The sequence below is a fragment of the Chiloscyllium punctatum genome, chromosome 42, assembly GCF_047496795.1.
Source record: "Chiloscyllium punctatum isolate Juve2018m chromosome 42, sChiPun1.3, whole genome shotgun sequence".
Lineage (NCBI taxonomy): Eukaryota > Metazoa > Chordata > Chondrichthyes > Orectolobiformes > Hemiscylliidae > Chiloscyllium > Chiloscyllium punctatum.
Genome location: NC_092780.1, coordinates 44561031 through 45025370, shown reverse-complemented (window position 1 = coordinate 45025370; position 464340 = coordinate 44561031). Strand labels below are relative to the sequence as shown.

General features: G+C 45.0%; 2 protein-coding genes across 6 annotated transcripts; one reads left to right on the top strand and one right to left on the bottom strand.

Moving 5' to 3' along the window:
- Nucleotides 1-1973: 1973 nt before the first annotated feature.
- On the top strand, nucleotides 1974-154039 carry cdc27 (cell division cycle 27). Of its 4 annotated transcripts, none has more exons than XM_072561884.1 (20): nucleotides 1996-2130; nucleotides 2627-2687; nucleotides 50407-50482; nucleotides 55046-55193; nucleotides 59767-59892; nucleotides 79427-79524; nucleotides 79636-79790; nucleotides 98223-98440; nucleotides 99785-99899; nucleotides 105586-105701; nucleotides 107070-107178; nucleotides 117203-117410; nucleotides 121387-121559; nucleotides 125950-126102; nucleotides 129477-129685; nucleotides 143959-144076; nucleotides 147219-147347; nucleotides 147441-147515; nucleotides 149383-149563; nucleotides 152831-154039. In XM_072561884.1, exons 5-20 carry the CDS (start codon nucleotides 59801-59803, stop codon nucleotides 152920-152922), a joined length of 2241 nt encoding a protein of 746 aa, XP_072417985.1. In that variant the 5' UTR covers nucleotides 1996-2130; nucleotides 2627-2687; nucleotides 50407-50482; nucleotides 55046-55193; nucleotides 59767-59800; the 3' UTR covers nucleotides 152923-154039. The 4 variants fall into 4 exon arrangements, with proteins under 4 accessions (XP_072417983.1, XP_072417982.1, XP_072417985.1 ...); XM_072561883.1 differs by having other exon boundaries at nucleotides 2624-2687; XM_072561882.1 differs by lacking the exons at nucleotides 2627-2687; nucleotides 152831-154039 and adding an exon at nucleotides 152129-152231 and having other exon boundaries at nucleotides 1974-2130.
- A 2448-nt stretch (nucleotides 154040-156487) lies between these two features.
- LOC140465923 (aquaporin-2-like) lies at nucleotides 156488-228587 on the bottom strand. Of its 2 annotated transcripts, XR_011955189.1 has the most exons (5): nucleotides 228167-228587; nucleotides 207025-207186; nucleotides 204614-204694; nucleotides 185087-185157; nucleotides 156488-158190 (listed from the first exon to the last, which is right to left on the bottom strand). XR_011955189.1 is itself a non-coding variant. In XM_072561880.1 (4 exons), exons 1-4 carry the CDS (start codon nucleotides 228536-228538, stop codon nucleotides 191331-191333), a joined length of 771 nt encoding a protein of 256 aa, XP_072417981.1. In that variant the 5' UTR covers nucleotides 228539-228555; the 3' UTR covers nucleotides 190242-191330. The 2 variants fall into 2 exon arrangements, 1 of the variants encoding a protein (XP_072417981.1); XM_072561880.1 differs by lacking the exons at nucleotides 156488-158190; nucleotides 185087-185157 and adding an exon at nucleotides 190242-191486 and having other exon boundaries at nucleotides 228167-228555.
- Between the last annotated feature and the right edge of the window lie 235753 nt (nucleotides 228588-464340).

Below are 464340 nucleotides of genomic sequence, written 5' to 3'. Positions count from 1 at the left end.
GAAGAGAATAAAGTTCCAGAGAAGGTGCAAATAGAGCGCATAGGTTTAGACTAGATTAGATTACCGACAGTATGGAAACAAGCCGTTTGGCCCAACAAGTCCACACCGACCCTCCGAAGAGTGACCCCACATTTACCCTGACTAATGCACCTAACTCTATGGGGAATTTAGCAAGGCCAATTCACCTGAACAGCACATCTTTGAATTGTGGAAGGAAATCGAAGCACCCGGACGAAACTTTGCAGATACAGGGAGAATGTGCAAACTCCACACAGTCGCCCGAGGCAGGAATCAAACCTGGATCCCTGTTGCTGTGAGGCAGCAATGCGAACCACAGAGCCACCATGCTGCCCAGGTGAGAGGGCAAAGATTTAAAGGGAGCTTAGGGACAACTTTTTCACACAGACGGTGGTGCTTGCATGGAATGAGCTGCCAAAGGAAGTGGTGGAGGCTGGTAAAAATTACAACATTTGAAAGACATCGGGTTGTATGAATAGGAAGGATTTAGTGGCATATCAGCCAAATGCTGGCAAATGGGACGAGATTGGTGCAGAATATCTGGTCTACGTGGACAAGTTAAATGGAAGGGTCTGTTTCCATGTGACACATCTCGATGACTCTAAGTCCATTCAGAAGTCTCATAACAGTTGGGAAGAAGCTGTTCTTGAATCCATTCGTATATGTTTTCAAACTTATATGTATATCTTCTGCTTGATGGTAAAGAGTAGAAGAGTGTTTAACAGGAGTGGGAAGGGTCTTTGATTATGTTGGCTGCTTTTCTGAGGCAGCAGGAAGTGTCGATGAAGTCAATCGAAGGAACACTGGTTTTCAAGGGTAACATCATTTCGCCGACCTTCTGTTCAAAATGAGCACAGGGAGGGAAGCATTGAGCTCTCAGGGAGGGTAGCATTGTTGTCACCGGTTCTCCTGAACTTTGTTTTGTAGCCCATTATATTGTGTAAACTTTGCCACAGAAGATGTGTGTTTGTGTGGTTAGTTTGGGACTCGAGTCTAGAAGAACACAGCAAGCCAGGTGGCATCAGGAAGTGGACTTGTCGATATTTCTGGTGTAACCCTTTGGCTTGCTGTGTTCTTCCAGCCTTTGGATTCCAGCATCTGCCGTTTTTTTTTGTCTCTAACATTAGTTTAGTCTGGCGTTGTCTCTTGGCATCCTTGATGGCTTTGCAAAGATCAGACCTAGATTTCCCATTTAAGTCAGGGTCACCTGACGTGAACACCTCAGACCTGGACTTCAGTGGGAATGTAATTTGCAAACATAACAAACATGGGGCAAGAGGAAAACTTTCTCACAGCACGAATAATGGAAGTCTAGGACAAGGAAGAGAGTTCTGAGGAAGTCACTGGAATGTAACTGATTTCTTTCCACAGATCCTGGTGAAGGGCTTATGCCTGAAACGTCGATTCTCCTGCTCCTCAGCTGCTATCTGTTGTGCTTTTCCAGCGCCACACTTTTTGACTCTTTCCACAGATTTTGCCAGACCTGCTAAGCTTTTCCAGCAATTTCTATTTTTATGTCAGGAATGCAGTATTTGGAAGTATGGAGAGAGCTAAGTTCAATTCAGATCGTCAAGAGAGCATTAGATCATTATTTTAAAAGTAACCATGTGCAGGGTTTCATTGAAAGAGCAGGAGAATGGCGCAATGCTGATGCAGACACAATGGTTTCCTTCTACAGTGCAAAATTCTGCAATAGTGATAAGTCTTTGCAAAACTGAAGTTGCTGATCACCGCGGTAAAAGAAACAAACGGAATATTAAACCTTATGGTATTCAAAGTGTCACCCTGGAATCGAACCTGTCAAACATTACCATCAGCTGGAACCAAATCAGCACAAACTCTACTCCCAATCCTCGTCCTCACAACTTCCAATAGATTAACTTCCGGCGAGTCAACTTCCGGCAAGGTTCGATGATTTCCGGCAAGGCTCGGCTATCTCCGGAATGACTCGTTGATTTCCGACTGGCTTGCTGTCGTGCTGCCGGCCGTTAGGATCCGGTGGTTGTGACTGTTGAAATTTGAATTCTGGGCCGAGCTGTGGGTGATGCGAAGCCGCGCCACTGGGTACAGACTGATTCACGCATCATGACAGTGCTGCAGGAACCCGTTCAGGTAAACTGGGCCTCGGGGGTTCCCGGGCCGGCTGTCACTTGCAAAACCGGTCCGTGTGTGAGTGAAGAGCTGGCCGGCCGCCCCTACCTTCCAGGCCCAGCCCGGTCCGGACCGGGCAAGGGACCGGGCCTGGGGTTTGGGAGGTGGGTGGCTTGTTATTGAGTTTTTAAACTGGATGTGAAGTCTTTATGAAAGCAGTTGGATGAGGTTTTGTGTTTTCCAAACAGCGGGACTGGTTGGTGGATTTATGTTCACCGAGCATTCTGCCAGGCCTAGTTTGCTGCTTTTTAAAAAAAATTTCTGAGGCAAACACAACAGTTGGACCTGGTCCATAGGAAGATCACACCTACTCTATCCAAAGATCGCTTTCCTTTTGTTTTTCCCCAAAAAACTTTGCTACTTTCAGGCACTCCTGCAGGCTTCGAGAGAAACAGAAAATACTTAGCTTTTGGTGCTGGTCCTGTTGGAATTTAACTGATTTCTTCCTGTTTAGTAGGTGCTGAAAGTGTAATGGTGGGTGTTGGAATGTCCACTTCTGAACAGCAAAGTCCCATGAGGTAGGATTGAGATAATTGGCTCGAAACATTGTGTATACGGGGAAGAAAAATGTCAGCTGTATAGAATGGAGTGTAAATGATCACGAGTATTGTAGGCACTGGGAATGTATGAACAAGTCGCAAGAGTCAATAATTCAGCTCCTCGAACCTGTTGTTATTTAGTAAAATCGTGAATAGTCTGTTTGCTTGCAACCTCAGATCCACATTCCTTACTTTTGATAACTTGTCACCCTTTTGCTTAACAAAACTTTTTTACTTTGACTGCTTGCATGATTTGTAGTGATTTACTTTGGGTGTCAAGACAAGAACTGTGAAGCTGGTTGATTCAGTCAGGAATTATTGTGAGCTGACTGAGTTTGACAAGTTTCAGTTTTTCTTAGTTGCTCAAAAAAGAAAATTCATTTGTGCTGTTCATAGGGTTTCAACTCTGAATGCTATATAAAATGTTGATGTTAGCATGGGGGTTGGGGTTGGGGTTGGGGGGTTCTTCAGACCAAAGGGATGAGAAAGAAAGAAGGTAAGTAGTAGTGATGGACTAGAGGTTGAGGCACAAATATGCAACTTTGCTTTGAGTGAATGTTGACTTGATTAACTCGAAGTATCTTACTCCCCAACTGACATTGCTTCAAGCAGATGATCTAGCCGTTCATCTTAGTGCTGCTTGTGGGAACTTGTGTGATACCTAGTGACTGCTTTCCCTAAAAGTTTACATGTTGAAATGTTATTCAACTAACCTGAGTTGCAGAAAATGCAATATCATTGCAAATGTCGTCTTTGTCTCCTTTTGTCCCAGCCTACAAGCACGTATGCTTTTGAATAGGTGTATTGTAACTACTTTGCTGGTCCTGAGACCCATCCAGCAGCCTTGAACCAAAGGCTGGTGATTGATTCTTTCTCGCTTGGCAGAGAAACTAGTCAGAATAAGTTCCATTTCAAACAAAGTATTACTTTAAATTGTAGGAAGCTAATAACAGTTGAGCTGAGGTCTTTAAGGCTCCATATGCAGAAACAATTCAAATCCAGTTAAAAGGTTACTGGAACAATCAATGGTTGAAATAAAAAGGGCTGCAAGTTATGTTACAGTTGTATCAAGTTCTGATTAGGCCACATCTGAAGAACTTTGACCCATTCAGGACATGCTCCTTCAAAGATGTTCAAGTGGGTGGGATTGCAATCACCAGTGCCATTCTTGGTTACAAACAGTAAAATGGGAACAGCTTCTTGTGGGTAAGTCTACAGCAAAGCAATGGATGGCATTGAAAAAGGAGTGGGCTGAGTACAGGTCCAAATGTACCCACTTTAGGGGGAAGTGCAGGAGCAATATGTTGAGCAATGGGTGCCTTTGACAATTCAGTACTAGATAGGAAAGAGTAAGGCTTTTCGCAAGTGTAAAGGGAGCAATTCAGCTGTGGCCCTAGAGGAATGCAGGAAGAGCACAAGGGAACTGAAAGCAATTAGAGCAAAACTGGGGCATGATTCGGCCAAGTTTCAGTTTTTCTCAGTTGCAATTTAAAAAAAATCAACTTGTGCTTGTTCAATGGGTAGAAATTCTGAATGCTGTAAAAAATGTTGATGGTAGTCTTGTGAGAAAAGATGTTCTTCTGACCAAAGGGATTGGGGTGAATCCAAAGATTGAAGGGAAAAAGGTTAACCAGAGAAAGAATAGGATCCATTCGGGACCAAGGGGGAAATCTGCGTGTGAAGCTGCTGGTATTGGAAGGGTGTGCAATGAACACTTCAGTATTCACTCTGGAAGACAAGAACGTATGCGTGGCGTCCAGGAAAAGTGATAGTGAGGAACTTGGACAGTTTGACATAGGAAATGGTGAGGTATTGAATCCGCTGTCAGGCTGAAAACAGACAAATCCCTTGGCCTGGATGAATTTCCATTCCAGGCTGCTGTGGGAGGTGAGGCAGGAAATTACAAGGGTTCTGACATGAAGCTTTAATTTTTCTGTGGCCACTGGCAATGTGCCAGTGGTCTGGAGAATGACAAATATGGTTTTACCTTTATTAAATATCAACGATGGAAGATATGAGCCAGGAAATTACAGATTGGCGAGTCTCGCGTCAGTGGTAAGCAAGCTATTGGAGGAAATTCTGAAGGAGAGAATTTAATACCAACTTCAAAAGGCATGAGTAAATAAGGGATAATTAGCATGGCTTTGTTAAAGGGAGATCATGCCCAACAAATTTGTCATTTTCAAAAATGTGATCAAGCGTGAAGATGCAGGAGGTTCACTTCATGTAGTTTATGTGGATTTGAACCAAGCTTTTGACTAGTTCCACATGGGAGATTGATTGAGAAGGTGAAAGAACATGGAATTGAGGGGAAAATGGCGAGATGGATCAGAACCTGGCTTCTTAATAGGACACAAAGGATAATGGTAGAAGGCTGTTTGAGTGACTGGAGACCAGCGTCCAGCTTTGCACCACAAGGATCAGACTGAGACCTTCATTGTTTGTGGTACACACAGATGAAAATGTTGTGGTGGGGGAGGTGGAAATGTTAATCAAATTTGCACATGGGATTAAGAGAGGTTAATAGCCAAGATGATGCTTGTGGGTTACTGGAAGTTGTAGATGGATTAGTCAGATGGGCAGACCAATGGCAGATGATATTTAACCTGAATAAGTGAGAGTTGATGCACTTTGCAAGAAGAAACAAGGTGAGGGAGTATTTAATGAATTGCAGGACACTGGGTAGCTGAGAGAAATAGGAATTTTGGGGTAATTATTCATAGATCCCTCAAGTTGGCAGAGCACATGAATAGGGTAATTAAAGCATATGGGCACTTGTTTTCACCGGTCTTGGAAAAGAATATAAGAGTAAGGAGTAATGTTGAATTTGAATGGACCATTGTCAATACTATGTGTAGTTCTGGTCACCTCACTACAGGAAGGATGTTTTCCTTAGAGCAGAGAGGACTGAGGAGGACATGACTGAGGCATATAAGATTGAGGGATAAGGACAGGGAGGGAGCAGCTGTTCCCCTTAGTTGAGGGTTCAATGGTGAGAAGTCATAGTTTCAGGGTAATGGGTCGGGGGTGGGGAGGGGGTAATGTTTTTACTCAGTGGGTGGCAGGAATCTGAAATGCACTACCTGGGAAAATTGTGGAAGCTGGAAATTGTACAACATTCAAAAAAATACTTCGATGAACACTTCAAATATCATAACATGCAAGGATATGGGACATTCAGGAAATTGGGATTAGGGCATTTTTTCATGGTAGTTATGTTGATGCAGACTCGATGGGGTGAAGGGTTTTTTCTGCACTTCATGAATCTATGAAATAAACGTAAACCTAGCCTAATTAACTACAAGCAGAAAATCATTTTCAGCAGCTTTGCTGTTCCAGCACTGTTATGTTTTGTGTCCTCGTGGCAGAGTCCTTGGCGCCTCCTATATCTCAAATACTTAATGCCCCTCATGACATCATCTGAAGACAGTGTATGTGTGCTGATAATACCCTTCTCAACTTGACCAGTTGGAGAATGAAGGCTTGTGGGAATAAAGCAGGAAAAGACAGTTGAGTAATATCTGATCAGCTATGATCATCTTAAACTCTGCTCGTTCATCAGGTCGTTAAGACAACCACGTGATGAAGGAGAAGTGGTCAGAAAGCTAGTGCTTCCAAATAAACCGGTTGGACCATAACCTGGTGTTGTGAGATTTTTGGATATGTATAATGCGAGGAGTAGACCAAATAGAGCCACTGAACCATCAAAATATTGTTGCCATGATAGAAACTTGGCTTGAAGGGGGTGAAGATGATGGATATCTGGAATTTGCTCCGAATGTTATTGAAACAAATCCTCATACACAGGAAATTGGAATGGGCATGGCAATTACGTTTTTGGAGATATGTCTCTTGATTAAACTTAAAATATAAGCCATAACTATTAATTTAACCTGGGGCAGTGTTCGTAGATGGTGTTAATATCTGGGTCTGTTGTTTGTGAAGGAGCAAAAATGGTTCTTAGTACACTGATATGTACTTGTCAGATGTGAGAGTTTAAGGGTTACTGTGGATTATATCTGCCATGAATGCTGTTGGCTGCGAGTCTTATCAGATCGAATGGATCGGTTGGAGAGCCAGTTAGAAGCAATGAGGAATTTGCAACAGCATCAGTATGTGATGGATGGCAGTTATAGGAAGGAGGGGAAAGTCTCAGATACAGTTACATAGATGGGTTAACTCCAGGAAGGGTAAGAGAGGTAGGCAGCTAGTGCAGGAGTCTTTTGTGGATATACCCCTTTCAAACAAGTATGCTGTTTTGGAAAATGTAGGGGGTGATGGATTCTCAGGGGAACGTAGCACGAACAGCCAAGTTTCTGGTACTGAGACTGGTTCGAATGCAACAAGGGGTCTGTTTGGTTCCAAGAGATCAGTTGTGTTAAGGAGTTCTCTAGTCTGAGGTACAGATAGACGTTTCTGTGGCCAGCAGCGAAAAATCAGAATGGTGTGTTGCTTCCCTGGTGCCAGGATCTAGGATGTCTCAGAGAGGGTGCAGAATGTTCTCACGGGGGAGAGGGGCCAGCAGGAGGTCATTGTCCACACTGGAACCAATGACATTGGAAAGGAAAAGGTTGAGTCTCTGAAGGGAGATTAGAGAGTTAGGCATAAATTTAAAGAGGGGGTCCTTGAGTGTAGTAATGTCTGGATTGCTCCCAGTGCTATGAGCTAGTGAGGGCAGGAATAGGAGGATAGAGCAGATGAATGCATGGCTGAGGAGCTGGTGTACGGGAGAAGGATTCACATTTTTGGATCATTGGAATCCCTTTTGGGGTAGAAGTGACCTGTACAAGAAGGACGGATTGCACCTAAATTGGAAGGGGACTAATCTACAGGCAGGGAAATTTGCTAGAGCTGCTCGGGGGATTTAAACTAGTAAGTTGGTGGGGTGGGACCCAGGGAGATCGTGAGGAAAGAGATCAATCTGAGACTGGTACAGTTGAGAACGGAAGTGAGTCAAACAGGCAGGGACAAGGTAGGACTAACGAATTAAACTACGTTTATTTCAATGGAAGGGGCCTAACAGGGAAGCCGGATGAACTCCGGGCATGGTTAGGAACATGGGACTGGGATATCATAGCAATTACAGAAACATGGCTCAGGGATGGGCAGGACTGGGAGCTTAATGTTCCAGGATACAAATGCTGGAAGGATAGAAAGGGAGGCAAGAGAGCAGGGGAAGTGACCTTTTTGGTAAGGGATAGCGTTACAGCTGTGTTGAGGGAGGATATTCCTGGAAATAAATCCAGGGAAGTTATTTGGTGGAACTGAGAAATAAGAAAGGGATGATCACCTTATTGGGATTGTATTATCAACCCCCCAATAGTCAGAGGGAAATTGAGAAACAAACTTGTAAGGAGATGTCAGCTATCTGTAAGAATAATAGGGTAGTTATGGTTGGGGATTTTAACTTTCAAAACATCGACTGGGACTGCCATAGTGTTAAAGGTTTAGATGGAGAGGAATACAAGACAATTTTCTAATTCACTATGTGGATGTACCTACTACAGAAGGTGCAAAACCTGACCTACTCTTGGGAAATAAGGCAGGGCAGGTGACTGAGGTGTTAGTAGGGGAGCACTTTGAGGCCAGCGATCGCAATTCTATTCGTTTTAAAAGAGTGATGGAAAAGGATAGATCAGATCTAAAAGTTGAAGTTCTAAATTGGAGAAAGCCTAATTTTGACGGTATTAGGCAAGAGTTTTTGAAAGCTGATTGGGGGCATATGTTCGCAGTAAGGGACGCAGTAAGGGAAAATGGGAAGCCTTCAGAAATGAGATAACAAGAATCCAGAGTAAGTATACTCCTGTCAGGGTGAAAGGGAAGGCTGGTAGGTATAGCGAATGCTGGATGATGAAAGAAATTGAAGGTTTGGTTAAGAAAAAGAAGGAAGCATATGTCAGGTATAGGCAGGATAGATCGAGTGAATCCTTAGAGTATAAAGAAAGTAGGAGTATACTTAAGAGGGAAATCAGGATGGCGAAAAGGGGACATGAGACAGCTTTGGCAAATAGAATTAAGGAGAAACCGAAGCGTTTTTACAAATATATTAAGGACAAAAGGGTAACTAGTGAGAAAATAGGGCCCCTCAAAGATCAGCAAGGCAGCCTTTTGTGTGGAGCTGCAGAAAATGGGGGAGATACTAAATGAATATTTTGCATCAGTATTTAACGTGGAAAAGGATATCGAAGATATAGACTGTAGGGAAATATATGGTGACATCTTGCAAAATGTCCATATTACAGAGGAGGAAGTGCTGGATGTCTTGATATGGATAAATCCCCAGGACCTGATCAGGTGTACCCTAGAACTCTGTGGGAAGCTAGAGAAGTGATTGCTGGGCCCCTTGCTGAGATATTTGTTTCATTGATAGTTACAGGTGAGGTGCCAGAAGACTGGAGGTTGGCTAGCATGGTGCTACTGTTTAAGGACAAGCCAGGGAACTATAGACCAGTGAGCCTGACGTTGGTTGTGGGCAAGTTGTTGGAGGGAATCCTGATTGACAGGATGTACATGTATTTGGAAAGGCAAGGACTGATTAGGGATTGTCAACATAGCGTTGTGTGTGGGAAATCATGCCTCACAACCTTGATTGAGTTTTTTGAAGAAGTAACAAAGAGGATTGATGAGGCAGAGCGGTAGACGTGATGTCTATGGACTTCATTCAGTAAGGTGTTCAGCAAGGTTCCCCATGGGAGACTGATTAGCAAGGTTCGATCTCACAGAATACAGGGAGAACTAGCCATTTGGATACAGTACTGGCTCAAAGGTAAAAGACAGGAAGTGATGGTGGAGGGTTGTTTTTCAGACTGGAGGCCTGTGACCAGTGGAGTGCCACAAGGATCGGTGCTGGGCCCTCTACTTTTTGTCATTTGCATAAATGATTTGGATGGGAGCATAAGAGGTGCAGTTACTAAATTTGCAGATGACACCAAAATTGGAGATGTAGTGGACAGTGAAGAGGGTTACTTCAGATTACAACAGGATCTTGACCAGATAGGCCAATGGGCTGAGAAGTGGCAGATGGAGTTTAATTCAGATAAATATGAGGTGCTGCATTTTGGAAAAGAAAATCCTGGCATGACGTATACACTGAATGGTAAGGTCCTAGGGAGTGTTGTTGAACAAAGAGACCTTGGAGTGCAGGTTCATAGCTCCTTGAAAGTGGAGTCGCAGGTAGATAGGATAGTGAGGAAGGCGTTTGGAGTGCTTTCCTTTATTGGTCAGAATATTGAGTACAGGAGTTGGGAGGTCATGTTGCGGCTGTACAAGACATTGGTTAGGCCACTGTTGGAATATTGCATGCAATTCTGGTCTCCTTCCTATCGGAAAGATGTTGTGAAACTTGAAAGGGTTCAGAAAAGATTTCCAAGGATGTTGCCAGGGTTGGAGGATTTGAGCTACAGGGAGAGGCTGAACCGACTGAGGCTGTTTTCTCTGGAGCGTAGGTGGAAAAGTTGATGAGTAGATGATTGGCTTAAGCCAAAAACGTCGACTCTTCTGCTGCTTGGATGCTGCCTGACCTGCTGTGCATTTCCAGCACCATGCTTTTCCAGTGCCACACTTTTCGACTCTGACTCTCCAGCATCTGCAGTTCTGATTTTCTCCGAAACACTGTAACTTGCAAAGCTACAGACCAGCTACTGGAAACTGGGGTTAAAAATTTGTGGGTCATTTATTCAGCTGAAGCAGGCATAATAAACTGGATGACCTCTTTCCGTGCTGTAACATATTAATGGTTCTTTATGACAAGTCTCTAACACAGGTGAAACTTGAAGCTGGACCTTGGGGCTCAGATGTAGAACTACTGCCACTGTGCCACAAGATCTCTTGCATACAGAGCATGTGTATCAACACTTGAGGCACATAATTAGTCAGTGAGCTGGAGGCACAGATCGCCAGCTTCCCGAATGGCTATTTTTGAAATAAAATAGATCTAATTTTCTTAGAGCAAGACTGAGTGCCAAATATTACTGGATAGAACATCTTCAGTGCAGATATGCAAGTGTGGAAAGGAGCAAGAGTATCAGGGTTAATGCAGAAGAATGGTTCTTTCTGGACTGTCGCTGCAAGTCAGCAATTCGTCAGAGCGAGAGAAAGTCCAATAGGAGCCAAAGACAGCATTTCCTTCGTTAACTGGACACATGATTTTTTTTTTCAACTTTGTGACTAGTTGTATGGGCTATTAATTTGTGGTGAAAAATGTGAAGAGAATGAAATAACTTGATAGAGTATTCTGTCACCAAGTTGCTCTTTACACGTGCATAGCACTTGACACTGATCCAACCTCAGAGCCAGACCTCCGAGTGCGCAGAACCTCTGATACTCCTGTTTATCTGTCAGCCAGGGCTCCCTGATTGGGGCTGTTAATGTGGTGCAATCAGGGACTTCATTCTTGGAGGTTGACCTCATTACAATCATTACATCCCTTCCCCCTCTAGGTCTGGAGACATGGGCTGTTATTTCTCTTGTATCTTCTTGTGGGGCATTTTCGTAGGCCAGGTACCTCTGACTCCACCTTGCATACAGGTGGTATGTAATACTCAGAAGCTTGCCTCTCGTGCTCAGAGGAATCTCGCAAGAAATTTATTCTCCTCTTCAGGCAGCAACGACATCAACTGTGTTCATTTCAGATTCTGTGGTGTCGCCAACCCTTGGGATAACCCATGGGTTCTGAACAGTTGGAAAGGTAGTCAAACTGGAAATTTTTTGCTCCCTGACTGTTTTCGATTTTGAAGTTTAATTCCTTGTTCAGGACTGAAGCATCGACATGAATTATACATCATTGGACTTGACCTCACATCAACCATGTCCCTTACCCACACAGTGCCATACCCATGGTTCCTGTACCAAACGTTCCTACCCTGAACTAGAGTCTTTCTCGCTTGGCCTAGTCTTGTGTCTGACGTTGTTCCTGATGATTTCATTCCCCCCACACCCTACTTCAGTCATGAAGATTAGATTTAACCTGAGGTGGAGTCTTCTCCCATTATCAGCTCTGCTGGAGCTATCCTTGTAGTTGCATGAAGGATAATCCTACAATCAAACAGGAACCAGTGCAGTTTGGTATAAAGTGAAGCTGTAGGCTGATTCTTTAAGCCTGCCTTCAAATTTCAGACTGCTCTTCCTGACAGACCAGTGGATGATGAAAATCATTTGACTTTAGGAAATACTGAAATTCCCTACTGGTAAATGACATCCCATTGTCTGTGACCAACACTTCTGGGAGTCTGTATTGCAAATAATGTGCACGTAGTTTTTCTATCATCCCTGTGTTTGATGAAGAATCCTGTGTATGTCCAGCCACTTTGGGTAGGCACCCATAATGACTCAGAACATTGATTGAGCCTATGAAAGGTGCTGCACAATGTGTAACTGAGTCCAGGGTTTATATGACCACTTTCATGAATATGGGAGAGCTGCTGGCCGTAAATGTCGTCCTTTGTTGGCAGTCTGGGGACTGCCACACCAATCCAACTATGCCTGCATCTAATCTTGGCTACCAGACATAAACTCATGCCAGCATCTTCATTTGGAATCCCCTGGATGACCCTGGTGGAATTGAGCCTTTGGCAGCGACCTTTGCTTAGGACAGTCACTTTTGCTCCCCGTAGTGAAATGCTGCCCTCTAGTGTGATCTGATCTTCCTGGTTCCAAAAAGTTTCAATTCCAGTTATGACAGCTATTAGTTGTCTCCTGCCCACCACCAGCTATTTCAGTTTTGCCAGTACTGTATCTTTCTGCGTCCAAAGTTTGATATTGTCAGCTGTGGCTGGAAGTCCAGAAATGTTCATACCATTTTTGGACTTTTCCGGTGCGGTACCACCAGTGGCATCTCTGCCACTAGGAGGCAGTTCAATGAATCTGTGTTTGCTACTTGGCTTTCTGCATGGTGTCCCAACTTGAAATTGTACTTATATGGCTGAACTTGGCCTGAAGCTATGGGCGGCACTGCTTTGTCCTGCTGAAGTCATTTAAAAAATTTATTTATTTATTTTCTTTTGTCCGTTTGTTAGTACAAATTTATGTCTGTCACGGTATTATTGGAAATTCCTAATTTCAGCAGCCACCAAACCTTCCTTCTCAATCTGGGCAAATTTACAGTCTGCATGTTCCTTTCCATTGGACTACATGTGTGCTAATACTATCCCAACGGTGTGCATGGAGACATTGCATGTCAATACCAGATCTCTCTTGGGATTACAGTGTGCCGGCAACTGTTGATATCTGGTAGCGCAGTGGCTCAGTGCCTCTCAACACCAGGGACCCGGCTTCGATTCCTGTCTCTGGCGCCTGTCTGTGTGGAGTTTACACATTATCCCCGTGTGTCTGCGTGGGTTTCCTTCGGATGCTCTGGTTTCCTCCCACAATCCAAAGATGTGCATGTTAGGTGAATTGGCCATGTTGAATTGCCCATCGTGTTAGGTGCATTTAGTTAGGGGTATGTATAGTGTGGGTGGGTTACTGTTCGGAGCGTCGCTGTGGACTTGCTGGGCCAAAGGGCCTGTTTCCATACTGTAGGGAATCTAATTTAATCTAATCTGAATGCTATGTCTTGGTTGCGTGACAATTTCCAAAGCGCATCTTTTTTCAAGAGTTGATGCCAAGATGCCAGCATGGAGGCCTGGTTATGTATGAACTTTGTGATAATTTACTAGCCCAAGGCCAAGCCTAAACTCTGGTACTGATGTGGGAGCTGGGGCGAGTTTGATCGCCGTCACCTTATCTTCCAAGAAGTGTAATCCATTCTTGTTGACTCTGTAGCCCAAGTTGGTCACTTGGGGTGCCTGGTTTGCACATGTTGCCCTTCTAAGGCATACACCTACCAGGGCGAAATGTCTAAGGTATATGTTCAAGTTCTGTAAGTGCTCCTGATTTGCCTGTCATCGAGGTAAATGGTGACCTGGGGTAGACCTTGTGAAATGTTTTGCATTTTCTGCTGAAAAATTGCATGTACTGACGATACCCCAAATGGCAGCTTTCTATGTTGGAACAAACCCTTATGGGTTTTAAATTGTAGCATGCTTCTGAGAATCTTCATCTAACTGCAGTTGCATGTACTCAAGGCTTGTGCAGCTTTGTGTATAAATCCTCTATGTCAGGGCTTGGGTGTTTATCCAGCTGTGAAAAACAGTTCACCATTTGTTTAAAATTGCCACAAAGACGAGTTGACCTGTCCTGCTTCATATTTGGTGCTGCTTATTCCACAAACTGAAGTATTTTTATTCCATTGCTTTCCAACCTTCTGATTTCCACCTTGACTTTTGCCCCTAGGGCAAATGGCACTGGGTGGGCCTTGCAGAATCGCAGAATTGCTTCCTGGTCAACATGCAAGGTGGCTTTGGCTCCTTTGGTCCCGAGATCATTCCAGAAAAAACTTGCAAATATTTAATTAGGGTTTTGTTCCGGTAGCTATTTTCTAATCAAGAAGGAACCCAACTGCTTGAATCTTTCTCAACCGATTTCAAGCTTTGGCCTGACTTTTTTACTACAGTCAGTGGTATCTGAATCAGGTGCTTCTCACAAGAGACTGGAATTAAGTTTTCACCTTTAATCTGTAAAATTTCTCAGGCTAGCCCAGGTATTGTGCAACTTAAGCATTTGAGTCCAGAGCAAAGACTAGTTCTGCTACCACTGAAACAGTAGCGTCGGTATCAACATCCATTAATGTTGCGTGACCATTTAACCAGATGTTTATTTTGACTGGAACTTCTGAAACTGGTGCAAGTGTCCGAGGAGCCGTGATATAAGTGGACTGGAAGGTGAGAAAAGACAGAGTCAAGTTAGCAAGGTCTATGGGGCGTGAGCAGGCAGAAACAATGGGTCTGCCTTGACAGTCCTGTTTGTGGATTTTCGAAAGGAGGTCAAGAGCTGTGTGCGGCTGGGGGAATACGCGCTTGAATGCAGTGAGTGAGGGGTTGTGCATCACCAGTGAAACTGAGGTCAGGATCTAACTGATGCTTTACTACATTTTCAGAACTTCCAATCAAAATCCAGCTGTCTCCCCTTTACCATGGATGCGCAATCTCTTAACACGTCCATCCCCACACCAGGATGGTCTTGGGGCTCTCTGGTTCCTTCTGGAACAAAGGCTTGAATCTTCCCCACATACCAACACCCTCCTCCACTTTGCCAAGCTTATCCTCACCCTCTGAGATATTAAAGGGTTGATTTGCTCTGCTGACGTGCAGGAAATTGCATGTCCCGAGGGGAGGTTGGTGTCTGAGGGTGGTATGTCTTTGTCTTGCAAGTAGAATGTAACGAATTTACATTCCTATCTCTTGCCATTTGCGTCATCATCCCCTGTTCAGAAATCAATTAGAAACTTACAGTTGGAATTCTGACTCCTTCCTGCAGTTTAAAAAATTGATTGACAACCGATTTGACCAGTAAGGGATGATTTTCATTATATTGTTTTTGGAAATGATGTGATCACTACATTATGTCTTGAGTGGCATGTGACTGTAGGAGAATGGCTGAGGGTTGTTTTGTGGGCATTTACTGACTGTAATGTGAAACTCTTGTACTGCATAAAGGCAGGACTGTTTCTTTTGTTCAGAGAGATCTTTGACACGACTCCGCAAGCCCTGCAAAGTGTGTGTTAAACGTTCCTCCAGAAAGCTTGTACCCTATTTGCTTAATAAAATTTAGTTGTTGTGCACAGAAATTGAGGTATTGCATCAAATGTGTAAGAATCTCAGAAAAATAACAACACCCTGAATAATTTCTCTTTTAATTCTCATTTTCTTCGCACGTGGGTCCCAGTTATGCCTGTCTCTTTGTCAGGGTCTGTGGAACATTCGTTGTTCCAGCCCCCACCCACAACTCTTTCTCTGGCATATTGATGATATCATCAGTTCTGCTTCCTCCTCTCATCCAGAATTCGAGAATTTCATTTGATTTTGTTTCCAATTTCTGTCATGCCGTTGCTTTCACCTGGTCCATCTCTGACTCCTCCCTTCCCTACCTTGACGTCTCTGTTGCCATTTCTGGGGAAAAACTGGCAACAAATCTCCACTATACAACTGCTGACTCCCGTAGCTACCTCGACACTCTGTCCTTGCACCCTGCTTCCTGTAAAGATTCCATTCCCTTCTTCTAGTTTCTCCGTCACACATGTTCTGGGAGGCCAAATTTGACAAGGGAGCCTCTGAAATATCCATTTTCTTCCTGAACCGAAGGAAGAAGGGCTAATGCCCGAAACATCGATTCTCCTGCTTCTTGGATGCTGCTTGACCTGCTGCGCATTTCCAGCAACACGTTTTCAGCTCTGATTTCCAGCATCTGCAGTCCTCACTTTATCCTTTTGCCTATCATCCCACCAGCATCCATACCCAGAAGATCATCAGCCACCAGGCATACCTTCCCCTCCCATTCCTTGCCCACCTTCCACAGGGACTGTTCCATCTGGGATACCCTAGTACACTCTTAACTCCCAACACCACACCCCACCCCACCCAGCACCTTCTCCTGCATTCACCTGAGGGTGTAACACCTGCCCATTTATGTCCTCCCTCCAAACTATCCAACACTCCAAATGTACCTTCCAATGAAGCAGCACTTTACCTGCACTTAACGTAATCGGGTCAACTGCGTTTAATGCTCACAATGCGGTCTTCTTTGCGCTGGGGAAGCTAAGTGTAAACTGATTTCGTGGAGTGTGTATGTTCTGCCTGGAAAAATGACTCTGATCGTCCAGTTACCTGCACTTCAACAGACCACCCAGTTGCCTGGCCAACATCTTTGTCTCAGACTTGCTGCAGTGCTCCGGTGAAGCTTCGCGCAAGCTGGGAGAACAGCACCTTTATTTTCCACTTCAAGACCCTGCTGCTGTCCAGATGCAGTATTGAGTTCAAGAATTTTAGGACCTGAACTCTCCATGTTCAGCGCTCAACCTCACACACGAGGACTTATCACGTTTAATGCTATTACACACTACTTATTGTAAGCCCCTAACAGCCTCTCTTAATTGTCCGAGCCATATCGTTATCCACTCCTTTGTCTGTCCAATTGTTCCTCTCTCTCTCTTTTGGCTCTATCCCCACCTATTGTTTATTCCTTAACTATCATCTGCATAAAAACTGACATTTTACTCGCTACCATCAGGTCTGAGGGTCACTGGACCCCAAACATTAACTCTGATTTCTCTTCAGAGATGCTGCCGGATCTGCTGAGCTTTTCCAGCAACTTCTGTTTTTGTTTCTTTCGGAACGTGCTTTTTTCTTGTCACCACTGAAGTAACTCCTCAGACACTGCAATCCCATCATTGCATCATCCTTTATTTACACGTGCATAGTACTTGGCACTGATCCAACAGCCCTCCGAGTGAGCAAAACCTCTGACATTGCTGTTTATATTTTTTTTCCTCCAGAATCAGCTCTGAGTGAACAGGGCCCCTGACACTTTGTTGAGACACAGAGAAAGACACAAGGTGCATGAATCTTTATTCAGTTTCACGTTGCTGTTTTTTTTTCCCCCACACTACCACCTAACTGAGGTAGTGCTTGCTTTTTCCCCAGCACCCATGGTGTGTGTGTGCAGGTGTGAGACACAGTGAAGGATACAAGGTGCACGAATCTTTATTCAGTTTCCACCACCAGGAAGAAGGGAAACACCTGAGTGGCCAGTGATAAGCAGTGCCCTTCACATAAAAATGTTGCTTTTTCTTTACAAAGGCTGGTATCCCGTCACCAAGTCATCCTTTATTTACACTAATCCAGCTCCCTCAGAGACAGCTCTGAGTGAACAAAACCTCTGATGCTCCTGTTTATTTTGTTTTGGTCCTTTTTTCTTCTTCTTTGTAAACCCCCACGCTACCGCCTAACTGCGGTTGTGCTGATTTGTCCCCAGCACGCATGGTGTGTGTGTGCAGGTGTGAGACACAGTGAGAGATGCAAGGTACACATACCTTTATTCAAATGTCCACCACCAGGAAGAAAGGAAACACCCGAGTGACAAGCAGTGCCTTTCACGTCAAAACGTTGCTGTCTATACCTGTCAGCCAGGGCTCCCTAATTCGACCACATTAACTGACTAATCAAGGGCCACTTGGCTCCAAGGACCACTTGGCTGACTTTGTGAAAATCCTGACAGAGAATAAATACAAAGGTATATATTCATGCAAAATGAAGTGAAATTTAGTAGCTGTCTTCAGGAACTTTAAACGTTTTTAATATAAATTTGAATTGTGGTTGTGTGAATGGTGTAGAGTTTTGGGAGTGCATTCAAGAGAATGATGCATTGAGGAATGACTATTACTGGATCTGATTTTAGAACATACAACAGTATTGCGCAGTACAGGCCCTTCTCCCCCTGATGTTGTACCAAGCATTTATCTTAATCAAAGACCAACCTAACCGAGAACCCCTCAATTTGCTGCCGTCTGTGCATTTGTCCAGCAGTCACTTAAATGTCCCTGATGTCTCTGACCTTATTACCACTGCTGGCAGTGCATTCCACGCACCCACCTCTCTCTCTCTCTCTCTCTCTCTCTCTCTCTCTCTCTCTCTCTCTCTCTCTCTCTCTCTCTCTCTCTCTCTCTCTCTCTCTCTCTGCAAAGAACCTGCCTCTGACATCTCCCCTACACCTTCCTCCAATTGCCTTAAAATTCTGACCCCTTGTGACAGCCATTTCTGCCCTGTGGAAAAGTCTCTGGCTATCTACTCTCTTTATGCCTCTTGTACATCTCTAAGTCTCCTCTCTTCCTCCTCCTCTCCAGTGTGAAAAGCCTGAGCTTACTAAACCTCCCTTCATAAGACAAGCCCTCCAATCCAGGCAGCATCCTCTGCACCCTCTCTAAAGCATCAACATCCTTCCTCGAATGAGGCAACCAGAACTGGACTCAATATTCCAGGTGTGGTCTAACCAGGGTTTTATAAAGCTGCAGCAAAACCTTGCAGCTCTTAAACTCAATCCCCCGTTAATGAAAGCCAAAACACCATACGCCGCCTTAACAACCCTATCAACTTGGGTGGCAATTTTGAGGGATTATTAGACGTGGACCCCAAGATCCCCACACTGTTCCTTCGCACTGCCAAGAATCCGTCTTTAACTTTGTATTCAGCATTCAAATTCTGTATTCCAAAATGTATCACTTTGTATTCATCCAGATTGAACTCCATCTCTCACTTCTCAGTCGAGCTCTGCATCCTGTCAGTGTCATGTTGTGGACTGCAACAGCCCTCAGTGCTATCTACAATACCACCTATCGATGTGTCATTGGCAAACTTAGTAACCCATCCTTTCACTTCCTCATCCAAGTTAGCTATAAAAACTGCAAAGCACGGAGGCCCAGGAACAGATCCCTGCGGAATACTACTGGTAACCAACCTCCCAAGCGAAATGCTTTCCATCCACTACCATTCGCTGTCTTCTTTCGGCCAGCCAATTCTGTATCCAGACAGCCAAATTTCCCTGTATCCATACCTCCTAACTTTCGCAATGAGTCTACCATGGGGAACCTTAGCTAATGTCTTACTGTCATCCATATGCACCACGTCCACTGCTCGACATTTGTCACCTTGTCTCGTCACATTCTCAAAGAACTCAATAAGGCTTGTAAGGCATGACCTGCCACTCTCAAAGCCATGCTGATGATCCTTAATCAAACCATGTTTTTCCAAATAGTCATAAATCGTATCTCTCAGAATCCTTTCTTATACATTGTTTACTACAGACGTAAGACTGACTGGTCTGTAATTCCCAGGGATTTCCCTATTCCCTTTCTTGAATAGAAGAACAATATTCTCCTCCCTCCCAATCAGCCAATACCTCTCCCATGGAGAGTGAGGATGCAAAGATCATCTCCAGAGGCACAGCAATCTCATTCCTCACTTCCTGTAGTAACCTTGGATATATCTAGTCCGGCCCTGGGGAATTATCTATCTTGATGCTTCCTGGAATTTTCAACACATCCACTTCCTTAATTCAAGCCTATTAAGCTGGTCCACAGTGGTCTCACTATCAACAAGGTCCTTCTCTCGAGTGAATACTGAAGCAAAAAACTAATGTAAAGCCTCCCCTACCTCCCCTACCAGAGACTATTGGAGGGCGGGGGGGAACTAATAACCTTACCAAATCAGTGCACAGAACCTTTTCTTTTGGTTAGAGGAGAAGGATGGGTGGGAAACACGACTGCATTACTGTTTTGGGTAAAGCAACCACTCAAATATATTCTGTCACTGACACAGCAGTTCTGTCCACTCCTGCTAGGCATGTGCTCCACCTATTTACAGGGTAAGTTTTTAAAAGATTGACTTACTTTCCCAGTAGCACCCGGTCCTTGCTCTCACTGCTCCTGCTGCTGCTGAAAAATGGAGCAATTTTGATGAATGAGTTAGGCCAAGATGAAGTTCCAGGAGGCTAAAGCCCTTCAGAAATGATTGTCAGGGACAAGATTAAATGGTACTTGCACAGCATTGAGATAATTGAGGAAAGAACTATTCAAGGCAATTCCTGTTTCACAAACTTTGTTGAGTCTTTTGAGATAAGGGACAGAGCTGCTGAGGATAATCTGTTTATGGCAGTGTGCACAAAATTTCAAAAATGATAGGTTTTCCTTTCTCCACATCGAGTAGTGGGGATCTGGATTCCACTGCTTGAGTGCAGTGTTTCAATCTCTACTTTCAAAAGGATCTAAACAGAAAAATGTGTAAACCTACAGTGAAAAGCTGGGCAAAACTCACAAGTTGTTTGTTCAAGCTGCATTAGCAGAAAAAAAACAGTGCTTCATTGCAGTACTGATTGCCATGTTGTTGGAAGTGTTTTTTTTCAGATGAGTCTGTAAATCTGTCTGCCTGTTGAAGTAAATGAATAAAAGTCCAGATCATCTTGAAAGTAAATAGAGAGTTTCCTTAGTATCCTCAATCTTGAACCAGTATTCTATTAAACTCCTGACCTGTCCCATGTAGATGGTAGATAGGCTTTGGAGAGTCAGGAGATGCGTGACTCACTGCAGGGTTTCTCACCTCTGACTTGGTCTTAGTCACTTGGTGTGTTTGGTTGGGTCAGTTCAGTACAGGTCATTCTGCTATCATATGCATTTCATTAACGCAAATTTACTGTAATGCGATTGACAAATCAGGGACACGGTTTCTAAAGTGCAGTTTTTCGATAATGTGGAATTGCACAAGAACTCAACCATCGCGTTATCGAAGTAGTACCTATATCTGGTCAGTGGTAATCCTAAGATGTCGATAGTGGGAGATTCAGTAATGATTATGTGCTGAATGTCAAAAGACTATGGTTGGATTATCTCTGCTTTTTGTTTTGGCACTTGAATGAGACAAATGTGATTTGGCACTTAGCATCCCAACCTGAGATGTTGCCTTGGATCCTCTGGTGTTATCAGTAATTCACCAAGATTGGATGTCTGGTATTATTGGACAGAAGAAGTCAAGGGAATAATTGAAGTTGATCTGGATGTTAAATATACAAGTGAACATGCATCAGAGTAAATCCCTCTGTACTGCTTGAGTGGGATTGTAATACCAGATTCACTTGCATCAATGTTGGAGTAAATCGTAATTTTTCTCATCATAAAATTTATTGTTTGGTAAAAAACAATTTTACACTTTCTTTTGAGCAGACCTAAGTACCTCAACATTTTCTTTTAATATTTTCGGAATGGAAACATGGAATAAACAGTATTTAGATATATAAAATACAAGTTTTATTCTTGCTTTGCAATATTTGATCACTGTTTTGGTTAAGGTTTCTGTCTTCAGTTTGCACGAGTGGTTCAGTGGTGAGCACCACTGACTCTCAGCACCAGGTCCTGCATTCAATTCCAACTTCAAGCAACTGTGTGAAATTTTGTACATTTTTCCCGTGTCTGTGTGGGTTTTCTCTGGGTGCTTTCATTTCCTCCCACAGTCCAAAGATGGGCAGGTTAGGTGGATTAGCTGTGCTAAATTGTTCATAGTGTTCAGGGATGTGTAGGTTAAGTGCATTAGACTAATAGAGTAGGGGAATCTGGGTGGATTACTCTTCGGAGGGTCGGTTTAGACTTGGGCCAATTAATCTGTGTCCACACTGTCGGGATTCTATGATGTGGTTAGGCATTTAAATTTAACCAATCCAAAAAACTATGAATTAAGAAGTGACTTGATGCTTGTATTCTGGACTTCGTGAGGTGGGTGTACTGAGGCTGGTATTCTTAAAAATGCCAAGTCATTATACTGCCAGATTAGAATGTGGTGAAGGCTGTCTCAAATGTCTTCCAGAAATCAGTTGAGCTGGACCTCAATCCAGAACACAGATGTTGATAAGGAATTGAGTAGTTCACTTGCTAGTATGAGGTAACTTGAATCCAGCATCTTGAAACTGCAAGACATCATGGCCACAAGGATAAAATAGCAGTGTTTGTCTCCAAAACTGAATGCAGTAATCCAGTTTGCAAGAGCCTGTGCACATGAAACATCACTTTCTCATTTTTCTATGTCATTGCTCTTAAGGTGAAGGTCAACTTGACTTTGCTTTGGATAAAATTTTGTATCTGCACACATTCTTCCCATGCATGCGGCATGGACATCCTCAGGTTAAACCACCACCAGTTGCCTCTCCCTCTGTTCATGTCTCAGTCTTGTCTGTGTGAGCAACCTTAACATCTGGTAAAACTGGCGACTTGACCTTTACATTGCACGCACTTGGGTTTTAAACATTCGAGGAGGCAAATCCATTTAACCCTGCAAGGCTTCTGATTTGGTAGTAACAATGTAACCCAGTTTGTGTGTGTTTATTCAAGGTCGATGATCTCTTAACCCACGTGAAATCCCTTATGCCAAAATATTTCCCATTCAGTTTTCTAAACACTATGTAGCTGTCTGAGTTAGCAACAGTGAAACAGTGTTAGCTGTTAAATAATCACCCACAATTATGTTCAAAAATTTTCTTGATTGTATAACTCATAGCAACCTTAACCAGCAAAGTTTAATTCATATCAATCTCTGAAATTTCAATTGAGCCCCAGCCTGAACAGTATTTTTGGGAGGACTCATTGCCCCTGTTCCAGGATTCGGTCGTCTGTTTATGTAAAGAAGTGTATTGTAACATCACTGTAATTTGCTGAGCTCTTGTTTGAAGTTCTTTGTTTACTTCTCTCACGAGAGCAAATAGTTTGTCAACCTCATGAAATCCATGCACGCCTTTGTTCCAAGATTTGCAATCCTTGAATAAAGTAGCAGGCCTCACTTGAGTAGTTTACAATAAGTTTACCTGTGATAACATGCATCTGTAAGTTTGAATGCTTTCTGGAATTGTAAATAAAACGTCCATGGATAGTTTCCCATCTGCCAGGTTAGTGACCTCCTCATGAGCTTAACTGACTTTAATGGAAATGTCTTGGCCTATCAATTTCATGGTGACTCTTTTTGATGAGTTTGTTTTCCTAATTTGTCCCTATTAATATTTTCTACCAACTTTATTTGCAGTAAAACAAATCAACTAAGAAAATATTTGCCAATTTGTCTGTCTCATAACTGCAAATAAATATGCAGTGGCATTTGCAGTTCTCGTTAGATTAGATTCCGTACAGTGTGGAAACAGGCCCTTCAGCCCAACTAGTCCACACCAACCATCTGAAGACCATTTCCCTCTGAGTAATGCACCTTACACTATGGGCAATTTAGCATGGCCAATTCACCTGGCCTGCACATCTTTGACTGTGGGAGGAAACCGCCAGAGCACCCGGAGGAAACCCACGCAGACACTGGGAGAATGTGCAAACTCCACACAGACAGTCACCCAAGGCTGGGATCGAACCTGGGATCCTGGTGCTATGAGGCAGCAGGGCTAACCACTGAGCCACTGTGTCACCCCTCTAATCCAAAAGCATAATTTGATATTTTGGAAAATAAATCCCAAATTTCCTGTGATTTATTTTTAATTTTCCTGCTAATATCAATTGAACTTAGTGTCTTTTGAAATTGGTATCATCTGTTAACTTGGCAAGTATCTGTTTTTTCTTCCTTCACTCAAGAAACATAACAAATATGTTGGAAAAACAGACTTGGTCATGCAGACCTTTTGGGAGGGAACAGGCTTTGATCCCAGGATCTTGGACTATTTTAAGCCAGATCTCTCTTGTGACAGATCAGTGTGTTGATTCTGGCATGCATTAATGCAGCGCTGTCAACAATTAGTCTAGTTACAAATTACAGACTGAGGCAAGCAAGTTTTGGAATTTCATTTTCATGCTGCTAATTTAAATCAACCTGAACAAAATAGAGCCTGTGCTAAATCAGCGCAAAAATGTCTTGACTCAAATTGAAAGAACAACCAACTTTTCACAATTGAGGAATAGAAGATTGGTTTTTAATATAAATCACAAATCTTATTCCTGAAAAACAAAGAAATGTACTTCTATCAGAAATTACTCAAACTGCCAGAAGATGTTTACACTCCAATTAAACATAGGTGACTTAAATGTATGGAAATTCTGTCATTTGCAATGTAGAACATGGAACACAGAACGTTACAGCGCAGTACAGGCCCTTTGGCCCTCTATGGTTTCACAGGTCAGTGCAACAATGTGAAGCCCATCAAACCTATACTTGCGTTCTTGTCTATATGACTATCCAATGACCATTTAAATGCCCTTCAAGTTGGCAAGTCTACCACTGTTCCCGGCAGTGCTTTCCATGCCCCTACTACTGAGTAAAGAAACTACATGTGACGTCTGACCCAGATCTAGCACCCTTCGTTTTTAAAGCTCCGTATTTTGTGCAATAGCCTATCGTAGATGGAAAGTATTCTGCCTGGAGGTCATTATTGAGTGGGGTCCTGCAGGGCTCTGTTCTTGGGCCTCTGCTCTTTGTAGATTTTAATAAATGACTTGGATGAGGAAGTTGAGGGGTGGGTTAGTAAATTTGCAGATGACACAAAGGTTGGAAATGCCATCGATAGTATCGAGGGCTATTGCAGGCTGCCACGTGACATAGACAGGATGCAGAGCTGGGCTGAGAAATGGCAGATGGAGGTCAACCTGGATAAATGCGAAGTGATCCATTTTGGGAGGTCGAACTGGAATGCTGAATACAGGATTGAAGACAGGATTCTTGGCAGTGTGGAGGAACAAAGGGATCTGGGTGTGCAAGTACATAGATCCCTCAAAGTTGCCACCCAAGTGGAATGGGTTGTTAAGAAAGCATACGGTGTTTTGGCTTTCATTAACAGGAGGAACGAGTTTAAGAGCCGCGAGGTTTTGCTACAGCTCGACAAGTCCCTGATGAGACCACACTTGGAATATTGTGTCCAGTTCTGGTCACCCGACTACAGGAAAGGTACAGAGGCTCTGGAGAGTCTGCAAAGAAGGTTTACTAGGACACTGCCTGGACTGGAGGGCTTGCCTTATGAAGAGAGGTTGACCAAGGTCTGACGTGTCTCTCTGCCTGTCTGTCTCTCTGTCTGTCTCTCTGTCGAGGAGGAGGAAGAGAGGTAACCTGATCGAGGTATACAAAATAATGACATGAATGGATAGCGACTTTTCCCCAGGGCAGGATTGACTGGCACGAGGGTTCATGGTTTTAAGATATTAGGAGAAGGATATCGAGGGGACGTTGGAGGAAGCTTCTTTGCGCAGAGAGTTGTGAATGCTTGGAATGCGTTGCCAGCGTGGTGGAAGCAGAGTCATTAGGGACATTTAAGCGACTGCTGGACATGCAAACGGATACTGTGAATTGAGGGGTGGTAGGTGAAGTTATTTTATTATACGTTCGGATTAATCCTCAGCACAACATCATGGGTCAAAGGGCCTGTTCTGTGTTCTACTTTGCTATCTTATATGATCTAAATGCCTTCCTGCATTCCATGTACAACACACAAATCGCGTTCCCCTTATCCACCTGTTTGGTCACCTTCTCAAAGAACTCAATAAGGTTCGTCAGGCACGACCTACCTTCACAAAACCGTGTTGACTATCCCTAATAAACATATTCCTTTCTACATGATTATAAATCCTATCTCTTAGAACATTTTCCAACACTTCACCCACAGCTGAAATAAGGCTCACTGGTCTATAATGACCAAGGTTGTCTCTCTCTCTCTCTCTCTCTCTCTCTCTCTCTCTCTCTCTCTCTCTCTCTCTCTCTCTCTCTCTCTCTCTCTCTCTCTCTCTCTCTCTCTCTCTCTCTCTCTCTCTCTCTCTCTTTTCCCCCCCCCTTCTTGAAACAAGGGAACAACATTTGCTATCCTCCAGTCTGCTGGCACTTATCCTGTAGACGAGGACGACATAAAGATCAAAGCCATAGGCTCGGCAATCTCCTCCCTGGCTTCCCAGAGATTTCTGGGGATAAATTCCTGCCAGCCCAGAGGTCATATCTATTTTTACACTTTCCAGAATTGCTCACACCACCTCCTTGTGAACCTCAGTCCCATCTAGACCAGTACCCTGTATCTCTGTATTCTCCTCGCCAACATTAGAAGAAGCCAGTGTGAATACTGATGGAAAAATATTCTTTTTAGTGCTTCCCTTATTTACTTGGACTCCACGTGCAACTTCCCACTGTTACCCTTATTGGCCTTGATCTTACTTGTCATTATTTTATTCCTGATATACCTATTAAAAAGCCTTCGGGTTTTTCTTGATCCCATCTGCCAATTACCTCCTAGCTGCTCTTAACTCTTTCTTTCCTGGCGAACATGTAACTCTCAAGCACCGTAACTGAGCCTTCACATTTCATCCTTCCATAAGCTGCCTCCTTCTTCTTGACAAGAGATTCAACTTCCTTCGTAAACCATGCCTTCTGCACTTGACAACTTCCTGTCTGTCTGACGGGTACATAGTTATCAAGAACCTGTCGTAGCTGTTTCTTAACTAAGCTCCACATTTCAACTGTGCCCATCCCCTGCAGTTTCTTTCCTCATCATGTGCTTCCTAAATTTGATTAGATTAGAATCCCTATTTGACACAACAAGTCCATGCCGACCCTCTGAAGAGTAATTCACTCAGGCCCATCCCCCGACCTATATTTATCCCTGACTAACGCATCTAATACTGTGGGCAATTTAGCATGGCCAATTCACCTAATCTGCACATCTTTGGATTGTGGGAGGAAACCGGAGCACCCGGAGGAAACCCACGTAGACATGGGGAGAATGTGCAGACTCCACACAGGTAGTTGCCTGAGGCGGGAATCAAACCCGGGTCCGTAGTGCTGTGAGGCAACAGTCCTAACCACTAAGCCACCATGCCATCCACTTGCCTAATTGAGTCGTTATTGCCTGTCCCCCCCATATAAATCTTGCCCTGTGGTATGTACCTATTCATTTCCATCACCAAAGTAAATGTAACAGAATTGTGGTCACTATCACTAAAATGCTCACCTACCTCCAAATCTAACACCTGTCCGGGTTCATTACCCGGTAGTAAATCATTACCCAATGTAGTCTCTCCCCTTGTACTGTCTATATACCATATCAGGAAACCCTCCTGCACACATTGGACAAAAACTGACCCATCTTAAGTACTGGAACTGTCATGTTACACTGACTAGGAACATGACGAATTTTCAAAGTAGAATATTGTAAAGCTGGCATCGAGAATGCATTTCTTAGAGGTGATAGAAAACCCAAGTTAGTTTGTTGCACTACCCCTTTTAATCACAGGATTAAATGTGACTTATTCACTTGTAGAGTGTTCAAGACTGTTAGAAATGCACAGTACTCTGGACGTGTATTAATGATACGTATTAACCCAGGCAGTCCCTCCAAGATACGATTTCTGTTGGGACCATCTTATTCATAAACAAAATATGGACAGTATTTATATGTATGTCTTTCTTTGCCTTTTCTGTTCTTCTGTATCTGCTTTAATGAAAACAGATGAATCAGCTTGGCTGTTTACTTAGAACATTTTCTCTGACGATGCAACTGAGTCAACCTTTTGATAAACTTTTATTTTCTCTTTGAGAACATGCTCACTTGTTGATTTTTCCGATTGTATTCTTCAAATTGCAGTAATTGAGGAAAGACTTAATGACACAGTTCAAGACAGTGTACTGGACAGAGGGACCGAAGCATTGATGTGACAGTTATTTTGAAGACGGCAGGACGTTTCAAGAAACTGTTCAGTAAAACAAATGAAGCCTTGGGGTTTGTGATTCAAGGTATGAATTATAAAAGCAGGGGAGCTCTGCTTTTGTCGAGCTCCAGTTCGACCGCAAATGAGTCTTCCATCTATTCGAGATTATCGGACTTCAAGAAGGATGTGAGGGTCTTGGAGACTGTGCTGAGGAGATCTATCAAAATAGTTCCAAGGATATCCAGAAGTTTAGAACAAAGGGAATTGAAGACAATTGAAAGACATGTGCAAGATTATGACAGGCTTAGACAAGATTGAAAAAAAAACTACCTGTTTGCTGGTTGTGTCCCATGGTCCTAGTGCAGATTCAGGGTTTCTTGGGGGGAAAAAATGCAAGAGGTATGACGATCAAGTTTTTTTTCTGCAGCCACTGTAACTCACAACTGAGTAGGGTGATGGAATTGAATACAATGACTGCCATTCAATTTCCTTTTAAAATCAATATCTTAAACAGATACAATTTACTGAACTGTATGTGCTATAATGATTCCAAAAATAACTTGTACAATGGTCTTTCTGTTGAGTACATTTCTGAAGGACTGAAGGCTATATCATCCTTTTGCCTAACAATCATCATATTTTGTTTCCCTTGATAATATGCTTTGCTAACGATTTGAGTCTGTGTTCACTTCTCTACTGGGTTAACAAAGGTGATGGACTAGATTTTGCTGTGACAATAACTATTTGTAATACCCTAAGCACAAACATAACTCCAACTTAACACAGATGCACAATTCAAATTAGGATTCTGGGTAAAGCAAGATAGAGGACGAGTGGCTGCAAGTATTGCTTTTTTTTGTGAGGTATTTTAGGTGCTGGAGCTTGTTTCCTGAAATTCCAGGCGCAGTAATTACTGTTATATAAACTGTTGCATTGTTTTGCAATTTTGGGGGAAATCTAAACAGTGTCACTTTAAAAGGGAGGAAGAGAGACAAAGGTATGATCAGAGTGAGGGAGAGCAAGAATCCCACACTGCTGTCTGACACTGCAACGAATCAGGAGCAAGTGAAGATTGCAGATGCTGGAGGGTCAAAGTTCATCAGTGTGGGGCTGGAAAAACACAGCAAGTCAGGCAGCATCAGAGAAGCAGGAGAGTCAATTTTTCTGCCATCAGGAATGCTGCTACCTTTGTTGTTCAATGTCCAGAAATATTTCCACTCTGATTGCATCTAAGAAAAATTTACTAGCAGTGAAATTCACAGCTGACTTTGAAGGAACCCATGTAGGAGAACTCACAGTATGGGAGCAGATAAGTGCATGGTTTTTAAATGTGACCTTGCTGTCATCTTTTAATAGTGAGTAGAGTTGGTTCTTTTTATTTAAATGTTTTATTGAGACTTGCCTATTGATTAAATTTTGAAAATATAAGACACGGGTACTAATTTGGCCTGGTGCAATTTTGTTTAACACTAAGACCGTGCTATTTTCTGGGTCTGTAGATTAAGGTGCAAAGATGGCTTTTAGTACAGTGATGTGCTCTTCCTGTCAGATGTGGGAGATGAGGGAATGTTTCCATGTTAGTGATGATAATGTCTGCAGGGAGTGTCTTTGGTTGTGAATCCTGTCGTATTGCATGGATCAGTTGGAGCAGCAGTTGGAGGCAATGAGGAACTGAGGGGAGCAAGAGGGTGTGATGGAAAGCAGTTACAGGAAGGGAGAAAAGCTGCACATACCATCTGGTAGATGGGTTACCTTCAGGAAAGGTAGGAGGTGTAGGTGGGTCATGCATGGGTCTCCTTTGGCTTTCCCCATATCAAACAAATATGATGTTTTGGAAAAGTTAGGGGGTGATGGACTTTCAGGGGAATATAGCACAAAAAGCCAAGTTTCTGGTACAATGCCTAGCTCTAATGTACTGAGAGGTACATCAGATTAGGTAAAAACGAGGACTGCAGATGCTGGAAACCAGATTGTAGATTAGAGTGGTGCTGGAAAAGCACAGCAACTCGGGCAGCATCCGAGAAGCAGGAAAATCAACGTTTCGGGTAAAAGTCCTTCATCAGGAATAGAGTGATCGATTGTGATAGGACATTCTCTGGTCAGAGGTACGGACAGATGTTTCTGCAGCTTGCAATGAAAAATCAGAATATGTTGCCTTCCTGGTGACAGGATCAAGGATATCTGAGAGTGCAAAAGTTTTCTAAGGGGAGAGGAATCAGCAGGTGGTCATTGTACACCTTGGCACTACTGACATAGGAAAGGAAAAGGATATGATTCTTGAGGGAGAATATAGGCAGTTTGGCAGGAATTTGAAAAGGAGGTCCTTGAGGGTAGTAATATCTGGATTACTGCTGGTGCCACAAGCAAGTGAGGGTAGGAATAGAAGGATAAGGCAGATAAATGTATGGCTGAGAAGCCGGTGCAGGGGAGAAGGGTTCACGTTTTTGGATCATTGGAATCGCTTTTGGGCTATAAGTGACATATATGAGGGGGACGGATTGCACCTGAATTCAAAGGGATTGACAGGTAGATGAGCAACAGCTGATCTGGAGTATTTAAGCTAGTCAGCGGGGGTAGGGGTCACCCAAGGAGATAATGAGGGAAGAGATGAACTCGAGACTAGAATAGTTTGGAAAAGGAGCAAGTCAAACTGTCGGGGCAGGCAGCAAAAAAGCAGAGAACCAGATAGGACTGATTTTAAATTAAACTGCATTTATTTCAATGCAAGAGGCCAAACAGGACAGGCAGATCAACAAAGGGCACAGTTAGGAACATGGGAGTAGGATATCAAAACAGTTGCCGAGGTGTGACTCACAGATGGACAGGACTGCAGCTTAATGTTCGAGAATGCAAATACAATAGGAAGGAGAGAAAGCGGGGGCGAAGGGGCAAGAGTGGTGTTTTGTTTTTAAGGTCAAATATTACAGCTGTACTTAGGGAGGGTTTTCTTGGGAATATGTCCAGGGACATTATTTGGATGGAAGTGAAATAAGGAAGGAATGATCACCTTATTGGGATTGTACTACAGGCCCTTTTCCCAACAATAGTCAGCAGGAAATTGAGAAACAAATATCTAAGGACATTTCTTCTATCTGTAAGAATAGGGTTGTAATTGTAGAGGATTTTCACTTTTCAAGTATAGACTGGAACTAGAATGGTATTAAGGGTTTAGATGGAGAGGAATTTGTGTGTAGAAGAAATTTTTCTAATTCTGTATGTGGATGTAGAAAGTGCAAAACTTGACGTATGCCTAGGAAATAAGGCAGGGCAACTGACTGGGGTATCAATGGGGAAGCACTTTTGGACCAGCGCGTATAATCGTGTTCGTTTTAAAATACCACTCGATGAAGGAGCAGTGCTACGAAAACTCGTGCTTCCAAATAAATTTGTTGGACTATAACCTGGTGTGTGAGATTCTTAATTTTGTATATCCCACTCCAACACCGACACCTGCAAATCAATTGTAAAATAGTGATGGAAAAGGATAGACGAGATCTAAAAGTTGAAGTTCTAAAATGGGGGAAGGCCAATTTTGACAGTATAGTCTTGTTGGGGTGAAAGGCAAGGCTGATAAGTGTAGAGAATGCTGGATGACTTGAGAAATGGAGGTTTTGGTTGAGAAAAAGGAAACATATGTCAGGTATACAGAGCAGAGATTGATTGAGTGAATCCCGACAAGAGTATAAATGCAGTCGGAGTACGCTTAAGAGGGAAATCAGGAGGGCAAAAAGGGGACATAGCTTTGGCAAATGGGGTTAAAGAGAATCCAGAGGGATTTTGTGAATAAATTTAAGGACAAAAGGGTAACGAGGGAGAGATCAGGCTGCCTCACTGATCTTTGTGTGGAACCACAAGAGATGGGAGAGATACCAAACAAGTATTTTGCATTAGTTCTAGATATGTAGTGTGGAAACAAGCCCTTCAGCCCAACAAGTCCAGACCGACATTCTGAAGAGAAACCCACCCCCTATATTTTACCCCTGACTAATGCACCTAACACCAAAGGCAGTTTAGTATGGCCAATTCACCTCACCTGCCCATCTTTGGACTGTGGGAGGAAACCCACACAGACACGGGACGAATGTGCAACCTCCACACAGACAGTTGCTCGAGGCAGGAATTGAACCTGGGTCCCTGGCACTGTGAGGCAGCAGTGCTAGCCACCATGTTTGTGTTTTATTGTGGTGAAGGATATAGAAGATATAAAATGTGGGAAAATAGATGGTTACAGCTTGAAAAATGTCCATATTACAGAGGAGATGGTGCTGGATGCATTAAAATGCAAAAAGGTGGATGCCAGGACCTGATCAGGTATACCCTAGAAGTCTGGGAAGAAAGGGAAGTGATTGCTGGGCTGCTTGCTGAGGTATTTGGATCGTTGATAGTTACAGGTAAGGTGCTGGAAAACTCGAGGTTGGCTGACGTGGTGCCAAGATTTAAGAAAAGTGGTAAGGAAAAGCCAGGTACCTATAGACCAGTGAGCCTGCCATCGGTCGTGGGCAAGTTGTTGGAGGGAGTCTTGAGGTATTGGATTAACATGAATGTGGATAGGCAAGCATTGTTTAGCGACAATCAACATGGCTTTGTGTGTGGGAAATCATGTCTTACTACTTGCATGAGTTTTCTCACGAAGTAACAAACAGGATTAATGAGGGCAGAGTGATGGATGTGATCTATATGGACTTCAGTTAGGTGTTTGAGGTTCCTCATGGTCTACTGGTTAGCAAGGTTAAAGTATATGGGATACAGGGAGAAGTATCCATTTGGACATAACTGGCATGAAGGTAGAAGACAGAGGGTGGTGGTAGATGGTTGTTGTTCAGACTGGAGGCCTGGAGAAGATTATGGGTTTAGATAGGGTTGACCATGAGAACCTTTTTCCACCTATGGAGTCAGCTATTACGAGGGGGCATAGCTTTAAATTAAGGGGTGGTAGGTATAGGACAGATGTTAGGGGTAGGTTCTTTACACATCGAGTCGTGAGTTCATGGAATGCCCTGTCAGTAGCAGTGGTGGACTCTCCCTCTTTATGGGCATTTAAACAGGCATTGGATAGGCATATGGAGGATAGTGGGCTAGTGTAGGTTAGGTGGGCTTGGATCGGCGCAACATCGAGGGCCAAAGGGCCTGTACTGCGCTGTATTTTTCTATGTTCTACCAGTGGAACGTCACAAGGATTGGTGCTGGGTCCATGGCTTTTCATCATTTACGTAAATGATTTGGATGTAAGCGTAAGAGGTATAGTTAGTAAGTTTGCAGATAACACCAAAATTGGAGATGTCGTGGACAGGTTATCTCTGAGTACGACAGGATTTTGATTAGATGGGCCAATGGGCCGAGGAGTGGCAGATGGAGTTTAATTCGGATAAATGTGAGGTGTTGCATTTTGGAAAGGCAAATTCGGGTAGGGCCGATTTACTGAATGGTAAGGTCCCGGGGGAGTGTTGCTGAACAAAGAGACCTTGGAGTGCTTGTTCAGAGTTCTGTGAAAGTGGAGTTCAAATTGTTAGGTTTTTTTTCTTGAGATTTTTACACACTTGATGCAACTGCAATATGCCAACTTCTGAGAAGAACAAAAATTTTACTAAGCAAGTACAAGCTTTGGTGGGACCCTTAACAATCTTCTTGATGTTTGTGAAGCTGTGTTAGGAAATCTCTTTGAACAAAACAAACCATCCTTTCTTTATACGGTGCAGGAATTTCACATTACAGTCAGTGATGCCCACAAGACAACCCCACAGTCACATGCCACTTGAGATACCATGTAGTGATCATATCATTTCTAGAGATAATGTGATGTAAATCATTCCTTAATAACAAGACCTGGTGAAAATTGTATTTTTTTTGTAACTGTCGGGTGCGGTCAGAATTTTAACTGCCATGTTCTAATTGATCCTGAATAGGGAAGGATGATGCGAATGGCTCTAAGTGGCAAGGGATGGGAATGGGACTCTAAGACAAAGACATACCATCCTTTGAGGCTTACCTCCTCTCTGGATATCCAATTTCCTGCAGGTCAGCAGAGCAAATGAACCATTTCGTGTCTCAGCAGGTAGACAGGAAAGTTAAAAAGGTGTTTAATGTGCTTTGCCTTAGTGGTCAGAGCATTGAGTACAGGAGTTGAGAGTCCATGTTGTGGCTGTACAGGACATTGGTTAGGCCACTGTTGGAATATTGTGTGCAATTCTGGTCTCCCTCGTATTGGAAAGATGTTGTGAAACTTGAAAGAGTTCAGAAAAGATTTACAAGGATGTTGCCAGGGTTGGAGGATTTGAGCTGTAGCAAGAGGCTGAATATACTGGGGCCATTTTCCCTGGAGTGTCGGAGGCTGAGGGGTGATCTTAGAGTGGTTTAGAAAATCATGAGGGGCTTGGATAGGGGAAATAGACAAGGTCTGTTCCATGAGGTGGAGCAGTCCAGACGAGAGGGCGTAGGTTTAGGGTGAGATGGGAAAGCTTTCAAAGGGACCTATGGGGCAACTTTTTCACACAGAGAGTGGTGTTTGTATGGAATGAACTGCCAGAGGAAGTGGTGGCGGCTGTTAAAATTGCAACGTTTGCAAGGCATCTGGATGGGTATATGAATAGAAAGGGTTTAGAAGGAAATGTCCCAAGTGCTGGCAAATGGGACGAGATTCGGTTGGTATATCTGGTCCGCATGGGCGAGTTGGAATGAAGGGTCTGTTTCCGTGCAGTACATCTCTGTGCCTCTGCTCAAATTCTCATGACTGGCTTCTGTGAAAGATTTTCCTCATGCTTTTTTTTTTGTATGTCACTTCAAATCTATGCAGGCTCATTCTTGTTCATTGTACAAATCTGGATGGTTTTTCCTCTGTCTTCATTCTGTCCAACCCAAGTCATGATTTTGAAAACCTCTAATATCTCCTTTTAGCCTTTTCCTCTCCAAGAACAGTCCCAATGACTTCAATCTATCCTTTTCACTAAAGTCTCTTATCTCTGGAACCATTTTTTGTAAATTGCTTCTGCACTCACTCCACTGCATTCACATCTTTTCTCTAATGTGATGCCCATGAATATCCAAGTTTAATAACACCTTGCACTTGCACTCTGTGCCCTTACTAATAAAGCCAAGGACATTGTATGCTTCATTTAAATGTCCTTTTAATCTGTCCTGCCATCTTCAATGGTCTGTGCACATAAATGTCCACACCCATTAGAACCATAGAAAATAGGAGCAGGAGTAGACCATTTGGCCGTTTGAATGGCAGAGCAGGCTCAAATGTGATCATGACTGATCGTCCAGCTCAGTAGTCTGTTCCTGCTGTTCCCTCGTATCTTTTATTACTTGGGGCTAAAAGAATCAGTTTCACCACTGCTTGAAATCATATGATGTTCTGGCATCAACTCATTTCTGTGACAGTGAATTCTACAGTCTCAACTCTCTCAGTAGAAATTCCTCCACCTTGGTTAGAATTGTACCCCCTAATTTTTGTGTTGCTGCAAAAGCGCAGCAGGTCAGGCAGCATCAAAGGAGCAGAATTTGATGCTGCCTGACCTGCTGCGCTTTTCCAGCAACATATTTTTCAGCTCTGATCTCCAGCATCTGCAGTCCTCATTTTGTCCTAGCTCCTATTTAATGTTGTCTTTCCATGGTATTCCTATCAAGATGCATAATCTCTCACTTCTCTGCATTGAACCTCATTTGCCAACTCCACTAACATACCAATGTTCTTTAATTCTACCAAGTTTGGTATAATCTGCAAACTTTCCACTTGTCCTCTGTATATCAAGGTTCAGATTAGTTATATATACCAGGAAAAAGGTTTCCTGTATTGACCTCCGAGGAAACTCTATGACAAACCTTCCTCTAGCCCCAAAAAAACTGAGTTAACCACTGTCTCCTCGCTTCTATCCCTCAGCTAATTTTATATCCACATTGCTACACTCTCTTTTATCCAATGACTGAGAACTTTTCTGAGAAGTCCACTGTTTGCACAATATCAAACACTTTCTGAAAATCATGCATACCACATTGTGTTGTAGTGTTATCCTCATTGAGCCAATACCACTCCTTTCTAAAAAAAAACTTCAAGTTAGTTAAACATTATTTCCCCTTTGGAAATCCATAATGACCCTCCTTCAAATGAACCCACTTTTTCCGTGTGACTACTAATTGTAGTCTGAATAATTATTTCTCAAAGCTTCCCCACCACTGAAGTGTGATTATCCTTTTTCTTCTTTTGAACAAGGCTGTGATGTTTGCAATTCTCTGGGCTTCTGGCACTTCTCCTGGAGTTCAGAGAAGATGAAAGATTTCTACTCTCTTTCCCTTCAAAAGCCTTTGAATGTATCTCATACGCTCCCAGAGTCTTGTCAACTTTAAGTACCCACACTCTATTCAAGACTTGCACCCCAGTCATGATGGCCTCGACAGCTCTTTCACGGGTGTAAAGATAGATGCAAATTACTAATGTAACACCTCAGCAACACTCCCTGCCTCCCTGAGTAAATTCCCTTATTTGGTCTCTAGTAGGCTGTGCTCTTCCCTTAGTCACTATTTTAAACTATTTATACACCTATACCAAGTGCTAACTCTCCATTCCTCTTTGGCTTGCCATAATTGTTGTTTTGAGACGTACACTCACGAGTAAATTTCCCTCACCCAGCTTTAAGGCAGAACATACAACTACGAACTGTCATAAGCACACTTTATTTTTCTCATGTTATTTTCTGCCTCTTTTGTCATCCAGGAAACTCTGTATTTGTTCTACCTCTCCCATTTAAGGGGATACATGTTGAATGGTTCAGGTACATCTGTTGATTGGCTTAATTTCACATTGCAAATCACGCATTTCCCACCAATCTCTTGTTGCAGTCATTCCTGCTCAGCTCTGTTCTTGTTGAATTGCTATAAGCTGTCTGCCATTTGGTTTTTCTTGCTCAGGATTTTTGCATGTTATTCACTGTTATCCTAAACCTTATGAGACAATGATCATTGTCTCCAAAATATTTCCCTACTGACACTTGATTCACTTGGCCCATCTCATTGCCAAGAACTAGATTCAGCAATCCAACACTTGACCCTTAACATTAACTGATTTCTCTCCACAGATGCTGCCAGACCTGCTGAGTCTTTGCAGCAATTTCTCTTTTTGTTTCTGATTTACAGCATCCACAGTTCTTTATTTTTATCATGTGTCACTTCTTGTTGGACTGGGCACCGACTGTTGTAGGAATCTATCCTGAACATAATCTACAGGACCCTGCATCTGGCCTGGAAGGGGGAGGGGCCTGAGAAATGCAAGAGTGTGTGGGATGGTGATGTGTGATAAGAGGTGATTGAGTTTGGTCAGGGTGGAGTGGATAAGTGGGATGGGCAATAGAACATTACAGCGCAGTACAGGCCCTTTGGCCCTTGACATTGATCCGCCCTTGAAGCCAAGCCAAAGCCCATCGAACCAACACTGGTCCATTCTCGTCCAAATGCCTATCCAATGACCATTTCAATGCCCTTAATGTTGGTGAGTCTACGACTGTTGCAGGCAGTGTGTTCCATGCCCCTACTACTCTGTGAGTCAAGAAACTACCTCTGACATCTGTCCTGTATCTATCACCCCTCAATTTGAAGCTATGCCCTCTCGTGCTAGCCATCACCATTGGAGGAAAAAGGCTCTCACTGTTCACCCTGTCTAATCCTCTGATGATCTTTTCCATCTCAATTAAGTCACCTGTCAACCTTCTTCTCTCTCATGAAAACCGCCTCAAGTTTCCTTGCAGGACCTTCTCTCCATACCAGGCAACATCCTGGTAAATCTCTTCTGAACCATTTTCAGAGCTTCCACATTTAATCCTAGAATGCGGTGACCAGAACTGTATGCAATACTCCAAGTGCGACCACACCAGAGTTGTTTTTTTTGTATAGTTGCAGCATGGCCTGGGTTCCGAAGCGCTCTCCCTCCACCAATAAGTACTAACACACCGTACGCCTTCTTAACAGCCTTTCAACCTGGGTGGCAACTTTCAAGGATCTATTACATTTGAGATGGATATGAACACAGAGATCTCTGTTCATTTGCACGACCAAGAATTTTACCATTAGCCCAGTACTTTGCATTCCTGTTCTTCCTTCCAAAGTGAATCTCATTTTTCTGCAATAAAATCCATTTGCCACCCCTCAACCCAGCTCTGCAGCTTATTTATGTCTCTCTGTAACCTGCAATATCCTTCTGCACTATCCACAACTCTACCGGCCTTAGTGTCATCCACAAATTTACTAACCCATCCTTCTACGCCCTCATCCAGGTAGTTTATAAAAATGACAAAAAGCAGTGGACCCAAAACAACTCCTTGTGGTACCACTAGCAACTGATCTCGAGGATGAACATTTCCCATCAACCACCACCCTCTGTCTTCTTTCAGCTAGCCAGTTTCTGATCCAAACCGCGAAATCACCTTCAATTCCATGTCTCTGTATTTTGTGCAAACACTTCACTGGAAGTTAAAAAGACCACACAAACCCTTATCCACCTGTTCGGTCACCTTCTCAAAGAACTCTAAGGTTTGTCAGGCATGACCTACCCTTCACAAAACCGTGTTGATCATCCCTAATCAACTTATTCCTCTCTCCCTAATTATAAATCCTATCTCTTGTAACCTTTTCCAACGCTTTGCCCACAACCGAAGTCAGGCTCATTGGTCTATAATTATCAGGGTTGTTTGTTCTGCCTTTCTGGAACAAGGGAACAAGATTTGCTATCCTCCAGTCTTCCTGTGGACAATGATGACATAAAGATCAAAGCCAAAAGCTTGGCAATCTCCTCTTTGGCTTCCCAGAGAATCCTAGGATAAATCCCTTCCGACCCAGGGGATTTATTTATTTTCACACTTTGCAGAATTTCTAGCACCTCTTTGTGAACCGCAATCCCATCTAGTCTCATAGCCTGTTTCTCAGTAGTCGCATCGACAACATTGTCTTTTTCTAATGTGCATACTGATGAAAAGTATTCATTTGGCACTTCCCCATCTCCTCTGACTCCATGCACAACTTCCCACTGCTGTCCTTGATTGGTCTTAATCTTACTCAGCTGAAAATGTGTTGCTGGAAAAGCGCAGCAGGTCAGGCAGCATCCAAGGAGCAGGAGAATCGATGTTTCAGGCATAAGCCCTTCTTCGGTCTATGTCCGAATCGTCGATGCTGCCTGACCTGCTGCGCTTTTCCAGCAACGCATTATGTCCTGCTTAATCTTACTCTAGTCATTCTTTTATCCCTTATATGTCTATAGAAAGCATTAGGGTTTTCCCTGATCCTCTCCGCCAACAACTTTTCATGTCCCCTCCTCGCTTGTCTTAGGCCTTTCCTGGCTGCCTTTATAAATCTGAAACACCCTCACTGAGTCTTCACCTCCTAGCCTAACACAAGCTGCCACCTTCCTCTGGACAGGAAACAAGATGGACAGGTTAGGTCAAGTCAAGGGAGCAGGGCTGGTACTGGAGAGGTAGGGCTGGACTGCAAATGAGGTGGAGGGTGGGGAGATTTGGAAGTTGGTGAATTCCATGTTGAGGTCAGAAGGTTGTCAGTTTCTGAGGTAAAAGGTGAAATTTTTTTTACATTAGATTAGATTCCCTGCAGTGTGGCAACAGTTCTTTGTTTATTTTGCGTGTGGCCTTATTTCGATGGTGGAGACCCAGAATGGACATGTCGTTGAGGGAGTGGGAAATGGAGTTGAAATGGCTTGCAACCGGGAAGTGAGGTTCATTTGCAGTGTGCGGACCATACATATTAATGTTCCCTGAGCTGGTCCCCGAGCTTGTACTCTGTCTCTCTGATGTATCTCCAAACTAAACAAGTACCACCTGCCTGTGTTTGGCATCTATCCCTCCCCCCAAACCTTTCCTAATCATGAGCTTCTCCAAATGTCTTTTTAACTGTTGTTGCTGTACTTCAACCACTTTGGCAGTTCATTGCACTCCGAACCATTCTCTGTGTGTAAAAAAAGAAAGTTGCCCCTCAAGTGCTTTTATTCCTGACGAAGGGCTTTTGCCAGAAATGTCGATTTCAAAGCTCCTTGGATGCTGCCTGAACTCCTGTGCTCTTCTAGCACCACTAATCCAGAATCTGGTTTCCAGCATCTGCAGTCATTGTTTTTACCTCTTTAAACTTGTCTCCTCTCACCTTAAAAATACATCCTCCCCAACTCTAGTGAAACAGCTACATTGGTTACTCACCCTGTCATTCACCTTCTGCTCCTCATGATTTTACAAACCTCAATAAGGTCATCCTTCAGTCTCCTACGCTCCAATGAAAAACATCTTCCAGTCTTTGCTGTCTATTTTTATATTTCAAGCCCTCTATTTCCAGCAACATCCTGCTAAATCTTTCCTGAGCACTCTGTAATTTAATAATATCCTTCCTGGAACAGGGTGACCAGGACTGCACTCAATACTCCAGAAGAGGTCTCACCAACATTGTGTATGACCTCAACATGACCGTCCCAACTCCTCGACTGAGGGGTCTGAAAGCAAGCATACTGGGTACTGACTTAACCACAGTCTACTTGTGATGCAAATTTCAAAGAATTATACACCTGAACCTCTAGGTCTTCCTGTTCTCCAACTGTGCCCAAGGCCCTTCCATTAATTGTTGAAGACCTGTCCTTGTTTGTTCTACCAAAATGCAACACCCTCACACATAGCCAAATAAAACTCCATCTTCCACTCCTCAGCCCATTGACCAATTTATCAAGGTCTCTTTGTAATCATAGATAGCCTTCACTGTCCACTGTAAAATCAATTTGTATCCCTTGACTCCAGCCAAATTTACTCTGACCTTGAATCCTCTAAGACATTGTTATTCTTGTGCACTTCAATGCCCAGCTTAATCAATATAGCTTCCCCTTCTCCTTGCATCAGAACATAGAACAATAAAGCACAGGAACAGGCACTTCTGCCCACGATGTTTTGTTGAACATGATGCGAAACAAACTAATCCCTTCTGTTTGTTCTTTGTCCATATCCTTCCATTTCTGGTATGTTTGCATGCTTATCCAAAAGTGTCTTAAATACCCCTCTGATATTTGCCTCTTCCACTGGTAGCACACTCCAGGCTCCTACCACTCTGGGCATAAAGTAAAAAAATTGCTCCTTGCATCTCCTTTTGAACCCCCCCACCTTAAATGCATGCCTCCCAGGATTGCACATGTCAACTTTGGGAACAAGGGTTGATGGTTAGAATCTATCTGTGCACCGCATAATTTTAAAGACTTCTGTCAAGTCTCCTCTTAGCCTCTGCTGCTTCAGAGAAAACAACAATTTTTCTAGCCTCTCCTTTCTAGCTAATACTCTCTAATCAAACAGCCTGGTGAACCTCTTGTGCCCCCTCTCCAAAGCCTTCACATCCTTCCTGTAATATGGCGACCAGACTTTAATGCAATACTTTCAAAGTGGTTGAACCAAAGTCTTATAAGCTGCAAATGACATCCTGACTCTTATCCTTCATTCTCCGACCAATATGGGCAAGTGTGTTGTACACCTTCTTTGCCACCCTATGTGTTGTGAAGCCACTTTGAGGGGGCTATGGACATGAAATCCAAGGTTAACCATATACTTTTCCTGAACACTGTATCTCCCAAAGTGCAGCACCTCACGCTTACCCAGGTTAAGCTCCATCTGTCATTTCTTCTCCCATATCTGCAACTGATCTATATGCCACTGTGTCCTTTCACGACCTCCGGTGAGAAAAACCTTCTTCCACCGCGACCCTCTGTCTTCAATGAGTAAGCCAATTCTGAATCCAAGTGGCCAAGTCACTGTGGATCCCGTGCATCTTAATCTTCTGGATGTACCTACAAAGAGAGAGCTTGTTGAATGCCTTAAAATCCACCTATAAAACATGCACTGCTCTACCGTGATTGAATACACTCATTACCTTCTCAATAAATTGAATCCATTTTGTTAAGACATGACCTGCCCCCCACACAACCGTGCCGTCTGTCCCTAATTAGGCCATGTTTTTCCAAATGGGAATACATCCTATCCTGAATAATTTCTCTCCAACAGCTTCCCACCACCAATGTGAGACTCATTGGTTTATAGTTTCCTGCCTTATCCCTATTTTCCATCTTGAATAGAGGAACAACATTAGGAATTCGCTAGTCCTCAAGACCCCTCCAGTGGCTAGTGATCTTCAGACAAAGATGTTGGTCAAGGCCCCAGCAGTCTCCTCTCCTGCCCCTCTCAAAAACTTGTTCACCTTAATGATCTTTATGTGACCCAACATTACTACTTTCTTGATCTCAAAATGCCTGAGCATATTAGCATGCTCGACACTAAACTTACTATCCTCCTGAGTGAATACTGTCACGAAATACTCATTCAGGATCTCTCCCTTATCTGCTGCCTCAGAGGTAAAGTTTCCTCCTTTTATCCTGGAGTGGTTCTCCTTGATCTCTAGATATCCTCTTGTTTTTTATTTACGTATAGAATGCCTGAGGATTGTCTTTGACCCGACTTGCCTTGGTCATTTCATGGCCCTTTTTTGCTCTTCTGAGTTCTTTCCTGCTTTATTTATATTCCTCATGGGCCCTGTCCGATTTTAGCTTCTTAAATCTTACATGTGCTTCGCTTCTCTTGTGATGAAATTCACAACCTCCTTTGTTATCCAAGGGTCCCCGACCTTGCCATTCTTATCATTCCTCCTTACTGGAATATGCTGGTCCTGAACTTTGAGCAGGTCTTTCAACAATTCCCACATGTCTAATGAGGAGTTGCCCAATAACAGCTCCTCCCAATTAATTCACTCTAGCTCCTGCCTAATGCTGATGAAATTTGCCCTCCCCCGCCCCCGAAGATCTCGACCCACAGGTGGGGTCTCTCATTTCTGTGATCCATCAAAAAAAATACTAGAAATTCAGTCTAGTCCTGCAAGATTTCGCACTTTATTATCACAGCCGGGCACAGGTTGTCCTACAACACAGAGGTTAAACACTTCTGTGCTCCTAGGAGAAACCTGCGCGCATGGATAAAGACAAAGACATTTTTTATCTTTTTTTTTAATGAAGAAATACAGCTATGGTTACAGAACAGATTCAGACAGTTACCAATCAAATTTAATAAAATGACGTTACTGACAGCACTTCGCCCAATGATAGTTCTTGGGAACCAACTTTATTTTACACATCCAAGCTTTTTTTGTCCCTTTGCACCTGCAATTGCAAGGCCAGTTAGGGTGGCTAGTAATGTCTTAGCTAGTCTGGTTGAAAAGCAAGTCTATGCTGTAAAGGAAGCATTGTCTGCCAAACTTTGATTCTTGAAATAACCATAGAGTACTGAATATAGCTTTTAGCTGGGTTAAAAGCCATTTTAAGCAGAATTGTCAATTTGCAACCGAGAAGCCATTTTGTTATCTTACTTGTATTAAGAAGCCATTTTCTTCTTAGTAAGAGCCAACAGCCTCTTTTCAGATTTTAGATCCTCACCCGAATTTAATACCTTCCCACAAAGTCCTGACTTATCCTTATTCAGAGTTATCTGAAAACTTGAGTTGTGATCACGGTTTCCAAAATGCTCTCCCAGTGAAAGGTCAGTCACCTGGCCAGGCCCAGTTAGTCAATACAAGTTCCTGTAAGGTTTCTCCTATAGTTGGACTAACCACGTACTGTTTCAAGAAGCCGCCTTGAAATTCTGCCCTGTCTGAGCCTCTTGCTGTAAGGGAGTCCCAGTCAATATTGAGGTAGTTGAAGTTCCCCAATATGACAACCTTGTTGTTGTATCTTTTCTATAATCTGTCTACATATTTGTTCCCCAAATATTGCGGTGGTTTTTGGAGGACTTGCAGTATAATTCTGTCGCAGTGATTGCACCCATCTTATTTTTGAGCTGTACTGATATTACGTCAGTGATGAGCCCTCCAGTACGTTCTGAGTGCAGATGTAACATTTGCCCTGATTCGTACTGCAACTCCTCCACCTCGTTTACCTTTTTGTTTTATACTTTTCCTGAACAGCTTGTGGACAGGAATGTTTAACATTTGGTCTTCCCGTTCCTTGAGCTAGGTCTCTCTTATTACCACAGGATTATATTTCTGCGTCTGTAGCTCCCAATCTTATTTTACTATTTGGTGCATTTACATATGTGTATGTATGTAAATTCTATTGTGGACTTCATTTCTTTCTCCTTAAGTCACCTGTTGGTTTGTTATTCTCTATCCTAGTACCACTTGTATTCCTAAGTATTTTGTGAACGGTTATTTTGTTCTTCTCATCTCAGTTAATTCCTACACCTCCACCATGTTAGTTAAGTTAGTTAGTCACAGGATGTTATGCTGGGGAAAGTGAACAGCAAGAGGTTGTTGTCTAGATTTACAACAATGACCTCCAGTACAGTGTCATCTACAGATCACCATCTAGTGGAAAAGATATAGAGAAACAAATAAGGCCATAAGACTGAGGAGCAGAAATTAGGTTATTCAGTCCATCAAGTCTGCTCTGCCATTCAATCATGGCTAATAGATTTCTTACCCCCATTCTCCTGCTTTCTCTCTGTAACCCTTGATCCCCTTGATACTCAAAAACCTACATATCTCAGTCTTGAATGCACTCAATGACCTGGCCTCCACAGCCTTCTGTGGCAATGAATTCCATTGATTCACAACTCTCTGGGTGAAGAAGCTTCTCCTTATCTCCATTTGAAAAGGTCTTGGGTCCTCAACTCTCCTACCAATCTTCCCAATACCTACTCTGTCCAGACTATTCAGTGTCCAGTAAGTTTCAATTAGATCACCTCTCTCAGCTCCACCAAGTATAAACCCAGAGTCCTCAAACATTCCTCACATGTTCTGCTTTTAATTCCGGAGACCATTCTTGTGAACCTTGTCTGAACATGCTCCATGGGCCAGTACATCCTCCCTGAGATATGGGGCCCAAAAACTGCACATAATAGTCCCAATGTGGTCTGACCAGAGCCTCAGAAATACATTCCTGCTTTTATATTCGTCTTCTCATTTTTTACCTTCATTGCATATGCCTTCCTAACTAATGACTGAACCTGCAAGTTTACCTTGAGAGAATCCTGGACTAGAACTCCCAAGGCTCTTTGCACTTCACTCTTCTTAATTATCTCCCCATTGAGAAAATAGTCCATGCCTCTATTCTTCCAACCTCATACTCTCCCATGTTGTACTGCAAATGTCATTTCTTTGCCCACTCTCTTAACCTGTTCAAATCCTTCTACAGCCCTCCACCTCCTCACTGCTACCTGTCTCTCTACCGATCTTTTGTATCGTCTGCAAGCCGAGCCAGAATACTCAGTTCCTTCATCTGGATTGTTCATGTCTCGAGTGATAAGTTGTGGTCCTAATATTGAGCCTTGCAGAAAACCACTTGTCACTGCCTGCCATCCTGAGAAGGACACTTTTTTTTTATCCCCACTCTGCTTTCTGCCAGACAGCCAAGCTTCTGTCCATGCTAGCACCTTGCCTCTGACACCATGGGCCCTTAGCTTAATAAAAGCCTCCAGTGTGGCACCTTATCAAAGGCCTTGTTGAAGTCCAGGTAGATAACGTCTGTTGGTTCTCCTTGGTCTAACCTATTCATTACTTCGGCAAAGAATTCTAGCAGGTTTGGCAGGCATCCTTTGATGAAACCTTGCTGACTTCGCACAAATTTACCATACATTTCCAAGTATTCAGAAATCTCATCCTTCACAATAGATTCCAAGATCTAACCAAGTGGTTACACTAATGAGTCTGTAATTTTCTGTCTTTTGCCTTTAACAATCTTTTTTTAGACAGGGGTGTCACATTAGTGGTTTTGAATAATCTGGCATCCTCCCTGATCATCGCGATTCCTGAAAGATCACCACTAACATCTCCACTATTTCTCCGTTTTCTCCCTTTGAACTCTGGGGTTCTTCGTCCTTAACCATGCTAACTGGGAGCAAACATGCCATCCGAAAGTCAAATTGATGGCCACCAAAACACCTTTCTGTTCCCCTAACTAATGAATCCCCTGTTTCGTTCTTTCTATACGTTTGGATTGCTCAAAGAGTTCCTCAAGGAGTTTGTCTACTCCTTGAGGAAACAGCATCCTCATTGGCTTCCAAAGTAGAAAACTGATCTGTGAGCAGGACTGAAGACTTCTTCACTACTACCCTGTTTTTCTTGGACTGGCTGGAGGTCTACTTTCCTCCAATTCCATCAGTTGTGATGTGGCTGCCTATCTTCGAATGTTATACATATAATTCAGCCGAGCGGATCTGCCACAATGTCTCCAGCTGCTGCCCTAGCTGCAAACCCCAATTTAAGATTCTGTAGTTGGAAACACTTCAGTTCATGTGACATTTAGGAAATATTACAGGTTGCAAATTCTGCTTGACTGACCTGAGCTGCCATATTTTAATTATGCTTATTTGCTTGCTTGCTTTTTTGACTAATTATTCTGCAGGTTCCTACACTTAGAACATAAAGTGCAACACCGAACAGGCCCTTTGGCCCATGATGTTGTGCCAAGGGTTAATCCTAATGTAAAATAAAATAACTTAACCTGTGCACCCCTCAACTCACTGCTATCCATGTGCGTGTCCAGCAGTTGCTTACATGTCCCTAATGACTCTGCTCCCACCACCACTGCTGGCAATGCATTCTATGCATTCACAACTCTCTGCGTGAAGAACCTTCCTCTGATGTCCCCTCTATACCTTTCTCCTAATATTTTAAACTATAACCAGTCAATCCTGCCCTGGGGAAAAGTCTCTGGCTATTGACCCTATCTATTCCTCTCATTATCTTGTATACCTCAATCAGGTCTCTTGTCTTCCTCCTTCTCTCCAGAGATAAAAGTCCGAGCTTAGTCAACCTCTCTTCATAAGGCAAGCCCTCCAGTCCAGGCAGTGTCCTAGTAAACCTTCTTTGCAGACTCTCCAGAGCCTCTGTACCTTTCCTGTAGTCGGGTGACCAGAACTGGACACAATATTCCAAGTGTGGTCTCATCAGGGACTTGTCGAGCTGTAGCAAAACCTCGCGGCTCTTAAACTCGTTCCTCCTGTTAATGAAAGCCAAAACACCGTATGCTTTCTTAACAACCCATTCCACTTGGGTGGCAACTTTGAGGGATCTATGTACTTGCACACCCAGATCCCTTTGTTCCTCCATTACTCTACCTTTATCGAGCTGTCTTGTCACCACCTCAAAGAACTCAAAACGATTTGTGAGGCATGACCTGCCCCTCTCAAAGCCATGCTGACTGCCGTTAATCATGCAATGCTTTGCCAAATAATCATAAATCCTATCCCTCAAAATTCTTTCCAAAACTTTGCTGACCACAGATGTAGGACTGACTTGTCTGTAATTGTCAGGGATTTCCCTATTACCCTTCTTGAAAAGATGAACAACATTCATCTCCTTCCAATCCTCTGATATAAATCCTGTGGAGAGTGAGGAGGCAAAGATCTTCGCCAGCGGCTTAACAACGTCCTTTCTCGCTTTCCGGAGCAGCCTTAGATAAATCTGGTCTAGCCCTGGGGACTTATCAATCTTTAATGTTTGCCAAAATTTCCAGCACATCAACTTCATCAGTCTTGATCTGATCAAGCCTGTATCCCAGCTCCTCAAAGTTCTCATTCACAACAAGGTCCCTTTCCTTAGTGAAAACTGAAGCAAAAAATTCATTTAGGGCTTCCCCTATCTCCTCAGACTCCATGCACACGTTCCTTACACTATCCCTGATCGGCCCTCCCTTCCCCCTGATCATTCTCTTATTCCTCACGTATAAGTAAAATGCCTTTGGGTTCTCCCTAATCCTTCCTGCCAAGCCTTTTTCGTGGCCTCTCCTCAGTCCATTTCTGAGCTCCTTTCTAGCAAGTCTGTAATCCTCTAAAGCTGTGCTAGATCCTTGCTTCTTGCACCTTACGTAAGCAGCCTTCTTCCTTTTGACGAGAAGCTCCTCTGTTCTTATTATCCAAGGTTTCTTAATCTTACCCCTTCTTACCTGTTGCAGAGCAACAAATTCATGCATCACTCTCAACAACTGCCCCTTTCTGTGGAACAATTGCTCCCAGTCTGTACTTCCCAACTCCTGTCTGATAGTGTCATAATTTTCTTTTCCCCAATTAAATATCTTCCCTTGGTAACTGCTCGTTTCCCTCTACGTGGCTGTGGTAAATATGAGGCAGTTGTGATCACTGTTACCAGTGTTCTCCCACCACGGGTTCTGACACCTGTCCTGGCTCATTGTCGAGCACCAAATCCAACATGGCCTCTCCTCTTGTCGGTCTGTCTACATACTGAGTAAGGAAACCCTCCTGGACACACCTGACAAAAACGGCTCCATCCAAACCATCTGCACTAAGGAGGTTCCAGTCGATTTTGGGAAAGTTGAAATTACCCATGATAACAACCCTGCTACATCTGTTTTTTTTTTCAAGAATCTATGAACCAATTCAAGAACCCTGAAATAATTCCTCCAGTTAGCACAGCTGCCTCATAGCACCAGGGGCTGAGGTTCAATTCCAACCTGGAGTGTGGCATTGGCACAATCTCCCCATGTCTGTTGGTTTCTCCAGGTACTGTGGTTTCCTCCCACAGTCTGAAAATTTGTTGGATTGGTGGTTTGCCCAAATGAAATTGCCCAGTAGCGTCCAAGGATATCCAGACTAGGTGCGTTTCCTGAGGTAAATGTGGGGTTACAGGGATACGATGGGATGCGCAATGGAATGTTGCTGTGGACTCAGTGGGTTAAGCAGCTTCTGTTTGCACTGTTGGGAATCTGTGAATAATAAGCATGCAACCTAATGCAGGGTGGTTACAAGCAGGTCAGTGAGGACCTTGGTCATGCAGATGCTGAGTCTTGCGTGCAGAAATCTCATGATAATTTGGAGCTTTCTCTGAGTGTGCACACAGGTAGCGTTATCTGTTCATTGCAACTTGATGGCAATTAGCCGTGCTTTTTGGTCTGAAACGACGTTTTCACTTTCCCATTCTTCTTCTGGAGAAATTTCAATCGGCAAGAAACTTCATTGAAAGAGGGTGGAGTGTTGGGTGAGGAAGATGGAAGCAAGTGTTGGTTCCAAGATCCAACCTTGCTATTCTCAGTTGCAAATGTCTTCAATCATTGGGTCTGTCATTCAGGATTTGAGGCAGCAAGGGGAGAATGATCAATTTGTGCAGGCTTCCAAATTCAAGGAGAACACTCCATTTCTCCTCCCTCCCTTCATCTTCCCCCACATCACTGTGCTGTGCTGTGAAGATTGGGTTTGCTGTGTCTTTTTCTTTTGGATGGCATCTTCATTGTTACTTTGAGAGGTGCCACTGGGAGTTGATGTAGATATGATGACAGGTATCCTGCTGTTGAATTTGACCAAGGATGTTCAAATTAGGGACTGAGTATTGGTTGAGGACAAGTTTGTCGTGATCCTTCAAATGAATGCTGAGTTATCTTTCTGACCTTGAGGAGCTACACTGTGTGTGCTCAGCCCATTGGTGCTTGGGTCGTATATGTTCTTCACTCTGCTGAAGATTCTACACGTGGCTGTTGATAAGTTGTCTGATTTTTCCTATGCTACTTTCCACCACCACCTGCTTTTTAAGTTGTGCTATGTTTTGATGTTGGAACTTGATAAGAAGTGGAGGTCTGACTTTTACCCATTTACTCAAAACTAGAACTCTTTTTGCTTCTCTTCTGCAGTCTCCAAATTTTTAACGTTGGCGCAATTCTGGCATTGTTACTTAACTTGTTGATAACTTCTCTCATGGCCCTTTGCCTCATGAGCCTCAATTCCCAGCCTATCTCTCCTTGCTCTTGATTCAATTTTGGATGCATTGATTTTTTGACTTCTAACTGCTTCTCAAATCATCATTTAGACAAGTTTTTTTTATAGATTATCAGTGCTAATTGTGTTCCAGTGCTACTTTGGTGCAGTGGTAGAATCCATTCGTCTGAACCAGGAGGCCCAGGTTCAATCCTACCTGCTGCAAAGTCAGTGCCATCTCTGAAAGATTGATTAAACCTATGTACAATGGAAACTGGAAGATTGTATAATTCATTTTGCCCAATTTCTCCATGGATTACAACATTAAAGACTTTCCAGTTACTAACTTGACCAGTTTGTCTTTTAACTTCGTCAGGTTTCAGACATCAAGATCGGCAGGATTCTTAAATAAATGATTGTTTATCATTAAAATATAATTTCTTCAATGCTGAAATTGTTTAACATAGTCAAGATGTATATTATTGTCTGTTTATCCCATTAAATATCCTTAAAGCATATGCGTAATCTGAGAAAATGAGTGGGAAAAAAGCAAATATTTCCTCTGCAAATATTGTCTTTCAGCTTAAATCATTGTTGTTTGGTTATCTTTTGCTCTGATATTCTGGCTTGAACAGTTGCAAGAAATGCAAACTTTTCTTCAATCATTCTATCAAAAGAGCTGAGCTCCACAAGAGTGCTGTTTTCTTTTCTGAAATGAATCAGCTGGGAAGCTTGTTTCCAGCATAAAAAACAAGCATTTCTCCAACCCAATAACTGTGAGAAACAGCCCCAGCAGGGATCTACAGCAAAGCAAGCAGTTACCACAAGAGATGTAATTTACAAGCAGCTAATTTTTTTAAAGCAACTACGCCAAGTATGCCTACTAGAGTTTTTTTTCAGGTTGTGAAAAATGAGTTTATTTCAAGTCCTCTAGGAATATTAACTGTAACACATCTTTGTAACAATTGTTTGTTTTTATCAACAGGCTGCTATTTGGCATGCACTTAACCACTATGCTTATCGAGATGCTGTCTTCCTTGCAGAAAGACTGTACGCTGAAGGTATGTAAGAACTAAGTTGTTGAGTATAACTGCACGAGTTCTATCTATCCATCAGTGTTGAATTAACAAGTCACTTAATTGAAACATGCTCTTGCTTACTATTACACACTGAATCCAAGAACCTTTCTTGGCAGCTGGAGAAGGAAGTGGCTGATTCAAATAATGCACAGGTGAACATGCAGTGTGGTACTGTGTATTGCAAGATGGTTTCGAAGTATTTGTTCTTGTCTGCTTTGGAATACATGTAACAATTTCTCCACTTCTGAAAGGTTCTTTGCTTTCATGGAACTATTCTACTTTAACACTAGCTCTCCCAATCCACTGAGCTCGTCTGAGAGATCACGCAACTCCTGATAATGGTGTCAAGTATTTTCTATCTCTTTGCAAGTTATGTTTCTCACTAGCAGTGAACATACCTAGTGCTCACTTGAAGGAATTTAGTCAATTTATGTCCTCAGCATCAACTGGAAACCTGTTCAAAGAAACACCGTTCTTTGAGAAAGGAACCACTTTGTAACATCGAACCTGGATTTGGTCTTGGCTTCAAATTTGAACCCACAGATTTGGAACAATCCATCAATTGGAAAGCAATCTTTTTTCGTGATCATCTGATCTACTTCAATGCCAAGTGTTCCAGATAGCATTGCTAATGTTGATGGTTGAGACACTTCATACTGAGAATAAGCCCACAGCCTCAATGTCATACATCATGTAAAGGGACCAAAACTTGACTTTAATCTGAGGCCTGACCACTGCCTGGTACAAGGAGAGAATATCGTGTCTTGTAATTAGTTCTCCAATGAATGCTCCTCATTTGGCAATAGTACAAAGTGATTTTACTGATATCTGTACTGGAACACCCAGATTGTTCACTCGGCCAGTATTTTAAAGCTTTGCCTTTTGAGGATATGTGAATATTCAGCACAGTATCTTGCCCAGTTCAACAACATTTCCTAGTCTCAAACTCAGTTTAACCAAACATCAAGATCTGTCTGCAAAAGCAGTCATTTACCCCAAATTCAACCTTGGGCCACACCTGTTCAGTATCTAAGCTGTCTCAAATGCTGCTGAACATTATGCATCTGAGGACTGAGATGAGGAACGCTTTCTTCGCTCAGACGGTGGTGAATTTGTGGAATTCTCCGCAACCGAAAATGGTTGAGGCCAAAACATTTTCAAGAACAGGTTAGATCGGGATGAAGTGTGAGCAAGGTATTGAGTGATGAGCCATGGTCATACTGAATGGCAAAGGAATCTCGATGGCTTGAATGGCCTACTCCTGTGACTGGGATGATTGACTGGAGGCTCCTAGATGTCAAGAGCTACTGAGGCTTTGACCAGAACAAAGGAGGATGTGTGGTTGAGATATCTGCAGCTGGAATCAAGGGAGTCCCTAGAAGTATACAGGGATTCCAGGAGTTTACAGAAGATGGAAATCAGGAGGGCGAAAAGGGGGCACATGATAGCCTTGACTGATAAGATTAGAGTGAATCCAAAGAGGATGTTAAAAAGAATAACTAGAGAGAGAATGGGGCCCCTCAAGGACCAAAGTAAACATGCACGTGTAGAACCACAGGAGATGTGCGAGGTTCTCTATGAATATTTCTCTTGTGTTTACCATGGAGAAAGACATCAAGACTTGGGAATTTGGGGAAGTTAATGGTCATATATTGGACATAGTCCATATCACAGCAGAGGAGAGTTTGGATGTATTAGAATCTATGAATCTCCTGATCCTGACCAGATATATCCAAGAACACTGCAAGAGGCTAGCGAAAAAATTGCAGGCACCCTGACTGACATTTTTTTGCATCGTTGCTAGCCATTGGTGAGGACCCGGAAGACTGGAGAGTAATGACTGTTACCATGATGCGAGAAGAGTTGCTAAGAAAAACCTGGTAACTATAGATGCATACGCTTGACATCTGTGGTAGGTAAGTTACTGGAGAAGATTCTGAGCGATAAAATGTAGGTGCACTTGGAAAGACCGGGTTTGACTAGGAGCAGGAGAAAGTGTAGCCTGCAGATGCTGGAAATCCGTCAAAAAGTGTGCTGGAAAAGCACAACAGGTCAGGCAGCATCTGAGGAACAGGCGAGTCAACATTGACTGTCCTGCTCCTCAGATGCTGCCTTAGCTGCTACGCTTTTGAGAGTGGGAGGTCATGCTTCTCAAACTTGTTAGAGCTCTTTGAAGTGACCAGGAAGGTTGATAAGGCCAGGGTGGTAGATGTAATCCATATGGGTTTCAGTCAGGCCTTTAAGGTTCCATGTGGTAGGTTGCTCTGGAAGGTTAGATCACATGGAATGCAGGGGGACCTGGCAAATTGGATACAAAATTGGCTTGATGGCAGGAAGCAGAGGGTAATGGAAGGATGCCTGTCAGACTAGAGGCCTGTGACTAGTGGATTGCCTCAGGGTAGGCACTGAGCCCATTGCTGTCAATGTTTTGCATGAGAATGTAGAAGGCATGATTAGTCAGTTTGTTGGTGACACTGAAATAGGTGGTATCATAGACCATGAAGAAGGTTCTCAAATTGCAGCAGGACTTTGATCAGCTGGGAAAGTGGGTTGAGAAATGGCAAATGGAGTCTAATATAGATAAGAATTGCAGTTTGGAAAATCAAATCAAGGTTGGCATTTCATGGAAAATGGCAGGTGCTTAAGGAGTGTAGTGGAACAAAGGGATCTTGGAGTTAGGTGCATGGTTCTCTGAAAGTGGAGTCATATACAGGTAAACTGGGCAGAGAAGACGGCTTTTGGCCTTCATCAGTCAGGGCATTGAGTATAGAAGTTGGGAAGTTACATTGCACTTGTATGGGACATTGGTGAGGCCGCACTTGGAGTATTGTGTTCAGTTTTGGTCACCTTGCTGTAAGAAGGATGTTTATTAAACTGGAAAGAATGCAGAAAAAATTTACAAGGACGTTGTCAGGACTTTATGGCCTGAGTTATAAGGAGAGTTGGACAAGCTAGGACTTTTTTTCTCTTAGAATGTAGGAGACCGAGAGGGGACGTTTATAGGGATGAATAAGATCATGAGAGGAATGGATAGAGTGAATGTGCACAAACTTTTTCCCAGGGTTGGGGAATTGATGACTAGGGTTTAAAATTAGAGGGGACAAACTAAAAGGGAAGCTGAGGGGCAACATTTTATACAGAGAGGGTCGTACGCATACAGAATGAGCTGCCGTAGAAGTGATTGAGGTGGATACATTAACGACATGTTAAAAGGTATTTGGGTCAATACGTGAATAGGCAAGGTTTGGAAGGATATGGGCCAAGTGCAGGGAAATGGATGGACATTTTGGTCGACATGGACTAATTTAGGCGAAAGGGCCTGTTGTCGTTTTGTTGTAGTACTCTGACTCTAAAACTGTAGCCATCTCCCTTAACATTACGAGGAGAAAGTGAGCGCTGGAGATCGGAGCTGAGATCGGGCTCATGCCCGAAACGGCGATTCTCCTGCTCCTTGGACACTGCCTGACCTGCGCTTTTCCAGCAACACGTTTTCAGCTCCCTTAACATTACGTATGACTCTAACCAGTGGAGAAGTTAGCCCAGCTCACTGATTGCAGTTTTGCTCAGGGTCCTTTTATGGGACCCTTTGACAAAGTCCAATGTTAACATCAAAGGCAGTCTTATTCACTTGCATACTAGGTCGATGCATCCTATCAAAAGTAATTTTGAAGGCTTTTATGGCATTGTATACTGGGTGAAGGTCATTCCTTAACGTTTTGAAATCCATCAAATTAGTGACACAGCTTTGTACGCACAACTTTTTTAGTGTTGAAATTAACCCTTTTTATTAATGTTACAATGTAATGATTATTGTGAGCTGAACTGTGCAACATCACATTTGAATGCTGCTAGTGATGTTGTTTAATTATCTCCCTTTTCCCAAAATCAAACAGTTGATATTGGCAAATATGAGGATAAATAATTGAGGGAAGAATTTCTTTGACGTGTATTTTTGTTGCAGTAGTATTTTTGTGAATCTGTATGTGTTCTGGTCTTGGCCTCGCAATTCAGGAGTTACGAATTCAAATTCAACAATGGTATGGTGTGATTTTTGAATCCACTCGATCATCAATCTGATGATGAAATGGCAAATTAATAGGAAAACCATTTTATTGTTGATGTATTTCAAATAATGAAACTTAACTGCACCCCGTTTCTCTGGCACACAACTCTGGTCCGATGTTGAGAGGATACTTTTGAAATGAACATTTTTACATGGTGTTAACTATGTTTAAACATTGACTTTGTGTTTTAAGCAGCATATTTATACCAGAATGCAATTTGATTTGAGAATCTCTGAATGTGGAGATAGGTTACATGCTTTTGTGTATTCAAAGTAAATTATAGATGTTGGTTTTCTCCAATTCTTATCAGAATATTACAGGGATTTTAACATTTTAGCAATGGAAGTGGTTCAGAATTTTGAGTTTTTTAACTAAAACTTGATATCTCTCACCTATCATCATTTGGTCTCATGAATGATTTACTTGAATTGAGAAATTAAGAGTTACAAGTCTCTAAAAGCTACTTTATTTTGTTCTGCAGTGCGTTCAGAAGAGGCTCTGTTTCTCTTGGCAACGTGTTATTATCGCTCAGGGAAGGCATACAAAGCCTATAGGCTTTTGAAAACACATAGCTGTACTACCCCTCAGTGCAAATATCTTCTTGCCAAATGTTGCACCGATCTCAGCAAGTAAGTATATGTAAATAGAAATTTGGCAGCCGCACATTCTTTAATTCTGAAAGATTGGATTGGACTTAAGGCTGCTGCTGGTGTGACATAAGTCTGTCTTCTCCCTTTTAAGAGAGTTGGTCATGTTTCCTTCTATGATCGTATGCTTTTTTTGGGATTTGGTGAATAGGTGAAATTGGGAAGCTAATTCCAATTGTCTGGCTTTAAAATTTACTCCCTGCTGTTGGAAGGTGTAGTGCATGAGATGGCATCAAATGAATAATGTGTGATCAGATGGGGGAGTGTTTGGTGTGTTTGGGGAGGGGGGACAGGGGGCAGTGTTGGTGACAATGGGGAAGGGAAATGCTTCTTGCTACCTACAAATGAATGAGCAGCCTGGTATAATCTTTGTATTGAAGTTTCACGTGCAGTTGGATTGTCATAACTGCACACCAATGTCCAAAACAAAAACAAAATTTTTGTTTTGGTGTCTTTTCTCAACCATTAATTTTCTGCTCCTATGTTGCTCACCGTTCTGATTTTCCGAATTCTTCTGCTTTCTGATTTGGATTTTGAGGATAGACTGAAATTGAGATCACTGCCTTTCATCAGCCAGGGAGCTCACTTGAGTATTCTCTGCCTATATGGCTGTTCTGTCCTTTTTTTAATAAATTGGTCATCTGAATAAGCTGACCCTGGCTACATTTCAGTTCCTCATGATGGAGCATGATTTAAGAAACACTGTTCTGAAGAAATTCCAAGTGATATTGGATTGGACTGCTCAGTGTCTATTTTTACTTTTGCACAATCTGACTCATTTTACTTTTTACTTTTCTCTGTGCCAATTGATGGTTGAACTCTCTGGGCAGATCGTGGATTTAAAAACAAATCTGCCTGAAAAGTCTGGAGTTTCATGCTGAGTGTAACATTGAAGTTTGCCTGACCAAGGATGTTTCAGTGTATTTTGACCTGGAGCTAAACTTTGGATTAAATTAACCAAAACTGACACCATGCTTCAAATGCTTGTGATCTTTGGTTATATTTGATTCTAAATTTCCCAAGGAGATTTGGAATCTTGGGCTGCAAATCAATCATCGTTCTATCGCACAGAAACATGCCCTTCAGTCCAATGTGACTGTCAACTAACAAACTATGCTAATCCTATTTATCTGCATTTGGTGCGTAGTCTACTCTGTACTGGCATTTTACAAACTTGTCCAGATGCTTTTTACATGTCGCGAGAGTATTTGCTTCCACCACCTTCTGTGGCAAAAGTTCCAAATATCTATGATGCACTGGGTGAAAGAATTTTTACTTAGTTCCCCTCTAAGCCACTACTTGCTGTAATCTTCTGCCTTCTGGTCTCTAATCATGTCTGCCATATGGGGACAATTGTCATCTGTTTCTGTGCTGTACGACTCTGACACGATGGTCTACCAATCTATAGCTCATAATTTGATATACCTCCATCAGATCGTCCTCTGCTGCTCATAACTGAGACTTTCCATCCTAGGCAACATCTTGTTGACTCTCTGCACTCCCTCTCGTGCAATCACATGCTTCCGATGTATGGCTAATGTTGTTCCTCTGTTCAAGAAGAGAAATAGGGATAATCCAGGAACTATTGACCAGTGAGTCTCTCATCAGTGGTTGGGAAGCTGTTGGAGAGAATTCTGAGGGATAGGATTTATGCACATTGGAAAAGCAGGGCCTAATTAGGTATAGACCGGATGGCTTTATGCAGATAAGGTCATGTTTTATAAAGTTAATTTGAATTTTTTGAGGAGGTGACCAAGGTGAACTATGATAGAGCAGTGGATGTTCTATACATCGTTTATAGTAAGGCCTTCAACAATTTTATCTGGAAGATTAAGATGCATGCGATCCATGGTGAATTGGCTGCTTGGATTCCGAATTGGCTTGCCAATTGAAGGCAGAAAATAGGGTGGGAGGCTATTTTCCGAGCTGGAGGTCTGTAACTCGTGTTCTATAGGATTCTCCACTGGGACCCCGGCTGTTTGTGATATATATAAATGACTGGGATGAAAAATGTAGATGGGTGGGTTTGTATGTTTGCAGACGATACAAAGATTGGTGGCATTGTGGATAGTATAAATAGTTGTGAAAGGATATCATGGGATATTGATCAGTTGCAGATATGGGAGGAGAAATGGCAGGTGGAGTTTAATCTGGGTAAATGTGATTGGGAGATCAAATGATAAGGAAAAGTTTACAGTTAATGGCAAGACCCTGAACAGCAGCGCTATACAGAGGGATCTTTAGGTTCAAGTCCATAGCTCTCTGAAAGTGGCCACATAAGTAAAGAACAGGTACGGCATGCTTGGATAGAGAATTGAGTACAAGTGTCAGGATGTCCTGTTGCAGCTTAATAAGACTTTGGTTAGGCCACATTGAGAGTATTTACATGCAGTTCTGGTCACCGTTTTACAGGAAGGATGTGGGTGCAGAAGGCTTTGGAGAGGGTGCAGAAGAGGTTTACCATGATTAGAGGGTATGGGCTAGAAAAACTTGTTTTCTTTGGAGCAGCGGAAGCTGAGATGAGACTTGACCGACGTTTATAAAATTGAGATGGACAGATAGGGTTGATGGTCAGAATCTTTTTTTTCCCCAGAGTTGAATACAAGGACCTTGAATACAAGGGGGCATACATTTGGAATGAGATGGGGCGGGGGGGGAGGTGGTGGTGTTGTAGGGGAGTCTAAAGCAAATGAGGGGCAAGGTTTTGGACAGAATGGTAGGAGTCTGCAACACTAGCAGGGGTGGTGGTGGTGGTGGTAGAACTAGCTATGGTCAGGGCATTTAAGGGATTTTTAGCTAAGCACATGAATATGCAAAGAATGGAGGGAAATAGACCAAGGATAGGTACAAGGGAATAGCCTAATTTGGCATAATTTTCCATGCAGTATCATGGGCCAAAGGGCCCATTTCTGTGGTGCACTGTTCTACTTTCTATGGTAATTAGAACTGTACATGGTATTCCATGTGACCTAACCAATACTCTCGAACATTGCTTCAAGACTTCCTTACACCTACGTTTTGCACCTGGCTTATGAAGGCAAGCGTTCCGTTATCGGCTTTGCCACTGTATCTCCCTAATTTGACACCTTCAGAGATCTATGGATTTGTACACCAAGGTCTCTTTGTTCTTCAGTACTCCCTAGAGACCTGTCATTCATTGTGTATGACCTTCCCTCCTTAGACTTTCCAAAATGCATAATCTCTCACTGACCAGGGTTAAATGCCAAGTGCCAACATTCTGTTCAGTGTATTACCTGCTTAATTTCAGTCCATAGCCTGAGACCACCCTCCTCACTGTCAACATTCTTGTCATTTGCAAATTCACAAGTTTACTTTCTACATTTTTATGTAGGAAGTTCATGTTCATGCCCATATAAAAAAATCACTAAGGATCTCAGTGTGGTACACTGCTGGTACAGGCTTCCAATCTCAAAAACAACCCTCCACCAGAACCAGGGTGTAAAGGAGGGATTCTGGACCCGAGTTGTTGATTCTGCTTTCTCTCCAAAGATGCTGCCAGACCTGAATTCCTCCAGCAATTCCTGGTTTGTTTTGAATTTCTAACATCTGTGCTTTGATTTTCGTTTAATATATTTAGTCACTCTTTTTAAAAAAAAACTCAAATGATTTATTCAGGCAGGATTTTACTCCCAGCAAATCTTTGTTGACCATCCTTGATCAATCCCTGCCTGGCCAAGTGTTGGTTTAATCTTTTCTGCTGGAATTGTTTCATCTAATTTCCCTCCCATTTACATCAGACTAACTGGTATGTAATTACTAGGTTTGTTCATGTTTGATTCTTGGAATCACATTAACTCTCCTCCAGTCATGTGGCTAGTGAATTATTAATTAATTATTTATGCTAGGGCCCCAGCCATTTTCTCCTTCACCTTCCATAGCAGCCTGGCATACATCTCCTCAGGTCCTGGAGGTTTATGAACCTTTATACCTGCTAAATTATCTAATACTTGCCCCTTATAAATCTTAACCTTATCCAGAATTTCGCCAGCCCAACTGAAATTTCCAGCTCCTGCTTCTTTCTCCTTTTGAGAATACAGATGAGAAACACTCGTTTAAGACCTCATCACATAATCTGGCTCCACATACACGTCGTTCCTTTGATCTCAAACAATGCTACTCTTTCCCTGGTAATTCTGTTAATACACTTAAAATGCTTTGGGGTTTTTCTTGATCCTATTTACCAAAGATATTTTCCGACCCCTCTTTATCCTCCTCATTTCTTTTAGAAGCAACCCCCTATATAGGCTCTACTCAATACTTTAGTTATGGACATTGAATTCTTCCAGGTCAAGGTCGGAGAATACTTGCCTTCACTGTGTGCCAGTACATCATTCTATCACTGGTCACTCATTAAATGATCTTGTCACTGTGCTAGTGGTCTGGGAGAAAAGTAACTCATTATGTCCCATCATTGCTTGACCAAGGTCAAACCCCAGTACACAGAAGGCAGAGTTTATCTTGAAATGCAACAGATTTTGTTTTACTCAGTAGGGAGAACCTCTGTTCGAAAATAATTCTTTTTTTGTTTTCCTAGGTTGGCTGAAGGAGAGCAGATTTTAGCTGGAGGAATGTTGAACAAGCAGAAAAGTCACGATGACATTGTTACAGAGTTTGGAGATTCGGCTTGTTTTACGTTGTCTTTATTAGGGCATGTATACTGGTAAGACAATTTTAAAAAAAAACAATGTGGTGCTTTGAACTGGATGCAATAAGCCAGATCAAATCAAACCATTGTCTTTGACAATATGAACAAAGCACATTGCTCTTGCACTCTGCAATGCTGTTCATGAAGCCATGTCCATTTGTCTGGCCACCTTCAATAATCTAAACATGTGGGTGCACATACCCTCTCCTCAAATCTCTCTGCTGCTGTACCCCTTTCACAAATGTACCCAAGATTGTGTTTGTCTGTACTTTTCTGACCAAATGAATTTCTTCTTTCTTCTACCAATTAAATTGCACCTGTTTTCTCATTTCTGCCAACTCTATCTGAACACTTGAAGAATACATGACACGGTGCAGAAAAGATAAATTGGAATTGTCCAGGGATTAGTTTGAAGTATTCAAAATCGTGAAAGGTTTGAGCAGTACACATTTAGAGACAAACTCTTCAAACTAGAAGGGATAGGGCAGCACAGACTTGAGTTAATTGACAATGGAGGCAAAGACAACATAACAGAAGCCTTAGTCAAGGTTAGGATCTGGAATGTACTTCCTGAGAGGGTGGAAGATACAAGTTTGAGAGGACAATTGTAGGATAAATTTTGTAATATGGTTGTTTATTCCAAAGTTATCTATGAAATAGTTAACATTTAGGACCTAAGTTCTAAACTGTCCTCAGTTAATGTTTTGAAGTTTTTATCATCCAAAATTGTACACCAAGGCCGAGATCGTCAATATATATCAGAAATAGCAAGAGTTCCAATACTGACTCCTGGGGAACTGCACATTCCTCCATTTGGAAAAGCCTCAATGACCCATGACTTTTTCTTCCACTCATTCAATTTCGTATTCATGTTGCAACTGTCTTTTTCATTCTGAGCAGAAGTACCTTTTCATGGAAGTCTGTGTGGCACTTTATCAAATGTCATGTTGATGTCCATGTTCACGACCGCATCAGTTTTACCGACTTCAAACTTTTCTGTCTCTTAGTTGAGCCTCATTTTCTTTTTGTGAAGAAATTTGTGCTGCCTTCCTCTTGATCAAAGTGGCTGATGGTGTTGTTTGGAATTATTCACGAAAGCATCCCCTCCATGGAGGGTAATCCGATTGGCCTGTAGCTGCTGTGTTTATTTTAAACCCCTATTTGAAGAGTGTAACAATTCTCTATTAATCCAACTTAATGATGGTGTTAAAAAACAGCGAAACTTGGACAATTTTGACGAGTGCCTCCACAATTTTTACCCTTTCCCATCTTATCTGGTTCATGTGCCTTATCCATCTAAAATATAGACAACCTATCTGGTAGTGTCTCTTTATCAGCTTAAAACTGTTTATCTTTTACCATAGCTGACAAATGTAAAATATACTCTTGGTATCTCAACCATGGTACACTGCCTTCATGTGTGAATCCCCTTTTGTAAGTAGTTCCTTATGATTGTTGACTTGTTTCCTCACTAAAAATGAGTTCTAGGATGATTATTGTCCAGTGACAATAGAAGGGTGGGATGCCTGGGTTGTAGTGCTGTCATTTTTTCTGCCAATGCTTGACTTCAGCTTGCCATTCATGATGAAACTGTCTAGTTCCTCCCCAGTGTCCCTTCCCCTTCAGATGATCTTGGGCCAGGATTTCCTCGGTGGGGATTTTGCACTCGTTCAAAAAGATTTTGAAGCATTTCTTCTTCCCTGTGGGGACTTGTTCACTGTCAAGTGCAGTGCTTGTTGTGGGAGCCTTGTATCAGGAATGCAAACGTTGTGACCTACCCAGTAGTGTTAGCCTTCGTGAGAGCACTTAGACTGATGCACCTGGTGTGTCACTGGATTTGCAGGATCTTGCAGAGACAGGGATTGTGATATTTCTTCGAGGTTAGGAAGTGCCCGTTGTGCCATAGCCTGTGTATTTGCGTCTAATTGAAGGGTAGGTTTGAGAGTATTCTGTAAACTGAGGTTGGTGCCAGGCTCCAAGTCATTGTCTTCCGAAATTATAGCTCAGGTGACCAAAGATCAAAGCTACACCCGAATGCAATTGAACTTTGACATAGATCTCTGTCCTTGTTGACAATCTGTTCTGAACATTTGGAATTGTTGGTAACTGGATTGGTCGGGGGGCAGGAGATGGGTGGGGTGTGCGTGGAGTGGAAGGGGGGCTTGTTGTTTGCCTCTGAAGATGTTGGCAGTGGCTCGGACTCAGCATCTGAGTGGGTGCACATGCAAGCAATGTCTACATGCTGTAGTTAATGACCGGGTGAGACAGAGAAGCATAGAAATTCTGAGCAGGAGTGGGCCATATAGCTTTTTGAGCTTGCTCTGCTATTCAATATGATCATGGCTGATCAGAGGCATAGTTAGTAAGTTTGCTGATGACACCAAAATTGGAGGTGTAGTGGACAGTGAAGGAGGTTACCACCAATTACAACAGGATCTTGATCAGATGGGCCATGGGCTGAGAAGTGCCAGATGGAGTTTAATTCAGATAAAGGCAAGGTGCTACATTTTGGGAAAGCAAATCTTAGCAGGACTTATACACTTAATGGTAAGGTCCCAGAGAGTGTTGCTAAACAAAGAGACCTTGGAGTGCAGGTTCATAGCTCCTTGAAAGTGGAGTCGCAGGTAGATAGGAGAGTGAAGAAGGTGTTTGGTATGCTTTCCTTTATTGGTCAGAGTATTGAGTACAGGAGTTGGGAGGTCATGCTGCGGCTGTGCAGGACATTGGTTAGGCCACTGTTGGAATATTGCGCGCAATTCTGGTCTCCTTCCTATCGGAAAGATATTGTGAAACTTGAAAAGGTTCAGAAAACATTTATAAGGATGTTGCCAGGGTTAGAGGATTTGAGCTATCTGGAGAGGCTGGACAGGCTGGGGCTGTTTTCCCTGGAGCATCGGAAGCTGAGGGGTGACCTTATAGAGGTTTATAAAATCAAGAGGGGCATGAATAGGGTAAATAGACAAAGTCTTTTCCCTGGGGTGGGCGAGTCCAGAAGTGGAGGGCATAGGTTTCGGGTGAGGGGGGAAAGATATAAAAGGGACCTAAGGGACAACGTTTTCACGCAGAGGGTGGTACATGTATGGAATGAGCTGCCAGAGGAAGAGGTGGAGGCGAGGACAATTGCAACATTTAAAAGGCATTTGGATAGGAAGGGTTTGGAGGGATATGGGCCAGGTACTGGCAGGTGGGGCTAGATTGGGTTAGGATATCTGGTCGGCATGGACGAGTTGGACCGAAGGGTCTGTTTCCATGCTGTTTGACTCTATCTGTCTTGATGCCATATTTCTGATTTTCTTTTATTCCATACCTCTTGATGCCTTTTAATGTGTAAAAATATTTTTTTTTCCCGAATATATTCCATGACCTAGCCACCACAGCCTTCTGTGGTTAAGAATTCCACAGGTTTACTTCCTGTTGCATGAAAATGTTTCCTCGTCTCAGTCTGAAATGATTTACCCCTAACCTGACATTGTGTCAATAAGGTAAAGAATAGTGGATGCTGAAGATCTGAAACAAAAAAAAACAAATTGCTCAAGAAATTCCGGCGGCAACTGTGAAGTGAAAAAAGGTGCAGAACTGCTGAATCTTTCCAGCATTTCTGATTTTGTTTGTCCTGAAACTGTATCCCCTACGTTCTGCATTTCCCCAACTTGGGAAACCATTTAATCTGCATTTTTTCTGTTCAGTCTTGTCAGAATTTTATGCATTTCAATCAGATTCCCTATCATCATAGAACATAAAACATTACAGGCCCTCGATGTTGTGCTGACTTGTGGAACCAATCTGATGCCCATCTAACCCATCTTTGTGGATGCCCATCTTTGTGGGCGGAACGGTGGCACAGTGGTTAGCACTGCTGCCTCGCAGCGCCGGAGACCCGGGTTCAATTCCCGCCTCAGGCGACCGACTGTGTGGAGTTTGTACGTTCTCCCCGTGTCTGCGTGGGTTTCCTCCGGGTGCTCCGGTTTCCTCCCACAGTCCAAAGATGTGCAGGTCAGGTGAATTGGCCATGATAAATTGCCCGTAGTGTTAGGTAAGGGGTAGATGTAGATGTAGATGTAGGGGTATGGGTGGGTTACGCTTCGGCGGGGCGGTGTGGACTTGTTGGGCCGGAGGGCCTGTTTCCACACTGTAAGTAATCTAAAAAAGTAATCTAATCTAATCTAATCTAACCGATGCTATTCCATTTACATCCATATGGTCATTTAAATGCCCTTTATAGTTGGCAAGTCTTCTACTCAGAGTAAAGAAACTACCACTGACATCTGTCCTACATCTGTCACTCCTCAATTTAAGGCCACGTCCCTTCGTGCTAGCCAGCATCATCCGAGGAAAAAGGTTTTTGCTGTCCACCCTATCTAACCCTTTGATTATCTTGTATGTCTTAATTAATTCACCTCTCAACCTACTTCTCTCTAACGCAAACAGCCTCAAGTCCCTCAGCCTTTCCTCATAAGACCTTCTCTCAATACCAGGCAACCTCTGAGTAAATCTCCTCTGAACCCTTTCGAACGCTTCCACATTCTCCTTATAATGTGGTCACCAGAATTGTATGCAATTCTCCAAGTGAGGCTGCACCAGAGTTTTGTACAGCTGCAGCATGACCTCATGCTCTGAAACCCAGTCCCTCGACAGGTACACAGTCCTTTATTTGAAGTTCCGAAATTTTGTCATGGAGCGTCACTTTGGTGTGACTCCACACCCACTTGAACCATGTCACTCAGATGTCACATGGCGGTGCAGCCCAGCACTGGCAGGCATCAGTTGTGTCTCAGCACTTTTACTACTCACACGTGCGTCTGCTTTTAGGTAATTTTAAAAATTTCATTGAAATGTCATTTATTGCGAAATCTGAAATGTTTCAAAAAAGAACTAGCTCCAAGCATTTTGGATAAACAATGGTATACCTGCACCAATAAATGCTAAGACACCATATGCCGCCTTAACAGCCTTATCAACCTGGGTGGCAACTTTCAGGGATCTCTGTATGTGGACACAGAGATCTCTCTGCTCATCTACGCGACCAAGAATTACCATTAGCCCAGTACTCTGCATTCCTGTTACTCCTTCCAAATACTTTTCCACATTTAAACTCGATCTGCCACCTCTCAGATAAGCTCTGCAGATTATCTATGCCCCTCTGTAACCTGCAATATCCTTCTGCACTATCCACATTCTATCAACCTTTAGTGTCATCTGCAAATTTACTAACCCATCCTTCTACGCCCTTACCTAGGTCATTTATAAAAAATGACAAATAACAGTGGCCCCAAAACAGATCCTTGCGGTACACCACGTGTAACTGTACTGCAGGCTGAAAGTTTCCCATCAGCCAGCACCTTCTGTCCTCTTTCAGCTAGCTAATTTCTGATCGGAACTGCTAAATCATCCTCAATCCCATGCCTCTGTATTTTGTGCAATAACCTCCCGTGGGGAACCTTATCAAATGTCTTACTGAAATCCATATACACCACGTCAACTGCTTTACCCTCATCCACCTGTTTGGTCACCTTCTCAAAGGTTTGTGAGGCACGACCTACCCTTTACAAAACCGTGTTGACCATCCCAAGTCGACTTGTTCCTTTCTCGATGATGGTAAATCCTACCTTTTATAACCTTTTCCAACACTTTACTCACAACCAAAGTCAAGTTCACTGGTCTATAATACTAGGGTTGTCTCTACTTCCTTTGCTATCCTCCAGTCTTCTGGCACTATTCCTGTAGACAATGACGAAATTAAGATCAAAACCAAAGGCTCTGCTGTCTCCTCTCTTGCTTCCCAGAGAACCCGAGGATAAATCCCATCTGGCCCAGGAGACTAAAGTATTTTCGCACTTTCCAAAATTGCTCACACTTCCTTGTAAACCTCAATCCTGTCTAGTCTTGTAGCATATATTTTCGTATTCTCCTCGACAACATTGTCTTTTTTGGGTGTGAATACTGACGAAAAGTATTCATTTAGCACTTCTCCTATCTCCTCGGACTCCGTGCAGAATTTCCCAATGCCGTCCTTGATTGGCCCGAATGTTACTCTAGCCATTCTTTTATTCCTGATATACCTATCGAAAGCTTTCACATTTTCCTTGAACCGATCTGAAAAACCTTCTCATGTCCCCTCCTGGCTCTTCTTAACTCTTTCTTTTGGTCTTTCCTGGCTAACTTGTAACTCTCAAGTGCCCTAACTGAGCCTTCAATTCTCATCCGAACATAAGCCTTCTTCCTCTTGAAGTGATTCAACATTTTTAGTAAACTATGGCTCCCTCACTTGATCACTTCCTCCCTGCCTGACAGGTACATATTTAGCAAAGACCTGCAGTAATTGATCCTTGAACAAGCTGCACATTTCAATTGTGCCCAGCCCCTGCAGTTTCCTTCCCCATCCTTTGCATCCTAAATTTTGCCAAATTGCATCATAATTGCCTCTTCCTCCAGCTATAACTCTTGCCCTGAGGTTATATACCTCTCCCTTTACATAGCTAAAGTAAGCATAACTAGATTGTGATCACTATCACCAAAGTGCTCACCTACCTCCAAATCTAACACCTAGTCGTGTTCATTTACTCAGTACCAAATCCAATATGGCCTCACCCTTGTTGGCCTGTCTGCATATTGTGTCAGGAAACCCTCCTGCACACATTGGACAAAAACTGACCCATCTAAAATACTTGACCTAAAGTATTCCCAGTCAATATTTGGGAATTTCAAGTCCCTGGTAACAACTACCCTGTTACCCTCATTCCTGTCCAGAATCATCATTGTTATCCTTTCCTGTACATTTCTAGAATTATTCAGAGGCCTGTAGAAAACCCCCAACAGAGTGACCTCTCCTTTACTTTCCCGTTTCTAACCTCAGCCCATACTACCTGAGTCGATGAGTCCTCGAACATCCTTTCTGCTGGACTAACAATATCACATCTTCCCTCCTTTATCATCATCTCTGTTCTTAATGAAACATCTAAATCCCGGAACCTGCAACAACCATCCTGTCTTTGCCCTATCAATGTCTCCGAAATGGCCACACATTGAAATCACAAGTACCAACCCATGCTGCAAGTTCACTGACCTTATTCTGGATGCTCCTGGCATTGAAGTACACAAACTTCAAACTGCCTTCCTGCTTGCCGGCGCACTGTTGTGACCTCAACCTTATTTCTGGCCTCACTACTCTCAACCTCCTGGACAATGGAATAACGATTTTAGATTCTCCTTCCCCCAGCTGAATTAGTTTAAACCCTCCTGAAGTGCATTAGGATATCTCCCCCCCCCCCCCCCCCCTTAACGACTGTGCCACCCTGCTGCCCTCTGGTATCCCTCTGGTTCAGGTGAAGACCATCCTGTTTATAGAGGTCCCACCTACCCTTGAAGATCCCCAATTATCCAGGTATCTAAAACCTGCCTTTCTGCACCATCTCCATAGCCACATGTTCAACTCCCCTCTTTCCCCCAATTTCTCGCCTCACTAGCACATGGGCAACAAACCAGAGGTAACAACTGTTTGTTCTAGCTCTCACCTTTAGCTCCATGAATGTCTGCCTTAAATCCCTATTCCTTTTCCTACCTATGTCGTTAGTGCCTGTGTCGACCACGACTTGGGACTGCTCCTCACCGCCGCACCTCCCCCCACCCCCCACACACAAGGATCGCGAAAACAAACATGATCCGAGACGTCATGAACCCTGGCACCTGGAAGGTAATACACCAACTGTGGGTTTCTCTCGTTCTCCTAACTAAAGAGTCCCCAGTGACTGGTCTGCTCCTCTTTTCCCCCTTCCCTTTTGAGCCAAGGGACAGACTGTGCCAGAGAACTGTACCCCATGGCTTACCCCGATAAGTCGACCCCCCAACAGTATCCAAAACAGTATACATGTTATTGACGGGAATGGCCATAGGGGATCCCTGCACTGTCTGCTGGTTTCCTTTCTGTCCCCTAACTGTAACCCATCTGCCTTTTTCAGATACTTGAGATGTGACTACCTCCCTGTAATTCCTTTCAATAACCCCTTCTGCCTCCTGAATGATCCGAAGTTCATCCAGCTCCTGCTCCAGTTCCCTAATGTGGTTTTTGAGGACCTGGAGTCGGGTGCACTTCCTGCAGATTAATTTAGCAGGTGGTGACCCTTACCCCCTCATTCTGCAGGACGAACATTCAACTGCCCGAAATTCGCAAAGATGCTGTTGAAAAATAAAGAAACAAATACTAGTTCCTGTGCCAACCTGGCAAACAGAACTTTTTTTGGTTCGAGGAGGAGGAAGATGGGTGGGAAACACTACCTAAGCAACCTTCCAAACTCGCGTGAACACCTCCGTTGAACCAATGCTTCCTCATATGGCAGTCTTGTTATCCCAGGTATCAGAGCTGAAAAATGTGTTGCTGGAAAAGCGCAGCAGGTCAGGCAGCATCCAAGGAGCAGGAAAATCAACATTTTGGGCATAAGTCCTCGATTCTCCTGTTCCTTGGATGCTGCCTGACCTGCTGTGCTTTTCCAGCAACACATTTTTCAGCTCTGATCTCCAGCATCTGCAGTCCTCACTTTATCCCAGGTGTCAGCCCAATGTACCTCTGCTGTACTGCCTTGACGGCAAATATCTCCTTCCATCAATAGGGAGACCAAAATGGCATGCAGTACAATAAGTGTGGTCTCACCAAAATCCTGTGTAATTGCAGTAATACATCTCTTACTTCTGAACTCAAATCAACTTGTAATGAAGGCAATTTCCATTTGCCTTCCTAATTGCTTGCTGCATCTGCCTGTTTACTTTCATTGGTGTACAAGGATACTAGATCCCTTTTCTACGTCATATTTTCCAGTGTATTATCATCATAAATGATCAACTTCGTTATGAAAAAATAAGAGTATCACTTCACATTAAGCCACAGTGTTCTACTTTTGTTCAGTGTTTTCTCACATTCTCAACCAGTCTAAATCATTTTGAAGCATTTTTGCATTCTCTAACAGTTGTCAGTCCTGCCCAGTATTGTGTTGTCAGTAAACTTGGACATGTTCAATGCAGATCATTTACGTAAATCATGAATAATTGGGTCCTAAGCACTGATCCTTGCAATTCCCCATAATTAACTGCCTGCGACTCTGAAAAAGACCCTTTATTCCCACAGTTTTGTGCATATTAACAAATTTTCAATCTATGCCAATATATTACCCCCATCCCATATGCTTTAAATTTGCATACTAATCCTTTTAGAAAAGGTATCATCAGCCTTCTCAAAATCCAAATAGACCACAACAACTGGGTCTCCCTTATCTATTCTTCTAGTTCCATCATCCTCAATCTCCAATAGATTGTGCATGATGTGCCTTTCATTTAAACCAGTGCTGGCTTTGTCCAATCCCACTCCAGCTCTTCAAATGTTCTATTATCACTTCCTTTATAATTTTCCCTTCCAGGCTAACTGACCTGAATCCTATGTTTTCTGTCCTTCCCTTTTCAGAAAATTTGCCACACTCCAATCTGTAGGGACATACTCAGGGTCTGGAGAATGTTGAAAGGTCGCATGGTGGCACAGTGGTTAGCACAGCTGCCTCGCAGTGCCAGTGACCCGGGTTCAATTCCCATCTCTAGCAACTGTCTGTGTGGAGTTTGCACATTCTCCCCGTGTCTACGTGGGTTTCCTCCGGGTGCTCCGGTTTCTTCCCACAGTCCAAAAATGTGCAGGTTACGTGGATTGGTCATGCTAAATTGCCATAAGGTGAAGGGGTAAATGTAGGGGAATGGGTCTGAGTGAGTTGCTGTTCGGAGGGTCGGTGTGGACTTGTTGGACCCAAGGGCCTGTTTCCACGTTGTAAGTAATCATCATCATCATCAAGGTTGCCACCAATGCATAATATATTTCAAGGGTCACTTTCTTTTGTATCCTAGGGAGTCAATTATCAGGTCCTAGTGATTTTTCAGCTTTAACCATGTGAATTTCCCCAGCACCATTTTGTGGTACGGACTTGTGGCACTGTGTTCAGTTCTTTGGTTACCATATTGATCCATGTTATAATTTCCTTGTCTTCTGACTGTCCCCTGCATTTGTCAAGACTGATCTCTCTCTCTCCACATTTATAAAAGTTTTTAAAGTCATTTTTTGCTTGCTGCAGTTTTACTCTGATATTCTATTTTCCCCCATCTTGATCAAATTTGTTTGGTCTCTTTTGCTGAATTCTAAAATGGTGCCATTCCTCAGGCTTGCAGCTGCTTTGGCAATTTTTGTATGTCTTTTCCTTGGATCTAAAGTGTACCTAACTACTTCTGTAAGTCATGTTTGAGCCTCTTAGTTTTTGCCAGAAAGCAATTGTAATTCATGCGCATGTTCTTTAAATTTAATCCATTTCCTTTCTACAATCAAACTTGCATAAGCATGCTCACACATGCCTCACCATTCCTCCCCAAAGGCTATACTATTTCTCCATCCTAATTTTCATTGTGGGCACCTGGTGCTGGCAGCAATCATGAAATTGCTGTCTTTTGTGGTCCAACGTGGTGTTTTGCTCCCTAACTGCCTATACTCTGCATATTCCTCACTTGATACTGAAATGTCCACCACCAGTGGTTCTTCACCTTTTCTCACCCCCCCCCTCTAGAATGCCCTGCAGCCATTGAGACATCCCTGATCTTGACACCCGAGGCAACGTGTCATTCTGGCTTCTCTTTACTGGCCACATTAATGCCTGTCTGTTCTCTATCATGACAGCCATGCTGAGAAAGTCTATAGCCTTAAAACTTGTCTTCAACTATTAAGACTAAAATGTAGTGCTGAATTATAGAACACACTTACTGCACTAGAAAATAGACAGGCAGGAAGGCTCAGGAAAAAATGCGGGGTGGGGGGGGGCATCTCGAGGAATGCAGAAGATGAGGACATCTGGGCTCACCAAGTGATAACTGGATGCTGTAAGGCAATTAGGAACAGTTGCCTTAGCATCAGTGAATCTGTGTGAACTGGATACAAATTGATAGCATTCACAGCTGTTAGCTTGTGAAATTAATGACAATGTTTGATTTTGACCCCGAAATGAAACTCTGTGCCATCAAAACTTGGTAATTAACGGTCAGATGTTGTTAATTATAATGGATCCTTATTACCCCTTGCAAGCGGGGCAGACACATCGGGGAAAAAAAACTTTGCTGTTACAAAACCCTGATTTGAGAGTTCTAAAAGACACAGAGAGAGAGAGAGAGAGAGAGAGACCGTTTTAGTGCTGAGGCTGTTGGAGCCAGTAGAAAATTAACTCTTAGTGCTTATCTGCTATGGATTGAATTTAATTGCATTCTGGGACTTGATGATATTGAGTAGCCATTACTGGTTATTTACTACAAACTGTGTAAAAGGTAATATTGATGAAGCCTTAACTTAGTTGCTGTTCTTGCAGACCCCTCGACAGACCGAACCCCTCTACGACCGAATATGTTGTATTTGAATTTGAATTTGAATCACAACTTTGAAAAGCAAGCATGTTAAGTGCAACGTTATGGTAATATCTCAGCCTCAGGTACAGAAGCGTTCAGTGCTTAAAAAGCAGGAGTCTGCTCCAAGTTTAGAAATTATTCAAAGCCTAACATTGAAGAGATTCCGGCGCAATGTGTCAGGAAGCCATTTTATGATCAAAAGTTTGCTCTCCTTGCTGAGAAGCTATTTTGTAAAACAGTTCTGTCTGACATGAGCTGTGCCAGGTTACCTTATGAACTCTCCCAATTAGCTCAGACTGGTACCTCTTTACGATAGGGATTTATCTCACTAGCAGGCTTCTAACTCAGCTGGGTATTTTTTTCCCACCTGATTGATGGTTCAGGGCCTGTTGGAGTGATTAGTCAAGTGTACACAGACCTGTCAATTAACTTTTCTTCCTTACAAATTATTGTTTTTCACTGTTATCTTTTTAATTAAGGACATGCAATGTTTTTGAAACTTTTGTATAAAGGAAGCCACTTTGCAGCAGTACATCGAAATAGCCTGCTGGGGCACTGGGAAGAGCTGGTACCCTACTCTCTTAGGTTATCAGAACCTGGTTAGTTTAGCCTATAGGTATTATGTTGTAACAGTGATGCTATTCGTGAATAAAGGGAATGGCTAAAATTAAACTAAACTGTCTGTAAGAGGTTTTGATTCCAGACTTCGAAAGAGTATGATCTCGGGGATGAACCAAGAGAAAGACTTTACAGGTCTGAGTCCACAAGGGCTTCCCTGGGCCGTCTCAAATCTGTACTTTAACAATGCTAGTCCTATTATTCCTTTGTGCACCAGAACAACCTAGAGTGCCATGAACTTGGTTTCCACTGCTACCTCCTGAGATGTCATCTCCCCAAACCGTGTCCAAAGTGGGACAGCTATTGGGCACTCCTATACTGTGCTGCACCCTTTCTGGTGGTCACTCATCCCCTTTGTCTATTCAAACTTTAGTGTGCTGTGACCACTTAATTGAATTGTTGTCCACAACAGTCTCAGCATTACAGGTGCTCCACAGTGAGTCCACCATTACTCGATGTGAAATATGGTTAGACAGGAGCTGCAGCTGGACTTTACTGCGCAACTGGTGGTCACGGACACTGGGATTACTCATGACTCTGATAGCACAGGCGAATCATGTCACAAGTGCAAGTTTCACTGCCATGACTCTTCCTTTCAATAAAGCTTGTTTGTTGCTCCATTTAAAGAATATTAACTGTGCGAGGGATACTGGGGTGAGAATGGTTGGTTGTTTTTGACAGGCGCAGATGCAATGGACGAAAGACCAAAATTTTTCTGTGCCGTAGATCTCTGATTTCAGGAACTTTGTTTTACTCCGAACAGTCCTGCAGCAATGGCAAGTCTTTGCCTCACATCTTTGGAAACCATATTTTAAGTCTTAACTTTATTTTCTTTACGTCATTTTTGTTGCCTTTGTTATGTTGGCCCTAGTTTTATTGGTTGAATCCAGGTACGCTACTTGTTGAAAAATATTATCTAGCTTTTCTCATTTACAGCAATTTGTCGACAATCCCCATCAGCAGTTTCTTACTAACTAATAAACTTGCAGTTTTCCTGTGTTGTCATTCTTTTTCTCACTCTGTTTCAAACTTAGCGATAGTTGTACCCTCACAAGTGCTGCCACCTCACCTGCTCCCAAGCTAAATGATGTAGACCTCAAGCCTCAGCCATGATTTATTTCCATACCTGCTATATGTTGCTGTCTCGCAGGTCTTGCTGTGTCCCCGTCTTGAGGTAAGTAGTGTTGGCCTCCGGCCTTTGCCATAATTTGTTATCCCGCTCTGCACCACTTCCTCACAGGTGCTGCTGCCTCTCTGACTCCATGGGTAGCCTTCCAATCATTGAATAATTCAGCCAGTGAACTTTTAGAATTGTGTCACTCTTGTCATGTGACTGCAGGATTTTCATCTTGAATTATCGATCTGACATGCAGGCTGTGGAGAATTTTGACTTCCGAATAGAATAATAGAAGATAGGTGTTGGCCGTTTAAGTCTTTTTTTTCCATTCTGGATCATTTGCTTCGAAGAACAGCTTTCTTGTCCTTATGGAGCAGGCAGAGAGTGGAGAAATACTTCTGGGGGGTTCTTTTGTAGCCCAGAAGGATGCATCCTAATCATTCATGGTTGACAGCATTGAAGACCTGTCACTTTCTTGAAGATGGTCACAACTATGGCATCTCTGCGACCTCTTGGCATGCTCTCCTCCCTGATTAGGAAATGAGTTTATGTGTTTGGATAGTAAGTTTCAACCTTCCTTTAATGCTATGATGAGGATGTCACCTGCTTTTGATGCCTCATTCTTCTTTTATTGAATAGCCTCTTCTGCCTCATTCTAGGTTGAGGTTGATCCTGAGATGACAATGGTTGGCAGGATGGAGTTGAGGACACTGACATTAAAGACTTTCTGTTTAGCAGATCTTTCAAGTGCTCCTTCCAGCAGGTGCCGACTTCCCCTTTCTCCTTGATGGGCACCTCTGCATTCCCTGCCTGTAGCAGATGTGGGACCATGCGTACATGTCTGCAGCCTGATGGTGGTGAACAATTCATGCACATCGTGGTTGTTGACAAACTTTGTATCTTCCATTTATTCCATTTCCATTTCAAAATTTTCCATTCCTTCCTTGTACAGAATTCCTGATGGTATTCAATGTTCTTTTTCATGTACCAGTTAACTTTGCAACATTTACAGTTGCTTTAAATTTCAATTGTTGTCTTTGACTGAACGTTTTGTTCAGTTGCTTATCAAGTTACAAGATTTTCTTTTACAGAAATATAATCACTGATCCAAGTAACTGTTCAAATGTCAGCATTAAAACTCCAGTGTGGAAGTTGAAGGGAGGTAGCTGGGAATGTAATAGGCCGATGAATTATGCCAGTATAGCTGTGGAAGATGAACTGTTCCATGTACCTGACAAAGAGGCAGGTGTAGCTGGGGCCCTTGTGGGTGCTCATACCTACCCCTCTGGTTTGGAGGAAGTGGGAGGATTCGATGGAGGAATTGTTGAGGGTGATGACCAGTTCAGCCAATCACAATTCCTCACCTTTTCCTTCGCGAGATCGACAATTGTATCGGCACTACCTTGTGCACCCATGTGGAGGTTGAACAATTCCTTAACTTGACAAGCGCCTTTCACCCTGACCTCAAGTTCACCTGAACCATTTTGGATACCTTCCTGGACTTACTCCATCTCCATTTTCGGCAACTGACTCAACATGGATACCAACTTCAAACCACCAACTCTCACCTCCACCCCACCTCTGATAAAAACGTGTTCCGTAATTCCCAATTCCTCTGCATCTGCTGCCAGGAGAACCAAATCGTTCATTGAACATCCCAGGTGGTCTTCTCCTTCAAGGACTGCAATTTCTCCCCATCACGTGGTCTACAATCCCTCGAGTACATCTCTTCCACTTCCTGCACCTTGGTCCTGGAACCTAACCCCTCCAATCCGAACAAGGACAAAACCCACCTGCTGTCCTCCATTTCCACCCCATCAATGTCCAGATGCAAAACATCATCCTCCACCATTTCTGTCACCGATAAGCAGATCCCACCACGAGAGAGATATTTGCATCCCCACCCCACCTGCGTTCCGCAGAGCCCATTCCCTTCGCAACTCCCTTGTTAGGTTCATGCCACTCACTCGCCATCAACTCAACCCAACCTTCACTCCCGGCACTTTCCCTTGCCGCCAGAAGAGGTGTAAAACCTGTGCCTCATCCAAAGACCCACTGCATCCTTCCATGTCTGTCAGAGATTTTCCTGCAACTCCACATATGTGATCTACTGTGTCCGTTGCTCCCGATTTGGTCTCCTGTACATTGGGGAGACAGGATGCCAACTTGTGAATCATTTCAGATAACACCTCTGGGACACACTCACTAAACCACCCCACCGCCTTGTGATCCAACACTCAAGTCCCCTTCCCACTCAGCCAAGGACATGCAAGCCCTGGGCTGCCTCCACCACCAGATTTTAGCCACCTGACACCTGGTGGAAGAACACCTCATCTTCTGCCTTGGGACCCTCCACAAGGAATCAATGTTGATTTCACTGGTTTTCTCATCTCCCCTTCCCCCACTTTATCCCAAATTCACCCCTCCAACTCTGCACCGCCTTCTTGAACTGTCCGACCTACCCATCATCCTTCCCACCGACATGGTCCATCGTCCACTCCATCCTATCACCATCAGCCCCCCTCCCCTACTTTCATCTACCTGCCGCATTCCCAGCTACGGGGCGGCTCAGTGGTTAGCACTGCTGCCTCACAGTGCCAGGGACCTGGGTTCTACTCCAGTCTCAGGTGACTGTGTGGATTCCTCCCACAATCCAAAGATGTGCAGGTCAGGTGAATTGGCCATGCTAAATTGCCAAGTCAGGGTAAATACAGGGTAGAACATAGAACATAGAACAATACAGCACAGAACAGGACCTTCGGCCCACGATGTTGTGCCGAACTTCTATCCTAGATTAAGCACCCATCCATGTACCTATCCAAATGCCGCTTAAAGGTCGCCAATGATTCTGACTCTACCACTCCCACGGGCAGCGCATTCCATGCCCCCACCACTCTCTGGGTAAAGAACCCACCACTGACATCTCCCCTATACCTTCCACCCTTCACCTTAAATTTATGTCCCCTTGTAACACTCTGTTGTACCCGGGGGAAAAAGTTTCTGACTGTCCACTCTATCTATTCCTCTGATCATCTTATAAACCTCTATCAAGTCACCCCTCATCCTTCGCCGTTCCAACGAGAAAAGGCAGAGAACTCTCAACCTATCCTCGTACGACCTATTCTCCATTCCAGGCAACATCCTGGTAAATCTTCTCTGCACCCTCTCCAAAGCTTCCACATCTTTCCTAAAGTGAGGCGACCAGAACTGCACACAGTACTCCAAATGTGGCCTAACCAAAGTCCTGTACAGCTGCAACATCACTTCACGACTCTTGAATTCAATCCTTCTGCTAATGAACGCTAATACACCATAGGCCTTCTTACAAACTCTATCCACCTGAGTGGCAACCTTCAAAGATCTATGTACATAGACCCCAAGATCCCTCTGTTCCTCCACCTGACTAAGAACCCTACCGTTAACCCTGTATTCCGCATTCTTATTTGTTCTTCCAAAATGGACAACCTCACACTTGGCAGGGTTGAACTCCATCTGCCACTCCTCAGCCCAGCTCTGCATCATATCTAAGTCCCTTTGCAAACGACAAATGCCCTCTTCACTGTCCCCAACTCCACCTATCTTCGTATCATCTGCGAATTTACTGACCCACCCTTCGACTCCCTCATCCAAGTCATTAATAAAAATTACAAACAGCAGAGGACCCAGAACTGATCCCTGCGGAACTCCACTTGTAACTGGGCTCCAGGCTGAATATTTACCATCTACCACCACTCTCTGACTTCGACCGGTTAGCCAGTTTTCTATCCAATTGGCCAAATTTCCCTCTATCCCATGCCTCCTGACTTTCCGCATAAGCCTACCATGGGGAACCTTATCAAATGCCTTACTAAAATCCATGTACACTACATCCACTGCTCTACCCTCATCCACATGCTTGGTCACCTCCTCAAAGAATTCAATAAGACTTGTAAGGCAAGACCTACCCTTCACAAATCCGTGCTGGCTGTCCCTAATCAAGCAGTGTCTTTCCAGATACTCATAAATCCTATCCCTCAGTACCCTTTCCATTACTTTGCCTACCACCGAAGTAAGACTAACTGGCCTGTAATTCCTGGGGTTATCCCTATTCCCTTTTTTGAACAGGGGCACAACATTCGCTACTCTCCAGTCCCCTGGTACCACCCCCGTTGACAGTGAAGACGAGAAGATCATTGCCAACGGTACTGCAATTTCCTCTCTTGCTTCCCACAAAATCCTAGGATATATCCTAGGCGGCACGGTGGCCCAGTGGTTAGCACTGCTGCCTCACAGCGCCAGAGACCCGGGTTCAATTCCCGACTCAGGCGACTGACTGTGTGGAGTTTGCATGTTCTCCCCGTGTCTGCGTGGGTTTCCTCCGGGTGCTCCGGTTTCCTCCCACAGTCCAAAGATGTGCAGGTCAGGTGAATTGGCCATGCTAAATTGCCCGTAGTGTTAGGTAAGGGGTCGATGTAGATGTAGATGTCGGGGTATGGGTGGGTACGCTTTGGCGGGGCGGTGTGGACTTGTTGGGCCGAAGGGCCTGTTTCCACACTAAGTAATCTAATCTAATCTAATCTAAATATCCCGTCAGGCCCAGGGGACTTGTCTATCCTCAAGTTGTTCAAAATGTCCAACACATCTTCCTTCCTAACAAGTATCTCTTCTCGCTTGCGAGTCCGTTTCACACTCTCCTCTTCAACAATACGGTCCCTCTCGTTCGTAAATACTGAAGAGAAGTACTTGTTCAAGACCTCTCCTATCTCTTCCGACTCAATACACAGTCTCCCACCACTGTCCTTGATCGGACCTACCCTCGTTCTCGTCATTCTCAGGTTTTTCACATACGCATAAAATGCCTTGGGGTTATCCTTGATCCTATCCGCCAAGGATTTTTCATGCTCTCTCTTAGCTCTCCTAATCCCTTTCTTCAGGTCCCTTCTGGCTATCCTGTATCCCTCCACTGCTCTGTCTGAACCCTGTTTCCTCAACCTTATGTAAGCATCCTTCTTCCTCTTTACTGGACATTCAACCTCCCTCGTCAACCAAGGCTCCCTCTCACGACCATTTCTTTCCTGCCTGATAGGTGCATACATATCAAGGACACGTCGTATCTGCTCCTTGAAAAAGTTCCACATTTCCACCACACCCTTCCCTGACAGCCTATGCTCCCAACGTATGCTCCTCAAATCCTGTCTTACAGCATCGTAATTTCCCTTCCCCCAATTGTAAACTCTACCTTGTTGTGCGCACCTATCTCTCTCCATAACCAAGGTGAAAGTCACAGAATTGTGGTCACCATCACCAAAACGTTCACCCACTAACAAGCCCATCACTTGCCCCGGTTCATTCCCGGGTAGGGGAATGGGTCTGGGTGGATTACTCTTTGGAGGGTCGGTGTGGACTTGCCCCCCCACCCCCCTCAAAAACACATTCTTCATGAGCTTATGCTCAAAACATCGACACTACTGTTCCTTGGATGCTGCCTGACCGGCTATGCTTTTCCAGCACCACGTTTTTTGACTCTGATCTCCAGCATCTGCAGTCCTCACTTTTTCTTGCCTTGTGGCACTATATCAGTTGTGCTGATTGTAATAAGTTCATGGATTCTTCTGCATTATTCGGACAAGTGCCACAGTAAGCTGCGTTACTTGAATTAAAAGCCAAGTCTTATGATTGTTTGAAACCCTATTTAAAAACAAAATGATGGAGAAACTCAATGGGTGTGGCTGCATCTGTGGAGAAATGAAGTTAGAATTTTGTGTCCAGTATGACCTTTTTGGATTGGAGTTCTCAACCTCATGGCATGCTGATTAGGATGTGGAAAATTTGCCTGGACTCCTTAAGAACGTAAAAATGAGGGGCAGGAATAGGCAGTTCAGTCTCTTGAGCCTACTCCACCATTTGAATAGATCATGGCTGATCTCATCTTGACCTCAATTCCACTTCCCAAACTGCTCTCCATAATCCGTAAACGTGCTACTAATTTAAAATTTGTCCATCTCTTCCTCAAATTTCCTCAATCTGCCACCGTCACTGCACTCTAGCGTGGTGAATGCCACAAATTCATGACTCTTTGAGAGAAATTTCAATTTTCCTTCGTTGCCCTAAAACTTTTTTTTATGCAGTTCCTGGTCATACACCAGTGACTCATGTGACCTCAGTGCATTGTTGTTTGCTGTGCTGGTTGTGGATCAACACTCAGTCTCTTAATCAGGGTCATTTGGACAAGGAAACTCGTCAGAATAATTCTTGGACATAATATTTTGGGATTTTTTTGAATTATAACCAAGGCTGAGTTCATGAGATGTTATCACTGTTTGATTGAGCCCAATGGTAATTCCATGTTAAGGTTAGGTTTCCTTTTGAATTTTTTGAATTTATATATAGTGCTGTGTCACCTAATAGGTAATTCTTTTTTAACAGTAAAACGGATCGAATGGCCAAAGGATCGGAGTGTTACCAAAAGAGCCTTAGTCTAAATCCCTTTCTTTGGTCCCCTTTTGAATCCTTGTGTGAAATAGGTAAGCACTTGAAACATTTTGTGACTTAATATTTTGGGGTTTTTTTCAGCAAACATTTTAAGTAAAATCTGATGAAGAAGAAGCTGAATAATTTCTCTGTCTCCCTTCCAGGTGAAAAGCCAGATCCTGATCAAACGTTTAAGTTAACATCTCTTCAAAATTTTAGTAGCTATCAACCAAGTTTATGTATGCCAATGGTGTTGAATCACAGCATGCAACACCGACAACCGGACACCGTATTAATGGAAACACCACAAGATACCATAGTGAGTCCAGTTGCATCCATGTTTTGCACTTGTTTGAACCTTTCTACTCCAGATTTCACCATTTGAAACTTTTGCAATTGCTGTGCCTTAACTAAGGAGAAAAAGAGTTCAATTTTCAGGCATACTTTTTTTTTGTGTTTGGTCCTCAAATGCATCCATGACAATTTGGCAGAAGTTGGTTTGTTGGTTAGCTTACCAGATGAAATAGTTGAAATGATCTAAAGTTCTATGGTGTATTATTGATGCTTTTTATTGATGTAGCTGTTGTGCAATGTTTGTTAGTAAAGATGTGACACAGTCAGGTTTGCATATTTAATGCCTAGCTGCTTTACCTGCTGTACTCTACCCAAACTCCCTTTTTTTGTCTCAACTTCTCATGATTTTGAACACCCTTTCAAATGTTCAGTTACATTGTATAATATAAATGCCAAGGTGGTGGTTCTTAGAGTGGAAAAGCATAGCAGTTCAAGCAACATCTGAGGAGCAGGAGAGTCGACATTTCGGGCAGAAGCCCTTCATCAGGAATTCCTGATTCACATTCTTGTTGAAGGGCTTATGCCTGAAATGTCGACTCTCCTCCACAATGCTGTCTGAACTGCTGTGCTTTTCCACCGCTACCCTTTTCGACTCTGACTCTCCAGCGTCTGCAGTCCTCACTTTCTGTTGGTTGATCTTAGATAAGTTTGACGCAAGAGTGTCATGCATGTTTTCATTATTTTTTTGCTGTGTCCCAGTTGAAGCTTTCAGTCCTTGATAACTGGATGTTATGCTAAACTGAGGCCAAACTAGTGCCATATGAAGATTCTCCCTCTACGGTGCAAGTCCATATAGATCACATCTAACGCTCTGCCCTCATCAATCCTCTTTGTTACTCCTCACCCTCTTCGGCCTCCCCTTCAAATCCTTCCACTTCATCAGACCAAAGGGGTAGTCGTGGGACCCATCTATGCCTGCCTCTTCGGTTACTTGGAACAGTCCATCTTCTGCAGTTACACTGGCACAACTCCCCACCTTTTTCCTCTGCTGAACAACTTCACCCTTATTTATCTCTCAGTACACTTCATCCACCACCAAATTCCTGATGCAGTGCTCATGCCTGAAACATCGATTCTCCTACTCCTCGGATGTTGCCAGACCTGCTGTACTTGTGCAGCGACACGCTTTTTGCCTCTGATCCCCAGCATCTGCAGTCCTCACTTCCCCTTGTTTCCTTGACTGCATCTCTACTGAACTATGTAGAATCAGCCTGATATGGGGTGTAGTGCAGGTAAGTGATGTCGAAATGTCCATGAGCCATGATTGAATGGTGGAATGGACTTGATGGGCTGAATAACGTTATTTCTACCTTTTTTATGTCTTATGGCCTAATGAATATTCACTTTCTCGGTAGCCTGATATCGATCATTCCCCTTTTACTGCTTCATCTTATTCAGCACTTCTTTAGGAACCTGACAGTTCCTCTGGGGAATTTTCCTCCACTCTTTTCAAACCATTTCTTCTAACAAAGCAGCAGGGCTGCATGCAGTTTTATCAGCCAGTCGTTTTTAGAACATAGAAAAATACAGCGCAGTACAGGCCCTTTGGCCCTCGATGTTGTGCCAATCCAAGCCCACCTAACCTACACTAGCCCACTATCCTCCATATGCCCGTTTAAATGCCCATAAAGAGGGAGAGTCCACCACTGCTACTGGCAGGGCATTCCAAGAACTCGGGACTCGTTGAGTAAAGAATCTACCCCTAACATCTGTCCTGTACCTACCACGCCTTAATTTAAAGTTATGCCCCCTCGTAATAGCTGACTCCATATGTGGAAAAAGGTTCTCACGGTCAACCCTATCTAAACCCCTAATCATCTTGTACACCTCTATCAAGTCACCCCTAAACCTTCTTTTCTCCAATGAAAACAGCCCCAAGTGCCTCAGCCTTCCCTCATACGATCTTCCTACCATACCAGGCAACATCCTGGTAAACCTCCTCTGCACCCGTTCCAGTGCCTCCACATCCTTCCTATAGTATGGCGACCAAAACTGCACACAATATTCCAGATGCGGCCGCACCAGAGTCTTATACAACTACAACATGACCTCAGGACTCCGGAACTCTACCAATAAAAGCCAGTACGCCATATGCCGCCTTCACCGCACTGGGTGGCAACTTTCAGAGATCTGTGTACATGGACACCAAGATCCCTCTGCTCATCCACACTACCAAGTATCCGACCATTAGCCCAGTACCCCATCTTTTTGTTACTCCTACCAAAGTGAATGACTTCACACTTAGCTACTTTGAACTCCATTTGCCACCTTTCTGCCCAGTTCTGCAGCTTATCTAGATCCCGCTGTAACCTGACACATCCTTCCTCACTGTCAACAACTCCATCGACTTTCGTATCATCCACAAACTTGCTCACCCAACCTTCTAGCCCCTCCTCCAGGTCATTTATAAAAATGACAAACATCAATGGTCCCAAAACAGATCCTATCGGAACACCGCGAGTAACTGCAAGTTTTTGGTTTGATTTGTCCAGTAAAGCTATGGGTTGGGGATTTTCCATGTCAGTCTTCAATAGTAGCACTATTGACTGAACTGGTTGAGTCCTGAACAATATTGCTGCTAGATTAGTCTGCAGCCAGTGGTGGGGCAAACAAGAAGAAGAAAAAATCTATTTGATCTTATCCTCCTCAATCTAATAATCGCAAATATGCCCATTCTTAACAGCAAAGTGAAGGAAGGGATAGTCAAGCGGTGCTATCAAACAACTCTTGCAGTCTCCTCACTCATGTTCACTTGAATCCTTGGCCCAAACATGGGACAAAAGAGCTAAACTCTGAAGGTGACATTAACGCAGCATTTGACCAAGTCTGGCATCAAGGAGCCTTCAAAAGAAACTGGAGTCAATGAGACAAATCAGAAAAATCTGGATAAACTTGGCAGGTCTGACATCATCTGTTGAGAGAAAGCAGAGTCAGTGTTTAGGCATCAGTGATCTTTTATCAGAACTAGTGCAGAATCTTTCAAACTATTTATTTGTATCAGACTTGTAGCATCTGCAGTTGTTGGTTTTATATTGGAGCCGATCCAAATTATTGGTGGGGGTAGGAAATTCTTCAGTGATTTGAATCATACCTAGCACAGAGGAAGCAGGTACTGGTTTTTGGTCAGTCATCTCCGCTTCAGGGCATCACGACAGGAGTTCCTCAGGATAGTGTCCTCGGCCCAAAAACCTTCAACTGTTTCATGAATGACTTCTTTCCATTACAAATATCATGTCTCTCTGAGCTTGCTAATGCTTTGCCAGTTCTTACTCTAGTAAAGGTAAGGTCACCATAGTCTTACCAGACTTTACACTAGTGCAGACTTTCTGGTCAATGCTTCATTTCTGGTCATTGCTCATTTCTAATGCTACCTCAGCATTTCCTGCTGCCAAATTATTTTAAACCCCTTCTCACCTGGCTTGCAAGCTGCCTTCTGAGGATTTTGCATCTCATTTGGACTGATGCCAATACATCCCCTGTGTGCAGGTCTCATCTCTACAGAACTGGGTCTAATATCCCAGAAATCTAAAGTCCTTCCTGTGGCACATTTGGCGCCAGTCATAAAGGTACATTGCTAAGTATAAAGGCGGGTGTGAGGATATGCTGCTTTCGTCCATATTGGACCTTGAGGCATTAAGGTTTAGCATGAGATTATAATTTTTAAAATTTATTCACTCTTGGAAAGTGGGCATCTCTGCCTGGCCAGTATCTATTGCCTGTCCCTATTCCTTCAGAAAATGGTGGATCCACAATTACCTTAATTGGTCATTTGGGCATCAACAACAGTGAATATTGCAGTTATCCTTTGGGTTCTGTGTCATGATGTCTATTTCCACCAGATGCTTTTTCTTCTTGACAAGCAGAGAGAGTCCTTGGCCTGTGTTCAATGTTGCATCATTAGTTTCTTCTCTATGCCAATAACAGCTTCTTGAAATACGAGCTAATTTGTTTATTTTGTCTGCATGTGTTGTTTTTAATTTAATTGTGGGCAAAGTTCCATCTCTAACATGTGAACATTACCACAAATGTGTAAAGTATAGTAGGAGATTAAGGGTGTTTTCAAGCTTCTCCAAAGTGCTTGCCTCCTGGTTTCATTGTCTGTGGGAAAGATGTTAACTTCAGCCTGACTGCCTTTTAGTTCATAAAACTAAAGTACATTAAGCTTAGCTGGGCACTGGTTGAGTGACTGTTGAGTCTGCTTTAAATTTAAATATTTAATATGTTTCAAAGTTGACCAAGTGTACAGTCGCTGAGAGGAGCCTTTTCTGAGCTGAGGTTGTGACAGCACATGTATCTGTGACTAGCTGACAGGTACAGAGAGTGCTGAGAATTGACAACATGACACCATCAGTTTGTGTTTTGATGTTAAGGCAACTGGATTTGAATTTAACCAATCAATTTAAATTATGCCCAGGATACCAAAAACCAATTGAATGTGATTGTGATTGTATTGACAACGTCGGACCAATGAGAGAGTACGAGTCTTGGAGATTTCAAAAGGAAGGGCATTTTGAAAACTAGTCAGAGCCAACTGCCATCCAAAGCTCTCAAAAGAATTTTCGAACAAGGTGCTATCTATTTAAAAAGGAACCAAAGCATTTGATAGCTAAAAATACTCTCAGTAAGAAGACAACCCAGGGAGAAAACAGCAGAATTGGAAGAACGGAAGGAAACAGCAGGTTCGGAAGGATGGAAGGAGGCAGCAGATTTCGAAAGACTGGAAGAAAAGACAAAAGAGACTACATGGAGTTTGAGAAATTAAGCTAATGTAATGTTTAGTAATTGGTATTGGAGCAGCATTTTAGAGTTGGGGTCAGTTAGTGATTAGTTAAGAAAAAAGGGGGTTCTGACTTGCTAATAGTTTTTCGTTAGTGCTCGCTGTTAGAGTTAGGAAAATAGATTCTTTTTCTTTGAATAATGGAACTCTGGTTTTCATTCACTCACTGACATTTTTAATAGGAGGTGAGCTTTTCTGGGTGTTTCGGTTTTAATTAAAGGGGTTCAACCTCTGCGTTGTAAAAGATAGCAACATGACACTATATATTCATCAGTGTGTCACTGGGAGAAACTGAGTTCCTGTTTAGAGTCTTTCCTTGTTCTTAAAATCTGCCTGGAGGGCCGCCTCCTTCTTTCAAGTAGTGGGTAATCTTGATAGAGTGGATGTGTGATTTTTGGGTTAAATCTGGCATGAAGTCTGAGACTTGTTTGATTCAGCCTCATGGCTACTGAAGTGAGAAAAGTAATCTGGAGCTAGGGAACAGGATTTGTCGTGAAACCAATTACTTGGTTTTTTTCTCATTTCTAATCAGTAGTAATTTATGGCTGTCCAGTTCTGGATGTAAGATAGGTCATGGTGAGAGAATTTGCTGTTGGTGTGTATGTGGCACCTGATTTGTCTTTGGGTGATATCGCTGAGGAGCAGTAGAAATAGAGTTTTAAAGGCAGATCCTTGGGGGATTGCAGAGGCAACGCAGCAGGAAGAACATGATTCTGAGGCAGCAATTAATGTATGGTTTCTTCTCACCCAGCTGTATGATTCTGTGATCAAGAATAAAAGCTCAGGTCAAGAAGAGTGAAGGATTGTTTACTGTGGCTACAGTCATAAGTCATTTATGACAGTACCAGAGCAGGGAGAGAGCTGTTTATATGGCTATTAGCGAGTTTGTATGGTGGTCAGTTCAATGTGAGCAAAGTTGAAGCAGGTGGAGTTTGGTTTCAAGGGCAATAGCTGAGAAACCGGAGATAGATGCGAGAGAGAAGTTTTTCACCTTTTTTGTTAGTTCTTTGTGGATGTAACAAGCAGTTAATGAAGGATGGGGTAGATTTGGTGTATTTGGACTTTCAGAAAGGTTCCACATAACAATGGTTGCACAAGATGGAAGCTAATGATATTCGAGATAATATGTTAGCATGCATTAAGGATTCATTAACATGCAAGACAGAATTGACATTAATTGCTGTTTTTCAGGTTGGAAAAATACAACTGGTGATGTTATCAATCCTCAGTTATTTAGTATCTATATTTGCAGTTTGCAATGCATCCAAATTTGATGATTCTTGATTAAATGGGAAAGCACGTTTTGTTAAGAATGTAAGGATTCTGAAAGGGGATCTATGCAGTTGAGTTGGTGGGCAAAATGAACTTTAATATAGAGCAGTGTCAGGTCTTGCGCATTTGTGGGAAGAATCAATGAGCAAACTATTATTTCCAAGGAGAGAACTCCAACAAAGTACGTCACAGAAAAATCTGGGCATTCTTCCCCATGATCCAAAAAAGTGGGCGTGCAGGTCCAATTAATAATTAAGAAGGTAAATGGATTTTTCACCTTTTTGTATTGCTGAGTGTTTGAAGATGTTAAAAAAAAGTCTGATTGCACCTGGCATAGTGCACAGATTTCATCCCGTATTTTAAAAGAATGTAATGGCATTAGAGGCGGTTCGAAAGAGATTCACTGGGTTGAATCCTGCGATGAGGTTGTTGACTTATCAAGAGCAGCTCAACAAGTTCAGACTTTAATCATTAGAGTTTAAATGAATGAAAGATGATATTGAAACGGCAAGAGAAGAGGTTTCCATGAGTGGACAATATTGTCATCGAATAAGGGAACTCATGGAAAACTCAGATGTCAAGAAATTTCTTTGCTGACGACATTCAATGCCTTCCCTTCCCTACCAGGGAGAAGTAGAGTTGAGATCACTGTGTATTTAAAGAGGGGCTAGAGTTTTGAATTATTGGAGCATTGACCTGAAAGAGCTGTTGACAATTAGGTTAGGGCAGCAATGATCTTCTAAGAATGCCTGAGCAGGTTTCAGGGGCTGAATGACCTATGCTTATGTCCTTGTGGGCTCGGGGCAAATTGCCTCAGAATTAATCAAACAAGATATGATGCAGACGACATGAAAACTACCACGCAGAAGAATACCAATTTGATGATTTGACTCTGTCCAGGCATCACAAGCTATCTTTCTGACATCTTGACAATTTACAGTGCCACTTATATGAACTTGCTGCATTGAATGCTCCCATTCTTAGTCGGAGAGAAGGAGCTAACTATTGATGTTTACTGTTAAAGTGTGATCTTGCCTCGGTTTTGGTGACGTGATAAATGATCAATGCATCCCGAAATGGTACTGAGGACACAATGGACAAGTTTTTGCACTTATTCTATGTACATTTTGATATCCTTTGCTGAGTTCAAATGTTCTGGTCTAGGTTCTTCATTTATTTACTCCATTTCAAGTTTGTTTGAATACTGCTTGATTTAATTTCCATGATGCTTAGTTGGTCCAGAGTCATAGTCATACAGCAAGGAAACAGACCCTCCGGTCCAACTTGTCAACATCAACCAAGTTTCCCAAACTAAACCAGTCCCACTTGCCTGCACTTGGTTCATATCCTTCTAACCTTTTCAATTACATACCGATCCAAACGTCTTTTAAATATCGTATCTATACCTGCATCTACCACGTTCTCGGGCAATTCATTCCATTTCTGAACCATGTGAAAGAGTTGCCCTCTGGCCACTTTTTAAATTTTTTTTCTCTTTTCACCCTTCAAATCTGTCCCCAAGGTTTGAACGGTCCCTTGAAAAGACCCTTGTTACTCACCTTATCTATGCCCTTCATGATTTTCTGAAGTTTTATCGGGTCACCCCTCAACCTCGTACTTTTAGTGAAAAAAGTCCAAGCCTCTCCTTATAACTCAAACCTTCCAGTCCCGGCAACATCCTGGTAAATCTTTTCTGAACTCTCTCCAAATAAAAATGTACATAGTTGCAACTGGAACAAGAGTTTGTTTTCAGTTGTGTTCACCATGCAAACCTTTTACTTTTTCTTTTTAGGGAGACTACACAGATTTGGTTTGTGTGCTCAACTTTAGTGAACTCAAATGCTGTTATTCATTATTTGGATATGCATGCTGTCGAGACATCTGTGCAATTGGAACTGCCGGAAGTAGCAATTCCAGTTCAACTTGGAGAAAAAATATGAACCTGTAGCAGAGCTTTACATTTCACAATTAGTCATGCCTCAAATGGTGCAAGCTCAGAAATCTCCGTAGTGCAAGAGGTGGATGAACTGTTTTGGTCTCTGATGCCGAAAAAACACCTGGATCCAGTAAAGTTAGGGTATGCATTTAAGGTGTCGGGGGGGAAGGGGGTGGGAAGCGGACGGATGGAGTTCAAAGGAAATGTGAGGGGCAAGTTTTTTTTTTGACACAATGTGGTAGGAATCTGGTTTGTGCTACCGGCGTAGTGGTTGAGGCAGATACGATAGGGGTGTTTTTAGCAACTTTGAGATAAGCACCTGAACTTGCAAGGAATGGAAGCATATAGACCAAGGGTGGGCAGAAGGGATTAGTTTAATTTGGCTTCATGGGTTGAGGTGCCCATTGCTGTGTTGTACAGTTCTCTGTTCTAAAGCTCACTGTACCCATTACTTGCCTGTTTTGTGCACATCTTTGAACAAGTTACAGTTGGGTCGATGCAGTGCCGAATGGAGTAATCCTCAGCTTATAAAGCTTATTATCTCTTTTGGCAGTCCTATCCAATGTAATCTTGAATATTGATATTGTTTCTACCTGAATATCTGTGAATTCCAATTTTAATAACTCCAGGTGAATATATTTCTTTTTCCTGATCCAAATTGTTTGCACTAAATGTTTACCTGGCCCTGTATTCTCAATCCATGCATTTGTTGAACACCGGGTACTTGTATCTACTTTCTCATTTAACCAGTTCAAACATTTCTTTCATCACACTGTGTAGGTATCAAAAGGTATGCAAGGCAGTCAAGAAGGCTTTTGGCACACTGGCCTTCCAGCAGTCAAGGCATTGAGTATAGAAGTTAGGGAGTTATGTTGCAGTTGTACAGGGCATTGTTGAGGCTGCACTTTGGAATATTGTGGAGGAGAAAGTGAGGAATGCATATGCTGGAGATCAGTAGAGAGCGTACTGGAAAAGCACAGCAAGTCAGGTAGCATCCGAGGAGCAGGAGAATCTGTCGGGCATAAACCCTTCATCAGGAGTGAGGCTTATGGGCCGGTGGGCTGAGCGATAAATAGGAAGGAGGGTGGGGTTGTGGGAGACAGGATGCCAACTTGCAGATCGTTTCAGAGAACATCTCTGGGACACCCGCACCAACCAACCCCACCATCCTGTGACTGAGCACTTCAACTCTCCCTCCCACACTACCAAGGACATGCAGGTCCTGGGCCACCTCCATATCCAAACCGTAACCACCCGACATCTGGATGAAGAATGCCTCGTGTTCCGTCTTGGAACCCTGCAATCACACGGGATCAATGTTGATGTCACCAATTTCCTCATTCTCTCCACCCCACCCCCCCACGTTATCCCAGTACTAAGCCTCCAACTTGGCAAGGCCCTCTTGACCTGTCCATCACCTTTTCCATCTATCTGCTCCACCCTCTAATCTTTCAACTTCTCCCCCGCCTTCATCTACCTATCTCATTCTCAGCTTTCCTTCCCCACCCCTCTCCCATTTACCCCTCAGCCCCACCCCCCCCCCCCCCCCCCCCCCCCCCCCCCCCACCGCCCCCCCGGCCCACAAGCCTCATCCTTAATGAAGGGCTTATGCCTGAAACGCTGATTCTCCTGTCCTCTGATGCTGCCTGACCTGTGCTTTTCCAGCACCACACTCTCAACTTGCAACGTTTTGTTCAGTTTTGGTCATGTTGCTCAAGGTAGGTTGTTATTGAACTGGAAAGAGTGCAGCAGAAGAAATTTACAAGCATGTTGCCAGGTCTCAAGAATCTTGAGTTATAGGGAGAGGTTGGACAAACTAGGACTTTTTTTGTTCTTTAGAGCATAGGAGACTGGGGCAGGGTGAACCTTAGAGGTGTATAAGATCAGGAGAGGCATGGATGGGGTGAATGCACTCAATCTTTTTCCAAGGGTTGGGGAATTGAGGACTAGGGGGGCATCAGTTTAAGGTTAAAAGGGAACCTGAGGGACAACTGTTTCCTTTTTTTTTAAAGAGGGTGATATGCATATGGACTGAGCTGCCAGTGGAAGTGGTTGAGGCGGGTATCTTAGCAATATTTACAAGTCATTTGGACAATTACATGGATTAGGTAAAAACAATGACTGCAGATGCTGGAAACCAGATTCTGGAGTAGTGGTGCTGATGAAGGGCTTTTGCCCAAAACGTCGATTTTACTGCTCCTCGGATGCTGCCTGAATTGCTGTGCTTTTCCAGCACTACTACTACAAATGCATGGATTGCAAAGTTTAGAAGGATACGGGCCAAGTGCAGGGAGATGGGGTTAGCATGGATGGACATTTTGGTCTGCATGGACCAGTTTGGACTAAAGGGCCTGCTTCTATGCTGAAGGACTGACTCTGAAAGGAAGCATATTTGCAATTCTATCTTGCTATTTCTGTCAGACAGTTTCGTAGTTAATAAGTATTGGAACTTCTGAAAGCCTCAGTAACTCAGTAACTGATTTAGGTAATGTTGAACTTTTGTACTGCCTCTGAATACCTCTTCATTTTCAAATAGACAATAATTTAATTTTGGGTAAGTGATGGTCTAGTGGTGTAATTGCTAGACTATTAATCTGAGATACCCAGGTAACTTTCTGGGCACCAAGGTTTAAAACTCAATAAGGCAGATGATACAATTTGAAATTAATTTTTAAAAAAAACTGGATTTGAATCAAATGATGACCATGAAACCATTGTCAATTGTAGGCAAAACCCATCTGGTTCACTAATACCTTACAGGAAATGAAGTCTGGCCTATAATTCGTGCCCACTGAAATGGCCAAGTAACCCATTCAGTTAGTTAACAACTACTACAAAGTCCGATAAAAGAAACAAAACAGGAAAACCATCTCACATCAACCTCTGCATCAGAAGTGACAAAATCAAAAACAGCCCCACTGATCTTGCCAACTTCTCCATGCTAACATGTAGTGCCACAGTGAGGAGGATGTCCCGTAGACGAGTTGAGTAGCCATCTGATGTCATCCTTGTGCAATTGTACCTTTGTACTGAGACAGTATCTTCCAAACCTTCAACCACTTCTGTTGAGAAGGACAAGAACTACAGACACATCAGAGCACCACACCACCTGCAGGTTTTTCTTGAAGCATTTCACCATCCTGAATATTTGGAATGCTTTGTGATTCCTTCAGTGTTATTGGGTCAAAATCCTAGAATTCCATCTCTAGCAGCCTACCTACATATAGTCTTCAGTTTTCAAGAAGGCGATTCAATACCACCTTCTCAAATGCAGCAGCATGCTAAGTGTGTTGCAGTTGGTGACATGGTAAAGCAGTTTAAGAGGAGAGTCCTGCTTGTTGAGAAGAAGCAGCAGAGAGTGATATCTCCAGGAAAATGGGGGAGTGGTTTTACCTTTCAGGAGAGAGGCTCCAAAGGAGAGAGTAGGTATGGTCAGGTAAATATTTAGAATTTTTATTGTTTATAATTTGTAAGGTCTTTTTGTGGTTTATAGTTTCTACAGCTGTATTTTTTTAGTAACAAGGAACAGTAAGAAGTCGCACAACATCATTTTATAGTCCAATAGGTTTATTTGAAATCGCAAGCTTTCAAAGCGCTGCTTCTGCGTTCAAGAACAGTAAAGAAGTACTGAAGACGAATTGATCTTATTTGATGTTAAGCATCTTTCAAAAGATTGAAGGGATTTAAAAGCGTAATTCTTGGCAGCAGAGTTTAAGCCCTTGCTGTGCTCCTCCTGCTCTACATGGGGAAACTGGGGTCGTATCTCCTGTCAAAGACCAAAATGTGTGCAAGAACTGTTTCCAGCTGCAAGTCTTGGTAGCCCAGGTTTCAGACTTGGAGCTTTGGGTGGGGATACTGTGTAGTATGTGCGAAGCAGAGGGAATAGTAGATAGCACTGATCGAGAAGTGGTCGCACCACAGATTGAGTCCACGGGCAGAAAGGAAATGGGTGAACACTGGGAAGAGTAAGAGGACTAAATCAATGAGGTAAAAACAATGACTGCAGATGCTGGAAAGCAAATACTGGATTCGTGGTGCTGGAAGAGCACAGCAGTTCAGGCAGCATCCAACGAGCAGCGAAATCGACGTTTCGGGCAAAAGCCTGATGAAGGGCTTTTGCCCGAAACGTCGATTTCGCTGCTCGTTGGATGCTGCCTGAACTGCTGTGCTCTTCCAGCACCACTAATCCAGAGTAAGAGGACTAGCAGGCAACTGAGGGATCTCTTGTGGCCATTCCTCCAAACAACAAATATTGGGAATGCCCTCTCGCGGGAATAAAAGCCAAATGTATGGCATCACTATTTGCTCTCCTGCATGAGTGAGGAGCGAAATGTAGTAATCCAAGAGAATAGATAGGTACTTCTGTGACCCTGAATGAAACTCCAGGGTGGTAAGTTACCTCCCTGGTGCAAGCGTCAAGGGATAAGATCCTAAAAGCAGAATATAAGGAGGTAGGAAGCAAATTTGAAAATAGGGCCTGAAAGTTGTGTTTACTAGCTTAGTTCTAGCGTCATATCCTAGTCAGTTGTAATAGCAAGAAATATTGGATAAATGTATGGCTGAGGAGATTTTGTCAGGCAGACAGTTTTAGCTTCCTTGGACATTGGGACAGGTTCTGGGGAGGTGGCATCTGTTCAAATTGGATGGGTTATGCCCGGGCAGGATTGGGACTGATGCCCTATGGGGAATATTTAGTGGAGAGTTTGCAGATGGTTTAGACTAAGTTGGCAGGGAAATGGAAACCTATGCAAGGAGCCCAAGGGAGAGAAATCAAGGCAGAAAGGGAAATATGGGAAATGGTCAGTAGAGGAATCAAAGGCCAGAATCAAACAATGCCACAGATTAAACAGAATAGTGAAAATGTGAAAAGGAATGCTAAAAAGATGAACTTTATTATTTCAAATGCATTGTGTGTCCAAATGCATCTTATTAAGAACACTTGGTGCTGTCACTGCTAGATTTTAACTCTTTTAAAGATACAGCACACCCACATCTTCATAACAATGGAGAGTTGAAGGAGTTTATTCAGAGGCTAAGGTTTTGAATCTTAAGTTAGGGGAAGCCTCTGGTGACTGTCTACATGGGTTTCCTTTGGCTGCTCCAGTTTCCCCCCACAGCCCAAAGATGTGCAGGTTAGGTGGATTGGACATACTCAAGTGTTCAGGAATGTACAGCCTAGGTGGATTAGCCATGGGATATGCAGAGTTACAGGAGTAGAGTAGGAGGTTCGAGCTGGGATGTTCTTCAAAAGGTTGGTGTGGACTGAGTGGGCCAAATGACCTGCTTCTACACTTTAGGTGTTCTAGAAGTTCTATTCTGTAAAAAGGGTTATGGTTTGAGGCACAGTTGGGTATGATGGATTGGGAAATGTTACAGTCATGATCGTGGATTAGCAATGGCCAGCATTGGAAGAATGAGTAAAGTGCAAAAATTGTTTGTCCTTACTTTGAAGCAAGAGTGCTCAGAGAAATGGCCAGACTGTGGCCCATGAGTGAAGTTAGAGATGGTATTCTATGCAAAACAAAATGCACATTAGTAAGAAACAACAATAGATCTGAGAATTAGGAACAATTTGGAAGCCAACAAAGGAACATGGAATTGATTAAGAGGAGCAAAACTAACTGAGAGTCAGCTTGTGGGGAATATAAGCACTAACTGTAAAAGTTTCTCTCGGTATGTCGCGTGAAAATGATTGGTGAAAGCTAATGTCAGTCCCTCACAATCAGAAAGGAGATTTATAAATGGGGTACAAGGAAATGGCTGATAAGGGATATATCTCTTTTTCTGTCACGGTCATGAAGTCACACCATACAGAAACAGACCCTTTTGTCCAACTCACATGTGCTAACCCTATCACTCAATTTCACCTAGTTCCATTTGCCAGAATTTAGCCCATATCACTCTGAACCTTGTCCTGCTGCCTTTAAAATGTTTTAAAACATTCCTCTGGCAGCTCATTACAAACATGTACCACCCTCTGCATGACAAGATACCCCTCCTGTCCTTTTTTCAATCTATCTCCTCTCACCTTAAACCGATGAATTTCTCCCACCCTAAGAGAAAGACTTTGGCTATTCACCCTACCCTCATGTTTTTATAAATCTCTATAAGGTCCGCCGTTAGCCTCTGACATTGCAGGGAAAATGTCTCAGCAATTTCCTAATAAATCTCTTCTGCACCGTCTCAAGTTTAACAACAGCCTTCCAACAGAAGCATGACCAGATTTGTCCACACCATCCTAAAAGTGGCCTCCCCATGTCCTATACAACCACAATATGAGATCCCAACTCCTATGCACTGAGCAGTAAAGGCAAGTTTGCCAAACGACTACTTCACTATCCTATCTACCACTTTCAAGAAACTATGAACCTGTACTCCAAGGTGTCTCTCTTCAGCAACACTCCCTAGGACCTTACCATTAAGTGTGTAAGTCCTGCTAAGATTTGCTTTCCCAAAATGCAGGACCTAGCATTTATCTGAATTAAACTACATCTGCCACTTCTCAGCCCATTGGCCCATCTGATCAAGATCCTGTTGTAATCTGAGGTAACCATCCTTGCTATTCACTACACCTCCAATTTTGGTGTCATCTGCAAACTTACTAACTATACCTCTTATGCTCACATCCAAATCATTGATATAAATGACAAAAGGTAGAGGACCCAGCACCGATCCTTGTGGCACTCCACTGGTCACAGGCCTCCAGTCTGAAAAACAACCCTCCACCACCACCCTCTGTCTTCTACCTTTGAGCCAGTTCTGTATCCAAATGTCTAGTTCTCCCTGTATTCATGAGATCTAACCTTGCTAACCAGTCTCCTATTGGGAACCTTGTCAAATGCCTTGCTGAAGTCCATATCGATCATGTCCACCCCTCTGTCCTCATCAGTCCTCTTTGTTACTTCAAAAGACTCAATCAAGTTTGTGAGACATGATTTCCCACGCACAAAGCCATGATGACAATCCCTGATCAGTCCTTGCCTTTCTAAATGCACGTACATCCTGTCCCTTAGGATTCCCTCCAACAACTTGCCCACCACCGACGTCAAGTTCACTGGTCTATAGTTCGCTGGCTTGTCCTTACCACCCCTCTTAAACAGTGGCACCACATTAGCTAAAGTGCTGGTGAATTTAATGTAACATTTGATCTAGCAGTACCTGGGTTGCTATAAAACAAAAAGTTCAAATTTGGCCAATCAGTTTAAATCATGCCCCAAGATAGTAAATTCCAATCAAGCTTGAATTTGTCTGAATATTGTCAAAATACCAATGAAACTATCCTATGCTTTGGGATATAGACAAATTGAACAGTTGGGGGAGAACTGCCAAGCTACCACCATATGCAGGCTGCCTGTAGAATAGCTCTCTTAAAGCGACCTATGAAACAGAAACCAGAGGAAGATTCGACAACTGGCTGGTTTTGAAATTTGAATTTCTTGGTAAATGTTAATTGGGCAGTATTGGAGAAGGAAAGTTTTAAAATATAGGTTCGAAAAAGGAGTTGTAAATAGTTTTTAGTTAATATTAGATTAGATTAGATTAGATTACTTACAGTGTGGAAACAGGCCCTTCGGCCCAACAAGTCCACACCGCCCCGCCGAAGCGTAACCCACCCATACCCCTACATCTACATTTACATTTACATTTACCCCTTACCTAACACTATGGGCAATTTAGCATGGCCAATTCACCTGGCCTGCACATCTTTGGACTGTGGGAGGAAACCGGAGCACCCGGAGGAAACCCACGCAGACACGGGGAGAACGTGCAAACTCCACACAGTCAGTCGCCTGAGGCGGGAATTGAACCCGGGTCTCAGGCGCTGTGAGGCAGCAGTGCTAACCACTGTGCCACCGTGCCGCCCAGTAATATTCTATGTTACACTTAAAAAAAACAAAGTTCTTAAATTGTTTTTTCAACTTTAGTGACTTTTGGGATAGTTCTTGGCCTCTTAAAATTTAACATTACAGCACGGGTTAAATCATTTCTGTGCTGCAGGTTTAAATTAGCAGACAAGGTTTACACAGTGTCGTAACACTATGAACATGCACTTTAAGGTCGCTTTGTTCCGCAACATTCCCAGGACCTTACCGTTATATATTTACGTCTGCCTTCATTTTCACATTGATCTAAATTAAAGTCTACCTGCCAATCCTTGGCCCATCTGGTCAATGTCCTGTTGAAGGAAGACATGAATAGCCTGCTCGAAATGATGAGGAACACACTATTTCGTGAGAGAGAGGAACTTGAGTAAGTCTGTACTTGTAGAGTAGTCATGTTGGAGAAATGGATGGGATTGAAGGCAGATGAGTTCGTAAGGCCCTGATCATGTCCATTCCAGAGTAGTTAACTAAGTGGTCCTAGAAATAGTCAATGCATTGGTGGTCATATTCCAAAATTCTTTAGACTCTGGAACAGTTCTGACAGATTGGAGGGTAGCTAATGTAACCCCACTATTTTAAAAGGAAGGTAGAGAGAAAACTGGTAATTAGGAACCAGTGAGTCTGAACTTGGTAGTGGGGAAGATGCTCTGTTATCAGGAGCACTGAGAAGGCAGTGGTGGAATCAGACACAGTCAGCATGGATTTACAAAAGAGAAATCATGCTCGACAAATATAATCTTCAACAAAGGTAATCTTCAAGGATGCAACTAGTAGAGTTGATTAGACGAGTTGGTGGATGTGGTTTATTGGGACTTTCAGCCTTTTGTTGAAGTCCCGCAAAAGAGATTAATGTATAACGTTAAAGGTCATGGCATTAGAGGTAGTGTATTGCAATGGATAGCAAATTGGTAAACTGACAGGAAACAAAGTCGGAATAAATGAATCTTTGTATGAGGAGAGGTTGAGTTAGTTCAGATTGTATTCACTGCATTCAAGAAAAATAGGGGTGGTGGTTCTTACAGAAATCTGTAAAACTTTGAAAGGACTAGACAGGTTGGATACAGGAAGGATACTTCATGATGGGGATGTCCAGAACTAGGGTTGATTGTTTAAGATAACAGGTAATGCAGAATACTGGGCTAATGGCAAGATTCTTGGTCGTGTAGATGAACAGAGCGATCTCTGTGTCCATGTACATAGATCCCTGAAAGTTGCCACTCAGATTGATAGGGTTGTTAAGAAGCCATGTGGTGTGTTAGCTTTTATTGATCGAGGGATTGAGTTTTGGAACCATGAGGTCATGCTGCAGCTGCACAAAACTCTGGTGCGGCCGCATTTGGAGTGTTGCTTCAGTTATAGTCAGTGCATTATAGGAAAGCTGTGGAAGCTTTGGAAAGGATGCAGAGAAGATTTACGAGGATGTTGCCTGGTATGGAGGGAATGTCTTATGAGGAAAGGCTGAGGGACTTGAGGCTGTTTGCATTAATGAGAAGGTTGAAAGGTGACTTAATTGAGGCATATAAGATAATCTGAGGGTTAGGTCAGTTGGTCAGTGTGAGTCATTTTCCTCGAATGATGATGGCTAACATGAGGGGACATAGCTTTAAATTGAGAGGTCATACATACAGGACAGCTGTCAGAGGTAGTTTCTTTACTCCGTATTAAAGGCATTTAAATGGTCATTGGATAGGCATATGGACGAGAATGGAATAGTGTAGGTTAGATGGGCTTCAGATTGGTTTCACAGGTCGAAGGGCCTTGTACAGTGCTGCAATGTTCTATGTAAATGTTTTAGGACTGAGATGAGATTAAATGTCTTTACACAGAGCCTACTGAGCCTGTCGAGTTTGCTGCCACAAAAAGTAGTTGAGACCAAAATATTCTGTTTTGAAGAGAGGAGGAGAGAAGCTCTTTGGGCTGAAGGGATCAAGGATCTGGTGAGGGAGTGGTGAGGAGCAAAACAGGAATGAAGTACTGAGTTGGAGAATCAGCTGTGATCATATTGAATGATGGAGTGGGCGGTGAAATGGCCTACTCCTAAATTCTGTTTTTTTTTGCATAAGTTGGGACGAACAGTAGATGCTGGCCAACCAGCAGGGCCCATGACCCATGAGTGAATGGAAAAAGATATTGTTTTGTCAGTTGTGCCTTGCTAGTTGGGATGGTGCTGAAGTTTCTTTTTTACTGTCCTTTTTCCATGACCTCAATTACTTTCAACTGGCACCACTTTAGATATGTAATGAAAAAATTCTGCAAATGCTCTGCCTTCTCAGTATGCTGGAAGGCTCTTAAATAACAGTAGAGCAGTTGAGCATGTTTGAGCATTTTTTACTGCATGTTGATATATGTGGGGACAATGTGCTGTGTCCTTCTGGCTCCAAGGCCCTTCAATTCCTATCTGAAAACGTGTAATTTCCCCACAACCAGTTGATCTGAATTCTGTTCACTGCATGCTTCAAAGCTGGGTCTTGGCTTATAAAGCCTGAAATTTGATGTAGTCTTCAAGTTTTTTCCTGTTTTGTTTTGTAGGAATTAAACAGATTAAACCTTGAATCCTCTGCCAATTCAAAATATTCCTCAATGATGTCTGATTCGTCGGTATCTTTAATTGATCCATCTGTGATTTCTCCTGATTCTGTGCCTCTTGGTTCTGGATCCTCAATATTGGCCAAACAGCTTGTAAATAAACCCAAGTCTGGCAGGAGTTTGCTTGGCGGTCCTGCTGCTCTGAGTCCCCTAACGCCAAGGTAATTCTTGTTGTTTTTATCAAGACCAAACTTTGTGTTTGTTCAATCTTAAAAAAAAACCTGGAAGAACTGAAGATGCTGTAAATCAGAAACAAAAACTGAAATTGCTGGAAAAGCTCAGCAGCAGGTCTGGCAGCATCTATGGTGAGAAATCATAGTTAATGTTTTGGGTACAGTGACCTTTCCTCAGAGCTCAATTCCTCAGTTCTGAGGAAGGGTCACTGGACTTGAAGTGTTAACTCTGATTTCTCTCCACAGCTGCTGCCAGATCTGCTCAGCGTTCCAGCAATTTCTGTATCGGTTAATTCTTGTTGCCTTACTCTAGTTGTATTGTTTTTTTCATGTTAGTGACTTGGAGGAATAATATGCAAGTTTCCTGGCAGCTGCATACCCATTTGGCCAGAGAAACATTAACTTTTTGGATCTTTGGTAGTAATACACCCAATGAATCACTTAATTTCTCCTTTTGTTTCTTGTATCTCAATAACCAGAACAGTCCTATTTTATTTCTGCAATATGACTGGATTCAGAAGAAATCTTGCATGGAGCATTGCAATAATGAAACAGTGAGGGGAAGAAAAGAACATTTCTGGAATTTTAATCACAGCATTAACTGCATTCCTTTGGTTTATTTTCAGTGTGGTAGGCTCAGGAACGTCTGTCCCTGGGTTCTGCATTCCAAATCCATTTCTGTTGATTTTTGTTCTTAGTTCTCGACCTTCTTGCTCCTTGGAAATCTATGAAGGAACAAACCTGCAATCTGATCGTCTGCGTACTCTAAGCCATAAAGATTAATTATGTTTTTATATCTGGTCGTTTTAATCATAGAATCCCTACAGTGTGGAAACAGGCCATTTGGCCCAACAAGTCCACACTGACACTCCGAAGAATGACCCACTCAGACCCATTCCCCTACCCTATTACTCTACATTTCCCCTTACTAATGCATCTAACCTACACATCCCTGAATGCTATGGGCAATTTAGTATGGCCAATTCACCTAACCTGCACGTCATTGGACTGTGGGAGGAAACCAGAGCCCCCAGAGGAAGCCCACACAAACGTGGGGAGAATGTGTAAACTCCACACAGTTGCCCAAGGCTGGACCCAAACCCAGGTCCCTGGCGGTGTGAGGCAGTAGTGCTAACCATGCCACAAGCTTTTCAACTCTGGAGGTTTCAAGTGTTAAACCAAGTACTCGTGAAGTTCATGGCTGTGAATGGAATGAGTGGGTGTGGTCTGTAGAACGTTAAACTTAGACTGACATACTGGCTGTTGCAACCTAGGAGGGATTTAGCACTTGTGAAACTGTATACAACTAAATGGACTAACTATATTTTTCAGTTTTGGAGTTTTGCCCCTGGAGACACCAAGCCCTGGTGATGGTTCCTTTTTGCCAAATTATACAAATTCTTCTTCTGTAATTGATTCATCTTCTACAGGAGGCCCCACCAAGAAGGTAAGGAACATTTTTTCTTAAAAGAATTTTGGATCATGAAGGGGAGTGAAAATTGAATAGCTGACAAGATTAGATTCTGGCACTTAGGCCGGAACTGGAAAAGTTAGACTGGGGGCAATTGTTTGAATGTAAATCCATATCTGACATGTGGGAGTTTTTTAAAAGCCAGTTGACCAGAGTTTCGGACCATCATGTTCCTGTGAGGATAAAAGAGAAGTGTGACAAGATTTAGGAACCTTGGACACTGGGGATGCTGTATGTTTAGAGCACAGAGTCACCTAACATGGAAGCAGACCCTTTGGTCCAACAGTCCATGCCAAATATGTTCCCAACCAAACTAGTCCCACCTGCCTGCATTTGGCCCATATTTCTCCAAATCATTCCTATTCGTGAACCTATTCAAACATCTTTTAATTGTTGTAACTGTACCTGCACCTATCACTTCCTCTCGTGGTTCATCTCATACACAAACCACACTCGCTGTCCTTTTTTAAATCGTTTCCTCTCACTGTAAAAATATGCCCCCTAGTTCTGAACCCAACCACCCGAGGGAAAAGATCCTGGTCATTCACATGATTTTATAAACTCCATTAAGGTCACCCCGCAACCTCCTAAACTCTAATAAAAAGAAGTCTCAGCCTATCCAGTCTATTTTAATATCTCAAACCTTAGATTCCTGGCAACATCATGGTAATTTTTTTCTGAATACTCTGCAGTTTAGTAATGTCCTTCCTGCAACAGGGTGATCAGATCTGCACAGTACTCCAGAAGAAGCCTCACCAATGCCCTGTATAACCTCAACATGATGTCCCAACTTTATATACTGAAAGGTTTGAGCAATGAACACAAGTGTGCTAAGAACCACCTTAATCACCCTGTCTACCTGTAATACAACTTTCAAAGAGTTATGTAACTGAACCGCCAAGGGTCTCTGTTATACAACATTACACAAAGCCCATCTATTAATTGTCGCTAAGTCCTGTCCTTGTTTCGATTGTCAAAATGCAAATACATTTATCCAAATAAAACTCCATCTGTCACTCTGCCCATTGACCCAATTGATCAAGATGGCATTGTACTGTTAGATAAATTTGTTCATTGTCCACTTGACCACCAGCTTTGATGTCATCTGCAAACTTGCTAACCATGCCTTCTATATTTTCATAGAACATTATAGCACAGTACAGGCCCTTTGGCTCTCAATGTTGTGCTGACCTGTGGAACCAATTTGAATCCCATCTATCCTATGCTATCCTTCTCATACAAAATTTTTATCTAAATGACAGACAAAAGTGGATCCAGTACCAATCCCTGTTGAACACTGCTGGTCATCCATCTCCAGTCTGAAAAACAACCCTCCACCACTACCCTCTGTCTCCTCCTGTAAAGCCAATTTTGTATATAATTGGCCTGCTCAGCCTGAATCCCATGTGATCTGACTTTGCTAATTAGTCTTGTTAAAGGCTTTATTGAAGTCGAACTAAACAATGTCTACTGCTCTGCCCTCATCAGTCTGTTTTGAGTTTCTTAGTGAAGTAATCAATGAAATTTGTGAGACAGCTTTTCATGTACACAAAAGCATGCTGACTTTCCCTAATCATTCCTTGCCTCTCCAAATGCATGTAAATCCCATCTTTCAGAATCACCTCCAATAACTTAGCCACCACCGATCTCACACTCCTGGATCTCTCGTTTCCAGGCTGCTTCTTAGAGCCTTTCTTAAATAAAGCACAACATTAGTCATGCTGCAGTCCTCTGGTACTTCACCCATGTTTATAGATGATACAAATATTTCTGCTCGGGTCGCTGAAATTTCCTCCCTAACTCACCACAATATCCTGGGATACACTTGATCAGGTCCTGGAGATTTATGCACCTTTTTATTTTCTAAGACCTCTCGCACATCCTCCTCTGTAATGTGAACTGTTTTCAAAACATCTACATTTATTTCCTGGAGTCCACTCACCACATCTCTTTCTTCACAGTAAAAACCAATGCAAAATATTCATTTAATATCTCCTCCCATCCGCTGAGGTTTAATGCAAAGTTGACTTTGTTGATTTTTTAAGGGCTCTCTCTCCCCCCCCTCTCTCTCTCTCCCCCTCTCTCTCTCTCCCCCTCTCTCTCTCTCCCCCTCTCTCTCTCTCCCCCTCTCTCTCTCTCTCCCCCTCTCTCTCTCTCCCCCTCTCTCTCTCTCTCCCCCTCTCTCTCTCTCTCCCCCTCTCTCTCTCTCTCCCCCTCTCTCTCTCTCCCCCTCTCTCTCTCTCCCCCTCTCTCTCTCTCCCCCTCTCTCTCTCTCCCTCTCCCTCTCTCTCCCTCTCCCTCCCCCCCCTCTCCCCCCCTCTCCCCCCCCTCTCCCCCCCCTCTCCCCCCCCTCTCCCCCCCTCTCCCCCCCTCTCCCCCCCCTCTCCCCCCCCTCTCCCCCCCCTCTCCCCCCCTCTCCCCCCCCTCTCCCCCCCTCTCCCCCCCTCTCCCCCCCCTCTCCCCCCCTCTCCCCCCCTCTCCCCCCCTCTCCCCCCCTCTCCCCCCCTCTCTCCCCCCTCTCTCCCCCCTCTCCCCCCCTCTCTCCCCCCCTCTCTCCCCCTCTCTCCCCCCCTCTCTCCCCCTCTCTCTCCCCCCCTCTCTTTCTCTATCTATCTATATATAATATATAGTTGCTCTCTTGCTGTTAATGTATTTTAGAATCTTATTGGATTATCTTTAAAGTTATCTGCCAAGGCTATCTCATGTCCCATCTTTTTGCCTTCCTGATTTCCTCCTCACGAATGTCCCTACACTCCTATACTCTTAAAGAGATTCAGTTGATCCCAGTTGTCTATATCTATGGTTCTACTTTAGTCTCGGCTAGAATCTCAATATCTTTACTCATCTATTGTTCCCTAATTTTACCAGCCTTGTGTTTCAGTCTAATAATGCCTCTGAACTCTCATTGTCATACTTTTGAAGTTATCCCTTCACCTGTGAATAGTGTACTCCAAACAATTTTTGAAAATTCTTGTTCATAACTTTAAAATTTTCCTTATTCCAATTAACAACTTTTATAGAAGACTTATCCTTTACCATAAGTATTTTTAAACTACTAATATTACAATAATTTGTTCCCATGCGTTCCCCCACTATCATTGCCTTATTTCCCAAAAGAAAGTAATGTTTGCTCCTTCTCCAGTATTAACATTTACTACTGAGTTTAAAAAAGAAGTTTTTGAACACATTTAACAAATTCTTCACCATCCAAACCTTTGACTGGAATTGCCATAGCATTAATGTTGGAAAATTAAAATATCTTACTATTAAATCCTTATTCATTCATATGTGAGATTTCTCGACATTTGCGTCTCAATTTCCTCTGACTATTGGTGGGGGGTGGGGTTGGTAGCAAAGCGGTAAGTGTGGCAGGCAAGTTATAAAGGAAAAGAAAGCAAATGCGTTGTTTCAGAAACAAAAATCAAACCAGGCCCTGGAGTATAAAAGTAGCAGAAAAGAACTTAAATCAGAAATTAGGAGAGCGAGAGGGACCATGAATTGTACTTGGCAAGTCAGATTAAGGAGAATCCCAAAATTGTTTATATGTATATGAGAAAGACCTGGATTATTCTAAGTTTAGAGAGGGATTTGTTGATACTCTTAAGGCATCCTTTCTGAAGTATGATGCCCTTGCTCTCAAGGGAGTGCAGCAAAGATTTACCAGGCTTGACTACAGGGGTGATGGGGCTGTCTTCTGAGGAGAGTTTGACTGACTTGATTAGGATTGTTTTGGCTGGAGTTCAGAAGAATAAGGGGGTATCTTATAGAGGCTGGTAGAATTCTAGCAGGACTAGACCGGCAAGATGCAGAAAGGATGTACCCAATGGTGGGTGTGTCCAGAACCAGGGCTCACAGTCTGAGGATTCGGGATAGACCATTTAGGACGACGATGAGGAGACATTTCTTCACCCAAAGAGGGGTGAGCCTGTGGAATTCATTACCACAGGAAGTAGTTGATGCCAAAGCATTGAATGTATTCAAGAGGCAGCTGGATATAGCACTTGGAGCGAATGGAATAAAAGGTTATGGGGAGAAAGCAGGATTAGGTCATTGAGTCGAATGATCAGCCATGATCATTGTGAATGGCGGAGCAGGCTGGAAGGGCTGAATGACCACCTCCTGCTCCTATCTTTTATGTGTCTGTCAGTATGAAGGAGGCGCTTATGTTGGGTATCTTAAATGTTAAGATAGATAGATCCCATTAGGCCTTGGGAATTTATCTCAAGACATTGAAGGAGGCAAGGGCGGAGATTGCTGCGGCCTTGACATAGACCTTTGTATCCTCTTGAACCACAGATGTGAGCCCAGAAGATTTGGGAATAGCCAATGTTGTTCCTTTTGTTTTAAGAAGGCCAGCAGAGATAATCCAGGAAATTGTAGGCTGATGCGCCTGATGTAACGGGATATAGATCAGGTGGAAAGTTGGGAAGAAAAATGATAGAGTTTAATCCAGACTTGTGTGAGATGATGCATTTTAGGAAGTCAAATGCAAGAAAGTACTGCAAATGGCCAGACGCTTAAGGGCATTGACGGATAGGGATGTTTGCAGTACAAGTCTATAGCTCAAAGTGACCATGCAAGTGGATAGGGTAAAAAAGGTGAACGTCCTGCTTGCTTTTTATTGGTCAGGGTATTGGATATCAAGTTAACCAAGTCATGTTGCAGCTGTATTAAACTTTGATCAGGCCACATTTGCAGTACTGTGCAAAGTTCTGGTCATTACACAGTAGACAGGATGTGGAGGTCTTGGAGAAGGTGCAGAACAGGTTTACCAAGATGCTGCCAAGATGCTAGTGTACTAGCTATGAGGAGCGGTTAGACAAACTTGGATTGTTTTCGCTAGAGTACTAGAGGCTGAAGAGCGAAGTGTATGAAATAGGGGCCTGAATAGGGTGGATAGTCAGTTGTCTTCACAGGATGGAAATGTCAAATATAAGAATCATACTTTTAAGCTGAGAGGGGGGATGTTTGTGTGAAGATTTGAAGCTCGGGTGCTCCTTGTTGTGGTTCTGTTTGCCGAGCTGGGAATTTGTGTTGCAGACGTTTCGTCCCCTGTCTCGGTGACATCCTCAGTGCTTGGGAGCCTCCTGTGAAGCGCTTCTGTGATCTTTCCTCCGGCATTTGTAGTGGTTTGAATCTGCCGCTTCCGGTTGTCAGTTCCAGCTGTCTGTTGCAGTGGCCGGTATATTGGGTCCAGGTCGAAGTGTTTGTTGATAGAATCTGTGGATGAGTGCCATGCCTCTAGGAATTCCCTGGCTGTTCTCTGTTTGGCTTGTCCTATAATAGTAGTGTTGTCCCAGTCGAATTCATGTTGCTTGTCATTTGCGTGTGGGGAAGATTTTAAACGAGATGTGTGAGGCAAGTTTCTTATACAGAGGGTGGTAGCTGCCTGGAACGTGCTGCCAGGGTACTTTGTACCCACTGTTAATGAGGCATTTAGATAATGATGTGAAAAGGCAGGTAAAAGAGGGATACTGACCATGTGAATGTAGCTGACATTAGTTGAGAATAATATCATGGCATGAACATGGTGGGCTGAAGGGTCTGTTCCTTTCCTCTAAATGTTCTATTTTTAGTGAAATGTTGTAAGGCAGATTGGCTTTGGCAAACATTAAGTAATTAGCACAGTTATTTCCTGTTGTTGTCTCCTGCCTAAACCAAGTCTGTAGCACGAATAACTCAAGGTGGAACCAAGTCAGTTTTTACGCAAAGTGGAAACAGCCGAGATGTAACTCCAACTCCACTGACTCAGTCACAGACGTCAGGTCCACAGACCAGGTAGGAGACCAGTTTTGCTCTTCTGTCCATTTTCATTCTTGAATGTGTATCTAGTAGATGTGGATTGAAAAGCAGGGAGTTGAACTGAGGTCAGAGTCATCAATGATCTGTGGGAGTATAGTGCAAACGACTTTGATTAGATTTGATTCCCTTCATCGTGGAAACAGGCCCTTCGACCCCACGAGTCCACACCGACCCTCCGAAGAGTAACTCACCCAGACCCATTTCACTCTGACTAATGCACCTAACACTATGGGCAATTTAGCATGGCCAGTTCACCTGACGTGAACATCTTTGGACTGGGAAGAAACCGGAGCACCCAGAGGAGACCCATCCAAACATAGTGAGAATGTGCAAACTCCACACAGACAGTTGCCCGAGGCTGGAATCAAACCTGGGTTCCTGGTGCTGTGAGGCAGCAGTGCTAACCACTGAGCCACCCTGCCGCCCTAACCAGAAGGGCTGAATAGGTTCCTGTTTCTGTGATGTAAGAGTTACAAAACTGGACTCCTGTCCAGCCTATCTATAGTGGAACTGAGCAATGTGGAAAGGCCAGTAATAACTCAATATCACAAACCCCATGGGCCTGGCCAAAAAAACATACACTGCTTCACTTGGAGTGAAAGTGACCAGTGAATTTGACCTCCTAAGCCTCTTGTGCTTTCTGATGTGCAAGTTTAGGTTCAGATTGGGTTATTCATGGAGTACGGCAAATTGACACTTGACTTTAGCATTGACTGAGCTATGCATAACAGACCGGAAACAACAGACTTGGTGAATTTACTTAAATCATAAACCCAAGTTGTGTGCAACCTACTTCCTTTTGAATTTCATTTGCTCTCCTGGGCTTGTTTCAGTAAAATTAATTATGAGTAGAGCAGAATAGGACAGAATCGGGAAGGGTTACAATTTAGAGGACTGCGAGAAAACAGCTCATGTATTGTAGAGTTAGAATGGGACATGACAGTTGGTGGGGAGAAAGATCATCTGCAGGCAGGAATGGGGAGAGTGAGCAGTGTGTGAATAGATCTAGGTTAGAAAAGCAATGTTTACTCTGCGATCTGCAGGAATATGATATACTGCACATTCAATTCAACAGTGTATTCACACCTTTTGACAGTTCACAAACATGTAAAACGTAAGAAGCCGATGAACAATCGCGTACTAATCAAGAGTTGAAATGTGAAATTTTTTTTTCAAAATTTGTAGAATTGTAATGCCTGTTCTACTGTTGGAAACAAATGTTTCAGGCTGTGGGGCTGGACTGTACTTATTATAATCAAATAACTGAGAGTTGATCTTGCCCAAAACAGAGCTGTGAAGCCTGCATAAAATAACTGATTTCTCTGTCATGATCTTGTTGTTCAGTGCAACGCAGGTACTGTTTCCAACCAGCACAGTTCCCACAAATGCACCTGGTAATGCACCACCCCGAAGAAGTTCCAGACTCTTTACAAGTGCTAGTTCAACTACAAAGGTAACTGGCTTTATTGTCATGTTTACTTCAGATTATACAAACTATTCTGCTGATTCTTCCCCTTTGCAATATTCAGTTCTATTCTTCTAATAAAATCTCTACAGTGTGAAAGCAGGCCACTTTGCCCAACAAGTCCACACCAACCCTCTGAAGAGTAACCCTCCCAGACCCATTCCCCTACCCTATTACTCTACATTTACCCCTGATTAATGCACCTAACCGACACATCCCTGACTACAATGGACAATTTAGCAAGGCCAGTCTACCTAACCTGCACATCTTGGGATTGTGGGAGGAAACTGGAGCACCTGGAGGAAACCCACGCTTCAGATAGTCACCCGAGGCTGGAATCAACCACTGGTCCCTGGCGCTGTGAGGGAGCAACGCTAACCACTGAGCCACTGTGTTGTAATGTTTGCACTCAAAAGAAATAGAATATAAAACATTACAGCACAGTACAGGCCCTTCGGACCTCTTTTGTGCCAACCTGTGAAACTAATCTGAAACCATCTAACCTACACTATTCCATTCGCATCAAAATACTGATCCAGTGATCATTTAATTGCCCTTAAAGGTGGCAAGTGTACTACTGTTGCAGGCAGTGTTCCACATCCCTACTACTCTGAGTAGGGAAACTACCTCTGACATCTGTCCTCTATCTATCACCCCTCAGTTTAAAGCTATGTTGCCATGTGCTAGCTATCGCCATGTGCTAGCTATCGCCATCTGAGGGAAAGGGCTCTTCCTGTCTTCTCTATCTAACCCTCTGATTTTCTTTTAGGTCTCAATTAAGTCACCTGTCAACTTTTTCTCTCTAACAAAAACAGCCTCAAGTCCCTCAGCCTTTCCTCATAAGACCTTCCCTGTATACCAGGCAACATCCTAGTAAATCTTCTCTGCATCCTTCCCAATGCTTCTATATCCTTCCTATAATGCAGTGACCAGAACTGTATGCAATACTCCAAGTGTGGCCACACCAGAGGTTTATACAGCTGCAGCATGACCTCATAGTTGCAAAACTCAATCCCTTGACCAATAAAAGCAAATATACCATATGCCGTCTCAACAACCCTATCAACCTGTGCTGTATTGTTCTATGTTCTATGTTCTAACCTGGGTGGCAACTTTCAAGGGTCTGTGTACCTGGATGCCGAGACTTCTGTTTATCTGCACGACTGAGAATCTTACCATTCATCCAGTACTCTGCATTCCCGTTACTCCTTCCAAAGTGAATCACCACACACTTTATGCATTAGACTCCATTTGCCACCTCAGCCAGGCTCTGCAGCTCATCTATGTCCTTCTGTAACCTACAACCTCCTTCGTCACTATCCACAACTCTACCGACCTTAATTCTTTACGCAGAGAGTGGTAAGGGCGTGGAATGTCCTATCTGCTAATGTAGTCAACTCAGCCACATTTAGGGAAATTTAAACAATTCTTAGATAAACACATTGTTGATTTTGGGATAATGTAGGGGGACGAGCTAAGAATAGTTCACAGGTCGGGGCAACATCGAGGGCCGAAGGGCCTGTTCTGCGCTGTATTATTCTCTGTTCTATGTCGTCCGCAAATTTACTAACCCATCCTTCTATGCTTTGTCCAGGTCATTTAGAAAAATGACAAACAACAGTGCACCCAAAACGGCTCCTTCTGGTACACCGCTAGTAACTGAACTCCAGGGTGAACATTTCCCATTAACCAGCCCCTTCTGTCGTCTTTCAGATAGCCAATTTCTGATCCAAACAGCTAAATCACCCTATATTCCGTGCCTCCGTATTTTGTGCAATAGCCAACTGTGGGGAACCTTACCAGACACTTTGCTGAAATCCATATACACCACATCAACTGCTTTACTCTTCTCTACCTGTTTGGTCACCTTCTCAAAGAACTCAATATAGTTTGTGAGGCACAACCTACCCTTCACAAAACCACGTTGACTATTCCTAATCACATTATTCCTTTCTGGATGATAAATCCTATCTCTTATACCTTTTCAAACCCTTTACCCACAACTGATGTAAGACTCACTGGTCTATAATTACCAGGGTTGTCTCTCCTCCCCTTTTTGAACAAGGGGACAACATTTGCTATCCTCCAGTCTTCTGGCACAATTCCTGTCGACAATGACGACATAAAGATCAAAACCCAAGGGTTTGCAGTCTTCTCCCTGGCTTCCCAGAGAATCCTAGGATAAATCCCATCTGGCCCAGGGGGCACTTCTTTTTTTACCCTTTCCAGAATTGCTAACAGCTCCTCCTTGTGAACCTCAATCCCATCTCATCCAGTATCTCCATATTCTTCTCGACCACATTGTCTTTTTCTTGTGTCAATACTGATTAAAAAGTATTCATTTAGCACTTCCCCTATCTCCTTTGACTCCATGCACAACTTCACACTACTGTCTTTGATTGGCCCCTAATCTTACTCTAGTCATTCTTTTCTTCCTGATAGTTCTATCTGCCAACAACTTCTCATGTCCCCTCCTGGCTCTTTTTGGCTCTCTCTTGAGGTGTTGACTGTGTTAACTTATAACCCAAGTTCCCTAACTGAGCCTTCACCTCACAACCTAACATAAGCTGCCTCCTTCCTCTTGATCAGAGATTTAGTGAACAATGTCTCCTTTGCTCGACAACTTCCTCCCTGCCCTACAGGCACATAATTATCAAGGACCCGCAGTAGCTGGCCCTTAAATGAGCTCCACATTTCAATTGTGCCCATCCCCTGCAGTTTCCTTCTCCATCCTATGCATCCTAGATCTTGCCTCATCACATCACAATTGCCTTTCCCCTAGCTGTATATCTTACTATGTGGTACATACTTATCCCTTTCTATCACCTAAAGTAAACATAACCGAATTGTGGTCACTATCATCAAGTTCTCACCTCTCACCAAATTTAACACTTGGCAGGGTTCATTACTCCGTGCCAAATACAATGTGGCCTTGCCCCTTGTTGGCCTGTTTACATACTGTATCAGGAAACCCTCCTGCACTCATTGAACAAAAACTGACGCACCTAAACTACTTCAACTATAGTATTCCCAGTCAATATTTGCAAAGTTAAACCCCCCCCCATCCCCCCCCCCCCCCCCCCCCCCAAAAAACAACAACTGTCACTCTCACTCCTATCGAGGATCATCTTTGCTACCCTTTCCTCTACATCTCTGGAACTATTCAGAGGCCTACACAATCAGACTTCTGTAAACGCTGGAAATGTGAACATGAAAAGTTAGCAACGATACAGCACAGTAATGAGCCCTTCGGCCCATTGTGTCTGTGCCGATCATAATGCCATTCTAAACTAGTCCTATCTGCCTGCTTGTGGTCCATATGCCTATATTCCCTGCGTGTTCATGTGTCTCTCCAAGTGCCTTTTGAATGTTGCTATTGTGTCTATTTCCACCACCTTCCCTGGCAGCACTCCAGGCACCAGCACCCTATGCGCTTTTTGTTTTAAAACTTGCTTTAGCATGATTCCTTTAAACCTTCTCCCTCTCATCTTAAACCTATGCCCTATAGCTTTTATACTCCAATCTAGGAAACATCCTGGTAAACCTCTTCTGCACCCTCTCCATGTCCTTGCTATTGTGTTGTGACTAGAACTGCAAATAATACTCTAAATGTGGCCTGACTAAAGTCACATGTGTAACATGGCGTCCGAACCTTAATGTTTAGTGTCCCGACTGATGTATGTTGTCTTTCCCACCTTATCTACTTGTGTTGCCACTTCCACTGTAGTCCTGCATCCCAAAGTTCTTTTGATATCAATGATCCTAAAGGTCTGGCCATCTTCTATTTGACCTCCCAAAGAACATGACGAGAATGACGAGAACGAGGGTAGGTCCGATCAAGGACAGTGGTGGGGGACTGTGTATTGAGTCGGAAGAGATAGGAGAGGTCTTGAACAAGTACTTCTCTTCAGTATTTACGAACGAGAGGGACTGTATTGTTGAAGAGGAGAGTGTGAAACGGACTGATAAGCTAGAAGAGATATCTGTTAGGAAGGAAGATGTGTTGGACATTTTGAACAACTTGAGGATAGACAAGTCCCCCGGGCCTGACGGGATATATCCTAGGATTATGTGGGAAGCAAGAGAGGAAATTGCAGTACCGTTGGCAATGATCTTCTCGTCTTCACTGGCAACGGGGGTGGTACCAGGGGACTGGAGAGTAGCGAATGTTGTGCCCCTGTTCAAAAAAGGGAATAGGGATAACCCCGGGAATTACAGGCCAGTTAGTCTTACTTCTGTGGTAGGCAAAGTAATGGAAAGGGTACTGAGGGATAGGATTTACGAGTATCTGGAACGGCACTGCTTGATTAGGGACAGCCAGCACGGATTTGTGAAGGGTAGGTCTTGCCTTACAAGTCTTATTGAATTCTTCGAGGAGGTGACCAAGCATGTGGATGAGGGTAGAGCAGTGGATGTAGTGTACATGGATTTTAGTAAGGCATTTGATAAGGTTCCCCATGGTAGGCTTATGCGGAAAGTCAGGAGGCATGGGATAGAGGGAAATTTGGCCAATTGGATAGAAAACTGGCTAACCGGTCGAAGTCAGAGAGTGGTGGTAGATGGTAAATATTCAGCATGGAGTCCAGTTACAAGTGGAGTTCCGCAGGGATCAGTTCTGGGCCCTCTGCTGTTTGTAATTTTTATTAATGACTTAGATGAGGGAGTCGAAGGGTGGGTCAGTAAATTTGCAGATGATACAAAGATAGGTGGAGTTGTGGACAGTGAGGAGGGCTGTTGTCGGCTGCAGAGGGACTTAGATATGATGCAGAGCTGGGCTGAGGAGTGGCAGATGGAGTTCAACCCTGCCAAGTGTGAAGTTGTCCATTTTGGAAGAACAAATAAGAATGCGGAATACAGGGTTAATGGTAGGGTTCTTGGTCAGGTGGAGGAACAGAGGGATCTTGGGGTCTATGTACATAGATCTTTGAAGGTTGCCACTCAGGTGGATAGAGTTTGTAAGAAGGCCTATGGAGTATTATCGTTCATTAGCAGAGGGATTGAATTCAAGAGTCGTGAGGTGATGTTGCAGCTGTACAGGACTTTGGTTAGGCCACATTTGGAGTACTGTGTGCAGTTCTGGTCGCCTCACTTTAGGAAAGATGTGGAAGCTTTGGAGAGGGTGCAGAGAAGATTTACCAGGATGTTGCCTGGAATGGAGAGTAGGTCATACGAGGATAGGTTGAGAGTTCTCGGCCTTTTCTCGTTGGAACGGCGAAGGATGAGGGGTGACTTGATAGAGGTTTATAAGATGATCAGAGGAATAGATAGAGTAGACAGTCAGAAACTTTTTCCCCGGGTACAACAGAGTGTTACAAGGGGACATAAATTTAAGGTGAAGGGTGGAAGGTATAGGGGAGATGTCAGGGGTGGGTTCTTCACCCAGAGAGTGGTGGGGGCATGGAATGCGCTGCCCGTGGGAGTGGTAGAGTCAGATTCATTGGCGACCTTTAAGCGGCATTTGGATAGGTACATGGATGGGTGCTTAATCTAGGATAGAAGTTCGGCACAACATCGTGGGCCGAAGGGCCTGTTCTGTGCTGTATTGTTCTATGTTCTATGTTCTAACATCACTTTGCACTTGCCTGAATGGATCCAACTGATCTCTATCCTGCTGTACCTTTTGGCAACCTTCCTAACTGTCCACAACTCCACCAATTTTCACATCTCTGCAACCAACTAATCAGACCACCTGCATTTTCATGCGTTTAATTTGTGTATATATCCCAGCACTGATCCTTGCGGAATACCACTGGTCGTAGGCCTCCAATCAGAAAAGCGCGCCGACACAACTACTCTCAGTCTTCTATGAGCAATCCAATTTAATTTTCAACTTACCAACTCACCATGAATCCCAAATGGCTTAAAGTTCAGAAGATTACGTCCATGCAGATAAAATGCACTTCCCTACCCTCATTAATCATCATTTTCAAACAACTTAGTCAAGTTTGACACAGGACCTCCCCTCCATGAAGCCTTTCTGACTATCCCTAACAAGTCCATTGTTTTCCAAATTCAAGTAAATCCTGTCCCTAAGAATCTTCTTGAACAATGTTTCTGCCAGTGATGTAAGGCTCACTGACCTATAATAACCTGGATTATCCCTGTTGTCTCCTTAAAGGAGCAACAATGATTATTGTCAAGAAAAGGAAACAGATTGCTTCAGCACGTCAGGCAGCATAGTGTGAGATAATGATTGTTCATATTCTTGTGACCCTTGACCCTTTTTCACAAACCGTGCCTTTGGCACTGCTTGCAGGATCATATCCTGTATTCTCATCCTTCTGTGTAAATAAATGCATTGTCTTTTCTAGACTTTACCGCTTGTTACCAACTCAACCAGTGGCAAAAATTTCCAATTTTTTTATTGGAATCTATATGAGTTTGTTAACTTTGATAATCGTAATGTGAAATAACTCTTCATTTCCGGAATTTTCATGGTTTCGAGTTCTCTTCCATTGCCCTGAATATTCTTACTGTCATGAGGTGTCCAAAATTGCAAGTGATTCTTTGGATATGTCTTTTTCTAGCGTTATGTACAAATTTGGTGTTACTGTTCAGCAGAGCTGCTTTGCACAGAACAATGAATTTGTCTCTTTGTGGTCTTTTTCTGTCTACATTCATAAAGATCTATGTATCTGCACCCCTAGATTTTCTGCTGCAGTCTATTATGGTTCTTATGCCCAGATAATCTTCCATTTTTTTAAATTGTTGGTACCGCAGCTTGCTCAATATTAAATTGAAACAACTGGATATATCTTTGCCTGTCTGTTTTTTCACCATTTTCAAAAATAAACTTTGTTCTGGACGAATGCCATTCAACTGCATTTCAGAATACCTAGCATTTCCCTCTCAACCACCCCACAATTCTTTCCTAATTGTCTTTCTTGGATTTCTGCATCAAATATAAACATTAAAATTTGGAACCGAAGTTGGCCATTTGAGTCTTGAGGCCTTTTCTGCCATTCAATTACATAATGGTCAATCTGGTTTGAATTCAGAATTCCATATTCCCTTTAATCCTTGATTTCCATTAATCCTCTTGCCCAACAAAAAATTGATCTACCTCCACATTTAAATGCTCAGTGACTTCACCTCCATTGTTTTCTGAAGCAGATTTTCCAAAATTGGACTAGTGTCTGAGAGAGAAAATCCACTCAATCCAGCTGAGTGCAGTTCTAGCAATACCCAAGAGGCTCAGCACCATCCGAGCTGAATCAGCCTGCTTAATTTGACCACATCCGCAAATATTGACTCACTCCACCACCATTATAGTGAGCAGCAGTCTGTTAACCTTAAACAGCATTCCAAACCTAAAACTACCTCCATCGAAAGGAAAAGGGTCATAGGGTATGAAAAAAGGTCCTTTGGCCCAACTTGTTCATGCCAACAAGGTTTCCTAAACTACATTAGTCCCATTTGCCTGCATTTAGCCCATATCACTTGACAGCTTTCCTATCCATGCAGCTGTCCAAATGTTTTTTAAATGACGTAATTGTACTTGCCTGTACCGACTTCCTCTGGTAGGTCTTTCCATATTTGCGTGAAAAAGTTTCCCTCTGGTCTCTCTTTAAATCATTCCTCTGTCACATTAAATCCATGCCTTCTAACTTTGGACTCCCCTACCCTAGTGAAAAGACCTTTTTATTATTCACCTTATCTATACCTCTCATGACCTTTACAAACCTCTAAGAAGTCACCTCTCAGCCTCCTGCATACCAGAGGGAAAAAATTTCAGCCTTTCCTTATAACTCAAACCTTCCTAACATCCTTGTAAATCTTTTTTGCATCCTATCCTGCTCAGTGAATCCTCTGTGTAAAGTGCAGTACTTCAAATCTGGCTTTACCAATGTCTTGTACAACAGTAACATGCTGTCCCAACTCCTGTTCTCAGTGCTCTGACCGATGAGGACAGAACTGCCAAACCTTTTCTTCACACTGTCTACCTGTGACCCCACTTTAAAGGAACGCTGTAAATGCACTTCTTGGTTTCTCGGTTCAACAACACTTGCCAGGGCCCTGGCACTAACTGCGTAAACCCTGCCCTGGTTCATCTAACCAAGATGCAACACCTTGTATTCATCTAACTTAAACTCCATCTGCCATTCCTCAGTCCACCAGCCCAGTTGATGGAGATTCTGTTGTATCCTTAGATAACATCCTTCAATGTCCACTATAAACCATCAATTTTGGTTGCATCTGCAAACTTATTAACCATGCTTTCTATATTCTCATCCAAATCGTTCATATGAACTATGAACAACAGTCGACCCGCACTTATCCTTGCAGCACAGGTCTCCAGTCTGAAAAACAGACTGCCCTCTGTTTTCTACCAATTTTGTGTCCAGTTGTCTAGCTCTCCTTGGATCCCAGGTGACTTAACCTTACTAGCCAGGCTACAAAGGTTTCTTGTCGAAACCCTTGCCAAAGTTGGTATCAACAATTCAGGAAGGCAGCTTACCACCACCTTCTCAAGAACAACTAGGAATGGGCAATAAATTAACACCCAAGTCCCACAAGTGAATTAGAGAAAAAAAACTAATAACCCCAAATTTTAAAATAGTTCTGGACTCATCCACAAGGGACAACATTCTTTTGATATCTACTTTAAGACCATTCATGGTCTTGGAAATATAAATTGAATCATCTTTCATTTCTTATGAAGTCTGTCCATTCTTTTCTAGTAAGACAGTCTTACTAGATGTTAACTGTTGAGTTAATTTATTTAATTTGAGCCATTTGACTTGTCTTAGATTTTGTAAATATTTGACATCTCAATCACTATTGTCACGATGTCCTTGTGAATGCTTAGAAGCAGTAATTGCTTTAAATGTTAACTGTTCCCTTCTAGTCCTTCGATGTTCTCACTCATCTGATTCTTCTCTTGTCCTTGACAAAGATATTGAAACGCTCTGCCTTGGTTAACGCTTTGTATTTGTAACTGTCAGACTTTGTCTTTTGCTAGTGACTGCTCTTCCATGCATTTGTGTTTTCAGACCACTTCAACCACATCCTTTTTGGGGTTTGTCAAGTTAATTCCTCTCCTCAGCATCCCACAGCTTTTTTTTTGTGTTTATCTCTTTAGGTGTATTAATCTACACTTGCTAATTTGAGGTACAAATATTCCAAGTTGAACATAGTGCTTTTAAAAATGATCTAGTTCTCTACTGAATTGTTGAGCTATGTGCCTCTACAACCCTTAATTTAGTTTTGGAGTGTCCTCAATTTCTTATCACTATTCAAACAGTATCATTGATGCCCTTGAATCCCATATCATGTTAAATTTAATAAAAGAAATTTGAGGCATTTGGCCTATCTCATAAGTGACTCATGTGGTATATAAATTTCAGTACCAGTGTGATGCTTGACCTGCAGGCTGTGTCCCCGAAAGACTAGTGAATCATAACAAACAATATATCCCTTCAGCAATTTGCAAAAGCAAGATACTGCCCGAACACTCCCAATTCGCACTTTCAAAACTCAACAGTATCTTCTGCTGGATGTGATTCTGTGGTGGGGCAGTGTTTGCGAAACCATCCTAAGTGTGTGATTAATTATGGTGGCAACATTAGTAGGGTTGTCAGTCCAGCCTATAGTGTGACTCACCTGTGTGTACTATAAGTGCACATATACATACAACAGGGTTCTGTTCTTTATACACAGAACATAGACACACCATGGCTGTTTCAGCTCAACAAAGTAGGTGACAGCTATTCTTCAGCTAATTTCTTGGAGCAGTGATTTAACCAATCAATCTGCCTGTTTTGAAATTCTCCCATGGAAATGCTAGTATTAGAGTCCACTTGCCAGCTCATGCTCTCGTACAGAGTAAATGTTTTCCCTTTTCTTTCGTAATTCTTATGAATTGTCTGAATGAGTGCAGAACAAAAGCTGTTTTTAGCAATGCTCTGCCTCAAGTGTTTACATTTGAATACTGTAGAAGTCCTTGTGCTGATTAAGTTGCTAATATTCTTAAGATGCGTATGTGCTCAGTTGTGTACATGTTTTCAAATAGGAGAACAGTAAAAAGCTGAAGATGAAGTTTCCACCTAAAATTCCGAACAGGAAGCCAAAAAACAAAACAAGTAAAGGAGGCATAACTCAGCCAAACCTCAATGACAGCCTCGAGATTAGCAAACTGGATTCTTCAGTCATTTCTGAAGGCAAAGTCTCCTCTGTCACACCTCAAGTACAGGCCTTTAATATACAAAAAGCAGCTGCAGGTGAGTGCCATGTCTCTGAAATCAGCTTGTAATGGGTTGGCTCATTATGTCTTCACAGACTTAAAAATACTTTGTTGTATGTAGTAATTCTGTGACCTTCTATCTTTTGAGATACTGTTGAGATTTATAATTTTCTAGCTTTGGTATGTGTGTAACCTGGCACCAGCAGTTTAATTTATCTGGAATAAAATGTTTTCCTTTTATTTTCCCCAAATCAACATGTCATTTACCTTAAGAGTCTCCAAGATTTTTACTCTTCTAGTCTGTAGTTTCTTTCCCCTTTTAAGTTTGTACTCTGATTCCTTGCTGTGGAATATTTCATAGACGTTTGCTACATTCCGGGACCTCTTTGATCATGCAATTTATGTGAGCCTTTGACGTCAGAATGTTTCACTTAGTTGTATCACAATCCTGGCCTCCCATGAATCTTCAGTCTTTTGCAGCAGCAGGAATCCTGGTTGACTGGTTTCTGTTCCCCTTTCCCAAAAGGCCCGGTGGTGATACCAAATACTGTTGTAGAAACTGACTCTCAGCAGTTACAAACTCCTTCACATCCCACTTATCAAGGAAAATCGCTGCATAATCTTCTCCCATAATTTTCAGTGTTTGAGTTGTTTTTGTTGGTTTTATGCTACTACCTAACGTAAAGATGGTTATTCCTACTGTAGGACGTAAACTTTTCATTTCCCAGTTGCAACTTGTCTCCTTAATGTATTGTCTTGCTGCTATGCATTAGTCATTGAATCTTAAAGTTTCAGCACAAGGGAAGGACATTCAGCCCTTGTCCACACTGGTCAACCCAGACCTTCTCAGTCATCTTCCTTTTGAAATATAAGGAGCCCAGATTGCTCCAGTATATCCACAGAATTCAAACCTGTGGTACTTGGAGCTTCTCTGTACTGCCTCCTTTGCTTGTCTACCTGCTGTTTTGGTGAGACAAATGATACCCAATCCTCAAACCAAGTCGGAGTCCAGTGGGATTCCACAGGTGCCAGTATATGAGCCCTTGCTAATTGTTGTTTATATAAATGACCCAAACTTGAATGCTTAGGAGGGTTAAATCTGTAAGTTTGCAAATAATACATACGTTGGCGGGATGGTAAATAGTGAGGCGGATAGCCTTTACAGTACAGGAAGATACAGATTTCCTCATCAGTGGCAAATGGAATTCAATCTGACAAGTGAGATGATGCGGGATCAGAGGGACCTTGGTATGCATGTGTATGTTCCTTAAAGCCTCATGACCAGTGGATAAAGTGGTTAAGAAGGGGCATTTGGTATATTTGTCTTTATTAACAGAGGCAGAGAGCTTCAGAGTAGGGAGGTTGTGCTGGAAATTTGCAAAATGTTGTTTAAGCCACAGCTAGTGTGCAATTCTGGAATTGATGTTTCTAGGGGGAATGAGAGAGCACTGGAGGTGGTGCAAAAGCGACTGACCAAGATGTTGCCTAAGCTGGAGAGTTTGTTACGAAGAGAGTTTGGATAAAGTGGAGTTATTTTCCTTAGAGCGGAGGAGACTTGGTTGAGATTGATTAAATTTGAGTGGCATAGACACGGTAGACAAATTATTTCAAATTCCGAAATATAAGTATTCTTAAAATCATCCTTGGGATATGGGCATGGTTGGCTGGGCAAGCGTTCATTGTCCATTTCTAGTTGCCCCTGAGAAGGTGATGGTCAGCTGCTTCTTGAACTGCTGCAGTCTATGTGCTGTAGTTACGAATGGAAGTATGAAGAAAATATAACTTGCTTGTGCAAAGAAAAAGACGGATCAAAAACATAATTTTAAAAAAGAGTAACAAATATGAGCATTAAAAATAGTAAGGAGCAAAGGTAACTAAAAAACCTTTTTTGCCTTTGACTGAAGAAGTAGAGGTAGAGAAAAACACAGTTGGCTCTAAGTTCTAATCACTGGTCACAGTCTTGAGAGAAGAGCGAAAAGGATTGGCACCAAGTTTAGGAGTTGGATTGAACTAGCACTGACCATGCATTCACTTTGGATGATGCAGACTTTTGATGGAATTTGTATGAGTAGGTGTCAAAATGAGGTTGCATTGGTAGAGTTTTGCAGAGGAAGCAGGGTATATGTCTGATGTGTATAATTGGATAGCTAATCTAAACTTGTGATTTTATGATCATTGTTCCTTAATAGTAACTATACTGACACTTAGAGTCATAGAGTCATAGAGTCTGACAGTATAGAGATAGGCCCTTTGGCCTAAACTGGTCCATTTCAACCACTTCCATTGGTAGCTCATTCCATATCATACCACCCTCTGTGTAAAACAAAAAAGTTGCCCCTCCGGTTCCTTTTTATTCTTTGCCCTCTCACCTTAAACTGATGCCCTCTCGTCCTCTATTCCTCTGGGAGAAAAAGACTCAGTGCATTTGCCCTATCCATGCCTCTCCTGATCTTATACACTTCTATAAGATCCACCCCTCAGTCTCCTATGCTCTAAAGAAAGAAGTCCTACCTTGTTCTGCATTTTTCCAGTTCAGTAACATCCTTCCTATAGCAAGGTGACCAAAACTGAACACAATATTCCAAGTGGAGCATCACCAATGTCCTGTACAACTGCAACATAATTTCCCAACTTCTGTACTCAATGCCCTAACTAATGAAGGCCAGTATGCCAAAAGACACCTTCACTGCCTTATCTATCTGTGGCACCATTTTCAGAGAACTGTGCACCTGAACTCCAAGGTTCCTTGAGCCATGAAACTCCAACCTTGATTTGACTTTCCAAAATGCAAGGCCTCACACTTAATTTCTTTAAACTCCATTTGCAATTTCTCTGCCCACTTCCCCAGCTGATCAAGGTCCTGCTGCAATCTCTGATAACCTTCCTCACTGGTCATGATACTGCTCACTTTAGTGTCATCAGCAAACTTATTAATCATGCCTTGTACATTCTCCTCCAAATCATTGATATAGATAACAAACAACAATGGGCCCAGCACTGACCCTAAGGCACTCCACTAGTCACAGGCCTCCAGTCGAACAAGCATCTCCCACTATTAACCTCTACTTCCCACCATCAAGCCATTTGTGTATCCAATTTGCCAGATTCCCCTAGATTCCATGCGATCAAACCTTCCTGAGCAGCCGACCATGTGAAACCTTATCAAAGGCCTTACTGAAATCCACATAACCTACATCTACTGCCCTTTCCTTGCCAACCTCGCTGGTCACTTCATCAAAGAACTCTAACAAGTTTGTGAGGCATTATCTCCCATGCACAAAGCCATGCTGACTACTTGTAATCAAACCCTGTCTTTCCAAATGCATATATATCTTAACTCAATCTTCTCAACTAATTTCCCCACCACAGATGTTAGGTTTACTCTTTGATCATTCCCAGGTTTTTCTTTGCAATCCTTTTTGAATAAGGGCACAACATTCCTCCTGTCTTCCTGGACCTCGTCCATGGCTAACGACAATGCTAAAATATCAGCCAGGGCTCCCACAACGTCTTTTCTAGCCTCTTGCAGTGTTCTTGTATATATCTAGTCAGGACCAGGAGTTTTATTCACCTTCATAAATTCTAATGCATCCAATACCACCTCTACAGTGATTATGGACTGTCCCCAAGATATGACCTCTAACTTGCCCAAGTTCACAAAACAATGTGCAGCAGTGTGTCATCTTCATTGTACTAGAAGCTCAGTGATTTTCAAAATTCCATTAAAACACATTCTCGTAGTTTTCTCCCAACTTTACATGATTCCTTTCTAGTCCTGGACAAATTAAAATCCTTCATTTACAAACTCACGGTAATTCTTAAATAAGAATAACAGCTCAGAATCTTGCTGCCTGATTAATCTTTATCAGGAATGCTAATCAAGTAATCTTGAGGGCTAATTTCCTTCAAAAGCTTGATGTAGTGATGATCTTTGGAGTTGCTGTTCACTTTGTCATAGAGGCTTGTTCTGTATTACCGAATAGTGAGACTTCCTTTTTTTTAATCAATGCCAGATGGACTGATGAACCTTCTGCGTGAAATGGGTAAAGGCTATTTGGCACTTTGTTCTTACAACTGTAAAGATGCAATCGGTATCCTGAGTCAACTGCCTTCACATCACTACAACACCGGTTGGGTACTATGTCAGATAGGCAGAGCACATTTTGAGCTGGCTGAATATATGCAGGTAAGTGGATGGCTGAATTAACGAAACATGTTTGAATTTGTTCTTGGGAACTTTGGATATAAGGAGAGTAGAAAAACATTTTAGACAAGGAATTATGATTGCTAAAATGGACAAAGAAATGTCCTTGTCTGACAGGGTTAAGGAAAATCCCAAAATAGTGCGTGTGTGGTGCAAGAAAGTAGCTAGGCAAAGGTAAAGGAGGAATTTATGTATGGAGCTGGAGAAAGTGGTGAGGTCCTTAATGAAAGAGAAAGAGGTGATTGATCTTGCAAGGGGTATATTACAAAGCATGTCAATAAGAAAGAAAGGTATTGTGTGTTTTGAGAAGCATTAAGGTAGCTATGTCCCTCGGATAATGTGATGTATCCCTGAATGTTGAGGGAGGTGAGAAAGGAATTTGCTGGGGCCTTGTACAAAATCTTTGTATTGTTTTCAGTCACAGGAGAGGTCCCAGAGAACTGGAAAATAGGCAATCTTGCTCCTATGTTTAAGAAGTGCCGCAGGGATAATCTGGGAAATTACAGGCTTGTGACCTTTGTTAATGGCAGGGAAATTATTGAAGGAGGTTCTTCGGGATAGGATTTACACACATTTGGAGAAGCATGGACTTATTTTCAATAGGCAGCATGGCTTTGTGCAGGGGAGGTCATGTCTCTCAAACTAAGTTGAGCTCTTTTGAGGAAGTGGCAAAGATGATTTGAGCATCGGACATTGGCTGTTGTCTACATGGACTTCAGTGGGGCCTTTGACAAGGTCCCTCATGGCAGGCTGACACAAAGGTGAAGACTTATGGCACCAACAGTGAGCTGAGGAGATGGATACAATGCTATCTTAGTCATAGACAGAAAGTAGTAGTGGAAGGGTGTTTTATTGACTGGAGATCTGTGACCAGTAGTGTTACACAAGGATCAGTGCTGGGATTACTGTTGTTTGTAATATATATAAATGGTTTTGGAGGAGAGTGTTGGTGTGGGTTAATAACTTTATGGTTGATACAAAGATTGGAGGAGCTGAGGAATGTGAGGCGGATTGCTAGAGGATACAACAGGAGACTTAGGCAGAGAAATGCAGATAGAATTTAATCCCAGCTTCATTTGAAGTTATGCATTTTGGAAGGTGGAATGCAAAATGAAAGAATATAGTAAATGGCAGAAACCTTACAATCATTCACATAAAGAGGGATCTAGGCATACGGTTCCAAAATGCTCTGAAAATGGCAAGTGGATAAGGTGGTTAAGAAGGCATTTGGCGTGCTTGCCTTCACCGACCAGGACATCAAGTGGTTATAGTTTTGGCAGCTCGACTTGGCTATAACATGGCTAAGAATTAGGGAGCAGTATCCTGGAGGATGCATACCTCCATTGGCAATAGCGTGATTCCAGTAGGGATCAGTTTGCACAGTTTGTTCAGCAAATGCGCTGATGTGTACGCGGAAATCTTTGTACTAGCGCCAGTTTCTTGCCATTCTGTGTATGCATGAAGTTGGTGCTGATCTTCATGCAGTTCTGTGCATGCACCAATGTCAGCTAACAACAGAGCAGCTTTTTGTGAAAGGACTGTGCAGACAGCAGTTTTCTTAGATTTTTCAAATGTACTGTGTTAAATTTAGTTTAGGTTAGATTAGATTCGATTCCCAACAGTGTGGAAACAGGCCCTTTGGCCCAACAAGTCCACACCAGCCCTCCAAAGAGTAACCCACCCAGAACCATTTCCCTCTGACTAATGCACCTATCAATATGGGCAATTTTAGAATGGCCAGTTCAACTGACCTGCACATCTTTGGACTGTGGGAGGAAACCGGAGCACTCTGAGGGGACCCACGCAGACACTGGGAGAATGTGCAAACTCCACACGGACAGTCGCCCAAGGCTGGAATCGAACCTGGGACCCTGGTGCTGTGAGGCAGCAGTGCTAATCATTGAGCCACCGTGCTGCCCCAGTTTCATCACTTTTGTTTCATTAATAAATCTAACTTCAACCTTTTTTCAGGCTGTGCTATACTTTGCGTTTGACAATGGGGTGATTTTTGAGCGATTGTGCGTGGTATTTTTAGCAGGTTTTCCCTAACCCCACTTTTCCCGTAGGCCCTATTATTTCTATGAAGTGATTTTTGAATCAGCAAGGTTTTGGGAGAATGCAACTAGGGCGTTATAGGAGAACAAGCTATATAAAAATTTGCAAGTCATGTTGTTACTCTTTCGAACTTCAGTTAGGCCATGCTTTGAATATTGTGCAGTTCTGGTCACCACACTGCCAGAAGGATTTGGAGACTTTGCAGAGGGGCCAGAAAAGGTTTACAAGGATGTTGCCTGGTTTTAGAGGGTGTTAGCTATGAGGAGCGATTGGACAAATTTTATCTTCACTTGAATGTTGAAGGATGGGGGGGGATCCTGAATAGAAGTTTACAAAATTGAGAGACATGGGCCCAATGGGCAGTTGCACTTGTTGTGTCTATGTTCGCTGAGATGGGAAATCGTTGTGCAGATGTTTCATCCCCTTTTGAGGTGACATCCTCCGTGCTGCACTGTCAGTTGGAATTTGCTTAGTTTCATTCCTGTTGCTTCCAGTTGCCAGTTCTGGCTGTCAGTCTTTTCCCCAGGATTGAAATGTCAATTACGAGGAATCTTGTGAGCTTAAGGTAAAAGGGGGAAAATTTAAAAGAGATGAGGTGCCTGGAAGACATTGCCAGAGGGGGAGGTAACATGACAACAACACTTGAGGCATCTTGACAGATAGCTGAATAAGCAGGAAACAATGGGATTTGGACTACATAGAGACAAAAGGTTTTCAGTTCAGTGTACTACTGTGCTGTTCTGTTTTTAAACTGAGGGATCTTGACATGATGCACGTGGAAAGGATGTTTCCTTTATTGGAGAATCTTGAACTAGGAGTTAATATTTAAGAATTGGGAGGCACCTATTTAAGAGGAGAACTTTTCTTCCTGACGGTTGAGAGATTTTGGAGAACACTTTCTCAAATTTTTGTAAGGCATAGATTCTGATACGCAAGGGAGCTAAAGTTTATTTAGAGTGATCATGGGTGTGGAGTGATCAGATAAGCCATAATCATCATCAGTGACAGAGCAGGCTCAAAGAGCCAAATGGCGATACACTCCAAATTTGAATGATCATATGTACCAGTTAATGGAATCTAAGCTATTATAGCTCAAAAATAAAACAAGTGAGATACACTGAACACAAGATCTGCATTTTCCCAGACCAGAAGGGAACCCTCTGGAAATAGCAGGCAATGACTAGTGAAGTTTTAAACTCAATGATTTAACAGGAACAGTTGTGGAATATGACCAGCAGCTTACTACATGCAATCAGTGTTTGAATGAAGTGTCTAGTGTGTGCTCCCCCACCATCTCTCACCACTTCTCTGTTCCATGGTTGAGAATGGCATCCTGCTTTTAAATGGGAAACAGGAAGTTCATACTAAGCTGCCTTAAGAAGGAGATTGACAAAGAATGATAGCATTCCTAATTTTCCTTTTTAACTGTCTCTGCCCCTACAGATTGCACATTTTGCCTTCCTTTATTGAAGTCCCTGGACATTGACTCTTGCTGTGTGAGGTTTCATGTATGACATTGTAAGCTAGACTGATGAGTCCAGAACTAAAAGAGATATTGAGTTAATGATCCACGTGTCTTTTCAGGCTGGCATAAAGATTTGTTTCAAGGATGGAGGAATTCCTCTTAAGTGTTATCTTCATCATCGAATCCCCATAGTGTGGAAGCAAGCCTTTCGGCTCATTTTGAGTCCACACCAATCTTCGAAAGAACATCTCACCCAGACCTATTACCCCCCAACCTACCCCTGTAACCTTGCATTCCCCATGGCTACTGCACCCAGCCTGCAAATCCTTGGACGTTATGGGACAATTTAACATGGCCAATCTACCTGCACAGCTTGGGACTATGGGAGGAAACCCATCCCGACAGAATGGGCAAACTCCACACAGACCATCACCCAAAGGTGGAATTGAACCTGAGTCCCTGGTACTGCAAGGCAGCAGTGCCAACCACTGAGTTAATATCATTCCTGAAAAAACAAAATGTAGTCACTAATCTAATGTTGTTTGAGATCCCATTGTCCAAGATTCTGCTGCATTCCTGAAAAATGATTTTTAAAATTTCAGTTGTAATTCATTGCTGCCAACAGACATACAGACACAGACACTGACACACTCGTCTTCTCCAAAAAGTGTTTAGTTACAATTTAATCCATTATCAAATATAGGTGTACATTTGGCAGGTCAGGTGGATCACACATTCAGCCTCCCCTGAATGTGGCCCACAATTATTAGTCGCTGCACTCTTGAGCTGGCTCATCATCACCTAATCCTGCCAATTTAACTCTGTATCTGAAGTCTTTTTCTCCCATTTCAGGCAGAGAGGATATTTTCAGAGGTGAGGCGCATTGAAAGTTTCCGGGTGGAGGGTATGGAGATCTACTCCACAACATTGTGGCACCTACAGAAGGATGTGACCCTCTCTCTCCTCTCCAAGGATCTGACTGAGATGGATAAAAATACACCAGAGGTGAGTTGTCATTTGATCTCTTTTAAAGGGATTCATTTGAATTTCTATTTAAGATAGAGCCCAGAACAGTAGGGATGTTGGGAAACTGGAGAATGCAGTGTCGCAAGACTACATGGAGTGCTACTTGCAGATCCTGTTACTTGTTGCAACCTTCCTGTCCACTCTTCAAGTTTTCAAGGTTTAAGCAGGAAAAGACAGGGTAGACAAAGATAAACTATTTTATTGGTTGGCGATTAAACAGCAATGGGATGTAGTCTGAGAATTAAGGCCAGACTGTTCAGGAAAGATGTTAGGAAGCACTTTCCCCCACACAGGATGGAAGATGCTTGCAATTCTCTTCCACAAATTGCAGTCATGCTGGATTATTCATTTGTTTTTAAGTCTGAGATTGATAAATTTTTAAGCAAAGGTATTAAGAGATTTGGTTAAAGGTAGGTGTACGGAGTTAAGTCACACATTGGCCATGATCTTAATAGTGAAATAAGCTTGAGGGACTGAATGGTCTACTCCTGTTCCTATATTCCTCTTTAAAGAGAGCAGATTCTTTCTGGATTACACTTTGTCCAATCTCCCCTCAATCTCCTTTCTTCCAAGGAGAACAGCCACAACTTTTTCATCTCATCTCATCATTTCTGGAATCATTTTTGTAAAGCTCCCCTGTAACTTCCTCCTATCCTCCTCCAAAGTGCAGTGACTAGAACTGTATGCAACACTCTAATTGTGACCTAAATCAGAGCTTTATTAGTAAAGTTTAAGGAATCATAAAACATTGATGCTGGTACTCTGTAAAAGCAATTCACCTTGTGCCACATACCTGCCATTTCCCTCTAATGCTGCACATATTCTGTTTTTCAGATGACAATTGAATTCCCTTTTTGAATGCCTGGATTGCATCTGTCTCCACGATGCTCTCAGGCAGTCTTTATCAGATCTTAATTACTTGCTATGTTGGGTGGGTGGGTGGGGGGGGGTGGGGGCGGAGGAGAGAAATGTTTTCCTTGTATTCCATTGCTTTCTTTGCTAATTACTGTAAATGTATGCCTTCTGATTCTTGTCCCTTTAAACAATGGAAGTTGGTGTTTCCCCCTCTATGCCATGGCAGTAATGGAGACCTGCCTCAAAATTGATGGAAGGATAAGATGAGCAATTACAGTTTAACCTCTGGGAATTCGTAACAACAATATAGATAAAATTATAACCTTCGCCTGGATTATATATGAATTACTTAAGGGAAGAAAGCATTAATTTGTAGTTGGATTATGTTTAACCAATTTGATTTTTTTTAAAAATGCTAGTAATTGGATTATTATGGTGTACATGATTGCAAGAAGGATGTGATAAAAGGCTTTTCAGCAATATTAAAGGAATAAAAAGGACAGTGAATAGCAAAACTTTGCAGGCTTCTGAGAAAAGACAGGTGTGTTAGAGTAGCTGAATTGCTCTTGCACAGATTTGTCTTGGACATGGTGAACCTAGTGGCTTGCTTTTGTGATATAATCATTCTGATTCTGTGGTATGGTAAGGAAAGTTAGCTGTGTGGACTGGATAGACTGTGACTTCTAGAGGGTACAATTTAATTTGGGCAGATGTTTTTGTCAGTTTGCATTTTGAAAGAGAAAACAGAAATAGGTTTGCGTCTTGTGCACGATACAAGTTTTGAATGGAGCAGGTAGCAGAGAATCGGAGTTTCTTTTTGTTAAAACGAAAACACTTACAAGAGCTGACTGTGGAAATTTGAAAAAAATACAAATCACAAAACGCTTTCTTGTCAGTGGGGCAGTTAATTGAGGGGATAATTTAAAAATATTACTTTTAAGATTTTTTTTGAGGATGAGTGGTAGAAAATCAGCTACCCTCAAAAAATGAAGAAAGTATGCGTGCTTTTCAAGGGAGTAGTTTGAAAAGATACAGTGGTCTGTTTTTTAGCCTGAGCTGCTGTCCACTTCTGATCTACCTCATAGATTTGAATATTCTGGCATTTTGGTTTCAAAGGTTGTCCAGAACTGTATCAAAATTTAAAGTCCTGAACTGCAATACTGGGGGAAAATCTTTTTTTTGTTGCTGAACGTTTTTAGACCAGTTTATCACCGATGAGTTTGAATGTCACAAAAGACATTTAATCTATCATGTGCTGCTCTAATTTGAGTTTCTGACCAGTTCCCTCAAATCTCAGAATTCCACTTCTGCCTGTTTAAAGTTTTTAATCACTATATGAAGTTCTCTTCTCAGCTCCTGTTCTTTCCATTCTTTATTCTTACCATCCTTGTAAATTTAATCCAGTCCATCCCTGGTATCTGAACCACTTGCACTTGTGAACATAAAAGGAAGGCAGTGTATAGTGGTATAGTCACTGAACTCATAATCCAGAGCCCTTGTTTAATGCTCTGACGACATGTGTTCCAATCCCCCACAGTATTTGGTAAACTGATCAACTATATAATAATTAGTCTGGACTTAGAAGATGGTCTAGTGGCAACCATGACATAATTTTTTACTGTTATTTAAAACAAAGTTCACCTGGTTTGCAGCTATACTTTTTAGGAAGGGAAGTTCACCATCCTCCCCTGATCTGGCTGAGCTGTAACTCCAAACCCAATAACAATGTAATTTAACTCTCACCTGCCCTTTGACTCCGTTTTAGGGCATTTGGAAATGGACAGTAAATGTTAATTCTGTCAGCAATGCACAAGTCCTGTGAAGGGATTTTAAAAAAAAGTTGCTTCAAATCTGATCTTGTTTCAGTTGCTCCTCCATTTTAATAATTCTGACTCACCTGCCTGTCCAGTGTTCCTTTTATCCTTGGTTCACTCTATTTCTTATTGTTCACTCACTAATGTACCCTCATATGAGACCAGTTCTGGTGAAACCAATTGCACAGGTCTATCTATAACTACCTCATTTTCGGACACAAGACCATGTGTTCACAGATGCTAGAAGTACGGTTTGTTCATTTTATGTTTGTTTTGTGAAGACAAGAATCCTCTATCGGGCAGCCGACTCTGTTCTTCAGGTTAAAAATAAAGTGCTGAAGAAACTCTGCTCTCAGCACCTGTAAAGAGAGAAATATTTCAATTCCAGTCACCTTCATCAGTACTGAGTATCTCTAGCACTTCCTTTTTGTTTAATTTCCAGCTTCTACAGTTTTTTGTATTCTTTGCATGTCCAACACATGTTCAGACTTGGCGTTGAGTACCTTGATGTACCAAGTGTTGTCAAATCGTCAGTGTTCATAGTTTATTGTGGATTTTACCAGGGCCTGATTTGTTTGATCCTTTAAAGTAATGCTTCTATTGCCCTGTAATTTTGGGTTAATTAATGTATGGATTGGACGTAGCCATTACAGTTGCAGAAGATTTTTTTCATTCCTCATACAGGCTTGGTGTGCAGCAGGAAACTGCTTCAGCTTGCAGCGAGAGCATGATATAGCAATCAAGTTCTTCCAGAGAGCCATTCAAGTGGACCCAAACTTTGCTTATGCGTACACTCTCCTTGGTCATGAGTTTGTATTAACGGAAGAGTTGGACAAAGCACTGGCCTGTTTCAGAAATGCAATTCATGTAAACTCTCAACACTACAATGCCTGGTAAGCGCAAGTTATTCATGTTTAACAGTGCCTTTTTAGGTTTGTAAACTAACTGCTGAGATTTTGCTGCAGCTAGTCATTTTTTTGGATGAGAAGAAGCAAGCACGTTCCTTTTGGTGGGGCGTCTGGGTCTTAAGTTGACAGGTGTAAATTCCCTGCACAATCAGATTGAAATAACTAATTGTGGCTATTAATTAATAAGTGAGTGCATTGCATTGATCAGCAAACATGTCACCTTGTGATGGTCTAAAATTCACTGCTTAAACTGGATGGAAACAAGCTTGTGATACCAGGGAAGCCATTCAGACCATTGTATTGTGTAATCATGAGTTACAAAACACTGACTAAATAATTCTTCGGTTCCTCCTTGAATTTGAAGCCTGCTTAAAAATCAATTCTGATGATCCAGATTTGAATCCTGTTGAGGCAGATGATGGAATCTGACTTTAATAAAATATCCAGTAATGTCCATGAGAAGCCACTGCCAATTGTCAGAAAAATTCAGTTGGTTCAATAATGTCCTTCAGAAAAGCTGCCATCCTTGCCTTGTTTGGCCAAGATGTGGCTTCAGGTCCACAGCAATGTGATAAACTCTTAACTGCCCTCTGAAATGGCCTGACAAGCTATTCCATTTTATCAATTGCTACGAAGTGTCAACAGAGAAATAAAACTGGGTGAACCACCTTACATTAACGTAGGCACCAGAAAAGACAATAGCAAAAACAGCTCTGTTGACTCTGCAACATCTGGAATATGACAAAATTGTGAGAGCATCAAGCAATAGGCTGACAATGTCAGTGTGGTATAAATCCATGACTATGACAATGACTCAGACACCACCACCATCGTCCCTGGAATATATCGTGTCCCACCAGCAGGACAGACCAAGCAGTGGTATACAGTCAGGAGGGAGTTTCTTTGGCGTCCTCAACCTTTTCATTACAACACAGGAACAGGTCTTTCTGCCCTCCCATCCTGCGCTAATCCAGATCCTCTATCTACATCTGCCACCTATTTTTGAAGGATCCGTATCCCTTTGCCCATTCATGTATCTGTCTAGATTCATCTTAAGTAATGCTGTCATTCTCACTCCTACCACCTCTGCTGGCAATGCGTTCCAGGCACCCACTATTTTCCACACTTATCTCCCCTAAAGTTTCCCCCCTCACTTTGAACTTGTGACCCCAAGTAATTGAGTCCCCCACTCTGGGAAAAAGTTTCTTTCTATCCACCCTGTCTACACCTCTCATGATTTTGTAGGCCTCAATCGAGAACCCCCTCAACCTCCATCTTACTAATGAAAATAATACTAATCTACTCAACTTCTCATGGCCAATGCCCTCCATCAGGCAACACCCTGGTGAACCTCCTCTGCACTCTCTCCAAAGCATCCACATCCTTCTGGTAATGCAGTGACTAGAACTGTACGCAGTATTCCAAATGTTGCTCTGGAGCCAAAACAGCTCCTGGAATATGGTTTAACATTGGCAAGAAAAACTCATGATTACCAAGTACCATTCTCCCTCAGCCTTGGAGGATATGCTGAGAATGGCAAAAATGCAAAAATGTATCCCATGTGGGATATTTTATTGTCCATCAAGTGGCTCATCAATTTGGTTAGGTCCTAAATGGCATAGCTGCAAGACTGGGTCTGTGGCAGGTGGTGAGGGAACCATCAAGAGGGAAAAACATTCTTGACCTCATCCTTACCAAGCTGCATGTCACAGATGTGTCTGTGCATGATCGTATCAGTAAGAGTGACCATTGCATAGTTCTTGCAGAGACAGAACACCCTCCATTGTCTTGCATGGCACTAACACCATCCTGAATCAGTCCGACTTTGGATAGATCTAGCAACTCCACCACAGGCATTCACAAGGCACTGAGGGCCATCAACAGCAGAAGAACAATACTCCAACGTAATCTGCAACCTCATGACCTGATATAGTAAGTACACATTGCTATTTAGCTACACACTGTCAACACTTTTAGAACATGGCATGCAGTTCTGGTTACTGCACGACCAGAAGGGATGTGGATGCTTTGGAGAGGATGCAGAGAAGCTTTAGCAGGATATTGCCTGGTCTGGAGGTAGATGAGAGTTTGGATAAACTCAAAGACTGAGGCTGTGGAACAACCTAATGGAGGTCTACAATATTACGAGAGGCATAGATAGGTTGGATAGTCAAAGGCTTTTGCCAGTTGGAAAGGTCAACGATAAGGGGGCACAGGTTCAAGGTGAGATGCACAACATTTAGGGGAGAAGTGCCAGGAAAGACTTTCGCACACAGTTTGGCAAGTGCCCTGGAACGCCCTACCAGTGGAGTGGTGGAAGCAAGTTTTAAGGCATGTCTCAATAGATACATGAATGGGAGATGAACAGAGGGATACAAAACCACACATGGGCAAATCGCAACTCTAAGTAAGGAGTGGAATTGGCTCAGGCTTGGTGGACCGAAGGGCCTGTTCCTGTGCTGTATTGTATTGTATTATTGTGTAATCCCCCAGTTTACCATTACCCTGAAGCCAGGGGATCAATCCTGGTTCAATGGAGAGGGCAAGAAGGCATGCCAGGAGTAGCAACAAGCATACCTATAAATGAGATGTCACCTTGCAACCCTGCTTCATCCAGCGATAAATGATGGTGGACAATTAGTCAGCTTATTGAAGTATGTGGTTCCATAGGTATCTCCATCCTCAATGATGGAAAGGCACAACTTGTCAGTGCAAAAGATAAGGCTAACCTGTTGCATCTTTGCCTCCTGCAGTGGTCCTCAGCAACACAGATATCAGTCTTCAGCTAATACAATTCGTTGCATGTGATAGCATCCACCTGACAATGTGGAAAATGTCCCACCTATGTCCTGTGCACAAAAAGCAGGACAGATCCAACACAGCGAAGTACCACCCATCAGTCTACTCTCGATCATCAGTAAAGTGATAGAAGGTGTCATCAACAGTGCAATCAGGCAGCGTATGGTCAGTGATGCCTAGTTTGGGTTCCATCAGGGCCACTGAGCTCCTGACCTTACTACAAACATTGGCAATAAAGCTGAATTCCAGAGGTGAGGTGAGAGTGACAGCTCTTAACAGCAAGGCTGCATTTGACTGGGTGTGGTATAGAGGAGCCCTGGCAGAATTAGAATTTAGAAAATAGGGAAGGAAAGCTCTGTCTTCATTGGTTAGAGTCAGGTCTGGAATAGAGGCAGATGGTTGTTGGAGGGCAATTATCTCAGCTCTAGGACAGCTCTGTAGGGGTTCCTCAGGGAAGTATTCTAGGCCCAACCATCTTCAGCTGCTTCATCGATGACCTTCCCTCCAACACAACGTCAGAAATAGGAATGTCTGTTGACTCTGTAATGTTCAGCATCATTTGTGATTCCTCAGCTACTGAAGTAGTCCATGTTCAAATGCAACAAGACCTGGACAATATCTAGACTTGGGCTGAAAAATGGCAAAGAGCATTTGCACTACACATGCCAAGCAATGCCCATCTTCAATCAGAGACAATCTAACCACAGACTCTTGACATGTGATTTTCTCCCCTACTATTAACATTCTGGGGGTTATCATTGACTAGAAACTCAACTGGAGTAGCCATATAAATACTGTAGCTGCACAAGCAGGTTAAAGATTAGCAAAACTGCAGTGAACAACTCAGCACCTGGCTCCCCAAAGCCTGTCCACCTGTCAAGAAGGCACAAGTCAAGAGTGTGATGGAACAATAAAGAAGCTTGACACCATCCAGGGCAGCAACTCACTTGATTGGCACCACACATCCATAAACATTCACTCCCTCCACCACCCAACAGCTGAGAAACAGCAGTACTGTCGACAAGATGCAGTGCAGAAATTCCTCAAAGATCTTTAGACAACACCTTTCGAACCCGTGACCACTTCCATCCAGAAGGGCAAGGGTAGCAGATACCGAGGAACCCCACCTGTAAATTCCCCTCCAAGCTACTCACCGTCCTGACTTGGAAGTATATTGTCATTCCTTCACTGCTGTGCCAAAATCCTGGAATTCGCTCCTTTCCTTCACCATCTTCTAAGGACAGTTAGGGACAGGCAATAAATATATACCAGCCAGCAACACCAATGTCCCGTGAGTGAATAAAAAATTCTAAGATCAATTCTAATTAAGACAAATCAATTGAATATGCTTTCAAAGTTCAGTTTTTAGCTGACATTGTTTATTTAGGCAGAGAATTCAGCTAATGGTAATAAAATTCAAAAGTCCAAGAACCATCTATTTCAGCTCTTCACTGTTTTATAAGTGCACAGATTCTGATGTTTTTACCAAGACAGCTAGAAACTAAGCCAACTGTTCTACTTTTGCTTTTGCTAAGGGTTTAGCACCTTTAGGATATTGCCGTTTAAATTGCTTCTGTGAATTCCCATATTCTTCCCTGCATTATAACCTTTGCACAATATTTACGTGGCTGGTTTTGGAAAATGCTGTTTAGATTGTTTAATTTGGCTGCGCTTGTTTTTTTTTTGCAAAAACCATGTTCCTTTTATGGGCCTTCCGTTTCATTGCTCTCTTGTGAGTTTGATATTAACCTGCTGAGCTGGTGTTGAATGACAGATTGTCCACTCCACAGCCCTGAAGGCTTCATGGAAATATTGAATTAGCTTGAAAATGGGCTTTCCGTTATGGGGTCATGACCACATTGGAAATTGGACTGTTGATTGAGCACTTTATTGTACGTAGGGCATGGCTTGGTGGCAGTTAAGAGTTCTAATGCCAGCACTACGTTAATGGCTGAAGGAAGAAATCATCTGAGGAGATGACATAGTGCACCAGTGAAGGATTGAGGCACAATGGACATGTGGACAGCTGGGCTGCTGAACTGTGAGGACAGGGCCTCACAAGGTGGAAATATTTCTTGGTGAAGTAGGTAACTCAGTCTCAGGGCTCAGCAATGTCACATGGTCAGGAAGATCACATCCAGAATACGACGCACCCCGAGTGACTATATAGTTCAAGGAATTTAGAGGCAGTAAGAGAATAGAACCAGTAAATCTTTTCCTTTTGCATTTTAAAATGAAATATCAGGTGAAAAGGTTAATTAAGTAGGTCACTCAGCTGACAGAGGGACGGTTATCAATCAGTCACCTGAAGCCTGATTTGGGCATTAATAAATATTCTAAGGTTTTCGTGAAGCTCTGCAGCTCAGGTTGTGGGTGAGGTAGTTGGTTAGCTTGCTGAGCTACTGGGTTATTGTGCAGATGTTTTGTTACCATGCTAGGTAACTTCAGTGTGACTTCCGTGAAGCACTGTTGTTCTCTCCCGCTTGGTTTTTATGTGGATCTGGTCTGTTGGGGTGAGTGTCACTTTTGGGTCTTTGCTGTAGCAGTCTATACACTGGGTCTATCACTGTGTTTGTTGATGGCCTTTTTGGTATAAGACCAGGCTTCCAAGAACTCCTTTTGTGTGTCTTTGGTTGGTTTGTCCTAGAATGGTTAATTTGTCATAGTGGAATTGATGGCTCTTTTGTTCTGTGTGTATGGAGATGAGGCAGAGTGAATCATATTGTTTGGTTGCCAGTTGGTGTTCGTCAAGTCAGGTAGCTAATTTCCTTACTCTTTGTCTGTTGTTGTGCTTGCGCAGTTATTGCAAGGGATTTTGTTGACCACGTTGGTGCAATATGTTGTAGGTATGGGGTCCTTTTGTCCTGGTAAGTAGTTGGCGTAGTGTTGGTTGGTGCGCTACCATGATACTTAGTGGTCGTAACAGCCTGGCAGGTGATTCTGATACAGTGTTCAAATCATGGGAGGTGGCCAGTGTGCTGGTAGGGTACAGTGTCGTCTTGGCATTGTCTGTTGGACAGGCATCAGCAGATGAAGCTGATTGGGTATCCATTGTTAACAAAGACTTTGTAAGTGTTCTTCATTTTCCTTAAGCAGTTCTGGTGTGTTGCAGTGTGTCATGCTTCTTCTGAACAGTGTCTTGACACAGCTCTGTTTGTGGATGTTAAGGTGGTTGCTATTGTAGTTGTGAATGTGGTCCGTGTGGGTGGGTTTTCTGTAAACTTTGATTGTAAATCTCCCATTGGTCATCAGTTCTACTGTTCCATCTAGGAATGAGAGTTGGTTGTTGTTCTCTTCCTCCCTGGTAAACTTGATGCTGGTGAGTATACTGTTACTGTAGTGGTGTATTTCCCCTAGTCTTCTACATTTGATGATGACAAATATGTCGTTTACGTAATGTATCCATTGTTTCTGTTAGATCAGGGCAAGAGCAAGAGAGTTATCAGAAGCCTGGCTTCCTACTGAAAAGGCCATCAACGAATGTACAGACCCAGTGTACAAACCACTACAGAGAAGATCCATTAGTGACACTTAACCCAACAGACCAGACCCACACAAAAACCAAGCAGGACAGAACAACAGCATTTCATAGAAGTCGGACTGATGAGGTTACCCAGCATGGTGATGAAATGTCTGAATAATAACGCAGCAACTTGGTAAGCTAACCAACTACCTCATCCGCAACCTGAGCAACAGATCTTTGCAAAAACCTTAACGACCTCCTGGGTGCAACATGCTCAAGCTGGGCTGACGATGGGAGGCCTTCACCAACCGACAACACTACTAGCTAACAATTCCACTTCCTCCACAAATGCGTCAGACACCAGGTTTAGTTTAAGTACAAACCATCCCTAAACAACCAACAAGCCAGACACATGGCAGTACAGAATGGACACCGGATGGTCAGGGTCATGATTTAATGATGCCCATAAACACCTTCAAAATTGCACACCAAAAATCTCCGTACCTGAACTCGACCAGCGAACAATGGACTGCGACTCTGGAGAAAGCCAGCAGTACCGTACAACACAAGACCAGAACCAGGAAGAGACTTACACTGCAAGAGAAACTGGCTTAACTGACACACTGCAACAACAAAGACAAATCAGACGCATAGATAAGAAATCTATCCAACGTAAGTAACACTTAATGACACTGAGAAAGCTGACCTAATATGCAAATTCAATTTCAACCTCGAGACGCTGACAGAACTGATTTCCCAGCTGCCCTTGAAGCAGCATTGAAGACCAGCAAACTTAAAGGCTAGAGACAGCAGGGGCAATCCAACAAACCATAGTCTTTGCACTAAATCGGAGAAACAAATGGAACATCCGCAGTGCACTAGAAAGGAAAGCGCTAAAAGGACTCTAAGACAAAACCATCATTCCACGACCAGCAGACAAAGGGTGCATGATTGTTATAATGAACGGATCAGGCATTGCTGGACAATACCGACACCTACCAACAGATGGAGACAGACCCCACACACGGCAATTAGCTGATAAGATTATATACACGCTGAATGCACTTAAACAGGACAGATAACCAGAAGGCTGCAACATGCCCAGCTTTTATGGACTCCCCAAAGTACATAAACTGGCTATCCCGCTCAGATCCATAGGTTCGCTACCAAGGACACTAATGCACAAACTGACCAAGGAATTACAACGAAGAGTGAAACATCTCATCAGCAGATCCAACCACTCCTTTCATGCAGCCAGGAATTCATTGACAGCCTCACTAGCAATAAAATTAACCAGGACTAAATCATTGTGTCTTTCGTTGTCACAGCCCTATTCACCTGCATTGACATACCACTAGCCAAGGAAACAATTGTCACACTATTACAGGATCCAGTAACAATTACTCCCAGCAACACCATCCGCACAGACAACATGTTCGAGCTACTCGACCTATGCTTCACCACCAATTTTCTCTTCAATGGCCAGATATACCAATAAGTCCATGGCACGTAAAGGGCTCTCTCACCTCAGGACGAAGAGCATAAGCAGTCAAGCAGAGACTTGAAAACACAGCCCTTCCCCAATCCATCCAAAACTGAATGTAATACGTAACTGATTCACTTGTCGTCATCAAACCTACACGACCACCTGAAACATGTCACCTCATTAACAGGATATTCACCGGCAGCAAGTTTATCAGGGAGGAAGCAAACAACTGCCAACTCCCATTCCTAGATTGCAGGGTAGAACTGATGACCAAAGTGAGATTTACAATTCAAGTACACAGAAAACCCACCCACCTAAACCACAACCTCAATAGCAACCATCCTAACATCCACAGAGTTGTCAGGACACTGTTCAAAAGAGCCGTGATACACTGCAAAACACCAGAAATGTGCAAGGGAGAAAATCTCATGCATAAAGTCCTTGCTAACAATGGATCCGCTTCATCTGCCAATGCCAAGAAGGCACTATACTTTCCAACACACTGGCCACCTCCCCCATGTGAAGAACGTATCAGAATTAACTGCCAGCTGCTATGACCACTAGGTATTATGATAGCACACCAACTAACACGACACCAAAGGACCCCATACCTACCACATGTTAGACTAATGTGGTTATACAAAATCTCTTGCAACAACTGCACCAAGCACAACATCAGATAAACAGGAAGAAAACTAGCCACCTAACTTCTCGAACACCAACTGGCAACTAAATGACATGATCCATTCTCTCTCAAGACCAAGCAGACCATCAATTCGACTTTGACAAAGTAACCATTCGAAGACAAGCCAACCAGAGACACATAAGGGAGTTCTTGGAAGCCTAGCTTTCTACCAAAAAGACCATCAACAAACAGTGATAGACCCAATGTATAGACTGCTACAGCAAAGTCTCTGAAGTGATGCTCCCCCCAACACACTGCACCTACGCAAAAACTGAGCTGGACAGAACAACAGTGCTTCACAAAAGTCACACTGATAATGTTACTCAGCATGGTAATGAAACGTCTGTACGATAACCTTATTAATAAATGTTAATTACTATTGAAGCTTAATGAGTATGATTTATCCCCACTGACCTCAGCTTGATTTCAGACAGCACAGTCAGGAAGGAGGGATCATATCCAGAGTGAAAGACAGCCCAAGTGAGTATATAGTTTGAGGAATTTGAAGGTGGCAGGGAAGAGGTGCTTTCTGTTCGCTTTCTCGGCTCATGGTTCGTAAGGATTTTTTAAGCAGGATAAATTGAAGCCCAGCGCAAATGAGTGATACTGTGGGTAAGTCATAAGTGCATTGGTTGGTGATGGCTGCTAATTTAACTATATGTTATCGTTATAGATTGAAGGCAATTCTGAGAACATTTACAGGCCATAAACTAAAAGATTAGTATGAAATTTTTAAAAATCAACTGACTGACTAAATAAAAGTAGAGATGCAGGGCCAGGCGATGTTGTAACTGCTTGGTGCAGGAGCTGGTGGATCCTGTGGTAGTTCATAGTGACCACATCTGTAGCAACTGGTGGTTATTTGAGGAACTCTGACTCTAATCTGAGCTTCAAGCACTGAGACACATGAAGTTTTCTCCTGCAGTGCCGGTCAGATGGATTGCCCTCAGAAAATGCAGAGCTGCAGGGATAGGGTAGTGGGGTGGACCAGGATAGGATGCTTTTTTTTTGAGGGTCTGTGTGGACTTGATGGGCTGAATAGCTTGCTTTCACACTTTCTGGCTTCTATAACTCTAATAGAGTGGGAGGAGAAAGATCCAGTTGTAATAGTCCATGGAGGTATCAACGATATAGGTAAAAAATGGAAGATTTTCTGCTGAGGGAATATGAGCGGTTCAAGGCTAAATTAAAAAGTAGAACCAAAAAGTTGTTAATCTCCGGATTACTGCCTGAGCCACAAGCTCATTGGCACAGAGTCAGCATCATTAAAGAGGTAAACACATGGCTTAAAGATTAGTGTCAGAGAAGATGGTTTGAATTTGTGGGACGTTGACATCAGTACAGCAGAAGGATGGAGCTGTTCCAATGGGATGGGCTCCTGAATTATGCTGGGAACAAGAATCCTGATAAATGCACAACTCTGGCTATAGATAGGACTTTAAACTGAATAGTGGGGATGTTGGGTTCAGTTGCATGGTAAAAGTGAAAGGGAGTGGTCTCAATAGAGGTTAAAATTTTTCAGAACTAGTAATAGAACATTATAGAAAGGATCAGGAATCTAACTTCAGGCATAGGCGATGAGGAGACAACAATGGAAAGGTGGTGGGTTGAGGTCAACGCAGGACTGAGGGTGTTGCACTTTAAATGTAGCAGCACGGTGGTTCAGTGCTTAGCGCTGCTGTCTCTCAATGCCAGGGACTTTGATTCGAGTGACTTTTTGTTTGTGTGAAGCTTGCACATTCTCCCCATCTCTGCGTGGGTTTCCTCCAGGTTTTTCTGGTGTCCTCCCACAATCCAAAGATGTGCAGGTTAGAAGAATTGGCAATGTCAACATTCCCCATCGTGTTCAGGGATGTGTTGGTTAGGTGCATTAGTTAGGGGTAAATGTAGAGTAACAGGGGAATGGGTCTGGGTGGGTTCATGCGGACCTGTTGAGCTGAATGGCTGTTTCCACAGTGCCAGGATTCTATGATTCTGTTGTATGATTCTACGAAATGCAATCTGTATACGAAACAAGGTAAATGAGAAAGTAGCGCAGATTGAATTTGGTGGATGCAATGTTGTTATCATAGTGGCTGCAAGGCTAGACATCCAAGGATACATGTCTTATCAAAAGGACAGGCACATGGGCAGAGGAGGCAGGATTTCCTTGTTTGTAAGAAATGATAGCAAGCAGTGAAAGAATGGAATCTGCGTGGGTAGAGTTGAGGAACCACCAAGGGAAAAAAACTATGATGGGACTTATGCACAGGCCTCTAGGCAATAGTCGGAATGAGAGGAAGAAAATAAATCACCTTCTGGGGAGGAAAGTCTGAGAGTCAACCCAGAATGCATTGAATTGGTTTCACCATCAAGAACAAATTTGTTAGCTGACTAAGTTCCCTGTTGGCAACAATGGTTTCCTCATGATTGTGTGTCTACAACTTGCTAAGAACCAGCAGGTAATGGTCATGTGCCCCAAGCCTTAATGTCATAGATTAGTCCAAAGAAGGCTTCTACTCCACCCTGGACACAATATCAAAATCCCTAAGGAAGATAAAGTTTTCTTCCTTGGAAACTTCAACACAGGGTTGGAAAGGTGCCAGCACAAAAGAAGTTGAGAATTGCATCTCCAATGGGATTCTCCTCACTAAATGTACAAAACACCAGCTGGTTGCCAAAAAGTTCAAGACATTGGTGGCATCATTTGATTCAGAGACTGAAGGGACATCCTCATTCCCAAAGTGATGACCAGAGCAGATGACTGAACAGAACACTGCTTCATCTGCTCCCCAAAGTCCATCAAATACCACCAGAAACCGTTGAAGGTGAAGAAACCATTTGGAATAAAGTTCAATGGTGAGCAGCTTCCAGGGCCAAGCAGACTAATGAACTTCCACCAATGTCCTTAACAAAATCTCTGAAGAGTTCACGTTAATGGAGTGGAGGAAATCTAGAAAGTGCAGAGGACAGTCATCTTTTCATTCTGTGAGGAAACTATCAGCTACAAGTAAGTATTTAAAACTGGTTCGACAAGAATGACAACATCTGCCAAGACCTCAACGACAGAAAGAGGAAAGCTCTGTGGGTAGCAAAAATGAGATTACCAGCAAGGCAAAGCAGAGAGCAAAGGTGGAGTTACAAAGAAGGACTTGGGAAATCAGGAACCAATGATGGATTAAGGAGTTACAATTACTTAAAGCACTACATCCAGATGGTCTTCAGTGCCATCAAGGCAATATACAGATCCAACCCCCTCACTGGTGCAGAGTAGGGATGGAACACATCTGACCATCAAAGAAGACAGTGAAATCTGATGGAGAGAACACTTCCAAGGACTTCTAAACTGCGATGCAGTTGTAGATGAAGATGTGTTTGAGGAAACACCCAACTCACCAACAAAGACCTTGGAAATTTCACTTTAATACTCAATCCAACAAATAGGATTTGCAAAAATCCACATCACTTCCACACAAGTGTGACATTACATAGCAGCACAGTTCCAAAATATGCTTTTTAAAATTCATTCAGAATACATCGAGAGAACTGCCTGACAACAGCCTTTGATTTCAATGATCATCAGCAGGGCACACTCCTGGGCACACCACAAGTCTTGATGGGGAACTTTTCTAGAAATCTTCAACTGACCAATCCAATCCCATCTCACTGTTGGCCCGCTTTTGGGAAAATGTCATCTGAGCTATTCACACAGCTTTCCATGCTTTAGACCTTTTTTAATCCAGCTCTCCGATCTATGCACAAGCCAGAAATCTGATGGCTTCCTGAGATATTTGCTTCTCTTTGCAAGAATTGTGCTCCTATTCATCCCTGTCTCTTTGTACTGTCTCTTTGCACTGACTGCATTTATCCACCAGCTCTTTTGCTTGTAGGTTTCCTTTGTATCTGCTAATGTTGTTGGTTGTTAACTTTCTTCTTGTTGACACAGCTTTCAGGTCCGACATTGCCAGGCCCCATGGATCTTAGGAAAAGTGCAGTTCATCCCTTTACACCTGATGGAATGTCTTATAGGTCCTTGTGAATCATTCTCAAAAACAACCACAGATTCCATAGACATCTTTTCAAGAACGTGTAGATTTTATTATTCTGCTGCTTCCAAGTATACAGTTGTCATATTTGCAAAGATCTTTCAGAAATTGCAGTAGCTCAAGATGGGAATGCATCGTACTAAATCTGTTTAGAGTGTGCCTTATCATGAAGTATGGTATTTATTACTTGTATTTGAAGTGTTTGGGAATCAGAGTTTCTTACACACGTTGTAACATTCTTCTGAGCCAGAGTTAGGCCACCTTTCCTCCACTTGTCCCATCTCTGCCTTTAATTCTTTGTTGCATTATTTTGCAGCTCACTTGCTGTAATATTTATCAAGTGTTGTACCAGCTATTGCACATAGTATGTTCACACAGTTTCAGCAATGAAGGTGTCTTCCTATTTAAAATTTATTCAGGTAGACTTGAGGAAAAAAGGAATGGGAAATTTGTTGTTGAAGAACTGTTTACAGATGCATAATATATTTGTTCAGAATCATGAAATATTAGAATAAATAGAAACAGCTTCTCCAGGTGTTGAAAGGAGTAAAATACAAACCTATCGATATAAGAAGCATTTTAAGAGAAAATTCTTCACAAAGTTGAGGCTGCAGAGTTCACTTTCATGGTTTGTGCTTTCGGCAAATCTGACATCTCCACGTAATTGAGCAGGTGATTGATTATAGGAATAGTGATGTGAGCACTGCTAAATGCTCACGTTTAGGATACACACAAATAGACTTGATTGTACCATTTGTGTTGCATCTAGTTTGTGCTTACTGTCCTAACTTCTGTACACTACTGTTTGTATTACCTGTTTGACCCCAGTGCCCAGGCTTGTCTTGTTCTCCCTGCTAACCTCACTCTATCTGTTCACCTCCTGTACAAACATCAAAAGTTTGACCTTTCCTCTTGCTCCCTGAAGCATCAGCTTTTCACTTTTTCCAATCCCTAATTTTGTTGGCTGACTCCTTAAATTTTCCAGAAACTATGAACCAATAGTTCAGGTTCAGCACTGCCTAGTCAATGGCAGTTAGGGATAGGCAAAAAGTTTGTCGAGCCAGTGATATCCAAAATGAATTTAAACATCCAACTTTTATCATCAAGCGATGGTAAATTGCTGAGTTAGACTTTTACTTTATCCTATGTGTTCCCAAGCTGCTATTCAAGGGACTATGTTTAAATGCAACTCATGAGGAAGAGGCTGACTTTTCTTCTGTACCTATCCGTGGCTCATGCAGCACAATGTTCTCTTTACTACGTATGAGAAGCTTGACTGATTGATTAGAATCCTGGAAAGTTGATTGGCATGTTGCAAATGTGGGGGCAGCGTGAGGTTAATGACTGCAACATAGGTCTTTCCTTTTATGTTTTTTGTATTGAGTTTCTTGTGACTGTGCAGCTTCTTTGGTTGAATGAATTATGTAGGATCTATGTTAGTCTACATGCAGCTCACCAGGTAAGTCTCTCTTTTTGTTTCCAGCCTTATTGTTTTAGTCTTCAGATGTTGGAGGTAGGCAAGATGTACTGAATAAAGTTGAATGATTTCATCCCTTCCAGTCACAGAATGCTCATTTTCTCCTTTTTTTGTTTTGCCAATTGCCATATCACCTCGAGTAAAACTTTCATGCACGACAAAGGTTGGTAAAGCGAGATTTTGTTTGCTTTGCACATTTCAGCCATCTGAAAAAAAACAATTATTTTTAAGTGGAATTTTTTATGTTGAGATGAGTAACTAACTTGCAAATTACTGAGCAGGTTTGTGGTATAGATTGAGGCCGATGTAATCTCTCTTTGCAGGTATGGTCTGGGAATGATCTACTATAAGCAAGAGAAGTTCAACCTGGCAGAAATTCATTTCCGAAAGGCTCTGAACATCAATCCCCAAAGTTCTGTATTGCTGTGTCACATTGGCGTGGTAAGTAAACAACAAAATGAAGCCCAAAGCAGTCACTTGGTAGTGCAGATCTTGAATATTGCTTGAAGAAAAAAGATGAATTGGCAAGGCGTTTTCTGTTGCACTCATCTAGACAAATGCAAGAATATCAATTTCGTACTTCAAGCTCTCCTGCAGGGCAACAGCTGTACTCATCAGATTTGCTGCAAATGGCTCAATCTTGCAAGTCTGCCTAAGACATTCACTTTCAGGGCTGAAAGGTGCCTGGACAACTTAGTTAACTTGAACAATCAATAATATATTTTTAAAATTTTGATTAAGAATATAAGCAAGTCCTTCCTTCTACTCCTGTGCATTCACAGACCTGGATTTTCATTGATAGGCTGCTGCTGCTCAGTGTAAAAAGGCATCCATATATGTCTGTCTACCGCATTGTTGAGCAACAGTATATGAGTTTCAGTTCCAGTGTGATGCCAAGGGCATAAACTGCATGTCCCAACAATTGTCACATCAAATCAAAGCTGTTCCTCCATCTGTCCATAATAGGCAGAGTAGAGAGTGTTCAACCAGCTCGTGCTTTCAAAACCATGACGAAGACATCTGCTGTTAAGTATGTACCTGCATTTGGCCAGTACATGCTAAACAATCCTGAGTGTATATTAATAGCCAATTTAAGATGATCATTTGAGTTTGTAATGTGAGGGTGGCACCGTGGTTAACACTGCTGTCTCACAGCGCCAGGGACCCGGGTTCGATTCCAGCCTCTGGTGACTTTGTGGAGTTTGCGCATGTCTGCATGAGTTTCCTCCCACAGTCTAAAGATGTGCAGGTTAGGTCAATGGGCAGTTTAGCATGGCCAATAGTGTTAGGTGCATTAGTCAGAGGAAATGTAGAATAATAGGGTAGGAGAGTAGGTCTGGGTGGGTTACTCTTCAGAGGGTCAGTATGGGCTTGTTGGACCAAAGGCCTGTTTCCACACTGAGGATTTTATGCTTCTATGACCTACTTATACTTGCCATTCATTCATATGTAGGGGCTGTTCTTTGCAAATAAAATCAATTTATTTCTCTGCCTCTTATAGATTACCCAGAAACAATGTACCTGTAGTTCCCTGTTGTTTTCTGCCTGGCAACGCCATGTCCAATTAAAATCAACTTGGTGACCAATCAGGACTGGTTCCTCCTGTAGTACACGTTGTTTGAAATTTAACGTTCATATGTTTGCTCTGATGAACATCAGGCAAAAAAAAGACACCTTTTGTGATCACTTTGTGCAAAGTTATTGAGTGGGATACTCTTCAGAGGGTTGATATGGACTTGTTGGGCCGAAGGGCCTGTTCCCACACAGTTAGGAAACATCCTGAATTTGATGTTTGCTACTTCCATCGCCATAAAGACAGGTTGGGCCACCTCACTATTGTGTTCTCCTACGAACGATAGTTGCAGCGAAACCACTCCAGTGTCTACACCTCAACAGCTGATGCACCTAACACTTCACAATATAACAAAGTATGTTTTGGATTATATGATAACTCCTCCTAGGCCCATGTAGAATCACTAATTAATCTCCTTTGTGGAGCTCATTGAATATGAGTTTTCCCTAGGTAACTGGTCAATTTTCTTGAGCTCCAAATTTTACTTAGAGTCTTGTAGTCCCTGCTGGATAGGTATGTTCACATGTGGTAAGAACAGTATTAGGACCTGTTTTGACACTGATCATCAATGAAATTGCACAGTAATGTACATTGGTTAGGCTTGGCTGCTCAAGTGCTCACAGGAACTCTAGGTAACCTAAGCCTAGCTGGGAGCAAAGACACAAATATTATCTTGTTATGCATTTAATTATTTCTGCGTTTAATCTCTAATCCTAATTTTTATTGTGTTCTGGCAGTGTAAGGGCAAAAGGTGCTAATATAAAACAAAGAAAGCTATAATGAAATTGAGGATGAACTTCTAAAATGGAAATTTCAGAGAATTGACCTTGTGTATAAAAAGAATCTACCCAATTCTTTGTCTGCCTCTGAATCCTGAACTGAACATAAAACATAAAATATTACAGCGCAGTACAGGCCCTTCGGGCCATTGCTGTTGCCCTCGAACTGACCCATAGATTGCTGATATTGATCAGTAAATTTACTGATGTAGCTGCATCTCATGGACGCTCAATCGAGATTCAAGTTATTCAGTGTAATCCAGTTTGAAAACTTATTGACAATGCAAGTTCTGTGTCACTCTATCTCGTAAAGGAGGAACATCTCTCTCAAAACACCACAGCCAATGAATTAGGTTTCAGGAGCAACCTACATAAGCCAACATGGTAGTACGCACAGAGAAACTGTTAATTGGCACCCAGTTGATAGGGTTGTTAAGAAGGCATATAGTATATTGGCTTTCATTAGCAGGGAGATTGAGTCACGAGGTTATGCTGCAGCTCTATAAAGTCCTGGTTAAACCACACTTATATGGTGTGAACTTATATGGTGTTCAGTTCTAGTTGCTTCACTACAGGAAGGTTGTGGAAGCTTTCGAGAGGGCGCGGAGGTGATTTACCAGGATGCTGCCTGGACTGGAGGGCATGCCTTATGAAGCAAGGTTGAGGCTTTTCCCATTGGAGCAAAGAAGGATGAGCGGTGACTTAATAGAGGTCTACAAGATGATGAGAGGCATAGATAGAGTGGATAGCCAGAGACGTTTTTTCCCTGGGCAGAAATGGCTATCACAAGGAGGGCAAAATTTTAAGGTGATTGGTGGAAGGTTTAGGGGAGATGTCAGGAATAGGTTCTTTACACTGAGTGTTCAGTGCATGGAATGCACTGCAAGCAATGGTAGTAGAGACCGATACATTAGCGGCATTTAAGTGACTCTTGGATAGGCACAGGGAAGATAGTATAATGAAGAGTATGAGAGTTAGTCTGATCTTAGGGCCTGTACTGTACTGTAATGTCTGAGGTGAAAATCGGTTTGGGTGTGATTGAAAGAAGAATGTTGACTCTGACATCAGAGATCTCTCTTCTTAAAGCATTCTTAATGTTTTTTTTAACAGGAACTAAACTGTTGAACAGGCAGGTGGCTCCCTGTTTCTGTATGACTTCCTCTTCAAGTGTTGTCAAGGAATGCTCTGTTACATTCTCAAGCTTCATTGCTTTTTTTCTTGGTTTTTACAGGTCCAGCATGCACTAAAGAAGTCTGAATGTGCACTTGAAACACTAAATAAAGCCATTAGTATAGACCCAAAAAATCCTCTATGCAAATTCCACAGAGCCTCCATTTTGTTTGCAAATGAAAAATACAAAGTAAGTTTGCTGTGTTGATTTTTGTACAAGGCACTCTGCATCGTTTTTGGTTGTCTTGATTTCAGCTTTTCATGATGTCTCTTTTTTCATCAGGCAGCTTTACAGGAGCTTGAGGAACTGAAACAAATAGTCCCCAAAGAGTCACTTGTTTACTTTCTAATAGGAAAGGTAAGATTTGACACTTGACCTGCAAATTATTAGGAGCCACATGCACATACTTTCTTCTCCCCTCTTCTCTGCTGCCCTTCAATATTGTCTGAAACATAAGGTTAGACTTTTCCCAGCAGTTACAATCTCACCCAGATTGCCACTTACTGTGCCCCTTTGAGTTCCACAACTTCTGAAGAAAATTCTTACTCTGGGCTTCTCAAAATACTTTCATTCGGACAGGTCTCTTGTACTGCGGACGGGGTCAGTCTGGGCATGTCTGTATATATTGGTTTGGTGGAGGGGAATGTGGGGGTGAGAGAGTTTAATAGTTCCTCAGACTATTTAATTCACACACTTGATGTGATACCTGCTGTTGTTGGGACAACCTTCAAATCATCGATCTGTCACCGACCAACTCTGGAAATTTTTAAAGGTGTCATTATCACCCATTTGATTGGAACTGGTGAGTGGAAAAAAAAATGTTAAATGGAGAAACTGTATAGAAATCTAATCAGTTTTATTTTTATTTCCTGTGAATTAAGATCAAGACATTTAGTGGATAATTTCATGTATCCTGTACAGCTGACATCTTTAAAGATATGAATTCTTAGGCATGTTAAAGAATGTTTCCACTTGTATGTTAGGTATAAGTTCCAATCTGTCCTCTGTGGCACGTTTGGGCATTTATGAGACATGTCCCAGTGGTGGTATTTTCAATGGAGGCAGAAGCTGGTGCGTTAATTCTCACTGCAGAACGTTGGAAAATCCTAGAATGGCACAACCCAGAATAGGAAGCCATTTTGATCTATCCAGGCTGCATCAGCTCTTTCTTAGAGCAATCCAGTTTGTTGCACTTACTGTCCTATATCCATCTGAGCATTTTTCTTTGAACTTTCATCTAGTTTTTTTTGATTTTGTTGTTTCTCCTTCCATCATTCCTGTGGGCAGGATGTTCCAAGCCATTACCACTCACTGCATTTTAAAAAAAAGAGGCCTTTCTTGCATTCCCTCTGCACATCTTGCCCAAAATCCTGAATCGGTGTTTCTCATCCTTGTACCACCGACTAACGGGAAGCTCTCCACTGGCCTACCTTTATCTCAGTTGGTCATGCTCTTGTACAACTCCCATAACCTTATAAATTAAGAACCCATTCCTAGAAATTATCTTGTAAATCTCTGCACCCTCTCAAGGCTTCCATATTCTACTAACGTGTCTAGAATTGGATGTAAAACCTGAGGTTGGAGCCTAATCAGAGTATTTTAAAGGTTCAGCATGATTTCCCTGCTTTTGTACTTGATGTCTCAGGTTATGTACTTTGCAAAGGGGGTGGCATGGTGGCTCGGTGGTTAGCACTGCTGCCTCTCAGTGCCAGGGACACTGGTTCAATTCCCGCCTCGGGCAACTGTCTGCGTGGGTTTCCACCAGGTGCTCCGGTTTCCTCCCACAGTCCAAAGATGTGCAGGTCAGGTGAATTGGCCATGCTAAATTGCCCATAGTGTTAGGTGCGTTAGTCAGGGGTGAATGTAGGGGAATGGGTCTGGGTGGGTTGCTCTTTGGAGGGTCGGTGTGGACTTGTTGGGCTGAAGGGAATCTAAATCAAAGTACTTTCTCAAGATGACCTGTTTGTGTCAAATATTGATGTGTGCACATCCCTCTGGTTCCTCGTTCCTGTGCATTCTTTTGAACTGTGCCATTCAACCTTTCCTCATCTCTTCTGCCAAAATGTATCATCTCATACACTCCTGTTTTTAACCTGGCTGTCTATATGCATAAATCATTGAATGTTGACAGGTGGCTCATAATGTGTGCACCATTCTAGGCTTCTGGGTTCAGAAATTTATCTCCTATCACCGTTTTCCAACATATAGACTTTATTGCTCTTAGGTCTACAAGAAGTTAGGGCAGACGCACCTGGCTTTGATGAACTTCTCCTGGGCCATGGACCTTGACCCAAAGGGAGCCAACAACCAGATCAAAGAGGCTATTGACAAGCGGTATTTACCAGATGATGAAGAGCCTGTGACAAATGATGGGCAGCTTAGTGAGGGGTACCAATATGATACAGGTTGGTATTAGTGCATTCTCCCAATTTAATGAGAATGCCTTTTTTGTATGGCTAACATAAAGTAGGCTTGGTAAGTTTGGAGTATTTGATCTCATTCTGATAATTTTTTTGAAGCTAAAGTACAGGAACACCTGTTATGTTCCTAACCATCCCAGACTTAATTTTAAATTATCCATTGCCCTGAGCATATAGTTAAACTGAAGAGATAAATAATCAGTTATAAAAGTACATTATCTTAAGTGTGTATGACAAATTCTCATTCTGCCTGTATATGTCTGAAATTTTCTTAAGATAGAGAATTATGGAGACTAATTAATCTCTTCTGGCATCAACAATCAAGCTTCGTTCAATGTCTCTGATAGCCATTACTTAGCCAACATCTATATAAGTGGAATAGAATCATAGTTAGAGTCATAGGGTTGCACAGCATGGAAATAGACCCTTCAGTCCAATTCATCCATGCCAACCAGATATCCTAAATTAATATAGTTCCATTTGCCAACAGTTAGTCCATATCCCTCTAAATCCTTCCTATTTATGTACCTATCCAGATGTCTTTTACATTTTGTAATTATACCAGCCTCTCTCTCCTCCTTTGGCAGCTCACTCCATTCACACACCACCCTCTGCATGAAAAAGTTTTGCCCCTTAGGTCCCTTTTATGTCTTTCCCCTTTCACGTTAGATCTAAGCCCTGTTTTGAACTCCTACTGCCCTGGAGAAAAGACCTTGGCTATTCACTCTGCCTATGCCCCTCATGATTTGATAAACCTCTCTGAAGTCACGCCTCAGCTTCTGACGCTCGAGGTCAAACAGCCCCAGCCTATTCAACCTCCTCCCTACAGCTCCAACCCCCCAACCCTAGGAACATCCTTGTAAATCTTTTCTATCCTTTCAAGTTTCACAACATCTTTTCTATTGTAGGGAGACTAGAATTGCAGACAGTATTCCAAATGTGGCCTAACCAATATCCTGTAAAGTCACAACATGCCCTCCCAAAATCTCTACTCAATTCACTGACCAGTAAAGGCAAGCATACCAAACACCATCTTCACTAGCTTATCTACTTGTAATCTCACATTCAAGGAACTGTGAACCTGCACTCCAAGGTCTCTTTGTTCAGCAACACTCCCCAGGACCTTGCCATTAAGTGAATAAGCCCTGCCCTGATTTGCCTTTCCAAAATGCAGCACCTCACATTTTATCTAAATTAAACTCCATCTGCCACTCCTCAGCCAATTGGCCCATCTGGTCAAGATACTGTTGTACTCTGAGGTAACCTCCTTCGCTGTCCATGACACCACCAATTTTGGTGTCATCGGCAAACTTACTAACTGCTATCTCCAGTGTTCACATCCAACTCATTTATATAAATGACAAAAACAGTGGACCTAGCACTGATCCTTGTGGCGCACTGGCCTCCAGTCTGAAAAACAACCTTCCGCCATCACCCTCTGTCTACTAATAGTACAACTTTAGCGATGAAGCAATACTGTTGTACATCGGTTTGCTGGAATGAAGCATGTCCCACCCCTGTGTTCACTCTGATACGTGGACAGATGGTAGTATCTTATCAGACCAAGGTTTATTGTCTAAATCAAATTTATTTAGCATTATTGTTAATTTCCCGATTCAATCAACAATAATTATAATAAAGAAGATGCTTTATTCTGAGTATCCTTTGTATGCCTTTCCTAAACTACTACCATCAAACTTAACTTGTCCCAACCCTCTGGTTAAAGATTTACTGCCAACTAACTCTGCTCATTTAGTATAATCTTAGAATTGTAAATCTTTAGGCAGAATTGTCAGCCAAAATGAATTCCAAGAAGCATTGGATTTGCCCTCCTGAACATGTAGCAGAGCCCCAGAATGTCTGTGCCAGATGTCTTCACTGTTGAAGACCTTATAATGGTGGCACAAAAAGGAAGGGTGTTCTACGCCATCTCTGATTTTGGATGTATGTCTGTGGTGTGACATATATATCAGAAAGTATAAAGATACAGGTATCACGCTCCAACTTGTTTCAACAGGAGCTGTCACTGACTCACTGCTGGATAAATATTTTCCTCATTTAATTCCTATCTTGTTGACCATCTGGGTTCCTACTGCAGTCAAATTTCCTCAAATTGTACAGAGATCTATTTTATTCGATGATGGGAATAGTAGCTAGTCTATAAACGGTTAAGTCCGTAGAAAGTCAAAAGAAACAGATAGTTGTTGGGATAGTTACCAAATGAGGATTCAGTACAGAAATGCATGTAGCACATGCAAGTTAAGCAGAAACATTTAAATTTAAAATTATATTTTTGTGTACACTGAGGGTGTGATGGAGGTTGGGAGGAACTTTGTGTTGAATATGGGTCAAATGGTCTGTTTCTGTGCCGTACGGTTGATGAGGCAACCGTTACTAAGATGTGGCTATAAGCTGGGAGCTAAATAATCACCGCCGAGCGATCCTTAGATATGTCAGAAAATTTGGGGAAGAAATGAGTAGCTATATTGATGAAGGCTGCATTAACAACAGCAGAAAGGAAGGCTTTCAGGTGATTACTGTTATCCTCAGGTTGGACCATGCAGAAGGGAACTCAGGAGTTGGAACTGACTTTTAATTCGCAGGATTGAGTGGAAAATTTGGTTTTGGGTAAAATGGGGTGAGTTAAATTGCTGTTGTAAAGATTTGGCGGTCTAAACGACTACTTTCATTGTTGTAAAAAAGTTTTATTCTCGGAAATACATTTTTCGTACAAAGTTGTGGAAATCTGGAACTCCTTCTCCAAAAAAATTGCAACTAACTCTGCATTCAGAGTGTTACACAGATATTGGGACTGACTAATAGATTATCCTTAATGGAAGGCATACGGTCTTCTGGCACAGTGGAGTCCCTACATATGGGCCAGGAGGTCCCTGTTTATGTCCCTCCTGTCTTGGGGGAGTATCATGACATGTTTGAACAGTTGATTAAACTAACTATCAAGGGGCACACTCCAAAGGCAGGCAAACCAGGTTGAGAAACAAAACAACCATGGCTTGATTGAATGGACAATCGTCAGGGACTAGTAGTGACTGGTCTTCATGGTGTATATGTAGCTATATTACACAAACCACCAACAAAACTTTGAATCACCTGGTTCCTTTATGGTTTTAATAGTGCTTCCACAATTCTTGGTTGTGACATTTCTAGAATTGGAGACAAAGCACTTGCCAGCAGCTGAATTACTACCTCAGATTAATGTAATTAGACACTAACTCTGCTTTGTTGTCACAGCTGGAACCGATGAATCCCAGGAAAGCAGCATGACTGATGCTGATGATACCCAGCTTCACGCAGCAGAGAGCGATGAGAGCTTCAACTTGTAAAAGCCATACCAGCCAAAATATGGTTTCAGAGCAAGAGCTGCTACTCCCTGGCCTTTTCCTCTTTCCCTCACATTGGGCCTGTATTTCTGCTTTGAGCATTGTCTGTTTGGTGCAGTTTGCCAACGTTAAAAACGTAGGCTGGAGAGACCTATCACTTGGTTACAACAAAGCCTGTCAGCATCACCTTTTAATTTCCAGCCTCAGCAATATACATGTTAAACAGGGGGCTTTGTTTTTAAATGTAAGTGTTATTACTGATCTGAAAGTGAACTTGCGCAATTCCCTCTCCTTCTGCTACTTCTGCTCATGCAAGACCTGACATCACTGTCACCAAGTTCATAATTGTGCTGCTGTTTTTAACTCCCTTTCATCCTAAAAGGAATTCCCTTTAAAATCCTTGGTGAGGGGTGTCTGGATGGGAGTTCCAAGTCCAGTGGCAGGTATTACCTCAATGATTGGCTTGTATAAACTGCAAGCTGTTGAGTTAACAGCTATTTTCAAGCAGCACTTGGGTTATAGTGGCTGTTGTGCTGCTTTGGCAACTTAGTAGCTGTGAATGGAGGCATTTTTGCATCTCTTCCAGTCCTTTGTCTTTACTTCACCATAGAGTGCAAAGCAGCCTCTTTGGAAAGTACACATGCTGGTTACTTACATTGATGGCATTCTTTAAGGTCGCACTGATATCAAGAGCCTGCTGTCAATGTGGAATCAGCAGAAGTGTTGACGAATGGAAAATGCAATGTGTGTCTGTGCGTGTGGGTATGTATGCGCGTGGATGTGTGAAATGTAGTCTATTTTTTTAATTTCATTTTCATTTAAAACTGTAACTTGGTGTCTTAAGTGGATTTTTTTCTGTTGCTTATCCTTTTTAATTTCAGATATTTGTACAGTCTTAGAAAAAGTCTTTTTGTTAATATATTTGCAACTCAGTTTAATGATGTGAAAAAAATCAAAAATAAAATACTTTGAAAACTTTTTGGTTGCAAATATCAATCATGACACTCCTTGGAATAATCACTGCTATCATGCTGATGAACTGTTGTGAATAGAATGTAAATATCACATTCTTAAGTCCTGTGCATGTGTGAAAGTTAAATTAAACGCAGTTGAAGATTTATTGCAGATTCACTGTTACATTTACTTTTGGTAAAATTCTGAGATTACAAAAGATATCACAGAATGTACAGTATAAATCAGGTAAATTCAATTCTCCAGATGTCTTCATTTATTTCCAAACCATGTTTACTGTCATGTTACTTTCAAGCTTGGCTGAAACGTAATTACAACAGCAACTCGCAATCTTCACTGGTAGAATTTGAATTCCATTAATAAATATGGAGTTTAAAAAAAAAATCGCACCTAGTTCACACCTAGCCTTCGAGAAGCAGATCTGGTCATCCTTACTCTTTGACTTGTCTGTCACTCTAGATCTGCTCTGATTCCTGCTGTCTCTCATGGCTTGGTAAGCTATTGAATTGTACTAGAACAAAATAGATAAATTGAAAAGGAATTGAACCAGGTGACCTATCTGCCACTGACCTCTGTACGAGAAATGACAAACGTGTGCCCAGGCAGTCAATCTTGCAAAGTACTCCTCGTTAGTGTCAGTGGAGCATGTTAAAATTAAGAGCTGTTTCACAAGTGAGATGAAGAACTGCCTCACATACATCATAGCTACCTGAATCCTACTTTTCAAATTGCAATTGCTATTCATGAGCATGCCCTATCCCACTGCCTGTAAAGATTTAACAAAATTGTTGTACAATAGTTACCAATCCGAAGAGTTGCTCTGGGAGTCCTCAACATTGAATGTCAACTCTGACATCTGTCACCATTAGCGAAACTGGTGATAATGCATCAGGACTCTCCAATTAAAAGTTGACCACTTGGAAGAAGTGCGAAGTGTAGCAAGGACACTTTAATGTACCACGTGGGAGAGTAATTAAGTGCCAATCACAAAGTAAGGCTTTGGAGGTGGCTATATTTGTTAGCCTAGATATTTAGCAGATGGTGAGGAACAAGTAACAATAAAACGTTTCTTAAACTTAGATTAGTGAGTCTATCTGTTGAAGATACCTCCATGATCAGATGCATCGATTATTGAGAAGTGTGGCCTAGTGGTATTATTACTGAGCTATTAATGCCAAGGTCCAGGTAAGTTTCTGGGGACTCTGAACCCTGCCATTGCAAATGCTGAAGTTTGAATTCAATAGACTCTCAATTCCAGATTTTTAATGACCAGGACATGACTGTTGATTGTCAAAAAAAGCCCTCTGGTTCACTAGCTTGCTTTCCTGGTCTGGCCTACATGTGACTGCAGATCCACATCGTTGGTTTTGACTCTAAGCTGGATGATTGAAAGATGGACAAGTGAATGCTGGCCTGGCCAGTGATGTCCATGTCTGGAAGATGAGGATCCATTCTTCCATCATGTTGTGTGGCAGTACTCCTGTGCTAAATAAGAATAGATATGGAACAGATCCAATAGCTTAAAGTTGTAAATCTGAGCACTGAGCTATCCACAGCACTGAACTGTATTCAACTCAGTCTGTAACCTAGCATATACCATATTCTAGCATCACTAAACCAGGAGATCGACCTGCAGGATAGTACGTTCGGAGCAGCATTATTCATACCTGTCAACCTGGTGAAGTGACAACACAGGACCATCGGCATACCAAAGAGTGAAAGCACTATGCAGTCAACAGTGTTAAATCACCCCACAGTCATCGGATCAGAGCTCTGCAGTTATGCTACGTCCAACCTTGAATGGAAATTGCCAATTAAACAATTAACAGGAGGAGGAGGTGTCACCATAAAATCCCCACCCTCAAGGTTCAAGGAAGATGGCACACTAATGCCAAAGACTTGACTGAGCATTTGCAAATATCTTCAATTAGAAGTGCAGAGTGGATGATCCAGCATCTTCTATGACTTCAACAGCTCCCGATGGAAGGCCACAAGAGGATGCATTGAAGCCCAGGATCAGGGGCCAGCACTTTGCTGGGGGAGTTGCGGGGTGCAGCAAGAGAGAAAGCATAGTTTAACAGCTGTGTCTCAGAGGGATTGCTGATTGGAGGTCGAAAAAACAGTGACATCATGGGATATATTAGGTAATTGGTAAAATGATTAATAAAGTGAATTTTAGAAAGAATTAACTGAGAAACAACAGGAAAACAAAGTCAGGGCCAAAAAATAAAGTAATGTAAGTGAGTGAAGTAGGTTTAAGTAAGAAAGACCTCGTAAGTGTAAGGTTAACACATAGGTAAAAACAATGACTGCAGGTGCTGGAAACCAGAGTCTAGATTAGAGTGGTGCTGGAAAAGCATAGCAGTTCAAGCAGCATCCGGGAATCAGTAAAATCGACATTTTGGGCAAAAGCCCTTCATCAGGAATACAAGTATTCCTGATAAAGGAGTTTTGCCCGAAACGTCTATTTTACTGGTCCTCGGATGCTGCCTGAACTGCTGTGCTTTTCTAGCACCACTCTAATCTAGAGTAAGATTATGACATGGCAGCATAAACTGGCTGAATAGAATGTGCAATCAGTAATAAGTATCAGGATCCTACACCATGTTACGTGCAGGAAGTGCTTCCAGTTGTGCAAAATAGAACTGTGGTGCTTGAATGATGACTGGAGAAAGTGAGGACTGCAGATGGTGATCAGACCTGAAAAATGTGTTGCTAGGGAAGCGCAGCAGGTCAGACAGCATCCAAGGAGCAGGAGAATCCATGTTTCGGGCATAAGCCTTTCTTCAGGAACTCTTCAACATTTTTCAGCTGATGACTGGAGACACTGGCACATATGCAAGGCTGAGTGTTCTGTGGATCATATTGCGGCATTGTAGCATGGAGAAAAGAAAGGTATGAGTGACTACCAGACAATGCAAGACAAACAGACTTTTTCTAATGAGTTTTCCATTATTGGAAGCTGGTAAGCCTTCCTCATGGGAGTGCAGTCAGAGCTAAGCTTCTGCCACCACAAATTGCTTGACTGTACAGCAGGGGAGGAAGAAGGAAAGAAGAGCAATAACGATAGGGGCTTCATTAATTCGAGAATCAAAAAGATGTTTCTGTGACTGCCAGTGTGTTGTGGATCAGGCCAGACCCACCACCTTCAAAATATTTTAAATAGCCTAGACTCTGGATGTAGGTTTGCTCACTGAGCTGTAAGGTTCATTTCCAGACGTTTCGTTACCTTACTAGGTAACATCTTCAGTGGGCATCATGCGAAGCAATGCTGAAAATTCCTGCTTTCTATTTATGTTTGGGTTTCTTTGGGTTGGTGATGTTGCTTCTTGTGCTGACATCACTTCCGGTTCCTTTTCTCGGGGTGGTAGATGGGGTCTAACTTGACGTGTTTGTTGATAGAGTTCCATTTGGAATGCCATGCTTCTAGGAATACTTGTGTGTCTTTGTTTGGCTTGTCCTAGGATGGATGTGTTGTCCCAGTCGAAGTGGTGTCCTTCCTCATCTGTATGTAAGGATACTAGTGAGAGAGGGTCATGCCTTTTTGTGGCTAGTTTTCAGCCTGTCTATCCAATGTAGTGTTTGTTACAGTTATTGAATGGTATTTTGTAAATGATATTGGTTTTGCTCATTATATAGGGTCTTTTGAAGTCCATTAGTTTTAGTCTGTTGGTTAGGTTTGTGGGCTGCCATGATGCTAAGGGGTTTGAGTAGCCTGGCAGTCATTTCCGAGATCTCTTTGGCTAGGGTTTCTGGACGTGTTTTGTCAGCTTGTTTGGGTTTGTTGCTGAGAAATTGGCGGGCTGTGTTCATTGGGTTACCCATTCTTTTTGAATATATGGTATAGATGATTTTCCTCTGCTCTGTGTAGTTCCTCTGTGCTGCAGTGTGTGTTGGCTCATTGAAATAATGTCTGATGCAGCTTCGTTTGTGGGTGTTGGGATGATTGCTTCTGTAGTTCAATATTTGGTCCGTTTTTAGGTTGACGCTGGTTTGAAGTTCCCCATTGGCTGTTTGCTCTACTGTGACATCTAGGAATGGCAGTTTGTTGTTTTCCTCCTCTTTAGTGAATTTTATGCCAGTAAAGTTATTATTGATGGTCTTGAAGGTTTCCTCTAACTTGTTTCGTTTCATGATGACAAAGCTGTCATCCACGTAGCGAGCCCAGAGTTTGGGTTGCATGGTTGGCCGAGTTGTTCGCTCAAGTCTCTGCATCACTGCCTCTGGTAAGAAGCTTAGACCCTGACATTCATTCTTATTTCTAAAGGCAGGTGTGATTCATCTGGTCAATTGAATCTGCTTTAAGCAAAACAGAATTTATTTACAATTACTGTTGAAACATGAACAAAAAGCAGAATTTAGAATCATTATTGGAAAACCTAACCGACCCAGCACAGCAACTTAACTGTTCCAATACAGTAACATCCCATAAACACACCTTGACAAAAAGGTAAATTCAAATGCATGTTCTTACAGGCTGGAGGGAACAACATCCAAAGAGAGGTCTTTGAGAAAGTCAGAGGAATTCTTTACTGAGGTTTGCAAATCTTCTGGATACTTGTACCTTGACTGCTACAAAATAAAATATAGAAAGTCTGAACTGGCCACTCCCCTCCCATTGCCAACTTTTTAAAAAAAAACCCAAAGGCATCTTGAAACAGTGTCTCTTTGGTGCCTCTGCCTTCACAACCCCTCTCTTTTTTAAAAAAAAAACAAGGACAAAATAACTCCTTTAAAGTGACAGCATCGTTACAGCTGATGCATTGTATCTCTGATGCCAAGATCCAGGAAGTTACAGAACAGCTGCAGGGTTATTCTTCTGGTGGAGTATGGTCCATGTTGGTTCCAATGCCTTTGCAGGATGCGATCCTGCAATCAATGTTTAGGGAGTGAGGTAGAATGTCAGCAAGCAGGACCTCCAATGTAGTAATTGCCAGGTTGCTCCAAGTCCCATTTTCAAGTACAGAAATAGGTGGATAAAGTAGAATAATGTATGGCTGGAAATGTGGTGCCAGAGGGGAGGGTGTTAGATGTTTGGGACAGTGGCCTGGATCTGGGGAATTTAGCACCTGTAGAAGCCAGACAAGTTGCATATGCACAGAGTTAGGACTGAGTTCCATGCAGGATGTTCCTTGCAGTCTTTGAAGTAGTAATTTGGCAGGGTCTGGGAATGAAGGAAAAGTAGTAGAGAAGAATAGAGTTCACCGAATATATTGGGGATACAGCTTGCTATAGACAATAGCAAGTTAGGTCAAGTGAGAGTAAGGAAGAAAAAGATGAATTGCATTGATAGGTTTGATATGTAGACAACCAACCAGTAGAAAGGATGCAGGGAAATTAACAATGCCAATACTAAAGTGTTATAATGGGAAACTTCAATTACCCAAACATACACTGCAAGTATCTCAGTCTATGAGGCATTGAGGGAAAAGTGTCCATGGATTATGTGCAGGAGAGTTGGACCTGGTTCTTGAAAATGACGCGAGTCAAGTGGTTCGAACATGAGTAAAGACATGGAGACAAGGTGAGAATGACTGATTTGATACTGACATGAAAGCAACATTTGACTGATCTGTGGTTTCAAAATTAAAGTCAATGGGAGTTAGTGAGTAGGTGAAACTCACTATTGCTGAATTCATCGTAAGATACCACAAAGAAGGATGGTTGGATTTTTGTTTTGAAATCCTAGGACATCACGGCAAGTCACATCAAAGTTATCACTCCTTCGAGAGGTAAGAAGTTGGGATGGTCATTGTAACTTGCAATACTATTTGTCACTCAGTAACTAAACCTGAATGCAGAAAGATCTGTACACTTTTCTGGCTTAATCTGGTGACTGAAAGGTAACATCCACATCATACAATTGCCAGATAATAATTCTTTCCAACAAGGGAGGATCTAACTGTTTACCTTTGACATTAAATGTGCTGTCATTGAATCTGGAACCATCTATACAAGTTAGAACAATAGGAAAATCTTCAAGAAGTACAATTCATTTCTAACACCCAGAATATGTATTGTGGTGATACTATGGCTTTAAGAAGTCTATTTTGTCCTTTTTTTTGATAGTTTTAAGAAGATGCAGAGATGTCTATTGAAAACTCCTAAAATAAACAGCTTGGGTTTTTTCCCTAAAAATTAGATCAATAAAAACCGCCTGAATGGGTGTGGTTACATTCCCACAGAACCAGGCTTTGTTTGTTTTTGGTTTTCAGGCATAGCAGTTGTTGCTGGGTCGATTCCTGCAGTACATCTCTCCCTGCTACATTCTAAGTTCACTTGATGTTTTTCCTCTTGGACTGTTGGAGTGGCATGTTTTCTGGATTTGCCTTTTGCCAAGGGTGTGTTGAATGGGACGTTACTATATTGGACCAGTTACTGTTTAGTAGATAACTATTCTGTACGTTTTCCAATAGAGTTTTAGCTAAGGTTTTTTTCTTTCTTCTGTTGTACTTTAACTGGAGTGTATGAATAAGGTGTGTTTTGCTTCAAATCTTGTCACGATGTGGAGGTGCCAGTGTTGGACTGGTGTGGACAACGCCAGAAGTCACCATGACACAAGATTATAGTCCAACAAATTTATTTTAAAATATAAGCTTTCGGAGCAGTGGTCCTTTGCAGGCTGGCGAAGGAGCAGTGCTTCAAAAGCTTAGTGTTACAGCACTGAGATAGACCCTTTGACCCAAACTGGTCCATGCCAACCAAAACATCCATCTACACTAATCCCATTTCCCTGCACTTCCTTCCCGATGAAGGGCTTTTGCCCAAAACATCTATTTTCCTGCTCCTCAGATGCTGCCTGATCTGTGCTTTTCAAGCACCACACTCAACTCTAATCTCTAGCATCTGTAGTCCTCACTTTTGCCATACCCTTCTAAACCTTTTCTATCCATGTATTTGTCCAAATGCTTTTTAGGTATTGTTAATGTACCCATCTAAAACACTTCTGCTGGCAGCCCATTCCACCCTCCTCTATAAAAAAAACGTTGCCCATTAGGTTCCCTTATATTCTTTCCCATCTAACCTTTAAACTGATTTCCTCTGGTCTGCGATTCCCCAATCCTGGGAAAAAGATTGAATGTATTCACCCTATCCATGCCTCTCATGATCTTGTACACTTCCATAAGATTCACCCCTCTGTCCCCTACCCTCTAAAGAGAGAAGACTAGCTTGTCCAACCTCTCCCTATAACTCAGCCTCTTGAGTCCTGCCACCATCCTTGTAAATTTCTTCTGTACTCTTTCCAGTTTAGTAACATCCTTCCTATAGCAAGGTGACCAAAACTGAACACAATACTCCAAGTGCGCCCTCACCAGTGTCCTGTACAACATAACTTCCCAACTTGAATATTCAATGACCTGACTGAAGGCCAGTGTGCCAAAAGCTGCCTTCACTGCCCTGTGTGTGACTCCACTTTCAGAGAACTATACACCTGAACTTCAAGGTCCCTCTGTTCCACTACACTGCTTAAGGTCCTACCATTCACCCTCAACTCCTGTCTTGATTTGATTTTTCAAACTGCAAGACCTCACACTTATCTATATTAAATTCTATTTGCAATTTCTAAGCCCACTTCCCCAACTGATCAAGGTCCTGCTGTAATGTCTGATAACCTTCCTTACTCTCCACAATACCAACTATTTTAGTGTCATCAGCAAACTTACTCATTATGCCTTGTATATTCTCATCCAAATCGTTCTACATATACAAGTCTACTTTGGTCCTTCAGGGGCCCCCACTCTCTCTCTCATTATTTTTCCTTTAATATACTTTAACATCCTCTTTTGATTCATCCTAATCTTCTCAGATCCCAAGATCCCTTTTCACCCTCCTGATTTCCTCCTTCAGTAAACTCCTATATCCCCTCTATACCTCCAGGGATCCTCTTGATCCCAGCTACCTGTACCTGAGCCACGCCTCCTTTATTCTGGTCAAAACCTCGATATCTTGTCATCCAGGGTTCCCTATTCATACCAACTTTGCCCTTCAGTGTCACCGGAACATATAGACCTTGAACTCTTGCTATTTCACCTTTAAAGGCCTCCCCTTTGCTGGAGGTCCCTTTGCCTGCAAACAAACTACTCAAAGCTCCTGTCTAATTCCATCTAAATTCACCTTGCCCCAATTTAGAACTTGAAATTTTGGACCAATTTTGTACCTCTGCATAATTGTTTTAAAATGAATACAACTCTAGTCATTGGTCCCAAAGTGCTCACCCACTGTCACCTCCGTCACCTATCCTGCCCTATTTCCCAATAGTAGGTAGAGTCTTGCCCCTTCCAGAGTATGATCCTGTATATACTGCTTGAGGAAACATTCCTGAATGTACTTAAATGACCCCATCCAAGCCCTTAATGTTCTATATCTATATATATTAGGAAAATTAAAGTCCCTGACTGTGACAACCCTATTACTCCTATCAGTCTCGCTGCATATTTGTTCCTCTAATTCCCATTGACTGGGGTACAATCCCAATAATGTCACCATCTCCTTATTTCTTAGCTCCAACCACAAAGCCTCACTGGATGATCCTTCACTTTCTTCATCTCTAATTATTGATGTGATACTTGCCTTAAGCAAAAATACAACTCCCCCTTCCCTCCTTCCACCACCTCTGTCCCGCCTAAAGCACCTGTACCCTGGCACGTTAAGCTGCCAGTCCTGTCCTGCCCTTAGCCATTTTTCTGTAATAGCTGTAATATCCATGTACTGAATTCATTGGCCTTCCTTGTCAGCATTCTTGAATTGAAATAGATGCAGTTTAATCCAACAGGCATTCCTTACTTCCTGTCATGTTCCAGCCTGACCTGACTCTCCACTTTACTATTTCTGATTACTGTATCTCCTTCCAGCCTTGCACTTGCCTCCCTACTGTTGAGGATCTCAACCCCCCCTGTCAATCTAGTTTAAACCCTCCCTTGCATCACTAGCAAACCTGCCCACCAAGATATTGGTCCCCCTCCAGTTTAGGTGCTGGTCACCTCTGCCCCAGAAAAGGTCCCAGTGATCTAAAAATCTGAATCCTGCTCCCTGCATCAGTTCTTTAGCTACACACATTCATCTGGCATGTCTTCCTGTTATTATCCTCACTAGCCTGTGGTACTGGAAGGAATCCAGAGATTACCACTGACAAAGTTTGGGCTTCTAACTTTTTTTTCCTAGCTCTCTCTAATCACTCTGCAGGATTTCATGCCTATTTCTACCTACGTCATTTGTGCCAACGTACTCTGACTTCTAGCTATTCACCCTCCCGCTTCCGAACATTCTGCAGCTGCTTTGAGACATCCTGGACCACAACGGCCGGGAGGCAACACACCATCCTTGATTTCTATTTGTCGCCACAGAATATCCTGTCTGTCCTAACTATTGACTCTCCTATCACTCGGGTCCTGTTTCCTTTTACTCTTTCCTGCTGTACCCCAGACCCAGTCACCGTGCAACCAACCTGGCTACTGCAGCTTTCCCCTGCATGTTATCCCCAACAGTATCCAAAACGCTGTTTTTGTTTTCAAGAGGAATGGCCACAGGGGATTCCTGCACTCTCTGCCTCCTGCCTTTGACTATCCTGGTGGTTATCCAGCTACTGTCTGCTTGCACGTTAGGGGTCACCACCTCACTAAAACGCTGATCTGTGAAGCGCTCAGTATCTTGGATGGTCCTGAGTGCATCCAGTTCCCTAACACGGTCTCCCAGGAGATGCGTTTGGGTGCACCTCCCTACAAGTATAGTCATCAGGGTTGATGGAAGTCTCATCCTGCAGGAGGAACATGCTACTGCCCTCCATGCCATCTTAACTGCTGTAGACTAAAGAGGAAAGTTACCTGTACTTTTTTTGCTGAACTGATACCGAGGCCTCTCGAGCCAAAGCCTTACTACTTATTCTGTTAGCAACAAAACTTGCAATCGCACATCTCTCTACTGCTTCACAGCAAAAATGACAGATGATTATGAGTTGGTTCATAAATCAGAGTTTGGTTTCAACCATCAGTTTCAATCTGTGAGGGTTAGAAATTGGGGAAAAGAGAAATCTTCAGGTGATAAGGAAAAAGGAGATCTCATTGAAGGTAGTAAAGATATTTAACTACCGTAAAAAGGAAACACGTGAGTGGGAAAGAAAAGTTAAAAAGCTGAGCTGTTTTCAGTGTCATAAAGTAGGCCACAAATCAGTTGTTTAGAAAAAGCATTGGGAAGCTGGATGTGGGAAAACAGGAAAAGCCCGTGAGTGTTATTGAAGTAGTAACGTTAAGCACAGTGGAAGCTAAAAGGCTGCACTAAAATGTACAACCTGGTCAGGGGTTGGTTGAGAAGAAAGTGCCAGATCTCTTTAAATAATTTACTTGCAAGGGTGAGGTTTCCTCATATATGCCAGGAAGCACAGGTAAATAAATTAAAGTTTTGAGACACTGAACCATGTCAATCTTTGATGAGATAGTTAATTCAGAAGGAAGAGTGCCAGAAAATGAGACAATATGTGAAATACATGGTGAGAGAGGAGCAGTGCTCCATGGTATACAGTGAGGTTGGAGAGTCTAGTGTAAAGTGAAGTGATGGTATGAGTAGTAGAGAATTCTCCATTCCAGACATACCATTTATCCTTGGTTGTCATATAGCTGGATCACAGGTGGAAGTGATGCCTACTGTGGTTGAAAAGCCAGTGGAAAATCAGGCAACTGAGGTATTACAGGAAGTATATCCTGAGATTTCTCCTGACTGTGTGGTAGCAAGGCCACAAAACCAACAGTGGAGAAATGAGAACATAAATGCAACTTCAACTTTTTAAATTTTATCAGAAACTATGTTTGATCAAATAGTTGAGGAAAAAAACAACAGCTGGAAGACAAAGTAGATATTTTTAGTTCAGAGAAATTAACTGAATTACAACAGAAAGATGAAAAACTAAAGCAGTCACAGGAGAATCGGAGTGTACCCCAGAATGTCACTATCTTAAAAATGATGGTTGAAAAGTGTGGTGCTGGAAAAACACCGCAGGTCAGGCAGCATCCAAGGAGCAGGCGAATCGACGTTTCGGGCATAAGCCCTTCTTCAGGAATGAGGCTGGTGTGCCAAGCAGGCAGAGATAAAAAGTAGGGGGGGGGGGGGAGTTTGGGGGAGGGGCACTGGGAATATGATAGGTGGAAGGAGGTGAGGGTGAGGGTGATAGGCCGCAGAGGGGGTGGGGGCGGAGAGGTCTGGAAGAAGATTGCAGGTCAAGAGGGCAGTGCTGAATCTGGGGGTTGGGACTGAGATAAGGTGGGGGGAGGGGAAATGAAGCTGGAGAAATCTATGTTCATCCCATGTGGGTGGAGGGTTCCTAAGTGGAAGATGAGGCGCTCTTCCTCCAGGCGTCGTGTGGCCAGGGTCTGGCAATGGAGGAGGCCAAGGACCTGCATGTCCTTGGCGGAGTGGGAGGGGGAGTTAAAGTGTTCAGCCACGAGGCGGTTGGGTTGGTTGGTGCAGGTGTCCCAGAGGTGTTCTCTGAAACATTCCGCAAGTAGGCGGCCTGTCTCCCCAATGTAGAGGAGACCACATCAGGTGCAACGGATACAGTAAATGACGTGTGGAGGTGCAGGTGAATTTGCGACGGATATGGAAGGATCCATTGGGGCCTTGGAGGGAGGTGAGGGGGGAGGTGTGGGCGCAAGTTTTCCACTTCTTGCGGTTGCAGGGGAAGGTGCCGGGAGTCGAGGTTGGGTTGGTGGGGGGTGTGGACCTGACGAGGGAGTCGCGGAGGGAGTGGTCTCTCCGGAACGCTGATAGGGGTGGGGAGGGAAATATATCCCTGGTGGTGGGGTCTGTCTGGAGGTGGCAGAAATGACGGAGGATGATACGATGTATCCGGAGGTTGGTGGGGTGGAAGGTGAGGACCAGTGGGGTTCTGTCCTGGTGGCGATTGGAGGGGCGGGTTTCAAGAGCAGAGGTACGGGAAGTGGAGGAGATGCGGTGGAGAGCATCGTTACCCACGTCGAAGGGGAAATTGCGGTCTTTGAAGAAGGAGGCCATTTGGGCTGTTTGGTAGTGGAATTGGTCCTCCTGGGAGCAGATGCGGCGGAGGCAAAGGAATTGGCAATATGGGGTGGTGTTTTTACAGGGGCAGGGTGGGAGGAGGTGTAATCTAGGTAGCGGTGGGAGGTGGTGTAATCTAGGTAGCTGTGGGAGTCAGTTAGTTTGTAGTTAATGTCTGTGTTGAGTTGGTCGCCCGATAGAAACGGAGAGGTCTAGGAAGGGGAGGGAGGAGTCTGAGACGGTCCAGGTAAATTTGAGGTCGGGGTGGAAGATGTTAGTAAAGTGGATGCTCCAACCACACGGGATGAATGTAGATTTATCTAGCTTCCTCATTTCCCCTCCCCCCAGCTTATCTCAGTCCCAACCCCCAGATTCAGCACCACCCTCTTGACCTGCAATCTTCTTCCCGATCTCTCTGCCCCCACCCCCCTCTGCCCTATCACCCTCACCATCACCTCCTTCCACCTATCGTATTCCCACCACCCCCCCCCCCCCCCCCCACCTTTTATTTCAGCCCACTTGGCACACCAGCCTCATTCCTGAAGAAGGGCTTATGCCCGAAGCGTCGATTCTCCTGCTCCTCGGATGCTGCTTGGTCTGCTGTGTTTTTCCAGCACCACACTTTTCAACTCTGGTCTCCAGCACCTGCAGTCTTCATTTCCCCATCAAGACATCATTTTTAAGATCAACTAGGAGAAAGTGGAGACCATGGCAGATGAGAAAATGGGTAAAAGTTCATCAGCTTGTATTACCAGTGGGTTATAGAAAGGAAGTGTTGTGGGTAGCATATGAATTACCAGTGGGAGGTTACTTGGGAGTAAGGAAAATTCCAGCCAAAATACAAAACCTTTTTATTGGCCTGGACTGCATAAAGATGTGGATGAATTTTGCCAGGCATGTTATACGTGTCAAGTAATTGGAAAACAGTAATAAAACCAGCCCCCTTAATACCCGTTCCTTCATTTGAGGAGCCTTTTATAAAGGTTTTGATTGATTGTGTAGGACCCTGAACCAAAGCAAAAAATGGGAATCAGTGTTTGTTGATGATATTAGATATGTCCACTGATTCCAGAGGTCATTCCGTCATACAATATCACAGATTGAAGGATTGTAGAAGAGTTACTCAAATTTTTTACAAGATGCAGATGACCCACAGAGGCGCAATCAGATTGAGTCAAATTTTACATCATCATTATCCAAGGAAGTTGTGGATTGTTAGCAATAAAATAATTCAAATCCATGTGTACTATCCACAATCACAGGGAACATTAGAATGATGGCATCAAACTTTAAAGACTATGTTGAGGGCTTACAGGCAAGACTATCCCAACAATCAGGATAAAGGAATCCCATTTGTTCTTTTTGCAACTGGAGATATACCAAATGAATCAACTAAATTCAGTCTATTTGAATTAATTTTGGGCCATGAGGTCAGAGGACCACTGGAATTAATTAAGGAGCAATAAGTGAGTCAGAGTTCAGAGAGTGCATATTTTGACTATATATCAAATTCTAGGGAACAGTTAACCCTAATCCTAACTCTGCATTTAGAAGTAGCATGGCAAATGATTAACCAGGAGGCAGACAGGAAATCAAAAATTTGATTTTTGAATACCCTCACTATCACACATTTAAAAGCCTGGAATTTTCTCTCTAATGGCATTGTTAATGTAACTATACATCAAGAACTGCAATAGTTCAGAAAGTCACTACCAACTTCAGGATGACAAGTCACATGACTCTGGGTTAATCCAACAGGTTGATTTGAAATAGAGCATAGAACAGTATGTTATAGTACAGGCCCTTCAGCCCTCAATCTTGTGCCAACCTTTTATCATACTGTAAGATCAAACTAATCCTACATGCTCTTCACTTTATTATCATCCATGTGCCTATCCAAAAGTCACTTAAATGTCCCTAATGTATCTGACTCTACTACCACTGCTGGCAGTGCATTCCATGCACCCACCAGTCTGTGTAAAGAACTGACCTCCTGTAAACCTTCCTCCAGTCACCTTAAAATTATGCCCCCTCATGATAGCCATTTCCACCCTGGGAAAAAGTCTCTGGCTATCCACTCCATCTATGCCTCTCATCATCTTCTACCCCTCTATCAAGTCACCTCTCATCCTTCTTCATTTCAATGAGAAAAGTACTAGCTCCCTCAACATTTCTTCATAAGACATGCCCTCCAGTTCAGGCAATATCCTAGTAAATCTCTGCACCCTCTAAAACTTCCACATCCATCCTATAATGAAGCAACCAGAACTGAACACAATGTTCTAAGTGTGGTCTAACCAGGGCTTTATGGAGCTGCAGCATAACCTCTTGGCTCTTAACTTCAATCCTTCTGTTAATGAAATCCAATACATCATATGCCGCCTTAACGACGTGATCAACTTGGGTGGCAGTTTTGAGGGATCTGTGGACGTGGATCCCAAGATTCCTCTGTTTCTCACATTGCCAAGAATCCTGCCTTTGACCCTATATTCTGCATTCAAATTCAACCTTCCAAAATGAATTATTTCACAGTTTTGCAGGTTTTACTCCATCTGCCACTTCTCAGCCCAGCTCTGCATCCTGTCAATGTTCCGTTGCAACCTATAACAGCCCTCCACACTATTTGCCAATTCACCAACCTTCCTGTCAAGAGCAAATTTACAAATACAACCTTCCACTTGCTCATCCAAGTCATTTATAAAATCACAAAGAGCACAGGTCCCAGAACAGATCCCTGTGGAACACCACTGGTCACCAAGCTCCAGGCTGAATACTTTCCATTTTCTACCAACCTTTGCTTTCTATGGGTCAGCTAATTGTGTATTCAGACAGATTTCCATGTCCTATGCCTCCTTACTTTCTGAATGAGCCTACCATGAGGAACTACATACACTGCTCTATCTCCATCAATATGTTTTGTCCTGTTTTCAAAGAACTCAGTAAGTGAGGCAAAACCATGTTGACTATCTGTAATCAAGCTGTTTTTCCAAATAATCATAAATCCAGTCTCTCAGAATCCTCTCCAATAATTTGCCCACCACAGACATAAGACTGACTGACTGGTCTGTAGTTCCCAGGGTTATCCATTTTCCCTTTCTTGAATAACCATATCTTAAACTAATCTAGTCCCATTTGCCATCATTTGGCCCATATCCCTCTAAACCCTTACTATTCATATACCCATCCAGATGCCCTTTAAATGTTGTAACGGTATCAGCCTGCACAGCTTTCTCTGGCAGCTCATTCCAAACATACCTCACCCTCTGCATGAAAAGGTTGTCCCTTAGGCCCCATTTAAATCTTTCTCCTCTCACCCTAAACCTATGCCTTCTAGTTTTGGACTCACAATCCTGGGAGAAAAGAACTTGTCTATTCACGCCCCTCAAGATTTTATAAAGTCACCCCTCAGCCTCCGAAAACGATAATTGAAATAAAACTACATGTATAATCAAAAGCTTAGGTAAAATGAATAAAGGGAATTGTTTAAAAAATAAGATGTCAGCAGAGAACTGATACACAACAGATAAATATCCATTTCATTAAGAAAGAAAATCTCTAAAAAAGCCGCAGCATCCATGGCTAATTGAGGAGGTAAAGAATGATATCAGTTTAAGAGAAATGTGAAAATTAGTGGTAGGCCAGAAGGCTGGGACATTTTTAGATCCCTGCAAAGGGTGAACTTTAAAAAGTAGTTAGTGTGTGACAGGAGAAAGTGAGGACTGCAGATGTGTTTCCTGAAGAAGGGTTCATGCCCAAAACGTCAATTCTCCTGATCCTTGGATGTTGCCTGACCTGCTGCACTTTTCCAGCAACACATTTTCAGCAGTGTGTGACAGGAAACTAGCAAGTAATATAAAAGCTGACTGTAAAAAATGCTGGATTCCTGGAAAGATCCTTGCAGATTGGAAAGCTACAAATGTGACTCCTCAATTCAAGAAACAAGGGAGCCAGAAAGCAGGAAATTATATGCTAATTAGCAAACTCACAGAGCATCTATGGTCTGTATGTTCCAATCAACCCCACTTCCCAGTTGCCAGGCATTTCAAATCCCCCTTCCCCATCCCATTCCCCCAATGACATATCCAACCTGAGCCGCCGCCTCCATCAAAATAAGGCCAAACGTAAACTGGAGGGAGAACACCAGATTTTCCACCTTGGGAGCTTACAACCTTACAGCCTCACCTGACATAGAATTCATCAGTTTTGAGAAGATTTGTAATTCAGGTTGAGATTCTGTACGTAGGTTTGCTCACTGAGCTGGAAGGTTCGTTTTCAGCTGTTTCATCACCATACTAGGTAACAGCATTATTGAGTCTCCAGATGAAGCACTGGTGGCATAGCACACACTTTATGTGTGTTTAGGTTTTCTTGGGTTGGTGATGTCATTTCCTGTGGTGACAATTTTCTGTGGTGATGTCATTTCTCAGGGGTGGTAAATGGGATCTAAGTCAATGTGTTTGTTGATAGAGTTCCAGTTGGAGTGCCATGCTTTTAGAAATTCTCATGCATGTCTCTGTTTGGCTTGTCCTAGGATGGATGTGTTGTCCCAGTCGAAGTGGTGTTCTTCCTCATCCATATGTTAGGATACTAGTGAAAGTGCTGATTTCTTTAGCAACAAACCCTAACAAGCAGAAAAAACATGTCTAGAAACCCTAGCCACTCTCCCCTACTTAGATACTTGGCATTATGGTAGCCTACAAACCCACCAACACACTAAAGCGGCAGCTAATGAACTTGAAAGACCCTATACAGACAACAAGCAAAACTAATATAATTTACAAAACACCTCGCACAACCTGCAACAAACACTACATTGGACAAGTAAGCAGAAAACTAGCCACCAGGATACATGAACATCAACTAGCCACAAAAAGATATGCCCCACTCTCACTTGTATCCTTACATACAGATGAGGAAGGACAACACTTAATTGAAGATCGAGGTTTGTGCGAAGATTTGTAGCTTGGGTGCTCATTGTTGTGGTTCTGTTCGCCGAGCTGGGAATTTCTGGTGTAGACGTTTCGTCCCCTGTCTAAGTGACATCCTCAGTGCTTGGGAGCCTCCTGTGAAGCGCTTCTGTGATCTTTCCTCCGGCATTTGTAGTGGTTTGAATCTGCCGCTTCCGGTTGTCAGTTCCAGCTGTCCGCTGCAGTGGTCGGTATATTGGGTCCAGGTCAATGTGTTTATTGATTGAATCTGTGGATGAGTGCCAAGCCTCTAGGAATGCCCTGGCTGTTCTCTGTTTGGCTTGGACTATAATAGTTGTGTTGTCTCAGTCGAACTCATGTTGCTTGTCCTCTGCGTGTGTGGATACTAAGGATAGCTGGTCGTGTCGTTCGTGGCTAGTTGGTGTTCATGGATGCGGATCGTTAGCTGTCTTCCTGTTTGTCCTATGTAGTGTATTGTGCAGTCCTTGCATGGGATTTTGTACACTATATTGGTTTTGCTCATGCTGGGTATCAGGTCCTTAGTCCTGGTGAGTTGTTGTCTGAGTGTGGCTTTTGGTTTGTGTGCTGTTATGAGTCCTAGTGGTTGCAGTAGTCTGGCTGTCAGTTCGGAAATGCTCCTGATGTATGGTAGTGTGGCTAGTCCTTTGGGTTGTGGCATGTCCTCATTCCGTTGTCTTTCCCTTAGGCATCTGTTGATGAAATTGCGGGGGTATCCATTTTTGGCGAATACATTGTATAGGTGTTCTTCTTCCCCTTTTTGCAGTTCTGGTGTACTACAGTGTGTTGTGGCCCTTTTGAACAGTGTCTTGATGCAACTTCTTTTGTGTGTGTTGGGGTGGTTGCTTTCGTAGTTCAGGACTTGGTTTGTGTGTGTGGCTTTCCTGTATACCTTTGTGATGAATTCTCCGTTCGGTGTTCTCTGTACCATCACGTCTAGGAATGGGAGTTGGTCGTCCTTTTCTTCCTCTCGAGTGAATCTGATTCCTGTGAGTGTGGCGTTGATGATCTGGTGTGTGTTCTCTATTTCTGTGTTTTTAATGATTACAAAGGTGTCATCCACATATCTGACCCAGAGTTTGGGTTGAATTTGCGGTACGACTGTTTGTTCTAACCTTTGCATTACCGCTTCTGCATGAGTCCTGAGATGGGTGAGCCCATGTGTGTGCCGTAGATTTTTTCATATATTTGGTTGTTGAATGTGAAGTGTGTTGTGAGGCACAGGTCCAGTAGTTTGAGTATGCCGTCTTTGTTGATAGGTTCAACGTCCTGTTGTCTGTTCTGTATGTCAAACTATGGGTTTGAATGGGATGTCTGGGGTCAAACTCCCTCTTTTGGTAGGTGTTGGTATCTGCAAGTAGTTGTGCTTTTTGGATGTACTCTGCTTTGTCCAGGATGACCGTCATTCTGCCTTTGTCTGCTGGTAATATAATTATGTCCTTATCGGTTCTTAGTGATTTTAGTGCTTCCCTCTCCTTGGTGTTGAGGTTATGTGTTTGTCTTTTCCTTGTTATCAGGGGTTTGACCCCACTCCACTGCTCAACAATAGGATAAACAACACCTGCCTCACAGCGCCTGAGACCCGGGTTCAATTCCTGCCTCAGGCGACTGACTGTGTGGAGTTTGCACGTTCTCCCCGTGTCTGCGTGGGTTTCCTCCGGGTGCTCCGGTTTCCTCCCACAGTCCAAAGATGTGCAGGCCAGGTGAATTGGCCATGCTAAATTGCCCATAGTGTTAGGTAAGGGGTAAATGTAGATGTAGATGTAGGGGTATGGGTGGGTTACGCTTCGGCGGGGCGGTGTGGACTTGTTGGGCCGAAGGGCCTGTTTCCACACTGTAAGTAATCTAATCTAATCTAATCTAATCTAAACACACTGAGGAATCGACAAAACAACGGACAGATAACCAGGTTTGACCTACAAAGAATGAAACCTGAAAGCAACAACACCCCCAGATTCTATGGATTACCTAAAGTGCACAAACCAGACATCCCACTCAGACCCATAGTATCACTACCAGGGACACCATCACACAAACTGGCTAAAGAACTACAGCAGAAACTGAAACACGTGATCAGCGGATCCAGACAATCTATACAATCAACACAGGAATTCTTGGACATCATCAGAAATATACACAAAGACAAGGAAGAAATCATGGTCTCATTCGATGTAACGGCACTGTTCACCTCTATCAACAAAACCCTAGCCAGAGAAACAATAGCCAACCTGCTGGACATACAGAACAGGCAACAGGATGTTGAACCTATCAACAAAGACGGCATACTCAAACTACTGGACCTGTGCCTCACAACACACTTCACATTCAACATCCAAATATATAAACAAATCAATGGCACACCCATGGGCTCACCCATCTCTGGACTCATAGCAGAAGCGGTAATGCAAAGATTAGAACAAACAGTCTTACCGCAAATTCAACCCAAACTCTGGGTCAGATATGTGGATGACACCTTTGTAATCATTAAAAACACAGAAATAGAGAACACACACCGGATAATCAACGCCACACTCACAGGAATCCGATTCACAAGAGAGGAAGAAAAGGACGACCAACTCCCATTCCTAGATGTGATGGTACAGAGAACACCGAACGGAGAATTCACCATAAAGTTATACAGGAAAGCCACACACACAAACCAAGTCCTGAACTACGAAAGCAACCACCCCAACACACACAAAAGAAGTTGCATCAAGACACTGTTCAAAAGGGCCACAACACACTGTAGTACACTAGAACTGCAAAAAGAGGAAGAAGAACACCTATACAATGTATTCGCCAAAAATGGATACCCCCGCAATTTCATCAACAGATGCCTAAGGGAAAGACAACGGAATGAGGACATGCCACAACCCAAAGGACTAGCCACACTACCATACATCAAGAGCATTTCCGAACTGACAGCCAGACTACTGCGACCACTTGGACTCATAACAGCACACAAACCAACAGCCACACTCAGACAACAACTCACCAGGACAAAAGACCCGATACCCAGCATGGGCAAAACCAATGTAATGTACAAAATCCCGTGCAAGGACTGCACAATACACTGTAGGACAAACAGGAAGACAGCTAACGATCCGCATCCATGAACACCAACTAGCCACGAAACGACACGACCAGCTATCCTTAGTATCCACACACAGATGACAAGCAACATGAATTCGACTGGGACAACACTACTATTATAGTCCAAGCCAAACAGAGAACAGTGTAGGAATTCCTAGTGGCATGGCACTCATCCACAGCACATTGGCCTGGACCCTATATACCGACCACTGCAGCGGACAGCTGGAACTGACAACCGGAAGCGGCAGATTCAAACTACTACAAATGCCGGAGGAAAGATCACAGAAGCGCTTCACAGGGGGCTCCCAAGCACTGAGGATGTCACCTAGACAGGGGACGAAACGTCTGCAACACCAATTCCCAGCTCGGCAAACAGGACCACACCAACGTAATTGAAGATAAAGATATTTGTTGAGTTAGTATTATGGACCAGACTAGATCCCTTCAAGCTCCACACAGATAGTCGCCTGAGGCTGGAATTGAACCACTGCTAACCACTGAGCCACCATGCCACTCCAATTGCTCTTGCTAAAAGAAACCAGGATAAAATATCCTCTTAAAGCCACAACATCATCACACCTCACCCCTTAAAAAAAACTAGGATGAAGGGCTTATGCCCAAAACTTTGATTCTCCTGCTTCTCGGATGCTGCCTGAGCTGCTGTGTTTTTCCAGCACCCTACACTCAACCCTTTAAATATACAAAGGTAGGTTCATTTTTAAAACCTTTAGTTTTACTGTATTAGAGCTGAAAATGTATTGCTGGAAAAGTGCAGCAGGTCGGGCAGCATCCAAGGAACAGGAGAATCGACGTTTCAGGCATACACCCTTCTTCAAGAATCTTAACCTACGCCCTTCTTCAGGAATCTTAAGATTTTAACCTACTGCGAATCCTCTTACAAGGATGCCTTCCTTGAAGAAGCTCTCTTCCTCAGTTCCTTGGATGCTGCCTGACCTGCTGCGCTTTTCCAGCAACACATTTTTAGCTCTGATCTCCAGCATCTGCAGTCCTCACTTTCTCCTCAAAGGCTTGACTGTATTAGTCCAATACAATACATATACATTGCATTGACACTAAGCATGCAAATATTCACTGTGATGATCTATTTCCCTCCATTTTTTTCTGCCACTGACTGTCTGTCTTCCTTCATCCCCCTTGTGAAAACATGTCAGAAATTATGTTTTGTCATCCTGCCATGTGTATAATTTTCAAACTGAATGGCTGCGCTAATAAACTCCATCTCAACAATCTGGAATTTTCTCCTTGAGTTTCTCCAAAAACTTTAAGGGGCTGTGGTCAGTATATACAATCGTCTGAGACATGTTACTGGTAAAATAAATGTTAAAATGTTGCAGCACTGGAACCAAGCTGAAGGTCTCCTTCTCAATATATCCATTGATCATTGTTCAAGTATCTGGAAAAATACCCAATAGGTCTTTTTATCTTCTCATTGTCTACTTGTAGCTCCAACATCCACATCAGTCGCATCGATAGTCACCTTGAATGGCTTTGTGTAATTCGGTATTGCTAATACTGAGGCAGTGGTTAACACAGCTTTCAGACTGTTAAATGCCTTCTGACAGTCCTCCATCCACTGAAATTTTCTGTATTTCTTCAATAGGTCAGTCAGTGGAGCAGCCACACTGCCAAACGTCGGTAAGAATTTCCACTCAAGTTCACTCAATCCCAGGAATCATAGCATTGCTCTCTTCATCGATTGTCATCTGGAAGTTACTTTATTGGTCAGTCTTTGAAATGTGGCTGGCACATCTTTCATACCAAATAGTATGATTTTAAATTGGTATAGTCCATTTGATGTCAAGAAAGCCAAAATTGTCTTTGCCCTTTCAGATAAAGGTAAAGGTACCTGCCAATATCCTCTAAGTGAGTCCAACTTAGAAATATAAGTTGCTTGTCCTAGCTTCTCAATGCAGCCTTTCAAACGTGGAATAGGATATGAATCAGAATTTGTAACTGCATTGACTTTGCAATAGTCCCTACATAATTGTTGAACACCATCTGGTTTTGGCACTGTTGCAATGGGTGATCTCCACTCTCTGACCTCACTTCGATTATATTGTCCTTGGGCATGCATTCACTCTTTTTTTGAACGTGTGCCAACTTTAGAAGGTTGAGCCTAATTGTTGCTTAATTGGAACAGCATTTTCTATTTCAACATAATACAAAATTCAATTAGTACTACCCAGCTTATTTCCACATATCTCCCTGTGTGATTGTAATAACTTTCAGAGTATTTTAATTTTCCTTTGGGAGGTAACTTGGTAATTTATTCCAATTTGCAAGAACTTCCTCATTCAATTTAATTTGAAGAATGTCCAATTCAGAATCCTCTGAACTTGGTTTTTCACGCTGTATTGTAACCAGTAACGCATTCTCCATTTACTTTCCTTCCCTGTCAAAATACCTTTTGGGCATATTCATGTGACATATTCTGTGAGATTTCTTTCTATCTGGCCTTTTTATCAAATAATTTGCTTCACTCAATTTTCTTTTGATTTGAGAAGGTCCACTAAACTATGTGCAAGTAAAAGTAACACTTTATCGTCATGAGCAAAATTGCGACATTTTGATTTCTTGTCTGCTTCCTGTTTCATCATAAACTGTGCTACTTTCAAATGCTGTCTTGCCAACTTCCCAGCTCAAGTTAATCTTTCCCTAAAATTTGACACGTAGTCCAAATGTGTGGTCTCTGAATCTGATCTACCAATTTCTCCTTAATTAATTTCAGTGATCCTCTCACCTCATGCCCAAAAACTAATTCAAATGGACTGAATTTAGTTGATTCATTAGGAGCCTCCCTCGTACCAATGGAATTTCTGTATCCCAATCCTCGAGATAGTTTTGACTATAAGTCCTCAATGTGGTCTTTAAAGTTTGATGTCACCGTCCTAATAGTCCTTGTGATTCTGGATGGTACGTAGTGGACTTGAAGTGTTTTATTTCTAAACTATCTAGAACTTGTTTGACTAACTTTGACATAAAAGTTGACTCTTGATCTGATTGTATCTCTGTGGGTAGTCGACATCTAGCCAAGAATCTGAGTAACTCTATAATCGATTTAGCTATGATACTGCATTAGGGAAGTAGCTATGATACTGCATTAGGGAAGTAAACACGTGGCTAAGGGATTGGTATGCGAAAGAGGGATTCCACTTCATGGGGCATTGGCATCAGTTTTGGAACAGGGGGGATCTGTACCGTTGGGACGGTCTCCACCTGAACCGATCAGGTACCCAATGTTCTAGCGAAGAGGATAAATAGGGTGGTCAGTAGGACTTTAAACTTCTGAGTTGGGGGGAAGGGAAAGTGAAAGCGACAGGGAGTATGGAGTTAAATGGAAAGATAAGCAGCAGGATAGCATTTGTGCAGGCGGATTTAAACTTGAGACAGACTGGGAATGCAGCAAAAAGGAAGGATAACTTAGGACATGTTATGACTTCCAATATCTCTAATGATAAGAAAGTTAGCATTAAGGCACTTTACCTGAATGCACGTAGCATTCGTAACAAAGCAGATGAACTACTGGCACAGATCATCATGAATGATTATGATGTGGTAGGCATCACAGAGACGTGGTTACAGGGGGGTCAGGACTGGCAGTTAAACATCCAAGGATTTTCAACTTATCAAAAAGACAGGAAGGTGGGCAGAGGGGGCGGGGTTGCCTTGTTAGTTAAGAACAAAATTAAATCTATGGCCCTGAATGACATAGCATCGGATGATGTGGAGTCTGTGTGAGTGGAATTGAGGAACTACAAAGGCAAAAAAACCATAGTAGGAGTTATGTACAGACCTCTTAAAAGTGGTCAGGACCAGGGGCGCAACATGTACCGGGAAATAGAGAAGGCATGTCAGAAAGGCAAGGTCACGGTGATCATGGGAGACTTCAATATGCAGGTGGACTGGGTAAATAATGTTACTAGTGGATCCAAAGAAAGGGAATTCATGGAATGCTTACAGGATGGCTTTTTGGAACAGCTTATCATGGAACCCACAAGGGAGCAGGCTATTCTGGACCTAGTGCTATGTAATGAACCAGATTTTATAAAAAATCTTAAAGTAAGGGAACACTTAGGAAGCAGCGATCATAATATGGTAGAGTTCAGTCTGGAGTTTGAAAGAGACAAGGCAAAATTGGATGTAATGGTGTTACAGTTAAATAAAGGTAATTATGAGGGCATGAGAGAGGAACTGACAAAAATAGACTGGAAGCAGAGGCTCTCGGGGAAGACAGTAGAGCAAAAATGGCAGGCGTTTGTGGGTATAATTGAGGACACTGTACAGAGGTTCATCCCCAAGAAAAGAAAGATTATCCGGGGAGGGATTAGACAGCCATGGCTGACAAAGGAAGTCAGGAAATCTATCAAAGAAAAAGAGAGATCCTATAAAGTGGCCAAGAGCACTGAGAAATCAGAAGATTGGAAAGGCTACAAAAACAGAGGATAACAAAGAGAGTAATAAGAAAGGAGAGGATCAAATATGAAGGTAGGCTAGCTAGTAATATTAGAAATGATAGTAAAAGTTTCTTTCAATACATAAGAAACAAACGACAGGCAAAAGTAGACATTGGACCACTTCAAACTGATGCTGGAAGCCTGGTGATGGGAGATAAGGAAATAGCAGGAGAACTTAATAAGTACTTTGCATCAGTCTTCACAGTGGAAGACATGAGTAATATCCCAACAATTAAAGGGAGTCAGGGGGCTGAGTTGAGTATGGTTGCCATTACAAAAGAGAAAGCGCTAGAAAAGCTAAAAGGTCTTAAAATTGATAAATCTCCTGGCCCCGATGAGCTACATCCTAGAGTTCTGAGAGAGGTGGCTGAGGAAATAGCGGAGGCGTTGGTTGAGATCTTTCAAAAGTCACTGGAGTCAGGGAAAGTCCCGGATGATTGGAAGACCGCTGTTGTAACCTCCTTGTTCAAGAAAGGATCAAGACAAAAGATGGAAAATTATAGGCCAATTAGCCTAATATCGGTTATTGGTAAAATTCTAGAATCCATCATTAAGGATGAGATTTCTAAATTCTTGGAAGAGCAGGGTCGGATTAGAACAAGTCAACATGGATTTAGTAAGGGGAGGTCATGCCTGACAAACCTGTTGGAATTCTTTAAAGAGGTGACAAGTAGGTTAGACCAGGGAAACCCAGTGGATGTGGTCTACCTAGACTTCCAAAAGGCCTTTGATAAGGTGCCACACGGGAGGCTGCTGAGCAAGGGGAGGGCCCATGGTTTTTGAGGTGAGCTACTGGTATGGATTGAGATTTTGGCTGTCTGACAGAAGGCAGAGAGTTGGGATAAAAGGTTCTTTTTCGGAATGGCAGCCGGTGACAAGTGGTGTCCCGCAAGGTTCAGTGTTGGGGCTGCAGCTGTTCACATTATATATTAATGATCTGGATGAAGGGACTGGGGGTATTCTAGTGAAGTTTGCTGATGATACAAAGTTAGGTGGACAGGCAGGTAGTACTGAGGATGTGGGGAGGCTGCAGAAGGATCTAGACAGTTTGGAAGAGTGGTCCAGGAAATGGCTGATGGAATTCAATGTGAGCAAATGCGAGGTCTTGCACTTTGGAAAAAAGAATACAAGCATGGACTACTTTCTAAACGGTGAGAAAATTCGTAAAGCCAAAGTACAAAGGGATCTGAGAGTGCTAGTTGAGGATTCTCTAAAGGTAAACATGCAGGTTGAGTCCGTGATTAAGAAAGCAAATGCAATGTTGTCAATTATCTCAAGAGGGTTGGAATATAAAAGCACCGTTGTGCTACTGAGACTTTATAAAGCTCTGGTTAGGCCCTATGTGGAGTGCTGTGTTCAGTTTTGGTCCCCAGACCTCAGGAAGGACATACTGGCACTAGAGCGTGTCCAGCGGAGATTCACACAGATGATCCCTGGAATGGTAGGTCCAACATATGAGGAACGGCTGAGGATCCTGGGATTGTATTCATTGGAGTTTAGAAGATTAAGGGGAGATCTAATAGAAACTTACAAGATATACATGGCTTGGAAAGGGTGGAGTCTAGGAAATTGTTTCCATTAGGCGAGGAGACTAGGACCCGTGGACACAGCCTTAGAATTAGAGGGGGTAAGTTCAGAACAGAAATGCAGAGACATTTCTTCAGCCAGAGAGTGGTTGGCCTGTGGAATTCATTGCCGCAGAGCGCAGTGGAGGCTGGGACGCTAAATGTCTTCAAGGCAGAGATTCATAAATTCTTGATGTCACAAGGAATTAAGGGCTACGGGGAGAATGCGGGTAAATGGATTGAAATGCCCATCAGCCGTGATTGAATGGCGGAGTGGACGTGATGGGCCGAATGGCCTTACTTCCGCTCTTATGTCTTATGGTCTTATTAGCTTATAATACAATGGCCTCTGGATATCTAGGTGACGCCACTATTATGGTCAGCAAATACTGATTCCCACTTTTTGTTTTAGGTAGGGGTCCTATGCAATCAATTAACACCACTGTAAAAGGTTCCTCAAATACAGGAATGGGTATTAAGGGTGCTAGTTTTATTGCTGCCTGCAGTTTTCCAAGTAACAACCATGTATAACATGTCTGGCAAAATTCAACCACATTCTTATGCGGTCCAGGCCAATAAAAAGGCTTTTGTATTTTGGCTTGAGTTTTCCTTATTCCCTAATGACCTCCCATATGCTACCCGGAAAGCTTTCTTTCTATAACCCACTGGCAATACAACTTGATGAACCTTTTGCTCATTTTCTCATCTGCCAGTGTATGTGATGGTCTCCATTTTCCCATCAAGACATTATTTTTAAGGTAGTGACATTCTGGGATACACTCAGATTCTTCTGTGAATTTTTTTGTATGACTGCTTTAGTTTTTCATCTTTCTGTTATAATTCAGTTAATTTCTCTGATCTAAAAATATCTAATTTGCCTTCCACCAGTTTTTTATTCCTTTGACAGGTCAAAGAGGATTGTAAAGGATTGTGGCTAGCAGCGTTCTTAAATGGTGCATCTGGAATATCAGAGGGATTCATTCACCAGTTAAAAGGAAAAAGGTGTTGTCGAGCCTTAGAAAGGAGAGGGTGGATGTTGCCCTGTTGCAGGAGATTCTATCTCAATGACGAGGAACCTTTGAAGTTACAGCATGGTGGGGTTGATTGGGTGTTTTTCTCATCCTTTAACACTAAGAAAATGGGGTGGCCATAGTTCTCTGATGAATATGGTTGGTTTGTTATCCTTAAGGCCCTAATATGTGGCGAGGATTATGATATTTAGAATGTCTATTGTCCTCTGACCCACCCCCTTAAATGTCTGGCTGATGCACTATCTAAGCCGATGGCCTTGGCATTGCGGCATTTTATTTTTAGATTAGATTAGATTACTTACAGTGTGGAAACAGGCCCTTCGGCCCAACAAGTCCACACCGCCCCGCCGAAGCGCAACCCACCCATACCCCTACATTTACCCCTTACCTAACACTACGGGCAATTTAGCATGGCCAATTCACCTGACCTGCACATCTTTGGACTGTGGGAGGAAACCGGAGCACCCGGAGGAAACCCACGCAGACATGGGGAGAATGTGCAAACTCCACACAGTCGGTCGCCTGAGGCGGGAATTGAACCCGGGTCTCTGGCGCTGTGAGGCAGCAATGCTAATCACTGTGCCACCGTGCTGCCCACCAGGGGGGCGGGACTTTAATTGCCTTATGGATCCTGTGCTGGATAGAATGCCCAAAGGCCCCCCAAAGTTTTCTCCACATTCTAAGCAGTTGTAGAACTGGGGTTGGTGGACGTTTGGAGCTGTCTCCACCCCACTGGCAGGAACTTCACATTCTTTTCCAATTCTCATAAGTGCCACACAAGGATTGATTTTTTCCTAACTCCTACAGCTCTTCTGGATATGGTGGTATCTTGTTCGATTGGGAATATTGCTATCTATGATCATGCAGCAGTGTATTTAATGGTTAAGGTTAAGGATGATGCAATGGGCTCACGGTACTGGCGAATGGATCCCTTCATCCTCAGGGACAGCAAGTTTGTAGAATACTTCTCTCGGGAATTTGAAGCTTTTTTGGCCACCAATGCTGGTACGGTTGGTGATCTATCCATTCTTTGAGAGACTGCTAAGGCCTATGCTAGAGGGATTATTATCTCATACTCTGCCAGCCAGAAGCGACAGAAGGGACAGCAGCAACATCTGCTCAAGGCACACCTGGAGGCAGCTGAGACACCATATTACAGTAGACTGTTAGTGACTAAGTTGCAGCGGATCACAACTCTCCAATCCACATAAAACTCCATGTTCACGCATACAGGCAGGAAGGAACTTTCCTTTGTGAAGCAGAGGCTGTTTGAGCATGGTGACAGGCTGGGTAAATATTTGGCATATTGCCTCCCAGTCTATTACTTCTATCAGGGAAGGGAATGGGACTGTCAGCTGTAATGCTAAAAGATCAATGCAGTGTTTCGGAGGTTCTATTCTGAACTGTATCAGTCTGAATGCTGTGAGGATAGACGAGATAAGATGGAGTCTTTTTTTAGGAATCTGGATCTTTCTGGTGTGTCTCTCCTTAAGGCTAGGTTAACAGCGCAAGTGATACAGGAGGCGTTGAGGCAACTTCAAAGTGGAAAGGTGCCCAGCCCTGACGGTTTGCCCAGTCAGTTTTATAAAGAATTTGTAAACATACTGTCAGGACCAATGCTAGACATGTATAACTATTCATATAGTCGGGATTGTCTCACGCCATCCTTGAGAGAAGCAAATATCTTTCTTATCCTCAAGAAAGGGAAAACCCTGGAAGACTGTGCTTCTTACAGACCCATCTCGCTCTTAAATTCTGATTTTAAAATTTTATTGAAGACTTTGAGGGTGGAAGGGGTGCTACCCTCTATTGTTAAAGATGATCAGACAAGCTTTATAAAGGGTTGCTGATCCTCTAGTAATGTTATGAGGTTGCTTAACATGATTCAAGTGTTCCAGCAACAATCTGATCAAGAGTTGGTGGTTTCCTTGGATGTGGAGAAGGCATTGGACCAGGTGGAATTGCTGTATCTTTTGGAGCGGTTTGGCTTCGGTGAAGTGTTTACTCGATGGATAAGGGTCCTTTACAATAATCTTCTGGCGGCGGTTCTCTCTAATGGTATACGGTCTGATCATTTTAACATTGGTAGGGGCAGTTGGCAAGGCTGTCCCCTCTCACCTTTGCTCTTCGCGTTAGTGATTGAGCCACTGGCAGAGGTTATTTGTGGGGACCTTAATATGGCTGCCCCAAAGGTGGGTTCGAAGTTGCAGAAGATTACACGATATGCAGATGATGTTGTAATTTTTCTCTTGAACCTGGCAATCTCGGTGCCCTGATTGATACAGTGTATTAATTCATTTGGTTCTTTCTCAAGTTACAAGATCAATGTTTCAAAGTGGAAGGCTATGCTTAAGGGGGTCTTAGGGTCTTAGGGTCTGATGTGGAAGGTGGGTTCCCCTTTAAGTGGGCATAGGGAGGTTTTCTTTACTTGGGCCTCTCTGCTGCCCCTGGCTTTGATCAGTTGTTCAAGGCTAATTTTGTTCATTTCTTTGACAAGATTAAACAAGACCTTCAAAGATGGAGGGCCCTTCCAATATCATGGTTGGGTCAAGTCGCTCTTATTAAAATGAATGTTCTTCCTCGCTTATTGAATCCTTTGCAGATGCTCCTTTTGATCTTTCCAAGGCAAACATTTCAGAAATTGAATGGCTGGTTCTTTTATTTGGTGCTATAAGCGGCACCTTATTAAGCTTATGAAACTACAATTGCCCCAGGGATTGGGGGGAGTGGACCTCCTGGACATTAGACGATATCAACTGAACCTTTTGTAAATGATTGAGCCTATGATGACTCGGTGTTGGCATGGTTGGATATTGAGGCCACCCAGACGGTGTTCTCTTATTGACCAGCTGCTTTTAGATAAAATGAGGACAGTGGTGGAACATTACTGTAATCCACTAGTTACTAACATGGTCAAAGCATGGAGGGCAGATGGAGGGTAATATGTCTAAAACATCTTTTCTTACTCCCATAGTTGGTATGTCAGGTTTCCAGCCAAGGACAATGATCCCAGGTTTAAATCCTGGGCGGATAGGGGAGTCTCTTGATTGCAACATCGGTTTGAGGTGAACCATTGGTGTTGTTTCATCAAATAACTCAGACATATAGATTGTCGAGTCGGGACCTCTTCCATTTCTTGCAGATCAGACATTTTATCCAAAAGGAAACCACGTTTTTGACTGAATATTATAGATCTGATACAGAAAAGAGGGTGCTTCAGGCTAAGAGCACTCTTTTGAGTGAGTACAGAGGAACCTCAATTATCCTAACAAGATGGGCGGGTAATATTTTGTTCGAATAATTGATTATTCAGTTAATTGATTCAATAACTCTCCTCTGAGGCTCAGAGTTATCTGAAGTTTCCTTTTTCCTTGTTCTTCCTGCCTTGCTCCCTCTCTCTGTCTCAGGGTTTGTTTCTGAGCAGCATTGCTGAAGCCTCCGCGCACGCCTACCACCCCACCCACCCACACACACACACACACATCCATACACACACACATATATATATATATATATATCTCACACACGCACACACACATAAATATATCTCACACACACAGACACACACACACACATATATATATATCTCACACACAGACACACACACAGACACACACACATATATATCACAAGCACACACACAGACGGACACACACACACACACCAGTTCGATGGGACTGACACAATAAGCCTGCTCCATGTTCAGGAGGCTAGGCAGCAGCACACTGCATGCAACCCCCAACCCTGTCTGACCTGGCCGACCTGACCCCATTAGCCCTGTGAGCCCCCATCCACCCCCGGAGCAGCCAGACTGGACACGAACAGCAAGATTGCTGCTGCCTTTGGGGTGTGTGAGTCTCCAAGTAGCGTGCGTACACATGCATACAAACGTGCACACGCGCAAAGCCACGCATACAACTTTTTACTGCAACTTTTTGACAGGTTCCACCTTTGCCCTGTGCAGGACAATGTTAGAGGGATTATCTGGGGAAGTGGGGTTTAGGGTACACCCCTCTGTAGAATTCCAGGGCAAGTGTGGGGAGAGGGAGGAGTGGGGGAGGTCAGTCATTTGGAGAGTGTACCTGGGCTCCCATATCCGATGTCCAGGACTGTTCTCGGCAGCATTTCAGTAAGCTGAGTTCACTTTTAATCACTGTAAACAAAAGACGCGATCAGTGTTGGTAACACCACTTTGATGTAATGTTTCTATTGGGACATTGAAATCTTCTTCAGATAATCTGAAATTCAGATAATTGATATTCAGATAATCGAGGTTCCTCTGTACTCTCTATCATTTGTTGGGGAGAGATTCCTCGGGTGACATTGAGTGTCTATGTGAGGTCTGGGAGGGAGAGTTAGGAGCTGAGATCACTTGTGAAAATGCAAGGAGGATTTCGATATGTAATAGGACCCAGTTAAAGTCTCTTCATAGGGCTCATCTGGCCCCAGACCATCTTGCAAAATTTATGCAGGGTGTGTCTTCAATGTATCCCAAGTGTAAAATAAATACAGGTACCCTCACTCATTGTCTGTGGTCCTACCACAGGCTCTGTATGTATTGGAGTGCTGTGGCAGGAGTAATAGAGGAGGTCTTGGGGACCAAAGTCAAGGTGGACCTGGTCTCTTTGCTCCTGGGTTTGCCAAATTTACCTCCCTTAGATGTACAGGAGAAGAAGCTTTTTAACATCCTCACTTTTTATACGAGGAAGAACATTCTGATGTGCTAGGTGTCTGAGAACCCCCTGGGTCTGTCGGGGTGGTGTAACATTAATTATGGAATGCATTCCTTTGGACTTTCTTACAAACATGGTGCATCAGAAAACAGACATGTTTTACAAGATTTGGCAGCCCTTTTTGAATTATTTGAAAGCAGATCTGTCCGCCATTTTGATTAGGCTTTTGTCTAGCCATGGTGGTTTGGTCTGATAAATCTAAGGCTATGAGTGGAAGAATTTCAACAAATGTGGATTTAATAATTGATGCTGTCGAAGGTTGAGAGCTATGGTCTTGTTGAGCTGAGCAGTGTTACTTATTTCTTTATTGATTTGTAGTAAGTGTAGTTTTGATTTCTTTTGTAGAGTAGTATCGTAGTTGATTTATTGTTTATTGGTGTTTTTGATGTAATGATGCTATGTTTTAATGTTTCTGTAACTTTCTAATTTTGTAAAGAAAAATTCTTCAATAGAAATTTTTTTTTTAAAATGGGACATCTGTGATGGGGTAGATGGTACAGAGAGCCGATGACAAAAGAGATGACGGTCTAAGGCAAGATACAGAGAATGAATCGAGAGGAGGTGTAAATATCTCACTAACAGCAGCTGCCAACTGAGAAGCCATGACTGGTGGTTAAGATCGGAAATTGTTTAGATTAGATTAGATTACTTACAGTGTGGAAACAGGCTGTTCAGCCCAACAAGTCCACATTGACCCTCTGAAGAGCAACCCACCCAGACCCATTCCCCTCCTACGTTTACCCCTTCAACTAACACTACGGGCAATTTAGCATGGCCAATTCACCTGACCTGCACATTTTTGGACTGTAGGAGGAAACCAGAGCACCCGAAGGAAACCCACGCAGACACGGGGAGAATGTGCAAACTCCACACAGACTGTTGCCTGAGGCGGGAATTGAACCTGGGTCTCTGGCGCTGTGAGGCAGCAGTGCTAACCACTGTGCCACCATGCTGCCCATCATTGTTGAATTTCATGTTGAGTCTAAAAGACTGTGAAGTGCTGAACTGAAAGATTAACTGCTGTTCCTCAACCTCCAATGAGTTTCATTGGTACAGGTTGAGGACAGAGTGCTGGAGGGAAAAGAATTAAAGTGGCAGGAGAGTGGGTAATCAGATTTATGTTTGTCTGCTGAGCAGAGACATTCAATGAATGTGGAATCTTTAATTGAAAGAACAGTAAGCAGCTTGCTGATGTATTTTCACTTTAGTGAGCTAAGGGGGGGAGAGATGGGAGCAGGGGCAGGGACAACATTTTTCTTTCAATGAACCGGACTCTTCATCTCAGTTAAGTGGGTCATAACCAATAGCTGGGATCCAGTTTAATGCATTTCCAGTCTATCTCCTTTCAAAGAGTATGGAGCAGAAACAAGGATACTGGGTGAGGCTCCTAGCTCCCTAACTACAGGCCAGGAACAAAATCCCAGGTTAGTATTCTCTATTCTAGTCAGGGCAGGAATCAGGAGCAGGGCAGAGGTTCAGCTGTTTGATCATGGGCAGGGATCAGATTAGAATGCTCTCTCTGAGTCTCAGGGTCAATAAGCTTAGACCAGGAGTAGGAAAACTGGGCAATGTTTTGAACCAGGCAATTTGGTAATGATGAAGACTAAGAGACTGACCAATCAGGAGGGGCTCTTCCTGATATTCCTTCCTCAATCCTAGAGTCAGTGAGTAAGCAACACTGCCATGGCCCCTCCAATGATCCCTCTGTCATTTTGACAACAGCGGGAAGTGACTAATATCAGAAATTGCAGCTACCGGTCCTTCTCAATCTTAGGCCAATGGATTATAATCAGGAGCAGGAAGGCTCCTGATGTTTCTTACCTCAACCTTGGGGACTAGCAAGAGCTATTTTTTAAAAAGGGCAGGGTATGATTCAGATGCCAAATTGTGCAGATTAGAATGTGTTGCACTTGCTAGATTACACACTGTCAGTACAGGTTCAGATATGGGATTACTTTGGTCGGGAGCTGCGTGCACTATGGATGGGAGTTGCATATGCTCTTAGCTAGGAGCTGTGGATACTGCTCCTGGGAACTATTTACACTCTGGCTGTGAGTGATAATACACTCTGCCTAGGAGCTGTGCACACTGTGGGTGTTGGGGACAATGTACGTTCTGGATTATAGCAATGCACATGAAATGGCTTAGGTTTTGGAAGGCACCTGAAGTCTCTCATACTGAAAGTGGTGACCATCTCTCTCAGATGGTGGCCACATCTGAGGCTGTTGCTAAACTGCCACAGCTCCTGCCCAGTAAGCTGCCAGCCTAGAGTATTGGAGACTCAGTAGCAGCTAGTACTGGCACTGCAGCTGGAGAAGATGGGCAGAGCTGTGGGCAGGTGGCTGATAGCCTAAGCCTGTTGAGGCAGGATTCTTGCTTAGGGAATGGTGCTGGTGTCACAAGTCCTGGCCTCTGATGTAGTTTAGACTACAGTGTGGAAACAGGCCCTTCGGCCCAACAAGTTCACACTGAACCACTGAAGCGCAACCCACCCATACCCCTACATTTACCCCTTACCTAACACTACGGGCAATTTAGCATGGCCAATTCACCTGACCTGCACATCTTTGGACTGTGGGAGGAAACCGGAGCACTTGGAGAATGTGCAAACTCCACACAGACAGTTGCCTGAGGTGGGACTTGAACCTGGGTCTCTGGCGCTGTGAGGCAGTAGTGCTAACCACTGTGCCACCGTGCCGCCCAGCTTTCCTCAGTGCTTCAGTGCAGGCCCAAAAAATAAACCTGTATGCCTTGACAACAAGTGCCCCTGCACCACCCCGCCCTCCCCACCCCCCCACCCCCCCCCCCCAGCACCACCACCACCAGCCTCACCGTACCCAGAGTTCACTGGGAGACTGAGAGGACCATTTCTGGCAAAATACCTGCACAGGCAAGTACAGCTCATCTAACTGAGATCCTGTGAGGCAATACATCTGTCACATCTCAAACTCTTGTTGTGAAGGGCACATGGAACCTAGACTAACTTTTCCATGATATTATAAAGCTCTATATCACTGAGCATGGTCAACTTTAGAATAACCTAGAAGAAATTTGCATCAGGCTAGACTGCAATGTTCTCTCAGGAGCACATGGATATGAATACTCTCTAATGTAACAAGAGGTCTTTTACTGTACCTAAACAATTTTGTTTAATTAATAACAAATGATGTTACTTTGAAGTCCAAGCATGAATACTTTGCTTCCTCCTTGACCTGAACTCAGCATGGCATCAATTCATTAAAGACCTGAACTCTGAACTCGCAATCAATAAGAGACCTGAACTCAACATGGCATCAATCAATAAAAGACCTGTGACAAATAGCATCGCTCCCCCAGCAGTGTCCATTTTCAGCCTGCTTGGTTCTAGCCAAAACCTTGATCAGCAGTTTGGATGCATTCTCCTTTCTGTTTAATTCATTCACAGGTTGTAGGCAGCAGTGACTAGACCTGTATTTATTTCCCCTTACTAAAATCACCCTTGTGGATGTGACTGTGAGATTGAATCACTGCAATCCATGTGGGTACACTCTACTGTTGGCAAGGGACTACCAAGATTTTGACTATGGCAATGAAGAAATGGTGAGAAATTAAGATGTGTGGCTTGATTTCACACTTGCAAGTGATGGTGTTCCCCTGCACCTTTACTAAGTACTTGGGAGGGTGGTTACTGCAGTGCAAACAGTTGACATTGAACATCAGTCGAGATTTCGATGAAGGATGGATACCAGTGCGATCTGGCCTGTTTCCATGATGCAGATCATGGGATTTGGCTGTGGTGTTGCAAACAAAGAACAAAGAACATTAAAGCAAAGGAACAGGCCCTTCGGCCCTCCAAATCTGTGCCAATCCAGATCCTCTATCTAAACCTGTTGCCTGTATCACTCTGTTCCCTGCCCATTCATGTATCTGTCTAAATACATCTTAAATGATGCTATCATGCCCGCCTCTACACCTTTGCTGTCATTCCAGTTACCTACCACCCTCTGCATAAAGAACTTTCCACACATATCTCCCTTAAACTTTTCCCCTCTCCCCTTGAACTCGTGACCCCTAGTAATTCAGTCCCCCACTTTGGGAAAAAGCTTCTTGCTATCCGCCCTGTCTATATGTCTCATGATTTTGTAGACCTCAATCAGGCCCCCATTAGTAACTTCCATTTTACTAATGAAAATAATCCTAATCTACTCAACCTCTCTTCATAGCTAGTGCCCTCCATATCAGGCAACATCCTGGTGAACCTCCTCTGCACCATCTCCAAAGCATCCACATCCTTCTGGTAATGTGGTGACCAGAACTGTACGCTGTTTTCCAAGTTGCTCAGTTTGATGTTGCTAACCTGTGAGAATAATGTTGGATCTTTTCTTTATGATTGAGCTTTTGTCTCATTGTACAACCTGATCTGTCAAATGTAAGGTTACATTTGATTGGATCCATTAATCAATGGCCAGCGAACTGCTTGGGTCATTTGCTGGTCGCATTGAGTTATTGAACAGCTGAACTCCTGTGATTGACATTTTATTTAATTTCATGTTCTTGTGAATAGCAGAGTGTTACCGCAATACCTCTCTGTCCCCAATCATCACATTTGTTAAACACAGCAGAGAAACACAACTTACTTGAGCACGATTTAAATATAAGTAAAAACTGAAAGAACTACAGATGCTGTAAATCAGAAATGAAAACAGAAATGCTGGAAAAGCTCAGCAGGTCTGGCAGCATCTGTGGAGAGACAACAGAGTGAATGTTTCAGGTCGAGTGACCCTTCCTCAGAACTGATGGAGATTCTGAGGAAGGGTAACTCAGCCCAAAATATTAACTCTGATTTCTCTCCACAGATGCTGCCAGGCCTGCTAAGCTTTTCCAGCAATTTCTATTTTTGTTAAATATAAGTAGTTGTTTGACAGTAAAGAACTTGAATACTGATGAGAAAAGACAGATTTTGTCAAAGGTCTTGCACTCATTATATCTGCTCACGAGAAAAACAGAAGTAATTGGAAAACAACATCTATAAGAGATTTGATGGTTTGTAGCTAATTGTCAAAATTTGATTACATTTTGAACAAGACAGTCTAACTCTGATCTGTCAAGACATATAGTAATACACAAAAGTCTGTTCTTTGCAGAGGAAGAACATTGCACCTGTTTCCATTCAACACAATAGTTACCAGTCATTTTCTGATTCATTTCTCACTGAAATGCTTTGACCAATCAGAGTCAACAAAATTTAAACAAAGCTTGGCAGCCATTATTAACTAGTGCATTCTCCACAGCAAGGCCTCTACCAACAAGGGTCCATTTGGCAACCAACTATCTCTCATTCAGTATAAGTGCTGTTTTATTTTTAATTTGGATTTTTCACGAATTGTCCTGATTGGTATAAGAAAAAAGAACCTTTGACAAAATTTGACATCAATACTTAAATAGATGTGTAAATACAGAAAATCAAAGAACTGATATTTATTTACATAAGTGACTGATTTTAACAATGTAATGATGACGAAAAGGTGCTAAAGTTTATATATGATATTGCCATCAGGCAGTGCAGTTATAGCCACATAATTGGTTTGCAGTGCAGCAGCTCTGTTCTCAGGTTTTATATTGAGGGTTTTGACTCCATGTTGAATTCCCCCTTGTGCTCAGTGCTCAGTGACTTCAGACAGTCTCTGCACCTGATCCTCTTTGCCCTCAACAATAAGTTGTACACGATCACAGCCAAGACTCCACCGAGCATGGGTCCCACCCAAAAAATCTGCAACAACACAACAGATGCAATTTAATTTCTCAAGCTGCAGCCTGTGATCTGAGCTGGTCAGTGTAAAACGATAAATAAAACATCCTGAAGTTAACAATCTTCTGTGTGCAAAGCTGCAGCAGTTTAATTCTTTGGTGGAAGCTGTATAATTATTGATAAGTCTCAAAGAGGCAATTGCTACTTTGCCCATGACAAGCTGAAGAATGAGAGGACAATGCAGGGCAGTACTTCTGCCTCACAGTGCCAGGGATTTGGGTTTGATACCAGCCTTGGGAGACTGTGCACATTTTCCCTGTGTCTATGTGAGTTTCCTCCGGGTGTTCTGGTTTCCTCCCACAGTCCAAAGATGTGCAGGTCAGGTGGATTGGCCATGCTAAATTGCCCATAGTGTTCAGGGATGTGGAGGCCAGGTGAATTAGTCATGGGAAATGCAAGCTTACAGGAATAGGATAGGGGCATGGGTCCGGGTGGGATGCTGTTTGGAGGGGCGGTATTGACTCAATGGGATGAATGGCCTGCTTCTACACTATAGGGATTCTCTAATGTGATCCATCCTTCTCAACTGAGAGACAGTTACCTTGGCCAATCCTAATCACTCACATCATGGCCATGTATTAGTCCACACTTTGAGCAGGGAAAGGTTGGCAGTGGGATGTGACTTTAAATTTGAGAGTTGAATCTGAGAAGGTTATTGGGGGTTGAGTCAGCTCCTTTGGCAGGGACTTAGTCAGCTCTCCGTGAAGCCAAAATTAGGACTTTATCTTGGGTTTGACCAGATGATGAAATGATTGACATTTGGGATTGGATTTTCATATGGGAGGTGGGAATCAGGAGATGGGACGATCCCAAAGTCACTATCCGACCTCTTTCTCAAGATTTCCAGCAGCTGGGATTGTACAGCTTCAGGACTAAGTCATGTGGAGCAGGGATCTCCTGTGTTAGGCCCAAGATGAGCCATGTCCTGTCAAGCAGGTTAAAAGGCTTTCCCAAAATATGTCAGCCTGATGTTCCCAAGGCAATCAGCATCCTGTCTGACCACTTTAAATCCAGCTCTACCTAACCTGTCACTCCCTGTCCTCACTATCCCCTCACTGCTCCACCCCAACCCTCACCCTTCACCTTCACTCCTTTGTCCTTATCCCCTCACACAACTGACCCTCATTTCTCTTACATTCACTCCCTCTTCCACACGGTCCCAGGTAAAGCATTAATAGATCCAAAGGGAAATCTTGAAAGAGAGGTCTAAGTTTTGGAAGGAAAGAAGCCGTTGAGCTTACTGACTGATTAAACTGTATCATAGTGAAAGAGTCGTAGAGTCGTACAGCGTGGAAACAGACCCCTTGGTTCAACCAGTTGATGCCAATCATGACCCAAAGTAAACTATTTCCACCTGCCTGCTCCAGGCCCATATCCCTTCAAACCTTTCCAATTCATGTATCCATTGTACCTGCATCCACCACTTCCTCAGGAATTTCATTCCACAGGCAAACCACTCTCTTTGTAAAAAAAATTGCCTTATTTCTTTTTTAAAGCTCTCTCTTCTCTCCTGAAAGATGTGTCCTCTATTCTTGAAATTCCCCATCTTCCAGAAAAGACAATTACCATCAACTCTATCTATACCTCTCATTATTTTATAAACTTCTATTAGGTCACCTGTTAACCTCATACGCTCCAGAGAAAAATGTCCCAGCCTCTCCAGCCCTTCTTTATAACTCAAACTTTCTATACTTAACAACATCCTGGTAGATCTCTTCTGAAACCTCTCCAACTTAATAATATCCTTCCTATAACTGGGTGACTAGAATTGGACACAGTACTCTAGAAGAAGCTTCACCAATGCCCTACACAACCTTAACTTCATGTCCCAACTCCCAGTCTCAAAGGACTGAACAATGAAGGCAAGTGTGCTAAATGCCTTTTTAACCACCCTGTCTATACATGATGCAAACTTTAAAGGATTAAGCACCTGCACCCCAGGTCGATCTGTTCTATGGAACTACACTAGGTCTTACCATTAATTGTATAAGCTTTACCCTTGTTTGTTGTAACTAATGCAGTTCCTCACATTTATCCAGATTGAACTCCATCTGCCATTTTTCAACCCATTGACCCATTTGATCACGATCCCTTTTTAATCTTAGAAACCTTCTCTACTGCCACCACTTTTGGGGCCAACCACGAACTTAGTAACCATTCCTCCAATATTCTCATCCAAAAGAGAAGCCAAATAGATGGCTAAGAAAATTTGTCAGCATGCCAAATGTCCTAATCAAGTAAAAAAAAGAGCCAATTCCCAATCACACCCCAATTCAACACAGGAAGAGATCACAGCAGCACTGGCAGTGACAGAACCCATCAACAAGATCACTGCTAGACACAGCGACTAGAACATAAAGTGTGACTAGGAACCTTCACTTGGACAGCATTAAATACACCTTTGAATTGTGTAAATTCTTATGCCTCCTTTTGGTCTAAAATGAGCTCCAGCAAAAAGTAAGAAGGACATCGAGAGGATATAAAGGTCCAGTCAAAATATAATTGTATTCACATCCACCACTACCTCAGGAGTCTTCATCTAATTGCAACTGCAAATACACATGGCTCTTATACAGCTTCAGGAAGGACAGCTCCTCCATTAGCTTTGCATAAAAATCCTCTGTGTGAGGGATTGGGTATTTATCTGGTTATGAGAAGAGGTTTACTGTTTGTTTAAAATCCCCACAAAGGGGAACTGAGTGGTCAGGCTTTACAATCTGTATGACTGATGCTGCCCATTCCACAATCTGCACTGGTTCAAAGTCTGGGAGAAGATTTGTAACTCGGGTGCTCGTTGTTGTGGTTCTGTTCGCCGAGCTGGGAATTTGTGTTGCAGACGTTTCATCCCCTGTCTCGGTGATATCCTCAGTGCTTGGGAGCCTCCTGTGAAGCGCTTCTGTGATCTTTCCTCCGGCATTTATAGTGGTTTGTCTCTGCCGCTTCCGGTTGTCAGTTCCAGCTGTCCGTTGCAGTGGCCAGTATATTGGGTCCAGGTCGATGTGTTTGTTGATTGAATCTGTGGACGAGTGCCATGCCTCTAGGAATTCCCTGGCTGTTCTCTGTTTGGCTAGGCCTATAATAGCAGTGTTGTCCCAGTCGAACTCATGTTGCTTGTCATCTGAGTGTGTGGCTACGAAGGATAGCTGGTTGTGTCGTTTCGTGGCTAGTTGGTGTTCATGGATGCGGATCGTTAGCTGTCTTCCTGTTTGTCCTATGTAGTGTTTTGTGCAGTCCTTGCATGGGATTTTGTACACTACATTGGTTTTGCTCATCGGGTTCTTCGGCCTGGTGAGTTGTTGTCTGAGAGTGGCTGTTGGTTTGTGTGCTGTTATGAGTCATAGTGATCGCAGTAGTCTGGCTGTCAGTTCAGAAACGTTTTTGATGTATGGTAGTGTGGCTAGTCCTTTGGTATGTGGCATGTCCTCATTCTGTTGTCTTTCCCTTAGGCATCTGTTGATGAAATTGCAGGGGTATCTGTTTTTGGCAAATACATTATATAGGTGTTCTTCTTCTTCCTCTTTTTGTAGTTCTGGTGTACTGCAGTGTGTTATGGCCCTTTTGAACAGTGTCTTGATGCAATTTCTTTTGTGTGTGTTGGAGTGGTTGCTTTCATAGTTTAGAATTTGGTCTGTGTGTGTGGCTTTCCTGTATACCTTTGTGGTGAGTTCTCCGTTAATTTCAAAAACCACCAATCAGGAATGGACCCGGACCATAGAACAGGCCGTCACCTTAGGACGGAACAGGACCCCACACCGTAAAAAAACGGCACTAAAAGAAAAAATGGCCAAACTAACACACAACAGAGAGGACACCACAACACACACCCGGGTTAGAAGCCTCTCCCACAGACAGCTCACAGACACGGAAAGAACAATACTGGCCAAGGGACTCAATTACAACCACAGGGATGCCAAGACAGCAGACTTCCTAGCAGCACTAGAATGCACACTCAGGAACAATGGACAGAAGAGACACAACAAACAGTGAGACAAAGTATCGTATCGCTAATAACAAGGGAAAGGCAAACACATAACCTCAACACCAAGGAGAGGGAAGCACTAAAATCACTAAGAAACGATAAGAACATAATCATACTACCAGCAGACAAAGGCAGAATGACGGTCATCCTGGACAAAGCAGATTACATCCAAAAAGCACAACAACTACTTGCAGATACCAACACCTACCAAAAGAGGGAGTTTGACCCCACCCCACAGCTCACTAATAGGATAAACAACACACTGAGGAACCTACAAAAAAAACGGACAGATAACCAGGTTTGACCTACAGGGAATGAAACCTGAAAGCAACAACACCTCCAGATTCTATGGACTACCTAAATGCACAAACCAGACATCCCACTCAGACCCATAGTATCACTACCAGGGACACCATCACACAAACTGGCTAAAGAACTACAGCAGAAACTGAAACACCTGATCAGAGGATCCAGACACTCCATACAATCAACACAGGAATTCTTGGACATCATCAGAAATATACACATAGACAGATACGTGGATGACACCTTTGTAATCACTAAAAACACAGAAATAGAGAACACACATCGGATCATTAACGCCACACTCACAGGAATCCGATTCACAAGAGAGGAAGAAAAGGACGACCAACTCCCATTCCTAGACGTGATGGTACAGAGAACACCGAACGGAGAATTCACCACAAAGGTTTACAGGAAAGCCACACACACAAACCAAGTCTTGAACTACGAAAGCAACCACCCCAACACACATAAAAGAAGTTGCATCAAGACACTGTTCAAAAGGGCCACAACACACTGCAGTACACCAGAACTGCAAAAAGAGGAAGAACACCTATACAATGTATTCGCCAAAAATGGATACCCCCGCAATTTCATCAACAGATGCCTAAGGGAAAGACAACGGAATGAGGACATGCCACAACCCAAAGGACTAGCCACACTACCATACATCAAGAGCATTTCTGAACTGACAGCCAGACTACTGTGACCACTAGGACTCATAACAGCACACAAACCAACAGCCACACTCAGACAACAACGCACCAGGACTAAGGACCCGATACCCAGCATGAGCAAAACCAATATAGTGTACAAAATCCCATGCAAGGACTGCACAATACACTACATAGGACAAACAGGAAGACAGCTAACGATCCGCATCCATGAACACCAACTAGCCATGAACGACACGACCAGCTATCCTTAGTATCCACACACGCAGAGGACAAGCAACATGACTTCGACTGGGACAACACTACTATTATAGGACAAGCCAAACAGAACAGCCAGGGAATTCCTAAAGGCATGGCACTCATCCACAGATTCAATCAATAAGCACATCGACCTGGACCCAATATACCGGCCACTGCAGCGGACAGCTAGAACTGACAACAGGAAGCGGCAGGTACAAATCACTATAAATGCCGGAGGAAACATCACAGAAACGCTTCACAGGAGGCTCCCAAGCACTGAGGATGTCACCTAGACAGGGGACGAAACGTCTACAACACCAATTCCCAGCTCAGCGAACAGAATCTGCACTGGTTTGATCACTCGCTCGCCCTCCAGCATCCTGGTTTCTGGCCCTAATTTTGTCCGCAAGGCAAATGGCGCAGGCTGGGCCTTACAGAATCACTGAACCGCTTCCTGGTCAACATGCAAGGTGGTCTTTGATAGTCCCTAAACCTTCCTGATAAACGTATAGGTATCTAATTAGGACTTCATACAGACAACCATTTTCTAATCGAAATATATTGAGCCAATCATGGTGAATATTTCATGGTGAATGTTGTCCCATCAAGCTAGGACCTGACTCTTTATTACAATCAGTGGGAACTGAAACAGCTGCTTCTCACAAGAGACCAGAACTGAAGTTGTAACCTTAGTCTGTGAAGGTTCCCAGTATAGGTTCTCAGTCTAACTGAGGTCTTGCGCACTCTAAAGGGTTGGAGTCCAGAGTGAATTTTGTTAAAGACTGGTTCTGCGATCACTGAATGGTCGTGGTGGTTTCAACCTCCTGACAACTGGGTCACCATTTAACCAAACGTTTATTTTAGTTGGCTTTGATTTGTTGCTAAGTGATTTAACCAGATTTAGATGGACTTTCCAGGGTGTGCACTCTCCTGGATATTACCTATGAATTCTCTTACTCAATTTGGGTCGAGTGGGACTCTTTTCCTGTCTTGAATCTGCATACGAGCAGCAACCACAATAGCTTGCCAGCTGGGGTCCTGAAGAAAACATTGTCCATTTGGCCAAGGCTTGGCTTTGTTTTAGGGCTTTGCTGATGGGGTAAAATTTTTTGAGAAAGATACACCTTGATGGACTCACCATTTTATGATTAGAATGTGGCTGGCTGAGTGAAATCTCAACTAAATGCGCGGAAAGTTCTCAGACTATCAAAGGAGCCAGGGTCACCTTGCATAGAGTCATACAGCACGGAAACAGACCCTTCAGTCCAACCAGTTCCTGCCGACCATAATCTTAAACTCAACTATTCCCACTTGACCCATATTCCTCAAAACATTTCTTATTCACGTACTTATTTAAATGTCTTTTAAACGTTCTAACTGTAGCCACATTCACCACTTTTTCTGGAAGTTCATTTCACACATGAACCACTCTCTAAATAAATTGCCCCTCATGTCCTTTTTAAATCTTTCTCCTGTCACTTTAAAGATATACCCCCTAGTCTTGAAATCTCCCACCGCAGGGAAAAGATACCTTTAACCTTATCTGACCCCGTCATGATTTTATAAGGTCATCTCTCAACCTCCTAAGCTCCAGTGAAAAAGGACCCTGCCTTTCCAATTTATTTTTATATCCCAAATCCTCCATTGCTGGCAACATCCTGGTAAATCTCTTTAGAACCCTCTCCAGCTTAATACCATCCTTTCAAAAACAGGGCTACCAGAACTGAACAGAATCGAGAGTGTGGTGCTGGAAAAGCACGGCAGGTCGGGCAACATCAAGAATGGATGATGAAGGGCTTATGTCTGAAACATCAATTCTCCAGCTCCTTGGATGCTGCCTGACCGGCTGTGCTTTCTGGAATTCTGTCTTGTTTAATTGTCCGGAATTGTGTAATTTTCTTAGGAGATATGTAATTTTGTTTCCTCGTTGTGAGGTCGGGTCTAGTGCCACCTGTTGGTAGGTGTTGTGCATTGGCTTTCTCTATGTAGTCCCTTCTGTTCAGGATGACTGTGAGCCAACCCTTTCTGCATGTAATATAACAATGTTTTCGTCTTTTTTGAGGTTTTCTAGGGCTTTCTTTTCTTGCGTGTTCAGTTTGTTTCCTTCCCTCTTTTGGCTCAGAGTAGGTGCAACTGTCTGTCTGATCATTTATTGTGTTTCTTCCGTGAGTTTGTTGTCCTTCAATGTGGTTTCTAATGCCACTATGTAGGACAATATAAATACTATGTAGGATAAACAGGAAGCAAGTTAGCCACCAGGATACACGAACACCAGCTAGCCACAAAAAGACACGACCCTTTCTCCCTCGTAGCCCTACACACGGATGAAAAAACCACCAATTCGACTGGGACAACACATCTATCCTGGGACAGGCTAAGCAAAGACATGCCAGAGAATTCCTAGAGGCCTGGCACTCCAACCACAACGCCATAAACAAACACATAGATCTAGATACTAGCTATCAACTCCTCAGAAAACAAACAGGAAATGACATCACCACAAACCCCAGGAGCCCCATCCAAGACAAACATATAAATAGAAAGCAGGAGACAACAGCTTCGCTTCACTTGGAGGTCACCACTGATGATGTTACCTAGCCAGGTAATGAAACGTCTGGATATCAAACCTACAGTTCAGCGAGCAAAGCTACACCCTAAATCTTCTTGCTTACTTCCTCAAAAAGCTCCATCAACCTTGAGACATAATTTTCCTCACATACAGCCATGTTGACTATCCCTAATCATTTCTTGCTTCCCCAAATACATATAAATCCTATCTTTAAGAATCACCTCCAACAACTTACCCACCACCAAAGTTAGACTCACAGATCTATAGTTGCCAGGTTTCTCCTTATATCCCTTCTTAAAGAACATTAGCTTCTCCCCAGTAATTTGGCACCTCACTGTATTTACAGATGGTTTTGTAAGGGTCTTGCAATTTCCTCCCTAATTTCTCACAAAGGCCGAGGATACACTATATTTTCTAAGATCTCCAGCACTTCCTCTTTTGTAATGTGAACTGTTTTCAAAACATCAATATTTATTTATTTGAGTACTCTAGCCTCCACTTCTTTCTCTACTGTAAAAGATGATGCAAAATATTATTTTAATATCTCTTCCATCTACTGAGGTTCAATACAAAGATGACCTCATTGATTTTAAAGAGGTCCCACTCTCTCTCTAGCTGTTCTCTTGCTCTTAATGTACTTGCAGAATCTCTTTGGATTATCCTTAACTTTATTTGCCAAGACTGTCTCACATCCTCTCTTTTCTTCCTGATCGCCCTCCTAATAATCACCAACATTCTTTACACTCTTCAAGAGATTCGTTTTAACACAGCTGTTTATATCTAATATATAATTCTTTTTTATTTTTGACTAGAACCTCAATACCTTGGGTGGCACAGTGGCTCAGTGGTTAGCACTGCTGCCTCACAGTCCCAGGGACCCAGGTTTGATTCCAACCTCAGGTGAATATCTGTTTGGAGTTTGCACATCCTCCCCATGTCTGTGTGCGTATGTTCTGGGGGCTCCGGTTTCCTCCCACAATCCAAAGATGAGCAGGTCAGGTGAATTGACCATGCTAAATTGCCCATAGTATTCAGGGATGTGTAGGTTAGGTGCATTAGTCAGGGGAACTGTAGGGGAATGGGTCTGGGTGGGATACTCTTCAGAGGGTTGGTGTTGGGCCAAATGGCCTGTTCCCACACTGTAGAGATTCTATGATCTTTATTCATCCATTGACCATACTGACCATGAAACAATTCCACGATTCTGGAATCCCGCCCAGTGCCACTTGCCTTATAGACAAAAGTAGAAGCAGAAATCAGGAAGCGGGAAACCAAACAAATCATCAGTTTCAGGAATGAACAGCACTGGCTGTGCTGATGGTGAAGCCCGATGGATTAGTTCGCTACTTATTGGAGTTTAAACAAGTGGGAAACTACTCCCGGCAGCTGGATAAAAACCCACTCTCCTGTGTAGAGGACTTGTACAGAAAGCTGGCATGGGATCAATGCTTCAGGGAGAGAGGCATGAGCCATGTGTACTTACAGTTGTGGTTAAATGAGGATTCCTAGAAGTATGCTTCAACTAATAACCATAAGGATTTGTACCAACATATGGGACTGCCATCTGGGGTACCATCAGCCCTTGCAATTTTTCAGCAGATGGAGACCTTTTTACAAGGTCTACCCCAGGTCACCATTTATCTGAATGACATGCTAATAACAGGGAAGGCTACTAAAGAGAACTTAGACATAGTCATAAGATGTTTCTCTAATGCAGGTGTATGCTTCAGACTGTGTGTTCTGGGCACCCCAAGGTGACATACCCACGCTACAGAGTTGACAAGATTGGGTTACACCCATTGGAAGATAAAGTGAGGGTGACCAAATGAGCACCAATTCCACATATGTACTGGAGCTGAGGATTTCCTTGGTTATGGTAATCACTTATGAAAACTTCATATGTAAACCGGGCCTCCATTCTGGCTCCCTTTACATCTGCTTCTGAAAATGGTCTTGTAGCTAAGATGTAGCCTTTACAGAAGTGAAGAAGTAACTATCATAGTCTAAGGTGCTGGTACACTACGATCCCAAGCGAGATCTGGTGCTGACATGCGATGCCTCCCCGTATGGTATCAGGGTAGTGTTGGCTCACCGGTGGCCCAATGGAGAGGAACATTCAATAGTGTAGGCTTCCTGGACTTTGGCTGATGCAGAGCGCAAAAATGCCCAGATAGCGAAGGAAAGTTTGGCAGTCATCTTTAGCGTGAGGAAGTTCCACCAATACCTTTAGGGATGTAAAATTGTAACAGACCACAAACCCCTGCTCGGGTAACTCAAAGAGGACAAGGCAGTTCTACCCAATGCTTCAGGTTGAATTCAGTTGCGGGGGGTGGCTCTTATTCTAAATGCATACAATTACAAGTTGGATCAATATCTGGGAGGCCAAGGAGCAAAAGCTGATGCCTTGAGCCACCTCTTGTTGGCAGATACTCTACTGGTAGTGCCTCCACTGGGAGAGTCTGTTCTGTTTTAAACTTTCTGGACATCACTGACAATATCCAACTGTGGATACAAACAGATCTGGTCCTGGCAAAACTAAACCAGCTGCTGGTGATGAAGCAAACCAAAGGGCCATCCCAACCAGAACTGAAACCTTTCTGGACCAGATCATGATAGAGGACAATATATTATTATGGGGAGTGAGAGGAATTATCCCAAACAAAGGTCACTGCCAGATAGTGGCTTTATTTTATTTTATTTGTTATAGTCACATGTACCTAAATACAGTGAAAAGCTTTGTTTTGTGAGCAGTGCAGGCAGATCATAGCAAATAAGAGCACAGAGATCAAAGGGTGCTTAGACAGAGTGAGGCATTCAGATTACTAAACAGGAGAGGCACAAAAGCAAGACTGACATTATTTGAAGTTAGAGAATCCATTCATCAATTTAATAATTGCAGGGCAAGAAGCTGTTCCTGAACCTGTTGGTGCGTGTGTTCAAGCTTCTGTATCTCCTGCCTGACGGAAGAGGTTGTAGGAGAATATTATCAGGGTGGGATGGGTCTTTGATGAAGTTGGCAACCCTGAGGTGGGCAAGTCCAGAACTAGAGGGCATAGATTTAGGGTGAGAGAGGAAAGACTTTAAATGGACCTAAGGGGCATCTTTTTCACACAGAGGGTGGTGCGTGTTTGATATGAGCTAGCAAATGAAGTGGTGGGGGCTGGTACAATTACAACATTTAAAAGGCATCTATATTGGCATATGAACAGGAAAGGTTTAGAGGTATATGGGTCAAATGGTGACAAATAGGACAAGATTAAGATTTGTTCAAGAAGGGGAGTAGGGATAACCCTAGTAACTATAGGCCGGTGAGTCTCACTTCTGTTGTGGGCAAAGTCTTAGAGAGAATTGATTTATGAACATCTGGATAGGAATAATGTGATCAAGGATAGTCAGCATGGTTTTGTGAAGGGCAGGTTGTGCCTCACAAACCTTATTGAATTCTTTGAGAAGGTAACTAAGGAGGTGGACGAGGGGAAAGCGGTAGATGTGGTGTATTTTAGTAAGGCATTTGATAGTAAGCTACTGCAAAAAATACGGAGGTATGGCATTGAGGGTGAGTTGGAGGTTTGGATTAGGAATTGGCTGGCTGGAAGAAGACAGAGGGTAGTAGTTGATGGTAAAGGTTCATCTTGGAGTGCAGTTACTCTAGCAGTGTTCCACAAGGATCTGTTTTGGGACCATTGCTGTTTGTCATTTTTATAAATGACCTGGAGGAGGGGTTAGAAGGTTGGGTGAGCAAGTTTGCAGATGATACAAAAGTCGGAGGAGTTGTTGACAGTGAGGAAGGATGTGTCAGGTTACAGCGGGATATAGATAAGCTGCAGAGCTGGGCAGAAAGGTGGCAAATGGAGTTCAATGTAGCTAAGTGTGAGGTGATTCACTTTGGTATGAGTAACAAAAAGATGGGGTACTGGGCTAATGGTCGGATTCTTGGTAGTGTGGATGAGCAGAGGGATCTTGGTGTCCATGTACACAGATCTTTGAAAGTTGCCACCCAGGTAAATAGTGCGGTGAAGAAGGCATATGGCGTACTGGCTTTTATTGGTAGAGGAATTGAGTTCCGGAGTCCTGAGGTCATGTTGCAGTTGTATAAGACTCTGGTGCGGCCGCATCTGGAGTATTGTGTGCAGTTTTGGTCGCCATACTATAGGAAGGATGTGGAGGCACTGGAACGGGTGCAGAGGAGGTTTACCAGGATGTTGCCTGGTACAGTAGGAAGATCGTATGAGGAAAAGCTGAGGCACTTGGGGTTGTTTTCATTGGAGAAAAGAAGGGTTAGGGGTGACTTGATAGAGGTGTACAAGATGATTACGGGTTTAGATAGGGTTGACCGTGAGAACCTTTTTCCACGTATGGAGTCAGCTATTACAAGGGGGCATAGCTTTAAATTAAGGGATGGTAGGTATAGGACAGATTTTAGGGGTAGGTTCTTTACTCAGCGAGTCGTCAGTTCATGGAATGCCCTGCCAGTAGCAGTGGTGGACTCTCCCTCTTTATGGTCATTTAAACAGGCATTGGATAGGCATATGGAGGATAGTGGGCTAGTGTAGGTTAGATGGGCTTGGATCGGTGCAACATCGAGGGCCAAAGGGCCTGTACTGCGCTGTATTCTTCTATGTTCTATGTTCTATTAATTTCGGATTTCTGATTGCTGCAGATGCGTTGAACTGTAGGGTCTGTTTACATACTCTATGCCTATAAGAAGAATACTATTTTAGACCTGGTTAGGCCACAACTGAGGTATTGTGTGCGATTCTGGTTACCACATTATAACACGGATTGGTTGCAGTTGAGGATGCAGAGAATATTTATCAGCATGCTGTGTGGAATGGAGAGTCTGAGTTATCGAGAAGATTGAATAGGATGAGGTTGTTTTCATTGGAGCAACAAGAGTTGATAGAGGTGTATACAATTATGTGAGTAATTAACATGGTCGATAGAAAGATATTTTTTCCATTAGTAGAGTGGTTAATATCCAGAGGATGTGGATTTAAGGTAACAGGCAGAAGGCTAAGAGGAGAGTAGAGAAGAAATTATTTCACTCAGAGAGTGATGGCAGTCTGGTACCCACTGTGTTTTGGGATATGGGCCAAAAACTGGAAAAAGGGATTAGTTAGTCAGATCTTTATTGATTGGTGCAGACACTGAATGGCCTTTATGATGTGAACACCTATAAGACTATGAGGTGGAACTAATGGACAGTAATGTTTTCACCAATTGTGCTGATCTGTCAAACAGTGCAGTTTCCACCGTCATGTTTAATTCACATCTTAATGAAGGAAGGATTGGGCTGGGCTGAGGCTGAAGACACTTCACTTACCCAATGTTGGCTGAAGTTTGTTGTAATGACAGCTGGCCCCAAGGATCGGGCAGGATTCATGCTGCACCCAGTAAATCCAATCTGCAAACAGTGTACAACACAGAGTGAGGGACTACCAGACCTTTGACAGGCCAGAACACAGAGACGTTTTAAGAGAAATCTGTACTATACCAGATCCAGATTGCATTCTTGTGCTAAAGGAGCTGAAATCCTGTGTTTTAAAAGGTTGCTGCAATTAATGGAGCAGAAACTGGAGCCTTGGATAAATGAAAAATTTGTGCATTCGAACGACTCAGGCATTTCCAACAGAGTTTTCATAACTAGGATCATGAGATTCAAAGGCAGACGTATAAAAATCACTCTTCAGGCAGCAAATTGAATGATGAGCCTTAACTCTGGGGAAGCCTGGAATAACACAAGATGAATTATTTAAAGCGAAGAATGCTGATGAGAGATTTGTCAGGTGCACAGTTGTTCCTGGACAGAGCTGTCCTGCAAGGACAGGTGATGTCTAAGGGCCAGCGCCTGAGTAGGGCTAAGGAAGGGTCACTGGACTGAGGTTAACAAACTCAGATTTCACTCTCCAGGTGCTGCCAGACGTGCTGAGCTTCTACAGCAACTTCTGTTTTTGTTTCTGAGTAGGGTTGTGCCTGGCAGGGAAGGGATTGTATCTTGATGCGGCTTTTCTGGTGGTGGGGAAGAACTATGCCTGAGGTTATCAGGGGGTGGTACAGTGGCTGAGCAGTGCTAATCTGGGATGGGGCTCTGGGCAGCGTTGGCTGCGGGAGGGGTTTAAGAACAGCAGAGACAGGATGACATCAATGTCTTCAGCTTCCTCTAAGTCTATATTCTTTGCCTGTGACTCCTTGTGATAAAGTTTCTCATGTCCTTTACCCTAAATCTTAGCCTATCCTTGGAGCTCTGTGCTCTTAGGCCACAAATACTGGAGCCGTCTGCTTCTATCTGTCATTACATATCTATTGCTCAAATTCCCATTCCTCCATAACTATGGAAATGGCCTCAAATTTTCAAACCTTTCCCTGTGTTTATATTTCCGTGTACCAGGTGGTATCCAGGATAATTTGGGAAATACTTCTCCAAAATATTCGTGGCGTAATTAGGTGAGTAGAAAATCACCAGATAGAATCCAATCCAGAGAATTATGAGGCAATGCATTTGGGAAGGAAAGTCAAGACAAAGAAATTCCCAATAAATGGTCAAATTCTGAGAAGGGACTCTAACGAATGGCACAGTGACTCAGTGGCTAGCATTGCTGCCTCACAGCGCCAGGGACCCAGGTTCAATTCCAGCCTCGGGCGACTGTCTATGTGGAGTTTGCACATTCTCCCCATGTCTGTGTGGGTTTCTTCCGGGTGCTCCCATTTCCTCCCACAGTCCAGGTTGTGCAGGTTTGGTGAATTGGCCGTGCTAAACTGCCCAGAGTGTTCAGGGTGTGTAGGTTTGGTGCATTAGTCAGGGATAAATGTAGAGTAATAGGGTAGGGGAATGGGTCTGGGTGGGATGTGGATTTGTTGGGGTAAATGGCCTGTTTCCACACTATAGGGATTCAATGAAGTGTGAGGAGCAGGAAATTCTCATGTGCTGGTCCACAAATCCCTGAGGTTAGCAGGACGGGTCAGTAAGATGACAGGAAGGCACACGGGATGCAAGTTGGACTGGAATTATATAAAAGATGTGTCAGATTGCAGTTGGAGTGCTTTGTTCGGTTCACCATGTCATATGAAGTATGTGATCAGAATGGAGAGAGTATAGAGAAGGCTTGCTAGGATGGTGCCAAGAATAGAGAATTTCAGCAATGACGAAAGAGTGTTCGGTTAGGAATATTTTCTTTGGTATACAGCAGGCTGACGGGAGATTTAATAGAAGTGACATAATTCTGATGGATACAATGGACAGGAAGAAGTTACTTCCCTTCACAAGGTCACTAACCAGGGAAGAAAGTAGAACAATTAGAGGAAAGTTAGAGAGGACATTTGTCCCAGCAGATGTTGGGCACCTGGAACTTACTGCCTGAGGGTAGTACAGACAGAAACCCACATTTCAAATTAATAAAACATTCAGATATAAAACACTCATTTTTATGACTGTCACAAGTTCAAAGGAACAAACGTTCCCCTTTTAATTTCCCATGCTTCGGAGAGTTTAATCATGTAATAGCAATTTGTCCAGCAATTTCTGTTTTTGTGGGGTGTGTGTAACACCCATTGCTGTGTTCCACCCACATTGGAGCTGCCCAGGGTCATATTCTCCGCAGTCTGTTCTCTGGCCTGGCTGCATCGTGCCAAGGGTTTGTTGTACCGTGCTGGTGGAATTGAGAAACTAAACATTCCATTCACAAAAATCAACTGTGACTCCGTCAAGATTAAAAACAGAATATATATAATTCTTACTGCCACTAAATGTCCAAGGGTCACAGATGCTCCAAGGGCCACGTGTGCAGACCCTTCAAAGTTGTTTTCCTGGTGTGATATGGTTAATACACACATGACAAGCTGGAAGGTGACAATGATTTCTACTCCCAGGGCCTGGATCTGAGTTACTCCTGTGGAAGGCTGGAGAGTAAATGACAGCAGTTAGAAAAACATAGAGATTTAAACAACAATTTTCATGGCTTCAGAAGTTTTCAAACAATTTTTAGCTTATAACACTAGTAGATTTTATGCTGCATTACGCTCTGGATGAACAATAAACCTTTAGCATCATGACAAGCGGTGTATAAAATCTATAAGATGCACTGCAGCAATTCACCAAGTCCCCTTCAACAGTATCTTTCAAACCCATGAGTCAGCTCATGATCCAGAAGAACAAGAGTAACAGATATGTGGGTGCACCATCACCTTCAGGTTCCCCCTCCAACCCACTCGAATTCTTGACCTGGAAATACATCATTGTTCTTTCTCTGTTGCTGGGTCAAAATCCTGGTGTTCCCTCCTATACAGCATGGTGAGTGTCCCAACTCATTATGGACTGCAATGCTTCAAGAAAGCTGCTCACTTCAATGGCAGGTAGAGATGGACAATTAATTCAGAACTTGTAAATCATGCTTACATCCCAGGACTGAATAATTAATTGAAATTTGTCATCTTGGAATGCCAAGCAGAGAAACAGTGCTGACTGTGTTGTAGGTTGGGACTTGGGATTATTATTGTCAATGAAAATACTATTTAATCTTCTACGGCCTATTCACCCCAATTTGACCTCTTCACATCATCCATTTTCAATATTGATACCATTCCATTCCAGAATTTCTCTGATAACCATTGTGTAAATGACCAGATATCAGATAGGATGAGTGAACAATGTACAAATGCTGATAACAGCCATTGGCAGGCCTGAAATTCACAAAGATTTCAGTGGGCAGTGCTCACACATAGCTCACCAATCACTGTGACTGATCACAATTGGTGCTGAAATGGCATTAAGACTAAAGTAATGTATTCTGGGGGAGGAGTGGACTGGTAATCCTGGAAGCAAGAAATCCTAGGTTGAAGGGGGATGGAAAATTCTGCAAACATTAAGCAATTTGGTGTGGGTTGAGGGAAGACTGCAAAATGACAATCCTGTGTGAGGATGGAACCAGTCCCATGGTGGGGCTGAGGCCATTTACTTCAAGTTTGGTGTAGGAACCATGGGAAGAACCCTGCATGTGATGTATAAAGCTCCATCGGTGTGACAGTCCTGAACAAGCATATGGACCATATGAAAGCTGCAAACTCGCAAACAGTGCGGGAACAAAATGTGTTGGCTTCTCAATAGCTTCTCTGACTGTTCCAGAACACATGGGCTCTCTGTTTCCATCAAGTGTTGAAGATAACTTTGAATCTGAGATGGACACAGCAGGTGTCTGCCTCAGCGTCTCTGGTGCCTGAAGAAGAGACTGAATTTCTTCTGAGACACTCCAGGCACAAGATAGGAGCTACTGTGTATTACACACAGCCCATACCAGAGGCAGAGTTGGAAGAACCTGACGGGGTGCTAAAACATCCCAGAGGAACAAAAAAAAAGAACCGGCCTACCTCCTCAGATTCAGAGTGGGAGGGGAGTGGTGATTGTAACAAGGTCAGCCAGGTGGATATCATAGAATATCATTTCCCTGATTGGGGCTGTTAATCTGGTCCAGTCAGGGAGGCCCGGCAGTCAGATAAGAACAGGAATGTTGTCCTAGAGGTGGTCGAAAGGTGTGTCAGACCAGCCGAGAGCCAGAAGGCGCGTAGGGGCAGACTGAGATCCGGAAGGCTTGTGGGCTACCCTGCACGCTGTCGTCCCAGGGAAGGGGACGGGCTGTCCTAGAGGTGGCCGGAAGGTGTGCCAGGATAGCCCACTGGCCGGACGGCGCATCGGGGTGGGTGAGAGCCCAATGGTACGTAGGGGCAGACAGAGCCAGAAGGCAGGTAGCCGTCCTCAGCGCTGTCACCCCGGGCAGGTACCGGGGCGGGCTGCCCCAGAGGTGGTCGAAAGGTGCTGAGGGTGGTTAGTGAAGCCGGAAGGTGGGTAGGCCGTCCTGACCGCTGTCACCCCGGGCGGGTACCGGGGAGGGCTGCCCTAGAGGCGGTCGAAAGGTGTCAGGGCAGACCGAGAACTGGAAGGGGCATGGGGTGGTCCGAGAGCCGGAAGGTACATAGGGCGGGCTGTCTTAGAGTGGCCGGAAGGTGGGAGGGACGGGGACTTGCTGGGTCTGTATTGTACACTGTTTATGTAACTGGGTTGGCTTTTATGTACAAATGTCATTGTCGCTGACCTTTATATGTAGAACTGGGATTTGGGGTTTGTCCTCCTCTCCCTATAAACTGTTTGAATGGTAGGGTTTGGTGCCTAGCTTTGCTGCTCCTCTCCCTTGTAAAATTGCTGTTGTAAACAGCTGTAAATGTAACTGTTTTTTGTAAACTGTGTTTTGTAATTTGGTTAATAAAATAAAAAAAAAAAAGAACAGGAATGTCAGCCCGGGTGTCCTTGGAGAAGGAGCACGCGGTGTCCACCGACACCCTGGAGTCGTTCAGGGAGAGGTGGGCGCCGCAGGGAGTGGAGTGCGTCATTTCTCCCTCCAACTCTATTTTGATTTAGTCCCTACCCTCCCCTTCACTGTTTTGCTCACACAGCATTGCCCTGTGGTTTGAAGGGCAGTGCTTGTCACTGGCCACTCGGGTGTTTTTCATATCTTCCTGGTGGTGGAAATTGAATAAAGATTTGTGCACTTTGTGTCTTTCACTGTGTCTCACACCTGCACACACACACACACCATGGGTGCTGGGGAAAAAATAAGCACTACCGCGGTTAGGCAGTAGTGTGGGGGATGAAAAAAAAACAAAAAAAAAGAGAAAAAAAAATTTAACAGGGGATTTCACTGTTTTGATCACACAGCATTGCCCTGTGGTTTGAAGGGCAGTGTTTGTCACTGGCCACTCAGGTGTTTTCCCCCATTGTGTGGAGATATCAGATCAGTGTAGGACTGTGACTCTGTGTGTGTGCGCACACGTGCAAAAAAAAAGAACAGGACTGTCGTCCACCAACACCCTATAAAAAAAAAAATACAGGAGTCTCAGATCTGAAGACCTCCTCGTGGGTCTGCTCCTGGGCCTGGCCAAACTGGCCATCAACAGGTCCAGGCAGCGGGCCGTGGAGGGGGTCGTTAGGGCCGACTGCCTGCAAAAAAGAAAAGAACAGGAATGTCAGCCCGGGTGTCCTTGGAGAAGGAGCACGCGGTGTCCACCGACACCCTGGAGTCGTTCAGGGAGAGGTGGGCGCCGCAGGGAGTGGAGTGCGTCATTTCTCCCTCCAACTCTATTTTGATTTAGTCCCTACCCTCCCCTTCACTGTTTTGCTCACACAGCATTGCCCTGTGGTTTGAAGGGCAGTGCTTGTCACTGGCCACTTGGGTGTTTTTCATATCTTCCTGGTGGTGGAAATTGAATAAAGATTCGTACACTTTGTGTCTTTCACTGTGTCTCACACCTGCACACACACACACCGTGGGTGCTGGGGAAAGAATAAGCACTACCGCACTTAGGCGGTAGTGTGGGGAAAAAAAAAGATCAGGAATGTCAGCCCGGGTGTCTTTGGAGAAGGAGCATGTGGTGTCCACCGACACCCTGGAGTTGTGACTGGCCACGAGAAAAAAAAAAGATAAACAGGAGATTTTTGAAAAAAAAAAATTAACAGAGGATTACCTTGTAAAAAAAAAGAACAGGAATGTCAGACATCCTGTTCAGTCTGGTGGTAAAAACAATGACAGCAGATGCTGGAAAGCAAATACTGGATTAGTGGTGCTGGAAGAGCACAGCAGTTCAGGCAGCATCCAACGAGCAGGATTTCGCTGCTCGTTGGATGCTGCCTGAACTGCTGTGCTCTTCCAGCACCACTAATCCAGTATATCCTGTTCACTCTGACAGCTGGATCTGAGGAAGCTGCATCAGTGTCCAGGACTCTCAACATGTGAACAAAGGAGTCTTGGTGATAGAGTTATTTCAGAGATGATGGTTAAGCCGTTCTCCTTCAAGTTTGAAGGTCTCTGCTGCATTGTTTTCAGTCTTCATGTGTGTAATGGAGGCTTCAACTTCTGCCTCATAAACTTTAAAGATATGTGGATAAGCACTTGGAATGCCAATAATATTACAACTTATTGGCCAAGTGGAAAGTGGAATTAGTGTAGAACATAAAATCCATATGGTGTGGAAACAGGCCATTTGGCCAACTGGCCCACACCAACCCTTGAAAGAGCATCCCACTCAGACTCATTCCCCTACCTTATGCCTGTAACCCTGCATTTCCCATGACTAGCCCTAGACACTATGGACAAGTTAGGTAAAAGCAATGACTGCAGATACTGGAAACCAGAGTCTAGATGAGAATGGTGCTGGAAAAGCAGAGCAGTTCAAGGAGCATCCAAGGAGCAGGAAAATCGATGTTTCGGGCAAAAGCCTGATGAAGGGCTTTTGCCCAAAATGTCGATTTTACTGCTCCTCGGATGCTCCCTGAACTGCTGTGCTTTTCCAGTACCACTCTAATCTAGACTATGGACAATTTAGCATAGCCAATCCCCCTAAATTACAAATCTTTGGACTGTGGGAGGAAACCAGAGCACCCAGAGGAAACCCACGCAGACAGAGGGAGAATGTGTAAACTCCACACAGTCTTTGGCTGGAATTGAAGGCAGGTCCCTGGTGCTGTGAGGCAGCAGTGCTAAACACTGAGCCACTATGCCACCATAAGTGAAGATAGATATTGGGTGCTTGTTATGCTGAAAGACCTCTTCTGAACTGGATGCATCTATGTGGGTCACTTGCATTTATTGTCCCTAGTTGCCTGAGGTAATAGCAGTCAGAGGTTTGTTACAATTGGCAGAGATGCTGGGCCACATCAGGAGGTAGTTAAGAGTCAATCACAAGGGCCTGTAGTTAAATGTAGGCCAGACTGGTTAGATGGTAGAGTTCCTTCCTTAAAGGAAATTAAATAATCAGATATTCTAGTTTTTTTCTAGCTTCAAATTCCAGCACATTAATAATCAACTGCAGAAATCTGCAATTCACAGCCTGTAAGGATGGTAGAACCAGAAACCCAGGTAAGAGAGGTGGTAAGGACAAGCCAGGGGACTATAGACCAGTGAGCCTGACCTCAGTGGTGGGCACGTTGTTGGAGGGAATCCTGAGGGACAGGATGTACATGTATTTGGAAAGGCAAGGACTGATTAGGGATAGTCAAATGGCTTTGTGCGTGGGAAATCACATCTCACAAACTTGACTGAGTTTTTTGAGGAAGTAACAGAGCGGTAGATGTGATCTATATGGACTTCAGTAAGGTGTTCAACAAAGTTCCCTGTGGGAGACTGGTTAGCAAGGTTAGATCTCATGGAATACAGGGGGAACTAGCCATTGGGATGCAGAACTGGCTCAAAGGTAGAAGACAGAGGGTGGTTGTAGAGGGTTTTTTTCAGACTGGAGGCCTGTGACCAGTGGAGTGCCACAAGGATTGGTGTTGGGTCCACTACTTTTTGTCATTTATATAAATAATTTGGATGTGAGCATAAGAGGTATAATTAGTAAGTTTGCAGATGACACCAAAATTGGAGGTGTAGTGGACAGTGAAGAGGGTTACCTCAGATTACAACAGGATTTTGATCAGATGGGCCAATGGGCTAAGAAGTGGCAGATGGAGTTTAATTTAGATAAATGCGAGGTGCTGCATTTTGGGAAAGCAAATCTTAGCAGGACTTATACACTTAATGGTAAGGTCCTAGAGAGTATCGCTGAACAAAGACACCTTGGAGTGCAGGTTCATAGCTCCTTGAAAGTGGAGTCACAGGTAGATAGGATAGTGAAGAAGGCATTTGGTATGGTTTCCTTTATTGGTCAGAATATTGCGTACAAGAGTTGGGAGGTCATGTTGCAGCTGTACAGGACATTGGTTAGGCCACTGTTGGAATATTGCGTGCAATTCTAGTTTCCTTCCTATTGGAAAGATATTGTGAAACTTGAAAGGGTTCAGAAAAGATTTACAAGGATGTTGCCAGGGTTGGAGGATTTGTGCTATAGGAAGAGGCTGAACAGGATGGGGCTGTTTTCCCTGGAGCATTGGAAGCTGGAGGGTGACCTTATAGAGGTTTACCAAATCATGAGGGGCATGGATAGGATAAATAGACAAAATCTTTTCCCTGGGGTTGGGAAGACCAGAACAAGAAGACATAGGTTTAGTGTGAGAGGAGAAAGATATAAAAGAGCCTAAGGGACAATTTTTTCATACAGAGAGTGGTACGTGTATGGAATGAGCTGGCAGAGGAAGTGGTGGAGGCTGGTACAATTGCAATATTTAAGAGGCATTTGGATGGGTATATGAATAGGAAGGATTTTGAGGGATATAGGCTGGGTGCTGGCAGGTGGGACTAGATTGAGTTGGGATATCTGGTTGGCATGGACGGGTTGGACCAAAGGGTCAGTTTCCATAATGTATATCTCTATGACTCTAAGTATTTAGATGTGGACTTCTAATGTCAAGGCATACGTGCCTATCGGTCAAGTGCTGAAGGTGGAATTAGAATAGTTAGGAGATTGTTTTTGACCAGTGCAGTCTCGATAAGCCAAAGGGCCTTTTCTATACTGTAGAACTCTATGAGCTATGACTTTATAACAGACAAGAAGCTCAATACCATCCAGGTCAGAGGCTTACTTGATTAGCAACATTTCCTCACTCGCATTAACAATCACTCTCTCCACTGATGCAGACAGACAGCAGCATTGACCAGTGACAAAGGTGCACTGCAGTATTTCACCAAGGATCTTTCCCTGGCATCTTTCAAATATATGACCTATACGAGCATGAAGGACAAGGGACAACAAAACTGCAGATACTGGATTCCAAGGTAGACAAGCAGAAGGCTGGAAGAACACAGCAAGTCAGGAGCATCGGACATAGTGAAGTCAATTGTTTGGGTATAACCCTTCTCCACCTCCTGAGAAGGGTATGTTGTGTTCCCCCAGCCTCCTGCCTGTCCCTCCTGATGCTGCCTGGCTTGCTGTGTTCTCCCAGCCTCCTGCCTGTCTCTCCTGATGCTGCCTGCCTTGCTGTGTTCCCCCAGCCTCCTGCCTGTCCCTCCTGATGCTGCCTGCCTTGCTGTGTTCCTCCAGCTTCCTGCCTGTCCCTCCTGATGCTGCCTGCCTTGCTGTGTTCCCCCAGCCTCCTGCCTGTCCCTCCTGATGCTGCCTGCCTTGCTGTGTTCCCCAGCCTCCTGCATGTCTCTCCTGATGCTGCCTGCCTTGCTGTGTTCCCCCAGCCTCCTGCCTGTCCCTCCTGATGCTGCCTGCCTTGCTGTGTTCCCCCAGCCTCCTGCTGGTCTACAAAGGCCAAGGGAACAAATACATGGGATCGCCACCAGCTGCAAGCTCACCTCTGAACCAATCACCATCCTGACTTGGAAATACACTGTCCTTCCTTCTTTGTCGCCAGATCAAAATCATGAAACTCCCTCCCTAACTGTATTGTGGGTGCCAGTGGTTCAAGAAGTCATCCCACTGGTATCTTTGCCAGGGCAATTAAGAATGATGCCCACATTCTATGAACGAATAATGAAAAGATAATCTCTTTATTTGCTTATTCATTATTCTGTAAGCACATTCTCAGCATTGGATTGGATCTCTGGTTTCGTATTTCTTTGCCATTCATATTCTCAGAAGAGCAGGTGATTGTTTTTGAGGTTGCGGGTCTTTCTGAGAATCGCTGAATCAAGCAGCTAATAGGATCCGGAAGCTGAATGAAGAGGGAAAGTGGGAGGCGAAGTGTCCGCTCACATTCGCGGTGAGGTACTGATGCTCATGAGCTTGTCTCATGGAACATAGAACAGTCCAGCACAGGAACAGACCCTTAGGCCCACCATGTCTGTGCTGACCATTACAGCATTCTAAACTAAATCCCTCTGCCTGCACATGATCCATATCCCTCTATTCTCTGCCTGTTCATGTGTCTGTCCAAAATATCTGTTGAAAATTGTTATTGTACCTGCTTCTCGCACCTGTACTGGCAGCACACCCTCTGAGTAAAGAATTGTCTTGTGAGCCTTCTTTAAACTTTTCCCCTCTCTCTCTAAACCTCTGCCCCCTAATATTTGACATTTCCACCCTGGGAAGAAGAAAGAAAGTACCCACCCTACCCAGTCGCCCCTCAGCTTCCAGTGCTCCAGTGAAAACAATCCTTCTTTGTTCAACCTCTCCTTATAGCAAGTGCACTCCAATTCAGGCAACATCCTGGTACAGCTCTTCTACATCCTGTCCAAAGCCTACACATCTTACCTATAGTCTGGTGACCAGAACTGCACACAATACTCCAAGTGCAATCTAAGTAGTTTTTGCAGCTGCCACATGACTTGCCAACTTTTATACTCAATGCTCCAAGCAGTGAAGATAAACTTGCTGTTTACCTTCTTTATCACCTTATTCATTGGTGTTGCCCCTTTCAGGGAGCTATGGAGTTACACCCTAAGATCCCTTTGTATATCAATACTCCTAAGGGCCCTGCCATTTACTGTATACTTTCCTCTTGCATTTAATCTCCCAAAGTTCAACACCTCGCTCAATTGTCTGGATTAAACTCAATCTGCCCAACTTTCCAACTGATCGACATCCTGTTGCATCCTTTGATAACCTTCCTCATTATCCATAACTCCACCAAGTTTCATGTCACCTGTAAACTTTTGAATTGGACTTATGAACATTTTCAACCATATATTACAAACAATACGAATCCCAGTGCTGCTCCTTGTGGTACACCATTGGTTGCACATCTCCAGTCAGGGATATATCCCTTCACAACTCCCCCCTCCACCTTCTCTTGTGAATACATGGACAGCGTCATGAATGCTACAAGCAGCTGTTGCAGTGAGGTAGAACAGGCTGTGTTGCTGCCCATGTTCACTCAATGCTCCACCTAGTGGGGGTTTTAATGATAAATCCAGCCTTAGTGATTATTGACCTCATGAAGAAATGCATGTTGAAGGTAGATCACAAAATGTAATCATTGGAGGCATGATGACTGCAGTTGCCTTACAACTGGTATCTCTGTTCGCAAAGAAAGAAACAATAATTGACTCCATTCACTGTCTTGGGGTCGTAACCATGTTGTGAAGCTGTTGTGCAGTTGACTTCCATTGGTCAGGCTCCAACTCAGTTTTTTTTGTGAGTGATTTGCAAGCTCTGTCTGTGAGGAATGTTTTTCCTCCCATCCTTTCTAGGCTTTTTTCTGTTGCTATTCCTGGCCCAATGTTCTTTCAGCTTCCCTTTGTTTCGGTTGACTCTCTACAATGCTAGGAGAGAGTGAGGACTGCAGATGCTGGAGATCAGAGTCTAAAAGAGTGGTGCTGGAAAAGCACATTAATAGTGTTGTAGAGAGTGTGGCGCTGGAAAAGCTCAGCTGGCCAGGCAACATCCGAGGAGCAGGAGAGTTGACGCTTTGAGCATAAGCTCTTCATCAGGAGTTCCCTTGTTGTCTCCCCCTCCACCCCATTTAGAGGGTAGGGTAACCTGTTTGAGTCCACCTTCCTGGATCTCCCAAGAGCCTCCTGTTCATGATGAGGTCACATTCTTTAGACTTTTTCTTTAGATTAGATTACAGTGTGGAAACAAGCCCTTCGGCCCAACGACCAGCCGAAGTGCAACCCACCCAGACCCCTTCACCTAACACTAGGGGCAATTTAGCATGGCCAATGCACCTAACCTGCACATTTTTGGATTGTGGGAGGAAACCGGAGCACCCGGAGGAAACCCACGCAGACATGGGGAGAATGTGCAAACTCCACACAGAGAGTCGCTTGAGGTGGGAATTGAACCCACGTCTCTGGCGTTGTGAGGCAGCAGTACTAACCACTGTGCCACCGTGCCACCCCCTGCCATCGTGCCACCCCCAAATTCCATCTGCAATTGCCCCCTAATACTCCACGGACCATTATTTAATCCACATTACTGACCAAAGCCCTTATTTCTCAATAACCTCCCACATGGGGTATCCAAGATGGCGGCGACCCAGCAAGTCTGAGTCTACAGTGCTCCTCCCAAGACTTGGGCAAAATGGGTCTCCCACCCCCACCACATCATTTAAAATAGCTGTTTAATTTAATTAGTTGCTTAGTGTTGAATTTAAACAATTTAATCTTCAGTAAAAATGACTAAAGGGAAAGGAGCCCGCAGCTCTCAGCAAGCAGGAACCCCGACCCCACCCTCTCCAGCTGCAGCAGAGGCGTCCACAGCCGCCCCGGGGACTTACCTACGGTGGCAAGCCTCGTGGAAATAATATCCAAACTGGATGAGAAGATCGACGCTTTCATTGAAGAATCCCGAAGTCGATGGGACTCACTCTCGGCCGCGCTGCAAAAGCACGACCGAGACATTAAAGAAATCGAGCGCCGAGTCGGAGGGGCGGAGCTAAAGGCCGCGACCTCTGAAACTACAGCACAATCGGCCGTGGATCGGGTCCAGACTCTCGAACAGCGAGTCCGGACCTTAGAGAATCATAATGATGACCTCGATAATCGAGGTCCTCGAAAAAATATTTGTTTGCTGGGCCTTCCCGAACGGGAAGAGGAAGGCCAGTTTACAGCGTTTCTCGAGCAGTGGCTGCCACAGCTTTTAAATCTGGAAGCTGGATCAGGCCAGGTAAGGGTAGAATGGGCCTACCGGGTCGCAATACGCGGGCCCGGCTTGAACCAGCGCCCTTGCCCGGTCCTGTTCCAGCTGTAGAGCTATAGGGAGAGGCAGATACTCCTAGAAGCCTCTAGAAATCTTGGAAAAGATCCCCAAGCCATGATCTATAAAGGATCCAAGATCATGTTATACCAGGACTTTTCCCCAGCTCTGGTCCGAAAGAGGAAGGCATTTGATGAGGCAAAGAAGTGTTTAAGGGACTTAAATATTCAGTACTCCTTACGCTACCCAGTGACGCTACGCTTTAACCACGAAGGATCCGTGTATAACTTCGGATCGCCAGAAAAGGCTAGGGAATTTTTGGACTCTCTTCGATAAATTGTAAGAGACAATGGATGTTGGTTTGCCTTTCCCCCACTCCAGTTTATATCCTCCCCCCTTTTTCTTTTTTCTTACCTTACTGTTTAATATTATCTTGGGGGGTGGGGAGAGGGATTTATTTATTTGTTCTCTATTTAACGGTTTTCTCCCCCCTTGGGGTTTTTTTTTATTATTCTATGTATATGTCTGTATGTATATATATATATGTGTGTGTATGTGTGTATAAAGCCGGGGGATTTAGTTAATGTTGGTGGGGGGAGGTGGTTACCTTATTCTATTTTACCTCTGTCTCTAGGAGCGGGGTTGTTTTCCCTTGCTATTTTGTATTATTATATTTAATTATAATTTGTTGAGGTTGTAATTTTATAGTTATATATGTTTATACATGGTATTAACATTACCAAATATATCCACGTGTGGGTGGGGAGGGGGGCGGGGGTGGGGGTAGGGTGCTCACTGTTAACTCTAGCTTTGTATTATATCTGAATTCTCCTCATCCTATTGAGGAGCGCCTGGGTCAAGGGTGGGGCATTGGTTGGGAGAGGATACGATGGAATTTTGGAAAGGAAGTGACACCCCCTGGGAACAAGGGGGAAAATCTCCATTTAAATACGTTTTTTTTATTATTTAGAAATAGTTTTTTGTTATACTGTTGTGAGTGTATTAGAGAGCCTTTATTTTTGTGAATTTTATGTGCTCTATGCTCGGGATGTTCTGAATAGGGTTTCCCCTCCCGAGGAGTCTCGGATTTGCCCGGATGATTATGGTTGATCAGTCGGTTATGTGGTGCACCTGGAATGTCAAGGGGAGTAATTTGCCAGTCAAAAGGAAGAAAATATTATCAAATTTTAAGAAAGAAAGAGTTGATATAGCTCTCCTACAGGAGACACACCTGTTGGATAAAGAACACTTGAAATTATGACAGGGTGGATTTGATCAGGCCTTTTTTTCTTCTTTTAGCTCAAAAAGCAGGGGAGTTGTTATTCTTATTCGGAAGAATTTCCCTTTCAGAATCCTAAATCAGATAAAAGACGAATCTGGATGATATATTCTGATTAAAGCCCTTAATGGGCTTTAATATGGGATTTTAAATTTGTACTGCCCTCTGGCACACCCCTTTAAATTTATAACGGAAGCCTTCTCCAAATTGATGGCTCTTGGTGCCCATCATACAATTATAGGGGGAGACTTTAATTGTATTATAGATCCGGAAGTAGATAGGATTCCCAAGAGTACTGCAGGAGTATTTCCCAGATCTAGACAATTGGTGGATCTGAACAAAGAATTAGGATTAGTAGATGTATGGAGATGTCTTCATCCACAGGGCAGAGATTTTTCTTTTTACTCCAATCCACATAAATGCCATACCAGAATTGATATGTTTTTTGCCCCCTCGATTTTTTAAAATTCCATATCATCCTGTCAAATAGGTAGTATAGCAATTTCCGACCACGCTGCTGTATATATGGAAACTAAGGCGAGGAACAATGGGACATCCCCTCGGCATTGGCGTATGGACCCCTTCCTAATGAAAGACAGTAAATTTGTAAAGTACTTTTCTCAAGAATTTAAAACTTTTTTAGAAATTAATTTAGGTACGGCTAGCAACCCATCAATGATGTGGGAGACCATCAAAGCTTACACGCGAGGTTTGATCATCTCCTACTCAGCGACCCAGAAAAAATTAAAGGGAGAACAACAGCGTCTGCTTGAAGCTCGCTTAAAAGCAGCTGAAACAGCATACACTGATAGACCTTCTATTATTAAACTGCAAAGGATTACGGTCCTTAGGACAGCTCTAAACAATACGCTTACCCAAACAGCTAAGAGGGAAATATTATTTGCAAAACAAAGATTATATGAATTTGGCGACAAACCGGGCAGATACTTAGCATTTCTTGCAAAGAAAAGAAAGGCCCCTCAGACTATCACGTCTATCAAGGAAAGTACGGGTATTTTGACTCATGATCATAAAAAGATTAATGCAATCTTTAGAAAATTTTATTCTGATTTATATAAATGGCAGGATTGTGAAGACAGGACTAGGAGGATGCAATCATTTTTTAAAAATTTGACCTTTCCGGGCCTAACTCCGGAACAGGTATCGGTCCTAAATGCTCCTCTAACAGTCCAAGAAATACTTGATGCAATCAGGCAACTTCAGAGCGGTAAGGCACCGGGCCCAGGTGGTTTTCAAGCTGAATTCTATAAAGAATTCACAGGAATATTGGCTGGTCCACTTATTGACATGTATAACTATGCATATAGTCAGGGCTGTCTCCCGCCTTCGCTGAAAGAGGCAAATATCTCTCTTATCCTTAAAAAAGGAAAGGATCCAGAAGATTGTACGTCATACAGACCAATATCCTTGCTAAATGTAGATTTTAAAATCCTTTCTAAAATGTTAGCATTGAGACTAGAAAGGGTACTGCCATATATCATAAAGGAGGATCAGACAGGGTTTATTAAGGGCCGTAGATCATCCAATAATATTAGAAGGGTTTTGAATATGATTCAAGCCTGTCATCAGGGAAAGATACCAGGAGTAGTAGTTTCATTAGACGCGGAAAAGGCATTTGATAGGGTTGAATGGTCATATTTGTTTTACACATTGGAAAGGTTTGGCATTGGACAGGTGTTTACCAAATGGGTCTCAACATTGTATAGTGATCCCAAAGCAGTTGTGGTTACTAATGGATTAGGTTCGGATAGCTTCTGTGTGGGTAGGGGCTGCCGTCAGGGATGTCCTCTCTCGCCATTGTTATTTACGCTAATAATTGAACCACTAGCAGAAGCTATACGAGCTGATCCTAATATAACGGCCCCGAGGATTGGTACAGGTAAACATAAAATTGCCCTTTATGCAGATGATGTTCTTCTATTCCTCAATAATCCTCTGATGTCCGTACCTCGCTTAATCCAAGTTATTAATACATTTAGCACATTCTCCGGCTATAAAATTAATTTCTCAAAATTGGAGGCTATGTCAATGGGTGGCCTTACTTTGATACCCCACTTAGTGGACGGATCCCTTTTTCCCTTTCGTTGGTCCCTTATATTTAGGCATTTTTATTACCCCAGTATTTGGTCAGTTATACAAAGCTAATTTTGTGCATTTACTGGAAAGGATAAGGCAGGACCTCCAGCGATGGGGAGACCTTCCAATTTCCTGGCTGGGTAGAATAGCACTAATTAAAATGAATGTTCTGCCCCGTCTCCTATATCCTATGAGAATGCTTCCGGTGATGCTGCCGAGGATGGCTCTACGTAAATTATATGGCTGGTTGGGTTCCTTTATCTGGAATCATAGACGGCCCCTCATTAAGCTGAAGAAAAATGAGGGCAACTCACATAAAACATCCCCCTATGTGCCGATAGTGGGAGCATGGGGACTCCAACCGGGGTTTACAGATGCCACTTTTAAACTCTGGAGATCCAGGGGTATCTCATGTCTAGGGGACCTATTTAAGGATGGGGTCCTGATGTCTTTTGAACAGCTGCGTCAGAAATTCGGATTACCTAATGGAGACCTCTTTCGATACTTCCAAATTCGAGACTATATACAGAAGAAGACTACATTATTAGATAGTCTTTATAAATCAGATAGAGAATGTAGAGTACTACGACCAATGGGGATATCCTCCATCAGTACTATTTATCATTTACTACATGATGAAGTATCGGGAGATATGGACAATCTGCTTAAAACATGGGATCAGGAATTGGGACTAGAAATCTCTTTTGATACGTGGAATGACATTTGGGAAAACGCCAGAAGAATCACCATCTGTAACAGAACTCAGGCTATCCAGCTGAAGATACTTCATAGGGCCCATATAGCACCGGATCGATTGGCAAAATGTAAGGCAGGAGCATCTCCAATGTGTCCCAAATGTAAAATAGAGGTGGGCACTCTTGTACATTGTCTATGGACCTGTCATAAGATCCGTAGATACTGGACTAAAGTAGCAAGTGCCCTGACAGAAATTTTAGGAACGGAAATTAAAGTGGATCCCGTATCTCTCCTTTTGGGCTTTTCAAACTTATCCTCCCTGGACATGTACGGGAAGAGACTATTTTCTATTCTCTCTTTCTGTGCAAGGAAAAATATTTTGGTGAACTGGGTGGCTGAGGGCCCCCTGGACTTTCAAATTGGCACAGATTAATTATGGAATGTATTCCCCTTGACTTCCTTACAAATATGGTGCACCGAAAGACCGAATTATTTTATCAAATATGGCAGCCCTTCTTGAATTATATGAATACAGATATTTCGGCTATCCTAACAAGGGCTTTTATTTAATTGAGATTGCGAACCTGGCTGGTCCGGGGCCCCTTGGGAGAGGAATCCCGCACGAATACGGGTTTTGTTACATTTGATGTTAACACATTCCGAGCATGTATCTCACTACCCAATTTCTATGTTATCCGCTGTTTTTTTTTCTCTTTCTCTTATTTGAATAATGTAAGAGACTTAAATATACACTCTGGTTAGTTGTAGGTTAGATTAGTAGTTAGTTGAGTTTTGTTTATTTTTCTCGGTATTTTTCTTTGTTAAATTTTGGTTATTATATATTTAAGATTTAATTGTATATCAATGTTTGTACTTGAGATATTAGTGAGTTGAGGGGTGTGTAGGTTAAGTTACTATATTTTACATTAGGATTAAGTCTCAGCACAACATCGTAGGCCTAAGGGCTTGTTCTGTGCTGTACGTTTCTATGTTCTATGTTCTAAAACAGTCAGTGGAGGTATCCCCTGTAGTTGTTCCCCTGAAAAACATGTATACTGTTTTGGATAATGTTGAGGGGGACGACTTACCAGGAGTATGCAGTGGGACCCAGGTCTCTGGCACAGAGCATGTCCCTGTTGCACAGAAGGGAAGGGGGGAAAGAGGAGAGTGTTGGAACTGGGGACTCAATAGTTAGAAGGTCAGATAGAAAGTTTGTTGGGAATGAACGAGAATCACGGTTGGTATGTTGCCTCCCCGGTGCCAGTGTCCGTGATGTCTTGGATCGTATCTTTGAGGTCCTGAAGGGAGAGGGTGACCAGCCTCAAGTCGCTGTCCATGTAGGCACCAACGACATAGGTAGAAAGAGGGACAGGGATGTTACGCAGGATTTCAGGGAGCTAGGGTGGAAGCTGAGAGCTAGAACAAACAGAGTTGTTATCTCTGGTTTGTTACCCGTGACACGTGATAGCGGGACAAGGAATAGAGAGAGATATCAGCTGAACACGTGGCTGCAAGGTTGGTGCAGGAGGGAGGGTTTCAGGTACTTGGATAATTGGGGCTCATTCTGGGGAAGGTGGGACCTGTACAAACAGGACGGTCTTCACTTGAACCAGAGGGGTACTAATATCCTGGGTGGGAAATTTGCTGGTGCTATTCAGGTGGGTTTAAACTAGCTCAGCAGGGGGATGGGAACCGGAGGTGTAGTTACAGAGCACAGGAGGATGAGAGTAGGGAGGACAGGGACAGGATTTCAGGGTCACAGGAATGTGCTGACAGACAGCAAAGTGGTTTGAAGTGTGTCTACTTCAATGCCAGAAGTATCCGAAATAAGGTAGGTGAGCTTGCAGCATGGATAGATACCTGGGACTTCGATGTTGTGGCCATTTCAGAGACATGGATTGAGCAGGATGAGGAATGGATGTTTCAGGTTCCAGATAATAGATCTTTCATTAAGAACAGGCAAGGCAGTAAAAGAGGGGGAGGTGTGGCCTTGTTAGTCAAGGATAGTATAACGGTGGCTGAGAGAACTTTTGATGAGGACTCATCTACTGAGGTTAGAAACAGGAGAGGAGAGTATGGGCTGAGGTTAGAAACAGGAGAGGAGAGGTCACACTTCTTGGAGTTTTTTATAGGCCTCCGCAGAGTTCCAGGGAGGTGGAAGAGAGGATTGGCAAAATTATTCTGGGTAGGAGTGACAGGAATAGGGTGGTCATTATGGGGGACTTCAACTTCCCTAACGTTAACTGGAAATGCTATAATTTAGTAAGTCAGATGGATCAGTTTTTGCCCAATGTGTACAGGAGGGTTTCCTGACACAGTATGTTGAAAAGCCGACAAGAGGCCATACTGGATCTGGTGCTTGGTAATGAACCAGGCCAGGTGTTTGATTTAGTTGTAGGTGAGCACTTTGGAGAGAGTGACCATAATTCAGTTACGTTTAGCTTAGCGATGGGAAGAGATAGGTACATGCCACAGATCAAGCGTTACCGATGGGTAAGGGCAATTATAATGCAATTAGGCAAGAATTAGGATGCATAGAATGGAGTAGCAAAATGTGAGGGATGCAGACAATGGAAATGTGGAGCTGGTTTAAGGAACAGATATTGCGTGTCCTTGATAGGTATGTCCCTGTCAGGCAGGGAGGAAGCGATAAGATAAGGAAACCATGGTTTACTACAGCAATTGCATCTCTTGTTAAGCAGAAGAAGGAGGCTAATGTGTTGATGAGGCAAGATGGTTCAGATGAGGCGATGGAGAGTTACAGATCAGATAGGAAAGATTTAAAGAGAGAGTTAAGAAGAGCAAAGAGAGGACACGAGCAGTCTTTAGCAAATAGAATAATAGGTATGTGAGGAATAAAAGGATGATTAAGGTAGGAATAGGGCCAGTCAAAGATAGAAGTGGGAAGTTGAGTGTGGACCCTGTGGAGAATGGAGAGATGCTAAACGAATATTTCTCATCAGTTTTCACTCAGGAAAAGGAGAATATTATAGAGGAGAAGAATGAGGTACGAGATATTAGACTACAAACGATCGAGGTTCGTTACAAACAGGTGCTATCAATTCTAGAAGGAGTGAAAGTAGACAAGTCCTCTGGGCCAGATGGCATCTATCCGAGGATTCTCTGGGAAGATAGGGAGGAGATAGTAGAGCCTTTGGCTTTGATATTTGAGTCATCATTGTCTACAGATTTAGTACCAGAGTACTGGAGGATTGCAAATGTTGTGCCCTTGTTCAAGAAGGGCAGGAGAGATGACCCAGGTCATTATAGACCAGTGAGCCTTACTTCTGTTGTAGGAAAGGATTTGGAAAGGATTATAAGAGATTACATTTATAATCATCTAGCAAGCAACAATTTGATTTCAGATAGTCAACATGGTTTCATCAAAGGCAGGTTGTGTCTCACAAACCTCAATGAATGTTTTGAGAAGGTGACCAAGCATGTAGATGAGGGTAGGGCAGTTGACGTGGTATACATGGACTTCAGTAAAGCCTTTGATAAAGTTCCACATTGTAGGGTATTGGAGAAAATGCAGAGGGATAGGATTGAGGGTGATTTAGCAGTTTGGATTAGAAACTGGCTTTCTGAAAGAAGGCAGCAATTGGTGGTTGATGGAAAATATTCAGCCTGGATTAGTAAATTTGCAGATGATACTAAAGTCGGTGGAGTAGTGGACAGTATGGAACAGTGTTGCAGGTTGCAGGAGGGGACTTGGATAAACTGCAGGATTGGGCTGAGAGGTGGCAAATGGAGATCAATGCAGCTAAATGTGAGGTGATATGCTTTGGGAAGAATAACAGGAAGGCAGAGTACTGGGTCAATGGAAAGATTCTTGGTAGTGTGGATGTGCAGCGAGATCTTGGAGTACATGTATATAGATCCCTGAAAATTGCCACCCATGTTGATTGTGCTGTTAAGAAGGCAAACAGTGTGTTAGGTTTCATTTGTAGAGGGATTGAGTTCCAGAGCCACAATACTATGCTGCAACTATACAAAACGGCCACACTTGGAATATTGTGTGCAGTTCTGGTCCCCATATTTCGGGAAGAATGTGGAAGCATTGGAAAAGGTGCAGAGGAGATTTACCAGGATGTTGCCTGATCTGGAGGGAAGGTCTTATGAGGAAAGGTTGAGAGACTTGGGTCTGTTCTCATTGGAAAGAAGAAGGCTAAGAGGGGATTTGATAGAGACATACAAGATGATCAGAGGATTAGATAGGGTAGACAGTGAAAGTCTTTTTCCTAGGATGATGATGTCAGCTAGTACAAGGGGGCATAACTACAAATTGAGGGGTGATAGATTTAAGACAGATGTCAAAGACAGGTTCTTTACTCAGAGAGTGGTAAGGGCGTGGAATGCCCTACCTGCCAATGTAGTTAACTCAGTTACATTAGGGAGATTTAAACAATCCTTGGATAAGCACATGGATGATGATGGGATAGTGTAGGGGTATGGGCTTAGAGTAGTTCACAGGTCAGCACAACATCGAGGGCCAAAGGGCCTGTTCTGCGCTGTATTGTTCTATTTTTCTATCTATTGTTATTCTTGACTGGAGAATCAGATTTTCTCATTTTCACCCGATGTAGTCACTATTCTTGTCACACAGGGAGGGGAAAGTTCAACTGAAAACTGATCAGATCTCAGCTGGAATATGGGTTGCAATTCAGACCACCACATATTTAGAGGTAATGTCAATATTTGGAGACAGTGTACAGAAGATTTATTGGATTGGTAACCAGGAAGAAGAGGGGTCCATTCTATGGAATACCACAGAAACCTGGAATAGTCTCCTCGTGGTTTTGTTGTGGTATTTAAAACCATGAACAGTTTTGATAGGGTCAACATGCAAAATATTTTCCCAGTGACAGAAGAAATGTCTGTCAGGTGACTGTCAGAGGAACCAATCTTAAGGAAACACATTTTACTCAACAAGTAATCAGGAACACACTCTCTAACACAGTGAAAGCAGATATAAAAGTTATATTTAAATGAAAACCAGGTTAAATACTTCGAAGGACAAAATTACAGAGTTTTGGAGAAGAAGATGGTGTGATTAATTAGATAACCCAACCACATCGCACAGTTAAAATGGGCCAAATGGCCTTATTTGGTACCCTATCATTCTATGATTCAACAATGTTTTTAGCATAAACACTTTGAGCACTAAAACTTGGTTTTCATCAGTAAAATAACTGCCAATCCATTCTCTTCCCTCTTCTCTTCCCTCAGTCTTTGTGATCTGCTGAATGACAGCCACCATGTCTAGATTATTTACAGCGTGGAAACAGGCCCTTCAGCCCAACAAGTTCACACCAACCCATCACCCACCTAGATCATTTCCCTAACACTACGGGCAATTTAGCATGGCCAATTCACCAGACCTGCACATCTTTGGACTGTGGGAGGAAAGCAGAGCACCCGAAAGAAACCCACGCAGACAAGGGGGAATGTATAAACTCCACACAGTCAGTCACCTGAGGTGGGAATTGAACCCAGATCTCTGGTGCTGTGCAGCAGCAGTGCTAACCATCGTGCCACCGTCCTTTGACATTCCATCCCAGATTCTGGACAGTCAGTCTCCTTTCTTTGCAGGGCTTGTCATGAGATGGAGTTGAGAGCTGTGACTAGTTGGGATTGAGAACAGGGATCAAAACAGTTACTCTTAGGTAATCAGAACTATTACTAATTGGGATCAAGAGCTGATACTCATTAGTGATGAGAACAGTTACTTCTCTGGGGAAAAGAGCTTTTTACTCGTTAGATTTCTAGTTGGCAATGAGTGGCATGTTTTCCTACAGGAGGCTGTTGAAACTGGGTCATTAAATCAAAACTGAAGTAAACAGAGTTCTGATCATTAAGGGAATAAAGGTTATGGGATTAAGAGTGAAAAAAGGAATGATCAGATCAGCCATGATCCCATTGAGCAGACTCAATGGGCCAAATGATCTATTTCTGCTCCCACGTCTTATGATCTTGTAGTTCTTCATTTCACATTGGAGCTGGTATTGTTTGGAGATGAGAGCAATTATCAGTTACTTTTGAGTGCTGTCTCGACTTCTTATTGAGAACTACCACAAGTTCTGGTAGCAAACTGTGACTAGTTGGGTGGGTTAGAGCTGTCACGAGCTAAGTTAGGGAACTGTTACTGGTTAAGTTTCTGAGCTGCGACTAATTAGTGTTAGGAGTTGGGTTTCAGGGCTATTCCAAGTTCAATTTGAGAGTTGGAACTGGGAGCTGATTAGTGACAAGATCTGTCAGTATGTGGGAACATGTGTATCTCCTTATCTATGGCTGCTCACTTACCTTGTTAAGTCCCAGCTCTCCACGGATATCTTGCGGTGTAAGTGCATAGAGTAGGGCGCACGCTGTGATTGCCCCCAGCCCTTGCATAGCCATGTACAGTACAGCCCGAAGTGGGCTAATTCGCAGACTGAGGAACAAAGCAAAGCTGACAGCAGGGTTGAGCTGGCCCCCACTCACTCCCTGTGTGAAAACAGAGACAGTGGTCACTCCTAGACCAAAGCCCAAAGCTATCTGCAGAGTGCTAGGGCTGTTTCCAGCCCAGGGCAGAGCACAGCCCACACTGGAGAATACAAAGACTGCAGTACCCAGGAATTCAGCAGTCAGAGCTCTCCAAAATGACTCACTCTGCAGTTCTTCCTTTAGCTGCTTCATCTCGGAGCTGTGGCTATCGAGCAATGAGGACAGAACTCCAATTCTGACTATTTGTAGTTGGCTGCTGAGGAGGGGCCCGCTTACAGGGGGATAACCTAAAGGTCAGTGGTTGAAGGACTCAAACAAAATCTTTCTGGTATTTTTCCACTTGCAGTTTCTGATTTGCTGATGGTGAGGATCTTCCAAAACGGTGAAGCTTACAACGAGAGCTGAGATTACTAATGACATTGATTTTCTGTTTTTCTGTCAACAATTTGAAGTGACACATCCTGTGATGTTACCCATAGATTCTTCATATTTCAGTAGAATGTTTTCTATATTTCCCACTTGGAAACCTGACACTCACTGGGGTGTGGGGCCTGATACTGGGGTGTGGGACTTGACGCTCACTGGGGTGTGGGGCCTGACACTGGGGTGTGGGGCCTGACACTCACTGGGGTGTGGGGCCTGATACTGGGGTGTGGGACTTGACACTCACTGGGGTGTGGGGCCTGACACTCACTGGGGTGTGGGGCCTGACGCTCACTGGGGTGTGGGGTCTAACACTCACTGGGGTGTGGGGCCTGACGCTCACTGGGGTGTGGTGCCTGACACTCACTGGGGTGTGGGGCCTGATACTGGGTTGTGGGGCCTGACGCTCACTGGGGTGTGGTGCCTGACACTCACTGGGGTGTGGGGCCTGACACTCACTGGGGTGTGGCGCCTGACACTCACTGGGGTGTGGGGCCTGACGCTCACTGGGGTGTGGGGCCTGATACTGGGGTGTGGGGCCTGACACTCACTGGGGTGTGGGGCCTGACACTCACTGAGGTGTGGGGCCTGATGCTCACTGGGGTGTGGGGCCTGATACTGGGGTGTGGGGCCTGACGCTCACTGGGGTGTGGGGCCTGACACTCACTGGGGTGTGGTGCCTGACACTCACTGGGGTGTGGGGCCTAACACTCACTGGGGTGTGGTGCCTGACACTCACTGGGGTGTGGGGCCTGACACTTGGGTGTGGGGCATGACACTCACTGGGGTGTGGGGCCTGTCACTCACTGGGGTGTGGGGCCTGACACTCACTGGGGTGTGGGGCCTGACACTCACTGGGGTGTGGGGCCTGACACTCACTGGGGTGTGAAGCCTGACACTCACTGGGGTGTGGGGCCTGACACTTGGGTGTGGGACCTGACACTGGGGTGTGGGGTCTAACACTCACTGGGGTGTGGGGCCTGATACTGGGATGTGCGGCCTGACACTCACTGGGGTGTGGGGCCTGACACTCACTGGGGTGTGGGGCCTGACACTCACTGGGGTGTGGGGCCTGACACTTGGGTGTGGGGCCTGACACTCACTGGGGTGTGGGGCCTGTCGCTCACTGGGGTGTGGGGCCTGTCGCTCACTGGGGTGTGGGGCCTGATACTGGGGTGTGGGGCCTGTCGCTCACTGGGGTGTGGGGCCCGACACTCACTGGGGTGTGGGGCCTGACACTCACTGGGGTGTGGGGCCTGTCGCTCACTGGGGTGTGGGGCCTGTTGCTCACTGGGGTGTGGGGCCTGTCGCTCACTGGGGTGTGGGGCCTGTCGCTCACTGGGGTGTGGGGCCTGATACTGGGGTGTGGGGCCTGTCGCTCACTGGGGTGTGGGGCCTGACACTCACTGGGGTGTGGGGCCTGACACTCACTGGGGTGTGGGGCCTGTCGCTCACTGGGGTGTGGGGCCTGTTGCTCACTGGGGTGTGGTGCCTGACACTCACTGGGGTGTGGGGCCTGATACTGGGGTGTGGGGCCTGTCGCTCACTGGGGTGTGGGGCCTGACACTCACTGGGGTGTGGGGCCTGTCGCTCACTGGGGTGTGGGGCCTGTCGCTCACTGGGGTGTGGGGCCTGTCGCTCACTGGGGTGTGGGTCTTACGCTCTCTGGGGTGTGGGGCCTGTCACTCACTGGGGTATGGGGCCTGACACTGGGGTGTGGGGCCTGACACTGAGGTGTGGGGCCTGACACTGAGGTGTGGGGCCTGACACTCACTGGGGTGTGGGGCCTGACGCTCAACTGGGGTGTAGGATCCTCCTCTGGACCCTTCTTCTTTGATTCCCTCAGACGTTCCCTGTTTCAAGTATTAGCATTGGCAGGTAAACTTGCTGCACTGATTGCCTGCTCTCTGACTCTGAGCAATCAGTCTTTAGCAAAAGCTGCTGCTACATCCTTGCTACAAGAGGCTTCAAGCTCAATGTGATGCTGAGCTCTTCTCCTGCCCCTTCACTTTATGGACCAACTGTCCTACTCCATGTACAGCAAACTGACTGTTTTACCTGTCCCCCACCCAGCTTCTTGTTCTTTCGATCTTTTCGTTGAACACTGCCAACAAGACCTCAGCAATTGAGACTTCGCTGCTCCCCTCAAACACTCTCAATCCCTCCCTCTGAACATGTCCTCCCAGGTACCACTCTTACACCACTCGCAATCAAACCCTTTGATGAGGCTGGTGCTACTGTTGTCTGACAAACTGACCTTGAACTTTTAGAGGAGGAACACCAACTGTCAGACATCTCCTTCTAGCCGTGAGGGTCATGATTTCACTGTTTGCAGGCCTTCACTGACCTCATTCCCTTCTACAGCTTTCCTGTTGACTTTCCCTTGTTCCCAAAATCCCACACTCCCTCAGCTCTATTCCCATTGTCAAGACCTCCGCAGTCCCGCACCCCATCACCCCCATACCCCATCACCCCCGCAACTCCATCACACCTGCACCCCATCACTCCCACAGTCCCACAACCCCACAGCCCCAAAATCTCCCACACACACCCACTGCCCCACACTCCCACAGCCTCACACACCCACTGCCCCACACTCCCACAGCTCCACACTCTCACAGCTCCACACTCCCAAATCCTCACAATCCCACAGCCCCACACTCAAACAGACCCACACTCCCACGACTCAATGCTCTCACTCCCACAGCCCCACAGCCCCACAGCTCCACATTCCCACAGCTCTACACTTCCTCACTCCAACACTCTCACTGCCCCTCACTCCCACTGCCCCTCCGTTCCACAGTCCCTCCGCCCCACACTCTCACACTCCAAAAGCTCCAAAGCTCCACACTCCCACACTGCCAGACTCCCACAGCTTCACACCCCAACACTCCCGCTGCCCCACACTCCCACAGCCCCACACTCCCACATACCCAAACCCTCAAGCTCCCAGACCTCCACACACCAACTGCCCCACATTCTCACACTCACAAAGCCCCACGCTCCCACACTGTCACAACTTGACACTACTAGTTACTCACTTCCACACTCCCACAGTTCCAATTCCCTGGAGCTCCACCCTCACAAACTCCCAAAGTCCCACAATCCCGCAGCACGGCACTCCCACAGCTCCACACTCCCACAGCCCCACGCTCCCACAGCCCCACGCTCCCACACTACCCACATCCTCCAGCTACTCACTCTCACCGTCCCAAACTCCCACAACTCCACACTCCCAAACACTCACACATTCACAGCTCCACACTACCTCAGTCCAACACTCCCACAAGGCTACACTCCCAAATCTTCACATCTCCAAACTCTCTCATCCCCACACTTCCACAGTACAGCACTCCCACATTCCCACACTCCTACACTCCTACACTCCCACACTCCTACACTCCTACACTCCTACACTCCAACATTCCCACACTCGCACACTTGCACACTTGCACACTCGCACACTCCTACACTCGCACACTTCTACACTCGCACACTCCTACACTCGCACACTCCTACACTCCCATACTCCCACACTCGCACACTTGCACATTCGCACACTCCTACACTCGCACACTTCTACACTCGCACACTCTTACACTCGCACACTCTTACACTCGCACACTTCTACACTCGCACACTCCTACACTCGCACACTTGCACATTCGCACACTTGCACATTTGCACACTCCTACACTCGCACACTCCTACACTCCCACACTCGCACACTTGCACATTTGCACACTCCTACACTCGCACACTTCTACACTCGCACACTCTTACACTCGCACACTCCTACACTCCCACACTCGCACACTTGCACATTCGCACACTCCTACACTCGCACACTTCTACACTTGCACACTTCTACACTCGCACACTCCTACACTTGCACACTCCTACACTCCCATACTCCCACACTTGCACATTCGCACACTCCTACACTCGCACACTTCTACACTTGCACACTTCTACACTCGCACACTGCTACACTCGCACACTCCTACACTCCCACACTCCCACACTCGCACACTTGCACATTCGCACACTCCTACACTCGCACACTTCTACACTCACACACTCCTACACTCGCACACTCCTACACTCCCACACTCCCACACTCGCACATTCGCACACTCCTACACTCGCACACTTCTACACTCGCACACTCCTACACCTGCACACTCCTACACTCCCATACTCCCACACTTGCACATTCGCACACTCCTACACTCGCACACTTCTACACTCGCACACTTCTACACTTGCACACTTCTACACTCGCACACTTCTACACTCGCACACTCCTACACTCCCACACTCCCACACTCGCACACTTGCACATTCGCACACTCCTACACTCGCACACTTCTACACTCACACACTCCTACACTCGCACACTTCTACACTCCCACACTCCCACACTCCCACACTCGCACACTTCTACACTTGCACACTCCCACACTCGCACACTCCCACACTCCCACACTCCCACACTCGCACACTCCCACACTCCCACACTCCCACACTCCCACACTCCCACACTCCCACTGCCCCACACTCCCACTACCCCACAATCCCACAGCCCCTCACTCCCACACTCCCACAGTCCCACACCCTCAGACTCCCATACCTCCACATTCCCATTGCCCCATATTCTTCCACTATGTGGCGGCACGGTAGCACAGTGGTTAGCACAGCGCCAGGGACCTGGGTTCAATTCCCACCTTGGGCAATTGTCTGTGCCGAGTTTGCACATTCTCCCCGTGTCTGTGTGGGTTTCCTCTGAGTGCTCCGGTTTCCTCCCACAGTCCAAAGATGTGCAAGTTAGGTGATTTGGCCATGCTAAATTGCCCGTAGTGTTAGGTGAAGGAGTAAATGTAGGGGAATGGGTCTGGGTGGGTTGTCTTTGCAGGGTCGGTGTGGATTTATTGGGCTGAAGGGCCTGTTTCCACACTGTATGTAATCTAATCTTCCACATTCCATCTCTTCCACAGCTACACAATCCCACATGCCACTTTCTTACACTCTCACAACTCCACACTCGTACAGCTACTCACTCCCACAGCTCCAAATTCCCACAGCTTCACCCTCACAAACTCCCACAGCAAGGCGCTCCACATTCCAACACTCCCACTGCTTCACGTTCTTACACTCTCTCACTCCATCTCTCCCACATCTACAATCCCACATGCCCACTGCCCCACATTCTCTCACTCGCAAAGCCCCACACTCCTGCACTCACACAGATCCAAACTCCTCCAGCTACTCACTCCCACTTGCACAGTGCCCAAATCCCACTGTCCCACACTGTCACAGCCCCTCACTCCCACACTCCCAAACACTCACACACCCACAGCTCCACACTACCTCAGTCCAACACTCCCACATTTCCAAACTCCCACAGATCCACACTCCCACATCCCAACACTCACACAGCCCCACACTTCCACAGCCCTGAACTCTCACAGATCCACATTAATAGAACCTTACACTCCCATGCTCCCACAGTCTCACATGCTCACATTTCCACACTCCCACAGCTCCGTGGACCCACATTCCCACAGCCCCATGGCTCCACAGACCACGGCCCCAGACTCCCACATTCCCACACTCCCACGCTCCCACACTCCCACACTCCCACACTCCCACACTCCAATGCTCCCACACTCCCACACTCCCACACTCCTACACTCCCACACTCCCACATTCCCACACTCCCACACTCCCACACTCCCACACTCCCACACTCCTACACTTCCACACTCCAGCACTCCCGCACTCCCGCACTCCCGCACTCCCACACTCCAACACTCCCACACTCCCACACTCCCACACTCCAACGCTCCCACACTCCCACACTCCCACACTCCTACACTCCCACACTCCCACATTCCCACACTCCCACACTCCCACACTCCCACACTCCCACACTCCCACACTCCTACACTCCCACACTCCAACACTCCCGCACTCCCACACTCCCGCACTCCCACACTCCCACACTCCCACACTCCCACACTCCAACACTCCCGCACTCCCACACTCCCGCACTCCCACACTCCCACACTCCCACACTCCTACACTCCCACACTCCAGCACTCCCGCACTCCCGCACTCCCACACTCCAACACTCCCACACTCCCACACTCCAACACTCCCGCACTCCCACACTCCCGCACTCCCACACTCCCACACTCCAACACTCCTACACTCCCGCACTCCCACACTCCCGCACTCCCACACTCCCGCACTCCCACACTCCCACACTCCTACACTCCCATACTCCCACACTCCCGCACTCCCGCACTCCCACACTCCAACACTCCCACACTCCCACACTCCAACACTCCCGCACTCCCACACTCCCGCACTCCCACACCCCCGCACTCCCACACTCCCGCACTCCCACACTCCAACACTCCCGCACTCCCACACTCCCGCACTCCCACACTCCCACACTCCCACACTCCAACGCTCCCACACTCCAACGCTCCCACACTCCCACACACCTACACTCCCATACTCCCACATTCCCACACTCCCGCACTCCCACACTCCCACACTCCCACACTCCTACACTCCCACACTCCCACATTCCCACACTCCCACACTCCCACACTCCAACAGTCCCACACTCCCACACTCCCACACTCCCACACTCCCGCATTCCAGCACTCCCACACTCCTACACTCCCACACTCCCACACTCCAACACTCCCGCACTCCCACACTCCCGCACTCCCACACTCCCACACTCCCACACTCCTACACTCCCACACTCCAGCACTCCCGCACTCCCGCACTCCCACACTCCAACACTCCCACACTCCCACACTCCAACACTCCCGCACTCCCACACTCCCGCACTCCCACACTCCCACACTCCAACACTCCTACACTCCCGCACTCCCACACTCCCGCACTCCCACACTCCCGCACTCCCACACTCCCACACTCCTACACTCCCATACTCCCACACTCCCGCACTCCCGCACTCCCACACTCCAACACTCCCACACTCCCACACTCCAACACTCCCGCACTCCCACACTCCCGCACTCCCACACTCCCGCACTCCCACACTCCAACACTCCCGCACTCCCACACTCCCGCACTCCCACACTCCCACACTCCCACACTCCAACGCTCCCACACTCCAACGCTCCCACACTCCCACACACCTACACTCCCATACTCCCACATTCCCACACTCCCGCACTCCCACACTCCCACACTCCCACACTCCTACACTCCCACACTCCCACATTCCCACACTCCCACACTCCCACACTCCAACAGTCCCACACTCCCACACTCCCACACTCCCACACTCCCGCATTCCAGCACTCCCACACTCCTACACTCCCACACTCCCACACTCCCACACTCCCACACTCCCACACTCCCGCATTCCAGCACTCCCGCACTGCAACACTCCCACACTCCCACACTCCCACACTCCCACACTCCCACACTCCAACACTCCAACACTCCTACACTCCCACACTCCTTTACTCCCGCACTGCAACACTCCCACACTCCCACACTCCCACACTCCCACACTCCAACACTCCAACACTCCAACACTCCCACACTCCCACACTCCCACACTCCCACACTCCCACACTCCAACACTCCAACACTCCTACACTCCCACACTCCTATACTCCCGCACTGCAACACTCCCACACTCCCACACTCCCACACTCCCACACTCCAACACTCCAACACTCCAACACTCCAACACTCCTACACTCCCACACTCCCACACTCCCACACTCCGACACTCCCACACTCCAACACTCCTACACTCCCACACTCCTATACTCCCGCACTGCAACACTCCCACACTCCCACACTCCCACACTCCCACACTCCCACACTCCAACACTCCAACACTCCTACACTCCCACACTCCCACACTCCCACACTCCTACACTCCTACACTCCCACACTCCCACACTCCCGCATTCCAGCACTCCCGCACTCCCACACTCCCATACTCCCACACTCCCATACTCCCACACCCCAACACTCCTACACTCCCACACTCCCACACTCCTATACTCCCTAACTCCAACACTCCTACACTCCCACACTCCTATACTCCCGCACTGCAACACTCCCACACTCCCACACTCCCACACTCCCACACTCCAACACTCCCACACTCCCACACTCCCACACTCCCACACTCCCACACTCCCATACTCCCACACTCCAACACTCCAGCACTCCCACACTCCCGCACTCCTACACTCCCACACTCCCACACTCCCACACTCCCACACTCCCACACTCCCATACTCCCACACTCCAACACTCCAGCACTCCCACACTCCCGCACTCCTACACTCCCGCACTCCAACACTCCCACACTCCCACACTCCAACTCTCCCGCACTCCCATACTCCCATACTCCCACATTCCCACATTCCCACACTCCAGCACTCCAACACTCCCACACTCCCACACTCCAGCACTCCAACACTCCCACACTCCCACACTCCCACACTCCCGCACTCCCGCACTCCCGCACTCCCGCACTCCCGCACTGCAACACTCCTACACTCCCACACTCCCACACTCCCACACTCCCACACTCCCGCACTCCCACATTCCCACATTCCCACACTCCAGCACTCCAACACTCCCACACTCCCACACTCCAGCACTCCAACACTCCCACACTCCCACATTCCCACACTCCCACACTCCCGCACTCCTACACTCCCGCACTCCAACACTCCCACACTCCCACACTCCAACACTCCCGCACTCCCATACTCCCATACTCCCATACTCCCACATTCCCACATTCCCACACTCCAGCACTCCAACACTCCCACACTCCCACACTCCAGCACTCCAACACTCCCACACTCCCACACTCCCGCACTCCCGCACTCCCGCACTCCCGCACTGCAACACTCCTACACTCCCACACTCCCACACTCCAACACTCCAACACTCCAGCAATCCCGCACTCCCGCACTCCCGCACTGCAACACTCCCACACTCCCACACTCCCACACTCCCACACTCCAACACTCCAACACTCCTACACTCCCACACTCCCACACTCCCACACTCCTACACTCCTACACTCCCACACTCCCACACTCCCGCATTCCAGCACTCCCGCACTCCCACACTCCCATACTCCCACACTCCAACACTCCTACACTCCCACACTCCCACACTCCAACACTCCAGCACTCCCGCACTCCCGCACTCCCGCACTGCAACACTCCCACACTCCCACACTCCCACACTCCCACACTCCCGCACTCCCGCACTGCAACACTCCCACACTCCCACACTCCCACACTCCCACGCTCCCACACTCCTATACTCCCGCACTTCAACACTCCCACACTCACACACTCCCACACTCCCACACTCCCACACTCCCACACTCCAGCACTCCCGCACTCCCGCACTGCAACACTCCCACACTCCCACACTCCCACACTCCCACACTCCCACACTCCCACACTCCGACACTCCCACACTCCCACACTCCCACACTCCTACACTCCCACACTCCCACACTCCCACACTCCCACACTCCGACACTCCCACACTCCCACACTCCTACACTCCTACACTCCCACACTCCCACACTCCCGCATTCCAGCACTCCCGCACTCCCATACTCCCACACTCCCATACTCCCACACTCCCATACTCCCACACTCCAACACTCCCACACTCCCACACTCCCACACTCCCACACTCCCACACTCCCATACTCCCACACTCCAACACTCCTACACTCCCACACTCCTATACTCCCTAACTCCAACACTCCCACACTCCCACACTCCTATACTCCCGCACTGCAACACTCCCACACTCCCACACTCCCACACTCCCACACTCCAACACTCCTACACTCCCACACTCCTACACTCCCACACTCCCACACTCCCATACTCCCACACTCCAACACTCCAGCACTCCCACACTCCCGCACTCCTACACTCCCGCACTGCAACACTCCCACACTCCCACACTCCCACACTCCCACACTCCAGCACTCCCACACTCCCGCACTCCTACACTCCCGCACTCCAACACTCCCACACTCCCACACTCCCACACTCCCATACTCCCATACTCCCATACTCCCACATTCCCACATTCCCACACTCCCGCACTCCTACACTCCCGCACTCCAACACTCCCACACTCCCACACTCCCGCACTCCCATACTCCCATACTCCCATACTCCCACATTCCCACATTCCCACACTCCCACACTCCAACACTCCCGCACTCCCATACTCCCATACTCCCATACTCCCACATTCCCACATTCCCACACTCCAGCACTCCAACACTCCCACACTCCCACACTCCAGCACTCCAACACTCCCACACTCCCACACTCCCGCACTCCCGCACTCCCGCACTCCCGCACTGCAACACTCCTACACTCCCACACTCCCACACTCCCACACTCCTACACTCCTGCACTCCCGCACTGCAACACTCCCACACTCCCACACTCCAACACTCCAGCACTCCCGCACTCCCGCACTCCCGCACTGCAACACTCCCACACTCCCACACTCCCACACTCCCACACTCCCACACTCCTACACTCCTACACTCCCACACTCCCACACTCCCGCATTCCAGCACTCCCGCACTCCCACACTCCCATACTCCCACACTCCAACACTCCTACACTCCCACACTCCCACACTCCTATACTCCCTAACTCCAACACTCCTACACTCCCACACTCCTATACTCCCGCACTGCAACACTCCCACACTCCCACACTCCCACACTCCCACACTCCCACACTCCCACACTCCAACACTCCAGCACTCCCGCACTCCCGCACACCCGCACTGCAACACTCCCACACTCCCACACTCCGACACTCCCGCACTCTGACACTCCCACACTCCCACACTCCCACACTCCTACACTCCCACACTCCCACACTCCCACACTCCCACACTCCGACACTCCCACACTCCGACACTCCCACACTCCCACACTCCCACACTCCGACACTCCCACACTCCCACACTCCCACACTCCCACACTCCCACACTCCCACACTCCCACACTCCTACACTCCTACACTCCCACACTCCTATACTTCCACACTCCCACACTCCTATACTCCCACACTCCCACACTCCCAGACTCCCACACTCCCACACTCCTACACTCCCACACTCCTATACTCCCACACTCCCACACTCCTATACTCCCACACTCCCACACTCCCAGACTCCCACACTCCCACACTCCTACACTCCCACACTCCTATACTCCCACACTCCCACACTCCTACACTCCCACACTCCTACACTCCCACACTCCCACACTCCCACACTCCCACACTCCCACACTCCCACACTCCCGCATTCCAGCACTCCCACACTCCCGCACTCCTACACTCCCACACTCCCACACTCCTACACTCCCACACTCCCACACTCCCACACTCCCGCATTCCAGCACTCCCGCACTCCCACACTCCCACACTCCCACACTCCTACACTCCCACACTCCCGCATTCCAGCACTCCCGCACTCCCACACTCCCACACTCCTACACTCCCACACTCCCACACTCCTACATTCCCACACTCCCGCACTCCCGCACTCCCACACTCCCACACTCCTACACTCCCACACTCCCACACTCCTACACTCCCACACTCCCACACTCCCACACTCCCACACTCCCACACTCCTACACTCCCACACTCCCGCATTCCAGCACTCCCGCACTCCCACACTCCCACACTCCTACACTCCCACACTCCCACACTCCTACATTCCCACACTCCCGCACTCCCGCACTCCCACACTCCCACACTCCTACACTCCCACACTCCCACACTCCTACACTCCCACACTCCCACACTCCCACACTCCCGCATTCCAGCACTCCCACACTCCCACACTCCCACACTCCCACACTCCCGCTCTCCCACACTCCCGCACTCCCACACTCCCACACTCCTACACTCCCACACTCCCACACTCCCACACTCCCACACTCCCACACTCCCGCATTCCAGCACTCCCGCACTCCCACACTCCCACACTCCTACACTCCCACACTCCCACACTCCCGCACTCCCGCACTCCCACACTCCCGCATTCCAGCACTCCCGCACTCCCACACTCCCACACTCCTACACTCCCACACTCCCACACTCCCACACTCCTACACTCCCACACTCCCGCACTCCCACACTCCCACACTCCCACACTCCTACACTCCCACACTCCCGCACTCCCACACTCCTACACTCCCACACTCCCGCACTCCCACACTCCCACACTCCCACACTCCTACACTCCCACACTCCTACACTCCCACACTCCCGCACTCCCACACTCCCACACTCCCACACTCCCACACTCCCACACTCCCGCACTCCCGCACTCCCGCACTCCCACACTCCCACACTCCCACACTCCCACACTCCCGCACTCCCACACTCCTACACTCCCACACTCCCGCACTCCCGCACTCCCACACTCCCACACTCCCGCACTCCCACACTCCCACACTCCCACACTCCCGCACTCCTACACTCCCGCACTCCCGCACTCCCACACTCCCACACTCCCGCACTCCCACACTCCCACACTCCTACACTCCCACACTCCCACACTCCCACACTCCTACACTCCCACACTCCCGCACTCCTACACTCCCACACTCCCGCACTCCTACACTCCCGCACTCCCGCACTCCCACACTCCCACACTCCCGCACTCCCACACTCCCACACTCCTACACTCCCACACTCCCACACTCCCACACTCCTACACTCCCACACTCCCGCACTCCCACACTCCCGCACTCCCACACTCCCACACTCCTACACTCCCACACTCCTACACTCCCACACTCCTACACTCCCACACTCCCACACTCCCACACTCCCACACTCCCACACTCCCGCACTCCCACACTCCCACACTCCTACACTCCCACACTCCCACACTCCTACACTCCCACACTCCCGCACTCCCACACTCCCACACTCCTACACTCCCACACTCCCGCATTCCAGCACTCCCGCACTCCCACACTCCCACACTCCTACACTCCCACACTCCCGCATTCCAGCACTCCCGCACTCCCACACTCCTACACTCCCACATTCCTACACTCCCACACTCCCGCACTCCCACACTCCCACACTCCCACACTCCCATACTCCCACACTCCCACACTCCTATACTCCCACACTCCCACACTCCCGCACTCCCACACTCCCACACTCCCACACTCCCATACTCCCACACTCCCACACTCCCACACTCCCACACTCCCACACTCCCATACTCCCACACTCCCACACTCCTATACTCCCACACTCCCACACTCCCGCATTCCAGCACTCCCGCACTCCCACACTCCCACACTCCTACACTCCCACACTCCCGCATTCCAGCACTCCCGCACTCCCACACTCCTACACTCCCACATTCCTACACTCCCACACTCCCGCACTCCTACACTCCCACACTCCCACACTCCCACACTCCCGCATTCCAGCACTCCCGCACTCCCACACTCCCACACTCCTACACTCCCACACTCCCGCACTCCCACACTCCCACACTCCCGCACTCCCACACTCCCACACTCCTACACTCCCACACTCCCACACTCCCGCACTCCCACACTCCCACACTCCTACACTCCCACACTCCCACACTCCCACACTCCTACACTCCCACACTCCCGCACTCCCACACTCCCGCACTCCCACACTCCCACACTCCTACACTCCTACACTCCCACACTCCTACACTCCCACACTCCCACACTCCCACACTCCTACACTCCCACACTCCCACACTCCCACACTCCCACACTCCCGCAATCCCGCACTCCCACACTCCCACACTCCTACACTCCCACACTCCCACACTCCCACACTCCTACACTCCCACACTCCCGCACTCCCACACTCCCACACTCCTACACTCCCACACTCCCGCATTCCAGCACTCCCGCACTCCCACACTCCCACACTCCTACACTCCCACACTCCCGCATTCCAGCACTCCCGCACTCCCACACTCCTACACTCCCACATTCCTACACTCCCACACTCCCGCACTCCCACACTCCCACACTCCCACACTCCCATACTCCCACACTCCCACACTCCTATACTCCCACACTCCCACACTCCTACACTCCCACACTCCTACACTCCCACACTCCCACACTCCTATACTCCCACACTCCAACACTCCAGCACTCCCGCACTCCCGCACTCCCACACTCCCACACTCCCGCACTCCCGCACTCCCGCACTCCCGCACTCCCACACTCCCACACTCCTACACTCCCACACTCCCACACTCCCACACTCCCACACTCCTACACTCCCACACTCCCACACTCCCGCACTCCCGCACTCCCGCACTCCCACACTCCCGCACTCCCACACTCCCGCACTCCCGCACTCCCGCACTCCCACACTCCCACACTCCTACACTCCCGCACTCCCGCACTCCCGCACTCCTACACTCCCACACTCCTACACTCCCGCACTCCCACACTCCCACACTCCCACACTCCCACACTCCTACACTCCCACACTCCTGCACTCCTACACTCCCACACTCCTACACTCCTACACTCCTACACTCCTGTACTCCCGCACTCCCACACTCCCACACTCCCACACTCCCACACTCCCGCATTCCCACACTCCCGCACTCCCACACTCCCACACTCCCGCATTCCCACACTCCCACACTCCCACACTCCCGCACTCCCACACTCCCACACTCCCACACTCCCACACTCCCGCATTCCCACACTCCCACACTCCCACACTCCCGCACTCCCGCACTCCCACACTCCCACACTCCCACACTCCCACACTCCCGCACTCCTACACTCCCGCACTCCTACACTCCCACACTCCCACACTCCCACACTCCCGCATTCCCACACTCCCACTCTCCCACACTCCCACACTCCCGCATTCCCTCACTCCCGCACTCCCACACTCCCACTCTCCCACACTCCCACACTCCCGCACTCCCACACTCCCACACTCCCACACTCCCACTCTCCCACACTCCCACACTCCCGCATTCCCACACTCTAATACTCCAGCACTCCCACACTCCAACACTCCCACACTCCAACACTCTCACACTCCCGCACTCCCGCATTCCCACACTCTAATACTCCAGCACTCCCACACTCCAACACTCCCACACTCCAACACTCTCACACTCCCGCACTCCAACACTCCTGCATTCCCGCTCTCCCGCACTCCCGCATTCCCGCACTCCCGCATTCCCGCACTCCCGCATTCCCGCACTCCCGCACATCAGCACTCCAGCACTCCAGCACTCCAGCACTCCAGCACTCCAGCACTCCCACACCCCAACACCCCAGCACTCCCACACCCCAACACCCCAACACTCCCACACCCCAACACCCCAACACTCCCACACTCCCACACTCCCACACTCCAACACTCCAACATTCCCATAGGTTCCCAGGGCCTTCAAAATTGTGCAATAGGTTTAGACAGTGCATTTGGATTGGCACAGGCTTGGAGGGTTGAAGGGTCTGTTCCTGGGCTGAAAATTTTCTTTGTTCTTTATTCCCATAACTCCACACTCTCACAATCCCTCTGCTCCACACTCCCACACTGCCATAGACCCACAATCCCACAGCCCCACACTCCCACACTCCAACAGTCCTTCACTCCCACACTCCAACACTCCCTCAGGAACCCAGATCCTTCAGAATTGGGCGATAGGTTTAGACAGTGGATTTGGATTGGCACAGGTTTGGAGGGCTGAAGGGTCTTTTCTTGGGCTGCAAATTTTCTTTATTCTTTGTTCCCACAGCCCCACACTACCACAGACCCACACTCCCACAGCTCCATGTTCCCAAAGCTCCACACTCCCTCACTCCAACACTCCCACTGCCCATATTCTTGCACTCCCACACTCCATCTCTCCCACGGCTACATACTCCCACACTCCCAGTGCCCCACATCCTCACTCACATAGCCCCACACTCCCACATTGTCACAACTTCACACTCCAACAGCTAATCTCTCCCACACTCACACAGCACCAAAGTCCTACAGCTGCACCCTCACAAACTCCCATAGCCCCACACTCCCACAGCCCCACATTACCACAGCCCCACACTCCCACAGCCCTACACTCCCACAGCCCTACACTCCCTCACTCCCACAGCCCCATAGTCCAAAAACCCCACACTCCCAAAGCCCCACATCCCCACACTACCACACTCCCACTCTCCCACACTCTCACAGCCCCACACTCCCACAGCTGCCACTCCAAACCTCTCGCAGCTCCACACCCCCAAACTCCTACACACCCACAGCCCCACACTCCCACAGCCCCACAGCTCCACGCACCACAGCCTCACACTCCCACAGCAATGCAGTCCTAGAGCTCCCATTCCAATAGACACAGCTCTACACCCCCAAACTCCCACATTCCCACTGCTCCACATTCTCAAACTACCAAAGCCCCACACTCCAACATTCCCACACTCCCGCACTTCACAGCCCGGCAGTCCCCCAGCCCTGCACTCCCACAGCCCCACTCTCCCACAGCTCTGCAATCCCACAGCCCCACTCTCCCACAGCCCCACTCTCCCACAGCCCCACTCTCCCACAGCCCCACACCCCCACAGCCCCACTCTCCCACAGCCCCACTCTCCCACAGCCCCACTCTCCCACAGCCCCACTCTCCCACAGCCCCATACTCCCACAGCTCTGCCCTCCCAGAGCTCCCACTCCAACACTCCCACAGACCCACCCTCCCACAGCCCCACTCTCCCACAGCCCCACTCTCCCACAGCCCCACTCTCCCACAGCCCCACTCTCCCACAGCCCCACTCTCCCACAGCCCCACTCTCCCACAGCCCCATACTCCCACAGCTCTGCCCTCCCAGAGCTCCCACTCCAACACTCCCACAGACCCACCCTCCCACAGCCCCACTCTCCCACAGCCCCACTCTCCCACAGCCCCACTCTCCCACAGCCCCACTCTCCCACAGCTCCACACTCCCAAAGCCCCACCCACAGCCCCACTCTCCCACAGCCCCACTCTCCCAGAGCCCCACACTCCCAGAGCCCCACCCTCCCACAGCCCCACTCTCCCACAGCCCCACACTCCCAGAGCCCCACATTCCCACAGCCCCACTCTCCCACAGCTCCACACTCCCAAAGCCCCACCCACAGCCCCACTCTCCCACAGCTCCACTCTCTCACACGTCCCCCGCTCTCCCACAGCCCCACACTCCCACAGCTCTGCCCTCCCAGAGCTCCCACTCCAACACTCCCACAGCCCCACTCTCATATGGCCCCACTCTCCCACAGCCCCACACTCCCACAGCCCCACACTCCCACAGCCCCACACTCCCACAGCCACACACTCCCACAGCCCCACACCCCCACAGCCCCACACTCCCACAGCCCCACTCTCCCACAGCCCCATTCTCCCACAGCTCCACTCTCCCACAGCCCCATACTTCCACAGCTCCTCTCTCCCACACCCTTCCACTCTCCCACAGCCCCACTCTCCCACAGCCCCACTCTCCCACAGCCCCACTCTCCCACAGCCCCACACTCCCAAATGCCCACTGCCCCACATTCTCACACTTGCAAAGCTCCACATCCCCACACACGCACACTCTCTCACTCTCACACTCCCACAGCTCCACACTCCCTTACTCCCTCAGCGTTCCTGATGACACTCCTTCATTCCTACAGCTCTCCTGACTGTGCATATTCACTTCTCAGTTTGATGAAAACTCCATTCCATACTCCCAGCTTCTGCATCCCTGTCATGTCTTTAATTTTACAACTGTCCAAGCTCTCTTCTTTCCGAAAGAGAGAATTGTCCTGCTTACAGGAGCCCTGCCTCACTCCTCCTGCCCCCTCAATGCCCACGCATTGAGGGTGCTCCTTGTCCTCATACTCCCTCCTCCACATTTTGTCATTTCTAACACTTCCAGTATGATGCCATGAACAAAAACATCTGCCCACTTTTTTCCATTTGGTCATTCAAGAGGAACCATCTCAGTGACTCAACCTGCTGCCTCCTGTCATTTTAATTTGTTATACAATTCCTGCTTTAAGCATAGACTTGATTGGCTCAATGGTCGATTCATTCTCCTGTTTCTTATATTCGTACAGAGGTGGAGTGATAGTTTTCACATGTATGCTGCTGACATCTCAGCAGCACCTCACTTGCCCAGTTATCACACTGTGTTTTTGATATCCTGTAATGAATCAGCAGGAGCTTCTTCCAAACACTGCTCTCTAACCACTGACTCCATTTGTTCCCCTGGCAACTGTTTGACACTAATTGCCAGAGTGCTCACCAGTCATTTTTGGCTCAGAGTTGAACTTCCAAGCAATCACTAAAACTGCCTATTTCTCAGTTTGATAAAAATCTTACTCTGAACTTGGCTCAGCTCAGCTGCTGCCAGAAATCTTACCCATGCCTTCACAACCTTTCGAGGTGCTTCGAGGAATTTGCTTTTCACCCAGAGCATTGTGGGTATCTGGAGCTCACTGCCTATAAGTGTGGAAGAGGTGGGTACCCTCAACATATTTAAGAAGTATTTAGCTGAAGACTTGAACAACAGCACCCAGGGCTGGAGATAGGGATGAGAATGTCTGGATGTTTGATGGCCAGTGTAGACACGATATTGCATGCTGTAAAAATGCTATGACTCACTCTCAATGACTGATTTTCACCCATTTACTCAACCTAACTATATCAATTTGAATTCCAACCTATCTTGTCATCTTCAATTTCACAAACATACATCTAAATGATATAAATTGTATAAACTTGAGGCTCAGCACAGACCCTGGGGCCTTATTTGTCACAGCCTGACAATCAGTCAAAGATTCATTTATGCATAGCGTACCTGATCCCTATAGGAGTCAGTTAGCTCAGTTGGCTGGACAGCCAGTTTGTATTATTGGGTGATACCAATTGTGTGGGTTCAATTCCTGCAACAGCTGATGTTATTATAAAGGACTCCTCTCCTTAACGTCTCCTCTTGCCTGAGGTGTGGTGATGCTTAGGTTAAACCACTAGCAGTTGTCTCTCTCTGATGAGAGACCAGCCCTATGGTTTGAGAGGGCAATGGCAACTTTATCCTTCACCTATATGTCCTCAAGATGGACATGGAAAAGATGTTTCTTCTCGTGGGCCAGTCCAGAACTAGGGGTGTTTGCTTTAAAATTAGGAGTTACCTTTTCAGGCTAGAGATGTGAGATTTTTTATGTCAGAGATTTTTTATGTCGGGCAACATTGGAACTCTCTGCATCAGAAAGCAGAGGAGGAGAGATAGTTGAAGTCAGAGTTGGGTAGAATCTTATTAGGCAGCATCCAAGGAGCAGGAGAATCGATGTTTCAGGAGCAGGAATCCTGAAGAAGGGCTCATGTCTGAAACGTCGATTCTCCTGCTCCTTGGATGCTGCCTGACCTGCTGCGCTTTTCCAACAACACATTTTCAGCTCTGATCTCCAGCATCTGCAGTCCTCACTTTCTCCTAGAATCTTATTAGACAGCAAATCAAGAATTATTGGGGCTAGACATGTGGAAATGGAAATGCAAACATCAACCATGATCCATTGAATACACAAGCAAGTTTGAGGGCCTAAATGCTCTGCTTCTGCTCTGATTTAGTAGTACTTTGTGTGTTTTCTTCAGCAGCCAAACTTCTATTCATGCTAATATGTTACATCTTCTGGAGATACAAGTACAGTATATCTATAGGCTCCCTTTTATCCAAAATGCCTGTTATCCCTCTAAAGAGTTCCAATACACTGGTTAAACATGATTTCCCTTTGGTGAAACCATGCTGACATTTCCTAATTACCTTGATTTTTTTCTAATTCCACAGCTACAATCTCTTTAACGTTGGTTCTTACACCTTCCCAATGGCAGACATAAGCCAACAAGTCTGGAATTTTGGGAGCTGGTAAAGACAGAGTCATAGAGTCATAGAGATGTACAGAAATGAAACAGACCCTTTGGTTCAATTGGTCTATGTCGACCAGATATCCTAAATTAATCTCAATCCATCTGCCAGCATTTGGCCATATCCCTCTAAATCCTTCCTATTCATAAACTCATCCAGATGCCTTTTAAATGTTATAATTGTACCAGCCTCCAACATCTCCTCTGGCAGCTTGGTCCATAAACGCACCATCCTTTGTGTGAAAAAATTGCCCCTTAGATTTCTTTTGCACCTTTTCCCTCTCACCCTAAACCTGTGCCTTCTGGTTCTGGACACAACCACACCAGGAAAAAGTCCTTGTCTATTCACCCTATCCATGCCCTTCATTATTTGATGAAGGCTACCCTTATATTTTCTACAGCTTCTGACACTCCAGAGAAAATGGAAATACATTTACTAGAACTGCCTTGTTTTTGTGTTCTATTTATGGAACCCAAGATACTGTATATCATCATAGAATTCCTACAGTATGGAAACAGACCATTCAGTCTATCAAGGCCAATCAACCCTCTAAAGATCATCCCATTCAGACTGTTATGGATCAGGCCAGACCCCCTCAAAACATATGAAGAAAGTAGCCCAGACCCTAACGTTGCTAGTTGTTTTAAGTAGGTATGATGTGGATATTCCAGGAGTGATGCAGTTAGTCACAACCACATAGTTTTAAACAAGATTTACAAGATTGCCGAATGAAATACAAGCAAAAGAGAATAGAATACAAATAACTTAACACATTTTAAAATCCAGTAGATCATCCCAACTTAATGATGCTGTTCCCAATAATTGCAACAATCCCCCTAAATCCCCATTTTCACAAAAAGTGAAATTTAACACAAGGTTTTATAGGAGAGAAGCCAAAGAGAGAGGAGGATCAACTTGGGTCTGCTCTTTGGGTCCAGCAGCTTTTCATCACTGCTGTGCTTAAACCAAACCAAACCAAACCAGAGAAGACCTGAGCTGGGACAACTGGCCACTCTGCTTGCATTGTACAAGGGTTTTTTAAAAACAAATTTGAAAGCCTTTTTTCCTGAGGCAGCATCTGTTAGCTATAATCAAACTAGCCCTAAAACCCATCCAACGCCAGACTTTTCAGAGTCAGTGTCTTTTACGACCTCTCTGAAAAAAATCCAAGGACAACATAACCTTGTTAAAGGAGCAACATTGTCACAAGACCTGCCTTATTACTTCATCCCTGTATTTTCCGTGGCTAACCCACCTAGCCTGCACACTATGGTCAATTTATCATAGCTAATCCACCCTAACATGCACATCTTTGGACTGTGAGAGGAAATTGGAGCACCTGGAGGAAATCCACACAGACACAGGGAGAATGTGCAAGTCGCCCAAGGATGGAATCAATCCTAAGTCCCTGGCGCTGGGAGGCAGCAGCGATAACACTGAGCTGCCTCTGAAAGATCTTTTATTGAATTCAAATTCTACCATGGCAGGATTTGAACCAGGATCCCCAGAATATTGCCTGGTTCTCTACATTAATAGTCCAGCGATAATATCGTTATGCCATTAGCACCTCCTAAAATAGCCCCAGCCTATTCAGTGTCTCCCTGGAGCTCAAATCTTCCAACACTTGCAACATTCTTGGAAATCTTTTCTGAACCCTTTCAAGTTTCACAGCATTTTTCCAATAGCGGGGAGATCAGAATTGAACACAGTACGGGTTTTCCAAAAGTGGCCTCGCTAATAGCCTGTACAGCTGCAACATGACCTCCCATGGATTGAATGGCCTGATTCTGTATTGCAAGATTCCATGATTCTACTTCCTTGACAAACTTTTGCAGAGATGTCTTGGGACATCCAAAATCTTTGTGCAAGGTGTGACTCCAATCAGTGGGGAGTTTTCCTCTGATTCTTATTTAACCTATTTAGGGTAGCATGTTGGCTCAGTGGTTAGCACTGCTGCCCCACAGAGGTAAGGGACCCAAGTTCAAATCCACCCTTGCGCGTGGAGTTTGCACATTCGCTCCATGTCTGAGTGGGTTTGCTCCAGTTCCCTCCCACAGTCCTAACAGATGCACATTAGGTGGATTGGCCATGCTAAATTGCCCCATAGTGTGCAGGGTAGATAGATTAGCTACAAGAAAAGCAGGGTCAGTGCTAGATGGCGGGACTGGTTGGGGTGCTCTTTGGAATGTGATATGAGCCCAATGGTAGAGACCCTAGTTTGATTGAATGGCGGTTAGAGACAATAAAACTGCAGATGCTGAAACTCAAGGTAGACAAGCAGGAGGCTGGAAGAATACGGCAAGCTAGGCAGCATCAGGAAGTGGAGAAGTCAACGTTTTGGATGTAACCCTTCTTCAGGGGTGGGTGTGGGTGAGCTGCTGGGAAAGGGTATGGTGGGGGCAGGGTGGTGAAGTAGGGATATGTGAAGACAGGTACTGGTTGGCCAATGGGAGAGTTGAGTCTGGTAGGTGGCTGAGAGGAATGAAAGAAGGCGGGTTCTGTGAATGGAGGTTATTTGAAATTGGAGAACTCAATATTGAGTCCTCCGGGCTGTAGGCTGCCCAGGCTGAAGATGAGGTGGTGTTCCTCCAATTTGCCGTTTGATTTGTTGTGGCAATGGAGGAGGCCAAGGATGGTCATGTTGTAAAGGGATTGGAAAGGGGAATTAAAATGGGCAGTGACTGGGAGGTCTGGTCGGCCCCTGTGTGCTTGGCTGAGATGCTCGGCGAAATGTTCCCTAGAGAAGACCACATCTGGAGTACCTGATGCAGTTAACTAGGTTGGCGAAGAGGCAAGTGAACCTCTATTTCACCTGGAAGGACTACTGTCACAATGAACAAACTGCAAACTGGAGGAACGATACCTCCTCTTCTGCCTGGGCAGCCTACAGCCCAGAGGACTCAACGTTGAGTTCTCCAATTTCAAATAACCTCCCTTCTCAGCCCCTCCCTCTCCCTTCCATTGCTCCCTGCCACCAACCGGATTCATTCCTCCCATTGAGCAACCAGATCGTACCCTTTACCTGTCTCCACCTATGCCTTCTTCACCACACTGCCCCCGCCACCTCCTTTATCCTCAGCTCCCCGTACACCCGTCCCCAGTCCTGCAAGAGGGTTCCCCCAAAAATATCGACTTCTCCACCGATTATTGAATGGCAGAGCAGACTCGATGGACTGAATGGCCTAATGTTTGCTTCTATGTCTTGTGGTCTTATGATATAGTCAGGTAAAGGTGTCTTTTGGATCAAGACTAGTTACTCTCAAATCAAATCAGGTTTTTGATAGTTTATGAAAACCTTTGCAAGATTAGGCAGTTATGTGAATGTTTGCAACTGTGTGCCTTTTGTTGAAGGTTTGTTAAAGTTTGTGAAGTTGTACGTGCTTTATGTGTGAGAGGGTTGTAAATGTGTGTAATAGTTTAGAGGTTGCATGAAGGATTTCTGCAGGAGTGTGAATATGTTCAGTGTTTTAAACAGGAGTGTTTCTGAATGTGTATCGAAGTGTTTGAAGGTGTTTGAAACTTTGTCAGGGTTCACGGATGTCTGTAGGAAGAGTGTTGAAGTTTTGTTGTGGAGGATTATTTATGATTTGCAAAATTGTGTGAATGTTTGTCTGGTTTACAATGAATTTGAATGCTTTTGTGAAGATTTATAAAGGTTCAAGGTTTATGAGGATAGTGAAGCAATGGGAAAGCATGTAAAGATAAATGTAGCTATTTAAAGGGTGTGAAAGATTGCACAGGCTTTTGAATATTCATGACAGTTTGTTAAAGATTTGTGAAGGATTATGAAGCCTTGTGAATGTTTATAAAGGTGTATGAAAGTTTTGTGTAATATTAGGAAGATTTGTTCAGATTTGAGAATGTTCTGAGGGATTATTGAAGGTTTGTAATAGTTTATGGATGTGGTTAAATGTTTGAACTAGAAGGGAATGTTTGAGGGATTTGTGAGGTTTGTGAAAGATATTTGATGATTTACAATTGAATGGGGAGATGGTGATATGGTGACAATATCCCTGGATGAGTAATCTGGACATTTACGTTATTGCTTTAGGGAAATGGGAGAGTGTAAAGTGCAAAACTCATTGCTGATGGTGCAATTTAAATTCAATTATTGAAAAATGTGCAATTGAAAGCTAGTCTCAAAATTGGTGACCATAAAATTATCAGTCATTTTTGTAAAAAAACAATTTGGTTCTCTGAAGTCCTTAGGAGAAGGAAATCTGCCAACCTGATCTGGTCTGGCCGATACGTGAATCCAGACCCACAGCAATGTGGTTCACTCTTAGCTGCCCTTGGAAATGTTCAGTTCAAGGGCATTTAGGGAGTAGTAACAGTCACAATTATTGATTTTGCCAGTGACACCAATATCCTTTGAAAGAATAAATAGTTATTTCTAAAGCTTTTGGCATCACTAGTTAGTCTCTACTTTCCCATGTAGCATTTTGGCTTCACTATGTTAAAGACATGGTATAACGATGGCAGCGAAGTCGCAGTGCAGCATTCGGGCTCTGAACCTGAGGTTCAACTGCTTCTGTGTGCTCTCTTCTTTTCTCTTTTTACTTTTGCTCTTTGTTTCCTCTCCTTTTCCTTAAAGGTTTGGAAGTGGTGTTGGTGGCAATGAGCACGTCTCCTTCGGTGATCGAGGAGCACAGCAGCAGCAGCAGGAACTGCAGGCTTATTGAAACTCTGGGCCGTGGCTAGGCCTGGGCACAAGATAAGATGTTAACATCTGGACATTTTCCTTTCTTTGACTGTCCAGGCAGTCCTGCTATAATGCGTCGTTCGTTAACACGAATTGTCCATAATGCGATTGGGTGATTATGGAATGCTTTTTCTAAAACACACTTTTAAAGTATGTGTTGGCTGAAACTCAATTACCTCAGCAACACTTTGAGTGTATTCGTATTGTGCAATGTTTGTATAGTGTGGGCTTGCACAAGAATGTAATTACTGTGTAATAACAGAACGACCCGTATTTCTTTTATTTCTGCTTTGGGTATGTTTCTTTTTTAAAATTCTGGTTTTGCATCTCAGACAGTGCCAGAGAATGGTGACTTTGTGCACTTTCACAATACTCCTGTATTCCTGGATCTGACAGTAAATCCAATTCTAAATCTTATTCTAAATGTCTTCATCAGGTTATGTGGCAGTTTCTGAAGAGTTGGGCAAGATTTTACAATTGAGACATTCTTCTCATTTATGTGTTTAAAAATTATCCTCAAAATAGTCAGGATCAAAATCAATAATGTGGTAGGTATTAAACATAAAAGACAATTATTAAACTAACTCCAAGCAGCACTGTGAGTTAACCTGTGGATGGACTGCAGCGGTTCAAGAAGGCAGCTCACTACCACCTTCTCCAGGCTAATGATGAATGGGTAATAAACGCGAGCCTGGCCAGTGGAACCCACATTCTATGACCAAAAGGTGGTTTATAGACAGGCTGTGACACAGAAGAGTATCAAACACATTCTAGCGCTCCAGCTCCAGGATCCTAACAAGCAATGAGTTCTGAGTATCAATTCTATTTTCACTTTCCCTGCTTCCCAACTCTGCCACTTAGAAATAACATATGTCTAAATTCTTGAATTCACATTTATCATTCTCTGATTTGCCAGTCCAGTTCTTGCAACAGAATTTGTGACACAATTCCCCGTAGCTGATAATTCACATCTGTGGTCTGTCTTGGGCAGTGCTTCTTCCAGTCTGGAATAACAAACAGGAATACAGGAGCAGGAAGGTCTTGCTACAACTGTACAGGACTTACACCTAGAGTGCTCCGTGCACTTTTGCTGTCTTTATCTGGAAGATGGTTACAGAGCAAATGAAATCACAGTTTACCAGACTGAATCCTGTGTTGGCAACACTGACATATAAAAAGGGATTGCGTCCATCAGAAAAATATTCACTAGAGTTTAGGAGAATAGAACATAGAACATAGAACATAGAAAAATACAGTGCAGTACAGGCCCTTTGGCCCTCGATGTTGCACCGATCCAAGCCCACCTAACCTACACTAGCCCACTATCCTCCATATGCCTATCCAATGCCCGTTTACATGCCCATAAAGAGGGAGAGTCCACCACTGCTACTGACAGGGCATTCCATGAACTCACGACTTGCTGAGTAAAGAATTTACCTCTAAAATCTGTCATATACCTACCACCCCTTAATTTGAACCTATGCCCCCTCGTAATAGCTGACTCCATATGTGGAAAAAAGTTCTCATGGTCAACCCTATCTAAACCCCTAATCATCTTGTACACCTCTATCAAGTCACCCCTAAACCTTCTTTTCTCCAATGAAAACAGCCCCAAGTGCCTCAGCCTTTCCTCATACGATCTTCCTACCGTACCAGTCAACATCCTGGTAAACCTCTTCTGCACCTGTTCCAATGCCTCCACATCCTTCCTATAGTATGGTGACCAAAACTGCACACAATACTCCAGATGTGGCCGCACCAGAGTCTTATACAACTACAACATGACCTCAGGACTCCGGAACTCAATTCCTCTACCAATAAAAGCCAGTACGCCATATGCCTTCTTCACCGCACTATTTACCTGGGTGGCAACTTTCAGAGATCTGTGTACATGGACACCAAGATCCCTCTGCTCATCCACACTACCAAGTATCCGACCATTAGCCCAGTACCCCATCTTTTTGTTACTCTTACCAAAGTGAATCACCTCACACTTACCTGCATTGAACTCCATTTGCCACCTTTCTTCCCAGCTCTGCAGCTTATCTATATCCTGCTGTAACCTGCCACATCCTTCCTCACTGTCAACAACTCCACCGACTTTCGTATCATCTGCAAACTTGCTCACCCAGCCTTCAAGCCCCTCCTCCAGGTCATTTATAAAAATGACAAACAGCAATGGTCCCAAAACAGATCCTTGCGGAACACTGCTAGTAACTGCACTCCAAGATGAACCTTTACCATCAACTACTACCCTCTGCCTTCTTCCAGCCAGCCAATTCCTAATCCAAACCTCCAACTCACCCTCAATGCCATACCTCCGTATTTTTTGCAGTAGCCTACCATGGGGAACCTTATCAAACGCCTTACTAAAATCCATATACACCACATCTACCGCTTTACCCTCATCCACCCCCTTAGTCACCTTCTTAAAGAATTCAATAAGGTTTGTGAGGCACTATCTGCCCTTCACAAAACCATGCTGACTATCCTTGATCACATTATTCCTATCCAAATGTTCATAAATCCTATCCTTTACAATTCTCTCTGAGACTTTGCCCACAACAGAAGTGAGGCTCACCGGCCTATAGTTACTAGGGTTATCCCTACTCCCCTTCTTGAACAAGGGAACCACATTTGCTATCCTCCAGTCTTCTGACAATGAGGACATAAAAATCAAGGCCATTGGTTCTGCAATCTCCTCCCTTGCTTCCCAGAGAATCCTAGGATAAATGCCATCTGGCCCAGGGGACTTATCTATTTTCACCTTTTCCAGAATTTCCAACACCTCTTCCCTACATACCTCAAAGCCGTCCATTCTAATTAATTGTGACTCAGTATTCACATCGGCAACAATGTCCTGTTCCTGAGTGAATACTGACGAAAAGTATTCATTCAGTGTCTCCCCAATCTCTTCAGCCTCCACACGCAACTTCCCACTACTATCCTTGACTGGACCTATTCCTACCCTAGTCATTCTTTTATTCCTGACATACCTATAGAAAGCCTTTGGGTTTTCCCTAATCCTACCAACTAAGGACTTTTCATGTCCCCTCCTTGCTGCTCTTAGCTCTCTCTTCAGATCCTTCCTGGCTACCTTATAACTCTCAATTGCCCCAATTGAACCTTCACGCCTCATCTTTACATAGGCCGCCCTTTTCCCTTTAACAATTCCTTATTAAACCACGGCTCCCTCACATGACCATTTCCTCCCTGCCTGACAGGTGCATACTTATCAAGGACACTCAATAGTTGCTCCTTTAACAAGCTCCACATATCAATTGCACCCTTGCCTTGAAGCATACTTTTCCGGATTAGTGGTGCTGGAAGAGCACAGCAGTTCAGGCAGCATCCAAGGAGCTTCAAAATCAACGTTTCGGACAAAAGCCCTTCATCACGAATAAAGGCAGTGAGCCTGAAGTGTGGAGAGATAAGCTAGAGGAGGGTGGGGGTGGGGAGAAGAGCTTCAGGGCAGAGGAAATGACCTGGGAGTCACAGTGGGAGAGGGACTCCCTGAGATTCTTGTAGAGAGAGGAGGAAAACTTCTTCAAGGGTCATTTCCTCTGGTGTGCTCTTCCAGCACCACTAATCCAGAATCTGGTTTCCAGCTTCTGCAGTCATTGTTTTTACCTCGCATACTTTTCCAAGCCACGCATCCTAAGTCGTGCCTCACCGCATCATAATTTCCCTGCCCCCAACTATAACTCTTGCCCTGCAATGCACACTTATCCCTCTCCATCACTAGAGTAAAAGTCACCGAATTGTGGTCACTGTCCCCAAAGTGCTCACCTACCTCCAATTCTAACACCTGGCCTGGTTCGTTACCCAAAACCAAATCCAGCATGGCCTCACCTCTTGTTGGCCTGTCTACATATTGTGTCAGGAAACCCTCCTGCACACATTGGACAAACACCAACCCATCTAACGATCTTGAGCTATAGCTTTCCCAGTCAATATCAGGAAAGTTAAAGCCCCCATAACAACCACCCTATTACTTTCACTCTTCTCCTGAATCATCCTCACAACCCTTTCTTCTACGTCTCTCGGACTATTAGGAGGCCTGTAGAAAACTCCTAACAGGGTGACCTCACCTTTCCTATTCCTAACCTCAGCCCAAACTACCTCAGATGGTGAGTCTTCATCCATCGTCCTTTCCACAGCTGTAATACTATCTTTGACAAGCAATGCCACACCTCCCCCTCTTTTACCCCCACCTCTGATCCTACTAAAACATTTAAACCCTGGAATCTGCAACAGCCAATCCTGTCCCTGTTCTACCCATGACACAACATGGGTAGCCACAACATCGAAATCCCAGGTACCAACCCACGCTGCAAGTTTACATACCTTATTTCGTATACTTCTTGCATTGAAGTACACACACTTCAAGCCACTTTCCTGTTTACAAGCACCCTCCTTTGAGATCGATGCCATGTTCCTAACCTCCCTACACTCCAGGTCCTGCACCCTAAAGCTACAGTCTAGGTTCCCATGCCCCTGCAGAGTTAGTTTAAACCCCCGCCAAGAGCACTAGCAAACCTCCCCCCAAGGATACTGGTGCCCCTCAGTTTGCATTTCATAGAAACCTAAACAACTCTAACAGGATGAGACAGGCAAAACACAGGAAGGATGTTCTTATTAACTGGAGAATCCAGAGCCAAGAGACACAGTTTAAGGGTACAGGTCATTTAAGACTGAGAGGAAGAGAAATTTCTCAGAGAGTGGTGAGCATCTAGAATTCACTTGCACACAGAAAGTAGTTGAGGCCAAAACATTGAATGTTTTTAGAAAGGAGTTATATATGGTTCTTCAGGCTAAAGGGATCAAAGAGTATGGGGAGAAAGTGGGAACAGAGGACTGAGTTGATGATCAGCTGATTATAATGAATGGCAGAGCAGGCTTGAAGGGCTGAATGGCCTACACTCTTTATATATACCCTCTTTATTCATTGTTAATGTTCTCATCAGCTGAAGATTATTTCAGCCTATACAACTTTTAACTCTCTTGAACTGAACTGGACATTGGGACTCATTGAACAGAAAAACTAATTAACCTTCAAGCAAATATAATAAACCCTGCTTTTCTCCACTCTTGCAAATAGACAGCAGGAAACACATGTCCAGATCTGTTTGGTCCTGGTCTTGCTGAGGAATCTGAAGCTGATGGTTTTCATCAAGCATAAAAATAACTTTGGTTCATTTGGTTCTGGAAATTATATGTGACAAAAATCAGAAGGAATGCAGATTAATAACTGACCAACGTAATGTAAGAACAGAAACGGATAATACAAAGCCAAAGATGAGGATGCTGGATAGTGAGATAAGGCATTTGCAAAAATTAACTGGGCAGAAAGAACAAGTGATAGGTCAACTAATTTAATTACAAAATAAGTGGTTAGTCCTATCATGCAAAAAAAAAGGTTTATCAACAGATCTTTGCTTATGGCATCCTATAGAAAGCAGTGAAAGAACAGGAAGTGCATGATTCCATTTTACAATTAAAGGAATCCATCAGAGTGGAGCAGGTTGGAGTTAAGATATTAGTAAATGAATCGTGATCAAATTTAATCAAGGAAGTAATAACAAAATCAATTGAAGTTTAATAAATAGCCAAATAACTTCAATAATTAGTGTGCTGGCAAACAAACAAACCATATTAATATTCATGAGATAGCTCTAAATGTTTTCAGATTAACCATTAACTTTTCATCTGCGGAGAAACAGCAACTGGCTCAACTAAACCCAGTTACAATAATCATTGTTCAGAGAAACATTTCATCACGCAGTTAGATAAATAAACAAAAGTTAAATCAATTTTAGAAGTTTCATTTCCCAGTGGTTGAGTGATGGACCAGCGTCCAGTGTCAGATAAAGACTGATGTCTGCAGTGACCTCTAAGATGGTGGCAGTGGAGATGGCAGCATTATGCTCCTGAGTGTGGGGCTTGGCCATACCTCAGGTCCAGTCACACCCACACAACTCCATTTTTGTCTTTCCAGCTTGGTCACCCTGGGCCCTCCTCCTGATGTCCTCCTGCAGGAGGCCAGGGCCCTGTGTATCTCCATCCCTGCTTCATCTTGGGTGGAAGCATTGGAAGAGGAACCAAGACCCTGTGCATCGACTTGGAGCTAGGACTTGGAGCATTGGTCGATGTCCAGTGTTGGAGGAGGTGCCAGATCCACACAGCATGACCATCTCCAGCTTGGAGGTGGTGGACACAGAAGCAGTGACGCCGTCTACAGAAAAGGAGTACATTGCCCAGATTCTGGGGACAATGACCAACGGCAGTGACTGGAGGAGGAGAGAGGGTGAAGGCTATGGAGAGGGAAAGATGAACTTTTGAAGCTGTTTCGGCTTTAGTAATAACAATTTAATATTAATTTATTCAGTATTTTGCCATACCTGCAATTTATTCTGTAATTTATTCAGTAATTTATTCTGTAATCCATAATGGCACCAGAATTTTGTGACATTGTACACTTTTCACTGTACCTAGGTACAAGTGACAATACAGGTAGTTCTGGGATTTTGGCAGCGGGATTTGGTAATAACATGGCTGAGAATCGGGGAGCGGTATTTTGGAGAGTGCATACCTCTGTTGACAATAGTGTGATTCCAGTGGGAATCGGTTTGTACGCTTTGTTCTGCATATGCGCTGATGTGCACAACGAAATCTCTGCACGTGTGCTGGTGTTCTTGCCATTCTGTGCATGCGCCAGTGTCTGTGCACACACGATATTGGTGCCAGTCTTTGTGCAGTTCTGCACACGTGCTGATGTCAGCTAACGACAGAGCAGGTTTCTTACATTTTTAAATGGACTGTGTTAAATTTACTTTTGTTTCATTAATAAATATGATTTCAACCTTCATTCAGGTGGTGCCATACTTTGCATTTGATGTCTGGGTGATTTTTGAATGATTGTGAGTGATATTTTTAGCAGGTCCCCACAAACCCCACTTTTCGTATAGGCCCTATTATTTCTATTAAGTGATTTTCTATTAAGGGAGGTTTCGCTGGAACATAACTGCGGTATTATAGGAGAACCACCTGTATTAAATAAATCTAGGTGTAAATCTAATGATTTAGGCCTCTGGATAAACCAAGCAGTGCCAGGTGACATCAATCATACCTCCTGTGATTCTTTCACAGCAGATTCACTGAGGGGCATTTTCACTAGAGATTCACTCAGGGGCATTTTCACTGGAGTCTCACTGGAGGGGTATTTTCACTGGAAACTCACTGAGGGTGTGTCACTGGAGATGCGCTGAGGGGCATTTTCACTGGAGACGCACTGAGGGGGTGTCCACTGGAGACTCACTGAGGGATGATTTCACAGGAGGCCCAATGAGGGGCATATTTACTGGAGACTCACTGAGGGCATTTTCACTGGAGATTCACTGAGGGACGTTTTCTCAGGAGACTCATTGAGGGACATTAAAACTGGAGACTCATTGAGGGGTGTTTTCACTGGAGATTCACTAAGGAGCATTTTCACTGGAGATTCACTGGGGGATGATTTCAGTGGAGACTCACTGAGAGGTGTGTCACTGGAGATGCGCTGAGGGTCATTTTCACTGGAGACTCACTGAGTTGGGTGCCCACACTGGAGACTCACTGAAGGATGTTTCAGTGGTGACGCACTGAAGGGTGTTGTCAGTGGAGACTCACTGAGGGGTGTTTTCACTGTGACTCACTGTGGGGGATGTTCACAGGAGACTCACTGAGCAGGGTGTTCACAGGAGTCTCACTGAGAGATATTTTCACCGGAGACTCATTGAGGGAATGTTTTCACTGGAAACTCACGGAGGCACGTTTACGCTGTAGGCGCACTGAAGGACATTTTCATGGAGACTCACTGAGGGATGTTTTCACTGGAGACTGAGGTGTGTTTTCACTGGTGACTGACTGAGGGGTCTTTCACTGGAGAGTACAATGAGGGGCATTTTCAGTTGAGACTCGCTGAGGGATGTTTTCACTGGAGACTCACTGAGGGGGGTGTTCACAGGAGTCTCAATGGGGGCTGTTTTTCCTGGATACTCACTGATGGGTGTTTTCATTGCAGACTCACTGAGGGGCGTGTTCACTGAAGACTCACAGAGGGGCATTTTCAATGGGGACTCACTGATGGATGTTTTGAATGGAGACCCACTGACGGGTATTTTCAATGGATACTCACTGAGGGGCATTTTCACTGGAGTCTCACTGAGGGATGTTTTCACTGGTGACTTACTGAGGGGCATTTTCATTGGAGACTCACTGAGGTATATGTTCACTGAAGACTCAATGAGGGAATGTTTTCACTGCAGACTCACTGAGGGCTTTTCCCTGGAGACTCACTGAGGACTGTTTGCCATGGAAACTCACTGAGGGGCATGTTCACTGCAGACTCACTGAGGGGGGTGTCCACTGGAGACTCACTGAGGGGCATTTTCACTGGAGACTCATTGAGGGGTATTTTCACTGGAGATTCAATAAGGGGCATTTTCACTGGAGACTCACTGGGGGATGTGTTCACTGGAGACTCATTGAGGGGTGTTTTCTCTGGGGTCTCACTGAGAGACGTTTTCACTGCAGACTCACTGAGGGCTTTTTCCTGGAGTCTTACTGAAGACTGTTTGCCATGGAAACTCACTGAGGGGCGTGTTCACTGCAGACTCACTGAGGGACATTTTCACTGGAGGCTCAACAAGGTGTGTTTTGACTGGAGACTCAATGAGGGGCGTTTTTGCTGGAGACTCACTGAGGGCTTTTCCCTGGAGACTCACTAAGGACTGTTTGCCATGGAAACTCACTGAGGAGCATTTTCACTGGCGATTCATTGACGGATGTATTCAGTGGAGACTCAGTGAGGGGTGTTATCAGTGGAGATTCACTGATGGATGTTTTCAGTGGTGCCTTAGTGAGGGGCATTTTCATTGGATACTCACCAAGGTGTGTTCACTGAAGATTCACTGAGGGGCGTTTCCACTGGGGACTCACTGGGGAGGGTTTTCACTGGTGTCTCACTGGAGGGGCATTTTCACTGCAGACTCACTGAGGAATGATTTCACTGGAGACTTACTTGAGAGGTGCGTCACTGGAGATGCGTTGAGAGTCATTTTCACTACCGACTCACTGAGGGGTGTGTCCACTGGAGACTCACTGAAGGATGTTTCACTGGTGACACACTGAAGGGTGTTGTCACTGGAGACTTGCTGAGGGGTGTTTTCACTTGGACTCACTGAGGGGTGTGTCCACTGGAGACTAACTGAAGGATGTTTCATTGGTGACACACTGAAGGGTGTTGTCACTGGAGACTTGCTGAGGGGTGTTTTCACTGGAGCCTCACGAGGGAATGTTTTCACTGGTGACTCACTGAGTGGGGTTTTCACTGGAGAGTCAGTGAGGAGTGTTTTCACTGGCGACACACTGAGGGGCATTTTCACTGGAGACTCATTGAGAGATGTGTTCAGTGGAGACTCAATGAGAGGTGTTATCACAGGAGACTCACTGACAGGTGTTTTCACTGGAGACTCACTGAGGGATGTTTTCAGTAGTGACTTAGTGAGGGGCATTTTCATTGGAGACTCACCAAGGTGAGTTTTCACTGGAGACTCACTGAGGGGCGTTTCAACTGGCGACTCACTGAGGGAAATTTTCATTGGACACTCATTGAGAGGCATTTTTACTTGAGACTCACTGAGGGATGTTTTCACTGGTGACTCACTGAGGGGCATTTTCACTGGAGACTCATTGAGAGGTCTTTTCATTGGGGTCTCACTGAGGGATGTTTTCACTGGACACTCACTGAGGGATGTTTTCTCTGGATGCTTAATAAGGGGCGTTTCCATTGGAGACTCTGCTCTGGAATCGGTGATCCACCCAGACCAAACCTGTGCTGTACCGGGCAGGAAGATCTCTGAGAGTCTTGCACTCCTCAGGGATACGATCGCCTACGTGCAGGACAGGGGGGTGGACACCTGCCTCATCAGCCTGGACCAGGAGAAAGCCTTTGACAGGATATCGCATACATATATGAGGGATGTCCTCTCCAAAATGGGCCTTGGGGAGGGAATCGGAAATTGGATCAGACTGCTCTACACCAACATTGTCAGTGCAGTCTCAATCAATGGGTGGGAATCAGATAGCTTCCCTGTAAGATCTGGAGTCAGGCAGGGCTGCCCCCTCTCACCCGCCTTGTTTGTGTGTTGCATAGAACCATTTGCCGAATCCATCAGGAAGGATGCGAGCCTGAGAGGGGTGACTATTTCTGGCAGCAGGGACCTGCAGGTTAAGGCCTCCCTGTACATGGATGACGTCGCTGTTTTCTGCTCGGATCCGCTGTCCGTGCACAGACTCGTGTGCATCTGTGACCAGTTCGAATGGGCCTCGGGGGCCAAGGTAAACCGAGGCAAGAGCGAGGCCATGCTCTTCGGGAACTGGTGCGACCAATCCTCTATCCCCTTCACCGTCAGGACTGACCACCTGAAAGTGCTGGGTATTTGGTTCGGGGGGGCTGGGGTGTGCGCCAAGACCTGGGAGGAGCGGATCAGGAAGATGAGACAGAAACTAGGCAGATGGGGGCAACGGTCGCTCTCCATCCCGGGAAAAAACCTGGTCATCAGGTGTGAGGTACTCTCAGTATTGCTACATGTGGCACAGGTCTGGCCTATCCCCAGGACCTGTGCCGCCGCAGTCACCCGGGCCATCTTCCAATTCATTTGGAGATCAAAGATGGACTGGGTCCGAAGAGACTCAATGTACAAAGACCGGTGCAATGGGGGAAAAAACACACCCAATGCCACCCTCACTCTGATGGCCACCTTTGTGTGTGGCTGCATCAAGCTGTGCGTGGATCCACGGTACGCAAACACCAAGTGTCACTACGTACTGAGGTTCTACCTGTCCCCGGTGTTGCGAAGGATGGGCCTGGCCTCGCTGCCGCGGAACGCTCCAAGTAGTTGAACCGTTCCGTATCACCTGTCCTTCGTGGAGAAATTTATGAGGAAAAACACCTTTGACCACAAGTCCATCAGGAAGTGGTCAGCACGTAGTATCCTTGAGACCCTTCGGGAAAAGGAGAGGGCGGATCCTGTCGAGCGGTTCCCTGAGCAGACTGTCAAAGCCATTTGGCAGAATGCCTCATCGCCAGAACTTTCCAACAAGCACCAAGACGTGGCTTGGCTGGTGGTGAGAAGGGCTCTGCCTGTGAGATCCTTCATGCACGCCCGGACTCTCTGCCGCACCGCACGCTGCCCTCGAAGTGGCTGCAGTGGGGACGAGACTGTCACACACCTCCTTCTGGAATGTGCCTATGCAGAGGAAGTCTGGAGAGGAATGCAGTGGTGCTTGTCGAGGTTCGTCCCGAGCAGCGCCGTGACGCGGGACTCCGTGCTCTACGGCCTGTTCCCCGGGACTCACACCGAGACGAACATTAACTGCGCCTGGAGGATCATCAACTCGGTAAAGGACGCTCTCTGGGCGGTCTGAAACCTGTTGATCTTCCAGCTGAAGGAGTTGACCCCGACTGAGTGTTGCAGACTGGCACATTCCAAGGTCCAAGACTACGTGTTGAGGGACGCGCTGAAGCTTGGGGCATCTGCCGCCAAGGCGCGGTGGGGAAAGACCACCGTGTAAGATCGGCCTGCCTAAAGAAGAACAGGGGGGCCATACAGACGTTTTTTGGGCTCTGCTGATGCCTCAGCCAAATATATGTATAAGATTGAGAAATGCACAGACCTGTATATGACAAGGATAAATTCGAATCTGTGTTTATAAATGTGGACATATGTATGGCATGACCAAATGTACAGACCATCAAATCATTCTATGAATAAAGTATATTTTTGAAATAAAAAAAAAGTTTCCATTGGAGACTCAGAGATGTTTTTTCATTGGAGACTCACTGAGGGGAGTTTTCACTGGAGACTCACTGACAGATGTCTTCGCTGGAGACTCACTGAGGGATGATTTCACCGGAAGCCAAATGAGGGGCATATTTACTGGAGATTCACTGAGGGACATTTTCACTAGAGACTCGTTGAGGGGTGTTTTCACTGGGGTCTCACTGAGGGATATTTGCACTGCAGACTCACTGAGGGGTGTGTTCACTGGAGACTCACTGAGGAGGGTTGTAACTTGAGTCTCACTGAATGGGAGATTCACTGAGGAATGGTTTCCCTGGAGACTCACTTGAGAGGTGTGTCACTGGAGGGTCATTTTCACTGGAGGGGGGTCAACTGGCGACACACTGAAGGGTGTTGTCACTGAAGACTGAGGGTTGTTTTCACTGGAGTCTCACGGGAGGGGCATTTTCACTGTAGACTCACTGAGGAACATTTTAACTGGAGACTCATTGAGGGGCATTTTCACTGGAGATTCACTGAGGTGTGCTTTCACTGGAGATTTACAGAAGGAGTTTTTTTAATGGAGACTCAACAAGGAGTAATTTCACTGTGACACACTGAGCAGCATTTTCAGAGGGATCATATAACTGGAGACTCACCAAGATGAGATTTCACTGAAGAATCGATGAGGGGCATTTCCATTGGAGAGTCACTGAGGGATGTGTTCACTGGAGAGTCAGTGAGGGAATTTTTTCACTGGAGACTCAAGAAGGTGTGTTTGACTGCAGACTCACTGAGGGACGTTTTCACTGGAGACTCACTGATGGGCAGTTTAACTGGAGATGCATTGAGGGGTGTTTTCACAGGAGGTTCACTGAAGGGCATTTTCACTGGAGATGCACTGAGAAATGTCTTTGCTGGAGACTCATTGATGGAATGTTTTCACTGGAGACCACTGGAGCACATTTTCTTTGTAGACTCACTGAGGGATGTTTTCACTGGTGACTCACTGAGGTGTGTTTTCACTGGTAACTCAGTGTGGGGGCTGTTCACAGGAGACTCACTGAGAGATATTTTCAGTGGAGACTCACTGAGGGGGATGTTCACCACTGACTCACTGAGAGATGTTTTCACTGGAGACTCGGTGAGGGCATTTTCTCTGGAGATGCACTGAGAGATGTTTTCACTGGAGACTCATTGAGGGAATTTTTTCACTGGAGACTCATGGAGGCACATTTATACTGTGGACGCACTGAAGGATGTTTTCACTGGAGACACACTGAGCAATGTTTTCACTGGTAACTCAGTGTGGGGGCTGTTCACAGGAGACTCACTGAGAGATGTTTTCAGTGGAGACTCACTGAGGGGGATGTTCACCACTGACTCACTGAGAGATGTTTTCACTGGAGATGCACTGAGCAATGTTTTCACTGGAGACTCAGAGGTGTGTTTTCATTGGTGACTCACTGAGGGGATTTTCACTGGAGATCTCAATGAGGGGCATTTTCAGTAGACTCACTGAGGAATGTTTTCACTGGAGAATCACTAAGAAGGGTGTTCACAGGAGTCTCAATGAGGGCTGTTTTTCCTGGATACTCACTGAGAGGTGTTTTCACTGCAGACTCAGTGAGGGGCATGTTCACCGGAGACTGACTGAGGAGCATTTTCACTGGGGACTCACTGAAGGATCATATCACTGGAGACCCACCAAGGTGAGGTTTCACTGAAGATTCACTGAGGGGCATTTCAATTGGAGACTCACTGAGGGGCATTTTCACAGGTGATTCAATGAGGGAACGTTTTCACTGGAGGCTCAACAAGGTGTGTTTTGACTGGAGACTCACTGAGGGGCATTTTCACTGGAGACTCACTGAGGGGCAGTTTAACTGGAGACCCATTAAGGGGTGTTTTCACAGGAGATTCACTGAGGGGCATTTTCACTGGAGATGCACTCAGAGAGTTTTCTCTGGAGATGCACTGAGAGATGTCTTTGCTGGAGACTCATTGAGGGAATGTTTTCACTGGAGACTCACTGAAGGACATTTTCATTGAGGCCAGTTGAAATGCCCCTCAGTGAATCTTAGAACATAGAACATAGAACATAGAAGAATACAGCGCAGTACAGGCCCTTCGGCCCTCGATGTTGCGCCGATCAAAGCCCACCTAACCTACACTAACCCACTATCCTCCATATACCTATCCAATGCCCGCTTAAATACCCATAAAGAGGGAGAGTCCACTACTGCTACTGGCAGGGCATTCCATGAACTTACGACTCGCTGAGTGAAGAACCTACCCCTAACATCAGTCCTATATCTACCCCCCCTTAATTTAAAGCTATGCCCCCTTGTAATAGCTGAAAACACACCTTGGTGAGTCTCCAATGAAAATGCCCCTCACTAAGTCATCACTGAAAACATCCCTCAGTGAGTCTCTAGTGAAAACATCTGTCAGTGAGTCTCCAGTGATAACACCCCTCATTGAGTCTCCACTGAACACATCTCTCAATGAGTCACCAGTGAAAATGCCCCTCAATGAGTCTCTAATGGAAATGCCCCCTCAGTGAATCTTCCATGAAATCACACCTTGGTGAGTCTCCAGTTAAAATGCCAATCAGTAAGCTACTCGTGAAAATTTCCCTCAGTGAGTCTCCAGTGAAAATGCCCCTCAGTGAGACTCCAGTGAAAATGCCCCTCAGTGAGTACCACTGAAAACATCCTTCAGTGTGTCGCCATTGAAAATGCCCCTCGGTGAGTCTCCAGTGAAAATGCCCTCCCATGAATCTCCAGTGAACATGACCCTCAGTGAGTCTGCAGTGAAAACACCGCTCAGTGAGTATCCAGGAAAAACAGCCCTCATTGAGGCTCCTGTGAACATCCCCCTCAGTGAGTCTCCAGTGAAAACATCCCTCAGTCAGTCTCTACAGAAAATGCCCCTCTTTGAGATCTCCAGTGAAAATCCCCTCAGTGAGTCGCCAGTGAAAACACACCTCATGAGTCTCCAGTGAAAACATTGCTCAGTGTGTCTCCAGTGAAAATATCCTTCAGTGCGTCTACAGTATAAATGAGCCTGCGTGAGTCTCCAGTGAAAACATCCCTCAGTGAGTCTCTTGTGAACATCCCCCTCAGTGAGTCTCCACTGAAAACACCCCTCAGTGAGTCTCCAATGAAAATGTCTTTCAATGAGTCTCCAGCGAAGACATCGCTCAGTGCCTCTCCAGTGAAAATGCCCCTCAGTAAATCTCCTGTGAAAACACCCCTCAATGAGGGCTGTTTTTCCTGGATACTCACTGAGGAGTGTTTTCACTGCAGACTCACTGAGGGGCATGTTCACGGCAGACCGTCTGAAGAGCATGTTTACTGGAGACTCACCGAGGGGTATTTTCAATGGCGACACACTGAGGGATGTTTTCAGTGGAGACTCATTGAGGTGTGTTTTCACTGGTGAGTCACTGTGGGGGGTGTTCACAGGAGACTCACTACAGGGGATGTTCACAGGAGCCAAAATGAGGGCTGTTTTTTGCGGATACTCACTGAAGGGTGTTTTCACTGCAGACTCACTGAGGGGCATGTACACTGGAGATTCACTGAGGGGAATTTTCACTGGAGACTCACCGAGGAACATTTTCAATGGTGACTCACTGAGGTGTGTTTTCACTCATGACTCACTGAGAGATGTTATCACTGGAAACTCACTGAGGGGAATGTTCACAAGCGACTCACTGAGAGATGTTTTTACTGGAGACTTACTGAGGGCATTTTCACTGGAGATGCACTGAGAGATGTTTTCACTGGAGCTGCACTGAGAGATGTTTTCACTGGAAACTCATTGAGGGAATGTTTTCACTGGAGACTCAGAGGTGTGTCTTCACTGGTGACTGACTGAGGGGATTTTCACTGGAGAGCTCAATGAGGGGCATTTTCAGTAGAGAGGGGCATTTTCAATGGCGACACACTGAGGTGTGTTATCACTGGAGACTCACTGAGTTGGATGTTCACAGAAGCCAAAATGAGGGCTGTTTTTTGTGGATACTCACTGAGGGGTGTTTTCACTGCAGACTCACTGAGGGGCATGCACACTGGAGATTCATTGAGGGGAATTTTCACTGGAGACTCACTGAGGGGCATTTTCAATGGTGACTCACAGAGATGTGTTTTCACTAGTGACTCACTGTGGGGGGTGTTCACAGGAGACTCACTGAGAGATGTTATCAGTGCAGACTAACTGAGGGGGATGTTCACAAGAGACTCACTGTGGGGGATGTTCACAGGAGACTCACTGAGAGATGTTATCACTGAGACTCACTGAGGGCATTTTCACTGGAGATGCACTGAGAGATGTTTTCACTGGAGACGCATTGAGGCACATTTACACTATAGACGCACTGAAGGATGTTTTCGTGGAAACTCACTGAAGAGCATTTTCACTGGAGACTCAATGAGGAATCATATCTCTGGAGACTCATCCAGGTGAGATTTCACTGAAGATTCACTGATTGGCGTTTCCATTGGAGACTCACTCAGGGGTTTTTTCACTGGAGTCTCAATGAGGGAATTTTTTCACTGGAGGCTCATCAAGGTTTGTTTTGACTGCAGACTCACTGAGGGGCATGTTCACTGGAGACTCACTGAGGGGCAGTTTAACTGGAGACCCATTGAGGGGTGTTTTCACTGTGACTCACTGTAGGTGGTGTTCACAGGAGACTCACTGAGGGCACTTGCATGGGAGATGCACTGTTGGATGTTTTCACTGTAGATGCACTGAGAGATTTTTTTGCAGAGACTCACTGAGGGATGTTTTCACTGGTGACTCACTGAGGGCTGTTCACAGGAGTCTCAATGAGGGCTGTTTTTCCTGGATAATCACTGAGAGGTGTTTTCACTGGAGAGTCACTGAGGGGCATGATCACTGGAGATGCACTGAGAGATGTCTTCGCTGGAGATGCACTGAGGGAATGTTTTCACTGGAGACTCACTGAAGGACACTTTCATTGGAGACTCACTGAGGGATGTTTTTGTTGGAAACTCACTGAGGGATGTTTTTAGTGGAGACTCACTGAGGTGTGTTTTCAATGGTGACTCACTGTGGGAGGTGTTCACAGGAGACTCACTGAGAGATGTTTTCACTGGAGACTCATTGAGGGAATGTTTTCACTGGTGACTCACGGAGGCACATTTACACTATTGGTGCACTGAAGGATGTTTTCGCGGCGACTCACTGACGGATGTTTTCACTGGAGACTCAGAGATGTGTCTTCAGTGGTGATTGACTGAAGGGATTTTCACTGGAGAGCTGAATGAGGGGCATTTTCAGTAGAGAGTCACTGAGGGGTGTTTACACTGGATACTCACTGAGGGGCATTTTCAATGGCGATACACTGAGGGATATTTTCAGTGGAGACTCATTGAGGTGTGTTATCACTGGAGACTCACTGAGGGGGATGTTCACAGGAGCCAAAATGAGGGCTCTTTTTCCTGTAGACTCACTGAGTGGTGTTTTCACTGGAGACTCACTGGGAGGCATGTACACTGGAGACTCACTGAGGGGAATTTTCACTGGAGACTCAGAGGTGTGTTTTCACTGGTGAATCACTGAGGGGATTTTCCCTGGAGAGCTCAATGAGGGGCATTTTCAGTAGAGGCTCACTGAGGGATGTTTTTACTGGAGACTCACTGAGGGGGTGTTCACAGGAGCCTCAATGAGGGCTGTTTTTCCAAGATACTCACTGATAGATGTTTTCACTGCAGACTCACTGAGGGGCATTTTCACTGAAGACTTACTTAGGGATGTTTTCACTGGTAACTTACTGAGGGGCATTTTCACTGGAGACTCACCGAGGTGTGATTTCACTGAGGAGGCGTTTCCATTGGAGACTCACTGAGGGATGTTTTCACAGGAGCCTCAATGAGGCCTGTTTTTCCGGGATACTCACTGATGGTGTTTTCACTGGAGACTTGCTTAGGGATGTTTTCGCTGGTAACTTACTGGGGGCATTTTCACTGGAGACTCACCAAGGTGTGATTTCACTGAAGATTCACTGAGGGGGCATTTCCATTGGAGACTCACTGAGGGATGTTTTCACTGGGGACTCACTGAGGGGGGTGTTCACAGGAGCCTCAATGAGGGCTGTTTTCCATACAGGATACTCACTGAGGGGCATGTTCACGGCAACCATCTGAGAAGCATGTTCACTGGAGACTCACCGAGGGGTATTTTCAATGGCGACACACTGAGGGATGTTTTTAGTGGAGACTCACTGAGGTGTGTTTTCACTGGTGACTCACTGTGGGGTAATTCACAGGAGAATCACTGAAGGGGGTGTTCACAGGAGACTCACTGATAAATGTTATCACTGGAGACTCACTGAGAGGGATGTTCACAAGAGACTCACTGAGAGATGGTTTCACTGGAGACTCACTGAGGCACATTTACACGATAGACGCACTCAAGGATGTTTTTGCGGAGACTCACTGAGGAGCATTTTCACTGGTGACTCAATAAGAGATCATATCTCTGGAGACTCACCAAGGTGAGATTTCACTGAAGATTCACTAAGGGGCGTTTCCATTGGAGACTCACTGAGGGGTTTTTTCACTGGAGACTCATTGAGGGAATGTTTTCACTGGAGATTCACGGAGGCACATTTATACCAAAGGCGCACTGAAGGATGTTTTCGCGGAGTCTCACTGAGGGATATTTTCACTGGAGACTCAGAGGTGTGTTTTCCCTGGTGTAAAAAACAATGACTGCAGATGCTGGAAACCTGAGTCTAGATTAGAGTGGTGCTGGAAAAGCACAGCAGTTCAGGCAGCATCCGAGGAGCAGGAAAATTGACGTTTCGGGCAAAAGCCCTTCATCAGGAATACAGGCAGAGTGCCTCAAGGGTGGAGAGATAAATGAGAGGAGGGTGGGGGTGGGGTGAAAGTAGCACAGAGTACAATAGGTGAGTGGGGGATGGAATGAAGGTGATAAGTCAGGGGGGAGGGTGGAGTGGATAGGTGGAAAAGAAGATAGGCAGATAGGACAAGTCAAGGAGACAGTAACTGAGCTGGAAGTTTGGAACTAGGATGAGGTAGGGGAAGGGGAAATGAGGAAACTGTTGAAGTCCACATTGATGCCCTGGGGTTGAAGTGTTTCGAGGCGGAAGTTGAGGCGTTCTTCCTCCAGGCGTCTGGTGGTGAGGGAGCGGCGGTGGAGGAGGCCCAGGACCTCCATGTCCTTGGCAGAGTGGGAGGGAGAGTTGAAATATTGGGCCACAGGACGATATGGTTGATTGGTGCGGGTGTCCCAGAGATGTTCCCTAAAGCGGTCTGCTAGGAGGCGTCCAGTCTCCCCAATGTAGACGAGACCGCATCGGGAGCAATGGATACAATAAATGATATTGGTGGATGTGCAGGTAAAACTTTGATGGATGTGGCTTCAGCGGTGTAGAGGTCAGTGCACCAGACTACCACTGTGCCCCCTTTATCTGCTGGCTTGATGGTGAGGTTGGGATTGGAGCAGAGGGATTGGAAGGCTGCGCGTTGTGAGGGTGAGAGGTTGGAGTGGGGGAGGGGGATAGATAGGTTAAGGCGGTTAATGTCCCAGCGGTAGCTGGAAATGAAGAGGTCGAGGGCGGGTAATAGGCCAGCGCGGGGTGTCCAGGTGAATGGCGTGTGTTGGAGGTGGGCGAGGGTCCTGATTGTAAAAGTAAACTCGGAAGCGGAGGTGGCAGAAGAAGTGTTCGGCGTCTCGGCGTGTATTAAATTCAGTGATGCGTGGGCGGAGGGGGATGAAGGGAAGACCTTTGCTGAGGATTGATCATTCATCCTCAGTGAGGGGGAGGTCAAGGGGTATGGTGAAAACTCGGCAGGGCTGGGAGCTGGGATCTGGTGTGGGTGTGGAGCTGGAAGTGGGGGCGGATCCTGTAACTGGAGTGGGTGTGGTGGTGAGGGGAATGGGGGTGGAGTGAGCAGGAGTGATGTTCCCTTCAGGGTTCTGGGGGGGCAGGGATGGTGACAGTGAAATCTGTGGTGGCTGTGTCAGGAGAATGCAGATGAGTGGCATTGGTGGGGCGATCACGGAAGTAGGTGGGGGTGACGTCACTGAGTATGTGACATCAGCGATGATGTGAGGGGCAAAAGTGATGTCACTTGTGGTGCATGAGTAATTGTGAGGGGCGGAATAACTGTGGAAGTGGCCGGGATGGGGGCGGAAGTGACATCATCAATCAGCATGGGGGTGGTGGCTGCACCAGCCGCATGGCTAATGGCATTCGAGCAGTTCCAGAGGCCGGGGGAATCTACTGGAATGTTTGAGGAGCGTTGGTTATGGAGGTGGGTAGATAAAAGTTTGTTGCACTTACAGTTTTTGATGTTTGAGATGGAGTTGAAATACTGTTTGTTGAGAGTATGAATTCTCTTGAGGATGTAGTACAGAGTGGGTCCTTTGCAATTCTGAGAGAGTGTGGCCCTCAGCTGAGGCAGGGCTGACTGTAGAGAGGTTAGGTGCCGGCGCATTGCTGTGAGCGTGGAGCGGAGGATCTTGAAGGAGAACTGTTGTTGGTGTTTTTGAATCTGTAGTCTGTATTGTTTGTTCTGTTCGGTTCCGAACACTGCTGGTTTAAAGGTGGTTCGGATTCCGTGTGGGATGAGTTGGTTACGGAGGCAGGCACTGAGGAAGCAAATGTGGCTGTGGTAGCGAGTCTGTTTCAGGATATGATTGAAGAGCTTCAGGGCAGAGAAAATGACCTGGGGGTTGCAGTGGGAGAGGGACTCCCTGAGATTCTTGTAGAGAGAGGAGGTAAACTTCTTCAAGGCAAGCATCCTTGCAAGAGGATTTGCAGTCGGGTTAAAATCAACTAGGGAAAAACAAGGATGCTGGAAACCAGAGTCTAGATTAGAGTGGTGCTGGAAGAGCACAGCTGTTCAGGCAGCATCCGAGGAGCAGTAAAATCGACGCTTCGGGCAAAAGCCCTGCATCAGGAATATAGGCAGAGTGCCTGAAGGGGTGTGGAGAAAGTAGCATAGAGTACAATAGGTGAGTGGGGGAGGGGATGAAGATGATAGGTTGGGGGGAGGGTGGAGTGGATAGGTGGAAAAGAAGATAGGCAGGTAGGACAAGTCATGGGGACAGTGCTGAGCTGGAAGTTTGGAACTGGGGAGAGGTGGGGAAAGGGGAAATGAGGAAACTGTTGAAGTCCACATTGATGCCCTAGGGTTGAAGTGTTTCAAGGCGGAAGATGAGGCGTTCTTCCTCCAGGCGTCTGGTGGTGAGGGAGCGATGGTGAAGGAGGCCCAGGACCTCCATGTCCTCGGCAGAGTAGGAGGGAGAGTTGAAATGTTGGGCCACAGAATGGTGTGGTTGATTGGTGCAGGTGTCCCAGAGATGTTCCTTAAAGCACTCTGCTAGGAGGTGTCCAGTCTCCCCAATGTAGAGGAGACCGCATCGGGAGCAACGGATACAATAAATGATGTGCAGGTAAAACTTTGATGGATCTGAAAGGCTCCTTTAGGGCCTTGGACGGAGGAGGTGTGGGCATAGGTTTAGCAATTCCTGCGGTGGCAGGGAAAGGTGCCAGGATGGGAGGGTGGGTTGTAGGGGGGCGTGGACCTGACCAGGTAGTCACGGAGAGAATGGTCTTTGCGGAAGGTGGAAAGGGGTGGGGAAGGAAATATATCCCTGGCAGTAGGGTGCATGTTCATGGCAGACTCACTGAGGGCCTTTTCACTGGAGACTCACCAAGGGGCATTATCAATGGCAACACACTGAGGGATGTTTTCAGTGGAGACTCACTGAGGTGTGTTTTCACTGGTGACTCACTGTGGGGGCGTTCACAGGAGACTCACTGAGTGGGATGTTCACAAGAGCCAAAATGATGGCTGTTTTTCCTGGATGCTCACTGAGGGGTGTTTTCACTGCAGACTCACTGAGGGGGGTGTTTACAGGAGACTCTCTGAGACATGTTATCACTGGAGACTCAGAGGTGTGTTTTCACTGGTGGCTCACAGAGGGGATTTTCCCTGGAGAGCTCAATGAGGGGCATTTTCAGTAGAGACTCACTGAGGGGTGTTTTCACTGCAGACTCACTGAGGGGCATGTTCACTGGAGACTCACTGAGGGGCATTTTCACTGGAGACTCACCAAAGTGTGATTTCACTGAAGATTCACTGAGGGGCATTTCCATTGGAGACTCACTGAGGGATGTTTTCACTGGAGACTCAGAGGTGTGTTTTCACTGGTGACTCACTGAGGGGATTTTCCCTGGAGATTTCAAAGAAGGGCATTTTCAGTAGAGACTGATTGAGGGATGTTTTCACTGGAGACACACTGAGGGGCATGTTCATGGCATCCATCTGAGGAGCATGTCCACTGGAGTCTCACTGACGGGCATTTTCACTGGAAACTCACCGAAGGGCATTTTCAATGGCGACACACTGAGGGATATTTTCAGTGGAGACTCACTAAGGTGTGTTATCACTGGTGACTCACTGAGGGGGATGTTCACAGGAGCGAAAATGAGGGCTGTGTTTCCTGGATACTCACTGACGGATGTTTTCACTGCAAACTTACTGAGGGGCAAGTGCACTGGAGACTCAATGAGGGGAATTTTCACTGGAGACTCACCGAGGGGTATTTTCAATGGTGACACACTGAGGGATCAGTGGAGACTCACTGAGGTGTGTTTTCACTGGTGACTCACTGTGGGGGGTGTTCACAGGAGACTCACTGAGAGATGTTATCAGTGCAGACTCACTGAGGGGGTTGTTCACAAGAGACTCACTGAGAGATGTTTTCACTGGAGACTCACTGAGGGGGTTGTTCACAAGAGACTCACTGAGAGATGCTTTCACTGGTGACTCAATGAGGGCATTTTCACTGGAGATGTTTTCACTGGAGACGCACTGAGAGATATTTTCAATGGAGACTCACTGAGGCACATTTACACTATAGACGCACTGAAGGATGTTTTTCCGGAGACTCACTGAAGAGCATTTTCACTGGAGACTCGATGAGCAATCATATCTCTGGAGACTCAACAAGGTGTGATTTCACTGAAGATGCACTGAAGGGCGTTTCCATTGGAGACTCACTGAGGGGTTTTTTCACTGGAGTCTGAATGAGGGAAATTTTTCACTGAAGGCTCAACAACGTCTGTTTTGACTGGAGACTCACTGAGGGGCATTTTCACTGATAAGTCCCCGGGGCCTGATGGTCTACATCCCAGGGTACTGAAGGAAGTGGCTCTAGAAATCATGGATGCGTTGGTGATTATTTTCCAGAGTTCGATAGCTTCAGGATCAGTTCCTGCGGATTGGAGGGTGACTAATGTTGTACCACTTTTTAAGAATGGAGCGAGAGAGAAAGCAGGAAATTATAAACCAGTTAGTCTGACCTCAGTGGTGGGAAAGATACTGGAGTCAATTATAAAGGATCAAATTACGACACATCTGGATAGCAGTAACAGGATAGGACAGAGTCAGCATGGATTTATGAAGGGGAAATCATGCTTGACTAATCTTCTGGATTTTTTGAGGATGTAACTCTGAAGATGGAGAAGGGAGATCCAGTGGATGTAGTGTACCTGGACTTTCAGAAAGCCTTTGACAAAGTCCCACATAGGAAGTTAGTGAGCAAAATTAGAGCGCATGGTATTGGGGGCAAAGTACTGACTTGGATTGAAAATTGGTTGGCTGACAGGAAACAAAGAGTAGTGATAAACGGCTCCCTTTCGGAATGGCAGACGGTGACCAGTGGAGTACTGCAGGGATCAGTGCTGGGACCGCAGCTTTTTACAATATATATTAATGATATAGAAGATGGTATTAATAGTAACATTAGCAAATTTGCTGATGATACAAAGCTGGGTGGCAAGGTGAAATGTGAGGAGGATGTTAGGAGATTACAGGGTGACCTATACAGTTAGGTGAGTGGACAGATGCATGTCAGATGCAGTTTAATGTGGATAAATGTATGGTTATCCACTTTGGTGGCAAGAACAGGAAGGCAGATTACTACCTAAATGGAGTCAAGTTAGGTAAAGGGGCAGTACAAAGAGATCTGGGTGTTGTTGTACACCAGTCAATGAAGGCAAGTATGCAGGTACAGCAGGTAGTGAAGAAAGCTAATAGCATGCTGGCCTTCATAACAAGAAGGATTGAGTATAGAAGGAAATAGGTTCTTCTGTAGCTGTACAGGGCCCTGGTGAGACTGCACCTGGAATATTGTGTGCAGTCCTGGTCTCCAAATTTGAGGAAAGGCATTCTGGCTATTGAGGGGGTGTAGCGTAGGTTCATGAGGTCAACTCCTGGAATGGCAGGACTATCTTATGTTGAAAGATTGGAGCGACTGGGCTTGTATATAGTGGACTAGATTACCTTACAGTGTGGAAACTGGCCCTTCGGCCCAACAAGTCCACACCGCCCTGCCGAAGCGCAAACCACCCATACCCCTACATTTACCCGTTACATACCACTAGGGACAATTTAGCATGGCCAATTCACCTGACCTGCACATCTTTGGACTGTGGGAGGAAACCGGAGCACCCGGAGGAAATCCATGCAGACACAGGGAGAACGTGCAAACTCCACACAGTCAGTCGCCTGAGGCGGGAATTGAACGCGGGTCTCTGGTGCTGTGAGGCAGCAGTGTTAACCACTGTGCTACCGTGCCACCGTGCCCTTGAGTTTAGAAGACTGAGAGGGGATCTGATTGAGACGTATAAGATTATTAAAGGATTGGACACTCTGGAGACAGGAAACATGTTTCCGCTGATGGGTGAGTCCCGGACCAGAGGACACAGTTTAAAAATAAGGAGTAGTCCATTTAGGACAGAGATGAGGAGAAACTTCTTTTCCCAGAGAGTGGTGGGTGTGTGGAATGCTTTGTCCCAGAAGGCATTGGAGTCCCAGCCTCTGGATTCGTTTAAGAAAGAGTTGGATAGAGCTCTCAAGTATATTGGAATCAAGGGTTATGGAGATAAGACAGGAACAGGATACTGATTGAAGATGATCAGCCACAATCATAATGAATAGTGGTCCAGGCTCAAAGGGCAGAATGGTCTACTCCTGCACCTATTGTCTATTGGAGACTCACTGAGGGGCAGTTTAACTGGAGACCCATTGAGGGGTGTTTTCACTGTGACTCACTGTGGGTGGTGTTCACAGGAGACTCACTGAGAGCATTTACATCAGAGATGCACCGAGAAATGTTTTCACTGGTATGTTTTTGCGGAAAGGGGTGGGGAGGGAAATACATCCCTGGTGGTGGGGTGCATGTTCACGGCAGACTCACTGAGGGGCACGTTCACTGGTGACTCACCAAGGGGCATTTTCAATGGCGACTCACTGAGGGATGTTTTCACTGCAGACTCACTGAGGGGGGTGGGTGTTCACAGAGACTCACTGACAGATGTTTTCACTGGAGATTCACTGAGGGTATTTTCACTGGAGATGCACCGAGAGGTGTTTTCACTGGAGACTCACTGATGGGGGGTGTTCACAGGAGACTCACACAGATGTTTTCACTGGAGACTCACTGAGGGCATTTTCACTGGAGATGCACTGAGAGATGTTTTCACTGGAGACTCACTGAGGGGGGGTGTTCACAGGAGACTCAGAGGTGTGTTTTCACATGTGTCTCACTGAGGGGAGTTTCACTGGAGAGCTTAATGAGGGGCATTTTCAGTAGAGACTCACTGAGGGATGTTTACACTGGAGACTCACTGTGGGGGGTGTTCACAGGAGCCTCAATGAGAGATGATATCAGTGCAGACTCACTGAGGGGGATGTTCACAGGAGACTCACTGAGGGGGATGTTCACAGGAGACTCACTGAGAAGTTATCAGTGCAGACCTACTGAGGGGGATGTTCACAAGAGACTCACTGAGGGGGATGTTCACAGGAGACTCACTGAGAGATGTTATCACTGGAGACACAATGTGGGCATTTTCACTGGAGATGTTTTCACTGAAGACGCTCTGAGAGATATTTTCACTGGAGACGCACTGAGGCACATTTACACTATAGACGCACTGAAGGGTGTTTTTCCGGAGACTCACTGAGGAGCATTTTCACTGGAGACTCAACGAGGGATCATATCTCTGGAGACTCACCCAGGTGAGATTTCACTGAAGATTCACTGAAGGGCGTTTCCATTGGAGACTCACTAAGGCGTTTATTCACTGGAGTCTCAATGAGGGAATTTTTTACTGGAGGCTCATCAAGGTTTGTTTTGACTGGAGACTCACTGAGAGGCAGTTTAAATGGAGACCCATTGAGGGGTGTTTTCACGGGAGATTCACTGAGGGGCATTTTCACTGGAGAGGCACTGTGCGGGGTATTCACAGGAGACTCACCGTGGGGAGTCTTCACAAGAGACTCACTGAAAGATGTCACTCACTGATGGCGGTTTCAGTGGAGAGCTCAATGAGGGGCATTTTCAGTGGGGACTCACTGAATGATGTTTTCACTGGTGACTTACTGAGTGGCATTTTCACTGGAGACTCACTGAGGGATGTTATCACTGGAGACTCCCTGAGGGCATTTTCACTGGAGATGCACTGAGGGCATTTTCACTGGAGACGCACAGAGAGATGTTTTCACTGGAGACTCACTGATGGGTGTTTTCACTGGATACTCACTGAGGGATCATTTCACTGGAGATTCATTGATCAGTGTTTTCACTGGATACTCACTAAGGGTCATTTTCACTGGTGACTCACTGAGGGGCATTTTCACTGGTAACTCAATGAAGGATCATTTCACTGGAGACTCACTGAGGGGTGTTTTCACTGGAGACTCACTGAGGAATGTTTTCCCTGGAGACTCACTGAGGGAATTTTTCACTTGTGACTTACTGAGGGATGTTTTCACTGGAGGCCCAATGAGGAGCATTTTCACTGGAGACTTACTGATTGCCATTTTCAGGACAGACTTACTGTGGGGTGTTTTCACTGGAGCCTCACTGAAGGGCATTTTCACTGGGGACTCACTGAATGATGTTTTCACTGGTGACTTACTGAGTGGCATTTTCACTGGAGACTCCCCGTTGGAGGATTGCTTGGTTGTGCTGACCTGCTCTTGGTGGATCTTCATGCTGGCTTCGGCCTAACGCCAATTCAGGGACCAGCCAACCTCAGAGCTATGGCCTCGACAGCTGCCCGCAGCCCTGGGCAGGGGGTTCGGAACACAGTCAGGGTGACTGTGAAGAAGATTGAGGATCGTACACCACTCGACCACACCCTGTTTATTAAGAAGGTACTGTTGGGATGCTGTGGGTTCGCTGCTGCGGACGTGTACTGCCTGCAGGATTTCCCTGGGGCAGGCTACTTCGATGTGACCTTCAGAAGCGTGAAGCAGTGCAAACAGCTTCTGAAGGTCTTCAAGGAGAAGGAAGGGGAGCTGCTGTTTTCCATCTTGTCGACGACCCCATTGTGTGTGCTTCCTGCACAGAGGAATTGGGTTGTTACAATCCATAAGTACAACCCCTATGTTCCAGCGGCTGATGTCCTGACCTTCCTGGGAAGGTACGTCCAAGTTGAGGGAGAAGCCACTGATGTGATCGACCCCTTTGGGATCTGGACCAGTAAGCGGCAGGTCAGGGTAACTCTGAGGGCCGATGATAGTGGGAACATCCTCCACCCACCCTCGAGCTTTGCAATTGGAGAGAGCAGAGGCTGCCTGACATATGCAGGGCAGCCAAAAGTGTGCCGAACCTGCGGGAAGTCGGGACACGTGGCGGCGGATTGCAAAGTGACCATCTGCAGGAACTGCAAACAGGAGGGTCACTTGACTAAGGACTGTCAGGAAGAAAAGAGCTGCAACCTGTGCGGAGAGGCGGGCCACATGTACAAGGCCTGCCCAAGACCGGGGGGGGCCCACTTACGCACAGATGGCTGGAGGTGGCAATGTGAGCCGTGGACCCCCAAAGACCAGTAAGGTCTACCCGGACAGCAGGGAAACGGAGTCTCGTGGCACCCAGAAAGAAGAACAGGCTGGAGTGGAGGAGGCGGCAGCCAGCGGAGAGACACAGCAGCTGATCCTAGCTCTAGCCGGGCAGATGGAAGAAATGGAGGAGGAGGTAATCAAGCAGGCAGAGGAGTGGATACCTGTTAAAAACAGGAAGAGGAAATCTTGCCAGGCCCTCAAAGCCTCCCAGCAAAAGGGGAAAAGACAGCTGCACCAGGGAGGAATGGCCAGCTCTTCGGAGGGGGAAGATGGACGCAAAGAAGGCCATCACCACCAGAAGAAGAGACAGAGCGCCGTCGGTAAAGAGGAGGGCATTTCCTCCCAACCAGGAAACTACGGACCCCCCGAAGTCCACCCTCCACCCAGTGAGAACCAGGAGGTACCCACTGCCCCACAACTACAGGCAACCGAGATCTGTGATCCTCCGACAGTCCCATTGTCAGACACAGAACTGGACAGTGAGGACCCTTGCCTTGGCTCAATGACACCAGAGCGGGTAAATGACCCCAGTGAGGAGCTGGATAGCTACCTCAGCCCAGCGAAGGTCCAGCAGTTCGTGCTCACCATGGGGATGTAGACAAGCTACCCCAGAGACAGGACAGTCAAATGGACAATGGTAACCCCCATAAACTGGGGGTTAAAGAAGTTGCATTTGCTTTCATATAACAGGGCACCCACTCTTTAGGTGGGTTCCGCTGAAGCCACAGCCAAATACCAAGAGACTGGATAGTTAATAAATGTAACTGTTAATAGGATAACTGTGAATTCGATTAATTCAATTTGTTCTTTGTAATGTTAAGACATGCAATGTATATAACTATGAACAACATGGAAAAATTGTACAAGTACCAGAGATTTATTTACATGAATAAAGTATATTTTTGAAAAAAAAAATTCCCTGTGGCAAGCTTCCTTCAGGAGCATGAAGAAATGTGAGCAGCTCCTGAAGGTCTTCAGGGAGAAGGAAGGGGAACCTCTATTCTCCATCTTGTCAGTGGTCCCGTTGTGTGTGCTTCTGTGCAGAGGAATTGGGTTGTAACGTCCCAGCAGCAGATGTCCTGACCTTCCTGAGAAGATACATCCAGGTCAAGGGAGAGAGTACTGATGTGGTCGATCCTTTTGGGATCTAGACCAGCAAAAGACAGGTCAGGGTAACCCTGAGGGTCGATGCCAATGGGAACATCCTCCACCCACCCTCCAGCTTTGCCGTTGGAGGAAGCAGAGGTTACCTGACATACGCAGGGCAGCCATACGTGTGCCGAACCTGCGGGAGGTCAGGCCACATGGCGGTGGATTGTAAGGTGACCGTCTGCTGAAACTGCAAGCAGGAAGGCCACCTGACCAAGGAATGTAAGGAGGCCAAGAACTGTAATCTGTGCGGAGAGGCGGGCCACATGTACAAGGACTGCCCAAGACGAGGGGCCGCCATCTATGCACAGATGGCCGGAGATGGCAACACGAGCCGTGGACCGCCTAAGACCAGCAAGGTACCACAAAACAGCATGGGAGTGGTGTCTGGAGGCACCCAGAAGGAAGGGCAGGCTGTAGTGGAGCAGACGGCAGACAGCGGGGAGATGCAGCAGCTGATTCAAGCTCCTTCAAGACAGACGGAGGAAATGGAAGAGAAGGGAACAAAGGAGGCAGAGGATTGGATCACTGTCAAAAGCAGGAAAAGGAAACCTCCCAAAGGAAGGGGGAAGTGACACCTACATGACGAGGATGCAGGCAGCTCTTCCGACGGTGAGGATGGGCGCAAGGAGGGTTGTCACCAGAGGAAGAGACAGAGTGCCGTGGGGATAAAGGAGGGCAGCACCGCCCAAGCAGGAAAAGACGATCCCTCTGAGGGGAGGGGTAAAGATCTCCCCCCACCCGGTGAGAACCAAGGGGTACCCACCGGCCCACAGCTCCAGGTAACTTTGAGCAGCCCCACTGTCAGATGGAGAACTGGACTGTGCAGACCCTGGGCCCGACCCGAAGACACCAGAGCGGGGAAATGGCTCCAGCGTGGAGCAGGACAGCTATATCAGCCCTGGGAAGGTCCAGCAGTTTGCCGTCACCACGGGGATGCACACAGCTACCCCAGAGGGGCAAGACCAGCAGCAAATGGACACTGTTAACCTCGTAAACTGTTAAAATGGGGTTAAAAATTGCCAGCATCAATGTGCGTAGCATCAAATCGGCTACGCGATGTGTTTCTACGATGGCCTTCCTGGCCAATGTTAAAGCCGACATCCTGTTTTTGCAGGAGTGTGGGATACCACACGTCAGCAGCTACAGGAGATGGTCAAGCTTGTGGGCCCATGGGCCGTCAGTTTGGTTGGGGGGCAACGATAGCCGCGCCTCCGGCCTAGGTATCCTGTTGCGAGGAGGCAACTTCACAATCTCCTCGTCGCCGACATCATGTACAGGAATGCTCCCCTGAGACTGATTAATTGTACGCCCCAGTGGGTAAGAGTGACTGAAGCTTCCACTGTTGCTGGCTACGTCCAGGCCGGTCATTCTGGCCGGAGACTTCAGCTATATCATTGATGCAGATGGACGATCCGGCAGGGGGGACAGGAAACTGGACGCCACGTCCAGAGCCCTGATGGACACGGTAAAAGACGCCAATCTGCACGATGTCTTCAGCACCCCTGCAGATGGAGTGCAGCGTAGATACACCTGGTCACGGGCAGACGGGTCTATCTGTTCAAGGATAGATTACCTGTTTGTGTCCCGAACGCTCTCGGTCAGATCCACCGACGTCAAGCCGGTGTTCTTCTCTGAACACTGCCTCCTGCTGGCCGACTGTCACCTACAGGACGAGCAGCGGGCTTGTAAGGGAACGTGGAAGCTAAACACAAAGCTGTTGACCCCGGGAAACATTGAGGAGCTCAAGAGGGACTACGCAGGTTGGAGAACCGTGAAGCCCCTCTTTGAGTCCCCAGCGGACTGGTGGGAAACAGTAAAAGGGAACATCAAGAGGTTCTTCATCCTCAAAGGTGTTCAGGAGGCGAGGGAGCGGTGGGGAAAACTGTCCCAGCTCCAGGAAAGTATGCAGAACCTGTTCCTGGCTGCAGACGACGATTGGGGTGGATGTCACGGAGGACCTCAAGGAGGTGAAGGGCCAGCAAGCTTTGCTCTTTGCCTCGGAGGCCTCCAAGATAATCTTCTGGTCCAGGGTCCACTCGGTGGAGCAGGACGAGACGTGCTCATGTTTCTTCTTCCAGAAGGTGCACAAAGAGAGCTCCGTGCTCAGCAGCCTGAAGGAAGAAGATGGCTCGGTAACGTCATCTCAGGCTGACATCATGAGGATCAGTAAATCCTTCTATGCCAGTCTGTATGACACAAAGCCAACCGACAACGCGGCCTCCCAGTTGTTCCTGTCCTCTATCACGGAGATCTTAAACAACAAGACATGGGAGAGGCTGGACCAGCTGCTATCTTTGTACGAGCTGACCAAGGCCCTCAAGTCCTTCGAAAAGAATAAAACTCGCGGAAGCGATGGCTTACCGGTCGAGCTCTATTTTTTTATTTGTCTTTTTTTTTCTCCTTTTTTTTTAACCCCCCCCTACACTACCGCCTAACTGCGGTTGTGCTTATTTTTTCCCCAGCACCCATGGTGTGTGTGTGCAGGTGTGAGACACAGTGAAAGACACAAAGTGCACGAATCTTTATTCAATTTCCACCACCAGGAAGATTTGAAAAACACCCGAGTGGCCAGTGACAAGCACTGCCCTTCACATCAAAGGGCAATGCTGTGTGATCAAAACAGTGAAGGGGAGGGTAAGGACTAAATCAAAATAGAGTTGGAGGGAGAAATGATGCACTCCACTCCCTGCGGCGCCCACCTCTCCCTGAACGACTCCAGGGTGTTGGTGGACACCGCGTGCTCCTTCTCCAAGGACACCCGGGCTCTAACGTAACCCCGGAAGAGGGGCAGGCAGTCGGCCCTAACGACCCCCTCCACGGCCCGCTGCTTGGACCTGTTGATGGCCAGTTTGGCCAGGCCCAGGAGCAAACCCACGAGGAGGTCTTCAGACCTGCCGCCGGTCGAGTTCTATTCCGCTCTGTGGGACTTGATTGGCCAGGACCTGCTGGAGGTGTATGTCAGTATGCTTCGGGCAGGAACCATGAGTGAATCCATGAGGAAAGGCATCATCACCCTCATCTACAAGCGGAAGGGGGAGAGGGAGGAAATCAGAAACTGGAGACCAATCTCACTGTTGATTGCGGATTACAGATTTCAGTCAAAGGTTATTGCCAACTGGGTCAGGTCTGCTCTGGGGTCGGTGATTCACCCTGACCAAACCTGTGCTGTACTGGGCAGGAAGATCACTGAGAGTCTCGCACTCCTCAGGGATATGATTGCCTACGTGCAGGACAGGGGGGTGGACACCTACCTCATCAGCCTGGACCAGGAGAAAGCCTTTGACAGGATATCACACGTGTATATGAGAGATGTTCTTTCCAAAATGGGCTTTGGGGAGGGAATCTGCAATTGGATCAGACTGCTCTGCACCAACATTGTCAGTGCAGTCTCAATCAATGGGTGGGAATCAGATAGCTTCCCAGTCAGATCTGGAGTCAGGCAGGGCTGCCCTCTCTCTCCTGGCTTGTTTGTGTGCTGCAAAGAGCCATTTGCCGAGTCCATCAGGAAGGATGTGAGCCTGAGAGGGGTGACTATTCCTGGCAGCGGAGGCCTGCAGGTTAAGGTCTCCCTGTACATGGATGACGTTGCCATTTTCTGCTTGGATCCGCTGTCCGTGCACAGACTCATGTGCATATGTGACCAGTTCGAACGGGCCTCGGGGCCCAAGGTAAACCAAAGCAAGAGCGAGGCCATGCTCTTCGGGAGCTGGGCCGACCAATCCTCGATCGCCTTCACCGTCAGGACCGACCACCTGAAGGTGCTGGGTATTTGGTTCGGGGGGTGGTGCTGGGGTGTGTGCCAAGTCTTGGGAGGAGCGTATCAGCAAATTGAGGCAGAAACTGGGCAGATGGAAGCTACGGTTGCTCTTCATTGTGGGAAACAACCTGGTCATCAGGTGTGAGGCACTGTCATTGCTGTTATACGTGGCACAGGTCTGGCCTATTCCCAGAACCTGTGCCGCTGCAATCACTCGCGCCATCTTCCATTTTATATGGAGATCAAAGATGGACCGGGTCCGAAGGGTCGCTGCACAAATATCTGGGCAACGGGGGAAAAGATACACCCAATGCCACCCTCACCCTGATGGCCACCTTTGTGTGTGGCTGCATCAAGCTGTGCGTGGATCCCCGGTACGCAAACACCAAGTGTCACGACGTACTGAGGTTCTACATGTCCCCGGTGTCGCGAAGGATGGGCCTGGCCCCGCTGCCGCGGAATGCTCCAAGTAGTTGGACTGTTCCGTATCACCTGTCCTACGTGGAGAAATTTATGAAGAAAAACATCTTTGACCACAAGTCCATCAGGAAGTGGTCAGCACATAGTATCCTTGAGACCCTTCGGGAAAAGGAGAGGGCGGAGCCTATCGAGCGGTTCCCTAAGCAGACTGTTACAGTCATTTGGCAGAATGCCTCATCGCCAGAGCTTTCCAACAAGCACCAAGACATGGCTTGGCTGGTGGTGAGAAGGGCTCTGCCTGTGAGATCCTTTCAGCACGCCCAGACTCTCAGCCACACCGCACGCTGCCCTCGAAGTGGCTGCGGGGGGGACAAGACTGTCACACACCTCCTTCTGGAATGTGCCTATGCAGAAGAAGTCTGGAGAGGAATGCAGTGGTGTTTGTCGAGGTTTGTCCCAAGCAGCGCCGTGACGCGAGACTCCATGCTCTACGGTCTGTTCCCCAGGGCGCACGCTGAGACGAACATCAACTCTGTGAAGGACACTCTCTGGGTGGTCCGAAACCTGTTGATATTCCAGCTGAAGGAGTTGACCCGGACTGAGTGTTGCAGACTGGCACATTCAGGACTATGCGTTGAGGGACGCACTGAAGCTTGGGACAGCTGCCACCAAGGCGCGGTGGGGAAAGACCACTGTGTAACATCTGCCTGCCTAAGAAGAACAATGGGCCCACGCAGTCCTTTGCGCTCTGCTGACGCCTCAGCTAAATATATGGTTATATGATTGATAAACCTGTATATACAAATGATAAATTCTGATCTCTGTATACAAAGATCATATGTATGTTTACGAATGTATGGCATGACCAACTGTACAGACCATCAAAATATTTTATGAATAAAGTATATTTTTGAAATAAAAAAGACCATTTCAGTGAAGGCGGGAGACAGCCCTGACTGTATGAATGTCCATAAGTAGACCAGCCAATATTCCTGTAAATTCTTGATCGAATTCAGCTTGAAAGCCATCTGGGTCAGGTTCCTTACCGCTCTGAAGTTGCCTGATTGTGTCAAGTATTTCTTGGACTGTTAGGGGAACATTCAGGACCGATACCTGTTCCGGGGTTAGGTCCGTAAAGGTCAAGTTTTTAAAAAATGCATCTTCCTAGCTCCATCTTTGTAGTCCTGTGATTTATATAAATCAGAATAAAATTTTCGAAAGATTGCGTTAATCCTTTTGTGATCATGAGTCAGAGTACCCGCACTTTCCTTGGTAGGTGTGATAGTTTGAGGGGCCTTCTTTTTCTTTGCAAGAAATGCTAAGTATTCAAATTTTGTGAGAAGATTTGTAGCTCAGGTGCTCGTTGTTGTGGTTCTGTTCGCCGAGCTGGGAATTTGTGTTGCAGACATTTCATCCCCTGTCTAGGTGACATCCTCAGTGCTTGGGAGCCTCCTGTGAAGCGCTTCAGTGATGTTCTGGAAATGCTTCACAGGAGGCTCCCAAGCACTGAGGATGTCACCTAGACAGGGGATGAAACGTCTGCAACACAAATTCCCAGCTCGGCGAGCAGAACCACAACTTGCTAAGTATCTACCTGGTTTATCGCCAAATTCATATAACCTTTGTTTTGCAAATAATATTTCCCTCTTAGCCGTTTGGGTAAGTGTGGTATTCAGAGCTGTCCTAAGGGCCATAATCCTTTGTAATTTGATGATAGAAGGTCTGTCAGTGTAAGCTGTTTCAGTTGCTTTTAAGTGCGCTTCAAGCAGATGCTGCTGTTCTCCCTTTAATTTTTTCTGGGTCGCTGAGTATGAAATGATCAAACCTCGCACGTAAGCTTTGATGGTCTCCCACACCATCGATGGATTGTTGGCCATACCTGAATTAATTTCTAAAAGTTTTAAATTCCTGAGAGAAGTACTTTACAAATTTACTATCTTTCATCAGGAAGGAATCCATACGCCAATGTTGGGGGGATGTCTCATTATTCCTCGCCTTGATTTCCATATATACAGCAGTGTGATCAGAAATTGTTATACAGGATGATATGGAATTTTTAAAAATTGAGGGGGCAAAAAACATATCAATTTTGGTGTGACATTTATGTGGATTGGAGTAAAAAGAAAAATCTCTACCCTGTGGGTGAAGGCATCTCCACACATCTACTAGTCCTAATTCTTTGTTCAAATCCACCAATTGTCTGGATCTGGGGACACTCCTGCAGTACTCTTGGGAATCCTATCTATTTCCGGATCCATAATACAATTAAAGTCTCCCCCTATAATTGTATGACGAGCACTGAGAGCCATCAATTTGGAGAAGGTTTCCATTATAAATTTAAAAGGATGCGCCGGGGGAACAATACAAATTTAAGATCCCATATTCCTCTCCATTTATAAGGGCTTTAATCAGAATATATCATCCAGATTCGTCTTTTATCTGATTTAGGATTTTGAAAGGGAGATTCTTCCGAATAAGGATGACAACTCCCCTACTTTTTGAGCTGAAGGAAGAAAAGAAGGCCTGATCAAATCCACCCTGTTGTAATTTCAAAGTGTTCTTTATCCAATAAATGTGTCTCCTGTAGGAGAGCTATATCAACCCTTTCTTTCTTGAGGTTTGATAATATTTTCTTCCTTTTGATTGGTGAATTACCCCCCTTGACATTCCAGGTGCACCATTTAATTGACTGATAATCATAATTAGATTAGATTACTTACAGTGTGGAAACAGGCCCTTCGGCCCAACAAGTCCACACCGCCCCGCTGAAGCGTAACCCACCCATACCCCTACATCTACCCCTTACCTAACACTACGGGCAATTTAGCATGGCCAATTCACCTAACCTACACATTTTTGGACTGTGGGAGGAAACCGGAGCACCCGGAGGAAACCCACGCAGACACGGGGAGAACGTGCAAACTCCACACAGTCAGTCGCCTGAGGCAGGAATTGAACCCGGGTCTCCGGCGCTGTGAGGCAGCAGTGCTAACCACTGTGCCACCGTGCCGTCCAGGCAAGTCTGAGACCCCTCGGGAGAAGAAACCCTATCCAAAACATCCAAGCATAGAACATATAAAATTCACAAAAATAAAGGTTCTTTAATACATTCACATCAATATAATAAAAAAACTATTTCTAAATAGAAAAAATATAAAATATATTTAAATGGCGATTTTCCCCTTTGTTCCCAGGGGGTGTCACTTCCTTTCCAAAAGCCCATCATATCCTCTCCCAACCAGTGCCCTACCCTTGACCCAGGCACCCCACGATAGGATAAAGAAAATTCAAATATACTACAAAGTGAGGGTTAACAGTGAGTACCCTACCCCCACACCCCCCCCACCCCAACCACACCAACACCTGGATATATTTGGTAATGTTAATACCATAGTTTTATATATATGAACATATATAACTATAGTTCTTTGAGAAGGTGACCAAGGAAGTGGACGAGGGTAAAACAGTAGATGTGGTGTATATGGATTTTAGCAAGGCATTCGATAAGGTACCCCATGGTAGGCTACTGCAAAAATTATGGAGGTATGGCATTGAGGGTGCATTAGAGGTTTGGATTAGGAATTGGCTGGCTGGAAGGAGACAGAGGGTAGTAGTTGATGGTAAAGGTTCATCTTGGAGTGCAGTTACTAGCGGTGTTCCACAAGGATCTGTTTTGGGACCATTGCTGTTTGTCATTTTTATAAATGACCTGGAGGAGGGGCTTGAAGGCTGGGTGAGCAAGTTTGCGGATGATACGAAAGTCGGTGGAGTGGTGGACAGCGAAGAAGGATGTGGCAGGTTACAGCGGGACATAGATAAGCTGCAGAGCTGGGCAGAAAGGTGGCAAATGGAGTTCAATGTAGCTAAGTGTGAAGTCATTCACTTTGGTAGGAGTAACAAGAAGATGGATTACTGGGCTAATGGTAGGCTACTTGGTAGTGTGGATGAGCAGAGGGATCTTGGTGTCCATGTACACAGATCACTGAAAGTTGCCACCCAGGTAAATAGTACGGTGAAGAAGGCATATGGTGTACTGGGCTTTATTGGTAGAGGAATTGAGTTCTGGAGTCCTGAGGTAATGTTGCAGTTGTATAAGAATCTGGTGCGGCCTTATCTAGAGTATTGTGTACAGTTTTGGTCGCCATACTATAGGAAGGATGTGGAGGCACTGGAACGGGTACAGAGGAGGTTTACCAGGATGTTGCCTGGCATGGTAGGAAGATCGTTTGAGGAAAGGCTGAGGCACCTGGGGCTGTTCTCATTTGAGAAAATAAGGTTTAGGGGTGACTTGATAGAGGTGTACAAGATGATTAGGGGTTTAGATAGGGTTGACAGTGAGAACCTTTTTCCACGTATGGAGTCAGCTGTTACTAGGGGACACAGCTTTAAATTAATGGGAGGTTTGTATAGGACAGATGTTAGGGGTAGATTCTTTACTCAGTGGGTTGTGAGTTCATACTGGCCCTGCCAGTATCAGTGGTGGACTGTCCCTCTTTATGGTCATTCAAGCGGGCATTGGATAAGCATATGGAGGTTATTGGGCTAGTGTAGGTTAGGTAGGCTTCGGTCGGTGCAACATCGAGGGCCGAAGGGCCTGTACTCCACTGTATTTTTCTATGTTCTATGTTCTAACTATAAAATTACAGTCTCAACAAATAATAATTAAATATAATAATACAAAATAACAGGGGGAAACAGCCCCACTCCTAAAGACAGAGATAAAATAGGATAAGGTAACCACCTCCCCACACCTACATTAACTCGACCACCCAGCCTATATATATATTTAAAAAAAGGGAGAAAATCGCTAAGTGAAGAACAAATAAATAAACTCCTCTCCCCACCCCCCCCGGAGATAATATTAAACAGTAAGTAATGAAAGGAAAAAAAAGGGGTAAACCGGGGTGGGGGGAGGGCAGAATAACATCATTCACCATTCGAATTAACTCTTACAATTTATCGAAGAGAGTCCAGAAATTCCTTGGCCTTTTCTAGTGATCCAAAGTTGTACACGGACACTTCTTGGCTAAAACGTAGTGTCGCAGGGTAGCGCAGGGAGTACTGAATGTTTAAGTCCCTTAAATGCTTCTTCGCTTCGTCAAAGACCTTCTTCTTTTGGACCAAAGCTGGGGAAATGTCCTGGAACAGCATAATCTTGGATGCTTTATAAATCATGGCTCGGGGATCTTTCCCAAGATTTCTGGAAACTTCTAAGAGCATCTGCCTCTCCTTGTAGTTCTGCAGCTGGAACAGGACTGGGTGGGGGCGCTGGTTTGAGCCGGGCCTGTGCATTGCAACCCAGTAGGCCCATTCCACCCTTACCTAGCCTGATCCAGCCTCCAGATTTAACAGCTGTGGAAGCCACTGCTTGAGGAACGCTGTAAGCTGGCCTTCCTCTTCCTGTTCGGGAAGGCCCAGCAAACAAATATTTTTTCGACGACCTCGATGTGATTTTCTAAGGTCCGGACTCGCTGTTCGAGAGTCCGGACCCGACCCACGGCCAATTCTGTGGTAGTCTTGGAGGTCGCGGCCTTTAGCTCTGCCCCTCTGATTCGGCCCTCAATTTCCTCGATGTCTCGGCCGTGCTTTTGTAGTGCGGCTGAGAGTGAATTCCATCTGCTCCGGGACTCTTTGATGAAAGCATCGATCTTCGCATCAAGTTTGGAGATTATTTCCGCGAGGCTCACCACTGTAGATAAGTCCCCAGGGCGGCTGCGGATGCCTTTGCTGCAGCTGGGAAGGGTGGGGGAGGGGTTCTTGTGTGCTGATAGCTGCAGGCACCTTTCCCTTTAGCCATTTTTGCAGGAGACTAGACTGTTTAAATTTAGTGCAGAGCAACTAATTATATTAAGTAAAACCTATTTTAGATGATTTGGTGAGTGTGGTGGAGGCGGGTGGCCCACTTTGCCCAAGTCTTGGGAGGAGCACTATAGACTCAAACTTGCTGGGTCACCGCCATCTTAGATCTCCGACTGGAGACTTAATGAGGTCTGTTTTCAATGGATGCTCACCAAGAGGCTTTTTCACTGGTGACACACTGAGTGGTGTTTTCACTGGAGACTCACTGAGAGACATTTTTCACTGGAGATGCAGTTAGGAATGCTTTCGCTGGAGACTCACTGAGGGATGTTTTCACTGGAGACTCATTGAGGGGGGTGTTCACTGGAGACTCACTGAGGGCTGATTCTCCTGGAGATTCACTGAGGGGAGTTTTCACTGGACACTCACTGAGGGGCATGTTTACTGGGGACTCACTGAGGGATGTTTTCACTGGAGACTCACTGGGGGGTTGTTCACTGGAGACTTACTGAGATGTGTTTTCACTGGTGACACACTGAGGGGTTTGTTCACTGCAGCCTTACTGAGGGGCGTTTTCACTGGTGACACACTGAGGGGTTTGTTCACTGCAGCCTTACTGAGGGGTGTTTTCACTGGTGACACACTGAGGGGTTTGTTCACTGCAGCCTTACTGAGGGGCGTTTTCACTGGTGACACACTGAGGGGTGTTTACACTGGAAATTCATTGTGGGATGTTTTCACTGGTGACTCACTGAGAGGCATTTTCACAAGAGACTCACTGTGGTGTGTTTTCGCTGGCGATTCACTGAGGGGTGTTTTCACTGGAGACTCACTGAGGGACTCACTGGAGACTCACTGACTGGTGTTTTCACTGGAGATTCAGGGCATTTTCACTGGACACACACTGAGGGATGTTTTATTGGAGACTCACCGAGTTGTGTTTGTACTTGGTAACTCACTGAGGCGGATTTTCACTAGAGACTCACTGAGGTGTGTTTTCGTTGGAGACTCACTGTGGGATGTTTTCATTGGAGACTCACTGAGGGATGCTTTCAGTGGAGACTCACCGAGTTGTGTCTTTGCTGGTGACTTACTGAGGGGCACTTTCACTGGAGACTCACTAAGGGGCATTTACACTGGAGACTCTCTGAGGGACATTTTCACAGGACTCTCACTGAGGGCATTTTCCCTGGAGATTCACTGAGGGACGTTTTCACTGGAGACTCACTGAGGAGCATTTTGATTGGAGACAACATTGAGGGATATTTTCACATGGAGGCTCACTGACGGGCATTTTCACTGGAGATTCGAGCGGTGTTTTCACTGGAGACTTACTGAGGGGCATTTTCCCTGGAAACTCAATGAGAGATGTTTTCACCGGAGACTTACTGAGGGGCATTTTCACTGGATACACTGGGGGCTGCTTTCTCTGGAGACTCATTATGTGGTGGTTTCATTGGAGACTCACTGTGGGATGTTTTCACTGGAGACTGACTTAGGGGTGTTTTCGCTGGAAATTCATTGAGGGATGTTTTCTCTGGGGACTCACTGAGGGGCATTTGCACTGAAGACTTACTGAGGGGCATTTTGACTGCAGTCTCACTGAGGGGTGTTTTCACTGGAGACTCACTGAGAGACATTTTTCACTGGAGATGCAGTTAGGAATGCTTTCGCTGGAGACTCACTGAGGGATGTTTTCACTGGAGACTCATTGAGGGGGGTGTTCACTGGAGACTCACTGAGGGCTGATACTCCTGGAGATTCACTGAGGGGAGTTTTCACTGGACACTCACTGAGGGGCATGTTTACTGGGGACTCACTGAGGGATGTTTTCACTGGAGACTCACTGGGGGGTTGTTCACTGCAGCCTTACTGAGGGGTGTTTTCACTGGTGACACCCTGAGGGGTGTTTACATTGGAAATGCATTGTGGGATGTCACTGGTGACTCACTGAGAGGCATTTTCACAAGAGACTCACTGTGGTGTGTTTTCGCTGGCGATTCACTGAGGGGTGTTTTCACTGGAGACTCACTGAGGGATATCTTCACTGGAGACTCACTGACTGGTGTTTTCACTGGAGACTCAGGGCATTTTCACTGGACACAGACTGAGGGTTTTTTTTATTGGAGACTCACCGAGTTGTGTTTGTACTGGTAACTCACTGAGGCGGATTTCACTGGAGACTCACTGAGGTGTGTTTTCGTTGGAGACTCACTGTGGGATGTTTTCACTGGAGACTCACTGAGGGATGCTGTCAGTGGAGACTCACCGAGATGTGTCTTTGCTGGTGACTTACTGAGGGGCACTTTCACTGGAGACTCACTAAGGGGCATTTACACTGGAGACTCTCTGAGGGGCATTTTCACAGGACTCTCACTGAGGGGCATTTTCCCTGGAGATTCACTGAGGGACGTTTTCACTGGAGACTCACTGAGGAGCATTTTGATTGGAGACACATTGAGGGATATTTTCACATGGAGGCTCACTGACGGGCATTTTCACTGGAGATTCGAGCGGTGTTTTCACTGGAGACTCACTAAGGGGCATTTACACTGGAGACTCTCTGAGGGGCATTTTCACAGGACTCTCACTGACGGGCATTTTCACTGGAGATTCGAGCGGTGTTTTCACTGGAGACTCACTGAGGGGCATTTTCCCTGGAAACTTAATGAGAGATGTTTTCACTGGAGACTTACTGAGGGGCGTTTTCACTGGATACACTGGGGGGTGCTTTCTCTGGAGACTCATTATGTGGTGGTTTCATTGGAGACTCACTGTGGGATGTTTTCACTGGAGACTGACTGAGGGGTATTTTCGCTGGAAATTCATTGAGGGATGTTTTCACTGGGGACTCACTGAGGGGCATTTTGACTGCAGTCTCACTGAGGGGTGTTTTCACGGATGAATCACTGAGTGGATTTTGACTGGAAATCGGCTGAGGGATGTTTTCACTTGAGACTCAGTGAGGGATGCTTTCACTGGAGACTCACTGAGGGGTGATTTCAGTGGAAACTCACTGAGGGGCATGCTCACCGAAAACTCTCCGAGGGCTGTTTTCACTGGAGATTCATTGAGGACCATTTTCACTGGACACGCACTGAAGGATGTTTCATTGGAGAATCACTGAGTTGTGTTTATACTGGTGGCTCACTGAGGGACGTTTTCACTGGAGACTCACTGAGGTGGGTTTTCACTAGAGACTCACCGAGGTGTGTTTTTACGGGTGACTCACTGAGGGGCGTTTTCATTGGAGATTCACTGAGAGGTGATTTCACTGGAACTTCACCACAGTGTGTTTTCACTGGTGACTCACTGGAGTGCATTTTCCCTGTAGTCTCACTGAGGGGTGTTTTCACTGGAGACTCATTGAGGGATGCTTTGACTGGAGACTCACCGAGTTGTGTTTTTACTGGTGACTCACTGAGGGGCGCTTTCACTGGAGACTCACTAAGGGAAGTTTTCATTGGAGCCTCACTGAGGGGCTTTTTCACTGGAGACTCATTGTGGGACATTTTCACTGGTGACACACTGAAGGGCGTTTTCACTGGAGACTCATAAAGAGATACTTTCACTGGTGACTCGCTGTGGGGTGTTTTCACATGTGATTCACTGAGGGGAATTTTCACAGGACTCTCACTGAGGGATGTTTTATTGGAGACTCACTGAGTTGTGTTTATACTGGTGGCTCACTGAGGCGGTTTTTCACTGGAGACTGAGGTGTGTTTCACAGGACACTCACTGTGGGATGGTTTCACTGGAGACTCACTGAGGGATGCTTTCAATGGAGACTCACCAGGTTGTGTTGTTACTGGTGACTTACTGAGGGGCATTTTCACTGGAGATTCATTGAGGGACGTTTTCACTGTGGAGTCCCTTAGGGGTGTTGTCACTGGAGACTCAATGAAGGATGTTTTCACTGGAGACTCACTGAAGAGCACTTTTACTGGAGATTCACTGAGGAATGTTTTCACTGGTGACAGATTGAAGGGCTTTTTCACTGGAGTCTCACTGTGGGGTGTTTTCACTGGAGACACACCGAGTTGCGTTTTCACTGGAGACTCAGGGGTGTTTTTGCTGAACATTCATTGAGGGACATTTTCACTGTGGAGTCACTGAGTAGTGTTTTCACTGGAGACTCGCTGAGGGGCATTTTCACTGGAGATTCATTGAGGGGTGGTTTCACTGGAACCTCACCGAGATGCGTTTTCACTGATGACTCACTAGAGGGCATTTTCCCTGTAGACTCAATAAAGAGTGTTTTCACCGGAGACTTAGAACATAGAACATAGAACAGGACCTTCAGCGCACGATGTTGTGCCGACCACTGATCCTCATGTATGCACCCTCAAATTTCTGTGACCATATGCATATCCAGTAGTCTCTTAAATGTCCCCAATGACCTTGCTTTCACAACTGCTGCTGGCAACGCATTCCATGCTCTCACAACAATCTGTGACAACTCTCTGTGGCACTTAGTGGCGGGTTCTTTACACAGAGAGTTGTGAGAGCATGGAATGCATTTCCAGCAGCAGTTGTGGAGGCAGGGTCATTGGGGACATTTAAGAGACTACTGGATATGCATATGGTCACAGAAATTTGAGGGTTCTGTTCTGTGCTGTACTGTTCTATGTTCGAAAGAACCCACCTCTGACATCCCCTCTATACTTTCCTCCAACCCGCTTAAAACTATGACCCCTTGTGTTAGTCATTTCTGCCCTGGGAAATAGTCTCTGGCTATCAACTCTATCTATGCCTCTCATTATCTTATATACCTCAATTAGGTCCCCTCTCCTCCTCTTTTTCTCCAATGAAAAAAGTCCGAGCTCAGTCAACCTCTCTTCATAAAATAAGCCCTCCGGTCCAGGCAGCATCCTGGTAAACCTCCTCTGAACCCTCTCCAAACCATCCACATCTTTCCTATAATAGGGCGACCAGAACTGGACACAGTATTCCAAGTGCAGTCTAATCAAAGTTTTATAGAGCTGCAGCAAGATCTCAACACTCTTAAACTCAATACCCTGTTAATGAAAGCCAAAACACCATATGCTTTCTCAATAACCCTGTCCACTTGGGTGGCCATTTTAAGGGATCCATGTATCTGCACACCAAGATCCCTCTGTTCCTCCACACTACCAAGAATCCTATCCTTAATCCTGTACTCAGCTTTCAAATTCGACCTTCCAAAATGCATCACCTCGCATTTATCCAGGTTGAACTCATCTGCCACCTTTCAGCCCATCTCTGTATCCTGTCAATGTCCCGCTGCAGCCTACAACAGCCCTCTATACTGTTTTCACTGGAGACTCACTGAGAAAATGTCTTCACTGGAGACTCAATGAGGTGTGGTTTCACTGGAGACTCACTGAGGTCTGTTTTCTGTGGAGACTAACTGAGGAAATGCCTTCACTGGAGACTCAACGAGTGTGATTTCACTGGAGACTCACTGAGGTGTGTTTAACTGGTGACTCACTGAGGGACATTTTCATTGAAATGCATTTTCACTGGAGTCTCACTGACGGATGTTTTCACTGGAGAAGCACTGAGGGGTGACACATTGCGGGTCGTTTTCACTGCAGATTAACTGGGTGGCATTTTCACTGGAGATTCACTGAGCGATATTTTCTCTGGAGACTAACTGAGGAAATGTCTTCACTGGAGAGTCAACCAGTACGAATTAATTCAAGACTCGCCAAGGTGGTACAGTGGTTAGCACTGCTGCCTCACAGCGTCAGAGACCCGGGTTCAATGCCCACCTCAGGCGACTGACTGCGTGCAGTTTGCACATTCTCCCCGGGTCTGCGTGGGTTTCCTCCGGGTGCTCTGATTTCCTCCCACAATCACAAAGATGTGCAGGTCAGGTGAATTGGCCATGCTAAATTGCCCCTAGTGTTAGAACATAGAACATAGAAAAATACAGCGCAGTACAGGCCCTTCGGCCCTCGATGTTGCGCCGACCGAAGCCTACCTAACCTGCACTAGCCCAATAACCTCCATATGCTTATCCAATGTCCGCTTGAATGACCATAAAGAGGGAGAGTCCACCACTGATACTGGCAGGGCATTCCATGAACTCACAACCCGCTGAGTAAAGAATCTACCCCTAACATCTGTCCTATACAAACCTCCCCTTAATTTAAAGCTGTGTCCCCTAGTAACAGCTGACTCCATACGCAGAAAAAGGTTCTCACTGTCAACCCTATCTAAACCCCTAATCATCTTGTACACCTCTATCAAATCTCCCCTAAACCTTCTTTACTCCAATGAGAACAGCCCCAAGTGCCTCAGCCTTTCCTCAAACGATCTTCCTACCATGCCAGGCAACATCTTGGTAAACCTCCTCTGCACCCATTCCAGTGCCTCCACATCCTTCCTATAGTATGGCGACCAAAACTGTACACAATACTCTAGATAAGGCCGCACCACAGTCTTATACAACTGCAACATGACCTCAGGACTCCGGAACTCAATTCCTCTACCAATAAAGCCCAGTACGCCATGTGCCTTCTTCACCGTACTATTTACCTGGGTGGCAACCTTCAGAGATCTGTGTACATGGACACCAAGATCCCTCTGCGCATCCACACTACCAAGTAGTCTACCATTAGCCCAGTAATCCATCTTCTTGTTACTCCTACCAAAGTGAATGACTTCACACTTAGCTACATTGAACTCCATTTGCCACCTTTCTGCCCAGCTCTGCAACTTATCTATGTCCCGCTGTAACCTGCCACATCCCACTTCGCTGTCCACCACTCCACCGACTTTCGTATCATCCACAAACTTGCTCACCCAGCCTTCAAGCCCCTCCTCCAGGTCATTTATAAAAATGACAAACAGCAATGGTCCCAAAACAGATCCTTGTGGAACACCGCTAGTAACTGCACTCCAAGATGAACCTTTACCATCAACTACTACCCTCTGTCTCCTTCCAGCCAGCCAATTCCTAATCCAAACCTCTAATGCACCCTCAATGCCATACCTCCATAATTTTTGCAGTAGCTTACCATGGGGTACCTTATCGAACGCCTTGCTAAAATACACATCTACCGCTTTACCCTCGTCCACTTCCTTGGTCACCTTCTCAAAGAACTCAATAAGGTTTGTGAGGCACGACCTGCCCTTCACAAAACCATGCTGACTATCCTTGATGACGTTATTCTTATCCAGATGTTCATAAATCCTATCCCTTACAATTCTCTCTAAGACTTTGCCCACAACAGAAGTGAGACTCACTGGCCTATAATTACTAGGGCTGTCCCTACTCCCCTTCTTGAACAAGGGGACCACATTCGCTATCCTCCAGTCTTCTGGCACTATTCCTGTAGACAACGATGACATAAAAATCAAGCACAATGGCTCCGCTATCTCCTCCCTAGCTTCCCAGAGGATCCTAGGATAAATGCCATCAGGCCCAGGGGACTTATCTATTTTCACCCTTTCCTGTATTCCCCGGACCTCTTCCCTACATACCTCAAAGCCATCCATTCTAAGCACTTGTGACTCAATATTCACATCAGCAACAACGTCCTGTTCCTGAGTGAATACTGGTGAAAAGTATTGATTTAGTGTCTCTCCAATCTCCTCTGCCTCCACACACAACTTCCCACTACTATCCTTGACTAGACCGATACCTACCCTAGTCATCCTTTTATTCCTGACATACCTAGAGAAAGCCTTTGGGTTTTCCCTAATCCTACCAACCAAGGACATTTCATGTCCCCTTCTCGCTGCTCTTAGCTCTCTCTTTAGATCCTTCCTGGCTACCTTTTAACTCTCAATCGCCCCAACTGAACCTTCACGCCTCATCTTTACATAGGCCGCCCTCTTCCCTTTTACAAGGGATTCCAATTCCTTATGAAACCACAGCTCCCTCACAAGACCCTTTACTCCCTGCCTGACTGGTACATACTTATCAAGGACACCCAATAGCTGCTCCTTGAACAAGCTCCACATATCATTTGTGTCCTTCCCTTGAAGCCTATTTTTCCAATCCACACATCCTAAGTCATGCCTCACAGCATCATAATTTCCCTGCCCCTGTTAGGTAAGGGGTAAATGTAGGGGTATGGGTGGGTGGCGGGTCGGTGTGGAGTTGTTGGGCCGAAGGGCCTGTTTCCACACTGTAATGTAATGTAATCTAATCTACTGGTGACTCACTGAGGGGTACTTTCACTGGAGACTCACTGAGGAATGTCCTCACTGGAGACTCAACGAGGTGTGTTTACACTGAAGACTCACCTGAGGTGTGTTTTCCATGGACACTAACTGAGGAAATGTCTTCACTGGAAACTCGAGTGTGATTTCACTGGAGACTCACTGAGGTGTGTTTTAACTGGTGACTCACTGAGGGGCATTTTCACTGAAATGCATTTTCACTGAAGTCTCACTGACAGGTGTTTTCTCTGGAGATGCACTGAGGGGTGACACATTGTGGGTCGTTTTCACTGCAGCTTAACTGGGTGGCATTTTCACTGGAGATTCACTGAGCGATATTTTCTCTGGAGACTAACTGAGGAAAGTCAACCAGTACAAATTCACTAGAGAATCACGGAGGTGTGTTTTCACTGTTGACTCACTGAGGGGGATTTTCACTGGAGACACACTGAGGAGCATTATTGATGGAGACTCATTGAGTGATGGTTTCACTGGAGGCTCACTGAAGGGCATTTTCAATGTTGACTCACTGAGGGGCAATGTCATTAGAGAGTCACTGAGGGATGTTTTCACTGGTGACTCACTGAGGAGCATTTTCACTGGAGACTCACTGAGGGATGTTTTCACTGGAGAAAAACTGAAGGATGTTTTCACTGATGACTCACTGAGCAACATTTTCACTGGTGACTCACTGAGGGATTTATCACTGGAGGACCAATGATGGGCAACTTCACTGGAGACTCACCGAAGTGTGTTCTTTTTTCTGGTGACTCACTCAGGGGCATTTTCACTGGAGACTCACTGAGAGACGTTTTCAGAGGAGGCTCACTGAGAGATGATTTCACTGGAGACTCACTGAAGGATGCTTTCACTGAAGACCATCAGAGGGAATGACTTCACTGGAGACTGGAGATGTGTTTTCACTAGAGACTCACTGAGTTTTCATTGGATACTAACTGAATCAATGTCTTCACTGAAGACTCAACATGGTTTATTTTCACTGGAGACACACTGAGGGGCGTTTTCACTGGAGAGTCACTGACAGGTAGTTTCACTGGAAGCTCACCGAGGTATGTTTTCACTGGTGACTCACTGTGGGGCGTTTTCAATGGAGTCTCACTAAGGGGTATTTGCACTGAGACTCACTGAGGTGTGTTTTCACTGTAGTTTCATTGAGGGGTGTTTTCACTGGAGACTCACTGATGGGTGTTGTCACTGCAGACTCACTAAGGGATGCTTTCACTGGAGACTCACCGAGTTGTGTTTTTACTGGTAACTCACTAAGGGGTGATTTCAGTCAAGTCTCACTGTGGGGCATTTTCACTGGTGACTCACTGAGGGCCGTTTTATTGGAGACTCACTTGGGATTTTTTTTAATTTCAAAATATACTTTATTCATGTACATAAATCTCTGGTACTTGTACAATTTTCCATGTTGTTCATAGTTATATACATTGCTTGTCTTAACATTACAAAGAACAAATTGAATTAATCGAATTCACAGTTATCCTATTAACAGTTACCTTTATTAACTATCCAGTCTCTTGGTATTTGGCTGTGGCTTCAGCGGAACCCTGAAGATTGGGTGCCCTGTTATATGAAAGCAAATTTAAACTTCTTTAACCCCCAGTTTATGGGGTTACCATTGTCCATTTGACTGTCCTGTCTCTGGGGTGGCTGTCTATATCCCCAAGGTAAGCACGAACTGCTGGACCTTCGCTGGGCTGAGGTAGCTATCCAGCTCCTCACTGGGGTCATTTACCCTCTCTGGTGTCATTGAGCCAAGGCAAGGGTCCTCCCTGTCCAGTTCTGTGTCTGACAATGGGACTGTCAGAGGATCACAGCTCTCGGTTGCCTGTAGTTGTGGGGCAGTGGGTACCTCTTGGTTCTCACTGGGTGGAGGGTGGACTTCGGGGGGTCCATTGTTTCCTGGTTGGGAGGAAATGCCCTCCTCTTTACCGACGGCGCTCTGTCTCTTCTTCTGGTGGTGATGGCCTTCTTTGCGTCCATCTTCCCCCTCCGAAGAGCTGGCCGTCCCTCCCTCGTGCAGCTGTCTTTTCCCCTTTTGCTGGGAGGCTTTGAGGGCCTGGCAAGATTTCCTCTTCCTGTTTTTAACAGGTGTCCACTCCTCCGCCTGCTTGATTACCTCCTCCTCCATTTCTTCCATCTGCCCGGCTAGAGCTAGGATCAGCTGCTGTGTCTCTCCGCTGGCTGCCGCCTCCTCCACTCCAGCCTGTTCTTCTTTCTGGGTGCCACCAGACTCCGTTTCCCTGCTGTCCGGGTAGACCTTACTGGTCTTTGGGGGTCCACGGCTCACATTGCCACCTCCAGCCATCTGTGCGTAAGTGGGGCCCCCCCATCTTGGGCAGGTCTTATACATGTGGCCCGCCTCTCCGCACAGGTTGCAGCTCTTTTCTTCCTGACAGTCCTTAGTCAAGTGACCCTCCTGTTTGCAGTTCCTGCAGATGGTCACTTTGCAATACACCGCCACGTGTCCCGACTTCCCGCAGGTTCGGCACACTTTCGACTGCCCTGCATATGTCAGGTAGCCTCTGCTCCCTCCAATTGCGAAGCTCGAGGGTGGGTGGAGGATGTTCCCACTATCATCGGCCCTCAGAGTTACCCTGACCTGCCGCTTACTTTTTTTAAATTTCAAAATATAGTTTATTCATGTAAATAAATCTTTGGTACTTGTACAATTTTCCATGTCGTTCATAGTTATATACATTGCATGTCTTAACATTACAAAGAACAAATTGAATTAGTCGAATTCACAGTTATCCTATTAACAGTTACCTTTATTAACTATCCAGTCTCTTGGTATTTGCCTGTGGCTTCAGCAGAATCCACCTCCTGAGTGGGTGCCCTGTTATATGAAAGCAAATGAACCTTCTTTAACCCCCAGTTTATGGAGTTACCATTGTCCATTTGACTGTCCTGTCTCTGGGGTAGCTGTCTACATCCCCATGGTAAGCACGAACTGCTGGACCTTCGCTGGGCTGAGGTAGCTATCCAGCTCCTCACTGGGGTCATTTACCCGCTCTGGTGTCATTGAGCCAAGGCAAGGGTCCTCACTGTCCAGTTCTGTGTCTGACAATGGGACTGTCAGAGGATCACAGCTCTCGGTTGGCTGTAGTTGTGGGGCCGTGGGTACCTCCTGGTTCTCACTGGGTGGAGGGTGGACTTCGGGGGGTCCATTGTTTCCTGGTTGGGAGGAAATGCCCTCCTCTTTACCGACGGCGCTCTGTCTCTTCTTCTGGTGGTGATGGCCTTCTTTGCGTCCATCTTCCCCCTCCGAAGAGCTGGCCGTCCCTCCCTCGTGCAGCTGTCTTTTCCCCTTTGGCTGGGAGGCTTTGGGGGCCTGGCAAGATTTCCTCTTCCTGTTTTTAACAGGTATCCACTCCTCTGCCTGCTTGATTACCTCCTCCTCCTCCATTTCTTCCATCTGCTCGGCTAGAGCTAGGATCAGCTGCTGTGTCTCTCCGCTGGCTGCCACCTCCTCCACTCCAGCCTGTTCTTCTTTCTGGGTGCCACTAGACTCTGTTTCCCTGCTGTCCGGGTGGACCTTACTGGTCTTTGGGGGTCCACGGCTCACATTGCCACCTCCAGCCATCTGTGCGTAAGTGGGGTCCCCCGTCTTGGGCAGGTCTTATACATATGGCCCGCCTCTTCGCACAGGTTGCAGCTCTTTTCTTCCTGACAGTCCTTAGTCAAGTGCCCCTCCTGTTTGCAGTTCCTGCAGATGGTCACTTTGCAATCCGCCGCCACGTGTCCCGACTTCCCGCAGGTTCGGCACACTTTCGGCTGCCCTGCATATGTCAGGTAGCCTCTGCTCCCTCCAATTGCGAAGCTCGAGGGTGGGTGGAGGATGTTCCCACTGTCATCGGCCCTCAGAGTTACCCTGACCTGCCGCTTACTGGTCCAGATCCCAAAGGGGTCGATCACATCAGTGGCTTCTCCCTCAACTTGGACGTACCTTCCCAGGAAGGTCAGGACATCAGCCGCTGGAACATAGGGGTTGTACTTATGGATTGTAACAACCCGATTCCTCTGTGCAGGAAGCACACACAATGGGGTCGCTGACAAGATGGAAAACAGCGGCTCCCCTTCCTTCTCCTTGAAGACCTTCAGGAGCTGTTCGCACTGCTTCACGCTTCTGAAGGTCACATCGAAGTAGCCTGCCCCAGGGAAATCCTGCAGGCAGTACACAATTTTTTTTATTTCAAAGTATACTTTATTCATATAAATAAATCTCTGGTACTTGTACAATTTTTCCATGTCGTTCATAGTTATATACATTGCATGTCTTAACATTACAAAGAACAAATTGAATTAATCGAATTCACAGTTATCCTATTAACAGTTACATTTATTAACTATCCAGTCTCTTGGTGTTTGGCTGTGGCTTCAGCGGAACCCTGAAGATTGGGTGCCCTGTTATATGAAAGCAAATTTAAACTTCTTTAACCCCCAGTTTATGGGGTTACCATTGTTCATTTGACTGTCCTGTCTCTGGGGTAGCTGTCTACATCCCCAAGGTAAGCACGAACTGCTGGACCTTCGCTGGGCTGAGGTAGCTATCCAGCTCCTCACTGGGGTCATTTGCCCGCTCTGGTGTCATTGAGCCAAGGCAAGGGTCCTCCCTGTCCAGTTCTGTGTCTGACAGTGGGACTGTCAGAGGATCACAGATCTCGGTTGCCTGTAGTTGTGGGCCAGTGGGTACCTCTTGGTTCTCACTGGGTGGAGGGTGGACTTCGGGGGGTCCATTGTTTCCTGGTTGGGAGGAAATGCCCTCCTCTTTACCGACAGCGCTCTGTCTCTTCTTCTGGTGGTGATGGCCTTCTTTGCGTCCATCTTCCCCCTCTGAAGAGCTGGCCGTCCCTCCCTCGTGCAGCTGTCTTTTCCCCTTTTGATGGGGGGCTTTGGGAGCCTGGCAAGATTTCCTCTTCCTGTTTTTAACAGGTATCCACTCCTCCGCCTGCTTGATTACCTCCTCCTCCTCCATTTCTTCCATCTGCTCGGCTAGAGCTAGGATCAGCTGCTGTGTCTCTCCGCTGGCTGCCGCCTCCTCCACTCCAGCCTGTTCTTCTTTCTGGGTGCCACCAGACTCCGTTTCCCTGCTGTCCGGGTGGACCTTACTGGTCTTTGGGGGTCCACGGCTCACATTGCCACCTCCAGCCAACTGTGCGTAAGTGGGGCCCCCCCCGTCTTGGGCAGGTCTTATACATATGGCCCGCCTCTCCGCACAGGTTGCAGCTCTTTTCTTCCTGACAGTCCTTAGTCAAGTGCCCCTCCTGTTTGCAGTTCCTGCAGATGGTCACTTTGCAATCCGCCGCCACGTGTCCCGACTTCCCGCAGGTTCGGCACACTTTCGACTGCCCTGCATATGTCAGGTAGCCTCTGCTCCCTCCAATTGCGAAGCTCGAGGGTGGGTGGAGGATGTTCCCACTGTCATCGGCCCTCAGAGTTACCCTGACCTGCCGCTTGCTGGTCCAGATCCCAAAGGGGTCAATCACATCAGTGGCTTCTCCCTCAACTTGGACGTACCTTCCCAGGAAGGTCAGGACATCAGCCGCTGGAACGTAAGGGTTGTACATATGGATTGTAACAACCCGATTCCTCTGTGCAGGAAGCACACACAATGGGGTCGCTGACAAGATGGAAAACAGCGGCTCCCCTTCCTTCTCCTTGAAGACCTTCAGAAGCTGTTCGCACTGCTTCACGCTTCTGAAGGTCACATCGAAGTAGCCTGCCCCAGGGAAATCCTGCAGGCAGTACACGTCCGCAGCAGCAAATCCACAGCATCCCAACAGTACCTTCTAAACAGGGTGCGGTCGAGTGGTGTATAATCCTCAATCTTCTTCACAGTCACCCTGACTGTGTTTCGAACCCCCTGACCAGGGCTGCGGGCAGCTGTCGAGGCCATAGCTCTGAGGTTGGCTGGTCCCTGAATTGGCGTTAGGCCGAAGCCAGCATGAAGATCCACCAAGAGCAGGTCAGCACAACCAAACGATCCTCCAACTTCCAATCACGATCCAGCGATGATCTCTTCACTAGCTCTGATGACTCGCAACTCGACACCTGTCCTGATAAGAACAGACACTTGATCTTAGCCAAAAGGCCGAGAAGCGAATGGGATGCTTTCACTGGATACTCACTGAGGGATACTTTCACTGGAGAGTCACCGAATTGTAGTTTTACTGGTGACTCACTGAACGTCACTTTGGAGAGAGTGACCATAATTCAGTTATGTTTCGTTTTGCGATTTCATCAATTCTAGAAGGAGTGAAAGTAGGCAAGTCTCCTGGGCCGGGTGGGATTTATCTGAGGATTCTCTGAGAAGCTAGGGAGGAGAAAGCAGAGCCTTTGGATTTGATATATGAGTTGTCATTGTCTACAGGATTAGTACCAGAGGACTGGAGGATTGTAAATGCTGTGCCCTTGTTCAAGAAGGGCAGTAGAGATGACCCAGGTAATTATAGACCAGTGAGCCTTACCTCTGTTGTAGGAAAGGTTTTGGAAAGGATTATAAAGGATTTATAATAATCTGGCAAGCAACAATTTGATTTGAGATAGTCAACATGGTTTTTTCAAGGACAGGTCTTGTGTCACAAACCTCACTGAGTTTTTTGAGAAGGTGACCAAGCATGTAGATGAGGGTAGGGCAGTTGACATGGTATACATGGACTTCAGTAAAGCCTTTGATAAGGTTCTATATGGTAGGCTGTTGGAGAAAATGCAGAGGGGATTGAGGGTGATTTAACAGTTTGGGTTAGAAACTGACTTTCTGAAAGAAGGCAGCGAGTGGTGGTTGTGGAAAATATCCAGCTTGGAGTCCGGTGACTAGTGGTGTGCCATAAGGATCTGTTTTGGGACCACTGTTTGTCATTTTTATAAATGACTTAGACGCAGGCATAGGTGGATGGATGAGTAAATTTGCAGATGACACTAAAGTCGGTGGAATAATGGACAGTTTGAAAGAATGTTACAGGTTGCAGGGGGACTTGGATAAACTGCAGAATTGGGCTGAGAGGTGGTAAATGGAGATCAATGCAGCTAAATGTGAGGTGATTCAGGAAGGCTGAGTGCTGCATCAATGGAAAGATTCTTGTTAGTGTGGATGTGCAGAGGGATCTTGGGGTCCATGTACATAGATCCCTGAAAGTTGCCCCAGGTGGATAGTGCTGTGAAGAAGGCATACGGTTTGTTAGGTTTCATTGGTAGAGGGATTGAGTTCCGAACCTGCAATATCATGCTGCAAATATACATAACGCAGGTACGGCCACACTTGGAATATTGTGTATAGTTCTGGTCGCGATATTTTGGGAAGGATGTGGAAGCATTGGAAAACGTGCAGAGGAGATTTACCAGGATGTTGCCTGGTCTGGAGGGAAGGTCCTATGAGGAAAGGCTGAGAGACTTAGGTCTGTTCTCATTGCAAAGAAGAAGGCTAAGAGGGGATTTGATAGAGACATACAAGATGATCGGAGGATTAGTTAGGGTAGATAGTGAAAGTCTTTTTCCTAGGATGATGATGTCAGCTTGAACGAGGGGGCATAACTACAAATTCAGGGGTGAGAGATTTTAGACAGATATCAGAGGCAGGTTCTTTACTCAAAGAGTGGTAAGGGCGTGGAATGCCCTACATGCCAATGTAGTCAACTCAGCCACATTAGGGAGATTTAAACAATCCTTGGATAAGCACATGGATGATGATGGGATAGTGTAGGGGGACGAGCTGAGAATAGATCACAGGTTGGCTCAATATCAAGGGCCGAAGGGCCTGTTCTGCACTGTGTTCTATGTTCTAAGGGCGTTTTCACTGGAGACTCACTGAAAGGCGTTTCCACTGGACACTCACTGAGGGATGTTTCACTGGAGACTCGTTGAAGGATGTTTTCAGTGGTGACTCACTGAGGGATGTTTTCTCTGGAGACTCACTGAGGGGCATTTACACTAAAAAGTCACTTGAAGGGTGATTTTACTGGAACCTCACCGAGGGGTGTTTTTCATGGTGACTCACTGTGGGACATTTTCCCTGTAGTCTCACTGAGGCGTGTTTTCACTAGAGACTCATTGAGAGGCATTCACACTGGAGACTCTCTGAGGGTTATTTGCACTGGAGACTCACTGAGGGGAGTTTTCACTGGCAAATCACTGAGGGGGTTCTTCAATTGAGACTCACTGAGAGTCATTTTCACTGGAATCCCACTGAGGCATGTTTTCACTGGAGATTCACTGAGGGATGTTTTGCTTGGAGACTCACTGAGGGGCGTTTTCACTGGAGGATCACTGAGGGATGATTTCACTGGTGACTCACTGACGGGCATTTTCACTGAAGACTCATTCAGGGATATTTTCACTGGAGACTCACTGAGGGTTGTCTCTGGAGACTCGCTGATGGGTGTTTTCACTTGAGACTCACCGAGGGGTGTTTTCACTGGAGACGCACTGTGGCATGGAGTTTCTGGAGACTCACTGAGGGTTGTCACTGGAGACTCACCGAAGAGTGTTTTCACAGGAGACTCACTGAGGGGTGTTTTCACAGGAGACTCACTGAGGGGTGTTTTCACTGAGAGGGTGTTTTCACTGGAGACTCACTGAGGTTTGATTTCACCGAAGACTCATCGAGGTGTGTTTTTACTGCTGACACACTGAGGGGTGCTTCCATTGGAGACTCACTAAGGGCTGTTTTCACTGGAGACTCACTGAGGGGCATTTTCACAAGAGTCCCATTGAGGGGGTTTTCACTGGTGACTCACTGAGGGGTGTCTTCACTGGCAAATCACTGAGGGGGTTCTTCAATTGAGACTCACTGAGGGTCGTTTTCACTGGAATCCCACTGAGGCATGTTTTCACTGGAGATTCACTGAGGGGTGTTTTTGCTGCAGATTCACTGAGAGATGATTTGCTTGGAGACTCACTGATGTGTGTTTTCACTGGAGGATCACTGAGGGATGATTTCACTGGTGACTTACTGACGGGTGTTTTCACTGAAGACTCATTAAAGGATATTTTCACTGGAGACTCGCTGATGGGTGTTTTCACTTGAGACTGACTGAGGGGCATTTTGCTTGCAGACTCACTGTGAGATGTTTTCACTGGAGACTCATTGCCGGATGCTTTAATTGGAGACTTACCAAGGTGTGTTTTTACTGGTGACATTAAGGGATATTTTCACTGGAGACTCACTGAGGGTTGTTGTCACTGGAGACTTGCTGAGGGGTGTTTTCACTGGAGGATCACTGAGGGCTGATTTCACTGGAGTTCCACTGAGGGGCATTTTCACTGGAGACTCACTGAAAGCCTTTTTCCCTGGAGTCCCATTGTGGGGTGTTTTCACTGAGACTCACTGGGGAGTATTTTCACTGGAGACTCTATGTGGGCTGTTTTGACTGAAGACTCACTAAGGAATGTTTTCACTCGATACTTAATGAGGGATGTTTTCAGTGGAGACTCACTGAGGAGTCTTTTCATTGGAGACTCACTGAGGGCTGTTATCACTGGAGACTCACTGAAGGATGTTTTCGCTAGAGACTCACTGAGGGATGTTTTCATTTGAGATTCAATGAGGGGTATTTTCAAAGGAGACTCTCTGAGGGGCGTTTTCACTGGAGACTCACTGAGGGGTGTTTTGACCAGCCATCCATCAAAAAAGATGGTTGCATTGAGCACACCGTGAGAAATGGTTTCACCAGGGTCTCACCAAGGGACTGCTTCACTAGAGTCTGACTGACAGACAGTTTCCTTTCGTAATCCTCAAGATATGGTTTCATGGATACCCCTGAAAGGACAGATTTACTGGTCCTTTTTCCATGTTAACTGTGAATCTGAGGAATTGGTTTCTCCCTGAATATGCTTCACTCATTCAAACATCTCCAATGTCCACTCGCATTCTCTGAGGCTTTTGAAATTGGCAGATGTCAATTAAAGTTTGTGGTGCACTTCCTTGTCTGAAATCTTCCATATTAAAACACAAAAGGATACATGAATGAGGGTCAGTAATTAAAGCAAGAAGTAACAATTAATTCAATCATCCTCTATTGTCACAACGCTTGTCCTTTTTCTAAAAGCTGTTTCTTTTCTCAAGGGTACAGTGTCCTTGATTTTCTCAGAGGGGTTGTAAACCACTTAGGCTCCAAAGTGACGAGGTTTCGAACAGAGATAAAAGGTATTATGAGGCCTTTTTGCTTATATGTAAACAGATGAGACTTTCGGCCAAAGCCTTTCTGTTTTTAGAAATAACCTGTAAAAGTCAAGGGGGTGTGGTCAGCTTGCTATCTGTGCAATTTTGTTTAGAACTAGTTATGGAGTTCAGCTGTGGGCTGTGTGAAAACAGGCTACTAAACTCTCTCTCCTTCTGTCCTTCTAACTTTGACCTGTAAGTCTTTGTTTCATTTTTACTGTGTTTAAGGAGTTTGCTTATTGGGACTGTTGTGTATATTCGGAACAGCATAATTAAGTCTAGTTTGGATAGACTGAGCTCTGTAGGGGATCTTCATTCTGTTCTTTGTAATTCATTGTGTAAATTTGTGAATAAATTTTTGTCCGTTTTAAAACCTGGTAGTCAACCTTGCTAACTTACTCCGGGTAATTTTTACTGTACACTTACCGAAACAAATTGTAAAATTATGGTCTGGGCTGCCTGCTTAAGAATATTTTGAGTGGTCTAGCCTAGTCCATAACACTGTGCTTGAGTTAAAGCAACCAAAAAGCTATCAATTAGATATCGGTTTAACATAGTCAAGTACCCAAGATGACTCACACTGATGAATGTTGTTAAACGCTCCCGGTTTTATTGTGAGGCCTTCATGAATTAATGACTAAGACTGCTCACAGGGACCCAGAAGATTCGTACGAGTCATCTTTTTAAAAAAATTCCCTCAACACTTACCTCATTTAGTAATTGCAATCAAGATTCATTTAATTGAGTAATCAATAGAATGTTAACTTTCCAGTTATTGCTTTTGGAGAAATGTGATTGGCATTATTGTACAGGCTGATCTGCCAGACTTGTAACGTTTACCTTTGTGTATAGTCTATGGTTGCCATTAACTACATCATTGAAACTTGGTGTCAGGAATGATGTGGATGAAAATGTGTAGATTTTCAGGGACAGAAGAAAGCCAACTACTGTAAAGACAAAAACCTCATGACACCAAGTTATAGTCCAACAGGTCTATTTGTCATAAAGTCCAGTGAGGAGGAAGTAAAATAAAACAACAGTCTGTAACTATGAATTTCCGGGCGATTCAAAATAGCTGTGCATTTACTACTGCTGTGGAAATGAAAGGAGGCACTGGACAGGATTAAATTTTTACTCCTCTCAATGGCAAAGCTATCAAATAGCTAAATAATGAATTCAAACAACTGAGCAAATAAGAATAGAAACCTTGGTATCAGCGTTGGGAAAGGATTACTGTAAACTGTGCTGGTGTGGCCTCGATCTTCTTCAGGAACAGAAAAGCCATACAGGAGAGATTTTGAAGAGTAACATTACTGTTATATCAATGTTACTTATAAATGGTGTTCATTCAACATCAGAGTTCATAGAGATGTACAGCATGGAAACAGACCCTTCAGTCCAACCCATCCATGCCGACCAGACATCCCAACCCAATCTAGTGCTACCTGCCAGTACCCGGCCCATATCGCTCCAACCCTTCCTATTCATATACCCATCCAAATGCCCCTTAAATGTTGCAATTGTACCGGACTCCACCACTTCTTCTGGCAGCTCATTCCATACACGTACCACCCTCTGCGTAAAAAAGTTGCCCCGTTTAGTCTCTTTTATATCTTTTCCCTCTCATCCTAAACCTATGCCCTCTAGTTCTGTTGTCCAATTCACCTAACTTGCACATCTTTGGATTGTGGGAAGAAACTGGAGCACTCGGAGGAAACCCACGCAGACACAGGGAGAATGTGCAAACTCCACACAGACAGTTGCCAGAGGCAGGAATTGAACCCGGGTCCCTGGCACTGTGAGGCAGCAGTGCTAACCACTGAGCTACCGTGCCGGCCCAATAGGTAGCAGATGGAGTCGAACCCTCGACTCTGCAGAGGTTGCAAACCTAAACCCAATGGTTTAGACCGCTCGACCATAGCCCAGACACTTCTAAAGAGAGAGGGGCAGAGGAGGACAGAGAGGGAGTGAAGATGGGGGAGAAGAGGGGTAGGAGAGTAACCCACCCAGAACTATTTACCTCTGGCTACTTCACCTAACACCTAATGGGCAATTCCCCCATGACCAATCCACCCTGACCTGCACATCTTTGGACTGTGGGAGGAAACCGGAGCACCCGGAGGAAACCCACGCAGACACGGGAGAATGTGCAAACTCCACACAGACAGTTGCCCGAGACTGGAATTGAACCTAAACCCTGGCACTGTGAGGCAGCAGTGCTAACCACTGAGCCGCCCAGATTAATTGCCAGATTCTGCTACTCATTTAAACACAATGCTTTTCCTGTGCCATTCTGTCTGTAGGAACCCTTTAAATCAAGGATCAATCTGCAATTAACCTGTCGGCCTGGCCTCACAAACAAGTGTTGGTTTGCTTTGCTCTTTTCGTTTTGTCACAAGCTGTTTCACAAAGTGTACAAGTCATCTTCAGCAAAAAAATCCCAATCCACAGCTCCAAACCAAAATTGATAAAAGGATAACAATAAAAATAATGAAAAACCAGCAAGTGTTCTAACAACATAAAAGATGCTGCATGAAAACATATCTGCTGAGTTACACTCAAGAAACTCTGAGATTGTGAATTCTCCTGCTCATCGGATGCTGCCTGATCTGCTGTGCTTTTCCACCACCATACTCTCTCTTCATTCACTACAGCATGTTTGAGGCTTTGCATTATGTTGAAAAACATCCTAGATCAAGTAAGAACAACAGATTAGGAAAAAGGAAGACATATTTTCAGAAAAGTCAACAGAAAAATTAAGGCCAAAGGACAAGATTAGTATTATTGGGAAACTTCACTAAAATAAAAGGAAACATGTCCAGCATAAAGGAAGCACACTTAGCTAGAAAGAAGTAAATCAAACCAATAAAGGTAGCTACTGGAGAGATGTCAGTTAATGATTCTGTCTAAACACTCTGCAGCAGGTTGGCATCATCTGATGAATGGTTTATGACTGTTAGACTAATGACCACAGAATGAAAGCATCGAATGAATGTGAGATGTCAGATAGATACCAGTGTGTTGTGCAACATCATGAGCTTTACCAATCTGTACAAAGTCGCTCAAGATGGTGACATAGAAATGGTGCTGCTTCAAAATGATGTCGAGCCTGTTGAATGAAAGATACTCATGCCAAGAAGACAAGATAAGATAAGAGCCTAGTCAAACAGGAAGAATGAAGTGACTTTAAGCAAAACACACATTTCTGCTGAAGCAAGTCTAAATCTTAATGTAATCATGTATGTGCAGGAAAGAGTTGCAGTATTGTACAGGCCACCAGGCCACTGACTATTGAACAGCTTCTAGCATAGACAAAGTTGTCTTTATAGATCTTGGATATCTTCCTGAACCTGAGGGGCACCAGTATCCTTGGGGGGAGGTTTGCTAGTGCTCTGCAGGGGCATGGGAACCTAGACTGTAGCTTTAAGGTGCAGGACCTGGAGTGTAGGGAGGTTAGGAACATGGCATCAATCTAAAAGGAGGGTGCCTGTAAACAGGAAAGTGGCTTGAAGTGTGTGTATACTTCAATGCAAGAAGTATACGAAATAAGGTAGGTGAACTTGCAGCGTGGGTTGGTACCTGGGATTTCGATTGTTGTGGCTATTACGGAGACATGGGTAGAACAGGGACAGGATTGGCTGTTGCAGGTTCCAGGGTTTAAATGTTTTAGTAGGGTCAGAGGTGGGGGTAAAAGAGGGGGAGGTGTGGCATTGCTTGTCAAAGATAGCGGTGGAAAGGACGATGGATGAAGACTCTCCAACTGAGGTAGTTTGGGCTGAGGTTAGGAATAGGAAAGGTGAGGTCACCCTATTAGGAGTCTTCTACAGGCCTCCTAATTGTCCTAGAGATGTAGAAGAAAGGAATGCGAGGATGATTCAGGAGAAGAGTGAAAGTAATAGGGTGGTTGTTATGGGGGCCTTTAACTTTCCTGATATTGACTGGGAAAGCTATAGCTCAAGTTCGTTAGATGGGTTGGTGTTTGTCCAATGTGTGCAGGAGGGTTTCCTGACACAATATGTAGACAGGCCAACAAGAGGTGAGGCCATGCTGGATTTGGTTCTGGGTAACGAACCAGGCCAGGTGTTAGAATTGGAGGTAGGTGAGCACTTCAGGGACAGTGACCACAATTCGGTGACTTTTACTCTAGTGATGGAGAGGAATAAGTGTGCATTGCAGGGCAAGAGTTATAGCTGGGGGCAGGGAAATTATGATGCGGTGAGGCATGACTTAGGATGCGTGCCTTGGAAAAGTAGGCTTCAAGGCAAGGGCGTAATTGATATGTGGAGCTTGTTCAAGGAGTGTCCTTGATAAGTATGTACCTGTCAGGAAGGGAGGAAAGGGTCGTGTGAGGGAGCCGTGGTTTAATAAGGAATTGGAATCCCTTGTTAAAGGGAAGAGAGCGGCCTATGTAAAGATGAGGCGTGAAGGTTCAATTGGGGTGATTGAGAGTTATAAGGTAGCCAGGAAGGATCTGAAGAGAGAGCTAAGAGCAGCAAGGAGGGGACATGAAAAGTCCTTAGTTGGTAGGATTAGGGAAAACCCAAAGGCTTTCTATAGGTATGTCAGGAATAAAAGAATGACTAGGGTAGGAATAGTCAAGGATAGTAGTGGGAAGTTGCGTGTGGAGGCTGAAGAGATTGGGGAGACACTGACTGACACGTTTCATCAGTATTCACTCAGGAACAGGACATTGTTGCCAATGTGAATACTGAGTCACAATTAATTAGAATGGACGGCTTTGAGGTATGTAGGGAAGAGGTGTTGGAAATTCTGGAAAGGGTTAAAATAGTTAGGTCCCCTGGGCCTGATGGCATTTTTCCTAGGATTCTCTGGGAAGCAAGGGAGGAGATTGCAGAGCCATTGGCCTTGATTTTTATGTCCTCGTTGTCTACAGGAATAGTGCCAGAAGACTGGAGGATAGCAAATGTGGTTCCCTTGTTCAAGAAGGGGAGTAGGGATAACCCTAGTAACTATAGGCCGGTGAGTCTCACTTCTGTTGTGGGCAAAGTCTTAGAGAGAATTGTAAGGGATAGGATTTATGAACATCTGGATAGGAATAATGTGATCAAGGATAGTCAGCATGGTTTTGTGAAGGGCAGATCGTGCCTCACAAACCTTATTGAATTCTTTGAGAAGGTGACTAAGGAGATGGACAAGGGTAAAGCGGTAGATGTGGTGTATATGGATTTTAGTAAGGCGTTTGATAAGGTTCCCCATGGTAGGCTACTGCAAAAAATACAGAGGTATGGCATTGAGGGTGAGTTGGAGGTTTGGATTAGGAATTGGCTGGCTGGAAGAAGACAGCGGGTAGTAGTTGATGGTAAAGGTTCATCTTGGAGTGCAGTTACTAGCGGTGTTCCACAAGGATCTGTTTTGGGACCATTGCTGTTTGTCATTTTTATAAATGACCTGGAGGAGGGCTAGAAGGTTGGGTGAACAAGTTTGCGGATGATACGAAAGTCGGTGGAGTTGTTGACAGTGAGGAAGGATGTGTCAGGTTACAGCGGGATATAGATAAGCTGCAGAGCTGGGCAGAAAGGTGGCAAATGGAGTTCAATGTAGCTAAGTGTGAAGTCATTCACTTTGGTAAGAGTAACAAAAAGATGGGGTACTGGGCTAATGGTCGGATACTTGGTAGTGTGGATGACTAGAGGGATCTTGGTGTCCATGTACACAGATCTCTGAAAGTTGCCACCCAGGTAAATAGTGCGGTGAAGAAGGCATATAGCATATTGGCTTTTATTGGTAGAGGAATTGAGTTCCAGAGTCCTGAGGTCATGTTGTAGTTGTATAAGACTCTGGTGCGGCCGCATCTGGAGTATTGTGTGCAGTTTTGGTCGCCATACTATAGGAAGGATGTGGAGGCACTGGAACGGGTGCAGAAGAGGTTTACCGGGATGTTGCCTGGTATGGTAGGAAGATCGTATGAGGAAAGGCTGAGGCACTTGGGGTTGTCTTCATTGGAGAAAAGAAGGTTTAGGGGTGACTTGATAGAGGTGTACAAGATGATTAGGGGTTTAGATAGGGTTGACAATGAAAACCTTTTTCCACCTATGGAGTCAGCTATTACGAGGGGGCATAGCTTTAAATTAAGGGGTGGTAGGTATAGGACAGATGTTAGGGGTAGATTCTTTACTCAGCGAGTTGTGAGTTCATGGAATGCCTTGTCAGTAGCAGTGGTGGACTCTCCCTCTTTATGGGCATTTAAACGGGCATTGGATAGGCATATGGAGGATAGTGGGCTAGTGTAGGTTAGGTGGGCTTGGATCGGTGCAACATCGAGGGCCAAAGGGCCTGAACTGCGCTGTATTATTCTATGTTCTAATATCATCTCCAAGCTGATGAGACTGTGAGACCAGCTCAGCATCTATTGAAGACAGCTCCATTTATCCTCAAGTCCAGCCTGAAAAACAAAACAGAAGTGCTAGAAAAGAAGGGAATAGCAAGAAAGTGACAGTCAAAATACTGTTTTTTCCCCCTTTGTTGGTATTCTTACAAATTGTCCTGATGAGAGCAAGGTGAAAAGCTTGAACAAAATCAGCTGAATTGTAAATATTTTGCCAATGAGTTTCATCGAATTTCATGGAGGATTTCTCTCTCCAAGCCGTAGTCAGTTGCCTACCATATGGGAACAGAGGAATTCAGATGTTGGAGCCTGTCCTGCTAATCAATATCATCATGGCCGATCTGTGGCATAGCTCCACGTGTGAGGGAATACTCCCCACTGGTCCAGATGAGTGCAAACTCAACAACTCAACAACTCAATCTCATCTGGAACAAAGCAGCCCACTTGATTGAGAGCCCACCTTTAACATTACTGCCTCCACACCAACACACAGTGTGGCTTATAAGATGCAATACAGCAACTCACTCCCAACAGTACCTTCCAAACTCTCAAACTCATCTCTCGAGAGAGGATAAGGGTAACAGATACATGGACACACCACCACCTCTATGCTTCTGTCCAAGCTACTCATCATCCTGCCTTATAAACTTATTGTTGTTCCTTCAGTGTTGCTGAGTCAAAATCTTGGAACTCATTCAACAGGAGAAAGACGGTCTCAGCATGAATTGCAGGGGATGGGCAATGAATCCCTTGTTAGCAATGCAAACATCCCATAAGGAATGAAAATGTCTGAAACCATCCATACTGTATGTCAGCCAAAGTGTCCACACTCCACATTGCCACTAGAAATATACGTAAGGAGCCCAAATTTACAAAAAATAAAAATTGTGTCTGATCAGCCCTTGAGTGCTAAAGCTGCAAGTCACTGTTTTAGCACCTTCACAAACTGAAATGATTGGAATAATTAATTCAGACCAAAATGATGTGGTGCATCCACTTAATGCACCCTTCACCCTTTGGTCAAACCATCTTCATGGGCTGTGAGAGAAAATGGTCAGTTAAAACTAGACAAGGTGCAGCTAATGGGTTTTAGCAGCTGCAAGGATATGATGCAGCACTAAGCCATCAGGAAAACAGATGTGAACAAGACTGTATGACTTAACAAGATAGAGTTTTGAATGGGATCTTCCAAACCAGTTGTCTGGAAGCTTAAGTAGCAAGGCCATCTTAATGTTATTAGTTGTCATGTGAATATTGAGTTAAAAAGTGTGGCTTTGGAAAATCACAGCAGGTCCGGAGCATCGGAAGAGTAGGAGAGTCGATATTTTGAGAAAAAGCCTACGTGATTATTGAGTGCATTAACGATTTGATTTGATTTATTGTTCTCACAAATACCGAGGAACAGTGAAAAGTTTTGTTTTGCATGATACGCAGACAGATGTTAGCACATCTAGGAAAAAAACGTAATGCAGAATACAGTGCTATAGCTGCCGAGAATATGAAGATAGAGATCAATGTTAATTTTTGAGAGGTCTGTTCAAAAGTCTGATAACATTGGGGAAGAAGCTGTTCTTGAATCTGTTTATACGTGTTTTGAAACTTTTGTATTTTCTGTTCAACGGAAGTTGGAAGGGTGTACAATCAAGGTGGGAAGGGTTTACCTACTTAGCCGAGGTAGCAGGGAGTATAGACAGAAACAATGAATGGAAGGATGGTTTGTATGATGGACTGGTCTGTGTCCTGACTAAATGAAGTTAATAATGTGTTTTTTAAAATATCCAACATGGATTGGCAAACTGAGTCATTGGCAGGATAACCTAGAATTGAGCATCCTTTACACGTGGAAACCAGCAATAATTGGCAAAACACAGCAATACAGCTGTGGCAGAATTGCTTCGAGCTGTGAAGGGTCATCATTGAAGTTCGAGTGGACGACACTAGTTTAAGAGACTAAGCATGGGGATCATACATTCCTTCTTGTTTGGCAGTCCCTCAGGGTGGAGGATAATTTGCTTTCACTCTAAGGTGAGGCGTTTTGTAGTGATTAACAGTCCTATCCTGGAGCCACAATCTCTGCTATGGGTGAGGCAGATGGTGTTTGAGGAGGTAGGGTGGTGAGACACTCTGGATTCTGTGCTTATTCTGTTGCTTGTGTTTGTTCGTCACTCACTGATGGTGAATGTTGTTTGTACCTTCGCGGATACTTCTGCTCCAGTTTGTGCGTTCGATGTCATGTGTCATCGGAGATGTTGCATTTGTTGTCTATGGACCAGCCATGGCCCCCACCATCCTGTATGCATCAGAAATATGGACCATGAACAGTAGACACCTCAAATCCCTGGCTTTCAGGGTGTCCTTGTCCTTGTTTCCTCTGCCTTTCTATTGATTGCTTCTGATTGTGGAGTTTGGAGTAGAACACTTGTTTAGGGAATTTTTATGGCAGGCTTCGGACAATGTGACCTGCCTTTTGCAGTTGGTTATGTGTGCCTCAATACTGGAGACTTTGTCCTGGAAGGGGACACTCACATTGATATAACTATCCTGCATGGATTTCATGGAGGCAGTGCTGGCTGTAATTCTTCAGGGAGTTGAGGTCCCTACTGTGTACGATCTATATTTCTGATGTTTATAGAAGGGTGGGGGTCACGGCTGGTCTGTAGACAATGAGTTTGGTGCTGCATTTGAAATCTCAAACTTTAAATATTCTGGTCCTCAGATGTCCAAAGGGTGCCCTGGTGCATTGGATTTGGATTTTATCATTAATGTCTGCTCACACTGAAAGGACATTCCGGACTATAGGAAATGATTCATGTCAACTAGGGGATTGCAGTGAATTTTGTTGTAGGAGGGGGGCAATGTTGTGTCGCAGGAGTGGGTGGGTAGAGGCCATTTGTTTTCCAGATGTCTAGTCTGAGGATCATTCTCTTATATGTCTCTGTACGCACTGATGATGGATTTTAGGTTGGTCTCTAAGTGTACCCCTACGCAGGTGTCATATGCATACTACTGCTCAATGCCAGACGTTGATGTGGTCTTGATTCTGACCTGAAGACATTGAAGGTTGAGTAGATTCCCACTTGTCCTTTAAGTTAGCTCCACCCCTGCAGGGGGCTTCTTGGAGATGGGGTGGAGTGTTGTGGTGAGGAAAATGGTGAAGCCCTGCTTGATCACAGTTTGCACATGGGGTGAGGACTGTCATCCACAGTTAACCAGCCTGGATCTGACTGGATCAATGGGAAGATTGTCCAATGAATCAGTGAGATCAGTGTTCGATTGATGGTGAGGTAAGAGCGACAGCCCATTACATCAAGGCTACATTCAACTGAATGTGGTTTCAAGGAGCCTTAGCAAAACTGGAATCAATGGGTATCAGAGGCAACATCTCCATTGGTTGGAGTCATACCTGGCACTTAGGAAGATGGTCTTGGTTGTTGTAGGTCAGTCATCCCAGTTCTAGGACTTGTCTGCAGGAGTTCTTCAGGGTAGTGTCATCAGACCAACCATCTTCAGCTCTTTCATCAATGACCTTCCCTCCTACATAAGGTCAGAAGTGGGAATGTTCATCGATGATTGCATCATTTGTGGCTCCTCAGATACTGAAGCAATCCATATTCAAATGCAACAAGTTCTGGACAATATCCAGGCTTGGGCTGACCAGTGGCAAGTAACATTTGCACCACACAAATGAGGCTCTGACCATTATCAATAAGAGATAATCTAACCACCACCCCTTGGCTTTCAATGTGTTACTATCTCTGAATCTCCCACTATCAACATCCTGGGTGTTATCATTGACCAGAAACTCAACTGGACTCATCACATAAACACAGTGGCTATAAGAGCAGGTCAGAGGCCAGGATACTGCAGGATACTCACCTCCTGACTCCCCAAAACTTGCCTTTCATCTACAAAGCACAAATCAGGAGTGTGATGAAATACAGCCTACTTGGCCGGATGGATACAGCACCAACAACACTCAAGAAGCTTGACACCATCCAGGACAAAGCAGCCTGCTTGATTGTCACCACATCCACAAGCATCCAATCCCTCCACCATTGATACTCAGTAGCAGCAGTGTGTATTATCTACAAGATACACTGCAGAAATTCACCAAAGACCTTCAGACGGCATCTTCCAACCCATGACCACTTCTATCAAGAAAGAGAAGGGCAGCAGATACATACAAACACCACCACCTTCAAGATCCCCTCCTGTCCACTCACCATTCTGACTTGCATATATATTATAGCAATTCCTGCATTGTCAATGGGCCAAAATCCTGGAATTTCCTCCCTAATGGCAACCCACAACACATGGACTGCCGCAATTTGAGAAGGCAGCTCACCCTCACCTTCTCAAGGGCAACTAGGGATGGACAATAAACCCTGGCTCAGCCAGCGATGCCCACATCCACAGATAAATTTTAAAAATCTGAAAACTAAACAGTGCATTTGAACTTAGTGGAGTTTAGTGGTTAGAACAGCCTGGTCAGGAATATATATGAGAAGAAAGGAAGTATAAAATATGAAAGAACAAACAGAAGATGGAAGAGAGCCATTGAAGGTCGAGCCCAAGAGGAAATCCGTCTCTTCAATAGTGTCAGAAACAAACAGCTCAGGAGTCAGTTAGAGCAGAGAACAGCTCTGGTGGAGGCAGTAACCTGAAGGTGTTGTAACTTTGGAAGTGATGAAGTGGATTGGAGGAGTGAGGGATGGATCAGAATGATACTGTGGATGATTTGAGTGGAACATTGAAACAGATAGACCAGTTTGAGCAGACCAGGTTGGGTCAAACCATTATGAGGAACATTTCTCGATCATCCCCATCAAATAGCAGGTGATGGTGTAAAAGACAAGTGTGGTTAAAGACAGGAGGGGCCCAATAAATCTTGATCAGATGTTCCAGCCATTAAAACTATTAGAATCTTTAGAATTGCTAAAGTGTGGAAGCAGGCCATTCACCCCATCACGTCCACACAGACCCAACCCCCTCAGGAGTATCCTGAAAACAATAATCCAGTTCATAAGCAGAACATTGTTTGATTTGAGACAAAACTCAAGGCACACCTCAAATCTTTACAACTTTTACCAACTCCCAAGGTCACAAGTAATAGGAATAGATAGGTCATTTTTTCTAATGTAATTGATCAAGGACAGCAAGGGCAACCACAGCCAATTGAGCAAAGATTGTATGAGTTATACCCTACCTTTCAGCTACTGGTAGCATCAGTCATCCCTGTTGAGAAGATATATGAAGTTATTCCTCTGAATATTAGTGTCAGTAGTTGTAGTGAATAAAAGTTATGTTTGTCTGCGATCATGGCCACTGTTAAACAGACAAATCAGAATGTACCAGACAATGGGCAGATAGCAGACCAAAGTCCAAGGGAAGTATTGGGTTCATTCAGTCAAGAGGGATAGCAGGATTAGAGTAGATAAAGGGAATCTGGCAAAATTCCAAGGAACAGGAAGTGACCTGGTGTAGAAGATCTCTTCATTGGGACACTGGGAGAAGAACTGTTGAAGTACTTATTCCACATGTGGCAGGAATCCAGGTTGGGTTTTAACAATCCTTGTTCCACCAACCTCCAAGTCTATTCCCACAGATAAAAGAAAATTGGACAAATCCTTTCCATTATTAGCTATTCAGTAATTAACTGTGCATGACCTCATCCGGAGATTCACTGCTAAAGGATAAGCCAAAATATCCAGACTGACAATGATGTGTTCCGAGCCCACAATGATTAGGGAATGTGGCTCCAGTGGACATGGAGAATCAGCTTTTCATTAATTCGAAGTTTGCATGAGGGTCATGCCAGCTATTATTAGTTAATACTGGTTTGAACGTCATTGCTTTCTATTCCTTACACATCTCTGACTGTGGGAAGCATAGGGTCAGTCATTACTGCAGTACAAAATCTGTATAATTAACTCCTGGAGATCTGCATGTGGGTGGCATTCATTTGTGTATACCTGATGGTGCAATGATGATGTCAATGGTTAGGGCCTTCTGGAATCTGATACATTACCTCTGTATCGCATATGGATAATTCTAATAACCAGTATTGATATGATGGATGACACCCTAATGTTTATAACTGTGAAGACGGGCAAAAGATTAACTAAGCTGAACAGGGTTTTCAGACAATCGTAGATTACCTGGATGGAATGATTGCAAAGTATATAAAGGTGGTTGTGGCAGTCTAGGTGAGGATGGAATGGTTAATGGTAAATGGAGAAGATATTGAATTCCCACAGCAAGCCACCGGTCTGTTGAACTGACTGTAATAGTTCCTCTGTGAGAGTAAAATGAGTCATCAATCATAGATGATGAATTCAGTAATTTGGCCAGTAAAGAAACCGCACTGTGGTTGGCAATTAATAATCCATTCCAAGATTGGAACTCTGTTGTCGTGCCCTCATTGTGACAGACTCATCCAGATCCATTGACACTGATTTTTTAACATTCAGCCAATAGAACATAGAATACTACAACGCAGTACAGGCACTTCAGCCCTCGATGTTGCGCCCTCCTATGAAATTAACCTGATGCCCACCTTTCGATTTTTATCCATATGTCCAATGCCCATTTAAATGCACTTAACGTCGGCGAGTCTACTACTGTGGCAGGCAGGCCGTTCCACACCCCTACTATTCTCTGAGTAAAGAAAATATCCCTAATATCTGTTCTAAATCTATCACCCCTTAATTTAAAGCTATGTCCCCTCATGTTAGCCTTCACCATCCGAGGAAAAAGGCTCTCACTGTCCACCCTATCCAACTCTGAGTACCTTATATGTCTCGATTAAGTCACCTCTCAACCTTCTCCTTTCCAACAAAAACAGCCTCAGTTCCCTCAGCCTTTTCTCATAAGATCTTCCTTCCATATCAGACAACATCCAATAAGCTCCTCTGAACCCTTTCCAAAGTTTCCACATCCTACCGATAATGTGGTGACCAGAACTGCACATAATACGCCAGGTGCGGAATTCCTGGAGAAGGGCTTATGCCCGAAACGTTGATTCTCCTGTTCCTCGGATGCTGCCTGGCCTGCTGCGTTTTTCCAGCACCATATTTTTCAACTCTGGTCTCCAGCATCTGCAGTCCTCACTTTCTCCTCCTGACAATGCAGCACTCCCTCAATCCTGCATTGCACAGCAGCTGGTATTCCTTAATGAATCTTTTGATTGTCACAGTCTTTTATATCTTGTGCCTGCGCCTCACATTTCTGGCACCAATGTATGATGTTGGCGGCCTCAGTAGTTTACCTTTGATCAGCCTGAATCCTTGTCTTGTGGAACAGTCAGGGAAAACCCATTCCCCGTTTATAGCATTTTCTGCTATATTTTGGTCATTTCATTAATTTTCATTAGAACAGCTGTGGGACATTTAAACATTTTTTCTGTGTTAGTGAATGACGTAAAGGGGCAGGGTGGAAGGAGTCACGAGGTGGCAATATGGATAGGGTAGCAGTGTATGTGAGAACTGGGATTTGAATTCTTGACGTTCTGAGCTGGTGAAAATTGTAGTATAAGAGGTAAAGTTCTGCTGTGTAATATGCTAATAAAATACAATACACAGTATCACAGGAAGTGATACAATATGTCACAAGATTTTGTTGTCTTATGCAGCCTTGTGGTGAGATGAAGACATAATGTAATGCTTTTTCAATGAAATTAATGTTTCCTTTACCTCAACACACTAAATATTCTGCAGCAGCAAAACCAGACCAAGAATATTAGTGACTGAATTGCAAGTAAGGCAGTCACATGAGCACAAAGTCAAAAATGAATTTGTATTAAGGTGAAAAGAGTTGGTGTAGGTGCAGGCAAATGAAAGAGTGGATTATAGTTTTCCCAATTGGAGCAGATCTCAATAAACTTCATCTGAGAATCACCTGTTTTTTGATCAAACTTTAATTACGAGGGAGATATCAGATTTAGTGGCATTGAGAGATTCAATCACTCAGCAAGAGAATATTACTCAGCAAGATGAAAATAAAGAAGGCCTTCAGCCTGAACTTGGCAAAGGACATTCGGAGATCTGCTGTTTGCTCCTGAGAGACAGACTAAAGCTGCTGAATGACAATATTATCAAAATTGTTGCAAAGTTGGTGTGCGTAAAATTGTAAAATGGGGTAAACATTGCGAGAGTTCAAATTCTTTTAACTGGACCTCAACTCCTTCATCTTTCAGTTTGGTTTTCCCTTCATGTTTTAACTTATTGCGGCAGGATCTGGTCACCACACAGTCTGGAAACATTCCAGGGCGCTTTTCTTTTAAATCCTCAGCTTCCTGGTTTTCTTTTGGCTTTTTCATGAAAATGGGCATCACTCCTACCTGTCATCCCATCAAATCATTCCTGGAATAGTCAATTTTTCCATCACTTGCACTATCAGTTTCACAGTCTTGATTGGACTTACCTTATCTTACAGAGGGAAACATTACCCCTCACCCCATTTATTCCACAGATTACCATTCTCTTGGGCAAAATTTCAGAAGCAGTGCAAGTATTTTCATCTCTTACTATTAGAGACAGACTAATTTTCATATCTCTCAATATTTTAACTTCTTTATCTACTTTCCCTGTTCTCCCTGAGTAAATTGTATCCACAGATGTGAAGTCTTTGAAAAGATCAGGTGCTATCTTACTATCCAGCCTGTAACTAGGTCGTGCACTCTCCTGCAGCTCCTTGACTTCTCTTGGGATTTTCCTCACTACCCACTGGTTTAGACTTTTTTACCACATCCTTTTTTCCCATGGCCTTTCTTAAACCAACAGCACTGTGACTTTGTGTGTCCCATTTTATTACAGTGAAAACGCCTCAGGCCTTTCACTCTTTCCAACCTTTTGGGTTTCTTTTTTCACCTGTGGTAAACTGCTCCCAGTGTGATCTACCTTTTGATTTTCATTGAAGGATCTCCTTCTTTCCCAATTTCTATCCCACACAGAATGAAATTGCTGTCGGAAATTAGATTTTGGTTTATGCACAAATGCATATTCATCCACCATTGCAGCAGCTCTTCCTGCTTTTTTAAGCTTTCTGCTGCTCAACTTGAGTTCTTATCATTTCTGGAAGGGAGTTGTTAAGCTTCTCCAGCAGAACAATGTCTTTTCTATCCTTAATGCTGTCAGCCATCTATCGAAGTTACTCTGTTTAATTCTTTCAAACTCAATGTAAGTCTGACCTGGTTCCTTTCTTACATTTTTGAAACAATGTCTATAAGCTTCTGGTATCAATTCATAGGCAGGTGAAAGAACCTTTCTTACTTCTTCATATTCTCCTGATATTTCCTCTGACAGTGCTGCAAGCACCTCACTAGCTCTACCTACCAACTTTGTTTGGATCAACAAAACCCACATGGTTTCTGGCCAATTCATCTGTGTAGCAAATTTCTCAAAGGAAATGAAAAAGGCCTCTACATCTTTTTCATGGAATCTTGGTCATATCTGGACATAATTGTACATATCCCGAATCGGTTGTTGGCTACAATGAGTTTGCTCATCATTGCTCCCTTTTTGTACTTTTACTTCTGTCATTTGAATTTTTTTTGCTTCCAGTTCTAACTTCATTTTTTTCCAGTTCAAACATTCTTTCTCTTTCTTTATCTTCTCCTCAGGCCTTCCTCTACTTTTCTTTCTGTTCTGCCAGAGTAATTCTTTCCTTTATTCATTTCTCTACTGTGAACCATAATTGAAACTGTTGCAGTTCATAGAGTCATAGAGATGTACAGCATGGAAACAGACCCTTCGGTCCAACTTGTCCAGCTGACCAGATACCCCAACCCAATCTAGTCCCACCTGCCAGCACCCGGCCCATATCCCTCCAAACCCTTCCTATTTATATACCCATCTAAATGCCTCTTAAATATTGCAATTGTTCCAACCTCCACCACATCCTCTGGCAGCTCATTCCATAAACGTGCCACCCTCTGTGTGAAAAAGTTGCCCCTTAGGTCTCTTTTATATCTTTCCCTCTCACCTTAAACCTATGCCCTCTAGTTCTGGAATCCCCGACCCCAGGGAAAAGTCTTTGTCTATTTATCCTAACCGTGCCCCTCATAATTTTGTAAACCTCTATAAGGTTTACCTGTCTAAACCTCTCTAAACCTCAGCCTCCGACGCTCCAGGGAAAACAGCCCCAGCCTGTTCAGCCTCTCCCTGTAGCTCAGATCCTCCAACCCTGGCAACATCCTTGTAAATCTTTTCTGAACCCTTTCAAATTTCACAATATCTTTCCGATAGGAAGGAGACCAGAATTGCACGCAATATTCCAACAGTGGCCTAACCAATATCCTGTACAGCCGCAACATGACCTCCCAACTCCTGTACTCAATACTCTGACCAATAAAGGAAAGCATACCAAATGCCTTCTTCACTATCCTATCTACCTGCGACTCCACTTTCAAAGAGCTATGAACCTTCACTCCAAGGTCTCTTTGTTCAGCAACACTCCCTCGGACCTTACCATTAAGTGTATAAGTCCTGCTAAGATTTGCTTTCCCAAAATGCAGCACCTTGCATTTATCTGAATTAAACTCCATCTGCCACTTCTCAGCCCATTGGCCCATCTGGTCCAGATCCTATTGTAATCTGAGGTAACCTTCTTCACTGTCCACTACACCTCCAATTTTGGTGTAATCTGCAAACTTACTAACTGTACCGCTTATGCTCGCATTCAAATCATTTATGTAAATGACAAAAAGTAGAGGGTCCAGCACCGATCCTTGTGGCACTCCACAGGTCACAGGCCTCCAGTCTGAAAAACAACCCTCCACCACCACCCTCTGTCTTCTACCTTTGGGCCAGTTCTGTATCCAAATGGCTGGTTCTCCCTGTATTCCGTGAGATCTTACCTTGCTAATCAGTCTCCCATGGGGAATCATGTCGAACGCCTGATTGAAGTCCATATAGATCACATCTACTGCTCTGCCCTCATCAATCCTCTCTGTTACTTCTTCAAGAAACTCAATCAAGTTTGTGAGACATGATTTCCCACGCACAAAGCCATGTTGACTATCCCAAATCAGTCCTTGCCTTTCCAAATACATGTACATCCTGTCCCTCAGGATTCCCTCCAACAACTTGCCCACCACCGAGGTCAGGCTCACCAGTTTATAGTTCCCCGGCTTGTCTTTACCACTCTTCTTAAACAGTGGCACCACGTTTGCCAACCTCCAGTCTTTCGGCACCTCACCTGTGACTATCGATGATACAAATATCTCAGCAAGAGGCCCAGCAATCACTTCTCTAGCTTCCCAGAGTTTTCGGGTACACCTGATCAGATCCTGGGGATTTGTCCACCTTTAACCATTTCAAGACATCCAGCACTTCCTCCTCTTAATCTGGACATTTTGCAAGATGTCACCATCTATTTCCCTACTGTCTATGTCTTCCATATCCTTTTACACAGTAAATACTGATGCAAAATATTCAGTTAGTATCTCCCCCATTTTCTGTGGCTCCACACAAAGGCCACCTTGCTGATCTTTGAGGGGCCCTATTCTCTCCCTAGTTACCCTTTTGTCCTTAACATATTTGTAAAAACCCTTTGGATTCTTCTTAATTCTATTTGCCAAAGCTATCTCATGTCCCCGTTTTGCCCTCCTGATTTCCCTCTTAAGTATACTCCTACTTTCTTTATACTCTTCTAAGGATTCACCCAATCTCTCCTGTCAATACCTGACATATGCTTCCTTCTTTTTCGTTACCAAACCCTCAATTTCTTTAGTCATCCAGCATTCGCTATGCCTACCAGCCTTCCCTTTCACCCTGACAGGAATATACTTGCTCTGGATGCTTGTTATCTCATTTCTGAAGGCTTCCCATTTTCCAGCCATCCCTTTACCTGTGAACATCTGCCTCCAATCAGCTTTCAAAAGTTCTTGCCTAATACTGTCAAAATTGGCCTTTCTCCAATTTAGAACTTCAACTTTTAGATCTGGTCTAACCTTTTCCATCACTATTTGAAAAACGAATAGAATTATGGTCGCTGGCCCCAAAGTGCTCCCCCACTGACACCTCAGTCACCTGCCCTGCCTTATTTCCCAAGAGTAGGTCATGTTTTGCACCTTCTCTAGTAGGTACATCCACATATTGAATCAGAAAATTATCTTGTACACACTTAAGAAATTCCTCTCCATCTAAACCTTTAACACTATGGCAGTCCCAGTCGATCTTTGGAAAGTTAAAATCCCCTACCATAACTACCCTATTATTCTTACAGATAGCTGAGATCTCCTGACAAGTTTGTTTCTCAAGTTCCCTCTGACTATTGGGGGGTCTATAATACAATCCCAACAATGTGATCATCCCTTTCCTATTTCTCAGTTCCACCCAAATAACTTCCCTGGATGTATTTCTGGGAATATCCTCCCTCAGCACAGCTGTAATGCTATCCCTTATCAAAAATGCCACAACCCCTCCTCTCTTGCCTCCCTTTCTATCCTTCCTGTAGCATTTGTATCCTGGAACATTAAGTTGCCAGTCCTGCCCATCCCTGAGCCATGTTTCCGTAATTGCTATGATATCTCAGTCCCATGTTCCTAGCCATGTCCTGAGTTCATCTGCCTTCCATGTTAGGCCCCTTGCATTGAAATAAATGCAGTTTAATTTATTAGTCCTACCTTGTCCCTGCCTGCCCTGACTGTTTGACTCACTTCTGTTCTCAGCTGTACCCATCTCAGACCAATCTCTTTCCTCACTATCTCCCTGGGTCCCATCCCCCACCTTACTAGTTTAAATCCTCCCAAGCAGTTCTAGCAAATTTCCCTGCCAGTATATTAATCCCCTTCCAATCCATCCTTCTTGTACAGGTCACCTCTACCCCAAAAGAGATTCCAATGATCCAAAAATGTGAATCCTTCTCCCATACACCAGCTCCTCAGCCATGCATTCATCTGCTCTAACCTCCTATTCCTGCCCTCACTAGCTCATAGCACTGGGAGTAATCCAGATATTACTACCCTTGAGGACCTCCTTTTTAAATTTCTGCCTAACTCTCTCTAATCTCCCTTCAGAGTCTCAACCTTTTCCCTTCCTCTGTCATTGGTTCCAATATGGATAATGACCTCCTGCTGGGCCCTCTCCCCCGCGAGAACATTCTGCACCCTCTCTGAGACATCCTTGATCCTGGCACCAGGGAAACAACACGCCATTCTGTTTTTTCTCTGCTAGCAACAGAAATGTCTGACTGTACCTCTGACTACAGAATCCCCAAACACAATTGATCTCTTGAAAGCCGATGTACCCCTCAAGGCATTAGAGCCAGTCTCAACACCAGAAACTTGGCTGCTCGTGCTACGTTCCCCTGAGAATCCATCACCCCCTACATTTTCCAAAACAGCATACCTGTTTGAAATGGGTATATCCACAAAAGACTAGCTGCCTACCTGTCTTACCCTTCCTGGAGTTAACCCATCTATATGACTGTATCTGAGACTTTCCCCCTTCCTACAACTGCCATCCATCACATACTGTTGCTGTTGCAAATTCCTCATCGCTTCTATCTGTCTCTCTAACCGATCCACTCGATCTGATAAGATTTGCATCCAACAGCATTTATGGCAGATATAATCCGCAGTAACCCTTAAACTCTCTTTAAACTCCCACATCTGACAAGAAGTACATATCACTGCAAAGGCTGTTTTTGCTCCTTCACAACCTACAGACCCAGAAAATAACACTGTCTTATTCCTCTACAAACACTGTCCCAGGTTGAATTAATAGCTATGGCTTATATTTTAAGTTAAATCAAGAGACTTATCTCAAAAATCAAGAAAGAATCCACTATACTCACTACTGCAGCCTTTCTCTTGGACAGACTTAAAACAACAATGAACTTTTCTAATTCTGTGCTGTGAACTTCGCCCAACAGTTCCTCCAAGATTAGTTGTGAATTTCACTGTTCGTTAATTTTTCCAGACGCACTCCGATGTCCAGCGATACACGACTTCAAACAGCAAAGGCGGTAACTGTGCAGGTTTTCTCTCTCTCTCCTGCACTGACCTCACCATCTGCTTCCTTTGCCTGCTCTTCTCCCTTTTAAAACTGCTGTTGTTTTGTCTTCTTTTTTCCAAAGTTCCAAAACAATGCAACAGCATACAAAACAGTAATTGCTGCTCCTGGAATTCAAAGAAATCACCTCCAACACCTAAAATACCTCAAAAAAAGGAGCAGCTCTTACAGCCAGAAATTTTTCCCGTCCTCCATCTTGGATATTATCTTGAGACTCCAAATTATTCTCTCTCTGTTCCCTTTGTTCTGCTGGGGCGATTCTTTCCTTTTCACTACCTTCTGACTCCAGCCTTTTAAGTTCACTTTCTAACTCCAATTGACTCATTTGCAACTCAATTTTTTTCTAACTTTATTGGACTTGACTGTTTCTCTGATACACCTAAATATTTGGCTAACTCTGTTACAATTTCATCTTTTTTTATTAGTCCTAGTTAAAACTAATTTTAGCCTGTGCGCTAATTCTACAAGAGTCACCTTTTTCTGCTATTTTTAAACTTTCTTTGGGAAGCATCTTCGACCCCCCAGAACCTCTTTAGTAATGTTAAGAGCCACTTCCCCACTTTTGATTTAACCAAACACAAGCAACTTAAATTAAATAGATTTTCAATTTCTCACTTAAATTTTACTTAAAGACCAAGGACACTAGTACCCAAGTCTATTTAAATCTGTCCAAATCTGTACAAATCCTGGCCTTGATCTGTCCAAATCCCAGACCCGAACCCCCAATTTGTTATAAAGCAGAGGTTAATCACTCTATCTGAGAACTATAACTGAATAGCCCTAAGGGGACTGTTGGGCCCTATATTCTATTAAAAGAAGGGTAAGAAGGGGTGTAAATCATTTTTTCAGCAACTTCTAGTGGTTAAGTAAAAGAAATCTCTGTCCTTCACTTTATAATCCACAAGTAACGATTTATTTATCTAACTCTGACAGTGAACAAATTAACTAAAGTTAACAAATTAACAAATAACAGACTGAACAATTCCCCTCTAACTACTAACTATTCCTGGATACTGCAATATTCTATTGGTATGCTGTTCCAATAAATATATTAAGGTAGGATATCTGGTTTGCATGGACAGTTGTACCAAAGATTTTGTTTCTGTGCTGTACATGTCTATGACTCCATGACTCTTGGTTCAACAAGTCCACACCGACCCTCTGAAGAGTATCCCACCCAACCCATTCCCCTACTACTCTACATTTACCCCTGACTAATGCACCTAACCCATATATCCCTGAACATTATGGGCAATTTAGCATGGCCAATTCAGCTACCTTGCACATCTTTGAATTGAAACCTGAGCACCCAAAAGAAATCCACATAGACACGGGGAGAATGTGCAAACTCCACATAGGCAGTCGCCCAAGGCTGGAATTGAACCTGAGTCCCTGGCACAGTGAGGCAGAAGTGCTAACCACTAAGCCACCGTGCCACCCATCTGGGATACACGCAATAAACAACCCCACCGCCCATGGCTGAACGCTTCAACTCCCCCTCCCACTCGGCCAAGAACATGCAAATCCTTGGCCATCTCATCCGCCAAACTCGAGCCAGCCGACACCTGGAAGAAGAATGCCTCATCTTCCGCCTTGGGACCTTCCAAACACATGGGATCAATGTAGATTTCACCAGTTTCCTTATTTCCCCTCCCCCCACCTTATCCCAGATCCAACCCTCCAACTTGATGCCGCCTTCTTGAACTTTCCTACCTGTCCAACTTCCTTCCCAGCTATCTGTTCCACCTTCCTTTCGAACCTATCACCTTCATCCCCACCTCCAACTACCTATCACATTCCCAGCTACGTTCCCCCAGCCCCACCCCCCTTCCATTTATCGCTCAGCCCTCTTGGACCACCCCACATTCCTGCTAACAGCTTAGACTCGAAACATTGATTCTCCTGCTCCTCGGATGCTGCCTGACCAGTTGTGCTTTACCAGCGCCACACCCTTTGACTCTGATCTCCAGCATCTGTGGTCCTGACATTTCCTTCTCGATATTGCATCCAGGTTGCTTATCTTCTGGAACTTTCTGTGTCTTCTCCGCTGATCCTTCTGTCAGGAATGTTCTTTGTAGATCCTTCTGTCAGGAATTTAGATGGTGTGCTGGGGTACCATGCTAAACAGATGGTGCTTTGTCTAAGAGCTGAGAGCTGTAGTCTCCAAGCAGTTGGCAATTAGCTTTCCCCTGATTTTCCAAATGCCCTCATCTTTTATACCCTTGATGACATATCAATTTCTTACAATAAGATTGGTTCTGGGTTGTCAAAACATCAGATTTAAATTTAATAGGTTTTTCGTATCTAAAGGCCTGATTTAAATTGATTAGTTAAATTTAAAATTCATTATCTTGGTAACAATGCTGCTTTTCCTGTTAACAGTATGGCGTTTTTATACAAATGTTTCAAATCATGCGCTCTGTGCACCGGCAAACTCAGGCTGCTGCCCAATGTCCATTTTAACTCTGAGCGCAGAAAAAAAAACACCAGCTTTTAAAGGGACACACAATGCTTTCCCCATTTAAAAATTTTGAATTTTTACGCATACCAGTTTCACAAGAAAATGGTCTGCTGCACTTAAAGATTCTCTGCTTGAATCAAAAGGTCAATCAGAGAGAGAGAGAGCCCAGAGCTGATTGCATTATTCCCCTGTGTCTTAAATAGCTTACACTTCACAGATCCAACTAGCTCCCAACATACTCACCCTCTCCCATCCTGAGGCTGCACTCATCCTCCATTCAGACTGTAGCAGAACATCCTGCAGAATAACTAGGCACAGTTCTTCAAGATGAGCTCTGAGTATCCAGCTTTCCTTCTGCTACAGGCTTGATGTTCAATTTGTCACCTCAGGTTGGAGGCACTGCTGGTATCTGATCATGTGGTGTCAGATGATGCCTTGATCTGCAAGGAATTGTGACAGGGATAACTGTCACTCAGACACACACACAAACACTCTCACTCACTTACACACTGTTATGCTCTCCCTCACACACACACTCACTCTCTCACTCACTCACACGCTCTTATGCTCTCCCTCAAACACACACTCTCACTCACAAACACAATCTCATGCTCTCCCTCACACATGCACACTCACTCTCTTACTCATACACACACAAATTACTACGGATGCTGGAATCTGAAACCAAAAGAGAAAATGCTGGAAAATCTCAGCAGGTCTGGCAGCATCTGTAAGGAGAGACATTTAGAGTCTAACTGACCCTTCGTCAAAGCTAAAAAAAGGGAGAAATAGGGAGGTATTTATACTCGGCTCCTAGTATATACTCCTAGTATAAATACCTCCCTATTTCTCCCTTTTTTTAGCTTTGACAAAGGATCAGTTAGACTCGAAACGTCAGCTCTTTTCTCTCCTTACAGATGCTGCCAGACCTGCTGAGATTTTCCAGCATTTTCTCTTTTGATTTCAGATTCCAGCATCCGCAGTAATTTGCTTTTATCCAGTTTTTTTCACACACACTCTCATGCTCTCCCTCCCAAACACACCTACTCTTTCACTCACAGACACATTTACACGCTCTCCCTCACAAATGCATTCTCACGCACTCACTTTAACGCTCTCCCTCACAGTCACACTCTCATGCTCTCCCTCACATACTCTCACGCTCTCCCTCACACATTCACTCTCTCACTCACAGACACACTCTCATGCTCTCCCTCACACACACTCACTCACTCCCTTGCACACACAAACTCTGGCCTCCCCTTCACAAACAGACTCTTATACTTTCCCTCACACATTCACTCTCTCACTCACACACACACTCTCATGGTCTCCCTCACACTCTCCCTCACACTCACACTCTCCCTCACACATGTACACTCACTCTCTCACTCACACACACACATTTGCACTCTTTCACTCACAAACACACTTTAACGCTCTCCCTCACAGACACACGTGCTCTCCCTCACATACTCTCACGCTCTCCCTCACACACACACACTCTCATGCTCACCCTCATAAACACTCATTCACTCACTCCCTTGCACACACAAACTCTGGCACTCCCCCTTACACACAGACTCACACTCTCCCATACACACACACACACACACTTGCTCACACTCTCATTCTCTCCCTCACACACACACACACACGCCCTCTCACTCTCAAACACACTCTCATGCCCTTCCCCACAGACACAATATCATGCTCTCCCTCATACATCCTTACTCACTCCCTTGCACACATACACTGACACTCTCCCTCTCACACACACACTCAATCTCCCTCACACACACACATACACACTCATGCTGTCCCTCACACACTCTCTCTCACTTACACATACACACTCACACTCTCCCTCACACATTCCTTCACTCCCTCACACACACACTCTCACGCTCTCCCTCACACACACTCATTCAAGCATTCACACATACACTCTCATGTTCTCTCTCACACACAATCTCACACTCTCCCTCACACACACACACTCTCTCACTTACACATACACTCTCACACTCTCCCTCACACATTCCCTCACTCACTCACACACACACTCACTCTCATGGTCTCCCCCACACATAGAATTTTACACTCTCCCTCACACATACACTCTCATGCTCTCCCTCACTCGCGCACACACTCTCAGTCTCTCACTCACACACACACTCTTATACTCTCCCTCACACACACACTCTCATGCTTTCACTCACTCGCACTCACATTCTCACACAGTCCCTCAAACACTCTCACTCTCACACACACTTTCACACTCTCCCTCACACACCAACTTACACTCTCCCTCGCACACACTCTCATGTTCTACCTCACACATATATACACACACACTCTCATGCTCTCCTTCACTCACACACACACTGTTACACTCTCCCTCAGAAACACACTCTCACTGTCTCCCTCACACAACACTCACTGTCTCACTCTCACACAAACTCAGAAAAGATTTTCAAACAAGGAGTCAGCCCACATGGGGAATTCCACATTAAAAATAAGATTAAAAAAATTTAAGAGAAACCAAAAGATGGTGTGAGGGAACCAAGCGAAGGAGGAAAACTAAGGAAGAGAGGTAGAACATCCTACGATCAGCAGCAGGCTAAGTACCACACTCTTTGCCCTGCTCCTTCTCACTCACTTGGTCTCTGCTACCACACCCAGCTCCCACCAACACTCATGCTCTACCACTTTTACTGTTGTCTAAAACATCTTCCCTCACTCGCTCTCACCCACCCAATCACCCCACACCATTGACCCTACATGCCATCTGTATTTCCCACTCTATCACCAGGACACCTCATCACCTCCCATGTCCTTGCACAACACAATCAGCTGCACACTCTCAGCTCATTTGATCCCTCCCTGATCCATCAGAAGGTAAACCATGAAAGGTAAAAAGAACCCAGATGGGTGTAGAAAGCTATAAGGAGAGGCTACGAGGACAGAATCCGAGTTTTCGCTGCAGATCAGGACCACTTCTGCAGGGCTGCTGAAGTATTCCCATCCTCCAAACGCATTGTTCATTCCATTGACCCTTATGTCAATGTCAATCATTACACCTCATTTCTAACAACTGTCCGTGATGCCTTCTTCCCCAACCTTGTCTTTCTAGATGGAACTGGGTTTGGAAGGTGCTGTCGAAGGATATTTGTGAATCTTGTAGATGGTGAACAGTGCTGTTTCTGAATGTCAGCAATGGAGGGAGTGGATGTTTGTAGATGAGGTGCCAATCCTGAAGGTGCTTTGTCCTGAATAGTGCTCAATGTTGTTGAAGCTGCACTCATTAAGCAAGAGAGGGGTATTCCATCACACTCTTGACAAGTGTCTTGGAGATAGTGGACAGGCTTTGTGAAGTCAGGAGGTGAAATACACACTGCAGTATTGCTCGCCTCTGATCTGCCCTTGTAGCCACTATGGATATCTGGCTAGTCCAGTTGAGTTTCTGGTCAATGGTAACCCCCAGGATATTGATAGAGCCAATTCAGTGATGGTGACACCAGTGAATATCAAGGCATGATGATTAGAGTGTCTGTTATTGGAGATGGTTATTACCTAGTATTTGTGTGGTGTGAATGTTAGTCAGTCCAATCCTGGATATTGTCCAGGTCTTGCTGCATTTGGACATGGACTGCTTCAATATCTGGAATAGTGCTGAACATTGAGCAATCATCAGCGAACATCATGACCATGGACCTTATGATGGATGGAAGGTGGTTGATGAAGCAGCTGAAGATTGGTGGGCTTTGGACATTTCCCTGAGGAACCCTGATGACTGACCTCCAATAAGCAAACCACTGTTCCTTGTACCAGGTATGACACCAACCAGTTTGCCCCGATTCCAATTTTGCCACTGTTCCTTGATGCCCCAATAAGTGAAATCTGCCCTTGATGCCAAGGGCTGTCACTTTCTCCTCCCCTCTGGAATTCAGCTCTTTTGTCCATGTTTGAACCAAGGCTGTAATGAGTTCAGGAGCTGAGTGGCCCTGGCAGAACCAAAACTAGGCGTCACTGAACAGGTTATTGATGAGCAGATGCGGTTTGATAGCTCTGTTGACGACACCTTCCATCACTTTACTGATGATTGAGATTAGACTGAAGGGGCAGTAATTGGCTAGTTTGGATTTGTCCTGCTTTTTGTGTACTGGACATAGCTGGGCATTGTCAGGCAGATGCCAGTGGTGTGACTGTACTGGAACAGCTTGGCTAGGAGAGCAACAGTTTTGGAGCATAAGTCTTTAGTACTATTGAATCACAGAATTGTTAATGTGCCTGGGGTGGTCAGTTGGCCCATTGTGCCTGAACTGGGCCCAATACCTAATGCTGCCTTTTCTCCCATATCTCTGCACACCATTTCTTTCTAATGTTTTCTCCATTATGTTGATGATATCACTGGTGCTGCTTTGCTCTCTCGTCTGGAATTGAAAAGGTTCATCAATTTCACTTACAGTTTCCATCCGACACTCCCAGTCCATCTCTGACTGCTCCCTGCACTTCCCTTCCTCAACATTTTTGTTTCTATTTCTGGGTATAGTCTGGCCACTGATATCCAGTACAAATCAACTCATTCCCACAGTTATCTTGACAATATATCCTCACACCCTTTGCCTGTAATGACTCCCTTCCATTAGCCCAGTTGTTCCGTCTCCATCCATTCTGTTCTGATGATGCCAACTTAGACAAAGGGGCCTCTGAAACAGAGTTATTGAGTCACAGAGACATACAGCCTGGATACAGACCCTTTAGTCCAAACAGTCCATGTTGACCATAATCCCAAATTAAACTAGTCCCATAACCCTCCAAACATGACTTATTCATGTACTTATCTGAATGCCTTTTAAACGTTGTAATTATACTTGCATCCACCACTTCCTCTGGAATGCCATTCCACAAATTGCCCCTGATGTGTTTTAAAAATCTTTTTCCTCTCCCCTTAAAAATATGTCCCCTAGTCTTGGAATCCCCCACATACCTATACACCTCATAGACATATCCATAGAACATATAACAATACAGCGCAGGACAGGCCCTTTGGCCCTCGATGTTGCGCCGACCTGTGAACTATCCCAAAGTCATCCATGTGTTTATCTAAGGATTGTTTAAATCTCCCTGATGTGGCTGAGTTGACTATATTAGCAGGTAGGGCCCTTACCACTCACTACGTAAATCTTTGTTAGTACCTCTCAAGCTCCTGTGCTCCAGTGAAAATAATCCCAACCTATCCAACCTAATGACTCAAACCCTCAATTCTTAGCAACATCCTGGTAAATCTCTTCTGAATCCTCTCCAGCTTAATCATGTCCTTCCTATAGCAGGGCGAACAGAACTGGACACAATATTCCAGAAGAGGTCTCACCAATGACCTGTACAATTTCAACATAATGTCCCAAATCCTACACTCAAAGGTCTGAGCAATAAAGGCCAGCATACTAAATGCCTTCTTAACCACCCTGTGATGCAAACTTCAAATAATTATCATAGAATCCCTACAGTGTGGAAACAGGCCATTTGGCCCAACAAGTCTACACTGGCCCTGTGAAGAGTAACCCACCCAGGTCCAGTCCCCTACCCTATTACTCTACATTTCCCCCTGAACTAATGCACCTAACCTACACATCCCTGAACACTATGGGCAATTTAGCATGGGCAATCCACCTAACCCGCACATTGTTGGATTGTGTGACACTATACCAGCAACACAGTCCAAGCACTTGTCACTCTGTATAAAAACCTTACCCCTCACATCTCCTTTGAACCTTCCCCCTCTCACCTTTAATACATGCCCCTTAATATTAGACATTTCAGCTTGGGAGCAGCAGGGGATATGCTGAGCCTGATGCAGATTGCAGATTTTGTTGTAGAGTACAGTTCTGCTGCAGCTGATGGCCCACAGCATCTCATAGATGCCTAGTCTTTAGCTGCTAGACCTTTTGAAAGTCTGTTCCATTTAGCACAGTGATACTGCCACACAACACAATGAAGGGTACTCTCAATGTGAAAGGGATCTTTGTCCCCACAAGGACTGTGCAGTGGTCATTCCAACCAATATTGTCAAGGCCAGATGCATGTGAAGCCTGCAGATTGGTAAGGATGAAGTTAAGTATACTTTTCCCTCTTGTTGGTCTCTTCGTGACCTGCTGCAGACCTAGTCTAGCAATGACACCCTTTAGGACCTGACAATTTCACTGTGTATGACTATGTTAGGCATAGATTGACTCATCAACTACCAAATTGTGAGTTCTCCCAATTTGGCAGTAGTCCCAAGATCTTAGTAAGAAGGACTTTGCAGGGATGACAGGACTGTTTGTGCAGTTGTCATTTTTGGGGTGCCTAGGTCAATGCCAGGTGAGCTGTTCAGTTTGCTTTCTCTTTTCAGATTTCCTCATTTTATTTTTGCAATGAGTGGCTGTTCCATTTCAGATGAACTTTAGAGGCAGTGGGTCTGGTATTGGGCAAGACCAGATCAGGATGGCTATACCACTCTCTAAAAGACATTAGTGAAGCAGATGTTTTTTCCCACAGTCCAAAAGGATGTTATAGTCATTATCAAGCATTTAATTCCAGAATTTCTATTGAATTCACAAGTCTGCCAGGCGGGATTTCAATCCTAGGTATCTGGATTAATAGTCTAGCACTGATATCACGAGGCCATCACCTCCTGGAGAAGATATTCATCCACTCCATCTACCATGGATTGATGTCTGTGTTCAGTACTTGCTGCAGAATCTAAAACTGAATTTCCAAGGTATATACATGGCTGAGGGTCCTGTCCATTATAGTACATCCCCTCTGCCCCTTATAAATTCAGTTGCCCACAGGCATCAAAACTGTTATCCTCCTCTTCCCTGCAGCCTGTGGTCCTCCAATCTCAGCAAATAGATTACATTCCCTTTCTGTGACAACAGCCCCTTGTTCTCCCCGACAAACCCCTTTGCTCTTCACTTCCTTGGACAGACCCTATGGGCTGACCATGGCCCCTTGAGCGACTGAACTGGACAGCCCTGGATGAGTTGAGGCCAGACCCCTGACTGGTGACTCCCTGGCCATGTTAGCACTCCCCCTACTGAACTGGCTGTGAGGTAATCACAGGACTGACCATGACCTATTGTACTGTAGAGACATGGACCCCAACTGAGAACATCCTGAGTGGATGTTCTGGTCTTGATCCTGATCTGGTCTTGCCCAATCCCTTGGATTAATATCGGAGCCTGCCTTTGACTACTGTGCTGGGACCATCTGACTGATAGATGCCTCCATCAACTTTGGTGAGGAATACTTCCATAGGACTGAGGACTGCTGAGCGTGAAGGCAAGTTTCATGGTTCTTTGACTGCTTCATAGGCATGGCAAGCAAGGCAAGACAAGACAAGACAGGATAAGAATGCTGTGAACATTCAGTTTGGCACTGTAAGCGTGTGCAAAATTAGTGAGTAGCCCTGAGATTCATTGTGGTACAATTCATGAACTGGGTTCCTGTCTGTGCACAAAGTGTCCCTTTTTCCATGCCAGTTGGTGGTGCACTCTGCAATGTAAGTCTATCATCCCTCACTGATGTGGTTCCATGATGGAGATGAGATGTGCCACCCATTTGATGCCGGTATCCTTCGAAAAGGAGTGCATGCGATGGTTCCTGTGAATCTTGCTCTGAGATATTGTTTGATGCTGAGCAACATGGGAGTTCTGTAGAACCTGTGGCAAGATGAAATCTATGACCACCATGTTGAGAGTCTTGGATGTCTAGCTTAGTCATACAGTCATAGAGATGCACAGCATGGTAAAACAGACCTTTTGGTCCAACTCGTCTCTGCCAACCAGATATACTATATAGGTCTAGTCCCATTTTCCACATTGTAGCCCATACCCCTCTCAACCCTTCCTATTCATATACCATTCCAGGTACCTTTTAAAAGTAGTAATTGTCACCTCCACCAATTCCTTCAGTGGCTCATTGCATTCACACATCACCCCCTGCATGATAAGGTTGCCCCTTAGGTCCCTTTCAAATATTTCCCCTCTCACCCTAAACCTATGTCTTCTAGTTCTGAACATCCCCACCCCACCAAAAAGACCTTGTCTATTTACCCTATCCATGCCTCTTTATAACCTCTATAACGTCACCCCTCAGCCTCCGACGCTCCAGGGAAAACAGCCCCAGCCTATTCAGCCTCTCCCGATAGCTCAAATCCTCCAACCCTGGCAATATTCTTGTAAATCTTTTCTGAACCCTTTCAAGTTTCATAACATCTTTCCAATAGGAAGGAGACCAGAATTGCACGCAATATTCCAAAAGTTGCCTAACCAATGTCCTGTACAGCTTCAACATGATGTCCCAACTCCTGTACTCAATACTCTGACCAATAAAGGAAAGCATACCAAACGCCTGCTTCACTATCCCATCTACCTGCAACTTCACTTTCAAGGAGCTATGAGCCTACACTCTTTGTTCTGCCACACTCCTCAGGACCTTATACAATTATTGTTAAGTCCTGCCCTGTTTTGCCTTTGCAAAATGCAGCATCTCACATTTATCTTGTTTGACATTTTTAATATTTGGTAAACTGCGTATAAATGAGGTGAGTTGGGGCATTAATAAGCCATTCAGCAAGCAATAACCCCTTTTAATTTGTGACTCAAATTAAATTGTTGCCTAGCAACAAACTCACCTCAAAGCCTGACAGAAATTGCTTCTGATATTGGGATAGAGCTGGCCGGACTTTACCTTTGACTCTGCCAGAAATCTCACCATTGTCCATGTTCATTTAAGCTGCTAACAAGATTCCACCCACTCAGCCTATTTGTCTTTGCCTAACTCTTCTGCTAAAATGAAGTCCACTGTATCCACACTTCCTCATCTTCTATTCCACCTGCCACTAGTCTGCCCATTCTGCCAATCTACTGCATTGATATCTTCAGCATCACCTGCCACATCATCAAATTTGGAATCATTGGCAAATTGTGAAGTTTTACAACATATTCTAACAGTCGTACCATTTCAATATATCAATAAAATGGAACAAACTTTGATCCTTGGTGAACACTACTATCTACCTTTCTCCAGTCTGAAACATTATCATTGAATCCAACCCATTTAACTTTGTCCTAAAAGTCTGATGTAAAATGATACTGACTCTCTTATTTAACCAGCCTAAATTTTGTTGAACAGCTTTTTCTGTGATTCTTCTTTAAATGCATTCTTAAAATCCATATAAATAGTATCCATCACAATCTACCTTCTCATTAGTTAATTAATAAATTCCTTTGATATGCCTTTGATAAATGTGTGCTGGCTCAACTTCATTAAGGCAAACTTATCCAAGTGCATGCTCACTTTTCGCCTGGTTACAGATTCCACTTCTGTTGTTAAACTAACAAGGGAATGGCATGGATAGAGTAGAAAGTATGAGGCTTTTTACTCAGGGTTTCGGGGTCAATTACTAGGGGACACAGGTTCAAGGCATGGTGAGGGAAGTTTAAAAGAGATGTGTAAGGCAAGTATTTCACGCAAAGGGTGGGGAGTGCCTGGGATGCGCTGCACGAGGAGGTGGTAGAAGTAGACAGAATAGCAGCATTCAGGAAGCACCTGGATGAATACATGAATAGGAAGGGAATAGAGGGAGACAGATCCTGTAAGTTAATACAGTTTGGCAAAACATGTTGGTCCACACTTGGAGGGCTGAAGGGCCTGTTTCTGTGCTGTATTGTTCTTTGTTCTTTTTGTTGTTTGTTCTAGCTTGCCTGTGGTTTCTAGGTCTTTATTGATTGAGAGTTTCATACTAACAGGTCCCCTGACATCTCTCGCATGTGAAGGTACTGGAGCTGATAACCTAGATCAATTAGAAAACTGGGAACAGAGCCAGGTGAGAAAAGTCCTACCCTCCTGGATGACAGTGAGCAGACACTGGAGAGGATTATGTAGTCAGCTATGTCAAAAGCTGCAGACAGGGCAAAAAGCACAGTAAGGGAGAGGTTGACACTGTCACAGTCTGATGGCACTATGGTAACTGTAAGGACACTGTATTTTATTAGTGGGTTTTAAAAATGGGGACTCAAATGAGAAGGAGCTATTTTGAAATCAGTGTTTAAAGTTTTGGCTGTCATTTTTGAAAAGTAAGCAACCTGACACCCAAAGCAAATATAGGTCGTTCAGCCATAACGCAAGTTTCATTCATGTAAATTTGCTGTAGCGCAATTGATGAATCTTCGCCAGGGTGTTGTCTTCTCGCCTGGCTTCCGTGCTGGCCCACATGATTCACCCGGACCAGTCCTACACGGTCCCGGGCCGGAGGATACACGACAACGTCCACCTGGTCCGGGACCTGATCCATTTCTGTCGACGGGCTGGTCTGCCGAGCGCCTTCCTGTCTCTCGACCAGGAGAAGGCGTTCGACAGGGTCGATCACGAGTACCTGCTCGGGACTCTGCGGGCGTTCGGGTTCGGGACGCGGTTCGTAGGGACATAAAAAGGAGGGCCCTGTATCGACTGCTGCTGCACACCGTCCACCTCTTCTCCCTCATCCACCGTCCGGACACGCCTTGGCGTGCCCATTTGCCACCGGGCGGTGGAGATCCCCAGTGGAGGGCTCTCTACGCGGGAGTCCTCCCCCTTTCTCTCGGGGATCTGGGGTGGAGGGTGCTGCATGCAGCAGTCCCCTGCAACCGCAGATTGCGGTGGTTCACGGACTCCCAGCCCAACTGCTTGTTCTGTGGCGCTGTGGAGTCCGTGGACCATGTATATATTGGGTGTGGGCGTTTGCACTCCTCTGTTTCTGGCTGCACTTCAGTCCCACGCTCCTGATCTTCGGGCACCCGGTACGGAGGAGGGAGGGCAGGTCCGAGGACCTCCTCGTGGGTCTGCTCCTGGGCCTGGCCAAACTGGCCATCAACAGGTCCAGGCAGCGGGCCGTGGAGGGGGTCGTTAGGGCCGACTGCCTGCCCCTCTTCCGGGGTTACGTTAGAGCCCGGGTGTCCTTGGAGAAGGAGCACGCGGTGTCCACCAACACCCTGGAGTCGTTCAGGGAGAGGTGGGCGCCACAGGGAGTGGAGTGCATCATTTCTCCCTCCAACTCTATTTTGATTTAGTCCCTACCCTCCCCTTCACTGTTTTGCTCACACAGCATTGCCCTGTGGGCAGTGCTTGTCACTGGCCACTCGGGTGTCTTTCCTATCTTCCTGGTGGTAGAAATTGAATAAAGATTCGTGCACTTTGTGTCTTTTCACTGTGTCTCACACCTGCACACACACACCATGGGTGCAGGGGATAAAAATAAGCGAAAAAAAAAAAAAAAAAAAAAATTCCCCCCTGTCTTCCTGGGGAAGAGGGGCCGGCCCTTGGAGGGGAGAGACAGTCCTGCAGCGTGCTGGCGGCGCTGCCCCTCTCCAGGGGATGAGCCAACTGTGCCCCCCAACTGTCCCGCACCGCGACCCAACCTACCAGAACCCCCAGGGGCTACAGCAGGTCTTCCTGCTACCTCGACTCCTCTGGCCCCTGGGGGGGACTTTAACAACAACGAGGGCCGCGGTGCAGGTGACAACAAAGGCCCCTTTACTGGGTCGCTGAGGGGAGGAAGGTGTTATCCTCGCTCCTCCCTCCCAGACTGTTTTTCCGGGGGCCTTGGCCCTGGGGGATGACCTTTTCCTGGGGGATGATCTTTTCCCGAGGAGCCAGGCGTCCCGGGGTCGGGAGAGGAGCGGGGCCCTGAGCCTCTGCCGCCCGACGACCCGAACTCGGGGCGTTCCGGGACGGGGTGCGCCAAGGAAGGTACCGCCAGTGACCCTGGGGGTGGGGTTGCCGGGGGTTCGAGGCCGGTTGGCGGCGCCGGACCAGCCCCCATCCTCTCGGTGGGGGAGGGGTCGGCGACCGAGGGCGACCTCCGGAGGAGGGTTCGGGATCGGTGGCGGACACCGGGGACGACACGGACTCTGTCTGCGGTGACACTTTTGAGTCCCAGGTGCCCCCCGCCGATCTCCCCCTCATCCCCCTCGAGGAACTCCGGGAATTTGTCGAGGAAACTCGAGGTCGCTGGGATAGAGCCAAACTGGCGCTCGACCGCTGGAGTTCCTTTGAGAAAGTTTATTGGTCGGCCCACGTTGCTCGCCAGGCACCTGGGCTCGACATCAACGAGTGAAAGCGAGTCAGGAACTTCCTGGGGGCACTCCTGGTGAGGGCGAGGGACTCCTGTGCCCCTCCCTCGTCCTCCCAGTAATTGGTTTTTACCTGTACTGGTGGTGGTAACACAACGCTTCCGACATGGAGACGACCATAGCCAGCCTCAACATCAACGGCAGCAGGGAGTCACAGCGCAGATTCCAGACCCTCTCGGCCCTTCGGGACGGGAGGTATGCGGTGTGCTTCCTGCAAGAAACCCACACTACCCCGGGAGACGAAGTCACCTGGCTCCTGGAGTGGCGAGGGGGGGGGTCTACATGAGTCACCTCACCCGCAGATCTGGCAGGGTGGCTATCCTGTTGGCCCCACATTTTCAGCCGGAGATCTTGGGGGCCAGGGAGCCAGTGCCAGGCCGTTTGCTTCACCTGACGGTTCGGCTGGGGGGCGCGGTGCTTCACTTGGTGAACGTCTACGCTCCCCTGGCTGGGCCGAGGCAAGCGAGCTTCTTCGAAGAAGTGTCCGCTCATCTCGCTTCCATCGACGAGAACCAGTGCGTCGCCCTTGGGGGAGATTTTAAACTGTGTCCTCGAGGGCAGGGACCACGGCGGTACCCGCACTGGCTGGGCGTCGGGGAAGAGGTTGGGGGACTTGGTCAAGTCCTTCGACCTGGTGGACGTCTGGCGGAATCTCCATCCCGACTCCATCACCTTCACCTTCGTGAGGCCTGGGGTCGGACCGTCCAGAATCGACCGCCTGTACGTTTCGCGGGCGTACGCCTCCTGTTTTCCGAAGGCCTCCACGCGGCAGGTGTCGTGCACGGACCATCACCTGGTGTGGGCGGAACTCCTTCCGTTCGGCGCCAGGCTCGGCTCCGCGTACTGGCACTTTAACAACCTGCCGCTGGAGGACGAGCTGTTCCGGGACTTGTTTCGTCGTTTCTGGGCCGGATGGAGAAGGAAGCGGGGAAGCTTCCCCTCCCTGAGGCTATGGTGGGACATGGGCAAGGCTCACGTCCGCGTCTTCTGTCAGGAGTACGCGAGGGGGTCGACCAAGAGGCGGAAATCCAGGATCGTGGAGTTGGAGAGGGAGATGCTCGACCTGGAGTCACGCCTCGGTCAGCCCGACGCGGACCCGGCCCTGCGCGGGGTGTACGAAGAGAAGAAGGCCGCGCTCCGGGACCTGCAGCTCGTCGGGGCTCGGGGCGCGTACGTGAGGTCGCGGATCCAGCTCCTCCAGGACCTGGACCGCGGCTCCCCCTTCTTCTACTCGCTGGAAAAAGGCGTGGCACCCGTCAGCAGCTCCTTGTGCTGCTGGCCGACGACGGGTCCCTCGTCTCGGATCCGGAGGGCATCAGGGCCCACGTCCGAAACTATTACACGGCTCTGTTCTCTCCGGATCCGTCCAGCGAGGATGCTCGCAGAGTTCTGTGGGAGGACCTGCCACAGCTCAGCCCGGAGGACGCCGGAAGGCTCAACGCTCCCGTCACTTTAGAGGAGCTGACTGGTGCCCTCGACCGGCTCTCGAGGGGCAAAACCCCGGGGCTGGACGGGCTGACTGTGGAGTTCTTCAGGGCGTTCTGGGACGTCCTGGGGAACGACTACGCACAGGTCCTGGGGGAGTGTCTAAATGCTGGACAGCTGCCCCTTTCTTGGCGCAGGGCGGTCATCGTCCTGCTGCCAAAGAAGGGGGACCTTCGTTCTTTGAAGAACTGGCGTCCGGTTTCTCTCCTCAGCAGAGACTACAAAATCTTCGCCAGGGTGTTGTCTTCTCGCCTGGCTTCCGTGCTGGCCCACATGATTCACCCGGACCAGTCCTACACGGTCCCGGGCCGGAGGATACACGACAACATCCACCTGATCCGGGACCTGATCCATTTCTGTCGACGGGCTGGTCTGCCGAGCACCTTCCTGTCTCTCGACCAGGAGAAGGCGTTCGACAGTGTCGATCACGAGTACCTGCTCGGGACTCTGCGGGCATTCGGGTTTGGGACGCGGTTCGTCGCCCGGATCCGACTTTTGTATTTTTTTTTTCCCTTTTTTTTCTTTTTTTTCTTTTTTTTAAATTAACCCCCACACTACCGCCTAATCGCGGTAGTGCTTATTTTTTTCCCCAGCACCCATGGTGTGTGTGTGCAGGTGTGAGACACAGTGAGAGACACAAAGTGCACGAATCTTTATTCAATTTCCACCACCAGGAAGATATGAAAAATACCCGAGTGGCCAGTGACAAGCACTGCCCTTCAAACCAAAGGGATCCGACTTTTGTACGCCGCCGAAGAGTGTCTGGTTAAAGTTAACGGGTCCCTGACGGCGCCCCTTCACTTCGGGAGAGGAGTGCGTCAAGGCTGCCCCCTGTCTGGCCAGCTGTATTCCCCGTGCGTGGAGCCGTTCCTGCGCCTCTTGCAGAGGAGGTTGTCGGGGCTGGTTCTGCGTGGCGCGGGCACGGGGGTGGTCCTCTCGGCCTACGCCGACGAAGTGCTCCTCACTTTCACCGACCCGGCTGACCTGGGGAGGATGCGCAAGTGCCAGGCCGTGTACTCGGCGGCATCTTCCGCCAGGATCAACTGGGCCAAATGTTCCAGACTACTGGTCGGTCCGTGGCGGGTGGACTCTCTGCCGGAGGAGTTACGGGGGTTCAGCTGGAGTACCACCTATCTCCTCTACCTGGGGGTCTACCTCAGCCCGGCTGAGGAATCCTGGCCGGCCAACTGGCAGGAGCTGGAGGCCAAAGTCTCGGCTCACCTAGGCCGCTGGACAGGACTGCTCCGAGTGCTCTCTTACAGGAGTCGAGTGCTGGTCATAAACCAGCTGGTGGCCGCCATGCTGTGGTACCGGCTGGTCACTTTGGTCCCTCCTCCTGGCTTTGTCGCTGACATTCAGAGAACGTTGGTCGACTTCTTCTGGGACAAAAAGATGCACTGGGTCGCCGCGCAGGTTCTGAGTCTCCCTATCGAGGAGGGCGGTCAGTCGCTGGTGTGCGTCCGCACCCAGGTCGTGACGTTCCGCCTTCAGACCTTGCGGCGATACCTTTACGTCGAGCCTCCTCCTAGGTGGTGCGCTCTGGCGACGTATTTTTTCCGCCAGGTGCGTAACCTCAACTACGACACGCAGCTCTTGTTCATCGACCGTGACGGTTTGGAGGTCGCCCTCAAGGTGCTGCCTGTCTTTTACCAGGACCTGATCACTGTCTGGAACATGGTCGAATCGCGTCGCGCCTACCCTCCGGCTGGAGTAGCGGCTGTCGTCAGGGAGCCGTTGCTCAGGAATCCGCACCTCCGTACTCGCGGGTTCGAGTGGCTTTTGGTGGGGAGGGCCGTGGCGGCGAGGGTGACCAGGGTCGGGGACGTGCTGGGTGCTGGGGGCCTGGGCTGGACGCTGCCGCAGGACATAGCGAGCAGGGCAGCGGTAGACGTCCGGTACGTGGCCACCGCCATCCGACGCCTTAAAATGGCGGTGCTCAGACCCGACGTAGTGCACCAGTTGGTGGACGCTCAGGTGTGCGGTGGGATCCCGTCCGCGCTTATCCCAGCCCGGATGGAATTTCACATTGGCCCCAAGGTCCCGTACTTCCCGCGCGAGCCTGTGCCCCACAACCTGAGCCGCCTCCGGAATTTTAATTTTGTCTCTTTCAGGGATATAAAAGGAAGGCCCTGTATAGACTGCTGCTGCACACCGTCCACCTCTTCTCCCTCATCCACCGTCCGGACACGCCTTGGCGTACCCATTTGCCACCGGGCGGTGGGGATCCCCAGTGGAGGTCTCTCTACGCGGGAGTCCTCCCCCTTTCTCTCGGGGATCTGGGGTGGAGGGTGCTGCACGCAACAGTCCCCTGTAACCGCAGATTGCGGTGGTTCACGGACTCCCAGCCCAACTGCTTGTTCTGTGGCGCTGTGGAGTCCGTGGACCATGTATATATTGGGTGTGGGCGTTTGCACTCCCTTTTTGATTTTCTTAAAAACCTTCTCCTCTGTTTCTGGCTGCACTTCAGTCCCACGCTCCTGATCTTCGGGCACCGGTACGGAGGAGGGAGGGCAGGTCCGAAGACCTCCTCGTGGGTCTGCTCCTGGGCCTGGCCAAACTGGCCATCAACAGGTCCAGGCAGTGGGCCCTGGAGGGGGTCGTTAGGGCCGACTGCCTGCCCCTCTTCCGGGGTTATGTTAGAGCCCGGGTGTCTCTGGAGAAGGAGCACGCGATGTCCTTCAACACCCTGGAGTTGTTCAGGGAGAGGTGGGTGCCGCAGGGAGTGGAGTGCATTATTTCCCCGTCCAACTCTATTTTGATTTTAGTCCCTACCCTCCCCTTCACTGTTTTGATCACACAGCATTGCCCTGTGGTTTGAAGGGCAGTGCTTGTCACTGGCCACTCGGGTGTTTTTCATATCTTCCTGGTGGTGGAAATTGAATAAAGATTCGTGCACTTTGTGTCTTTCACTGTGTCTCACAGCTGCACACACACACACCATGGGTCCTGGGGGAAAAATCAGCAGTGCCGCAGTTAGGTGGTAGTGTTGGGGTTAAATTAAAAAAAATAATAATAACAGGAGAAAAAAAAAATAAGCAGGAATTACCCTCCCCTTCACTATTTTGATCACACAGTATTGCCCTGTGGTTTGAAGGGCAGTGCTTGTCACTGGCCACTCAGGTGTTTTGCCTGTCTTGGGAGTTGGAGCAGTGTATGACTGTGTGTGAGCACGTGCAAGGACTCTCCCTGTTGCTGCTTGGGGCCTGCCTCACTGCTGCTGCCTGGGACTTGCCTTGGGGACCCTCCCCAACAGGTCTGCACCCCAATGCTGCAACCAAGGGCCTGCCCAGGACTTGCCAGAGGCCCGACTCCATCACTGCTGCTGTCAGAGGCCCAACTCAACGTCCAGCAGCAGAGTATGGCGAGCCCGAAGGTCGCGGGGCCCAGCCGCACCTACGCCGGGGTAGCCGCTGCCTTAGGCTCGGCTCTCCCAACCCGGCTGCGTTGTCAACACCCTTCAGGCACCTTACCAAACGCATGGGGGTAAAGGCCTATCCCCACCCAAACATGTCCATCGAGGCCTGCAGCAAGGCCATGGCTAGTGTGGTCGGCCCACTGCCCATCGTTGCTGCAGCCCGAATGTATGGGAAGGCCGTATTCTTCCTTAAGACCGAGCAGGCGGTCCACCTGGCCGTGGAGAGGGGGGTCACTGTGGGCAGGACACATTTGCCCATCGCCCTTTTGGAGGTCACGGCCCAGAGGGTCGTGATCTCCAACATCCCGTCCTTCATTTCAAATGAGCTCCTTCTCCCCCACCTCACCACCTTGGGGGAGATCCGGTCAGGGATCCAACCGCTCCTGCTCAGTCTTAAGGACCCCGCCCTTCGACACATCTACTCCTTCCGACGCCAGATGTTTATTTGCCTGGCCCGGGCAAAGCTCACGTCCGCGTCTTCTGTCAGGAGTACGCGAGGGGGTCGACCAAGAGGCGGAAATCCAGGATCCGGGAGTTGGAGAGGGAGATGCTCGACCTGGAGTCACGCCTCGGTCAGCCCGACGTGGACCCGGCCCTGCGTGGGGTGTACGAAGGCGTTCAACAGGGTCGATCATGAGTACCTGCTCGGAGCTCTACGAGCATTCGGGTTCAGGACGCGTTTCGTCGCCTGGATCCGACTTTTGTACGCTGCTGCAGAGTGTCTGGCTGCCCCCTGTCCGGCCGGCTGTATTCTCTGTGCGTGGAGCTTTTCCTGCGCCTCTTGCGGAGGAGGTTGTCGGGGCTGGTTCTGCGTGGCGCGGGCACGGGGGTGGTCCTCTCGGCCTACGCCGACAACGTGCTCCTCACTTTCACCGACCCGGCTGACCTGGGGAGGATGCGTGAGTGCCAGGCCGTGTACTCGGCGGCGTCTTCCGCCAGGATCAACTGGGCCAAGTGTTCCGGACTACTGGTCGGTCCGTGGCGGGTGGACTCTCTGCCGGAGGAGTTACGGGGGTTCAGCTGGAGTACCACCCATCTCCTCTACCTGGGGGTCTACCACAGCCCGGCTGAGGAATCCTGACCGGCCAACTGGCAGGAGCTGGAGGCCAAAGTCTCGGCTCACCTAGGCCGCTGGACAGGACTGCTCCGAGTGCTCTCTTACAGGAGTCGAGTGCTGGTCATAAACCAGCTGGTGGCCGCCATGCTGTGGTACCGGCTGGTCACTTTGGTCCCTCCTCCTGGCTTTGTCGCTGACATCCAGAGAACGTTGGTCGACTTCTTCTGGGACAAAAAGATGCACTGGGTTGCCGCGCAGGTTCTGAGTCTCCCTATCGAGGAGGGCGGTCAGTCGCTGGTGTGCGTCCGCACCCAGGTCGCGACGTTCCGCCTTCAGACCTTGCGGCGATACCTTTACGTCGAGCCTCCTCCTAGGTGGTGCGCCCTGGCGACATATTTTTTCCACCTGGTGCGTAGCCTCAACTACGACACGCAGCTCGTGTTCGTCGACCGTGATGGTTTGGAGGTCGCCCTCAAGACGCTGCCTGTCTTTTACCAGGACCTGATCACTGTTTGGAACATGGTCGAATCGCGTCGCGCCTACCCTCCGGCTGGAGTAGCGGCTGTCGTCAGGGAGCCGTTGCTCAGGAATCCGCACCTCCGTACTCGCAGTTTCAAGTGGCTGTCAGAGGGGAGAGCCGTGGCGGCGAGGGTGACCAGGGTCGGGGACGTGCTGGGAGCCGGGGGCCTGGGCTGGACGCTGCCGCAGGACATAGCGAGCAGGGCAGCGGTAGACGTCCAGTACGTGGCCACCACCATCTGCCTCCTTAAAACGGCGGTGCTCGGACCCGACGTAGTGCACCAGTTGGAGGACGCTCAGGTGTGCGGTGGGATCCCGTCCGCACTCTCCCCAGCCCGGACGGAATTTCACATTGGCCCCAAGGTCCCGTACTTCCCGCGGGAGCCTGTGCCCCACAACCTGAGCCGCCTCCGGAATTTTAATTTTATTTCTTTCAAGGATATAAAAAGGAAGGCCCTGTATAGACTGCTGCTGCACACCGTCCACCTCTTCTCCCTCATTCACCGTCCGGACACGCCTTGGCGTGCCCATTTGCCACCAGGCGGTGGGGATCCCAGTGGAGGGCTCTCTACGCGGGAGTCCTCCCCCTTTCTCTCGGGGATCTGGGGTGGAGGGTGCTGCACGCAGCAGTCCCCTGCAACCGCAGATTGCGGTGGTTCACGGACTCCCAGCCCAACTGTTTGTTCTGTGGCGCTGTGGAGTCCGTGGACCATATATATATTGGGTGTGGGCGTTTGTACTCCCTTTTTGATTTTTCTTAAAAACCACCTCCTCTGCTTTTGGTTTCACTTCAGTCCCACGCTCCTGATCTTCGGGCACCAGGTACGGAGGAGGGAGGGCAGGTCCGAAGACCTCCTCGTGGGCCTGGCCAAACTGGCCATCAACAGGACCAGGCAATGGGCCATGGAGGGATTTGTTAGGGCCGACTGCCTGCCCCTCTTCCGGGGTTATGTTAGAGTCTGGGTGTCCTTGGAGAAGGAGCACGCGGTGTCCACCAACACCCTGGAATTGTTCAGGCAGAGGTGGGCGCCACAGGGATTGGAGTGCATTATTTCCCCCTCCAACTCTATTTTGATTTAGTCCCTACTCTCCCCTTCACTGTTTTGATCACACAGCATTGCCCTTTGGTTTGAAGGGCACTGCTTGTCACTGGCCACTCGGGTGTTTTCCTATCTTCCTGGTGGTGGAAATTGAATAAAGATTTGTGCACTTTGTGTCTCTCACTGTGTCTCACACCTGTACACACACACACCATGGGTGCTGGGCAAAATAAATAAGCACTACCGCAGTTAGGCGGTAGTGTGGGGGTTAAATTAGAAAAAAAGCAGGAATGTTACACAAACAGACAACGCTGGGTAATTTGGGCAAAATATAAGTAATACTGCAGGACCCCCATTGGAAGAAAAACAGAGTGTCAGACGTTATTTTTGCTCTACCAGCTGACTCTGAGGACGCTGGACCAGTGTCAAGTACTATGAATGTGTCAATAAAGGGTGACCAGGTGATGGGATATCAGCCAATGTGGAGTTATTACAGTGCCAACCAGAGAGAAAAAAAAACACTCCTGAAGAAATTACTCGCAACAGTCATCCTTCCATTGGGGTAAACATTTCTGGCATTATGTCATTAGTTGGGAGGCTTGACTCATTTGATTCTACCATTGAAGGCTGAGCTCAGAATGTGGAAAGAATGCGTTATTTTTCTGGACAAATGCTGTTGGGGGAGATGAAGACCAAAGAGTAATTGTCTTGAGAGTATGTGGACTTGCAACTTTTTTGGTTATTAGGAGGATCCAGATACTTAAACCATTCAAGAGTTGTTGGATTGGATTAAGGAGTATTTTGACCCCAAGCCTCCTACAATTCTGAGACATGATCGATTTTACTCAACAGTTCGAGAACCAGGGGAATCCGTGTCAGGGTTTTTGGTGTGATTAAGCTGTCTGGCAAAGGCATTGGCTTTGGTTTAACCCTTAATGAGATGTTGAGAGAGTATTTGGAATGAGGGTTTAATAACCTAACTCTGCAAAAGCGCCTACTAGGTGAAACCCAGCTGGGCTTCAAACAGGCACTTCAACTGGCTTTGTCATGAGAAAATGTGGCAAGTGAAGCATATGAATTGTAAGGTATTCCAGTGGAACTGAACACCCAGGCCAGGCCGAGTGAGCTTGTGGTGAAGGCACTTAAGTGAAGGCCATTACATAGCCTCACTCAGGACATATCCTGAACAGAGGGACGCGAGGCCAGCAAAACCCCGAAACAAAGCCAAGCCTCAGCCAAATGGTTAGCATTCTCTTCAGGATCTAGGCCAGCAAACAAAAGAATCTCACCAAGCCTGAACTGAGTAAGAGAACTCACAGGCCTGTTTCCAGGAGAGTGTACACCCTGGAAAGCTCACCTACATCTGGCTTGGGACAGTTAGGTTGCTTAGCAACATCTAAATGAGATCTAGTCAAAGTAAATGTCTGGTTAAAGGGTCACCCGGTTCTAATGGAGGTCGATACCAGTTTGGCTGTATCAGTGATTGTGGAACCTATTCGCTCTGGACTTCAACCCTTAAGTTTATGTAAGACCACACCTAAACTGAGAACTTATACCAAGGAAACTTTACAGATTAAGGGTACAATTTCAGCTCTGGTCTCATATGAGAAGCAGCTGGTTCAGTTTCCATTGAATCAGGTCCTTACCAGATGGGGCGAAACTGGTTGAGACAGATTCACTTTGATTAGCTCAACAGTTTCCGATTAGAAAATGGCTGTCTGCGTGAAGTCCTAATTAAATACCCAGATGTTTTTCAGGAAGGTCCAGGGACTATCAAAGCGGCCAAGGCCACCTTACATGTTGACCAGGAAGTAATTCCATGAATCTGCAAGGCCCACCTACTGCCATTTGTGTTGTGGACGAAAGTAGATGCAGAAATCAGTTGGCTGGAAAGTGAAGGAATCATCAAACCAGTGCATTTTGCAGCATGGGCACCAGCGGTTGCACTGAGTGTGAAGCCTGATGTTCACCTTTGTGTGGATTTAAACACACAGTATTTTTGCTGCTGGCTAAATATGCAATTCATTGCACAGAGGATTTACATGCAAAGCTGGCAAAGTCTTCCACAAAGATGGACATGAGCCAAGGATTCTCTGCAACTGTAGAAAGATGAGGATTCCCAGAAGTATGCTACAATTAATATCCATTTGGTGTATTATCAGCCTGTGCAGCTTTCAGCAGATGGTGGAGAACATTTTGCAAGGTCTTTACCAGGTCACGATTTATCTGGATGGTGTGCTAATAACAGGGAAGACCAGTAAAGAGCACTTAGAGAACTTAGACATCACCCTTAGATGTTTCTCCAAGGTGGGTGCATACCTTAGAGGAGAAAAATGTGTTTGCCAGACATCCCAAGTGTCTTATTTGGGCTACAGAGTCAACAAGACTAGGTTACATCCATTGGAAGATAAAGCAAGGGCAATCAAAGAGTTCCTGGCTCCCACATTGGTACCAGAACTTTGGTTGATCGTTTGATTGGTGAATTATAGGGCAAGTTCATACATTACGTTTATGAACGTTTGAAGACTCTGAGACCATATTCAACGGAGTTTAGAAGGAGAAGGGGAGATCTGATTGACACTTTCAGAATACTGAACAGCCTGGACAGAATGGGTGTTAGGAAGATGTTTCCATTGGCAGGAGAGATGAGGACTGAGGGCACAACCTTAGAATAAAGGGAAGACCTTTCAGAACAGGGATAAGGAGAAATGTCTTCAGCCAGAGAGTGGCGAATCTATGGAATTCATTGCCACAGAAGGCCGTGGAGGTCAGGTCACTGAGTATATTTAAAATAGAGATAGATAAGTTCTTGATTGCCAAGAGGATCAAAGGTTACACGGAGAAAGTAAGAAAATGGGCTTGAGAAACCTATTAGCCGTGATTGACTGGCAGAGTAGACTCTATGGGCTGAATTACCTAATTTCTGCTCCTATGTCTTATGGTCTTATAACCTGGCCTTCGTTCTGGCACCCTTCCATCTGTTACTGAAAAACAGCCTTTGAAATGGTCTTGTAGCCAAGATATATTCTTTTGGGAAGTGAAGAAGCAGCTTCATCATCTGACATGTTGGCACACCACGATCCCAAGTGAGATCTGGTAGTTTTGGCTCAGAGATGGGCCAATGGAGAGGAGCACTGAGTAGCAAACTGGACTTGGGCTTATGCAGAGTGCAAATACACTCAGATAGAGAAGGAAGATTTGACAGTCATCTTTGGCGTAAGAAAGTTCCACCATTTAGGGATGTAAATTTGTAACAGTAACAGACCACACACCCCTGCTAGGGTAACTCAAAGAGGACAAGGCTGTGCCACTCATAGTTTCACGTTAAATTCAGCGGTGGGGTCTTATTCTAAGTGCGTACAATTACAAGTTGGAACAAGGCAAGTTGCAAATGCGGATACCTTGATCTGCTTCCCACTGTAAATACACCGCTGGTCATACCCCCACTCGGAGATTTCGTTCTGGTTTTAAACTTTCTGGACACCCTTCTGGTCACACACAAACAGATCCCATCGTGGAAAAACTAAACCAGATGGTGGTGATGGGGGAAGCAAAAGGGTCATCACAACCAGAACTGAAACCTTTCTGCTGCCAGAGAGAACAGATGCTGGTAGTGGGAGGCATACTAATGTGGGGAGCAAGAGCTATTGTCCTGAGCAAAGGTCATCATCAGATACTGGCTGGACTCCACCAGGGTCATTCAGGGGTTTCCAAAATGATAATATTTGTGAGAAATTATGTCTGGTGGCCAGGATTGGATGTAAGCATGGCCGCGTTGATGATGCAGCATCCAGAGTGTCAACAAGGACGAAAATGACTTCCAACAGTTTCCCTCACGTTCATGACAATGGCCAGGTGACAATGGCTCATTTACACATCAGCCATGCTGGCCCTTTTCTGGGCTCAATGTTCTTAGTCATTGTGGATGCCCACTCAAAGTGTTTAGATGTGCATAGAGTTCGTTTGTCAAAGACAGTGACAATGATGGAAAAGCTGCAAGCACCTTTCTTATTCATAGGCTCCTAGAAGTGTTGGCCATCATTTACCAGCAGACATTCAAACATTTCTTAAAGTCAAATGACATCCAGCGTGTAAGGGGTTGCCAACCAGACCAAACCCCCTCAAAATATATTAAGAAGATAGCTGAGACCCTAACTTTTCCTTATTTTAATATAGTTACACGTCTTAAAGCCATCACACCTTCCCTGAAAACAAATGGGCTAACAATATACAAACAAGGATTCATTTTGTAAAATCTTTATCTCACACTATTAGTCTACTACAATACATATGCATTGCATTAATTCTAAGCAAATATTCACTACTTCAGTCCACTTTGATGCTTTTTTCTCCTGCCACCGAACGCCTCCATCGTCCTTCATTACGATTGTGATAGTGTGTTGGCAATTATTTTCTCTCATCCTGCCACGTGCATAATTTTCAAGTTGAATGGCTGCAATAATAAACTCCATCTAAACAGACTGGAATTATATCCTTAATTTTTTTCAAAAACTTTAAGGGGTTATGATCAGTATATACAATGTCTCACTTAGAGATAATGAAGACTGCGGATGCTGAAAAGTCAGAGTTGATAAAATGTGGTGCTGGAAAAAGCACAGCAGGTTAAACAGTGTCAGATGAGCAGGAAAGTCAATGTTTTAGGCAGGATCCTTCATCAGAAGGATTTTCTTCCTCCCTCCATAAAGATCTTAATCTGTCTCTCTCCCACTGCACTGCCCTGAAGCTCTTTGATCACACCCTGAAACAATCCCGCTACTACAGCCATGTCTTCTTCCTCAGCACCTGCCTTCAAAGCTGAATTATCCCCCCACCGATTCCAGACTGCATTCAGGCTGTCTCAGTTTGGACCAGCCTGATAAAAGATCCTGCCCGAAACATCAATCTTCTGCTCTTTTGATGCTGCGTGATCTGCTGTGCTTTTCCAGCTCCACATACTATCATCTTTATACAATTCTCTCAGACACATTACTGGCAATATAAATATTGAAATGTTGCAATACCAACACCAAACTCAAGATCGCCTTCTCAGTTGTGGAATACTTCTGCTGATGATTATTCAGTTTTCTGGAAAAATACACAATTGGTTTTCTTATCTTCTTGTCATCTTCTTGTAAGTGTACAGCACCGACACCCACTTCACTTGCATCAATAGCCACCTTAACTGGATTTGCATAATTAGATTTGGGTAACACTTGGGTCATGGTTTAACATAGCTTTCAGGCTTTAGTTTTCATATCGCATTGGGTCATCTGTCCATGTCCAATGATATGGCTTTTGTGAACTCACTTTTAGCCAGGTTTATCACCAAATCCGCCTCCCAAAGTTCATTGAACAATTCCACTAGATGCTCTAAATGCTCCTTCCATGTGTGACTAAAAAAAAAATCACCAGATCGTTGATTTACAACACACAATTGGGTAATCCCAAACTGATTACACTAACATGTTCAAGCTGCTCATTTTCAGTCATTGCCAAAGATTCCAATGACATTCCTGGCAATTGTAAATGCTGCATGATTGCCATAACCATCTCCCTATTCCTCAGACTCAGGCAACCGTAACTCCAGTTTCCTTACCAATTCTGAAAGCTTTGTCTTGCTCATAAAGTGACTTCTTCTACCCCCAGGAAACTCTTAGTGCCTGAAAGAGGCATTATTACACAAGACACACCCTGGTTTTAACCAACAATGCAATATTCGAAATAAAACACGAACACTTACCACTCGCTGCCTTGGAGTCCAACAAACCTAAAACCAACCAGGGATCAGAGAGTTTGATCCTGCTAAGAGTCTCCAGTTTATTATAGGTCAGAGCAGGCTCCCTCAGAATATATTAAGAAGATAATCTTGAATGTAACATTTCCTTATTTTAAAGGCTAGCGCCAGACATTTCATTCCAATGCATTTCGAAGGAAGAATGTCTCAACTTCCACCTTGGGACCCACATGGCATCAACATAGACTTCACTAGTTTCCTAATCTCCCCTCCCCCCACCTCATCCCTAATCCAACCCTCCAACTCGTCACTGCCCTCTTGAACGGTCCTACCTGTTCATCTTCCTTCCTACTTATCCACTCCACCCTTCTCATCAACCCATCTCAATCACCCCATCAAGTGCATCCACTTATCACATTCCCAGCTACCTCTTCCCCATGACCAACCCCACTCTCGTATTTATCTCTCAGCCCCCTTCCCCACCCACCCCCCACAATCCTGATGAAGGGCTTATGGCCAAAACGTCGACTCTCGTGCTCCTCGGATGTTGCTTGATTTGCTGTGCTTTTCCAGCACCACACTTTTCGACTCAGTACCCTGTTCCTGCTTTCTCCCCATACTCTGATCTCTTTATCCCTAAAAACTATGTTTAACTCTTTCTTGAAAACATTTGACCTCAACTGCTTTCTGACAGGTTCATCACATTCTGGGTGAAGACATTTCACTTTATTTCAGTGCAAATGGCCTGCACCATATCCTTTGACTGTGACCCCAGATCCTGGAGTCCCTGGTCACCAGGAACATCTCTCTTGCATTTATCCTGTTTAACTGTCTGGAATTTTATAGGTTTCTACAAGGTCATGTTGCGGCTGCAGTAAAGGTTTGTACAGCTGCACTTGAATTATTGTGTACAGTTCTGGTCGCCACATTATAGGAAGGATGTGGAAGCTTTGGAAAGGGTGCAGAGGAGATTTACTAGGATGCTGCCTGGTATGGAGGGAAGGTCTTATGAGGAAAGGCTGAGGGACTTTAGGCTGTTTTAGTTTGAGAGAAGAAGGTTGAGAGTGACTTAATTGAGACATAAGATAATCAGAGGGTTAGATAGGGTGGATTGTGAGAGCCTTTTTCCTTGGATGGTGATGGCTCGCATGAGGGGACATTGCTTTGAATTGAGTGGTGATTGATGTAGGGCAGATGTCAGAGGTAGTTTCTTAGAGCACTAGAGCGTTGGAACGCACTGCCTGCAGTGCATTTAAATGGTCATTGGATAGACATATGGATGAAAATGGATTAGTGTGGGTTGGATCAGCTTCAGATTGGTTTCACAGGATGGCGCAACATTGAGGGCCAAAGGGCCTGTACTGTTCTATCCCTGCTCATTCTTCTCAACTCCAGTGAATGTATAGTCCTAACCAGTCCAACTTGTGTTCATACGCCAGTCTTGCCATTTCAGGAACAGCCAGGTAAACTCTTGCCACAGATAGAACATCCTTTCTCAGACAACAAAACTGCACACAATACTCCCGACAGTCTCACCAAGACCAAGATATCCCTACTCCTGTACTTGAATCCTCTTACTATGAAGGTCAACATACCATTTGCCTTCTTTACTATCTGATGCACTTGTATGTTGAATTAAGGGATACCAAGTGATAAAGTATTGGCTTATTTTGTCAACACAAAACTGAATTTTAATTTTTGATTCCGTAAGTTTGTTACAGTTGGTGCAACAGTAAGATAGGGGCATTTTTCACTTTTTAATGACAACATCACTATTAATTATTAATATAAAAAGGCAGTTGCCATGGTGATGGCTTTCATAGGGTGAGATGCTGATTAATGGGCTGGCTTCCCATCTCTACATTACTCATTACAACAAGGTAAGGGCAATTTTAGACACTCAGAGAAGCTGTCACTCCCACATGCTAATTCTAGCTTAACCTCAAATCTCCACCCACATTCTGAAGGTTACCTGTTTGAGTCTCAAAGAGACCTACATTCTAACTCTGACAGACTGCTTTTCTTCTGAAGGGGAGAAAAAGTACTTACACCATGCTACATAGATGTAAAACACAATTTCATATTCCCACTGAAACATCCATTTTCTAGAACCTGGAACACCTTTTCTGTGGAAGCATACCTCATGTATTGTCTGCATCTATCCCAAACCTTGTTCCTTATGTTGCGATCTCTCTGACCTATGCCTTTTCAGGTTGTCTACTAGAAATCCTCATTATTGAATGTGACCTTTTTCTCCTGATTTTCTCTCGAATCAGGAATGGAACTGTGTTTTCTCATTCTCCACTCACATTCCCCTGCTGCCAATACATGGCCCTTACTTCTTTCCCTTATCATGGACATTTTAGCCAGTTATAATATTTCCCCTTAGACCTTAATGGTAAGGTCCTGGACAGTGTTGCCGAACAAAGAGACCTTGGAGTGCAGGTTCATAGTTTCTTGAAAATGGAGTCACAGGCAACATCTCATCAATTATTGCATGGCTTCTTTCGACAAGTCATTGCTAAATGGGTTTTCTCTGCAGCTGTCTGCATTATTTTGAGATCACACACATATCTCAAAAAATGTATTGTTCACAAATTCACATCTAATATCCATTAAGTATTTTGATGGCGATGCAAGACCTGTGTTGATCCACTTTTCCATGACATTGTCCATATTGTCGGTCTGAGCTTATTGTTTATCAGCGTGGATATGCTAAACCGAGTCATCATATCCTCAAAATGTATTGTTAGACATTCTGATCTTTATAGGTAAAAGCCTGGAAACTTCACCAACACATTCCACCTTGACCTTAAATTTACCTGGACCATCTCTGACACCTCCCTCCCCTTCCTGGACCTCTCCATCTCCATTAGTGATGACCAACTTGACACTGACATTTTTTACAAACCCACCGACTCCCACAGCTACCTGGATTACACCTCTTTCCACCCTACCTCTTGCAAAAATGCCATCCTGTATTCCCAATTCCTCCGCCTCCGTCGAATCTGCTCCCAGGAGGACCAGTTCCACCATAGGACACACCAGATGGCCTCCTTCTTTAGAGATCTCAATTTCCCTTCCCACATGGTTAAAGATGCCTTCCAATGCATCTCGTCAACATCCCGCACCTCCGCCCTCAGACCCCACCCCTCCAACCATAACAAGGACAGAACGACCCTGGTGCTCACCTTCCACCCTACCAACCTTCGCATAAACTAAATCATCCGCCAACATTTCCGCCACCTCCAAACAGACCCCACTACCAGGGATATATTTCCCTCCCCACCCCTTTCTGCCTTCTGCAAAGACAGTTTCCTCCGTGACTACCTGGTCAGGTCCACGTCCCCCTACAACCCACCCTCTAATCCTGGCACTTTTCCCTGCCACCGCAGGAACTGTAAAACCTGCACCCACACCTCCTCCCTCACCTCTGTCCAAGGCCCTAAAGCAGCCTTCCACATCCAAAGTTTTACTTGCACATCCACTAATATCATTTATTGTATCCGTTGCTCCCGATGCAGTCTCCTCTACATTGGAGAGACTGGGCGCCTCCTAGCAGAGCGCTTTAGGGAACATCTCCGGGACACCCGCACCAATCAACCACACCGCCCCGTGGCCCAACATTTCAACGCCCCCTCCCACTCTGCCGAGGACATGGGGGTCCTGGGCCTCCTTCACCGCCACTCCCTCACCACCAGATGCCTGGAGGAAGAACGTCTCATCTTCCGCCTCGGAACACTTCAACCCCAGGGCATCAATGTGGACTTCAACAGTTTCCTCATTTCCCCTTCCCCCACCTCACCCTAGTTCTAAACTTCCAGCTCAGCACTGTCCCCATGACTTGTCCAGACTTGTCCGACCTGCCTAGCTCCTTTTCCACCTATCCACTCCACCCTCTCCTCCCTGACCTATCACCTTCATCCCCTCCCCCACTCACCCATTGTATTCTATGCTACTTTCTCCCCACCCCCACCCTCCTCTAGCTTATCTCTCCATGCTTCTGGCTCACTGCCTTTATTCCTTATGAAGGGCTTTTGCCCGAAACGTCGATTTCGAAGCTACTTGGATGCTACCTGAACTGCTGTGCTCTTCCAGCACTACTAATCCAGATTCTGATCTTTATCCCGTTTCTTCAGATCTATCACTACTACTTCATTACATTCCCAGGTTAAAGGAACACTTTCCATTGGATGTAGTAGTGCCTTTCGATATTTAGCTCATCACTGCAATCTGATGTTTTCAACAGGGTCTTCATTTTCATTATCCTCAACTCCAGCATCCTTCATTAGTAACTTTAATTTCTATGGGGAGCAAATTGTTAATACGATTTCAATATCTGCCAGATTCCTACCTGCAGAGGTTAAAAACACCTCTTCGACCTCCTGACTATAATTTCATGTTTCCTCAGGAATATAACAATACCCAAACCTCACGAATTGCAAGTTTATCATTTTACCGAATGGTTTATCATTCTCCATGTCCAAATGAATCAAATATCTACTCAGTAATCATGGCATATCACTCCAGATGGCATGAGTGCATATAAAATGACAAAACCCTGCAATTTCAAAAGTAGAGAAAGACTCTCTTTAAAAGCAGTAATAATGATCATCCTCAGATTGAAAACAAATGGAGCTTTCATGTTCTTTGTCCTTATTTTTGTCTGCTTTGTCCAGGGTTTCCAAATTACAAAGTTCAACCAGTTGATGCCACACATTGTTGAGGTACAGCTGCTGTCTGGTAAAGCATAATTTTGATTGAATCAACAAATAAGATACTCATGGGTCCACTTAAGTTTGCAGCTACTAACAATACTTTCTTGCTGATCCTCCTTGGACAATTCCTGGCTTAGTGATTTTTAATCACTTTGGAAATACTTATTAATAATTTCCTGTGCACAATTTGTTCATTGACAGCTATTACATCTATCCTGAATTTTCCTTCGGCATGGAATTCTATTAAAGTTATAATGTCCCTCAAAATGTCTTTCAGCAATTTCATCTTTATATAGGTTGTCTTAGAGTTAGTAATCCTTGAGTATTCTATTTTCAATATCACTACAGAACAACAAAGGGAGCTGGGAACAGTTGTCTTCCTAAAGATTTTGTGGAGCAGCATCAATTTGTTTAAAAGAGAGAGAGTCACCACTATGAAATTGAACACCGTCAAAGCCAAAATTCTATCCTTGTATTTGATTTGTGTGGATTGTAATGGCTTAAAATACCAGTACAGACTTCACTACTTTGTAATTGAACTGCTTTAGTCTTAGAACATAGAACATAGAACATAGAACAATACAGCACAGAACAGGCCCTTCGGCCCACGATGTTGTGCCGAACTTCTAACCTAGATTAAGCACCCATCCATGTACCCATCCAAATGCCGCTTAAAGGTCGCCAATGATTCTGACTCTACCACTCCCACGGGCAGCGCATTCCATGCCCCCACCACTCTCTGGGTAAAGATCCCACCCCTGACATCTCCCCTATACCTTCCACCCTTCACCTTAAATTTATGTCCCCTTGTAACACTCTGTTGTACCCGGGGAAAAAGTTTCTGACTGTCTACTCTATCTATTCCTCTGATCATCTTATAAACCTCTATCAAGTCACCCCTCATCCTTCGCTGTTCCAACGAGAAAAGGCCGAGAACTCTCAACCTATTCTCATACGACCTATTCTCCATTCCAGGCAACATCCTGGTAAATCTCCTCTGCACCCTCTCCAAAGCTTCCACATCTTTCCTAAAGTGAGGCGACCAGAACTGCACACAGTACTCCAACTGTGGCCTAACCAAAGTCCTGTACAGCTACAACATCACTTCACGACTCTTGAATTCAATCCCTCTGCTAATGAACGATAATACTCCATAGGCCTTCTTAGAAACTCTATCCACCTGAGTGGCAACCTTCAAAGATCTATGTATATAGACCCCAAGATCCCTCTGTTCCTCCACCTGACTAAGAACCCTACCATTAACCCTGTATTCCGCATTCTTATTTGTTCTTCCAAAATTGACAACCTCACACTTGGCAGGGTTGAACTCCATCTGCCACTCCTCAGCCCAGCTCTGCAACATATCTAAGTCCCTTTGCAAATGACAAATGCCCTCCTCACTGTCCACAACTCCACCTATCTTCGTATCATCTGCAAATTTACTGACCCACCCTTCGACTCCCTCATCTAAGTCATTAATAAAAATTACAAACAGCAGAGGACCCAGAACTGATCCCTGCGGAACTCCACTTGTAACTGGGCTCCAGGCTGAATATTTACCATCTACCACCACTCTCTGACTTCGACCGGTTAGCCAGTTTTCTATCCAATTGGCCAAATTTCCCTCTATCCCATGCCTCCTGACTTTCTGCATAAGCCTACCATGGGCAACCTTATCAAATGCCTTACTAAAATCCATGTACACTACATCCACTGCTCTACCCTCATCCACATGCTTGGTCACCTCCTCGAAGAATTCAATAAGACTTGTAAGGCAAGATCGACCCTTCACAAATCCGTGCTGGCTGTCCCTAATCAAGCAGTGTCTTTCCAGATACTCATAAATCCTATCCATCAGTACCCTTTCCATGACCTTTAGCTACCACCGAAGTAAGACTAACTGGCCTGTAATTCCCGGGGTTATCCCTATTCCCTTTTTTGAACAGGGGCACAACATTCGCTACTCTCCAGTCCCCTGGTACCAACCCCGTTGCCAGTGAAGACGAGAAGATCATTGCCAACGGTACTGCAATTTCCTCTCTTGCTTCCCACATAATCCTAGGATATATCCAGTCAGGCCCGGGGGACTTGTCTATCCTCAAGTTGTTCAAAATGTCCAACACATCTTCCTTCCTAACAAGTATCTCTTCTAGCTTAACAGTCCGTTTCACACTCTCCTCTTCAACAATACGGTCCGTCTCGTTCGTAAATACTGAAGAGAAGTACTTGTTCAAGACCTCTCCTATCTCTTCCGACTCAATACACAGTCTCCGACTACTGTCCTTGATCGGACCTACCCTCATTCTCGTCATTCTCAGGTTTCTCACATACGCATAAAATGCCTTGGGGTTATCCTTGATCCTATCCGCCAAGGATTTTTCATGCCCTCTCTTAGCTCTCCTAATCCCTTTCTTCAGGTCCCTTCTGGCTATCCTGTATCCCTCCACTGCTCTGTCTGAACCCTGTTTCCTCAACCTTATGTAAGCATCCTTCTTCCTCTTTACTAGACATTCAACCTCCCTCGTCAACCAAGGCTCCCTCACACGACCATTTCTTTCCTGCCTGATAGGTACATACATATCAAGGACACGTCGTATCTGCTCCTTGAAAAAGTTCCACATTTCCACCACATCCTTCCCTGACAGCCTATGCTCCCAACGTATGCTCCTCAAATCCTGTCTTACAGCATCGTAATTTCCCTTCCCCCAATTGTAAAATCTACCTTGTTGTGTGCACCTATCTCTCTCCATAACCAAGGTGAAAGTCACAGAATTGTAGTCACCATCACCAAAATGTTCACCCACTAACAAGCCCACCACTTGTCCCGGTTCATTACCGAGCACCAAATCCAATATGGCCTCCCCTCTGGTTGGACAATCTACATACTGCGTTAGAAAAGCTTCCTGGACACACTGCACAAACACCGCCCCATCCAATCTACTTGATCTAAAGAGCTTCCAATCAATATTTGGGAAGTTGAAGTCACCCATGACTACGACCCTGTGACTTCTGCACCTTTCCAAAATCTGTTTCCCAATCTGTTTCTCCACATCTCTGCTGCTATTGGGGGGCCTATAATAAACACCCAACAAGGTGACTGCACCTTTCCTATTTCTGACTTCAGCCCATACTACCTCCAAAGGCAGATCCCCCTCAAACTTCCTTTCTGCAGCCGTTATACCATTTCTAATCAACAATGCCACCCCCCCTCCTTTTTTACCACCCTCCCTAATCTTACTGAAAGATCTGTAACCAGGAACCTCCAACAGCCATTCCTGTCCCTCATCTATTCACGTTTCCGTGATGGCCACAACATCGTAGTCCCAGGTACCGATCCACGCCTTAAGTTCACCCACCTTATTTCTGATACTCCTTGCATTGAAGTATACGCACTTGAGCCCATCTCCGTGTCCCCAAGTAGTCCCTGTCAGTGCTACCTTCTCCACAGCCTCCCTACAGTCTTGGGCATCCTGACACACAGCTAGCTTACTTGCTGGACTACAAGTCCGGATCCCATCCCCCTGCCAAATTAGTTTAAACCCTCCCGAAGAGTGCTAGCAAACCTACCCCCCAGGATATTGGTGTCCTTCTAGTTCAGGTGCAACCCGTCCTGTTTGTACAGGTCCCACCTTCCCCAGAATGTAGTCCAATTGTCCAAATATTGGAAGCCCTCCCTCCTACACCATCCTTGCAGCCACGTGTTCAACTGTACTCTCTCCCTATTCCTTGCCTCACTGTCACGTGGCACCGGCAACAACCCAGAGATGATGACTGTCTGTCCTAGCTTTTAGTTTCCAGCCTAACTCCGAGCTCTTGAATGACTTCCCCACCCCTCTTCCTAGCTATGTCGTTGGTGCCAATGTGTACCACGACTTCTGGCTGCACACCCTCCCCCTTAAGGATTCTGAAGACACAGTCTGAGACGTCTCGGACCCTAGCACCCGGGATGCAACAAACCATCCGAGAGTCTCGCCCATGTCCACAGAACCGCCATCCGTCCCTCTAACTAGACAGTCTCCTATAACTAGTGCTCTCCTCCTCTCCCCCTTTCCCTTCTGAGTCTCAGAGCCACAGACCCCTTCACTGCAGCTTACACCTGCAAGGCTGTCCCCCCCAACAGTTTCCAAAGCTGTATACTTATTTTTTAGGGGAACGACCACAGGGGAACCCTGCACTGCCTGTTTCTTCTCCTTCCCACCTCTAACTGTTACCCAGCTACCTCTGTTCTCCGGCGTAACTATGTCCCTGTAGCTTCTATCAATCACCCTCTCAGCCTCTCGAATAATCCTCAGTTCGTCCAACTCCAGTTCCAGTTCCCTAACTCGTTCTGTGTAACTTTCCAAATTCCATTACATTGTCACGACCCATTGGGTTAGGAGGTAATAAATCAGCCCCATGAAGTTCTGGCGTCATAACAAGGGTTGCCTTTTTTTAAAAAAAAAGGTCCCTGTGGTAACAAAATTTACCGGACCTTAATACCAACGTTGACAGGAAACATGGACCAGGTTTTGACTGAACAAGAATTAGTGTAAGTAATTAGCCTATTGTTACAAGTAAACAGATTTAAACCGTAGGCTTATAATACCACTAAAGAAAACTTTATCCAATTATAAACTTCCTTTTACACACACGTGGACGAATAGGGAAAATAGATTATCAGCCAAGGTAGAAAAACTGTACAATAATGTCAGTGGATACTGTTTCCCTATTCCAAATAGGAGATGATCCTTTTTTGGCTAGCCTTGTCCATGACAGTCAGTTGTCTCTTTCTGGAAGCTTTTGTGGATTTGTACAGTGACTAATGCACCTGAAAAATGCCTCTGAATTATCATTTCAAAAGTCACAGCTCACAGCAACTGCTGCAGGAAAGGTAACTCATTTGCTTCAAGTTTAAACTGAGTTTTTTTTTAAACTGTAGAGAACTGGCAGCTTCTGTTGGAGAGAACAACTGTGCACACTCTGGTGTCTTTCTCTGTCTCCCTCTGTCAGTGTCTCTGTGAACTATTTCCAATTCCAATTTGCTCAGTTAGCTGAGAATCAGTCAGCTTGATTTGTAAACAACAACTCTGCTCCTGACCATCTGCACATTGCAGGGTCCCATTGCCACAAAAAGAAAAATTCACAATAGAGAAGATAATAACATTGTCGTTAGATTATTAACCCAGAGACCCAGATAATATCCTGGCACTCAGGTTCAAATCCAAAAAAGTCTGGGATTAAGATTCTAATGATGACCATGAAACCACCAAGTAAAAAACCATCTGGTTCACTAAAGTCGTTTAGGGAAAAAAATCTACCATCCTTAACCGCTCTGGCCTACATGTGAGTCCAGATCTACAGCAATGTGCTCTCTAGGCAATTAAGGATGGACAATAAATAATGGCCAGGTCATTGATGCCCATGAATGAATGAAAAATAAAGGTATGATATTCCAGCTGTAAAATTATGCAGCAATCCTGGTAAATCCTCATTTTAAAAACAGATTCTTTTCATTGTAGTTCACAATTTTTAAAGTTTTTGCAATGTCTCCATCATTAAGGAATATGAACTACTATCCCAAAATGCATTTCATTTTCAACATGTAATACACAAAGCAAAAAAAAATCCATTCATTCTTCTCTCCTCTTTCATATAAACTCAGTCTTAGATTTTCTTAAGTTTTAACTTATTTTAATAGTTTACATTTGAGATCATGTAGCCACAATTTTATTACCTTTTCAATTGACACGAACAATCTTTACATTAAATAGGTGTTAGAAAAGGCTCAATTTGAATGGTCTTACATTAGGACTTTGAAACTTTTCAATGGTGATGAAGACTATGAGGAGTATAAATTAGTGTTTCCTTAGTTCCATGTTGTTTATGGATTCAAAGTGCTGAAGACTTAACAATCCCAAACTCTCTTCTTAAACAAAGAACAAAGAAAATTTACAGCCCAGGAACACGCCCTTCGTCCCTCCAATCTAAACCTGTCACCCAATTCCTCAGCATCTGTATCTCTACTCCCCACCTACTCATGTATCTGTCCAGACGCATCTTAAATGAATCTACCGTGCCTGCCTCTATTACCTCTGTGGGCAACGCATTCCAAGCGCCTAATACCCTCTGTGTAAAGTACTTGCCGCATGTATCCCCCTTAAATGTTTCACCTCTCACCTTGAAAGTGTGATTCCTCGTTATTGAACCCTTCACCCTGAAAAAAATCTCTCTCTACCCTGTCTATACCCTTCACGATTTTGTCGACCTCAATACAGGTCCCCCCTCAATCTCCTTTCTTCTAATGAAAACAATCCTAATCTATTCAACCTCTCTTCATAGCTAGCACCTTCCATACCAAGCAACATCCTCGTAAACCTTCTCTGCACCCTCTCCAAAGCGCCTACAGCCTTTTGGTAATAGAACATAGAACATAGAACATAGAACAATACAGCACAGAACAGGCCCTTCGGCCCACGATGTTGTGCCGAACTTCTATCCTAGATTAAGCACCCATCCATGTACCTATCTAAATGCCGCTTAAAGGTCGCCAATGAATCTGACTCTACCACTCCCACGGGCAGCGCATTCCATGCCCCCACCACTCTCTGGGTGAAGAACCCACCCCTGACATCTCCCCTATACCTTCCACCCTTCACCTTAAATTTATGTCCCCTTGTAACACTCTGTTGTACCCGGGGAAAAAGTTTCTGACTGTCTACTCTATCTATTCCTCTGATCATCTTATAAACCTCTATCAAGTCACCCCTCATCCTTCGCCGTTCCAACGAGAAAAGGCCGAGAACTCTCAACCTATCCTCGTACGACCTACTCTCCATTCCAGGCAACATCCTGGTAAATCTTCTCTGCACCCTCTCCAAAGCTTCCACATCTTTCCTAAAGTGAGGCGACCAGAACTGCACACAGTACTCCAAATGTGGCCTAACCAAAGTCCTGTACAGCTGCAACATCACCTCACGACTCTTGAATTCAATCCCTCTGCTAATGAACGATAATACTCCATAGGCCTTCTTACAAACTCTATCCACCTGAGTGGCAACCTTCAAAGATCTATGTACATAGACCCCAAGATCCCTCTGTTCCTCCACCTGACTAAGAACCCTACCATTAACCCTGTATTCCGCATTCTTATTTGTTCTTCCAAAATGGACAACTTCACACTTGGCAGGGTTGAACTCCATCTGCCACTCCTCAGCCCAGCTCTGCATCATATCTAAGTCCCTCTGCAGCCGACAACAGCCCTCCTCACTGTCCACAACTCCAGCTATCTTTGTATCATCTGCAAATTTACTGACCCACCCTTCGACTCCCTCATCTAAGTCATTAATAAAAATTACAAACAGCAGAGGACCCAGAACTGATCCCTGCGGAACTCCACTTGTAACTGGACTCCATGCTGAATATTTACCATCTACTACCACTCTCTGACTTCGACCGGTTAGCCAGTTTTCTATCCAATTGGCCAAATTTCCCTCTATCCCATGCCTCCTGACTTTCCGCATAAGCCTACCATGGGCAACCTTATCAAATGCCTTACTAAAATCCATGTACACTACATCCACTGCTCTACCCTCATCCACATGCTTGGTCACCTCCTCGAAGAATTCAATAAGACTTGTAAGGCAAGACCTACCCTTCACAAATCCGTGCTGGCTGTCCCTAATCAAGCAGTGTCTTTCCAGATACTCGTAAATCCTATCCCTCAGTACCCTTTCCATTACTTTGCCTACCACAGAAGTAAGACTAACTGGCCTGTAATTCCCGGGGTTATCCCTATTCCCTTTTTTGAACAGGGGCACAACATTCGCTACTCTCCAGTCCCCTGGTACCACCCCCGTTGCCAGTGAAGACGAGAAGATCATTGCCAACGGTACTGCAATTTCCTCTCTTGCTTCCCACATAATCCTAGGATATATCCCGTCAGGCCCGGGGGACTTGTCTATCCTCAAGTTGTTCAAAAATGTGGCGACCAGAACTGTACACAGTGTTCTAAATGCGGCTAAACCAATGTCTTGTACAATTTTAATATGATCTGCCAGCTCTTACACTCAATACCCCATCCAATGAAGGCAAGCATACTATAAAACCGCTTGACCACTCTATCCACCTGTGCAGCAACCTTCAGGGTACAAGCACCTGAGCTCCCAGATCTCTCTCCTCATCAAGGCTCTTATACTTACTGTATAATTCACCTCTCGAATTAGACTTCCCAAAATGCATCACCTCGCATTTGCCTGGATTGAATGCTATCAGCCACTTTTCCGCCCAACTCTCCAGATAAATCTATGTTCTCTAGTATTCTTTGACAGTCCCCTATGCTTTCTGCTACTCCACTAATCCTCGGGTCATCTGCAAACTTGCTGATCATACCAACAGTGCCCTCTTCCAGATCATTTATGCATATCACAAACAACAGTCACTTTTCTCCATTTCAAGAAACTCCCTTCAACAACTACTCTTCTCAAGACTCACTACTGTCTCCTGTTGCTCAACCAGTTTTTTATCCACCTAGCTAGAACACCCTGCACACCATGTGACTTCACTTTCTCCATTAGTTTGTCATGGGGAAAACTTATCAAATGCCTTACTAAAATCCACGTATATGACATCTACACCCTTCCTTCATCTGTCAACTTGGTCACTTCCTCAAAAGAACTCTACTATGTTGGTAAGGCACAATCTCCCCCACACAAAACCATGTTGCCTATCACTGATAAGCCCATTCTTTTCCAAATAAAAATAGATTTTATCCCTCAGTACCTTCTCCAGCAACTTTCCCACCACTGATGTCAGGCTCACTGGTCTGTAGTTACCAGAGTATCCCTACTACCCTTCTTGTACAGGGTGACAAGATGAGCAACCTTCCAGTCCTCTGGCACCTCACCTGCTTCCGTTTCTTCCAGTGTTAGCTTTGTTTCTTAGAGAATTATCCCACTGATTTCTCTCCACCCAAATCTGATCCTGCAACAAGACAATACATATCTCCAAGTCACTAGGATCAACTAAGGTCTTGAAAGGCTTGGCAGCAAACATCAGTTCATTAAGGTTGCCTTCAGCTTCTCAAAGATTGCTTGGCAACCTGCTATCTGCACCACTTTTGCTTGCTTAACAACTTGTCAAGGGTACAACATCTTTCATAGGAAAATACACATAAATTACTGGCAAAATTCAAATGTTTCTGAAAACCTCATGATTTCTCCTTTACTTGTGGGAACAGCAAATTCCATTAAATTAGCGATCATTTTCCAGAATTCTGTAGACACTGGAAGATTTCCAATGGACTGGAAGATAGCTTATGTGACCCTACTTGTTAAAAAAAGGGAGAGAGAAAACAGGGATGATAGGCCAGTTCGTCTGACAGTGAGGATGGGGGTGGGGGATAAACAATGCTGGAATCAATTATCAAGTATAGAATAACTGAGCATTTGGAAAGCAGTGACAGGATCAGTCAAAATCAGCATGGATTAATTAAAGGGAAGTCATGCTTGACAAACCTTCTGAAATTTTTTGAGGATGTGACCAGAGTAGACAAGGGTGAATCAATAGATGTTGTATATCTGAATTTTCAAAAGGCTTTTGACAAGGTTCCACACAAGACATTAGTGAGGAAAATTAAAGCTCATGGTATTGGAGATACTGTATTGACATGGTAGAGAACTGGTTGGCAGACAGGAAGTAGAGAGTTGGAATAAACGGGTCCTCTTCTGAGTGGCAGGCAGTGACGAATGAGTTCAGTGCTGGGACCCCAACTGTTCCAAATATACTTTAATGATTTGGATGAAGGAATTGAATGCAATATCACCAAATATGCAGATGTTATTAAGCTGGGTGGCAGTGTGCGCTGGGAGGAGGATGCTAAGAGGCTGCAGGGTGATTTGAACAGACTGGCTGTGTGGGCAAATACTTGGATAATAATGTGGATAAATATGAGGTTATCATTTTGCTGGTATAAACAAGGTGGCAGATGATGATCTGAATGGTGACAGTTTAGGAAATGGTGAGGTGCAAAGAGACCTGGGTGTCATGGTGAAACAGTCGCTGAAGGTTGGCATACAGGTGCAGCAGGCAGTGAGAAACGTTAATGGCATGCTAGCCTTCATAGAGGGAGGATTTGAGTATCAGAGTAAGAATGTCTTGCTGCAGTTATACAGGACCTTGGTGAGGCAGCACCTTGAGTATTGTGTGTAGTTTTGATCTTAGTCTGAGGAAGGACATTTTTGCTATTGAGGGAGTCCAGTAAAGATTCACCAGATTGGCTCCCAGGATGGCAGGACTGGCATATAAGGAAAGTCGGGATTGACTGAGCTTTTACTCACTGGAATTTAGAAGAATGAGATGGGAATCTCATAGAAACATGTAAAATCCTGATGGGACTGGACAGACTAGATTCTAGTGGGCAGCACGGTGGCACAGTGGTTAGCACTGCTGCCTCACAGCGCCAGAGACCTGGGTTCAATTCCAGCCTCAGGCGACTGTGTGGAGTTTGCACATTCTCCCAGTGTCTGCGTGGGTTTCCTCCCACAGTCCAAAGACCTGCAGGTTAGGTGAATTGGCTATGCTAAATTGCCCGTAGTGTTAGGTGAAGGGGTAAATGTAGGGGAATGGGTCTGGGTGAGTTGCTCTTCAGAGAGTCAGTGTGGACTTGTTGGGCCGAATGGCCTGTTTTCACACTAAGTAATCTAATCTAAACTAAAAATACAGGAAGAATGTTCCTGATGTTGGGGAACTAGGGGTCACAGCCTAAGAATGAGGTTGCATGATCAACTGTGATCATGTTGAACGGTGGTGAGGCTCGAGGGGCCGAATGGCCTATCCCTGCACCTATTTTCTCTGTTTCTAAAGCCTTCAACTTCTGTGTTCTTGGCAACATTGGCCCTTGTCCAACCATTCAAGATGATAATGGCTGATGATCTAACTCAGTACCCTGTTCCTGATTTCTCCACAAACCTATGAATGTTTTCAAGGAAGAACAGATATAGTTCTTAAGACTAAAGAGATCAATGTTTTGGCCTCAAACACTATCTGGCAGAAAATTCCTTAGGCTCACCAGTCTCTGGATGGAGAAATTTCTCCTTATCTCTGTCCCCTGTGGCCCTCCCCCTTGTCCTTCAACTGTGACCCTTGGTTCTGGGTTACCTGTACAGTAGGAATATCATTCCTGCAATTATTCTGTTTGGTCCATTTAGAATTTTATAGGTTTCTATGAGATCCTGCTTCACATTCTTATAACCTCCAGTGAATACAGACCTAACCCAAATCTCTCTTCAGACCCCTGCCCTGCCATCCCAGGATTCTAGAATTTTTGTTGCACTCTCTCCATATCGGAGGAAGGAGGCCAAATCTCCAAACATATTCCAGGTGTTGCCTCAACAAGGCCTGTGAAATTGCATCAAGACATCCCAGCTCCTGTACTCATTTCCTCTCGTTATGAAGACCAACACGTCATTTGCCTTCTTCACTGACTGCTGTACCTACATCCTTACTTTTAGCAGCTGGTGGATCAGGAAACCCAGGTCTACTTGCACCTCCCCCTCTCCCAATCTATTATTATTCAGGCAATAATTCACCTTCCTGTTTTTACTCTCTAAGTGGATAACCAGCATTTATTCTCATTATATTTCATCTGCCACATTTGCCCACTCAACTTGTCCAAATCACATTAAAGCATCATGATATTCTCTTCACAGTTTACCCTCCCACCCACTTTTGCATCATCTGTAAAAATAAAGATATTACATTTTATTCCCTCATCTAAATCATTAATGCATATTGTGAACACCTGGAGTTCTAAGCACTGAGCTCTGCAGTACCCCACTGCTCACTGACTATTACTCAGAAAATGAATAATTTATTCCTACTTTTTGTCTCCTATCTTCTAACCAATCTACTGCCCCCAATCCCACATACTTTAATTTAAATATCTCAATGAAGCTTACCAAAAGTTGTCTGAAAGTCCAAGTAAACCACATACATCAGCCATCCCTTATCGACATCCTTGTAAAATTCCAGTAACTTTGCCAAACATGACTGGCCTTTTGTAAATCTGTCTAATATACTCATTGTTTTCCTAGTGCACTGCTATTAATATTTCAGAATGGATTCTAGCATTTTCCCTCAGTGATGTCCAGCTAACATATTCATTTTTCTCTAACTCCTTTTCTTTTTAAAATTGTGGGTTACATTAGCTACTCTCCAAACCATACTGTCCAAACTGTCCTAGAGTTTATAGAATCTGGTGACCACTAGTTCAAGGACCACTTCCTTAAATACTCAGATGCAGATTGTCAGGCATTGGATTTGTCAGCCTTTAATCTTATCAATTTCCCAAAACCATTTCCCTAATAATATCAATTTCCTTCTGTTACTTTCCCTCACTAGACTATGCGCTCCCCAACACTATGAGCAGCATTTGTATTTTCCATTGTAAAGACAAGAACCAAAATATGTACATTTTTAATCCCATTATAACATTTCTTGTTTCTTTTTGTAGGCCATTCAGATTTATCATGGAGTCAGGTAGCATAAAAACAATACCTTTAGCTCACTGTGTCAATGCCGACCATCAAACACCAAAATATAGGAATCCCATTTATCTGTACTCGGTCCATAGCCTGCTATGTCCTGGAATTCTAAGTGCACATTTTAAAATGTTGCAAGAGGCCCTGTTCCCACTTCCTTCTCAGGTACCGTGTTCTATATATCTACCACTCTCTGGGTGATAAATGTTTCCTCAGATCTCCTCTAAACCATTTACTCCTTACCTTAAACTTGCACCCTCTAGTCTTAGACTCATCTGGTATAAGATTTTCACAATCTATGATTGTAATGAGGTCAGCTAAGTGGACCTCAGATTATGAGTTCCCTGATTGGACCAGGATACCAGCCCCCAGTCAGGGAGCCGTGGCTGACAGAGATAAACAAGAGTGTCAGTTCACTCTGGTAGCTAGCTCGGAGGGAGCTGGATCAGTGTCAAGGACTCTCCACGTGTAAATAAAAGGTGACTTGCTGACGGGATACCAGCCTCTGGAGTTATTTCAATGTCTCTCATACTTTAGTAAACTTCAATAAGATTGCTCCCCCCCCTCCCCAGTCTCCTCTGTTCCAAAAAGAAACAGACCCAGTCTATCCAGTCACTCCTCATAATTGAGACTTATTATCCCAAGCAAATTCCTGGTGAATCTCCTCTGCGCCCTCTCCAGTGTAATCAAGTCCTTCTGATAATGTGCCAACTAGAACTGCACATGACATTCCATCTGTGGCCTAACTGTGCTCTAGAAATTTGCACAAGGCTTCCCTGCTTTCTATAATCTCCATCCCAGCTAATGAAGGCAATTGTCTCATGTGCCTTGCTCACCATTCTATCTACTGCGCCGGCATCTTTATGAATCTGGAAATTTGTATACCAAGGTCCCCCTGTTCCTCAATAGTCCTTAGGTTTCTCCCATTCATTGTGTATATCTTCTCCTTATTAGACTGCCCAAAATGCATCACCTCACTTATCAGGATTAAATTTCACAGAGTCAGAGCCATCCAAGCTGCCCAATGTTTCAGCTGATCAATATTAGAGTATAGCCTGAGAACCATCCTCCTCAACACACACCAATTTTCATGTCATCTTCGAGCTTACTAATTATACCTTCTACATTCACATCCAAGTCGTTAAAGTGCATAACAAACAGCAAGGGTCTCAGCTATGATACACTGCTGGTCACAGGCTTCCAATCACAAAAACAACCTTCCACCATCACCCTTTGCATCCTATTTGTAAGCCAAGCTTGGATCCAGTTTGCTAGCTTCCATTGGATCCCACAAATTTTTTTTCCCCTTTGTCCTCTTTTGTTGAAATCTAAACTGCTCCCAATCCTCGGGTCTGCTGCTCTTTTTGACTAATTTGTATGCCCCTCCACTGGATTTTATCGTATTCCTTATTTCACTTGATTTGGAGATGCTGGTGTTGGACTGGGGTGTACGAAGTTAAAAATTACAACATCAGGTTATAGTCCAACAGGTTTAATTGGAAGCACTGGCTTTCAGAGTGCTGCTCCTTCATCAGGTGGCTGTGGAATACACAATTGTAAGACAGAATTTATAGCATAAGTTTACAGTGTGATGTAACTGAAATTATACATTAAAAATACCTTAACAAACAATCAAGTTATGTCCTTTTATATGTTATAAGGCCTCCATCCACCTCTTTTGTCATGTGGACTGTTTTCAATAAATCCCTCTTTACTTCCCCAAGTTCCCTCGCTTCCATGTCTTTCTCTGTGACGAGAAATAATTGTACAGGATCTTGCCCATATAGATGACCTTGTTGATCCTGAAATTATCTTATTGTCTCCCTTGTTGCTTTTTGCCCTCAATATCCTTGTAGAATCTCTTTGGCAGATAAAGTAAAGGAGAATCAAAGCTATCTTATGTCCCCTTTGTGCCTTCCTGATTTCCCTTTTAAGTTTACTCCTACATCCTATTCCCAAAGGGATTCACTTGATCATAGCAGCCTGTACCTAACACCGGGTTCCTTTTCCTTGACCAAGGTCTCTTGTTATCCAATGTTCCCTACTCCTATCAGCCTTGTCCTTCACACTAACTGGAACAAATCTGGCGCTGAACCCTCATTACCTCCCCCTTGAAATTCACCCCAATTGCCAGATGTCCCTTTAGCTTTTAGGCTTATTTTTAGTTCTGTTCAAATTATTTTGTACTGTGGTTTGAATTCTGTTCCTATCACTTTTCATAGTTCCAATTCTGTTGTTTCCCTGGTTTGGCCTTCTACTATTTCCTTGTATAGCTTTCTATCCCCCTGTGATTTTAGTATAATCCCTCCCAGTAGTACTAGCAAGTACCCTCCCTAGGCCATCAGCCCCAGTGCTACCCGGATGCATCCTCTCCGCCTCCTAATATCCCAGGTGTCTGAAACGCTGCCCCTCTCCAGCCACAGTCACTTGATATGAACTGCTATTTCAACTCTGACCAACAGGTGGCAATGCCAGCAATCCTGAGATCACTACTTTTAAGGCTACTATTTTTAAAATTGCATTCTAATTCCCTACATCCTGCTTTTAAGACTTCATCCCATTTCTTAATCTTTGTTGTTGATATAAATGCATACCATGACCACTGGCTGTTCAGCTACCATCCCCTGTGGAATGTCCTGTCATTTCTGAGACACCCTTTACCTTAGTTGCCATCCTGGAGTCCACTTTGTGGCTGCAGAAACTTCTATTTAGTTTCCTTCAACTGAATCTTATATTACTTTAACTGTCCCATGTATTCCACCTCGCCTGTGCAGCAGAGTCAGATTCTGAGAGTTTGGCTAATGCTAATTTCCAATGACAGGCCATTACCTCCAAAAGTATTGAAAGCAGTATCTTGGTTTTGCAGGGGAATGGCCAAAGAGAGTTCCCACATTGCCTCTGTGTGGTGGTCTTTAACTTTCTGCCTGTGGAATCTGAGCCTGTGGTGTGACCTCTTTCTATGCTATCCACTATTCTCTCAGCTTTGTACATGCTCCACATTGTCCCCATCCACCATTCCTGCTCTGAAACCCAGGCTTCCAGGAGCTGCAGCTGGAGACACCTTCTGCAAATGCTTGCCTTAATCATGGCATTAAGAGTCATGGTCCCTCTACAATGCTCCTGGTATTTGTGGATAATACATTCACCTTCAATTGTGTTGACAAACTGCTAATGATTTCCTTGAAAATCTTGGACATTGAGTGATCAGATTGTACCTAAATCTCAAGTCGAGAATATGTTTAAAAAAACTGAACTTTTTCCTTACTACTCTCGCTGTAATTGCACTTAAAGTTGAGTGGGTATTAAATCATGTAATTTTCCTACATAATTCACTTGTACTCAACGAAATGACTCTTGAAAATCAGGTGTGGGTATAAAATAGTGCTAGTCTGATTACATAAAAATTTTCCTATTCTTGAAATGAATGACATGTTTTACAAATCTTCACTGATTTTATGAAGGCTTGACTTTGTGAAATACCTATATATATTGATGTCTGCGCTTTCCTTATTTGTACATGTCCTGACATTGGAACTTCATGTGTAACTCTGAAAATCTTATTTTAAATCGGGGTGGTATCACGATTGGTGAAGAGTGTGTTCTACATCTCTCAGGTAGTCTCCGGTCCATCACTAGAACCCAGATATTTTTGAGATCATACATTCTGGAACCCATTCAGCCTTATTGTCTGTCTGTGCTAACCTCAAATCTGGATCTGCTTCCTGAACCTCAATTAATGAAGTCATGTTGAATATTAATTTTGAATAACCTCATTCTAAAGAGGAGTTTTAGCTACCCTGAGACCTGCTTGTGGCATTACTGTGAGCCTCCTAATGATAGACTTTGTTTTGCCATTGCTCTGATCACTATACACAATACTTGCGGAACGTTTCAGAGAACACCTCTGGGACACCCGGACCAACCAACCAATCCAACCACCCCATAGCTCAACACTTCAACTCCCCCTCCCACTCCCACTCCACCAAGGACATGCAGGTCCTTGGACTCCTCCATCGCCAGACCATAGCAACACGATGGTTGGAGGAAGAGCGCCTCATCTTCCGCCTAGGAACCCTCCAACCACAAGGGATGAACTCAGATTTCTCCAGTTTCCTCATTTCCCCTCCCTCCACCTTGTCTCAGTCAAATCCCTCGAACTCAGCACCGCCTTCCTAACCTGCAATCTTCTTCCTGACCTCTCTGCCCCCACCCTACTCCAGCCTATCACCCTCACCTTGACCTCCTTCCACCTATCACATTTTCAACGCCCTTCCCCCAAGTCCCTCCTCCCTACCTTTTATCTTAGCCTGCTGGACACACTTTCCTCATTCCTGAAGGGCTTATGCCCGAAACGTCGATTCTCCTGTTCCTTGGATGCTGCCTGACTTCTGCGCTTTTCCAGCAACATTTTCAGCCCTGGATGATGAGCTCCACAAGTTGTTATGGCCCTCTGGGGAAACTCACCACAAATCAAACTCCACTATTCCTGGAGATATTTTCCAAGTATGTACCCCATTCACCTGACTTTCAGATAATGTTGTTGGAAAACATTGACAGTATTCCTGTACTAAGCTAAAAATGATTACTCTATGTAATTAAACTGTAGCCACAAATAAATGGATATAAACAATCGGCATATAGTATTGTTAACCAAAATTCTAATGCCTTTATGCACAAACACACACGTGCACACTATAAGCAGAGGTGGAAAAGCTAGATCAGTTCAGTGATCTTGGTTTCCCCAATTTCAATGTTGGGATGATCCTTCTTTGTCCATCCTGTGATGTCCAATCATCTTTTTTCTGGAAGCAATCATGGATTTGTAAGAAGTTCAAAGTGGAAGATGTCTGAATTGTCAATTCAAAAGTCACAGCTCTCAACAACTACTGCAGGAAAGGTAGCTGATTTTTGTTTAAACAGTGTGTTTTTATTTAAACTGTAGAGAGCCAGCAGCTTTTGTTGGGGAGAACTACATACGCTCCTCAATCTTTGTGTCTGTGACTTGTTTCCAATTCCAACCTGCTCAGTTAGCTGAGAACCAGTTACTCTAAACAACTCTACTCCTGATTATCTGCACATTGCAGGAACCCAGGGCCATAAAATTGAGTTTACAATAGATTGTGATTTGCACATGAAACAAGTGACAAATATCATGGTATTCAAACAGATGAAAGACTCAACGGACAATCAAGGTATTTTTCGATGTATAATTTCAGTTACATCACCCTGTAAATTTTTACTATAAATGGTGTTTTAGGATTGAATCCTCCACTATCATCTGATGAAGGAGCGACGCTCCAAAAGCTAGTGTGCTTCCAATTAAACCTGTTGGACTATAACCTGGTGTTGTGTGATTTTTAAACTTTGTACACCCCAGTCCAACACCGGCATCTCCAAATCATGACAATAGATTTCAGATGTCTTGCTGTGAAATTACGTTGCAATCCTGGAGGGCAGCGCACGAGATAGACAATGTTGGCTGAGTCACATGAGTACCTGCCAAGTACATGGTGGGAGGCGTCCCCACGCGTAATGGTGGTGTCCATGCCAACACTGACATTTTGCAGTGCCTACATGACAGGGTTGTATGGAGTTGTCCTGAAAGCCAGGCAGTTGCTACAAATTATGATCTGTTTGAGGTTTGGTGGTTGTTTAAAGGTGAGCAGTAGAGGTGTGGAGAAGGTCTTGGTGAGGTGCTCATCCTCATTGATAATGTGTTGCAGGCCGCGAAGAACATGTAGTTTTTCAGCTCCTGGGAACTACTGGACAATGAAGGGTGCCCTGTTGATTGCAGCTCTGGGTAACTCAGCCATTCCATTTTAAAAAGCCACTAGGGACTTTGCTTCTGCCAGAAGCAGGAATTACCTTGTTTTCTTCATCTTCGTAGCTGAAGAGATCAAGGTTAATTGCCTGCAACTCTATTTCGCACACCAGTATCCATACGTTGGAAAAAGTGAGGACTGCGGATACTGGAGATCAGAGTTGATAAGTGTGGTGCTGGAAAAGCACAGTTGGTCAGGCAGCACCCAAAGAACAGGAGGGTTGACATTTTGAGCATGAGCTCTTCAACAGGAATTGGATGTGGCTGAAGAGAATCTGGGGGGTGCAGTGAGCGTGACTCACTGCGATCCTTGGAGGGAGGAGGAGAACTTCAAGGTAGGCATTCTTGGAAGAGGCTTCACAGTAAGATTGTAATCAACTGGGAGGAAGTGAGGACTGCAGATGCTGGAGATCAGAGTTGAGGGCGTTGTGCTGGAAAAAACACAGCCTGTCAGGAATGCATTCCTGATGAAGAGCTTATGCTTGAAACATCAACTCTCCTGCTCCTTGGATGCTGCCTGATCTGCTGTGCTTTTCCAGCACCACAGTGACAGTATCCAAACATTGCAACAAGTAGGAGAATTACTCCGGTTTCATTACAAATCTCTAATTTCGAACAAAAATCAGTTTGCGCTTTTCACCTCGACCTTTCCCTGTCCAGAAGTGAACTCCTACTTAAAATTTGTTTTATTTTAGGAATCCACCAATTAAACAAAACACCTAAATCACCCAATTACAAAATGAAGGGCTTATGCCCAAAACATTGATTCTCCTGCTCCTCAGATGCTGCCTGACCTGCAGTGCTTTTCCAGCACACTAACTCAATTACAAATATTGCCCAGTAGGAGCAGTATAATTATTACAAAAAGGTTAGAAGGGTGCGGAAGGACCAAGGGAGTGAACCATTGTTGGCGTAGTAGATTGTGCGTTCCAGCCCCATGGTACCCACCTCTCTCTAAATGCTTCAAAGGCTATTGGTGTGCCATATGCTCTCTCTCCAAGGGCACCCGGGAATGGACATGACCCCAGAAAAGAGAAAAATGGTCAGATATTGTGAAAAAAATCAGTTTGTTTTGTGTCCTCATATTGTCACTTTGCAGTTGGTAGACAGTGTTTGTAATTAGGTAATTTGATGTTTGGCTAAGCTGGTGGTGGGTTGTTTAATTTTGTTTTAATTTTTGAAACATCACAAACTAAGCTAAATATTGTCATGGACCAGACCAAACTCCTTTAGAATATATTAAGATAGCCTAGACCCTAACATTTTCTTATTTTAAAGGCAAATGCTAGGCCTTGCATTCTGGATGCAATTCAATTGATTTGAAACAAAACACTGTCTATGCACTATAATTAAAATACAAAAGAAAGAAGAAATTGGAGTTACTTAGCTCAATTGGAAAACAATAGATTATTTAACTACTAAACATTATCTGTTCCAACATAATAACATCCTATAAGCACACCCCTTGGCAAAGGCAAATTCAGCAAAATAAACTGTCTCACAGGCAAGTCTCCAGTCCATGAGGATAAAAAGACACCCAGAGGAAAACCCCCCTAGACAGACAGATGGAGAGATGTACTGCAGCTTTCAAATCCACCTTCAAGACCCCAGAAACTACTGCAGATAGTTCTGCTATTACGTGCATTTTGTTCATGCAAATTCATTATAACATAATTGACAAATTAGGGACACTTTCTAAAGTATGAACTTTTATAGCATGGTTTAGAGGGATATGGCTAAATGTTGGCAAATGGGAATAGATTAATTTAGGATACATCTAGTCAGTGTGGACAAATTGGGTCAAAGGCTCTGTTTCAGTGGGTGACTCTGACTGCGTGTATTTTGTTGCTTTGTTTGTCCTGCTCAAGTACATCACCTCACCATTATCCAATTGAATTCCAGTTGTTTCTAATCAGCCTGAATATATCCTTTGGTAATGGATTGGTTAGCTCAGTTGGCTGGACAGCTGGTTTACGATGCAGAGTGATGCCAAAGGCATGGAGTCAAGATTAGAGTGGTGCTGGAAAAGCACAGGTCAGGCAGCAGAGGAGCAGGAATCAATTCATACACCAGCTGATGTTACTATCCTCCCAACCTCACTCCTCACCTAAGGTGTGGTGATCCTCAGGTTAAACCATCACCTCTTGTTTCTCCCCAGTGAGGAAGTAGACCTCTGGATGACAGTGACTTTATCTGTCCTCTTGTAGGTGAAGGTTATCTCTTTCCTATTTACCACAGAAAGCATTGTTTGTATCATCTGCAAACTTACAGATCAAGCCTCTTGCTTTGAATTCTAAATCTATTCTACAATCCACAAGCAGCAAGGGGCCCAACACTGACCCCTGTAGCACCACATTTAGATGCAGAATTCCAGCTAGAAAACATTCAGTTCATCATTTGCTGCTCCCTGCCACTCAGCAAACTGGATCTAATTTGCCAAATTTCCTTGGATCCCATGGGCTCTAGATACCGGTCTCCATCTGGGACCTTATCTAAAGTCTTGAAGTCTGAGTAGACTATATCAAGAGCATGGTCTTCATCTACACATCCAGTCACCTCTTCAAAAAACTTTATCAAGTTGATCAGATATGACCTGCCATCAACAAAACCATGTTGACTATCCTGATTTCATCCCTGCCTATCCAAATGCAGGTTCATTCTCTGCTGCAGAATGACTTTCAATAAATTTTCCCAACATCAAGTTTAGACTGATTGGCCTGTAGTTTCCTGGTTTAATCCTTGCTTCCTCATTCACCATCCTCCAGCACCTCTTCTGTGGCCAGAATTCTTGTCAGCTCCTGTTATTTCCTCCCTTACCTCATTCAACAACCTTCGATATGTTTAGAACAAAGAACAGTACAGCAATTTCAAACAAAAAACAGATACATTTGGATTTGTTTGGGTCATTGTTTTTGCAAAGGTCATATTTTACTTCTCTCCGATCCTCTTCCACCTGTCAAACAGGAAATTGCAAGTTATGTAAAACCCTTTAGTTTCTATAAATGGAATGCAGCAAACAATGTTTTCTGACCCATTTACCAGAAAGGGTCATGGAATGTTATAATTGTTACAAGATCAGGTGGACCTTATAGAAGGTAAGTTCCCAAATTGGGCTATTAATCTGGTCTAATCAGGGAACCCTCACTGTCAGAAATAAACAGGAGTTAGGTGGGAGAGACAGGGGCTTGCTGGGTCTGTATTGTCTGCACTTTCGTATGTAACAGCATTGCCCTTTTATGTACAAATGTCATTGTTGCTGTCCTTCATATGTGGAACTGGAATTTGAAGTTTGTCCTCATCTCCCTGTAAACTGGTTGAACAGTAGGGTTTGGGGCCTGGCTCTGCTGCTCCTCTCCCTTGTAAAATTGCTGTTTTGTTGTATACAGCTGTAAATGTTACTTTTTTGTTAACTGTTTTGTAATTTGTTTAATAAAATATTAAAAATAGGCATTTTCCCCCCCTCTAACTATTTTGATTTAATCCCTGCCCTCCCCTTCACTGTTTGATCTTTGATGTGAAGGGCATTGCTTGCCACCGGCCACTTGGGTGTTGCCTTTATTCAGTTTCCACCACCAGGAAGATAGATTTGTGCACCTTGTCTTTCACTGTGTCTCACATGCACACACACACACAACATGGGTGCTGGAGAAAAATAAGCACTATCACAGTTAGGCGGTAGTGTGGGGGTTTAAAAAAAACAAGAAACAAAACTAAAAAAAAACAGGAGTTGCATTGCATTGACTAACTCAAGGGATCAAATGGTGGATTCCTGTTCTAAAAAAGAAAAGTGACAGTGGTTAGCACTGCTGCCTCACAGCGCCAGAGACCCGGGTTCAATTCCCGAGGTTAAGATGGCCAGAGGCATGTGATTTTGGTTTAACCATGAACAAGGTGCTGAGAGACTGTTTGGTATGTGGGATTAATGATGTAACTATGTAAAAGTGCCAACTATCTGAAACCCAACTGGACTTTAAAGAGGCACTACAACTAGCTTAATCATTGAAAAAATGCAACAAGTGGAACATGTGAGGTATTCCAATGGAAGTGGACATCCTCGCCAGTCCGACTGAGCTAGGGGAACACCACTTGAGTGAAGACAATTGCATAACCTCCTTCAGGACATTTCCTGAGCAGAGGGACTCTAGGCCAGCCACAGCAGAACCCCAAAACAAAGCCAAGTCTTGGCCAAATGGTTGATTTTTTTCAGGATCTGGACCTCCAAGCCATTGCAGGTGCTGCCAGTTATTAGGGCTTGAGACAGCTGAAGAGTCTAGATCTAAATTGCACAAGAGAATTCACAGACTGGTATCCAGGAGAGTGCACACCTTGGAGAGACCACCTATGTCTGGCTTAAAACAGTAAAATTGCTTAGCAACATTCAAATCAGAACCAATCAAAAAACAACTGGTTAAATGATCACCTGGTTCTCACGAAGGTTGATACTGGTGTGGCCATTTCATTGGGTAAAAACAAATTCTGCAGATGCTGGAAACCAGAGTCCAGATTAGAGTGGTTCTGGAAAAGCACAGCAGGTCTGGCAGCATCCAAGGAGCAGGAAAATCAATGTTTCAGGCAAAAGACCTTCATCAGGAATAGAGATAGGGTGGAGAGATAAATGAGAAGGGGTGGGGGCGGGGAGAAAGTAGCATAGAGTACAATAGGTGAATGGGGGTGGGGATGGTAGTGATAGGTCAGAGAGGAGGGTGGAATAGATAGGTGGAAAGGAAGATAGGCAGGTAGGACAGGTCATGGGGACAGTGCTGAGCTGGAAGGTTGAGCTGGGGTGAGGTGGGGGGGTGGGGGGAGGTGGGAAGGGGAAAAAATGAGGAAACTGGTGAAATCCACATTGATGCCATGGGTTTGAAGTATTCAGAGGCAGGAGAGGAGGCATTCTTCGTCCAGGCGTCTGGTGGAGGGGGGGTGGCAGTGGAGGTGGCCCAGGACCTGCATGTCCTCGGCAGAGTCGGGGGAGGGATGGTGGAGTTGAAATGTTGGGCTACAGGGCGGTGTGGTTGTTGATTGGTGCGGGTGTCCTGGAGATGTTAACTAAAGCACTCTGCTAGGAAGCATCCAGTCTCCCCAATGTAGAGGAGACTGCATCAGGAGCAACAGATACAATAAATGATATTGGTGGATGTGCAGGTAAAAACTTTGATGGATGTGGAAGGCTCCTTTGGGGCCTTGGATGGCAGTGAGGGAGGTGGTGTGGGCACTAGTTTTGCAATTCCTATGGTGGCAAGGGAAGGTGCCGGGAAGGAAGAGTGGGTTGTTGGGGGGTGTGGACCTGACCAGGTAGTCACGGAAGGAACGGTCTTTGCGGAAAGTGGAAAGGGGTGAAGAGGGAAATATATTCCTGGTGGTGGAGTCTGTTTGGAGGTGGCAGAATTGTCAGATGATGCGGTTTATGCAAAGGTTGGTAGGGTGGAAGGTGAGCACCAGGGGGGCTCTGTCCTTGTGACAGTTGGAGGGGTGGGGTTTGAGGACAGAGAGGCAGGATGTGGATGAGATGTGTTGGAGGGCATCTGAATAAGTACTCAATTCCTCACACAAAGGGCTTATAAGTAAGAGGACAGCACGGTGACTCAGCATCAGGGACCTAAGCAGCCTTGGCAGCTGCGTGTGGAGTTTGTACATTCTCCGTGCCTGCGTGGGTTTCCTGTAGGTGCTCTGGTTTCCTTCCACAATCCAAAGATGTGCAGATTTGGTGAGTTAGCCATATTAAATTGCCCATGTAGCATTCAGGGATGTCAGATGCATTAGTCAAGGGTATATATAGTGTCAGGGAATGGTTCTTTGGAGGTTGGTGTGGAATTATTGGGCCGAAGGGCTTGTTTCCACAACCTTAAATGAGGTGAAGAAACAGCTCTCTGGCATAGTGTAATCTCCAGTGAGATCTGGTATTGATATGTGATACCTGCCCACACAGCATCATGGTATTCACTCATAGGTGGTTCAATGGAGAGGAACGCCCAATAGCATATGCATCCAGAACCTGTCTAATGCTGAGTGTAAATGTGCCCAGATTGATAAGGAAGGTTTGTCAGTCATGTTTGGGGCCAGGATGTTCCTTTATAAATACCCTTACAAGAGTGATTGTCCTGAGTAAAGGTTGCCACCAGATATCGGCTGAATCCCACCAGGGTCATCCAGAAAAGAAGAAGATGTTGATGAGAAATTATGTCTGCTGTCCACGATTGGATGCTGATGTAACTGCATTAGGGGCAGTGTCAACAAGGACAAAAATTACTGCCAGCAGCTCTCACATTTATGGGAATGGCCTGGTAAATCCCAGACACAGTAACTTGCCAGCTGTGCAGGCCCTTTCGTGTTCTTAATTATTGTAGACACCTACTTTAAGTGGTTGGATGTGCATTGAGTTCATCCAAACATGGAACAATGATAGAAAAAAACTGTACACACCTTTTGTAATACACGGACTCCTGGAAGTATTGGTCATCATTTACCAGCAGAGAACTGGAGTATTTCCTCGGTTTAGAGCGAGAGGGGAAAGATATAAAAAGGGACCTAATGGGCAACTGTCTCATGTGTATGGAATGAGCTACCAGAGGAAGTGAAGGAGGCTAGTACAAATACACATCCAGATGCTTTTAAATGTTGTAAATGAATAGGAATGGTTTAGAGGGATATGGGCCAAATGCTGGCAAATGGGACTAGATTAATTTTGGATAACTATCTGTCATGGACAAGTTGGACCAAAGGGCCTGGTTCCATGCTGTACATCTATGACAGAGTGGACCATCTGAAAGCTGCAAATATTGCAGGAGCAAAACGTACCTGGCTTTTAGACTGCCTTTCCAACTGGGTTCTCCCTGTCCATCATGCGCTGGAGATAACATCCTCAATGTCCATTTCAGATCATCACTGCCTCGATGCCTTTGCTGCCAGAAGAGAAGAATGGATTTCTTCAGAGATGCTTCAGGAGCAAGACGCAAGCTACTGTGTGTTACCCACCGTCTGTATCAGTGGGAGAGTTGGAGGAACCTTACCCAGTGCTAAAACACCACAGGAGGAGCTACAAGAATTGTACTATGCCCTCAGACTCAGAGTGGGAGGGATGTAGTGATTGTATGGAGGTCAGCCAGGTGGACCTCAGAATATAGTTTCCTGATTGGGGCTGTTAATCTGGTCCAATCAGGGAGCCCTGGCTGTCAGCTAAGAACAGGAGTGTCAAGCATCCTGTTCACTCAGAGCTGGCTCCAAGAGAGCTGCATCAGTAACAAGGACTCTCCACATGTGAATAAAGGGGGACTTGGTGATGGGACACCAGTCTCCAGTTATTTCATGATGATCTGTGACAATTTGAGGATAACATTCCAAATCAGAGCCTTATCCTTCCCTTGTCAACTTCAAGAGCCCCTCTATGCTGATGATCCATCTGGGATTTCTTCTTTTGTCAAGTGAGCACTGAGTCAGAACAGTCATTTGATGTCTCTCTAACTACTACCAATTAGTCTCACTTCAGCACTTCAGTGAAATGTGCTAAAAGGAAAAGTGTCAAAAGCTCTTCTGCTAAGTGGAACTGAGTATTCTCAGCAAGATGCTGGTGTGATGACTTTTGACCTGGAAGTAGTACAGCAAGAATATCATTTAATTTTCATAGAAAGTATGTGGAATCTGTAATTACTTAAGATCTTTTGGCTTCTAAGTGATTGCAACATTAGAAAAGAATCATCTGATCTTTTGCCAGAGAAGACATCTCCCAAGAGACTAATTTTATGAAGCAGGAGTCCAGTTAATACAATTCTAGAAGTAGCTGGTACAATTACAACATTTAAAAGGAATCTGGATGGGTATATGAATAGGAGGTTTAGAGGGATATGGGCCAAGTGCTGACAAATGGGACTAGATTAATTTAGGATATCTGGTCAGAATGGACTAGTTGGATTGAAGGGTCTGTGTCGATGTTGTACATCTGACCTGGCAAGTTCTCTCAGGATCCTGTAGGTTTCAATAAGATCACCTAACATTCTTTTAACCTCCCATGATTATAGGTCTAGCCTGCTTAATCTTTCCTCATAAGTCAATATTCCCATCTGAGGAAGCATTGTGGTGGATTGGCTCTGGACTCCTAATAAGAGGATGTCTCTTTAAATATGATGGCAAAAACAGTTCAGAAACTCTGGTGCACAATCTTGATGCAGTTTCAATTTCCCGTACAGTTGTAACACTTTAATACTCCACCTGCTTGCAATGAAAGCTAACATTCCATTTATCTTACAGGACATGTGACCATGTTATTTGGAGGCAGTAACAGGAAACAAGTTACGAAATAAAACCCCTGTGTCTGACAGGCTGAAAGCAGAGTAACAGGCACAAAGATAAAATTTGAGAGAAAAATGGTCATCACACAGATGCAGACAGAAAGAAAGCAAGGAGGGATGGAATGGGGAGAATGAAGCATTCTTGCAAAGTGAAGAACTTGATTTGTCTTAAGGGTTAGTTTTCCTGCAGGACAGTAAAGACGACAGGACCTCAGAGATACTGTGCAAGCTGATGAAACAGGCCGAAAGTTGTGGGAATAGCTCAGAGTAAAAACCTGGATGTTTTCTTGTAAGTGGCCAAACTGTGAACTGGGCTGACCACAGGAAAAAAACACAAACCATAGAAAAATACGAACAGGAATGGGCCATTCATCCCTTCAAACCGGTTCTGCCATTTGATAGGTTCATGACTGATTATTCAATTCAGAGCCTTGTTCCCATTCTCTTCCCATCCCTTTAATTTGTTTAACTCTAACAACTATCTCTAACTCTTCCTTGAAAACATTCAATAATTTGGCCTCAACTATTTTGTGTCCAAGCACTCCACAACCTCCGGGTGAAGAAATTTCTCCTCAGTCCTAAGTGGCCTACCTCATCTTTTAAACTGTGTTCTAGACATCAGTCACCAGAAACGGCCTTTCAGTATTTACTCTGTTGAGTCCTGATAGAAACCTCTAGAATTCTATGAGATCTCTCATTATTCTAAACTCCAGTGTATGTAGTTTTTCTGGATATGTCAGTGCTGTGATCTCAGGAGTCAGCCTGGTAAGCCTTTATTGCACTCCCTCCACAGCCAGACCATCTTTTCTCAAATAAGAGTCCAAAGTGGCACACTACTCCAGATGTGATCTCACCAAGGCCCTGTATAATTGAAGACAAGCTGCTCCTGTACTTGAAACCTCTTGCTATGAAAGCCAATGTATCTTCACTTGCTTCTTGAAATAACCACATGGAAGCTGGTGTCCTGTCAACAAGTCACCCTTTATTTACTCATGCACGGCACACTGGTTGTGGCCAGCCAGCTCAAAGTCAGTCCCTGAACTGAGGAGATTCTAAATCCCCTGCTTGTATTTTTCCCCCCATAGTTATACAAAATACAACAGTAACAATACACAAAAGAAATAGAAACATAACCATAAAGGTGCCTGAAATCTCTCAAAACCACAAAAAACAGACTTTTCACACACGGTTGCTGTCCTTTTAAGAAAGGTACCACAATAACAGAAGTCCAAAACAAAAGAGCCTGTTTCAGCCCCTAAGGGCATTGTTTACAACAGGCTAAAGCCCACAATATATAATTACAAACTTTACACATCACCTGCATCCAGGCAGGAAGGAAAACTATCTACAAAACATAGCTGAAAACATTCAATGATGAAAATCACTGATTACATAACTCAACTCCCCCTGAGCCTCCAGGTACCCTACACACCTGACATCAGTCCATACTAGATACTGATCAGACCGTCCTTGGTTAGTCTTCCCGCAGGGCAGTCATCATCCTTCTGGTCTCTGGCTCCCCTGCTTACTGACTGACCAACCTCGGGAGGGCCATCGACCCTCTGGCTACCAAACAGCTTGCAAACTGTCTGGCTTTCCTATGGACACACTGTCAGCTGCCTGGCACCTGGTCACCCATGTACTAACAGATACCCGAAGGAAGAATTCACATACAGACGCAAAGTTCGCTCATGAGAACTGATTCCACCCACGGAAACATGGTCCACTCACAGGAGATGGGCCTAACCCCCCACAACAAAACACAAACCAAGGTCGAGTCACATCACTGAGTCATCCTGGAACTCAGTTCTCTCCAATAGTACCATTGGCTGTTTAGCATCAGTTTCAGGACCTGGCTCTAACAACAGTACATACTGCCTGCAACTTAGCCAGCACAGAAATCAGTGGTCTTCACTGCAGCACACTGGCTGCCAGCCAGCTCAGAGTCAGTCCCTGAACGGAGGGGATTTCAAATCCCCAAAACATACAAAATACAATACAATAGTAACAATACACAAGAAAAACAGTGATACAACCACAAAGTGCCTGAAATTCACAAAACAAACACTGCATCAAAAATAGAGTTTTCACACAAGCCACTGTCCTTTTATAAAAGGTACCATAAATGACAGAAATCCAGAAGGGTCAGTTTAAACCCCCAAGAGCAAGGTTTAAGGCTAAAACCCACAACATACAATTGCAAACACTTTACACATTACCTACACTCAGGCACAAAAGAAAACTGTTTACAAAACACAACATAGCCAAAAACAACATTGAAAAACTTTGATTAATCTCCTGCTTATTTTGGTCAGCCAGGACCTCCTAATTGTCCCAACTTACAAACCCAACCAAGGACCTGGTAGTCAATGGGATCCACCTGGTTCCAATCACTACATCCCTCCCCAACCCCCTCCCAAGTCCGGGGGTGAAGGCCTGGTCTTTCTCTTGCAGTTTTCCCTGAGATATTTTCGCCCCAGCTCCAGTACCAGTTTCTCTGATTCGAACTCTAAGACAGGCAGCGTGTACCAGACTGTAGTCTGTATCCTGCCTCTGGAGCATCTCAGGAGAGAGAGAGTTTCCTCCTCTTCATCCAGCGGCCTCTGGAGCATCTCAGGAGAGAGAGAGTTTCCTCCTCTTCATCCAGCGGTAATGCATCTATCTCAGTCTCTGAATATTTCCTCAATACTAGATGGAGGAGGAGAACCTACTGTTTGCAGCAGAGAGTGGCGGGAGCTGGGCGGAAGTGAAGTCGGAGCGCAGAGGCTGTTGGGAAGGTGGAGGAGTGTTATTTAAGTAGGTGTGTGGAAAGTGTGTACACATTCAGCTTCTGACAGAGCATATTGCAGCACTGAAGAACGAACTAGATGACCTCAGGCTCATCCAAGAGCCTGAGAGCTTTCTGGACAGGACCTTCAGTGAGGTTATTACACCGAGCATACCAGAAGAGAGTAGAAGGGAAAAGATGATGAGGAAGGCAGAGGTGAGACAAGTGCAAGAGACCCCGGGGGAAGTACCTGTCAGGAACGGTTGAATCTTTTGGAAGCCGTAGAGACAGATGTCACTGCGACTCAGAGGCGGTCAGGTCTGCCAATCAGAAATCGGTGTGGAGGCAGAGCCAAGGAGTCAGACATCACAGAGCTGTGGTAATAGGGGACTCCATAGTGAGAGGGACTGAAAGGGGTTTCTGTGGCAACAGGCAGGATTGGAGGATGGTGTGTTGCTTTCCTGGTGCCAGGATTAAGGACATCACAGACAGAGTGCAGGAAATCCTCAAGGGCGAAGGTGAAGAGCCAGACGTGGTGGTGCATGTCGGCACAAATGTCGGGAAGAAGAGGGACATTCTACAGCGGGACTTCGGAAAACTCTGAAGGCGGCCAAAAAGCAGGACATCCAGGGTGGTTATCTCTGGTTTGCTTCCATTTCCTCAGGCTGGAGAGGACAGGAACAGAGAGATAATGGACTTGAATGTGTGGCTGGGGAACTGGTGCAGGAAGGATTTAAGTTCTTGGATCACTGGGGTATGTTTAGCGGTAAGGATAAATTAAAAAAAGAGGGATGGGTTGCACCTTAATAGGTGAGGGACCAGATTCTGGCAGGTAGGTTTGCCACTGCAACACAGCTGCCTTTAAACTAAATAGCTTGAGGGGGAGGCAGAAAGAAAGAGAAAAAGGAACAAACTGGGAGTTTAAGGAGGAAGTTAAAGGGAAAGTTAGAACAAGGGAAGTCAAGAAAGGCAATGGAGCAGAAAACTCAAAGGATCATGCCATAAGGTCAAGCGAAATAGGGATTTATAGGAAGGGTGAGGGGAGTAACAAATTAAAAATATTATATATGAATGCATGAAGCATTAGAAATAAGATGGATGAGCTTGAGGCTCATTTGGAAATTGGCAGGTACGATGTTGTGGGGATAATAGACGTGGCTTCAAGTGGACAGGGCCTGGGAAATGAATATTCAAGGCTATGTGCTATCATAAGGACAGACTGACTGGCAGAGGGGGTGGGGTGGCCCTTTTGGTAAGGAATGATATTCAGTCCCTTGCGCGGGGGGACCAAGAGTCAGGGTATGCAGAGTTAGGATGGATAGAGCGGAGAAAGTCTAAGGGTAAAACGACCCTAATGGGAGTCATCTACAGGCCCCCAAACAATGGCCTGGATGTAGTGTGTAAGTTGAATAAGGAGCTGAAATTGGCCTATCGCAAAGGTATCCTACAGTTGTTATGGGGGGATTTCAACATACAGGTAGACTGGGAGAATCAGGATGGTACTGGACCCCAAGAAAGGGAGTTTGTGGGGTGCCTCAGATGGATTCTTAGAACAGCTCGGGCTGGAGCCTACCAGGGAGAAAACAATTCTGGATCTGGTGTTGTGCAACGAACCAGATTTGATCAGGGACCTCGAAGTAAAGGAGCCATGAGGAGGTAGTGACCACACTACAATAAGGTTTAATCTGCAGTTTGAAAGGGAGAGGGTAGAATCGGAAGTGACAATATTTCAGTTGAATAAGGGGACCTATGGAGCTATGAGGGAGGAGCTGGCCAAAGTTCAATGGTGCAGGGATGGTAGTGGAACAACAATGGCAGGTATTTCTGGGTATAATGCAGAAGATGCAGGATCAGTTCATTCCAAAAAGGAAGAAAGATCCTAAGGAGTGGCAGGGAAATTAAGGACCTTATAAAGACAGAAGGGAAAAAGTATAACATAGCAAAGATGAGTGGGAAATCAGAGGATTGGGAAGCTTTTAAAGAACAACAGAGGATAACTAAAAAGGAAAGACACAAAGATAAAAAGATACAAAGGTAAACTGGCCAAAAATATAAAGGAGGATAGTAAAGGCTTTTTTTAGGTATGTGAAAAAAAATGGTTAAGACTAAAATTGGGCCCTTGAAGACAGAAACGCGTGAATTTATTACAAAGAACAAAGAAGTGGCAGAAGAGTTGAATTGGTACTTTAGATCTGTCTTCACTGGGGAAGACACGAGCAATCTCCCACATGTATTAGTGGCTGAAGGACCTGAACTGAAGGGAATTTATATTAGGCAGGAAATGGTGTTGGAGAGACTGTTAGGTCTGAAGGCTGATAAGTCCCCAGGACCTGATTGTCTGCATCCCAGGGTACTGAAGGAGGTGGCTCTAGAAATCGTGGATGCGTTGGTGATCATTCTCCAATGTTCTATAGATTCAGGATCAGTTCCTGCAGATTGGAGGGTGGTTAATGTTGTCCCACTTTTTAAGAAAGGAGGGAGAGAGAAAACAGAATTATAGACCAGTTAGTCATGTGGTCAATTACAAAGGACGACATTATGACACATCTAGATAGCAGTAACAGGATAGGTCAGAGTCAGCATGGATTTAAGAAGAGGAAATCATGCATGACTAATCTTCTGGAATTTTGAGGATGTAACTCTGAAGATAGACAAGGGAGATCCAGTGGATCCTAGACTTTCAGAAAGCCTTTGATAAAGTCCCACATAGGAGGTTAGTGAGCAAAATTAGGGCACATGGTATTAGGGGCAAAATACTGACATGGATTGAAAATTGGTTGGCTGACAGGAAACAGAGTCGTGATAAATGGCTCCCTTTTGGAATGGCAGGTGGTGACCAGTGGTGTGCCGCAGGGATCAGTGCTGGGACCGCAGCTTTTTACAATGTACATTAATGATATAGATGAAGGTATTAAAAATAATATTAGCATATTTGCTGGTGATACAAAGCTGGGTGGCAGGGTGAAATGTGAGGAGGATGTTAGGAGAATACAGGGTGACCTGGACAGGCTATGAGAGTGGACGGATGCATGGCAGATGCAGTTTAATGTGGATAAACGTGTGGTGATCGACTTTGGTGGAAGGATAGGAAGGCAGATTACTACCTTTATGGAGTCAAGTTAAGTAAAGGGGCAATACAACGAGATCTAGGTGTTCTTGTACATCAGTCAATGAAACCAAGCATGCAGGTACTGCAGGCAGTGAAGAAACCTCATAGCATGCTGGCCTTCATAACAAGAGGAATTGAGCATGGAAGCAAAGAGGTCCTTCTGCAGCTGTACAGGGCCCTGGGGAGACCACACCTGGAATATTGTGCGCAGTTTTGATCTTCAAATTTGAGGAAAGACATTCTGGCTATTGAGGGAATGCAGCGTAGGTTCATGAGGTCAATTCCCAGAATGGCAGGAGTATCTTACACTGAAAGATTGGAGCGACTGGGCTTGTATACGCTTGAGTTTAGAAGGCTGAGAGGGGATCTGATTGAGACACATAAGATTATCAAAGGATTGGACACTCTGGAGGCAGGAAGCATGTTTCTACTGATGGGCAAGTCCCGAACCAGAGGACAGTTTAAAAATAAGGGGTAGGCCATTTATAATGGAGTTGAGGAGCAACTTCTTCATCCAGAGAGTGGTGGGTGTATGGAATGCTCTGCCCCAGAAGGCAGTGGAGGCCAAGTCTCTGGATACTTTCAAGAAAGCGTTGGATAGAGCTCTTAAGGATAGTGGAAGCAAGGGTTATGGGGATAAGGCAGGAACAGGATACTGACTGAGGATGGTGATCAGCCATGATAATAATGAGTGGTGGTGATGGCTCGAAGGGCAGAATGGCCTACTCCTGCACCTATTGTCTATTGTTTCTGACATGCCTTTTGAGCTGTTCTGAGGCGCCATGTATGTTTTGCTCCAGCCATGTTTGTGAGGTAACAGTTTTCAGGTAAAGTAAGTGTTTGCTCAGGACTATTGCCTACCTGAATTTAGTAAGTCAGGAGATGTGCTATCACGTCCACCTTGCCTCATGCCCACACAGGGCCATTCCCATGGTTCCAGCACTGAACTCAGTCCCCGGAATTAAATAGTCTCTCTTGCTTAGAGGTGGTACGTAGCCGGCATTGGCGTTCCTGCTACCATTTCACACTCCTCCCAGGTCTGGGAATATCTGGTTTAACCTGGTGGAGCCTTTTCCCCATCAGCAACTGTGCTGGAATTATCCATGTTGGAACATGTGGAGTGGTCCTGTAATTGAACAGGAATCAGGACAATCTGCTGTCAAGGGAAGCTGTAGGCTGCTTCTTAAGGTCAATACAACATGTGGACCAATCTTTTTACTAGACTGTTGGACAATGGGCAGTGGGGAGCTGTGCTTATGCACCGAATGCCATTTGACTTTAGGAAACACTCAAATTCCCTGCCAGGAAATAATGTCCCTTTTCTGTGACCAGTACTTCTGGGACTCCAAATATCGTTAAAAACGACCGCAGCTTCTCAATCAGCACTGGATTAGTGGTGCTGGAAGAGCACAGCAGTTCAAGCAGCATCCGAGGAGCAGTGAAATTGACATTTCGGGCAAAAGCCCTTCATCAGGAATAAAGGCAGAGAGTCTGAAGCGTGGAGAGATAAGCTAGAGGAGGGTGGGAGTGGGGAGAAAGTAGCATAGAGTAGTTGCAGTGGGAGGGGGACTCCCTGAGATTCTTGTAGAGACAGGAGGAAAACTTCTTCAAGGCAGGCATCCTTGCAAGAGGATTTGCAGTAGGGTTAAAATCAACTGCTGTGCTCTTCCAGCACCACTAATCCAGAATCTGTTTTGCAGCATCTGCAGTCATTGTTTTTACCTTTCAATCAGCACTGCCTGGTCTTCCTTCAGTAGCCCTGCTTGGGCTACGTAATCTGTTACTATGACAAGTTCCCTTAAATGTAAGGGTGAAACTTTGTCACACCAAAGATGACTATCAAACCTTCCTTCTCCATCTGGTCATACTTGTGTTTGCCATCAGCTAAAGTCCAGGAAGCCTACACTACTAGGTAGGCCTCTCAAATGGGCCACCGGTGAGCCATCACTACCCTGATACCATACAGGGAGGCATCACATGTCAACACCACCTCACTTCAGGTCATACTGGGCCAACACCTTAGATGATAGCTGGATTTTTCACTACCCTAAAGGCTATTTCTTGGTTACACAACCATTTCCAAGACAGACTTTTTCAATATCAGGTGTAAGGATACTAATATGGAGGCCAGATTTCATATGAATTTTTTGTAATAATTCACTAACCCTAGCTCCAATACAAACATGGGAACCAGGGCTCCTTTGATTCCTCTCACTTGCCAAACACAAGTGTGCCCAGATAGAGAAGGAAGGTCTGGCAGTCATCTTTGGTGTGAGAAAGTTTAACCAGGACTTTAATAGACAGTTGTAACCCAGTGTTGTCAACTTTCCAACCCAAGTAGGTCACTTGAAGTGCCTGGAACACATCTTTCCAAAACGTACACCCACACAGGAGAAACATTTAAGTGCTATGACCAAGTTCTCCAAGTGCACTTTATTGGTCTTCCTTGTATTAATAATTCATTCAAATAAGAAGAAACCTGGGGTGGCCCTTGTAAACTGTTCTCCATGGTTCACTGGAAAAAGAGAAGGTTGATGATACCCCAAATGACAGTCTCGCATGTTAGTATAAATCCTTATGGTACTTTTGGGGCTCCTCATCCAGTGCAATTGCAGGTAGATGGGACTCATGTCCAGCTTTGTCAAGAACAGCTCCTCCCCAGCAACTGCATACAAATCCTGAGAGATCAGGTATTTATCCAGCTGCAAGAAGTGGTTTAACGTTTGTTTAAAATCCCCACAAAGGGGAACTGAACAGTCAGGCTTCACAATCTGGTGCTGTCCATTCCACATCCTGCACTGGTTTGATCAGTGCCTCGCTTTCCAGCCTTTTGGTTTCTGCCTATACTGTTGTGCAAAAGACAAATGACACTGGACAGGCTTTAGAATCTCAGAATTCCTTCCTGGTCAAGATGTAAAGTAGTTTTGGCCCCTTTGATAGTCCCATGCCCTTCCAGAAAAACTCCGGAGTATTTTACTAGGACTTCACTGAGGCAGCCATTTTCCAATCAAAATGTTGATCTGATCCAGGTGAATCTTTCTCAACCAATTCCACCCCAATAGGCTTGGGCCCAAGCCTTTTACTACCATCAGTGGTAACTGCACCAATTGTTTCTCATAGGAGACTGGAAGTGAAGTCATACCTTTAATCTGCAATGGTTCCCCACTGTATGTTCTCAGTCTGGCTGAGATCTTGTGCCTACTTTAGGGTTGGAACCTGAGCAAATCTTGTTAAAGACAGATTCTGCAACCAGAGATACAGTTGCATTTGCATCAACCTCCATGGGAACTTGGTGACCATTTAACCAAATGTTAATTTTAATTGGTTCTGACTTGGATGTTAAGCAATTTAAAGGTTCCAACCTACATGCAGAAGGATCTTCTGGGGTGTGCACTCTCCTGGGTACCAGCCTATGAGTTATCTCACTCATGTCAGGCCTCATAGGCCTCCTTTGAGGCTTCACATCCTCATACTGGCAGCAACTACAATGGCTGGCTGGCCTGGGTCCTGAAGAGCATTTTAACCATTTGGTCAGGGTTTGGCTTTGTTTTGGGATTTTTCTGTGGGCTGGCCTAGGGTATGCCCTGTATGAGGGCATGTTGAATGCTTACATTCAAATGGTGCTCCCCAAGCTCAGTTGGACAAGTGATGGGGTCCACTTCCATTGGGATGCCCAGAGGTTCCCATGCTCCACTTGCCACATTTTCTAATGGCAATGCCAATTGTAGAGTCTGTTTGGAGTCAAGTTAGGCTTCAGCTAGTATGAGCTTTTGCATGGTTAGGTCATTAATCCCACATACTAAACAGTCAGCATCTCATTCAGGGTTAACCCAAAATCACATGTTTCTGCCAGTCATCTCAACCTCAGCAAACAAAAAAGAAAATCCCAATACAGATTCCCCTGATTCTCTAACAGCTGAATAAAACTGATAGCATCTCAAGATGAAAGAAGGGGTCATAATATTCTTTAGTCAACTCATGGAAGGGTTTAGTTTTGGCTGCCCCCGGGAAAGTTAAGTCCCTTGTAACCAAAAGTGCTGCAAGTCCACATACAGTCAGAAGGATTATTCATTGCTTTTCATCTGCCCCAATCTCATTAACCTGGAAAATGATCACATTCTATCCACATATTGGGCCCAGTTTTTGACAGCAGGATCAAACAAGTCACACTTCCTGAACAAAGGCATGATGACAAAAATGCTTACCCCAACTCCAAGATGACTGCTGTGAGTGAATATTCTTCAGGCACATATGGTTTTCTCCTGTTGCCACTGAAATAACTGCACAAAGGCCAGTATTCCATCACCAAGTCACCCTTTATTTACTTGCATACAGTACACTGGCCATGGGCCACAGTTTGGAATCCATCTCTGAACTAAGGAGATTCTAAATCCCTATTTATAGAGATGTTACTTCTGGAGCAGGTGGGATTTGAATCAAGTCCTCTCAACTCAGGAGATTGCCATTTACATTGGTCAGCCAGGGCTTCCCGATTACGGTTGTTAACCTGGGCCAATCAAGGAACTTATAATGAACAAGATCCATTTGGTTCCAATCACTACGCTGCTGTACCCACATTCTTACTTTCAACAACCGGTCTACAAGGATACCCAGGCCTTGTTTCTCAATCTATCACCATTCAGATAACAAGTGGATACAAAATTAAGTTGAGGGATAGGACTCAGTGAGTCATGATCGATAGATAGTTTTCAGGTTGGAGGAAGCTTTGCCGTGGAGTTCAGTATTTAGACTCTAGTTTTGTCTGCTGTATATTAATGATTTGATCTCAGTGTGTAGGGGACAAATTTAAAATTTGCAGATGTCACTAATACTGGAAAACTCTTAAACTGTGAGGAGGACATTGTGGGACTGTAAAAGAACATTGATAATTTGGTGGAATGTACAAATAGGTCCACATGAGATTCATTACAAGGCAGGATGAGGTCAGAAGAACATTGAATAACAATGCAAAATAAAGGGGAACAATTCCAAACAGGGTGTAGGAGCTGAGGATCCTCCATCCTCATAGACGCAGACGGTTCATAACATTTAAAAAGTATTTATTTACTCATTTGCAGTGCTGTTTCCCACAGGGATACAGACCAGGAGCTGAAAGTGTGATTCGGCTGAATGGCAGATAGCATAATGTGATGGACTGAACGGTTTCCTTTTGTGCTACAAATCTTTATGAGTTAATCATTTGTTTGATACAAGGGGTAGCTGGCACATCTACACGCCTACATTCCATGAAAAGTGGGCTTTATCATGTGTTTTCAGCCAGTACCTGCTCCCTGAACATTGAGATCCTCTTCTGGAACATCTCAGGCTGTGGGTAACTAGATATACTCTGTTCCTGAGGCTACTGGTCCTTATCACTCTTCAACTCTTCACTTGTGTAACATTTGTTTATTTGCATCAACACTTTGTAGGTTATCAAATATAGCCCTCTAGTTGTGTGTCTAAGACTTCTCCACACAACTCATTCTAGACTGGCTTCTTTTCTCTTAACTGATGTAAGAGTCATAAGGTCAGTTACATCACCGCAAAGTGTGCAGTGAATTTCTTCTTCCAACTTGCTGCACTCAAGTTTTCTAGGTCTGAAGACTTCATTTAATAATGAATAGAACAAGACAATTTCAAAGTGTCAATCCTTGCTCCTGGGAGCTAACTGTCAGTTAAATTAGTCACAAAATGGATGTGACAATTGAAAACTGTTAAAGTTGTCCTTTGAGTCTTGTTTGCCTGATAATTGAAAGAGGCTGCTGGAGTACAATCAACTATCAATCAAAAACAAAGTGCTCTCTGCCAAGTCCCTTGGGAAAAGTTTCCCTCAGACTGCAATCATTTTGTTACTTTAGCTTTGAAGCGCAATTTTGTGTTTTTGCATTCAGTCATACATTTTACCTGCCGGATTTGTGAATATACATTTTGACGCATTGTTTCCTCAATGTTTACAGAGCTCCGAAATACTTTTCCTTTTAGTTAGTTGTACGATTCTTTTTTTAAAAAGAAATGATTGAACTTGCATCCACCCCACTGTCAGGCAGTGCTTTCCAGCTACAGAGCACTCACTGTGAGAATAACGATCCCACATGTCACCATTGCATTAGCAACTCCGGATCTGTCATACACAGACTTTTTCAATACACAGACGTCTTTGTCTCAAACTGGGAAACTGGGAGGTTTCCTTTGTTGGTCCAACCTTTTGCCTTGTGAGAATTTACTTCAACTACATCTTAGGTTAGGTTTCATTGTCATGTGTACTCACTTATAGAAATAGAGGAAAAGCATGAAAAGTGCAAAGAACTACCATTCAGAGGTGCCATCTTCGAATTCTAAATAAAAAGCAGAAGTGAAAGAAACAACAACAGCAAAAGAGATGTCCAGTTCTGTCCATCCCATCACCTACTCTGCTGCAATGACTCTTGCTCACCCTCCTGATGCTGGAAATTGGCCAGGCCCTGGAACCTACACTAGCTCTAAGGGGGCACAGTGGGGTCCCAGTTTGGGGTTTCAAACCCATTGCCACTGTGAGTCCACTGCTGCAGTCTCACTGCTGCCACCAGGAGTCCTGCACAGGACCCACTAACACTGCTGTTGGTGTGGTAAAGAGTCATGACTCTCCTGTGCCAATGAGTTCCGCACTGGGCCTATATTTGCTGCTGCCAATGCCACAGCGACTGAGCACATCAGGAGAGTGAAGAGATAAAAAGCTAAAATTTTTGAGAAAAGGTAAAAAAGAAAAGTGGACAGAAGAAAGGAGCAGGTGAGCTCCAGGCTTAGAAGCCCACTCACTGCCCTCTGCTGCCATCTTGAATGCTTTCTGAGCTGTTTCCTCCTTAAACCGTGTCCATTGTTTACTATAGATTTGATTCCCATTAACCCAGGTCAGGTCCATCCTCATCATATTGAAATTGGCACTTCACTAATTAACTATTTTGGAGGAATCAGTGTCGCATTTGGCCTGAATGTAAGCATTAAACAGACGTTCAGGTGGATTAATCAATAATACAGAGCCATGTATGGAAAGAAGGACACCAGAAGGCACCTGGGTAAGGCGCTGAGTTTTGCCATTTGATTCCAAGAGCTTTCATGTTGCATTCCCTCTGCAGCAAGTGATGGTGGCGTTGTTGTTGCAGTGCGTGGGATTACTGTGAAGACGGTAGACAGTTCTGGTCTGTCTAGTCCTTTAGGGGCCTAGCAAAGTTTGGATCACCTCAATCTGTACAGGGCAGCCTCAGTCAGGGCTGAGAACAGCATTTATATCACAGGGGAGACAAGAAGCAAGTTACTTGCCTAATTCTCAATCTCTGACCTGTTCCTCTAGAACAGTATGTATGTAGTTTGTCCAGTTGAGTTTCTGGTCAATGACAAACCCAGGATGTTGATCGTTGAGTTCAAGAAGCAAATATTCAAAGGTTAGATTCTGTCTTGTCATTGCCTGGCACTTGTGCAGCGCAAATGTTACTTGCCCTAGCCTGATTTTGCATGGACTACTTCAGTACCTGAGGAGTTGTGAATGGTGCTCAACATCATGAAATCAGTGGCAAACATCCCTATTTCAGACCTTATGATGGAGGGAATTCACTGAAGCAGCTGAAGATGATTGGGCCTAGGACACTACCCTGAGGAACTCCTGCAGAGATCTCCTGGAGCTGAGATGATTACCCTTCAGCAACCAAAACCATCTTCCTATACACCAGGTTTGACTCAACCAGCAGAGATTTCCCCCAGTTTATCTAATGATTCCAGTTTTGTTAGGGCTCCTCGATGCCACACTTGGTCAAATGCGTCCTTCATGTTAAGGGCAGTCACTCTCACCTGACCTCTGGAATTCAGCACAGTGACTCAGTGGTTAGCACAGCAGCCTCACAGTGCTAGGGACCCAGGTTTGATTCCAGCCTTGGGTGACTTTCTGCGTGGAGTTTGCACATTCTCCCTGTGTGTCTGCATGGGTCTCCTCTGGGTGCTCTGGTTTCCTCCCACAGTCCAAAGATGTGCAGATTAGGTGAGTTGCCCATGCTAAATTGCCCATAGTATTCAGGGATGTGTAGGCTTGGTACATTCGTGAGGGGAAATGTAGAGTAATAGGGTAGGGGAATAGGTCTGTGTGAACTTGTTGGGCCAAATGGCCTATTTCTCCACTGTAGGGATTCTATGATTCAGTACATGTTGGGACCAAGATGGTAATGACCTCAGGAACTCAGTGGTCCTGACAGAACCTAAACGCAGTCTCAGTGAGGTGAGTTACTGTGGCTTTCACTTTTTATACTTGAGTTATGCAGCTCACAAGAACAAAGGAGTTTTATATAGGCCTCCCAATTGTTCCAGGGATGTAGAGGAAAAGACGGCAAAGATGTTTCTCAATCAGAGCGAGAATAACAGGGTAGTTGTTATGGGGTCTTTAACTTTCCCAGCATTGACTGGGAATACATAGTTCATGTAGTTTAGATGAGTCAGTTTTTGTTCAATGTGTGCTGGAGGGTTTTCTGACACAGTATGTAGTCAGGCCAACAAGGGGTGATGCCATATTGGATTTGGTACTGGAGAATGAACCCTTCCAGGTGTTAGATTTGGAGGTAGGTGTGCACTTTGGTGATAGTGACCATAATTCGGTTATGTTTACAATAGCAATGGGCAGGGATATGTATATACTGCAGGGAAAGTGGAATAACTAGAGGAAAGGCAATTATGATGCGATTAGGCAAAATTTAGGATGCATATGATGGGGAAGGAAACTGCATGGGATGGACACACTTGAAATGTGGAGGTTATTCAAGGAACAGCCACTGCATGTCCTTGATTAGTATATACCTCTCAGGCTGAGAGGTAGCTGTGGAGAGAGGGTGCCATGGTTAACTAAAGAAGTTGAAGCACTTGTCAAGAGAAAGAAGAAAGTTTATGTGAGTATGCGGCATGAAGACTCAGTTAGCGGACTTGAGAGTTATAAGTTAGACAGAAAAGATTTAAAGAGAGGGCTAAGAAGAGTCAGAAGGGGATGTGAGATGTTGTTGGCGGATAGGATCAAGGAAAACCCTAAGGTCTTCTATAGGTATATCAGGAATAAAAAAATGACTAAAGTAAGATTAGGGCCAATCAAAGATAGGAGTGGCAAGTTGTGTGTGGAATCTGGGGATATGGGGAAGTGCTTAATGAATACTTTTAGTCAGTATTCACACTGGAAAAGGGCAATGTCAGTGAGAATACAGAGATACAGGCTTCCAGATTAGGTGGGATTGAGGCTGACAAAGAGGAGGTTTTAGCAATTTTGGAAGATCAAAGTGATCTTCCAAATGCCTTCAGTAAAGCATTTTAATAAGGTTCCACATGGTAGGCTATTGCACAAAATATGGAGTTTTGGTATTGAAGGTGATTTAGCAAATTGGATCAGAAATTGGCTAGCTGACAGAAGACAGAAGGGCAGTGGTTGATGGGAAATGTTCATCCTGGAGCTCAGTTACCAGTGGTGTGCTGCGAGGATCTGTTTTGGGGCCACTGTTGTTTGTCATTTTTATAAATGATCTGGATGTGGGCGTAGAAGGATGGGTTAGTGAATTTGCAGATTACACTAAAGTAGACAGAGTTGTGGATCATATTGAAGGATATTGTAGATTACAGAGGGACATTGGTAAGATGTAGAGCTGGGCAGAGAAATGGCAAATGGAGTTTAATGCAGAAAAGTGTGAGGTAGTTCACAGGAATGCAGAGTACTGGGCTAATGGTAAAAATCTTGGCAGCGAAGATGAACAGAGAGATCACAGTGTCCAGGCGCATAAATCCCTGGAGTTTGCTACACAGGTTGATAGAGTTGTCAAGAAGGCATAGGGTATTTTATAGAACATAGAACATAGAAAAATACAGCGCAGTACAGGCCCTTCAGCCCTCGATGTTGCGCCAACCGAAGCCTACCTAACCTACACTAGCCCAATAACCTCCATATGCTTGTCCAATGCCCGCTTAAATGACCATAAAGAGGGAGAGTCCACCACTGATACTGGCAGGGCATTCCATGAACTCACAACCCGCTGAGTAAAAAATCTATCCCTAACATCTGTCCTATACCTACCACCCCTTAATTTAAAGCTGCGTCCCCTAGTAACAGCTGACTTCATTAGCGGAAAAAGGTTCTCACTGTCAACCCTATCTAAACCCCTAATCATCTTGTACACCTCTATCAAATCTCCCCTAAACCTTCTTTTCTCCAATGAGAACAGCACCAAGTGCCTCAGCCTTTCCTCATACGATCTTCCTACCATGCCAGGCAATATCCTGGTAAACCTCCTCTGCACTCGTTCCAATGCCTCCACATCCTTCCTATAGTATGGCGGCCAAAACTGCACACAATACTCCAGATGAGGCCGCACTAGAATCTTATAGTCTTATTTTGGTGTTTATTTGTCGAGGGTTTGAATTTCAGAGCCACAAAGTCATGCTTCAACTGTACAAGACACTGGTAATTGGGGGAAGGGAAATTACGATGCTGTAAGACAGGATTTGAGGAGCATACGTTGGGAGCATAGGCTGTCAGGGAAGGATGTGGTGGAAATGTGGAACTTTTTCAAGGAGCAGATACGACGTGTCCTTGATATGTATGTACCTATCAGGCAGGAAAGAAATGGTCGTGTGAGGGAGCCTTGGTTGACGAGGGAGGTTGAATGTCTAGTAAAGAGGAAGAAGGAGGCTTACATAAGGTTGAGGAAACAGGGTTCAGACAGAGCAGTGGAGGGATACAGGATAGCCAGAAGGGACCTGAAGAAAGGGATTAGGAGAGCTAAGAGAGGGCATGAAAAATCCTTGGCGGATAGGATCAAGGATAACCCCAAGGCATTTTATGCGTATGTGAGAAATCTGAGAATGACGAGAATGAGGGTAGGTCCGATCAAGGACAGTAGTGGGAGACTGTGTATTGAGTCGGAAGAGATAGGAGAGGTCTTGAACAAGTACTTCTCTTCAGTATTTACGAACGAGAGGGACCGTATTGTTGAAGAGGAGAGTGTGAAATGGACTGTTAAGCTAGAAGAGATACTTGTTAGGAAGGAAGATGTATTGGACATTTTGAACAACTTGAGGATAGACAAGTCCCCCGGGCCTGACGGGATATATCCTAGGATTATGTGGGAAGCAAGAGAGGAAATTGCAGTACCGTTGGCAATGATCTACTCGTCTTCACTGTCAACGGGGGTGGTACCAGGGGACTGGAGAGTAGCGAATGTTGTGCCCCTGTTCAAAAAAGGGAATAGGGATAACCCTGGGAATTACAGGCCAGTTAGTCTTACTTCTGTGGTAGGCAAAGTAATGGAAAGGGTACTGAAGGATAGGATTTATGAGTATCTGGAAAGACACTGCTTGATTAGGGACAGTCAGCACGGATTTGTGAAGGGTAAGTCTTGCCTTACAAGTCTTATTGAATTCTTTGAGGAGGTGACCAAGCATGTGGATGAGGGTAGAGCAGTGGATGTAGTGTACATGGATTTTAGTAAGGCATTTGATAAGGTTCCCCATGGTAGGCTTATGCGGAAAGTTAGGAGGCATGGGATAGAGGGAAATTTGGCCAATTGGATAGAAAACTGGCTAACCGGTCGAAGTCAGAGAGTGGTGGTAGATGGTAAATATTCAGCCTGGAGCCCAGTTACAAGTGGAGTTCCACAGGGATCAGTTCTGGGTCCTCTGCTGTTTGTAATTTTTATTAATGACTTGGATGAGGGAGTCGAAGGGTGGGTCAGTAAATTTGCAGATGATACGAAGATAGGTGGAGTTGTGGACAGTGAGGAGGGCATTTGTCGTTTGCAAAGGGACTTAGATATGATGCAGAGCTGGGCTGAGGAGTGGCAGATGGAGTTCAACCCTGCCAAGTGTGAGATTGTCCATTTTGGAAGAACAAATAAGAATGCGGAATACAGGGTTAATGGTAGGGTTCTTAGTCAGGTGGAGGAACAGAGGGATCTTGGGGTCTATGTACATAGATCTTTGAAAGTTGCCACTCAGGTGGATAGAGTTTGTAAGAAGGCCTATGGAGTATTATCGTTCATTAGCAGAGGGATTGAATTCAAGAGTCGTGAAGTGATGTTGCAGCTGTACAGGAATTTGGTTAGGCCACAGTTGGAGTACTGTGTGCAGTTCTGGTCGCCTCACTTTAGGAAAGATGTGGAAGCTTTGAAGAGGGTGCAGAGAAGATTTACCAGGATGTTGCCTGGAATGGAGAATAGGTCGTACGAGGATAGGTTGAGAGTTCTCGGCCTTTTCTCGTTGGAACAGCGAAGGATGAGGGGTGACTTGATAGAGGTTTATAAGATGATCAGAGGAATAGATAGAATAGACAGTCAGAAACTTTTTCCCCGGGTACAACAGAGTGTTACAAGGGGACATAAATTTAAGGTGAAGGGTGGAAGGTATAGGGGAGATGTCAGGGGTGGGTTCTTTACCCAGAGAGTGGTGGGGGCATGGAATGCGCTGCCCGTGGGAGTGGTAGAGTCAGAATCATTGGCGACCTTAAAGCGGCATTTGGATAGGTACATGGATGGGTGCTTAATCTAGGTTAGAAGTTCGGCACAACATCGTGGGCCGAAGGGCCTGTTCTGTGCTGTATTGTTCTATTTTCTATGTTCTATAAGGCCGCACCTGGAGTATTGCGTGCTGTTTTGGACACCGCATTATAGGACGGATGTGGAAGGTTTGGAAAGGGTACAGAGGAGATTTATATCAACTCGCCCACTCTCTGAATCATCAGTGTCCATATGTCTCCTTTCCCACTCCCTGAAGAATCAGTGTCTGTATATCTACTTTCCCACTCTGAATCATCAGTTCCTGTATGTCTACATGCCCACTCCCTGAAGCATTGGTGTCTGCAGATCTACTTTCCCACTCCCAAATCATCAGTATCTACTTATCTACTTACCCACTCCCTGAATCAACAGTATCTATATATCTACTTTCCTACTCCCTGAAGTGGGAATACAGATATAGATGCTTCAGGGAGTGTGAATGTAGATATACAGACACTGATGCTTCAGGGAGTGGGAAAGAAGATGAACCTACACTGATGAATCAGGGAGTGGAAAAGTAAATGTACAGACACTGATGGTTCAGGGAGTGGGCAAGTAGATCGACAGACAGTGATGATTCAGAGCGTGGGAAAGTAGATACATAAACGATGATGCTTCAGGGAATCGGAAAGTAGATATATTGACTCTGATACTTTAGGGAATGGGGACTTAGATGGACAGACAATGATGATTAAGGGAGTGGGAAAATAGATATACAGACAGTGATGATGCTGGGAGTGTGAAAGTAGATATAGAAACACTAATGCATCCGGGAATGAGAATGTACATATAGAGACAATGAAGATTCAGGGAGTGGGCAAGTAGATTTACAGACACTGATGATTCAGGGAATGGGACAGAAGATATACAGACACTGACACTTCAGGGAGTGGGAAAGTAGATTTTCAGGAACTGATGATTCAGGGAGCGGGAAAGTAGCTATACCGACACTGATGCTTCAGGCAGTAGGAAAGTAGGAATACAGGAACGAATGATTCAGGGAGTGGGAAAGTAGATATAGAAACACTAATGTATCCGGGAATGAGAATGTACATACAGAGACAATGAAGATTCAGGGAGTGGGAAAGTAGATTTACAGACACTGATGATTCAGGGAATGAGAAAATAGATATAGAGACACTGACACTTCAGGGAGTGGGAAAGTATTTATACAGACACTGATGCTTCAGGGAGTGGAAAAGTAGGTATACAGATGCTGATGCTTCATGGAATGGGAAAGTATATATTCAGACACTGAGGAGTCAGAGAGTGGGAAAGTAGATGTATAGAAACTGTTCATTCAGAGAATGGCAAAGTAGGTGTATAGACACTGATGATACAGAGAGAGGGAAAGTAGTTATATAGACACTGATGCTTCGGGGATGGGAAAGTATATGTACAGACACTGGTGATTCAGATTGTGGGAAAGTAGATATATAGACACTGATGACTCAGGGAGTGGATAAGTAAATGTACAGGCACAGATGATTCAGTGAGTGGAAAAGTAGATACACAGACAGTGATGTTTCAGGGAGTGGGTAAGTAGATATGTAGACACCGGTGATTCAGGGACTGGGAAAGTAGATATACAGACACTGATGAATCAGGGTGTGGGAAAGTCGATGAACCTACGCTGATGACTCAGGGAATGGGAAAGTAGATACATGGACACTGTTGCTTCCGGGAATTGGAAAGTGGAAATATAGACACTGATGATTCAGGGAGTGGGAAAGTATATATATAGAGACACTGAAGCTTCACGGTGTCGGAAAGTAGGTATACAGACACTAATGCTTCAGTGAGAGGGAAAGTAGATATACAGACTCTGATGATTCAGGGAGTGGGTAAGAAGATATACAGGCAGTGATGCCTCACGGAGTGGATAAGTAGATATGTATAAGCACTGATGCTTCAGGGAGTGGGATAGGAGATATGTAGACACCGGTGATTCAGGGAATGGGAAAGTCGATATATAGACACTGATGATTCAGGGTTTGGGAAAGTAGATACATAGAGGAACTGATGATTCAGTGAGTGGGAAACTAGATATACAGACACTGGTGATTCAGGGAGTGGGAAAGTAGAAATACGGGAACCGATGGTTCAGCGGTTGGAAAGTAGATATACAGACACTGATGCTTCAGGGAGTGGGAAAGTAGATGCATAGACTGTGATGATTCAGGGAGTGGGAAAGTAGATGCATAGACTGTGATGATTCAGGGAGTGGGAAAGAAGATATACAGGCAGTGATGATTCAGGGAGTGGGTAAGAAGATATACAGGCAGTGATGCTTCACGGAGTGGGTAAGTAGATATGTATAAGCACTGATGCTTCAGGGAGTGGGATAGGAGATATGTAGACACCGGTGATTCAGGGAATGGGAAAGTCGATATATAGACACTGAGGATACAGAGAGTGTGAAAGTAGACACATAGAAACTGATGATTCAGGGGCTGGGATAATAGATATACAGACAGCGATGATTCAGGGAATGGGAAAGTAGATATATAAACACAGATGCGTCAATGAGTGGGAAAGTAGATATACAGACACCGAAGCTTCAGGGAATGGGAAACTAGATATAGAGACACTGGTGATTCAGGGAGTTAGAAAGTAGACATAACCATAGGCACTGAAGCTTCAGGGAGTGGCAAAATACATATGCAGACACTGAAGATTCAGAGAGTTGGAAAGTACATATACAAACACTGGTGATTCAGGGAGTGGGAAAGTAGATATAGAAGCATTGATGTTTCAGGGAGTGGGACAGTAGATATGTAGACACCGGTGATTCAGGGAATGGGAAAGTAGATATATAGACACTGATGATTCAGGGAATAGGCAAGTATATGTATTGACATTGATGATTCAGTGATTGGGAAAGCAGATATACAGACTCTGATGATTCAGGGTGTGGGAAAGTAGATTTAAGACACTAGTGATCAGGGAGTGGTAAATTATATATATATATATCAGTGTGTCGGAAAGTAGATATACAGGCACTGATATGTTAATGGGTTGGAAAGTAGATATATAGACATTAATGATTCAGAGAGTGGGAAAGTCGGTATACAGACAGTGATGCTTCTGGGAATGGGAAAGTCGATGAACCTACGCTGATGATTCAGGGAGTGGAAAAGTAGATACATGGACACTGATGGTTCTGGGAATTGTAAAGTAGAAATATAGACACTGATGATTCAGGGAGTGGGAATGTAGATATAGAGACACTGAAGCTTCAGGGTGTCGGAAAGTAGGTATACAGACACAGATGCTTCAGTGAGAGGGAAAGTAGATATAGAGATGTTGATGCTTCAGTGAGTGGGAAAGTCGATATATAGACACAGGTGATTAAGGGAATGGGAGAGTAGATATATAGACACTGATGATACAGGGGCTGGGATAATAGATATACAGACAGCGATGCTTCAGTGAGTGGGAGAGTAGATATATAAACACAGATGCTATGAGGAGTGGGAAAGTAGAGACACAGACACTGATGCTTCATGGAGTGGGAAAGTGGATGTATAGACCCTGAATCTTCACGGTGTCGGGAAGTAGATAGGCAGACACTGATGCTTCAGTGAGTAGGAAAGTAGAAATACAGGAACTGATGATTCAGGGAGTGGGAAAGTAGACATAACCATATAGGCACTGAAGCTTCAGGGAGTGGGAGAGTAGTTATGCAGACACTGATGATTCAGAGAGTGGGAAAGTAGAAATACAGACACTGATGCTTCAGGGAGTTTGAATGTAGATATACAGCCAGTGATGATTCGGTGAGTAGGAAAGTACATACACAAACACTGATGATTCAGGGAGTGGTAACGTAGATGCATAGACAGTTATGACTCAGGGAGTGGGAAAGAAGATATACAGACTCTGATGATTCAGGGAGTGGGTAAGAAGATATACAGGCAGTGATGCTTCACGGAGTGGATAAGTAGATATGTATAAGCACTGATGCTTCAGGGAGTGGGATAGGAGATATGTAGACACCGGTGATTCAGGGAATGGGAAAGTCGATATATAGACACTGATGATTCAGGGTTTGGGAAAGTAGATAGGCAGACACTGATGCTTCAGTAAGTAGGAATGTAGATATACAGGTACTGATGATTCAGGGTGTGGGAAACCAGATATACATGTACACTGAAGATTCAGTGGGTCGGAAAGTAGATATACAGACAGTGATGATTCAGGGAGTGGGAAAGTAGATATAGAGACACTGAAGCTTCACGGTGTCGGAAAGTAGGTATACAGACACTGATGCTTCAGTGAGAGGGAAAGTAGAAATATAGACATTGATGCTTCAGGGAGTGGGAAAGTAGATATGTAGACACAGGTGATTCAGGGACTGGGAGAGTAGATATATAGACACTGAGGATACAGAGAGTGGGAAAGTAGACACATAGAAACTGACGATACAGGGGCTGGGATAATAGATATACAGACAGCGATGCTTCAGGGAATGGGAAAGTAGATATATAAACGCAGATGTTATGAGGAGTGGGAAAGTAGATATACAGAAACTGATGATTCAGAGAGTGGGAAAGTGGATGTATAGACCCTGAATCTTCACGGTGTCGGGAAGTAGATATACAGACACTGATGCGTCAATGAGTAGGAAAGTAGATATATAGACACCGATGATTCAGGGAATGGGACAGCAGATATATACACACTGATGTTTCAGGCAGTGGGACAGTAGATATGTAGACCCCGGTGATTCAGGGACTGGGAAAAGTAAATATATAGACACTGATAATTCATGGAATAGGCAATTAGATGTATTGACATTGATGATTCAGTGAGTGGGAAAGTAGATATACAGACAGTGATGATTCAGTGAGTGGGAAAGCAGATATACAGACAGTGATGATTCAGGAAGTAGGAAAGTAGATATACAGACAGTGATGATTCAGTGAGTGGGAAAGTAGATTTAAGACACTAGTGATCAGGGAGTGGTAAATTATATATCTTTATTCACACTGAAGATTCAGTGTGTCGGAAAGTAGATATACAGGCACTGATATGTTAGTCTTTAGGAAAGTAGATATATAGACATTGATGATTCAGAGAGTGGGAAAGTAGATATATAGGCACTGATGAATCAGGGTGTGGGAAAGTCGATGAACCTACGCTGATGATTCAGGGAGTGGAAAAGTAGATACGTGGACACTGATGCTTCCGGGAATTGGAAAGTGGAAATATAGACACTGATGCTTCAGTGAGAGGGAATGTAGATATAGAGATATTGATGTTTCAGGGAGCTGCAAAGTAGATTTCTAAACACTGATGCTTCAGGAAGCGACAAAGTAGATATGTAGACAGCGGTGATTTAGGGATTGGGAGAATAGATATAAGGACAGTGATGCTTCAGAGAGTGGGAAAGTACATATATAGACACTGATGCTTCAGGTAGTAGGAAAGTAGAAATACAGGAACTGATGATTCAGGGTGTGGGAATGAAGATATACAGACACAGATGGTTCAGGGAGTAGGAAAGTAGACATAGAGGAACTACTGTTTCGGGAGTGGGAATGTAAATTTACAGATACCGATGCTTCAGGGAGCGCAAAAGTCAATATACAGGCACTGATTATCCAGGGAGTAGGAAAGTAGATATACAGACAGCGATGCTTCAGGAAGTGGGAAAGTAGATATATAAACACAAATGCTATGAGGAGTGGCAAAGTAGGTATACAGACCCTGATAATTCAGGGAGTGGGAAAGCAGAGATGCAGACACTGATGCTTCAGGGAAGAGGAAACTAGATATAGAGACACTGGTGATTCAGAGAGTGGGAAAGTAGGTATTCAGACACTGATGTTTCAGGAAGTGGGAAAGTAGAAATATAGACACTGATGCTTCAGGGAGTTTGAATGTAGATATACAGCCAGTGATGATTCGGTGAGTAGGAAAGTACATATACAAACACTGATGATTCAGGGAGTGGTAAAGTAGATGCATAGACAGTGATGATTCAGGGAGTGGGAAAGAAGATATACAGACAGTGGTGATTCAGAGAATGGGAAAATAGATCCACAGAGAGTGATGCTTCAGGGAGTGGGTAAGTAGATTTTGAAGCACTGATGTTTCGGGGAGTGGGACAGTAGATATGTAGACACCGGTGATTCAGGGACTGGGAAAGTAGATATATAGGCACTGATGATTCAGGGAATAGGCAAGTAGATGTATTGACATTGATGATTCAGTGAGTGGGAAAGCAGATATACAGACACTGATGATTCAGTGAGTGGGAAAGTAGATTTAAGACACTAGTGATCAGGGAGTGGTAAATTATATATCTTTATTTACACTGAAGATTCAGTGTGTCGGAAAGTAGATATACAGGCACTGATATGTTAGTGGGTAGGAAAGTAGATATATAGACATTGATGATTCAGAGAGTGGGAAAGTCGGTATACAGACACTGATGCTTCTGGGAATGGGAAAGTAGATATGTAGACACTGATGATTCAGGGAGTGAGAAAGTAAATATACAGACACTGATGCTTCAGGGTGTGGGAAAGTATATATATATATAGACACTGATGCTTCAGGGAGTGGGAAAGTAGATATATAGGCAGTGATGATTCAGGGAGTGGGAAGTCGATGAACCTACGCTGATGACTCAGGAAGTGGAAAAGTAGATACGTGGACACTGATGCTTCCGGGAATTGGAAAGTGGAAATATAGACACTGATGATTCAGGGAGTGGGAAAGTAGATATATAGACTCTGAAGCTTCAGGGTGTCGGAAAGTAGGTATACAGACACTAATGCTTCAGTGAGAGGGAAAGTAGATATTTAGACATTGATGCTTCAGAGAGTGGGAAAGTAGATATATAGACACTGATCTATGTGTAGATCAGGGAGTATCAAAGTAGAAATAGGGGAACTACTGTTTCGGGAGTGGGAAAGTCGATATACAGACAGCGATGCTTCAGGGAGTGGGAAAGTAGATATACAGAAAGTGATGCTTCAGGGAGTGTTAAAGTACATATATAGACACTGATGCTTCAGGTATTTGGAAAGCAGAAATATAGGAACTGATGATTCAGGGTGTGGGAAAGAAGATATGCAGACACAGATGGTTCAGGGAGTATCAAAGTAGAAATAGAGGAACTACTGTTTCGGGAGTGGGAAAGTAGATATAAAGACACTGATGATTCAGAGAGTGTGAAATTAGATATAAAGGCACTGATGATTCAGAGAGTGGGAAAGTAGACAGAGATAGTGATGTTTCAGAGAGTGAGAAAGTAGATTTATAGACACTGATGATTCAGGGAGTGGGATAATAGATGTACAGACACCGATGCTTCAGTGAGTGGGAGAGTAGATATATAAACACAGATACTATGAGGAGTGGGAAAGTAGAGACACAGACACTGATGATTCAGAGAGTGGGAAAGTGGATATGTCGACACCAGTGATTCAGGGAATGGGAAAGTACATATACAGACAGTGATGCTTCAGGGAGTGTTAAAGTACATAAATATTCACGGATGCTTTCAGGTAGTAGGAAAGTAGAAATACAGGAACTGATGATTCAAGATATACAGACACAGATGGTTCAGGGAGTATCAAAGTAGACATAGAGGAACTACTGTTTCGGGAGTGGGAAAGTAGATATACAGACACCGATGCTTCAAGGAGCGGGAAAGTTGATATACAGGCACTGATGATTCAGGGAGTAGGAAAGTAGATGTACAGACAGCGATGCTTCAGGGATTGGGAAAGTAGATATACAGAGACTGATGATGCAGGGATGGGAAAGTAGATTTACAGACACTGATGCTTCAGGGAGTGGGAAAGCAGAAATACAGGCTCTGATGCTTCAGGGATTTTGAATGTAGGTATACAGACAGTGATGATTCAGAGTGGGAAAGTAGATATATAGACACTGAATCTTCACGGTGTCGGAAAGTAGATATATAGACACTGATGCTTCAGGGAGTGGGTAAGTAGATATAGAGACACTGATGCTTCAGGGATTTTGAATGTAGATATACAGACAGTGATGATTCAGAGAGTGGAAAAGTAAATATATAGACATTGATGATTCAGGGAATGGGAAAGTAGATATACAGACACTGATGATTCAGCGTCTACTTTCTCACTCCCTGAATCATCAGTGTCTGTATATCTAATTTCCCACTTTCTGAAACTTCAGTGTCCTTTTATCTCCTTTCCCACTCCCTGAATCATCAGTGTCTACATATCTACTTTCCCATTCCCTCAATCATCAGTGCCTGTATCTCTACTTTCTCTCTCCCTGAATCATCAGTGTCTGTATATTTACAGTCCGACTCCCGTCTATATATATATATTATATATATATATATATATTTGCCATTCCCTGAATCACTGGTGCCTACACATCTACTTTCCCACTCCCTGAGGCATCAGTGTCTGTATTTCTACTTTCCCATTCCAGGAATCATCAGTAATTGTGTATCTATTTTCCACTCCCTGAGGCTTCAGTGACTGTATATCTACTTTCCCACTCTCTGAATCATCAGTTCCTGTATATCTAATGTTCCACTCCCGGAATCATAAGAGTCTGTATATCTACTTTCCCATTCCCTGAATCACTGGTGCCTACACATCTACTTTCCCAGTCCCTGAAGCATCAGTGCCTATATATATACTTTCCCATTCCCTGAATCACTGGTGCCTACACATCTACTTTCCCACGCCCTGTAGCATCAGTGTCTGTATGTCTAGTTTCCCTCTGCCTGAATCATCAGTGTCTCTATATCTAGTTTCCCATTCCCTGAAGCATCAATGTCTGCATATCTGCTTTCCCACTCCCTGAATCAGTGTCTGTATATTTACTGTCTGACTCCCTGAAGCTTCAGCATCGATATATCTACTTTCCCACAACCTGAAGCATCAGTGTCTGCATATCTACTTCCCCACTCTCTGAATCATCAGTGTCTCTATATCTAGTTACCCATTTCCTGAAGCATCAGTGTGTGCATATGTACTTTTCCATTCCCTGAAGCATTACTCTCTGTATATCTACCTTCCCACTCCCTGAATCATCAGTGTCTGTATATTTACTGTCCGACTCCCTGAAGCTTCAGTGTCTGTATATCTATTTTCCCACACCCTGAATCATCAGTTCCTGTATTTCTACTTTCCTACTCCCTGAAGCATCAGTGTCTGTATATCTAACATTGTACTCCCGGAATCCTCAGAGTCTGTTTATCTACTTTCCCACTCCCTGAATCATCGGTGTCTATATATGTACTTTCCCATTCCCTGAAGCATCAGTTCCTATATATCTACTTTCCCACTCCCTGTATCATCAGGGTCTGTATATCTATTTTCCCACTCCCGGAATCATCATTTCCTGTATGTCTACTTTCCCACTCTCTGAATCATATGTATCTATATATCTACTTTCCTACTCCCTGAAGCATCAGTGACTGTATATCTACTGTTCCACTCTGAGAATCATCACTATCTGTATATCTACTTTCCCACTCCCTGAATCACCAGTGTCTGTATATCTACTTTCCCACTCCCAGAATCAACAGTGTCTATATATCTATGTTCCCATTCCCTGAATCACCGGTGTCTACATATCTACTTTCCCACGCCCTGTAGCATCAGTGTCTGTATATCTAGTTTCCCTTTGCCTGAATCATCAGTGTCTCTATATCTAATTTCCCTCTCACTGAAGCATCAATGTCTGCATATCTGCTTTCCCACTCCCTGAAGCTTCAGTGTCTGTATATTTACTGTCCGACTCCCTGAAGCTTCAATGTCGATATATCTATTTTCGCACGCCCTGAATCATCAGTGTCTATATATTTACTTTCCAACTCCCAGAATCATCACTGTCTGTATTTCTACTTTCCCACTCCCTGAATCATCAGTGTCTATATATTTACTTTCCAACTCCCAGAATCATCACTGTCTGTATTTCTACTTTCCCACTCCCTGAATCATCAGTGTCTATATATTTACTTTCGCATTCCCTGAAACACCGGTTTCTAATTCTCTACTTTCGCACTCCCTGAATCATCAGGGTCTGGATATCTATTTTACCAATCTCTGAATCATCATTGTTTATATATCTACTTTCCCACTCCATGAAGAAGCAGTGTCTATATATCTAATTTCCGCCTCCCTGAATCATCAGTTCCTATATTTCAAATTTCCCACTCCCTGAAGCATCACTGTCTGTACATGTACTTTCCCATTCCCGGAATCATCAGTAATTGTATATCTACATTCCCATCCCTGAAGCATCAGTGTCTATATATCGACATTCCCACTCTTTGAATCTTCAGTGTTTGTATGCCCACTTTCCCACTCCCTCAGTGTCGGTATATCTACTTTCCCATTCCCTGAAGCATCTGTATAACTACTTTCCCACTCGCTGAATTATCTGTGTCTATATATACACTTCCGCATTCCCTGAAACACCGGTGTCTATGTATCTACTTTCCCATTCCCGGTATCATCAGTGTCTCTATACCTGCTTTCCCACTCCCTGAATCAGTGTCTGTATATTTACTGTCCGACTCCCTGAAGCTTCAATGTCGATATATCTATTTTCGCACGCCCTGAATCATCAGTGTCTATATATTTACTTTCCCATTCCCTGAATCATCAGTTCCTACATTTCAAATTTCCCACTCCCTGAAGCATCACTGTCTGTATATCTACTTTCCCACTCCCTGAATCATCATTGTCTATATATTTACTTTCGCATTCCCTGAAACATCGGTTTCTAATTCTCTACTTTCCCACTCCCTGAAGCATCAGGGTCTGGATATCTATTTTCCCACTCCCTGAATCCTCATTTTTTATATATCTACTTTCCCACTCTCTTAATCATCAGTGTCTGTATATATACTTTCCCATTCCCTAAATCGTCAGTGTCTGTATATCTCCTGTCCCTCTCCCTGAATCATCAGTGTCTAAATTTCTACTTTCCCATTCCGTGAATCACTGGTGCCTACACATCTACTTTCCCATTCCCTAAATCATCAGTGTCTGTATATGTACTTTCCCATTCCTGGAATCATCAGTAATTGTATATCTATGTTCCCATCCCTGAAGATATGTGTCTATATATCGACATTCCCACTCCTTGAATCTTCAGTGTTTGATGCTTCAGCAAGTGAGAAAGTGGGCATACAATGTCTATATATCTACTTTCCCACTCCCTGCAGCCTCAGTGTCAGTATATCTACTTTCCCACTGCCTGAAGCATCAATGTCTGTATAACTACTTCCCCTCTCGCTGAATCATCTGTGTCTATATATACACTTCTGCATTCCCTGAAACACTGGTGTCTACATATCTACTTTCCCATTCCCTGAAGCATCAGTGTCTGTGTATCTTCTTTCCCATTCCCTGATGCATAAATCACTGTATATCTACTTTCACACTCCTTGAAGCATCAGTATCTATATGTCTACCTTCATCTCATAAAGTCTGGAGCAAAGCTGTTCACGTTTTGATTTTTTGTCACACAGACAACTGCCCTGGATCTATCTGGCTTCCAAAAGGTCCCATGTGCTGCAGCTGTAACTTAGCTCCTAACCTGTTATCTTTAATGCAATCAAGACATAAAGCATAGAAACGGGACTTTCAGCCCCAATGTCAATGATGACCAATGAATACCAAACTCCATTAATCCCATTTACCTGCATTTGGTCCATAGCCTCCTATGCCCTGGCATCTTAAGTGCTCATGTCGATGCTTCTGAAACATTGCGCTAGTATTTGTATCTATTACCCTCTGGCAGCATGTTCCATATTTCCACCACCCTCAATGAAGAAAATTCTTTTCATACAATCCCCTCAAATTTTACTCAGCATTATAAACTTATCCCCTCTTGTCTTAGATAAATCAGCCATGCAGAAAAGAATCTTGTGATCTATCCATGCCTCTGATAATTTTGTACACTTCAACCTAAACCTCCTCTCATTTCCTCTACTCCAAGAAAACACAACCCAGCCTATCCAGTTTCTCCTCCTAACTGAAACTTTCCATCACTGGTAATATCCTGGTTAATCTCCTTGGCATCTTCACCTGTGCAACAAGGATTTATCCCCAAAACATCGATTCTTCTGCTCCTCGGATACTGACCTGCTGTGCTTTTCTAACACCACACTCTCGACTCTGATCTCCAAACATCTGCAGTCCTCACTTTCGCCATCCTTCCAATAGTCTGGCAACCATAACTGGACACAACATTCCATCTATGGCCTAACCAATGTTTCATAATGTTGTAACAAGTATTCTTTGCTGCTGTACTCTATAGCCCAGCTAATGAAAGCAGGCATGTTATAACAATATGTTATTGATTTAGAGATTTATTTTTCTCTATTTTATTAACATTACCAGCAGAAATTTAATAAAATAAACCTTAATCACTTACAGGTGCTCATGAAATAACAAGCTTCTTCTCCTATAGCATGGTTGTTAGGAAACAAAAGCAAATGAGCACTGCTTTCCCTTTCTCCCCTGTCTCCCTTAATCATCCAACATCTAGTATTCTGTACAAATCTCATTAAATCAGCTGAAAAATCTCAGCAAGTCTGGTAGCATCTGTAAGGAGAGAAAGGAGCTGACGTTTCGTGTCTAACTGACCCTTTGTTTCAGTTAGACTCGAAACATCAGCTCTTTTCTCTCCTTACAGATGCTGCCAGACTTGCTGAGATTTTCCAGCATTTTTTTCTTTTTTGGTTTCAGATTCCAGCATCCACAGTAATTTGCTTTTATCATCAAATCAGCTAGCTTGTATGTGCTCCAAACACAAGGCCTAGCTCAATCCGTTCCAGAGGAGCCTGTCATAACTATTTCTTTAATTAATTAAGCTCAACTACTCTTCCAGTTAAAACGCTAACTCCATTTATACCTGGGAGCTTTATAATGTAAACTGTTGCCTTCTCTGAAATTCTAATCACAAACAATATTAGATTTGGACAAAAAGGTGGAGATTTTCTTATCAAACTGGTAACTGCCAGCAATTACTTCAGAAATAAGTCAAATTGGTTTTAAAAAGAAGTCCCATGAAGGAAAGTCTCTTATACAGTGAGTAATAAAGATGTGGAATGCACTGACTGAGTGTGGTGGAGGAAGGTCCATTTGTGTTGTTAGGGTCTGTAACACTTCCTTAGAGTGTCACAGAGTCAGGTTCAATGGAGACTTTCAAAAGAGTTGGATTATCAACTGAAGGGGAAAGATTTGCTCAACTACAATCATGGGACTGGATAAGTTGCTTTTGTAGAGAGTTAATAGCAACATGATGGACCAAATAGCCTCTTTCTGTGTTGCAACCATTCTGATTTGATGGGCAGGATTGGATGGTTTTTGGGAAAAGGAAAGTGGAACAGGAAGTAGGTGGTCCAATCATCTCAGCTCATGGAATCGAGCATCAGCACACCAATCAGCTGCCAGTTTGTCAAGTGTAGCATTGCATTGCACTGGAGGAGGGTTTCTCCCCCCTGTCCAAATGGTCATCGAGGGTGATATGCCCAGGGGGAGGGGGCAAAGGCCGCACACCAGAACTTGGTTCCAGCCACCAACTGAAAGGCCTCCTTCCTGCTGAACAGAAAAGTCTAATATCCAAAAGTTGCTATTTTTGCAGTCTTGACATCCATCCTCATGCTGCTTCCTTATACCTGTCATAATTCACTGTTTCCCCAAAGATTAGTGAAAGATGTAATGGTAAATCAAAAATTACCATCAATTGGATTTTAAGACATTTAATACTTTTTTTGGAAGACAGCAGATGGTCTTCTGATTTCAGCATCCGCTCGTATTCCTGGATAGTGTTGGGATACCGATGTCATTGCACCATGTGGGTAGCAGGTTGGGGTGGGGAAATATGCAAGCATACAATCTGTTGCCATGAAACGCAGCCTCATGAATTTAAGAAATGTTGAACAAAGTTTATATTTCAGACCCAACTTACATAGAAGGTGGGTGGGAGAGTAGGCCATACAGCCCTACTACCATTCAACATGATCATGGCTGATCATGCAATCTCAGTATCCCTCTCTAACTTTCTCTCCATACCCCTTGATCCCTTTAGCTGAAAGGTCTATGATCAGCTTCTTGAATATATCTAATGAACTGGCTCCCATCTCTTTCTGGAGGAGAGAATTACACAGATTCACAACTGAGTGAAGAAATTCTTCCTCATCTCAGTCCTCAATGGCATACCCTTTATTCTTAGACTGTGACCCCTAGTTCTGGACTTCCCTAACATTGTACACATTCTTCCCACATCTTGCCTGCCCAGTTCCATCAGGATTTTGTTTGAGACTCCCCACACCCCCCAAATTCTTCTAAGTTCCAGTGAGTACAAGCCCAGTTGATCCAGTCTTTCTGCATATGTCAGTCCTGCCATCCCAGGAATCAATCTGGTGAACCTTGGCTGGACTCCCTCAATAGAAAAAATGTCCTTCCGTACACTGAGATGAAAACTGCACACAGTATTCAAGATGCTGCCTCACCAAGGCCCTGTATAATTGCAGCAAGATATCCTTACTCTGATAGTCAAATCCTCTCGCTAAGAAGGCCAGCATGCCATTAGCTTTCCTCATGCCAACTTCACTGATTGTTCCACCATTAAACCCAGGTCTTATTGCACTCTGTCTTTTTCCTAAACTGCCACCATTCAGATCATAATCTCCCTCCCTGTTTTTGCCATTAGCAGTTTCCTAAGGAAATTTTTGCCTCACCTTGAGAGGTAAGTGCTCATCCTTTGAAAATGTTGCTTAAATTGTATAATTTTCATGACATTTGTTCAATGGATTTTTCTTCTTGATCTGCAAGCATTCAGCTGACAACTTATTCTGTATTAATGGAAAGGTTGTTAAATGATGGAATGAAATTACTAAATTCATCAAACAGTAATAAGAGTTGTGAAGTTTGTGCAAATTGTGCAAGTTCTTCAAGCATCGCAACTATCTGGGTTGTCCAAAGATGAACCTCATATTTATCCACATTACATTTGTATTTGCCCATACAGCCAGTCTGTCTGTGTCACCCTGCAGCCTCTTAGCATCCTCCTCCCAGCACACACTGCCACCCAGCTTAGTGTCATCTGCAAATCTGGAGACATTGCATTCAATTCCTTCATCCAAATCGGTAATATATATTGTGAACAGCTGGGGTCCCAGCACTGAACCCTGCGGTACCCAACTCGTCACTGTCTGCCACTCGAAAAAGGACCCACTTATTCCAACTCTCTGTTTCCTGTCTGCCAAACAATTCTCTATCCATGTCAATACATTATCTCTGATACCATAAGCTTGAATTTTGCTTGCTAATCTCTTGTATTGAACCTTGTCAAAATGCTTTTGAAAGTCCAAATACACAACATTTTCTGATTCACTCTTGTCCACTCTACTAGTCACATCCTCAAAAAATCCAGGAGATTTCTCAAGCATGATTTCCCTTTGGTGAATCGATGCTGACATGGACTGAAACTAACATTGTTTTTTTAAAAGGAGCAGTTATTACATCCTAAATAAACGATTCAAGCATTTTCCCTAATGCCTTGCTTGCTTGACTATAATTCTGTTTTCTCTCTCCCTCCTTTTTTAAGAATCGGCGTTACATTAGCCACCATGTTACATTACACAGCAGAAACTGCGGTTTGTGTTTGTAATCATTAAAAATAAAACTGAAGTGGAAAAATTAACATGGCCATTTCAAACAGTGGAAAACATAGTAATAATGACACAGCTCAACGATTCTGTCTCCTACCCGCCTCAGGCGACTGACTGTGTGGAGTTTGCACGTTCTCCCCGTGTCTGCGTGGGTTTCCTCCGGGTGCTCCGGTTTCCTCCCACAGTCCAAAGATGTGCAGGTCAGGTGAATTGGCCATGCTAAATTGCCCATAGTGTTAGGTAAGGGGTAGATGTAGGGGTATGGGTGGGTTGCGCTTCGGCGGGGCGGTGTGGACTTGTTGGGCCGAAGGGCCTGTTTCCACACTGTAAGTAATCTAATCTAAGTAATCTAATCTAATCTACCCTAACTCTCTAGCAGTCTGTAATGGTCATTGTCAGATTACATCACTCATTGTCACTGAGAACAGTCAAACCCAGGCCCAATGCCTGTTTGATTCTCCATCAAAGCCATTAGCACTCTCCTGAAGGAAACCTTTGCCTCTTCTCAAGGGGTAAGTGCTCATCTTTTGAAAATGATGCTTAAGTGGTATAATTTTCATGACATTTGTTCAGTGGATTTTTCTTCTTGATCTGCAAGCATTCAGCTGACAACTTATTCTGTATTAATAGAGGAGTTGTTAGATCACAGAATGAAATTACTAAATTCAAACAGTAAAGTGAGTTGTGAAGTTTTTTTATAAATTATACAAGTTCTTTAAGCATCACAACTATCTGAGATGATCAGTGATGCAGCATTTATTTTAATTCTTTCAGAAACTTAACTAGTAGGTGACAAGGTAGCTCAGGCTGCCTCAGTTCCGAGTATTTGGATTTGATTCCAGCCTTGGAGTTTACACATTGATTGATTTGATTTATTGTTGTCACATGTATTGAGATAAAATGAAAAGTATTGTTATACATGCTGTTCAGGTAGATTGTACCATTCAAACTGCATCAGGGTAGCTACAGCTGCAGATATAGACCAGAATTAACATTTGAGGAAATCGTTCAAAAGCCTGATACTCTCCATGTCTGTGTGGATTTCCTTTCAGTATTCTGGGTTTCTCTATAGTCTGAAGATGTGCAGGTTAGGTGGATTGGTTATTCTAGATTTTCTGTAGTGTCCAGGGATGTGTGGGTTAGGTGGATTAGCCATGAGAAATGCAGGGTTACAGGGATAGGGTAGGGGAGCGGGTCTGGGTGGGATGCTCTTTGGAGGGTCAGTGTGGACGCAATTGGCTGAATGGTCTGCTTCCACACTGAAAGGATTCTATGGTTCTATACTCACCACCTAAATAACAGTGGCTCCAACAGTAGGTCAGAAGCTACCAAACAGCAGTGAATAACTCACCCGACTCAAAGACTGCACCATCTACAAGGCCCAGCCAGGAGTGTGATGGAAAATGCCCCACTTTCCTCCCAGTTCAACCTTAACAACTCAAGAAGCTTGACATCATCCAATACAAAGCTGCCAACTTAATTCGCGCTGCATCTAGAAACATTTAGTCACTCCAGTGGCACTAAGTAGCAGAAGCGGGCAGCACGGTGGCTCAGTGGTTAGCACTGCTGCCTCACAGTGCCAGGGACCTGGGTTCAATTCCCATCTCGAGCAACTGTCTGTGTGGAGTTTGCACATTCTCCCCGTGTCTGTGTGGGTTTCCTCCAGCTACTCCAGTTTCCTCCCACTGTCCAAAGGTGTGCAGGTCAGGTGAATTGGCCATGCTAAATTACCCATAGTGTTCGGTGCATTAGTCAGGGTTAAATGTAGGGGAATAGGTCTGGGTGAGTTGCTCTTCAGAGGGTCGGCGTGGACTTGTTGGGTCGAAGGGCCTGTTTCCACACTGTAGGTAATCTAATCTAATCAAAAAGTGTATACTACCAACACGATGCACTAAGGAAATTTACCAAAAGTCCTAAGACAGCACTTTCCAAATCCATGACCATTTCCATCTAGAAGGACAAGGGCAGTAGTTACATGGGAACACTACTAACTGCAAGTTCCCTTCCAAGTCAATCACCACCCTGACTTAGAAATATATCATCATTCCTTTAGTGTCACTGGGTCACAATCCTGGAATTCCCTCCCTAATGGCATCGGGCCTATCAAAGGCACACTGGACTGCAGCAATTCAAGAAGGTGGCTCACTACCTTAGGGACAACTAGGGACATGCAATAAATTATGGGCCAGTCAGTGATGTCCAGGTCACGTGAGAAGAAGAAAACTGTATAGCTAGTGATGTTCTCATTATTCACAAATGAACAATCTTGAGAGGAACTTTTGATCAATGTGTAATGTTTCACTTCAATTGTTTTACAAATTTTCTCAACTGTTGTTGCATATTCCAACAGGCAGTGCTTGTTCATAATGTTGCTATTATTTGACGAGTGATAGTGGTATAGTGAACCTTAAAACAGGTGACTCGGGTTCAATTCCTGGCCTTTGCAATGTTCCAATTTTGGGTGGTATGGTGGCTCAGTGGTTAGCACTGCTGCCTCATAGCACCAGGGACCCAGGTTTGATTCTAGCCTCAGGCAATTCTGTGTGTGGCATTTGTACATTCTCCCTGAGTCTGTGTGGGTTTCCTCTGGATACTCCAGTTTCCTCCCATAGTCCAAAGATGTGAAGGTTACATGGATTGGCCATGCTGAAATTGTCCATAGTGTTCAGGGATGTGTAAGCTAGAGAGATTAGCCATGGCAAATATGAGGTTATGGGATACAATAGTGGGTTGCGTCAGCGTGTGATGCTCTATAGCCAATGTGGACTAGATGGACCAAATGGCCGCCTTCTATACTAAGAATTTTATGCGTCCAGCTCAGAAATAAGCCAATAGGCCAGTCATGTTGCTTTGCTGCTTACAAGCTTCCTTTGACCTCCTTTTAACCTCAACAACATTCAGGAGAATTCAGACTTTCCATCCTTGGCTCCACCTCACCAGGCTTTCTTTGCTAACCTTTTCCTCAACCATGACCTCTCCTATCTGGATGAACAAGAGAAGCAGACCCAGAGATACCTCCACTTGCAGGTTTCCCTCCAATCTGACGACCATCCTGACTTGGAAATGGATTACTGGTCCTTTACTGTTGCTGGATCTAAGTTCTGGAAAAACTCTTCCTGATAGTAAAGAGTTAGGATAGCCCCTCAGTCTTAACTGCTGGTAAAATTCAAACTGAGCAAGTTATGGGTGAATTGTCAGCTCATTAACGCCATTAATAACATCTTCTGTTTACTTTTCTTCTCCTTTTTGCTGTGTAGCATCAACCAACAAGGGATTTTTGGACACAAATCAATAACATGTTCATTTATTAAATAGTTGAGATGTTGGGAGCAGTGTTGTTCTCAATTAATATGCATTATCATTCTGCAGTCTCCCTCTATTTAAATAACATTCTGTTTTTCTTTTTCTGCCAAAATAGAAAACTTCATTTTGCAACGGGCGGCACGGTGGCACAGTGGTTAGCACTGCTGCCTCACAGTGCCAGAGACCCAGGTTCAATTCCCGCCTCAGGCGACTGACTGTGTGGAGTTTGCACATTCTCCCCGTGTCTGCGTGGGTTTCCTCCGGGTGCTCCGGTTTCCTCCCACAGTCCAAAGATGTGCAGGTCAGGTGAATTGGCCATGCTAAATTGCCTGTAGTGTTAGGTAAGGGGTAAATGTAGGGGTATGGGTGGGTTGCGCTTCGGCGGGTCAGTGTGAACTTGTTGGGCTGAAGGGCCTGTTTCCACACTGTAAGTAATCTAATCTAACTCCATCTACTGAAGTATTCCCACCAAGTTAATCTATCTATACTCCTTTGCAGATTCCATATTCTCATAATTTGCATTCCTATCAAACTTCATACCACTATCAAATTTAACTACAACACAGTTGGTCTCTTCATCCGAATCATTAACATTAGTAAATAGTTAAAGCTACAGCACCGATACCTGTAACACATCACTGGGTACAAATTGCCAACTTTAAAATAACTCATTATCCCAACTCACTGTCCTTCTGGCTAACCAATTCTCTATCTGTGCTAATACATCATCCTCAACAAAATGGGTTTTGATCTCATACTGAAAAATGTGTTGCTGGAAAAGCGCAGCAGGTCAGGCAGCAACAAAGGAGCAGGAGAATCGACATTTCGAGCATAAGCCCTTCTTCAGGAATTTGATCTCTATTATATTGTATTGTATCGTATCTATTATATTGTATCTTATCCATGGCTTTTAGAAAATAGAAATACTACTGGATCTCTTTTTCACCCTACTTGTTCAATCCCAAATTCTGAGTTAATTTTGAATTAATTTGTAAAGAATGATTTCCCTTTCCTGAAACCACAATGATTGTGCCTTATCGGTGTTATTGGTAGTTCAGATTCAGTCTCAGTTTGCAGTGAGGAACCAAACAGGTCAGAGACATTTGTGCAGATTCTCTAACTTTGTAATATTGCTATGAACTTCTTAACTCTTCAATAAAATCAAATCCAGTTTACACCAGTTCCTCCAAAACACCCCCACCCCTTCAAATTGAGGAGACATTAGTGAATACAGGCCCAGTTGAACCAGAGCTTTGAATGATGAGAGGATATCTGATTAGAATTTTAAAAATATCAATAGGCTGGAAAACTAGTTGTAGGGATGATGTTTCACATGCTTGGAAAGTGGGGACATAGTCTCAGGGCCTGAGTTGGTCTAAGAATAAGGGGTAAGACATTCAAGACTGAGATGAATAAGAATTTTTTCAGTCAGCTGTGAAATTGCAGAATTCTCTCCCACATGAAGCTGTTGAGGCTAGTTCATGAGATATATTCAAGAGGGAGCTGGACATGGCCCTTGCAGCCAAAGGATCAAGGGGCTTCAAGAGAAAGTGGGAGTGCGTTACTGAGATTGCGTGATCAACCATGATGATATTGAATGGTGGTGCAGGCTAGAAGAGCCAAATGGCCAACTTATAGAACAATAGAACATAGAACAATACAGCACAGAACAGGCCCTTCGGCCCACGATGTTGTGCCGAACTTCTATCCTAGATTAAGCACCCATCCATGTACCTATCCAAATGCCGCTTAAAGGTCTCCAATGATTCTGACTCTACCACTCCCACGGGCAGCACATTCCATGCCCCCACCACTCTCTGGGTAAAGAACCCACCCCTGACATCTCCCCTATACCTTCCACCCTTCACCTTAAACTTATGTCCCCTTGTAACATTCTGTTGTACCTGGGGGAAAAGTTTCTGACTGTCTACTCTATCTATTCCTCTGATCATCTTATAAACCTCTATCAAGTCATCCCTCATCCTTCGCTGTTCCAACGAGAAAAGGCCAAGAACTCTCAACCTATCCTCGTACGACCTATTCTCCATTCCAGGCAACATCCTGGTAAATCTTCTCTGCACCCTCTCCAAAGCTTCCACATCTTTCCTGAAGTGAGGCGACCAGAACTGCACACAGTACTCCAACTGTGGCCTAACCAAAGTCCTGTACAGCTGCAACATCACTTTACAACTCTTGAATTCAATCCCTCTGCTAATGAACGATAATACACCATAGGCCTTCTTACAAACTCTATCCACCTGAGTGGCAACTTTCAAAGATCTATGAACTTCTGAACTTATTTTTCTGTTTCTCAGTCAGACCATTTAGGACTGAGGAAAAAATTCTTTGCTCAAAGGGTAGTGAGCTAATGGAATTCTCTACCACAGACTGGAGGTCAAATCACTGAATATTTCTTAAAAAATACGATGGATAACCCTTTGGATTTTAAAGGCATCAAGAGAAATGGGGAGAAAGTGGGAATATGGCTCGATCAGACTGAATGGCAGAACAGACTCAAAGGGCTGAAGGCCCTTGTCCTAGTTTGTGTCTAGTCCCACTAATGACCACCACATTAGCAATTGACCTAGCAATACCACCACAATCAGCTCTTCAAAATGAGTCTTCCTTCTAGATGAGGACAGGAGTCCCACCCCAAAAACATTCAAACTGCTTTCAGTATGCTCTCACTGACAGGCAGCTAGGTTTCAGGTCTGGTTGACAACTGACACGTCCATTTTGGAAAATCCAGCTTTCATGATGTTGTGGTCATTACATGTTCCCCAACAGAGCCAGGACAGCTCAGCTATGAAAGATGGAGGAGTTGTGATAAGATTAAGAAAAAAAATTAAAGGCTAGAAAAGGAGGATATTAGAAGGATCAATGTCAGAATCTATTTGACTGGAGTTAAGAAACAACAAAAAGTGCAGTTTATCTATTGGCCACCAACTAGCAGGAAAGATAGTAAGGCAGAAATCTGACAAATTAAAGAAACATGTAGCAATTAGTAGTTATGATGAGGGACTTTCATTATTAGAGTATAGACTGGACTAATGACAGTGTAAAGAGCAGTGAGGCATAAAGTTTCCTGGAGTGTGTATAGGAAAAACCTTTTATAGTTGTAATTTGCCAGTCCAATGAGAAATGAAACACTGTTAGAATTGGCTCATGGGAATAACATGGGTCAAGTGTACTAGGAAAGTGTGATTCTTGTATCTTAAGATTTAGGATGCTTACAAATGAGAACCATTTATAGTTCAGAGTAAAATATAATTAACTTGGCTAGGGCTAAATAAGAGATACAACGTGACACGAGGAGGAGTAGCAATGAAACAATTAACGAAGTGAAAGTCAAGTCATCAATAGATGTGTGTAGTAAACTTTTTTGTAACAGGAGCAGTGGGACCAATTAGGGACTTAAAAGGGTTAATACATGAAGGCACAGGAATGGGTGCAGTATTAAATTAATACTTTGCACCTGTCTTTTCCAAGTGAGTTCATACCTCTAAACAAGATGTATCCAAGGGGACAAGGGGAAGAGAAATTAGAAATTTCAGTGGCACTGACCATAATTTTTCAAATATCCTTTGATCCAAGAGTGTGTCAGATGACTAGAAGATTGCAAATTTTACACTTGTTTAAAAAAATGTAAGTATAAATCAAGCAACAATGGGTCAGTCTTTTCATTGGAAAAGCTTTCAGAAATGGACAGTTGGGCATTTAATAAAATGCTACATAATAGACTTGTGAACAAAGTAGAGTTCATGCAATAAGAGGCAATACAGATCTGAAATTCTCCAAGGATCAGTGTTAGCACCTCTGGATCTGGATCTTGTAAGACAAGGCACAATTCCTAAATCTGTAGGTTTCGTGAAATTGAGGGGGTTAATATTAAACTCCGTAGACTGAGGAAAGGGACATGCAGGTGGCAGATTACCTTCATTATGGAAAAGTGTTGTGGTTAATTTGTGGAAGTGAACTTGTAATCCTTCAAGTGATTACGAATAAGTTACTAATAAACATGCTAGAGGACTGAATGTGGTGGAATGCATTCTAGGATATAAAGGAAAGTAGTTAAGAGTTAGTGGATGAACTGTTATTATCTCAACTTCCATCCCTTTAATTCGACGACTTTTAACCTTTCTGAGTACAAAGAACAAAGAAAATTTACAGCCCAGGAACAAGCCCTTCGGCCTTCCAAGCCTGAGCCGATCCAAATCCACAGTCTAAACCTGTTGCCCAATTCCTAAGCATCTGTTTTCCTCTGCTCTCCACCTACTCATGCATCTGTCCAGACACATCTTAAATGAATCGACCGTGCCTGCCTCTACCATCTTTGCTGGCAACACATTCCAGGCACCTACCACCCTCTGTGTAAAGTACTTGCCACATATATCTGCCTTAAACTTTTCACCTCTCACCTCGAAAGCGTGACCTCTTGTTATTGAATCCTTCACCCTGGGAAAAAACTTGTCTCCATCTAGCCTGTCTATACACTTCATGATTTTGTAAACCTCAATCAGGTCCCCCCTCAATCTCCTTTCTTCTAATGAAAACAATCCTAATCTACTCAACCTCTCTTCATAGCTAGCACCTTCCATACCAGGCAACATCCTCGTAAACCTTGTCTGCACCATTTCCAAAGCACCCACATCCTTTTGGTAATGTGGCAACCAGAACTGTACACAGTATTCTAAATGTGGCCGAACCAATGTCTTGTACAATTTTAACATGACCCGCCAGCTCTTATAATAAATACCCTGTCCGATAAAGGCAAGCATACTTCATGCCTTCTTGACCACTGTATCCACCTGTGCAGCAATCTTCAGGATACAATGGACCTGAAATCCCAGATCTCTCTGCTCATCAACATTTCCCAAGGCTCTTCCGTTAACTATATAATTCGGTCTAGAATTAGACTTCCCAAAATGCATCACCTCACATTTGCCTTTATTGAATTCCATCTGCTAATTCTCTGCCCAACTTTCCAGTCTATCTATATTCTCCTGTATTCTTTGACAGTCACTTATGCTTTCTGCTACTCCACCAATCTTCGTGTCATCTGCAAACTTGCTGATTATACCAACAGTGCCCTCTTCTAGATCATTTATGTATATCACAGACAACAGTGGCCCCAGCATTGATCCCTGTGGAACACCACTGGTCACCTTTCTCCATTACGAGAAACTCCCTTCAACTACTACTCTGTCTCCTGTTGCTCAACCAGTTCTTTATCCACCTAGCAAGGACACCTGCACACCATGTGACTTCACTTTCTCCACTAGTTTGTCATGGGGAACCTTATCAAACGCCTTACTAAAGTCCATGTATATGACATCAACAGCTCTTCCTTCATCTATCAACTTGGTTACTTCCTCAAAGAACTCTATTAAATTGGTAAGGCATGATCTGTCCCGCACAAAACCATGTTGCTTATCACTGATAAGCCCATTCTTTTCCAAATATAAATAGATTTTATCCCTCAGTACCTTCTCCAGCAACTTTCCTACCACTGATATCAGGCTTACTGGTCTGTAGTTACCCGGAATATCCCTACTATCCTTCTTGTACAGGGGGACAACATGAGCAACCCTCCAGTCATCTGGCACCTCACCCCTGTTTAAGGATGCCACAAAGATATCAAGGTAAAAACAATAACTACAGATGCTGGAAACCAGATTCTGCATTAGTGGTGCTGGAAAAGCACAGCAGTTCAGGCAGCATCCGGGGAGCAGTAAAATCGATGTTTCAGACAAAAGCCCTTCATTGGGAATACAGGCAGAATGCCTGAAGGTTGGAGAGATAAATGACAGGAGGGTGGGGGTGGGGAGAAAGTAGCATAGAGTACAATAGATGAGTGGGGGAGGGGATGAAGGTGATAAGTCAGGGGGGAGGCTGGAGTGGATAGGTGGAAAAGAAGATAGGCAGGTAGGACAAGTCATGGGGACAGTGCTGAGCTGGAAGTTTGGAACTAGGGTGAGGTGGGGGAAGGGGAAACGAGGAAACTGTTGAAGTCCACATTGATGCCCTGGGGTTGAAGTGTTCCGAAGCGGAAGTTGAGGCGTTCTTCCTCCAGGCATCTGGTGGTGAGGGAGCAGCGATGAAGGAGGCCCATGACCTCCATGTCCTCGGCAGAGTGGGAGGGGGAGTTGAAATGTTGGGCCACGGGGCGGTTTGGTTGATTGGTGCGGGTATCCAGAGATGTTCCCTAAAGCGCTCTGCTAGGAGGCGCCCAGTCTCCCCATCGGGAGCAATAGATACAATAAATGATATTGGTGGATGTGCAGGTAAAACTTTGATGGATGTGGAAGGCTCCTTTAGGGCCTTGGATGGAAGTGAGGGAGGAGGTGTGGGCACAGATTTTGCAATTGCTGCGGTGGCAGGGGAAGGTGTCAGGACGGCAGGGTGGGTTGTAGGGGGCCGTGGACCTGACCAGGTAGTCACAAGGGAACGGTCTTTGTGGAAGGCAGAAAGGGGTGGGGAAGGAAATATATCCCTGGTGGTGGGGTCTTTTTGGAGGTGGTGGAAATGACGGCGGATGATTTGGTTTATGCGAAGGTTGATGGGGTGGAAGTTGAGCACCAGGGGTGTTCTGTCCTTGTTACAGTTGGAGGGCGGAGGTGTGGGATGTGGACGAGATGCGTTGGAGGGCACCTTTAACCACGTGGGAAGGGAAATTGCGGTTTCTAAAGAAGGAGGCCATTTGGTGTGTTCTGTGGTGGAACTGGTCCTCCTGGGAGCAGATACGGCAGAGGCAGAGGAATTGGGAATAGGGGATGGCATTTTTGCAAGAGGTAGGGTGGGAAGAGGTGTAATCCAGGTTGCTGTGTGAGTCGGTGGGTTTGTAAAAAAATGTCGGTCGTCATTAATGCAGATGGAGAGGTTCAGGAAGGGAGGGAGGTGTCCGAGATGGTCCAGGTAAATTTAAGGTCAGGGTGAAATGTATTGGTGAAGTTCATGAATTGCTCAACCTCCTCGCGGGAGCACGAGGTGGCGCCAATACAGTCATCAATGTAGCGGAGGAAGAGGTGGGGTGTGATGCTGGTGTAATTACGGAAGATGGACTGTTCTATGCAGCCAACAAAGAGACAGGCATAGCTGGGGCCCATACGGGTGCCCATGGCTACCCCTTTGGTCTGGAGGAAGTGAAAGGATTCGAAGGAGAAATTGTTAAGGGTGAGGACCAGTTTGGCCAAACGAATGAGAGTGTCGGTGAAAGGGTACTGTTGAGGACATCGGGAGAGGAAGAAATGGAGGGCTTGGAGGCCCTGGTCATGGCGGATGGAGGTGTAGAGAGATTGAATATCCATGGTGAAGATGAGGTGTTGGGGGCCGGGGAAACGGAAGTCTTGGAGGAGGTGGAGGGCATGGGTGGTGTCTCAATGACTCCCACAGCTACCTGGATTACATCTCTTCCCACCTTACCTCCTGCAAAAATGCCATGCCCTATTCCCAATTCCTCCGCCTCCGCTGTATCTGCTCCCAGGAGGAGCAGTTCCACCACAGAACACACCAGATGGCCTCTTTCTTTAGAGACCGCACTTTCCCTTCCCAGGTGGTTAAAGATGCCCTCTAACGCATCTCGTCCATATCCACCCCTCCAACCGTAACAAGGACAGATCGCCCCTGGTGCTCACCTTCCACCTTACCAACCTTCACATAAACCAAATCATCTGCCGACATTTCCACCACCTCCAAACGGACCCCACCACCAGGGATATATTTCCGCCTTCCGCAAAGAACATTCCCTCTGACTACCTGGTCAGGTCCACGGCCCCCTACAACCCACCCTCCTGTCCTGGCACCTTCCCCTGCCACGTCAGGAATTGCAAAACCTGCGGCCACACCTCCTCCCTCACCTCCATCCAAGGCCCTAAAAGAGCCTTCCACATCCATCAAAGTTTTACCTGCACATCCACCATTATCATTTATTGTATCCGTTGCTCCCGATGCGGTCTCCTCTACATTGGGGAGACTGGGCGCCTCCTAGCAGAGCGCTTTAGGGAACATCTCTGGATACCCACACCAATCAACCACACCGCCCTGTGGCCCAACATTTCAACTCCCCCTCCCACTCTGCCGAGGACATGGAGGTCCTGGGCCTCCTTCACCACCGCTCCCTCACCACCTGACGCCTGGAGGAAGAACGCCTCATCTTCCGCCTTGGAACACTTCAACCCCAGGGCATCAATGGGGACTTCAACAGCTTCCTCATTTCTCTTTCCCCCAGCTCAGCATTGTCCCCATGACTTGTCCTACCTGCCTATCTTCTTTTCCACCTATCCACTCCAGCCTCCCCCCTGACTTACCACCTTCATCCTCTCCCCCACTCACCTATTGTACTCTATGCTACTTTCTCCCCACCCCCATCCTCCTGTCATTTATCTCTCCACCCTTCAGGCATTCTGCCTGTATTCCCGATGAAGGGCTTTTGTCTGAAACGTCCAATGTACTGCACCCCTGAAGGTGTGTGAACTGCTGTGCTTTTCTAGCACCACTAATCCACAAAGGTATCTGTCAGGGCTCCAGCTATTTCCTCTCTCGCCTCCCTCAGCAACCTGGGATAGATCCTATCCGGTCCTGACAATTTGTCCACCTTAATAACCTCTAGCCTACCCAACACATCTTTCCTACTGATGTCAACGTGATCCAGAGTAACCAAACTTCTATCTCGAATCTCAACATGAATGTTCCTCATGTTCCTCTCCTCAGTGAACAATGATGCAAAGTAATCATTCAGAATCTCACCCATTTTCTCAGGTTTGACACACAACCTTCATTCCTTATCTTTAGTGGACCAATCCTTTCTCTAGTTACCTGCTTGCTTCTGAGTATAAAAGGCTTTTATTCTAAGAGTTATATTATGTTATAATATATTATAGTAAGAGTCTGGCATGCAACAATTTAAGTTATCAAATTCATGTTGGAAGTCCACATACATCACCTGGGGGAAGAGGCAACACAAAATAAAGGCTGTCCCCATGCATGAATCAAAGGTAGCTTGCAGGTATAACCAGCAATTTGGAAGGAAGTAATGTTATTGGGCAATTAATGATAGGGGCCTGGGGAGTGTTGTCATACAGAGACCTAGGAGTACAGGTATGTATTGGCCATTGTAAATTGCCCATAGTATTCAGGGATGTGTACCATAGGTGCATTAGTCAGGATAAATGTAGAGTAATAGGGGAATGGGTCTGGGTGGGATACTTTTCAGAGGGTCGGTATGGACTTCTTGGGCCAAAAGGCCTATTTCATAGAACATCGAACAAAGAAAAATACAGCGCAGTACAGGCCCTTTGGCCCTCAATGTTGCGCCGATCCAAGCCCACCTAACCTACACTAGCCCACTATCCTCCATATGTCTATCCAATGCCCGTTTACATGCCCATAAAGAGGGAGAGTCCACCACTGCTACTGGCAGGGTATTCCATGAACTCACGACTCGCTGAGTAAAGAATCCAACCCTAACATATGTCCTATACCTACCACCCCTTAATTTAAAGCTATGCCCCTTGTAATAGCTGACTCCATACGTGGAAAAAGGTTCTCATGGTCAACCCTATCTAAACCCCTAATCATCTTGTACAGCTCTATCAAGTCACCCCAAACCTTCTTTTCTCCAATGAAAATAGCCCCAAGTGCCTCAGCCTTTCCTCATATGATCTTCCTACCATACCAGGCAACATCCTGGTAAACCTCCTCTGCACCCGTTCCAGTACCTCCACATCCTTCCTATAGTATGGCGACCAAAACTACACACAATACTCCAGATGCAGCAGCACCAGAGTCTTATACAACTACAACATGACCTCAGGACTCCGGAACTCAATTCCTCTACCAATAAAAGCTAGTACGCCATATGCCTTCTTCACCGCACTATTTACCTGGGTGGCAACTTTCAGAGATCTGTGTACATGGACACCAAGATCCCTCTGCTCATCCACACTACCAAGTATCTGACCATTAGCCCAGTACCCCATCTTTTTGTTACTCATACCAAAGTGAATCACCTCACACTTACCCACATTGAACTCCATTTGCCACCTTTCTGCCCAGCTCTGCAGCTTATCTATATCCCGCTGTAACCTGACACATCATTCCTCACTGTCAACAATTTTCCTATAGTATGACACTTTCGTATCATCCGCAAACTTGCTCACCCAACCTTGTAGCCCCTCCTCCAGGTCATTTATAAAAATGACAAACAGCAATGGTCCCAAAACAGATCCTTGCGGAACACCGCTAGTAACTGCACTCCAAGATGAACCTTTACCATCAACTACTACTCTCTGTCTTCTTCCAGCCAGCCAATTCCTAATCCAAACCTCCAACTCACCCTCAATGCCATACCTCCATATTTTTTGCAGTAGCCTACCATGGGGAACCTTATCAAACGCCTTACTAAAATCCATATACACCACATCTACCGCTTTACCCTCGTCTACCTCCTTAGTCACCTTCTCAAAGAATTCAATAGGTTTGTGAGGCACAATCTGCCCTTCACAAAACCATGCTGACTATCCTTGATCACATTATTCCTATCCAGATGTTCATTATTCCTATCCCTTACAATTCTCTCTAAGACTTTGCCCACAACAGAAGTGAGGCTCACCGGCCTATAGTTACTAGGGTTATCCCTACTCCCCTTCTTGAACAAGGGAACCACATTTGCTAGCCTCCAGTCTTCTGGCACTATTCCGGTAGACACAGAGGACATAAAAATCAAGGCCAATGGCTCTGCAATCTCCTCCCTTGCTTCCCAGAGAATCCTAGGATAAATGCCATCAGGCTCAGGGGACTTATCTATTTTCACCCTTTCCAGAATTTCCAACACCTCTTCGTGACAGACCTCAAAGCCGTCCATTCTAATTAATTGTGACTCAGTATTCACATTGGCAACAATGTCCTGTTCCTGAGTGAACACTGATGAAAAGTATTCATTCAGTGTCTCCCCAATCTCTTCAGCCTCCACACGCAACTTCCCATTACTATCCTTGACTGGACCTATTCCTACCCTAGTCATTCTTTTATTCCTGACATACCTATAGAAAGCCTTTGGGTTTTCCCTAATCCTACCAACTAAGGACTTTTCATGTCCCCTCCTTGCTGCTCTTAGCTCTCTCTTCAGGTCCTTCCGGGCTACCTTATAACTCTCAATCACCCCAATTGAACCTTCACGCCTCATCTTTACATAGGCCGCTCTCTTCCCTTTAACAAGGGATTCCAATTCCTTATTAAACCATGGCTCCCTCACACGACCCTTTCCTCCCTTCCTGACAGGTACATACTTATCAAGGACACTCATTAGTTGCTCCTTGAACAAGCTCCACATATCAATTGCTCCCTTGCCTTGAAGCCTATTTTTCCATCCTAACTCATGCCTCACCGCATCATAATTTCCCTGCCCCCAGCTATAACTCTTGCCCTGCAGTGCACACTTATCCCTCTCCATCACTAGAGTAAAAGTCACCGAATTGTGGTCACTGTTCCCAAAGTGCTCACCTACCTCCAATTCTAACACCTGGCCTGGTTCGTTACCCAAAACCAAATCCAGCATGGCCTCACCTCTTGTTGGCCTGTCTACATATTGTGTCAGGAAACCCTCCTGCATACATTGACAAACACCGACCCATCTAACAAACTCGAGCTGTAGCTTTCCCAGTCAATATCAGGAAAGTTAAAGTCCCCCATAACAACCACCCTATTACTTTCACTCTTCTTCTGAATCATCCTCGCAATCCTTTCTTCTACGTCTCTAGGACTATTAGGAGGCCTGTAGAAAACTCCTAACAGGGTGACCTCACCTTTCCTATTCCTAACCTCAGCCCACACTACCTCAGTTGGAGAGTCTTCATCCATCGTCCTTTCTACCGCTGTTTGACAAGCAATGCCAGACTTCCCCCTCTTTTACCCCCATCTCTGACCCTAATAAAACATTTAAACCCTGGAACCTGCAACAGCCAACCCTGTCCCTGTTCTACCCATGTCTCCGAAATAGCGACAACATCGAAATCCCAGGTACCAACCCACGCTGCAAGTTCACCGACCTTATTTTGTATACTTCTTGCATTGAAACCATGCTGACTTTCCTTCAAGCCACTTTCCTGTTTACAGGCACCCTCCTTTGAGATTGATGCCATGTTCCTAACCTCCCTACACTCCAGGTCCTGCACCCTAAAGCTACAGTCTAGGTTCCCATGCCCCTGCAGAGTTAGTTTAAACCCCCCCCCCCCCCCCCAAAGAGCACTAGCAAACCTCCCCCCAAGGATACTGGTGCCGCTCAGGTTCAGGTGTAGACCATCCTGTTTATAGAGGTCCCACCTTCCCCAGAAAGAACCCCAGTTATCCAGATACCGGAATCCCTCCCTCTTCCACAATCCCTGTAGCTACACATTTAACTGTTCTCTCTCCCTATGTCTCGACTCTCTATCACGTGGCACGGGTAACAAACCAGAGACAACAACTCTGTTTGTTCTAGCTCTGAGCTTCCAACTTAGCTCCCTGAAAGCCTGCCTAACATCCTCAGCCCTCCTCCTACCTATGTCATTGGTGCCAATGTGGACCACGACTTCGGGCTGCTCCCCCTCCCCCTTCAGGACCCGGAAAACATGATCAGAGACATCACGTACCCTTGCACCTGGGAGGCAACATACCAAACGTGAGTCTCTCTCGCCCCCACAAAACTGCCTATCTGTGTCCCGAACTATCGAGTCCCCAATTACTATTGCTCTGCTCTTCTCCACCCTTCCCTTCTGAGCAACGGGGACAGGCTTCATGCCAGAGGCCTGAACCCCATTGCTTACCCCTGTTAAGTCATCCCCCCCACAAGTATCCAAAATGGTATACTTGTTCTTGAGGGGAACGGCCGCAGGGGGTCCCTGCACTGGCTGCTTCCTCCCAGTCCCCCTCACTGTCACCTATCTGTCTGCAATCTTTGGAGTTACTACTTCCCTAAAGCTCCGATCTATGACCCCCTCTGCCTCCCGAATGATCCTAAGTTCATCCAACTCCAGCTCCAGTTCCCTAACACGGTCTTGGAGGAGCTGGAGATGGGTGCACTTCCTGCAAGTGTAATCAGCAGGGACGACCATGGCATCCCTCACCTCAAATAAGAGGAACATTGCACTGCCTTCACTGCCATCCCTCTAAAAGTAACCTTTTAAAGAAAAACAAACAAGGTCTAAAAAATAGAACAAACAAAATGCAGCACTTACCTACTTATCACAACGGGTCTTATTATTAGGTTAGAGGAGGAGGGCGGATGGGAGACACTACCCGCTACCCGCTACCGGTGAGTAATTTTCAAACAAACTGTCTTACCTTAGCTGTAGCCTTCCAGGTTCGTTTAAACTTAGCCGCTACTCCCACTCAAAATGCTGTTAGCATTCTATGAGTCTATGATTCTGTGATATTGCCTTGACAGTGGCATCACAGGTAGACAGGTTGGGGAAGGCATTTGGCACACTTGCTTTTATCTATCAAACAATTGAGTACAGGAATTGGGACGTCACTTAATGGTTGTACAAGACATTGGTAACTTCACATTTGGAACAGTGTGCAATTCTGGTCACCCTGCTATGGGAAGAGTGCTCCTTAACTGGAAAGGATGCAAGAAAGATTGAAGGATATTTACTGAGGCGAGAGGTTTTAAGTTAAGGCTGGATAGACTGGAGAATAGGAAGCTGAGGGGTAACTTTAGAGATTTAGAAAATTACGAGGGGCATAAAGTGAATAGTCAAGGACTCATTCCCAGGATAGGGGAGTCCAAAACCAGAGGGCATAGGTTTAAGGTGAGGGGAAAGATTTAAAAGGGACCCAAGGGGCAAACATTTCAGGGGGGTAGCTCATATTGCAGCACGGTGGCTCAGTGGTTGGCACTACTGCCTCACAGCATCAGGGTTCCAGGTTCAATTCCAGCCTGGGTGACTGTCTGTGTGGACTTTGCACATTCTCCCCGTGTCTGTGTGGCTTTCCTCTGGGTTCTCCGGTTTCTGTTCACAGTCCAAAAGATGTGCAGGTTAGGTGAATTGACCATGCTAAATTGTCCATAATGTTAGGTGCATCAGTCAGTGGGAAATGGGTCTGGGTGGGTTACTCTTCGGATGGTCGGTATGGACTTGTTGGGTTGAAGGGCCTGTTTCCACACTATAGGGAATCTAATATACCTGTGACGCTGCTTTCAAAGGACAATGCACTTGTACTCCTAGGTCCCTCTGTTGCACAACACTCTTCAGGACCTTACCTTGGCTTGACTTTCCAAAGTGCAACACCTCACACTTATCTGTATTGAATTACATTTGCCAATCCTCAGCCCACTTCCCCATCTGATCAAGACCTCTCTAATTCTTGATAACCTTCCTATCAATAATACTTCCTAATTTTGTATCATCTACAAACTAAGGAATCATTGTTGTGGTTCTGTTCATCGAGCTGGGAATTTGTGTTGCAGATGTCTCATCCCCTGTATAGGTGACATCCTCAGTGCTTGGGAGCCTCCTGTGATGTTTCCTCCGACATTTATAGTGGTTTGTCTCTGCCGCTTCCGGTTGTCAGTTCCAGCTGTCTGCTTCAGTGGCCGGTACACTAGGTCCAGGTCGATGTGTTTGTTGATAGAATCTAGGAATTCCCTGACTGTTCTCTGTTTGGCTTGTCCTATAATAGTAGTGTTGTCTCAGTCGAACTCATGTTGCTTGTCATCCTTGTGTATGGCTACTAAGGATAGCTGGTTGTGTCGTTTCGTGGCTAGTTGATGTTCATGGATACTGATCGTTAGCTGTCTTCCTGTTTGTCCTATGTAGTGTTTTGTGCAGTCCTTGCATGGGATTTTGTACACAACGTTGGTTTTGCTCATGCTGGGTATCAGGTCCTTTGTCCTGGTGAGTTGTTGTCTGAGAGTGGCTGTTGGTTTGTGTGCTGTTATGAGTCCTAGTGGTCGTAGTAGTCTGGCTGTCAGTTCAGAAATGTTATTGATGTATGGTAGTGTGGCTAGTCCTTTGGGTTGTGGCATGTCCTCATTCTGTTGTTGGAATCATACTTAATCCAATATCCTTTTGCAAATAAGGAGATCACCATAGTGCCTGATATCCAGCTGTGATCTCACTAAAGCCTTGAATAGAAGCAATCAAGTTTTCCCATTATTTTTCATTCATAGAATCATTGTGTCAAACAGCATAGAAACAGAGCTTTTGGCCCAACTTGTCCATGCTGACCAGATTTCCTAACCTGAACTAGTCTCATTTGTCTGCATTTGGCCCACAACCCTCAAAGCCATTCCTATCCATCTACTTGTCCAAATGTCTTTTAAATGTTGTAATTGTAATTGTACTTGCTTCTATCACTTTCTGTGGCAGCCTGTTCCACAATATGAACTACCCCCTGAAAAGGTTGCTCCTTGGGTCCCTTTCAAATCTTTCCCCTCACCTTACACCTATACCCTCTGGTCTTGGACTCCCCTATTCTGGGAATGAGTCCTTGACTATTCACTTCCTATTCTCCAGACAGGATGGTGAAGAAGGCATTTAGCATGCTGACCTTCATCGGTCAAGGCATTGAGTTGAGGAGTTGGGACGTTATGTCACAGTTGTGTAAATTGTTGATGAGGCTGCACTTGGAGTATTGTGTACAGTTTTGGTTACCCTGTTACAGGAAAGACAGTTAACCTGGAATGAATGCAAGAAGACTTGAGGATTAGAGAAGATTAGATTAGATTACTTACAGTGTGGAAACAGGCCCTTCGGCCCAACAAGTCCACACCGCCCCGCCGAAGCGCAACCCACCCATACCCCTACATTTACCCCTTACCTACACTACAGGCAATTTAGGACGGCCAATTCACCTGACCTGCACATCTTTGGACTGTGGGAGGAAACCTACGCAGACACGGGGAGAACGTGCAAACTCCACACAGTCAGTCGCCTGAGGCGGGAATTGAACCCGGGTCTCTGGCGCTGTGAAGCAACAGTGCTAACCACTGTGCCACCGTGCCGCCAGGCCTGAGTTATAGGGAGAGATTGCCAGGATAGGACTTTATTCTTTGAATGTACCTTATTGAGGTGTATAAAATCATGAGGGGCATAGATAGGATGAATGCATGTTGTCTTTTTCCAAGGGATGGGGAATTGAAAACTAGCGGGCACAGATTTAAGGTGAGAGGGGAAAGATTTAAGAACGACCTGATGGATAACTTCTTCACACAGAGAGTGGTGCGTACATGGAATGGTCTGCCAGAGAAAGTAGTTGAGGCAGGTACAACAGCAACATTTAAAAAAACATTTGGTTAGGTTCATGGCTGGGAAGGGTTTAGAGAGATATGGACAAAATATGGGCAATTGTAACTTGCTGAGTGGGCCCCATGGTCAGCATGGACCAGTTTGGGCTGAAGGTCCTGTTTCCATGCTGTATTACTCTATAACTATATTAGAAGCAGTACAGGAAGTTTTGTTTGATTTATTTTGGGATGCAAGGTTATATTATGAGGAAAGGTTAGACAGGCTGAACCTGGAGGAATGAGTTGATCTGAAATAGAAGAATCTGAAAAGAATTACAGGGTAGATGATGAAAGGGATTTATCCATCTGGGGCAGACTAAGTGAAGGAGCACAGCTTGAAAAGAAGAGATCTGGGTTTTAAAATGTAAACAAAATTTTTTCTTAAGAGTTGTTAATTTTAATCTCTGGAGATTAATTCCCCCAGGAAGGATCAATTCATTTTTTCAAGGTGAAGTTGGATGGATTTTAAAAGCCAAAGGAGTTAAAGGTTAAGGGGGTAGTGAGGAAAGTCGGTTTGAGACACTTTATTATGCAATTTGATATTACATGATGAGTTTGAGTTCTTTACAGTCTGGTGAATGAGAAGGCAAAGTTAAGAACAGTTTGCAAGCTTAGACTTAAATATGTGAAGGAAATGTGTTAGCAGACACTTAGGCTGTTGGCTCCTACAAGTCAAACTAGAAACACCATTACATTCAGCCGTGGCCTTAGAACACTGGTGGACTGTACTATTAAAAGCTGCTTCTGGATTAGTAGTGCTGGAAGAGCACAGCAGTTCAGGCAGCATCCAACGAGCAGCGAAATCGACATTTCGGGCAAAAGCCCTTCATCAGGAATAAAGGCAGTGAGCCTGAAGCGTGGAGAGATAAGCTAGAGGAGGGTGGGGGTGGGGAGAGAGTAGCATAGAGTACAATGGGTGAGTGGGGAGGGGATGAAGGTCAGGGAGGGAAGGGTGGAGTGGATAGGTGGAAGAGGAGCTAGGCAGGTCGGACAAGTCAAGGGGACAATGCTGAACTGGAAGTTTGAAACTAGGATGAGGTGGGGGAAGGGGAAATGAGGAAGCTGTTGAAGTTCACATTGATGCCCTGGTTGAAGTGTTCCGAGGCAGAAGATGAGGCGTTCTTCCTCCTGGCGTCTGGTGTTGAGGGAGCAGCGGTGGAGGAGGCCCAGGACCTCCATGTCCTCGGCAGAGTGGGAGGGGGAGTTGAAATGTTGGGCCACGGGGCGGTTTGGTTGATTGGTGTGGGTGTCCCGGAGATGTTCCCGAAAGCGCTCTGCTAGGAGGCACCCAATCTCCCCAATGTAGAGGAGACCACATCGGGAGCAACGGATACAATAGATGATATTAGTGGATGTGCAGGTAAAACTTTGATGGACGTGGAAGGCCCCTTTAGGGCCTTGGATAGAGGTGAGGGAGGAGGTGTGGGCACAGGTTTTACAGTTCCTGCGCTGGCAGGGGAAAGTGCCAGAATGGGAGGGTGGGTCATAGGGGGGTGTGGACCTGACCAGGTAGTCATGGATGGAACGGTCTTTGCGGAAGGCAGAAAGGGGTGGGGAGGGAAATATAGTGGGGTCTTTTTGGAGGTGGCGGAAATGTCAGCGGATGATTTGGTTTATGCGAAGGTTTGTAGGGTGGAAGGTGAGCACCAGGGGTGTTCTGTCCTTGTTATGGTTGGAGGCGTGGGGTCTGAGGGCGGAGGTGCGGGATGTGGACGAGATGCGTTGGAGGGCATCTTTAACCACGTGGGAAGGGAAATTGCGGTCTCTAAAAAAGGAGGCCATCTGGTGTGTTCTATGGTGGAACTGGTCCTCCTGGGAGCAGATACGGCAGAGACGGAGGAATTGGGAATACGGGGTGGCATTTTTGCAAGAGATAGGGTGGGAAGAGGTGTAATCCAGGTAGCTGTGGGAGTCGGTGGGTTTGTAAAAAATGTCAGTGTCAAGTCGGTCGTCACTAATGGAGATGGAGAGGTCCAGGAAGGGGAGGGAGGTGTCAGAGATGGTCTTGGTAAATTTAAGGTCAGGGTGGAATGTGTTGGTGAAGTTGATGAATTGCTCAACCTCCTCGCGGGAGCACGAGGTGACGCCAATGCAGTCATCAATGTAGCGGAGTAAGAGGTGAGGAGTGGTGCCGGTGTAATTACCGAAGATCAACTGTTCTACATAGCCAACAAAGAGACAGGCATAGCTGGGGCCCATACGTGTGCCCATGGCTACCCCTTTGGTCTGGAGGAAGTGGGAGGATTCAAAGGAGAAATTGTTAAGGGTGAGGACCAGTTCGGCCAAACGAATGAGAGTGTCGGTGGATGGGTACTGTTGGGGACGTCTGGAGAGGAAAAAACGGAGGGCTTGGAGGCCTTGGTCATGACGGATGGAGGTGTAGAGGGATTGGATATCCATGGTGAAGATAAGGCGTTGGGGGCCGGGGAAACGGAAGTTTTGGAGGAGGTGGAGGGCGTGGGTGGTGTCTTGAACGTATGTGGGGAGTTTCTGGACTAGGTGGGATAGGACAGTGTCGAGGTAGGTAGAGATGAGTTCAGTGGGGCAGGAGCATGCTGAGACAATGGGTCGGCCAGGGTGGTCAGGCTTGTGGATCTTGGGAAGGAGGTAGAACCGGGCAGTACGGGGCTCCCGGACTATGAGGTTGGAAGCTGTGGGTGGGAGATCTCCTGAGGTGATGAGGTTCTGTATGGTCTGGGAGATGATGGTTTGGTGATGGGGGGTGGGGTCATGGTCGAAGGGGCAGTAGGAAGAGGTGTCCTCGAGTTGGCGTTTGGCTTCAGCGGTGTAGAGGTCAGTGCGCCAGACTACCACTGCGCCCCCTTTATCCGCTGGCTTAATGGTGAGGTTGGGATTAGAGCAGAGGGATTGGAGGGCTCCGCGTTGTGAGTGTGAGAGGTTGGTGTTGGGGAGGGGGATCGACAGGTTGAGGCGGTTAATGTCCCTGCGGCAGTTGGAAATGAAGAGGTCGAGGGCAGGTAATAGTCCAGCGCGGGGTGTCCAGGTGGAACCGGACTTGTCCGACCTGCCTAGCTCCTTTTCCACCTATCCACTCCACCCTCCCCTCCTTGACCTATCGCCTTCATCTCCTCCCCCACTCACCCATTGTACTCTATGCTACTCTCTCCCCACCCCCACCCTCCTCTAGCTTATCTCTCCATGCTTCAGGCTCACTGCCTTTATTCCTGATGAAGGGCTTTTGCCCGAAACGTCGATTTCGCTGCTCGTTGGATGCTGCCTGAACTGCTGTGCTCTTCCAGCACCACTAATCCAGAATTTGGTTTCCAGCATCTGCAGTTTTTTTTACCTCTATTAAAAGCTGCTATTCTATTAATTACCCCCAGTTTCTAGTAGGTAGTAATGTTAGGAAAGTCACTGATTAATTTGGCTAATTTGGGGACTGGACTTATTTACATTGCAAACGGTAAATAAAGCAAGTAAGATAGCACTGAGAAACTACAAGACAGATGGCTCCCGGTGTGAAATCTTTAACAAGTTAAACTGCAATGGACAATATATTCAGGTGGTATTAGATCAGACATTGCTTCAAGAGCCATACCTCTGGGAACAATTTGCATTAATTGGTAGAGACACATATTTAATGTTCTGTGAAAGGTACAGTAGGGCTGAAAGAAAGAACCTTTTTGCATAATTAACACAAATTAGTCAAGATGTATTCATGGTAATGAAACATGTCTGTGGAACAGCTGCTGTAATGTCAGGAAAGAAACCTTTGAACCAAAATAATTGAAACCTCAGCAGATGGGTGCGGTTGAGAATGAAACAAGATGGGAATGAAATGTGTGAAATTCTGAAGCATTCTGAATGGGATGGAGGAATATGAACAAATACAGTTCAAGCAATGATGGAGAATGGGCAGTGAGTCTTCAATGATTAATACTGCTCCATAATGGACAGCACATAACCAGCATCAGTGTCAGGGTCACTACAATACTAAAGGAGGCCATTTGATCTATCGAGTCTGTGCTGGCTTATTGTAGTGAAATCTAATTAGTTTCTCTTCCCCACCTGATCTGTGACCTTGCAAGTCTATTCCCTTAAGTACCCAACTTCATTTTGAAATCATTAATCATCTCAAAGGAAAACTTCAAGGGGAAATCATGTCTGACTAACTTAGAATTTTTCAAGAAATCTTAACCAGAGCGGATAGAGGGAAACAGGCAGATGTGCTGTATTTGGATTTCCAGAAAGTGTTCAACAAAGCACCTCAAAAAAGGCTATCACCTGATGAAGGAGCGTCGCTCCGAAAGCTAGTGTGCTTCCAATTAAACCTGTTGGACTATAACCTGGTATTGTGTGATTTTTAACTTTGTACACCCCAGTCCAACACCGGCATCTCCAAATCAAGAAAGGCAACATCAAAGTTACATCACGGTATGGGGGTAATATATTGTCAGAGAATTGGCTATTGGGCAGGAAGTGGGTGAGGATAACAGGGAAAAAAAAACCATGGATGCTGGAAAACACACAAACTGTTGGAAAATTTCAGCAAGTCTGGCAGCATCTATAGAGCAAAAGTAGAGTGAGCGTTTCAGGTCTAGTGACCCTTCAGGATGGGTCTTCAATGGGGATAAGGGGACCTTTTCAGGCTGGCAATCTGTAACCAGTGGGGTTCCACAGGGATCAGTGCTGGGATCACAATTGTTTCCAATATAGGATTAAGGATGGAAGTAAACATATTGTAGACAGGCTTGAGGTCAACAGAAATTGGTGGAAAAGCAAGTTGCAAGACGGCTACAAACAGTTTCAGGAGATATTGATAGGTTAAGTAAATGGGCTGAAATTGGCGAATGGACTATAATGTGGGGAAATGTGAAGTGGCTCATTTTGGAAAGGAGAACAAAAGAACAGTATTTAAATGGAGAAAGCTGCAATGCAGAGACTTGGGTTACTCGCATGTGAAACAAAGCTAGTACATAGGTTCAGTAGGTAATCAGGAAGACTAATGGAATGTAGGCCCTCATTTCAAAAGGGTTGGAATATAAGCATAGAGTACTTTACATTTCTGGAGTACTGCAAGCAGTTTGTGCTCTTATAAATTCACATTGTCCAGAAAAGGCCCTTCAACTCATCAAGACTACACTGACATAACTACCACTAAAAATGCACTAATCCCAATTTCCTGCACTTGTCTGATATCTTTGAATGTTATGATATTTGAAGTGCTCATCCAAACATTTAAAGTTGTAATGTTTTCAGTTTCTACCTTCCTACACAATGTATTCTGTATTCCCACCAATGCTGAGTGAAAAAGACTTTTTCCCAAATCCTCTCTGAATCCCCTGCCCCTTACTCAAAAACTATGCCTCTCATGATTGACCACTCAAGCAAGGGGAACTGTTGCTCTCTATTGACTCTGTCTATCCCTTTCCACCCCAAATGAGACCCCCCCCCACCAGTCGTCTCTCTTCTAAAGAAAGCAATTCAAGCCAATCTAGTATCTTCTTATAGCTCAATATCTCCAGCCAGGCAACATCCTGACAAACCTCCTCTGTAACCCTTCTAGTGCTACCACATCCTTCCTGTAGTGAGGTACCAGAACTGCACACAGTATTCCAGCTGTGGCATCACCAATGCTCTATAGAACTCCTTGTTCTTACACTCTATGCCATGACTGATGAAAGCAAGTGTCTCATATGCCTTCTCAACTATCACATGTTCTGCAACTTCAGGGATCTGTGAATAATTACCCGAAGGTCCCTCTGTTCTTCTAAGCTACCTAGTGTCCTGCAATTAACTAAATACTTCTTCTTCTTCCAAAGTGCATTACCTTACACTTATCAGGGTTGAATACTATCTGCCACTGGTCTGCCAATTTGCCAACCCATCTGTATCTTCCTGAAACCTACAAGTATCTTTGCTATTAACCACTTGGTGTCAATCTTGGTGTCATCTGCAAATTTGCTTCACCTTCTCCCCACATTTTCATCCATATAGTGTATGAGATATAAGAAGAGGCTAGAAAAACTCTGGGTGTTTTCTCTGGAACAGCAGAGGCTAATGGGTGACTTGATAGAAGTCTATAACATTATGAAATATAATGTTGATAGTCAGAATCCGCACAGACCCACCCCCTCAACCCCCCCCCCCCCCACCAACCCCCACCTCCCACCACCCCCTGGAGTTGAAATGCTTAAAAGTATGGGCATGCATTTAAGATAAGAGGGAGAAAGGTCAAAGGAGATGCGAGGGGTAGGATTCTTAGAGACTGGTAGGAGTCTGGAACAAGCTGCCAGGTGGTGGAGGAGGTGGATATGATAAGGTTAAAGGGCTTTTAGATACATGTATGAATATGCAAGGAGTGGAGGGATATGAACCAAGGGCAAGCAAAGAGATTAGTTTAATTTGATGTCCTGTTCAGCACAACATTGCGGGCCAAAAGGCCTATACTGTTCTGTTCCATGTTCTATATCATTCGTATAACATGCAATGAGAGTCCCAGTACTGATCCTTGTGGTACACTGCTCCAGTCACTCAAACTACCAGTCACTACCCTTTATGTCCTATTATTAAGCTAGCTTCTGATCTAACTCACCAAGTTCCCCTCAATTCCATTGGCTTTAACCTTCACAATCAGACTCCCATGATGGACCTTGTCAAAAGCTTTGCTAATATCCATAAACTATATCAACTAACTTCTCTCATCTTTACACTTAATCACATTTTCAAAAACTTCTTACAAATTTGTTAGGCTTGGCCTCCTTCTGACAAAGCCATGCTGACTATTTCTAATTGACCCATGCCTTTCTGAGTAGGTATTAATTCACTAGTTATCCTAGATGTCCAGAGTTCTCTGAACTTTTTGTTCCTACATTTCTCTCCAAAGGGACTCTCCCCAGCGCCTTTTTGCATGCCCTCCCTTGCTCCACTGCAGACTTACCTGCTAGGAGTTGCTCCCAGTCTACTGTAGCCGATTCTACTTTGTTTTAACATCTGTTTTCCTCCAGCCAACCCCTCTGCTCTATCCCCAGTCCAAAGCTATCTTCTGCAGACCACCTTGTACAAAACATAGTTGAACCATAAAGATGTTGTGAAACTTGAAAGAGTTCAGAAAAGATTTACAAGGATGTTGCCAGGGATGGAAGATTTTAGCTACAGGGAGAGGTTGAATAGGCTGAGACTGTTTTCCCTGGAGAATCAGAGGCTGAGGGATGACCTTATAGAAATTTATAAAATCATGAGGAGCATAGATAGGATAAATTGACAAAGTCTTTTCCCTGCGGTGGGGAAGTCGAAGGACATAAAGGACAACTTTTTCACACAGAGGGTGGTGCGTGTATGGAATGAGCTGCTGGAGGAAGTGGTGGAGGCTGGTACAATTACAACATTTAAAAGGCATCTGGATGGACTAGATTGGGTTGGAATATCTGGTCAGCAGTTGGACCGAAGGGTCTAAAGTGCTAAACGAATGTTTCTTGTCAGTATTCACACTGGAAAAAGACAAAGTTGTTGAGGAGAAGACTGAGACACAGGCTGCTAGACTAGATGGGGTTGAGGTTCACAAGGAGGAGGTGTTAGCAATTCTGGAAAGTGTGAAAATAGATAAGTCCCCTGAGCTGGATGAGATGTATCCTTGTATTCTCTGGGAAGCCAGGGAGGAGATTGCAGACCCTTTGACTTTTATCTTTAAGTCATCATTTTCTATAGAAATAGTGCCAGAAGACTGGAGGATAGCAAGTGTTGTCCCCTTGTTCAAGAAGGGGAGTAGAGACAACAATTATAGACCAGTGAGCCTTACTTTGGTTGTGGGTAAAGTGATGGAAAAGGTTATAAGAGATAGGATTTATAATAATTTAGAGAGAAATAAGTTGATTAGGGATAGTCAACACGGTTTTGTGAAGGGTAGGTCATGCCTCACAAACCTTATTGAGTTCTTTGAGAAGGTGACCAAGCAGGTGAATGAAGGTAAAGCAGTCGATGTGGTGTATATAGATTTCAGTAAGATGTTTGATAAGGTTCCTCATGGTAGGCTATTGCACAAAATATGGAGGCATGGAATTGAGGGTGATTTATGTTTTGGATCATAACTTGGCTAACTGAAAGAAGATGGTGGTTGATGGAAAATGTTCATCCTGGAGTTCAATTACGAGTGGTGCACCACAAGGATCTGTTTTGGGGCCACTGCTGTTCATCATTTTTGTAAATTACCTGGATGAGGGCATAGAAGGATCGCTTAGGAAATTTGCAGATGACACTTAGGTTGGTTGAGTTGTGGTTAGTGCTGAAAAATGTTGAAGGTTACAGAAGGACATAGATAAGCTGCAGAGCAGGGCTGAGAGGTGGCAAATGGAGTTTCATGCAGAAAAGTGTGAAGTGATTCACTTTGGAAGGAGTAACAGGAATATAGAGTACTGGGCTAATGGTAAGATTCTTGATAGTGTGGATGAGCAGAGAGTCTCGGTGTCCACATACATGGATCCCTGAAAGTTGCCACCCAGGTTGATAGGGTCGTTAAAAAGGCATATGATGTGTTAGTTTTATTGGTAGAGGGATTGAGTTTCGGAGCCACAAGGTCATGCTGCAGCTGTTGAAAACTCTGGTGCGGCCTCACTTGGAGCATTGGGTACAGTTCTGGTCACCGCATTATACGAAGGATGTGGAAGCTTTGGTAAGGGTTCAGAGGAGATTTACTAGGATGTTGACTGGTATGGAGGAAAGGCCTTATGAGGAAAGGCTGGGGGACTTGAAACTGTTTTCGTTAGAAAGAAGAAGGTTGAGAGATGACTTGGGGCAGCACTGTGGCTCAGTGGTTAGCACTGCTGCCTCACAGCACCAGGGACCCGGGTTCAATTCCTGCCTCGGGCAACTGTCTGTGTGGAGTTTGCACATTCTCCATGTGTTTGCGAGGGTTTCTTCCGGGTGCTCCAGTTTCCTTCCACAGTCCAACGATGTGCAGGTTAGGTGAATTGGCCATGCTAAATTGCCTGTAGTGTTAGGTGCAGGGGTGAATGTAGCGCAATGGGTCTGGGTGGGTTGCTTTTCAGAGGGTCGGTGTGGACTTGGTGGGCCGAAGGGTTTGTTTCCACACTGTAGGGAATCTAATCTAAAATGCTTCCTCTTGAGCCACACATTCATCTGTCCTATTTCTCAACTTGGTAGCACGTGATTTCAGGAGTAATCAAATTACAATTATCGAGGTCCTGATTTTTAATCTACTGCCTAGTTCCCTGAATTTGTGATACAAAACCTCATTCCTGGTATGAACATGTACCATGATCTCTAACTCATCACCGTCCACTTTCAGGATGCTCAGAAGCCATTCCATGACATCCCTGACCCTGGCACCAGGGAGGCAACGTACCATCCTGGAGTCACGTGATTGCTCTTCCTTTCTCCCACCTTTCCCCTCCACCCATAAAGTAAAGTTGCTTGCAGTGCTTGGCCTTAACTGCACTCCTGAGGTACCAACGCCCTTATCAGCATCCAAAATGGAATACTGCTTAGTGAATGGAATGCCAAGGGACTCCTGCACTACCTGCCTGTTCTTTCTGGACTGTCTGGAGGTCCCTCTTGCCTCTACGCCCTAGAGCTGGTGTGTGACCACCCCTAAATGTGCTATCGATGTAACTCTCAACCTCACACCATAGTGTCCCTAATCACTGCTGAAGCTCAGACCCGGAGTTCCAGCTTCTGTAGCCGGGAGGCACTTCTTGCACATGTGGTCTCTCGGGCACTGGCAGCACTGACTCCCCACATGTGACAAGCTGCACATTCCACTCGGCTGGTCTCTCCTAATATCTCAAACTTACAATTAATACCTTTGACTCGAATTAATAGTCTTTTAGACTTTGTACTAAGGTTATGAAAAGGTTAACTGTAATGAAGTTTCCACTGCTCTCAAACTGTATGATAAGAGGATTACCCAGTAATTGTTAAGTGCCCAGTACTCAATCTGGAGCCTCTCATCTTTTCAAGTTGACATCAGCAGGAGCCACACTGAAGACTCTTTAGGTACTCCTGTTTTATCTGCACTGCTAGATTTATTGGCTTACCAGTTATTGTGCCCCTCCCTACCTCCCAGCTGCTGCTACAGGGTTTCACTACTACTGCTCTAAGCTAAGTGCCCTAGAAAGACTCAGTCCAAATCCACTGCCCTACTGGATTTATAGGCTCACTGGTTACTGTGACTGTCCTAGCCTCCTGACCACAGCTGCAGACTTTCCCCGTTGCTTCTCCCAGCTCAATGTTCAATAAAGACAATTATCTTCGAAAAGATGCTATTGGAGGCAATTCAGAAAAAGTTCACAAGAATGATCCCTCATATGGAAGGATTCTTATGAGCAAAGATGAAGCAGATTGGGACTGTACTCGCTGAAATTTAGAAAAATGAGGAGTGATCTCATTGAAACATATAAGATTAAGTGGCTTGACAGGGTAAATACTGAGGAAGTTTCCACTCATGGGAAAAGCCCCAGAGGGCATTGTCTCAGAAAAGTAATACCAATTTAAGACTGAGATGAGGAGGACTTTCTTCTGAGGTTCTTTGGAACCTTTGCCACAAAGCTCATAAGGCAGAGTCCTCATGTAAGTTAAAGGCTGAGATAAATGAGAATTATGAGAATCAAGACTTGTGGGATAAAGCCACAACAATGATTGAGAATGTCATGGTCTACTGAATGGTGGAGGTGGAGTGGCCAAACAACCCATTTCTAGCCTAAATGTAACATTTATAAAGTGTCAGTGCAATGCCCTGATTTTGTACCTTCGTAGGGCTGTTATGAAAGCCAAGGTTTCATGTTTTACAAGCTACTTTTGAAATCCATTCTGCCATCTTCAAAGATCTACATTACCCCTATGGCCCTCTGTCAAACTGAATTTAGTCTGTGGTCAGAATCTTAAAGGGACCTGAGCAACAGTTTCCCCCAGAAGTGTGGGGGAATCACATAAGTCAAGCAACATTTTTGATGTCAGGAGCATTTTCTGACAGTTATAGGGTCAGCAATGAACAGGCCCTTCAGCTCAATATGTCTATGCTGTTCAACAAACAGCAAAATATATTAATTTCATTTAGTCCAAGCATAAAATGCCAGAATATAGTAAGGAGTTGTCCAGATGCTTAAATATTGAGTGTACCTGCATCCACCACCCTCTGTTGACAAGCAGGAGGTTAGAAGAAAGAATACAGTAAGCCAGGCAGCATCATGAGGTGAAGTTGACATTTCAGGTATAACCCTTTAGGAATGGAGGTGGAGGTAGGGTTATGGGTGAGGAGAGCAGTGGAATGGTGAGGTAAGGATAGGTAAACACAGATGGGCCCAATGCAATGATGCAGTCATCAATGTAACGGCAGAAGAGTTAGAACATAGTGAAGTACAGCACAGAACAGGCACTTTGGCCCATGATGTTGTGCCAAGGTTTAATCCTAACGTAAAATATAATACACACCCCTCAACTCACTAATATACATGTGCATGTCCAGGAGTTGCTTAAATGTCCCCAATGACTCTGCTTCCACCACCACCGTTGGCAAAGCATTCCATGCATTCACAACTCTCTGTGTAAAGAACCTACCTCTGATGTCTCCTTTATACCTTCCTCCTAATATCTTCAAACTATGACCCCTCGTACCAGTCAATCCTGCCTTGGGGAAAAGTCTCTGGCTATTGACTCTTTCTATTCCACTCATTATCTTGTATACCTTGATCAGGTCACCTCTCTTCCTCCTTCTCTCAGAGAGAAAAGTCTAAGCTTACTTAACAGGGCGGCACGGTGGCTCAGTGGTTAGCACTACTGCCTCACAACACCAGGATCCCAGGTTCGATTCCAGCCTCAGGCGACTCTCTGTGTGGAGTTTGCACATTCTCCCAGTGTCTGCGTGGGTTTCCTCCAGGTGCTCTGGTTTCCTCCCACAGTCCAAAGATGTGCAGGTAAGTGAATTGGCCATTCTAAATTGCCCATGGTGTTAGGTGCATTAGTCAGAGGGAAATGGGTCTGGGTGGGTTACTCTGCGGAGGGTCGGTATGGACTGGTTGGGCCAAAGGGCCTGTTTCCGCACTGTAAGGAATCTAATCTCTGAGGACAGTGCAGGAGAGAGAGAGAGAGAGAGAGAGAGAATCTGCACAATTACCGCCTTTGCTGTTTGAATTCATGTATCGCTGGACATCGGAGTGCATCTGGGAAAATTAACAAACAGTGAAATTCACAACTAATATTGGAGGAACTGTTGGGCAAAGTTCACAGCACAGAATTAGAAAAGTTCATTGTTGTTTTAAGTCTGTCCAAGAGAAAGGCTGCAGTAGTGAGTACAGTGGATTCTTTCTTGATTATATGTTTTTGAGATAAGTCTCTTGATTAAACTTAAAATATAAGCCATAGGTATTAATTTAACCTGGGGCGGTGTTTGTAGAGGAATAAGATGGTGTTATTTTCTGGGTCTGTAAATTGTGAAGGAGCAAAAATGGCCTTTGCAGTGATATGTACTTCTTGTCAGATGTGGGAGTTTAAAGAGAGTTTAAGGGTTACTGTGGATTATATCTGCCATAAATGCTGTTGAATGCAAATCTTATCAGATCGAGTGGATTGGTTGGAGAGACAGATAGAAGCGATGAGGAATTTGCAACAGCAACAGGATGTGATGGATGGCAGTTATAGGAAGGGGGGAAAGTCTCAGATACAGTCACATAGATGGGTTAACTCCAAGAAGGGTAAGAGAGGTAGGCAGCTAGTGCGGGAGTCTTTTGTGGATATACCCATTTCAAACAGGTTTTTTTTTTTTTAGATTACTTACAGTGTGGAAACAGGCCCTTCGGCCCAACAAGTCCACACCGCCCCGCCGAAGCGTAACCCACCCATACCCCTACCCCTACATCTACATCTACCCCTTACCTAACACTACGGGCAATTTAGCATAGCCAATTCACCTGACCTGCACATCTTTGGACTGTGGGAGGAAACCGGAGCACCCGGAGGAAACCCACGCAGACACGGGGAGAACGTGCAAACTCCACACAGTCAGTCGCCTGAGGCGGGAATTGAACCCGGGTCTCAGGCGCTGTGAGACAGCAGTGCTAACCACTGTGCCACCGTGCCGCCCACGGTATGCTGTTTTGGAAAATGTAGGGGGTGATGGATTCTCAGGGGAATGTAGCACGAACAGCCAAGTTTCTGGTATTGAGGCTGGCTCTAATGCAATTGGCTTCCAAGAGATCAATTCTGTTAAGGGATTCTGTAGTCAGAGGTACAGACAAACGTTTCTGTGGCCAGCAGAGAAAAAGCAGAATGGTGTGTTGTTTCCCTGGTGCCAGGATCAAGGATGTCTCAGGGAGGGTGCAGAATGTTCTCACGGGTGAGAGAGGCCAGCAAGAGGTCATTATCCACATTGGAACGAACAATATAGGAATGGAAAGGGTTGAGATTCTGAAGAGAGATTACACAGAGTAAGGCAGAAATTTAAAAAGGAGGTCCTCAAGGGTAGTAATGTCTGGATTACTCCCAGTGCTACGAGCTAGTGAGGGCAGGAATAGGAGGATAGAGCAGATGCATGCATGGCTGAGGAACTGGTGTATGGGAGAAGGATTCACATTTTTGGATCATTGGAATCTCTTTTGGGGTAGAGGTGACCTGTACAAGAAGGATGGATTGGAAGGGGATTAATATACTGGCAGGGAAATTTGCTAGAACTGCTTGGGAGGATTTAAACTAGTCAGGTGGGGGGGTGGGACCCAGGGAGATAGTGAGGAAAGAGATCAATCTGAGATGGGTACAGCTGAGAACAGAAGTGAGTCAAACAATCAGGGCAGGCAGGGACAAGGTAGGACTAATAAATTAAACTGCATTTATTTCAATGCAAGGGGCCTAACATGGAAGGCAGATGAACTCAGGGCATGGTTAGAAACATGGGACTGGGATATCATAGCAATTACGGAAACATAGCTCAGGGATGGGCAGGACTGGCAGCTTAATGTTCCAGGATAGAGATGCTACAGGAAAGATAGAAACGGAGGCAAGAGAGGAGGGGGAGTGGCATTTTTGATACGGGATAGCATTATAGCGGTGCTGAGGGAGGATATTGCCAGAAATACATCCAGGGAAGTTGTTTGGGTGGAACTGAGAAATAAGAAAGGGATGATCATCTTATTGGGATTGTATTATAGACCCCCCAATAGTCAGAGGGAAATTGAGAATCAAACTTGCAAGGAGACCTCAGCTGTCTGTAAGAATAATAGGGTGGTTATGGTAGGGGATTTTAGCTTTCCAAACATAGACTGGGACTGCCATAGTGTTAAAGGTTTAGATGGAGAGGAATTTCTTAACTGTGTACAAGACAATTTTCTGATTCAGTATGTGGATGTACCTACTACAGAAGGTGCAAAACTTGACCTACTCTTGGGAAATAAGGCAGGTCAGGTGACTGAGGTGTCAGTGGGGGAGCATTGGGGCCAGCGACCATAATTCTATTAAATTTAAAATAGTGATGGAAAAGGATAGACCAGATCTAAAAGTTGAAGTTCTAAATTGGAGAAAGGCCAATTTTGACAGTATTAGGCAAGAACTTTCGAAACTGATTGGAGGCAGATGTTCGCAGGTAAAGGGACGGCTGGAAAATGGGAAGCCTTCAGAAAAGAATCCAGAGAAAGTATATTCCTGTCAGGGTGAAAGGCAGGGCTGGTAGGTATAGGGAATGCTGGATGACTAAAGAAATTGAGGGTTTGATTAAGAAAAAAAAAGAAGCATATGTCAGGTATAGACAGGATAGATTGAGTGAATCCTTAGAAGAGTATAAAGAAAGTAGGAGTATACTTAAGAGGGAAATCAGGAGGGCAAAATGGGGACATGAGATAGCTTTGGCAAATAGAATTGAGGAGAATCCAAAGGGTTTTTACAAATATATGAAGGACAAAAGGGTAACTAGGGAGAGAATAGGGCCCCTCAAAGATCAGCAAGGTGGCCTTTGTGTGGAGCCACAGAAAATGGGGGAGATACTAAATGAATATTTTGCATCAGTATTTACTGAGGAAAAGGATATGGAAGACATAGACTGTAGGGAAATAGATGGTGACATCTTGCAAAATGTCCACATTACAGAGGAGGAAGTGCTGGATGTCTTGAAATGGTTAAAAGTGGATAAATCCCCAGGACCTGATCAGGTGTACCCAAGAACTCTGTGGGAAGCTAGAGAAGTGATTGCTGGGCCTCTTGCTAAGATATTTGTATCATTGATAGTCACAGGTGAGGTGCCGGAAGATTGGAGGTTGGCAAACATGGTGCCACTGTTTAAGAAGGGCGGTAAAGACAAGCCAGGGAACTACAGACTGGTGAGCCTGACCTCAGTGGTGGGCAAGTTGTTGGAGGGAATCCTGAGGGACAGGATGTACATGTATTTGGAAAGGCAAGGACTGATTTGGGATAGTCAACATGGCTTTGTGCATGGGAAATCATGTCTCACAAATTTGATTGAGTTTTTAGAGGAAGTAACAAAGAAGATTGATGAGGGCAGAGCAGTAGATGTGATCTATATGGACTTCATTAAGGCGTTCCACAAGGTTCCCCATGGGAGACAGATTAGCAATGTTAGATCTCATGGAATACAGGGAGAAATAGCCATTTGGACAGAGGATTGGCTCAAAGGTAGAGGACAGAGGGTGGTGTTGTAGGGTTGTTTTTCAGACTGGAGGCTGTGACCAGTGGAGTGCAACAAGGATCGGTGCTGGGCCCTCTACTTTTTGTCATTTACATAAATGATTTGGATGTGAGCATAAGTAAGTTTGCAGATGACACCAAAATTGGAGGTATAGTGGACAGCGAAGATGGTTACCTCAGATTACAACAGGATCTGGACCAGATAGGCCAATGGGCTGAGAAATGGCAGATGGAGTTTAATTCAGATAAATGCAAGGTGCTGCGTTTTTGGGAAAGCAAATCTTAGCAGACTTATACACTTAATATTAAGGTCCTAAGGAGTGTTGCTGAATAAAGAGACCTTGGAATGCAGGTTCATAGCTCCTTGAAAGTGGAGTCGCAGGTAGATAGGATAGTGAAGAAGGCGTTTGGTATGCTTTCCTTTATTGGTCAGAGTATTGAGTACAGGAGTTGGGAGGTCATCTTGCGGTTGTACAGGACATTGGTTAGGCCACTTTTGGAATATTGTGTGCAATTCTGGTCTCCTTCCTATCGGAAAGATGTTGTGAAACTTGAAAGGGTTCAAAGATATTTACAAGGATGTTGCCAGGATTGGACGATCTGAGCTACAGGGAGAGGCTGAACAGGCTGAGGCTGTTTTCCCTGGAGCATCGGAGGCTGAGGGGTGACCTTATCAAGGTTTACAAAATTATGAGGGGCATGGATAGGATAAATAGACAAAATCTTTTCCTGGGTTCAGGGAGTCCAGAACTAGAAGGCATAGGTTTAGGGTGAGAGGGGAAAGATATAAAAGAGACATAACGGGCAACTTTTTCATGCAGAGGGTAGTACGTGTGTGGAATGAGCTGTAGAGGATGTGGTGGAAGCTGTTACAATTGCAACAGTTAAGAGGCATTTGGATGTGTGTATGAATAGGAAGGTTTTGGAGGGATATGGGCCGGGTGCTGGCAGGTGGGACTAGATTGGGTTGGGATATCTGGTCGGCATGGACAGGTTGGACCGAAGGGTCTGTTTCCATGTTGTACATCTCTATGACTCTATGACTCTAATCTAACCAACCTTTCTTCAGAAGGCAAGACCTCCAGTCCAGACAGCATCCTGGTAAACCTTCTTTGTACCCTCCCTAAAGCCTCTGTATCTTTCCTATAGTAGGCGAACAGAACAGGACACAATATTCCAATTGTGGTCTCACCAGGGACTTGGAAAGCTGTAGCAAATCCTCGCGGCACTTAAACTCGATCCCCCTGTTAATGAAAGCCAAAACACCATATGCATTCTTAACAACCCTATCCTGGCAACTTTGAGGGATCTATGTACTTGCGCACACAGATTCCTCTGTTCCTCCACACTGCCAAGAATCCTGTCTTTAATCCTATATTCAGCATTCGAGTTTGACCTTCCAAAATGCATCACTTCGCATTTACCCAGGTTGAACTACAGCTGCCATTTGGGCGGCATGGTGGCTCAGTGGTTAGCACTGCTGCCTCACAGCACCAGGGACCAGGGTTTGATTCCAGCCTCGGGTGACTGTGTGGAGATGCATGTTCTCCCTGTCTCTGCATGGGTTTCCTCTGGGTGCTCAGGTTCCAATCCAACGATGTGCAAGTCAGGTGAATTAGCCATACTAAGTTGCCCATAGTGTTAGGTGCATTAGTCAGAGGGAAATGTGGGGAATGGATTTGGGTGGGTTACTCTTCAGAGGGTCGGTGTGGACTTGTTGGGCCGAAGGGCCTGTTTTCATACTATAGGAATCTCATCTAGACTTGAGACGTCAGCTTGCTCTCAGAACTTCAGTCTGTTTGGTTTAGTTTTATTTTTAAAAAGTAATAAAAAAGAAATTTCTCAGCCCAGCTCTGCATCCTGTCTTTGTCGCGCGGCAGTCTGCAGTAGCCCTCGATACTATCGATGAGACCTTCAACCTCTGTGTCATCTGCAAATTTACTATCCCACCCCCCAACCTCCTCATCCAAGTCATTTATAAAAATTTAAAAGAGCAGAGGCCCAAGAATAGAGCCCTGTGGGACTCCACTCAACACTCACCTCCACACAAAATAGTTTCCATCTCCAACCACTCTCTTCCTTTTGTCAGCCAGCCAATTCTGAATTCAGATAGCCAAATCTCCCTGTATCCCATACGTCCTGACTTTATGAATGAGCCTACCATGGGGAATCTTTACAAATGCCTTGCTGAAGTCCATATGCACCACATCCACTGCTCGACCTTCGTCAACCTGTCTTGTCACTTCCTCAAAGCACTCAGTAAGATTGGTGAGGCATGACCTACCCCTCACAAAGCCATGCTGACTGTCTTTAATCACACTATGCTTTGCCAAATAGTCATAAATCCTACCCCTCAGAATTCTTTCCAAAACTTTGCAGACCACAGACATAAGACTGACTGGTCTGTAATTGCCAGGGATTTCCCTATTACCTTTCCTGAAAAGAGGAACAGCATTCGCCTCCTTCTGATCCTCCAGTACGACCCCTGTGGAGAGTGAGGAGGCAAATATCCTCGCTTAGCAACCTCCTTTCTCACTTCCCGGAACAGCCTAGGATAAATCTGGTCTGGCCCTGGGGACTTATCAATCTTAATGTTTTCCAAAATTTCCAGCACATCAACTTCATCAATTTTGATCTGGTCAAGACTGTATCCCAGCTCCTCAAAGTTTTCATTCACAATAGGGTCCCTTTCCTTGCTGAAAACTGAAGCAAAAAACTCACTTAGGGCTTCCCTTATCTGCTCAGACTCCATGCGCAAGTTCCCTCCACTATCCCTGATCAGCCCTACCTTCTCCCTGATCATTCTCTTATTCCTCACGTATGAGTAAAATGCCTTTGGGTTCTCCCTAATCCTTCTTGCCAAGCCTTTTTTGTGCCCCCTCCTGGCTCTCCTCAGTTCATTTCTGAGCCCCTTTCTAGCAAGCCTGTAATTCTCTAAAGCTGTGCTAGGTCCTTGCTTCCTCCAACTTACCTAAGCTGCTTCCTTTTGACAAGAAGCTCCTCTGTTCTCGTCATCCAAGGCTCCTTAATCTTACCCCTTCTTACCTGTCTCAGAGGAACAAATTCGTGCATCACTCACAACAACTGCTCCTTAAATAGTTTCCACATGTCTGCTGTGCCCTTTCTGTGGAACAATTGCTCCCAGTCTGTACTTCCCAACTCCTGTCTGATAGCGTCATAATTGCCTTTTCCCCAATTAAATATCTTCCCTCGGTAACTGCTCCTTTCACTCTCCAAGGCTATGGCAAATGTGAGGCAGTTGTGATCACTGTCACTGAAGTGTTCTCCCACTGCGAAATCTGACACCTGTCATGGCTCATTGCTGAGCACCAAATCCAAAATGGCCTCTCCCCTCGTTGGTCTGTCTACATACTGATAAGAAAATCCTCCTGAACATACCTGACAAAAATGACTCCATCCAAATCATCTGCACTTAGGAGGTTCTAGTCGATATTGGGAATGTTGAAATCACCCATAACAACAACCCTGGGGAACATTATTGGGGAACAATACCGGTGTTTGTACTGAAGAGGGACTGTTCAACACACCTTATAAAGGGGCAGGCGTAGCTGGGGCTCACTTCTTCCTACCTCATCTCCATTCTCTCTGCCTTGGTCCAGGCACTTCCCACCTACAGCAAATCACTCCCACCATCTCCTCAAAAATTTCCAGTTCCCCAGCCCCCGGCGCTTAATTTTCATTATGGACATACAACCCTTACACATGTTCATATCCCACAATGACGGCTTGTAGGCCCTCAGTTTTTTCCTCTCCAACAGACTCATCCAGTATCCTGGTTCCCAACAGTATCCTCTTCTGCCTCACTGAATTAGTCCTCACCCTCAATAACTCTACCATCAACTCTTCCCACTTTCTCCAAATCCAGAAGCTGGCCATGGGCACTCGGGTGGGCCCTAGCTATGTCTGCCTCTTTGTCAGGTGTGTCAAACAGTCCCTCTTCGGTATAAGCACTAGTATTGTTCCCCTACTCTTCTGTTATATGAGTGACTATATCACTGCAGCATCCTGCACCCAGTCTGAAGTTGAGCAGTCCATTGACTTAATTAACAATTTCCACCCTGCCCTCAAATTCACTTGGTCTATCTCAGACATCTCCCTCCCCTTTCTTGACTTCTCTGTTTCTATCTCTGGTGACAGTTTACGGACTGACATTTACTGTAAACCCACAGAATCCCAGAGCTACCTGGACTACACCTCTACTACCCTGTATCCTGCAAAACCTCTATCCTGTTTCCCCAATTCCTCCATCTCCAATACATCTGCTCTGACAAGGAGATGTTCTACTCTTAAGCATCCCAGATGTTCACCTATTTTAAACAACATGGTTTCTCACCCCTCTGTCATCCAGACAGCCCTTCACCGCACCTCCTCCTTCCCCTGCTCCACTGCTCTAAACCTTCCAAACAAAGACAGGGTTCCCCTTCTCCTCACTTTCCACACCACCAGCCTCCACATCCAATGTATCATCCTCAAACACTTCTGCCAACTCCAACTAGACCCCGCTACCAAGAACATCTTCCCCTTCCCACACCTCCCTGCCTCCTGCAAGGAACATTCCATTCTCCAATCCTTGGTTCGTGCCATTCTCCCCACTAACCACCCCCAAACCCCCAGGTACTTTGCCCTGAAACAAAAAAAGATGCAAAACCTGCTGGTGCATTACCCCCTCACCTCCATCCAGGGCCCTAAACAGTCCTTCCAGGTGAGATAAAGGTTCACCTGCTTCTCCTCCAACCTGGTTTACTGCATCTGGTGCTCCCAATGTGGTCTCTACATGGGGGAGGTCAAATGTAAACT

Bases quoted from the DNA above. Each gene is read 5' to 3' on its own strand.
- cdc27 (XM_072561881.1), top strand. From the start codon at position 2,104: ATGACAGTGCTGCAGGAACCCGTTCAG. The intron at 59,893-79,426 runs GTAAGACAATTT...CTTTTTTAACAG, and splicing joins TTATTAGGGCATGTATACTG to TAAAACGGATCGAATGGCCA. The intron at 79,791-98,222 runs GTGAGTCCAGTT...TTTGTTTTGTAG, and splicing joins AAACACCACAAGATACCATA to GAATTAAACAGATTAAACCT.
- LOC140465923 (XM_072561880.1), bottom strand. From the start codon at position 228,538: ATGAAGCAGCTAAAGGAAGAACTGCAGAGTGAGTCATTTTGGAGAGCT. The intron at 207,187-228,166 runs GTAAGTGAGCAG...TTTACTCTCCAG, and splicing joins GAGAGCTGGGACTTAACAAG to CCTTCCACAGGAGTAACTCA. The intron at 204,695-207,024 runs GTAAGAATTATA...CACTGTTTGCAG, and splicing joins CCCTTGGACATTTAGTGGCA to ATTGGATTTACTGGGTGCAG.